At 39.3% G+C, this 576,716-nt stretch overlaps 5 protein-coding genes, 1 long non-coding RNA gene, 2 other non-coding genes and 1 pseudogene across 27 annotated transcripts; 4 read left to right on the top strand and 5 right to left on the bottom strand.

Moving 5' to 3' along the window:
* Positions 1-3,615: 3,615 nt before the first annotated feature.
* On the top strand, positions 3,616-22,346 carry LOC136176331 (histone-lysine N-methyltransferase SETMAR-like; annotated as a pseudogene).
* A 55,976-nt stretch (positions 22,347-78,322) lies between these two features.
* On the top strand, positions 78,323-78,428 carry LOC136143909 (U6 spliceosomal RNA). Its single transcript, XR_010658413.1, has one exon. It is a non-coding gene; the product is annotated as a U6 spliceosomal RNA (small nuclear RNA).
* Positions 78,429-91,825: 13,397 nt separating this feature from the next.
* Positions 91,826-276,362, bottom strand: FKTN (fukutin). Of its 7 annotated transcripts, XM_065947477.1 has the most exons (15): positions 276,327-276,362; positions 257,812-258,013; positions 256,987-257,046; positions 254,617-254,823; positions 251,971-252,248; positions 251,173-251,305; positions 242,036-242,165; positions 239,943-240,076; positions 238,395-238,522; positions 219,770-219,867; positions 135,763-135,919; positions 119,522-119,706; positions 118,430-118,517; positions 113,350-113,467; positions 91,826-93,743 (listed from the first exon to the last, which is right to left on the bottom strand). In XM_065947477.1, exons 2-15 carry the CDS (start codon positions 257,914-257,916, stop codon positions 93,528-93,530), a joined length of 2,037 nt encoding a protein of 678 aa, XP_065803549.1. In that variant the 5' UTR covers positions 257,917-258,013; positions 276,327-276,362; the 3' UTR covers positions 91,826-93,527. The 7 variants fall into 7 exon arrangements, 6 of the variants coding, with proteins under 6 accessions (XP_065803549.1, XP_065803554.1, XP_065803550.1 ...); XM_065947478.1 differs by lacking the exon at positions 113,350-113,467 and having other exon boundaries at positions 93,620-93,743; XM_065947480.1 differs by lacking the exons at positions 91,826-93,743; positions 113,350-113,467; positions 118,430-118,517; positions 119,522-119,706; positions 135,763-135,919 and adding an exon at positions 183,881-184,061.
* TAL2 (TAL bHLH transcription factor 2) lies at positions 177,605-183,901 on the bottom strand. Its single transcript, XM_065947483.1, has one exon. It carries the CDS (start codon positions 183,899-183,901, stop codon positions 183,584-183,586), a length of 318 nt encoding a protein of 105 aa, XP_065803555.1. The 3' UTR covers positions 177,605-183,583.
* Positions 204,934-205,792, bottom strand: LOC136176751 (coordinator of PRMT5 and differentiation stimulator-like). Its single transcript, XM_065947305.1, has one exon. It carries the CDS (start codon positions 205,707-205,709, stop codon positions 205,131-205,133), a length of 579 nt encoding a protein of 192 aa, XP_065803377.1. The 5' UTR covers positions 205,710-205,792; the 3' UTR covers positions 204,934-205,130.
* Positions 276,363-283,010: 6,648 nt separating the features above from the next.
* Positions 283,011-345,120, bottom strand: FSD1L (fibronectin type III and SPRY domain containing 1 like). 12 transcript variants are annotated; one of them, XM_065946998.1, is made up of 15 exons: positions 344,955-345,120; positions 329,111-329,206; positions 326,675-326,806; positions 324,166-324,267; positions 318,048-318,070; positions 312,343-312,464; positions 307,446-307,655; positions 306,145-306,243; positions 301,543-301,672; positions 300,897-300,929; positions 297,256-297,356; positions 296,554-296,805; positions 291,550-291,638; positions 289,150-289,268; positions 283,011-286,305 (listed from the first exon to the last, which is right to left on the bottom strand). In XM_065946998.1, exons 1-15 carry the CDS (start codon positions 344,967-344,969, stop codon positions 286,269-286,271), a joined length of 1,560 nt encoding a protein of 519 aa, XP_065803070.1. In that variant the 5' UTR covers positions 344,970-345,120; the 3' UTR covers positions 283,011-286,268. The 12 variants fall into 12 exon arrangements, with proteins under 12 accessions (XP_065803070.1, XP_065803069.1, XP_065803073.1 ...); XM_065946997.1 differs by lacking the exon at positions 318,048-318,070 and having other exon boundaries at positions 312,343-312,490; XM_065947001.1 differs by lacking the exon at positions 318,048-318,070 and having other exon boundaries at positions 301,543-301,624; positions 312,343-312,490.
* Positions 344,299-358,676, top strand: LOC136176590 (uncharacterized). The gene is made up of 3 exons (XR_010664601.1): positions 344,299-344,377; positions 354,426-354,719; positions 358,381-358,676. It is a non-coding gene; the product is annotated as an uncharacterized lncRNA (long non-coding RNA).
* Positions 354,912-574,738, bottom strand: SLC44A1 (solute carrier family 44 member 1). 3 transcript variants are annotated; one of them, XM_065946996.1, is made up of 16 exons: positions 574,413-574,737; positions 508,477-508,566; positions 498,644-498,786; positions 465,517-465,653; positions 450,374-450,464; positions 443,132-443,301; positions 441,082-441,171; positions 436,961-437,100; positions 435,675-435,861; positions 434,228-434,393; positions 432,472-432,628; positions 431,667-431,750; positions 416,978-417,115; positions 409,776-410,012; positions 407,894-407,974; positions 354,912-355,216 (listed from the first exon to the last, which is right to left on the bottom strand). In XM_065946996.1, the coding sequence occupies exons 1-16, from the start codon at positions 574,446-574,448 to the stop codon at positions 355,202-355,204; spliced, it is 1,962 nt and encodes a 653-aa protein (XP_065803068.1). In that variant the 5' UTR covers positions 574,449-574,737; the 3' UTR covers positions 354,912-355,201. The 3 variants fall into 3 exon arrangements, with proteins under 3 accessions (XP_065803068.1, XP_065803067.1, XP_065803066.1); XM_065946995.1 differs by lacking the exon at positions 354,912-355,216 and adding an exon at positions 402,578-404,955 and having other exon boundaries at positions 574,413-574,735; XM_065946994.1 differs by lacking the exon at positions 354,912-355,216 and having other exon boundaries at positions 407,684-407,974; positions 574,413-574,738.
* LOC136143883 (U6 spliceosomal RNA) lies at positions 366,835-366,940 on the top strand. The gene has a single exon (XR_010658392.1). It is a non-coding gene; the product is annotated as a U6 spliceosomal RNA (small nuclear RNA).
* Positions 574,739-576,716: the final 1,978 nt, after the last annotated feature.

Raw genomic sequence — 576,716 nt, 5'->3', positions numbered from 1 at the left:
TATACTGCAATATAGGGGTGTACCCAGAAAAAGCTTCGTCTATGTATTTGCTATTCTGCTGAGCATTCCTATGAAAAAGAGAACAATACTCAACTACTGATAACCAAAGAACCTGCTATTCTAAGAGAAGCTGGTGATACGTTTCTAAGGCTAAATATCTTCTCTCACAGTGGCTGTCATTTAAATTCCTGCCTAGCAAAGGGATTTTTTATGGAAGGTTAATGCCTTCTATAACATTTATCCTGGATGGCGGAGCTTTTCGCATAATTTTCTGGGCTTTATTCCTACAGTGTTATGGAACCTTATCTTCCCTGTAATGGCCTGCCAGTAAAGAGCCAGTGCATATAAAGGCAGTCGTTATTTCTCAGTTCAAGCCCTGATTTAATGAAATTCCAAATCTCTAGGAAAAGGAGGTTTAGGGTTAAGCCATGATGCCAGGAGGGCAGGCCGAAAGCAAGATGGTGTGGCCCTTCCTCCGACTGGGCTGTGGGAGGTTACTCAGGACACCCCGCTCTGGCCAGTGGAGGCCACCTGAGGCTACAAAAAGAGCATACGTCAGGCCAGGGGACTAAGTCGAGGGTGCGGTCATGGCTTTTTTGGAAGGGATCTCTGGCTGGAGGAAGCCTTTCCAATACTCCCCATTAGCATTTGAACTTCTTTCCCTTTCCATCATTTTCCTAATTCCCTTTCACTATTTTGACATTTACTAGAGACCCAGGCACTCAACAGAACATTTCCTTCCCTGGAACCTATCCACCTTCCTTCTCTGTAACATTGATAATGACCATGGCAGACTGTATTTTCCAAAAATGGCCATGACAAAGTTTGTGGGTCCATTTGCCCTGCTGCAACCTTACCATGTCCCATAAGCAGGCGGAATCTGTTTCACCTCGCCTTGAGACAGGACTCTGTGACCAGCATGTTGAATAAAATGCATCAAGTGCATGGTGCAGGACTTTCTGGAGTGAGACCATGACAAGCGGTGTGTCTCTTCTAGCCTTTTGAACCCAGTCACTGCGCTATGAGGGAGGAAGCCAGAACCAGTCCACACAGGGGGACAATGTGGAAAGGCCACAAGGAGGGGTTTGAGCTACCTAACTGACCAGCAAGTCCATGAGTAAACAAGTTTCTTTGGCAGTTTTCTACCCTTACTTAGCCTTCAAGCCCTCCAACTGAGGCCTCTCATGCCTGCCATTTGGGGGTGATTTGCTTAACAGCAAGAGTAACTGGAACAGTGATGCCCTATAATCATCTCTTTGTAAGTGATGACAAATGTTTCCTGCAAAGATCTCTCATTCTCTAGAAAAGTCTCCAGGTACCTGCCAGCTGATCCTCAGAGCTAATCTTAGCCACCCGGTGTTGAAGGGTGGCCTTGAGACAAGGGAAAGCATCAGGTCACTGAAGATCCAAGTCTGGGTTCTTTTTGTGACCTTAACTAAGGTCCTTAACCTCTGTTTCATCTATAAAACAGGGATAATCCATGGCTGATTCATGTCAATGTATGACAAAACCCACTACAATATTGTAAAGTAATTAGCCTCCAACTAATAAAAATAAATGAAAAAAATAAAATAAAACAGGGATAATAATGTCTACCTCGGGAAACGAGGCATGTGAAGCATTTACACATAGTAGGATCTGTTATCACTAATCGAGAAATCTTTCTAGGAAGTGTCTACATTTCAGCTGAGTCATTACCCAAGGCTCAGACACTGCTGGTCACTGCAAGGAGGTATCCATTCCCCATCATATCCTGTGCACTTGGGTCACGGATTCCCACACATTCTCTTATTCCACAAATCCACAGAGGAGCAGAGGAACCTCATGGGAGGAATAAAAATAAAACTCTGACTCTCTTGCTCCTTTCTTATTAATGTTCAAGGATTAAAAACATTTCTTCTCTGATAATTTAGGGTGGCAGCAAAGTGGGAAAACACAAGAGACTCCTGAAAAGGGAATTCACTGTAAGGGAAACAGAGTCCAAACTGGTAAACTTGATACAATACTATGCTAAAAAGAATAATTCTAGGTACAGTATATAGTATATGGAATCTCCACAGATCCATCCAAGCTGAAATCAGAAGTAGGTTTTCAGGAAAAATGCATGTGGGTATCAAGACCTGTACTACTGGAGAGGTGTACCACTCGGAGTCCAGGTAGTTTTGTTTCAGAATGGCGCTGTTCCATTTAGTGGCCACTAGCCACCTGCGGTTACTGAGCACTGAAAAGGGGACTAGTCCAACTTCAGATGTGCCATAAGCATAAGATATGTTAATACACCAGCTTTTGAGATATATGATTTTTAAAATCATGTAGATCATTTCATTAATAATTTTATGTTTTATATGCTAAATAATAGATATACTGCATTAAATAACATATTATTGAAATTAATTTCATCTATTTCTTTATATATTTTAATATTGCTGCTAGAAAATGTAAAATTATACCTGTGACTGACATTATATATTCTCTTGGATAGTGCCACACTAAAACATCTCAATGGAAAAGACAGAAAACCAGGTTAGCTTGGTCCAAAAGGATACATGCACCCCAATATTCATTGCAGCATTGTTTAGAATAGCCAAGACATGGAAGCAACCTAAATATTCATCAACAGATGAATGGATAAAGAAGATATGGTATATACATACAATGGAATATTACTCACCCATTAAAAAGAAGGAAATAATGCCATTTGCAGCAACATGGATGGACCTAAAGACTGCCATGTTGAGTGAAGTGAGAGAGACAAATATTGTATGATATTGCTTATATGCAGAATCTAAAAAATGATACAAATAAATGTATTTATAAAACAGAAATAGCCTCACAGACTTAGAGAACAAACTTATCATTACCAGGAGGAAAAGGTGGCAGGGGGGTGGGGGAGGGACAGTTATGAAATTTAGGATCGACATGTATACACTGCTATATTAAAATGGAAAACCAACAAGGACCTACTGTATAGCACAGGGAACTCTGCTCAATATTACATAACAACCTAAATGAATTTGAAAAAGAATTTGAAACCTAACAACGTAAATGAATTTGGAAATGAATTTGATAAGAATTAAGAGTGGCTCGGAAGGTAGTCTGCCCACAATGCAGAAGACCCGGCTTTGATCCCTGGGCCAGGAAGATCTCCTGGAGAAGGGAATGGCTACCACTCCAGTCTTCTTGTCTGGAGAATGGACAGAGAAGCCTGGCAGACAACAGCCCATGGGGTTGCCAAGAGTCAGACATGAATGAGCAACTAACATATATGTATAGCTGAATCACTTTGCTGTATAGCATCGTTAGTCACTTACCAGTGAACCAGTGAAGTTGCTCAGTCATGTCCGACTCGTTGCGACCCCATGGACTGCAGTCTACCAGGCTCCTCCATCCATGGAATTTTCCAGGCAAAGAGTACTGCAGTGGGTTGCCATTTCCTTCTCCAGAGGATCTTCCCGACTCAGGGATCAAACCCAGGTCTCCCACATTACAGGCATACGCTTTACCGTCTGAGCCACCAGGCACTCCTATGTAACATAAAAAGTTTAAAAAAAAAAAAAAAAAAAGAGCACCAGAAAATCAGGTTGGCTTGAGCAAATCTGTAGATATATATTTGCAATGGATAACAAGAAAGTCCTGGGACTCCTGGGGCCCAGGGAGAGCTCCATCAGATACTCCTATGGAAAAGCGCCAACTGTGGGTGGAGCCTGCTCTGGTCAACAGCTGCCCTTCCCCACTAGCTATGTGCTAAAGGCATCCAGAGCTCAGATAGGGCAGCCTGGAGAGTCATGGTTGAGGAACTGTATCTTGAGGAATGCATCCTGATCTCTGTTCTCCCTTTCCAGGTGACCATCAAAGGGACAGAATGTGAGCATCAAGGGGAAACAATGATCCATGAACCTGGGGATTCTCAATAACACTGGGAAAAATGAACCCTCTGTAAAGGCAAGAATTCTCAGTAGTAGACTGAGACGAGATTCAAATCATGGTAATGTGGGTGTAAAAAGTCACAAAGTCTTTTTATAGTCCTAGATTATCAATGCCTCCTCATTTTGGTTACATGTATGGTTCCCTTCTACTTATCTATTCATCTCACATAGGAAGAATAATAGCTCCTGCTGAATGGTTCTGCTAGACATTTGGTATATATGTTGAATCATCACCAAACTCCTAGAATGTAGGCATTACTACCCACATCTTACAGATAACAAAGTGGAGGAGGCTTAGAGATGTTAAGTCTTACTCAAATTCTAGTAAATACCAGAATTCAAACTTAGATCTGTCTCATTCTAAGACTCACAGTCTTCAGATTTTGGAACTAAAGAATTCTAACCAACAAAAGAAACATAGTTATTTTGCATTGATTAAATATGTATTTAAACTGTTATATGTTCATTCCTTTGCAAAGGTGATGCTAAAATCAGTCAGTTCAGTTCAGTCACTCAGTTGTGTCCAACTCTTTGTGAACCCATGGGCTGAAACACACCAGGCTTCCCTGTCTATCACCAACTCCTGGAACCTACTCAAACTCATGTCCATCGAGTTGGTGATGCCGTCCAACCATTTCATCCTCTGTCATCTCCTTGTTCTGCCTTCAATCTTTCCCAGCATCAGGGTCTTTTCAAATAAGTCAGTTCTTCGCAGCAAGTAGCCAAAGTATTGGAGCTTCAGCATCAGTCCTTCCAATGAATATTCAGGACTGATTTCCTTTAGGATTGACTGGTTGGATCTCCTTGCAGTCCAAGGGACTCTCAAGTGTCCTCTCCAACATCACAGTTCAAAAGCATCAATTCTTTGGCACTCAGCTTTCCTTGTGGGCCAACTCTCACATCCATAGATGATGCCATATATAGAAAGCTGTGAACAGGTTTCTACTTTAAATACTGCAGTCTTTCACCCTCAGTTTCCTCATCTGTAATGATGATGCCTGCATTCCAGGACAACTTGAGGGTGATGCCTTCACTTGGTTCTGGGCCTATCAAGTCTTGTTCCTCACTAGATTCTATAAACCTTGGATACAGGGTCTTATCAAGCTAAAGCAGCCTTTTAGTTTTTCAAAAGTCATGTGGCAGACATAGTTCTGTCTTACATAGTTTAATCTTTATTATGACGGCAGTAGAGATCATTTTTAAAATGGGCATGAGATAATCAGATTTGCATTTTAGAAGGATCCCTGTGGGGTACTCTCACACACACTGGTGGGAGTGTAAATTGATACAATTCTTTTGGAAAGCAATTTGGCAAAGTGTACTAAGAGCTCTAAAATGTTTGACACAGTAATACCACTTTTGTGACTACTCGGAGGAAATAATCCCCAAACCAGAAAAAGCTTTATGCACAAAGCATCTATTGTAGCATTATTCATAATGGCAAAAAAATGGCAATGACCTCGATCCTCAACAATAGGGTAATGGTCACACAAGGCTCAGCAATGCACTGGGTGGTACGTTACTCAGCCATCTAAATTATATTCATGACAGTCTACCAATAACGTCAGAAATGATGATTTACCAATATTAGTATTAGCAACACATTTGTGGTAGATTCTAAAATTGGCCGCAAATTCTTCTCTTGCCTATAGCCATACCCTTACTAAAAAAGGCCACAAATTCTTCTGCTTATATTCACATCCTTACAAAATGATGCTGCAGATTCTTCATCAAGAAGTAGAATCTATTTCTCCACCCCTGGAGTGTACATTGACTCTGTGGCCTGCTTTGGCCAATAGCAGTATTAGTGAGTGACAACCAGAAGTTTGAAAAACACTTATGCGTTGGCACTTGCCTCTTGCTGTGGTTGGAAGTCTTCTATCACCATGTAAAGAAGCCCAAGGATAACCTGCTGAATGACGAGAGACACAGGGACCCAATCCCTCTTGTGGCCCCACATGTCAGCCAGTCAATCCCAGAAGCAAACCCATCTAGCTAAGTGGCAGCAAAACAGAAATGCAAGACTGAGGCCAGCCATGACTAGCTGAAGAGCCACACAGCTGAGCCCAGCCAAAATCTCTCCTCTAGAGAATTCTTAACAAAATCAGTGGTCACTATTTTAAGCTACTAAAGTTTGAGGCTATTTGTTGCACATCAGAAGTTCATGGATACAATACTAATAATGTTTAAAGCCAGGTGTTGGGTACATGGGATGGGTGGTAGGTTCATTATAACATTGCCTCGGTTTTGTGTATGCTTCATACTTTCCACAATAAAAGAAATTTAATACATATATGCATTTGGGCTAAAGGGAAAATAAATGTTAAATAAAGCATTTAAATGTAAAAATACATATACATAGACATTTTGATCATGACTCTATAAAAAAAATTTTCCACAGAAAAATACTAGGAAAAAAAAAATACCATTGGTTCCCTTTAGGTGCTGAGACTACGAACTTTTTAACTTGTATGTTTTTTCCAAAGCATCTGTAATAAGCTTGATATACTTTATTCTGAAAATCAGCATTTGTAATTTTATTCATTTATTTCACTTTCATCCCTCCCTCAATACATTTTCTTTTTCCCATAGAATGTGAAGAGGTGATTAGATAAGAATCTAAGGCAGAGGGACAAAGGTAAAGAAAATTAAAGTAGTCTAAGGGGAAACTGACTCTCGATAAGAGTCCAAAATGGAGCCAACAGAGAAGGAAAGAGGAGATAGATGGGGGAGAGAGAGAGGGAGGGGTTAGACACTGAAAGGGATAGTGAATGTCCATAATGTTGGGCGTTGTCTTGTACTAGAAGGACATTTAACCTGGGACCATGTTTGAGTTTCAAGGGGACCCACAAACCCAACCTAAAAGTACACCCCAATTTGGATTTAAGTGTGTAAATGCATCTCTCAAATAGAAAAATCCACAGATTTCATCTGATTCTCAAATAGTAAATATACTCTCAAGAGCTTAAGACCCATGAAGCCTTATCTCCCTGTAGACAGGGAAGAATTTGGTTTTGTCTTTTCTGCTACTGCTGCTAAGTCACTTCAGTCGTGTCCGACTCTGTGCGACCCCACAGACGGCAGCCCACCAAGCTCCCCGCTCCCTCGGATTCTCCAGGCAAGAACACTGGAGTGGGTTGCCACTTTTGTCTTTCCAACCCTATTCAAATGTGACCACCCACCGACACCCTGAATAGGACACTGAAAGGATCAGAATACAGTCTGGGACTCTGGTCCTGAGAGCATGATCTAAGTGCAAGATGGCCCAGGAGGTGTCAAGCCTTTTGAGCCATAACTCATCACATGCACTTTCCTAGTGTCCCTGAGAATCTGGTTCCAATGGGTTCCAATCTGGAGAAAGCCAAATCCTCGTGGATATCAGCTCAGCGTGTCAGTGCCATGGGTCTAATTGGGAACTCTGGCTTCCAGGAGGCACTTACAAAACCAGTTTTTCTAAATCTTGGGCTCTAGCAGACCCCAGCACAGCCTGGTCCCTGCCCCACCTCCAACCTCTACTCTCTTCCTCTTTCTTGTTCTGCTTCATCCTGGCCTTCTCTAAATCCACAGAAATCTGTGCTTCTTCCCACCATAGGAGTTTTGCATATGCCATTCCCTGGAGTCTGTTCCATTCTCCTTCATACTGGTGAACTTCTCCTTCAGATCTTAAGCTTAATCATTACTTTCCACACTGAAGGAATCCTCCTGATATGTGTTCTCAGAGCACTTAGTACAACTAAAACGCTATATTTATTTTTGTGATTATTGGATTAATATCTACCTCCTCTACCAATAATAAAAATAAAAGTCAGCATCATTTAATGTTCACCATGCACCAGGTACTATAGGAATCCCTTGACACGTATTCCTTTATTTTACCAGTACCACAAACCCATCAGGAAAACGAGGCACAGAAGAGAAACAATTGGACTAAGATTCTCTAGCAAGCAAGAGCTGGTATTGGGCTATAATCCCAGGCAGCAGCAGCTGGAATGGTTCCATGTCTATTTTCCCTGAGTGTATCCCATGCCCAGCACAAGGTCTAGAACTTAATAGGGACTCCAGCAGTGCTGACTAGATTGACTTGTCTGGCCCAGCCTGAAGTTGCTTTGACACATGAAAGCCAGACTTGGGGACAACTTTACAAATCACTTTTACCAGCCCCCAAAAGAAGAACAGAAGACCTGGAGAGGGAATGAGATTCTCTTAAGGTCACACAAAACCACAACCAGAAGTTGCATCTCCCAATTTAGCCTCGTGCTCTTTCCACTTCAATGAATGAAAACTTAAAATTAAAAAATTAAGCATATAATGCTTAATAAATATTTTTAAACCAATAAAGAGGCATGACACTTCCTTTCGCCCTCCTAACTTTTCTATGGGATCTGATGAAAGATGGGTGGGTAAGGAAAGAAAACCATTCTTCAGAAAGGCAGAGAAAAGCACAAGGATTACAAAAAATTGCCATTTAAAAAATTGCTCATTAAAAGAGGATTTTTTTAATTTATGAGTGTTGAGCACTTTTTTAACTCAAAATAACCTTGATTTAACAAGTCCGTGTCTTAAGCTTACAATTATTTCAACGTGGTCATCTGTCATCAGTTTCATTTTAGTGCAATTTCATTTGTTGTACTAATACTGATTCACGCAGTGCTGCACCATCATGGGGGTCCTGGGGGCATGCAGTGACACAACCTGGCCATCAGAAAGACCCTCATCATGGCTGGAGAGGTACTTTGACTATCTGTTCAGTTTGAATAGGGAAGGTCTGGGGATTGGTGAAAACAATAGTGTGTTTTGAACTGTTTCTAGAGCTTCAACTATATTCTTACAAAGACTTGATTTGTAAGTCAAGTACAGTTATTTTGGGGGCTTCCCTGGGGGCTCAGTGGTAAAGAACCTACCTGCCAATGAAGGAGACATGGATTCAATCCCTAGGTCAAAAAGATACCCTGGAGAAGGAAATGGTGACCCACTCCAGTATTCTTGCCTGGGAAATCCCACGGACAGAGGAGCCTAGCAGGCTGCAGTCCATGGAGTTGCAAAGAATGGACATGACTTAGCGACTGAGCATGTACCCCGAGTTGTTTTTAATTCCTCAAATTATTGGGTTGCCATCTGAATTATATCCAGCTGCTGATCCAGCCATCCAACTACAGTATCTTTAACTCGCTTTTATATTAAGGAGAAGATCTTCAACTAAGATGGAAATCAAATGATTCCCATGTTCTAGATTTAGAGCTGTGTTTCTCTGGAATGTTTTAGTAAATCTTTCCACACTGGCTTCAGAATGTTTTTCTTTCCCTCTGTGTACATAGTTTCATTTAGGGACAAGGCCTAAAAAAAAAATTTTTTTTCTTACCATGTTCTGAACATTAGCTTCCAACTTGGCCAACTTCTGACCACAGAGATACTTACTTTAAAAATCATTTTAAACATCATATCAAGTTTCAGTTTGGACAAATAATAAAAATATCCCTGCCAGTACTGAATAACTCCCTAGATACCAGAATGTGCAAAAGAACTTACCCTCCCAAGATCCAGAGCCCCTCTCACAGATAACCAAAAGAAAGAGATAGTTCCCCCATTGTTGTTGAGTCATTAAGTCGTGTCCGATTCTTTGTGACCCCATAAACTGCAACATGCCAGGCTCTCCCCTGTCCTTCACTATCTCCCGGAGTTCGCTCAAACTCATGTCTGTTGAGTCAGTGATGCTATCCAACCATCTCATCCTGTCACCACCCCACCCCTCTTGCCCTCAATTCTTCCCAGCATCAGGGTCTTTTCCAATTAGTTGGCTCTTCATTTCAAGAGGCCAAAGTATTGGAGCTTCAGCATCAGTCCTTCCAATGAATATTCAGGAGTGATGTCCTTTAGGATTGACTGTTTTGATCTTCTCACTGTCCAAGGGACTCTCATGAGCCTGGCTATAGTCAGTAGGACCCCAGCTGCAAATAGGGTGCAATCTACATTTCTGTCCAGCCATATTTTGGAGGCCCCCAATCTGAGGGCTGTCAGTCACATTCTTAGAACACAGCATGAGACAAACTGTTCCATCTCTGGGAAAGAAAGAATCAGTACCTCCTCTGTCCATGGGATTCTCCAAGAATACAGGAGTAGGTTGCCATTCCCTTCTCCAGGAGATCTTCCAGACTCAGGGATCGAACCTGCATCTCCTGCACTGCAGGCAGATTCTTTACCATCTGAGCCACCAGGGAAGTCCTTAGAAAGGAAGGAACAATTTGAAATTTTACCTTAGTCTCTGACACAGGCATCACAGATAGGGATCAAGGAAAGCCAACTTTGGGAAGAATTCTTATCCTTTGGGAGCTTCTGCTAGTTTTCCCAGGGTGCTGTCTAGAGGCTCCAGAATATGTTAGTGTCTCAGTGGGTCTTATCTTGGTCCCCAGAAACTGTAAAGAAGGAAAAATAATTTTCCTTCCACCCTTTAAAGTGACCAAGACCCCTTTTTCCTCTGGGGCAACTTTTAATGGATGAGTTCATCTAGGTTAAAAGTTCTCCACCGTGCCAACAGTAGTTCAAGATGATCTTTGGAAAGGTTAGCCTACTTGTTCAGCCTTAAAGTTTATTCACCTGAGGTCTCACACTGGCCCCAGTCCCACTTAAGTCAGACCCAGTTCAACCCCAGACTCAGACCAACTTCTAAGTAGGATCTAATTATTACCATCCATGTTCCAGACCCAGATGGAAAAAAGAAGTGCTCAAATCAAGTCTGAAAGCTGTGGAACTGGGATCCAGGACTCAGGGGGGACTCACCCGCCACGTCCAGACACCGCAAGAAGGCAGCCACTGAAGGGGCTCCAACAGTCCCCACTGATGGCTGCTTCCTGCTCCTGGAGACTCTGAGGGGCCTCCTGCAGTTTCTTCTTCTGACACCAGAACTGTTAAAAGATGAACTACACCATGGTAAAAATTTTAAGAGTTTATTTCAGTAAAAGATGCTTGTTACTCGGAAGAAAAGCTATGATGAACCAAGACAGCATTGTATAAAGCAGAAACATCACTTTGCCAACAGTCTGTATAGCCAAAGTTATGGTTTTCCAGTAGTCATGAACAGATATGAGAGCTGGACCACAAAGAAGGCTGAGTGCCAAAGAATTGATGCTTTCGAACTGTGGTGCTGGTGAAGACTCTTGAGCATCTCTTGGACAGCAAGGAGATCAAACCAGTCAATCCTAAAGGAAACCAACCTGAATATTCATTGGAAGGACTGATGTTGAAACTGAAGCTCTGCTATTTTGGCCATCTGATTCAAAGAGCCGACTCCCTGGAAAAGACCTTGTTGCTGGGAAAGATTGAGGGCAGGAGGAGAAGGGGGCCACAGGGGATGAGATGGTTGGATGGCAAATCAACTCTATAGATATGAGTTTGAGCAAACTGCAGGAGATGGTGAAGGACAGGGAAGCCTGGTGTGCTGCAGGCCATGGGGTCAAAAAGAGTCAGACACGACTGAACAATAACAAAAACAACAAAAATCCACTCCAATCAGGCAGCACCAAACCCCACCAACAGGAGCTAGGGAGAGGCTTTTACAGAGAAGACACAAAAGTGAAGGAAGGAAATTACTGATTGGCAGGAGCTTAGGACTGGTTGGGCCTCTGTGATAGGTTGGCCTCTGTGATTGGCTATCCTCAGTGTTTTGATTTCGTGGCTTCTAGGCCTTGGGGCACCAGAACCCCCAGCCGCTGCCCCTCCCAAGTGCGCAGTGGCCACCATGGCGGCTGCCAGAGCATATGGTCAGAACCTCCCTCGCCTTCACAGGAGGGGGTGCGCCGGCCCTGTGGTGGGGCCCAGCACCACTCTTTGTTTAGGGCTTCCCTGGTGGCTCAAATGGGAAAGAATCCTCCTGCAACTCAGGAGACCTGGGTTCGATCCCCGGGTTGGGAAGATCCCGTGGACGAGAGCATGGCAACCCACTCCAGTGTTCTTGCCTGGAGAATCCCCATGGACAGAGGAGCCTGGCGGGCTGCAGTGCGTGGGGTCCCAGAGAGTCAGACATGACTGAGCGACTGAGCACAGGCATTTACAGCCTTAGATTCTGGTTTGCTGGCGTGGGCACCATGGCAGCCAAGCCACCTCAGTCTAAGGTTCTCCTTGTTTAATTAATTTAGCACTGTTAAGACTACACTGACCTCTACAGAGATGGATATGAAAGCCCAAAGAGGGGGAGGTATTTGCCCAAGGTCATACAGTGAACGGGAGATGGCCTGATTCTGAGTCAGGACTCACTTCATGAGAAAGACAACTCCAGAGTGTGTCAACAACACGATCACCTTTCATAAGCTGGGAAGCCAGTGCAGAGGGTCTCATCAGGGATGTGCCAGTGAGCTGTGGAGCATCCAGGTCAGAGGCCGAGTTAGATCTCAGAGCAGCTGTCTCCGCCAGGGCCTGGGAGGACCACCACAAAAACCCTGCCAGAAGGCTCCATCCCTTACTCTGACACAGGTTTTCCCACCAGCCATGACATGGAAGCTCAACCCTTGGTGTAATACTCTGGATTTTTTAAATGCCTTCTCCCTGGAAAGGGCTGTGGAAAAAGTTCACCGTGTGCTCTTTGGAGAGCCTCCCTCCACACCCAGAATAGATGCCTTCATGGCTCCCTGTTGCCAAGAGAGGCCATGGTCTCCTAATAGAACGAGCAACAGTGATAAGGTCCCTTCAAAATGTTCCAAAGGGAAATGACACATGTTTTGAGAAGAGCGCTGGTAAGCAGGAAGCGGTCCAGAGGAACTTGCCAGACTGAGATGCAATGTTTGGCATGGAACAGGGGAAAAAGGAAAACTGGGAGGCAGGCTGAGGGACAGGAAGGCTGCCTCCAATGTCTGAAGGGCTACTGTATACAAGACTGGCAAGGTGTTCTCAACTACAAATTGGCCCTTGCCATGGGTGCTCGCCATCTAACCTCTACTAGGATTAAACCATGTGCTGCTGCAGCTGCTGACCTCCAACACCGCCTGAAAGGAGTTCAGGGTGGAGAGCAGAAGTGAGGCACTCTGTGCTGAATTGGGAGGGGGGCTACCGGCAGGACAGGTCTTCAGATACTTAGGTATTATCAGGAGCTGATTTTATAACCTCAATTCTTGCATTAACATCTCCTCATATCTAGAAAAGCACTAAAATCCTTCATGGTAACTATGGTTTCTAACAACTAGGAGAAAGCCTCACAAGACTAACACAAACCTTCTGGGAAAATACATGCTTGATTGCAAGTACACTCCCTTCATCAAAATCACGTATACACTGTTCTTCCCCCCTACCTCTTTGGAGCAGTTTCTCAGAGCTATCTGAGGTGCCATCTCCCGGGCTACAGTCCTCATTTTGTCCCAGATAAAACTTAACTCGCAACTCTCACATTACGCTTTTTGTTTTAGTTGACAGTGTATTCCAAGTGTCTCCAAGGAACAAAAAATAACAATCAAGGCTGCCCATGATGGGACAGCCCATGGGACAGCCTGGGCAGGGGGTGCAGGGAACAAGAACACACTCTCTAAATTCCTTTCTCTGCAACACACGAAACCTGTTCCCCCATCTGTAAAGTGATGGTGCAATCAGTTCTCATAAGGTTGTTGCAAACATTAAATAAGACCATGATTTTTCAAGGCTTATCACAGGCCTGACCCATAGTAAGTCCGCCATATAGTATCACTGTTGTCATCACTATTTAGAAGAAGTGAGTTCTTTGTCCTCAGAGGTATTCAAGCAGCAACTGATCAATGCACTGCAAAGCTGTGTTGGGAAAGAGACTCCTGCACTAGACAAAAGGGAAAATTAGGTGACCTTAAGTTTCCTTCTATTTTTGGGTTTCAAATTCTTTGTCTCATTGAAACTGAGGTTAAGGTGAAGTCCTCTATGGGATTACCCTCGAGGGCTCCAGCTTTGGGGTTTTGTTTATCCACCTTTGTACTCGCAAAGCCTTGCCCTAGGGCAGATTCTGAGAGCACAGGCCAGGAAGGGAAGCTGCTTTTGCTTGGAGGGTGCATTCCTGGAATTCCCAAGATTCCAGTCCCTTCTCCTCCTCACATTGTCAACATTAGGTTCTTGTGAGGAGGACAAGAAGTTCACTCTCCAAACCACAGTTGCTCCCAGGCTCTGATCTGAATAACTCAACTCATCCTCCACCAGAGCTCCAAGCCCATCTGACAAGAACTGGGCTGGTTTAGGCTAACAAGAAGTCATTGTTTGGGTAGGAGAGTGACAACCTCACTTCTTGGTGAGCAAAACCAGGTCGGAGAACATAAATCCAAGGGACTCCTTGCAGCTGAACCAGAGGCAGCCTTCCCCAGATTCCCTTCTTAGCAAGACCAAGCCCTAGAGGAGGAGGAGGCGGCATTTATTGGGGATTGCTACAAATTCAGCTTTACTGCCACTGCCTTTAAAACCACAATATAAAGTAACTCCCACAACACACTGAAGATAAGCTCTTTAAAGAAAATATAAAAAGCATTAACTTGGCAATTCACCCAAACCTCATCATGCACCATAGACATTTTTGAAGTTTAACAAAGAAAAGCACATCATTAAAGAATACTGCTCTATCACCATTCTTATGCAAATCCTTCCAGATAGTTGGGTGGAAAATTCCATCTAACACGCAGCAAGAAATAAATGTTGCAGGGTGGAGATTTCAGTTATACTGAGTGCATCTATCACTTGTATAATCCAAACTACTGTATGTGCGCTGACTACAGAATTAGTATTGATCCATTCACCATGTAAACATCAAGTACTTTCTATTATTACTTGAAATAGCATGCTATCACAATTTCTATTTCCTCCTTCTATCTTAAATAGAAGTATTGCACATTAGCCCTTTCCTTCATGTACTTTTTTGCACAGCTATCTAACTACAGTGTTCGGTGTGGTGCTGAGTTTCCTGCAGACATCTGCAGTATTAGCTTTAAAGCACTTTATTTTCAAGTCATCTCTGATGGGAGACAATACAGCTTTCATTTACCCAGAAACCTGTTACCAGAGCTTTTCTTAGAAAGAAACAGACACAGGGCACATTCCCTCCCTCTCCTCTCTCTCATCATCAGCATTCTTTGATGCTCACCCCCCCCCCACTCCGACCTCCCCCACCCCCGACCCCCCACCTGCTGAGACCACCAGCACCAGGATGTACTTCTAGTTTCACCTCCCCAAGTGGACAGGATCTCCCAGGTCTCTTTCTCTGAGGTCATGAAATATACATTTGCCAAGCTGAGAATGGTATTTCATTTCAGGTCACCTTGTTATGGAAGCTCAAGACTTGACTTTGCTGCAGTGTTCAGATGTCTGGATGCACAAAGAAAAGGTGTTCTGGAGAATCAGTTCTGATGTTCGAGAGCATCGAAAAACATCTCAAGGGGTGAGCCTTCTCCTCCCTTTCCTGCATTCCCCAGGATAACAGCTGGAGGAAATTTGGACTGGGTTCCAGACCCTGGAGGGGCAATTTTAGCTCAAATAGCTCGGAGCTACCTACAGCATAATTCTTGTTCTCTGCTGCCGGTGGCAATCCCTGGGCACCAGAGGCATCCAGACCCAGCGCACAGTGCTTCTCATGATCCCACACGCTCTGAACAGCACACGCTGTGTGTGTCTTAACTAGATTTCCAGTGTCTTCTGAGCCCAGCAGCCGCTCCAGTCAGAACATGTTCAATCTCATTTCTGTCGATGGGAATCTACACATTGCTAACCTGCCACGGAGCCCACAGTACCCCCTGAGAATGACCCCAGTTGCACAAGCCTACTGTTCTCTTTAACCAACATGTAGAACCTGCACATTTTCAATGGTGGGGAAAAAAAAACCACAACAAAAGCTGGGGCTTTGTTTCATGAAGAGAAAATATCCGGAACCAGCTGAGCACTATTTAACTGCCATCCTCATGTCCCAACTCCTTTCAATCCATCGAAAAAATAATAATAATTAACCAATTCATTGAAATTCTTCTTAATAAATGGTACTTTTGTTACCAAACTAGACTGATGCAAACTCAAAGAGAGAAAATTCTGAAATTGGATAGTGTGTGTTCAATAAATATTCAAAGAAGAGAGAGTGGGGACATCATAAAGGAATGGTACATGTAATTCGCAGCCTCCAACAAATCTCCAACTTTCTTTTTTTTTCAACTTTATTTCTTGACACCAACTATTCAGTCTCTTGAATGCTCAGTTGTGTTCACAGCAAGAAAGTGTGACTCACTCCCCAGACCAAGTGTCCCTTCCAGAAGTGGAACCAGATTTAAGACACATACATGCACTCTTTCTTACGTATCTGATCATTTGAAGTGAACTGAAAAACCTCATAGTAGTGGATCAGATTGCTCCAACAATAATTGTGCTAATGTTAGTGGAAAATAAAATTAACTGATTACAGTAAAAGCAGCCCATAACAACCATTGTCAATTGCCTCTTCATTCCTCCCTCCTTCTGAACGATAACCTTTCCTGATTTTGAGGTTATCGCCACTCAACGGAAGGTGACCCGCTCCGAAGCTGAGGTTCAGTCCACCAAACCCTACAGGTGAACAGGCGGTAAATGACTGAACTACTCCCATCCTCTTGGCAGTGACTGGTCCAGACCACTATAATTCCTGTGTAGATCACATTTCTCTGATCTTTTCCTGTAGCAGTTATCAACCTGTATTTAGGTAGATTTCCTCCTTTTTCTTTTTGGCCAAGATTTCCAGGTAATCCCACTTTGGGGGATCACAGCTGAATCCTGACCTCGAGGTGAGGAGGAATCTTCCACTGGCCTTGCTGTTGCCTTTTCTCCTATGTTGTTACAGTGCTTCATCACTGATTTGCACATTTTCCTGCAAACAGAACTACTTTTGTTTGTTGAAACTTTTAGGATTTCATGTCCTTGTCTTACTTTAAAAGCTCTATTACCTATAGTAGGGCATGGCCCATCAGGCTTGCTGTAGATCATCATTTCTAAAGCTGCTCCAGGGAGCCCTAGGGATTCAGCGGTATCCACCATTGAAAAGGTGGGGTTATACCATAAGTGATACTAAAAGACTAAAGACAAGGATTTCCCCGCTGGTCCAGGGTTAAAAATCTGTCTGCCAATGCAGGGGATAGAGGTTTGATCCCTGGTCCCGGAGGATATGATATGTTGCGGGGTGTCTGGGTTCTGTGGCACAGTTACTGAGCCCTTGCCCTAGAGCCCATGCTCTGCAACAAGAGGAGTCACCGCAATGAGAAGATTGCAAACTGCAACTAGAGAGCAACCCCCGCTCATTGCAACTAGAGAAAGCTCACATGCAGCAACGAAGACCCAACGCAGCCAAAAATAAAATAAGTAAATTTTAAATAAATAAATAAAAGACTAAAGACAGCCTGGGAGAAAATATCTGCAATCTACAAAGAAAGTTTGAATACCCGTACTGTATGGAATTTACAAATCAACTTAAATTTTTTAAACAGGCAACTTGATATTAAAAAATGAGGAAAGAATAGGAATGTACAATTCGTAGAAGAAATACAGGTGACCAATAAATATATGAAAAGATTCTCGGCTTCACTCCTAATTAGGGAAGTGCAAAATAAAACAATGAAACACCATTCTCAGCCCTAGATGTTTGCAAAAATGATAAAGACATAATATCCGGGGTTGCAAATAAAGTAGCAAAATGGGCACTCTCACACATCTTGATGGAGTGTGAATTGGAACACAGTTTTGGAGGACAATTTGGCAATGTCTATCAACTTAAAATGCAATTCTATTTTAGGAGTCTGCCCTACAGATATATTTGCACATGGCTGCAAAGATATAGCTGCAGAGATACTCACTACAACATGGTTTGTAATTGCAAACACACAGGAACCAATGTAAATGCCCATCAATAAGGACCAGATTAAATATATTCTGGCATAGGCATAAAATAGAACAGTGCGCAAACATTAAAAAACAATGAGGCAGATACAGGTCCTGTTATAGAAGCATCTGAAATGTAAAAAAAAAGAAAAGAAAAGCACATCTTCCAAAAACAAGTTTAACAGACGATAATATATACATCTTTTTCTAATATAACTATACAATGCCAGAAATATAGTTAATACCCAATAAATACTGGAAGTAAAAGTGGCTTGTAAATATTTGCTGGAAGAATGAATCACTGAAGAATAAATGAATGATAAATGAATGTGCATGTAAACATGAAAAATGTGAAGATATGCAAGGTTAACTTAGTGTAATGGAAGAGAGTCACTTTTTATTTAATGTCTTTCTATAGATTGCTTTTAAATGTTTACAGGTATACATGCTATCTTCACAATAACAGAAAAAGTTAAGGATCCAAAGATATTAACAGCTTAAACAACACTGAAAAATAAAGGAAAGACAAAGAGAGAGTATTTGCAACATACATAACAAAGTAAACTCCACAAAACATAAAGAGCATTACTAATTAATAAGATAGAGATAAACAGCCAGTAAAAAGTAGTAACAGCCAAATGACAGTGGTAATCTCTGCCCACTGCCTATTCTTCTTTCTTACAAACAGAACTATATTAGGGAGTGGGACCAGCACTGTGTTTTTCACCCAAAAGAAAATTATCAATGACAAAAAAACAAAGTGAAAAGATATTCAACTTCACATAGTCATAGAAATACAAATCAAAATAAAATACCTGATTTTTGCTCATAACACAGGCCTAAAAGAAGGAAAAGATTTTATGATCCAGTGTTGACAAGGACTTAGAAGAAGGCATTCACCATCAAAGTCAGTGGGAGCGCAAATTGGAACAGTAATTTGGGCAGCAATTTGACATATCCATCAAATTTTACAATACAACACCTTGAACCTAGAAACTCCACTTCTAAAAATGTGTCCCACAGAATCCCTTCCACAGTCACCCAAAGATGTACATATGCCCAAGAGTGTTCACTAGAGCCTTGCTCATTAGCAACGATCTGGAAACAGTTTTATTTACTCATCAGTGGATCTGTGAACACGAACATGAGTCAAGATCTCTGCCCTGACAGAGCCTGCATTCAGTGGAGGGGAGCAGAGGAGACAGATGATAAACAAGGAAACAAGCATGATGCCTTCCAATAAACTGAGTGCTATAAAGGAAATAAAACAAGGTGATGGGATAGAGCATGTTTGGAGATGTAGAGGGGGGCAGAGCAAAAGGGAGACTGTTGTACCTGGAGCCATGGGGAATGCCTCCCTGGAGGGTGACACAGAGTTAAGATCAGAATGATGAGAAAGAACTAGCTCAGCTATTGCAAAATAAAGCCCTGAGACACAACAGGAAGAAGATGAGGATAATGAATAAGGCGTGAAAGGGACGTGATGAGACTGGAGAGAAGGACCATGGTCTGAGATCATTTAGTCCTTGAGTCTCAGTCTGCAAATGAAGAGTCTGGGAAGCCACTGGGGTATAAGCAAGGAGGCACATGACCAGGTTTACCAGTTTTTTTTTTTTTTTTTTTTTTTTTTTAAATTATTTTATTTATTCTTTTTTTAGTGGTTTTTGCCATACATTGACATGAATCAGCCATGGATTTACATGTGTTCCCCATCCCGCTCCCCGCTCCCGCCTCCCTCTCCATCCCATCCTTCTGGGTCTTCCCAGTTCACCAGCCCTTAGCACTTGTCTCATGCATCCAAGGTTTACCAGCTTTAAAAGCCCACTCTGGCTGCTGGGTGAAGAAAGAACTGTAGGGAGGAACAAGAGAGGATGAAGAGCAGTGAGGAGGTTCTGGCAAGGTGTACTGGTGGCTTACACTGGGTTGTTGGCAGTGGAGTGTAACAAGTGTCTGGCAGGGACATGTTTTGGAGACAGGGTCTATAGGATTTGCTAGCAAACTGGACTTGGAGTCCTATCAAGGATGTCTCCCAGCCTTGGGACCTGAACACCTGGCTGGGGTGGTGATGTTATTTTCAAAGAGGAGAAAACCTGGGGGTGAAAGAAGTTTAGCAAAGAAAGTCCAGAGTCCATTTTGGCCTTGATGAGCTTGCCTGTCTTACGAGACAAGTTAGCAGAGATAAAGTTGGAAATTAACATATATATTCGCAATTGCACAGAGAAAAATCCGGAAGGTTATCCACCTAAGTGATAAAGGGATTCTCTTCAAGAAGTGGAATTGGGGGTGGGGGGTGGGAGAGGCGAAGCGGGAAGAAGTCACTTCTACATTTGACTGTATGTACATTAATAAGGTTGGAAATTGTCACAATGAATATGTATTACCTTTGAAATTTAAATAAATGAATACAAATAAAAGAAGACTGAGAGATTTTCAAATCTTTCCACAGAGAGTTTTCTTCAAACAAAATCTTATCTAGAATGTTCATCCCACTGTCATCATTCAGGCCTTAGCTCGAATAGCACCTCCTCAGAGAGGCCATCCTTAACCATGGGACCTCAAGGGGCCCCATCCATCCTTACCCATCACTCTATCCCACACCTTGTTTTACTGATACCACTTACAACCCAAAATTAAATTGTCATTTATTAGTTTACCTGTCCTCCCTACGAGAATATAACAGTCAAGAGAGCACAGTTGTTATATGTTTTGTTCTCCAAATATTAGGCTGGTGCAAAAGTAATGGTGGTTTTGCATTGTGAACTTTGCTGTTTGACTTTAGAATACATTCTTAAATGTGGTTATGTTATAAATCATTTGAATGCATATTTCTTGTTTTATGTTTTTTTGCTAATGACATCACTTGCTCTTTATTTTATATGTATTTTAGAATGACTTATTACTTGCTGTTTATTTTATATGTATTTTAGACTATTGAAATAATGTTAGACAAAAAGCAAATTCTAGTGATTTATTTTTATTTGCATTCAAAATGTGTTGTAAAGTAGGAGAGGCAACTCATAACACCAACAACACATTTGGCCCAAGAACTGCTCATGAATGTACAGTGCGGTGGTGGTTCAAGAAGTTTTGCAAAGGAGATGCGAGCCTTGAAGATGAGGAGCGTAGTGTCCAGCCATCAGAAGCTGACAATGAGCAACTGAGAGCATGATTGAAACTGATCCTCCTACAACTACCCAAGAAGTTGCCCAAGAACTCAACGTCAACCATTCTATGGTCATTCGGCAATTGAAGCAAACTGGAAAGGCGAAAAAACTTAATAGGTGGGTGCCTCATAAGCTGACCGCATATCAAAAACATCATCGTTTTGAAATGGGTCGTCTTCTCTTACTCTATGCCACAACAGTGCACCACTTCTCAACTGAATTGTGACGTGCAGTGAAAAGTGGATTTTATACGACAACCGGTGAGCCAAACTTGCAGCCAAATGAGGGTCATGGTCACTGTTTGGTGGTCTGCTGCCCATCTGATCCATCACAGCTTTCTGAATCCCAGCGAAACCATTACATCTAAGAAGTATGCTCAACAAATCAATGAGATGCATAAGAAACTGCAACGCCTGCAGCTGGCATTGATCAACAGAAAGGACCCAATTCTTCTCCACGACAACACCCAATCGCACATCGCACAACCAATACTCCAAAAGGTGAACACAGTGGGCTACAGAGCTTTGCCTCATCTGCCATATTCACCTGACCTCTCACCAACTGACTACCACTTCTTCAAGCATCTGGACAACTTTTTGCAGTGAAAATGCGTCCACAACCAGCAAGAGGCAGAAAATGTTTTCCAAGAGTTCACTGAATTCCAAAGCATGGATTTTTATGCTATAGGCATTAACAAACTTACTTCTCATTGGCAAAACGTGTTGCTCGTAATTGTTCCTATTCTGATTAATAAACATGTGTTTCAGCCTGGCTAAAATGATGTGAAATTCACTGTCCAAAACTGTAATTACTTTTTCATCAATCTAATATCTCTAGAATGTACAACAGTGAGATGCATACAGTAGGCACTCCATAAATACTCCCTTGATTAAAAATGAATTCCAATTTGTACTCAAGATCAAAAAGACAAAAAACTGAGCAGCTTCAACCGAATTGAAGCCAGGGGTCCAGAGTCTTGCCATTGTCTCCCTCTCCACTTCCTTCTCACCACCACTGGGCTGCCTTAAGGTACATCCAGGTGATCCACAGGGCCTGGCAAAAAAAACTGTATAAAACCCACAGGATCACCTGATGGCTCCGCTCTTTTCCAGTTCAGTCTGCAAGAGTCTGACCTGAGCCCTCCTTCTCAAGAAGCCTACCTCTTCCAGGTTCTAGCTAGCACGACCAGAACAGGTCTGGTCCAGACTCAGCATTAAGTTCCACCTGTCTCTTCCCATGATGCCTCCATCACCCCAACTGCTACACCCAGGTTACCATCCACGCCCACTCCGTGTTCCTGCTCATGAAGGCACCCGCAAACGCCAGCCTCAGCTCAGCCCTGCAGTGGGCACAGTGGGTCCAGAGACAAGCAGCCCAGGGCCCTGGACTGCAGAATCAGCGCCTGGGAGATAATCCAGGCCCGCGTCAACACCAGCGGTGACCCTGATTCTCTGGTGGCTCTCGCTGGCACGTGTCAAGTCCAGCGGGTCCCGAGTTCTTTGTGGAGCCTTCCAGATTGACAATTCCTGAGGTCGCACAGTCCGGGCTGGTTGTCTTTGTGGCACTCACGTTGCCTTCATGATGATGCTACTGCCCCACTTTCAAGAAAGAGAGTCATCATGTGTCTATCTTGCAGTGGCCACTTCAAGCAGGGGTTAGCAGGCATCTCTGAGCATTATCTTCTGCCCCTTCTGTGGTCCACAGGGAAGGAGCCCTTTTCCTCAGACTGCATCCTCCCCCAGGCCTCAGCCCAGGCCAGGGGGTTTCGCCTGTGAGCCTGTTGCCTGCCAAGGTCCAGGCCGAGCATTTCCCAGCAAGGGCTCAACAAGGAACCAGGAGGGTGGCAGGTCTTCAGCAACCTACAGAAAGGTCAGTCCCCACCATTCAGGGAACCTGCTCCAGGTCACAGCCATCCTCCAACGCGCAAGGTCTCCCTTGGCTATGGATATACCTCTGCTTCCGTGTGGGCTGAGGGCAGGAGACAGGGCTAGGGCCAGGAGGGATTAGAGCAGAGAGGAAGGCTCCTGCAGTCCTCACCACTGGCCCCCTTCCCAGGAGCCCCGCACGTGGTGCTCAGGGGCCCCCTGCTGGCCATTGGGGACATGTGTGACTCTGGGGTGGGGCGGGGCTGCTCAGGCCCCGGGCTGCTGCTGGGACCCACAGAGACACCCCAGTCCATGAGGTGCACCCACACAGAAGCACACATTCCACACCTCCAAGCAAGCATGTGCACACAGCCAGAGCCAAGTATGCCTGGACGTGCAGATCTGAGCTCCAGTGTTCGAGCAGAGAGGGAACACAATGCACGCGCTCCTCCGCACGCGCCTGCGCATCTCCACCGACAGGCAGGTTCACTCAGGCAGGTGCGCAAGGCGGTGAGCAGGGCCCCTTGTGAAGCCTCGCCCTCCCAGCCACCGCCTAGGAGAAGCGGGCCCCGTGGCTCCTGCCCCTCCGCACTCCTGCTCTGAGGGGGCAGGCGGAGCTCACTCTATAGTGCGGGTTCCCCAGGGCCTCCGGCAGGACCTCAGCTCCACCTGGGCACGGGACTCCCCCGCCTGCACACAGCCTCTCCTCACCTGTGGCCTGGGGGTCTGGGCTGCAAGCCCGTGGTGGCAGCCGCGTGCCTCCGCGGCATAAGGACAAAGGCTGAGGGCCCTGGCTGACAGTGATCTCCCTACTGGGTCCCCTTACTGGTAGGCAACAGCGGCCAGGGGACGGGGTCAAAAATCTGGGAGCTGATGCTCTTGAATTCTCCAAGAAGTTGAGGCTGTAGGCAGACATCCCCGAGGCTGGGACAGGGGATGGGGGCTCCAGGGCGGGTAGAACCTCAGAAACCCAAAATGGAGAAGGAGCAAAGGAACAGCACCCTGAATGTCTGCCGTAGGCAGATATGGTTCCCACCTCGTCTGGTTCCAGCCTTACTCCCCCCGGAGGGGAGGAGTGTTACTAGTCTTCACAGCCTCCATAACAAGCCATCACAGGCCCGTTTTCTCCTTAAATAGCCCTCGGATTTCCCCACTGATGCACCAACAAGTCCAGGCTTCCCTTAGCTCTTAGTTGGGCCCTTTGCCCACGCTGTCTCATCCAACCCACCTCCATCATTCAGGATGACCAGTTTTAACAACATAAAGTTTTTAAATTCTCTTAGTGGCTTCCATGACTTCCTGTTCTAAAGGCTGCAAAAACAAAATCTTCATCTCTGCTTTGTACCCTCACCTACCTGTCCAGTCTCACTGATCCCCTCTCACCCCTGACTTCTTCCATTCCACACAGCTGTTGTCAATTTCTCCAGTGTCCTGCACTTTTTCCCATCTCAGGGAAGCAGGCTCCACACCTGTTCTGCCTTCCTCCCCATCCCCATTCCCTTGCCTGATAAACTCCTCCTTCACACATCATGTCCCCCTGGAGGCCTTCCGTGCCCCGATCCTCTCTCCCTGTTAAACACTCATAACTCCCTGCAGTGTCCTACCACGGCACACAGCAGTGCTTGTTATCAATAATTACCTATCTGTGCTGTTATGGTTTCCTTCCGTCTGCTCCATCCCCCAGGCTCCCAGCTATCTGACGATAGAGATCTTGTCGCTTGCTCACTCTTTGATTCCCTAAGTTCATAGAAATCGTACATGCTAGAGACAATGACATCCAAACCGGGTCCCTCTGCCTGCAAACAACGACCCCTAATTCAACAAACTGCTCTGCGTCCCAGAGAGCAATGCCAGGAAAGGGGACTAGACGTTTCTGGATCCCGAGATGCAACTTTCTAGGTTAGTCCCTGCTTTGAATGATCCAGTCCAGTCCATCCTTTCACTAGCCCCAGCACTCAGCAGGCAAGACTGTGTAAAAGTTTCTACCTGGGCAGGCCTGAATTATTATCTTTCTTGGGCAAAATGATAGCTGTCCGATTGGCAAAAGTCAGTACTTACCTGCAATCTCAGGTTGGCAGATAAATAAAAATAAACCCAGTAATTAAAGAAACAGACCAGCAGATACATCATCTTGGGAAGGCAGGGGGAAGCTTTCTCACCATGAAGCCAAAAGCATACATAATGAAGAAAAGTGATCAAGTAAGAATGTTCAACTCCTGTACATCTTTTTAGTCACCATCCAAAGGACAAATCAGGCTTTTGGAGCTCCTGAGAGCTAGTGGTCAGAGAACTCTAAAGTAAACAAGCCTCCTTGGGGCTGATTCATGATTCCCAGGGGCCCTTCTTCTAAAATTATTAACAGTTTCAAGACAGAGACAGCAGAGAATTAAGCCAACATCAGGGCCTTTCTAACTGGGCAACTACACAAGTCACACACCCACAGAGCTGGCCCTGCTCTTTCACACATACAGTTCAATTCTGGAAACATTCATTCACTAAGCATCTCACCTGAGCCCAGTTCTCACCCTCACGAAGCCCAGAGCCCAGTGGTGGGAGGTGGGCGATCACACAGCTGAGAAGACAACCCGATGTGTCTCTACTCCCCTGCGGGCAGGCGAGGTGGATGGCCTCCGTTCCAGATCCCAGAATCCCAGGAGCACATAGTGAGTTGTCAAGGTGCATCTGTCCTGGGGATGCTCTCACACACGGTGCCCCGTGGATTACTTTACTCACACTCTGCATCGGCCTGGGTGCCTTTTGGAGGAGGGAGTCAGAGAAAATCTGAACAGAGTTAGTCCTGGTACTTCAAGGAGGTTTGGGTCTTTGGAGAGACAGGGGTTCCTGCTGAGGTCCTCTGCATTCCCACATCAGCAAACTACCCTCCAACAGGACTTGTGATTGATATCAAGGTGGCTCTGCCTCTCTGTGCCAACTAGTCTGGGAAGTTTGAGGACTTCCTTTCCTGGAATCCTGAAGCTGCAGTGTTTTTGCCAAAGAAGGTCCAGAGGAGGGATCAAGGCAACCTTCCCCTCCCCATGTATCAAAAAAACAATCATCGTTTGTTGGTGAACCACTGTGCTGAACCAAGCACTGCATTGGGAGTTTTTACATTTAACCTTCACATGAGTTCCCTAAAGTGTGTCTTCTCCCTGTCTTGAAATTTGATGAAGCTTGCTGGGTTTTACTTGTGATTTAATTTAGCACTCACCACATACCAGACACTATTCTAAACATTTACAAATAATAACTCATTAAATCCATGTAGCCACCCTATAAAATAGATACTATGACTATTACTCCTATGTTACTTACAGGGAAGCAGACCAGAGGGTGAAGTTACTCACTCAATGTCATGTAGAAAGTAACTGGCAGAACAAGGATGCAAACCCAAACAGACTAGCTTCAGATTCCATGACCTTAACTGTTACGTTATGTTGCTTCTCCAGATTCAAAAAGCAAACAGTATAGACTGCAAGCTTAATTCAAGGCCGGGACTGTTATTTGTATCCAGGGTTTTATTCCATAGATATTTGCAAATGTCAGGTACATCATTCTTTCTAGGAAGCAGCTAACATGGATTAAAACTTTGTGCTGGGGATTGAGACACTTCAGTTCAGTTCAGTTGCTCAGTCATGTCTGATTCTTTGTGACCCCATGGACTGCAGCATGCCAGGCCTCCCTGTCCATCACCAACTCCTGGAGTTTACACAAACTCATGTCCATTGAGTCGGTGATGCCATCCAACCGTCTCATCCTCTGTCGTCCCCTTCTCCTCCTGCTCTCAATCTTTCCCAGCACCAGGGTCTTTTCAAATGAGTCAGCTCTTCGTATCAGATGGCCAAAGTATTGGAGTTTCAGCTCCAGCATCAGCCCTTCCAATGAACACTCAGGATTGATCTCCTTTAGGATGGGCTGGTTGGATCTCCTTGCAGTCCAAGGGACTCTCAAGAGTCTTCTCCAATACCACAGTTCAAAAGCATCAATTCTTTGACTCTCAGCTTTCTTTATAGTCCAACTCTCACATCCATGCATGACTAATGGAAAAACCATAGCCTTGACTAGACATACCTTTGTTGACAAAGTAATGTCTCTGCTTTTTAATATGCTAACTAGGTTGGTCATAACTTTCCTTCCAAGGAGTAAGCATCTTTTAATTTCATGGCTGCAGTCTCCATCTGCAGTGATTTTGGAGCTGGCAAAAATAAAGTCTGCCACTGTTTCCCCATCTATTTGCCATGAAATGATGGGATTAGGTGCCATGATCTTAGTTTTCTGAATGTTGAGCTTTAAGCCAACTTTTTCACTCTCCTCTTTCACTTTCATCAAGAGGCTCTTTAGGTCTTCTTCCCTTTCTGCCATAAGGGTGGTGTCATCTGCATATCTGAGGTTACTGATATTTCTCCCGGCAATCTTGATTCCAGCTTGTGCTTCATTCAGCCCAGTGTTTCTCATGATGTACTCTGCATATAAGTTAAATAAGCAGGGTGACAATATACAACTTTGACGTAACTCCTTTCCCAATTTGGAACCGGTCTGTTGTCCCATGTCCAGTTCTCACTGTTGCTTCCTGACCTGCATACAGGTTTCTCAAGAGGCAGGTCAGGTGGTCTGGTATTCCCATCTCCTTCAGAATTTTCCACAGTTTACTGTGATCACACAGTCAAAGGCTTTGGCATAGTCAATAAAGCAGAAATAGACGTTTTTCTGGAATTCTCTTGCTTTTTCGATGATCCAGCAGATGTTGGCAATTTGATCTCTGGTTCCTCTGCCTTTTCTAAAACCAGCTTGAACATCTGGAAGTTCACAGTTCATCTATTTTTGAAGCCTGTCTTGGAGAATTTTGAGCATTGCCTTACTAGCGTGTGAGATGAGTGCAACTGTGTGGGAGTTTGAGCATTCTTTGGGATTGCCTTTCTTAGGGATTGGAATGAAAACTGACTTTTTCCAGTCCTGTGGCCACTGCTGAGTTTTCCAAATTGCTGGCATGTTGAGTGCAGCACTTTCACAGCATCATCTTTCAGTATTTGAAATAGCTCAACTGGAATTCCATCACCTCCACCCACTTTGTTCATAGTGATACTTCCTAAGGCCCACTTGACTTCACATTCCAGGATGTCTGGCTCGAGGTGAGTGATCACACCATCATGATTATCTGGGTTGTGAAGATCTTTTTTGTACAGTTCTATGTATTCTTGCCACCTCTTCTTAATAACTTCTGCTGCTGTTAGGTCCATACCATTTCTGTCCTTTACTGTGCCCATCTTTGCATGAAATGTTCCCTTGGTATCTCTCATTTTCTTGAAGAGATCGCTAGCTAGTCTTTCCCATTCTATTATTTTCCTCTATTTCTTTGCACTGATCACTGCTGAAGGCTTTCTTATCTCTCCTTGCTATTCTTTGGAATTCTGCATTCAGATGGGTATATCTTTCCTTTTCTCCTTTGCTTTTCGCTTCTCTTCTTTTCACAGCTATTTGTAAAGCCTCCTCAGACAGTCATTTTGCTCTTTTGTATTTCTTTTCCATGGGGATGGTCTTGATCCCTGTCTCCTGTTCAATGTCACGAACTTCCGTCCATCGTTCATCAGGCACTCTATCAGATCTAGTCCCTTAAATCTATTTCTCACTTCCACTGTAAAATCGTAAGGGATTTGAGTTAGGTCATACATGAGTGGTCTAGTGGTTTTCCCTACTTTTTTCAATTTAAGTCTGAATTTGGCAATAAGGAATTCATGATCTGAGCCACAGTCAGCTCCCAGTCTTGTTTTTTTCTGACTGTATAGAGCTTCTCCATCTTTGGCTGCAAATAATATAATCAATCTGATTTCAGTGTTGGCCATCTGGTGATGTCCATGTGTAGAGTCTTGAGACGGACCTGGATTCAAATCCCAGCTCTGCCGTTTGCCAAACTGGGAGACTTGGACAACTAACTTCAGATCTCTGTGCTTCAGTTTCTTTGATGTAAAATGGACATAATAAAACCAACTGCCTTTTAGAGTTATGAAGATGAAATGGGCTGATGCAAATAAAATTCTTTGCACAGGGCCAGGCCCAGAGTACTGAACACAGGTTCACAGTTACTCTTTTTAACACTATCATCTTCATTTCATCCATATAGGGTGAGATATTGAGGGGGCAGAGTGAGAAGAACATGGAATCTGGAGAAAGGAAATCCTGGATTAAAATGTAGCCACATAATATGTTCCCTGTATAGCCATAAGCAAGTCACTTCTAACACCCTTCCCCTCCCTTAACTGGAGATTCTGACAAGAGCTACTCTCCCAACACTTGTCAAGATCTCATAAGCTCACATGTGTCAAAAGGGTTTCCTGCTTACCTACTTAGAAACACAAAAATTTTGTTCATCATTTATATAAAGTAGTCCATCAATAGTGGACTGAATGGTGACCCAAAAAATAACGTCTCAACCCACAGATGAGGAGAAAATATTTGTAAATGAAGCAACTGACAATGCATTAATCTCTAAAATATACAAATAGCTCAATCAGCTCACTATCAAAAAAATAAACAACCCAATCAAAAAATGGGCAGATCTAAATAAACATTTCTCCAAAGACACATAGATAGCTAAAAAACACATGAAAAGATGCTCAACATTACTAAATACTAGTGAAATGCAAATCAAAACTAGAGAGGTATCACCTCACACCTGTCAGAATGGCCATCATCAAAGAATATATATATATACACAAACAATAAACGCTAGAGGGGACAGAGAGAAAAGGGAACCCTCGTACTCAGCAGAAATGTAAATTGGTGCAGCCACTATAGAGCACAGTATGGAGCTTCCTTTAAAACCTGAAAATAGAATTACCACATGACCCAGCAATTCCACCCCTGGCCATATATCCAGAGAAAATCACAATTTGAAAAGATGCATGCAGCCCAATGTTCAGTGCGGCACTATAATATTTATAACGGCCAGGACACAGAAGCACATGTTTCACACAAATGGAACTAGTGATTATCATATGATGTCACTTACATGTGGAATCTAAAAAAAAAAAAAAGATACAAATGGACTTATTTACAAAACAGAAACAGACTCATAGGTTTCAAAAAGAAACTTCTGGTTACCAAAGGGGATGGATGGGCAGGGGGATAAATTAGGAGTTCGGGATTAACATACACACTACTACACATAAAATAGATAATCAATAAGGATCTACCGTAAAGTATATGGAACTCTACCCAATATTCTTTAATAGCCTATATGGGAAAATAATCTGAAAAAGAGTGGATATATGTATATGTATAACTTAACCACTTTGCTTATACAGTTGAAACTAACACAATATTGTAAATCAACTATACTACAATATAAAATAAAAATTAAATTAAAAAAACACATCTCAATCCTAACCCCCAAAACCTGTGAGCATGTCCTTTATTGCAAAAAGAGTCTTTGGAGATATAATTAAGTTATGGATCTCAAAATGAGATTATCCTGGATTAACTGAAAGTTGCTCAGTCATATTCAACTCTTTGAGACCCCATGGACTGCCAGGCTCCTCCGTCCATAGAATTCTCCAAGCCAGAATACTGGAGTGGGTAGTCATTCCCTGCTCCAGGGGATCTTCCTGACCTAAGGATGGAACTCAGGTCTCCTGCATTGCGGGCAGATTCTTTATCGTCTGAGCCACCAGGGAAGCCCAGATTACCTGGGCGGACCCTAAATCCAGTGACAAGTGGTAGAAGAAGATTCAGAGAGAAGGAGAAGAGATCTGAGTTCTGCTGGCACAGCCAAGGAAGGAAACCCTAGAGCCAGCAGAGGCAGGAAGCAGCAAGGAGGACTCCAAATCAGAAACTTCTAAGGGAGTGTGACCCTGCCAGCACCTTGATTTCAGACTTCTAATTCTTGAAACTGTAGAAGAGAATGAATTTCTGCTGCTTTAAACCACCAAGGGTATCGTAATCTGTTGTGGCAGCCCTAGGAAACTAAGACAGTGTCCCTGGGGAGAAAGAAGAAAGAAAACCCAAGAGAAGGCTGCCTCAGTTTCCTTGAGCCACCATAACAAACTACCGCAGACTGAGTGGCTTTAAAATAAACATTTATATCTCACAGTTCCGGAGGCTGGAAGTCCACAATCAAGGTGCCAGCAAACTTGCTTTCCGGTGAGGACTCACTTCATGGCCTGCAGACATCCCCTCGCCATTGAGTCCTCGCATGGCCTTACCTCTGTACTCACACAAGAAGAATGCTTCCTCTTGCTATAAGGACACCAGTTCCATCAGATGCCAGCCTACCTTTCTGGCTTCATCATCTAAAGTGAAAGTGAAAAGTCGCTCAATCGTGTCCCACTCTTTGCAACCCCATGGACTTTAGCCTGCCAGGCTCCTCTGTCCATGGAGTTCTCCAGGCCAGAATACTGGAGTTTGTAACTGTTCCCTTCTCCAGGAGATCTTCCCAACCCAGGGATCAAAGCCAGGTCTCCAGCATTGCAGGCAGATTCTTTACCATCTGAGCTACTAGGAAAGTATCTAAAGGCCCTCTCTCAAAATATAGTCACGTCGGGGGCTGGGGCTTCAACATACGAATTAGGGGAAGCACAATTCGGTCTGTGACAGAGGCCATGTGAGGAATATGTGAAAATCCAGAGCATGCAGACGTGGCTCCACCACGGCAAGTGGAGGCGGGCATTCTGGAACACAAGCTAACTTCCAGGAACTGGGCCCAGGACGTTCCTCAATGATGGGCCAAGAACAGGCAGCCATAAAGGGAGGGTCCAGAGGAAAACCCCCTACCCTCAGCCACCTCCCCAAGTCGGCCTCACATGTAGCTTATGCCCAGCCCTACTATTGCCCTTAATTTTATTTTTCAATTGAGCCTGCAGGACATGTACGTGTCTTTTTTCCTTTTTTTTTGGCCATGCTGCTCAGTACATGGGATCTTAGTTTCCAAATCAGGGATCAAACCCAGGCCCTCTGCAATGGATGCAAGGAGTCTTAACCACTGGACCACCAGGGAAGTCCTTGCCCTTTCTTAGTCAAGCGGCTGGTCTCTTCACAGGGAACAATCACAAAATTTCCCCACAGGGACTTAGGTAAACCTATGTTTACCTAATATTAATAGGTAGTTAATATTTGGCAGAATAATATTAATATTTGTTATTAATATTATTTGTTAATATTTGGTAGAAAACCAACACAATTCTGTAAAGCAGTTATCCTTCAATTAAAAATAAATAAAAATTTTTTTAAAATTTCCCCACAGGGAACTACCACAAAGTTTCATTTTCAAAAAGTGAATTCTTAGAGTGGAAGTACCTCCAAAGAGTACCTGAATCCTTTCACACCACATGAGATGGTGTGTTTATAAATAAATATCTGCGTGCATTTGGGTTTCGAACAGCAAAGATGGCTGGAGTCATTTTATCAAAGAATTATTAAAAAGGCGGTTTATCCCCAAGTGGACAGGAATACACACCAAATCCAAACGGCAGAATTGTGAACAGGATTTAGGATTATACAGCAAAAGTATCCAAGGTAACTGCTCTGAAATCTGAAGAGTTGCAGCATGTTAAATTAAGTCCTCTGGCACCTCTTAAAATCTAAGGAGATCAGTCTTAAGTTTCTCTAACAGGTTAGGTTTTGGTGAAAAACAATGCAAACATTTTATATCATCCTGGCTTCGAAAACAAATAACTGATCACCATCCATTCCGGCAGCATTCTTTACCTTGTTGTTGCTGTTTAATTGCTAAGTCATGTCCAACTCTTTTGTGACCCCCATGAACTGCAGCCTCGCAGGCTCCTCTGTCCATGGGGTTTCCCAGGCAAGAATATTGGAATGGGCTGCATTTCCTTCTCCAGGGGATCTTCATGACCCAGGGATCAAATTCACATCTCCTGCATTACAGGCAGATTTTTTTTACCACTGAACCACCTCGGGAACCCCATTCTTTCCCTTAAATGTTTACAATTTATTTATTTAAAAAATATGTATTCAGCTCCTACTATGTGCCAGGCATAAGGCTGGATTCTGGGGTATTAATCATAAGCAAAAAATGGACAATGCTCAACCAGAAGGTGGGCCCACCGTTGGCACTGGGGGGTCAGGCTAAGAGGACTGGAGTCAGGAAATAAGAAGGCAGCCTTAAAGAAGGGAGTCTGCCTCCACCACACAGGAACTCAGCAGGAAAACTAGAACACAGGCCAATCATATGGAATCCATCAAGCTTTAGAGGAACTCGGGTATAGTAAAATCACTGCCAGAAGTGGGTGTCCTGATACAAGAAGCGGAGGCAGGGGGAAGGGGCGCATTTCAGGCAACAGCCGGGGTCACAGGGACCTGTGCTGGATGCCTTTGCATCCCCATTGCAAAGAGGCTGATGCAACGCTGAATCCATCCTCCCCCCCCATTCCTGCCAGGGATGCCCTTTTCTTGGTTCAGCCTGGATGGGCTGTGGGCAGAGAGGAGACAGCACGTGTTGAGGGTATCAGTGCATCCTGTGAGGCAGGAATGGATTCAAACCCACCTGGGGAAAACCGGGTGGCCACAGACTCCCACAGGCACTGGGATTTTAAAGGTCACAATCCAAATGCTCACCATAGAGTCGAAGCACGCAGTGAGTTTGGAACCGCCACCCCCTGACTTCCTGGACCTGTCACTCTCTCACTGAGGTGTCCTTCTGGTCTCTGATCACTGTCCAGGGTGTCTCCCCGCCCTGGAGCCTGCATGAGAAAATCAAGAAGGGCAGAAAGTGCAGGAGGAGGGGAGCTGGTTGCATATCGTCCACCACATCCCCTCACAGTCCGATCCTGTTCTTCTTGCATTTGTTTCTACTTGGTCTTATCTTTTCTGGGAAGTTGCAGTGGTCTCCAAATTCACACAGTGTCCCCAAATACCAAAAAAGTGAGGGGCAAATAGACTTATTTACCTGCTCTATATTATAGAGATCATGAAATCTGATTTTGGAAAAGCTGTGGCCGCTCTAAGCCTCACTTTTCACCTCTGAAGAATACATAAAGAAGATTTACTTGGGTGTGATTATGGAAGAAAGTGAAGAAGAACTAAAGAGCCTCTTGATGAAAGTGAAAGAGGAGAGTGAAAAAGTTGGCTTAAAGCTCGACATTCAGAAAACTAAGATCATGGCATCTGGTCCCATCACTTCATGGCAAATGGATGGGGAAACAGTGGAAACAGTGGCTGACTTTATTTTTCTGGGCTCCAAAATCACTGCAGATGGTGACTGCAGCCATGAAATTAAAAGACGCTTACTTCTTGGAAGGAAAGTCATGACCAACCTAGATAGCATATTAAAAAGCAGAGATATTACTTTGCCAACAAAGGTCCATCTAGTCAAGGCTATGGTTTTTCCAGTGGTCATATATGGATGTGAGAGTTGAACTGTGAAGAAAGCTGAGTGCTGAAGAATTGATGCTTTTGAACTGTGGTGTTGGAGAAGACTCTTGAGAGTCCCTTGAACTGCAAGGAAATCCAACCAAAGGAAATCAGTCCTGGGTGTTCACTGGAAGGGCTGATCTTGAAGCTGAAAGTCCAATACTTTGGCCACCTGATGCGAAGAGCTGATTCATTTGAAAAGACCCTGATGCTGGGAAAGCTTGAAGGGAGGAGGAGAAGGGGTCAACAGAGGATGAGATGGTTGGATGGCATCACCGACTCAATGGACATGGGTTTGGGTAGACTTCAGGAGTTGGAAATGGACAGGGAGGCCTGGCGTGCTGCAGTTCATGGGGTCGCAAAGAGTCGGACACAACTGAGCGACTGAACTGAACTGATCTGGAGATCACCCATGGAAGGAAGGGGAGGGAAGGAGGCAGAACTGGGGAGAGGGAGAAGCTGGGCTGTGATGGAGCCTCAACGGAGGCCTCTGCTCTGAGGCAGGGATGGCCCTTCATAGCGGCCAGGGTTGCAGGGAGCCGGCAAGGCCTATATATCCCTGCTCTATCATGGAGGCGGCCAAGGAAGGGGCCAGGACTTTGGCGAGGCAGGGTCTACAGTGGAGGCGACGCCAGAGAGGGGTCTGAAGGTAACACTCCTGGCAGCTGGAGGACTGCAGCCTGCATTTCTGAGAGGGATCTGAATGGTCACCCCAGCGTCCAGCACAGCAGCGTCAGTGAGAACGCATGTGAACACAGGGGCTGGGCTGGGTTTTCCCTGTGAGGGGACTAGAAACCAGTACAGAGGCCCAGGCAAAGATAGAGCCAGGTGGTGGGGGTTTTGTGGGCATGAACGAACCAGAGCCCTCCTCAGGCTCCATGGGCAGCAGGCTGAAGGCAGCGGGACTCCTTGCAGACCCCATGGAGTGTTCGAAGCCCCATGGACCACCGTTCGCTGACTGGGATGACTCAGTCTGGGGCAGGTCCCTGGCAGCCACTGTTGGCCTGTGGGCATGGGAGGGAATGGCACCCAGTTGCCCTCAATCCACGATCACTTGGGAACACCTGCCTGTCCCACAGCAGGCCATAGATAAGTCAGTGATCGTGCTTCCCCTCACAGACCTGTCCTACAGCCTTTGAAAGAATTCCAGTCACTTTCAAATGACAGGAAAAATAGGATTCGTCGGGCAGAGAAAAGCACATGAAATATCCACCTTATCGGTTATAACTATAAAAACGAGCTCTGCATATGGACAGGCGTTGGCAGCAAACCCAGCAAATGAAACCACTGATTTTTATGATTGAGGGAGCATGGATGGTTTTTAATTCCTGTTCTCATAATGTGTAATAAATACTTCTTTTCCAGCCTTGACCGTCTCCCACCAGAGGAAGCTGAGGACACATCCATGCTGGCGGGCAGCCGGCAGACGCTCTTTTGCATTTCATACTCACAGTGACAGCTGTGCACAGCCCACACTCAGGCAGACCTCCAAGCCCGCGAGGAGACTGCTCATGGGCAGCCACCAGCAAAGCCTCTGAGCAAGATGGGTTCAAAAGCTGCTGACAGGGGAAAATATTTTTTTGGAGGGAAGAAAAGAGGATTTTGTGCTTCCCATACCCAGCAACTAGCAAGGGGGATATTAAAGGAGGCAGAGTTTAGATCAATATTTAAGGGAAGTGTTTGTAATAACAACTGATGGCCGGTCTCCAGAGCATTAAGACCACTAGCTTCAAGCAGATACTGAAAGATCATTGGCCAAGGATGCCACAGAAGCAGTTCAGTTCAGTTCAGTTCAGCGGCTCAGTCGTGTCCGACTCTTTGCGACCCCATGGACCGCAGCATGCCAGGCTTCCCTGTCCATCACCAACTCCAGAGCTTGCTCAAACTCATGTCCATCGAGTCCATCTCATCCTCTGTCATCCCCTTCTCCTCCCACCTTCAATCTTTCCAGCATCAGAATCTTTTCCAAAGAGTCAGTTCTTCGCATCAGGTGGTCAACGTATTGGAGTTCCAACTTCAGCATCAGTCCTTCCAATGAATATTAAGGACTGATTTCCTTTAGGATTGGCTGGTTGGATCTCCTTGCAAGTCCAAGGGACTCTCAAGAGTCTTCTCCAACACCACAGTTCAAAAGCATCAATTTTTCAGCACTCAACTTTCTTTATGGCTTAGAGGGGGTCAAAGATTCTGGTTTAGAGGGGGGTTGAAGACTCTGGCTTAATTTGTTTAATCATAATATTTTATAGATGATCATTAAAATAGTTCAAAACTTAACTCAGGGAAGGTGGGATAGGAAACAGCTGGGTCAGATCTCCATGGGTTCCTGAAGGGACAGCGGTAGCCCGTGGAGAAGGGGATGGCACACTCTCGCCGCCAGCGCCCTCTGGTGGTGACCGGCTCAGCCGCACCTGGGCTCTAAGTGCCCAGACCTGTCAAGGCCGACTCCCTGAAGCAGCCACAAACTCCCGTCTCTCCCTCATGCTCAAAAGCATTTGTAGAAGCATGGTGAAAAAAGCCCCCCAGTTAACCAAGTGGTCTTATTTACATCATTTCCCCCCCTAAAAGTACTTTTTATTTTTACACTGAATTTAACACCATGGCCAAAGGCATTTGAAGGCAGGCTCACAACAAATTTTTATGACAAATTGTCAAGGAGCCCTAAACACCATTTACACATCAAGCGGGCTTGGATTCTGTCCATAATTCCCAAAGGAAATACTCTGTACCTTTCCTGTAGCCGCTCAGCAAACATCTCGTCAACTCCTCACGTGCCAGGATCTATGTTAGGTGCTAAGGACACAGAGATGAACTAAGCAGCCACTGAGAGACGGAAGCACAGACAGACAGACAGACAGAAAGGCACTTAAAGCAAAATTACGTCTCAAGTGTGAGAAGAGCCGAGAAGGGAGCACAGAGCGTAATCCGTGGGATTCCACGATCCTTCAGAGAGAGGCGATATCTCACCTGGAAAAGGAAAGTTAGTAGAAACACTCCGGATGGAGAAGGTGGCGCGGGACATGACAGGGGCTGATATTTGTCGGGAGAGATGAAAAAGGCGAGTTTCCTAATGTGACAGAAAGTTAAGGTGCAAAAAGAGAAGGTGCCTGGAGAGGTAAGGAGAGTTCTGATTGGCAAAGGCTGGGAGTGCCAGCCCTGAGAGTTCGGGCTCTATCCTGAGAGTCACGGGAGCCGGGGGGTTTTCAAGCAAGGATCCAGTGGAATTTGTGCTTTTTATTTTAATCTTTCTGGCACAGTCAGAGGATGGGCCAGAGGCGAGAGGGACAAGTGACAGGAAATTATAACCATCTGTTATCATTTAATCTGTCTCATTTAATCCTGATATCCATCACCATGATTACCTGTCCCTCACCTGACAGACAACCCACTATGATACAGAACTGATTCTGTACTGGAAAACCTCCCTGGTGTAGTTTAAAGAGTACAAGAAATCCCAAATTAGAATTATGGCTTCGCTTCTGACCAGCTGTGTAACCTTGAAAAAGCCACTTAAGAACACTGACTCCTAGCTCACTTAACTGTAAAGTAGGAACGCCTGCCTCCCAGGGGTCTTGTGACGATTCTGAGACACTATGTGAAAACTCTGAAGAAATCACAGAACTCTGAAAACGCTAATGCCACTGTCCTCTTGCTATGCTGGGATAAAGAGGTCATCATTCCCCTTGGCATTAACTTTGCAATGGGGATCTTCCCAGATCTGGATTCCTTTTTTACACTGTATTAAGAGAGGCTCAATAATGTGTCTTTTGACAAGACTGTACTACATGAAAGAAAGTGTCTGTCTTTCTGTATTTACCTGTGTCCCCAAGAAAGCGAGGTGGTGCCAAGCCACACTCTGCCACTAGAGGGAGCTCATTCGTTAGCATCAAAGAAGTCATCCAGTTCAAACTAAAAATAAGAGATCGTCTGTTAGGAGAGATAAAAACCTAGAAAGTGTTGGTTGGCATGATGGTAGTGGTGATGGGTGTGTGTGTGTCTGTGTGGCTGGGTGTGCCTCTCTTGGTGGTGGTGATGATAGGGTGTGAGTGTGGGTGGGTGGGTGTGTTAGGGTATTCTAATTGTTATTCATCATTAGTCCAAGAGTAAAATCTCTGCAGAGAGAGACTAGAGGCCTACGCCAGAGCCACCATCTCCTAGTGTATGAACTTGGAAAAGTGACTTAATTTCTCAGAGCCTAAGTTTCTTCATCATGCCTACCCGATGGGAATGATTAGACAATGAGATACTAGACACAGTGTCCAGTGAGTACCAAGCACAGAATAGGAATTCCATAAATTTCAGCTTCCTTTCCTTTTTATATTCTGTTACAAGTAACAATAATTGAGAACTATATATAAGTGACATTGAAAGGCAAACAGGAGAAAACAGAGTGGAGAGAGGCATGAAGGTGTAGCAGAAAGCGCCTGGTGTTGGATGTGGATCTCCCACATCCTCCCAGCTGCTGAGTGAAGGCATCCATAGATGTGGATACCATTTTATAAGCCCCCTGGCTGGACCAGGCAGCCGCGAACAGATGGGCAGCGAGGAGTGACTGCAAGATGAAGCGGGCATATGGACCGCAACGATGGCTCCCTCCCCCTTCTGCTGGAGCCGTTCCCCTCAATCCTGGAGTCATTACCCTGAGGTGGGAGGGGGAAACATGATTTAATCGATTTCATGTCACCCTATTTTATGTTTCCAAAGTCACCATATCAATCCTGCCTTGTATTTCCACAGAGTCTTTTCTTTCGGTATTCTAGCAAGTGGCTCTGACGAAGGCTATGCTGAGCTCATGCCAACACAACTGGTGGAAAAAGAAGATTCGAGTCAGACAACCAGGTTCCCTTGACTGAATTCCAAATATCAGAGGGGGTGATTTTTCCTCTCTGAATTCACCACCCACCCCCACCCCGGTTTTTTGTTTTTTTTACTAAACCAACAGAATCAAATAGATCTTTCAGTTCTTCTTAGACAGATGGGGAAATTCACCTTTGTTAAGCACCTTTCGTGTGCCAGGCTCTGTGCTGGGCACATCACACACACTGTCATGTAATATTCACAATCTTGTGACAAAGTAATGTTTGTCTCTGCTTTCCCAATGTGGCACCTGAGGTTCAGAGAGGTTGAGTAACTTGCCTGAGGTCACACAGCCAAGTATGTGGGAGACCCAGGTTTGGAGCTCTTAGGTGCTAGACACCGAAATCTGTTTTTCCAACCAGCGTAAGAAAAGCTATGACAAACCTAGACAGCATATTAAAAAGCAGAGACATGACTTTGCCAGCAAAGGTCTATCTAGTCAAAGCTATGGTTTTTCCAGTAGTCATGTACGGATGTAAGAGTTGGACCATAAAGAAGGCTAAGTGCCGAAGAATTGATACTTTCTAACTGTGGTGCTGAGAGTCCCTTGGACAGCAAAGAGTCAAACTAGTCAGTTCTAAAGGAAATCAACCCTGAAGATTTATTGGAAGAACTGAAGCTGAAGCCAAAGCTCCATTACTTTAGCCACCTGATGGAAAGAGCCAACTTATTAGAAAAGACCCTGATGCTGGGCAAGATTCAGGGCAAGAGGAAAAAGGAACAACAGAGGATGAGATGGTTGGATGCCATCATTGAGTCAATGGCCAAGAGTTTGAGCAAACTCCAGGAGATGGTGAAGGACAGGGAAGCCTGGCGTGCTGCAGTCCATGAGACCGCAAAGAGTTGGACACAGCTGAGCGACTGAACAAGAACATACCAACAAACCAGATATGACAAAAGGGCCTCTCTGAAAGCTTCCACTTTCAAATGTCCCTGTGTGTCTACGGCCATACCACCCTGAACGCGCCCGATCTCGTCAGATGTCCCTGTGTGATACACTCTCCCTCTTAGATCTCAGCCTTCTCAACTCTGTCTTTCTTGAGTCTTCCTCGTTATAAAGTTTCTCCATTTAACTCACCCTCAAAGGATCATGGGCTTCTTGGGTAGAGCTAGTGGTTAAGAACCTGCCTGCTAACGCAGGAGACTTAAGAGACGCACGTTCGATCCCTAGGTCAGGAAGGGAGAAGGAAATGACAACCCACTCCAGTATTCCTGCCTGGGAAACCCCAGGGGCAGAGGAGCCTGGCCGGCTAGAGTCCACAGGCTCGCAGGGTCGGACATGACTGAATTGACTTTGCAAGCAAAGGATCATCCCCTCTTTATTCACTGTAGCAATAACCCCACAAAAGCTAAGAATAGCCTGTCTCACAAGCAAAGAAACAGTGTGACTTGGCTGTCTCAGGCCACTCAGTTGGCATGCCTGGAACCACAGAAAAGCAACTTTCTCTCGTGTAAGAAACTGCCTCTAGACTGAGCTGAAACTGCTCCCCCATGTCCCGGATCTCTGAATACAAAACCCGGGAGTCTAGCTTTGAAACTCAAATGTCATCCTCAATGCTTTCCTGAACTCTCATCTCAATACCGATTAGACATACCCTGAGCTCATCTCGGTCCCCACTGTCAGTGACCCCGATCAGGCTCTCAGCTGGATTCTTGCATAGGTCAGCCACCTGCTGACCCGACCTCCAGGCCTCCCTGGTCAGCTCAAACCCTCGCTGTCAACAGAGGACTCGTTGCTTTTTTTTCTCCCCTGTGGATAGTTGCTTGGCAATGTTGTGGCAGTCTCTGCCGTACGGCAGAGTGAGTCAGCCGTATGTATACATACAGTCCGGAGAAGGCAATGCAGCCCACTCCAGTGTTCTCGCCTGGAAGATTCCAGGGACGGGGGAGCCTGGTGGGCTGCCGTCTATTGCGGCGCACAGAGTCGGACACGACTGACGTGACTTAGCAGCAGCAGCAGCAGCATACATATATCCCCTCTGTTTTGGATTTCCTTCCCATCTAGGTCACCACAGAGCATTCAGTAGAGATCTCTGTGCTCCACAGGCAGTTCTCCTTAGTTATGTCTCTTATACATAGCAGTGTATACATGTCAATTCCAATCTCCCAATCCATTAACAGAACACTCTTTTTAAAAAGTTTAACTCCATCAGGTCACAGCTCTGTTGAAAACAGTGACCCTTCCCCCCACCATCATCTCCAAGTGAAAGTCGCTCAGTCGTATCTGACTCTTTGCAACCCCACGGACTGTAGCCTGCCAGGCTCCTCTGTCTGTGGAATTCTCCAGGCCAGAATACTGGCGTGGGTAGCCGTTCCCTTCTCCAGGAGATCTTCGAACCCGGGAATAGAACCCAGGTCTCCGGCATTGCAGGCAGATTCTTTACCAGTTGAGCTACCGGGGAAGCCCTTATTTACTAGAAGCGTTTCTTCATTTGTGCTATACTTAGCCGCTCAGTTGTATCGACTCTTTGCGACCCCATGGACTGCAGCCCACCAGACTGCTCTGTCCACGGGGCTTCTCCAGGCAAGAATACTGGAGTGGGATGCCTAGCAAGAGAGTCATGATTCTTTAACCTGCCTAACAGCTTCCTTCATATTCTCTCCCAGGTTGCCTCTTTAACCTCACCACAATCCACCCAACACCCCCACACCCTCCCCCTCGATTGCTTAATGAAGCAGTAGAGATTAGTGTCTTTGTTATTGTTGTTTAGTTGATCAGTCATGCTGACTCTTTTCCATCCCCACTGTAGCTTGCCAGGCTCCTCTCTCCATGGGATTTCCCAGGCAAGAATATTGGAGTGGGTTGCCCTTCTACAGTGGATCTTCCTGACCCAAGAATGAAATCCATGTCTCCTGCATTGCCAAGCAGATTTTTTACCACTGAACCGCCGGGGAAGCCCACCTCATGCTAATCCATTCTCCACTTCTTCCTTTTACAGATGGAACTCTGGAGTTTTCGCTGAGGACAAGGACTCCCTTGCAGGTAGCTGTGACTATGTGACGAGACTGTGATCCACGGGATATAAGGGAAAATGATGTGCGCTACTCCTGGGTTATGTCACTCAGAAGAACCTTCTTCTGTACTAATATTGAGTCCTCACTCTCCTCCCCACCCCCACACCTCCCCATCCTTGGCCTCTGACATCTACCAGTGTACTTTCTGATTCTGTGAATTTGACCATTCCAGGGACTATATATAAGTGAAATCAAACAGTGTTTGCCTGCACCTACTGTCTACTGGAATGCATTTTTAAAGTTAACAGTGCATGTCCTACAGACAGACTGTGCCTTTTCTCCCCTTGTGCTATACAGTAGGTTCTCACTAGTCACCTACCTGATACATGGTACTGTGTATGTATCAACCCTAACCTCTCAATCCATTCCCTCATCCCTTCTCATAGAGACAGAGTTTCAGCTTAGGAAAGTGAAGATTTGATAGATGGATGGTCGTGACCATTGAACAACAGTGTGAATGTACTTCATGCCCCTGAAATGGACAGTTACATACGGTTGAAATAGTATGTTTTATGTGACTTTTATCATGATAAACACTTTTAAAAAAGAAGCTTCTTGCTCCTCACTTTCTATTTGTTCTCAGGAATGAGAAAATGGACATATTGGTAATAAACCAGCTTTGATCATGTAGATGAAGATAACACCCTGGTGGGGAGGGGTGATGCAGCAAGGAACCTGGTGAGATAGAAGGAACCTGGGTCCCTGAGGCTCTGCAGAGTACCCCACGGCTGTACTTTGTTTGGGTTGCCCCAAAGATTCCACTGCACTGATTTCAGAGGCGATCCCAGGAATCACCACTAAGGGGGTGGGGAAGTGAAACAGCGAAGGGAAAGAAATCAATGAGGTGCACACTACCTACTGATTGCGTACGGGCAGCTGGACCTCAGTCACAATGGGGAAGACTGGGAGAGAGAAGGACGTGACTCCGATGTCCTGCCCGAGGAGCGAGGGAGCTGGGGCAGTTATACACCAACAGCTGCGCAAACTCACGGAGGGATGCTGGAGAAGGGGGCACTCTGACTCCAGGCAAGGCGCTCTGGGGTCAGAGAGAGCCCCAGGCAGGTACTGGGGTCAGAATGTCAATAATCGGAGTGGACAGATGTGATAAGTCTTGAGGGGCCTTGGCTATCTCATCATACATATGCGTCTGCTACACTCACCCACCTCTCCATCCTTCTGTCCTAGCTTGGAATTTTAGGAAAGATAAATAAACCTATTTTCTTAAGTCACCATTACTTACTCTCTGTTAATGCATACATTTCTGTTAAGGATCAACCTACTTTATACACTAGCATGAGACTACCTGCATTCAAAGCCCATGTCCACCACTTAGTAGAGGCAAGGGGCTGAACTTTTCTGGCCCTCAGTTTCTCCTCCTGAGAAATGGGTCTACGTATAATATTTCCTCATGGGGTTGGTGTTTAGGGGTACCTGGGAGAATACATGCAAAGCACACTGCCTGGCCCAGAGTGAGCCAGCTGCTGCTCCTGTTTCATGCCCAGGAGCCCTTTTTGAAAGCTGCTCTCGAATTTGTTTTGACAGTCCACATGGTCCCTCCAAAGACAGAACACAGTGGGTCATCCCAGGGCCGCACCAGAGAACGTAACAGCAGAGGCTCCGTCTGCTTAGATGCTGCTGCCCCAGAGTCAAAAAGAAACTGGGACCAGAAGCCAGAGTCAAAGATCAAAGCCAGGAAATGACAGCCACCCTGGGAAGAAAATGACAGGAAATGAGACCAGGCCACAGGGAAGCCACGAGAGGAGGGAGGAGATTCCAGCACTTCTGGAGATTACAGCAGAGGTTCCCCAGGCTGCTGAGCTTCTCTGGCCCAAGCTTCCAGCCAGGCAGCAGGAAGCCAATGCCCCAGAAGAGTCTGTGAATGAGCAGGCAGGTGGCCCTGGCGGTGGCCTGGCTGATTCCCAGCTCTGCTCAATTAGCACCTCCCTCATCATGCACCCTGGACATCTGCAGATGACTGGCCCTCACCCCTTCCTGTACCCCTTCTCATCCCCCAGCACCCATGGGAGCAGAGAACACACCCCAAGATTGGAAGCAGCAACTCCAGCCTTGCAAAGGCCAGTCAATGGGGACCAGGAATCATTAACAATTGCAGCATTGCCCAGGGTAAATGCCTCCTGATGGAGTCAAGAGACAAACGACTGCAAGCAAGTGCTGTGTCATTAAGATTAGTTGAAACCGAACCTAGGGGGTTATTGTTTTGACTGTTTCTCTCCACGGGTGCCATCACAGATGCAGAACTGGTCGTTAATACTAATTATTCAGTCCACTTCTATGGAGCACTTTCCTGAGCCAGGTTCTGTATCAGCCCAGGGTCTCAGAGACTAGGAGACATGACTTTGATTAAATCATGTCCAAGTGAGGAGCAGCCAAGCAACCAACTGTATGATGAGCCAGTGATTTTTTAAACGCTGACTGATGGTAAGTACATGTGTGTGTACTATGTCGCTTCAGTCGTGTCTGACTCTGTGCAGCCCGCCAGGCTCCTCTGTCCCTGGGTTTCTTCAGGCAAGAATACCGGAGTGAGTTGCCGTGCTCTCCTCCCCGGGATCCTCCCAACGCAGAGATCGAACCCACGGTTTCCTATTTCTCCTGCATTTGCAGGCAGGCTCTTTACTAGGGCTTCCCTGAAAGCTCAGTTGGTAAAGAATCCTTCTGCAATGCAGGAGAAGTGAAGTGAAGTGAAGTCACTCAATCGTGTCCAACTCCTTGCGACCCTGTGGACTGTAGCCCACCAGGCTCCTCCACCCATGGGATTTTCCAGGCGAGAATACTGGAGTGGGTTGCCAATGCAGGAGACCCTGGGTTCAGTTCCTGGGTCGGGAAGATCTGCTAGAGAAGGAATAGACTACCCACTCCAATATTCTTGGGTTTCCCTTGTGGCTCAGCTGGTAAAGAATCTGCCTGCAACGCGGGAGACCTGGGTTCAATCCTGGGTTGGGGAGATTTCCTGGAGAAGGGAAAAGCTACCCACTCCATTATTCTGGCCTGGAGAATTCCATGGACTACAGTCCATAGTGTCCCAAAGAGTTGGACACGACTGAGCGGCTTTTGCTTTCACTTTTTCTTTACTATTAATGCCACCTGGGAAGCCTCTAGACCTGGAAATCCACAGCTTCCTGGGCCCCACCCCCAGTGACTTCATCCAGGATCTGCATCTTTTTTTTATAGACTTTATTTTTTGGAACAGTTTTAAATTCACAGAAAAATTGGGAAGAGAGTATATAGGGAGTTCCTAAACACCCTCTCACCCTTACCTTCCCATAATACACTTACTAAAATTTATGAACTAATGTAGATATTTTTATTAAAGGTCATAGTTTATTCAGATTCCCTCAGTTTTTACCTATTGTCTCCTTCTGTTCCAGAATCCCATCAGGACACCATATCACATTTAGTTATCAGGTCTCCGTAGACCCCTCTTGGCTGTGACAACTTCCCAGATTCTCCTTGTTTTTGATGACCTTGACCATTGTGAGGAGAGCTGGTCAGGTATTTTATGGGTTTCCCTTCTACTGAAGTGTATCTGATGTTTTCCTGATGATCAGTGTGTGGCTATGGACTTGGGGAGGGAAACCAGAGGGGTAAAGCACCCCTCTCATCACATCATATTGCCTACGTGCAAACAGTCAATGTGACATTACTGTTGACACTGACTGTAATCACCTGACGGAGGTAGTGTTTGTCAGTTTTCTCTGCTGTAATGCTATTCTTTTTTCCTTTTTAGTCACTTCCCAACTTTACTCTTTGAAAGGAAATTACATGCAGCCCACACTTTAAAAATGGGGAGTTGTTGGCCACACCACACAAATCAATCTACAGATTTAAAGCAATCCCTATCAAATTACCCATGACATTTCTCACAAAACTATTACAAAAAAAATCCTAAAACTTATATGGAACCATAAAAGATCCAGAACTGCCAAAGCAATCCTGAGGAAAAAGGACAAAGCAGGAAATATAACATTCCCAGACTTTAGACAATACCACAAAGCTACAGTAATCAAAATAGTGTGGTATTGGCACAAAAACAGACATGTGGATCAATGGAGAACTGAAAGCCACAAATAAACCCACATACCTATAGTCAATTAATCTTTTCTTTTCTTCCACCTAGCATTAGAGAGCTAAATTAATCAATATTTGTGAACATCAGTAAAAGGCTAACGTCTATGAAGGATGAAGGCCTTTCAAAGGAGGTAAGTTTTGAGTGAAATCTGAAATGAAATAAGTCATGCAGAAATCTGAGAAAAGACTGTTCCAACCTGAGAGAATAGTCAATGCAAAGGTCCAGAGCTGGATATGACTGGCATGTTCAAAGCTATCAGAGTGGCAGAATGCTGGGACATCCAAAAGCCTCAGACAGGATATCTGACCTAGTTATTACAGGATGAACAGGAGCTTGTTGTTGTTGCTTAGTCACTACGTCGTGTCTGCCTCTTTCATGATCCTATGGACTGTAGCCCACCAGGCTCCTCTGTCCATGGGATTTCCCAGGCAGGAATGCTGGAGTGGGTTGCCATTTCCTTCTCCAGGGGGACTTCCCGATCCAGGGATCAAACCTGCACCTCCTGCATTGGCAGGCATATTCTTTCCCACTGAGCCACCTGGGAACCTGAATCGGAGTCTGCCAGACCTAAAAGGAGAAGTGTGTTCCAGACAGAAGGCAGAGCAAGGGCAATGACAGTATGGGGACAAGATTAAACTACACAGTACTTTATAAAGTATAAAGGGCTCCAGTCACACCAGTTGTGGCTCTTACTCACCAAGAAGGCCTAGAGAAGAGGGAACAGTGGTACTAGAACAAATGGTAAAGAAAGCTGAAGAATCTGGGAGGTAGCTTTGTCAGGGAAAATAAGCTTACAAGATTAAAAGAAATCAGGGACAAACATTGGCATTAGTAATACAGATGCAGCCTTCATCTGACAAGTCCTCTCGGTGCTCTAGAAGCACTGGAGAAAGTTGTAGAAACTGTACATACTTGATCAAAATCACTCTTGCTGGTTCTGCTGCCACTGATCCTACTGCTACTTAGAAAAGTTACATGAAAACTCAAGGGAAATCATGATAGGAGATTAAGCATCACGTTAGAAATTAGCCTGATTAGATGTGTATTAGTCCAGGCCCTCCAGAGACACAGAACCAACAGGAGAGAGAAAGAGATAGAGAGACAGATAGATAATGAGGAATTAGCTCTTGTGATTATGGAGGCTGAGAAGCCCTATGACCTGCCACCTGCAAGCTAAAGACCAACCTAGGAAAGCCAATGGTGTAAGTTTCAATCCAATTCCAAAGGTCTGAAAACCAAATGCACTGATGGTACAAGTCCCAGCCTGTGGGCATATCACTGATGTCCCAGCTCAAGTATTCAGGCAGAGAGAGAATCCCCCCGTCCTCTGCCTCTTTGATCTGTTCAGGTCCTCAATGAATTTGGATGATGTCCATCCAAATTTGGGAGGGTAATCTGCTTGACTGAGTCCCCTGACTCAAATGCTCATCACATCCAAAAACACTCTCAGATACACTCAGAAATTAATGTCTATTCTGAGTATCCCATGGTCTAGTCCAATTGACACGTGAGATTAATCATCACAAAATGCCAGTTCCCAAAGAAAGACATGAACAAGTCAACCATTCTTCAGAACCAAAATTGACAGTCCTGGGCTCAAGAAAACCAGAGGACTGGTGTTGACCGTCCCCCTCCCCTCCGCAGGGACCTATCTCTCCAGACTAGGAAAAATTGGCAAGTGGTTACCTTTCTGGAAGCAATAGAACATGGCAGTTAAGAATATAAGGAGGGGGACTTCCCAGTGGTCCAGTGGGTAGGACACCACATTCCCAGTGCAGGGGATCTGGGTTCAATACCTGGTCGGGGAACTAGATCCTCCATGCTGCAATAAAGACCCGTCGCAACCACATAAATTAATACAAATATTGTTTAAAAAAGAATATAAGGTGGATCTAGTCTCATCTCATATCTGCCATTACTATGTGTGTGTCCTTGGACAATCACTTCCCTCTCTCAGCCTGCTTCCTCATCTGTAAATTGAAAATGATAATTATAATACTATCTTCCTCAAAAAGCTGTGGTGAGAATTCAAAGACAATGCATGTAAAACACTCCATAAATGTTAGTTATTATGGATACATTTAAATATTATTCTTAAGAATCCTATTACAGTTAGAAAAGGGTTGGTAGAAAGCTTGAGAATAAAATGTATAATGACAGGGTTAAACTGCTGATATTCAAATTGTGACCAGAAGGAGGAAGGAAGAAAGAATTCAACTTTATTAAGCATTAACTGTGTGACAGACACTCTTAGACCCTTTAAATCGCAGTCTCATTTACTTCTCACAATTAGGCACTTACTGTCTTCATTTTTCAGAGACCAAATTTCAGAAAAGTTCAGTAACTTGTTCAAGGTCACAAAACTCTTAAATACCATTTTTTTCTGACTGTTCAAATCTGTTCTCTCTCTATTACAGCAAATACGTTTCTGCATGTTACTAACATCCATGTTGTTATTCTAAATTCTAAGGTTAATCATTAATCTCTCAAAAAAGCACATCCAAATTCAACTCTTCAGGCTCAAGAGCAATTCATTTCAAGGATAACTGTGATTTTTGATGATGAGGTTTGCAAGAAAGTCACAACTCTTACTAGCAATGTAACTTGGGGGTAAATTCCCTAAACTCTCAGAGCCTTTATTTGCTCACCTGAAAAATGGTGATCATATATTTGCAAAGTTGCTACATAAATTAAATGAGATTATATATGAGAAAGCAGTCAGCACAGAGCCCATGTTTTTAATCTGAGTCTTCAAATAAGTCCTCCAAAAATAGTTGGAAAATTCTTTTCAGTCAGAAACCACTAAAATGATAACCTCACTGCTAACAGGCTTGATTACTTTTGTAGCTATAAAAAAATATTTCCTTGAACAAATTCTTTTGGGGAATTAAGAAAGCAAGGGATACAGTCTATTATACAGAGTGAAGCAAGTCAGAAAGAGAAAAACAAATATCATATATTAATGCATATATATGGAATCTAGAAAGATAGTAAAAACTGATGAACCTGTTTGCAGGGCAGCAATGGAGACATAGAGATAGAAAAAAGAGTTATGGACATGGGCGGTGGGGAGGAGGAAAGAGAGGGTGGGGCGAATGGGGAGAGTCGCATGGAAACGTACATTACCATATGCAAAATAGAGAGCCATTAAAATGAATGGCTAGGAATCTGCTAGAGGACTCAAGGAACTCCAATTGGAGCTCTGTAACAACCTAGAGGGACGGGGTTGGGGGGGGAGAGGTGGGAGGAAGGTTCAAGAGGGAGGGGACATAGGTATACCTATGGCTGAATCATGCTGATGTATGGAAGAGACCAACAGAATATTGTAAAGCAATTCTCCTTCAATTAAAAATAAATAATTAAAAAAAAAAATACAACAACAAAGAAAAGGCGAGGGAGTTCACCTTTCCTTTCCCAAGTTATATTCTTTACCACTAGCGCCACCTGGGAAGCCCCGAAACAGAAAGACAGTAGAAACTAAACTAACTTCATAACTCAACATTATAAATTTTTTACTTTTATTAACCTGGGAGTGTGTTTCACTTTTGCTATATGTGAGTGTGTAGGGGATATGCAAAAAAAAAAATAAAAATAAAAATACACACACTGGATTTGTTAAAATAATATATATGTTGAGTTTGTTAGCTTTTAAAACTATGATTTAGGAATAAGGCAGGAATACTAAGACAGATATAAAAAATATCTCCCAGATGTAGAAAATCAGTGCTTTCCAGAGTTGCCTGATGCTAAGAATTAGCTGATTCAGGCCCTCAAGGGTGGGGGGCAGGGGGCGGGAAATCTGTGCTTTCACAAGCATTCCAGGTTATTACTGAAACCCGGCGAATTAGGAAACTACTAGTCAAAACCAACTTGCAAATTTCAAGATGTTTCACCTCCCCATGAGCCCACTAATTCTGGCCTCAAGTATTTTTGGCAATGCAACTACCAAATCATTAAATAATTCTCTAATGTGACTAACAATTAACTTTTAATAAAGAAAAGTGCTGCTATAATTAATTTTAAAAAAGAAAGTACAATATGAAAACTGTCTGTCCCCCTGAGCGGTAAAGAAAGTCTTCTGACCACGCTGGAAGGGAGAAGCCCACTTCCAGCAGAGAAAGTGATCCAGTGCCTCTCTCTGACCAGGTGACTTCAATCAGGTCCTCCCCGCCACCGCAGGCAGGTGATTCACATGTTGTAACTCCTGTCATCCAGCCAGAGAGAAGGTGTTGCAACAACAGGGCAGAAGGAGATGACTGAATGGGAAGAAATTATGAACAACTGAACTAAACAAAGTTAATCAACATTTACATCATGTCCTAGGATTTACAGAGCCTTTTTAGACAAACACCTTTTCATTTAACCTTTAGAACAATTCTGCAAGGTAAATGATCCTGACTCTACAGTCAAGGAGATCAAGGCTCAAGCTAATTATCAAATGGTCCCTGGGCACACGTTTTTCAGATTCTAGATTCCTGGTTTTTGTACACTTGGAGCTGCTTTGACAGACAATATTGGGCTAGAGGGAAAGGGGTTCTTCGAAGCAATGCAATAAAGAGGAAAACTGTCGTGACTCAAGCAGAATAAAATATAAAGAGAAGAGAAGGATAAGGACTCTTAAGCAGAAAACAAGAGAGAAGGCATTAGAGAATTCAGAACAGGAAAGTGACCAGTGACTGCAAATCAACCTCATAAATCTTGAAAGCTGTGCGAGGGGTAAAGCTTGTCAAGGCAGACCCAACACTAAAGGTCCTTACCAAGACGAAGAATAGTCCATTATTCCTCACCAGGTGCCAGCCCCAAGAGCATAGGAGTGCAGCAGACTCACAGGGTCAGCAAAGGTTCATCACACTGAACGTGATTCCCTGGGCCTGAAGACCATAAATCAGAGACAGATGTGCAGGGCTGTGGGGCTGGAAGGTGGGTGTGAGGTCAGATGTCCCCTCCAGGGTCTCCCCTCCAGTCCTCTAGCCTCTGTCCTGATCCAGACCTCCTCATCTCTGTCTGCCCTGATCTCTTGAGCAGTCACCCTGCCTCCAGCCTCACAAACTGTCTGCTAAAGCACCATTTCAAATTGCAACCTGAGGACCCATCCTGATTCCTCTAGTAAAAGATATCCAGTAACTCACACGATGCCTGAGATATGGCTCAGGGTCACAATAATAACTCCAGCACTAGGGACTTCCCTGGTGGTCCACTGGCTAAGGTACTGTGCTACAGGTGGGCCCAGGTTCAATCCCTGGTCAGGAAAATACATGCCACATGTTGTAACTCGAGTTCACACACCGCAACTAAAAGATTCCGTGTACCACAACTAAGACCTGGTGAAGCCAAATAAATAAATAAAATATTAACAATAATAACTCCAGCACTGCAGTCAGGCTGCCCGGGTTCAAATCTCAGGTCCCCTCCCACTGGCTGCAGATCCTTAAGGATTTACTTATCCTCTCTGAGCTTCCTCTGTGAAAAGGGGATAATGGTGATACCAGTAGCACCTGCCTCCCAGCTGGCAATGAAGCACTTTGCACAGTGCCTGGCGAGTGGCATCTGCTCAGTTAGTGGTGGCTGTGATTACTGCCAATGAAAATAGCACTCTGGGAAGATACAACTGGATTGTTTGTCCAGCGCATCCTTTGCTAGGAATTGTCCCAGTTTAGGATGAACTCCTGACCATCACAAAATGATTCTGGGCCTCCATCTACTAGTAGCTCATTCATGCAGCAGTCTTTAAGGGTCTACTAGGAGCCTGAAACTGTCAGTGCTGGTAAATCTCTGTTTTTTATACTTTATTATTATATACAAATTGTATATATTTAAAGTCTGCAACATGATGTTTTGATATATACATGTTGTGAGATGATTACTACAGTCAAGCTAATTAACACATCTATTATTTCACAGTTACCTTTTTTAATGTAATAACAACATCTAAGATCTACAGTATTAATATCATAATACAGTGTTATAAGCATAATCCCACCATGCTATACCTTAGACCTCTATAACTTACTCATCCTGCAAAACTGAGATTCTGCACCCTTTGACTAGCATTTCCTTTTCCCCCCACCCTTCCCCTGCTCTGGTTCTATGAGTTTGGCCGTCTTGGATTCCACCGATAAGTGAGACTATGTGGCCTTTCTCTTTCAGCACTTATTTCATTTAGTATAATGTCTTCTAGGTTCATCAGTGTTGTTGGAAATAGTAAGATTCCTTCTTTTTTAAGGTTGAATAGTATCCCATTGTGTGTGTGTTGTGTGTATTTATCACAATTTCATTATCCATTCATCTATCAACAGACAATTACGTTGCTTCCACAGCTTGGCGACCGTGAATAAAGCCGCAGAGAACACGAGATGGTGGTTATCCCCTCAAGAGTCTGGTTTTATTTGTATTCAGGCTCTCAGTGCCCTGGCCTTTCTCCCACAGGAGCAGCTGCTGAAGACCATGGCTGTTAATCTTCAGGATGAAAGCAACAGGGAGAAGGGCAGCCTGGTTCCTCAGTGCAAAGACTCGGATTCACAACCAGGACAAAAACAATAACTATAACGCCCGACGCTTAAAAAATAAGCCTTCACTTCTAATAAATTATTGGCTGCATCTCTTATCACACACCCTCAACCTCCATGTCTCACTCTGACCGCCTCTACTGGATTCCCAGCACCTAAGTTTTATATCACATCATAGAGCCCGATTTCCCAAACTAGACTGCTGCCCGAATCATCTGGAATGCTTGCTGAAAGCAAGATCACCGGGCCTGTCCCCTGGAAATTCTAATTCTGGGAAGCAGCCCAGCAATCTGTATTTCTAAGCAGAGTTCCAGGTAACTCTTACCTTTGAGAAACATTGAAAAACTCTGATATATCAAACACGTAAGGCCATGATAAGTAATTTCGGAAAATTTCTTAGCTAGAAAACAATCCTATGCAGTTAACCTTAAGGCAGCGGTCCCCAACCTTTTCGCGCCGGGGACCGGTTTCGCTGAAGACATGTTTTCCCCAGACAGGATCAGAGAATGACTCAGGTGGGGATGCGATGGATGGGGAAAGATGGGGGGCGGCAGACGAAGCTTCGCTCGCTCACTCCTGCTGGCATCCTGCCTTGCGGCCTGGGACAGCCGATATTTGTGCATTACGCAGCAGCGACTTCAGTGGACTCTTAAACAATCACCAGGGGAGTTAAATGGAAATTGGAAACAAAGAAGGTAAGTGACTTACCTGCCCAGGAGAAAATGATGAAGTTAGGCTTTCAGACTCCAGAGTCAGCCCCACTCTTGCCTCTTCGTTGTCCTGCACCCCTTCGTTCAGTGGTGTGCTGGTGGAGGCTAGAGACTTGGACCACAGCAGCCGCGAAGGATCTCCGCGGACATCCCGTCCACCTGGGCGCCCGGCGGGGCGGGAGGAGCAGGGGAGGGGAGGGGAGAGGCGAAGGTACAGCCGGGCGGGTCGGAGGTAAGCCGGTTCACTCACTGTAATGGAGATCGTAACACTGTGGTCTAAGCAGGAGGCGTCAGGGCCTGGACTCCAACTACACTGGGTGGCTTGGAAATTATTAAAGGTCAAAGAACGCAAGCAACCAAGTTCCCAGAGGCCAGCCAAGGTGCTGGTGACCTCTGACCCCTGCCCCAACTCTTGGCCTCTGTCCAGTCTACTCTGGGTAGGGGTCTGGGTGGGGGTCTGTGTCCTTCCAGCTGCTGCTCCCACCTCCGGAGGGCCCCCATCCCTAGTTACCGCAGCCCTGACTGTTGACACCCCCCAGCCGGACACCTGCACCTCCAGGAAGCCCTTTCTTGCATTTCCCTTGGAGTCCCTTACTTTGAACCCCTCATACTAATCCTCTCGGCCACTTGGACGAGGAGTCACATGAGGGTGGCCGGGAGGCCAGGATGCAACCCTGTAACTCAGGCCTGCGCGGTCACTGAACTGGGCGAGGCAGCCAGGGCGCAGGTCATTCTGGACCTACGCTCTTACTTTCTTGCTCCGGGTTGCATTCTCCTTCTCTCTCGCTCACTCTCACTTGCTGTCTCTTCTTCCTACCTCCTCCTCTCTCCCCACCCTGCACCCTCCCCTCCTGACAAAATTTCTTCCAGTGGGCTTTCACTTAAGCGCACTAAACCTCAACAGGCACTGACTCCATCTCTCCTCCCTCCCGGAGCTCACCCCCACCACGGGCTTAGGCAGGAGGTGAGGCCAGCCCACCGATGTCCGGTCTGCTGGAGGCACACGTGCGGCCAGTCTCCACGACCAGCTTTTGTCCAGAGCGGGTTCCCTCTTTATTGCATGCTTGTGGCCCACAGCGGGTAGCAGGCATCGCTTTAATCCACTTCATAATTCGATTCCAGCTCTCTACTGGGTTCCCTCCAGATCCTGTGGCTCAAGATGTGCTGATAGAGACTCAGGACAGCGGCAGAAGTACCCAAGACAGTACCAGCGGCGGTTCCAGAAGTCTCCTGCGGAGTGAGGGGGTGGGGTTCAAGATCAGGTTCCTCCAAGCCTGGCCTGTTCCTGTCTGGTACTTTTTCTCAAATTAAACAGTCCACACTGTATATCTTGTTAGATGGGAATATCGCTGGTGTCTCAGAATTTTCTTTGAAGTCTGAAGGTCACAAGTGGCCACAAGTGCACCCTCCAGTTCATCACCCACCTTCAGCCTAGACAAGCTTAGAAGAGTCGGAGGAAGGGTTTTGTGGACAAGGGTCGCCCATCCGGCAGGAAGTATGTGACATCCCCGTCCCCTCTCCATGAAGGAAGGAAATGACAAGGGTCAGGTGTTCAGCCCACCTCAACCCCAGGGAACTGCCTGTGACTGCAGAGTGGAGAAAGAACCCCCTACCCAGAAGGTGAGCATGAGTGTAGGTTTACCATGGGTTAGCTGGCCTCCACTGAGAGTGCTGGGCTGGAGTCATACCGAAGGATGGCCGAAGACAGGCGAGCAGGAAGAGTCCAGAGAGGTCCTCTGAGTCAGAACTGAGGGGAGGCTGCTAGCCAGCCAGAGGCTGCATCATCCATGCCAGAAATACGCGCCACCCACCCCCCCCCACCCCCCGCCCAGGGCCGGGGGGGAGCATGGCTTCAGGGACTCACAGAATCTCTCCTTGAGCATCTGGGCATCTGCCACACTCAGAACATCAAGACCCAATTATGCCAGCAAGTGTCAAACAAGAATTAGTGCTTCCCTCTAATTCCTTCTCCCCAGAAGCAGGTGAATGCAGAGGAGCGGGTAGGAGTTGGGAGGTGGGGTGAAAAAACAGACCTCCCTTCCAAGGCAGGAGGCTGAATCTGAGTCTGCCCTGAGCTGGGGACCTGAGGACAAAGAGAATTGGGTAAGAGAGTGAAATTTTAATTTAAATCAAACAGAACTTGTTAGTACTCTAAAAATGAGTCTGTTCTGATACATGAAATTGCCAGAAAAGCTCATATCTCTGAGGTTTTACCCACAAATAGGAAGTAGGTATTAAGAGTCTTGGTTGGGGAAAAAAAAATTATTTTCAGATTTTACTCTATAACATTCAGCCTTTTCAACATATATATATATAAATTATACCTGTAGTTTGGTTGTGCTCAGATGTAAGGTATGCTGGAACCTTGCAGGAGACAGGTCCACATTTATGTGAACTCTGAGCTGGGAGAGAATCCAGAATATGGGACCAAAGAGAAGGGGTCTGGGGGAGCTAACCCGGCTCGAGACAGGCTGGTGTGGACCAGTATGTGACCCCCCCACCCAGCTCCTAAAGCCTGGTTCTCCTCATACCTGTCTGGGCCAGTCCAACTACACATGAAGATGCTGTAGCAATGGGAGTCCAAGGCTCAGATATCAGGAGGGGGAGGGGGTACCTGTGGGAATTAAGCATGGAACCTGGGCTCTAGTCAAATTCACTTCTAGTCAAGATCTTCCAACCAAAGATGGGACTGGAGAGTTAGAAAGAGCAACCAGTAAAGTATGAGGCAAAGAACTAAGGCAGAAACAAGTCCCATGGACAGAGGCAGAAGCGCTGGCTGTGTGCAAACTCGGTTCCATGAATTTGCTTCCAACGAAATGTCTCTGCACAGTCGCCCCCTCTGTGCTCTCTGTTCAGCCCTTGACCGGGTTAAGAATCTCTTCTTCATAGCATTCTGGGTTTCCCTCTAATTTAGCCTTTATCTTACTATGGTGTAATTGTCCCCTTGCTTTTCTGTCTCCTTCGCAAGGCCTGGGGGAAAGTCTGTTTGAGAGCAGGGATCCAACAAATCTTTCTTGAGTGGTTGAGTGAATGAATGAAGGAAGGGAGGAAGAACTGCATAGGTACCTTGAACTAGCTCCTGGTAGTGCATAGGTCCAAAATTTGGTTAACACCAAACAGACTTCAGTAGATGGTTTAGGGGGTGGGTCAAAGAAGAAACCGCGAGTGGTGGCTAGCTGCTGGAGCCTGGATCTAGGGTACAGGTGAATTCCTTTTAAGGACCATAGTGTTAAGGCAAAGGGGTACAGGAGCTTTCTCAATCATGATGAGCTCAGGACTCAGGAAGAGAAATCCTATAGGTGGACGATGTCAGGGCACCCAGTGGGAAACGGTTGAGGAAGACAGAGTTCAGAGAAGCAAGATGGCAGCTATGATACTGTGGTCTTTCTAGAGTGTTTCACGAATGACCCTGATTGTTTACAGCACAGGGGCTGTAACAACGTTGTTATTTAGTCGCTCAGTCGTGTCTGACTCTTTGCCACCCCATGGACTGCAGCACGCCAGGCTTCCTTGTCCTTCACCATCTCCCCGAGTTTGCTCAAACTCATGTCCATTGAATCGGTGATGCCATTCAACCATCTCATCCTCTGTCATCCCGTTCTCCTCCTGCTCTCAATCTTTCCCAGCATCAGGGTCTTTTCCAGTGAGTCAGCCCTTCACATCAGGTGGCCAAAGTATTGGAGTACATCTTCTGTATTAAATATTAATAACACAAGGACAACCATTCATCTGTGATGCCTAACACTGTGCCACTACGTCTTATAAGTAGAGGAATCACATCCAAGGGGCAATGATCCAGCTCCTACTGAATCTAGTTCCCACTGAATTACAGCTACAGAAGAATAATGTCACTTGGGAACATATGCTAAGAACACCTTCCCAATAAAATGCTTTAAATTAAAAGGCGGTGTTTAAATCAGAATGAGCATGTCAATATCAATGAGATGCAACTGGTTCCAACTGCCAGAGGGACACATCAAAACCCACATCACCACGCATATCCATTTCACCACGGAAAGGAAAGCTGGACAGACAAGGAGAGGATGGTCAGACATCACACCCAACATAATTTCAGATCTCTGAGCCCCATGCCAAGATTCTGCCAAACCTTATGGCATCCAAGAGAAGGGAGTTAGATAGAAAAGGCATATGGCTAGGGTGGGAGGGGGCTGGGGATAAACTGCACAAGGAACAGACTTGCTTTTCCAGAGGAGGTCTGCTTCAGCATCAGACTGTTGAGACAAAAATATGCTGCTTGAAACCCCCCAAAATGTCCTCGTCATTGTTTTTTAACACCAGGAATTGTGTCCTGGGGTGGGGGAGCTGCATTTAGCCCACACCTTACATACATGCAAAGTGCAGACATGTGGACAGGAACACACGGGAATGCAATTCCCAGAAATCTAGACCTTCTTGGGGGCTGTCAGAGGCATCTGGCAGAAGTAACTTGATTACTTGATTCAAGACCCACACTGTATGTTTTGCAAGTATAATTTTTTTTTTTTATTATTTCTTAAGGGGTAAAAAAAAAAAAGTACACACATAAAATTAAGGTTTGGCATATTTTTAGTGTTTTTGCCAACTGTTACATGGGGGAGGGGTGTGAGCTTCAGTTCTTTAAATTATGTATAAAAAAAAAAAAACCCAAGTGGTCATAAGTAATTTGAAAAGAAACAAAAGAAAAGTAAGCTATCACAGAAAGCCAAAAGGCTACTGAGTGAGGAAAAGCCGCCACAGGAATTTCAGAAGTGGATGAAAATGGTGCTCAGAGAGAACCAGGTCAAGCCTAGAACACCCAAGCAACAGCCAGTCCTTTTGTATTTAATGTGAGACCAGGCCAAAAATCTAACAATACTTAGACACAGTGCCCAAGGGCATTCCTTAGTTCAATCAGATATGTGACACTGAGCAAGTCACCCTCTCTCAAAATTAATTAAGAGTTTGGAGGACCTACAACATGTCTGCTACTATGCTAAATTTCATCATGCACTTTTAAAAATCATTACAACTGGAATGTACAATTGTTATTCCAACTTCCAAGTGAGGACGCTGGAAGAAACAAAGGTTTCATAACACTCCCAATGTCACACAGCGCCCTAACACATCAGGGCTGGCTAGGGGATGGAATGCCGGAGTTAGCAGGTAGAATCAAACCAGGAAAGCAGCCAAGGGAGGAGAGGAAGCAGGGCAGAACAGTAGCAGGGACATGTGACGTTCTGCCCAATCTGACCCCATTTTATCTCATCCACCGAAGCTCCTAACCCTCAGAAAACCTGAAGGAGGGTTCAGATACAGATCGTGATGAAGATGATGAGGATGGGGATAATGGTAAAGATCCATGATGAAGAGCATGAGGATAACAGTGATGATAAATAAAGCGGTACCGTTTATCAAGCCCTTTTTATGTGCTAGGCGTTGTTAGGGATTTTAAGTCCTTTATCTCCTCTTTTTGTCCCTTACTATAACCTTGTAAGGGAGAAATGGTCACTATCCTCCATGTTACAGATGAAGAGACTGAGGCTCAGAGGGAAATGAATTCCCTAAGGCAACACAGCTAGTAGGTAGTAAAGCTGAAACTCACATTCAAGTCTAGACACTCCAAAGGCCATGGTCTTAACCAGTACACTTGCTTGACAGCCTGCCCATAGCTCAAGTTAGTCAGAAGTTCAGTATAGGTCTACTAGCCTACACTGCATCTGGGGAGGAAGATGACCGAAGAATTGGGTTGACCAGAAAGTTCATTTGGGTTTTTCTACAACATAGTACAAAAAACCTGAATGAAGTTGTTGGCCAACCCAATAATTCCTAAGGTTCCATGTAGATATTAAATGCTAGGATCATGACTTTGTCATTATCATTACCATTCAAAGTAGGTTTACCTTTTAAATTTTTGTTATTTTTGTTGATGAACAGAAGTTTTCACTTTATGGACTCAAACTTGAAACTCTTTTATGATTATTTTTCTGTGACCTCAGTGCTTTGGTAAGGTATTCTGCTGCAGAGGAAAAAAAAAAAGATAACAACTCTATTTTACTTTTGTTCATTTTCTTACTATACATTCTTTAAACTCTTGACTCTATCTGGAATTCATTTTGAATATGGTAGGAATCAAATCTGAGATCCACTTGTCTAGCTAACCAGTGTTTCTGAAAAAAGCCTTCTTTTTGCCTCTTCCTGCAATTACTATCACAAGATAAGGCATTCTTCTCTCAAAGCTGAAGTTTTCCAAGTGCTTTTCTAATTATGCGAATTCCTACCAATACATCTGTGACTCCCAATCATCCTAAATTATGTCGAGGTAATTCAATATCAAACCTTTTAACAGATAAAAAAAAGGGACTGGCAAATAGAGCTGATATCTGATATCTTACAGCAGACATTTGATATCCCCACTCACAAATTTAAATGAAAATGGCAAACAAACTTTAGTTAACACTCCATTAGCTATTCGTAGACTGATCCCAGGGAAGACAACTAAGACTGGCATTACCCCAGGGCATGTACAACATTTAGGAAACAGCTAATTAGTGTTCATTGTGGAAGGCCAGGCAGTGCTGTCTTGGAGATGGGATGCCCCAAGTGGAGAAACAGTAAAGTCACATCTACAAAATAAATAATACTGAATGTCAGAGGGAGAGAGTATCTTTTTTTAAAAAATCCTCTTATGAAAGAGATTTACTCCAAGTAGCAGGAGAAATTTTTGAAGCATTTGTGTCATACTCTCAGCAAGATTCAAGGATATATTGCATCTATGAAACTAAAACAAAGAGTCATGAAGAAGTAATAATCTGACACCAAGATAGACTGGATAGAGATAAAAATGAAACTGGAATTAAAGCTGCAATGGAAGCAAATAGATACTGCAGAAAATCAGATTACTGAAGTAGAAGAGCAAAGTGGAAAAATAAACATTTTTTAAATGTAAGAAGACATGCAGGATATATTGAGATTCAAACTGCATGATCCTAATGTCTGCAGTATTCTAATCTTCATAACAGCTTTGTGCTCAATCGTGTCAGATTCTTTGTGACCCCATGGACTATAGCCCACCAGGCTCCTCTGTCCATGGAATTCTCCAGGCTAGAATACTGGAGCGGGTAGCCATTCTCTTCTCCAGGGGATCTTCCCGACCCAGGGATCAAACCCGGGTCTCTTGTCCATTGCAGAGAGATTATTTACTGTCTGAGCCATCAGGGAAGCCCCTTTATTGATATATAATACACATACCAGATAATTTACCAGTTAAAGTGCACAACTTAATGCTTTTTAGTATATGTACAGAGATATGCAACCATTATCACAAAATAATTTTAAAATATTTTTATCAACCCCAAAAGAAACTCCATACCCCTAAAGAATCCCTAAACTCCTTATCCCCCATCAATCACTAGCACAGGCAACCAATAATACACTTTCTGTTTCCATAGATTTGCCTATTTGGATATTTTGTATAAATGGAATCATAAAACATGCTGTTATCTGTGGCTGGGTTCTTTCATATACTGTATTTTTTAGATTCATTCCTTTCAATACTTTTCAAAATCCAGTAATGGACAATTGGGTTGTTTTCACCTTTTGGCTATTATGTACTCATAATATATAATATATAATAATATATCGCATACATATAATAATACATAATGCCATTATGAATATTCATGCACAAGTTTGGTTTTTTGTCTGTCTTCAACAGAATTACTGGGTCATAGAATAACTCATGTCTACATTTTCAGGAACAGACTGGTTTTCCAAGGTAACTGCACTATTTTACATAACAACTAGCAGTATATGAGTGTTCTAATTTCTTCACACCCTTGCCAACACTTGTTAATATCTGTCTGTTAAATTATAGCCATCCTAGTAGGGATATAGCAGTGTCTCACTGTGATTTTGATTTGCATTTTCTTTAATCAGCTAATAATGTTGAGCATGTTTTCCTATGCTTATTGGCCATTGATATGTCTTCTTTGGAGAAATATCTATTCAGCGCCTTTGCCCATTTTTAATTGTGTTGTCTTTTTATTATTGAATTGTAAAAATTCTTTATTCTAGATCTAAGTCCTTTATCAGATACATGATTGACAAATATTTTTTTCACTCTGTGGATTATCTTTTCATTTTAATGATGATGTCCTTTGAAAACTTTTGAAGCAAAAAAGTTTTTAACTTTGATGAAGTCCAATTTGCTATTTTTTCTTTGAGGCTTGTGCTTCTGTTGTCATACATAGGAAACAATTTCTACACTGAGATCATGAAGATTTAGGCCTTTTTTCTTTTTTTTAAGAATCTTATAGTAGTACCGATTACATAAAGGTTATTAATCCAGTTTGAGTTAATTTTCCTATATTGAGTGCAATAGGGGTTTGACTTCATTATTGTGCATTTGGATACCACACTATCATAGCACCACTTCTAGTCTTTTAAGTCACTCTGTTAATAGCCAAGAGAAATAGCTCAAAACCTCAACCCACATAGCTGTAGGAAGTTCAGTGCCATCACCACTATTTTTAAGGATTCCTGCATTAGAGAAATGTGTTACCCTTCATCATCTCTCTTTCTAAACCTCTTTCTTCTGAGTTTTTTCTATCACAGGTGCTATATGGCTCAGAAAGTAGATGCCCACGAACTGCACACATTGCAAAAGAAGTCCATAGTTTGCCTCCCAATTCACTTTCCTCCTGAGAAAGGGGATCCCAAGCAGGTCTCTTCCACAAGCATGGCCTGGCTGAAGCCATATATGTCACATATACAACCTTGCCACTCCAGCCACAGCTGATGGTACCAGGGAGCAGCTGCAAAGTTATGAAGAAAGCCTCATCTTCCTGACTCAGGGATTCAACCTGGGTCTGCTGCACTGCAGGCAGATTTTTTACCGTCCGTCTGACCACAAGAGAAGCCCCATGAACTCTTAAGATGGTTTGATATAGACACTGCTTTAGAGGTATACACCATATATGTGAGGGCAAACTGAAACCATCAGATCCTCTATTTTTGGGAAGTGTAAATACTCCCACTAAAGTTGTGAGATTAATGGGAACACTTGATCATTACAACTGATTATACCAAAGATGATTTTGGCTTGGACATCTTTTTTCAGGAATCCCACTGCGACACTGTGGATATGATGTCTTCTTGTAATAAAGTCCTGACAGTAATCCTTTCCTCCATGAAATAAGCCCTATTTGGTTTTGTTATGTCATTCTCCATTCACTTTTTTTCTTAAGATTTCAGATTCTTAAGAATGATCTCCAGGTTTCTTTTTAATCCATCTCTGTTGAGAATATCTAGATTATGCTACTTTGTGATTGGCTTTAAACTCATCAGGTTCCATATTCTAGAACAGTACAAATGATATGAAAATCTCCAATTCTTGTCAACTGGGGAAGAATTATCCATAATTACCTCTAGCCTAGAGTATGTTTTCTTTTTTTTGAGATTTAATAATTTTATTTCTATTTTTTTCCTTGATTATCATGCCATTCAGGCTTTCTATTTCTTAGAATCAATTTTGATCATTTCCTCCCTCCCCAGGAAACCATCCATTTCTAAGTTACTCTGCTCCAGCTGTTCACATGATTGATTTTTAATTTGTTAATATTCTGTTTATCTATTATTATATTACTATTCTGAGCTACACTTTTATTTACATAATTTCTCCACTTCTGTTGTGATTAAAATTTCCAGAAGTTTGTCTCTTTTTAAAGAACCAGTTCTGACAAATCTACAAATTCCAGGTTTCTACTTGTATGTGTATTTCTTTATAACTGCCTTATTTATACTTTCTTTAAAGTTTTTATTCTTTTTGTAGCTTCGTGGTATAAAAAATTAATATTTTTTTCAAAAAACTTTAATTATATATTTTTATACCTCAATCTTTATAAATGGATTATTTGTAAAGGTCTATAAAGGTACATTAATTTCTGGTTAAATCAAATATTCCATGCATCCTTGAAAGGATTTTTTATTTGTATGATATTAATATAATATGTATTATATAATAATGTTAATTAAAATATTTAGATAATTTCATCCCTTTAAAAATTACTTCTGTTTAAGAATAATAATGTGTTGTAATGTGTTATTTTTTCCCTTAATATTTCCAGTGTTTTTGCTATGTATATTTTGATGTTTCCTTAGAACATGCACTTTCATTACTATCTCCACTCCCAGTTAAGTGTTTCTCAGTGACTGGCAGCATCAGCCTCACCTGGGAATTTCTTAGAAATGCAAATCCTCATGACCCAGCCCAGACTTAAAAAATCAGAAACTCTTGGTGGGGCCCAGGGATCTGCTTATTAACAGAGCCTCCAGGTGATTCCGAAGCAGCTTAACTCAAAGAACCACAGATCTATATCCGCTGTTCCAACAGTATAAGATGATTCTAATGACTTGGTTAACAGTTACTATAAGCGCCCTACTTTCTTTCTTGTTTCTGTTTTCCTGACATATTTTTGCATTTTATTATTGAATATAGCAAACCAGTGAATTTTATTTTGTGATCAAATTTCAGAAATTTTAACTTTTTTAAACTGTAAAGTTTAAGGTTTTTACATTTACTCTCATACTTATTATATTTGGTCTCTCTAATGCCACTGGAGCCTCCTTGGTGGCTCAGCGGTAAAGAGTCTGCCTGCCAATACGGGAGACACGGACTCGATCCCTGGGTTGGGAGGATCCCCTGGAGAAGGAAATGATAGCCTATTCCAGTATTCTTGCCTGGGAAATTCAATGGATAGAGGAACCTGGCAGACCCACAGGGTCGCAAAAGAGTCAGACACGATTTATCAACTCAACAACAACGATGCCATTTTATGCTTTCTGGTTTTTGTTTCTTTGATATTTCCTTTCTGTTCTAGTATTCTATAGGTTAAACCTTATTTTACTCTTCTAAAACTTTTGAAAATCTAGTCGTGAATTGCATGTAAAACTTTTAAAAGCACTCTCAAATCTATCTTTATTTACCAAATACAAAGGCTGTCGTTTTTATTGTAATCTATTAAAGACAAGAAAATCAGCAGCTGTATTTTTCCCTTGCCCTCCGTTCTTTCTTTCATTTTGAATTCAGATAATATTATTTTCTCCTTTAGATATATGAAATATGTATAATTTCTTAATATATAGTCCTGTGCCACTACATTTATCACTAAATTAATATATTCAGTGCTTACGGCAGTGTAAAATATGTCTTAATGATCTGGAACACCTTGTTACTAATTTGTTAAGCAGTATTATGTGGGTGTTGTCTCTCCAGGTACCAAACTTACCTGACGGTGTCTTCCTATACCCTTCATGTATAGGCATGAAGGGTATTTCTCCAGTAAGTTCCACATACACTACTACGTTATTTTCTAATGTTTACTGTTGCTAAGAATTCTGAAATCAATCTACTTTTTCCTCATTTGGGTTTTTTCCTTCTTATCAGGATGCTTGTAAGATTACTTCTTTTTCTTTGAAATTCAATTTTCTTAATTTTTAAAGTTTTTTAATCCATAAATCCTTTTTTCATATTTTCCTCTATTTCCTCTACTCCATTTGTTCTGGGTTCTTTTCCTAGACTGCCTATTAGTTATGAAGTTAATTTCTGCTTTCTGTTGCTTATAGAGGTTTCCCTGGTGGCTCAGTGGTAAAGAATCTGCCTGCCAATGCAGGAGATGGGGGTTCAATCCCTGGGTGGGGAAGAGTCCCTGGAGGAGGAAATGGCAAACCACTCTAGTATCCTTGCCTAGGAAATCCCATGGAAAGAGAAGCCTGGTGGGCTACATTCCATGGTGTCGCAGAGTCGAACATGACAGAAGCGACTAAACAACAACTCTTTTCTATTGCTTACAGATGTCATTTTGTTTGATATTTCTCTAATATCTTTGCTCCTTTCTTCTGCATTCTAAGAACATCTAAAATTTGTCTTCCACCTCACTTTATTACTTCTTTTAATAGTATATGGTCTCCACTTTCTTGGTTCTTATATGAACTTTATTTTATCTACTTTATTTGTTCCTCTGTTTGCATCCTTTTATTTTCTTATTCCTTTCCCTTCCATAACAGCTTGGTCAGTTAAATAGAAGCAAGTACCTTGTCTATCTTGTTAGGAATTATATTTTTTAATGTATTTCTGGTTTCTCATAAGAAATTTATTTCAGGGGAAAGTGAATTTGCTTAGTCACAGTACATTACCATGCTTCTCTTATGCTGAGAATTTTTCCATAAACCTTATATTGATTTTTTTTTTGTTGTTCTCATCTTTATGAAAGAGATAATATACTTGTCCAGGATTGAAGCATTACCAAGAAAGAATTGCTTAGAGACTAGTCAGTGCTTGGGTGATGAGTAGTAAAAGAGGGTGACCTCTCAACTGCTTCATATTCTATATTCAAATCCACAGGAGAAAAAAGTAGCAACGGGTTATAAATGCAGTGATTCAGCAACCTAGAGATTAAACAGGGCGACTTGTGAAATCAATATCTGTAACATCAAAGTGAGGAAAATACCTCATGCTGTGCCCTCATTGGGTACATTCCTGGTCCTACAATTTTCAGAGCCAGAAGGAAATTAAGGCCCAGAGAAGACAAGCCATCTCCCCAGCTGTGACACAGTCTAAACTTGAATCCAGGTGTCTGACCTCCAAACTCAACTTTTCTTCTTTCCCCTGAATTATCCCTGTTTTCTCTGGGATCAATTCTGTTCTTGAATTATGATTTTTTGCTTCTTTTCTTCATGCATCTGGTGATCAGTGGTTGTATTCATATTGCTGAATAAAGGACTAGGCTGATTAATGATTAATGATGAGTGTGTGTTTGCTCAACCATTGCCAGCGTTCCCCTCCCTACCCCTTAGAGAGAGGCATGGACGTGGGCTCTCCCTCTGCAGGAGTGTGTTCACTGGGAAGCATCTCTTTAAGGTGTGAGCATGCGGAACAGACAGGCAGCAACATCTCCAATGGCCACTGGCCCCAAAGTCTAGATAAAGAAAATTGGTAAAATTTGTGGGCCTGGCCTCTTGCATGCAGATTTCTTGATTTCTTCAGAAAATATGCTTCTCTCTTCAGCCTTAGATGGAAAGGACACCCACTCTGCAGGTGGAGTTAATGGGGGAAAGGAGGGAAGTTTAAAAAGTTAAACAAGCCAGCTACCCTACAGACTGTTTTTTTTTTTGTTTTTTTTTTTTTAATCTCTGTTGTGGCAACAACTCCAACTCCCATGCTGTGTTCCATACTGTTGACTGGGAGGTGGGCAGGCTCCCCTTCCCAAAGAAACCTGCCTCCACTCTGCTCTGCTGCTGTGTCTAGGGCAAGACTGAGCCCTGGTCCTGTCCATTCTGGCTAGCCCATGAGTTTAAACTCAATCTGCCTTCTATTTTCTAGAAATGCTTCAAAATATTTGCTGTTCTAATATGCCACACTACTTTCTCACTCTAATGACTCATGCTGATATTCTTAAGGATGAAAGGGGTTGAACGCTTGTGCTCAGTCTGTCTTCCTGAACTGAAACCTGGGCAGAGAACTTCCAACAATTAACCGAACAGACAGAGAGCTGCAGAGAACATTAAGAATACTATGTTACTGTAAATTGGTGCAGCCACTATGGAAAACAGTATAGAAGTTCCTTAAAAAACTAAAAATGGATTTGTCATCTGATCCAGCAATCCCACTCCTGGGCATATATGCAGACAACCATAATCTAGAAAGATACACACACCTCTATGTTCATTGCAGTGCTATTTACAATAGACAAGACATGAAAACAACCTACATGTCCACTGACAGATGAATGGATAAAGATGTGGTGTATACAAACAATGAAATACTACTCAGCCATTAAAAAAGAATGGAACAATGCCATTTGCTGCAACATGGGTGGACCTAGAGGTTATTATACTAAGTGAAATAAGGCAGAAAGAAAAAGACATATACCATATGATATCAATTATGTGGAATCTAAAATGACACAAATGAACTTATCTACCAAACAGAAATAGACTCACACAGAAAATAGACATGGGTGCCAAAGCAGTAGAGAGGTGGGGAAGAGACTGACTGAAAGTGTGGGATTACCAGATGCAAGCCATTATGTATAGAATGAATAAACAAGGGATGACTGCATGGCACAGAGAAGTATATTCAATATCCTATAGTAAACCATAATGGAAAAGAATATGAAAAAGAAGGTATACATATATATATATATATATACACACACACACATATGATTGAATCACTTTGCTGTATAGCTGAAATTAACACATTGTAAATCAACTATACTTCAATAAAAAATTTTTAAAAGAATATTATTTTAAGATACTTTAAGTGCCTTAAAATAATATATTTTATTCTAAAATTTAAAATTTTATAATTATGTGTCATAATCCTGGATAGTCTATAAAAATTGTTCTATGAATTCTATAAATTTTATAATTTATATTTATATAGTTTATATATTGATAATTTATACTTAATATAAACTATTTAAAATTCTGTATTTTTTAAAGTACCATATTTTTTTTCATAATGATAAAAGAATGTTTTAAGAGTGTGTTGGGAAAAATATCAGAATAGTGGCTTAAAACTCTGTCCTAAAATTCTATAACTATGTTGGCAACATGTTAATCAGATTTATTGTAGTGATCATTTCACAATATATACAAATACTGAATACAAATACAACATTATGTTGTATACTTGAAACTAATATAATGTATGTCAATTACACCTCAATTAAAAAATAAATCTAAGTCAAAGGAAGACAAATACTATATGATATCACTTACATGTGGAATCTAAAATAATACAACAGGCTACCAAATATAACAAAAATGAAGCAGGCTATAGCCTAAGATATTGACAGATCAAGTTAAAATGAAGCTATTTTCTCATAAAGAACCATTTGGTAAAAGTAAAATAAAAATAAAAATTTAATAATAATAATTTAAGAATGAAACTCTGTCCCATGAAGCCCGGAGGTTCAGCAAAGGTAGCTCAAGGATGAAAGAGGAGGATGAGAGAACGGACTCCCAGTGTCCCTGCCCTACTTCAGAAACAGAACCACTCTTCCTGCCACCCTCATCTATTTCATCTATATGAGATTTTGTATATGATTTTATCTGAAAAATGGTCACCATGGCCTAAAAAAAACTGTTTGAAACACACTGTGTTAGAAGCTTTATATTTGGTTTATTTGGGACACTGTGATTGGTAAATAGGCTTTTTTGTTTATTTAATAATCACTAATTGGCTTCTTTTAACAATCACAATTTATCTCCTAGCCTTTGGAACGCGTGTGCTCCTTGATTGCATCACAGGTTTCTCCTGCCACCTGGTGGCAACACGTCTCTATTGCAGGGGCAATGTCTAAATTTAGCTGGTATCTGCTGAAGTCGCAAACACAACTCACAAAGCTATTCTTAGAGATTTTTTAAAACATCCAATTACAAGTTACGAGACAATTCTACATCCGTTATATCATTTTTTCCTCCCACCCACTTTCACACTGGGTATTCATATCCTTTCCTATTTTCAGCAGAGAAAGAAGCAGCTCAAGAGCTAAGGAACTGACCTTAGATGATAGCCAGACAATAAAGGGATTAGAACTCAGCCCCAAACTTGCAACAGCCATGAGAGTGACAGCTTCGTGACAATCTTTAAGGTCTTAAATCTAGAAAGATATTTGGGCTGGAGGTACAATATTGGTGGCCATCAGAATAGAAGAGATATTTGAAGGTCGATCAAAACTTGAAACCAAGAAAAATGACACAGTGGGGTTCCAATAAACAAACCAAGATGGCCTGGCTTAGGGGCAGCAGGTTAAAGAAAAGGAAGCTCATACTGCTGGTGGTCTGAAGTCACCATCTGAAGAGTGGACATCTTGGTCTATCATGTGAAAATGCATGGTAAGAAGGAGGAGGAGGAGGAAAGAGAGGAAGGGGCAGAGGAGACACAGCTCTCCTCTCCAAGGTCTAGGTCAAATCGAAATCTCTAGGCCGTGTTTGTTGTGAGAAACACAGATGTGACAAAAGTAACAATGAAGTATGACTGTTCACAGCCTCTTTCCCTCCTTACCTAAACGATTATTTCTTGCCAATTATTCAATCCGTCCCTGGACATTAGTATGAATAGCGGGGTAATCAACAAGGGAGGGAATGTAAGAGGGAGAGGACACCTCTTAAAAGGAAAAGGAGAATTAAAAGCAGAAAAGGAAAAGAAGAACAAATGGAAAGCATGTATCCAGACATGAGACCTGACAAGCTGGGTTTAGAGTTTGGGGTGGGTGGGCAGTGACGCTTTGATGGAGTGTGTTGTGTGGGAGATTAGTAAAGAGAGAATCCAGCTGGGCATAGCCTCAGATGCGTCACCAGGTAGGAGCAGTCACACAAGCAAGACAGCAAGTCACGAGTCCAGGCAGATGACCGGAGGTGCACAAAGGGCCACAGGTCAAAATTCCTGAGGAAGGGCCCAAGGCCAGAGTGACTCTGAGGCGAAGTCTATGACAGAAACCAGCTCGTCAGCAGAGATGGATCCTGAGCAATAGATGCCAAAGAGAAAGGGTCATATTCCACTGAAAAAGGAGAGAAGGAGATTGAAGAAACCTTCTGACACATTCAAGTGCAATAGGAGAGAGCTCTGTCCAGGCTTCCGGGCACAGCTCTGCCATTTTCTAACTGATGAACTTGCAGACTTCCTCCCCTCTCTGAGCTTCCATGCATTCTCTGGATAGTGAGAAGATGTGGCTGGGTGATCTCTGAGGGCTCTTTTGGCCCTGACTCTCGGCGTCGGCACCTCGCTGAGCTGCAGGCACTCTAGCTGTCTCCTTCCCCCCAGGATAGGTGAGCCTGAGAGAAGCTGGTCCCCAGTGACTGCTGTTGCTGAGGGGAGTCCCACCACCAACCCCAGCCTAGCAGCTTTCTCATCCACCACACCCTTCACTGTTGTCTCCCATCTGCCTTTGGCGCATAACCACCAGCCACAGCCCTCACATACGAGGCTCCAAATCTGCATTCCTCAGCATTCCCCATGCTCTGGGCCTCTGCCTCTGTCTGTCCTCTCTCTACCCAAAACAGGCATGTCACCTGCCAAATACTTGTTTATGCTTCTAAATATTGTCTATGACAGGAAGGAGCATTGCTCTCTTCTCTGATTCCTAGGCTCCTAGAACTCTGGAGTTGAATGAGCTTATAATAATTATTTGTCTTCCATTTAAGATGTGATCTCTGTCAGTATTCACTAAATATTTACTAATTCATTTATCAAATGATGTATTAATAAACAAATGGATGTGCAATGTTAAGAAATGAACACACTTCTCACTATATTCACTGCCAACATCTTTATCATCTGAATTTTTCTAGTAATTCTTAACTGTTGCCTTATATCTGCCTCCTCGTCCATCTTTCCTCCTTTTAAAACTTTAGACATAATATTTATCAGAGCTCCCTGCTCTACTCAGAGCTCTCCTGAGAGACTTAAAGGCATTTGCAAACTCCTGTATAATCAAGGTAATCCCCTGTACCACGCTTTGCCTCCATCACTCCACTCCAGCCACACTGACTTCCTTGGTGTCCCGCAAACATGCCCTAACTCTAACTCCTCTGGGACTCTGCCCCGAAATACCTGCCTGGCTCACCCCCTCACAGCCTTCAATTTCTTGTTCTCATGACATTTTCTCTTGGAGGGTTTCCCTGTCCACCATATTTAAATTTTTCAACATGGAATTCCCTACAGCTTCTCCAGCTTTACAATAGATGACATAATTTACATACTGTATTGACTGTCTATCTCTTCCAGTAAGTTCCGTGAGGGGGGTTTTGGGTCTGTTTCATCCATTGCTACATCCACAGTAGCTTGGCACTCAACATCTGAAATCCCTGGTTCTCAAGTTGTGTGGCTACAGCATGGTATCTCATTCAAGTAAGCTAATCCAGCAGCCAAAAGAGTTTGAACCTTTTGTTGTGGTCTTTAAAAACTGTGAAGAAGATTGCAATTGTAATCCAAGTAAGACGTCTTAAAATTTTCCCTTCCACCCTTCATTCTTAGATTCCAGAGCTGCTTCCTCTAAAGTGTTCACGTCTCTCTCTGAACCCTCCCCAGGTACCCTGTCCATTTTCCCTCCTCGTGGAACCATTCCCCCTACATCCTCAGAGGACTTCTGCTCCCACCACCCAGGACGGCTCCCCACTGAGGGAAGTGGGTCGATTGCTCTAAGAAGCAAGGTTCTCTCGCTCTGTGTGATCTTCCCAAGGTAACTGTAATAAAGAAACTTTTTGGTAATAAATTTGTCCATTTCTTAAAAATGCAACCTCAGAGAGCAAACAGGCCAGGGTCTCCAAAATGCTCCCAAGGAGTCACTGTATGTGTTAGTTGGGGCACTTGTCGTTAACTTACCTATGAGCAGTGGGGTAGAAGACTCCCCTCCCCTCCAAACTCCAGTCTGTCTTTTCTGGAGAGGTTGGAGGCTGGGGGACTGGAGCAACTAGCTGGAAGAGAAACTGAGTCAAACCCTGGCAGCCCTGCCCCCATGCTCAGGTGCTCCGCTCTCTGTTTGGGAAGTCTGGCTACCTAGAGAAGCAAATTCCAGGGAACAGCCAGCCACGAAGTTCTCAGTTCCAGAGACCTGGTCATCTCAGTTGGTGGCCAAGACTCTCAAGTTAGAGAATAGGCACTTACTTGGAGAAAAACCCAAGAGTGACACGACCCCAGAGCTTCTGTCCTTGGATCAGAGGAACTGAAGAACAGGGACCAGAATCACCACCTGCGCCATCACCAGAAGGGGGAGGGAAGAGCTGGGACCAGAGGTGAGCCGAGCACTCAGGAATTCCCTCGAGAGCACATCTCGTGCAGGAAAGGAGACTGGGGGGAGTTGTGACGGGGTCACTTGGTCCCAATCGAGCCCGAGGGCCTTGACTCGAAGTATGTGAGGTCCCTAGAGCAAAGCTGCCCTTGGTCAAAACGGACACAAGGTCTGAAGCAGAATGAAGCTACAGGTGGGGCCGTCAGAGGACATAGGGTGGTCAGAAAATTCATCTACTTATTCATCCCACAAATATTTATTGAGTGCCTACTATTGCCAGGTACTCTAGGGGCTGACATCCTAGTCAAGTGACATATCTCTATTTGGGGGGCTTCCCTGGGAGACACGGGTCCAATCCCTGGTCCAGGAAGATCCCACATGCCAAGGGGCAACTAAGTCCATGCGTCACAACTACTGAAGCCCAGGCACCTAGAGCCCGCGCTCCACAACACAAGAAGCTACGCAATGAGAAGCCCGTGCACCACAACTAGAGACCAGGGCCTGCTCACCGCAACTAGAGAACGCCTGCACCCAGCAACAAAGACCCAGCCAGCGCAGCAAAAAAAATAAAAATAAAAAACTCTCTCTGGGACAAGTCAGAACCAGAGAACGTCCCCAGTACCGGCTCGGTTCATGCCTATGCTAACTCTGACAACAAACTGCAGGGAGTCCAGTCGGCTTGCCCTACATATTTATTTTAACCCCAGAAAAAGTTTAACAGCCAAAATAAAATCATAGTGCCTTGAAAAATAAAAGAATGTCCATGGCTGATTTTATTATTGTTATTTCCTAGAACTCTAGGCAGCCTACTCAGGATTCCAGGATTCCACAGAGCACAATTTAAAATCCTTTGTCCTCAGTCAGGCTGACCTTCCAAAAACCAGGTGGGCACACTCTCTATTCCCCGAGCAGCAGTATCAGGGAGATATATCAAAGCAGAGTGAGCTAGGCTTCATTACGGGAGCTCTGAGGCTAGAACTGGGCCTCCCAGAGGGTCCATGTGGACTTATAAATAGATGCAGTAAAAGAAGTAAATAATGAATTTGTGCAATTGGAGGAAAAAGCTCTAAAGCAGTTCTGGCGATGTGGAGACAACCATTTAAAAAACAGTGCCTGTGCACGCATCTCACCCGGCAGATATAATGGCTTCATATACATTCATGAGCTTTGGTCTCCCAACTCTTCCTCTTTTTCAATCACAATCATAAAAGACAAAGAAAAAGTGAGAGGGGAGAGAAAGATAAATAAACTTTAAGGGTCCGAATTGCAAACACAACCTACAGTTTGTAAATTGCTTGGAGACCTTTGGATGGAGAATCAAAGAAATGAAAAGCAGAACATACAGGAATATTGCTGTTTAGGGGAAAGTCTCTGCTCTGGGCATAAAACCTTGTCTGGAGAATGGCTGAGAGGCACAGTACAGCCTGAACGCAAGACTGCTTTGTATAAAGGACGTGCCTTGTTCTTCACTCTGCATTCCTCTGTCGGCCTCCTGTGGCTGTCTCCAAGGTCATTTATTTGTGCAAGTACCAAGGCTCTATGGTTTTAGTGATATGAAAAAACAAGGGCCCAGGAGTCCTGGCTCTGCTTGTCAGCTTCTGTTATCCCAACCCTCCCAAGTAAATCTTTTTTTAAAGTGAGATATAGTTGATTTAAGGATATTACATTAGTTTCAGGTGTAGCCCAGGTGGCGCAGTGGTAAAGAATCCTCCTGTCAATGTAGGAGACGCAAGAGACGCGGGTTGGATCCCTGGCTCAGGAAGATCCCCTGGAAGAGGAAATGGCAACCCACTCCAGTAGTCTTGCCTGGAAAATTCCGTGGACAGAGGACCCTGGCCAGCTACAGTTCATGGGGCTGCAAAAAGTCAGACTTGACTGAGAGACAGCTCATGTACCAGGTAGCTCCAGAGGCCAACCTGTCACAAAGTCAAGGGGTCTCAGAGCTCGAACCATGGAGTCTGATTTCCCGGGTTTAAATCCTAGCTCAGCCACTTTTTGTTTAACCTGCACTTTCTTCCATAAAAGAGTTAAGGTCATCTGCAAAAAAAAAAAAAAAAAGGCTTTTTAATTCTGTGCATTTGTACACGTGTTGCCTGGTGATTTGGGTAGGGGGATTTATTGTTTTTAGAAATGAACACACACGCACACACAGTGAGGAAATCAGCTGCCAGTAACTTGAGGTCAAGATATTGTTATGTGCTAGGGTCGGGTCTTGTGTCCTCAAAGGCAAGTGCGCGGTCTAACTTCAGCGGCAAGGAATTGAGCAGTGCGGCCGAAAGGGATGAACGAGAGATCACAGGCCAGCTTCCGTTTCCACGCCAGGCTGTGTGCTTAGACCAAAGGCAGCCGAGAGGCAAGCAGCCAGCTCAGCAGGGTCACGGGGCTCGGGTGCCCCTTCCCTGTGAGTGAGACTGACCCCAGGCCCTGGCAAGCTGTTAGGGGGCTCGGGGCTGCCGGAGGAGCAGCTCTTCAGAAGAGATGTGAGATGAAGGTCGTACCCATTTGTGTTGAGCCCTGGCCTCGCTGCAGCGCTGAGTAGCCTTGGCCCAGGGCCAGCTTGGATAATTACATTTCACCTGCCCAGACTCCCCCATGGCTTCCCCTGAGAGGCATATTCCTCTTCCACGGCTGCCGTGATCCAGAACATAAATACTCTCTCAAAGGCAGTATTCTATGCCTGGGCAGCCGAGGTTTTGCTCCTTAAAAGGAAAATACTCTTGTAACTACATACTTACTCTCATTCCTTCATTCCTTTGGCAAATAGTTATTAAGCAGCTACTTAATAAGTGCTAAGCACAGTGCGGAGAGCTGGAGTGAGGAAATGAGTAAGACAATAAATTCTCTGGCCCTGAAGCAGCTCACAGTCTAGCAGGAAAACCATCAGGATGAATGGTGAATGTCTTTTAAAATGGAATCTAGCAAGAGAACCAAAAGGAAAGATTCCAGATCTGCATAGAAGAGTTAAGGATGGTTTCCAGGGTTGGCGATGTGGGAACTGAGCTGTTAACTAGAACCTCGGTAAGCAGATAATGAGTAAGAACATGCAAAGCAGCGGACAAGAAGATATGCAGAGCAAGAGGGTATGAAAGAGCTTGGAACTGACAGAAGACAGCAGCAGAAGCATACGGTATGAGAGGGGTAGGAAGAGAAGGAGGCTGGAAACAGTCTCTGGTAAGAAGTAAAGAGCCTGGAATATCACAGTAAGGATGTGTTTGCAGCACTTGAAGTAATTTTAAGCCTTGGAGCAACCGGTCCATCCATCCATGCTTTATAAAGTCACTCTGTAGCAGTGTGGAGAGGAGAGTGGGGAAACTAAAGAGCAAAGATCAGAAACATCAAAATCATGGCACTCTCCTCCTAAACCCAATAAGAGGTAGTGGGAGAGAAGGGCAGTCAGATAACAGTGTTCAGGATGGGAAATCAACAGGTTCCTAGAGCCCGGTTGGATGAAAAGTGAGTGTAAAAGAATCCAGAAGAGTGGGTAGCTGGGTGGATGGTGGGACTATTAACCAAGATGCCACAGGGAGGAGGCAGGGCAGGGGGCATGAGGGGCTCAGGCAGGGACCACAGAAGGCAGCCACGAATGTAGGTCTGGGCTCATGAACTCACAGAAGTTCTCTGCAAGCACCGTTGGCTGCATTTTATCAACAAATTTACCTCTGGAGTTTCTACACCTGGGTCCACAAACCTGAGCTACCAATCCCTGAGAGGGCATGTTTAAAACACATATTTCTGGACCCCATCCCAGAGTATCCGATTTAGATCTAGGGTTCCCTCCCCAAGAATTGTATTTCTAGCAAATTCCCTGTGACGCTGATGCACCTGACCTGGATGTCACACAAGAACCTCTACTCTAGACTTTCGTATGGGCTGTTTACCCTGCTTGATCTGAGATTGTTTCTGGGTGGGTGGAGATGATAAAAAATGTTCCTTTTTACCAGCAGGATTTCAAGGATTCAGTTCTAACCCTTAAGAACAAGTGTTTGCATTTAGTGGTGCTTAATCTCCCATTTTTTTCCTCAAATGACAGGGTTTTAAAAAGCATTAGCCGATAATAATAGGTAACGTGTTTTTTTTTGAAGGTTAGCTATATGCCAGGCATCATGCCAAACATTTTTCATACACTGTCTCATTTAGTCCCATGGAAGTGAGTACCACTAGAATTCCCATGTCTCAGGTGAGGATAAGAGTTAAGTAAGTGAAAGTCACACTCTATGCAACCCCATGGACTATACAGTCGATGGAATTCTCCAGGCCAGAATACTGGAGTGGGTAGCTTTTCCCTTCTCCAGGGAATCTTTCCAACCCAGGGATTGAATCCAGGTCTCCTGCATTGCAGCCGGATTCTTTACCAGCTGAGCCACCAGAGAAGCCCAAGAATACTGGAGTGGGTGGCCTATCCCTTCTCCAGAGGATCTTCCCGACCCAGAAATCAAACCAGGGTTGCCTGCATTGCAGGAGGATTCTTTATCATACTGATACAGTTAAAATCAACCCAAGGTCAAGTTACTATTAAATGGCAGATTTACCAGAGACTATGCTCCAATACTATAGTTTACCACACCCTTCAGCATCCTATATTTTGTTCTATAAAATAGGTTAGTTATTTCATAGAACAAGATGAGAATTTTTCCACATCCTATTATGTCATTAGCCTACAGTGGTTTCCTGAATCTGTTTGCAAAAATCTGCCAGCACATAGCTGGCAGACACGATGGAGTGTTAACAATCATCTTTCAGCTTCTTAATAACCCTTGTGCATTGAACAATCAAGAAAATGGAAGGGTCAAGTGTAAGGCAACGCCCTGTAGTGCTATGATTGTGTTTGAGGATTTTCTGTGATGACGCCTGGGGGATACATGGGCATTCTCAGTATATTAGAGTGTAAGAACCTCTCACAACATCTGTTCCAACAACATCTCTAGACAGTACATGCAGTATCATCCTTAAAAGACAATGTTCAGAAAGCCCTAAGCTGTTGTTAAGATTTTTTTTGGCCACCTCCAAAGAGGAAAGCAAGCAAAGCAAGCAATTCACGTCCCAGCTCTCTATATGCAGATCAATTGGTTATTTAGAATCTAGTAGTTATTTAGCCACTAGGTTACACGCCTAAACTGTGGGACAGAATGTGCCCTATGAGACTATACGGCATCAGAGATTTGCGACCTCGGACTTCCCTGGAGGTCCGTGGTTGAGTCCACCTGCCAGCGCAGGGGACACGGGTTTGACCCCTGCTCAGGAAAGATTCCACAGTCTATGGGGCAACCAACCCCAGGTGCCACAACTACTGAAGCCCACATACTCTAAAGCCCAGGCAACACGAGAGAATAGCCCCTGCTCACCCCAACTAGAGATTAAGTCTGCGTACAGCAACAAAAACTCAGCCAAAAAAAAAAAAAAATTGTGACCTGTATCCCAGGGTTATTTTAATGTAAATTCCTAAAAGCTGGGGATTACGAGTATGGTTGCTTGAGGAAGCCACATGGATCAGGACACCCCTCTTGTGAGGACATGAAACTCTTTAAAGGGCATATGTGAGTGCCCTTCTGGAAAAGACAGTGCTAAAGAAAACTTCAGGGGGAGGACCCTCCCCAAACTGTCCCAGAACCAAGTCTGACCCAGACAATCCGAGGTTCACAAGCAGGGTTCCTGGGATTAGGTTTGTCGTCGTAGGCAAAGAATTCCCAAGGTAAGCCTTCACATGTAAGCCTTCTCCCAAATCTCTGTCCATATTACTGGATTTCAATATCAGCACGAACCTGGACCTGACTCTCAGCTCCTGAGGCTCAGGTCTGGAAGTCTCACTCTACTTGATTCCAGGAGCCCTCCCATCCTGTTTTCCAGGGTCTAAGCACTAGTATCCGTAACAGTCCCACCACCAAAATTATCTCCACGCCTGCGGCTGGCTAACATCTCACTTCAGACTGGGCAGAACAGCACTGACAGAATGCTGCCTCCTGTCTGAATTCCAGCAAAATCTTGGCTTTAGCTCCAGCTGCCTTGCTCCAGACACCGCAACACTGCCCACTGGTCACATCCGTGTCCAAGGCTGCTGGTTCTCACCAAATTCATTTCCTCTTCTTGGGCACATAGTCCAGTCTCTTTCAGCTAGATGTGGCTGTATCATTCAGTTTCACCAAAGGGAAGTGAGACATGGTTTCCAAGTTTAGCTCATAAAAACCTTGTATGTGCCTCTTTCCCCTTCCAGGGCAACCTTGAAAGTCGTTTATTTAAAATGGCAAAGTTGTGCTCACTTTAGCAGTACATAAACTAAAAATTGGACTGATAACAGAGTTTAGCATGACCCCTGCACAAGGATGGCACCCAAATTCATGACGCCTTTCACTTAACCTATAATGGAATATAATCTGAGGAAAAAAAATAATTGAATCACTTTGCTCCTAAAACATCATATTGTAAATCAACTATACTTCATTTGTTTTTTAAACTGCAAAGCTTATCAGCCTGGCTCTCTGAATGCCTGTGCAAAGCATTGTTCTCCACCAACTTGAAATGTCTTGAACTCTTCTTGGAACTGAAAGTCAACCTGAAAGTATTTGAGCCATTATACATTCTGGAAACTTTGGTTACTGCGGTTGGCCCAACCAATGAATACAAGTGGATCAACTCCCAATTCACTAAATACCCTCTAGAGAATCATCCATGAGTACCCTCCTCCTAGATGAGTTAACCTCCCTGGCCCTGCACTCAGCCTCTGCTTGCTGGCTTCTCTTACCATGCGTGACTAAGATCCCAGCTTCTTATCTGCCAGTCCCATCTAAATATGCACAGCAGTCTATGAACTCAGGGATGGAAAAGCTGGATTTAAGGCAAGGAGATGAGGATGCATACACACACACAGCCCTGAGCCTGTTTCTCTAATCCGCTCATCCAGGAGTGGCTTGACTGGTATCCCTCAGTGAGGGAATCCAAGCCTGTAACTTCAGTTGTCACTCTGTGAAGAGATGACAGGATCCAAAAGAATTCCAATCAACATATTATTCACTTCCCTTGCTTTTCTAGAGTAGTTTGCTGTTGTTGCTGTGATAGATGTGGAAACTGCCTTCTTTAGGGTAATTAGGAACTTTTCAAACCAGATGGAACTTCTGTTAACCCAGGTTGTAAACACTGTTAGCAGTGTTCTGGATCCCTATCTGAAACATACTCTTCTGGCCATGCTTGAGATCCTTAGAACCTGAACCAGAAGAGTGCAGAGATGAGACACAAGGGAGAAGCACGGGAAACACAGGTAAGACCAGTGAATTACCATGACCATGGACCAACCGTTGCACTTTATTTGCCATGAAGGGAATTCCTTGATCAGAAGAAATGCTATGTGGAATACTATGGTGTATATGAGGTATTCTGTAAACCCAAGGATGATAGTTTTGGCAGAAGCATTGCATTTGGGGAAACCAAATCCATGTCCAAGGTGTCTGTCCCAGTAAGAGCAAAGTGCTGCCCCTTCCATGGTGGAAGCAGTCCAATGTAATCAAACTGGTGCCATGATGTAGGCTTAGTACTGCTCTCTATGGCTGGCAGATTGGGCATTCAGCAGCAGCTACAGCCAAGATGGCTGTGGAGAGAAGTCCATGTTGTTCAGCTCATATATAATCTCAATATAAATTGAGGATTGGCCTTTCCATTTTTTGAAAAAAAGATTATTGGAATTTTTATAGGGATTGCATTGGGGTCTGTAGAGTGCTTTGGGACATACTGTCATCTTAACAATATTAAAGTCTTCTAATGCATGAACATGGACTATCTTTCCATTTATTTGGGTCTCCTTTCATTTCTTTCAGTGAGGTTTTGTGTCTTAAATTTGCTGAAATTGCTCTGTGGCCTAACATGGACTATGATAGAGAATGTTCCATATGCCCTTGAGAAGTATGTTCTGCTGCTGTTCAAATATTCTGTATTTGTCTGTTAGGCCCATTTCCTCTATAATGTTGTCCAAACCCACTGTTTTCTTATTTACTGTCTATATAATCTATACATTGTTAAAAATAGAGGACTGAAGTTCCTACTATTATTATAGCATTTCTTACTCCCTTCAGACCTGTATTTGCTTCATATACTTAAGTGCTCTCATGTTGGGTGCATATAAATATATGTTATATCCTCTTAATGAATTGAATATCCTCTTAATGAATTGACCTCTTTATCATTAGCTATTGACCTTGTCTCTTGTTACTGTTTTTAACTTACAGTCTATTTTGTCTGATGTAAATATAGTTACCCCTGGTCTCTTGAGTTCTACTTACATGAAATATCTTTTTCTGTTCCCACTTTCAGCATATGCGTATCCTTAAAGTGTAAGTGAATCTTTCACCTCCAGCATATAGCTGGGTCTTATCTTCTTATCCATCTAGCCACTCTATGGCTTTCCATTGGATAATTTAATCCACTTACAAGTTATTTTTTGATGACTTACTAATCAAGAGAGGACTTACTAATGACATCTTATTTTTTTTGGATGTTTTGCAGTTCCCTTATCCTTTCCTCTTCTCCTGCTGCTTTCCTTTGTGAACTGATAATAATTCTTCATTTTGATACGCTTTGATTCTCTAAGCCTTACTTTTAGTTTATCTATTGTAGGTTCTGCTTTGTGGTTACTATGAGGCTTACATATTTTATAGATATATCAGTCTATTTTACACTGATAATGATTTATCTTCAATTATATACAAAACTACTTTTACTTCCCCTTTCATGTTTTCAATATCACAATTTACCTTTTTATATAATGTATTCATAAATTATTATTTTTAATACTTTTGTTCTTTAATATTTACACTAGAGTTAAGTGGTTAACACATCACTATATTACAGTATTAGGGTATTCTGATTTTGACTACATACTTACCTTTACATGTATATTTTCACGCTACTAATTAACAACTTTTCACATTTTCATGGTATTAATTAGCATCTTTTCATTTCAGCTTGAATAAGTTCTTTCAGCATTTCTTACAAGGCGGGGCAGTGGTGAGCCACTCCCTTCAGCTTTTGTCTGGGAAAGTACTTATATTGCCTTAATTAATGAGACACAACTTTGCCAGTGAGATATTATTGGCTGGCAGTTTTTTTCTTTCAGTTGTATATATTTCACTTTGAATATACCATACTACTCTCACATAGCCCTCAAAGTTCCTGCTGAGAAATCTGCCAGTAGGCCTATAGGAGTTCCCTGGTAAGTTCCCTTTCTTCCCTCTTGATGCTTTTAAGATTCTCTTTTTGTCTTTAATTTTTGACAGCTTTCTTATAATGTGCCTTGGAGAATATCACTTTAAGTTGGGACTGTTTGGTGACCTACAAGCTTCATGAATTTTAATATCCAAATTGTTCCCCAGATTTGGGACATTCTCTACCATTATTTCTTTAAATAAACTTTCTTTCTTCTTCTACCTCTCTTCTTCTTCTGGGACTCCAATAATTCATAGATTGTTTCTTTTTAATTTTGGTCAATTTCCACTTTTAGCATAATAGTAGCTAATCATTTCCCCACCCTAGCCCTCTTGCCAGGCATCCACACATGTGTTCCAGGAATAATCTGCACACAACTTGCAGGAGTCAGGGCTGGCAAAAAAGACTGCCTTCTAAGTATCAGGAATCTATGCTCTGCTTGCTGATTGATGTTTCTGATCACAAAGGTGCAAAGTAGGCAGCCATTTTTGTTTCACCACAACCCCCGCCCCCCGAATTAAATAACTTGTAGGGGATATAAAGGGCCAGTGCCCTTTTTCCTCTCTTCATTTTTCTCTCTTCACCCTTTTAGGATCCAGACATTAAAGGCTAGAACATTTAAAAACAATTGCATCTGTGGAAGAAATGAGAAAGTGACTGTTCATGCCCAATAAAAGGCATAGGCTGAAAACAGACATGAGAACACCTTATGTTTATACCTTGGGCTAACTCCTAACACAAAAATAATCTGCAACAAATACAAGACAAAACAAAATAATAAACAAAAACAATTTCTTATAAACCAGCAAACCCTAGGGAAGGGGGAGAACCTGATTTGCATTTACAACATTATTAGATCTAAATGTCCAGAAGTCAACAAAATTCACAAAAGAAACAGACAAGTGTGGCTCATTCAAAATAAAAAAATAATCAGAAACTGTCAGTGAAACAGACCTGGTGGCAGATTTACGAGATAAAGACTTTAAAAAAGTCTTAAAGATGCTCAAAGAATTAAGAGAAGATGTGGAGAAGCCAAGACAACAATGTGTAAAAAAAAAAAAAAAGAAAAGGAAATATCTATAGATGGAAAAGCTAAAAAACAAAAAGAAATTCTGTAGCAGAAAAGTACAATAATTGAAATTTAAAATTTACTTGAGAGAGGCAAAGACAAATTTGGGCAAGCAACAGAAATTATCAGCAAAATTGAAGATAGGACAATGAAAATTATTATAAGAATAGAAAGAAAAAAGACTGCAAAGTGAACAGAGCCTTCATGACTACCATCTAGCAGAACATTATCTACATTGTAGAAGTCTCAAATAGAAAAGAGAACAAGAAATAAGAGACAGCATTTGAAGAAAAAATGGTTGAAAACTTCCCAAATTTGATGAAAGACAAACATTTAAGAAGCTCAATGATCTCCAAGTAAGATCAACTCAAAGAAACTCAAACCAAGACACATTATAATCAAACTTTCAAAAGACAACCTTGAAAGCACCAAGAAAGAAGGAATTCATCATATATAAGCGATACTCAATAATACTGTCAGCAGATTTCTCATTAGAAATGTTGGAGGCCAGAAGAAGACCAACATATTCTAAATGTTAAAAGAAAAAAACTTGATAACCAAAAATTTTACATCCAGCATAAATATCCTTTAAAAGTGAGAGAGAAATCAAGACATTCTTAAATAAACAAAAATTCAGTTTGTTACCACTAAATCCTCCCTAAAAGAAATACTCAGGTGAGTTGCTGTGTGAAATGAAAGGATCCTCGATAGTAACTTGAGGTGATATAAAGAAATATAGAACTAATAAAGGTAAATAGATGTATAATGATAAAAGCTGATATTATTGTAATAATGGTGGACAAGTCCACATTTTGTTTTCCACAATCTAAGAGAGTGATATATCTTTTAAAAAAAATTATTAGTTCAAAAGTAATATTGTAACTATCATTTGTAACTCCACATTTGGCTTTCTACTTAAGAAGCTGATGCATTTATATTATTAGTTTATATTTGGGGGTACATAATGTATAAAGATGTAATTTTATGACATCAACAATCAAAAGGGGTGGAAACAGAGCAATTAAAAGAGCAGAGTTTTTATGTTATTGAAGTTTAGGTGGTATAAACTCAAATAAGAATGTTATACCTTCAGGATGTTAAATGGAATTTTCATGGCATCCAAAAACAAAATAGCTGTAGAATATATACAAAAGGAAATGGGAAAGGAACTTAAACATTTCACTACAAAAAAAATCAACTAAATGCAAAGGAAGACAGTAATGCAGGAAATGATGAATAAAAAGTTATGTGGCATGGATGAAACAAACAGAAAGTGACAAGAGAAAGTCCCTCTGCATCACTAATTGCAGGCATATCTCGTTTTACTGCACTTTACACTTATTGCGCTTTTTTTTTTAATTGAAGTCTGTTGGTAACTGCATAGTACAAGTCTGTCAGTGTATTTTTCCAAGAGCATCTGCTCATACTTTGTGTCTCTATGTCACATTTCAGTAATTCTCACAAAATTTCAAACTTTTTCATTTTCATTTGTTATGGTAATCTGTGATCAGTGATCTATGACATTACTATTACAAAAAGATTAATTTTCCTAAAGATGCAGATGATGGCTAGCATTGTTTAACAATAAAGTATAAACAGATTAAACTCCCCAATCAAAAGACAGAGATTGGTAGAATGGATTTTAAAAATGATCCAACCATATGCCCTCTATAATAGACTCACTTTAGACCCAAAGACAGAAAGACTGAAAGTGAAAGGATGGAAAAAGGCATGTAATGCAAATAATAATGAAAACAGAGCATGACAAAATAACTTTAAATCAAAAAAAGTTGTAAGAGACAAAGAAGGGCGTTATGCAGTAATAATTACACATTAAGGCAAGATCCAATAGAGCATGAAGATACAACTATCATTATTGTATTCACTATACTTATGTAGCTAAAACAGGCCATCAAAATACATAAAGAAAAAGTTGACAAAATTGAAGGGAGAAATAGACAGTTCTATAACAATAGTTGAAGACTTCAATACCCCATACTCATAATAATATTATAAGAAAATAGAAGACTTCAACAGCACAATAAACCAACTAGATCTAACAGACATATACAGAATATTCTACCCAATAAGAGCATATACATTCTTCTCAAGTGCACATGGGACACTTTCCAGGATAGAGTATATCTTAAGTCACAAGAGAGTTGAATAGATATTATGCAGTGTATCTTCTCCAATCACAACAGAATGAAATTTAAAAATCAGTAATAGGTTTAAATTGGAAAATCCACAAACTTGTGGAAATTAAATAGCACATTCTTAAACAATGGACCAAAGGTTAAATACAAGAGAAATTAGAAAATACTTCGAGACAAATGAAACTAAAATACAACATACCAGAACTTACAGAACACAGGGAACGCCAGGCAAAGGGAGAATTTTATAGCCCAAAATGCTTACATTCAAAACAAGAAAGATTTCAAATCAACAACCTAACTTTACAACCTAAAACACTATAAAAAGAACAAACTAAACCCAAGCTAGCAGAAAAAACAAAATAAAAAAGATTGTAGCAGCAATAGACAGAGAACAGAAAAATAATAATAAAAAGTAATGAAAACAAACCAACAAACCTTTAGCTAGATGAACTGAGAAAAAAAAAAAGAGAAGATTCAAATTACCAAAATCAGAAACGAAAGGAATAAGGGAATTCTAAAGGAATTAAAAAGGACTGTAAGAGAGTACCATAAGCAACTGTATACCAACAAATTGTATAACTTAGATGAACAAATTCCTAGAAACATAAAACCTGTGAAGACTAAATCACAAAGAAATGTAAAATCTGAGAAAACTTGTAACTAGTAAAGAGTAGTAAAAAAAAAAAAAATCCCAACAAAGAAAGCCCCAGATCTAATGACTTCACTGGTGAATTCTACCAAACACATAAAAGAACTAATACTAATCCTTTTCACACTTTTCCAAAAAATTAAAGATGAGGCAACACTTCCTAACTCATTCTATGAGAGGCCAGCATTATCCTGATACCAATGTTAAGCAACAACACTACAAGAAAAAACAAAACTATAAACCAATATCCCTTAAGAACAATGATGCAAAAATCAACAAAGCACCTCCAAGCCAAATTCAACAGCATACTAAAATGATCGTATACCATGACCAAGTGAGATTTATTCTTGGAATGCAAGGACGGTTGAACATAGGAAACTAATCAATGTAATACACTACATTAATCCTATGAAGGAAAAATCCCCAGATGATCACCTCAACAAATGCAGAAAAAGCATTTGACAAAACCCAACACATTTTCATTATTTTTATTGTGAATAACTATCACTGAATAAACTAGGAATTGGAGGAAACTACCTCAACATAATAAAAGCCATATAGGAAAAACATACAGAGAACATCATGCATGATAGTGAAAGACTGTAAGATTTTACACCAAAGATCAGAAAAAAAACAAAGTTGTTCACTTTTGCCACTTCTTTCAAATATAGTACTGGAAGTCCTAACCAAAGCAATTAGGAAAGAAAAGGAAATAAAAGGCATTCAAAATGGAAAGGAAGAAATAAAACTGTCTATCTGCTGATGGTGCTCTATGTAGAAAACTCTAAATGTCACAAAAAAGTTAAAAATAATGAATTCATCAAAAAGGCAGGAATAAAAATTAAACACACAAAAATTAATAGCATTTCTATACACTAAAAAAGAAACAATCTGAAAAGGAAATCATGAAAACAATTCCATTTACAATAGCATCAAAAAAGAAAAAAATGTTTAGTAATTAGCTTAACCAAGAAGGCGAGAGACATACACAATAAAAACTATAATAATATTGCTGAAAGAAGTTGAAGAAGACATAAATAAATGGAAACACATCTCATGTTTATGGATTAGAAGTATTAATAGTGTTTTCAATAATACCCATGACCTACAATAGAATTCCTGTCAATATCTTGATTTCTTTAGAAAAACTCATCCTAAAATTGATACGGAATCTCAAGCAACCCCAAACAGCCAAAACAATCTTGAAACAGAGCAAAGCTGCAGTACTTACATATTTCAAAACCTGCTCTTTTGTGACCCCATGGACTGTAGTCCGACAGACTCCTCTGTCCATGGGATTTTCCAGAAAAGAATACTGAAGTGGGTTGCCATTCCCTTCTCCAGGGGATCTTCCCGGCCCAGGGATTGAATCCAGGTCTCCTGCATTGGAGGCAGATTCTTTACTGTCTAGCCACCTGGGAAGACCCCAAAACCTGCTACAAACTACAGTAATCAAGAGTGTTAATACTAGCAGACATATAGACATATACACCCAACTAGACAGAATTGAGCCGCCAGGAATTAAACACTTATATGGTCAAATTTTTGACAAGAGAACAGAGACTGTTCAATGGGGAAGGAACAGCCTTTCTAATAAATGGTGCTGGGAAAACTGAATGAACACATGCAAAAGAAAAAAGCTGAACCCTCCTAACACTATATGCAAATATTAACTCAAAGTGGATCAAAGGCCTAAATATAACACCTAAAACTATAAAATTCTTAAAAGGAAAAATAGGACAGATCTTCATTGACACTGGATTTGGCAATGATTTCTTTAATATGACACCAAAGGCAAAGGCAACAAAATAAAAAGTACACAAATTGGACCTCATAAATATTTTTAAATGTATGCACCAGAATATTAAGAGTAAAAAGGTAACCCACAAAATAGGATAAAATATTTATAAGTCATATAGCTGACAAAGGATTTATACAAACAATATACACAGAACTAAAACTCAGGGAGAGGGGGAAAAAAAAAGAAACGTAAAGCATGAACTTGGATAAAGTTCATGGCTTGGATAAAGATTTCTTCAAAGATTTACAAATGGCTAAGTTCAGGAAGAGATGCTCAAAGCCACTAATCATTTGGGAAATGCAAATCAAAACTACAATGAGATACCACCTCACACTGATCAGGATGGCTACTATCAAAGAAAAAAAAAAGAAAACAATGTCTTGAATTGGGTATAAAAACCTAGAACATTTATGAAGCTAAATGTCTAGAACCCCAAAGATTTGGTTCAGACAGGGATTGCAACTTAAAAGATTCTGGACAGTTTGGTTTCAAGTCTTTTTTTATAAAGAACAACATTAATAACACTGCTCAAGATAAGAAGGCAGGACCAAACCTGAAGCCTCTTGAACACAAACCCACTTTAGAGGGAGACAGAAAGATTTTAAAAGATTGTGTTCAACTGAATTTAATTACCACAAAACTTATCATAATACCTACTTGCAATCAGGGGGAAGTATAATGTGAGCTTCTGAGGACTTGTATTCAACTAAGAACATGAAAGATCAGACATAAGGTGAATGCAGTAATTGGCATAGTAGTGCAGTAACAGCAATGAAAGAATTACTTAAGTGCATGAGTCAGAAGGCCATACAGAGCAACTGAGCTCCTCCATAATAATACCACTATATCACCAGAACATCATAACAGTAAAATAAAACACAGTAATAGTGTAATGAAGAGAAGAGACTTCTGAACAAATCTTACTGACCTGTGGTATTTAAATATTATACATAGGAAATGACTGTGGTACAGTATTCTGCACTCCAAACTGCAGAACTCTGGTTATATCCATAAATCAACTAGATGCCTCTCTGTGAAATAATGTTCTAAACACATTTTCATATACCTTATTTTCTAAACAGTCCTTTAACGTAAGCCGACATGACAAAGACATGTGTCTTCTAAAATAAACTGTTCTCTTCCTCAGTAATATAACCCCCAAAATACCAGCTGCTCAAAATGAGGACTATAACAAGCTAATGTCTCATTAATTTTTGTTATTCATATTTTTATAAAATGCATGCATTTTTCCTTAGGTTTAGACCTCCTGTAATTCTTCCCAGCTGTATACTTCAACATTTTTAAGCTGAATCATTTTCCAAGCATATTATTAGTCCTTCGAATTTTTCCTGTCACTTACACAGGTTTTCATAATACCAAATGTCCTCTGCAAATTTAATCAAGATGTTATGTACTTCTCTTCACATCTCATTAAGACGTCAATGTAACAGTGTTGCTTATCAGCCACTGTAGCCTATTCCTTTCACTTCATATTATCCTCAAGAAAGGTTTCAGTCTACAGTTTATTTGACTGAGATAGACTGAATTTTTACATCAAACTTCATATGCTTACACAAAATATTTCTAAAAATACAAATATTCATTATCAACTTTATTCTCTTTACTAATACATTCTACAGGGGTGAAAATACATCTCAAGTTACTTTATAGGAGAGTCCCTCTTCTCCCCACACCAAACCACAATCCCACCATATGAATTGCTTATTTTTATCCCAATTAAATCTTAATTCTCTTTATTAAATGTAGTAAAAAAAAATAATAGTTTTCAACTTCAATTCAGAGTGCCATATAACTTTGTATTGTCATGGATTAATAGACAGCCATGTAAGCAAAGCTGTGCTGATTTTCAAACTAGATGTATCTGGATTGTATATTTCAATATGGATCACTAACTTCCCAACTAATCCCATACCTAGACTGAGTTTAAAGGATTTTTATTGTCAGATTCTTATTCACCATCTCTTGCAAAAACCAAAGTTGTGATAAACCAAGGACAAGCCTACATACAAACTCCCTAAATAGACATACCCTGGTAGCTCAGTTGGTAAAGAATACACCTGCAATGCAGGAGACCCTGGTTTGATTTCTGGGTTGGGAAGATCCCCTAAAGAAGGAATAGGCTACCCACTCCAGTATCTTGGGCTTCCCTGGTGGCTCAGTGGGTAAAGAATCTGCCTGAAATGCGGGAGACCTGGGTTCAATCCCTGAACTGGGAAGATCCCCTAGAGGAAGGCATGGCAACCCACTCCAGTATTCTTGCCTGGAGAATCCTCACAGACAAAGGAGCCTGACGGGCTGCAGTCCATGGGGTCGCAAAGAGTCGGACATGACTGAGCGACTAAGCACAGCACAAAAAGTCTTGAATTCCTATAATGTATTTAAAGAATACATTATAGGAATTTACATGTTATAAATTCCTACAGAAAAAGTGACTGCATATATAGAATGTACAGTGATTTTTAAGAAGAACCAAAAATTAGGCCCAAATAATAGAATCATTACATAATAGCATAAAGTGTTCCTCTTTTAAGTGCTTTTCAGAATAAAATGAGGCACTCCTTTATTTGGCATTCCTCAGATGGGCAAATGTATTTGACTTGTGTGTTCAGTTGCATCCAACTCTTTGAAGTCCCTTGGACTGTAGCCCATGAGGCTCCTCTGCCAGGGAATTTTCTAGACAAGAATACTGGAGTGAGGTGCCATTTCCTACTCCAGGGGATCTTCCCGACCCAGGGATGGAACCTGCATTTCTTGCATCTCCTGCATTGGCTGGAAGAATCTTTACCATTAGTGCTACCTGGGAAGCCCATACTTGTAACTTAGAAGTAGGCAAAAGTTTCTAAGACATAGAAAACAATATCTGTAAAACAGAATCTGGGAAATTAGTTTTTTTAAATTTAAAATGTGTGCCCATTAAATTTCATCGTTATAAAAATGACATCATTATATAGGTAATCCATAGCCCCCACAAAAATATGTACCAAACACCTACTTAACAAAGAATGGATATCCAAGATACATGAAGAACTTAATAATAAAAAGATAAATCCAATAAAATATGAGAAAAACATCCAAAGAAACACTTTACAGAGCAAGATATACAAATGGCCAATAAGTACACACACAAAAGTGTTCTACATCAATCATTAAGGAAATGAAAATTAAAACCATAAAACCTATAAACCACTCATTAGAAATGAACAAAATTAAAATGCTGGACAACACTAATCCTGTGTAAGACTGTGGAACTCTCATACGTTGTTGTGAAGTGTAAAATGGTATAACTACTTTGGAAAAGACGTCTAGCAGTTGCCTTTTTTTAATAAAACATAATCCTACTCCAAGGTATTTGTTCAACAAAAATAAAAACACATGGTCCCCAAAAGATTTGTACAAAAAAATGTTCACAGTAGCTTATTCAGAACATCCCAAACTAGAAACAGCCTTGATGGGCATCAATAGGATAAACAAACTGACACAGTCATATAGTACAATGCTATAAATAATTAAAGAGGAATGAACTACTGATAAATGCAACAAGATGAATGAGTTTCAAAAACATTATGCTGTTTGAAAGATGTCTTATGCCAAAGAGAATATATTGCATGATTTTATTTCTATTCAGTTGTGGGGAGGGGGCTTAACTAGAAATGAACTTCCTGAGGAATTGATTGGTAATGATAGGAGTTTAGACTGTACCAATTGTATGCATTTGCCAACTCTTTAAATATGTGCTTTCGCTGTATGTGAATTTTAACTTAAAAAAGAACAAACTGTAAAAACAAGAAAAATTCTATCAAAGAAATATGTCTGTTAAAAACAAGTGTGCAATTGTACTAAATAAGAAAAATAAATTCAATAATTTTGGGGAAAAATACATAATCTAACTCAACTAAGTGAAGAATGACCCTGCACTTAACACAGATGTCTGCCTGACTCATTCCCCCACTTCCTCTCCAGTAAAATACAATTTTAACAGAAAGGCCTTTCTAACTCCTACTTAACAAGTACCCCCAGCTCTCTCACTTTCTGTCCTTGGGTCCTGATTAATATATATTCACAACCTTTAGTATTACCACAAGAACATATCTGTTTGCTTATTCCATGTCTCACCACCAGTAAAATGTAAACAAGAAAGCAGTAGGGGGAGAGATGATATTCTTGAACATGTTATTCCACCTCTAACGTATCACTCATTTGCGATCAACTTGTGATCTGTGGTACATTTTAACAGAATAATGTACGCCTTAAAGAAATAGGCCAAAAAAAAAAAAAAAAAAAAACCACCAAAGAGGGAAAGTCTCTCCTCTTCTCTCCATATTTTGCTTTCTGCCTACAGGAAAGCTGGAATTTCCCTGAAATTCATTCACTCCACGTTATCTGTGGAGTCCCTCTCCAGCCATTACACCCTCATCAAGGAAGAGTGACTAATCTGATAAATCAGAGTTTGATATTAATTTGGCCTTATTTTACTAGAGGGCGAGATCACTGAGTTAAGCCAGCCCATGTTCTTGCCAGTTTCTTGTCTCCTCTTATTTAAGAAAACCTACCAGACCTTAATTTTCTCAGTGCTACCTACCTGTCTGTGAGAAGCAGGCCCACAGGCTTCATTCATACTACATATTGGGTAAGGAGTGTAACAATCTGCTTTGCAAATCCAGTCAAGTCTCTGCAGGCAGCATGAACAGTGGGAGGTTTCAGGCCTAAGCCATGTCCTCCAGCAGAGCTCTTAAAAGTCTTGAATTAAAGGTTATGGATACTTGAAAAGATTAATAAAGTTTGTATATCTCATGCAGACAGTAATATTTGGATATATATCAAATCAACCAAAGGCCACAGGAGCTATAAATTCCTACATCAAGAAAAATAGAAAAAAACATAAAAATAATTTATTGCAATAAGTTTATCTTTAATACACATGTAAAATAAGATTCCTGCTATTTCAATTACAGTGAAACCCAAGCTTCAAAACTAAGCCAGTAATTAGCAACATTTTAATTCTGAAAAGTTAACTATAAAAGTATCAAATATAATACAGAACCCTTAAATATTTAATGACTTTTCAGAATATTAAAAAATTAACTTAATATTAAAAAATTAACTTCTTATCATTCCAAAGTTATCAAAGGTCCTCCCCCTCAAAACAAACTTTCTCAGCAAGTATAATACCTGCTGGTGTTTATATATATATTTTTAAAAATTTTAAAAACCAAGACTTCCAAATTAAGTATGATTTAAATATTTCTATGTCACCCAAAATGCCTGATACATACTAACTCTATGCAGGCTCATGGTCTTAGCAGAACTCATGTCAGTCACAGAGTTTTTAAAATTATAACTGGACTTTCAAATTATAAAATAAAGAAAGTTTAACATTATTTAATAACTTTTCTACTTATTATTATTGTAATTATTTTTGCCAATAGGTACAAAATGTAACGTCATCATTCTTTACTCAAGTAGACTACTACCATACAAGATTTTAGTTTGTTTCTTCTTAATTAGCTGGATGTTGTCAGATGCCCCAGGACAATTCTCATTAGGGCTCAGTATTTACACATAAGGGTAATTAGTTTTAATGTAAAATAAAATTAGTAATATATGTACATGTACATTAAAACATAACAAACATATGTAAAACTAGTAGGAGACATTCAACTAGAAAACTGAGAAGTACTCATAAGAAAGTAAACATTAAGATAAATTTTTTTAATTTAAATAATCCTTAAGAATATACAAAATGCTGTGAAGAATTTCTCCCACAGTTAAAACAAATGTGTTTTAATGAGAGAGAAAAAAAATAAGCTCCTCAAAACTTACAAAGCAAAACATGGACTTAGTAACTTATTAAAAATTATGCCCCTGATTTTCTTTTGAGAAAAAAGAAAATAGTACAAACAAGGGCATGAAACACACTTAAGATTAAGACTAATAATATTGTATTCTCACTGAAAAATGCTAGTAGAAAACAATTAAATTTCAGATATTTCCATTTAATGTGGGCAAAAAATACAATGTTCACTTCTGAGATATAAGCTAGTAATTTATTTTCATTCATAATATAAAGTGATTTAGGTAAAGTTTACTCTTCCCAGTACTCAAAATTAAACAAGAACTGTTTTTCATATCTAGGAATTATAATGGTAATGTGAAAATAAAAGTTCAATTTTGCTGAACTAAAACTCAAATAGATTCAAATAAAAATTTATGAAAATATCTAAATTAAACAATAAGACTTTAATTTTTGTTATTTTGCAATGACAGTAGGTTTACTTTTTCTAACATTTTTTAAAAATTCAGTCTTCTTTTATCCATATAAAACTTTTAAAAATCACAATAGAATCTTTTATATATAACTTAGAAAAACAATTTCACATGATATACTCATAACACTCAGAAAATTACAATCCAGAAAGGGACAGTCTCCCTGAAACAGAAAGAAGTTCTTTCTTTTTGTCACCTCCAATCCTTATATATAATCTTTATTTACATCATTTACAAGAAATATTTATCACAATCTGACAGGTAGATAAGAAAATTTTTTGCTTTCTAAAGCTCATCAAGTGAATTTACTCAGTCTTCTTACTATGTTTCTTTTTAACTTTCTCTGAAGCATTAGCTACAGGTTTTGAGGTAGATGAACCAGTACCATTGAAAGATGATTTTGTTTCACTTTTCTTTTCACATGGTAAAAACTGCTGCTGCCAGCCAAACAGCATCCGACTCAATGTATCTTCAAAACAAGCAAAAGGCATAAGAGCAGTCTCTGTAATCATCATGGTTATCTGAAAAAAAAAAAGTTCAATTTTGAATTTAAATACAAATGTCTTTTGTTTCCCAAAATTGAAAGGAGAAAGTGAGAAGAGGAAAAGATTCAAAACACATTTTTTTATTGAGGTATAACTGACATTTAACAGTATACTAGTTTCAGGAGTACAACACAATGGTTCAATATTTATATATAAAGTGAAATATCCACCAGAGTAAGTCTAGATAACATTCCTCATCATGCACAGTTACATATACACACAATTTTTTTATGTGATGAGAACTTTTAAGAGCTACTCTCTTAATGACTTTCAAATATTACAACAGTTACTATGCTATACATTACACACTTGATGACTTATTTGTTTATAACTGAAAGTTTGGAACTTTTGACTCCCTTTAACCTATTTCACCAAGCCTCGCCACCCCTAACCCCCACCTTTTGGCAACAACTAATCTGTTCTCTGTATCTATGAGCTTGGATTTTTTTAAATTTTAGATTCCACATATAAATGAAATCATAGTGTATCTGTCTTTGTCTCATTTTTCACCTGGCATAATGCCCACTTATGATGTTAGCTGTGGGCTTGCCATATATAACCTCTATTACATTGAGGTACATACCATCTATACCCAGTTTTTTATTGTAAGTGGACGTGGAATTCTGTCAAATGCTTTTACTGCCTCTATTGAGATAATTATATGATTTTTATCCTTCATTTTGTTAATGTGATTTATCAATTCATTTGCAGATGATGAACCATTCTTGCATCCCTGGAATTAATCCCACTTGATCACAGCGTATAATTTCTTTAATGTATTGTTGAACCTGGTCTGCTAATATTTTGTTGGTTTCTGCATCTATGCTCATCAGGGATATTGCCCTGTAATTTTCTTTTCTTGCAGCATCCTTGTCTGATTTTGGTGTCAGGGTAATGCTGGCCTTGTAAAATGAGTTTGGACACATTCCATCATTTTTTTATTTTTGGAAGAGTTTGAGAAGGAATGGTATTAATTCTTTTAATGTCTGATAGAATTCACCAGCAAAACTGTCTGGTCCTGGACTTTTGTTGGGAGGTTTCTGATTTCTGATACAAACTCCTTACTAGTAACTGGTCTGTTCATATTTTCTATTTCTTTGTGATTCAGTCTTGGTAGGTTATATGTTTCTAGAAATATATCCATTTCTTCTAGCTTGTCCACTTTGTTGGCATATAAGTGCACACCGTAACACAGTAGTTTTTTACAATCCCTTGTATTTTTGTGGTAACAGTTGTAATGTCCTCTTTCATTTCTAACTGAATCCATGAGTTATTTTTCTTTCTTGGTGAGTCTAACTAAACGTTTGTTCATCTTGTTTATCTTTTCAAAGAACCATCTCTTACCCTGATCTCTTCTATTGTCCTCTTAGCTTGTATTTCATTTATTTCCACTCTGTTACTTCCTTGCTTCTATTACCTTTGGGCTTCATTTGTTCTTTTTCTACTTCCTTTAGGTATAAAGTTAGGTTGTTTATTTGAGATTTTTCTCATTTCTTGAGGTAGGCATTTATCACTACGAACTTTCCTCTTAAAACTGCTTTTGCTACATTCCATAAGATTCGAATGTTGTATTTCCAGTTTTGTTTCAAAGTACTTTTTTTTAAATTTCTTCACTGATCTCTTCATTGACTCACTGGTTGTTCTATAGTATTCTGTTTAATTCCCACATGTCTGTGATTTTTCCAGTTTTCTTCTTGTAAATGATTTCTAGTTTCATACTATTCTGGTAGAAAAAGATTCTTGATATGATTTTCATCTTTTTAAATTTATTAAGACTTGTTTTATGATCTAACATATGATGAACCCTGGATAATAGGCCATGTGTGCATCAGAATAAAATGTATTGTGTTGCTTTTGGATGGAATGTCCTATCTAATCTGTAGTTAAGTCCATCTGAGGCAATGTTAAGTCCTTTGAGGCAATGTTTCCTTCTTGATTTTCCATCTAGTAATCTATCCATTACTGTAAGTAAAGAGCCTTTAATAAAAGTCCCCTACTATCACTGTTTTGCTGTATATTTCTCTTTACTAAGTGTTAGTTGCTCAGTTGTGTCTGACTGTTTGCAACCCCATGGACTGAAGTCCACCAGGCTCCTCTGTCCATGGAATTTTCCAGGCAAGAATACTGGAGTGGGTAGTTTTTTTTTTCCAGCGAATTTTCCCGACTCAGGGATCGAGCCCAGGTCTCCCATATTGCAGGCAGATTCTTTACTGTCTGAGCCACCAGGGAAGGCCCCTATTTCTCTTTAGGTCTGTTATATTTGCTTTATATATTTATGTGATACACAAATATCTGTAACCAAAGGACATGAACTTAAGTAAACTCTGGGAGATAGTGAAGGACAAGGAAGTCTGGCATGCTGCAGTTCATGGGGTCTCAAAGAATTGGACAAACTTAGCAACTGAACAACAACAAAACATTTGCAAATGTTATATATCCTGTTAGACTGACCCCTTTATCATTACTTACTACCCTTCTTTATAATTAGTCTTTTTTTTTTAAAGTCTATTTTATTTGATATAAGCAGAGCTACGCCAACTCTCTTTGGGCTTTCATTTGCAGAAAATATATTTTTCCATCCATTCACTTTCCATCTGTTTCTCTCCTTATACCTGAAGTGAATATCTTGCAGGCAACACAGAAATGGGACTTACTTCTTTTACCCATTCAGTCACTCTATGTATTCTAAATAGAGAACTTAGACAATTTGCATTTAAAGAAATTAATAAGCATGTGAATGCTTGTGTGCTAAGGCTTCAGTTGTGTCCTACTCTCTGCGACCCTACTTATTGTCATTTAGTTAACTGTCTTCTGGCTGTTTTGTAGTTCCTCTCCGGAACTTTCATTCCTTGCTCTCTTCTCTTATGGCTTGATGACTTTCTTTAGAATGCTTAGATTACTTTCTGATCATCTTTTTTGTATTTATCATGAGACTTTCATATAGCAACTTACATAAATAACAGTCTACTTTGACAACAACTTACATGAATTTTAAAGCTTTATATTTTTACTCTTCCCCTCAACATTTTCTGTTTTTGATATTATACTTTACATCTTTTTATCTTGCATGTATTCCCTCATTATTGTAGTTATGGTTTTACTACTTTTATTTTTTAAGATTCATACTAGCTTTTTAAGTGATTAAGCTACTACCTTTCCTATATATTTATTCTTCTTTACCAGTGAGATTCATATTTTCATGTTTTGTTGTTACTAATTAGCATCCTTTTTTTTTAAGCTTAAAGAAGTCCCTTTAACACTTCTTGTAAGGCCAATGTAGTGGTGATGAACTCCTTTAGCTTTTGCTTGTCTGGAAAAATTCTTTAACTCTCCTCTAATTTTTAATGTAACTCTGCCAGGTAGAGTAATCTAGACTGGAATTTTTTTCCCCTCAGTAATTTGAATATATCATGCTACTCCCTTCTGGCCTGCAAAGTTTCTGTTGGAGAAATCTGCTCATAGTCTTATGGGGGTTTCTTTATACATGACACATTGTTTTTCTCTTGCTGCTTTCAAGAATCTCTCTTTTGCCTTAAACTTTTGCCATTTTAATTATAATGTTCACTTCCCTGGTGGTCCACTGGTTAAGAATCTGCCTGCAAATGCAGGGGCCACAGATTTCACTCCTTGGTCCAGGAAGATCCCACATGGAAGCTGCCACATGCCATGGAACAGCTAAGCCCATACGTCACAGAATACTGAAGCCAGCATGCTCTAGGGCCCGTGCTCCACAACAAGAGAAGCCACCTCAATGAGAAGCCCACACACTGCAATTCAGGGTAGTCCCCACTAGCCACAACTGAGAAAGCCTGCACACAGCAACAAGGACCCAGTGCAACCATAAATCAATTAATATTCTTTAAAAGAATCATCAATTATGTGTTTTGGTATGGGTCTCTTTGGGGGTCCTCTTATGTGGAATGCTCTAGGCTTCCTGTATCTGCATGTCTGTTTTCTTCCCCAAATTAGGTAAGTTTTCAGGCATTATTTCTTCAAATAATTCTTCTGCCCCTTCCTCTCTCCTATCTCCTTCTGGGAGCCCTGTTACGTGAATGTTAGTCCTGAGATTGTTCCATAAATTCCCGAAGTTATCTTCACTTTCTTTTGTTGTTCTTCCTTTTTGCAGCTTTTAGTGGGTGAGGTCTACTGTCTGGTCTTTAAGTTAACTGATCCTTTTTGCTTCCATCTGGTCTGCTGTTGTACCCCTGTAGTAAATGTCTTAGTTCAGTTATAGTCTTCAGCTCTGTGACTCTAGTACTTTATTGTATTTCTTATTTTCTATATTGAAGTTCTCTGTTCAGAATGCATTCTTAATTTAATCTTCAGGAGAAGCAAATTAAGCTAGATTCTAGGAAAAAAAATTCTGTTCTCTATAACTTTACACTTAACTAAGGGAAAAGAACACAACTCCTTAACAATAATAAAAGATACATTTGTGAGTGCCAATTGAGCAGCATAAGCAAAAAAAAAAAGAATACATTTAGTAACAAAAGAAAATAAGAAGACAAGGTATCATTTACAGTCTACAAATGACCAATAGCTATTACTACTATGCACTTAACATGTGCTAGAGCTGTGTGATACTTTATTCTATTTAAACGTAATCTAAAAACTACTCTATCATTACTCTCATCATAAAGATGTAGAACTCAGGTTCTGACATGTTAAGTAACTTGTTCAAAGTCACAGAGCTAATCAGTGATAAAAAAGTTTAGAACACTCAGATTTTTTTTTCCATTTATTTTTATTAGTTGGAGGCTAATTACTTTACAATATTGTAGTGGTTTTTGCCATACATTGACATGAATCAGCCACAGATTTACATGTGTTCCCCATCCTGATCCCCCCTCCCGCCTCCCTCTCCATCCCATCCCTCTGGGTCTTCCCAGTGCACCAGCCCTGAGCACTTGTCTCATGCATCCAACCTTGGCTGGTAATCTGTTTCACCCTTGATAGTATACTTGTTTCAATGCTGTTCTCTCAGAACATCCCACCCTCACCTTCTCCCACAGAGTCTAAAAGTCTGTTCTGTACATCTGTGTCTCTTTTTCTGTTTTGCATATAGGGTTATCATTACCATCTTTTTAAATTCCATATATATGATTGTATACTGTATTGGTCTTTATCTTTCTAGCTTACTTCACTCTGTAAAATGGGCTCCAGTTTCATCCATCTCATTAGAACTGATTCAAATAAATTCTTTTTAATGGCTGAGTGATATTCCATAGTGTATATGTACCATAGCTTCCTTATCCATTCATCTGCTGATGGACATCTAGGTTGCTTCCATGTCCTGGCTGTTATAAACAGTGCTATGATGAACACTGGGGTACTCGTGTCTCTTTCAGATCTGGTTTCCTCGGTGTGTATGCCCAGGAGTGGGATTGCTGGGTCATATGGCAGTTCTATTTCCAGTTTTTTAAGAAATCTCCACACTGTTTTCCATAGTGGCTGTACTAGTTTGCATTCCCACCAACAGTGTAAGAGGATTCCCTTTTCTCCACACCCTCTCCAGCATTTATTGCTTGTAGACTTTTAGATAGCAGCCATTCCAACTGGCGTGGAACACTCAGATTTTGACTTCAATTGCTAAATATACTGCTGTCTGCCACTATCTAAAGTCACAGTCTTCCAGTAAAGTATAGAATAGTGCCAGTAGGGAGGAATATACTAAGTCTTTAGCCATCCAAAATTTTCCATATATAAATTGAGATAGTGAGAGGTAGAATGGAGAGAGGTACCAACCTATTATCTGGCAAAATATACAATGTTCAGAGATATTTAGATTTGCTCAAGAAATCATCATGGAACCAAAATGAATCTGGCAGAACTTTACGATTCAGAAAAGTTCCAAAAAGTCTATGAATTTTCAAGAGTCAATTCCTCCAGCAGATCACAGATAATGAATCAAACTAGGTATTTTTTGGAATTAAATATTCACAAGAGGGACCTATATAATCAGCTTTCTTAAGGACAATGGAATCAAAAGTAAATTCCTAGTATCTGCAATATAGTTCAGCTAGTGGGGAGCTGGAGACAAAGCAGGTGTCCATTACAAGAAGAATGTATAAGTAAAATAAACACTGTGTAATTGTTAAAAGTAATAAATAATAAAGTCATATGGAAAAATTCTTGTATATTGTTAGATGAAAATGCCACAAAGAAAAAAAGCTCTAATGTACTATCATTGATATTTAAAAATGCACACATACATAGCATTGTGAATGTACTAAACACCACTGAATTGTAAAAATTTTAAATAGCTGAATTAGCTATGCCACTTTGACCTCAATAAAAATAAACAAATAAAAAATGAATACTTTTACTGCATGTACATAAACTACAGGCCAACCATGACTAAATAGCTTATATCAGACTAGTATCCCAACAGAATCAATATAAAAGACACAAACACATAAAGCAACAGTTAAAAGGCACTGGAGTACAACCAATACAGGTATAACCTGGTGGGATTGTGATTCCTAAGAGAAAGGAAGTTGAACAAAATGAACTTCACATTTATCTTGGCATTTCCTTTTCAGGAGAGAACAACAGCTGGGAGGCCAAAGAGCTGAGCAGCCTGCTCCCTGATGCTGGGAAGACAGGTTGGAGTTCAAACTCAGGCAAGATGGCGCTGCCCAGCAGTACAACTCAGGCTTAAACTGAGACTCCCAAAAGGATCACATTCTAGAAAGGCAAATCTGAACTACAATAGCACCAACAAAGCCTAAACTAACAGGATTTGTGCATTAAACTCGGCTGCCAAAAGAATGTTGAGTGTAATCCCTGACTTCAAAGATCTTATAGACTAGTCAGACAGGTAAGTAAATCAGTAATTATACAACAGCAATGGAGTAAGTGCAGTAACAGACACTTTCCCAGAAATGTTAAGACATGGATTTGGAAGTTATTATGATATAAGTAAAAGGTAAAGGCATAAATATGAATGTGATCACCTAGAGAGAATATAAAATGAGAAGAGTCCAAATACAATGTTAACATCTGAATTTATGTCATTACTGATTAAGATCCAAGAAGAATTTCTTTAGATAAAATTATTCTTTAGAATAAACAGTTACAATGAGATGTACTACCATAATTATTCTGGTCATAGCTTGACTTCAAGGACTGTCAACAAAATACAAAAGAATTCAGATCAAACAAGGGTCCACTGTCTGGAAAACAGCAATGTATTTTTATAAAATCCAGAAAAGAAGAGTGTCAGGAGCTAAAGTAATTCTTGAGAATGTGAACTATAGTTAAGTATTTTTCAAAGTCAAGTTTTAATAGAATTTCCACTCCCAGTAGACTCATCACTCAGCTGAGGAATACTGTTGACATCAGAAATTACTGCTGAGATAGACTTATGAGGTTCATGGACAGAATTCTGTGAATTCAGCCTCTTCTGAGGGCTTGACTCAGCAAGGTGACACAAATATAATGGTGACAAATGAAATGAACCCTTATTCTTCTACAAATAAAACATAAAACTCTCCATTCAGCAAGTTATTAAAAGAAAAAGCATATTACCTAAATTAAACAGCATTTGACTTCACAGTCTCTAATTTAAAAAGGGAAGGAAACCAAAGAATCTAAAAACTTTAAAGCTACTGATATTTAAACATATCCTAAAACATAAATTAATTCCACTAAAGAAATTGTTTGAAGCTCTTCCACATTCTTTATATCTCATATTGATCATTTCAAAATATGCCCGGAAAAAAAATGATCTAAAATATAAGTTCCTCAAAGGCACAAATAGAACTCATATACTTTTATATCCTCTATAGTGCATAGCAATGAGAATAGAGTACAACGAATAAACATAACTTCTACATCACATGAATAATTCATAGACTATTATAATATATCTGTATAAGCAAAATTTGCAAAATTAACCTTTCTCTCCACCCAGAACATACTTCTTCCTGTCTCCATCTGCCCAAATTCAAATATCCTTTGCAGTGTAACTGCAAGGTGTCTATTGCATTAAACCTCTCCAACATCCTCTAATGAAGCTTCTAGAATATAGCACACTCAACCAAGTTTTCTGGTCACTCTATACTTCTTAATTGGTGATGTCATTCACTCAGATATTAATAATTATTAACCTGAATGACTGTCAAATCTTCAGATCCTCATTTTTATAAATCTCTTCAGTAAGCTGGGCAAGTAAATTGTTCATCTGGTAGTATAGCCTCAGATAAATAAGTATGAGATAATTAAACACAGAGAGATCTATGAAAGAACATTTTGGTCATTTATCAGTCAGTCACCAAATATATATTAAAAATCTACTTCAGGCACCAGATACAACGCTAGGGATACAGTGATGAATAAAACAAACTTGGTCCCTATTCTCATGAAGTTTAAAAGCACAGTGCTTTGTATTTCTTTTTAGATAATAACATCTTGAAGAAAGAGTCTGTGTCTTGTTCAAAGTTTATGTGTCCATTTGTACCCCCCAAAGAGCTTAATACCATTGTCTCTCATTCATGTATTCGACAATACTATACTATGTGAATAGTAAGTAATTAAGTGTTAGTCACACAGCCAAGTCTGATCCTTTGTGACCCCATGGACTGTAGCCCACCAGTCTCCTCTGTCATGGAATTCTCCAGGCAAGAATACTGGAGTGGGTTGCCATTTCCTACTCCAGGGGCTCTGACTGACCTGAAGACACCTCTCAAAAGCATTCAGCATAACTGACCATTCCTTTAAATACCATCTGGTTTTCAGCAGCTTCTTTCCAGTTTCTCACTCTAGATCTTCCTTATCTAAATATCAGAAAATATCATGACTCTATCCTTTCTCCTGTCTCTACCTTTTGTCCCTATGTAATGTAACTGCCTCCCTAAGATAATTTATAAAGCAAATACAACCTTAGTAAAATACCAACAAATTCTATTACGGAATTAGGGAAACTACCAGTAAAAGTTCATATCAATATGCCAAAAAAGCTAGGAAAAAACTGAAAATAAACAAACATGCCAGAATATCCAGAAAAGATTGAAAAAGAAAAAGTGTCCAGTTCTCCTTGTAAATAGGATACACAGAGATGATACTACCCTTATGGCAGAAAGCAAAGAAGAACTAAAGAGCCTCTTGATGAAAGTGAAAGAGGAGAGTGAAAAAGTTGACGTAAAGCTCAACGTTCAGAAAACTAAGATCATGGCATTTGGTCCCATCACTTCATGGCAAACAGACAGGGAAACAACGAAAACAGTGACAGACTTCATTCTTTTGGGCTCCAAAATCACTGCAGATGGTGACTGCATCCTGGCAAAATCACTGCCATGAAATTAAAAGGCGCTTGCTCTTTGGAAGAAAAGTTATAACCAACCTAGACAGCATATTAAAAAGCAGAGCCATTACTTTGCCAACAAAGGTCTGTCTAGTCAAAGCTATGGGTTTTCCAGTAGGAATGTATGGATGTGAGAGTTGGACTATAAAGAAAGTTGAGTGCTGAAGAATTGATGCTTTTGAACTGTGGTGTTGGAAAACACTCTCGAGAGTCCCTTGGACTGCAAGGAGATCCAATCAGTCCATCCTAAAGGAAATCAGTCCTGAATGTTCATTGGAAGGACTGATGCTGAAGCTGAAACTCCAGTACTTTGGCTACCTGCTGCGAAGAACTGACTCATTAGCAAAGACCCTGATGCTAAGAAAGATTGAAGGCAGGAGGAGAAGGGGACAACAGAGGATGAGATCATTGGATGGCATCACCGATTCAATGGACAAGAGTTAGAGCAAGCTCCAAGACTTGGTGATGGACAGGGAGGCCTGGCGTGCTGCAGTCCATGGGGTGACATGACTAAGTGACTAGACTGAACTGAACTGAAGTCAGTTCAGTTTAATTTTTGCCAATCTAATAAACAAGAAATGGTATTTGAGTGTTATTTTCATTAATATATTCCCAAATGAGTGAGCCTCAAATGTTTTCATATGTTTAGGGGACACCTTCATATCTTTTCTATGTGAATTGGCTATTGATAAATTTCCTTTAATTTTTCTATTCGGTTTTTAATCCTTTATCCCTTAATTTTTTTTTAATGTTCGAGTGTTCATGAACTGCTGCCTTTTCAGAGTTCTACAAGAGATATTTTTAGGTTAAAATCTTGTTATGAAATATTTTTTCATGATAAAACATACGTGAAACAGAGGGAATTTTTTTTTTTAACTGAAGTATAGTTGATTTACAATGTCGTGTTATAGGAGATGGCAAGAGTGAATGTCGACATTCTAGGAATCAGCGAACTAAAATGGACAGCAATGGGTGCATTTAACTCAGATGACCATTATATCTACTACTGTGGGCAGGAATCCCTTAGAAGAAATGGACTAGCCATCATGGTCAACAAAAGTGTCCGAAATGCAGTACTTGGATGCAATCCCCAAAGTGACAGAATGATCTCTGTTCGTTTCCAAGGCAAACTGTTCGTTTCTAAGGCAAACCATTCAATATCACGGTAATCCAAGTCTATGCCCCAACCAGTAATGCTGAAGAAGCTGAAGTTGAATGGTTCTATGAAGACCTATAAGACCTTTTAGAACTAACTGGTCCCATCACTTCGTGGCAAATAGATGGGGAAACAGTAGAAACAGTGACAGACGTTATTTTTGGGGGCTCCAAAATCACTGCAGATGGTGATTGCAGCCATGAAATTAAAAGACACTCCTTGGAAGGAAAGTTATGACCAACCTAGACAGCATATTAAAAAGCAGAGACATTAGTGTGTCAACAAAGGTCTGTCTAGTCAAGGCTATGGTTTTTCCAGTGGTCATGGATAGATGTGAGAGTTGGACTGTGAAGAAAGCTGAGCGCCGAAGAATTGATGCTTTTGAACTGTGGTGTTGGAGAAGACTCTTGAGAGTCCCTTGGACTGCATGAAGATCCAACCAGTCCATCCTAAAGGAGATCAGTCCTTGGTGTTCACTGGAAGGACTGATGTTGAAACTGAAACTCCCAATACTTTGGCCACCTGATGTGAAGAGCTGACTCATTTGAAAAGACCCTTATGCTGGGAAAGATTGAGGGCAGGAGGAGAAGGGGACGACAGAAAATGGGATGGCTGGATGGCATCACCAACTCAATGGACATGGGTTTGGGTAGACTCCAGCAGTTGGTTATGGACAGGGAGGCCTGGTGTGCTGCGATTCATGGGGTCACAAAGAGTCAGACATGACTGAGTGACTGAACTGAACTGAACTGAATAACCTAAAAGGGAAAAGAATCTGAAAAAGAATAATATATGTATATATATATAAATAACCCTGTTGTACATCTGAAAAATGAAGACAACACTGTAAGTCGATTATACTTCAATAAAATTTTAAAAAACAGAAAACATGAAAGCAAAGGCCAAATTTTTCAAACTGATGAAACTAATAAACCTCTAGTTAGACCAATCTGAAACAAGAGAAAAAGATACAAATGATCAGTACCAGAAATGAAACTGGATACATCACTACAGACACAAAAAGGATAACAAAGAACTACTATTAACTACTATTAACAATTTCACATTAACAAAATCAAAAGTTTAAATGACACTTAAGAAATGAGTGTGGAGAAGGAAATGGCAACCCACTCCAATATTCTTGCCTGGAGAATTCCAAGGACAGAGAAGCCTGGTGGGCTCCAGTCCATGGGGTCACAAAGAGTCAGATACTATTGAGTGACTAACACACTTTCTCTCAGAATGCATTGCTCTTCCCATTTCAACCTATATCAACCTCTTTATTGAGATGTCCATCATACACACACGCACACACACACACACACACACACACACACACACACAAATGCATCTAAACACACATATCTAAAGCAAGCTTTTGTATGTAACTAGGTTTAACTAAACTGAGAGAAAATATGATTTACATGTTATAAAGAAAATAAAATTTAAACTGAATATAAGTATCCATGTTCTCTGGAGAAATAGGGAAAATTTGGACACTGAGTATTCAATAATGCCAAGGAATTATGCTTTGCTGCAAATGTGATAATAAAATTGTGGTTATTATATATATCAAGAGACCTTATCAACCTAGACTAACCTTTTTATTTAGATATCCATCATATGCATGCACGTGCGCACCTCCGGACACACACACACACCTTTTTTATGTAACTAGTTTCAATGAAACAGAGAAAAAATATAATTTACATATTATCCAAGCAACCGATTTTAAATTGAATATGGGCTTCCCTGGTGTCTCAGATGGTAAAGAATCTGCCTGCAGTGCAGGAGACCCAGGTTTGACCCCTGGGAGGGGAAGATTCCCATGAAGAAGGGAATGGCTACAAAAAAAAAAAAAAAAAGAAAAGAAATGAGTGAAAAGTACAACTTACCAAAATGAACACAAATAAAATAGATAATGTGAACTGTCCTATATCAAATGCCTAAAATAATGCCAAATCTACATAAACTCTTTCAGAGAGTAAAGAACTGAACATTTCTCAACCTATTTAATAAGTTTAGTCTTATGATGATACACAACCAGACAGATTACAAACAAAATACATTTCACGAACACAGTGGAAAAAATATACTTGAAAAATATTAACAGATTGAATCTGACAAATGCACAAAAAAATACATCATGACAAAGTGGGGTTTATGACAGAAATGAAAGGTTTATACAACATTTTAAAAAATAAATCAGTATAATCCACTCTATTAACAGAACTAAACAAAAATTCTGGAGCTGAAGAACACACTAAACGAGACAGAAGAATGCATTAGAAAGCACTGGAAATACAGCAAACCACGTGGAAGAGAGAATTAATGAGCCTGAAGATAAAAATCTAGAAATGATAGAAGTAGAGAGGAAAGAGACTCAAAATATTTTAAAAACGGGAAAATTCTATGAGAGAGATCTGACTCTTTTAGGAAGGGCAACATTAGGGTAATTGGTAACCCAGAAAGAAAAGAGAGGAAGAAGGGAGCAGCTTATCTTTAACAAAAAAAATCAATAACTGAGAACTTCCAAAAGTTGGGGAAAGAACTAGATATTTAAATCCATGAAAAAATACCCAACTACCTCAATGCAAAAAGAGCTTTTTAAAGACATATTATATTAAAATTGTCAAAAGTCAGTCAAAGAAAGAATTCTTAAAAAAGAACAGTAACCTGCAAGGGAACCCTCATTAGGCTATCAGTAGATTTCCCAGCAGAAATTCTATAGGCCAGGAGGAAGTAAAATGACATTCTCAAAATACTGAAACATTAAAAACTGTCAGCCAAGAATACTCTATCCAGTAAAGTTATCATTTGCTTTTGTTTGTTCCCATACAAAAACTTGGGGAGTTTAACACTAGGGCTGCCTCACAAGAAATTTAACAAATAAAAAGGTAAAAGCACACAATATTTTCAGTAAGGTAACAAACAGAATCAGAAAATTGCAACTCAACACCAAAATACTTTTTTTTTAATTTAATTATAGCATTAAGGTTAAAGGGCAGAGGGAAAAGAAAAATAACTACAGCTATTTCAAAATTCACAACATAAAATGGAAATCTGAGATAACAAAAACACAAAAGGAGAAGAAAAAAGAATAGAACTTATATAAGTAAAAGAAGATAAAATGCTATCCATGGAAAAAGGACGATTTTATCTATGACGTGACATTATCTATGATTTCATGTTAACCACAAAACATAAATCTAGAGCAAGACATGAAACAGAGAAAAAGCAGCAGCTGAGAAGAACATCACAGAAAACCAACAAACAAAATGGGAGACAGAAACACAAGGAGAAGAAACAATGGAGATACAGAGCAGTCAAAAAACAAAAGACAAAACAGCAGTAGTAAGTCCTCCTCGAGCCACAATCACCCTAAACATAAATGAATTGAATTTACCAATCAAAAGACAGAGTAGCTGGATGAATTAAACAAGACCCGACCATATGTGCTCCAGAAGACTTACCTCAACTCCAAAGACAGATGTAGGCTTCAACTGAAGGGATGAAAGATGATCCTTCAGAAACAGCAGCCAAAAGAAAAACAAGTGTAGCCATACTCATATCAGACAAAACAGACTTCAAGTCAAAAAATTTAACAAGAGACAAAGACGGACAGTATTTAATGATAAAGATGACAATGCATCAAGAAGACATTAATAGTTATTAATATTATATATGCACCTAACATAGGAAGACCAAAATATATAAAGCAATTAACAGACCTAAAGGGAGAAATTGATAGCAACACAATAATAGTAGGGGACTCTAATACACCACTTACATCACTGGATAGATCATCCAGACAGAAAGTCAATAAGAAAACAGCAGCCTTAAATGAAACATTAAATCAGATAGATTTGATAGATTTGCATACAGCAGTCCACCCAAACACAGTAGAATACATATTCTTCTCAACTGCACACAGAATTTTCTCAAGGATAGACCATATGTCGGGACACAAGTCTCAGTAAATTTAAGAAGGCTGAAATCAGATCAAGAATCTTTTTCAATCATAGTGGTATAAAACTAGAAATCAACTACCAAAAGAAAATGGAAAGAGTCACAAATATGTGGAGACTAACAACATGTTACTTAACTATGGATCAATGAAGAAATCAAAGGAGAAATCAAAAACTACCTGAAGATAAATGAAAATAAATATGTAATACACCAAAATCTATGGGATGATACAAAAGTGGTACTAAGAATGAAGTTTATAGCACTAAAGGCCTACTTCAAGGAACAAGAAAAATCTCAAATATACAATCTAACCTTACACCAAAAGACACTTGAAAAAGAAGAACATGAAGTAGAAAGAAGGAAATAGTAAGGATCAGAATGGAAACAAAACAGACACTCAAAAGAAAATAGAAAAGATCAAACTAAGAGCTGTTTCTTTGAAAATATAGGCAAAGCTGACAAAGTTGGAGGGAAAAATGAGTAAAGGAGATCAACTGTATGGTGACAGATGGAAAATATATTTAATTAAAAAAAAAAACTTTTGGCTATACTGCACAGCTGGTGAGCTCTTAGTTTCCCCACCAGGGATTGAACTCAGGCCCCAGGCAGTGGAAGCACCAAGTCCTAACCACTGAACCACCAGGGAATTCCCTAAAGTAAACTTTTGATGGTAAGCACACAGCTGTAGTCTTTACACTAGTAGAATTACAATGTACACATGAAACTAGTGTGTTATAAACCAACGTTACCTCAATTAAAGATAAATTTTTTACAAAGTTAAACATAAGCTTTCCATATGACCCAATAATTCTACTATTTATCCAAGAGAAAGGAAAATATATCTCCACACAAAGTAAACATGTTCATAGCAGCTTTATTCATAACAACCTTAGTCAAATAATTAAAAGCTGGAAGTAATCCAAAATCCATTAACAGGTAATTCAGTTCAGTCGCTCAGTCATGTCTGACTCTTTGTGACCCCATGGATTGCAGCATGCCAGGCCTCCCTGTCCATCACCAACTACCCGAGCTTACTCAAACTCGGGTCCATTGAGTCGATGATGCCATCCAACCATCTCACCCTGTCATCCCCTTCTCCTCCCACCTACCATCTTTCCAGATCAGGGTCTTTTCAAATGAGTCAGTTCTTTGCATCAGGTGGCCAGTAGTTTCAGCTTCAGCATCAGTCCTTCCAATGAACGTTCAGGACTGATTTCCTTTAGGATGGACTGCTGATCTCCTGGCTGTCCAAGGGACTCTCAAGAGTCTTCTCCAACACCACAGTGCAAAAGCATCAATTCTTCGGCGCTCAGCTTTCTTTATAGTCCAACTCTCACATCCATACATGACTACTGGAAAAACCACAGTTTTGACTACACACACCTTTGTTGGCAAAGTAATTTCTCCGCTTTTTAATATGCTATTTAGGTTGGTAATAACTTTTCTTCCAAGGAGCAAGTGTCTTTTAATTTCATGGCTGCAGTTATCATCAGCAGTGATTCTGAAGCCCCAAAAAATAAAGTCTGTCACTGTTTCCATTGTTTTCCCATCTATTTGCCATGACGTGATGGGACCAGATGCCATGATCTTAGTTTTCTGAACACTGAGTTTTAAGCCAACTTTTTTTACTCTCCTTAGATAAACAAATTGTGGAATATAATGCTACTTAGCAATAAAAAAGAATATGCAACAACATGGGTAAATCTCAAAACCCTTCTGCTGAGCTAAAGAAGCCAGACACCAAAGATGCATACTGTATGATTTCATCATGGGTGCTGGTTGGGATTTACTTGAGTAGAGCACAAGCAACTTATTCAAGTAATGGAAACATCCCATATCTTGGTCGTGGTGCTGGTTACAAAGGTATACAAGTTTACTGAAACTCTAGAATGAGTGCATTTTATTATGCAACTTATACTACAATAAAGTTGATTTTTTTTTATTTTTAAAGGAGCTCATTCCTAAGTTTCTTGTAAATTATTCTTTGCTAAAACATTTTTTAAGAGATCCTGATAAAGCTGGGCTCTGTACTGTATACCTTGCAAGACTCATATAGGTTATAACTAGAAATGGAATTACTAATTTACAAGATACATAAATCTTCAACTTTGTCAGATATTGCCAAACTGCTCTCCCAAGTTGTTTTTGTTTCAACTCTAAACCCCTTTAAAGTAGTTTACACTCTTTGTCTTTACTTCCTCTTATTCACCTAGTCTATTAAAAATATTTTTCTATTCTCTAACAGTTCATTGAAACTACTTTTACCAAGGTTACCAAATACCTCTTAATTTCAAAATTCAACAGCCTCTTTTCAGTTTTAATCATTCTTGACCACTCCAGTCTCCTTTTGCTTTATTTCACAATTACACTATTTCACATGATGTCTTACACTGAGGAACCAAAAGATATTTCATGCTTCTGAAACTTTTCTCGAGTTGTCTCTGGTGGGAGAAATTAAACTTGGCCAAAATAACCAAGTGAAGTGAAAGTCGCTCAGTTGTGTCCAACTCTTTGCAACCCCACAGATATACAGTCCATGGAATTCTCCAGGCCAGAATACTGGAGCAGGTAGCCTTTCCCTTCTCCAGAGGATCTTCCCAACCCAGGGATCGAACTCAGGTCTCCTGCATTGCAGGCAGATTCTTTACCAGCTGAGCCACAACGAAAGCCCAAGAATACTGAAGTGGGTAGCCTATCCCTTCTCCAGCAGATCTTCCTGATCCAGGAATCGAATCTGGGTCTCCTGCATTGCAGGAGGATTCTTTACCAATTGAGCTATCAGGGAATTCCAACAGTCAAATATATCCCAATATACAAATATCCCAATAGCCAAAAAAATAACCAAAAACAAGCCAAATATGTCATTTTTTATCTTAAAAACGTACATGAATTTTGGATTCTATTCCATAATATATTGCTATTCAACTTTAAAGCATTTAAAATAAATTAACATTAAGCTTAATCAATGATACATAATGTATCATATTTATAATATGACTGTACATAATATCAAAATATATCCCCTGGGTTATGTATAATTCTAGTCTGAGAAACAAATGACTTACTCAAAATTGTGAAGCCTAGATTTTAACATATACCTGTCTAATTCCAAAGCCCATGTGCCTCCCCCATACCAAGAGTCTCAGTTGGCACAAGTTTCTTTCCTCTGAGACTTGAGTTTTAATAATCACAAAGGACTTTTGAAAGTAGGAAAAGTAGAACTAAGTCCTCCTTGAAAGAAACTGGGAACCCCCCTCCCCCACAAGGACAGAACATTCAAAGAATGTTCAGCTTGCTTGAGCTATGGAAGAAAGGAAAGGAGGATAAAAAGACAGGAGGGAGGGAAAGAAGAGAAGAAAAAACAACAAGAGGAGAAGAAAGGATAAATTAAACATACTTCTCTCTGAAAGGAAGAAAATTAATAGATGAGACAGGGAAAATGTAACCATACATCTGAAACATAACGAACAAGTATATATGTAGATAAAAGTAGACTCCCTATGCCTTCAAAATAAAGAATATATTTACTTTTCACACATACAAATAATAATTACAATTTCATCAGTAACAGAATAAAAATGAAGTCTCAACAAATATCAAACAATAACATACAGTTAGATAATAACCACATATACTGTCCCAAATGCAGTTCTAAGAGAAATCATTTTCTAAAAAGATTTTTTTGGGGAGGACTTCCCCAGTGGTCCAATGCTTAAGACTTCACTTACATGAAATATTAGAACAGACAGATTTATAGACATAAAGCAGATCACTGGTTGCCTACAGTTGACCAGAATGAGGAAAAACATGAAGGGAATGCTAATGGGTATGAGGTTTATTTTGGGGTGACAAAAATGTTCTAATATCAATTGTGGTAACAGCAGCACATCTCTGTGCTAAAAACCACTGAACTGAACACTTTACATGGATGAATTGTATAGTGTGTAAAATATACTTCAGTTAAGCTATTACCAAAAAAAATAGCTCAAAATTTAATGACTGGAAGAAGAAGGCACATATGAAGAGATTTTGCCTTAAACATCCAAAGTACAACCACCACAGATCACCTCTACTGCAGAGAATACTGGGAAAAAAAATAAATGATCTCTACAGTGATTTAGTTCTTTCTAAGATATAAATTTATATAACATATTCTGTTTTCCTTCTAAGCATCTCATAGGTTTGCTTTTAGCCAAAAATATCTAGGCTGACACAGAGTTATCTATATAAGATTTCTCTACGCTTAAATAATACTTTAAAAATCAACTGTATACCAGTGAACAATATATAATAATTTTAAGAAGAATAATCAGAATTAGTCTCATCATAAAGCTGCAAGTAAAATTCATAATATGTGTCAGACACAGTCATATAATAACACGTGTCATCTCCAATCTTGTCAACAATCGGTACAGTGAAGATGAGGAAATCAGGATTCAGAGATATTAAGTAACTTGCCTATTCAGTGATTAGACAACAAAGCTAGGATTTTAATTTAAGACTGCCTGTCTTTAAAACCTATGATATCATACTATTTCCTATCTTTAAGAAGGGATAAAACATCCAGTCAGGCAATAGTAATTAAAGAGATTTACCACAAATATGTACTAATATAAAAATATTAAAAGTTTAAAAGAACTTCAGAGAACATCTACACCAAGTACCTCATTTTACAAATGACACAACACTTCGCAGTCTCTGATTAGCCTTGGCTATTTCTGCTACTCTCTGGCTTCCAATGTATTACAAAGTCAAACAGTTAGTCAGTCATGTCTGACTCCTTGCAACCCCATGGACTGTAGCCTGCCAGGCTCCACTATCCATGGAATTCTTAAGGCAAGAATACTGGAGTGGGTTGCCATTCCCTTCCCCAGGGGGTCTTTCTGACCCAGTGATCAAACCCGGGTCTCCTGCATTGCAGGCAGATGTATTAAAAGGCTATCTGCAAATCCTTCATGATAGCCTCAGCATAAATCAAATGAGGAATCATAGAAGAGCTATGTTTCAGTAAATCATGGACGTGTTGAATAAACTCCCCAAAACTGATATTTTTAGACTATCATACAAAATAATTATTTCTGTTACTTGCCTTATGCAGAATTCTGGTTACACAGAATCTATAATACTGATTTATTGCTACTTTGAACACCTACCTTCGTGGCCACAAGAAACACAGTAAAGAAGAACATAAGATTATGCCTTGATATTGCCAAATGCTTGGTTTGCTGGAATGTGAAGATAACTGATCCCAGCAGGGTTACCTTGGCAGTGCTGAAAATAAAACACATTTTAACTCAATAAGTAATAAACATGACTTATGTCTATATTTCTCAGAGTATTCTCAAAATATTAATTAGATGAGTTATTAATAGATGTAACATAAAAATGAATTCTATAAACTTTTGGAAATGCCGAATTATATAAAGTTAAACATCTTTCTTCTCAGCATATAGTATCAGGTTTTAGAATGTTCATACATACTGTGACTTTCTGATAAAGACAGAGCTTTTCTGTATGAAATACTTCTGAATTGACCACATAACACCGTTTCAAAAGGATTTGAAAGTCCCACGTTCTAAAGCATGATTTGAGAAAAGCATATTAATCCTGAAAAATCTTACAGTGCTAACCAAGCTCCTTGGGTGGGATGGGGAACGGAAAAGAAAGTCTTGATTTGTAGCAGTTCCTCATTTTCCATGGTGTAAATACCTTGTGGTATTCGCAGGCAATTTGATCCAGGACCCCCCACAAACACCAAAACATACTGATGCACAAGTCCCTTATATAAACTGATAGAGTTGCATATAATCTATGCACATCCTCCGACAAACTGTAAATAATCTCTAGAATATTTATAATACCAATATAATGTAAATGCCATGTAAACAGTTGTAAACACAATATAAATACTATGTAAACAGCTCTCAGCATATGAAAAATTCAGTTTGCTTTCAGAAACTTTCTGGAATTTTTTAAAAATATTTTTAGTCCATAGTTGGTTAATACACAAAGGCAGAAACCTTGGATACAGAGGGCCAACTGTACTCCCACAGTCCATGTCAGGGTGCTGTGCACAATCACTCTCATAAAAAACAGCGCCAGCACATCACTTACCTAACTCCAGTACAAAACATTAGCATTAGCCAATGTCTTAAAGTTAAAGTCTATAATAAGATATTAATCTACAAATAAGAAGTACTATTTCATGTCATATATTTGCCACACACTTAAAGTATATCTCAGTGACATCATTTTCTAGCTGTTTATGCTTACAACTAGAAAAAGATAAATAATAAACTCTCAGAAAGCCATAGTGCAAAATATGACAAATGTAAAAGTCCTTATAAGTAACTTTGTGAAAAATAAGCTCTTTAATTATTACAAACTAAGGATTGAGTTGAAAACAGAATTAGGCTGGGTAACAGGATTTGGATTTCGCTTACCAATAACTGGGCAGCATTCCTGTTTTAGGACAGTGGTTCCCAAGCTTTTTGACTGTGCGTCTCTAATGGTAAAAAGTGTTTAAGACACTCCTTAATATATATCAATTATTTTATAATTATGTACATCATATCACAAATGTACATCATAACTTATACCATAAAATGTACACCACACTGACTTTTTAAAAGAATGAGATTTAAACTTGGTTAATCCCACTAAGACAGCGTCTTGATGCCGTTTTGCTGGTCTGTTTCTAATAGTTCCGTTTCTGTAACAGAGTGCCTCATCAAGGGCATCTCAGCACACACACACAGTATTTTGGACTGCATTCTCCTAGAGCATAAATTCACAAGCAATGAATCGGAGGAGCAAGGATTGTGTAAACAATAAATTGGAGCAGGTGGTTGAAGCAGTGTTGGGATTTAGAAGACAGTCGGTGAGATTGATTAGGAAGATCAGAATGCACTCAGAAAATTCTTATGCTTATTAATTTCCTGTGAATCTAGTAAATAGCTATCTGCTTCCAAAATACAACAGTGGAAGAGGCAAAGGATAACAGCTATCGACACTGCCATTCCAAAAGGGAGGAAATGTAAAGAAGAAAGTGATCACAGACCTATGCAATTTCAAAATTCAGCAGATCAACTTCCATTAGATTTCAAGACCCAGGATTAACTCTCCACAGCTTAAGGGGGTCCATCCTCCGAGTCTGCAGCTCTAACCTCTGCACTCATGACTCTGGCTTATTCACCTGTGACTCCAGCCTATGGGTCCAGCCTCGGTTTCTAAGACCACAATTCCCACCTTTTCCCTGAATGGTAGCATATGTCTACAGCTAAGAAGTTTTATCAGCCTATTACTACCCATAGAATTTTGAGAGTCTGACTTCTTTTATTTCATCTTATCTCTGTCCTTTTCAGTCCAACCTGACAGTGATTCTGTTGATATTACATCTTCAAAAATCTTTTGGGCTTCCTATGTGTGACACATGGGCTTCTCAGGTGGTTGAGTTGGTAAAGAATCTGCCTGCCATTGCAGGAGACACAAGAGACATTGGTTCAATCCCTGCATCAGGAAGATCCCCTGAAGTAGGAAATGGCAACCCACTCCAGTAATCTTGCTGCAGAAATCCCACGGACAGAAGAGCCTGGCAGGTTATAATCCATGGAGTCACAAAGAGTCGGACACGAGTCAGAGACTAAACAACACATATATGTATTCATATATTTCATATATTTTTTACCAAACACTTTTACACAGTGAAGAAAGCCTTTATGGTCTTAGAGAATATGTATGTTGGAATAAACAGAATGTTGGTAGAAATATGAACATTAGAGGTGCTGGTGAGGTCTCAGAAGGAAATGAGGAACATGATACTGGAAACTGAAAGAAAGGTATTTAGTTATATGTGCTACAGTTTTGTGGAAAGCATAATCTGTAAGCAGTGAACCTGGATATTTAGTTGAGATTTGGAAGCAAACTGCTGATGGTCTGGGTTGGTTTCTTCTTGCTTCTTACAATGACATGTGAGAGCAAAGCTTTGAATTGAGGAAATAACTGCTAAACAAAGAAACCAAGACTTGATGATTTGGGAAATTATCAGCCTATCCAGACTGTAAAAAATGACAAAATTAGGAGACTTATTCTTAGGAAAAGCTAGCTGTGGAGAGAAAGTTAAGGGTGTGGCTGGGCAACTTCTGCTAGTATTAAGAGATTAGGTGTGTAATTCATGGAGCCATTCAGCTCTCACAGCAGAAGCCAGGAATAAAGATGAGATTATCCAGGAAAGGTCTGTGAAGGATCATCTTGACTAATGGCATGGATCCCCTGTGTCATATTTGTGTGCATGTGTGTTCAGTTGCTCAGTCATGTCCAACTCTTCATGATCCCATGGACTGTATACATAAATATACACATGGCCTTCCTTGGTGGCTCAGTGGTAAAAGAATCCGCCTGCCAATGCAGGAGACATGGGTTCGATCCCTGGTTAGGAAGATCTCCTGGAGAAGGGAATGGCAACCCACTCCACTACTCTTGCCTGGGAAATTCCATGGACAGAGAAGCCTGGCAGGCTACTGTCCACGGCAGTAGCAAAAGAGTCAGACACGACTGAACAGCTAACACTTCCACTTTCTCACACACACACAGAACTGCTATTTTCCAAGTTTACACACACACATATATATAGATATATCTCCACACATACACAAAATATAATGGACCCCATGATTTCACTCGACAAACTGTTAATCATTCAATCATTCACATAGCATTTACTATCTACTATGTGGTAGGTGCTCCAGATATAAAAGCAATCAAAAGAGAGAAAATCCCTGTACTTGACCTCTGGTATTCTTTGAAGCATGAGGGGAAGCCAAGGAGAGAGAAAAACAAACATACTGGATAAGTAAATTATAAAATATGATAATTGCTGGGTAGGGAGGAAGAGACAGAAGTATTTCAATTTTAAGTAAGGTAGTCCTCATTGAGTAGTTAAGCTCTGAAAAACTACTTTGAGCAAAGTAGATAAGGGAGCTAGCCACAGAAGGAAAAAGATTCTAGACAGAGAAGTTAGTTTTAAAACAGACAACACCTGGCTTGTTCAAGGATATAGTGCAGTGAGCAAGAAAGAGAACAGTGAGAGCTGAAGTCAAAGCAAATTGGGTGTGGTGGAGACATGTATCTTGGAGGGTCTCAGAGGCCAGTTGGGCAAGACACTACAAGGTTTTAAACACAGGAGAATCACAACTTGATTTCAGTTTTACAGCCTTAAGAAATGTTTCATGGAAGAAATATCAGAGCATATACTCAAAATGAGGAAAATATCCCCTTTTACTAATGCCTTATTTATAACTTACTTATTTATCAATCAAAGCTTCCTTTGTTCTATCTTTAAACTACCTCATTCAAGCTTTAAGGGATACATTTTAAGTTAAACATCCTGAAATCTACTGGTTCATTCAAACACATACCTCATCATTCATACTACTTCTCAACCCTCATTTTTAATCCATTCTAATGAGTTTATTTTACATTAAGTCTTCCTCACCTTGCTTATTATGGCCACTAAAGCCTAAGTCTTTCCTTATTGAATTGTGCAAATGGTAACTATATTTCTCTATTTCATTTTCAGTTGCATCAGGAATACATTTGTGACTTATTTGATTGGGTCAGTGCCTTTAGAGAAATCTAACAATTAGATTCTCCTAAGTGGGTGCAAAGGTAGTTTGAATTGTACAAGCACAGAATGGGTTATTTCCTCTTTTTCTTATTTTTTGTATGTAGTTACTCAACTCTCATTTTTAAAGTAATTAATAGAGCTTTATGATAATGTATTGACTATTCACATAAGTTTGACATTTTACTACCAGAATTATAAATAATTTGGAATCTGGGTGATGATGTAGCCATTTTTCATTAATGGCTACATTAATGCCAAGAGCCTGCCACTGATTCCAGAGAAGTCTGCTCCTGTTCTCAGTTCATAAATACACTCTCTTCCCACAATTCTACAACAACCCAAGAGCTTTTGTTTAGTTTTATTTTCTAAGAGAAGGAACCCACAGTAAAAATAATCAATAATTATTTTTAAAGCTACATTTAAGACAGTAGACTTTCTGGAAAAAAAAAAAAAAAATAGGTTTCCTAGTTTTCGTCCCATTATCATTTTATTTGTCTTTATGTTTGTTTGTTTCACACACATTTAGAGCCCCAAAAATGCTTTAAAAATAAATTTGGTAAAATCTAAAGATAAAAGACCACATCTCAGTATAGTCTATGCCAACTCACTAGGACATCTTCAGCCATTCCTCCGCTTCTGGTTTCCAACATCCTTTTAACAACTGCTCAAAATTGGTGATAATGCTACCACCTGCACCTAAAAAGACCAAGATAAGATTGGAATGTGTTAGTTGTTCAGTCATGGCAGACTCTTCGCAAGCCCATGGACTATAGCCCACTAGTTTCCTCTGTCAATGGATACTGGAAAGGATACTGGAGTGGGTAGCCATTCCCTTTTCCAGGAGATCTTTCCGATCCAGGAATGCAACCCAGGTCTCCTGCACTGCAGGCTGATACTTTACCATCTGAGCCACCAAAACAAGAATACTTAACCAAATATTCTTGAGAAAATACATGAAATATAGCCATAATTCTATCTCCTGACTTAAAATTCCAAGCTATAATTTTTATGAGGAAGAAAAAAGTTGCTTTGTACATTTATGGTACTGAGATAACTGCAATTCTTTCATGGCAGCTGTCTATTGCGCTATAATTAAGGTTAAAACTGGGGTCTCAGACAGAGATGTAATTTGAGGTTTGTTTCTGACCTGAAAAAATAAACTCCTCTGCTTTATCATTTCCTTCTCTGATTTTAATTTTAGGTGCAGTAACTGTAACAACAGATTGAAAATTTAATTTCAACTTACAAAAGAACAATAAAGGTAGGTAATATAGAGTGAACATGAACCCATAATCAATCACATTTACTATTTCAGATTATTCAAGATGGAAAAAAAAGCCAGAAAAAACAAAGCAAAGTTTTTTTAATTAGATACACCACATAATTTCTTACGTAAACTTGTTTTATTTATGGTGGCAGCTACACCTTAATTAACTATGAATCTCTCTGGTTACAGCTATTAATCAAACCAATAATAAATATTCTATATTTTAAGATAATCAGGTATAAAATAATGGCTGATGACTAGCACTAGTTAAGAGTGCCAGTTTTGAATTAAATTAACCAACCAAGAGAAACAATGTTTTCATCTTCCAAAGAAGTCTCTGTTATTAAAGTATGTGGTTCCCATTAATGTAACTAAAGAACATTTGTAGTATACCAGTAACAGAATATTTATGAACACATGTTGTTAATATTACCTCGGGCCCATCCAATAGCTATCATGACTATCCAGCCATTTTTGTAATAGCTATTAGCATGTGTGACTCCACCTACTATTTTCCAAGTTCTGGTCACTTCCTTCATTCCCGCAGCCAACAGTTGAACGGGTAGGAATGAGTATCCCTGGGAAACTAGGTCACATGGGCAAAAAAATGCAATATACCTGAAATTAAAATTTAAATATTTTAATATGACTGTAACCAGAACAAAAAAATCTAGCATATCAGCAATAACAATCTAATAAAACACAACAAATGGAATAACCAAATAAACATGGAATTTGACTGCAAGAAGACCACAGACTGAATTAAGTCAGGTTTTTTTTTTGGCTGATCCATGAGGCATGTGGCATCTTAGTTTCCCAACCAGGGATCAAATCCATGCTCCCTGAAGGAAAGCAGAGTGTTAACCACTGGACTGCCAGGGAAGTTCCAAAGTGAAATTTTTAAATCACATGAAGCACATAAAAAAATCTGCCAAAAAGTCATAATGAAAGAGGAATATAAATTTTGTACTTCTGAGTACTCCATATATGCAGTAAGTTCCTAATCTCTGTCTGTACTACTCTAGAAGCTAAGTGTTGAATGCACCAACAATATAAAGCAAGTGTATAATCACCCTTATGGCAGAAAGCAAAGAACTAAAGAGCCTCTTGATGAAAGTGAGAGAGGAGAGTGAAAAAGTTGGCTTAAAATTCAACATTCAGAAAACTAAGATCATGGCATCTGGTCCCATCACTTCATAGCAAATAGACGGGGAAACAATGGAAACAGTGAGAGGCTTTATTTTTTGGGCTCCGAAATCACTGCAGATGGTGACTGCAGACATAAAATTAAAAGATGCTTGCTCCTTGGAAGAAAAATTGTGACCAACCTAGACAGCATATTAAAAAGCAGAGACATTACTTTACCAACAAAGGTCCATCTAGTCAAGGTTATGGTTTTTCCAGTGGTCATGTATGGATGTGAGAGTTGGACTAAAAAGAAAGCTGAGTGCCAAAGAATTGATGCTTTTGAACTGTGGTGTTGGAGAACACTCTCGAGAGTCCCTTGGACAGCAAGGAGATCCAACCAGTCCATCCTAAAGGAAATCAGTCCTGAATATTCACTGGAAAGACTGATGCTGAAGCTGAGACTTCAATACTTTGGCCACCTGATGCAAAGAACTGACTCATTTGAAAAGATCCTGATGCTGGGAAAGATGGAAGGTGGGAGGAGAAGAGGACAACAAAGGATGAGATCATTGGATGGTATCACCAACTCAATGGACATGAGTTTGAGTAAACTCCGGGAGTTGGTGATGGACAGGTTGGCCTGGTGTGCTGCAGTTCATGGGGTCACAAAGAGTCAGACAGGACTGAGCAACTGAACTTGAACTTGATAATCACTTCTGCTTTGGGGTTTCTCTAGACAGAAAGTGAAAGGCGCTCAGTCGTGTCCAACTCTTTGTGACCCCATGGACACTACAGTCCATGGAATTCTTCAGGCCAGAATACTGGAGTGGGCAGCCTTTCCCTTCTGAACCAGGGAATCACTCCAACCCAGGGATCGAACCCAGGTCTCCCACGGGGCAGGTGGATTCTTTACCAGCTGAGCCACAAGGGAAGCCCTCTCTAGGTAGAGTGTCTTTGGAATTAGAAAAGAACCTTTGGTAGCTGAGCAAGGAGCAGCATTTCAACCCCACTTACATCTTCACCTGTGCCCCTTTGTGTATAAACTTCAACCTATACAAAGAAAGGTCATAGCTCTCAACAAGACAGATTCATTCATGTTAAGGAAAAACACATTTTCAGTTAAAAGAATATGAAGCTTGTTCTTCAACTCAGTTGAGTAAGTTTAAGTTTCAACCAATTAGACGGTGACTTTAGTTTAAGAATAATTCACTCCTCAGGTGAATTATTTTCTGCAGCTTCATTTGTTCTAAGCATCTGTCCAACAATTTAACAGTAGTATTGATAGGAAGACATAGCACTCCCCCACCCCCATACTCCTAATACTCTCTGGCAGATAATTTTGTGCTTAAAGCAGAATATTTATCTTGAAGCAAAGAGGAACATACTGCTTAAAAGAGGTACTCTATCTTTTCTAAAAGAAGTTGTTAATCTTAATTCATGGTTCATAAATCCAGACTCCCAAAAGTATTCATGGAATATGAAACTTGTTCACCAAAACATTACTTCAGAGACCAAATATAAGATGCAATGATTTGTTTGGCCTGAAACACCCTCTCTTCCTCAACTCCACTTACGAATTCTTCCTTTTCTTCACGATTTCACTCAAACACTACCATATATATTGACTTTGGGAGTTTTATTTCATATTCTCAGTTCAGACTAAATTCTGATGGTTCCTATATTCAACATAGCTTTTCTATACCTTTTCTTTATAATAAATTATAACAGTCCTTAATGGCAGGAATCATTCACCGTATTACCCCCTCACCTAAAACTCAGCATAATAAAAAGTAGCCCTGAGTTAAATCATTTATTAACAGTTAACTAATTAGCAGGAGCCAAAACACAAAATATATCAAATCAAAGAACCATCTGATAATTAAAGAGCTTTAAAGAAGGAAATAAACTACCTAAGAATAGTTAAAAGCTTTTTGAAAATGACAGGTATGATATAAAAACTTTACATGTTTATATAATATTTTGAAAGCCTCTCTTTAAAGGTAGAACAAAATTTCCAGGAAGTAGGTTAGGTGCCAGGCAAAGAAAAGAGTTACATTTAAGCAATTTTTTGAAGTATATTTTTAAATAAAACAAAAATAATGTATGCTCAAAATACTCAGACAAAAATACAACAAAAGAAAAATAATACAAATGACCCCATTTTCATTCTCCACGCAGAAACTATCTTCAACATGAGTTAAAAGCCTAAGCTACTACAAGAGCAATCTTGACATTTGTTTTTTTGAATGCATGCAGGGGCATGGAGGATCTTTAGTTCCCTAACTGGGGATCAAGCCCGTGCCCACTCCCGTGAAAGCACTGACTCTTAACCACTGGACCTCCAAGGAAGTCCCAATCTTGGAGTTTTTATATCCAGCTATGTGACATTTTGGCATATGGTCTAAAAATCTGTAATTACTGCTATTTCTAATAAATAATTCTTTATGACATTTCAGATATTTCTAAAGTATACCTATAACACACTAATATTTCAAACAAAAATAGTTCTCAATTCAAGTGTTAAATAGCCACAGGGCAAAATAAGAATTGTCTATTGTGCTCCATAGACTAACAAGTAAGCAAATCAGACCAGTGGCTCCCTAAACAGCCATTCCTGCTCTATAACACGTTAGATTTTTAAAATTCCTTTGATGACTCACTCAACCAACACTCATTAAGGAATCATCATGTTCCTCCTCCTGTAAAGATTATAATTTCAACTTTAATTAAAATTGTAGCATCTAAGAAACTTTTAACTTTAAAGCGCTTCAAGAAAACATATCAGAAAAGAAGGACTGCAACATAACATGAAATGGAACAAGAAGGCAATTTATTTCTCATATATTTTTAAGTCACTTAGATTAACAGAGAAAAAAAAAAGACAAGGAATAGTGCTAAATAACAAAAACAGGATACAAACAGGATGCTAGGCCACTGACAAATGAAAGTTGAAACAGTTAAAATAGGAAGATGAAATGAGAATTTAAGTTAATACCAAGAGTTGAGCTTCCCACGATTAATCACTGAGAACTCTGCCTTCAATCTCCCTTAATTCCCCTCCTCTGACTACCAAAAACGGTGTAACTTAACCAAGCCAAAAGAGATCAATAAACTAAATGCAGTTCATATTAGTCCAGTAAGATAGCTTTTCTCTTGCTCTCATTACTCTAACAAATTAATAACTTTATGTATATTCTCTGAAAAAGACTATTACAGAATGACAGACTTACATAACTATACTTTTTATTGTATTTTTCCTCATAAAAATGCAGTCTGTTACGTAAATGTGCAATATATAATAACTGATACTTAGAAGTGAAAGGAAAATAAGCTGGGGCATAAAAATCAAAACACAGACAAATTATAAAATAGTTATTTCCTCCCAGAAACAGTTTTCAAAAGGAAAAACCCTATGAAAGGCTATACTGTCCTCCAAACAACACTAAACATACCATGACATACCCGGGTACTCTTTCCCTTTGCCAGCAGATGGTGCTGATTTCCAGATGTGAGCACCACGCGCTGTTACACTAAAGATGACCTTCCCAGTAAGTGTGTTCACATACTCCCTTAGTTTAGCTTTGCTAGAGTTAAAAGTATATCACAAGCATTATTTTAATCCCTCAAATTAAAATCAAATGAAGCGAAGATTAGAAACTTGTTCTCAACATTAAAACCTGAAAAAGAAAACATTAAATACACTGTCTTGAAGCAAGCACCATTTTTCTGTATTTAAGGGTCTGTGAACACAAAGACAATGTATTCCCCAATCCCAAACAAAACGCTGAGCAAGTGCAGACTAAAGGACTAGGCAGCTTTGAATCCTGGCTCCAGCTACTAGACACCTGTGATTCCTCGGGCAATTTATTTAAGCCTTCTTGTCTCAGATACCCTATCTACCAAATGAAAATGAAACGGAACTTGCCTCCCTGATTTCCTGTGAGTTTAAATGAGAGGACAAATGTAAAGCGCTCAGAAAAGTGTCTGAAACGGTAGTACTACATCAGTGGCTGTTATTGTTGTTGTTTAGTAGTACCCAAGAAAACAACTAGAACCAATAAAAAAGGTCATCAGAAGAAGAACGAATATAGATATTGATATAACAGATTATACAGCAATGAGAAGGAATGTACCACAGCTACAAACAAAACACAGACGAATCTAAGTAACATAATGCTGACTGAAATAAGCCCTAGAGAACTATATAAAGTATAATACTCCATTTTAAACCAGGGCAAAAAACAAATAAAACTAAAAAGATACACTGTTCAGATATTCATATGTAAGATATAGAACTTTTTCTAAAATGTAAGATAAACACAAACAAGGTAGAAATTATCTGTGTGAAAACTGCAGGGAGTTGGGATGAGAGAGAGAAATATGAGTATTTAAGTTATTGGTGCAGTTCAGTTCTTAGATTTAGTGCAATACAGTGGAGATGTAAATTAGCATAATCATTTGAGAAATGATTTGTCATTATCTAGTAAAGCTTAAAAATCACTTTCCCTATAACTCAATAAATATACTCTTAAGTTATACCAGGAGAAAAATCTTGCCCATGTGTATCATGTTCTTAGCAACATTGTAGTAGAAAAAAAATGAAACAATTCTATGTCAACAAAGAAATGGACGAAATACCACCACAATTCATTCTGATAAGCTATCCAGGAGAGAAAATCAGTGAATTATAACCATACGCCATAAGGCTGAATCTCAGGAACAAAGGCTGAACAAAAAAAGCAAGTCAATGAAAAATACATATATATAATTCCATTTATAAAACTGTCATGAAATATACTGTTTAGAAATACATATGCCAGAACTACACAGAAAAGTAAAGAAATGATAGGTACAACATTAAGAGTAATTATCACCTGCGAGTAAGGAAGAAAGGAGATGGGATTGGGCTGAGCGTGGCAGGTCACACAAGGGACATCAAAACTAATGGCAAGTGTTCTGGGAAGAGGGTGGCAGCAGTAGTCACACAGATTTTGATCTCTTCAAATCCCCATATAAAAACAGACAGGGCAACTAGACAGCAAAGCCAAAATCCCACCCACAGCACTTACAACAAAACTATGTGACAAGGTATCCCTTCAAATCCCAAAGTGTAAACGGGTAGAGGCAAATCACCAGCATCCACAGACCTAAACTGCTTGACAGGAAGAAGCAAGTAAGCGGCAACTAATGGACCTAAGAACAAAACAGCTTCAAAACACCTAACGGGTATTCACTAGAAAACAGAGCAGGCCAGCTTGGAAAACAACAACAGCTGAAACTGAAGGATTCTGACATTTCCAATACTAGGTGAGGCAAAGGGTCCATGATAAGAAGGTCCATAGGGGTTGGACCAACGTAGTCCCTATGAACTCTGAAAACTGATCCACCTAGGCTCCCTTCTAGAACAAGTCCCATAGTGAGAATCAAAACTGAGCATGGACTTCCCTGGGGGTCCAGTGGTTAAGGCTGTGAGCTTCCACTGCAGAGGCCTCAGGTTGGACACGTGGTCAGGGAAGTTAAACATGTGGTCAAAAAAAACAAAAACTGAGGAGGACAGAACAGCAAAAGCAAGGGAAGGCACAGACCAAACTGCGGAAGAGGAAGAGACCAGTTAAAGCGCAGAAAGCAAGTCATCATCTTCTGAATACTACATAACAACAACAGATGCAGGAGCTCTACGAAGTCAGAGAATCTTTCATGAATTTCACTTTATCTTAAAAGTTCAACAAACTTGATTCCACATAAAAATGACCAACAGAAAATTATCAAGGTCAAATTTATATAAATTTATTATTATAAGAGAAAAAAAAATCCCCATCATGAAAGTACTCAGGTAAATGTGTTCACAAAACAGATCAAAACTGCAACCTATTTCAAAACTAGGTAAAGACATTAAGAAAGTGATACAACACTTAAAAGAACAATGCACATCAAAAATAGAAAAACTGAGAACTGGATATAAAATACTCACGAAGAGTAAGAAAAAAAAAAAAAGAAAAAAAATTATTTCAGTAATAAAGACCAAACTAGAAGGAAATCAAAGAGAAATAAAATTTAAAAAAGAGTAGGTAAAAAAGAATTTTTAAAAAATTTTTTAAAGACATAAAAAGGTTCACTGAAGAAAGGCAAAAAAGAGTCAATAGGAGTTCCTGGAGAAAATCAAAGCAAGAGAAGAGTACATATAATAAAACAGTTTTCTCAATTTAAAACACACACACACACATAGCTACTAAAAAGGACAGACCACATACCTAAAAATATTGACCCCTAAATGACCAACACCTAGTAATATTTAATTTAAATTACTAGACTTTCATGCCAGAAAAAAAACTTCAGAGTATTCAGAAGAGTATATGACTTAAATTAAAAGAGAAAGAAAATTAAATGATCAGCTTTTCACAGAATGCTTCATAACACAAGAAAACTGAGTAACATATTTAAAATACTCAGACCTAGAAAGTATGATCCTATGATCCTATATCCAATAAAACTGACTTTCAAGTACAAAAAACACAAACTTATCAACATATGAGAATCTGGGGACTACTATACCAGATGAATGAATTAAAGAAAAAAACCTTCAGAAAACCAAAATTACTACAGACACAAACATAAGGCCTGATTAAAAAAACATAAAAGATACAGTTAGCTATAAAACAAAGACTAAAAAGAAATTAAGAAGGGAAGAGTACAGTACATAATAACTATTACTATGACAGTTTAGAATACTACATCTATTTTGAAAATAGGAAGAGAATGAAAAGAGTATATGCAAAAAATTAATATTTTCAGTAATCATATCAGTGCTAGTATTCATATTATTACTCCAAAACTATTGTGTATGGCATGAATGATACAGAATAAATGAGCGGTGTTGAAATATCCTACTTCCATCATGTCTTGTGCCTTTAAGAATAAAAATTCTTCATTTCAGTTCAGTTCAGTCACTCAGTCAGGTCTGACTCTTTGTGACCCCTTGGACTGCAACACACCAGGTCTCCCTATCCCTCACCAACTCCCAGAGTTTACTCAAACTCAGGTCCATTGAGTCGGGGATGCCATTCAACCATCTCATCCTCTGTCATCCCCTTCTCTTCCCGCCTTCCATCTTTCCTAGCATCAGGGTCTTTTCAAATGAGTCAGCTCTTCGCATCAGGTGGCCAAAGGACTGGATTTTCAGCTTCAACATCAGTCCTTCCAATGAACACCCAGGACTGATCTCCTTTAGGATGGGCTGGTTGGATCTCCTTGCTGCCCAAGGGACTCTCAAGAGTCTTCTCCAACACCACAGTTCAAAAGCATCAGTTTTTTGGTGCTCAGCTTTCTTTATAGTCCAACTATCACATCCATACATGACTACCGGAAAAACCATAGCTTTGACTAGACAGACCTTTGTTGACAAAGTAATATCTCTGCTTTTTAATATGCTGTCTAGGTTGGTCATAGCTTTTCTTTCAAGGAGCAAGCGTCTTTTAATTTCATGGCCACAGTCATCATTTGCAGTGATTTTGGAGCCCCAAAAAATAGTCTCTTACTGTTTCCACTATTTCCCCATCTATTTGCCATGAAGTAATGGAAAAGACCCTGACGCTGGGACGGATTGGGGGTGGAGGAGAAGGGGATGACAGAGGATGAGATGGTTGGATGGCATCACCGACTCGATGGACATGGGTTTGAGTAAACTCCAGGAGTTGGTGATGGACAGGGAGGCCTGGCGTGCTGCGATTCACGGAGTCGCAAAGAGTTGGACACGACTGAGCGACTGAACTGAACTGAATGGGACCAGATATCATGATCTTAGTTTTCTAAATGTTGAGCTTTAAGCCAGCTTTTTCACTCTCCTCTTTCACTTTCATCAAGAGGATCCTCAGTTCCTCTTCATTATCTGCCATAAGGGTGGTGTCATCTGCATATCTGAGGTTATTGACATTTCTCCCAGAAAGCTTGATTCCAGCTTGTGCTTCCTCCAGCCCAGCGTTTCTCATGATGTACTCTGCATGTAAGTTAAGTAAGCAAGGTGACAATATACAGCCTTGACAGACTCCTTTCTCCATATGGAACCAGTCTGTTGTCCCATGTCCAGTAGTAACTGTTGCTTCCTGACCTGCATACAGACTTCTCAAGATGCAGGTCAGGTGATCTGGTATTCCCATCTCTTTAAGAATTTTCCACAATTTGTGGTGACAGAAACAGTCAAAGGTTTTGGCATAGTCAGTTAAGCAGAAATAGATGTTTTCCTGGAACTCTCTTGCTTTTTTGATAATCCAGCGAATGTTGGCAATTTGATCTCTGGTTCCTCTGCCTTTTCTAAAACCAGCTTGAACATCTGGAAGGTCACAGTTCATGTACTGATGAAGCTTGCCTTGGAGAATTTTTTGTTTGTTTGTTTTTTGCCTTGGAGAATTTTGAGCATTGCTTTACTATCGTGTGAGATGAGTGCAACTGTGCAGTAGTTCGAGCATTCTTTGGCATTGCCTTTCTTACGGACTGGAATGAAAACTGATCTTTTCCAGTCCTGTGGCCACTGCTGAGTTTTCCAAATTTGCTGGCATATTGAGTGCAGCACTTTCACAGCATCACCTTTAGGATTTGAAATAGTTCAACTGGAATTTCATCACCTCCATTAGCTTTGTTCATAGGATGCTTCCGAAGGCCAGCTTGAATTGACATCCCAGGATGTCTGGCCCTAGATGAATGATCATACCATCATGATTATCTGTGTCGTGAAGATCTTTTTTGTACAGTTCTTCTGTGTATTCTTGCCACGTCTTCTTAATATCTTCTGTTTCTGTTAGGTCCATACCATCTTTGTCCTTTATTGAGCCCATCTTGGCATGAAATGTTCCCGTGGTATCTCAAATTTTCTTGAAGAGATCTCCAGTCTTTCCCATTCTATTGTTTTCCTCTATTTCTTTGCACGGATCACTGAGGAAAGCTTTCTTATCTCTCCTTGCTATTCTTTGGAACTCTTGCATTCGAATGGGTATATCTTTGCTTTTCTCCTTTGCTTTTCACTTCTCTTTTCTTTTCACAGCTACTTGTAAGGCCTCCTCAAACAGCCCATTCTGCTTTTTTGCATTTCTTTTCTTGAGGATGGTCTTGATCCCTGTCTCCTATACAATGTCTGGAACCTCCATGCATAGTTCTTCAGGCATTCTGTCTATCAGATCTAATATCTTGAATCTATTTCTCACTTTCATTGTATAATTGTAAGGGATTTGATTTAGGTCATACCTGAATGGTCTAGTGGTTTTCCCTACTTTCTTCAACTTAAGTCTGAATTTGGCAATAAGGAGTTCATGATCTGAGCCTCAGTCAGCTCCCAGTCTTGTTTTTGCTGACTGTATAGAGCCTCTCCATCTTTGAATGCAAAGAATATAATCAGTCTGACTTCAGTATTGACCATCTTGGTGATGTCCATGTGTAGAGTCTTCTCTTGTGTTGTTGGAAGAGGGTGTTTGCTATGACCAGTGCATTCTCTTGGCAAAACTCTATTAGCCTTTGCCCTGCTTCATTCTGTACTTCAAGGCCAAATCTGCCTATTACTCCAGGTGTTTCTTGAATTCCTACTTTTGCATTCCAGTCCCCTATAAGGAAAAGGACATTTTTTGGGGGTGTTAGTTCTACGTCTTCATAGAACTGTTCAACTTCAGCTTCTTCAGCATTACTGGTCAGGGCATAGACTTGGATTACCATGATGCTGAATTCTTAATTCAAAATTCTTAGTGTGGAAGAAAGAAGACACATATGTAATGGAGAAAAGTTGCACAAATTCTATGATACTGAATTTGAGTTAGAAACATCTGTGAACTCATGAGTTATTTTATCCTTATTTTTCCGAGCTCTGTTCACTGAGAAGATCGAAAAATCATAAGTAATTAGGAATAATGAATATGTCTAGTGTTCAGACTGTGACCTTGAAATACCTTTTCTCCTAAAAGGAACCAATTTCCTACAGAAATTAGTAATTCCAACAGAAAGTATTAGATGAATCTTGTATTAATTAAGTAGTAAGGAAGCTAATCAAAGTCTTACAAGCCAATCTGAAGAGATTCCCACTGGTCAACAAAGGGTCAATTTGAGCTTTAATAATAAGAAAATTCCAATTTATTGAAACCCATAAAATATGCTTAATCCATGAGCTCATACTTACTTAAAATTTTTTTTTTAATTACAACAGCAACAACAAAAAATACTGGTCAGTTCTGAAGAACAGCAGGGGACCAATTCATAATCCTGAAAACTAAATAAAAAGCAAGAATCAAGTATTTATCCTTCCTTTCCTATATGAACTATACAACTTGGGTAACCAAATAATGGATGATTAGTGGGGAGTATTTATTTATAATACTATTTAAATTAATATATTAAAGAAAAGATGGACTATTGCCATTTTGAAATTCTCAATTAGTTATCAGATGAAAGTCATTAAAAGAGTACTAATACTAACATCAATCAAAAAAAAAAAGCAAATCACACATTCTGGTTTCTTATGGTCTTGCTAATTAAAGGAACCTAGAAGGAGAAGGGGACGACAGAGGATGAGATGGCTAGATGGCATCACCAACACAAGGGACATGGGTTTGGGTGGACTCCAGGAGTTGGTGATGGACAGGCAGGCCTGGCATGCTGCTGATCATGGGGTCGCAAGAGCTAGACACAACTGAGCGACTGAACTGAACCGAACATGAATCTGCTCTGGATTCTGGATCAATCTGCCAATTATCACAAAACACAGAGAATAGAGCAATATAATGATCTGCACCATGAGTATGCAATCAGCAAACTCACGAGTATAGAAAAGTCTACATGTCAAACAGCTCTGGTTCTTCAAGAGACAACTATAAGGAAAAACAGAATGGAAGGGGAACTGGTAAAATCAAAGAAACTTAAGAGACATTAAAAATTTTAATGGGTGTAACTAAATTATAGTGTCTTGTAATGAACATCTGGATGATAAAATTTTGTATGCAAAGAAGTCATAAACATAAAAGTCAGGATAATGGTGTGCTATCATCTATTATTTGGTTACCTAGTTGTATAGTTCATTTAGGAAAGGAAGGATAAATACTTGATTCTTGCTCTTTGTTTACAGTTTTCAGGATATGAATTGGTCCCCTGATGGTCAAAAGTGAGCAGTTCTTTTTGTTTTTGTTATTTTTAAAAAAATGTAAGTAAGTATGAGCTCATGGATTAAGCATATTTTATGGGTTTCAATAAATTGAAATTTTATTATTAAAGCTCAAATTGTCCCTTCACTGACCAGGGGGAATTTCTTCAGATTGGCTCTTGAAACTGATTAGCTTCCTTGCTAGTCAACATAAGATTCACCTTGTACTTTCTTCTGGAAGAAAGAATCCAAATCAAATTCAGGTTAGACCGCTTTATTTAGCAAGACCATAAGAGACCCAAAATGTCTGATTAGCTTTTTTTTGCTGACATTAGCACTCTTAATGACTTTCGTCTGATAACTAATTGAGAATTTCAAAATAGCAATAGTCAGTCTTTTCTTCTTTTATTATTTAAGGTGGAAAGGAAGTTGTAATTGGAATGTGACACCCAGAAGGAATTTCTTGGACAGATGACAAAGCTTTATTTCTTGACTTGGGTCATGGTTTCAAGGATATACCTAGCAATAACTCATCGGGTGATATACTTGGTTTTCTGAATTTTTACTTTATAATAAAATATTTTTGTAAGATGACAGAGGATGAGATGGTTGGATGGCATCACTGACTCAATGGACATGAGTTTGAGTAAACTCCAGATGGTCAGGGAGGCCTGGCATGCTACAGTCCATGGGGTCACAAACAGTTGGACACGACTGAGAAACTGAGTATTTTTTTAATGTAAATGATGGACATACTAGTTTTTATTGTGTCATAATTCTTTGTACTCTGCATATTTTATAAATATTCCTTTGTACCTACTCAATATTAATTGAAACTTTTAAATTAAAAAACACGTATTGTTTATAATCAAAGTTCTTCTTGGTTAACATCATGCTAATTTGAAATTGAGACCCTATCATTTATCAATATATCAAGCATCAATTTTCTCTTGTATTAAATGGGAATAATAAAAGATTTCAAGTTAACAACTAAATACTATACTATTAGTTAACTACATAAAAATGCATTTATTTTCCATTTCTAACATATCTCTTAGTTTCCGCCAAGAAAGTATATATCTATAGACAAGCAATTTTATTTCATTTAATGAACCACTAATCAAGATCTGTAACTTCCAGCCACTCGATTACAGAAATCCCACGTAACACAAGCAGTCCTTTCCTTTAGCAATGTACTTACTGAGCCTAGAACAGTAGTACTTGGCGCACAGTCAACAAAACAAAGTTCCTGCTCTGATAGGCTGCTATTCTAGTGGAGTGAGACAAACCATCATAAAAAGAAATAAACAGAGGACACACCAGACAGCAATAAATCTAGGAAGGAAAAAAAGAAGCATGATGAGATAGTCATGGGAGAGGAGGTATGTTTGTTAGAGAAGACCTCTCCAAAGAAAGGAAACATGAGCCTCCTGGGAACAGCACACCACGGAGAAAAGAGAGCAGGCACAAAGGCACTGAGACGGACAATGCCTCTGTGTTCCAGAGAACGGCAACGCCAACGTGACCAGAGCAGGCGGACAGGACCAGAGCAGAAAGCCGTTACCACAGAGCAGAAGCAAGAGTTTACGGTCTTACAGGGTACGCTAAGAATTGTGAATTTTCCTCTTAATAAGATAAGAAAATACTGATCATAGAAGTAACATAATATTTTTAAATAATCACTTTTTATCCACTATACTGAAAAGAGTTGGATACAACAGTGACTAAACAGCAGCAAAAATAAAGACAAGACTCAGGGGGATAATGAAAGAAGCAGCTAGACCACTTAGGAAGCTACTGCAACTGTCCAGGCAATAGTGGTAGGTAGTACATAGGAGTAGAAGTGAAAGTGATGAAAAGTGTCAGAGTCTGGATATCCTACTCTCATACAGCTTCAGCATCTAGACACATTAAAAAAAAATTCTCCAAAATGTTAATATCCTTTTAAAATATTGCTACAGGAATAAAAGTCCTTGAGAAAATGTTTTAAAACACATAGTAACTGGAAGGTTATACTTTAAGAAATAGTTAAGCAAACAAATGAGAGAAAGTGGTTGTTAAGTGTCAAGGCTCTACAGTCAGGCTTCCTGGTTTTGATCCTAGCTCAATCATGTACTAAATATGAAAAGAACAGTGAAGCATTTCTCTATGCCTCAGTTTTCTCATTTTTCAAATGGAAATAATAGGAGCTACTTCATTAGATCCTTATGATATGACAATGAATATAAAATTTAGCTGACATATGGTAACAGCTCAATACGTATTTGCTATCCAAACTTATTGTTCTACTCCAAACAGTTTCTATGGCTACGGGTTCCCACTATTTTTCCCATTGCTACTACTATTTATAACATCCTCTTTTATAACTGGTTACATATTTAAATGGAGAAGGAAATGGCAACCCACTCCGGTATTCTTGCCTGGAAAATCCCATGGACAGAGTCTGAGCCTAGTGGGCTACAGTCCATGGGGTCACAAAGAGTCAGTCACGACTTAGCAACTGAGCACATATTTAAAATGATCACAATGGGGACTTCCCTGGTGGTCCAGTGGTTAACAATCTGCCTTGCAATACAGGGGAAGTAGTTCTATCCCTGGTCAGGGAACTAAGATCCCACAAGCTGTGGAGTAAGTGAAGCCCCTGTGTCAAAACTACAGAAGACCAACTGCCACAACTAGAGAATCCATGTGCCACAACAAAAAGCTCCATAAGATGCAATGAAGATCTCTCATGCTGCAACTAAGATCCAACTCAGCCAAATAAATAAAGTTTTTAAAAATTAAAAAAAAAAGTCACAATAAAAATTAACTTCAAATGTTCCTAATGTTACATATTTCATTGATTTGATTTTTAATCAAAAGTTTCCGCTTTAGGTTTAACAAAGCTCTCTGATTGGTATTATACTTTGTTTTTAACTTAGAGGATCTCTCCTCTTAAAGATAACTGAAGTAGAATTTGCAAGAATCCAAAGCAATTCCTATTAACACTTTTTTTCCTTCACTTCAAAACAAAAGTAATGTTAAATTTCATAAGACTCAGAAAAATCAAACAGAGTATGACAAGAACAATTACCAGAAATATCATAATCACTTGGACTTTTTGTGTAGTTGGTCACACTCTTGATTATTAAGTTGTATAACTATAAGCACAGGTTAGGTTCACAAGATCAACTGTTGGGGGTCAAGTATTTGATGTCCTTTCATATTTGAAATGTTTCCACTAAAGACACAACCTCTTGAGAAACCTGTATGCAGGTCAGGAAGCACCAGTTAGAACTTGACATGGAACAAACAGACTGGCTCCAAATTGGGAAAGGAGTATGTCAAGGCTGTATATTGTCACCCCGCTTATTTAACTTACATGCAGAGTACATCATGAGAAACGCTGGGCTGGAGGAAGCACAAGCTGGAATCAAGATTGCTGGGAGAATGATCAGTAACCTCAGATATGCAGATGACACCACCCTTATGGCAGAAAGTGAAGAAGAACTAAAGAACCTCTTGATGAAAGTGAAAGAGGAGAGTGAAAAAGTTGGCTTAAAGCTCAACATTCAGAAAACTAAGATGATAGCATCCAGTCCCATCACTTCATGGCAGATAGATGGGAAAACAGTGGAAACAGTGGCTGACTTTATTTTGGGGGGCTACAAAATCACTGCAGCCATGAAATTAAAAGACACTCCTTGGAAGGAAAATTATGACCAATCTAGACAGCATATTAAAAAACAGAGACATGACTTTGTCAACAAAGGTCTGTCTAGTCAAGGCTATGGTTTTTCAAGTAGTCATGTATGGATGTGAGAGTTGGACTATAAAGAAAGCTGAGCGCCGAAGAATTGATGCTTTTGAACTATGGTGTTGGAGAAGACTCTTGAGAGTCCCTAGGACTGCAAGGAGATCCAATCAGTCCACCCTAAAGGAGATCAGTCCTGGGTGTTCACTGGAAGGACTGATGTTGAAGCTGAAACTCCAATATTTTGGCCACCTGATGTGAAGAGCTGACTCATTTGCAAAGACCCTGATGTTGGGAAAGATTGAGGGCAGGAGGAGAAGGGAACGACAGAGGATGAGATGGCTGGATGGCATCACCGACTCAATGGACATGAGTTTGGGTGAACGCTGGCAGTTGGTGATGGACAGGGAGGCCTGGCATGCTGAGGTTCATGGGGTCGCAAGAGTCGGACATAACTGAGCAACTGAAATGAACTGAAAGATACGTAAGAAAATGGTAACAATGCCTACCTCTGAGAGAGAACAGGGGTGATGGGTGAGAAAGAGATATACTTTGCATTTAAAACCTTGGGCACTATTTGGGTGCCTTCCCTTGCAAATGTTTTAACTTCTAAGAACATAAAATATTTTTTAAAGAACAAAATACCATTTACTAACAATTTACAGAACAATTTTTTAAATAGTTCACCACAATGGCAGCTTACCAGATTGAAGATGCCAGTAATATATTAGTGCTGTTTGCAAGAAACCTAAGTGGAGGCTCTGCAAGCAGTACACAGGATAAAATTCCTCCACCAAAGCAGTGGAGCATAGCAGTAAACCAGCTTGACAGAGGGTTCTTCCATGCCAGCTCTGCTGCTCCTGAAATGATAAAGTAAATGTCTGAGATACTGTGCACTAAACAAGTCCTGAGGTACCAGTGGCACTAAAGAAACGTACTTAATTTCATAATTTTCTAGAATTTACTATTACTCATAAGTATGACAATCATGATCATCATAAACTGTATCTCTTGTTCTTTAAATCAGCACTGGAAACATTTTGTTAAGACATGGGTAACCTGGGACACCTTTAAAATACTCTCTTTAGGACCTTACTGGACTTCCTTGGTGGCTCAGACAGTAAAGCAACTGCCTACAATGCGGGAGACCTGGGTTCAATCCCTGGGTCAGAAAGATCTCCTGGAGAAGGAAATGGCAACCCACTCCAGTATTCTTGTCTGGAGAATCCTATGGACGGAGGAGCCTGGTAGGCTATAGTCCATGGGGTTGCAAAGAGTCGGACACGACTTAGCAACTTCACTTCACTTCAGGATCTTATTGCCAGTTTCCAAGTAGTACATTATATAGACAATCTCCCCATCTACTGTCTTCTTTCATTTCCAACCCTACTGTAAGTATGTCAGTTAATATATCAAAGTAATATATTAAGAAAAATTTATAATCTTAAGTACTTTAGAAAATAAAGCTGAAAAACTAAAGTTTCAATATGACAGACTTGAAACAGAATGATAAAATAAACTCAGAGGTAAAGGCTGATGAGAAATAGGTATTAACATCATCAAATGTCTCCTAATAGATTATTTATTAATTACAGAGAGAAACAGTAACTTTAGACTGGGCAAATTTTGCAGACATCACTATAAACAAACAATATCAGGTGGTCTCTGATATTATGCACTAAGGACACATCACTGCTACTATACCAAAACTGTACAACCTCAACTAGTTTAATTATACAAACTCAAACTGAGGGTTATTTTTTAAAAAACTAACAACAAACACTTGGTCTATATTTTAACAACATAAAGGTTAAAGAACACACACAAAAAAAGTCTGATGAAATGTTTCAGATTAAATGACATTAAAGAGACAACTAAATGCAATGCATTTCCCTAGACCATATTTCAGAATGAGAAAGAATATTTATAAAAGAACTTTATGGACAACAAATTGATAAAATTTAAACATGGATTGTGGCTTTAATAATAGCATTGTATCACTGTTAAAATTCCTGATTTTGATAACTGTAATGTGACTCTTAAAATCAACACACTTAAGTAGTCAGAAGTAACTGGGCAAAATGCCTCCAATTTACACTAAAGTGGTTCTGCAAAAATACAGAGATAAAAACATTCAGAGAAATGGTATGGTACAAACTTTTACTCATAAGATGAATAAGTTCTTGGATCTAATGTACAGCATAATGACTATAGTTAATAATACTACATAATACTATATTATATCCTTGAAATTTGCTGAGAGTAGATTTTAAGTGTTGTCACCACACACACACACAAAAGGTAACTATGTGACATGATAAATGTGTTAATTAACTTCATTGTGGTAATCACTTCACAATGTACTATGTATATCAAATCACCACATTGTACACTTTAAGTATACATAATTTTGTTAATTACAGGTCAATAAAGCTGGGGAAAAAACTAAATAAGTGGGGCAAAATGTCAGTTGGTGATTCTGGGTAAAGTACATGGGAGTTCCTTGACCTAGTCCAGCAACTTTCTATAAGTGAAATTATTACAGGAAACAGTACAGAAAAATTTTTTTAACCTGGACAGAAAAATAAAAGCAAATTATAAAAATGAAAGTAGAAACTAAATAGATGCTAGAGATAGGCAATCAATAAAGTCAACCCAAAGCTTTTCTTGGAAAAGACCAATAAAACAGAATATTGTTCAGTAAGTCTGAAAAATGGGTGTGGAGAGGGGAAGGAATGAAAATAATGTATAATATTAGAAGCAAAAAATTGAAATATTTGAGTTTTTTTATTATAAGAAAACATGTAATAAAGGTGAACATATAGTTGAAATGGAAATTGAAATGGACAATTTCCCTAAAAAACTGTATATTGCAAAATCCCCTTAAGGATAGATAGAAACTTGAACACACAAATAACTAAGAAAAAAAATTACAGGGTAGTCCAAGATCTATCCAAGAAAGGTGTGAGACCCAGATAAACTAATGGACAAATACCAAATAATTTCTTATTACTCATTTTTATATTATATAACCATTATAGAGTTTAGAAAAACTTATTCTGTGAAACAACATAACACCAACATAAAAAACTGTAAAGAAAGATAAGGAAGAGAGAGAGAATGACAGAGGAAGGAGGATGGGAGACAGGAAAAAGGGAGGAGGGACAGGCAGGAGGGAAGAAAAAAAAGAGGAAAAAGACACTGTAAGTCACACTCTAATTTTAACTTATATAGTACACAAATATATCCATAACAAATTGAAATCAGTAGTTTTTCAAAAGGATCACAAATCATAACCAGGTAGATTTTTCTCCAAAGAATTTAAGGAAGGTTCAACACAAATTCATTAAAATCATTCACTATACTAACAAATTAATACGATCACTCCTTTAGACAGTAAAAAAAATCACTTGATAAAAATTTTAACTTTTTTTTTTAAATCTAGTAATCTAAGAACAGGAAATAAAAAGCCATGAAGAAAAAGATTTATAAGTTTGACACCATCAAAATTTAAAACTTCTGAACTTCCCTGGTGGTCCAAGGGTTAAGACTCCACCTGCCAATGGTTCAATCCCTGGTCCACAAAGATCCCACATGTCACAGGGCAACTAAGCCCATCTGCCACAACTACTGAGCCGATGAGACCTAGAGCCCATGCTCTGCAAAAAGCAAAGCCACTTCAATGAGAAGCTCGTGCACCACACCTAGAGAACAGCCCCCACTCACTGCAACTACAGAAAATCCACACCCATCAAGGAAGAGCCAGCACAGTCATAAATAAATAAAGACAACTTGTTAAAAGAATTTTTCTAACCTCTATATAACAAAAGACTAGGATAAAATATTTTTTAACCAATAACGCAAATTCCAGAGTCCCCATAAAGACTGAGACAGAACTGTGCGTGTCTCCTGTGGAGGTTCGGGTCAGCAGTGGATGGCCGCAGGGGCAGGGGCTCTGGGTGCAGCAGACTTGGGTATGGCATAAGCCCTCTTGGAGGAGGTCGCCATTAACCCACCACAGAGCCGTGAGAACTTACACAGGACTGGGAAACAAACTCTTGGGGGGCACAAACAGAACCTCGTGTGCACCAGGACCCAGGAGAAAGGACCAGTGGCCCCACAAGAGACTGACCGAGACTTTCCTGGGAGTGTCCAGGAGTCTCCGGCGGAGGCATGGGTCGGTGGTGGCCTGCTGAGGGCACAGAGTGTAGCAGTGCATGGGACCTTTTGAAGGAGGTCACCATTATCTTCATTGCCCCCACCAGAGTTTGGCCCCAGGTAAACAACAGAGAGGGAACACAGCGCCACCCATCAACAGAACATGGCCCCGCCCATCAGAACAAGACCCATTTTCCCCCTCAGTCAGTCTCTCCCATCAGGAAGCTTCCGTAAGCCTCTTACCCTTCTCCATCAGAGGGCTGGCAGACTGAAAACCACAATCACAGGAAACTAACCAAACTGATCACATGGACCACAGGCTTGTCTAACTCAATGAACCTATGAGCCATGCCATGAAGAGCCACGCAAGACGGACGGGTTGTGGTGGAGAGTTCTGACAAAATGTGGTCCATTGGAGAAGGGAATGGCAAACCACTTTGGTATTCTTGACTTGAGAACCCCATGAACAGTATGAAAAGGCAAAAAGATACGACACTGAGAGATAAACTCCCCAGGTAGGTAGATGCCCAATTGCTACTGGAATATCAGTGGAGAAATAACTCCAGAAAAAAAGAGATGGAGCCAAAGCTGAACTCCAGCATCTTATTGTCTATAGTTTTTAGTTTTGACTAGTTATTGTTCAGTCGCTAAGTCATGTCCGACTCTTTTTGACCCCATGGACTGCAGCACACCAGGCCTCCCTGTCCATCACCAACTCCTGGACTTAACTCAAACTCATGTCCATGAGTCAGTGACGCCATCCAACCATCTCATCCTCCATCATCCCCTTCTCCTCCCACCTTCAATCTTTCCCAGCATCAGGGTCTTTTCAAATGAGTCGATTCTTCTCATCAGGTGGGCAAACTATTAGAGCTTCAGCTTCAGCATCAGTTCTTCCAATGAATATTCAGGACGATTTCCTTTAGGAAATCTCCAACACCACAGTTCAAAAGCATCAATTCTTCGGTGCTCAGCTTTCCTTATAGTCCAACTCTCACATCCATACATGACTACTGGAAAACCCACAGCTTTGACTGGACAAACCTTTGTTGGCAAAGTAATGTCTCTGCCCTTTAATATGCTGCCTAGGTTAGTCACAACTCTTCTTCCAAGAAGTGTCTTTTTATTTCATGGCTGCAGTCACCATCTGCAGTGACTTTGGAGCACCCCAAAATAAAGTCTCTCACTGTTTCCACTGTTTCCCCATCTACTGACTATGAGTGAGTACATTTTAACAACTCAGAATGGGGACCTAGCAGATAGTAAGCAACAAGTATTAGCTATCACTATTATAGAAGTGTGTGTGCTAAGTCTCTTCAGTCATGTCTGACTCTTGGTGACTTCATGGACCACAGTCTGCCAGACTCCTCTGTCCAAGGGATTCTCCAGGCAAGAATACAGGAGTGGGTTGCCATATCCTACTGTAAGGGATCCTCCCAACCCAGGGATTGAACCCAAGTCTCTTACAACTCCTGCACTGGCAGGCAGGTTCTTTACTACTAGCATCACCTGGGAAGAGAGATATTATGGAAGTAAACAGAAATAAAAAGAAAATTACCCTTTCCTCTCTACTTCTACCTTTTAATCACACTCATTTTCTATAGGGTGACAACTTCCAGTCTTTTTTCCTATGCTTATTCACACACATACACTCCTTCTCCCCCTCAAGACCTTCTTCTCCCTCAACCTTGCCTTGTGTGTGTCTCCCTCTCTCAGATATACCCAGACTAGCTCTGCAGACACATTCTGGAAATGGGAGCTCTTAACTGAATGAGAGCTATTAATACAATAGATCCATCACTGCACAGTTACTATGAAGGCACATTCCAAAATAATTACTTTTGGTAAATACACTATTAGGGAATATGTCTCTATCCCCATTACAATCATCCATTTGACACTAACAATTTGGCTTAGACCAGGGGTCTCCAACCTTTGGGATCTAATTAATGTCTGAGATCTGAGGTGGAGCTAAATAAGAAATAATAGAAAAAAGTGCACAATAAATGCAATTTGCTTGAATCAACTGGAAACCATTCCCCTGCACCCCAATCCATGGAAAAATTGTCTTCAATGAAACCAGTCCCTGGTGCCAAAATGGTTGGGGACCACTGGAGACAAATTCAAAGAGATCCAAAACGTCTTCCTTTGACTATTAAAACAATCCAAATCAAGTTAACTAAATTTGATGCTTTCACATAAATTATTCACTCATGTAATATGCATTTCCAGTTTAGTCTGTCAAAATAACTTTCCTTTTCCCTCAACATACCAGTATTTTATCCTTTCCTCCTGAGACATATCATTTTCTAGATTTGTTCACAAGTGTTAATTCCATTATAAGACTGTTACCCCTTGAGACACTTATGAAACTTTGTATAAAGTAGATGGTCTATAAATGTTTACTGTACTACAGAAAAATACATATGCAATATTTCAAGAATATATGACAATTTTACTACCATTAATGTTCCTTAGTTTTATCATAAGTCACAAAGAGAGATAGCTGTAATTACGTACCAGTTCTGTGACTTTTTGTAGGACTTTTAACCTGTCTTTGTTTAAACTTCAACTTTCATAAAGTGAAAATAATACATAACTTATAAGAATTTAAAATGAGAGAATATACATAAAAATACATATATACTACCCAGTACATGTCAGACACCATGTTGGTTTACTTGCTGAATGGACTGATTACTGACAACAGGCCAGGAAAATGCAACTCTTGGGCTGCTTCTGACTCAATTCTCTCGAGCCCAGGATATAATTCTTTTGAGTTCTGACTGCAAGGCTGGGATGAGAGTGACACATCATGGCACTGAAAAGGTACTTGTAACCCCAACAGTCTTAAATCAATGAAACTAAGGTTTTATTAGACCAAAAAGGAAAAGAAAAAATAGTTGAAGGCAGGGTCTTTCTCATACCAGTCTTTTATGCCTAATTTTCAAAATTATGTCAGCCAGAAAAATTTCTCTAACTCAAGCAGGTTTTTCTTTAAATCTTTCTTCAGTACACATCTTGTGGTAATACATTTTTCACCATGAGACAATCTTACAAGAAAGTAGTTGGGTATTATGTTCCTTTGTACGTATTATACCGGCACCAGAGTTAGTTTAATGTGAACTTAAACCATGAAAATACAAGGACTTCCCTGGTGGTCCAGGGGCTAACCCTGGGCTTCCACTGCAGGGGTGCAGGTTTGCTCAATGGTCAGGGGATCCTGCAGGCCACATGACACGGCCAGAATAAAAATACAATGCTTTCAAAACTTAGCTTAAAGAAAAGAAAAAGAAAATACAGGAAAAAAGAAAAAAGAAACAGCTGTATATCTTTAGGGCATATAAACAATTTTCAGAAAAAAAAATGTTAATATATTGCTAATTTCTCCTCAGTTTTAAACAAAGGTGTATTCCTCTGGCTAAGAAATAAGCTATGTTAATTTAGACACATTATTTTTAACATACTGACATTTAAAAGAGAAAAAAAAATCATCTGTCCTACCTTAAGATATTTGTGACACATTATCAATAGAATTATTTCCCCCAAACTCTTAGCAAAATTTGTCACACCGAAACCTGAATCTAAATCAAAGTATAAGACATTGAAACATACAACCACCAGGGGACTTTAACATCAAAAGAGTTTGATTATGAAATGAAACCTGAGAAATAAAGTCACATTCTATGCTGTTAAATTCACTTAAAATCACACCCAGAAAATAATCCCATTCTCTGGCCAAATGAATTATTAGACTATAGTTAAAATAGTTTCATTAACTTAGTGTACCACACACATGATTTCTTCATTTTCATATTCTCAGTCTAGTTTTACTCCAGTAAAACACTCAGTCTAATGTATCTCTAAGAGTTAGTTGCACTGTAGCTATTTTCAAACAGCATTAAGCTTGCTGGTGCTTGATGTGACTTCCAGAAAGAAGCAGGGGAACGTTCTAGCCATCTTAAAGCCTTATCACCAGATGTTAAGTATTTTTAAATTGCATATTAAACTGTCCTAGTCTTTCCCATTTATAGATTTAACTCTTTAAAAAAAAAAAAAAGAAAAAGTAACAATATATCTTATATGCCTCAAGTACATTTTTTCATCGAAATTATTTGAAAATAATCATGTAGGCAACAGAGGTTTACAGATTATCTATGACACAATTCAAGGAGTTTCAGATCAAATCATAGTGGGCCAAGTAAAACCACAGATTCAGCCTGTCCCCCAGTTCCCCACTGTATAACCAGAACAGACATACTTAGCAACTGGCACACTCCCCATATTGATTCTCTGATCCACAGAATAAGAACCATTATGGTAGGAATGACCAAGCAGAGGGCTTCGCAGGTGGTTCAGTGGTAAAGGATCCACTACCCTGATAGTTCAGTTGGTAAAAAATCCACCTGCAATGCAGGAGACCCCAGTTCGATTCCTGGGTCAGAAAGATCCCCAGGAGAAGGGAAAGGTTATCCACTCCAGTATTCTTGGGCTTCCCTTGTGGCTCATCTGATAAAGAATCTGCCTGTGGAGAAGGAAATGGCAACCCACTCCAGTATTTTTGCCTGGAAAATCCCATGCACAGAGGAGCCTGGTGGGCTACAGTCCATGGGGTTGCAGAGTCAGACACAACTGAACACACACACACACACACCACGCTCCCACCCCCGTCTACTTTTATTCCTGATCAGACTCTTAGCCTCTGCAGGGACTACTTTTGGAACCTCATCCTCAGGGTCCTCAGGTCTGCCTTGGAGGTGTTGCTGGTGCCGCTTGGGAACCCGGAAGCCGCTGCTTCGCTGCGCTCTCCTGGCAGGGCACAGGGAAGCAGCAGGTGGCCATGCACTCGGTTTGCTCCTGGACTGGCTCCCATGTGATCACTACGTCTTCTCCATGTCACCTTCAGGGTGGAAGCCTCCCCAGCCCTTCCTCTAAGCTGAGGTTCACCTCTCTGAAAGAGGAGCTTGGGTATTGCTGAGCTATGTTGATCTCTGCAAAAGCAAAATGCATTTTCTCCTGAGGTCTGTGGTAGTCAGCTCCCCAATGAAGCTTAATAAAGGAATTAGTTCCAACTGAAAAAAAAAAGAATCTGCCTGCAATGTGGGAGACCTGGGTTCGATCCCTGGGTTGGGAAGATCCCCTGGAGAACGGAAAGGTTACCTACTCCAGTATTCTGGCCTGGAGAATTCCATGGACTGTATGGTCCATGGGGTCCCAAAGAGTTGGACATGACTAAGTGACTTTCAAGTATATATAAGTATACACCAATGCAGGAGACATAAGTTCGATCCCTGGGGAAGATCCCTTGGAGGAGGAAATTACAACCCACTCCAGTACTCTTGCCTGGAAAATCCCATGGACAGAGAGGAGCCTGGCGGGCTACAGTCCACAGAGTTGCAAAGACTAGGACACAATTGAGCAACTGAGCACAATCAAGCAGAAGCCACTAGAGTTTCTTCTCCTTCTCACCAAGATGTTTTTAAAAAGCAGTATTACAGAGATGAGTGCCATGATCAAAAAACATGAAAGATGATGATAGCTATCACATTCCATTTAACAACTTGCCTGTTTATGTGTAAAGCAGATGGGTCTTGAAAAATAACTGAATTATAAATAAATGCAGACAGGTAGTAACTCCAACTGCAGCTGGTATTCAAATACAGTATTTTTACTGGAACAAATTAGTATTAATCCCTGTAACCTGGTAAAGAAATGCTTTTTTCTCCATATTAATTTGCAAAGAATCCCAAAAGCACTTTGCTTTTACCTGGCAGGTCTAACAGTACACTATCACACTCTTGCCTCAGATCTCTGTCAACGCTCCTGCTCTCCAAAAAAGTCCACAGAGACTTTGATCTTACTGAGAGTCCACAGAATGTCACAACTGCCCGCTACACTGAAGGCATTATGCTGACTGGATCTACAAACAAGAAGTAGCTAGCACTTTAGCTATTTTAACACAACATAATGAAAACCAGCAAGCATGTAAGTTAAACCTTACCCTTAAGTTTCTGCACCAGTCAGAGTCCAATCAGGAAACAGAAAATTTAGTTTTATTAACAAAGAGAACTTAATATAAAGAAGTGGGCATAAAATCATAAGACCTGAAAAGGTAAAAAGTAAATATCATGGTACCATAGAGGTATAACTACAGAAAGCTATTACCACTCCTGGGGGAACACAGGATAGGCTCAACTTATTAAAACTTAGAAGCTTAAGACAAAGAGCTCTTTAGAGTCAAAACTGAGATTCCCAAGGAGGACACACTGCTCAGCTGGTGTTCTGGTCCAGCTCACTCACTGCATAAGCAATAGAGTTTTAAGTTCTCATCCCAAGCTACCTCGATAGTGGTAGAGTTTGAACTAAACAGTGGTCTTCTGACTTCTGATTTTATGAACTCTTTCTACTACAGCACACTTCTTGATTAATATTTGGTCAGGTCACTCAAATATTCTAACTTTCCTTTAGATTAAAAAATATTAAAGATATCTAAGTAAGATTCTCTGAACTCAAAGAAGTAAATTATTGACTATCATTTCTGAGATGCGCTTTTCCACCCCGCACTGGGCAGAACCTGCTCTGGCTTTATAAGGCATGGTATAACAAAGGGGGCATGGATGTTCTATTGAGGATATCATAGATGTTCTATTTTCTCTGGATGTTGCTTAACTTAGTTGTGCACATTCTGAAAATTCACTAAGCTGTACCTTTATGATTATTTTTGTACTTTTCTGTACATTTTTACATGGGAATTCATAAAGATAGCAAAATTATGTTGCCACCTTCCCAGAATCCTAAGAACTGATAAATTCCTACCTTACTTATATTTTCATCTGTCACAGACTACAGGAAGGAACAAAGACAAACTTTATTTCTGGATTTAATTCCTGAAAGCAAATGAGAAACTGATTGGTGATGTAGAAATGGCCAAAACCATGGGAGAAAATAACCATGTCAAATGACAACTTACTGAGAAATTGTTAAATGTTGAGAAACCAGAATCTGCAAAGGGAGAGCTAAAGAAAAGTTCAGAACTTTGAAATTAGCCCAAGAACTAGCTCTATAATTAACTAAACTATGTGACTTAAGTAAAGTTATTTTATTCCTATAAAAGTAGTCCTCATCTGTAAAATGAGTTCAACACTACCTACCTAAAGAGATATATGAGGATTAGAATTAAGATACTGGAATGTTTTGCATGTTAACTGAAATGAATATTGTTATTGTGTAAGAAAGGCAGCAGCTGTAGGGGCTTCCCTGGGGGTCCAGTGGTTAAGAATCCACCTGCCAATGCAAAGGACACGGGTTCAACCCCCGGTTCGGGAACATTTCACGTGCTGTGGGGCAACTAAGCCTGTGCACCACGATGTAGCCCATGTGCTACAATGACTGAAGTCCACAGGCCGAGAGCCTGTGCTCTAAAACAAGAGAAGCCACTGCAGTGAGAAGCCTGCACACTGCTACTAGACAGTAGCACCCACTCTCTGCAACTAGAGTCAGTGTGCAGTAACAGAGACCCAGTGCAGCCAAAAATAAAATAAATATTTAAAAAAAAAAAAAGGAAAAAAAAAGGTAGTACAGCCTTATGTGACACTGTAAGAAAAAAATAGGAAAGGGAGGATGAGCAGGGGAAGGGGAAAAGATGACAATGACAACAGAACAATCAAGTTCTTCTAGGGATATAAAAATATCTTTCATCCTAGTATCCTCAACATCTAATATAGTATTAGACCTAAAAAATCGAATAGCTGCTTAATGAACTACATATGATTTGAGGGAAGACAGCAAAATAGTGGTCAGAGAATTAAGAAAAAAAATAATAGATTTTGTATGAAAAATCAAATAAAAATCTTTGTGGATTAAATTTTCAGGATGTCTAACAAAAAACGGCAGTCTGAGTATTTTCAGATTGATATCAGTGCAGGACTAAAGAAATGTGCTTATTTTAATGAAAATTTAAATAAGAAAAAAAGAGAGGACAGATTAAAAGCATAAGAAGTTAAAATTAATGACAAAAATATTCTGCAAATATGGTTTCTAACCAACAGCTCCTAAAAGAGCATTTTCCAACTTCCTAATAAAATACTTGACTCTTCACAACCCCATGGACTATACAGTCCATGGAATTCTCCAGGTCAGAACACTGAATGGGTTTAGTTCAGTTCAGTTCAGTCACTCAGTCGTGTCTGACTCTTTGTGACCCCATGAACCGCAGTACACCAGGCTTCCCTGTCCACCACCAACTCCCGGAGTCCACCCAAATCCATGTCCACTGAGTCAGTGATGCCATCCAACCATCTCATCCTCTGTCGTCCCATTCTCCTCCTGCCCTCAATCTTTCCCAGCGTCAGGGTATTTTCAAATGAGTCAGCTCTTCGCATCAGGTGGCCAAAGTACTGCAGTTTCAGCTTCAACATCAGTCCTTCCAATGAACACCCAGGACTGATCTCCTTTAGGATGGACTGGCTGGATCTCCTTGCAGTCCAAGGGACTCTCTCAAGAGTCTTCTCCAACACCACAGTTCAAAAGCATCAATTCTCCGGCATTCAGCTTTCTTTACAGTCCAACTCTCACATCCATACATGACTACTGGAAAAACCACAGCCTTGACTAGACGGACTTTTGTTGGCAAAGTAATGTCTCTGCTTTTTAATATGCTGACTAGGTTGGTCATAGCTTTCCTTCCAAGGAGTAAGAGTCTTTTAATTTCATGGCTGCAGTCACCATCTGCAGTGATTTTGGAGCCCCCAAAAATAAAGTCAGCCCTGTTTCACTGTTTCCCCATCTATTTGCCATGAAGTGATGGGACCGGATGCTGTGATCTTAGTTTTCTGAATGAGTTTTAAAGCCAACTTTTTCACTCTCCTCTTTCACTTTCATAAAGAGGCTTTTTAGTTCTTCTTCACTTTCTGCCATAAGGGTGGTGTCATCTGCATATCTGAGGTTATTGATATTTCTCCTGGCAATCTTGATTTCAGCTTGTGCTTCTTCCAGCCCAGCGTTTCTCATGATATACTCTGCATATAAGTTAAATAAGCGGGGTGACAATATACAGCCTTGACATATTCCTTTTCCTATTTGGAACCAGTTTGTTGTTCCATGTCCAGGTCTAACTGTTGCTTCTTGACCTGTATACAAGTTTCTCAAGAGGCAGGTCAGGTGGTCTAGGATTCCCAACTCTTTCAGAATTTTCCAGTTTATTGTGCTCCACACAGTCAAAGGCTTTGGCATAGTCAATTAAGCAGAAATATATGTTTTTCTGGAACTCTCTTGCTTTTCTGATGATCCAGCAGATATTGGCAATTTGATCTCTGGTTCCTCTGCCTTTTCTAAAACCAGCTTGAACATCTGGAAGTTCATGGTTCACGTATTGCTGAAGCCTGGCTTGGAGAATTTTGAGCATTACTTTACTAGTGTGTGAGATAAGTGCAATTGTGCAGTAGTTTGACCATATTTTGGCATAACCTTTCTTTGGGATTGGAATGAAAACTGACCTTTTCCAATCCTGTGGCCACTTCTGAGTTTTCCAAATGTGCTGACATATGAGTGCAGCACTTTCACAGAATCATCATTTTCCAGGGGATCTTCCCAACCTAAGTGAACCCAGGTCTCCCTCATTGCAGGAGGATTCTTTACCAGCTGAGTCACCAAGGAAGCCCAATAAGATACCCAGGAAAATAGAAAAAATAAATGAAAAAAACCCTTACACTATTAGTCCAAACTAAAGGGGTAATACCGACCTTCTCCAAAAGGACTTATGGCAGCATGCTGCATCTCCCAGGACTGTTGCTGCCAGTGCCTCTGACTTCGCAGCAGGCCGCTGTCAACCCAAGCCTCTGCCTGACACTCCCAAATACTCACAGCAGAAGAGGAGTGCACGTCCTTCAACGCCGCCCTCATGCTAACCAAAATGATCACGTGGATCACAGTTTGTTTAACTCAATGAAACTATGACAAGGGAATATTTCATGCAAAGATGGACACACTAAAGGACAGAAACAGCATGGACCTAACAGAAGCAAAAGATATTAAGAAGAGGTGGCAAGAATACACAGAAGAACTGTACAGAAAAGGTCTTAATGACCCAGATAACCAGGATGGTGTGATCACTCACCTAGAGCCAGACATCCTAGAGTGTGAAGTCAAGTGGGCCTCAGGAAGCATTACTAAGACAAAGCTAGTGGAGGTGATGGAGTTCCAGGTGAGCTATTTCTAATCCTAAAAGGTAATGCTGTTAAAGTACTGCACTCAGTTCGGCAGCAAATTTGGAAAACTCAGCAGTGGCCACAGGACTGGAAAAGGTCAATTTTTATTCCAATCCCAGAGAAAGACAACACCAAAGAATGTTCAAACTACCACACAATTGCACTCATCTCACATGCTAGTGTGAATTCTATACTTTTTATATGTTCACAAGTACTAGTACTGGAAAATAACATTTTTACACCAGGTGGAATACTGTCTCAGTGTCCAGTTAGTCCAGTGGTCCTCAAAGATTCTGGTCTCAGGACTCTTCTACAGCCCCCCAAAATAGTGAGTAGATGAATGGTTGCCAGGGGTTTGGGGAGGGCTGACTACAAAGGCGTAGGAAGGAATCTGGGATGGATGATGAAACTCTTCTATATCTTGACTGTGGTGATTGGTACATGACTGTATGTCTGTCCAAAATAACAGAATTTTATATTTAAAGGAGTGAATATATGTAAATTAAACCTTTCAAAAGTCTGACTCAAAAAAAAAAAATTATTGAAGATCCCAAAGAGCTTCTTTTTATTCGAGCTATCAATATCTAGTATATTAGAAATTATAAATGAGAAAAATCAGGGTTTCCCTGGTTGCTCAGTGGTGAAGAATTCGCTTGCCAATGCAAGAAACACAAGTTGATCCCTGATCGGGGATCTCATATCTGCTTCTGCATTCAACCTGTTACAGTATGACAGGTCATTTGGCCTCTGGGAAACTCCATTGTATACTTGCGAGAAAATGAATGTGAAAAAAGACAACACTTGCATATTATTACACAAATAATTTTGAGCTGGAAATGTCAGGAACCCCTGGGGTTCCTGGACCATACTAGGAGAAGCTCTGATCTAACCTTTTCAAGAAAATATCAAGTATTAAATATGATAAAGTAATAAAATATACTTATTTTCAAATCAAGAAAAGTGTCTCATGATTATCTGTTCCAATTTAATATACTACTATTCTCTTTATCCAGGTCAAAACTTCTATCAAACAATGATTTAGACTGAGCTACCAACCTCAATTTAAATTAAAAACATTTCAGAGGTCCATGAGTTTAAAAAAAAACCACCAGAGACTTCCCTAGTGGTCCAGTGGTTAGGACTCCAGGCTTCAAAATGCAGGGGGTGCGGTTTCCATCCCTGGTTGGGGAACTAAGATCCCATATGCAGTGTTGGTTCGGCCAAAAAATTAAAAATCACTTTTAAAAAAAATTTTAAATGAAAAATCAGACCATGAGAGGCACAGCATCATCCTCGAGCCTTCACTCACTGACTGTAGGACAGTGCATATCAAAGGCAGCATCAACACGGAGAAAGTAAAGCAAAGAAAATACCTGACCTCAGGAAAAAAGAAAAGAGCAAAAAATGAAAAGGCAGGCAGAACAACTGCAAAAGTCAAGCAATACAGGAGCAAATTTCTGAATGAAAAATACAAGAAAAAACAAACATTGCTCCCTGTAATGCACACTTAAAGGAACTCAAAACTCTGTTTTAAGACCACATACCCATTCTACTGGCAGTGAAATACACCAAAGCGCTCTTCTTATGCAATGTCACTCATATGACCCCCCAGTTGGAATCCACTTTCCTCTCAGCAACCACTGTCTAACATGCTAAGCAAGGTGGGAGACCTTCGCGTTACGGGGAATGTAGCGGGTGCCTACTTGAGGCATTTTATTTCAGTGTTTACACAACTTTCAGAACCGGCGAGCAGTCCAGAACCAGTTACTAGTCCAAGCGACGAAGTCAGACCTGCTGTCTGCGGGAACTCGGTTCCCAGGTCATTTAAAAATACTTCCCAAGGAAGAAGGGGCACCGCCGAGAGACGGCGCCACCCCAGGGCGAACGAGGGCAGTCCTGGACTGCCCAAAGTGGCTGCGGCCGCCCTTCACCTGTCCCGGCAGTCCCGCCCGCGGCAGTGGGGCGGCCCCGCACTCCTCCCCGTGACTCCTTTGGCGGGGTCCGGGGCCACCTTCCTCCGCGGCCTCAGTTTCCCCTTACACACGGCGGTCGGACGGGCCCCTTCTCCATGGTGCCCCTCTAGTTTGACCCCAGGTCTCCCGGCGCCAGGCAGCTCGGCCGCTCACCCCGCTCAGGCCGTCCCCGCGGTGAGTGGTCCCTGAGGGGGACGATCCTCGGCGCCCAACACTCACCCGGCTGATGCTTCAACGCCATCACCGACACCAGGTAGTGGGCGATGTCAAAAAAGGGGAACATGGAAGTGCGAGAAAAGGCAAGGGTCAGCTCATTCCACGGAGAGTCCATCGCGACTACCGACCGCCGCAGCCGAAGCAGCCGCGGAGACGGGTTCCCGGCGTGCGCGGCGAGGGGTGGGGGAGGGGACGGCCGCGGCCGCGCGCTCCTCGACGCGGCCTCCGGGAGCCCTGCGCGTGCGCCCTGGCTCAAGACGCTGGCGCGCGGAGGGGCGGGGCCGCGTGTCCCGGGAGCCTCGGGCGCGCGGGCGGTTGGCGGGTGAGCGGGATAAGCCGGCTGCACCCCCGCTGCCGAACCTAGTTCTCCTAATAAGGGCCCAGCATCTTCTCGGTGCAGGGGGTTGTGCCAGATCTTGAGAATGGGCAGATGAATGCATCATAAGTAATGAATAAAAAATGCATTATTTCTGTTAACATTTAGTTCATTTGTTATTTTTAAAACGAATAAAGAACTATTTTAAATGTTTCTTAGTTATTTCTAATATGCTAAGTATTGATAAATGAAACCCACATAAAGTCGCAGGACTCTGGGATCCTTTATAATTTTTTTTAAGGCAGCTTTTTTTAATTTACATACATTTTATTCACCCTTTTTAGTATAAAGTTCTATAATTTTGGATAAACGCAGTCCACAAGAGGAGACGCTCAGAATTGTGCGTGCTAAGTCACTTCAGTCGTATCCGACTCTATGTGACCCCATTAACCGGAGCCCACTAGGCTTCTCTGGCCATGGGATTCTCCAGGCAAGAATACAGGAGTGGGTCACCAGCCCTCCTCCAGGGGATCTTCCCCACCCAGGGATCAAACCCACTCGCTTATGTCTCCTGCATTGGCAGACTGGTTCTTTGCTACTAATCTTACCAGGTGACCTTGCACCAAACTAAGGAAAAAAAGCAACTGGTGATTATTTACATTTTGATGTTTCAGTGTGTTCTTTCCACAGTTTTTATACATTTCTTTATCTTTGGAATTTTAGTATTGTGAATTTAGGGGCAGAACTTGGATGTCATTTCCGAAAATTTTACTTTTAATGTCTTAAACTGCACAAAGTATGTGTTTTGTCCTTGGACTTAAAATACTATAATATCTCTAAATCATATGCCTATGCCAACATCACTCTGAGGCATAATTAAATTCATTACTAACACCAATAGGCAAGAGTGAAAAGCACTAGAATTTTTTTTAAAAAAAAGATATATCAAACATTTTGCTTACCCTAAACATTAATTTCAACAGAAAAGAAGTGATCATTTCAGACTCTACAAGTAATCTGAAACTTGTTTTATTTCAAAACTAAAAATATGCTAGATCCCCCCCCCATCTGCCTAGAGCCTAAAGAATTTTTTTTAATCTAAGAGAAACGAAATCATAACCTCACAAAAAGACACCTTCTATCTACATTTTAACTGTGCTCACCGTATTTGCTTCTGGTCAGTGCTTCAGCTGTTCTAATGAAATGGGCCGAAAAGAATGAAGCAGGCAATGATAGGAGGGGAGACTAAATTGGTAACAGGGAAAGGTAAGACTTGAGGAAATTATTCATGAAAATTAAAACCTGCCCTGACTTTTGGAAAGAAAGTGAAGTCGCTCAGTAGTGTCCAACTCTTTGGGACCCCGTGGACTGTAGCCCGCCAGGCTCCTCTGTCCATGGGATTCTCCAGGCAAGAATACTGGAGTGGGTTGCTATTTCCTTCTCCAGGGGATCTTCCCAACCCAGGGATCAAACCGGGTCTCCTGCATTGCAGGCAGACACTTGATCCTCTGAGCCACCAGGGAAGCAGTTTACAAAGTTACATAATTATTGCAGATAAAAGAAATCCAAATTATAAAAGTATTGCTTATATAATAGAATGCAAAACTGGCCTAATCATATGAAATCTGGAAAAGAGTTTTGACTAAACATATTCGAAGCATTTTTAGTATAAAAACATGTGAAACTAATTGTCATATACCAAGTTTTTCAACAGCAATACTCTTGATATTTTGGGCTGAATAATTTGTATTCCTATGGGATATCTTATGGAATGTTGAACAGCATCCCTGTCCTCTACCCACTATTAATAAATGCCAGTAGCACGCACGCACACACGCACGCACACACACACACACACACACACACACACACTGTGACAACCAAAAATGTCCCCAGAATCACACACGCACACACACACACACTGTGACAACCAAAAATGTCCCCAGAATTGCCAAATGTCCCTGAGGCAGGGGGTGGGGGGAGAGCAAAAAATTCCTAGTTCAGAATTACTTTATAAAAAATGAATTTTGGACTGCATGTTCCATAATGCATATACAAACATTATCGATATGCATCTAATATTAATCATCAAGTTAATTCTGCATAACTTGATCATTTATCCCCTGGACCAAGTTGACAGCATCTCAAAACCCAGCACCACATAGGTGTACATCTGTGTGTGTGTCACTTGGTCAGTTGTATCCAACTCTTTGGGACCCCATGGATGGCAACCCCCAGGCTCCTTAGCCCATGGAATTTTCCAGGAAAGAATACTGGAGTGGGTACCGTTTCCTACTCCACAGGATCTTCCTGACCTGGAGACCGAAACTGCATCTCTTGTGTCTCCTGCACTGGCAGGGAGATTCTTTTGTCTCTAGCGCCACATGGGAAACCCACCACTAAGGTAGCTACTAATCTGCAATACTGCCTTCTATCCACTGAGTGGCATGCCTTTCACTTTGGGAAGTCATAACAATAACTTTTTAAAAACCATGAAGTGTCCATGATGAGGAAGTTTCACATTAGAGGAGCCAATTTCACTTCTAATCTTTAGTATCTGGTTAGGTATTTTCATTCTAAAGTTATTTTTATAGGGATTTGATAACTATGCATTTTCAAATTATAGTGTAATAATGTATGACATTTAAGACAAAATATGTTTAATTTTAATTCTACTTTTTAATGGTCTGCATCATCAAGGAGGATTAACTAAAGAGCATCAGTTGCCCTGAATTCAATCAATACAATGAAATGCTGGCAAATGAGATTTAAGTGATAAACCAATTGAATTATATACTCAACTCTTTAGATTCAGTGTATATCTAATAATATGCATTAATGTGGTGACTTGAAAATAATAACTTGGCTTACATTTCTCACACTGGAAACTAAAATCTTTTTCTGTAAACATCATTTACACCTGTAATATAAACTATTACACTAAAAATATTCTCCATGTGTAACAAGTACAAATTTACCTACTTAACAATCTGATGTTATTAAAAGGGCTATCTCTAGTGTTCATCAGTCACCCACTGGTGCCGTGGCTGCCAGATGTCTATGGTTACCAGTCCTCCAAGTTATTATTCATCTCTGTTCAAGAGTAACAGGTACCATTAAATCAAAGGATAATAGAATTGTGCAAGTTGAATGGACTCTTTAAAAAAAGTAACTTTGGTTGTGAGTCAAATAAAACAGTTCTGAACAGCTTAAACAAAGTGAGGCATTACTGAAAGGCTACCAGGGAATCAGCCATCAATCCCCCAAAAGAGCAAAAAGTTGGGCATTTCTGAGGCTGGCAGCAGCAGGTGGGTGTGGGCTGCTCTTAGTTACTAATGATAGCCAATGTCAACATTGTTTAGTCTCTGTGTCCCCAATTCAATACTGCCAGGAAAGAAAGCCTGCTCTCTCCTGGGACAGATGCCCTCTCCTGGTTAATCACCTCGGAGAGATGCTGGGTTACTTCCCTAGGTATCGGAGGCAGTGTCCTGAGAATGGATGGAGTCACACAGCCATCACAAGAGGTGTCTATTACAATCATTTTTAGGCCATTTATTTCAGAGAAGGCAACTCAGAGGTAGAGAGAGATCACAAAGGCAGGCAGTGACAGACCAGGATTTGTTATTATCCTGTTATAATCAATCTCCCTACTGGGCTTTCTCTGGTCCCATACAACCCAAATGGTTCTCCTAAAGTTGCCTTTTACTGACAGATCTAGCATCCCCACAGCAATGAAAAGGCTACCAGATGAGAGCAAGAAAGACCTACTAGGAGTCAGGGCTGTGGGTCAACAGCCAGGATTAAAGGAGTTTGTAGTTTCCAGCATAACCAGTGTGTTGAAGAGGCTGAACTCAGTGAGGCCATCAGGAAGTGGATTTATTATCCTCCAGACAAAGCCCCCAACCTTTATCTTTATGTCAGCAAATTCCATTACTTCCTCATCATTTAAGATACTAAAAAGTTAAAAGTCCAATCCAGTTAAAATGTCAATGTTGCATCTAATTCAGAGTTTTTCTCCAGTCCCTCAGCTCAGGTCTGCCTGGCCCAGAGCCTTACAGTGGGGGAAAGGGGCATAGGGTGGTCTTTCAGCCTTTCCTGATCTTCTGTCCCTTACGCCTTCTGTGTCCTCCAGGGTCAAGGTACCAGATAAGGAAATTATAGAAAAGGAACAAAAGGCTTTCTAGTTCACAAGTGTTTGTTATAGTTTTTGTTTTTCTTTTTGCTATTGATACTCTCTACAGAAGGCTCCCAGCGCTGACTCATTCATGGGGTACATTTGTGAGTTTCACAAAGATGCCACGGACCTCTGGATAAGCAAGTTTCCCCCAACACCTGAAGTTATGGCAAATACCATCAGATGGCTAACCCAACAGGCATATCCAACTTTGCAAGTTGAGTTAAAACATTAATATGTTTTTTCCAGCCTCTCAGCAAGGGGTGGCCATGTGTTAGAATATTGGCAAGTGAAAATGAAGTGTATCTGTCTGACATGCTTCCAAAGACAAAGTGAAGAAGAATAAAGTTGAAGGACTGACACTACACAATCTTAAGGCTTATTGTACATCTATAATAATCAAGACAGTGTGGTGTGTGGAAGAGACAAACAAGTGGATGAAAATAATGTGGCTTCTCTTCTTAAAGTGACTATGCCCTTGACACAGGCCCTTCTCTTTTTTTTTCTGCCTTGAGCTGGGGCATGCCCTGTGACCATGGAAGAAGGGTCAAGAAAACAGTAGATAACTGACAGTATCAGTTATCTCTCTTGGACTTGCTGCTATGCCAGAAAAAAATGATCCTTTATCTGTTTAAATAGAGTCTGAATTGGCTTGGGGAACGGAGCACCTCCTTCCTCACAGAGAAAGGAGTAGAAGTACACAGCACTCCTAACCGTTTGAATTCCCTTCTGGGAATTTTCTCTCAGATTTTTGATCTCTTATTGGTTTTTATCTTTAATTAAGTCGCCCTTGCACAGCCTAGTTCTTATCTTTAGAATGTGAAGGTAACATCCTTTGTCTTTAGAACTCTACCTGGAATTCCAATACAATAAATTCCAATTAAGGGCTACCCTGGTGGTCCAGTGGTTAAAAGTCTGCCTTGCAATGCAGAGGACACTGGTTCAATCCCTGATCCAGGAAACTCCCACATGCTTCATTAACAACTAAGCCAGTGAGGCACAACTCCTGAGCCTGCGTTCTGGCGCCTGCAAGCCGCAACTACATGTGCAGAAACTACTGAAATCCACACGCCCTAGATCCTGTGCTCCACAACAAGAGAAGCCACGGCGATGAGAAGCCCGCACACGGCACCTAGAGAGTAGCCCCAACTCTCCACAACTAGAGAAATCTCAGCTGCAGCAATGATGACCCGGCACAACCAAAAATAAATGAATAAATAAATATTTTTAAAATTTCAATTAACATCTTGTTATACCAAAGACAGGGAAATAGAAGAAATTTTTAAAGAGTGAGTGAAGTTTAAAAGAAAATGCATGAAGCTAAAGCTAGAACCTCACAAAATGTCAGTGATCTGGGTAGATGAGTTGATTAAACCAAAACATTAGTAAAAAGAACACAATGTGCACCTGATATTTGGGCCAACAAAAGGAATCTCACCTACCTAAAGAGTCATAAATATGTCCAAATAACAGGGAGTTCCATAAGTATAAACAGAGCCAATGCAGTCACAGGTGGGTTCTGACCCATAATTATGGAAAGAAGTCATTTTAATGGAAAGCTGGCCATATATGACAACTGACAAATAAACACATTGCTTGAGCCCCAAGCTGTCCAGATTTTGTACAGAAAAAAAATCTACATTGGGGCTTCCCCGGTGGTTCAGTGGTAAAGAATCCAACTACAATGCAAGAGGATTCCAAGAGATGCAGGATTGATCCCTGGATTGGGAGGATCACCTGGAATAGGAAATAGCAACCCAGTCCAGTATTCTTGCCCGGGGAAATCCCACGGACAGAGGAGTCTGGCAGGATGCAGTCCATTGTTTGCAAAGAGTCAGACACGACTGAACAATGAAACAACAACATCTACCTTACATATCTCCTGAGTTTATTTTTTAAGTCAATGTTCAATTAGTGGAACTGTATGTATATCTCTAAAATGGTGTATATCTATAGATATAACATATATTCCAGGGACTGCGTCAATCACTGTATGTTCCTTCAATGTCTGTAAATCTGTGTAAGTTGTGGAAGATGTAAACTCTCTAAAATGTAAAAATCTCTTAGCATTTATTATCTATGAAACCGAGTATTCTTACAGTTTTGTATACAAAAATAGAAATATTTCCTTAGTTTAAAAAAAGCTAAAGAGAATATTTTTAACATTAGCACGACTTCTTATAGGCATTAAAATTATCTTATAAGGGGATATAGGTTTGGGTGGACTCCAGGAGTTGGTGATGGACAGGGAGGCCTGGCATGCTGTGGTTCATGGGGTTGCAAACAGTCGGACACGACTGAGCGACTGAACTGAACTGAACTGAACAAGGGGATAATTTCTGAAAATGTTTAACCATGGAAATCTATTGTTTCCCCTCCAAACAGTTCACAAAACTGGAAATCCAGCTTGAGAACCCTGTATAAAGTTTTTCCTATCTCCACTATAGTCAGTTGTACTATCAGGTTATCTACAATGTTCACTTACTCAATACCTATGTATCCTATCTTTCAGATTAGCCGCATCAGATCATAAGGCCAAAGTCTTCCCCTCCATCTCTTCAACTACCTTTCTGTTAGGCTTAGCCAGCCATAAGTAACATACCAAATTATATTCTTGACTTTACATCAAGGAGTTCATTTGGGAAACTCTCTCATCTTGGGAGATGGTGTACAAGGGTGGTAACAGAATCCACAGGCTTTAGAGTTAAACAGACTACTTACCGTGTAACCTTATAAAAAGCAGTTGCTAGATCTCTGTAAGCTTCTGTCTTCATCTTTAACCTAGGAATTACAGTAGTTACCTAACAGTGTTGTTTTCAAAATTGAGAGCATATCACAGATATAGAAAATAAACTAGAGGTTACCAGTGGGGGGAGGAGCAATATTTGGGTGAGGAAGTGGGAGGTACAAACAATTGGGTGTAAGATAGGCTGCAAGGATATATTGTACAACACAGGGAATGTAGCCAATATTTTGCAGTCACTATAAATGGAGTGTAACCTTTAAAAATTACGTAAGACATTTAAAGGGAAACAAACAAGAAAAACCAAACCAACCTGACAGAGAAGCAGAACCTAAGGAAAAATTAAAAGAGCATATGCATGAATTGCTTAGCCCAGTACCTGACACATGGTACCTGCTCAATAAATTTTAGTTATGACTCTTCTATGATATTCAGATATCTTAAGAGGAACTTGGAAGTCCCTTTCCTACTGCTTTTCTAACTTCTAAAGTTTATAGATTACACTAACTTTAGAGACATAGTGGTTAAGGGTGCAGTTGCTAAGCCAGATGTCCTGAGTCACATCCTGATTCTGGCTCTTGCTCACCAAATTACCTCACACAAGTTTCTCTACACCTAAGTTTTCTCATTTCTAAAACAGTGAAAATAACTCATGCAGTTTTGTGAGGATTAAATATGCTAAGACATGTAAAGAACAGTGCCTACCAAATAGAAATCCCATAAATGTTAGTTATTATTATTCAAAATTTGCTTACCCAACATCATAAGTAGTTTAGTTTTCTCTTATCATGAATACAATTCAATTTGGACTTAATTTCATAGAAAATACCTACATATAAAAGCATTCAAATTTGTGTTCTAGTATACTGACCTGAGCATGCACACACACTGCAACAAGATAACAATAGAACTGTCTCCTACTTTCATATTTTTATTACTTTAATAGTAAAACACTCCAGAAGAATCATGTTAATAAATATAAAATGCATAGAAATACGGCTCCCTTGCTTAGCTCTTTGTTATATATAAATATTACCTATATGATATTAGATTATGTTTCAGCAGTTTGTTTTTTTTTAATTTTCCTTTGAGATTAACAAGCTAATATTAAACATATGAGGGCTTCCCTAGTGGCTCAGAGGGTAAAGAATTCGCCTGTAATGTAGGAGATGTGGGTTTGATCCCTGGGTCAGGAAGATCCCTTGTATGAGGGCATGGCAACTCGCTCCAGGATTCTTGCCTGGAGAATCCCCATGGACAGAGAAGCCTGGTGGGCTACAGTCCGTGGGATCGCAAAGAGTCAGACACGACTTAGTGACTAAGCACACAGGACGTATTGACCTAAACAATGATCTGAATGATCAGTGTGCAATAAAAAAGGGTGCAGGCTTACTAAAGTTCAGTAAAATGTCCTTAGCATTCCAAGATGCCTGCCAATGCAGGAGATGCAGGTTCGATCCCTGGGTCAGGAAGATTCCCCGGAGAAGGAAATGACAACCCACTCCAGTATTCTTGCCTGGAAAATTCCATGGGCAGACGAGCCTGGTGGGATACAGTCCATGGGGTCGCAAAGAGTCAGACACAGCTGAGCACACATACACACATTCCAAGAACAAGTTCAGGCATTTCTCCTTTACTTGTCTCCTTTTTGATTTTGTGTTGTTTTTTCTTCTTATTTCCTTCTCTTTAGCACTACACCTCATAATAATAATGTGCACCCAAATAAAAATAATAATGCTTCCCTGAATACATGAAGAAAACGCTATTGCTTTAACCAAAGGCTTTTTTCGAGGTTTTCCAGTTCTGTTATCACATTCTCTCATACTTCCCTTGTGGCCCAGATGGTAAAAGCATCTGCCTACAATGCAGAAGACCAGGGTTCAATCCCTGGGTCAGGAAGATCTCCTGGAGAAGGAAATGGCAACCCACTCCAGTATTCTTGCCTAGAAAACCCCATGGATGGAGGAGCCTGGTAGACCTCAGTCTGTGGGGTTGCAAAGAGTCAGACACGACTGAGTGACTTCACTTTATCACATTCTCTCAGTCATAAGTCATATACATTGAAACCTACTGGTTCAGTTCAGAAAAAGTCATTAGCAAAACCTCCAACCCTCTAAATTCATCTTTTATATGCCAGTGTTAAAAAAAGAAGAAGAAGAAGAAGAGTTATCCAGGGCATATTCTAAAGAAGAGCTGGGAACATTCACTCCCAGACAGAGGTTAAGACTGGGCCAACAGCTGTTACAAATTCATAACTGAGAGAGACTAAGGATAAAATTAGACATGGGGATATTGAGACTGGTTCATTAGAGTGAGCAATTGGCAAGTTTGCTCAGTGAGATTGTAACTGAGACTAAGAAATCCAACCTGAGAACCAGATGAGGTTTAGTCAGCAGACATAAGCAGGAATAAAGTCAAACATTACCAGAGCAAAATTGTCAGGTGAAAAAAGTCAAGCTAATGAGGCAAGAAACACATGGGTGACAAGGTACGAATGACTAGCCATAGTAAAACTCCTGATGTTAACACCTGGCAGGAGCCAAACAAAAATTTCTCCCCGATGACTGAAAAGTTATACCAAAAAGAACTTGCTATTCAAAAGACGTCTTCACAAAAAAAGCTCTAACTCTAAAAGAAAAAATGATAAATAGGATTACACTAAGATTAAGAACTTCCAATTACCAAAGGCACTATAAAGAGAATAGAAAGACAAGCACAAAGTAGAAGATACTTGCTGTATGTGTTTGTCTCCAACACAGGAGTCTTACCCACAAAATAAAAAGAACTCATATAAATTAATAAGTAGAAGAGAACAAATATTTTTAAAGTTCAGTACAAAACTGAGCAAGAAATTGAGCAAGTAATTTACAAAAAGAAAGAAGAAAGTGTCAGTCACTCAGTCATGACTGACTCTTTGTGACTGCACGGACTGTAGCCTGCCAGGTTCCCCGGTCCATGGAATTCTCCAGGCAAGAATACTGGAGTGGGTTGCCATTTCCTTCTCCAGGGGATCTTCCCAATCCAGGGATTGAACCTGGGTCTCCTGCATGGCAGGTGGATTCTTTACCTTCTGAGCCACGAGGGGGCTAATTTACAAAAGAGGATATACAAATAACCAATAAACATATGCAGACATGCTCAACTTTAATAGTCATCATAGAATGGCAAATTAAGACTACAAGGTACTACTATATGCACATCAAAATGGCTAAAATGAAAGAGATAAAATAACAAGTGCTGCTGAAGATGTTAAGCAACCTTGAATTCTCTTATACTGCTGTTAAGAGTATAAGTTGATACAACCACTTTGGAAAACTGGTGGTATGTGCTAAAAGTGAACACAGATATCCTTAGACCCAGCAATTCCATTCCTAAGAGATCATATATTTACCAAAAGATATGTATACAAATGTTCATATAGGCATGATTTAATATAGTCCAAATGAAAATAACCCAAAAGGTCATCAAAATGAATGAATAAATGTTCATCAAAATGAATAAATTACAAATGAATAAAATGAATATACTCTGTTATATACTTGTAATATATGTGTGTGTGCTAAGACACTTCAGTTGTGTCTGGCTGTTTGGGATCCCATGGACTGTAGTCCACCAAACTCCTCTGTCTGTGGGATTCTTCAGGCAAGACTACTGGAGTAGGTTGCCATGCCCTCCTCCAGGGGATCTTCCCAACCCAGGGACTGAACCCACGTCTCTTATGTCTCCTGCATTGCCAGGTTCTTGACCATTAGCACCACCTGGGAATGAAAATCATGAAATACTGCTACTGCTTCAATATCAATGCATCTCAAACATAATGCTGACAGAAAGAACCAGAGATTTCTTTTTAAAAAAAGAATACATTCTGCATGAGTTCATTTCAGTTCAGTTCAGTTCAGTTCAGTCGCTCAGTTGTGCCTGGCTCTTTGCAACCCCATGAACCACAGCACGCCAGGCCTCCCTGTCCATCACCAACTCCCAGAGTCCACCCAAACCTATGTCCACTGAGTCAGTGATGCCATCCAACCATCTCATCCTCTGTCGTCTCCTTCTCCTCCTGCCCTCAATCTTTCCCAGCATCAGGGTCTTTTCAAATGAGTCTGCTCTTCGCATCAGGTGGCCAAAGTATTGGAGTTTCAGCTTTAACATCAGTTCTTCCAATGAATATTCAGGACTGATCTCTTTTAGGACGGACTGGTTGGATCTCCTTGCAGTCCAAGGGACTCTCAAGAGTCTTCTCCAACACCACAGTTCAAAAGCATCAATTCTTCAGCGCTCAGCTTTCTTTATAGTCCAACTCTCACATCCATATATGACCACTGGAAAAACTATAGCCTTGACTAGATGGAACTTTGTTGACAAAGTAATGTCTCTGCTTTTTAATATGCTATCTAGGTTGGTCATAACTTTCCTTCCAAGGAGTAAGCGTCTTTTAATTTCATGGCTGCAATCACCATCTGCATTGATTTTGGAGCCCAGAAAAATAAAGTCAGCTACTGTTTCCACTGTTTCCCCATCTATTTGCCATGAAGTGATGGGACCAGATGCCATGATCTTAGTTTTCTGAATGCTGAGCTTTAAGCCAACTTTTTCACTCTCCACTTACATCAAGAGGCTTTTTAGTTCTTCTTCACTTTCTGCCGTAAGGGTGATGTCATCTGCATATCTGAGGTTATTGATATTTCTCCTGGCAATCTTGATTCCAGCTTGTGCTTCCTCCAGCCCAGCGTTTCTCATGATGTACTCTACATATAAGTTAACTGGAGCTTAAAAACAGGCAAAACTAGTATATGGAGATAGAAGACAGAGTAATGTAATGGATATTCTTCAAGGCAGGAGTTTTGGTTTTGTTTTACGATATTGGTGCATTCACTGAGAAAATACAAAGAGTTGCACTTTTATGATATGTGCATGTTTTACACATGTATTATATTTAAAAATTTTTCATTTAAAGAGGAAGAAAGACATCTTCTAACAAACTTACCAGGGCTTGGTAGGCAATCTGGCCTTGACTAAGTTTTCTGTCTCTCCAGAAGAAACCCAGTGTCTCGCCAGTCAGGATGGCTACTATCCAAAAGTCTACAAGCAATAAATGCTGGAGAGGGTGTGGAGAAAAGGGAACCCTCTTACACTGTTGGTGGGAATGCAAACTAGTACAGCCGCTATGGAGAACAGTGTGGAGATTTCTTAAAAAACTGGAAATAGAACTGCCATATGACCCAGCAATCCCACTTCTGGGCATACTCACCGAGGAAACCAGATCTGAAAGAGACACGTGCACCCCAATGTTCATCGCAGCACTGTTTATAATAGCCAGGACATGGAAGCAGCCTAGATGCCCATCAGCAGACGAATGGATAAGGAAGCTGTGGTACATATACACCATGGAATATTACTCAGCCATTAAAAAGAATTCATTTGAATCGGTTCTAATGAGGTGGATGAAACTGGAGCCCATTACACAGAGTGAAGTAAGCCAGAAAGATAAAGACCAATACAGTATACTAACACATATATATGGCATTTAGAAAGATGGTAACAATAACCCTATATGCAAAACAGAAAAAGAGACACAGATGTACAGAACAGACTTTTAGACTCTGTGGGAGAAGGCGAGGGTGGGATGTTCTGAGAGAACAGCATTGAAACAAGCATACTATCAAGGGTGAAACAGATCACCAGCCCAGGCTGGATGCATGAGACAAGTGCTCGGGGCTGGTGCACTGGGAAGACCCAGAGGGATGGGATGGAGAGGGAGGTGGGAGGGGGGATCAGGATGGGGAATACATTTAAATCCATGGCTGATTCATGTCAGTGTATGGCAAAAACCACTACAATATTGTAAAGTAATTAGCCTCCAACTTATAAAAATAAATAGGAAAAAAAAAAAGAAACCCAGTGTCTGTGGGAGTAGTGTGGTGAGCCAAGGTATAAAAGTCTATCCTGATTCATGTTAAGTTTTTGCAGTCCATTTAAAGGCATTGTCATGTCATCAGCTCCATCAGAGGTTACACAATACCTAAGCTGTCTGCAGTTCCCTTAGTTCCATAGTCTCTTGTTTCTAAAAAATTCCTTCCATGGGACTTCTCTGGTAGTCCAGTGGTTAAGAATCCCCCTTGCAATGCTGGGGACACAGGTTCAATCCCTGGTCAGGGAACTAAGATTCCACATGCCACAGATCAATGAAGCTCGTGTGCCACAACTACTGAGGTACAACTAGAGAGTCCGTGGTCCTCAATGAAATATCCTGCATGATGCAACAGAGATCTCATGTGCTTTTACAACTAAGGCTCAATGCAGTCAAGTAAATATTGAACTAAAAGAATTCCTTCCAGAGCAGATGAAGTCAATAACAATCATCCTGGAGTTTTTCATTAGGTGCCAGTAATTTCAGGTCTTAATGATTGGCTCCTTGAATCATTTGCTTTTTAAAAAATTTTTACACTAAGGACAGAGCTGCTTAAAAAGTGGGAGTGGAGGTGAGAGGTGGGGATGGTCACCAGATACCAAGTCCACTCTGGGGGCCCTCAATTATGTGCCTCTGAATATTATAAGGGATATCTTCTTCTTCCTGAAAGGGAAGTAAAATTAGCTAAGTAGGGTTAAGAGTCTTGTGCTGTTGTGTGAGAAAACATAATCTGGGTTCCAACTATGCAAATTTTGTTGCATTTTCAGAGCTCCATGGCAAGGGAACCTAGAATCAGGCTCAGAATTCACTAAACAGTTATTCTCCACCAGGCTGCTAGATCATGAGAGGTATTGGCTGGAGGGGTGGGGAGTAGGGGTGAGAACATAACAACTCACCCAGAGATTGCCATTCAGATGGGGATGGTGAATGGTTCAACAGTTATATGAAAAATTACCACCATCACCACCATCTACATTGGGTTCTTGTGAGGAAACTCTAACAGGCTGGTTGATGCATCTTTCTGTATAGGTGAACTACTTCCTGTGTAGATGAAAAACACCTCCAGGCTCTCAGGAGCTTTTCTCTAGTGGCATACAAACCAATGAACAAAGGTTATATGGCTTGGTAAGTACTATATCCTTACCATAGTTACTATATATGTACCAACAGCAGGAAGCACAAGGCACTATGAGAACTCTTGGAGGATAAGTCCTTAGCCCAGACCCAGAAGGTTGAGAAAGTCTGGAAAATAGCTGCTTGCTTAGCAAATACACTAGAGTCATAACCCCATGTTGTACACCACAGAGTTTTGCCTGCCATCCCTGGCTATGAAATAGAGGGTTTCTTTCAGGAGGCGCCTAACCAATCACATGGCAGCAAGTCAGATCTCTGAATAGTAGATATTTATCTCCAGATATTAATTCACAGTTTGTCTAGCTACTAACTAAATAAACAAGACTTGGGACTTGATCAGGACTCTGGTCTACAAGTCTAGAATTTGTCACAGCTGTCTCCTAGAAGTCCAAGTCCAAGTCCATGAACTGACGCAACAATTTCTGTTTAAAGTAGGTGGAGGAACAGTTGCCTTGCAGTCTCTATTGACAACTATTTTGCAGAGCACTCTACTTCTCAGATCATGAACATAATTGTAGATCAGATCATGAGCTCCTTATTGAAAATTCAGACTTAAACTGGAAAAAGTAGAGGAAAGTATTAGGCCATTCAGATATGACCTAAATCAAATCCCTTATTTATACGTGGAAGTGACAAATAGATTTAAAGGATTAGATATGATAGAGTGCCTGAAGAACTATGGACGGAGTTTTGCAACATTGTACAGGCAGTGTTAGGGGAAGCACACTGACTGAAATCGCCCACCCTGGTCAGGCACCATAGGAACAATTCGGACTTCTCTGTCCATGGAATTCTGCAGGCAAGAATACTAGAATGGGTAGCCATTCCCTTCTCTAGGGGATCTTCCCGACCCAGGGATCGAACATGGGTCTCCTGCATTGCAGGCAGATTCTTTATCGTCTGAACCCCCAGGGAAGCCCTTAGGCTCTTTATGTTACCAATATTGTATAGTGCTTGTCCTCTAAGTCAGGCTTATTTTACATAACATGATGCCCCCAAAGTTCATCCATGTTGTTGCAGGAAGCAGTAGTATTTCTTTCTTTTTTGAAGCTGAATAATATTCCATCATATCCCTTTTTCTTTATCCATTCATCAATGGATTCTCAGACATTATTCTTTAAATAAGTTTTCTTTTCTTTCTTTCTTTTCTTTCCCTTTTTCTTTTTCTTTTTTTCCTTCTGAGACTTCTACCACAAATACATTTGCTTTCTTGAAGATATGCCATAAGCCCTATAGGCTTTCTTCACTTTTCTCTATTCTTTTTTCTTTTTGTTCCTCAAACTGGATAATTTCAAATGACATGTCTTTGAGTTTTTTTAAATTTTTCCTGCTGCTTGATTCAGTCTGCTGTTGAATATTTCTATTGAAATTTTCAGGTCAACCATTGTATTCTCTTCTTGTTGCAGTATAATTGCTTTACGGTCACTGCATTCCTTAGCTCTAGAATTCTGTTTGGCTCTTTTTTATGATTTCCCTTACTATAACTTTTTGTTGTGTTCATGTATTGATTTTCAGATTTTGTTTAGTTGTCTATCTGTGTTCTCTTGTGCTCACTGAGATTCTTTAAGATGATTGTTTTCAATTCTTTGTCAGGCAGTTCATAGGTCTCCATTTCTTTAGGGTCAGTTACTGGAGCTTGATTTTGTTCCTTTGGTGGTATTTGTTCATGATCCTTGTAGCCTTCCACTGGTATTTCCACATTTGAAGAAGCTGTCATCTTTTTCCAGTCTCTATAGACTTGTCAGGGAGGGCTTGTCAGAGAAAGCCCTACAAGGTGGAGGGAAAGCCCTCCACCAGTTAGCCCAGCCAGAGATTCTTCATGGGCTGGCTGGGGGGTCCACAGGCAGATGGACCTGGTTCCAAGGATCAAGAGTGGTCTGCTTGCTACTGGGTGTTGCAAGGCAGCTGCTGAGATCTGTGCACCCCTTTTCTTTCTTCTTAGCAACTTCCCAGAGATCTAGCCTTCTCAATTCTCTCAGGGTTTTGGGTGAAGTGTGACAGAAAAGGTCCTCCCAAGTTGCAGTCTGAAAGGCAGGAGAAGTCAGGCTCTCACTTTGCCCTTTCCTTCTCCCGTGGTGGACGATCAAGTCAAAGAGATCTCTTTCAGTATTATGCTGTGCCAGCCCGGGGAAGGGTGACATGCACAGAATGAATCTGTTCTTCTTATCCTTTCATTGTATCTTTTCTATTGTCTTTGAATAGAAAATAGAATGGGATGCTGTGACCTCGCACTTGATTCCAGAGCTCTAATGAAGGTATTCATGGATGGTTGTTAAATTGTCGTTTCTGTGTGGGGGGACAAGGGCTAGAACCTCCTGTCTACTCTCTTGGTGATATTATTCCTCTGATCTTTTCTATCAGTTAACTTTCTCTGGCTTTAATCCCAGATGTGACAGTGGACTTTGATTATTATGTTGCATTTGTATTTGGGAATTTCCACTGTGACCTTAGAAACTGATCCTAGGCAAAAACACTCAGAGATCTGGATTTTGCTTTGGTATCCTGTGTATTCTAACCTGATACATAACTCCTTTCCCATTTTCGCACTAGCACCTCTTAGAGAGTGCATCCCCTGCTGTTTAACTGGAGAGGAAAGGCTCATTCATAGTATTCCACATTCAGAGATTTGCTGGAGTCTGGCTTTAAGAAATCCTGAGATCTACACAAAACATAGGGGGAAAACTGCCAGTATGAATTCAGTAACGATTTTCTATTAGTATATCTTATGAATATCTAACTTTAAGAATTTTCTATTCAACAAATTTTCTTAATCTTAGCCAAACTTTTTAATCTTCTAGGTTAAAAAAATCAACTATTGCTACATTCATAAAGAAGTCATCTTTTTCACAGAGCTATGTCTGTGGTACTTGATTTGAATGAAGTCAAGGCAGTCAGCTTCGCAAAGTCCCAAGACTTCAACCCACATCAAACCTAACCTCTAGTCCTTAGTACATTATAAGAATTTGATGAAAGAAGATGAATGGAGCAGTAAAAATCCAATAGGGCTTCATGTTGAGGTTTGACAGAAAACAACAAAATTCTATAAAGCAATTATCCTTCAATTAAAAAACAAATTTTTTAAAAAAGAAAATATAAGAAAAGGTAAAAAGACAAATAAGAGAAAAGCTGTAAAAAAAAATCAATATAGGGAGTCCAACATACATCCAGTAAGAGTTCAAAATGAGCAAAAAATAAAAAATGGTGAATGATGTAGGGAGGTGGGAGAGGACCAAGATTTGAAAATTCCAACCAGAATTATACCATAAATGAAAACCTATGCAGACATACATAATTATGAAATTAATAGAATACCAAAGATTAAAAACTCAACTGGAATTCCATCACCCCACTAGCTTTGTTCGTAGTGATGCTTCCTAAGGCCCACTTGACTTCCCATTCCAGGGTGTCTGGCTCTAGGTAAGTGATCACATCATCGTGGTTATTTGGGTCATGAAGATCTTTTTTGTATAGTTCTTCTGTGTATTCTTGCTACCTCTTCTTAACGTCTTCTGCTTCTGTTAGGTCCATACCATTTCTGTCCTTTATTGAGCCCATCTTTGCATGAAATGTTCCCTTGGTATCTCTAGTTTTCTTGAAGAGATCTCTAGTCTTTCCCATTCTATTGTTTTCCTCTATTTCTTTGCATTGATCACTGAGGAAGGCTTTGTTATATCTCCTTGCTATTCTTTGGAACTTCGCATTCAAATGGGAATATCTTTCCTTTTCTCCTGTGCCTTTAGCTTCTCTTCTTTTCTCAGCTATTTGTAAGGCCTCCTCAGACAACCATTTTGCCTTTTTGCATTTATTTTTCTTAGGTATGGTTTTGATCACTGCCTCCTGCGCAATTTCACGAACCTCTGTCCATAGTGCTTCAGGTACTCTGCCTACCTAATCCCTTGAATCTATTTGTCACTTCCATCTATTTGTCACTTCCACTGTATAATCATAAGGGATTTGATATAGGTCATACCTGAATGGTCTAGTGGTTTTCCCTACTTTCTTCAAATTAAGTCTGAATTTTGCAATAAGGAATTCATGATCTGAGCCACAGTCAGCTCCTGGTCTTGTATGTTCAACAGTATGTGAATATATGTTCAACAGTATGTGAACCATGAACTTCCAGATGTTCAAGCTGGATTTAGAAAAGGCAGAGGAACCAGAGATCAAATTGCCAACATCTGTTAGTTCATTGAAAAAGCAAGAGAGTTCCAGAAAAACATCTACTTCTGCTTTATTGACAACACCAAAGCCTTTGACTGTGGGGACCACAACAAACTCTGGAAAACTTTTAAAGAGATGGGAATACCAGACCACCTGACCTGCCTCTTGAGAAATCTGTATGCAGATCAGGAAGCAACAGTTAGAATTGCACATGGAACAACAGACTGGTTCCAAAGAGGGAAAGGAGTACTTCGAGGCTGTATATTGTCACCCTGTTTATTTAACTTATATGCAGAGTACATCATGCGATATGCCAGGCTGGATAAAGCACAGGCTGGAATCAAGATTGCCAGGAGAATATCAGTAATCAGATGACACCACCCTTATGGAAGAAAGCAAGGAGAGCTAAAGAGCCTCTTGATGAAAGTGAAAGAGGAAAGTGAAAAAGTTGGCTTGATATTAAGATCATGGTACCTGTCCCATCACTTCATGGCAAATAGATGGGGAAACAATGGAAACAATAAGAGACTTTATTTTGGGGGGCTCCAAAATCACTGCAGATGGTGACTGCAGCCATGAAATAAAACGACGCTTGTTCCTTGGAAGAAAAGCTATGACCAACCTAGACAGCATATTAAAAAGCAGAGACATTACTTTGTCAACAAAGTTCTGTCTAGTCAAAGCTATGGTTTTTCCAGTAGTCATGTATGGATGGGAGAGTTGGACTATAAAGAAATCTGAGTGCTGAAGAATTGATGCTTTTGAACTGTGGTGTTGGAGAAGACTCTTGAGAGTCCCTTGGACTGCAAGGAGATCCAAGCAGTCCATCCTAAAGGAAATCAGTCCTGAATATTCATTGGAAAGACTGATGCTGAAGCTGAAACACCAATACTTTGGCCACCTGAGGCAAAGAACTGACTCATTAGAAAAGACCCTGGTGCTGGGAAAGATTAAAGGTAGGAGGAGAAGGGGACGACAGAGGATGAGATGGTTGGATAGAGTCACCGACTCAACGGACACGTGGAAGCTCCGGGAGTTGGTGGTGGACAGGGAAGCCTGGCATGCTGCAGTCCATGGGGTCGCAAAGAGACATGAACGAGTGACTGAACTGGCTGACTGAGGAAGATAAGGAATACAGGGACACCTGGTTTTGTCATGCTTCGCTTTACTGTGCTTTGCAAATGCTGTTTTTTAAAACTTGAACGTTAGTGGTAATCCGTATCCAGCAAGTCTATCAGCACCACTTTCCCAACAGCATCTGCTCACTTCATATCTTTGTGTCACCTTTGGGTAATTGCAATATTTCACATTTTTGCATTATAGTATATTTATTATGCTGATCTGTGATCACTGATCTTTGATGTCACAACTCACTGAAGGCTCAGATGACAGTTAATTTTTTTTTTAAGCAATAAAGCATTTTAAAATTTAAAAAAAATCCAGTAGTGGTGAAAAAAAAAGGCCATTTGCAGCTAAATTAACACCAAGGTTAATATGTTTACATACTCACTATTGTTTAGATTGCTGGCTATTAAACTACTAGCAAAAGGTAGTCTGAAATTGGCCTGTAATATTCAACTGTATAAGGAAATTTATTAAAAAATACTGGTGGAAAATTTTCAGGCAAAAAAAATCTACCTTAAATAAATTGTAAATCGAGTAAGAATAACATTTTTGTGGCAAGAAATGATTTATTTAAACACAGCTGAAACTTTTCACCTCTGCCTCCCACATTCCATCGTACTGAGGATCTGAGGCTATAAGAGTATAAGAACAAATTTTTAGGTATTAAAAACAGCAAAGAGAGGGAACAGAAGGTGGGAGAAAAGGGACAGCAGAGATGAAACATCCTTTGCATTTCTTCTCTTGATGGAAAGAGAAGCATTACTTACTGCTGCATAATTAGGCTACTTTAGGGGTGATGGCGAGGGAGGTGTGGTGAAATGAGCATGTGAGCTGAGAAGGCCTCAGTCATTCATTAATTTCAGGACACTAGATGCTTTCAACTCTGTAAATGGACGTGAATTACAAACATCTCTCAGATCAGATACAGGAACTCAGTGTGAGATCCCAGAGGGAATGAGGGCTTTGAAAGAAGAGAAAGTTGTGATAGAGACAGGTATGTGGCAATCTCCAGAGAATACAGCTGCAACAGCTGGGACTTCGTCACCCAAGAGTGTAACCAGTTTAGAAACTAACAAGCACAAGGGCTGAGTGCTAACCACCCAGGGCAGCAAGAACCTGATGTGTGAAAGGGTCAGACTCCTGAATCGGTAGAAGAGACCAATTCAGGCAGCATTTGACTATGTCTTGACCAAGAAAGGAGGAAAGTGAACGCTATAAATATAGAACAGTGGCGGGAAAGTTAAGGGCTAAAAATGAGCTGAAGTTAATTGAAAACACTTGTCTAGATTATTCTGGAACAATTTCATTTACCTATATGAAAATTCAAATTGGCTTTTCCAATTTCACAATATGTGAAGCTTTTTTTGAAACCATTAGTATAAAAGTTAACGTTTTGTGTACAGTCTTACAGAACGTAAGTCAACTTGAGGTAGCATGTGAGGCAGTGTGAAGTCAATGTGAGGCAGCATGCAGGGGCTGGGGGCAGGGGACACACTGGATTTGGACTCAGAAGCTCAAGTCATTAACTGGAGGATTCTCCTTGGACTGACTCCTTTAACATTTCTTAAGCTGCAGTTTTGACACTTGAAAATGGGCTTGAAAACACCAGTTTTGTTTATCTTACTGTCCATCACGAAAATTATATACTTCTATATTTTGAATAAACATAAAGCCTTAAATGAACATAAATTATTTTTAAAATCAGGTGTGGAAGATTCCAGAAGATGCTCCTAGCAGAGTCAGCAAACACAAGGCAGAGAACAAATGCAGGAATAGCAAGTGCCTGATTGAGGTGTTTTCTGAGTTCCTTACCTAGAGTATCTTTCTCTACCAGAGTGCACAGTTTGAAGGCAACACATTTTAAGTGTTAGACACTTTTGCACCTCCCAACTCAAGGAAGACAGGACCAAAATGTCATCTTTAAGAGGTAGTAGGCGCCAATAAATATTTGTTGAATTGTGCCACCTGGCTGCAGCTTCTAACCTTATATATTGAGTTGCCAAGAGGGTAGATGTGCGTAAGTTGGAAAGGAAGAAGAAGAAACTTACTTTACAACAGGGGCAAACAGCCTTGCCATTGTGGTCCTCATCGGGCCTTCACTGTGCAGCCTTGCCTTTTCTATTTTGAACACAGCCGGCTACTGGGCACTCTCAGTTGTCAAGAGCTCGGTGGGCTTCCTGGACTAGCAGCTTTGTGTGACTGAACACATGATGTACTTTCTTTTGGCACTTTTGGGGGGTAGGTTTACCGACAAAGTCGTTGTCCCTCTCTTCCTGGCCCTAGCTCTCTGCAGATCTAGTTATGCTGTTTAGGTTCATGAAGTACAAATTAGCATAATCCGATTAGATGAGCTGCTGAGGGGCATTTTTTTCTGTCTGAAAAGCAGAGAAAAGAAAAGTGCCTCACAAAGAGGGGAGCCTGGAGCTGGAAGGGCAGAGGGGACAATTGCTCCTGGGCTGCTGGCCTGAAAGCTTGCACCTGCACAAGCCCTCTTGTAAATAAGGACTCTTAGATGGTATTAAACAGGGGACTGAGAAGTCCGAGGGAGCTGGGGGAGGTAAGCATGGGGAAGAGAAAGGCAGGACAGCAGCTCTGCATCCCATTAATTGATTTATCTGGATCGCAAAGCGGGGCTTGCTGACAGAAGAGAATGCCCGTTTGATTCCTACTCAGCATTGAGAGTGGGTCAGCCCCATAATCGGGTCTATCGAGATAAGCGTTTTAGAATCTCTGCAAGAGACTGATAAGGGGTTTACTTGTTGGGAACAAAGTTCAGAGGATGTTTGATTTCAGTACTTGCTGAATTGGACTTCTGTATTTTTCCTTTATTTCCAGAAAACAAACAAAAAAGCTGGGTGATGGTAGTTGTTTTAGGACTGTGGGTGATGTGTGCTTAGAAACCATAAGAGGAAAACTCAGCAATCAAAACTGTTAAAATAGGGGAAGCCAGGGAATTTTTTTGACTTGAGCGCACCTTTCTTGGCTATAGACACTTTATGGGTATAAATGAAATTTTCATTATTTTGAAAACTAAGAAGGACCCTAATCTATGTGTGTGATAAATTTTGAATTTCCAGGAGGTGATTTCTTCTACCCTTCCTACTTGGAAGAAAGATTTTTTTACCCTTAAAGATGAAAGAGTCCTGAGACGACATCCCTGTACTTGCTAGGGATTGACCCTCTGCACCAGTTTACATGATGCTCAGAAAGCATCTGAATGTGTCCAACTCTACGAGAGTAAAAGGAAACCTCTTTTAAACCTGACTTACAATGTGATGAACATCAAAGGCCAGATAGAGGAGGCTCATTTCTGTTGATACATCTTCTGCAGTGGTGTTCAACATAATTTAAAGTGGGGTTCAACATAATAGGAACAGAACCCCCTTCATTTCCTCTGGATAATTTATTCTCTATCATAGAATTCTTGTGGATAGAAAACCCAAATTACCAATCAAATTACTCTGTACTTAAAAAAAAATTCATCTCAATCATTGTCTACTTGCAGTGGGCACTTACTTCCTCTGTGTGTGTGTGTTAGTTGCTCAGTCATGTCTGACTCTTTGTAACCCCATGGACTACAGCCCACCAGGTTCCTCTATCCATGGAGTTCTCCAGGCAAGAATACTGAACTGGGTAGCCATTCCCTTCTCCAGGGGATCTTCCCAACCCAGGGATCAAACCAGGGTCTCCAGCATTGCTGGCAGATTCTTTACCATCTGAGCCACCAGGAAGTCCACTTATAAACCTAAGTCACTTAGAAACCATGAGGGGTTTCTATTCTTCAAGGTAGAAGAACACAGAGAGATTTGGCCTGTGCTGAAAGGCAGATATGGATTCAGAGCCTTGTCTTGCTGCTTGCTCATTGCACGAATCTTAAGTTAGTCTCCTAGACTCTTTAAAGCCACAATTGCCCCGACTATAAATTAAAGCAAATACCTCCACTAAATGGTAGTTAGAAGTATTGAAGATGACATTTATAAAAAGTGTGGCACATAGCAGACACTCAATTAATATGAATAACCCTTCCTCAAGGAATTTATATTTCCTGTCCCCACCTGCAAGCTGCCATCTTCAGTTCTCTTACGGCGTGTGTCCAGGTAGATGTATCCTGAAACCCAAACACAGTGCAGTTTTCTAGTCCAAATAACTGTCTCTCTTCTGCTTTATCTCCTTTCTTTTCACCAGTATGTCTATCCTCCATTTCTATGATGAAGCATCCTTTCTCCTGGAGCCTAGAGTCATATAGCCTCTCAGAGAAGAACAAGGAAGACAGTGCGAGGCTACTTTCAGAGGCTCTGGAGCCTAGGGAAGAAATTTAGTCTAGGGAGGCAGGTAAGGAAAGAATTTCTATTTGCCAGAAGCCAAAGTGAACGTGTGAATAACTTAAGTGTGATCTGGGGTTCTGGAGGCCTGATATTCAGAGAAAAGAGGTGAGAAGTAGATGGAGTAAGGCCTGAGAAGCTCATGAGCTCTGACAGGCCGTGTCTCCCTTGGGCGGTGGGTGGAAACAGTTGCAGTTCACACATCCTCTAACATAAAATAATGGAGTGGCAGAACAGGCAGCAGTGCAAGGTATCCTTAGACAAGGTGCTCTGAATATCCACATAGGTTTGGCGATAGTCAAATCTATGGTCAATTAATCTACAACAAAGAGGGCAAAACTATACAATGAAGAAAAGACGATCTCTTCAATAAATGGTCCTGGAAACACTGGACAGGCACATATTTAAAAAAATGAAATTAGAACATCCTTTAACACCATACACAAAAATAACCTTAAAATGAATTAAAGATCTAAAGGTAAGACTAGATACTATAAAACTCCTAGAGGAAAACATAGACAGAACACCCTTTGACATAAATTGCAGCAATATCTTTTCTGAGCCATCTCCTAGAGTAATGGAAATAAAAAGAAAAATAAACAAATGGGACCCAATTAAGCTCAAAAGCTTCTGCAGAGCAAAGGAAACCATAAACAAAACGAAAAGACAACCCACGGAATGGGAGAAAATATTTGCAAATAATGTGACTGATAACAGATTAATCTCCAAAGTTTACAAATAGCTCATGCAGCTCAATATTCAAAAAACAAAACAACCCAATCAAAAAATGGTCAGAGGACCTAAAAAGACATTTCTCCAAAGAAGACATACAGATGGCCAAGAGACACATGAAAATATGCTTAACATGGCTAATTATTAGAGAAATGCAAATCAAAACTATAAAGAGATGTCTCTCATACCAGTCAGAATGACCATCATCAAAAAGTCTACAAAAACTAGAGATGGTGTGGAGAAAAGAAAACCCTGCTACATTATTGGTGGGAATGTAAATTTATACAGTCACTATAGAGAACATCATGGGTGTTCTTTAAGAAACTAAAAATAGAACTACCATATGATCCAGCAATCCCACTCCTAGGCATACACCCAGAGAAAAACACGGTTTGCAAGGATACATGCACCCCAGTGTTCACTTCAGTACTGTATACAATAGCCAAGACATGGAAGCAATCTATATGTCCATCCACAGGTGAATGAATAAAGATGTGGTAATATATATATATTATATATATATATGACGGAATATTACTCAGCCATTAAAAAGAATGAAATAATGCCATTTGCAGCAACATAGATGGATTTGGAGGTTATCATACTAAGTGAAGTAAGTCAGATGAGAAAGGCCAATATCATGTGAAATTGCTTATATGGGAAACCTAAAAAGAAAAATCATACAAATGAACTTACTTACAAAACAGAAACAGGCTCACAGACTTAGAGAACTGATTTATGGTTACACCAGGAGAGAAGTGTTGGGGAGAGGGATAGATTGGGAATTCGGGATTGACATATGCAAACTACTATGTTTCAAATAGATAACCAAGACTTCCCTGGTGGGCCAGTGGTTAAGACTCCACACTTTCGATGAAAGGAGCATGAGATCCCTGGTCAGGGAAGGTCCACATGTCATGTGATGCAGCCAAAAATAAATAAATAAATAACCAACAAGGATCTACCGTATAAGCACAGGAACTCTGCTCAATAGTCTGTAATAACCTAAGTGGGGAAAGAATTTGAAAAAGAATAGACGCATGTATAACAATCACTTTGTTGTACACCTGAAACTAACACATTATTTAACTTTCATTTTATTTTTGATCAGAGGATAATTACAATATTGTGCTGGTTTCTACCACATATCAACATGAATCGGCCACAGGCATGCACATGTCCCCTCCCTCTGAGATCTCGCTCCCCATCCCACCCCTCTAGGTTGTCACAGCACTGGCTTTGGGTTCCCTGCATCATACAGCAAATTCCTACTTGCTATCTATTTTACACATGGTAACGTATATGTTTCAATACTATTCTCTCAAGTCATCTCCTCCCCGTCCCCCACTGTGACCAAAGGTCTGTTCTTTATGTCTGTATCTCCTTTGCTGCCCTGCAAGTAGGCTCATCGGTACCATCTTTATAGATTCATATATATGCACTAATATACGATATTTGTCTTTCTATTTCTGATATACTCCACTCTGTATAGTAGGCTCTAGGTTAACCAACCTCATTAGAATCGACCCAAATGCACTCCTTTTTATAGCTGAGTAATATTCCATTGCTAATACAACATTATTAATCAACTATACTCTAATATAAAATAAAAACTTAAAAAATTCATCCTTTGAAAAATCATCATCTCCTAAATTTCAGTTTTGTCATCTGTGAAATAAAAGAACAAAACATATAATTGATATTACAGTAAGAATATAAATTGTTATAAAGATTAGGTGAGCTGATATGCTAGAAGCTCTTGTCACAGTGCCTAGCATATTGTAGGCAAATATGTTCAGCAAATCTTGGCTCTGACTCTTACTGTTATAAATTTATTTTATTTTTACTTACATTGTAAATAACTCTGAAATAGATACCCACACAGATAATCCTTTGACCATAATTCTGATTACTTCTTTATGATAGCTTCCTAGAACGAGAGTTACTTAGGTTCAAGCGTATGAACATATTGGATAAGCCTAATTTTTAAAATTATCCAGACAAGGCAATTCTACAGCTTGCCTTGTTCAACTACCCCCTGGAGCTCTGGAAATTAAATTCTTAAACGTTATTTGATAAATTACAAACCTAAGGTTTATGTAAAAATCTAGTGCTTTTTAAAATCTAGAAAATTTTTTTAAACCTAGTGATTTTAATGCTAGTGATAGGTCATTAGCAACAAAGAGGAAATAGAACAGAAAGTTTCCCAGTTTATAGTAAGCTCTAACAGTCGCAGAAGGGAGACTGTGTTTAGGAGGCCACACCCTTGCTTCCTGTAATCCTTTAGCCACACTCTCCCCTTGGCATTCCTTCCTAGCACCTGCCACTCTAAATCCCCCTCTTTGCATTGCCATTGAGCTCTTAGATTCCTTCCTTATCTTTGACCTTTTTATTTAAGGATGTGACTTTCAGCTAACCTTTGGTCTATGGGTCAGGAGTTAAGCTGTCCATTCTCCTGGTTCCTTTCATCCTTTAGCCTCTTAAGGACAAAGCCTGTTGTGTATAACTTACATATGTTTGGGTCATCTCAAGCCATTCTTAGGTGGTGAAACCTCATCAGGCAGGTGCTGCAAAGGCCTTGTTGAAAGGAAAATTTTGAGAAACAAACTTTTAAAAAGAGCTTTAGACTTTGTATTTCTCAGGGAAATTCAGCTTGTTCAAGATGCAAAGTTGCATTTTCTTTTCTTTTTTTTTTTTTTTTTTTTTGGTTGCACAGGGAGGCTTGTGGGATCTTAGTTCTTCGACCAGGAATGGAACCCAGGCCATTACTCAGTGAAAAGTTGAGTATTAACCTCTGGACTGCCGGTGAATTCCTTCAAGTTACATTTCAATGTTATCTTTTAAGAGAGGCTAGAGGAATATTCTTAATGGAGCCAGTCTTGACCTAGTTTTCTCATTTTGAAAGTAAAGTCACTGACAGGGTTGTTGTGAGGATTCAGTGTTATAAATTGTCACTGCCGTCAAGGAGATCTTGTTGCTGGGGACAGAATATGCACAAGATGTCTGTAATGCAGGGAAGAGGAAGCAAGGCTCTTAAAGCAATGAGTATTCTACAAAAGAAGAGATTATATTGAGTGGTGGAAATCTAGGAGGACTTCATGTAAGATGGTGTTTAAGATGAGTCAAGATTCCTGAAGGAGTGGTATTTAAGATCAGTCCTGAAGGATTTTAGAAAATGGAATTTAGTGCAATCAGAGAGACTCACAAGAGTAAAGCTGGAGGTATCAAAGAGTGGAGAGTGTTTGGGGGACCATCTAGTGAAGCAGTTTCCTTAGCACGTCTGATACATTCAGGCAATTGTGGAAGGTGAAAGGAAGGGTACACTGAGCCAGGCTACAGAGGGCCTGGTTTGCTGGGATACAATATCTGTCTCAGTCTGGTGGACGAGACACTGAAGGTTTGATAGCTGGGGATGGCTGTAGTTGTGATTTGAGAAAGACAATTAGGAAGCTGTGCAAAAGTGAAGGAAAAGGAGGGGCTAATCAGGGAATGCTATGTTTTTATTAGCCTAGAGACAACAGAAGGAGTGGGGTTCAAAGCCAGAACAGTCGTTGTGAGGGTGGAGAGATGGAGGCTGTGCTTAGTAAATTTGTGAAATATTTTCTAAAAAGAAAAAAAAAAGATTTCTTTCCTTAAATAATTTATTTTCAATAAATTAATAGTTAAATAGCAAATTAGAACCAATGATTAAAAACTCACAAAACATCAACAAATAAAATCTTTGGTTGGTACCTCTAATCACATTCTACAAAGCACACTGATTCAATTTCAATTAAAAGGCATATGAAGAAGATCACTGAACATTATTGCAAAGAGATGAGCCTAGTAATAAGATGCTTGTCCATTTCCAATCCTAAAATCCTTCATGGCTGAATAGACTGGATGCTAGGTCAGGAGATCTTACACTATGTCCTGGGTTTCCACTAGCTGTCCATGTGACCTCTACAAAGTTACTTCAAAACCCTCTGGACTGTTATCTCCTCTGTAAAGTGAGGAGTAGAACTAGCCAATCTAACGATCTATATAAATAAATGGACCTGTTATACTTGGTTTCTGGAAGCTTTCAGCGGTGTCCATAGCAGAACAAGTAATAGAGAAGCATAGATGATATAATCGGTCTAAATTTTTCTGTTGGGTTCAGATGATCCATAAAGAGATGTACCATGGGTGAACTATAATTCATTTGAACCATAAATTCTTACTACTGCAGTCACCAAGCTGTAAATACAGGACACCAAGGAAGGCTGTGGAATGAGTTTAGAATTAGCTTCCAGTCTCATGTGTACCTTGCCAAGCTTCTGGTACACAGGTACCTACAATTCCTTTTGACAGTCACTTTAACCTAATACAACTTGACAGACCAAGACCCAACTTGCAAAAGAAATAATTTAAGAGATGAATTACATTAAGTAATATATTAAATGTTTATTCACTTATCATAGGAATTTCCTGCAGTTTCTTTAAAAAACTGTTCCCCTCATTTAATTGAATGATACTCAATCTCCTCATGACTTTTCAGTGGCACTCAGTTACATTTCAGTGGAAAGCCCCTTGTGCACAGCAGACAAGGCCCCAACAGCAGAGAAGTGCACTCACTCTGAGAAGAGCAGTAAAATCCTATGTTCACACAAAAAGGTCTTCTCTGCCTTCCTCAGCTACAGTTCAAAATGAGGCTACTTGTGGCTCAGTGGTAAAGAATCCACTGGCAATGCAGGAGACAGACCCAGGTTCAATCCCTGAGCTGGGAAGACCCCCCAGAGGAGGACATAGCAACCTACTCCAGTATTTTTGCTGGGAAAACCCCATGGAGAGAGAAGCCTGATGGGCTATGGCCCATGGGGTCGTAAAGAGTCAGATATGACTGATGCACAGCACAATACAAAAAGACTGTCAAAAGTGTTAATATGATTTAATGCCAGATGAGAGAATAAGCAATATTACTCAATTGACAGCCGTCACCAGAGTTTTGAGATGTGCTATCACGTAGTAGTTTGGGGATGAATTTAAGTCCACATAAGCTCATGAGAACACAAAAGCTCAAGAGAAAGAAATGCAAATTTGGGGGAATCCCCTGGTTTCTGTGTTTATGTGTTTCTCTGGACTACTCTGGGTCTGAGGGGATGTCTATTGAATGCAGTTTAAAGAAAGGACCTACACACAAAAATGCATTGTTTCTTTTTTAAAAAATTATTTTATTATTCTTGTTATCTATTTTTATTTTTTGGCCATGCTACACAGCATGTTTTGTTTTGTTTTGTTTTTTTCATTGTCTTGGGTTCCAAAATCACTGCAGATGGTAACTGCAGCCATGAAACTAAAAGATGCTTGCTCCTTGGAAGAAAAGCTATGACCAACTTAGACAGCATATTAAAAAGTAGAGACATTACTTTGCCAACAAAGGTGTGTCTAGTCAAAGTTATGATTTTTCCAGTAGTCATGTATGGATGTGAGAGTTGGGCTATAAAAAAACCTGAGCACTGAAGAGCTGATGCTTTTGAACTGTGGTGATGGAGAAAACTTGAGATCCAAACAGTCAATCCTAAAGGAAATCAGTCCTGAATATTCATTGGAAGGACTGATGCTGAAGCTAAAGCTCCAATACTTTGATGCTCCAATCCACCTGATGTGAAGAACTGACTCAATGGAAAAGACTCTGATGCTGGGAAAGATTGAGGGCAGGAGGAGAAGGGGATGACAGAGGATGAGATGGTTGGATGGCATCACCGACTTGATGGACATGAGTTTGAGTCAGCTCCGGGAGTTACTGATGGACAGGGAAGCCTGGCATGCTGCAGTCCATGGGGTCACAGTCAGACATGACTGAGTGACTGAATTAACTAACTAACAGGGAATGTGGGATCTTAGTACCCTGACCAGGAATCCCATGCCCCCTGCATTGGAAGTGCAGAGTCTTAACTACCACCAGGGAAGTCCCAAATGCATTATTTTGATAAATGTATCGTGCCATATGTGTGAATGCTGTGGCGAGTTTAATGACATTATGAACTCGCTATTTTGAGAATGCCTCATCCAGATTTCTTCTCATCACCAAACCAAAGAGGCTCATTTCAGCCTTTCATAAATTGAGTATCTTCTTTCCAGAGTGGCAGAAAATTTAAATTCCTCTATTGTGTATACATAATCTCAAGCCTATCAATTTCCTTCCTGTAGTTCAGAAGGTTTTAAAACTAATGTTCTGTCAAGAACTTTGGGAAATAAAATGTTCCAGAGACAATCAAATGACATTATTTGTATTCTGTGCTTAACTATGGGATTCATTTTTGAATCCAAGCATCATCACAGTGGCATACAGTTGTGAGTTCTGCCAGATCCACGCCGTTCATTCTTTTGTGGGCACCACCCTTCCCAGTGCTAATGCTCCTCAGCAGGGAAAACAAATCACTCATCCATCAATTCATTAGAGTCTGGTATTACAATCCTATTGTCTACTCTAAATCTTTTGTTAAGCTCTCTGTTAAATGAGCTGTTAAATGGTAATATTTAGATTTTCATCATTCTATTTGAATTTTACAGGTCTTAAATCATCAGGAACTAATGCTGAATTAAAAGTTTTCAATACCTGACATGTGAAACTAAAGGATTAGGAAAACTATTTTAGTTAATTGCTTTTCATAAGAAAACCATGAACTCTCACAAATTATCACATCCTTTCCTCTCATAGGTATAATCCACCATTTGTCTTAAGCGATAACACATATACTTGTGGTCCAATGCAAGTGACACCTCACATTTCCATAGAGATAGAGGATGTAGAGCTCTCCTGCACGTATCTGCTGCCTTCTTGTGGTCCTCATGTGTCAGAAGGGTCTTTTATCCATAGATTCCCCACAAGTCTCCAGGTTGGTTTCTGCAAGGGCTATCTTTTCATTTGTCTTATGCTGTTCACCCTTGATCAAATATGCCTCATTTTTCAGAACGAACTTTAAAATATGTTTGGAGGGTAGCATTTTCTACTTGTCCATTTGCGATCCATTATGAGGAAACTCTTCTTACAACCGAAAACATATTAAGTAAAGCAGTGATTTTCAAACCAGTTTTTGACGTAAGGGTCTTTTTTTCCCCCCAAAACAGCATCTTATGCAGGAACCTGGATTTATAAAATCGACAGATACAGGCTGCTCTGCCTGAAGCCCCAAGGGAAGGGGATGTACGGCCACCTCCCTTGTGGCCTCCTTTTAGCATTCTGCAGCTGACCCTGAGACACCTCCTATGAAGCTTGAATTCATGCCTCACAAATTATTTACCATGCTGACTCTGGTACTTGCAAAAAGGCTGTTGACAGCTAGTGACTTCTGAACCAGTGTTGTCTGGGGTCACAACAGCCAGAGCCCCACTATTACGGAATGTGGTGGCTTGAGCCGGGTGATGGAACCTGGTAGTCACCAAGGAGAGTCCTGTCTGGCAGGTGGGGTCCTTGGGGGAAGAGGCCCAGAATGTTTCCTGGAGCAGCCACTCCTGTTTGCTGTAGGCTCTGCTCTCCCAAGACCTTCACCAAGAAGTTGATATACCTCATGGCCAGGCGAAGTGTTTCATTTTTGCTCAGCTTCTTGTCCGGAGGGTGAGTGGGGATGAGCTTCCTCAGCTTGGCAAAGGCGCTGTTGACGTTCTGCTGCCTCCACCGCTCCCTGGTGTTTGTGAAGATCTTTCTGGTCATGTTGGAGTTCCCAAGACAGGAAAGAGAAAGGGCCTGGGGGCCAGCACCTTGTCAGAGGCCTGCTGGGTAGCCTATGTCCTGCCAGGAGCTTAAGTTGTTCATCTTCTCCACCCAGATCTTAGGGGATGTGCTGCCTCATTTCCAGGTGTTGTGGATCTTCCTGTGACAAGAGAAGAAAATGTGGCAGAAGAAAGGGCAGGGTGAGAACACCTCCTGTCAGCTTTTCTCACCCTGGTTGTTTCGCAGCCTCCAGGTAAAATGGTGGTTTTATACTAAGACTCCCATTACTTCTTTTATAACCAACTCTTCCTAAGTGTTCAGAATCAGGCACAGTGTAGGACTGAGTACACATGTGAATAAAACATATATTTGTTAATAGGGAGTTGAATTTAGACTCTTTAAAAGGGGGGAGGGGGCTGCGATCCTAGGTTTCATTTACAACATGACATCTGGAATGAAGAAGGTGACAGCACAACTCTCTTGGCGGGTCGACTTTATCTGCAGGATTGGGCGCACTATGTAAGAGCTAAAATGTCTAGGCTAGAGCACAGTTAGAGGAGGATGAACAGGGTGATGAAGAGTCTTGAAGCTCAGTTGTATGAAGAATAGCAATGGGGTTATTTAGCATGACGAACAAAGGAAAGGAGTAGGTGAGGGGCGACAATTTGACACGGATGCTGCAGAGATAGCCAGGCTCCCCAAGGGTGAATTTGGATGATCTTTCCAGCCGTAGGCGAGGTGATTATTATCACGTATTGCCAATCCTAATCGTGCCATTTTTTCCTCTGAGAGGCACGGGCCCCTTTGTTCAGGTGGCTTGGATTAACATACATCAATGGGAATGTTTATGGCACATCAGGAAATAGGCCAAAACCCAGCACCAGACGTTTGGTACCCTTGGCTCATAGCTATCGGCTTGCCACCTGCCCCAGTCTCAGCAACCTGGGCAGAGGGTCCCTTCCTGTTCCCCACACCACCACCCCCGACCCAAAGAGTAGTAACTATTCTCAATCCCATACCTATCTGTCCCATGAGTTCCCTCCTCACTGACTTCTTGCCTATTTCTACACAATCTTTAAAGAGCAGATTAAATCCTCTTTTCCATTCCTACAAACCCTTCCAGGCCATCCCAGAGCCTCCCATATCCTTCCCTTGCTGAATTCCTGCAGCCACTGCTGGTAGACAAAGGCTATTAGGAGAATTAAATAAGTTTAATATTTGTAAATCACTTTCAACAGTGCCTGACACAACAGTAATGGCTATAAAAGTGTTGAGGAGTAAATACAACAAAAATGTTTATAAATAGAAATGACTTGTGAAATACTGAATTGTGAATACTGGGGTAAAGGTAATATCTTGTTTTTCTATGGCAAGTCTGGTTATACAACCTCTTGGCTCTTGCTACCTTTGTTCCTTTATTTTAAACCTTCCTGTAGACCTGCTCTGTGCTAGGTCTGCTCTGCTAGCTGGGTTTGTGGACTTGGCTGGGTGGGATACTTGTGCTCAAGGAGCTTATTGGATGGCCTGATGGAGAAGGTGGCACATACAAAAGAAATACTTAAGAACCACAGGACAAGATTCCACACACTAAGGGCCAAATCTAGAGAGACGCTTGCTGACTAGAGAAAAGTGTCAAAGGATCATGTCAATACCAAAATGATCAGGTCAACGCTGCTGAACTTTTCCCTAAGTTCAACCTTTCTTCTACTTTTATTTAGGCTTTTCTGAGGATATGAGGGGCTTCCCCAGTGGCTCATTGGTAAAGAAATCTGCCCGCAATGCAAGAGATGTCGGAAACTCAGATTTGATCTCTGGGTCAGAAAGATCCCCTGGAGGAGGGGATGGCAATCCACTCCAGTATTCTTCTCTGGAGAATCCCATGGACAGAAGAGCCTGGTGGGCTGTAGTCCATAGCGTCACAAAGAATCAGAAATGACTGACTGAGCACGCATGCATGCACACACAAGGATATGAGTCTGCAGGTGAACACTGAGTATCTGACATGGGTTACAGACAAGCAACGTATGGAATATCAGGAAGTTGGCAGGTGCCTCTCAAACTGCCAGCTTCCTTCCATCACTGTTGTTTGTGCTAACGGCCCACCACTGCAGGAAGGAGTTGGAGGGCTACCGATTGGTACCTATGGTATGAAGGGGCGGGCCCATTTTATTTGAAAAGGACCAAAGAAGTGATTTGTTGAAGCTCTAGTGACTTCTGAGAGAGCAGATCCTTTTCTAACTTAATAAACTTGGAACTTCTGCTCCAGAACTTTTTCTTCTATTCCAGTGGCCCTTGACTTGGGCTGCTTATTGGATTCACCTAGGGTGCACCGCAAACCAATTTAATAAAAGTTTCTGGGGGCATTGGTATTTTTTTAAAACTTCCCAGGTGGATCAGCTTGGTCCTCCAGGAAGCAGATGCCAAGCTGGAGTTGGATGTCAAACTAGCAGTTTATTGGGAGTTAAGGCCCGTGAAAGATGAAAAAAGAAAAGAAAGACTTGGACCAAGAATGTCTTCAGACTGCAATGCACGTCTGACACTTGCAAAATCAAAGCAGGGAGGCTGCAGGACTGGTCAGAAGAGCCTTAGGCTGTAATACAGAGCTGGAAAAGTGGCAGCCAACCCAACAGGGAGCTCTGGGGCAAAAAGTTTGTAAAAGAGGCCCTATTGGGCAAGAATTGCCAGGTCCTGGCAATGCTGCCATGCTCACTCATAGGCTGGGGGCTACCTGAAGAACGGAGGCCCAGTCCTGAGTCCCATCAGCACTGCTACTGATGACTGTCAGCTAATTGCACTCCTTGCAGCTGAACTGCAAGTTTTTTCCTGAAGTGAGGTATCAACAGTGCACCCCTCACATGATCTCCATGTGTGGCTAATGCTAAGAACATTGCCTTACTCTCCAAACAGGAGCTCTGAGACCTAGGAAAACTATGTTTAAGAAGGAAGCAGTATTTAGGGGATTAAGAATGACAAACTATTAATATTACGTAAAATATCAGCTAGAAGGATATATGCCCCTAGGACATTTCCCCATGCGGTTCTTGTTGACTTTCCTGTTTCTGCCTGGGTAGGAGAGGCCAGTGCTGTGCTGAGAAGCCAGTGGTGAGCAGAATCATGGCAGCTCAAGTTCACTGGCTGACCTCAGGCCCCCTCTGGCTTTCTCCATCAGCCACTTAGTTTTACTTCCTCTATCTCTGTAGAGACACCCCGGTTGGATCCATGATCCAATACAGTCACATGTACTCCAAACTTTACTATCAACAATTACTGACCCTATGCGCCAGACACTCCACTGGCTGCTGGACACTGAGGAACCTCTGCCCTATGACATAGATGGGAAGCCCAGGGTCTGTAGGAGCAGAGAAATAGCACCTAACTCAGGCAATCCAGGGGACTTCCAATCTGAAGGGGGTGATACCCAAGGCCTCTTTCTGTGCTGAAATGCCACAATGCCCTGCCTTTGCCTTTTATCTACTAAAGTTAAAGTCACTCAGTCATGTCTGGCTCTTTGCGACCCCATGGACTATACAGTCCATGGAATTCTCTGGGCCAGAATACTGGAGTGGGTAGCCTATCCCTTCTCCAAGGGATCTTCCCAACCCAGGGATCGAACTCAGGTCTCTCACATTGCAGGTGGATCCTTTACCAGCTAAGTCGCCAGGGAAGCCCAAGAATACTGGAGTGGGTAGCCTATCCCTTCTCCAGTGGACCTTTCTGACCCAGGAATCGAACCGGGGTCTAACCTGGCCTTTGTATCTACAATGAGCATTGTCGGACCTGTTCCCAACTATACCTAAAATATGAAAGTGTGAACCTAAATCAAGGGAATTTTTAAGACTATCCAGTTTTGCTCACATTGAAACAGGCTGCTTTGCAGCCAGGACTGTAGGAGTAAAGTTACTTTTAAGCTTCTCTTGTCAAAAGAGGCTTTAGCTTATTCACTAGTCCCATGGGAGGGTCCTTTTCAAGCTGGGAAGAGAAGATTAGCCAGGATGAACTAACTGGGTTCTCTTCTGAGGCAGCTCCGTCCTACTGTGAGCAGCAGAAACGGGGGGCGAGAAAGCAGGCCTCTGAATCGCAGCCTTGCCATTCCAGGAGGTGCTTGGTAATTACTTGTTGATTTATCCTCAGGTGTGTTCCTCTCCTTCTCCACACTGGGAAACAAAAATCAGTGATTCAACAAGCTGGAAAAACTCAAAGCAGAGGTCACTGGAAAGTTATTAAAGTATTTATTAAATCAAAGGAAAATGGCATTTAGTGTTTTTCCTGTTGCAAGTATTGATCGCTGCAAATCTTGATTCAGAGTACTTTAAGAGCTTCAAAAATACTCCAGATGCCACAGAATCAGACAGCATCAGACAGATGTTGAAACAGAGGTGCAGTTCTTTGTCCCAGGTCACATAGCCCAATGTGGCAGAGCCTGTGTCCCAAGCCTGAGTCACCACTGACGCTGGCTGAGTCGGGGCCAGGGAAGCCCAGGGACAGATTTCATCTCAGAACAATTATTTCAAATACATAAAGGCAAAAGTCTTCTCAGAATAAGAAGTTAAAAGGCATGAGTTAAAATACATAGACACATAAAATAACCAGTTATACTTCATAGGTATTAGAATAACTCTAAAATGCAAAACAATAAAACCTATGCTTCACTTTTAACACATTAAATAATTAGATTTGCCACCATCATTTCTAACTGGTGATTGGTAAGTGATTTCTTCAGAAGACCAGCAACATCTGTAACAAGAGTTGAAAGTGTCTATGATTTCTATTGATGACAAAGGCATCAGCACTGCTACTGCCACTGTAGTTTATTCATAATAAACTACATAAACATTCATAAATAAAGCAAATATTCAATTTAGATGAAAGGTTAGTAGATAAAAAGATGTAATTTAGAACCCCCTGAGTTTTATCCACACACACCTGGGTGGGTAGGTGTCATGGGCCAAAGGTTAAGAATGCCTGGATAGGAGGAATGTCACAGTAAATTGAACAGGAATACAGATGAGCACAAACTTCTGTTTATAACCTGTTACCACAGAAGGTAACAGGTTACTGGAGAAAAGAACAACATTATGCCCCCTGAGAAGGTGACCACTACCTGCGACACGTGCTGCTGCTTTCTTGTGTGGGTGTTTTCTGGACATGGAGCCCAGGTCAGCTAGAAAGACGGCAGCACAGAAGTACAGACAGCTAACGTTCCTACAGTGGCCTGTGCCAGGCATTCAGGCTCACACTGCTCTTTTCTCGTAAGATGTCAAACTTCTCTCCCTGGCACTTGGTCCTGCGTATTTCTCTCTTCTTTCATCTCTCTTTGAAAAGTAAAACATGGCACAGAAGGACGGTAGAGAAGGGCAGTTTGTACAGTTGGGTTTGGGGAAGGTGCCTAACCTTACACACCAGGCACAGGCTTGCCTTTAGAAGTTGCTATAGAAGTAACACAGGCTAACTCAAAGGAGGGAAAAAACCCAAGCAGTACACAAGCGATAAAGCAAAAAAAGTTCCCCTCCCTTATCCATCTGCCTATTCAAACTCACTCCCCAGCAGTAGCCAGTTTGGGGTGTGTTTATATAATATATCCTCTATTAAAAAAAAATCACAATACATGCTATTATGCAATTACTTGTTCACCAGACACCTCTGCATGTTGATATTCTAAACAAGTACATTGACTGTGAATGCGGATCTTTGGGTGGGCTCCGGGTGCACCGGGAGGGCCACCTGTTTCAAAACAGCGCTCTACACCTGCCTTCGCCGCCCACGCCCACCCGACCCAACCTGCTGCCCTTGACCGGTTCACTTCCCAGCTTTTCCCTTTTTCTTTTTCTAATTCTTGCTCCCCTTTGCCTGCAGTTCAGGCATTCTGGAGAAACATCAAAGTTTCGCACCTGCCAGGTATCCAGGAGTCGCTCACCCCAGCTCAGAAGCTGCCAAGACGGCCCTGGGAGACGCTCCTGGGTGTCTGCGACATCACACATCAAGGCTCCGCAGCCCCGCCGACACGCGCTAGGTACCCGCCAGGCTCCCCCCGAGCTGCACCACGGCCCCTGCTCCGCGGAAAATCCCCAGGTCTTCTCACCGAGTCCCCTTAGTGACTGCCACCAAGCCACCACACCCCTGCCCTCCGCGGCCAGTGCGGCTCGGACTGGGGAACTGAGCCAGAGACTCGCTGGCGCCCAAACCGAGCAGCGCCCCCAACCCTCTTGGAGTCCACGCACCTCCTCTCCCGCGCCGCAGTTGTCGCCCTCGCCTGGGCGCTGCGCCTCCGCCACTGCATTTATAGACATCGCCTTTTGTCTGGGGACCCACGGGGCCCCTTCCCCGCCCTGGACTCCTGCAGGTCCCTCCCATGCCCACCCTCCACCCCCACATCCCCGCTTCCCGGGACCAGTCTCCCTGTGTCCTAGAAACCGATCAGAGGCGGAAGGAGAAGCCAGCTTTGTGTAACCTTTGGGGACGCGAGGGGGTCCTGACACTCACCCGGGCTACAGCATACCCCGGAGGGCGGAGTGCAACTTACCAACCCTTTTCTACACTGTCTAAAACCTCCGGAAGTGCGTGCCCCGCGGTTAACTCATCAGATATCAGTTAATTAAGCCCCAGTGAGTCTCCAACTGTAGTTCAAGAACCACTTACTCCAAAATCATGGGTGAGGTAAGGTATAGACCTCAACAGCCACAGCCAAGACCACCAGATCAGGTTTTCTGGGGATAAGGTTAGAAATCTGCCTTTTTACTAAGTGTCCCAGGAGATTAACATGCACAGAGAAGTTTAACAATCACCGCACTGGACAGATTTCCAGACTTATTCATCCCATGTTCCAGAGTGCCTCCTCATTGGTCTTCCTACTTCTGTACTTTCCTCTTTCCATCTATTCTCCAGCATCACCCAGAATGATCCTTTGAAAACCCAAGTCAGGTTCCTGTTGCTTCTCACTCAAAACCCTCCTCTGGCTCCCCATTTCACTCAGAATTAAGCTGAAGTCTTAACATTGGCTCCCAGATACTCTTTACCTGACTTGTCTATTCCTTCTCTGCCTGAGAAGAAGCTGAAGAAGTGTACTCAGCTCTAGCCACTCTGACCTCTGTAGTTTCATGAACATTCCAGGCACCCTCCTGTCTCAGGGTCTCTGCTTCCACTGTCTGCAACACTCTTCCCTCAAAATCCAAGTAGTCCCCTCCCTCACCTCCTTTGATTCCTTCAGAAATTATTAATACTGAGTGTCTACTATACTATGAGCCACTGCCTATTACAGGCACTGGGGTTCAAACAAAGCAGACACAAATGTCTGACCTCAAGGAGCTAAAATTCTTCAGGTCATTGCTCAGGTCTTCTCAATGAAGATTCTCTGACCACAAGGTCTAAAACTGCACCTTCACACACACAGGGCTCTGCATCTTCCTACTCTGCTTTATTTTTCTCCTTAGCACTCACCCCTATGTAGTAATAATATGTTACTTATTTGTTTTGTCTGTCTCCCCAGTCCCACTGAATAGGCATTCTTCAAATCCTGGTTGATAAATCAAACTTCTAGGTATCATACTCTCTGAAGGTACCAGCATAGGATTTGGCACAATAAATTCACAGATGCACTAATGCTTAGTGGATAGGAGCAAAGGACTGGACTTGCATTACCCGGTTGAAATCCCCTATCTACCCATATATATGACCGTAGGCAAATCATGTAACTTCTCCCTACCTCAATTTCCTCATCTGTAAAATGGGGACAATAATAGGGTCGTGAGGACTAAATGAGAAAAAACAGGTAAAGAATTTAGCACTGGGCCTAGCACACAGTCAGACTAACGCAAATTTTACTGATTAATCACATTATTGTTATAACTGCTGGCTCCCCTCCTTGTGAGAGGATTGTCATGTGACTGGCAGTGCTTCCCTGTAGGTAATTTAGGTAAAGAGACAGCTTGCTTCTTCCAGGCTTGACCATATGACTTGCATCAGACAATGAAATATGAATGGACTTGACTTGCTGGTAATGGAGTAGAAGCTTTAAGAGTGATTGCTGATTGAGCTCAGTCATGAGAAAGTCATGTTGGGGGTTGCTCTCTGAAGAAACAAACCCATAGCCAACCCCAGCCCTCATAACATGAGACAGGAATAAATCTTTGCTGTTGTAAGCCACTGAGATTTGGGGGTTGTTTGCCCCCCTCTTCAAAAAAAAAAAAAAAGAATACAGTTCTTATTATAAATAAGAAAGCTATTGCCCAAATTGCTAGGTTCTCAGAGGGCAGGAAAGTTAAGAAAGTTCTATATCTGCCTTCATGGAGTTAGTTCACAGTCTTTGGGAGGAAGAGGACATGACAAAAATGACCAAATACAAGGCAGGCAGTCCTGAGTGCCAGAGAGTACAAAATTGGAGGTAGGGAGGCAAAGATTCTAGCCAGAGGATCAGCAATTGCTCGTGGGAAGGATGACATTTAAACTAGGCCTTGAGGCAGGGCTGCCTCTGACATTTGTGGACCCAGGACAAGGGCACAAATGGAGACTCCTGACCCATACCCATCCCTTTTCTCTTCCCACCTCAAGCTGTCCTGCTCTGTGAGGGGCCTGGTATATAACGAGGACTCCCAGCCCACATGGACCTAAGGAAAAGGCCTGTGTAGGTTCTGACAATGGACTCAAGGCCATTTGAGCAGAAATGCTGGGGTTCTGGATACAGAGTGTGATCTAAATTCAGGGGTCCCTGCTACCCTGAGTGTGGTCTAGAATGTGGGAAATGGGCAGGTAAATGGTGGGCACAGGAGGGGGGCCAGAGCAGGGCAGGGCCATCTAAAGCACAGAACCCAAGGCAGGGGCCTGGGTCACCCGGGTACAAGAGTGGGAGATGCTGGGTAGGAGTTACACATGCAGGAGTGGAGGGGAGGGCAGTCCATGTTATTGCTGGTTTTATAATTTTTGAAATGGGGAAACCACTTGGTACAGCATTCCATTAGCAGTGATTCTTCAGCGCGCTGTGCTGTCTTCCCTCCTGGTCCCACAGTGCGGAGAGTTTAGGGGCGAGGTCTTGCAGGGGAACGGGTTGAAGTAGGAATTTACATAATCCGATTATTGGGGGATTAGGCTTGGGCAGCTAAACGCCTCTGTGTGCTTGAGCTAAGACCCTTACTATTCATGGCTCTCACCGCCCCCTGGAGAGACTGCACCTGCAGGAGGGAGGTGGGGACAGGGTCCTGGGGAGGGACTAGGGGGCTGGGGAGAGAACGAGGTCGTTAGGAGGGCTCGGGCTTTGTTAGCCTCTCTGATTCTGCTGGCTTAATTGATCTGTCTGGATTAGCCTGTGATGCTGGATCTCTAGTCCTGTGTGCTGGGGATGTCAGCTTCAGGAAAGAACAAACTGAGGTTTTCAGAAGGGATTCCGGTTAGCCCAGGTGATTGTGGGCTAAGGTCATTTTGGCTGAAGGTCAAGCATCAGCTCTATCCAGTCTTAAAACTCTCTTCTTCCCTGTTCATCTTAACTCCTTCCCAGTTCCTAATTCTGCACTATCCAGGCCCCAACGCATCCATCTTTTTCTCCACTTATCCAGTTATACATCCAGCTCTCCTTCCATCCATTTACTGTTAAGCTTCCATCAGTTTATTCATCACATGAATTAGCTGGTTCTTGACAGTAATAGAAATTACTAGTCAATCCCAGATAGGTTTTCTTCCTTCAAGTGTGCTACCTTTCAAGTTAACTTTGGTACTTTGACATAGAAAACTTTGACATTTTCACATTCATTAATAAAGTGTTATATACAGTTATTCAAAGTTCTCAAAAATATCTCAGTATTTACTTTATCACCTTTCTCATTCCTTATATTAGATGTTTATGACTTCTCTCTTCTTTATTAGCTTTGCAGAGCTTGTCCATTTTTCTTTTAAAAAACTACCTCTGTCATTCATCATTTTTCTCATTTTCTAATGTATTAATTTATACTATCTCTTTTAAATTTTTTTGGACTTCCTAGGTTCCATCTTCTTTTAAGAATGGGTGTAACTGGTTTATAACACTATATAAGCTTCATGTGTACAATAATACATTTTAACTTCAGTTCAGTTCAGTCCAGTTCAGTCGCTCAGTCATGTCCGACTCTTTATGACTCCATCGACTGCAGCACGCCAGGTTTCCCTGGATACTACCAAAAGTAGAGAGTGCTCACCATCAAAAGCTGAGTTTCCCTCTGTCACAATACAGTGGCCCCTCTTTAGCCATCGTGCCCCACCCCCACCCCTTTCCCTCCTAGTAAGAACTACTCCATTTCCTACATCTAAGTTTTACTTTTTTTCATTTGCCAGTGTTTATTTCGTCCCTTCTCTACTTCGCATTCTTAGACTGTCCATTAGTTTACATTCTTTTTAATAGGAACAGCACTTCAGGCTATGAATTTTCTTCTGATGCATCTTTGGTGTCATCCTGTACTTCCACTTGACTATCTTTGCCGTTAACCTCTAACATGGGTTGTTTAAGTTTTCTTTTGGAGAGTTTTTTTTTTTTTTTTTTTTTAATTTCCTTATTGTGGTATTTTTTCTTGGTAACCACTTGCTATTAATTTCTAATTTTCTTCTAGTGTAGTCAAAGATCTATCTTGTATTGTTTTTGCTTTGGGATATTTACTGAGAGTTTCTCTTTGGTAAAACATATGATCAGCTTCCATAAATGACCCATAGGTAACAGAAAAGGAGGTATATCCTCTGTTTGAAAAATAAAATTTTTTATATACATCCATCAAATCGATCTTCTATATTCATGGGAGTTTGGGTCTATTTGATCTGTTAGAGAGAATTGTGTGAATGTCTTCCTCTACTGTTTTGTGTCTATTTCCTTCCTTTTGGTTCTTCCAGGAGTGTTTGCTTTAGATTTTTATACCCTGAGATACAAGGCATTTCACACATAAAGACTCATGGAAGTTTTAATGACTTAAGAGGACTGTGCCCTTTGTCAACATAAAATGATCTTCTTTGCCTTGCTTCTTGTCATGAATTCCATTTTCCATTTTCTTTTATGATACTACAACTCCTGTTTTTAAATTTGCATTTTCCAAATAAACTGTTCTTTTACAATTAAACTTGTCAGTATGAGGGTGTTACTTTTGGTCATAGGTTTTATCTTTCTGTGACATTTTATTTGGGGAATTTAAGTTCCTTTGAGTCCTTTGGTTTCTTAAAGAAGCCCCCATCTCCATTTTGGATTCTTTAAAACAAGTCTCATTCCAGTTTATTTGCTTTCAATGAATGAACATAAGACAGTGATGACTCATTCTCCAAATGGTTGCCTCCAGCCTGCCCCACTCTCCATCAGAAGTCACATAACTTGTTTCTGTGAAGTGAATGCTTCTAAGGCCAAGGAAGGAGTTTCTTTAATGACTGTTTAAGGAAATGAGAACATTCTGGTCGCTGTATGGAGGGGGCCAAATGATGTGGGGAGACTAGGAGGCTGTGATAGGGATACAGCCAAGAGAGGGTGATGGCTTGACAAAGGGGGTGGCATCAAGCACCAACTCCAGGCCACACACTGAACTCTCTATCCCTTATGTAGCACTAAGTACTAGGTGTCATGCTAGGCATTTCACCCAGTTTTCTCATTCTTTATGAAAAATTAAATATTTTCATTATAAAGTTACATTAACAACAAGTTGCTATCCTAGACAAAACAAAATATTGTGAAAATGAAAGTCGCTCAGTCGTGTCTCTCTGCGACCCCATGAACTGTAGCCCATCAGGCTCCTTTGTCCAAGGAATTCTCCAGGCAAGAATACTGGAGTGGGTTGCCATTTCCTTCTTCAGGGGATCTTCCCAACGCAGGGATTGAACCTGGGTCTCCTGCATTACAGGCAGACTCTTTACCATCTGAACCACCAACAAAATATTGCTTCCACACAATTTAGCTCCCAAATAAATTTAGTATTTCCCTAAATACTAAAATGTATGCCCAAAGAAGCAAGTCTTCACATGCAGCTGACTGTATCACTAGCAGTACTTATACAAACATCTTTCCAGAGCCAGCAGAGGCTATAAATTCTCCTGGACGTTAATGTCACTCCATTCACAGAACCCACAGGGCAACCGACTGATGAGCACCCCTCTTCTGAGACCCCTCCTCTGACATCCCCCAAATAGAAAAATAACAGAACAAGAAGCTAGGTCCTCTCTGATGAATGTGGGTGATGTGGGAAACCAGGGCACATGGAAGGGAGAAATACACTGACATGGCCCATTGGGAGGGGTGGGAGCTTTGGTCTTCTCTCCCAGGAAAAGAGAGATTTGGCTTTTCATCATCATTTTGGGACTTCCCTGAGGTTATCCCCTAGTCATGACAGAAAGTGAAGATGCTAGAATCTTTAGACCAGAGTCCCTAAGGTTCACAGGTTTCGTAGCCCTGGGCGTATTATAGATAGGAACAACAAAGGGGAAAAAATGGTACCGATTCAGAAGGAAACAAACCTGCTGAATCAGGTTTTCCCCCTGTAGCACACAGTGACTTTCCTGGACAAAGGAGGAGAAATAACATTACTCTGTAAACAAAATTACCCTTACTTGGAAGCTTGCCACAGCCTGTTACCAAGCATCCTGCATCTAAGAAGCAGCAGAAGATAGTCCTCAACTGGATCACGCGTGAGGAGCCATGTTTGAATAAAGAAGGTAGGGGTGGGGAGATTGTGATTCCACAATCCGGAATCAGATTTGCAAAGGCTCCCTGCACTGTTGTTTTAACACTGTTCAACTGTCTCATTGATGCCCTTTCTTCCTGTCTCCCCTCTTTTCTATCTGCTAACCCAGTGCCTTGCCTGGGATGAGCACAATGATGAGGTTACTGGTTCGGATTTAAGTAGAGGAATTTGTTAACTGGTTTAAAGGCTCACTGCTGCAAGGTATCATTCTCAATTAAATTGGCCACTTGCTTAAGAAATCAAAAGTTGGTCAAATTGGAAAAAAATACTCTTCTTAGCCTGTTTCCTATGAAATGGGAGTGATAAATATTCACTGATATGCAGTAGACTAAGTGGGAAAAATTACTGAGGAATACCAAGTAGAAAGCAGTCTGGCATAGAAGCTGAGAGGCCCTTCATCAGGCTTAGGAGGCAGACTGGTATTTGGATTCCTGCTCCAACACCAGCTGTCATGCTGGGCAGGTCACTTAACTCCTCCCAGTCTCAATTTTCTCAGCTGTAAACTGGGAATAATATCAACTTCAGGGGTTATTGCAAGATTCAGTGTACTAATGTACGTAAAGTTAATGCTTGGGAATAAATGTTAAAGCATAGCGGATCAATAAACAATCATTTTATTACCAGAAAGCTCTACCCAAAAAGTAGACACGTGCCTCTAATTCCCCCTAATCAAACGGCACTTTTTTCTTTCATTTGCTCAACCCATTATCCTGGCTGTCACCTCTCTCCTTCCAGTTGCTTTGGATCTTGTGTTACTTACTAAAGAGGCATTTATTTCCTTCCACTAACTGAAGCCAACGTTGCAGGGCTGGATGGATGAGGAAGATGTCAGAGGCGGGGAAGGAAAAACTTCTCTTGACCAGCAGGCTCTCTCTTACAGTTAATTTTCACTCTCCAGCTCCCTAGACCCAAGAGCCCTTGGTAACCTCCCCCCGCCTGCCCTAACATTTCACCACCAAGACACCTGGTGTTGAGGCTGGGTGGGTATTTCACTTCTGTCCAGAGCAAATGTTGACAGTTGCAGCAGAAACCAGGGCACACAACGGCCTCAAGTGAGTGGGCTTTTCTTCCCTTAGATACCAATTAGGGGGATGCACACACAGCCCTGAGTGTGCCCAGCTGCTGACACTCTCAAGACCAGGCTGGCTTGGCCTCAACTCTGTAGGCCTGGAGCTCTGAGTGCTTCTATTTCCAGCCAATAAACCTGAGGGGAGTGGGAAAGTAAGGGCAGTGAGGGTGGGCAAAACCAGGTACTGGAGAAAAGAAAAGGGTGGGAATGCGACTCCCTTTTTTCTCTTTATACTCTCTGGTCTTTGTAAGAGACATGATTCATGAATGGGTCCCCTAGATGAGGATTTAGATGCTCTGTGGGTAGCAGATAAGAGTGCAGCCTTCTTGCAGAGAGTAAATTCATTGAATACTCCTCATAAAGTCAATAATGTCAGGCTTATCAGCTGTTCTCATTCCCCACTCAGCCCCTGGGGAACCAGGACTTGAAATAAAGGCCACAGCTCCAAAGACTGGAGAGGGGAGGTGCAGCACTGGCCTGGGGAGGGGCCTCTGCCCTCCTGCGCTGAATTTTAGGCAGGTGGGGGAAATCTGCCAGGCCTGAACTGCCCAGAGTCCTCAGCTTCCCAGACTGGCAAATCCCACACCAAACCCATACACTGAGGGAAAGAAGGAGGAACCTCTGGTCCCCTCAGATCCAGCAGATGTTTCTGGGAGGCTCCCTGGGGCTTCTTAGGAAGAGCAATGTCAGTTGTTAGCATAAGCTGTGCTCCCAGGACAAGTAGAACACCTCCTCTTTACCCACTGGAGACCAGAGTCTCCAAGGGGAACAGAAACTAGGCCGATGAGGATCAGGTTAAGATCCAGAATTGAACATCTTGACTGCGTCCTTCTCCTTTCCTGGCTTCAGTCCCCAGCTCCCACAGCTAGGCCTTATAGTGTTCCCACAGGGAGAGTCCATCCTGTCCTGGTAAGTAGCAGGTATAGAAATGGCTCCAGCCTCTTCCCTACATCTGTCACATTGCCGGCACTGTGGTACCCAGGCCTAACGCTGACTTCCCCTGAGCCAAGGATCTCACTACCAAGGCTCCTGCCTCAATTCATCTAACTGAGCCTTGGCTTTCAAATGCCTGTTCTAACTCCTGGAACCCCCTGGATAAGACCCTACCCTGGTCCCAGCATGCTTCTCTGAGACCTGTACCACTGATCTTGAAACCAACTTCCCAGAGCAACAGCAACTGCCCCTCAGCCTTGAGATCTTCCTGCCCCTGGACTCCTTGTGTCTTTGCCTGGCACTAGATGGAAATTCCTAGGAGTGACTTTACCTGAGCCCCCGGAGTGGCTTATCCTTACCTGGCAAGGTATCTGTGCTCTGTCCCTGCAACTGAGAGATCCCAGGGTTCTGGGAATGAGTTTCTGTGAAACTCAATTTTCCCATATCTCTACTCTGGCCTTAAAAGAACTTCATGAATATTTAGTGAGTCAGTGAATGAACCATGGTCCTAGCACAGAGGCTCTGAGTACTAATCTAGCCAGAAGACTTTATTGAAGGCATCATGCTCTGATTCAAATAACCTTTTCCCATTTTCTCTCATCTAAACTTTACAGCTTACTCCTTGGAAGGAAAGTTATGACCAAACTAGACAGCATATTAAAAAGCAGAGACATTACTTTGTCAACAAAGGTCCATCTAGTCAAGGCTATGGTTTTTCCAGTGGTCATGTATGGATGTGAGAGTTGGATTATAAAGAAAGCTGAGTGCCAAAGAATTGATGCTTTTAAACTGTGGTGTTGGAGAAGACCCTTGAGAGTCCCTTAGACTGCAAGGAGATCCAACCAGTCCATCCTAAAGGAGATCAGTCCTGGGTGTTTATTGGAAGGACTGATGTTGAAGCTGAAACTCCAATACTTTGAGCACCTGATGTGAAGAACTGACTCATTTGAAAAGATCCTGATGCTGGGAAAGATTGAAGGCAGGAGGAGAAGGGGACGACAGAGGATGAGATGGTTGAATGTTATCACCGACTCAGTGGACATGAGTTTGTGTAAACTCCAGGAGTTGGTGATGGACAGGGAGGCCTGGCGAGCTACGGTTCATGGGGTCGCAAAGAGTCAGACACGACTGAGCGACTGAACTGATACTGATTCTGAAACTTTACAGCAGGGTATTTAATGTCCCCATGATCTTGCCCACTTTTCTAGCTGTATTTTTTTTAAAACTATCTATCCATATATAGACAGATGTTCTTTTTCACTGTCCCATAAAGCCCATTCTATGACTGTACTGATTCCTTTTCTTCAAGAATGCTTTCTTCATTTATTCACATTTTGTTCATTAAGTCTTAAGATCCAGCTGAACCTCACTGTCCCTCTCCCTGCCCTCCTTCCTGGAACATTTTCTAACCTAAGGCCAACCTCCTACAAAGTGTGGGACCTCTTGTTCCCTTACCTAAGCCTGGTCTTTGAAACTCAGTTCTATGAAGTGTTATGTTTTAATTCTACCTTCTTGTACATGTGCCTTTGAGGCCATGGTCACTTCTTAACACCAGCCTTCAGGATAGGGTCCTCTTACAAGGAAGGTTATGAAATACCTAATCTTATAGAACAATTATTGCTTGGGATTATCAGAAAAATACAAGTTCAGAGGATTAATGTCAAAGGTCAAAATAAAAGCAAGTAAAGATAATAATATTAAGAGCTATCATTTATTGAGCATCTACTGTGTACTAAGTGTATACCAGATTTCCTGTCATTCTTATGAAAACTTACAGGCTGGTATTAATTTTAGTCCTACTAGTTAAAAAAAAAAATTGGAACTCAGAAGTTAAATAACCAGCCTGAGGTCACAAAGCTGGGAAATAACATCCCTGGATTTGAGTCCAGACCTCTACAACTCCAAAGCTCTTGACCCATCAAGTCCTAAGGATCTGCATGGTCCAATATGCTGGCTATGAGCTATAAGATGCTATTTAATTTGATTAAAATCAAAATAACATTCAGTTCCTCATTTATACTTACCACAATTCAAGTGCTCAATAGTCACACATGCTAGGGGCTACTGTCTTGGACAGTACAGACAGAGGTCATTTCTAGCATCACAGAAGGCTCTATTTGACAGTACTGCTATAGTCTCTGTTCTCCCACTAGGATATAGAGGAAACCTGGCTCTGAGCAAATTATGACTGGATGATATGAGGAGAGGACTTAGTTTCTTAAAAACTAAGTCTTTCCCTTTGTGAGCTTGCCATTTGGTTTTTCTGCTAAGCAGGCTCTGGCTGGATTAAACAGCTGCACAGTTTAAGCTCTAAAACAAACTTGTACACACTCCAACTATGAGACTATCATTCTTCTAAGACCTGAAAGGCATCTGGTGGTAATACATTTTCAGAAAATTAGTCAGTCACCTTTCCCACAATATTCTCTAGAAAATATTCTCCAAAGTAATAAGATTAACTAGAAAAATTGAATTTAGATGTTTTAAATGAAAAAAAAGGTGATAAATATAAAATTAATTTAAGTTACAAAGACCGAAGAACAAGGATATCAGCTGATAATGGGCTTTTGCTGATAAATCTTCTTGGGGAAAAGTAAACTATAAAGGACACAAAAGAATAATGAGAAAATAAAATTTAAAGAGAGTTAAACTTACAGAGTAAAACAATAAAGAATTGAAGAAAGGAGGGATTAATAACTCCAAAAGGAAAAATCTGTCCTCCAAAAACTGATCAAGATTATTTCTTTTGATTTTATTATGAAATGTTATATATTATAAATATTTGTAAAATATATAAGGATACTAATAAAATATAATCAAATAAACAGTGCATAGAATACATTCAAAGAGAAAACTATAAAACAGACAACTAAAGTATATGGTGTTTTCACTATAAAATTTTAGCCATCCTAACAGCTGTGCTGTGATAGTTCATGGTAGTTGTAATTTGCATTTCCCTGATGGTTAACAATGTTGAACATTTTTTAATTTATTAATTATCAATTCTGTAGTCCTCTACTTCTCTATTATTAATGACAACTTTAACTCCTTCTAGAAAATGTTTTTACACTTAATACCCTTGCTTAGCAGTTTATATAGAGTTTTGGTATTTGTTACATGCGGGACTAGTCAGGGAAGCATTCTAGGAACAGTGGAAGATGTCAAGTTAGATTAGAAATAAGAGGGGTAGGGAAATCCCTGGTGATTCAGTGGTTAGGACTTGGCGCTTTCACTGCTGGGGCCTGGGTTCAATCCCTGGTGGAGGAACTGAGATCTTGTGAGTCATGTAACACGGCTAAAAACAAAAAATGAAGTAGTCTGTCAAGGCAGGCATTTTCACAAAATTTTTAGAAAACAATATATTAAGGAAGAGGAATATGCTGAAATTCAGCAGATTTTATATTTTTGTGTTCAAAAGAAAAAAAATAAAAGCCCAAAATACAAAGTATGATGAGGCAGAGCTGACACCAGCTGAACACCTGGAAGCTCTGACTACAGAGTCACTCCCCATACCAGTGACAACACAGAAAACGGTCTCTAATTATCAGCTGGACAAGACCCGGTTTATTAATATTTATTGCAGGAAGATCACATGGTGTACTGATGGGAGAAATTATGAAGAAAATGGTAATTTCTCTCTCTTCCCCCTTGTTTTACTGAGATACAAACTGACGTCTAGCATTATATAAGGGGTACAGCAGAATCATTTGATATATGTACATACTGTGAAATGATTACTAGCAAGTTTAGTTAATATCTATTATCTCACATAGTAAGACATTTTTGTTTTCCTGTGAAGAGAAATTTTAAGATCTATTCCCTAACAACTTTCAAGTATACAATACAGTATTGCTAACTATAGTTATCATGCTATACATTACATTCTCAGAACTTATCTTATGCCTGTAAGTTTGAACCTTTTGACCACCTTTACCCAATTACCCCATCCTATACCACTTGCTCCTGGCAACCACCAATCCGTTCTGAGCTTGTTTCTTCTTAGATTCTACATATACAATCATACAATATGTCTTTCTGTCTTTTATTTCCCTTAATATAATTCCCTCAAGGTCCATCTATGTTGTCACAATGGCAGGATTTCCTCTTTCTTGTGGCTGTATAATATTCCATTCTATAAGCATACCACTTCTTCTTACCCATTCATTTGTCAATTGGCATTTAGGTTATCTCCATACCTTGGCTATTATAAAGTGGCAGTGAACAGCGGGTACAGATATTCCTTCAGAAGAGTAATGTCATGTCCTTTGTACACAAACAGAAGTGGAATCATTGGATCATATGGTTCTATTTTTAATTTTTTTGAGGAAACTCCATACTGTTTTCCAGAGTGGCTGTATCAATTTACAGTCCCACTAACAGTATACAAAATTTTCCTTTCACCTGCACTTGTTAGCTCTTCTCTTCTTTGATAACACCCAGTCTAACAAGTGGAAGGTGATATCCCACTGTGGCTCTGATTTGCATTTTCCTGACAATTAATGATGGTGAGCAATTTTTCATGTGTCTGCTGGCCATTAAAATATCTTCTTTGTAAAAATGTTTCAGTTCCTTTGCCCACTTTAAAAATTGGATTTTGTTTTGTTATTGAGTTGTATGAATTCCTTATATATTTTGTATATTAACCCCTTATTATACATATATTTGCAAATATTTATTTCCAGCTCATAGGTTGCCTTTCATTTTGTTGTTTGCTGCACAGAAGCTTTTTAATTTGATGTTGTCTCTCTTGTTTATATTTGCTTTTGTTGACTATACTTTTGATGTTATATCACTGACAAGATCAATGTCAAGGATTTTTCCCTTTGTGTTCTAATAATTTTATGGTTTTAGGTCTCATATTGAAGTTTTCAATCCATGTTAATTTTTGTGACTGGCATGGTATAGGGTCTACTTTCATTCTTTTGCATGTGACCATCCAAATTTTCTCATCCCCATTTATTGAAGAGACTATTTTCTCTATCAATTATTTTTGGCTCCCTTCTGAAATGTTACTTGTATATGCATGTGTTTATTTCTATTTCATTGGTCTATATGTCTTTTTAATGCCAGTACCATACTGTTTTGATTACCACAGCATGGTAATTAGTTTGAAATCAGGACGGGTGATACTTCCAGCTTTGTTCTTCTTTCTCAGGATTACTTTGGCTATTGCTTTCGGCTATTTCGCTGATGATGCTGAACATCTTTTTAATATGCTCTATATACCTTCTCTGGTGAAATATCTGTTTGTGCCTCTTGCTCATTTTCTAATTGGATTTTTTTTTTTAAACTGTTGAGTGTTCGGTTCTTTAATACATTCTAGATACTAGTCTTCTATCACCTATGTCGTCTGCAAATATTTCCTCTTAGACTATATCGTGACTTCTCATCCTCATCTTCTAAGCTTCTACAGAGCACTGTGTGGCCTGTGGGATCTTAGTTCCCTAACCAGGGATTGAGCCCAGGCCCTCAGCAGTAAACATGTGGAGTCCTAACCACTGGACTACCAGGGAATTCCCTGAGTTCATTTTTATACAGTTGTTCAAAAGGTTATCCTTCCTTTATTGAATAGATTTTACACTTTGTCAAAAGTCAGTTGAACATTTTTTAAATTGAAGGATAATTGCTTTACAGAATTTTGTTGTTTCCTGCCAAACCTCAACATGAATCAGCCATATCCCCTCCCTTTTGAACCTCCCTCCCCATCCCACCCCTCTAGGTTGGTATAGAGCCCCTGTTCGAGTTTCCTGAGCCATACAGCAAATTCCCATTGACTATCTATTTTACATATGCTAATGTAAGTTCCCATGTTACTCTTTCCTAACATCTCACCCTCTCCTCCCCTCTCCCCAGGTCCATAAGCCTATTCTCTATGTCTGTTTCTCCATTGCTGCCCTATAAATAAATTCTTCAGTACCATTTTTCTAAATTCTGTATATGTGCATTAGAATACGATATTTATCTGACTAACTTCACTCTGTATAATAGGTTCTAGGTTCATCCACTGTATCAGAACTGACTCAAATGTGTTCCTTTTATGGCTGAGTAATATTCCATTGTGTCTATGTATTAAAACTTCTTTATCCATTCATCTGTTGATGGACATCTAGGTTGCTTCCATGTTCTAGTTATTGTAAATAGTGTTGCAATGAACAACGGGATACATGTGGCTTTTTTAGTTTTCCTCAGGGTATATGCTTAGGAGTGGGATTGCTGGGTCATATGATAGTTTAATTCCTAGTTGTTTTTTTTTAAGGAATCTCCATACTGTCTTCCATAGTGGCTGTATCAATTTACATTCCCACCAACAGTGCAAGAGGATTCCCTTTTCTCCACACCCTCTCCAGCATTTATTGTTTGTAGACTTTTTTTTTTTTACTTTTTTCTTCTTTTATTTATAAAGAACATGATTCCTCCCCCCAACACAGACATACACACTCACACATTCCAAGGAGGAGCTTATAAAAACAACAACAGAACCAGGGCACTCAGGACCTTATTTAACACCAGTCCGTTTGCCCGACTGGGGGACGACTGGGAATGTTTCCTCAGATGTGACCTCTCACACCTCAAAGAAAGGAGACCTTGACCTGAGGGGCCCACCTACCCACCCGCCAGGCAAAAGTGACACCCTGTCTTCTGCATCATCAAACTGTCCCGTTTCAAAGACCATCTTGGAATAATGGGGTATCAGTGGAGGCGGATGGTGCCAACTGGGGTCATAGATCATGTCTCCTTGCGGGGCACTGCACACCCAGGGTCTGACCTCTTGAGAAAGGCAACCTTGGATGTCGTCAGCATCATATGGATTCCCCTTATCTGCTTTCAACTCCAGGTCCCAATCCTCGTGAAAAAGATCACCAGCCTGTTCCTTGGGTAGACAGCCGGACATCCCTTCTGACAGCTCCCGGGGACTCGGTTCCCCATCAGAATCCTCGTCATCTTCAGCAAAGCCTTCCTCTTCACAATGGGTGCCCTCACCATGGGCAGGACTATCGTGAGGGATGCTCTGTGCTCCATTGGCTAGTCGATCTGTGGTGTTCTCAGTCGCTCTCTCCTGATTGGAGTGGTCAGTTGGGGCAAAGGCAGCCCCCGGGCTCGGGGGCGCCTCCCGCCCGCTCGGCAGCTGCAGACCCCGCATCTGCTCCGCGGCTCTCAGCGCCTAGGCCCCGGCGGTCGGAGAGTCCATGCCTGTCTGCCCGCGGCTTGGCGCCCAAGACTCCGCTAGGCCACCTGATGCGCCGGCCTGGCTGCCAGCCCGAGGATGTATGTAGACTTTTTGATGATGGCCATTCTGATCAGTGTGAGGTGATATCTCATTGTGGTTTTGATTTGCATTTCTCTAATAATGAGTGATGTTGAGCATCTTTTCATGTATTTGTCAGCCATCTGTAGGTCTTCTTTGGAGAAATGTCTGTTTAAGTCTTTTTTCCACTTTTTGATTGGGTTGTTTGTTTTTCTGGCATTGAGTTGTATGAGCTGCTTATATATTTTGGAAATTAATCCTTTGTCAGTTGTTTCATTTGCTATTATTTCCTTCCATTCTGAGGGTTGTCTTTTCACCTTGCTTATAGTTTCCTTTGCTGTGCAAAAGCTTTTAAGTTTACTCAGGTCCCACTTGTTTACCTTTTGTTTTTCTTTCAGTTACTCGAGGAGGTGGGTCATAGATGATCTTGCTTTGATTTATGTCATCTAGTGTTCTGCCTATGTTTTCCTCTAACAGTTTTATAGTTTCTGGTCTTACATTTAGGTGTTTAATCCATTTTGAGTTTATCTTTGTATATGGTGTTAGGAAGTGTTGTAATTTCATTCTTTCACATGTAGTTGTCCAGTTTTCCCAGCACCATTTATTGACAAGACTGTCTTTACCCCATTGTACACTCTTACCTTCTGTGTCAAAAATAAGGTACCCATAGGTGTATGGGTTTATTTCTTGGCTTTCTATCTTGCTCCATTGGTCTATATTTGTTTTTGTGCCAGTACCATACTGTCTTTATGAATGTACCTTTGTAGTATAATCTGAACTCAGAAAGGCTGACCGCTCCAGCTCCATTCCTCTTTCTCAAGACTGCTTTGGCTATTCGGGGTCTTCTGTGTTTCCATATGAATTGTGAAATTTTTTGTTCTAGTTCTGTGAAAAATGCCATTGGTAATTTGATAGAGATTGCATTGAATCTGTAGATTGCATTTGGCAGTATAGTCATTGTCACAATATTGATTCTTCCTACCCAGGAACATGGAATATCTCTCCATCTGTTTATGTCTTTGATTTCTTTCATTAGTGTCTTATAATTTTCTGTGTACAGTTCTTTTGTCTCCTTAGGTAAGCTTATTCCTAGATACTTAATTCTTTTTGTTGCAGTGGTGAATGGGATTGATTCCTTAATTTCTCTGATTTTTCATTGTTAGTATACAGAAATGCAAGTGATTTCTGTGTATTGATTTTATATCTTGCAACTTTGCTAATTCACTGATGTTAGCTCTAGTAATTTTCTGATTCTATCTTTAGGATTTTCTATGTATAGTATCATGTCATCTGCAAACAGTGAGAGCTTTTTACTTCTGCTTTTCTGATGTGGATTCCTTTTCTTTTTCTTCTCTGATTGCTGTAACGAGGACTTCCAGAACTCTGTTGAATAATAGTGGTGAAAGTGTACACCCTTGTCTTGTTCCTGATCTTAGGGGGAATGCTTTCAGTTTTTCACCAATGAGAATAATGTTTGCTGTAGGCTTATCATATATGGCCTTTACTATGTTGAGGAAGGTTCCTTCTGTGCCCATTTTTTGAAGAGTTTTAATCATAAATGGGTGCTGAATTTTGTCAAAGGCCTTTTCTGCATCTATTGAGATGATCATAGGGTTTTTATCTTTCAACTTGTTAATATGGTATATCACATTGATTGATTTGCATATGTTGAAGAATCCTTGCATTCCTGGAATAAACCCAACTTGATCATGGTGTATGAACTTTTTGATGTGTTGCTGAATTCTGTTTGCTAAAATTTTGTTGAGGATTTTGGCATCTATGCTCATCAGTGATGTTGGCCTGTAATTTTCTTTTTTGTGTTGTCTTTGTCTGGTTTTGGTATCAGGGTGATGGTGGCCTCGTAGAATAAGTTTGGAAGTGTTCCTTCCTCTGCAATTTTTTGTAAAGAGTTTTAGCTCTTCGCTAAATGTTTGACAGAATTCTCTTGTGAAGCCATCTGGTCCTGGGCTTTTGTTTTTTGTGAGATTTTTTATCACAACTTCAATTTCAGTGTTTGTAATTGCGTTCTTCATAATTTCTATTTCTTCCTGGTTCAGTCTTGGAAGACTGAACTTTTCTAAGAATCTGTCCATTTTATTTCAGGTTATCCATTTTATTGCCATATAGTTGTTCATAATAGTCTCTTATAATCCTTTATATTTCTGCATTGTCTGTTGTAACCTCTCCTTTTTCATTTCTAGTTTTGTTGATTTGATTCTTCTTCTTTTCTTGATGAGTCTGGCTAAATATTTGTCAATTTTATCTTCTCAAAGAAACAGCTTTTAGTTTTATTAATCTTTAGTATTGTTTCTTTCATTTCTTTTTCATTTATTTCTGCTCAGATCTTTATGATTTCTTTCCTTCTACTAATTTTGGGGTTTTTTTTGTTCTTCTTTTTCCAGTCATTCTAGGTGTAAAGTTAGGCTGTCTAGTCAATGTTTTGCTTGTTTCTTGAGGTAGGATTGTATTGCTATAAACTTCCCTCTTCGGACTGTTTTTGTTGCATCCCATAGGTTTTGAGTTGTCATGCTTTCATTGTCATTTGTTTCTAGAAATTTTTTGATTTCCCTTTTTGTTTCTTCAGTAACCTGTTGGTTATTTAGAAATATGTTGTTTAATCTCCATGTGTTTTGTGTTTCTTACAGCTTTTTTTCTTGTAATTGATATCTAGTCTCAGAGTGTTGTGGTCAGAGAAGATGCTTGATACGATTTCAATTTTCTTAAATTTACTGAGGTTTGATTTGTGACCCAAGATGTGGTCTATCCTGGAGAATGTTCCATGTGCACTTAAGAAGAAGATGTATTCTTCTGCATTTGGATGGAATGTCCTGAAGATATCAATGAGATCCATCTCATCTAATGTATCATTTAAGACTTGTGTTTCCTTATTAATTTTGTTTTGATGATCTGTCCATTGGTGTGAATGGGGTGTTAAAGTCTCCTACTATTATTGTGTTACTGTCAATTTCTCCTTTTATGTCTATTAGTGTTTGTCTTATGTATTGAGGTGCTCCTATGTTGGGTGCATAGATATTTACAATTGTTATGTCTTCCTCTTGGATTGATTCCCTTGATCATTATGTAGTGTTCTTCCTTATCTCTTGTAATCTTTATTTTAAGGTCTGTTTTGTCTGATATGAGGATTTCTACTCCAGCATTCTTTTGCTCCCCATTTGCATGGAATATATTTTTCCATCCTCTCACTTTCAGTCTATGTGTCTTGAGGTCTGAAGTGGGTTTCTTGTAGACAGCATATATATGGGTCTTGTTTTTGTAACCATTCGGCCAGTCTGTCTTTTGGTTGGAGCATTTAGTCCATTTACATTTAAAGTAATTATTGCTATATATGTTCCTATTGTCATTTTCTTAATTGTTTGGGGTTGATTTTGTAGATCCTTTTTCTTCTCTTGTATTTCTTGACTATTTAAGTCCCTTTAACATTTATTGTAAAGCTGGTTTGGTGGTACTGAATTCTCTTAACTTTTGCTTGTCTGAAAAGCTTTTTATTTCTCCATCAACTTTGAATAGATCCTTGCCAGGTACAGTAATCTTGGTTGTAGATTTTTCCCTTTCAGTCCTTTAAATATATCCTGCCATTCCCTTCTAGCCTGCAGAGTTTCTGCTGAAAGATCAGCTGTAAAGCGTATGGGGTTTCCCTTGTATGTTACTTGTTTTCCCTTGCTGCTTTTAATATTCTTTCTTTGTGTTTAGTCTTTGTTAGTTTGTGTCTTGGCATGTTTCTCCTTGGGTTTATCCTGTATGGGACTCTTTGTGCCTCCTGGACTTGATTGACTATTTCCTTTTCCATGTTGGGGAAGTTTTCAACTATAATCTCTTCAAAAATTTTCTCATACCGTTTCTTTTTCTGTTCTTCTTCTGGGGCCCCTATAATTCTAGTGTTGGTGTGTTTGATACTGTCCCAGAGGTCTCTGAGAGTATCCTCAGTTCTTTTCATTCTTTTTACTTTATTCTACTCTTCAGAAGTCATTTGCACTATTTTATCTTCCAGCTCACAGATTTGTTCTTTTGCTTCAGATATTATGACATTAATTTCTTCCAGAGTATTTTTAATTTCAGTAATTATGTTGTTTGTCTCTGTATGTTTATTCTTTAATTCTTCTAGGTCTTTGTTAATTGATTCTTGCATTTTCTCCAATTTGTTTTCAAGATTTTTGATCTTCTTTACTATCATTATTCTTAATTCTTTTTCAGGGAGTTTGCCTATTTCCTCATTTATTTGAACTTCTGTGTTTCTAGTTTGTTCCTTCATTTGTGTATTTATCTGCCTTTTCATTATTTTTTTTAAACTTATTGTGTTTGAGGTCTCCTTTTCCCAGCCTTCAAGGTTGAATTCTTTCTTCCTTTTGGTTTCTGCCCTCCTAAGGTTGGTCTAGCAGTTTGTGTAAGCTTCGTATAGGGTGAGATTTGTGCTGAGTTTCTGCTTGTTTGTTTTTCCTCTGAAGGGCAAGGCTGAATGAGGTGGTAGTTTTGTCTGCTGATGATTTGGTTTGTATTTTTGTTTTTGTTGTTTAGATGAGGCATCCTGTACAGGGTGCTATTGGTGGTTGGGTGATGCCCGGTCTTGTATTCATGTGGTTTCCTTTGTGTGAGTTCTCACTATTTGATATTCCCTGGGGGAAATTCTCTGGTAGTCTAGGGTCTTGGAGTCAGTGCTCCCACTCCAAAGGCTCAGGACTTGATCTCTGGTCAGGAATGAAGATTCCAGAAGTGTTTTTTTATGGCATTAAGTGAGATTGAAACAAATATCCAAAAACAAGAAACCAAAGATGAACCCCAGACAAATGACAGTTATAAAATCAGGCAAATAATAACTACAATAATGGAATATACACATATACATATCCACCCATGAGCAAAGTCAAAACAGTCCAACAAAAATAAAGTACAATAGATTGACCCGGCAAACAAAGGAAATAAAAAATTATATTTACCAGTTAAGAACAAAACTAACTAAAGTACAAAGTGGAAAACAAAACCAAAGCAAGGTACCAAGTGGTGAGTAAAGCAATGAAAACAAAACTAACAACTATATTGACAGGAAAGGAAAGAAAGAAAAGAAAGAAAGAATAACTATGCAAAGTTAAGTAGAGGTAGATGAAGATTTATATACAGTATAGATTAACTGAAAGGGGAAAAGAACAGGAGGAAAGGCAAGCAAAGGAATAAATGTAGAAAAAATATAATAGGTTTAAAATAATTAAAAGTTAAAAATATAAAAAAGAGGAAAAAACAAAAACAGAAAAACGGGGAAAAAAAGGAAAACACCACAGAACTGCAAAAGCCCAAGGAAGATGCAGAGGTTTATAACAACAATAAAAAAAAGTGACTGAATATACATATACATATACACCCATAAGCAAAATCAAAACAGTCCAACAAAAATAAAGTACAACAGATTGACCTGGCAAACAAAGGAAACCAAAAATCATATCTACCAGAACAAAACTAACTTAAGCACAAACTGGAAAACAAAACTAAAGCAAGGTGCCAATTGGGGAATAAAGCAATGAAAATAAAACTAACAAATATGTTGAGAGGAATGGAAAGAAAGAAAAGAAAGAAAGAATAGATATGCAAATTTACATAGAGGTAGACAAAGAAGATTTATATATTTTAAAGATTAACTGCAAGGGGGAAAGAACAATAGGAAAAGCAAGCAAAGGAATAAATGTAGAAAAAATAATAATATGTTTAAAAAATTAAAAAAAAAAAAAAAAAAAAAACAGAAAAGAAAAATAAAAAAGGAAAACTCCCCAGAATTGCAAAAGTCCAATATAGAGGCAGATGTTTATCACAAAAGTAAAAAATGTGACTGAGAAAAAAAAAGAAAAGCTCAAAAGCTTAGATTCCATAGTGCCATTAAAATCAACAACTACAACAGAGGGGGTAAAAAAGGGAAAAAACTCCAAAAGAATCTACAGAACAAGCCAAAACATAAGAATAATGAATGTTTCTTCTTGAGGCACTGCTGTCAGATTCCTTTTCCTCGCTGGGAGTCAGCCCACCTCACTTCCCTAGGATGCCCTCCAACACTGTGCTGATCTCTGGACCAGTTGTGGGGGCAGCTCAGATTCCAATCTGGTCCTACTCCTCTGTGTTTTGCCTCCAATGTCCACAGCTATCAGAACTAGCACGTTTTCTTTTGTGGGAGCTCTCAATGACCTTTTATATATTCCACAGACACAGAGTCTGCCTAGTTTATCATTTGGATTTAATCTGCAGCTTATACAGTTGGTGGGAAGGTTTTGGGTCTTCTTTAGTCACGCTGTCCCTGGATTTCAATTGTAGTTTTATTTTCACCTCTGCATGTGTGTTGTCCACTGGGGTTTGCTCCTGAGGCTGCCCTGGAGGACTTGGGTTTGCCCCTGTGAGGGCCAGGTGTGGAGGTGGTGCAGCTGCTTGAATTGCAGGGGTTCTGGCAGCACCAGGTACTCAGGGGAATTGGCGGCTAGGGCAGCAGGAAATATAGCACTCCAGAAAGGTATGGCAACCAGTATTGGCCAATACATGCCAGTATTCTTGCCCGGAGAATCCCTCTCCCTGACAGAGAAGCCTGGCAGCCCCCAGTCTGTAGCGTCTCAGACACTGCCAAAGCGACCCTAGGTGCATAGATGCAGGACTTTTGCTTGTGGCAGTTCTACCCCAGTGACAGTTGAACATGAAGTTGGCGCAGCTGCTTGGCTTGAGGGGACCCTGGCTGTGCCAAGTGTGGAGAGACAAAGACTGCCTCTGCTGCAGGAGTTATGACCCTATCAGAGTCTTTTTTTCAAGCCTCTTGTAGCTAGCGATCAGAAGGCTTCTTTGGCCAGTCTCTCTGTAGCTCGGCCCATTCAAGCACTTAGAGAGCTTCCTTGCCTAGGGTCCTTCTCTGTTATTCGGCATGTCAGGCACATAGAGGGGCCCTCCCGGCTGGGGTCCTACTCTGTAGTTTGGCATGTCAGGCACTTAAAGGGGCACCCTGGGTGGGGTCCTACTCTGTAGTTCAGTGCATCCGGCATTTGATGGGCCAGCCTTTCTATTGTTCAGTTGCCAATGCTGGCATGTTGGGGGAGAGAGGCTATGGTGATGGCTCCACCCGCTGTGCGTGACTCAGCAGTATCGCCTTGCTTCCATGGCCACCCGGCTTTTCCTCCACAGGCATTTCCCACCACAGTCTCCTCCCTCACATCCCCTCAATCTGTCTCTCTGTAGTCAAGAACAGCCCTCACCCTGGGATTGCTCCACAATGCCTAAACTCCAGCTCCCAGCTGCTGCACCTTCCAGGGTATCTATGTCCCTGTCCAGAGTATGTATGGCTGCGGCAAGGACTGTCTGATTCTCATCCCATTTAGGCTGCCACAGATCAGCTGTTTCACTCTCAGCCTTAAATGTTTCTCCTCTGATTCAGACAATTGCCCTGATGTGGGGATTGGACCCCTGCTTCAGGTCCCCCACCCGCCAAGGGCAGGTCCAATCCTACTAACACCTCTGTTTTCCCCCTTTCTTCGTCCTGCCGAGTTTTGCGTGGGTCTGTATGTTCTCTTCCGCTGGTCAGGTACTCCTGTCGGCTCTCAGCAGTGTTCTTCATGCACTTCTGTGTCTGAAGGTGTGTTCCTGATGTATCCAAGGAGACAGATGTACTCCATGTCCACCTACTCCTCTGCCATCTTGTTCTCCAGTTGAGCATATTTTGATGTCAGTCTCTAATTTCCTTTTTTCTGCTCCATTGACCTATGTGTTTATCCCTTTACCAATACTATTCTGCCTTGATTACTGCATTAGTTTGCTAGGGCTGCCTAACAAAGTGTGACAGACCAGGTGGCTTAAAATAGAAATTTATTTTCTCCCAGTTCTGGAGGCTTAGATCAGGGTGTTGGCAGGACTGGTTTCTCCTGAGGGCCTCTCTTCTTGGCTTGTAGATGGCCATCCTCTCCCTAAATCTTCCCCTGATCTTCCCTCTGTGTTTGTCTGTATCCTAATCTTTTCTTATAAGAATACCATTCATATTGAATTAGGGTCCAACCATAAAACCCAGCTCACCTTAATTTGAGAAGTACTGTACTGGTGGCAACATTACTATTTTACTAGATTGCTTATGAATGTTAGTGACTATTATTTCTACTGCAAGCTTTAAAAATAAACACAAAATATCTCAAGTGATTAGAAAAATTTTATTCATCATCCCAAACAGGATTATATATTACAAATTCTGATCAAAATAATATTAAAGGTATTTTCAGTAGTACCACAAACTATCTGTACCTGAAGATAAAGTGAAATAGTAAACTAAATGGAAACCCACTCCAGTATTCTTGCCTGGAAAATCCCATGGAGAGGGGAGCCTGGCAGGTTACAGTCCATGGGGTCGCAAAGTATTGGGTACGCGACTTAGTGACTAAACAAAGTATACACTGAAATTTACTCACATTTAAAATATCACTTTGTTTAGAAAAATCAATATTTTTCTGGTTATGATGTAGGACACACAAATAGCTACTTATGATTTTTATTTAACAAACACATGAACAATTCCCCATGCTCCAAATGAGTCATCATAAGTCTATAAAATCTTCTAATTTTTTTTAATGGTACTTGAGACAGTTTATATTGTTTTATAGAACAAAATATAGTACTTCTAATTCTCCTCATACTGCCTTTCAACTCCATGGTGAGAGCTGTGCATAAAAACACAGCAGCTTGGGTGGCTCATGGGTTCCAACATAATCTCTGCATTGGGTTGGGCTGGGGGATGGCAAGGAAGGCACTCTAAGATGTAAGTTCTGAGAATAAAGAAGCAGAGATTTCCCTCAAGAAAATTTATACTTGCCTCCTTTATAAACACAGGTCCCATACAAAAAGTATTGCCACTGAATTGGTCTGTCTGACTTATAAGCTATAATTAAGATTTCAGTCTGATGTGGAACAGCTTAAAATAGCATCACAGACCCTGTTGACTCTTGCCTAGTTGAAACAGAAACATAAATTTGAGGGAAGAAGGTGGAAATGATTATTATCAATTCCTCTTTAATCAAACTGATATAGTATTCATGGGCACAAAAAATTAAGTAAAGTAAGTATCCCAAATTCTCTCCCTCTCCAAATCGCTTATACCTGATTTTGGCTGGGCAGAGATTTACTAACAAGGAGGTGAGGGTTTACTTCCAGGAAAAGCTATAATATTGAGACAGAAGTTCAGGGCAGAGCAAGCATCAAATATAGGGAAGTACAGAGAGTGACCTGCTTGGGACCTAGAACTATGTAGTATACGGAATAGCATAAGGAGACTCTGGAAGACAAGCGCTTGACCAATAAAATGAAAATACCTGTTCAATTTAGAGAAGGAAGCACCATGGTAATATCTCTGAATTCATAAACCATACAATTCAATGCCTTGTTATAATGAAACATTCTTTTTTTCCCTAAGCAAATTTAGTCATGCAATCTTCTGAGTAGGCACTGTGTCCTACCCCAGTTTCTCCCATCCCATTTGAAGAATAATTAGAAAAGGATTTGGAAGTAAGAAACTGAACATTTCTTGAGTATTTACTTAATTCTAGGTCAATACTAGGTACATTTAATTTAATCCTAACTTAAAAAAATCAGAAATATCCATCATTTCACCAATTTACTCATATGGAAACTGAAGCTATGAGGTTCCCTACCATAAATCCCACATAATGAAGCTGGGACTCAAACTCCTGCCTAATTTAAAAGTTTGTGCCCTTTTGTGCTAACATGCCACTTTCCCTAAGTGACATGTTAGAGGTGACCTAGCCTGGGTCTTAGTGACAGAGGAAGAGGAGGAAGAAAGAGAAATAGCTGCTGGGACATTTCTTCAGAGAAATCCTCTTGATTCATCAAAAACTAGAATTTTTCCCAGGCTTTAAAGCTGTCACAAATTATGACTATGTGTTAGAAGGTGGGAATGTGGCACTTTCTCTGACTAGGTTTTGAGGGAGAAATGTCTCCTGAGGATTTATAACACGGAGAACAAAAGAACTGCTCAGCTTCCAGAAGGCGGAACTAGGGACTCAGAGACATTGGCAGCCTCAGCCTTGTGACAGTGGGTGAGGGTTTACTGGAGAGTGGGAATTCACTCAGGTGTGTTTCCTAGACACAGATCTGGTCCCCAGTCTATAAACCCCTGCTTTCCTATGTAATACCATGCTGTCCTATGTGCCATTTGAAGCTTTATAGCCTATAAGGCTAGAACCCATGGTTTAGGGTCACAAAGAAAAAAGAAATGAGCACAGGCTATTCTCAGTTACTTGCATCCATAAGAGAGTATCAATAAAGAGGAAGAGAAAGGAGTCTGCAGAAATTGGTACTTTGTGGACTGGTGTTAATGGTTTCCTGGAGAAGTGGAAGAGGCAAGTAGAAATGGGATACATCTTGAGCTTAAGGGAATCAGGTGCTCCTGGATATTAATAATATCATGACCAAAGGCTAATGCCTCCAAACATGAACTATTTCACCGTTTGGAGATAAGGCATGTTTTAGATAAAGGTATGAAGACAGTGTAAGCATTTTGGACAAGAAAGAAACACTTCCCTTTATCACCTCAGGCTCTTAATCTGAGCAGAAAGATATTAAGTGGGGAATGGCAAAAACATCCTGTAAACTTCTCGGTCAAGCATGTTAAGCAGGGCTAAAGATTCTGTGCTGTGGGACTTCCCTGGTGGTTCAGTGGTTATGACTTGGTGCTTCCTATGCAGGGGTTACAGATTTGATCCCTGGTTGGGGAACAAAGGTCCCACATGCTGAGTGTAAGCATTAGTCACTCAGTCATGTCTGACTCCTTGCGATCCCATGGACTGTAGCTTGCCAGGCTCCTCTGTCCATGGAATTCTCCAGGCAAAACAGTGGAGTGGGTAGCCATTCCCTTCTCCAGCGGATCTTCCTGACACAACCAAAAAGAATTTTTTAATTAAAAAAAAAAAAAAAGACGCTGTGCTGCGATCAGTGAAACAGGCATATACCGGGAGTCACAGCACTCTTGAGTTAAGAGACCCAACTGTTTCTTGCTCAGATCACTCCTTTCTATGCTTATTTATTCAGCTATAAAATAAAAGGATTAAAACAAATGTTGCAGTGAGGCTCCCTCTGCCTCTTAAAATTCAAGTGCAGGCTGATTTTCACATGAGTGTTAACGTGTTTGAGGGAATGGTGGCACACATTCTGCCATCTAGTGGTCATATTTCAGGGTTTTTCCCACTGCTCAGCTTCTCAGGATGGCTCCATTTGGAGAATGGAAATTTTATTCCTGGATCCTGATGTCAGCAGTTGCAGCAGAGGAGAGAAGGACATGAGCTCCCTGCTTAGAGAAGGAATGAGTGGCCACCTGGTTGTCAAGTGAGAGACTGTCAGTCTTGACTCTCAGGACCTCTCTGGGGACATCCATGGATGTATAACTTCTACCAAGTTAACATAAGAGGTTTTCTCCTGGTAAGCCAGGCAAACTGTACACGGAAATGGTCAGATTAGGAAAATCACTGTTGGAATACGCAGGTGAGCAAAGAAGAGTAATCTGATGAGGTGCTGATTAGTGGAGCCAAGGTCTCTGGTCACTTAGCAGAGTGCAATGGTTAAGAAGCACAGAATGAAGTATAACTGAATCTATCAGAGCAAGCCTGGCCTTCAGAGTTTAGGGAAGGGCTTTCATTCTGCCAACTTAGGGTAGGATCCAAGATCTAGAGCCTGTGAAACCAGAAGGCAGTCAAAAGGTATTTGAGCAGCCAGTTGTGTACAGGGAAATAGATATGGAACCTCTATCAATGTGGACAAGATAGTTTAGATTCTGAGCCCTTCAGGGACAGATAAAAAGAAATAACCTAAACAGAGAGTGGGTAAGACCTTCCTACCCTGGCAAACAGTGGGAAACCCAACCTGAAATGGGTAGAAATGTGTAGTGTATGCACTTCTAGACGTTAAGTTTGCGCTTCTCACTAACGTTTCTCACTAAACAGATTTTGCCCAGGAACACTAATAATACCTGTTAAAATTTTTCGATCATGAAAAAGAGAAGTTAAGGTTCAGCTATTTAGAATTTGGGTATAATTTCTATGGTCTGATTCTCTAGCAGAGAGAAAGTTGATTACAATGACCTGTCATCTGGGGACAAGTTTACTGGTAACCCTAAAAACTTAATTATGTTATTTATGAGTAGACCCAGTGACAATGCACTGAAAGTTCATCCTAAGAGAGGAAGATCACTGGTTATTATGTATCAAAAAAAGTTTTTGTTATTTTTTAATTTGGAGTGGTGTGGTCATAGGTTGTAGCTTTCCCCAACTTTGCTTTAGGAAAACTTTCAGCCCATTCTCTCTTCTGGTTTCCATCTATGATATTACTATTATTCTTTAGTTGTAGAGGAAAATCTGCCAGTTTGGTCCAGAAAGTAGCCCTAAGCAGCCTAGATAAAATGTAAGATGGCTTCCTATTCTGGACAAAGAAAAAACAGCATGCTTCTGGTGCCTGATATCCCTTTACCTGTCACTGAGAATACGCAATCAAAGTGACTCATGAAGAGACGGGGAGACACAGCCATCCCAGCCCACTCAGAGATGTATCTCCAAGGGAGAAAGGAAACCAGGGGTTTCAGAGTGGGCGGTACATGATAAAGTAGGGATGTCTCAGTTCTTGCCCTCGCCCGCAATATTCAATAGATAGGATAAATGGGAATGGATACGAACTTTACAAACACGAGGATCTCAGGTGGGCAAGCTGCCAGGTTTGCCACTTGTGTGCATTCTGGAGTCCTGCTGCAGTGTTGGAAGAGGAGGGGAACAGGCAGGCTTACATACCATGGAAATTGGTTCACAGGCCATAAGTGAAAGATATGGAACTGTAATTGATGAATAAATATAGTGAGGAGTACATTTAGAAAAAGTAGAGGCATTTCTATTAATATTTTAGGGTTAATATTTAAATTGGGATTTATAAGGATTATAAATTCAGAAAACATTAAGTGACCATGAATCACTCATATTTTACCTACTGATTGAGAATGAAATAAGGAAGATAAGTTTTATGAAATCACAGCCCTTCAGAAATCATGTCTGGTAGCATAGTCTCACTTGAATGATTTGTCAAACGAGTACTATCAGGTCAATGAAAATATTCTCACAATGGCCGGAAATTGAAGCATCACACACACATAAGCTTTCTTTTCACTTCAAATTTGAAAATAGAAGGTGTATGGAAATTTACATATCTTTGACAAGACTAGAAATAAACTGTCATTTTCTTATATGATGCCCTGAGCTCTAAATCAATTCCACACCAGGTTGTTTGTAAAAGGTATTGCCTCACATCTTTTCTTGACATCACCTGAAATCTGACCACTTGATTATTAACTCAGCCTCCACAACCTTAAAAGTAGCCCTAACATACAGGCTTAAAGGAGTTATTCCTTTTTACTGGTGTATACCCTTCCTTAGTTGCACCTGGTAAGCCCACCTTCCAGTACAAACATTGAACTTTCTGAAAGCACTTATAGAACATATCATATTCTATAAAAGGAACATTCTTCAAAGGGTGAGGGGGTTTCCCTCAAAGGAACTGGGTTGCTTACCAAAGGGAGGGGGGAAAGAGGCAGACATCTGTCTCACTCATTTCTGCCTCTCCACTGTAACCTAGTATTGCACTTGGCACATGGAGACTCTAATAAATGTCAGATGAGAGAATTATATCAGATGGCTCAGGAGTTAGGACTCTCTGTATCTTCAAACTTCTCATATTTCTTTGGTTCCTACTTATGTTTGACATGTATCTTTTTGAACAGTCATCTCCCTTTTGTGCAGGAGAGGAATTCTATTAATACCATTTCGACCTACTATCTCAGTACAACTGGATAACTTCATCCCACTCAGAAATAGGCCAGACTCCATTGGGCCACACGTTGGGGGGAGAACGCTTCCAGTCCCATGTCTTTATAGGAATCTTCCAGGTCTTACCATAGTTGGCTTCAATGTATTCGACAGTTTCACAGGGCACACGAAACTTTGTGTCTACAAACTCAGTCCAGCACAGTGTAAACTTGGGAAACAGGTATCTGTGGCAAAACAGGCAATGTGGAGAGGAGTTAGGCTCCAACAGTGGAAGTTTAGCTAAGGAACCCACAGCTAGTGTACCCTGAGCCGAAGGACAGTCCTCTTCCACTAAATAGCTTTGGGGAACAGATACAGGGGACATTTTGTTGTTAACTGTCCAGCATCTCCTTTCTTTTCTAATGTTAACTGTATCCCAATTTCACTCCCCTAGTCCCAGTCCAGAGAAGGCAATGGCAATTCACTCCAGTACTCTCGCCTGGAAAATCCCATGGACAGAGGAGCCTGGTAGGTTGCAGTCCACAGGGTCGCTAAGAGTCGGACATGACTAAGCGACTTCACTTTCGCTTTTCACTGTCATGCATTGGAGAAGGAAATGGCAACCCACTCCAGTGTCCTTGCCTGGAGAATCCCAGGGGCGGCGGAGCCTGGTGGGCTGCCGTCTATGGGGTCGCACAGAGTCGGACACAACTGAAGTGACTTAGCAGCGGCAGCAGCAGTCCCAGTCCATATGGTCCAAAAGCGGCTGACTCCCTCCTAGGCTCCAGAGATGGGTAAAAAAGACTCAGACCTAGCCAGTAGATTATAATCACTAGGTCAGGGAAGGGAATTTATACAAATTAGGCAAATGGAAGCCAGTCTTGGAATTTCTGTTGGAACTACCGGGGGAAGAAGCCTTCTTGTGCAGAGGTCTCTAAGCTGTGGGATGGAAACTGAGAACTGCTGGTGGCCATCTTTGCTGTTAGCAGGGAGCGCCTGTCTGGACTGCTGCTGCCGCTAAGTCTCTTCAGTCGTGTCCGACTCTGTGCGGCCCCAGAGACGGCACCCACCAGGTTCCCCCGTCCCTGGGATTCTCCAGGCAAAAACACTGGAGTGGGTCGCCATTTCCTTCTCCAATGCATGAAAGTGAAGAGTGAAGTCGCTCAGTCATGTCCAACCCTTAGATCCCATGGACTGCAGCCCACCAGGCGCCTCTGTCCATGGGATTTTCCAGGCAAGAGTATTGGAGTGGGGTCTGAGACTGCAGTTAAAGCAAAAAGTTGCCAAAAGATGGAGGCAAATGATAAGAGTCTGGAAAACCCTGGGGAAGTGTTTGGGTTTGGCCGTGACAATTCCTTAAATACATAAATATATAAATATTCTTTTTTAATACATTTCTAGTATTTGAAATTCGTATACATCGAGGGAGGCATGTATAGCAAGTAAGAGAGGAAACAAAGCCTTCCTAGCTAGCCAGAGAACCTAACTCAATCCTGGCGATATATGACATTTTCCAACAACAGCATCACAAATACTTGTGTCTTTGTGACAGGTCAAGTTAATTTCTCTGTCCTGGGTTTCACTGTGAAGCTTTATCTAGTTTTTGATAATGATAGATAGCTAAAGAAGAAATTTCCAGGTTCAGTCAGAGTATTTCTTAAATTCTTTTTCTAACTTGTACAGTAGTGAGAATTTCATACTACAATATGTGAACATGGTAAGACCCAATATATATTGACTTTTAAGCAAAGCTTCACCCCACCGACCCTCCTCAGATGCAGGAATAGAGATCCTAATGTTTGGATGTTCTGTATTTCAACAATAATTCTCTGGAAAAAAAAAAAAACAGTTATACAAACCACCTTCTTCCTGCTCTGCCTTTTATCACCTGCCCTTTTAAATTTCTATTCTAAGTCTCAAACTTTTTTCTTTTTTATTTTTAATAGGTTGCACATCATTAAATCTCTATCAAATTCAAACTGCTACTAAAACAACCTAAAGAACACTAAAATAAGCAGCATCCGTGTAAGGTGAATCTTCTCTTCCTTCACAGCATGGACTTTTCAGGAAAAAAGAAGGCATGACTCTAACATGCTCTCCCAGGCTTCTTCCTTGCTTCCATTCCTCACAAGCACCCACCCTCCCCCGCCTCCTTTTTTTCCTTTCTTTCTTTCATCTCAAATGCAAACGAGTCTCTCTAAGCTAGCCCAAGGAATATGTTATAATGAATTTAACTCAACTCATAGTAGAATTATTTCAATTAGTAAGTTTTGTTACTAAAACACACTTCTTAAAGGTATTTTGGATCAGTAAAAAGTTCTATATTACAAAGGGAACTATCAGGTTTGTTAGATTTACGTTTATATAGTTTATATTATAGACTGACGTTGCTTTCTGAGAAATATTTCTGTGTTGCTGCTTTTTGAGAAATATTTCTTTCCTTCACAACATGGTAAGAACCTTTAGTAATAAGATTTGAAGTAGCACAGCAGAGATGAAAGAAATTTAAAATATCAGAGGATTAAATAAAAAAGCAACAGAGAAAAAACAGATTCAAAGTGTAATCATATTAAAGAAAAAGGGATCTAAGGGGGATGTTCTTCAAGGAAAGGTCAGTTCTCATATATTTTGCTTCTCAATATCATGTTTTACTACCGGATGAACTTAAAGCCACAGATGAGAATGACAGGCTGAGCAATTCTAAAGAAAGCAACAAGTCCCTTCTACCCAGCCAATAGGTGCAGGCAGTTAACAGACAATCCCAGCTGGCTTCTATGAAAAGAAGGCCACAGCAAATTTCAGTGCTGAGGAAGAAACAGGATACAGCACAGTTCCACCATCTGCTGGTCCCAATTTTACTCTGCACACTCATATTCATGGAATTGCTTCTTTTGCCATGAGATATAACCATCCATCATCAGCCTCTACCGTCCCCAATCGGATGCTGGTCAGCAGAATGTCCACCTGTCCATCTTACCAACTTGACACACTGAAGCTGAAATGAGGCAGAAATCATGGTCTATCAGGTAAAATAGGCCAGGAAACTTCTCTCTCAAATTATATCCTCTACAGTTTTAGGAAAGAGGTACAAGAATGAAAAGAATGAAGAAATGTCCCATTTAGATCCCTGGCATGCTGCAGTCCATGGGGTCGCAAAGAGTCGGACATGACTGAGTGACTGAACTGAAAAGAATGAAAAACCAGGATGACAGGGTGGGTGAGAATGCTACAAATTTTATAAACGCTTTCATGAAATAAAATGTTCAAAGCTTTCACTGAACAATGAAAGATTTACAAACAAAAACAAAACATTTAAAATATATAAAGAATCTTAAAATTACTCAAAGACAATTTAACTCAAATGTTAATTTTTGTTCCTAAATGGAAATATCCCTAAAACTGTGGTTTTCTTTTCGCCAGATAATTTTTAAGCCTTTCAGCAAAAAGAAAACTCCAGCTTCCTAGGAAAAGAGGGAAGGTAAACAAACCGTAAAAACTGACTGTAAAATGGGATTGTGGAGAGGAAGCTGTAGGGGTGGGGTGGTAAGTGACTCAGAACAGCACACTCTGTCCAGGTTACCAGCGAATAATAACCAAGACTATAATATAGTCAATGTTATTTTAGCTTTTTAAGCCCAGATTAAGTTCTCCTAAGCAGTTTTTACTTTAAAGCCCAGAGATAGGATCCAAAATGTGAACAGATTTAATTCGGACTAAGCAAGCCCCAATCAGAATGTAAGTTCAAGGGATCTTATCACACACAAAAAATCCATTTATTTTCTATTTCATACTGCTTTTACTTCATTTTAGTTTTGCAAAAAACAGTAGTTAGAATTTAGTTAGAATAGATCATTTTTTCCCTCATAGACATCTTTAAAATCTATAAAACTACTTACTGGTGGCTGGATAAACTAATTTCATCAATTGTACAACCTATAAACGTAATAGCTAAGTGACAAACACTGTTTTTACTGTTGTTAGTTAGCTAGGCTAAGTGCGAAAGAGAGACATTGTCTATTACAACTGAATCTGATTTTTTTAAACTTAAGTTTGCATTAAACTCTAGAGTTAAAATAGCAAAGCCATTTTTTAAAACAAGAATTTCTTGCAAAACAACACTAGTTTATTCTCATTACCAATTCTGTCTCCACTTTTAACTCTTAATGTCTTTTTCTTGTGTAACTGCAGTGCCTAAGCCCTCCAGCATACTGCTTAATAAAAGCACATATTTCTTACGTTTTACTTCTGATTTTAAAAGAAGGGTTTCTAGGTTTAGAAGCCCTTCTCTTAAAAAAAAAAAAAAAAAAAAAAACTAGAGCCTGTTATATAAAGTGAAGTCAGTCAGAAAGAAACAAATATTGTGTATTAACGCGTATATATAGAATCTAGAAAAATCGTACTGAAGAACCTATTTGGAGGAAAGGAATGGAGACACAGATGCAGGGAACAGACTTGCGGACACAACGGGGGAAGGAGAGGGTGGGATGAATGGAGGAAGTAGCCAATGGCATATATACACTATCATGTAAAATAGATAGCTGGTGAGAAGTTGCGATGTAACACAGGGAGCCCAGTCTGGCACTCTATGATGACCTCGAGGGGTGGGGTGACGGGAGCGGGGAGGCTCAAGAGGGAGGGGATATATGTATAATTATGGCTGATTCACACTGTTGTATGACAGAAACCAATACAGTATTGTAAAGCAATTTCCCTTCAATTAAAAAATAAATTTAATGAAAAATTAATTAATGATTAAGAAAAGAGACAAACACTTCTGAAGTTTTACCATTAAATAAGATTGCTCACTTTAGGTCTTTGGTATATTCCCTTTACCAAATTTAAAGAAATTTCAGATCCCTTTTACACCAAGTTTACTAAAAGGTCTTTTATTATTGTTAATTATGAAATATATCAAATGTTTTTAATGTCATCTATTGAAATAATCATGTACTTTTTTATTCCTTTAATCTTCAAGTGTTGAGAATTACACTAATACACACACACTACAAAATTCTATTCTTTTGCATTTCATTTATGATATTTCCCTCTGTGTTCACTAAGACAGTCATTTCCCTTAAAATTTTGCTATTAGTCAAAATGAATGCATTAAAGTAAGTTTTTTTTCCCCCAAAATAAGTTATTTAATATAGGGGATAATCTATACTATGAAGGCACTGTAAAAGTTTCCTATAGATTTTCTAAGTCTTTGGTAGGGAAAAGAAAAGAAAAGGATTTTAAATTAGCAATTCAATTTCATTAATGAGTCTAAGTTATTTAGATCTTCTTGAGTTGATATTGATATTATTTCCAGGAAATTCTATCATTTTTCACATTTTCCTTAATTATTCCACTTGAGTACATAGTAGTCCACAGATTTGCTTTTCAGTCAGTGTAACAAAGTTGAGAGCCTAAATTCTAAAGCCAGACATCCAGGGTTTGAGTACTGAATATTGTCTTTAACTTTACGTTTTATAATTTAAGAACTAGATTTTTGATTTGTTGGTCTTTGATGCTGTTTTTTTATTTCATTAATTTCTTCTCTAGATTTCCTTTCTTCACTTTCCTTGGGCTGACACTGTGCTATTCTTTTAATTTCTTCAGTTGGTAACTTTATTTTTTAAAATCTATTCTTTCATACTTACTGTTTTCAAGCCTACAAGTTGATCTCTGTCCTTTTAACTGCATTCTACAAGTTTTGATATGTAGTACATTAATCAACTTGTGTAAATGCTCCATTTATAGTGGATAAGAAACTGTATTCACCATTTGCTGGATGAAGACTTTCATATAGCAATACATCAAATAGATCAAGCTTGTTGATTTTGTCCATATCTTCAATATTTTTGGGCTTCCCTGGTGGCTCAGATGGTAAAGAATCTGCCTGCAATGTAGGAGACCTGGGTTCGATCCCTGGGTTGGAGAGATCCCCTGGAGAAGGGAACAGCTACCCACTCCAGTATTCTGGCCTGGAGAATCCTATGGACAGAGCAGCCTGGCCGGCTATAGTCCATGGGGTCACAAAGAGTCAGACACGACTTTCACTTCAATATTTTTACTGACTTTTTTTTTTGCTTGAATGAGCAGTTTTTAAATAAAAGTATTACCAAAATCTCCCACCATAATTGTGGACATGTCAAATATTCACTGTACTTTCATCAGTTTTCAATTTATATATTTCAAAGCTATATTTTCAGTCATCACAGTTACAGTCATGAATATAATTTCTTCTTGGTGGACTATTCCTTTGTAAAATTATGCAGAGGGCCTTTTAATCCTTTAACATCGTTTAACATTCCCTTCAATAAAATTCTACTTTGTCTGATACTAAGATTACAGAACAATTTTCCTTGGTTAATAATATTGGGGTGTATCTTTTCCATCCCCGTAATTTTCAAGCTTCCTGTGTGGTTCTGCTTTACTTTTGCTTTTTCCAAGCATTTTATAGCTAAATGCTGTTTTCTATCTTATTTGATGATCTTTATCTTTCTATAGGTTAGTTTAATCTGTGAGATTTACTGTAATAAATTATGTAGTTGGACATATTTTGAACTCTATAGCTAGATTGTCCGATTTTATGCACTGGTTTCACCAATTACCAGTTGTGTGACCTTGGCCAATCTCTTTGTGCTTTAACCTCATTTATAAAATGAAGGTACTAGCAGTACCTCAGAGAGATATTAGCACAGAATGAATATATAAATGTAAAGTGCACAGAATAGTACCCAATACACATATAACAATGCTGACTATTTTATGCTTATTTTTACATGTTTTTAGTTTACTATACTTTTTCTTTGTCCCACCTTTCCTACTTTCATTTGAATTGGTAAAGGTTTATAAATAATCTTTTGTTCTGCTTGTCTGGAAGTTTTAAATGATACTTCTATCCAGTAGTAATTAATGTATATAATATTTGCTGTTTATTTTTCAACAAATGTAACATTACAAAATTTTCTAATAAAGATTAAATTATGCAGAATCTTTATCCTCTTCCTTAACATGGGACTTAGTATACTTATTCCTTGGAAATGTAACAAATCTCCTCCTCAGCTTATTTTTAACATACTTCTTTTTTTTTTTGTAAACCAGACAAGAGCTAACAAATTTACTGACATGTTTGATTCATTTCTGTGGCCATTATATATCAACTCTTCCTTCTGGATCCTTTAATAGAGTTTTAATGTAGATCTGTGAAAAATAAACTTTCTTAGTCCTTGTACATAAGCAAATGCCTTTATCTTGACCTCCCTCTTGGGTACTAGTTTTAAGTGTACATAGCATTCTTACTTGAGAGTTATTTCTCCTCAACTTTTGGAAGATGTTACTCCATTATCTTCTGTGCTCTATTGCTGCTGAGGTATATCTGCTTTTCCTCTATGAGCAATCTATTGTCTCTGGTAACCTGTAAAATTTTCTGATTTGGGTATTATTGTTTCTTTAAGAAGCATCCAAATGTAGATTTATTATTTATCCTGCTTCAGTTCAGTTCAGCTCAGTTCAGTAGCTAAGTCGTGTCTGACTCTTTGCAACCCCATGAACCGCAGCACGCCAGGCCTCCCTGTCCATCACCAACTCCCAGAGTTTACCCAAACTCATGTCCATTGAGTCGGTAATACCATTCAACCATCTCATCCTCTGTCGTCCTCTTCTCCACCTGCCTTCAATCTTTCTCAGCATCAGGGTCTTTTCAAATGAGTCAGCTCTTCACATCAGGTGGCCAAGGTATTGCAGTTTCAGCTCAACATCAGTCCTTTCAATGAACACCCAGGGCTGATCTCCCTTAGGATGGACTGGTTGGATCTCTGTGCAGTCCAAGGGACTCTTAAGAGTCTTTTCCAACACCACAGTTCAAAAGCATCAATTCTTCAGCACTCAGCTTTCTTTATAGTCCAACTCTCACATCCATACATGACTACTGGAAAAACTATAGCCTTGACTAGATGGACAAAGTTGGCAAAGTTTAATGTCTCTGCTTTTTAATATGCTGTCTAGGTTGGTTATAACTTTCCTTCCAAGGAGTAAGTATCTTTTAATTTCACGGCTGCAATCACCATCTGGAGTGATTTTGGAGCCCCCAAAAATAAAGTCAGCCACTGTTTCCACTGTTTCCCCCTCTATTTGCTATGAAGTGATGGGACTGGGTGCCATGATCTTTGTTTTCTGAATGTAGAGCTTTAAGCCAACTTTTTCACTCTCCTCTTTCACTTTCATCAAGAGGCTCTTTAGTTCTTCTTCACTTTCTATTATAAGGGTGAAGTCATCTGCATATCTGAGGTTATTGATATTTCTCCCAGCAATCTTGATTGCAGTTTGTCCTTGATCCAGCCCAGTGTTTCTCATGATGTACTCTGAATATAAGTTAAACAAGGGCAATAATATACAGCCTTAATGTACTCCTTTTCCTATTTGGAACCAGTCTGTTGTTCCATGTCCAGCTGTAACTATTTGTTCCTGACCTGCATAGAGACTTCTCAAGAGGCAGGTCAGGTGGTCTGGTATTCTCATCTCTTTCAGAATTTTCCACAGTTTATTGTGATCCACACAGTCAAAGCCTTTGGCATAGTCAATAAAGCAGAAATAGGTATTTTTCTGAAACTCTCTTGCTTTTTCGATGATCCAAAGGATGTTGGCAATTTGATCTCTGGTTCCTCTGCCTTTTCTAAAACCAGCTTGAACATCTGGAAGTTCACGGTTCACGTACTGCTGAAGCCTGGCTTGGGGAATTTTGAGCATTACTTTGCTAGCGTGTGAGATGAGTGCAATTGCGCGGTAGTTTGAGCATTCTTTGGGATTAGAATGAAAACTGACCTTTTCCAGTCCCGTGGCCACTGCTGAGTTTTCCAAATTTGCTGGCATATTGAGTGCAGCAATTTCACAGTATCATCTTTTAGGATTTGAAATAGCTTAACTGGAATTCCATCACCTCCACTAGCTTTGTTCGTATTGATCCTTCCTAAGGCCCTCTTGACTTCACATTCCAGGATGTTTGGCTCTAGGTGAGTGATCACACCATGGTGATTATCTAGGTTGTGAAGATCTTTTTTGTACAGTTCTTCTGTGTATTCTTGCCCCATCTTAATATTTTCTGCCTCTGTTAGGTCCATACCAATTCTGTCCTTTATTGAGCCCATCTTTGCATGAAATGTTCCCTTTGGTATCTCTAATTTTCTTGAAGAGATCTCTAGTCTTTGCCATTCTATTATTTTCCTCTATTTCTTTGTACTGATCACTGAGGAAGGCTTTCTTATCTCTCCTTGCCTTTCTTTGGAACTCTACATTCAATTGGGTATAGCTTTCCTTTTCCCCTTTGCTTTTAACTTCTCTTCTTTTCACAGCTATTTGTAAGGCCTCCTCAGACAGCCATTTTGCTTTTTTGCATTTCTTTTTCTTGGGGATGGTCTTGCTCCCTGTCTCCTGTACAATGTCACAAACCTCTGTCCATAGTTCATCAGGCACTCTGTCTATCAGATCTAGTCCCTTAAATCTATTTGTCACACCTCTTTAATAAGTGGTGCTGGGAAAACTGGTCAACCACTTGTAAAAGAATGAAACTAGAACACTTTCTAACACCATACACAAAAATAAACTCAAAATGGATTAAAGATCTAAATGTAAGATCAGAAACTATAAAACACCTAGAGGAGAACATAGGCAAAAGACTCTCCGATATAAATCTCAGCAGGATCCTCTATGACCCATCTCCCAGAATACTGGAAATAAAAGCAAAAATAAACAAATGGGACCTAATGAAAATTAAAAGCTTTTGCACAACAAAGGAGACTATAAGCAAGGTGAAAAGACAGCCTTCAGAATGGAAGAAAATAATAGCAAATGAAGAAACAAAGGATTAATCTTAAAAATATACAAGGAACTCCTGTAGCTCAATTCCAGAAAATTAAATGACCCAATCAAAAATGGGTCAAAGATCTAAACAGACATTTCTCCAAAGAAGACATACAGATAGCTAACAAACACATGAAAAGATAGATGCTCAACATCACTCATTATCAGAGAAACGCAAATCAAAACCTCAATGAGGTACCATTAGACGCCAGTCAGGATGGCTGCTATCCAAAAGTCTATAAGCAATAAATGCTGGAGAGGGTGTGGAGAAAAGGGAACCCTCTTACACTGCTGGTGGGAATGCAAACTAGTACAGCCACTATGGAGAACAGTGTGGAGATTTCTTAAAAAACTGGAAATAGAACTGCCATATGACCCAGCAATTCCACTCCTGGGCATACACACTGAGGAAACCAGATCTGAAAGAGACATGTGTACCCCAAAGTTCATCGCAGCACTGTTTATAATAGCCAGGACATGGAAGCAACCTAGATGCCCATCAGCAGACGAATGGATAAGGAAGCTATGGTACATATACACTATGGAATATTACTCAGCCATTAAAAAGAATTCATTTGAATCAGTTCTAATGAGATGGATGAAACTGGAGCCCATCATACAGAGTGAAGTAAGCCAGAAAGATAAAGACCAATACAGCATACTAATGCATATATATGGAATTTAGAAAGATGGTAACAATAACCCTATATGCAAAACAGAAAAAGAGACACAGATATACAGAATAGACTTTTGGATTCTGTGGGAGAAGGTGAGGGTGGGATGTTACAAGTGTACTATCAAGGGTGAAACAGATCACCAGCCCAGGTTGGATGCATGAGACAAGTGCTCAGGGCTGGTGCACTGGGAAGACCCAGAGGGATGGGATGGAGAGGGAGGCAGGAGGGGGGATTGGGATGGGGAACACATGTAAATCTGTGGCTGATTCATGTCAATGTATGGCAAAAATCACTACAATATTGTAAAGTAATTAGCCTCCAACTAATAAAAATATATGGGAAAAAATATATAAATAAATAAATAAATTCAAACAAACAAACAAAAATCTATTTGTCACTTCCACTGTATAGTCATAAGGGATTTTATTTAGGTCATACCTGAATGGTCTAGTGCTTTTCCCCACTTCAATTTATCCTGATTATCTGTCTTTAATTTAGAAATTCTCTTTAAATACTGCTTTTTCATTATTTACTCCATTCTCCTGTGCCTCAGCTATGTGTTTTAGATATATCCGTCTGTAATATTTAGAGCAAAGGGAATATGATAAAGTGAGAATTTCTCTGCTACATTAATCATGCTTTAGCATCGATTCTGCCCATAGTTTTCTAAGCATTTCTAAGAATTAACTCTTGAAAACCAAAGTTACAGCATGCTGACTAGTATTTTTTGAACCATCTCTTCCACTAAACTCCTCACAATCCCTCCACAGATAATACAGAAGCAAAAGACATAATAGAGACATGGCTAACAAACTTTTCAGTGACTAGGCTAGAATAAAGTCTTTCTGAGGTTTTTATTGACCCCATACACTAATCCTGTTCCAAACTTCTAACATATAATGACTATATATAGAGCATATACATATTTTATAAGATAAAATTCTACTCATTGAATCTTGTGTTTTCCACTGACTTCCACTGTGAACAGAGTGATTCCATCTATTCTACAGGCAAACTCTCCTATGCAATCTCCATAGGACAGAACTAAACTAGAGAACTAGAAGAAATTTATATCACCAATTGAGTAGACAAATTAAATCTTGTATCATTTAACACCTGAAGGCACCTGCATAACAACCATATCAAAAACTATTCATTTAAAGCATACACAAAACTTTTCTTTGAGGTCACAGGACAAAGCCTCTGGACATTTTTATTTCTGCTGCATTACTTTCAAAAACTCTATCTTTAGCTCAACAACAAGTAATAAGACTCCAGCTGTGCTTGCTTTGTCTCAGACAACCTGTATAGTATTCCTTTTTGGATATAATAGATAATAAAAAAAGGAGATTAAGTTATGATTTCCAATTTCATACTAAACATATAAAAGGTTTCTTTTATTTTGATCTCAGATTATCCAATTTATCCAAGCAGATGCAAAAGGCTCCAAGTTTATCATTGCAATTAGGTCTGCCCTGATCAAATTCATGGCTTCTGGTCCCAGATATCCTCTTGTTTCAACCTGTGATCTTGGGCTCTTTTCTCTTAGCATCAATTTTCTAAGTCATACATTTTTTGTTTTTCTTTTTCAATCGTTTAAATCAGTTTTTCAAGGTGCAATTTACACATAATGAAAAGCACCCACTTCAAGCTTTGACAGATATATATACCTGGGTTACCACTAAAATAATCAAGATATAAAACATTTCTACCACCCTGCTTCCCTAAAGCTCTCTGTGCTTCTTTGGCAGGCATACAGTCAATCCACCCTGGCCCCTGGTGACCAATGATCTTTTTACAGTTTTGACTGCTTTTGCCTACTTTTTGCCTGCTTTACAATTTCAAATAAATGCAGGTACATAGTACATATTCTGCCTATCTGACTTCTTCCACTTAACATAAGGTTTTGGAGATTCATCCATGTTACTGCATGTATTAGTAGTTGGTTCCTCTCTGTTGCTAAGCAGAATTCCATTATTTGAACATATCATAACTTGTTTATTTGGTCACCAAAAGATGGGCATCTGGGTTGTTTTCATTTTTTGGCTACCATAAATAAAACTGCTATGAACACTTTAAAATTTTAATGAAAATATATTTTCATTTCTTTCAGAATATAACATCATAGAGTCTCTTATATATTCAAACAACAAAATATGTCTTAAAAACAAAGTCTATTTCACGTAAGTAAAGAGCTGACTATTTATTCACTACAAGGTGATCTTCTCTTCAAAAATATCAAATAAAGAACTGCCACTTCTATATAATGTATAAGAATACAATTACCGTATAACGTGTGTTCAGTGTTCCCCCTTGATGGTTTAGAGGTTAATTAAGGAGGACTAAATATAGTCTAAATGTTGTAAAATATGAAGGTATAAACAGAGTAGAAAATAGGACATCATTTTTAGAAAAGCTAATGTTTTAAATGCACTCATTTAAAGAAATTATTCAAATCTGTCTTTTTAGCTTTATAGCTGTAAGTACTCAAAAGACAAAGGTGTTTTTTGAGAGCTAAAACTATGGAAGCATAGTTATCAATCTGTGGAGCTAGGAGAGCCTATGAGTGGGGATTCAACCACCAACACCACTTTCACTTCTTTTGAAGCAGTGACTGAAAATAACTGAGGTAAAACTTCATGGCTTGGACTCTCCAAAGGTGCTAGGCTGGATCAAGTCGTCAATCTAGGGTCACCCTTACATCTTGAGGGAATACTACAAGACTGTTTGAGAGGACCTGATATTAGTCTCCAGCAACGCTCAGGTCACTCAGGCTGATAGATGTGTCAGGACTGACTTTACCTATAACTCAGAAAGGACGGATAAATCAGTAAAAGTACCTAAATACAGCGCAAGAGAGGTAAACAGAAAAGAAAAATCTATGGAAATTCAGAGGAAGAGGAGATTTATTTCCATTTAGAGGAACTGAGGAACAACTTCAAAATGGAGGCAACTCAATATCCTCGCATAGCAGAATTGGGACATGGAATGATGTCTAAAAACCTAAAACTAGGGACATACTTAAAATCTTGGACCAAAATCAAGTTTCAAAAGGCTGGGGTCTAAATGCAATGTGGGATCTTTGATTAGATCCCGGAGCAGAAAAAGGACATTAGTAGAAAAGCTGGTGAAGAACAGATAATGTTTAGTTAACTGTAATGCACCAAGACTGGTTTCAAGGTTTTGACAAAAGTACCATGGTAACAATATGTTAACATTAAAGTAAACTGGATGACTGTATCCAGAAATTCATTATATTATTTTCTTTTCTGTGAATCTAAAATTATCACAGAATTAGCTGTTTATTTTTTTTAAAAAATAGGGGAAAAAAAGGCAGGGAGAATAAAGAATGCTGACAGAGACGACTGAGGAGGCCTGTAGATCTAGATCTGCAAAGCACCTTAAAAGAGTCAAAGGATAGAACAAAACGCTGAGGGTAAAATCTTGTACTTTTACTGTTATCAGAAGATTGTCCAATTACCCCTCTATTTCTCAAACAGCATGATCAAACAGTAATAGTAATTCCACTTCTGGAAATCTATTCAAAGAAACAATCCCTAGTAAAACTTACACTTAATGTACACTGATGCTCACGGAATTTTTCTAGTAATAAAAAATGGAAACAATCTAAATATAAAAATAGTTAAATAAACCTATTATTAGACCCTTCTCCATATTCCTTCCAAGTCTATCTAACAAACTTCTCTGTATTTTATGCCACACTTCCTTGTCATTAATTCTAGATAGAGTTGATCTGTATCTCAACTATACATGACACCTATTTAAATCATGTTCTGCCGATAGAGTACTTTAATATCTGTTTCACGGTCTAGATTATGAGATTCTTGAGAGCAGAAACTAAGTTATATTCACATCAGAATCCTTGGCACATAGCAGTTAGCAAATAAATTCTTCAGAAATGAAAAGTTAAATTATATAGGAGTCACACTTGGATAAGTCTAGTCCCACAGAGGACAAATCCAAATTTTTTTGAAGATCTATACAATAAGCAGAAGCTGGATATAACAGAAGGTCTAAGGAACCCACAACTAGCCCCGGGGTAGTAAATTTTCTATCAGCGGATACAGAGGTAGCTGTAATATTCTGACAATGTCAATAAACAGAAGGGCTCTTTTCACGGAGGGAGTATTAACAATATGACTGAGATTGTGCTGACAGTGTATTGTACGTGGGTTGGAATACAGGCTCTGAAGTGATATGGCCCAAGTCTGAGTCTTAGCTCTGCCTTAATTTCCTCACCCATAAAATGAGGGTGACAGTAAACCTCCTTTATAAATTTGTAGTGAGGGTTAAATGAGAAGATGTATATAAAAATTTGGCATAGTTTCTAGAACACAGTAACTATTCAATAGAAGTTAATTTTTGTTATTACATTATTGCCTCTTAAACTTCTGGCCTCCACTTATATTAGTTGATTCAGATGTGAAGGAAAGAAATAATCCAGAGGAATCTGGGCAGCATCTATAAGAACTGTAAAGTTATGAAATGAAAATTTCACATCTGGAGGCAAGGTTAATATATTCATTCATGACCTTTTATCACTGGTGATTGAAACTTGGAAAAGAAAGGTAAATATTAAAAATCTAGACAATATTTGAGAATTTGAATTTTAGGTGAGGGTACAGGCTTAGACTAAGAACTAAAGATGGAAGAAATATGAGACCTGGGAAAAAAATGCTTACCCAGAGTAACTAATACAAGTTAACACTGTGTTGAATGTCCTATACTTTTACCAGGGTAACAGGAGAAGTAATAGTAAAAGAATAATAATACGGTAATGACAGTTGCAGCTGTGGCTAATACTTACACAGTACTTACTATGTGCCAGGTACTATTCTACACACATTACTACATGCATTAACTCATTTAACCTATTAACTCTTAGATGGAAGTATTTGGGCTTAAAAATCCAACAGGTTTTAAGTTAAATCTTGGCCCTATCACTAATGGCCAGAGAACCTTGAGCAAGTTACTTCACTTTTCTGAGCTTTAGATTCCTCATATCTAACTGGGAGTAAGAATATCTAACCCACAGGGAACATGTGAGGATGATCTGAGAGTAAATCATAAAACACCTATCATAGTGCCTGATATATAGGTAGATACCCTGGTAGCTATAGCTTTATCATTTGCTATCAATATTGTAATGATAATTCAACCTTATGACCAAAACATCATTCTGAAGGCATGCAGAGCAAAGTTTTAAAAGGGGGAACCTTTTGCTTCCTTCCTGAGTTCCTCTTCGGCTTTATAAAAAACGGTGAAAGTGAAAATGTTAGTTGCTCAGTCACGTCTGACTTTGCAACCCCATGGACTGTAGCCCACCAGGCTCCTCTGTCCATGGATTCCCCTAGGCAAGAATATTGGAGTGGGTAGCCGTTCTCTTCTTCAGGGGATCTTCCCAACCCAGGTCTTCTGTATTGCAGGCAGATTCTTAACTGTCTGAGCCATTAAAAAATGGCAAGTATTCTATATTATCATTAAGTTTTTTCTCAGAATAAACTACACATGAATAAAAAGTAGAATATTATAAAGATAAAAAGACCCTTAGACTGGCTTTAAAGATTTTTCCCTCTAGGAATAGTAGTGGTGATAATTCTACAGTTTCTTACAGTAAATAGTGCTGAAAAGAATGAAAATGGCATATGGCTGGGGGAATCTTCCAAAGAAACTACTCTTCACAACCATCCCCTGTTCTTTTCTCTGCCTTTTAAGGTCACAGTAACATGATAGAAAATCTGGGACTCAAACCATCTGTCCAGGCAGTTCTATCATTGTTCATTTCTCTCATTAAATAATCAGAACACTTCACACTTCCCAAACACTGCTACCATAAAGAGCAGTTAAAGCAGAATGAAAGAAGCTTTTTCTAGTCAGAGATGTAGCGGTTAGAAATGCACAGTTCTTTTGAGGTTTGACATAGGATCATGCCAGTGGGAAGAAAGAAATCCAAGCTTTAGAAGAAAAATTAAGAATAACAGGATTATAATACAAGCTCCAGAAACAAAAGGTGACATTCTCATGAGGTCTCTTAGAACAGATGTGGCAGTTTAATATTGAGATAATTATACAGGTTTCTGATCTATAAATTTCTTATAAGACTAAGAAGAAGAACAGTTTTCTTTACTGCTACTGAGAGTATTAATAATAGCAACTAATAACTTCTTAGCACTCAAGGTATGTTTAATTCTCTTCAAAACCCTTTTTGTGGATTAACTCAGTTCTTAAAAGCATTCTATATAGCAATTTCTATTATTATTCTCATTTTACATTTGAGGAAATTTAGGACCAGTGAGTTAAATAACTAGCTTATAAAATGGAGAGCTGGGATCCAAAAGCAAACAGACTGGCTCCATGCTTTTAATTTCTATGCTATACTATCTCACAGTTGTTTTTTTTTTTTAAGTCTGGAAATTATACATTAAGTTTGGCATTTTTATTATATTTTAATAAACAAATTAGCTAAATATCAAAAAAACACCTCCCTATTCACCTAGCCACAGTGAGAGTATCAACTATGTATTTATTAACTTACTAAGTATTTTTGTCTTATAATCAGAGCTTACTTAGCATGAAGGTATTCGTTGTCATAAAGCAAAATAATTTTTATAATATATGAGTTTCAGGAACACACTCCAGGATCATGTCAATTTGGGGATACTTTATGACTTTGAGAAAAAAGATTTGGCTTATTCTCAAATCTCCAGAACAAGGTTAATATTACATGGAGACTCCTTGTCTTCAAATAAGGATTCAAATAAAGTATGTAATGTCTATATATCCAGGAGAAACCAGTCTGAGTTTGGAATTATTCTTCTGTGCTACAGAACATTCTCCAGTGTGCCCAATGGCTCAAGTTTATTCAGTGATAGAAGCCCTAATCTCAGCTAGTTGGTGAGGTAAATCTATGCTCCTGGTCATAAGAACCAGTAAGAATGACATAAGAACCATAATAATGACAACAATGACAGCAGTCACACTAGCAATCATAATATTAATAACATTAGATAATTATAACAAAGGTAACCACCACTTACTGGTAATAAGGGCTAAGTATTACACTAAGTGCCTCATACAGTCAGGTGTATTAGGGAGGCAGTAGGGGGTAGTGATTAAAAGTATGGAACTCCAGAGACAGGCTGCTGCCTGACTTATTTGCTGTGATGTTGAACAAATGACTTAAATTCTCAGTGCCTCACAGACTATCTATGGTTGTTACGCGGATTAGATGTGTTAATACACGAAAAATGTTCACATCAGTGCCTGACCCACAGTAGTATGAGATTAATGTTCAAAAAAGCTAAAGGCTACAATTAGTTAGGGTAAAGCTGACATTTTCCAGGTCTGCCTGACTTCAGAGCCCACATTCTTTGGGTTCAGGTTCAGATTCATTCCCTCTCTCTCAGAACTGTGAACAGGCCAACTGCATCATAAAGGGTATATACACAGTTACTCTATATTTTTGTCTTTTGTAATCAAAGAGTTTGACTATGGCAGCATTAAAAAAAATGCTCAAAATGCCAGTCTAATATATTGTAGTCCATCAATTAATTCAGAATTGAGACACTTTCCCCCTATAATTTTCTATCTGAATCAGGTGTCTTAAAAAAGATTATAATTAGCAGTGTCTTTCCTTTCTTGTTAGCACATACAATAATGGTACATCTTACAGTGCATATCACCTTACATTTGACAAAATGTGGTAGCTGTTAACTACCATATTATCTTTTAAATGTATCCTTTAAAAAATGGGCCTCAGTCTATGCTAAAGGCACATTCCAGAGCTTGCCCTGCATTCATGACCTCAGTTCCAGCCAATCCCAATCTCCTCACTTAAACTTCACTTCACCTTAACTATCTCCTTCTTACTGATCCTTACCCATTCTCATCAAATTATCAAGTTCCAACAGCTCTAGCAGCCAACTGGTTTTTTGGCTCAGAATATGGGCCTAATTTTCTGTTCCTTATTTTGGTTTTCCCTTTCTGATGACTCAAGGGCTTCCAATCATAATGACATTTTGGAGTGAGAAACCCAGCACTTCCTCAGTCCTGATAGGTATCCTCACTTCTCAAGCAAAACTGGGAAACTCTTTGGGAAGCTGAGAAGTATCAGCTAACAGTGGAGCCTTGATGGTCATTCCCCATCTCACCCCATTTTCAGTTACTTCCTTACTTCTACCTTCTGCAGTTTTTTCTAAAGCCCCCTTTGTAAGAACTTATCTGATTCATACTTAAACTTTCTTCCTGTTTTGGCCTGAGTGCCTCCATTCCACATATGGTCAGTCTCTTCATAGAAGAAAAAAATGTCAAGTTTTACATCATCTTTTCCTTGGAAAGACAATTCCAAGCTGTCTTCTACCTAGGGAGAAGATGAAAACCTTTACAGACTGATACAAAGGAAATAACATTTTTTAAAATCAAAAGAAAAAAAGATTCTTATGTTTTATATGGAGAGAGTATAGGTTTTAAGATAACTGTTTTTCAAGCTGGAGCATCTCTGAAATTGGGATGCATCAGTAGCACACAATCATTAGATTTCTTTCTTAAATGTACATAAAATAATGTTGCTTTTTACAACTGATGACAACTCAGAATATATGACTTGTAGTAGTTAAGGATCACTCTGCAAAACATCCTGTTCCAGAGCTCCTTTCTGATGAAAAAAGAAAAGTAATCAAAGAAAAATTATTCCCTTTAATAACCAAGTAAAAGTATCAGGAAGTAAATCATTATAATCAATAACTAAGTACTTACGTAAATGTAGTATAGAAACCCATATATCATTACATTATATATATGAAAAAAGAAGAAATAAAAGTACAAAGAATTCTGAGAGCATGTCCCTAAGAAACTTATCCTACAAACTTATCCTCCAAGTTCCCATTGGACTTGGTACACTTGTCTGTTCTAGCACTAACCACTTAAATGTTTATGCATTTGTTTTCTCTCAGTTAGACAGTGGGCTCCTCAAGAATAAGGACTGTATTTTATTCACCTTTGCCACACATGCAGAGCACAGTGCCAGGCAGAGACTGGGTGTTAAGGAAATGTTAAGTCACTTGCTAAATGACTAGAGTTCTATTGCTTTGACTTTGACCTCAGGAAGATACTTAAATTTTTAAATAAGCTAAAATGATTATGATGAAGGAAGTAATTTTCCACAAACAGAACATACTTCTTCTTGCTTTCCAGAACACCTCCCTGGGAGCAAGCACATTAAGAGTAAGGTGAATGCAGGGATCATAGGCTCACGCTACAGGAATTAAGCTATCTAAAAGGAGATTTCATCCAAGCCACAATGACCTATTTGGGTTGACCTGTGAGAAAACTGCTATTACCTAGGACATGTGAAATAAATAAGAAACCCAAGTAATGTTTGAAATGATTCTGTATTTTGAGTCCTTAGCAATCAATGGAATGTTTTGAGGTGATAATAATATGATGTCTATGTAAACAAAAAAATAAATGGCACTTCAGGTAGGGTAGGTGGGATTCTTATTATATTAATTAATTATTACATTATGTTGTTCCCTAATGTAATGGCAATAAATTCTTCTTCGAGGCCAAGATCCTTTTCACTTTCTCATGGTCAATAAAAAGCCAGATTTTCTAGTTTTCCTTAAATAGTGCAGAAGTTACAAGTGGTAATAATTTTCTGCTGAACTCATTCTGACCAATACTGAATGATAAAATGCTATATGAAATATCTCTGAGTTGCTTAATATAAACTTTACTTTTGAAACATGTTACTAATGAAGTGAAGCATTTTTATTACTGACCTTCCCAAATTTGTGTTTGAGTGGGAGTCCTGCATCTTGAAATGCTGAAATAATATCAGATTTGTAATCCTGTATAAAAATTCCTAGGTCAACATCTTTACTATACGGAATAATGCTGCATTGCCGATACCATCCTAAAAAAAAGAAAAAAAAAAGGAATAAGAAAACTTTTTTAAAAACTTAAGTTTGGAAATAATTAGTAATTATCAGAATGGACAGTCTTTGTAACAATGTATTTTATTTCACAGGATTAGATTTAGTGTGCTTTATCAGAATTTTTAAATTAGATCCCAACTTAATATTTATGATCATAGGAGCCAATAGTTGAAGAGTATTTCTTTTATTCCCTCCTTCCTTCACCTGTTCTGAGCACTCAGCAACCTCAAGACTTTTCATGATGTACTTTAATTTCTGAATAAACTATTAGCTTTAATAATGTTAACTGAGCCATTCATTTAAAACACTGTTACTTCTTTAAATGTTTACTCATAAATCTATGATGAAGGTTGCTTTTAAGATATGCTAAAAACATAATTTAATTCTTTTGCTTAATCAATATTCCTTTCCTAAGCAGTAATTTGTAGAACTTAATAGCTCTGAATGTGTGATCAGCCATATAAGAAAGAAGAGCAGTATCAACCTCAATTTTCAACATACCATCCAAAGATATGTCTACATATTTACTATGTATCTACCTCTAAGTTAGGTGCTATTGTATTTTCTAAAAGGAAAAAACTTTATACCTTAATATTACTAAGGGCTCTGGGTTTTCCCTTATCCTTCTACTCCTTCTATTCAAAGTATTCAAAAAATAAACAAATGTCAACAATTACCTTTGGGAAATACTGTTTGAAATTCTAAACTTTAATTTCAGTTTTAACACAGATCTTTAGAAGTCAAGCACAGGATCTCACATCCAGTTTAAGAAAAATCTATAATCTACATCTATCAAAAAATCACAAATTATTAAGAATGAAAAAAAGAAAAAAATGGAAGGCCCTTTAAATATCACCTAATCCAACTTCTCTCATTTTATAAATGCCCTTATGGAGCTAAGAACTCAAAAGACATCATGGCAAATGATCAAGAAGAATTTTGGTAACAGTCCACAAAACAATCTTGCTTCAAAAGGTTAAACCTTAGAGCATGTATCACATAAACGAGATGTACTTTTTTGTGTGCAGGGCGAAGGGCGGAGGTAGCTTACTCTAGCTGTAAACTCCTTGACAGGAAGAACCATGTAAATTTTCCACAAAGCTTAAATGACAGGATAACCATATATCCCTGTTTATACCTGTTGTACCATAATTACTAACAGCACTCCTTTCATTCTCAAAACATCTCAAATTAAATAAATTATATGGTAGCCCTCTAAAAGCAGGAGCAGAATTAACTTTTGTTAATAGTTGTAACTAAGAGGGAACAAAAACAGTTATAATCAGTTATCATTATAAACAAGAAAGAATAAAAAAATTTTTATGATTCTAAATAATTTATATTCCAAAGAAGTTTGATCTAATGAACAGTGGAAAGAGATTTGGAAATCTTTCCTGAATTCTACACTTTCCCATCTCAGGATAGGCAGAATGTGGTAAGACAGTGATGTCCAATCAGTGACACCATCATGATGTGGGAAAGATTTGTGAAAGACCTTTTAACATCCCCTTCATTGTTTCTCTTAGAAAAAAACATGCTCTTAGAAACTTTTGGTGCAATGCAAGTTGTCTGTATTGTTTGTATGTAAAGAAACAGAATACAGTTTATTTTTAAAGAGAATAACAACCTATGGGTAGAAATAATAAAATGCTAATCTAAAGATTACCTGAGGATCACATGTAGTCTACATGTTCTGATATAAATTTTATACACATTATTTTGGGAAACACAACATGACCTTCCTAATTCTGTTTTATGATTTTGAAGTTACTTCTTTTTTAAAAAATCAATAAATCCTTGCTCCATGCACTGTGTTTATTCTGTCTATAAATATGACACTTCAACTACCACCGATATTTTGTCATCTCAAGCAGTCATCACTAAAGCCAAGGAGGATGAAATGTCAAAAAGACAAATGAAAAGCAAGAAGAATTTACCTAGACAAGTTCCACTGCTCAGCCAGAACCGTACTCCCAACTTCTTTAATGTTTTGGCTGCTAGTTGCAACAATTCCTTTGCATGCTTCTGAAAGGTCATAGCTTCCACAGTGTTATCATCAAGGTATTGCTACAGATATAACAAATAGTAAGCTACTATAGCCATTTCTAAGTTACCAGAAATATTTCTGTGACATCCAAATTAAATTTGAAAACTAACTTCATATTATAACTTCAGAATTCCTTGTTAGTCACACATTAAAATAAGACTATAAGACTATAAACAGCAGATTCTAGGAGAGCCAAGTTAAAGGAGGAAGGAATATAATCAGGATTCCCAAAGGGTGAGTTTTATACATTCTAGTTTTACAGGAAAGAAGGCTAATCAAGAGAGTTACAGGCATATCTGAAGTACAATGCGTTCAATGATTCATTCACTAGTATAAATGCTCTTTAGGACTGAATAGTATAGTAGAAAAAACATGGAATTTTTGAAGCAGACTGTGCTCAAGTCTAATCTCACTTCATTTTAGCTGTGACCCTGGACATATCACTTCAGAAGAAAATAAGCTCTATGAGGAAAGGGACTTCATTTTGTTTATTACTGTATCTTCAATGTCTAAAACAGTGCCTGAATGAAGGAGAGAATGAAAGAACAAACCTCTCTCATATAATTTTCTCATCAGTAATTAAAGGATAATAATTATAGTCTGCAAGACGGTTGTGAAAATTTAATGAGATAATGGATGACAGACAAATGTCTCACAAATTTTTAAATTCTATACAAATACTAGTCATTTATTTATAGTCTCTTCACTTTTCTTCATTTTTAGGGGGTTCTGGAACTGAAGAAAGAACTGTAAGTTCTTCACTAATGCTTCACTACCTACAGGACAAAATCTTAACTTCTTGGCATGACAGACAAGGTCACTGTGTTTAGGTCTAGACTACTGGTCTGGCCTTTATCTCCACCCTCATATTTCACTCGTCAAATACGCCACAATTTTTCAAGCCTCTGTGTCTTCATAACATGTTTCCTTTGTCTGAAATGCCCTTGACTAATAAAATCTTGCATGTTTCAGTTCTACCCTCTGAAAAACAATCTCTGATTTTCCTAGGAATACAAATATATTTATTCTTCCAGGACTCCTCTTCAGTTCAGCATTAGAGAGCAAAAAATTATGTTTGGTACTAGATATGTAGACACAGATCAATGAAATAATCTATTCAATGAGCTCATAAGTTACCATTTTTATGTACTTTCACTATAATTATTATATTTAATTCTTTTTTGATTTTTTGATGTACAAAAGATCAAGGGCTTCTTTATTAATTGAAGTATAATTTACATACAATATTATATTAGCTTCAGGTACAGAACATAGTGATTCAATATTTTCACAGAGGTGTAGAAGACAGTGATTCAATATTTTTATACATTACAAAATGATCACCGTGGTAACTCTAGCTTCCATCTGTCACCATACAGAGCTATTACAATATTACTGACTATTCCCTATTTTGTACATTACATACCCATGACTGGAAGCTTATATCTCTTAATCCCCTTCACCTATCCTGCCCATTCTCCCTTATCACATTTCATTCTAACTGCTGATTCTATTTATATTTCCTCCAATAGGCTGTAAAGATGATTCCTTGAGGGCAGGTACTGCATCTCTCCATCAGTGTATATACAAATTTAAAATGGTACCTAGCATATAATATGTGACTAACACATACTGATAAATGGGTAAACGAATAAATGACTGATTAAGCCCCTCCCATGCCAACAGTATCCTAAAATATCATGGCAGTCTTTTACAACAGGAGGAAACATAGTTCCTACAAGGACCATATATTTCAAGCAAAAAGTATTCCTAGGAAAAAAGAGGGATTCCTGAAGATAAACTACATTTTCCAGAATACATATATGGGATCTCTTCAATATGAAAGTATACGGGATCTCTTTAATATGAAAACATCCTCAGAGCCATAATGCTGTTAGGACATATGACTGGAATGAGATGCATGCTCTTACCCCTGCTGCAGGGAGAAAAGCCTAGAGCTAGGACTTTAGAGACACAGAATTTAGTCCATGCTCAGCCAATAATGACTGTGACTTACATCTCAAGACCTTACATTTTACATCTTGAAACCTTAGTTTTCTTAAAGGTTAATGGTGAATCTTGGCTTATTTCACAGAGTAGCTGAAAAGATCAAATTAAATAATAGAAATGAAAACCTTATGTTCTACAAAATATTACTCTGATAGTTATGTCCAATTAAGGCTGCCCCTGCATGGACATACTCCCACCTCTGTGACATACCTTTAGTAACATGACACTCTCAGAAATTCCATTCGTTAGAACTGACCCTCATATGTGTTAAAATATAAACATGTATATACCTATACACCCTTTACATCTGTTATGGACTTTAAAAATTATAGTTATACATAGGGCTTTCTTGGTGGCTCAGATGGTAAGAAGTCTGTCTGCAATGTAGGAGACCTGGGTTTGATCCCTGGACTGGGAAGATCTCCTGGAGAAGGGAACGGCAACCCACTCCAGTACTCCTGCCTGGAGAATCTCATGGACAGAGAAGCCTGGCGGGCTATGGACCATGGGGTCACAAAGAGTCAGACACAACTGAGCAAACATAATTTTTTTTCATTTAAAATGTCTCATGTAAATCTTGGGATTATCATGCATTTAAAAAAAGACTGAATCCTAATTTAAATACCATGTCATATTTGATCTTTCCTGTTCAGGCAACCTTTCTACAAATCTTTCCCCAAAATATAGATTAAAAATAACAAGATAACAGAAGGTGTCCACTCATTTCATAGATGAGGAAACTAAGGCTCAGAAATTTGCCCCAGGTCTCAGAGCAGTGTAGTAGAAGAGGATATGAATATAGCTTTCTAGATATTCCTGAACTAGGAGTCCAGATATTTCCATATCCTCTCTGGTTTTTTTTTTTTTACTGGAACTCAACACACAGGAGCTCACCAATTATTTTTTGACGGCTGCTGCTGAGACAAAATCAAGTGCAGAAAAATATGTATTATCCTATGCTTCTTGGTAGACTGAGAAAATAGTTAAGTAAATAAAGGAAGTCAGGAGACACTTCCCTCTGTTATCCTTCCCTTCCTGGACTCTTCTAAACTAGAACCATTACATGAGGCAGAGCAAGAAAGTGAACTGCAGTAGCCTGGCATGGGTATCGGGGCCTGAGCAGGTGATGTGGGCATCCACATGGAGCAAATCAAAATCAAGCAGCATCTGACAGGATAAAGTGAAAGCACAGAATCACTTCTGAGTTATTCTTACTAAAGGTGTACAACATCAATGTGACATGAGGAAAAACCACACAAACCCCAAACAAGGGACAGTTTACAAAATATCTGGCGTGTAATCTTCCAAAGTATCAAAGTCATAAATGTTAAAAAGTAATTGTGGCCTCCAACTAATAAAAATAAATGGGAAAAAAAAACAAATAAAATGCTAAGTTACAGGAAAAAAAAGTAATTGTGAAACTGTTCCAGATTTAAGGAAACTAAAGAGATAGAAAATAAACACAACATGTGATTCTGAACTAGATCCTTTTATTATAATGGTCATTATTAGGATAATTAGCAAAAGTTGAATGAGGATTAAATGGTAATAATCTTTATGTTATTTCCTGATTTTTGTATTAAGATATTAGGAGAATGTTCTTGTTTTTAAGAAATATTAAATTATTTGAAGTTGTGCAGTAGATATCAACAAATAACTCCGACAACGTTAAGGAAAATGAATTATTTGTATTGCATGTGTAACTTTTCTGAAGGTTTGAAAATGTTTCCAAAAATTACTATTTTAAAAAAGGAAAGTTAGAAGGCTGCTGTATGAGATCTAGGAGATTAGTACATTAATTTTTTTAAAAACACCAGGCATTGTATTTAACTCTTTGGCGCCATCAAGTGTTCAAAGTTATGTATGTGCACTCTAATTTGAAAACTGACCGTCCTGGTTCTAACATAAGAAATAACAAAGCATTTACGAGGATAAGGATTTTTTAAAAAGCTATCAATCTCATTAGGCACTCTACATCAGTAATAACAATACATTAGCAGAAGGGGAAAACAAATTAGTAATCAAGAGTCTGTCTTGTTGTAAGTGAAGGACACAAATAACACGATGAAGAATGAATACAAAGTTCCAGTTGACCCTGGAGAAATCTGCTGATAGCATTCCTGCCTTGCTGTACTTTAAACACCAGAAGTATGAGGCTATGATAAGCTGACTAGCCCTCTGAGCATCTGTCATCCACATTCCTGATTCGAATGCTGACTGATGATTGCCCTTAAAAGTTCAAAATTAGAATTGAAAATATGGAATTAAAAAAACAGGACACTATTCTCGTGATACTGAAAGATGAACTCTCCAGGTCAGTAGGTGCCCAATATGCTACTGGAGAAGAATGGAGAAATAACTCCAGAAAGAATGATGAGACGGAGCCAAAGCAAAAACACCACCCAGTTGTGGATGTGATGGGTGATGGAAGTAAAGTCTGATGATGTAAAGAACAATATTGTATAGGAACCTGAAATGTTAAGTCATGAATCAAGACAAACTGGAAGTGGTCAAACAGGAGATAGTAAGAGTGAACATCAACATTTTAGGAATCAGTGAACTAAAATGGACTGGAATGGGTGAATTTAACTCAGATGACCATTATATCTACTACTGTAGGCAAGAATCCCTTAGAAGAAATGGAGTAGCCATCATAGTCAACAAAGAGTCGAAATGCAGTACTTTTGTGCAAACTCAAAAATGACTAAATGATCTCTGCTTGTTTCCAAGGCAAACCATTCAATATTACAGTAATCCAAGTTTATGCCCCAACCAGTAATGCTGAAGAAGTTGAAACTGAACAGTTCTACGAAGACCTACAAGACCTTCTAGAACTAACACCCCAAAAAATGTCCTGTTCATCATAGGGGACTGGAATGCAAAAGTAGCAAGTCAAGAGATATCTGGAGTAACAGGCAAATTTGGCTTTGGAGTACAAAATGAAGCAGGGCAAAGGCTAACAGAGTTTTGCCAAGAGAATGCACTGGTCACAGCAAACACCCTCTTCCAACAAAACAAGAGAAGACTCTACACATGGACATCACCAGATGGTCAACACCGAAAAAAGATTGATTATATTCTTGGCAGCTGAAGATAGAGAAGCTCTGTGTAGTCAGCAAAAACAAGACCAGGAGCTGACTGCAGCTCAGATCACGAACTCCTTATTGCCAAATTCAGACTTAAATTGAAGAAAGTAGGGAAAACCACTAGACTATTCAGGTATGACCTAAATCAAATCCCTTACGATTATACAATGGAAGTGACAAACAGATTCAAGGGATTAGATCTGAAAGACAGAGTGCCTGAAGAACTATGGATGGAGGTTCGTGACATTGTACAGGAGGCAGTAATCAAGACCCAAGAAAAAGAAATGCAAAAAGACAAAATGGTTGTCTGAGGAGGCCTTACAAATAGCTGAGAAAAGGAGAGAAGCTAAAGGCAAAGGAGAAAAGGAAAGATATACCCATTTGAATGCAGAGTTCCAAAGAATAGCACAGAGAGAAAAGAAAGCCTTCCTCAGCAATCCATGCAAATAAATAGAAGAAAACAAGAGAATGGGAAATACTAGAGATCTCTTCAAGAAAATTAGAGATACCAAGGGAACGCTTCATGCAAAGATGGGCACAATAAAGGACAGAAACGGTATGGACCTAACAGAAGCAGAAGATATTAAGAAGAGGTGGCAAGAATACACAGAAGAATTATACAAAAAAAGATTTTCATGACCCAGATAACCACAATGGTGTGATCACTCACCTAGAGCCAGACATCCTGGAATGTGAAGTCAAGTGGCCCTTAGGAAGCATCACTACAAACACAGTTAGTGGAGGTGATGGAATTCCAGTTGAGCTATTTCAAATCCTAAAAGATGATACTGTGAAAGTGCTGCACTCAAAAACTCAGCAGTGGGCACAGGACTGGAAAAGGTCAGTTTTCATTCCAATCCCAAAGAAAGGCAATGCCAAAGAATGTTCAAAGTACTGCAAAAAAGCACTCATCTCACATGCTAGCAAAACAATGTTCAAAATTATCCAAGTCAGGATTGAACAGTACACGAACCATGAATGTCCAGATGTTCAAGCTGGATTTAGAAAAGGCAGAGGAACCAGAGATCAAATTCCCAACATCTGTTGGGTCATCATAAAAGCAAGAGAGTTCCAGAAAAAACATCTATTTCTGTTTTATTGACTATGCCAAAGCCTTTGACTGTGTGGATCACAACAAACTGTGGAAAATTCTTAAAGAGATGGGAATACCAGACTACCTTACCTGTCGCCTAAGAAATCTGTATGCAGGTCAAGAAACAACAGTTAGAACTGGACATGAAACAACAGACTGGTTCCAAATTGGGAAAGGAGTACCTCAAGGCTCTATATTGTCACCCTGTTTATTTAACTTATATGCAGAGTACATCATGAGAAATGCCGGGCTGGATGAAGGACAAGCTGGAATCAAGATTGCTGAGAGAAATATCAATAACCTCAGATATGCAGTTGACACCACCCTTATGGCAGAAAGTGAAGAACTAAAGAGCCTCTTGATGAAAGTGAAAGAGGAGAGTGGAAAAACTTGGCTTAAAGCTCAACATTCAGAAAAGTAAGATCATGGCATCGGGTCCCATCACTTCATGGCGAACAGATGGGAAAACAATGGAAACAGTGACAGACTTTATTTTTCTGGGCTTCAAAATCACTGCGGATGGTGACTGGAGCCATGAAATTAAAAGACGCTTGCTCCTTGAAAGAAAAGCTATGACCAACCTAGACAGCATATTAAAAAGCAGAGACATCACTTTACCAACAGAGGTCCGTCCAGTCAAAGCTATGGTTTTTCCAGTAGTCATGTATGGATGTGAGAATTGGACTATTAAGAAAGGTGAGCACTGAAGAATTGATGCTTTAGAACTGTAGAATTGGACAAGACTCTTGAGAGTCCCTTGGACTGCAAGGAGATCCAACCAGTCAATTCTAAAGGAAATCAACCCTGAATATTCATTGGGAGGACTGATGCTGAAGCTGAAACTCCAATACTGTGGCCACCTGATGCAAAGAACCAACTCATTTGAAAAGACCATAATGCTTGGAAAGACTCAAGGCGGTAGGAGAAGGGGACAACAAATTAGACGGTTGGATGGCATCACTAATGCAATGGATGTGAGTTTGAGTAGGCTCTGGGAGTTGACAGGGAAGCCTATCGTGCTGCAGTCCACCGGGTCGCAAAGAGTTGGACACAACTAAGCGACTAAACTGAACTGATTCTCATGATTTCTCAATATTTTGAAACATTTTACATTTTACAGTGCCTTCTCATAAAGATCAATAAAATGAGTATGGGCAAATGCTTGCCAAATAAATGGAGCAGCCCCAATAAGAGTTCTGGGGAAAAAAAAAACAACCATTTGATTCTAAGCACCTTATTATTTATATGCTTTTCCACTACTATAGGATCTTTTCTTTGTGTCAGGTACTGTGCTAGATGCTAGGGCTACAAAGGTGAGTAAAATAAGATACCTGCTATCAAAAAGTTCACATCATCTTATAGGAGGACAGGACAGACATTCACAATTAATTGTGATAATTGCTAGGACAGAGGTGGCAACCAGAACAAACTCATTGAGACGGGAACAGTGAAAGGATGGTGAAATTCAAGCACCAATCTGCTTCTCTTCTGCTTCCTCATACTCTGTGGTAGAGATGTGAAGGGCAGCACTTGCCCACTGACACTGGCCCAGCTACACATGCAGTCTTCCAGCTTCTCATTCATGCGGCTTCAGCCACAAATCTACAGATTTGTGGACAGGGCTAGGAAGGAACAGGGCTAGGAAGGCCCCTTCTGGCTGTCAGGTCGAGGCCTTGGGTGCCAGCACAACCTACCAGAAAAAAAACCCTCGCATCGGGTGGGATGTTTCGAGAGAACAGCATGTATATTATCTATGGTGAAACAGATCACCAGCCCAGGTGGGATGCATGAGACAAGTGCTCGGGCCTGGTGCACTGGGAGGACCCAGAGGAATCAGGTGGAGAGGGAGGTGGGAGGGGGATCGGGATGGGGAATACATGTAACTCCATGGCTGATTCATGTCAATGTATGACAAAACCCACTGCAATGTTGTGAAGTAATTAGCCTCCAACTAATAAAAATAAATGGAAAAAAAAAAAGAATAAAAGAATCTTCAGAAAAAAAAAAAACCCTCGAATTTTTGGGTTCTGGGCATTTGGCCGGTGATGCTACAGCTGGTACTTCTTTTTCTCATTCCCCTCCAGTCCTTATGTATACAGCTTTCTTGGAAGGGAACACAGAAAATAAAGTTTGCTCAGAAAAATAAAGGGCAAGTGGAAAAACTTAAGTACCAAAACCCCACCACAGATCTGATTGCTTTTACTGTATCTCTGCTTCATGTCATTTTCGAGAGCTGAACTTTCATGTCCTTTAAAATCATCTTTATATCCCCAAGGTCAGGAGAATTCCTGGGAAGCTGGCTTTTAATAAATGTTTATTGAACTGAAAGTCAGAACAACAGAATAAAGTAAAGTTCAAAAGCACTTGGTCTTTGTGTAGCATTTATCTTGAAAAACCTTCATAAACACAAAAAATTCATATTCGGTACAAACCCTCCGAGAAAAACTGTATTTTCTATGAAGTATGTATTCTACATGGTTTGATCCTACTTGGATTGCTTTAAGAACAGAATGTACCATCTTTATAAAGTCTGTGGGTGATCCTGACTAAAAGAAGAGCCCAGTGCTGAACATGTCAATGTCTATCCAAATAAAATAAGGTCTCCGTAAATATCAAACCATTCAACTGGGGAAGAAATTGTTCCTTAAAGTTAATGTTTAATCTACTTAAAAAATTTAAACAATCTAGAAGGAAACAGACAAATCAGAAAAGACGTTTTCTTACCTAAGTCGCTTTTTACCATAAGTCCCTTTACCTTCCCCCCGCCTCAACTGGTAAATACTAAAAATAAACACATTTCCTTTAAATTGTAAAGTACAATATTTGGTTATCTCTAACCTGAAAGAATGCTCGAGCTTCTTTATACCTACACTCAATAAATCTAGAGTGTGGTATTTCTTCTAGAAAGTGCATTGGATCTTTTGGAATGAGAACATCTAATCCATCAACAGTAATTTGTTGTAACTCTGGCCTGAAAACAAAAATTAAGACTTATTACAAGGATTTAATTCAGAAAACTGGCAGCCTCTTCAAAGTACATTCAATACAACATAAGCAAAATAGCTAAAGATCAAGCATATAAGGTATCATTTTTAAAGATCTACTCTTTTAGCAACTGTCAAATATACAATACAGCAGTGTTAATTAACTATAGTCATCATGCTGCATATTATATCCCAAGAACTTATCTCATAACTGGAAGTTTTTACATTCTGAACACTTTTACTTGTAAGTATATATCCACAAACATACTTTATCCTGTGTCTGAACTCTTTACAAATATAATAAGATTTTTATTCTTTTATGCCTCACTTCCGTCACTCAGCATTGTAGGATTCATCTCTGTTGCTACACAGAGCATGAGTTAAGAGCCTCTTCATTTCCCTGCCCCATGGTTCTGCACTGTGTAAACATACCACATTTTGTTTGGGGCACTGAGAACAATGTTGCTATGAACATTCTGATATATATTTCCTGGAGTACACGTAGGTGAGTAGCTTCTTTTGAATATTTACATTTCAAAACTGATTTGCATGAAATACATTTTAGGTTTTATTACTAAATGTGAAAAAGAGAATAAGAATTCATGACTGAATAAGGCAGGTTTCACATATTTCCTTTAGACCCTGAATTTACCTGTCAAAAGCTCCAGGATAACGACCAAACTGTAACTTTCGAAAAGGAACAAACTTCCTGTCGATGTGTCCTTTCAGCCGTAGATGGCCATGCCAGAGATAGTTGCCGCTCCTCTCATGAAAGACCACCAAGTGGATGGCATGACTGGCCAATTTGCAGATGTAGTGCAGGGGAATTTCAGTTCCAGAAAGTGAGTCTATCCAATCCAGCCGGGGGTCCTTGCTCTCGATCTTTAGGCACTGAAATCCCATATTTTCAGCTATCCGAAACCAGCCTTCCTAAAACCAAAATCAAGCTCAAATATTTAAAATAAATACTAGTAGCAAAATTAAAGTTACTCTTACACTGAATTAAGTCTTCTGTATTACCGTCCTAATCTGCTCTTTGCCTGAAGATTAAAAAATGAAGGTGGGGAAGGAAAGGTGGTGGTGGGAGAATTAAGGAAAGCAACAAAAAAGAGAAACCAAATAGCATGGAAGACATGTTCAAAGACTCTCTTTATGAAAATCAATATAAATTTCTCCCTTGGAATGAGAATGTCCATTCATTATAGTGTTCTCTGGTTAGCATCTCCAAAGTAAATGTTAATGTAAGGACTTAAAATTAAACCTGTGATTCTCAATTTAACTTCTAATAATCTTCAAAAGTGCTTCATAAGAGCAGGGTTTCTCATCTCATAGTTATATCCCAATGCCTTAAACTGCTACTAAAATAGGAGTCTATCATAATATACATCATTAGAAACAGACTAAGATATACTATAAAGCAAAGTACATTTCCAACAGTTATTAGTTATAGTATAAGTCTCACGTAAAAAGATTAACCTACAGGGTAGATTTTTAATCCTAACAACCAGTGCTACAGATGGTTAAACAGTATTAATTATTAAGAACACCTCACATTTGAACAGAAATGCACAGTTTCTAAGGAACTTTTATAAACATTATTGCATTTACATATAACATCTATGGCTTCCCTGATAGTTCAGTTGGTAAAGAATCCGCCTGCAATGCAGGAGACCCCAGTTCGATTCCTGGGTCAGGAAGTTCCCCTGAAGGGATAGGCTACCCACTCCAGTATTCCTAGGCTTTCCTTGTGGCTCAGGTGGTAAAGAATCCACCTGCAATGCAGGTTTGATCTGGGTTTGATCACTGGGTTGGGAAGATCCCTTGGAGAAGAGAAAGGCTACCCACTCCAGTATTCTGGCAAAGAGTCAGACACAACTGAGTGACTTTCACTCACTGTTTGAATTTAAAACATCTATCTTAAAGAATAAGTAGCACAGATATTGTAGATAAAGAAAAAGACTCACAGAAGTCCCAAGAGACAAAATTAATAAGAGGCAAAACTACTGCCAGCATTTAGGTCTTATGTAACCAAAGTTCTTTCTACTCTACACCACCACCTCTTTAAGTCTATATTTATATAATGTGTATGAAGCTTATTCACATTAATTATCTCATCTGATGTCCATAGAAACTATGTGAGGTCAACAAGGAAGATATTACACCTAATCTACAGTTAAGGAAATAAAGTTCTAAGTGGTAATACCAGGCATTAAAGTTATTAAAGGTTGGAACTATGTCTAGAAAATGATCATTCTGGTACAGAATGCTAACCAGTATCAATTACAATTGCCTTCCCCTTTCTGGATGTAGAGTGAAATTGTGTTTTGGTCAAATGAATGCGGATGGAAGCATCAGATACCACTTCTTGGCCTGGCTTTACAATGTCCCATAAGATCTTCTCTTCTTTCTCTCTTTTATCTGCATGTAGGGAAACAAAGAACTATGGGATAGGGAAGCCACACAAATGAAACAGCCTGCATCCTGAGGCACTGCTTATAGGAAAGTCATCCAGGAATACCGTTGACCAAGAATGTTCACACTGGATTTTGTCTAGAGACAATTATTCCTTTTTTGCACTAAGTCAATCAGATTTTAGGGTTGTTTTTAGCAGCAATTAATGTAACTTACCCTGTCTAATATAATTTCACCTTGGTTCTCCTTGTATTAGAATTAACTACTGTAGGATTTCCTTTCTTCAAAAACCTAAGAGGTGGAAAGTACTGATTGAGTGTAAGAGTGGCCAATTCAGAGAAGGAATCTACTGTAAAGGATGAAATAAAAGCATTATAAATTGGTAAATTTAGGAAAAATTTAAAAGGCCAGACAGAACTTGAAGAGAAATCAGACCTCAAGTGTGAGAAGATAGACAAAACAGGAAGAACTATGAAATGGCTTGCCTTTTCATAATCATGACAGAGGAAAGTTAAGAACAAAGAAGTCGCTCTGATCAAACACAGCAAAGGCCTAACTCAAGGCCTACTGCACAAATCCACTTCCAGTTGTGGGCTCCCCAGGTGGCTGAGTGGTAAAGAATCCACCTGCCAATGCAGATGTGGGTTCAATAACTGGGGTCCGTAAGATTCCCTGGAGAAGAAAATGGCAACCTACTCTAGTATTCTTGCCTGGGAAATCTCACAGACAGAGGAGCCTTGTGTTTTGTTATTTATAGCTGAAAATATTCCTGATATAATTTATAAGTCTTTATAAAAAATTTTAAATATTTTACAGTTTAAATTGGTTTAATCTTATATTGTTTTACAAAAGACACATTCCATTACCTGAAAGCAAATCATCTTACCTCATTCTTCCATAGCTGATACTGTAGTGCAAATGTAGTAAAGTCTCTTGGAACACAGAAAAACTTGCATTCTGAAGTGGAGGATGCATGAGAAGTATTCTTGACTTGTTCAAAGTTTTTATTAATCAATTCCAGAATCAAAGGATCAATAAGGAACACGGGTACATTTTGACTGGATGTTAGCATAATAAATTTTTTAACTGCACGCTGTTTGAGAGGAAAAGAATTCCCTTAATTCTTCTAAACCAATACAATAATCTAGCTCATCAAATTTTATTCATTAATTTTATAAGAATACATATAGAGTGCTTATTCAATAGATACCAAGCTTACTATTTTGCTAACATTAAAGAACCCACAAATGAATAATATACCATACCTCTCAAGAAGTTCACATCCACAGTCTGAGGATGATGTACAAATGTTTACAATATAAAGTCAGTACAGAACAGTAATCAACTAATTAACTGCATATCAAAAGGATATAAAAATCTTCACAGAGGAAGCAGTATCTGAGATGAGAACTCTGGACTTATAAATATATTATTCCCTTTGTAGTAGCTAAATCTTTTCAAGCAAAAGTTGGAGAAAAAAATACCAGGTTTTTCAATTTTAAATAAATTAGTCATGTCAACATTTTCAAAGCCAAAAATAAACTGTATGTGGACCTTTTCTTCATATTTGAAATGCTGCTTAATAATATTACCAAGAAAAAGACAAACTAAAATACACTGTCTGCTTGACCATTCCTGTATATAGTTTGACTTTCTAATAATACTGTAATACTGATATTTTAAAATACAATTCCGCTGAGCAGTAAGCAGAACATTCTACTGCAAAAAATAAGTTTTGAAATCAGAATGGAAACTGAATAATCACACTTAGGAGTAAACAGTATCTAAGAGTAGCCAAGATAAACAGAATAAATAGCATACATTGTTGCTTAAAAGCCTACGTTAATGAAAGCAATAATGACTTCAAAGGGATGTATGCCCATCAAAAAAGATGTTTCATGGAATTAAGGATAAATGATTACTCACAAAAATCTGAAGAAACTTATAAAAACATATACAAGATAATAAACAGATTAGAATATCGGGAATTATAAAGATAAAAAAGTGAGATAAATGTATGAATCAGTCTCTTATCCTTTGTTTCTACTGTAGGGTATTATGCAAATACCAAGAATATAATAATCTCTGCTCCAGAGGAATCTACTATCTCTTAGTGGGAGAGACAACTAAGTAAAAAGTTAGAATAAACAATGAATGCTATGCCCCAAAATTCAATAACTTAGAGGAAATGGATAAATCCTTTAAAAACACAATTAACAAAACTACCAGAAGACGAAACAGGAAATCTGATTTGCCTTATAACTATTAACAAAATTAAATTTAGTATATAAAAAAAAGTCTTGCCATCAAAACAAGAAAAAACTCAAGACTAAGATGGTTCACTGGCGAATTCTATCAAAGATTTAAGGAAGAAATAATGTCAATTATACAAAAACTCTTCAGAACTGAACAGGAGGAAATACTTTGAACTCATTTTGAGGTCAGTGTATTCCTAAAAAACCTGACAAAGACATTACAGAAAGAAAAGTATATACCACTGTCCCTCATGAACACAGATACAGTGACATTTAGCAGGATACTAAAAAATTAATTCCTGTAGTTAAAAAAAAAGAAAGAAAAAAAAAAGAAAATATTATGACCAAGTATAGTTTATCCCAGGAATGAAAGGCAGCATTTGAAAATTAATCAATCATATTAATAGAATAAAGGGAGGAAACCTCTATGAGAATTTCAACACAAAAAAATTTTGACAAAATTCAATTCCTATTTCAGGATAAAAACCTCTCAGCAAACCAGGAATAGGACACTTGTTCAATTTGATAGAATATGAACAAAAAAATCATTTACTGACTTGCAGGAGTTCTTTATTTATCCTTGATATCAATCTTTTGTCAGACACATGTTTTGCAAATATTTTTTATTTTTTATATTTTCTTGGTTCTGCTTTTCACATATTTATTCATTTGGTGAAGCACCACAACTCAATGAATGAGGATTTTGGAAGCAAGCAGTTAGAATCTGGAATCAGTCACTTATCAGCCAACCAACCTTAACCTCTTTAAGTGAACTGAGGACAAACATATATTAACATCATCAAGTTCGCATAAGGACTAAATGTGATACTCCATATAAAGCACTTGGCACAGTGTCTTCCCCTTGCCCTCTATCACCTACTCCCACTTCCTACCAAGCTAGCTATTAAAACTGTCATAATTCAACAAATACTTATTAAGTATATTAGTGAATGAACAAAAGGAACTTGGCAATTAAGGAATTTCTCGACTGTCATACATACCCACTGTGTTCTGTCAAATCCAATTCGGCTTCCTTTGGATTTTGATAAAGCAGATCCATTCTAGGAAGATAACAAAAATAAAAGTTAGTAAATGCAAAGCCCAGCACTTAACATTACATTTAGGGGAGGTATGAGGTTCAACCTATATTAACTGGCTAATAATCATTAAAAAGCATAATCTAAATACATACAGTCATGAGCTAAGAAGTCTACAATTATATAACTATCCAAGATGGACAGCACTGAGACTGCTATAATTTATTAAACAGGCATATATGGTCAACATGTCAGAATCTATTAATTTCCATCAAATAATAGTAAACTCTTTGCTATCTCTTTTGAATTAGTATATTTATAAGATCTTCAGAAGCTACTATATTCTAAATTATTGTCTCTTTATCTTTATGCCTAAAGGTTTATAATAAAGGTAAGTTATAACACTATACTTTCCTGTTAGGCACTATATTAAAATTGACTTTGTACTAAAATAAACTAACTCTAACATTTTATCAAAATTATTTATCACTGAACTCTTTCCAAAGAGTGATGATATGTTTGGAAAAATAACAATTTTCACATAATTCTATCAGAAAATTTCAACATCACTGAAACTTTGCACCTCTGACTTTTAGTGTATTATAATAATCTTTAACTGCAATTCTAAATTGCTTCTTACCACATCCATGAAAAGGAAAATTTCAAAGAAATATTTCTGCAAGGATTTTAAAAACTGATTAACTTTATGTACTGCAAAAGGAAAGTATGTTAGGAAGATAAACAGCTAAAATGAAGTTTAATAATGAGAAAGCAGGGAAAAAAAGTTACCTTCGTTGATAAATAGTGCTTGTAGTAATACAACTGAAATAGCAGAAATGCAGAACTTGTCAAAGTTAAAAGCACCAAAATCACGTTCTTACTGATTTTACTCATCAGTCTGCAGTGCTCACTTGGTTGTCTTTTGAAAGTAACCCAGTTGGTTTCATCTTTCGGGGTGAAAAGGTAATCTTGTTTTCTGTGAACAATATTTCTGAAGAGACAAAAAAAAAAGCCTATATTTAATTTTTCACCTTTATTAACCATGAAAAAGTTACCTAAAGTTCAACAGAACATTCTTTGATTTGGTAATGTCCTATCCTAAAGAAATCATCAGATATAAGACCAAACCTGGAAGAACAAAAATGTTTATCATGGCATTCTTTACAACTGCAAAAAATAAGTGGGATATCTATAAAAACTGACCAACAGAGATGGGAAGGATTCTCCCCTAGGGTTTCTGATTCAGCAGAACTGGGGTGAGGCCTCTGAGTTTGCAATTCTGATGCATTCTCAGGTGATGCTGATGCACATACTAAGAACCACTGCCAAAGGAAAAATAAACTTTTGGTCAAGGAACATCACCTGTGTAACAGCTCCTCTGTTGTGATGTAGATGTAGTGTATGTGATGTGTATGTAATGTGATGTAGAATGTGGCCAGTTTTTATATATATCCCATATACATTTTCAGTTTTTGGCAAGTGTAAAAAAAGTCATGATGAAAAATTCGGTTCTTTTGTAACAGGTACACATGCTTTATCTATTTATTTTTGACCGCACTGGGTCTTCATTGCTGCACGCGGGCTTTCTCTAGTTGCAGAGACAAGGGGTTACTCTCTAGCTGTGATGTGTGGGCTTCTCACGTGCGGTGGCTTCTCTCGTTGTGCAGTACAGGCTCTGTGGGCTCGGTAGTTGCCACTTGCTGGCTCTAGGGTGTGCAGGCTTCAGTAGTTGTGGCACAGGGGCTCATTAGTTGTGGCTTGCAGGTTCCAGAATGTGAGGTCGCCGTTGTGGTACACAGGCTTGGCTGCTCCATGGCATGTGGAATCTTCTTGGATCAGGGGCTGAACACATGTCCCCTACGTCACCAGGGAATTCCTTAAAGTCTCTGTTCATCTTTGGTCCCAACTGACTATTCCTTTAGAACAAGTAATTTAATACAGTTCTACTTCTTCTTACCTGCTCTTCACTGTTTGATTTTGGTCACACACACTACATTTGGTTCTTCAAATGTTTATCTTTATTCCTTTAACTATGTATTAATAGCTCTATTAAATCATGTATAAACTTTGTCTTTAGTTCTCCAGCTAAAAAATAAGAGGAAATCTATTAACACCTTCTATATCTCTCCTTTTAATCCTGACTTCTTTAGTTCATTTTTTCTGTAATATAAATCTCTCAGCTTTTAAAACCTTAATTCCTACTATGTTTCCCTGCCATTCTTTTCACTGTATCATCTCTGTTCATCTACTAGATGGCTGATATTCATCTTCTTCTTAGAATACGGGCATTATTTACCTTGAGTTCTTGCATTGTTCAAAAACAGGTGTCAACTAACAGTTTGGCTTTGAGGTCACACCCTCTTTCCTCTGATGATTTACAGGATTTGTACCACTGTCCTGCAATGCTAAATAATCCCTTCACAATATGTGATCCTTTCCCTGGCACTATAGGGAAGATGATCTTTTTAACGGATGAGCAAAGAACACATTCCTTAGTTTTGAAATACAATTTTTTAAAAACTAGGTCATGTAATGATGTTAATGATTGTTATCAGTTTTTCTTCATTATGTGCCCTTCCATTATGTGCCTCTCCATTATGTGCCCTTGATTCTGTACAATCAAGATTTCTTTCTCTACAACAGGTTTTCTTATGTATTTTGACTACTTTTCTGTTCTAATGTTGAACTTCTATTTCCAGAACTACAATTAAGCATTTGTTTCATCTCCTTTCATTCCCATTTCACTTTGCTCAACTTTCAAAAGCCTGTCATCATATCCCTTACTGAGTTTTCAGCAACATTAATTCTCCTTTCTGTTTTCTACGTGGCTTTTTATTCCTGATTATATTTTTCTTTCTTTTCTTTCTTGAGTTCTGCCAAATTATGACTCATTATTTACCACTGTCTTACTATTTCTCCCTAGCCAGTTAGCTTTCTCTACTATTTTAAAGAAGTGGCTGTGTTGGGCATAATCACTCAGTCGTGTCCAACTCTTTGCAACCCCCTGAACTATAGCCCGCCAGGCTCCTCTGCCCATGGGATTCTCCAGGTAAGAATACTGGAGTGGGTTGCCATGCCCTCCTCCAGGGTATCTTCCCAACCTAGGGATCAAACCCAGGTCTCCCACATTGTAAGCAGATTCTTTACCAGCTGAGTTACCAGGGAAGCCCTTAAAGAAGTGGTTGTTTCCTTAAATTTGTTACGCCATCACAGTTTTCTCACGGGTCTTCATCACTCGTTTTTCCATTTCCTTCTGCTTTTCTTTCTGTAACACTTTGTGTACATACTGTACTCATTTTCTTTTTATCATTATTTATCTTTGAATGACATGAACTTCACCCAGGAAAATTATTTGCAAGAGGATTGTAGGAGGAAGAATTAAGGCTGTGTTCTGGACTAGAAGGTGATCTCTCTGGCCTACAAGAAAGCTCTTTATGACACAGGGTGTTCTGTGCATGTGTGTGTGAGAGAGAGACAATGTATGTGAGAACAAGGAAGAGAAAGATGTTTAGCCATTATTTCCTGCCTCATCAAAAGAGTGCTTCCTGCAAAGATCATGGATCTGTGTGCTTTCTCACTTGTTCTTCCTTTCCTGCTAGATGTTGCCAAACAGTCCAAGGAAGCTTCTACTGCTTTTCTATGCACCCTGACACCACTGTAAACAGATCTATCTTTCACTGTTCTGTCAGTTCTTCCTGAGATCTCTTTCTGTCAGAATGCTCTTTTAATCTCTTCCTGCTTACATTTGACAATCAGTTCTCAAATATTTCAATTTGAGATACGGGACTCTAGTCCTATCAAAAATGTAATTATAACTGACCCTTGAACAATGCAGGGATTAGGGACACCAACATTCTATGCAGCTAAAAATCTGTATATAACTTATAGTTGGCCCTCCATATACATACGTAGTTCCTTTGTATCTGTGTTTTTTTCATATATGTGGTTTGCATCTGTGGATTCAACTATCCAGGGGTCATATAATACTCTAGTATTTACTACTGAAAAAAATTCACATGTAGCAGTTCAAACTTGTGTTGTTCAAAGGTCAACTATACATCTCTGTCTCTCATTTTCCTTGCTGTTTCAGGGTAATTTTGGATAGAAGAGGGCACAAATGTTTTTACTCTGCCATCTTTAAATCAGAATTCAGAAAAAAAAAAAAAATCAGAATTCTGACAATATTGATTCTTCCAATCCATGAACACGGTATGTTTCTCCATCTGTTTATGTCCTCTTTGATTTCTTTCATCAGTGTTTTATAGTTTTCTATGTATAGGCCTTTCGTTTCTTTAGGTAGATATACTCCTAAGTATTTTATTCTTTTTGTTGCAATGGTGAATGGTATTGTTTCCTCAATTTCTCTTTCTGTTTTTTCATTGTTAGTATATAGGAATGCAAGGGATTTCTGTGTATTAATTTTATATCCTGCAACTTTACTATATTCATTGATTAGCTCTAATAATTTTCTGGAAGAGTCTTTAGGGTTTTCTATGTAGAGGATCATGTCATCTGCAAACAGCGAGAGTTTCACTTCTTCTTTTCCTATCTGGATTCCTTTTACGTCTTTTTCTGCTCTGATTGCTGTGGCCAAAACTCCCAACACTATGTTGAATAGTAGTGGTGAGAGTGGGCATCCTTGTCTTGTTCCTGATTTCAGAGGAAATCCTTTCAATTTTTCACCATTGAGGGTGATGCTTGCTGTGGGTTTGTCATATATAGCTTTTATTATGTTGAGGTATGTTCCTTCTATTCCTGCTTTCTGGAGAGTTTTAATCATAAATGAGTGTCGAATTTTGTCAAAGGCTTTCTCTGCATCTATTGAGATAATCATATGGTTTTTATCTTCCAATTTGTTAATGTGGTGTATTACGTTGATTGATTTGTGGATATTAAAGAATCCTTGCATTCCTGGGATAAAGCCCACTTGGTCATGGTGTATGATTTTTTCAATATGTTGTTGGATTCTGTTTGCTCACAGAACTAGAACAAATAATTTCACAATTTGTATGGAAATACAAAAAACCTCGAATAGCCAAAGTAATCTTGAGAAAGAAGTATGGGACTGGAGGAATCAACCTGCCTGACTTCAGACTCTACTACAAAGCCACAGTCATCAAGACAGTATAGTACTGGCACAAAGACAGAAATATAGACCAATAGAACAGAATAGAAAGCCCAGAGATAAATCCACGAACCTATGGACACCTTATCTTTGACAAAGGAGGCAAGGATATACAATGGAAAAAAGACAACCTCTTTAACAAGTGGTGCTGGGAAAACTGGTCAACCACTTGTAAAAGAATGAAACTAGAACACTTTCTAACACCATACACAAAAATAAACTCAAAATGGATTAAAGATCTAAATGTAAGACCAGAAACTGTAAAACTCCTAGAGGAGAACATAGGTAAAACACTCTCCGACATAAATCACAGCAAGATCGTCTATGACCCACCTTCCAGAACACTGGAAATAAAAGCAAAAATAAACAAATGGGACCTAATGAAACTGAAAAGCTTTTGCACAACAAAGGAAACTATAAGCAAGGTGAAAAGACAGTCCTCAGATTGGGAGAAAGTAATAGCAAATGAGGAAACAGACAAAGGATTAATCTCAAAAATATACAAGCAACTCCTGAAGCTCAATTCCAGAAAAATAAATGACCCAATCAAAAAATGGGCCAAAGAACTCAACAGACATTTCTCCAAAGAAGACATACAGATGGCTAACAAACACATGAAAAGATGCTCAACATCACTCATTATCAGAGAAATGCAAATCAAAACCACAATGAGGTACCATTACACGCCAGTCAGGATGGCTGCTATCCAAAAGTCTACAAGCAATAAATGCTGGAGAGGGTGTGGAGAAAAGGGAACCCTCTTACACTGTTGGTGGGAATGCAAACTAGTACAGCCACTATGGAAAACTGTGTGGAGATTTCTTAAAAAACTGGAAATAGAACTGCCATATGACTCAGCAATACCACTTCTGGGCATACACACTGAGAAAACCAGATCTGAAAGAGACACGTGCACCCCAATGTTCATCACAGCACTGTTTATAATAGCCAGGACATGGAAGCAACCTAGATGCCCATCAGCAGATGAATGGATAAGGAAGCTGTGATACATATACACCATGGAATATTACTCAGCCGTTAAAAAGAATTCATTTGAATCAGTTCTAATGAGATGGATGAAACTGGAGCCCATTATACAGAGTGAAGTAAGCCAGAAAGATAAAGAACATTACAGTATACTAACACATATATATGGAATTTAGAAAGATGGTAACGATAACCCTATATGCAAAACAGAAAAAGAGACACACAAGTACAGAACAGACTTTTGAACTCTGTGGGAGAAGGTGAGGGTGGGATGTTTCAAAAGAACAGCATGTATATTATCTATGGTGAAACAGATCACCAGGCCAGGTGGGATGCATGAGTCAAGTGCTCGGGCCTGGTGGGCTGGGAAGACCCAGAGGAATCGGGTGGACAGGGAGGTGGGAGGGGGGATCGGGATGGGGACTACGTGTAACTCTATGGCTGATTCATATCAATGTATGACAAAACCCACTGAAAAATAAAAAATAATAAATAAATAAATAAATAAATCAGAATTCATAGGATTTTGAAACAATCCAAATGGGCTTCCAGAATGAAAGCCTATATATATATCAAACATCCAATGATGTTACATAAAGTCAACAACCTACTTAAGAGAACTATCACCAGTGATGTAAGTAATCTACTTGATTTACAGATAATGCATCAAGAAAGATAACTGAAGAAATCATGATCATATTCTATCTCCTAAAACTGTAAAAATTAGCAACATCAAACAATGTTAATAATGGTATTAGTTCTGCTGTCAGCTAAAACCTTTTAAAATAAGACAGTCAAATATGTACTGTAATAAGGATAGCTCACAAGATAAAAAAAAAAACAGTTTTCATTTTCAATATTTCAGCTCAATTTTTTGTAATTGTGTTAAAAAGTACATCAATGTATTGTACTCTGATTCCTAAAATCTAAAGTAACACTTGGAGTGTGCTATAGTCCAGTCTTTCCTGTGCCTGAATTAACAAATGGAAAGAAAATATAAAAGACCTATATAAACCACTACAGAAAAATAAAGTTAGAATTAATATCTTGTTCTCTTTTTGGACATAACTCTAACCTACTATTAATTCTTACATAAACTAAAGCTCCAAAATATATCATCAATCACAACTACATTTTTATTATCAAGATGATATCCAATTAACTTTATTTCATTATTTATTTTCTGTGAATAACAAACCAATTCAACTAACTGCAAAGATAAGAAAACATTCCTTTTTGCTAGTACCATCTCTTCATTAGGAATGGAATTACCACTTTAAAATGAGTAATGTTATACTTAAGAGGCCAAGGCTTATTGATTACCTCTAAAATATCTCTTGCACCAACTTCCTCTTCTTTCTTCACTGTCATTCTAATTTAAACTCTAATTGTACAAATGTCTTAATTCTAATTGATGTCCCAAGCTAAGCTCCACTTTCTGCCTACTCATAATCTTACACTGACAGACATACCAAGCTACTGATAAAAGAATCAAATTACATCATCATCAAATTTTTTCAATAGTTCCTTACCACCTACAAGTAAAGCTCAAGTTTCACATAAATTTGACCCATGAACAACACGGATTTGAACTACACAGGCCCAATTACACACAGATTCTTTTTCAATAATACTCTACAGTATTACTCGATCTGCTGTTGACTTAATTTGGAGATATGGAACTGCAGACATGGAGGGCTGACTCTGTTACATGTAGATTTTTGACTGTGTAAAGAATGGTGCCTACCATCCAGTTCTACAAGAATCAAGTCTTTAGCCAATGCAGTTGCTAACCTACAATACAGGTGAAAGGAAATCAGGGTGAAGGGCAGGATGAAGCACTCTGTCCTCTGGGAAAACAGGCCTTTAGATAGTTAGAAATATTTCAGGAGAAACCATTCATGAACCTGGACTCTTACATCATCCCATATTTAGAAAAGCACTAAAATCATTAACTGAGATACATGTTCCTTGTGACTAGGAGTAAACTTCTACAGAGATGTGTGCACAAGTGCACATACCTCTTTGCAAAATTATGTATCTACTGACCTCCCCTATCTACTTCCTCTTCTAAGAAATTACTCAGAACTATCTAAGACTGTCTCCCAAATAAAACTGAAACTCACAGCTCGCACGATGTGTGTTTTTATTTCAGTTGACAGAGCTCTGGCACCCCCGACTGCACTGTTTAAGAGTCAAACACAGAAGCATTCAAGGGCATTCACAATCTAACTGAACACAAGGCAAATTTTCTAGACTTTCTCCCACTTCACACACTCTATGGTCTCTGCCCACGTATTCCTGGAATACACACGACACTTTCCTACCTCTTTGCTTTTGTTCACTCCCTCTTGTCTGAAGTATTCTCATCTATTTCCAGAGAACCAGTTCTATACCTCTTTACACAGCTCCTCTCAATGACCTTCCTTTTATGAAGTCTTTCATGCTCTTCCAAGTCAGAAGCAATCTCTTCCAGCTATAAATTCCTAGTCTTACCTTCTTGCAAGGAATAAATATTTACTGTCTACCTTAAAAGGGAGAGATGCAAACAAAATGCTAAGCCCTAAAGAGAAAATGATGAGTAAAATACAGTTCCCTATCTTCAAATTTTAGAGATGAGTATATAAGAGTTTTTAAAAGAATGGTGATTGATGGTGGTGGAAGGTAAGAAGGCCTAAAGAACAGCATGGGAAGTTTTTTCCAAAATGCACAACTACCATCCTTACCACCCTCACATCTATTAAGAACCACTATTCTGGTTTGTGCTAGACTGTATCAGAGATAAATATGGAGAACTCCCTGTTGCCAAATCCAGACTGAAAGTGGAGAAAACCACTAGACCATTCAGGTATGACCTAAATCAAATCCCTTATGACTATACAGTGGAAATGAGAAATAGATTTAAGAGACTAGATCTGATAGACAGAGTGCCTGATGAACTATGGATGGAGGTTCGTGACACTGTACAGGAGACAGGGAAGAAGACAATCCCCAAGAAAAAGAAATGCAAAAAAGCAAAATGGCTGTCTGAGGAGGCCTTACAAACAGCTGTGAAAAGAAGGGAAGTGAAAAGCAAAGGAGGAAAGGAAAGATATACCTATTTGAATGCAGAGTTCCAAAGAATAGCACAGAGAGATAAGAAAGCCTTCTTCAGCGATCAGTGCAAAGAAATAGAGGAAAACAATAGAAAGGGAAAGATTAGAGATCTCTTCAAGAAAATTAGAGATACCAAGGGAACATTTCATGCAAAGATGGGCACAAAAAAGGACAGAAATGGTAGGGAACTAACAGAAGCAGAAGATATTAAGAAGAGGTGGCAAGAATACACAGAAGAACTATACGAAAAAGATCTTCACAACCCAGATAATCACGATGGTATAATCACTCACCCAGAGCCAGACATCCTGGAATGTGAAGTCAAGTAGCCTTTAGGAAGCATCACTACAAACAAAGCTAGTGGAGGTGATGGAATTCCAGTTGAGCTATTTCAAATCCTGAAAGATGATGCTGTGAAAGTGCTGCACTCAATATGCCAGCAAATTTGGAAAACTCAGCAGTGGCCACAGGACTGAAAAAGGTCACTTTGCATTCCAATCCCCAAGAAAGGCAATGCCAAAAAATGCTCAAACTACTGCACAATTACACTCATCTCACACGCTAGTAAAGTAAAGCTTAAAATACTCCAAGCCAGGCTTCAGCAATATGTGAACCGCGAAATTTCAGATGTTCAAGCTGGTTTTAGAAAAGGCAGAGGAACCAGAGATCAAATTGCCAACTTCGCTGGATCATCGAAAAACCAAGAGAGTTCCAAAAAAACATCTATTTCTGCTTTATTGACTATGCCAAAGTCTTTGACTGTGTGGATCACAATAAATTGTGGAAAATTCTGAAAGAGATGGGAATACCAGACCACCTGACTTGCCTCTTAAGAAACCTGTATGCAGATCAGGAAGTAACAGTTAGAACTGGACATGGAGCAACAGACTGGTTCCAAATTGGGGAAGGAGTACCTCAAGGCTGTATATTGTCACCCTGCTTATTTTAACTTATATGCAAAGGACATCATGAGAAATGCTGGGCTGGAAGAAGCACAAGCTAGAATCACGATTGCCGGGAGAAATATCAATCACCACAGATATGCAGATGACACCACTCTTATAGCAGAAAGTGAAGAAGAACTAAAGAGCCTCTTGATGAAAGTGAAAGACGAGAGTGAAAAAGTTGGCTTAAAGCTCAACATTCAGAAAACTGAGATCATGGCATCCGGTCCCATCACTTCATGGCGAATAGATGGGGAAACAGTGACTGACTTCATTTTTCTGGGCTCCAAAATCACTGCAGATGGTGATTGAAGTCATGAAATTAAAAGACGCTTACTCCTTGGAAGGAAAGTTATGACCAACCTAGATAGTATATTAAAAAGCAAAGACATTACTTTGCCAACAAAGGTCCGTCTAATCAAGGTTATAGTTTTTCCAGTGGTCATGTATGGATGTGAGAGTTGGACTATAAAGAAAGCTAAGTGCCAAAGAATTGATGCTTTTGAACTGTGGTGTTGGAGAAGACTCTTGATAGTCCCTTGGATTGCAAGGAGATCCAACCAGTTCATTCTAAAGGAGATTAGTCCTGGGTGTTCATTGGAAGGACTGATGTTGAAGCTGCAACTCCAACACTTTGGCCACCTGATGCAAAGAGCTGACTCATTTAAAAAGACCCTGACGCTGGGAAAGAAGGAGGGCAGGAGAAGTAGGGGACAACAGAGGATGAGATGGTTGGATGGCATCACCAACTCGATGGACATGGGTTTGGGTGGACTCCGGGAGCTCGTGATGGATGGGGAGGCCTGGCGTGCTGCGGTTCATGGGGTTGCAAAGAGTCGGACACGACTGAGCAACTGAACTGAACTGATCACGAGTGTAATGGCCATGAAAGAGTAAGTACAGGCTACAATGGAGCACAAAGAGAGGAAACTAACCCTAAGGCTTTTACTATTTTCTATTTTGAATTACAGTTATTAGAATACATGAATCATCACCCCATCACACTTAAAATGACTGAATTAATATCCAGAAATAAGAAGTATGCTAAATATACTCAAATAACTGCACAATGTTCAAGAGAACACAAAACTAATTTTTTTAAGTTTTTATTTTAAAAAGTTCTCTGTCCTACAGGAAGTTTTATAATAGAATATGAAATGTGAAAAAGTGAATTTTTAGCGTTTAATGTCCATACTTAGTTACAACTCCTGAGCAGTAAACATAATAAAAATAACATATGGAGAAATACAGCATAGAACCAAAAGAAAAATATTATTTGTGTATACATTTCTCTTTACATGTGACATTTTAGCTAATAGAAATGTTGGGGTGGACAAGTAATGTATTTTCACTTATACTTAGGTAAAGCTTCATAACGAAAGCAGTATATCATGTCTAATGGAAAAGAAGAACACTACACAGATAGTAAATTTAAATGATGGGATGGTGGGGGGAGACAGAAAATGTTTTAAAAAAAAAAAAAAAACAAGATGTAATGGGGACTCTAAGGGGAGTTATGAGGTTTGAATACCTAAGTATCTTCAAGTTCTAATGCAAATATGAGAAGGCTAATATATAAGTAACCGCCTGCAATGCAGGATACCCCAGTTTGATTCCTGGGTCAGGAAGATCTGCTGGAGAAGGGATAGGCTATACCTACGCCAGTATTATTGGGCTTCCCCTGTGGCTCAAATGGTAAAGAATCCACCTGCAATGAGGGAGACCTGGGTTTGATCCCTGGGTTGGGAAGATCCCCCAGAGAAGGGAAAGGTGACCCGCTCCAGTATTCTGGCCTGGAGACTATATAGTCCATGGGGGCACAGAGTCGAACATGACTGAGCAACTTTCACACTACAGCACAGAATTAGTCTTAGATGACTTGGAAACAGTCTCTAACCAGTGCATGAACTAGAATTTGGCAATTAAGAAAGGAACGAGCAGATCTGCTTCCCAACTGAACCTTTAACGGGTTGTAGGTGTCAGTTATCAGTCCTCTCAGTCTTTGAGCCTGGGGTAACTAGAGACCAAGACTGTCACCTCCAGTCAAGAACAAACACATTCTTTTACCCTTTCTTTTGTCCTTTATTATCCATTTGTATCAAGGCATGAGAAAGGCTGGAAAAAACTAGTGGTAGATGAAAGCCACACACAAATTTGAAGGAAAAATGTACAAGATAGGAAGCTCAAGATAGTTCTCAGGCTCTTACTACAACCAAGAGCAGCATTTCATATTCTTTCAGCTTCCCATTGCCATTTCATATTATCATTTGTTCTTTGATGGTAATAGCATGAAAAATTTTGGCATCTGCCTTAACCTGACACCCGTCCCCCATTACTCTTTTGAGGATTATTTTGATAGGGATCTGTTTGAAAGAACGTCAAACTGTCTGACTTATTAATTCCACTTCTCCCCACTAGTGCCTTCTGGATCATCTCTCTTGATATCAGAGGACCTTGAACAAGAAATAACTAGACCTAGTAGTGAAGTTAGGTTCATAAGATGATGTGTGTTAGCCTGGTGCCCTCAATGCTGCTAGATCCAATTTATTCAGGAACACTGAAAAATGAGAGGAAGTCAGACAGAATTGAGATTCAAATATGTCCTGCACTGCAAAATAAAACAGGAGGCTAAATTAGAGAAGAAAGAGGGTAGTGTAAACAGTCAAACCTTATTGTGAAATAAGGTAGCAAACTGGAAGACATAAAAGAGAAATGCTTCTGAAGATGTATTCAGAGAGAAGATGGGGAAAAAAGTCAACATTTTCAGCTGTTGTAAGCCAAAAACACACCAGTAGCAACAGATGTTATCCATCTTACTTAAATACCGCTGGTCCTATATACTGTTCTTTTCCTTTCATTGCTAATTTTGCAAGACAATCAGTAACCTGGAAGCAAAGGTTAGACTGTAAGGGTTTAAGAAGTCTCTTCATCAGCTTACCACTCATTCACTTCTTAACCCTTTGCAACATAACCTCTCTCAAAATGCTGACACTTGATTAAAAAATTAGTCTCTCCAATTGATGCTCCAGAAAAATCCAAAATACACAGGAACTCCTTCTGAAATGACAATGGAGTAGTGAACTTTTAGAGAATGTCTGAAATGAAAGACCTAGATAAGAAAGAAAATGAAAACTAGTACAGCTGCTATGGAGAACAGTGTGATTTCTTAAAAAACTGGAATTAGAACTGCCATCTGACCCAGCAATACCACTCTGGGCATACACACCAAGGAAACCAGATCTGAAAGAGACACGTGCACCCCAATGTTCATTGCAGCACTGTTTATAATAGCCAGGACATGGAAGCAACCTAGATGCCCATCAGCAGACGAATGGATAAGGAAGCTGTGGTACATATACACCATGGAATATTACTCAGCCATTAAAAAGAATTCATTTGAAAAAAAAAAATGAATTCATTTGAATCAGTTCTAATGAGATGGATGAAACTGGAGCCCGTTATACAGAGTGAAGTAAGCCAGAAAGATAAAGACAAATACAGTATACAATGCATATATATGGAATTTAGAAAGATGGTAACGATAACCCTATATGCAAAACAGAAAAAGAGACACAGATGTACAGAACAAAATTTTGGACTCTGTGGGAGAAGGCGAGGGTGGGATGTTTCGAGAGAACAGCATCGAAACATGTATATGATCTAGGGTGAAACAGATCACCAGCCCAGGCTGGAAGCATGAGACAAGTGCTTGGGCCTGGTGCACTGGGAAGACCCAGAGGAATTGGGTGGAGAGGGAGGTGGGAGGGGGGATCGGGATGGGGAATACATGTAAATCCATGGCTGATTCATGTCAATGTATGACAAAAACCACTACAATATTGTAAAGTAATTAGCCTCCAACTAATAAAAATAAATGAGAAAGAAAAAGAAAGAAAATGAAGGCAGGAGGGGACTGATTTATGGGGGCAAAGTAAAAGGGTGAAGGAAGTGGCACTGCCTACAAAGTGTACTGTTTTGTGTTTGATATGAAATCTGGATGGATGTTCTCTTTATATTCGCTTGTTCCTAATCATTTAATTAGATATACTTCCTGTATCTACTGACTGATTACTGCTTACAAATATTTCACCAGACTGCTGGTGATGTCCTCTTAAACATCACTGTCCACCTTCAAGCCAGATTTTTTTCATGACTTGCCCCTCTATTCTGTTAATGATATCCCTATTTTCTCAATTATTTATGTTCAAAACAGTTTTTACAGTTCTAACTCCTTATCTAATGAGTCAACAAACTATACATTCTTCTCAGTGCCTCTAAAAGCCGTCATTTCTTTTCCACTTCCAGTATAGTTAGCCAACTTTTAAGGCCTTATTAACTCTGCCTAAATAGAAAGCCTCCTACATGAATACAGATAGTCCCTGACTTACGGTTTGACTTACAGTTTTTGACTTTACAATAGGGCAAGAGTGACAAGCATTCAGTAGAAACTGTGTTTGAATTTTGATTTTTTTCCCACAGCTAGCAATAAGTGCCACATAATCTCTCATGACACTGGGCAACGGCAGTGTGAGACACAATTCCCAACAACCATGTGATCACAAGGTAGACAACTGACACTTAAGACCATTCTGCTTTTCATTTGTAGTACTCAATAAATTATATGAAATATTTAATACTTTATTATAAAATAGGTTCATATTAAATGATTATGCCCATCTGTGTAGGCTAATATGTGTCCTCAAGACATTTAAAGTAAGCTAGGCTAGGTTATGATGTTCAGTAGGCTAGGTATATTAAACGCATTTCCAATTTATGATGAGTTCATCAACTCTAGGAAGATATGTACTCTACTACTAGGCTTTCCTTGAAATACCCATCTTAAGGACCAAAGTGCAGTCATCTCTACAGTGACACCTTGTGTCACTTTCCCCTGCTTTAAGGACTTTCACGGCTAATTGAGTACTAATCCCCTAAATGAACCCATTGATACAATGCTTTCTTACCTTGGTGCATTTGTCTATGCTCTTCCTTCTGTGTATAATATTTTCTCCCCCACACCCTGCCTCTCTCACTGTCTTTTGAGTAGTTAAGACCTTAGGCTCTGAAGACAGACTACTATGTCCAAATCCTGCTCTGCCATTTGCAGCTGATATGTGTGTGTGTGTGTGTGTTCTTAAACAGGTTACTTAATCTCTCTGTGCCTCCATCTTAAAAAATACAGATCTATAAATTTACTTAATTCACAGGGCTGTTCTTTCAGATTAAGACATGTAAAACACTGAAGGGTACCTAGAACATGACAAATTCTAACATGATAAATGCTAGCAATAAAATTAGTAGACAAAAACCTTTAGTCTTAGTCTACTAGTAATTCCCTTTGCTCTCTGATAACTAAAGGCCCCCTCATTTATATCCACACAGCACTTGTAGTTGTACAATTTTTGCAGTCGGTCTAAATCAGTTACAGTTCCTTGAGACAGGAGGCTGTCCTGTTTCCATATTCCTCAGTATTCCATATTCTACATTCTTCCACAGTAGAATTCAAACACACAGATTTTAAAAGATTTATGATGGATTTCTGTTACCCCAGAAAAGCTATGTCCCCAGAACAGTACAAAAGTATTTGAGATAAGTGGTGAATGCAAGTACCAGCAGGTGAAGAGTGACAGCCAGAGTTTATGTGACACAGAGCAGTTTGGTTTGTTCCCTCATTCATTCTTTTTTTCCATTAAGTTCACAAATATTACTGGGTCCTATGTACACCCTACAGACACCAGGCAACCTGTGAGCTGTTCCCTGTTATAAGACTCTGATAACCCTATATGCAAAACAGAAAAAGAAACACAGAAGTACAGAACAGACTTTTGAACTCCGTGGGAGAAGGTGAGGGTGGGATGTTTCAAAAGAACAGCATGTATATTATCTATGGTGAATCAGATCACTAGCCCAGGTGGGATGCATGAGACGACTGCTCAGGCCTGGTGCACTGGGAGGACCCAGAGGAGTCGGGTGGAGGGATCGGGATGGGGAATACGTGTAACTCAATGGCTGATTCGTGTCAATGTATGACAAAACCCACTGAAATGCTGTGAAGTAATTGGCCTCCAACTAATAAAAAAAAAAAAAAAAAAAAGACTCTATAGTGTAAACAATAGATTACGGTTATTGCAAAGGCAGCAGAAAGTTGAGGAACCAAGGATTTCTTTTGACCCAAACATAGTTTACATACATTATTTTCATGGGTCATTTAAGAGCTATCTTAGTAGCATACACACCAGAGTAAGAACAGTGATTGTCTTGGGGTTGGGACGACTGTAGGTGTTTTTCTTTTTCCTTTTTATTTAGCCTATGTGAATATCAATTGATTTTGTAATGAGTAGGGAAAAAACGACTAAGTTTTTTTTAAAAAACTTAAAAAAAATTCTCTCTTTCTATGGCTCAATTAACAAATACTACAGCCCCAACAACATCACAAACTTTCATTATTTTAATATCTCCCAATATTTGGAGTAACAGAATAGCATTAAACCAAGTTATTTGTAACTGGGTAAAGTCTTTCCCCCAAGAATGCAAGTACTTAACTGCATGGTTGAGGATGTCTGGGTACTGATCTCAGTAAAACTATAAAGCTAACAGAATCAAACACATGACTCAGCACGCATCAAGTACTTAGTACAATATATAAGTGTGAATATATGTACATACAGAAAATCTGGATGGATGTTCACCAATATATCAATAATGGTCATTTCTAAGTATGGAGGTTGGGGCGATTTTTACATTGTTCTTTATGCTTTTCTACACTGTCCTGATATTTGTATAATGAACATATATTATTTTCATAAAGATGATAAAATTATTAATAAAGTAGATAACAAGTAGTAGTAATGGCTTACTCTTTGCTACTTAAAAGTATGGTCCTCAGACCAACAAATTAACATCACATTGGAGCATGTCAAAAATTCTTAGGCTGTACTGCAGACCCAGTGATTCAGAATCTATGTTTAATCTAAATTTTAAGATCCTCAGGTGATTCATATGTGCATTAAAATTTGAAAAGCACTGATTTAGACACTACGGCCTTTACATGCAGGGACAATAGGAACAACATCTGCCTTCTTCATTATACATTCCACGCATGAAACATAAGTATTTGTTGAATAAATAAGCATATAAATGATATTACTTCTGAATAGACATCAGAATGACGGTAGAGACTGTATCTATCTGATTGTTTATTTTCTGCCAGAGTTCCCAGAAATGGTTGCTTAATATTGACTGTAAATACTGTTAAATTATTTTAGTATAATGGTGACCCCCAAGATGTAATCCTTTCTGAAAAGGAGTCCTTGCTTATAGAGATCTATACATCCCTTTCAATCATTTCTCTAGTCTCCTATCTACACACACATCCTATAGTGACTCTTTACAATCTCTCCCTCAAAGCAAACTCATTTTCAAGATTTTAACTAACATCTCTAAAGAGAAACCTTACTACTTAACTTTCTCAAACTCCAGCTGCCTAAATATTTAACTTTATGTCCTACACCTCAAATTTAACCCATTTATTCTCCATCAACTATCTCCCAGTCCCCTTCAGAAGAGAACAGTTATCCATCCTCACAGACTCACATTTTACAAGTTTTAGCAAAAAAAGATCACTAAGTCTATATTATTTTAGAGAAGAGGACAGGATCTAGAAGAATTAAATGACAGCCCAAGAGGCTAGTTATTGGCAAAACAAAACTACAATCTGCACCACCACACTCCCAATACATCACCACCTCCTAGAATTCTCGTTTTTATCAACAGCACTTAAATTCACTTTTTAGAAACACAGGTTCAAAATATCCATCACCCGGATCCAAGGAATCAAGTTCTGTATATTGTTGACATTTCTCTCATTCCTTTTTTCTTCCTTTTTAGAACACACTGCACTTTCTTTTCAGCTGAGGTTCCTTCAACATGTAGTGCCATCCTCCCCAAGTCCTCTATCCTCCCAGAGGCTTATTCCTGCTGCCTCTACCTTTTATCTATGGGGCTTAATAGAGATGGTTCTGGATGACTCAAATTCTATCCATCCTCAAAGTACAGTCCAATCCCAGACTTCTTTTTCCCCAATTTCTAATGCACTGCTCCATCACTCACTTCTCTATTTGTTCCCAGGCTGATGCTTATTCTTTAGAAACCTGCTATCTTCAAAAGTAAAAAGAACCTGATATCATCGAGGTTCTCTTTTTAATCTGAGAAATCTGAGGTCCAAAGAGAAGTGACTTCTCTTGTGTTACTTGAGAACTGGTGATGGTGACAAAATCTGAACACAGTTCCCCAGATTCCTACCCAAAGCTGGCGTCAGCTCTCTATATGTCAGTCTTTCCCGACACCCCCCGTTGATAATGCAAACAAAAGGCGTAAGTCAGTACCATATGAAACTTTATTCACACGGGTAGTAGTGTCCATCCCATTATTAAGCACGCAAAAGGGACGTGTCAGTAAACATTCCTCCAACTGAACTGAAAGCTGAACCCAGGGGGAAAGCAAGAGAGAAAGGGATGATTAATTCAAATACCCCTCTCCAGAAAGCTATTGTAGCTCCCCCACTGCCCGCGGAAGCACGCCACACTCCCTCATGGGGCATCAAGGCCCTTCCCAGTTGAGCCCCAGCGTTAGCTCCCGCCACGTTCCTGGCCTTCCCGTCTCCGTACCCATCCCTCCAGCCATTCCCTTAATACGCAGAGCTGCCCAAACCTGGGAGCTCCTTTCATGCTTCTACATTTTTACACACACTGGCCCCCAAACCTGCAACGCTCTCCCCCACTCCCTAGATCCTTTTCCAAACCCCGAAACGGCTCTCACGATCCTACTCAAACGTCACGATCCCAACCGGGTCCTACAAGGGTCTCGATGGAGTCCAAAACCGGTCCTATCCCGGCAGGGGGATTTTAGTGGCTGACACGACCAGAAGCGTGGCGGCGGGGGGAAGAGCCCGAGCAAACCCTCCCTGAGGTGCTCGTGGACTGCCTTGCTGAGTATTCCCCGCCCGGAGGGCGCTCAACCTGTGGCCTGCCTGGGCCAGGGCAGGTGCCCAGGGAGCTGGGGGAATGCCCAGTGACGGCAGACGAGGCACCGGCGACACCCTCCTGAGATGCCCGCCCATCCCCGGAGACCAAGCAGCGCCTCTCACACCTTACCTCAGCCAACAGCGGCGGCAACTCCGCTTTGCGGCACTCACAGCAACTGCTGCAAAAGGGGCCGTCAAGCGCGGAGTCGTGCGCACTGGTCTGGTTGGTGTCTGAGGCGTAAGCACATTCCGGAGACTGACCACCGGCAGGTCTACGGTCCCCGGCGCTTCTTTACCTTCCGAAGTTTACTGAACCCGGAAATTTTCTGGCTTGGGGGATTAAGCTTCGTAGCCAAGCTTTTTTTTTTTTTTTTAAATAATATCTCTTGCCTAGGTAACTACTACAGCAGCGCACAGAGGCGATCTGAGATTTTAGGAGGTGGTCCATGGAGAGGCACCCGCTGAGCTGTGTTCCCCGTGTGTGGGTTTGCGAGATATAATATAGGACGCCAGTTAAATGAATTTCAGATAAGTTTTTAGTGTGTATGCTCTGCAGAGGGATTCAGAAGAACTCTCCAGATTCTGGTTTCGGTACCATCGGGTGAGACGGGGGATGGAGTGGTAAACAGTCGGGCTCAGTCGCTAAGCTGTGTAGTCGCTAATTCTGGTACGACTGTTTGCGACCCTATGGATTGTAGCCCGCCAGGCTCCTCTGTCCGTGGGATTTCGCGCGAGAATATTAGAGTAGGTTGCCATCTCCTCCTCCAGGGGATCTTCCCCACCCATGGGTCAAACCCGTCTCTCCTGCATCTTCAGGCGGATTCTTTACCACTGATCCACGTGGGAAACAATTGAGTTAATATTGCTCTTGAGGTTGAGGTGCCTGGGGAACACCCAAGCTCCAGCGAACTGTTACACTCCTGTTAACTTCTGGAAATACACATTCAGTTCCAGACCGGACTAACTTTTAACTGTAATCCAAAGAATTACTGTCAAGGAACACCTATGAATCCTTTTTGACATAATTTTGAAAACTATAAAGCACTGAACAAATCACTGTGATTTTAAGTTCTTTCTACAAGAATTTCTATTATCAGCCCATGGTGAAAACTGGAAAGACTATCCTCATATATGATTCGTTTGCTAAACCTTTTCATTTTGAAATCAGCATTTTATAATAGTAGCCGTGCTGGTATGTGTAACACATTTATTGTACTAATACCTAATACTGTATATACGTTTTCTTACACCCTTATTTTTAGTGGGTTGATTGGTTTCCAACTTGATGCATGATATATACATTTTTGTGCCTTCTAGAAGAATGCCACTATTATGAGTGCTCAATAATGCACATGGAATCTGAACTGTTTTTTGGAAAAGTATGTAAGTCTTTCTCATTTCCCAGGGTTATGTTCCTTGTAAGTTTCTTTTCCTTGCATAAGTTTTCTGTGTACATACAGATTTATTTCGTATGTAACCAGACAACACCAGTACTGAACCCCAGTTCCCTTGCTTGCTGCTCAAAAGGCCAGTACTCGAGACGAGTGTTAGTGGAAAAGGAGAATTTGCTTTATTCAGGAGGCCTGCAACCTGGGAAGACGGTGGGCTGCTGTCCTCAGGCTGTCTCCAGGTTGCTAGTTAGGAGACAGATACTGTGCACCCAGTGTGAGGGAGGGAGCAGGGTGTGTGACCAGCTTGTGTGCAGTTCCTGGACTGGTTGGCATCAAGGTGAAGTTTCCAGCATTACCAGTCTTCTGTTTTCAACCAGTGTGTGGTCTATGTGCTTGTGGTCAGCAGCTTTCATCTGGTGGGGGCCCGCTTCCTGTTAAAATAACAGACTGTCAATCAGACCTTTGTATCTTCAAGGGAAACTGGGAGTTTGGTAATTCTGTGTGTCTGGTTTATAGTCTAAATTGTTGCCAGTTTCCTGGCCCAATTGCTTTTCTTTCTCAGTTCAGTTCAGTTGCTCAGTCCTGTCCGACTGGGCACCCCATGGACTGCAGCACGCCAGGCCTCCCTGTCCATCACCAACTCCTGGAGCTTACTCAGACTCGCGTCCATCGAGCCAGTGATGCCATCCAACCACCTCACCTTCTGCCGTCCCTTTCTCCTCCTGCCTTCAATCTTCCCCAGCATCAGGGTCTTTTGGAATGAGTCAGTTCTTTGCATCTTTGTTTCTACATCTTCTTATTTCCTAATCATTAACTATTAGCCAGTCTTTTGAGAATCACTGGGAGACTAAAGCTTTTCTACAAAGAGGCAGGTGGAGGACACGGTGGGGTGGGGGTGGGGGTGTTGTCTGTCACAGGGAAGGTCCCCTAGGGTCCTGCTCGGTCACAGTCCCCCCTTTTCTTTGACATTCAATTCTGAAATGGGGAGCAAGAAAGGTTTGGGATAAAGAGGTTAATTATAAAGTCACCAGAGGAACTGTTTTAGGGGACTCAGTTTTACACAGAGCCCTCTTATTACTTGGACTCGTAGTTAATAGGTTTATTTAAAAAGTAGTAACACTCAAAGGAAGGAAGTTACCAAAGATTCATGGATCACTGGATACAGGTGTTCACCTGAAGGACTGCAGATGGTCAATTTTGGGCATCAAAATTAATAACTGCTATTAATTGAAATACAGAAAATACATAAAAATTCTCGGCTTCACGGTTCCTTACATGTGAAACTCATTAGTCAAGACTGATGATTGCCAGGGCATGAACTCACTACCCTGAAACTTGATAAAGTCATTGAGCATCTATCCTGCCTTTTAGAACAGGATTGCAGTGTAACCAAAATGCTGATGAGAATTCCAACTAATAAAGAATGAATGATAGAACAATCATTGCTACTCCTAGTGAAACAAGAACCACCCTCATCAGCAGAGGCTAAAATTAAGTTGAAATGTTGATGGGGAATTTCTTAATAGATGGATTAGGCTGGAACCCCCTGAACCCACTGTGATCAATCTTATCAATAATTCTGGGGCAACATCACAGCATGCACTTTCAGATGTGATGCAACAGAAAGTACACAGCACTACCTATGAAAGATTCTTGCCTAAAAATTGAACCCACATTTAACCATAACTCTTGATTTAACAGAGGCTATAGAGAATCACTCAGAATGTGGAACATTCTACAAGACAAATGCCCCAGTTTCTTCATCAATTGCATTTAAAAGGTGGTGGAGGGAACTAATGCAACATCAGACTTAAGAGACATATGCCCAAATGCAATGTATGGGCCTTGTCTGGACCCTGATTTTAAAAAAGCAACCATAAAAACACATTTTTGGAACAACTGAAATTTTAATACGGACTGAGCCATTAGATAATACTAACGGATTGCTGTTAATTTTACTAAGAATGTTAATAGAATGTGGCTGTGTCATCATCATTGATGTATACTCCAGTACTTATGGGTGAAATTTTTTAGAACTTAAAACTGACAAACATGGCAAAATGTTAACAATTAATAAATCTAGATGATGAGCATAAACATGTTCATTATAAATAACCTACTCTTCTGCCAAGTGGCTCAGTGGTAAATAATCTGCCTGCTAATGCAGGAGATGCGGATTCCATCTTTGGCTCTGGCAGTTCCCCTGAAGAAGGAAATGGCAACTGACTCCAGTATTCTTGCCTGGAAAATTCCATGAATAGAGGAGCCTCGAAGGTTAATCCACTGGGTTATAAAGAGTCAGACACGACTGAGCATGCATGCATGCTTCTGTGTTTGAAAATTGTCATAATAAATTAACAAGGGGAAAGTTATCAGGTTCATAAATGTAAAGTGCATAAAAAGTCTTGTTCCATGTAAAGCTTTAAAAAGACAGTTATAATAGAGGATTACATTAGTCAATCTTTTTTTTAGCCACGCCTCAGGCATTCAGGAGACCTGGTTCTCTGACCAGGGATCTAAACTATGTCTGCTGCAGTGGAAGCAACAAAGTCCTAACCACTGGACTTGCAGGGAATTCCCATCACTGGCCAATCTTTTGATTTAAACTATGGTCTTTTTAAATGTGGACCAACTAACTAGCTTTTCTTACATAAACTAGAGACATACTGGATCATCTATAGTTTCTGGCATATTTCTTTAAAGTGTACCAGGAACTTAAAAGATAGAAGTGAAGGAATCTCAATTCAGAGTCCTAGATTTGTATTTTTCTTTTTTGCAATCCTCTATAATTTACGATTATCTTGGATACAACTAACTCCATCAGCAACTTGATCGTCATCACTGAAGTTCCCCCACCTTCCTGATAAGTAACTTTTCATACTTGAATTTCATTGGTTTATGTAATATTTAAATTACACAACAATGCCACTGGCACAAGTAAGTTGGGGAACAAACAGCTAACTAGAGGTATACATACCATTCAGCTGGCAGCAGCAGTACTTCTGCAGGATACCAGAGGGGAGCCCAGCCGTGATCCTTCAACTCGCTGTGAATCACAGTCAGTATACTTTAACCTGGCTAGCCAGTCCAGTTAGAGGGATACAAGAATTGGTAAAAAACGGTCCCTATTATTAGCAGATACCCATCATTTAAAAACAGTAGCACATACACATCCTGGCCCACTCTTAACATGGTGGGGTCTGGGGCAAAAGGGTAGAAATGGAAGCCAATCTCTATTTAAGTGTCTAAATATGTAAGAGTCGATCATATACACATAAAATACAGACTTCTATCTTGATAAATATTTCTTCTCAAGGAACAGAAATCTAGGTTCAAGATTGAATTCTCAGACACGTGCTGGAAAGCGACAATAGGAGAACCAGGTCAGCCTGCTCTCCCCGCAGTCCCCTGGGACTGTTTCCTTTTAGCCTCTAGCTGCAGCTTGCCCAAGGGTCCTGGAAGCATGAAGGTGGACACCCCAGTCTGCACATCCAAATTCCTGAACTGTCTCCCCTTGAGTCTAGTGGTATATGTCTGTAGTACAGAATGTCTTCAGGATGGATTGGGGAAGAGGCCTGCATGTGTTACGGAAGCCAGCTTTGGGCTGGTGGGACAGGGGATTATGGGATCCTGGCTATTGGGTTCATAGTGGGTAGTGGAACAGACTAGGAGTGGACACAATTCCTCACGAGCTTCACTGTTCATTCTGTGGAAAGGGACAGCCTGAGACTGAGGATCAGGGCAGGGACACCTTCCTGCCCAAGTCTAAGTGTACATGCCCATCCCTATGGTATCATGTTACATTACTGTTGGGCTTGCTTTTTCCATTTCATGGTGTCATGAAAACCCTCCCATTAGTAACAGTATCAGCTGTGTAGGGTTACCTGGAGTCACTATCTAATCCCACAACCTTGTGCAAAATGGGCATAAACATACTACTAGTACCATGCAGTGTAAAGGTAAAATGAGGTGTAATAAGGGACAGATGGACAGAAAAGTGGAATGTACACAATTTCCTGAGTTCTTGTCCCAGAGATCCAGTCAGGCACATTAGGACTGGCATATCAAGGAAAAGTTTCTCTAATTGAGGAAGCAAATTCAAAAAATGGTCTATGTAACATCTGGGGAAGGGGGGCGTGCAGAATATATCTACACAAGTATACAAACACCTGTGCAGCAACATAGAAAAGGGAAGCCTTCAGAGCCATGGCAGTGCACTGCTGACCTTTAGGTTGTGTTTTGCTATCATAATGCTGCAGTGGGCGTGTGTGCATGCATGCTAAGTGACTTCAGTCATGTCCAACTCTTGTCACTGCATGAACCTTAGCCTGCCAGGCTCCTCTGTTCGTGGGATTCTCCAAGCAAAAATACTGGAGTGGGTTGCCATGCCCTCCTCCAGGGGATCTTCCTGACCCAGGGATTGAACCCGCATTTCTTAAGTCACCTGCATCGGCAGGCAGGTTCTTTACCACTAGCACCATAATTTGTGAGTGTATATGTAACAGAAATACCTAGAAATGGAATTCAGCTTTTCAAGTGAAAGTGAAGTAGCTCAGTCGTGTCCGACTCTTTGTAACCCCATGGACTGTAGCCTGCCAGGCTCTTCCATCCATCGGATTTTCCAGGCAAGAATCCTGGAGTGGGTTGCCATTTCCTTCTCCAAGGGATCTTCCCAACCCAGGGATCAAACCCAGGTCTCCTGATTTGCAGGCAGACTCCTTACCATTGCAGAAAGACTCCTTATGTATGTATTTAATACCTTGATATTACTTGTTCTCCAGAAATGCTGCACCCATTCACACTCCATCTTCTGTATGAAGGTATTGGTTTCTCAGCATCTTTGTCACACTCTTCTCCCTGTGACTCAAAACTATCTAGTATCTCTTCATTCTCCTCTTGGTAAAAATGATCTTAGTTACAAGAGCTCCAGCCTTGTATGGTCATTGACTGGTTTTCTTTTATCTCCCAAACTGGTTTCAAGTTAGAATATAAATTTTAAAAAATCTTAGCTTTTTCTGATTCTTTCTTAGCTACCAAAATGTAATCCAAGATGTGACAACTTCCAAAGAAAGAAACTAAGTTCCTGGTTTATATTAGTTACTCACAGCATCTATAGCTGCACTGTACAAGCAGCAGCTATTAATATTAGCAAGATGTGGCTCTTTACATTTAAGTTAAAATGAAAATTTTAGTTCCCTAGTTGAACTAGCCATACACATTTAAGAGGCTTACTGTGTTGGACAGCCCAGGTTACAGAACGTTCCGTCATCACAAACAACTGCGTTGAACAGCACTGCTCTAAAATACAAAGCTTTGGAGGCAAAATTCCTAATGGCTTTTTTACCTCTCATGCTCAACAGCACACTGTAGATATTTAATAATAAGAGTGGATAAAATGCAAGCACTGAAGCAAGAGAAAGCAAGAAAAAAAAGTTTAATTTTTAGATGAGATATTCCAGGTGTTTTTTTTAAGAATTTGGTTATTCTATACAGAACATACAATCATTTCAACATACAAGTTACTCTACCTTGAATACTCTATTTTGAAATTTCAAAAACCATTTTAAAAGCTTTGTCTTGTTTCCAAAAAAAATGAGGCAAAATGCTTATTATAAAACACTAGTTTTCAGCACTGCGTACATTGTAAGTAGTTCATTAATGTTCTTCATCTTTAACTTAAACGTTAAACCTGAGGAATTAGAATTTTTATTATCAGAACTGCATAGCAAAATCATGTCCAGATGATAGGAAAAACCAAATAATCTGTGGATCAAGATAATTTGTAAGCCACTTAATTCAGTTTAAAGCAAAACATGTTAGGAGAGATATTAAATGATATCCAGGTTAACAGAGTTTTGAAATGCGTTACTGTATTTTTAAAAATGATAATGCAACAAAAGTTATCAAATGTTTTAAAAGGTCACATACACCTTATATCATCTATCCAATGACAACAAACTGTTGAACCATCCAAAGTTGGTATTTTGCAAAAGAATTATTTAGGCCAAATTCAGTCTTTGCATGTGGCATTGAGCAGTCATGAAAGTGCAAATGCCTGGATGGAAACACAGCTTAAATCATTTATTTATGCTACTATTCTACTCTGACACACGTTAATGCTACGGGAGAAATTTTACAGTTCTAGAAGTCTTGATATAGAGTACACCTTGATGAGAAAATACAAAAAAGGCCACAAGTCATGCATAAACCAAAAATGTTAAAGGATATTTTAATCAGGCTTAAAAAAAAAAAAATCAGGTTTCATGTCCTGGTGATACCACTTTAAGCACATGCTTTATCAATGTAAATGGCATCTAGAGGTATCCAAACACTTAAGTCCATTATTAACTAAAAGTAATACTTCACATTTACATAGCATTTTACTGTGGTTGAATCTATTTCATATACTCCATTTAATTTTATTCCTCACAACAGCCCTGTGAGGTAGGCTGAACAAGTTACATTGTTGTAAAGGCAAGTTACACTGCCTTTATGTAAGGCAATGGAAGCCCAAAGATGATTAAGTGATTATGTAGAGATCACAGATATAGTATATGGTAGAGCTAAGGTGATTAATTTTAAATACTTTAAAAGAAATTAAGCCAAAATATTTTTTTATATCTAGAAAATTTAAAGACTAGTGGTTTTTAATACAAATCATTTCAAAACTTTAGCTATTATATATCTTATTGTATGAATTAGTTATAAATTTGATTTTAAAGAATCTCCCCTAAAAGGCAAATTAGACTCAGTGCTTTGGTATCTTAGAGATTTTGGAAATGTTTAAAAAAAAAAAAAGCATTCTCATAACCCTTAAGCCCTCCAAAAAGTTCTAACACTAACAAAAATATCTTTTACCAATCACTTACAATAAACTTAAGTAGCTCCAAGGCAAAGCAAACACATTCACCTATGGGCTGTCCTATATACTGTGAAATCCTCTCTACATGTTCATTCCCAAGAACCAACCTATATTGATTGGGTACCATTAAGAAAATATACCAATTTAAACTAACACAGCTCCAATGATTACAAATCAAAAGTCAGTATACCTTATACTGACTCAGAAATAACAAATACTGTTTTAATTTGAATGTGAGTAGTCTGAGAAGAAAAGTACTATGGTAATCTCTGATATTTATAGGTCAATACTAACCTTTATATGGCATACCCAACAATATATTTTCCACAAAAACATATACCAAGTGTGATCCAGTTAACCTCCAAATTACTCAAAAAGCTTATTTACATTAATCAAATATTCCAGGTAACAAAGCTATCATATGTGACATGAGGATCACAAGTATTTGCGTAATATGAATACTGTAAGATACACACAAAACTAAAACTATGCTGACTACGAGGTAATCTTTTTGCAATGATTAAGGAAAACTCATCATCACTTATAAATGCTCCAGCACTGGCATTATGAAATATAAGTTTAAAATAACTTTATGGTTATTTGGATGCCGAGTAAATTTATGCTGACCATTCACTTCCCTAAAATAATATATTCAGTGTAAAAATAAAATCAAGGAAGAAACTTTTTCAGACACATCTTACATGACTACATATAGGTGAACCATTTTACATGCAGTTAATTATAATTTTTTATAAACTCTTAACATTTACTTTTTAAAATTTCTGACTGATTAGCAAAAACATTGTTTTTAAGATCCAAACTTTGTCATACCTCTCAAAAGCAGCAAAAGTACTGTATACACAGAAAATCAAACTTCACAAAGTTAGGAAATCTGAATAGAAAGTATGACTGTCATCCCAGACTTATTTATTTGTTACATGAATTAACCAATGAATGAATACTGATCTTACAAATATGGAGTTTTCTCCAAAAGAATTATCATGATGATTTTTAAATACAGTCCTTAGTCTGTTTAGCTCAGATTCACATATTTTATGGAAGTCTACACTGTCTCTTCTAAAATGAATACTTTGAAATAATCATTTTTCATATATATCCTTTTCCAATTTTCCCCATATGTTTCCAAAAGACACTAAGTAAATTAATAATTTTATGTGATTTAAAGTATATGGAGGAAAACTAATCATTCTGGGTAAGTCATGAAATAAGAGTATCTTAGCCTAACTAAATCATTTTATTCTTTATATCACTGAGGATCAGCAAAAAAATTCAAATTATATGTAATACTGCACATACTTTAATTTCATAAGTGAGCAAATAAAACCAAACCAGTATGTCCCTTCAGATGACAATATGGGGAGAATGATCGCAGGACAAATTCGGTGAAGTCTAGCTGTCCAGCAGCAGTCCACGGTTTGGCAAAATAGTACAGATGCCATCAGTTAAACCCCTGGACAGACAGGCACACCTTTGATACTTTCAAATTGTCTACCTACACCTGGAACATTCAAAGAATCACTGTATATTAAATTTCTATGTGCATTTAGTTAGTAAATATTTGGTATGTACACATTTATGAAAAGCTAAAGATGTATGTGACACAGTCAGTCCAAAGAGTCAAAACGAAATGTAAAAAAATTCTTTTTTCTAAAGTGCTTAAGGCAACTCCTTCATTTTTTATCCAGTTTACTACAACTGGTTTGAGATTCAACTGCTAAAAGAGAAAGGCAATACTAAGTGTATATTTTTATAAAACATAATTTTTTACACCTGTGGTATATCCACTACCATCAACCTCTCATGCATTTCTTTTGTAGAAAGCAATCATGTTTGACCTGTCAAAATAAAGAGTAAAAAAAAAAATTTTAAAGAGTATACCAACTTTTCATGTCTTCAATTGAGCAAAAAAATCTCAGTATTTTTTAATTCCAATGCTAATGAGAATGTTATATATTGTGTCAAGTTAACAGTTACCGTAATTTGAGACTATGTAAATAGGCACTACAGTTGATTATTTTCTAGTTTGAAAATGAGAGTGACGAACTTCCTCCAATTTAACTTCACACAAATAAACTTACATGAATTAAGCTAAAAGCCTACACATTTTGTTTCTGTTTTTTTGGGGAGGGGGGGACCTTTAAGAAGAAGCACAGTCACAAAAAAAAAAAAAAAGAAGAAGCACAGTAAGAGGGAAACCCCAGATTCTTTTGAAGTATAACAGTATTACTTCAAATCAATTTTCCAAATGATACTAGAATATTTTATACAAAGGGTTTCAAATGATGGGATGAGCACACACAAGAATCATATGCACTCCTCCAGCCCCTGACTAGTATTTTCCTTTCTGCAATAGAACTCCTGCAATAGAACTCCTCACCAGTATAACATAATGGTCTCTGGTTTAAATATCAGTTAACAATGCATGGGGCATGGAGCGAGAGCATGCTTAGAGGAAGAAGGCACTTAAAATTAAAAACAGGATATAATTATACAGACATAATAGTAAAAGTTTTTATACAAGAACTTCAGCTTTTTCAGTGTCATTTTTGTTAAAATATACGTGACTGTTCACATAAGCAGCTCCACCACTAACTTGCTGCTTTCAGGTTTAACTCTTATGAAAGAGAATTATAACTTCCTGTTTCCTTAGGTCCTGCAATAACCCTGCTACAGAGAACAGGACATCCAAAAATTTCTTTCAAAATCTCTAGGAAAAACAAAAATCAAAATTATATTTATTTGGAGAATCAAAACAATATCTACTTGACAATGTCATACTCTAAACTGCCTTATGGTTTTTAAAATACGTTATCAGACAACGGTATAGATATGACTCTCCTCTGGAAAAATGAATACCCAGTTTGAATGAAACTCATTAGGTTTGTTTTACAAAGAAAAAAACATCCCATCAGTAAGCAATGAACTTTAAGAGAGAATGAGCTGTTCCTATCCCACAGGTCTTTCTATAGAAAGTAACTCAAATGTACACAGCAGTGGTCACTTGTAGGGAGAAGGTATCATAAGACAATATACTTAAAATATGGATGGAAGAAAGTTGGAGAAGGAAATGGCAACCCACTCCAGTACTCTTGCCTGGAAAATCCCATGGGCGGAGGAGCCTCATAAGCTACAGTCCATAGGGTCACGAAGTCATGGGACACGACTGAGCTATGATGACACAGATATGAAGTAAAACATAGAGCTATCTTTAAAAAAAAAAAAAAAAAAAATGAATGGAAGAAAGTCAATGTGAGAAAGTAACAGCTTCAAAAATGAAGGAATATACAAACCCAGACCTCTTGAAAATGCTCAAGGAATTCTTAAATACTGTAATGACAACTTCCAACTTGGCTCAAAGAACTTGTTACAAATTTTAATCAACTTTAAAAATATAAATGCTTTGCTCAATAATTATGGGTGTTACTCATGGTTTAATACATCTTCCCTACATATGGTAAAGATCACTCTATGTTGATTTTTGGAAGCATTATGACCCTTTAGAAAGCAAATGAAGTAGCAAAAGACTGAGAGAAAAATAACCTCTGAATAGGTATGTCTGAAAAATTCATGTGCCAAATAAGTCAGAGATACATAGTTTTTTCAAAACTCTTGTTTTTAACCATTCCATCTTATTAAAAAGCAGATATAGATGACTTCAGTAAAGAATAGTTTTAGGTACCTCCCTATTCCTTATAGATAAAACTTGAATAGGTAGCGTTTTCTACTTTTTATATAGCTTTAATGATTTTTCATCTTACTAAAAATGTTAAAAATAAGCCTAAGTATTACCAGTTATTACACCAAATTCAAGTGGGAATTTTACCAAAACTATTAAAGATTCTATTAAACTAGACAAAAAAATCAGAAAATATAAAGCTTTAAAAAATCTTAGCCATTATTCAAAATAATGGAAAGAAGTCTAATTAAACAAGGTAATGTATAAAGAATATCCCTTTGCAGCAGGTAAAAAACTGAAATTTGGGCAATTTAAAGCTATTATATCTAGAAACACTTCCTATCCACTCTCTATTTTGAGTTATAACCATGAGAGAAATATCACAATATTTGGAAAGAGAAAATGATACACAATCTAGTTGAAAAACAAAAAGACAATAATTTAGCAAACCTCAACTTATTTATAAAAGGGGAAAAATAAACTACTGTAAGAAAACCTTTCTAGCATGCCCAATCAATTTTTTCAGTTTTTAGAAAACCATGGAAGACTGTACAGTTTTAAAGCTTCAGTGTAAGAATTAAATAATAGATAGTGATGACATTAAAAAAAGGGAACAGTATAGAGGAAAGAAGATTTAAATGCTTTTCCCTCCGGTCCTCGGGCTACCATATGTAATTAAACATTTTAGAATAGTCAAAGTAATCTAAGAAACACAAAAATGAGTTTCTATGTAACTACTTAAATACTGCCCTTTTTTTCCCATTTCCTCTTCAAAACATCAGTTTCTTGCTGGATGTCTGCTTGCTTCTCTGATACCACACAGCAGGCTCCTGTGACTGCTTCCCACTAGATGCCTGATGCGAACAGATTCCAGACCTTAGAGCAGAAGGCAGCAAACCCGACTCCCACCACTTGTAAACTGCTGTGATTAGTAACTGCAGGGAAAAGGCCACCCAATCAAAAAGGAGTGGGGGAAGATAAACATATTCTGAGTAGGCATTACTGAGTAATATTGTTTAAGCTGCTAGTGGAGCCAGTCATTCCATTTTCATTTTTCTGAAGTGTCCTCACAGCACTTGGAACCTGCATCCCAGTACTCAAAGAAAGTCCGCCACACCAAACCTGAGAAAGGACAGAAACACAGCTGCAGTCAGACTTCAGATCAAGGGGAGACTTACAGGATCCTTGTATTTTTCCAACTGAAAGGCAAAAATCAGTGAACACAAGTGAACATCGTCAAATTCCAAACTGAAAACCTTTGTATGTGAACTGAGGGGAACTAGAAAGGCCAACTCAAGGGTCTTTTAGAACCATATTGGCCAAAGGAAGTCTTACGACAGCAGAACCCACTGGAGCTACACATGAGAGGAAAATAAGGGCTGTAGAAATTTAGAGACTAAATTGGATGAATTTAGCCAAAAGGTACTATCATTACTGATACTAAAGTTCACAACCAGGAGAAGTACACAAAGACTCATCTTTCTTATCGCAATTACTGCCTTAGATTTTGATAATGGATTGTGACCTGAAACTATAGGAATCTAACACCCCTCTGTTACCAGAGTAATCCCATTAGCTTCGTCCCTAACTTGTTAATAATAAGAACCCTTTTATAATTCTCTAAGATAATCTGAGAAAAACACAAATGGCAATATCCAAATACATGTGCCATATTCTATTATCATAAATATGAATGAGTTTATGAAAGATAAAACTGCTTCACTTGTGTTGAACAAAGCAGCTATCATTCAGTAAGGTAAATGGTAACTGATATGGAAAAGAGTCAAGAGAATTAAAATGTAAATATATGAATCATTTAAACTATCATCAACTTCCATGTATATAGCAGACAAGCTTAAAATAAAGCAAGGGAGATTCTAGAAATTTTTTATGTATTCCCACCTTCAACTATATCCTAAGTATTCAATATTCACTCAGTAACTATAGTATGGTTACAAAGAATTTGCAGACTGTGAAATGCATGGCTATATAATTAACATTCCAAAATTTTTAAACTTTAAGCTTCAGTAATGATAACTGTTAAAATACAAGAAAATATGGTACAAATGAACCTATCTATGAAACAGAAACAGAGTCCCAGACACAGAGAACAGACTCATGGCTGCCAAGGGGGATGTGATGAGGGAAGGGGTAGACTGGGAGGCTGGGGTTAACAGATGCAAACCATTACACAGAGAAGAGATAAACAACAAGATCCTACAGTATAGACAGGGAACTATATCCAATATCCTGGGATAACCATAATGGAAAAGAATATAAAAAAAGAGTGTGCAGAGGAATTCCCTGGTGATCCAGTGGTTAGGACTCAGCGCTTTCACTGCCAGAGCCCAGATGTAACCCCTGGTCAGGGAACTAAGATCCTGCAAACTGTTTGGCCAAGAAAAAAAAAAGTATATGTGTGTACACCTGAGTCACTGTGTTGTACAGAAGAAATTAATACAACATTGTAAATCAACTGTATTTCAATAAAAAATAAATTTTAGAAATACAATTATGAAACTATTATTTTATTGAAAATTAAGTGATTTACAGAAATATTTACTCAAAATATCTAGCACAAAAGTAGAAGAGCAGATCAATGGAGAAAGGTTAATCTCTTTCCGAAAGTGGCACTGGAACACGTGGATATCCATATGCAAAAAAACAGATCTTAAACTATACTCTGTAACACATGTAAAAATTAACTCAAAATGGATCCAAGACCTAAATGTAAAACTTTTTAATTATAAAGCTACAAGAAAAAAACAAAAGAAAGTATCTCTGTGACCTTGAGCTGGGCAAAGCATGACATTAACAAGAATATTTATAGAAGTTCTATTTGTAAATGTCTCCAATGGGAAAGCACTCAAGTAGTCAACTAAATTAGAATGTGTGAATAAATCCTGATACAGTCGTACAATGAAAAACTATACATATCCATATAAAACTATGTGAACTTCCACACCGTGGAAGAACATGCATAACTCTCACAAACGCATGTTGAGCCCAAAAGATATTGTACGATTCCATTTATACGAAGTTGAAAAGGAGGCAAATGAATTTATGGTATTAAAACTCAAGACAGTAATCACCTTTGGAGGAGGGCCATTAGAGGCTGGAAACGGGCACAATGTTCCCCTTCCTGACCAAGATGCTGGTTACAAAAATGAGTGCAGTCCTATGAAAACACTGATCCAACTACATGCTTCTGATTTGCAGACTTTTATGTCTTAACACTTATTTCAGTAAAATATACCAAAAACATATAATCACAGACTTAGGAGAGGTAGACTGGGGAAAGGAAGAGGAATACAAGAAAAAAATAAGATATTGTGTTTCCCCAAATAGATAGCACAGATATTCTTCTTAAAGTTGCCAAACCAAATATAAATTAGGTACTAACCATGAAACCAGGTAGTACTGGCTGAGTAAATTTTGCCTTAAAGGAATACAACAACTGTTTTGAGTTTGCATCATAGAAAGAAAGTTGACCTAAAGGGAAGGAGAAAAAAAGTCTGATTTATTATTGAAAAAAAAAATTAACATCTAATTAAGTCTAACATATAATCATGCATAAAAGTAATAACCAAATGAATATTTTGGCATTCATCATTTTGTCACTTTGAGGACTGGACTCAGGAATTCTCACTTGAAAATCAGTGGTAAACATGTTTAAGAAAAAGCCCAAATCCACTTTTCTTTCCCTGGTTTTTAAGATCTCCATAGTGCTTTCATAATCTGGCACTATCCAATTACTCAACTACAGACTTCTCTTTTTTACCATTATTTAACAAATGGTTCCCTTAGCCCAGTAAAAACCATGGTTATTTCTTCCCTTTTTTTTTTCTTTTTTACTATAACCAGTCTTTCCACTCAATCCTATCACCATTTAAAGTGTACTCTATTAGACTTTGTCCTCTAATTACTTAAAGTCATACTCATACCCTAAATCTCTAAAATCATGGTATAATTATCACTGCTTCAGTTTTAGTTCTTTTTTAAGGTCTCCTGACAGTCTGTCTTTCAACAGTGATCATGTAGCTAAATCACTGTCCTTCTGACCACCTAGCTGTCCAACCTGAGGACACCCTTACATCTGTTATCATTTCTTCAACCTTTTCTCTCATGACTGTTCTCTTGGTTTGTTTCTTAATCCTGAGGATATCTTCTGTTTCTTTTCCTCCTATTCTAAATGTAGATGCTTGTCCAGGATCTTTTCTCTCTACAAGGTTCCCTTAATAAATCAGCTGCCACTAAACAGAGAAGAAAAGAACCAACATTATGTCTACTAGAAAAGAAACTAACATTATGTCTACTATTTATATAAACTACTTCAAAATATCAAGCAATCTGTATGTGGTCACAAAGTTAGTGCACAGAAGAACAATAACGCTTAACGGTTCTGTGCTACATTCAGTGGCCGTCCTGTGATGCCATAACTAACACTCAGCTTCAGCTAAGTAATGCCACATGGCTGTCCCGCTGGTATCTCATCTTTCCTCAGGATCCTCTATGCTCTCTACTGTGTTGATGGCATGATCATCCTTTTGATCACAATGGATGGAACCTCAGTCATCTTCAGTTCCTCTTTGTCCCTTCCTCCAATCCATATTATTAGTAACCAAATCCTATGAATTCTACTTTTACACCATCAAATCCATTCTTCTTGATTCCCCACTGCTCAGGCCTCTCTTACCACTAAGCACTCAACAAATACTTAATAAGGGTTTACTATGTAAAGAAAGGCAAGGCCAAAGAATGCTAAAACTACCACACAATTGTACTCATCTTACACACTAGTAAAGTAATGCTCAAAATTCTCCAACCAGGCTTCAACAGTAATGTGAACTGTGAATTTCCAGATGTTCAAGCTGGTTAGAAAAGGCAGAGAATACCCACTTTGTGACTCAGTAGGTAAAGAAAAGGCAGAGGAACCAGAAATCAAATTGCCAACATCCGCTGGATCATCGAAAAAGCAAGAGAGTTCCAAAAAAACATCTATTTCTGCTTTATTAACTACGCCAAAGTCTTTGACTGTGTGGATCGCAACAAACTGTGGAAAATTCTTAAAGAGATGGGAATACCAGACCACCTGACCTGCCTCTTGAGAAATCTGTATGTAGATCAGGAAGTAACAGTTAGAACTGGACATGGAACAACAGACTGGTTCCAAATAGGAAAAGGTGTACATCAAGGCTGTATATTGTCACCCTGCTTATTTAACGTATATGCCGAGTACATCATGAGAAACGCTCGGCTGGATGAAGCACAAGCTGGAATCAAGATTGCCGGCAGAAATATAAATAACCTCAGATATGCAGATGACACTATCTTTATGGAAGAAAGTGAAGAAGAACTAAAGAGCCTCTTGATGAAAGTGAAAGAGGACAGTGAAAAAGCTGGCTTAAAACTCAAAATCCAGAAAACTAAGATCATGGCATCTGGTCCCATCACTCCCTGGCAAACAGATGGGGAAACAGTGGAAACAGTGGCTGACTTTATTTTTGGGGGCTCCAGAATCAATGCAGATGGTGATTGCAGCCATGAAATTAAAAGACGCTTACTCCTTGGAAAAAAGTTATGATCAACCTAGACAGCATATTAAAAAGCAGAGACATTACTTTGCCAACAAAGGTTCGTCTAGTCAAAGCAATGGTTTCTCCAGTAGTCATGTATGGATGTGAGAGTTGGACTACAAAGAAAGCTGAATGCCGAAGAATTGATGCTTTTGAATTGTGGTGTTGGAGAAGACTCTTGACTCTCAAGAGTCCAAGGGACTCTCCCTTAGACTGCATGGAGATCCAACCAGTCAATCCTAAAGGAAATCAGTACTGAGTATTCATTGGAAGGACTGATGCTGAAGCTGAAACTCCAATACTTTGGCCACCTGATGCAAAGAACCGACTCATCTGAAAAGACCCTGATGCTGGGGAAGATTGAAGGCGGGAGGAGAAGGGAATGACAGAAGATGAGATGGTTGGATGGCATCACCGCCTTGATGGACATGAGTTTGAGTGAGCTTCGGGAGCTGGTGATGGACAGGGAGGCCTGGCGTGCCTGGAGGCCTGGCAGTCTATGGGGTCGCAAAGAGTCGGACACAAGTGAGCAACTGAACTGAACTGATGCAAAGCACTTGCCAAGCAATAAGGACATAATACTTAACAAAACAGAGATGGTCTGTCTATATTACTTAAAGATCACCTTGAATAGTCTTCCTCTCTCAGTATTTTGCAACCTCTTCCACATTTAACCATTTATTCTCTAATATGTCTAAAACTATATTATCATCATATAACCACAGTTTTCTAAAATAAACAGAAGCCCCCATTCAATTACTAAAAAAAGACTAGCTTATTATTATTTTTCAAGGCCCTCAGAATCTGATCCCATCCTACACTACAATTTGTTTCTATACCCTATGCTTTAGGTTAACAATTATACTTCTTACCATCCTTAAGGAATCTTTTTTGTTTTCTTAAGGAATCTTTAATTATACTTAATCTTTAAGTATCTTTAATTATCTTTAAGGAGTTACAAAGTATGGGAAAAGAGACAGAAGAAGATAAGCAAATGCTATCTTGGTAGTTTAAAAAGAAAAAAATGTATTGATATGCCAATAAGTTTACTATTTATCCTGAGGAAAATTATTTATGAATCTAACTGAGCAAATTTTTAAAAATGCAGCAAAACTGACATGTCATCACTAAAAATAAATCAAACCAAAGTCAATTTTTTTCCTTTTTGAATAACCAGGTTGATACTTCATGGAATTCTTTGGACATAACGTTACTTAAAATTGTAAAACTTGGTTTTATTAGCTTTAAGGGTCAACTTGGAGTGAGGTATTTAGGGAATTACTTTTGTTCCCTACTTCAACAGTACTTCATCAAAGTGTTATATTTAGATGACAGTAGACAAGTCATTTATCAATTACCTAACTCAAAAAGCTTAAAGATAAACACCAAGTTAATTTTTAGATGATCTTAAGAGGAGGGAAAATTGGCAAAATCTATTAAGATGAAACTTAAGGACAAATACAGTGTTCTTCATTTGAGTTACAAACAGCAGGGAAACACCTTTACACTGCCTAACATCAGAGGAAAAAGGATAATCTGCCAGAACTCAATGGAAAAAGATCTAGTGGATTAGGTGGCTACCAGCTCAATATTGACCTACAGTGCTATTAAGTACTGTTACTAGAAATCATGCTGCCAAATCACTAATCTACAGTGGTCAGAAGTTGTGTGTTCTACTTTGAGAATCAATCTTTAAAATATATATAGACAGTATACAACCACAGGTGATAATAAAGGTTTGGAAAAATTAAATTAAAAGGAACAGGGACTTCCCTGCTGGTCCAGTGGTTAAGACTCTGAGCTCCCAATGCAGGGGGCCCGGGTTCAGTTCCTGATCAGGGAACTAGATCCCACATGCTACAACTAAGACCTGGTGCAGCCAAATAAATAAAAAAATAAAAAACTATTAAAAAAAAAAATTAAAAGGAACAGCTAATGGTACAGAGAATGTAGAGTCTGGAAAAACAGGGAAAGAGAAGCAATGTTAGTTTTTAAACAAATAAGGATTATAATGTAAATACGAATCAGGGAACATAATTTTGTGTTTCTTCAGATGACAAGACTTAACATCAACAGTCCTAGAAGTTACTGAGAGACAAAATGAGTTGACTTAAGAAAAACCTTCTAATCAAATGCTATCCTACAGTGGAACAGGCTGCCTTCTAAGACCATTAGCTTCACACAGAAAAATTCAAGCACAGGAGTGGCAACTACTCACAGAGATAATGTAATCAGGAAATCATACTATGTGGCAAAAGGATTGGGTAATTTCTAAGGTCTATTTCACCTCAAAAAAATCTGACCCTACCACTCTTAACAGTTAACAAAACAAGGTAAGGGAGGAATTAACATGGGCATAAGACATTTTAATGCTCATAACTAAAATTAGCAACATCTTCTTCTCAGACTTACTTAGTATATTATAGATGAGTGCTTTTGTGGGCCTGCAAGCAGACATCACACGCCCTTTCAGTCAACTATAGACCTGAAGCTATGTTTGTGATCAAATCCTAGTAGGTCAAAACATCCTTACCACAATACTAGTGGAACCTCTGTACAGATTATTACTATAGGAAAGCATGGGCTTCTCTGGTGTCTCAGACAGAAGAATCCACCTACAGTGTGGGAGACCTGGGCTCGATCCCTGGGTCACGAAGATTCCCTGGAGGAGGAGGTGGCAACCCACTCCAGTATTCTTGCCTGGAGAATCCCATGGACAGAGGTGTCTGTCAAGCTATAGTCAATGGGGTCGCAAAGAGTCGGACATGACTGAGCAGAGTAATGAAACACAATGATGATGAAATGACTTAGGAGAAAATCAGCAAACTTACCCCCATCAAAATCACAAAATACACCTATTCTTTCAGGAACAGCAACATCCAAGGCTTTGACTTTATTATTATGCTTTGCTGCAAATGTGTTCTGTAGCCAGTTGTTCACATGGATACACCAACTAGTATTTGTCTTTCCTAATTGGTCAAATTTCCCCAAAGTCTTGTATGCTACTCCCACACTGTAGGATTTACAATCCTTCTGGGCCTTGACCTCCCAATAATGTTGTCCACTTTCAATAGCAGTGTCTCCTACAAAAGATTAGAAGGTAAATTTAACTCTTATCTGTTTCTTATGACTTACAGAGTTTTACCTATATTTGGTCCCACAAAATGGCACCAAAAAGTCTGATTCAGGAGAATAATCATGTTAACATAGACACTAAATGCAGAGTATCTGCTATAATGACTTGTATGTTTACTAACTTCTCTGAATATAAAAGGCTTCAGAACTTTTCTTCCTTATTATCCCCATAAGAGTTATAAATGTGGAGCACTACATAAACTGAAGTAGAATTTAAAACATATCAATAAAAACATAATTTCAAAACCTACCAAAGCAACTAGGCTTCAAGAGGGAGAAATTTTGGCAAATATTCATTCAATACACAGGCAGCCACGCCACCTCTGGGTAGAAAGTTCACCCATGTGACTGTGATGCTTTTAATCTGAGATAATGAAGAATTATTATGTTTATCCTACCCAACACTGTGTACGATTCCCCCGTAAAACGATCTCTGCTGCCTCTTACTGCTGGTGGCCTGGAGCCTACAGATGTCCGTTTAGGGGATGGGGTACCACTTCTATATAAACAGGAACAAAAAGAAAAACAAATATTCTATGTTGTACATATTTCACAAACCAAAATTACAGATAAAAGGAAACTTTGAAGAGCTTTCTAATCATGCTGTGCAAAAAGCAACATTTTATTTGAATTATTTACTGTTTAACAGAGTTGTCAATTATAACACTTACATGTAAGAAGTCATCAACATAAAGCAAGCTAAAAACACTAATACCATGCAGAGAGAGCAAGGCTTGTACAAATGACACACAGTTGGAATATGAGACAACGACAAATGGGACAAAAGGGGAAAAAGAACCCAAAGGGGGAAAAAAGAACTGCAGAAAGACAATGGATTATACATAATTTCTTACAGTTAAATTTAAATTAAAAGCAAGTCTTATTTTAGGAAAAGAAATGATTTATAATACTTGCTATTATTCTGTGCATGGATTTGGGTAATTTCTATTTTTCTTTTTAAGATTTATCATTATCAAACTAAATAACTTTTTTTATTTTCATAAAGTGAAGTTGCTCAGTCACGTCTGACTCTTGGCAACCCTGTGGACTGTGTCCATGTGATTTTTCCAGGCAAGAGTACCGGAATGGGTTGCCATTTCCTTCTCCAGGGGATCTTCCCAACCCAGGGGTCAAACCCAGGTCTCCCGCAATGTAGGCAGACACTTTACCATCTGAGCCACCAGTGAAGTCTTTTTTATTTTCATAGGCAGTAGGTACTTTTGTTTTGTATCTTTTCTTCTTAAAAAAATAGCAATTACCCAAATTCAAGCACAGAGTAATATCAAGTATTATAAAGCATTTCTCCTACTAAAATGGACAAGATACAACTTGACCTCCCTTTTTCAAACTATATGATATAGTAAACTGGACAGCATTAAGGCCTTTCATTAACTCCCCAAAACTCAAAACAGATCAAACCTCAAAAGATGTTTAAAAATTAACATTTCAATTATATCAAACTGCTGCATTCATAAAACAAAAAATTTATAACTTACCAACAGTACAGAAATAAAGAGAAAGCATGGCAAAAAGAAAAACAGATGTAAATATTGAGAATGGCAATTTAAACTTCAAAGAAAACTTAAATAAGGAAAAGTCTTCCATTGGAGCATTCTAGAATTCCAACCCTGAATACATTTTTGCAAGAAGTACAACAGTTATTATTGTCTTAAAGCAAACATGATTCCACCCTTTAAAGATACCTCAGTCACTCAACTGTCTCAACTAAGGCTCTTTGTTATCTCTAATCTGGACTGTTTTATCAGCTTCCCAGATGATCTCTGTTACCCAAGTCATTTTTCACTGTTACAAGATAAACCTAACTCTGATTCTCCTACTCTAAAATCTTCAAGTACTTCCTTACTACCTACAAAGAATTAGCATGGCATTCCAGGTTCTTCTTGATTTTGTCCCACTCCGCTTTTCCGGGTAGCTCAGCTGGTAAAGAATCCGCCTGCAATGCAGGAGACCCCTGGGTCAGGAAGATCCCCTGGAGAAGGGATAGGCTACCCACTCCAGTATTCATGGACTTCCCTGGTAGCTCAGATGGTAAAGAATCTGCCTGCAATGTGGAAGACCTGGGTTTGATCCCTAGGCTGGGAAAATCCCCTGGAAGAGGGCATGGGAACCCACTCCAGTATTCTTGCCTGCAGAATCCCCATGGACAAAGGAGCCCGGCAACTAAGCACACAGCACTGCTTTTCCAGCCTTCTCACCTCTGGACAGCAATATCCAGCTAAAAGTAGCAGCTCCAGGGTTGCTTAAACTCAGGCAATCTGCTTCAGTGCCTTTTCCCTTCGTCACTCGTTCTCTCACTGCCAAGTCCAAATGCTACACATTCTTCCCCTTACTTGAGAACCAACTCAAATACTAATCCACTAATGAAGGTCTCCCAGATCCTCCCAGGCTAAGTAACCTTTCTGAGGAGCCCACCTCTAGGCCAAAACTCTGCGTACGATCCTTCAGGCCTGACCAGAAGTAACTATAAATGCCTGTTTTACCCACTCCAGACCTGGTGCACGACGAGGTCACTGCAGGTTTGGGGGGCGTTGCAGTCCTCTTGCAAGCCCATGCTCATGCGCATGTCTGCATTCCTAGATTAGGCACCTGTGTTCAGAGGTCCATTACAGGAGGGCGCCCTGAGCTGAGACCCTGTCCAGCTGCGTCTTAAGAGACCTCCTTAAAGGGGGAAGGGGTCGGGGAGCAGCCTGAAGACACTTCTCCTCACTCTTGTCTTGATACTTTCCCACTCCTAACCTTTCCCATTTCCTTGACCTCAGGTTCACAAAACAGGAGCAGGCTTTTGTTTGGGTCGCCCTGGGCAGCGAGATGATCCTCAGATACTTACCATCTGCCATCTGCTCTGGTTTACCTAGCCCTCACCCTGGGCCATTCTGCTGTGAAAATGCAACACTGGGTGACCTAGCCCCCTTCCTCTGGGCCTCTTACTTATACTGTCACAGTAAGTGAACAAAGTCTTGACTGTTACTTTCAGTTTGGCTCACTGTCCTAATTGACCACTTCAGTAACTGGCAGCTCAGGAAATCTTTCTTCCTCCAAACTCCCTGATTCACACATACTACTAAACACAATATCTCACATTATTATTATTTATATAGAGAGATACAGCTCATCTACATAAGTTAGGGCAAATTCCTTGAAGGCAGGGACCATGTGTATCCCTATAAACCCCACAACATCCAGTTGACATCTTACAGTAAATAAATATTTATGGAAAGAATAAATGTATGTAACATTCCAGAAGTAGCCCACATACAAAATACTCTTAAAGGGATGAGAGAAAGAGAAATAACATGATGAAATTATAAACATAAGTAGTCTAAAAATCTCCAAATGACCAAACTTCACTGATCCTATCAAATCCAGCAGTATTTTACAATTTCTAATACACCAACTATGAATCACTTCCACCAATAATAAGCAAATAAACTGGAAAAAAAGAGAAGACAGTAATTTTGAAAAGAGAACACATTCTAGTTTCTAGGAAAAATATGGGGTATCTTCAAATCAGCACATTATTACTTGTGCAATTTGAAGTGATTCATCTTTCTGGCACTGTCCTAATAATTTCAGTAATGACCTTTTTTTTATCTTTGATACTTTTGAAATTGTATGATTATTATAAAACATAGAACACTTTAAACTTGCTTCATGTCAAATATTTGTAAAAGCAAAGCTGTAATGTTAGATATATTGAATACAGCACAACAAGAAAGATGCCAGATATAAGTAAATGCAGAAAAAAATCATATAAATGAAATTAATTCAAGAAAGACTTAAAGCAGAGCTTATTGTTTTGTTATCATATACAGTAAAATCCAAATAATATGCAGCATAATGCTATATAATGCTGTAAATCCAAAACATAAGCTACCAATACAGACAGTCTACACAAAGCAATATTTTAGCTTATGAAGGCTGCTGCAATGGGTTCTGCTTATTGGTTAAAGAAAAATTTAAGTTATTCAGCCAAGCTAGATAGACTAGATCCTAGAACTAGACAGACATAGATCATCACCTTGAATGTTTCTTCAGTGAAGTAACATGGACACTGTCAGATAAAAATAGGCAACTGTTAAGAGACTGCTTTACAACTTAAATTTAACAGTTTATATAATGAAATTAGATGGAACGTCTGCTGAGGAATTTCTTTTGATTCAAGTGATTATACCTTATTTCAGTTTGAGTACAATTCATCTCTGTTAAAAGAGGCCTCCATACTTTAAGGCTACCTAAGTCAGTCTGACAATAACACCAGGTCCCAAGCCTGCCTCTCTGGTTCACAAGGTTGCTGACCAGGGGCCTGACACTGGGGCTGTACATGGTAAAAGTTGTCATTCAACGCAGATCTTCAGCTAAAAGAGGTGATCTGTAAGTCTAACATTCAAGAGCTATATTAGGAATGTCTCTCTGAGCAGTTCAACTTGCCATAGATACAACCTGAAAAGAAATGGAATACTGAAATAAAAGATGTTAAGAAGATGATTAGGAAAAAAACTAAGGAAAAATAATGAGAAATGTTAAAGACAAATTCAAGTACTGGTAAACAATATTGTATTTTTTACTTTGGGGTTAATAATAAGAATTTCATTTCTAGTTACTGTCAGATAAGAATCAATGTACAAGCATTTAATCCAGATAACAGACTTAATAAATGAGCTTACCTGCCCTTGTTCTCTTTTCCTTTAATTTTACTGTCTTGACCTTTTCCTCCAGTAGGATCCCACTCTACACAGGTATCTTCAACTTTCAGGTTCAAATGGGAGGATGAGTTATCCAAATTGAAATTAAGTGCTAACCAAAACAATATTTCATTTTTAATGCAGCACATCTCTGGTTTCTGAAGCACAGCCATCATCATCATATTATTTTCGAACTCAATAGATTTCAATACTGTATATAAAGTTTCAATTCTTAACCTTAAGATTTAAAGTCTACAATGATAAAGCCATAATCTACTAATTCCTACTCTATTTCCCATTATTCTCCTCTATATATCTATCCTATACTCCAACCAAATACAGTGTATCTGCATGGTCACTGGTCTTTCTGCTTTTCCTTCTGCTGGAATCTCCATTAGCACAATCGCTTCAATTTCCTATTATCAGAGCATCAGCTGATTGTTACGACTAAACAAAGAGGAGCTAGTAGAATCAAGGATGAGGAGAAAGTGATGTGGTATAAAAAATTATAGACCCTGGCACACACATATTTTCTCTTTTGCTCTAACACTTAATTTTTAAGTTCATATTTAAGTTCATATTTAAACTCTCAGTAGTTTCAAAAATAAGGCAAGCATGGAGAAATAGGCCATGATGGCAGACACAAGGGAAATAACTCAGCTGAAAGAGCTAAGATGATTTATAAGGCAAAGAATAGATGGGGGAAAAGGGCTACTTAAATGAAAACAAATCAAGAAAATACAACACAAAACTACACTTTTCCATATTATTTGGTATCGGGGAACTATCTGTACTATTCATAAGACTTACTTAGAACTGCTAATTTAGGAAATCAGTTTAACACGGTATCACCTGCTCCTTTTAGATACTGAGGGTTAATCATTGAAATGTATCAATTTAATATGCAATTTCTGGAATTTGTGTTTTAAGCAAGGTGTCATCTACTACACAGTTACCCATAAGTCTGCTTATTAGTTGTATTTCCCTCCAAAACTTTAAATTTCTTATAAGTATTCACTAAAGAAATATTGCTTTACAATACCCCATTTCACTAAAGGATAATATGTGATTTAGCTAACGGTCCAGTGTGTCTGTGAAATATTCATCATCAAACAACAAAATACTCATACAGAAAACCTAGTGCTTGTCTAGTGCATGAAGAAACCTTTTATACTCTACTGCTTTGTAAAGAGCACTTTAATTTCACCTATTCATCTGACCTATTGTTCACTGTATTTTAAAACATTCTAAATACAAATTGACTAACCATAACCACTTCCAGAAAATGTCATACTATATGCAAAAAAGTTAATAGCTTTCAAAACATGCATGTAAACAGAAATGAATTTACTGAAAGAAGAAATAATACAGTTCCAGTCCTCAAAAGGGAGGTGACTGAAAAGTTAGGATTATGCAAAACTGAGATCCTGTATTACCAAGAAAGAATTGTCTTAAGAAAACACAGTTAACCTCTATATTAGTTATCAGTTAATACATGTGAGGGCATCTGAATTTTTGAAAGAAACAGTGGATATAACTCAAGGTGCCATCAACACTCAGCTGCTTGTTAAAACCCTAAGGAAAGAAAAAAAAATCGTAAAGCTATTTCCTATTTTTGATGATGAAGATCAGAGTAAAGGGTGGCAAAAACAAGTATCATCCCTCAAGCCACTTGAGACCAGACTCATCAAACACCATAGCACCCAAACAGAAAGGTATAGGTTTCAATCTCAGGGGTGCAATCTTTTCTCTCTTCCTTTTTGGACACTGTCCCTTCATGAAGCCTCAACTAAATCATTGAGGCTCTCTAAGTAACAAGGATAATATTTTACTATGAAGTTTAAAAAAAAGATTGGCCTCAAAAGTGAGGCCTCAACTGTTAGTCTTATCTCTCATATAAGCCCTGTAATGAAGCCAGATATTAGTTTCCATATCTTTAAAAGTCTGTGTAAACAAAGTAACAAAAAAAAAATAAGGCACAGATATGTTTTATGTGCTTACTCTGGGTTGGTGGCTACTTTCCATATTGTAAAATTATATCATAGATACTAACATTTGAGGCTAGAAAGCAACTGGTGATTAGTATCATTAGTATCATTTATCTTTACAAGGAAGAGATAATATACTTTAAAAATTCTGGTCATAAGAAATCATATTATTCAACTTGATAATTTCAATAAAAGAAGAAATTAAATACTTTGGAGAGACAGATATTAACAAGGTTCACTATCTTCTATACCAAGCACCACAAGTGGCAGGACTCAACTATTTAATCTCCATCTCTCTCTCCCTTTCCCTCCAACTCTCTGCTCATACATTTATTTCTAAGGGCTGGTCAAAAGGGCTACAACAAGTCAAAAAAATTAATAAACAACTGTTTACTATGGTACTTTAAAAAACCTGACTTTTCTCTGGAGCTCCTGCTGTCATTAGTAGCCACTCCAGTGGTATGGAATAACCTTAGAAAACCTGTGACCCACAGCTTCTTGAGATAATTTTACTGACTCTCCCAGAAGGTCCTAGAAGGTTCAGTGGGCCTCAGGGTTGAGTATCAGTCTACTCCAACCCCAGGAGGTTTACCCCATAGTGAGAACTGCTCAAAAGGACTAGAATCAACTTAGTCTTGCCCTGCAAACCCTAAGACCAAGAATTTGACTACTTAAGATCTAGACACTGCTAATGAGAGCAGACATTCCAGCTCCAAAGAAACCACAAGCCTTATATTCATTTTCCTGAATCTACAGAATTTCCATGGAAATGTACAATTCACCACATTTAGGCCCAAGTTTGGTCACTAAATATTAAAGGAAAAGGAACAAAACAAATAAAAAAAGATAAAATATTCTGGGAGGAGGAGGATATTAATAATAATGCAAATTTACCTGACAAGGGCTGAAAACAGTTCAAGTTATACAGAGAAGATTATCTGCCTATAAATATGACTTTATTTTGAAATGATATTAACAAGTAATTCTAAGTAACTGAATTTCTTGGCTAAGTTATCTGTAGTTCTCAAATAAAAGCATTTGCTAATCCAAATTACTTTGACTTAGTTTTGTTTTGTTTTTTTAATCTTTCTCTTTTTTTATTTTTTTTATTATTATTTTTTTTTATTAGTTGGAGGCTAATTACTTCACAACATTTCAGTGGGTTTTGTCATACATTGACATGAATCAGCCATAGGGGGATCGGGATGGGGAATACGTGTTTTGTTTTTTTAATCTTTCTAACGCAATCATATTCTTATGAGTTCAACCTGTCAATAACTTATGAACTTCTTGTTTTATTCTAAAATGATATTTTTATACCAGCCTCCAAGTCATATCAAACTTCTAGCATTCAAACCTATTCAAATGCTATGTGAACTGGAGGTCAGTGAAACACTCAAAGGTCCAACTATCTAACAACAATGGGTAGACACTGATTCTGGAAGTAAACTGAGTCAATTATCATCTCACAACTGGAAAGATCTATAACATTATGGCCTTCAAATTGGTAAATACCTGAAAAATCTTCTGTGTTTAAATATGTTACTCTTTGTTGTTGTTCAGTCACTAAGTCATGTCTGACTCTTTGCAACCCACAGACTGCAGCACACCAGGCTTCCCTATCGTTCACTATCTCCTGGAGTTTGTTCAAATTCACGTACATTGAGTTCTAATAAATGCAAATTGTTCTCAGAGACTAGAAGCACTTACTTACATTCCTGGCCCACAATAAAGGCAGGCAGAGAACTTGTAAATAAGATTCTTGTTCACACCATTCTAAGCTAGTTTTAGGGATCATGGGTAAGTTATTTAACGTATTTGAGCTTCCCTTTCTTCACCTACAAAATGGGTATCAATACCATCTATTCTACTGATCTGTCAAGATGGTTTCAATGATCAAATAAAAGACTTGTGAGAGGGCTTTGTAAACATTAACAAACTATATAAATAATAATTTCTACAATAAGATTTATGAAAACAAAAAGAACTTGAACTAAACTGAATACACACTTCCCTATTATTGAGACATAATCCATTCTCTGGGCAAACCTCAGCAATGGGAGTGTAATTATACTAGACTGAAATTTGTAAACTAAGTACCCATGGGAGAACATAATACCATCACTGGTCTATTTCACGCATCTGAAAGCGAAAGTCACTCAGTCGTGTCTATTTGCAACCCCATGGACTGTAGCCTACTGGGCTCCCCTGTCCACGGGATTCTCCAGGCAAGAATACTGGAGTGGGTTGCCATTTCCTTCTCCAGGGAATCTTCCCGACCCAGGAATCAAACCTGGGTCTCCTGCATTGCAGGCAGAAGTTTTAGTGTCTGAGCTACCAGGGAAGCCCCTGACTCATCTGAATGCTAGGGTAAAAGAGAAACCAATGAAAGCCACTACTGTAGTCCTAATTTTCCCATCTTAAAATACCTCCTGATGAGAATTCTATGTGTGGGTGGGTGGGGGGCGCGGGTATGAAGGTGGGGAAGAAAGGCAAGTATACACGAAATGTTTCCTATTACAAAGTGTTGAACAACTTCACATGTTAAGTTCTGTTTCGCGGTGAATAAGCTATTCATGACAGCTATTGATCTTACCTTTGGTCTCCAGAGTCACTGGATCAGAAAATTCTCCAGCCACAGCCTTGTTACAAGCTCGCACTCTGAAATTCATGTACTTTGAATCAAACTTTAAACCTGAAAAAAATGAAAAACAGCCTTGAGATATGAAAAATAAAGAACTCTACTCCAAAAGTATGAGTATGAACCTTCAAACAGACTTTTTTCCCTCCTTGGAACTATCTTTTTACTCAGGAAGAGTACAAATTTATGTTAACAGAGTAATAATGCCTGAAATAAAGGGAATCATGATTTATCTATTATTTTCTTCAAAATAAATGAATTATGCAGCTTATCACTGGGCTTTTTAAACTTAGCAATAAAAAAATATTCTCAAGCCACATTATAAGTAAGGTTTCATTCATGGAGAGATGCTATGATTTAAAACAACATACTCAATTTCTGGAATGTAGCTAAAGAATTTTTATATTTGTTTCACAAGTAAAAAATGAATTTAAAGAGAAAGTGAAGCATAAGGATTAATAGGAAAATTCTGAAGTTAGTCAGGACCAGACTAACATCTCAATCCAAAAATTACTAGCTATGGGGCACTCAACAACTTGATAGAGCCACAGCTGTATACCTGTAAAATGGAAAAGGAAAAATCCACCTCACAACTTAAGGACTAACTGAAATGTACTGTACTTATAAAATCAGATGTCCTGTGAACTTCAGTCCAGATCCTGACAAATGTTAGGTTCTCAGTAACGGGAACAATACTAATGTTATACTGCACATGTAAAACAAACATTAAAAATCTCAGGCAACATCCAGCCCATTCAAATACCCTAACTCCCCCATATGTAGCGGTATGTTTTTAAAGACTATCAAAAGGCCAACACACAAATTTCTAATATCAAGTCACAGCTCAACTTTAAGTATTACCATAAAGGTAATAATAAAAAGGTAAACGCAAATATTTATAGTATCATTGAAACATGGAGTACTGCATACATCTAGAAAACTGACAGCTTTTTTATTGTTAGAAAACTAAGGTAAAAAATTAAATTTTATTGAGACAGTGTTTACAATATCCCTTCACATATTGTTTCACCAGGGTGCAAATATCCGGAACTAATTAAAATGAAGGTTTTCAAAAAAATAAAAAATAAAATGAAGGTTTTCTTGATACTTTAAGAGAAATTCATTTCTATAACAAATATACAAAAATGTCAGCTTGGCTAAAGAAACCGAATAACTTGATCTTTTAATGTAAGTCACAAATTCATCAATTTTTTCTGTTTTCTGAGAATGAGATTCATGAAATGCAGTCATCTTACCTGATAGTGTATATTCGGTACCCTTAATATTATCAACTACCTCCCAGCATCGCTCATCCTTTACACGTGGAAGTCCATCAAAATTCGTTTTCCTATATTCCATTATAAAATGATCAATCTTATTATCTTCTTCTGGCATTCTCCAAGCTACTGTCACAGAGTTGTCGGCCACCAAACATTCTACTGGATCTATCTCTGGAGCTTTAGGGACTGAAGCAAAAAAAAAAAAAAAAAAAAAAAGCTCATTTTTCACTATAATACTAATCCAATATTTATGTCTGTCATTCAAATTATGTTTTTTCATGTTGCTTTTGAACTGCTAAATTGAATCAGGCTAAGAGAAGGGATATCTTATAAATGCAAAATAACCATTTTTCAAAGCTGTTTTAAAGTTCATATTTCAAAGTTTTTCATAGCCGTATTCAAAGTATATTAAAAACACAGTTGGCAAAAAGCAATTCAAACAGGCTAAGAATAAAGAATCGAGAATTATTTGCTACTTCTCAACACACATGTCTAATCTGCTATTTCAAACAGCTGGAGACCATAAATTAAATTACTGCTGACAAAATAAAATAACTTGCTTTGAATCCAATGATTAAAATAATTCAAAATATTTTCAATGTATTTTAAAAATCTTGTTTATAGAGAAACTGTAATTTCTCAACACTGAACAAAAATGGAACCTGCAACCCCATAAAATATTTAAGAATTTTTAAATGTTTCTCCAGAGTTCCATGATTTATGAAAACAAAATGTAATAAATGAGTCACAGTTAACATGTATGAAAATTAATCAATTTCTTTTCCATAAAAGAGGTTTTCCATAGCTCCTCAACATTAACAGATGTTCCATTTAAATAGTAGGCTAACTAGGAAACATGGTCCTCCAGTGATACAGATGTGTCTGAAATATGTAAAACTGTGCCAGTACTGTATTTACACACTTGTCGCTAAATAAAGCTTTGAAAGATTTACTCCAAGTATGTAAGGCTGGTTCAACATTATAAATTAACTAATTTAAACTATTACATTGGTAGAAGAAAATTCAAATGATCAGAAGAAAAATTATATGATGTGAATCAACAGAAGGAGGAAAAAATATTTTACAAAATCCAACGTTTATTCATGACAAAAGCTCTCAGTAAACTAGGGAACTTTGCCTGATAAAGAATATCTACAAAAAAAAAAAATCCAACAGTTAACATCAGGGTTGAGAAACTAGACACCTTTCCCCTAAAGCAATGATGTCCCCTCTCTCCACTCCGATTCAACACTGTACTGGAAGTTCCAGTTAATGCTCTAAGACAAGGAAAAGAAGTAAAAGATATGCAAGTTAGGAAACAAGAAATAAAACTGTCTTTGTAGATGACCTGACTGTCTATGTAGAAAATTCCAAAGAATCAACAGAAAAATTCCTGGAAATAACAATCTTATAGCAAGGCCGCAGGATAGAAGGGATGAATAGGCAGAGTGCAGGGGAATTTTAGGGCAGTGAAACTATTTTGTATGATAATGTAGTGGTGGAGACATGATATTACACATTTACCAAACCCACAGAACTGTGTAACAGAGTGAACTCTAATGTGAACTACGAACTTCATTTAATAATAATTTTTAAATATATTATAGACATTAGTCTATTACTGGAACATAAGCAATACAGACTACTATTCATTTCTATGGGAAGACATCATGGGCATTCATAAATTTAATATGCCGTGCCCTGACTGCATATGAGGAAGTATAAAGGCCTGTGGCATGTAGTAATTTTGTAATTTTGCTGAGTTAAAACCTGTACTGAAGTCCTAAGAGGCTTGTACAAATAAAATACCACTTAATCTGTAAGTGGGTCCAGCTAACTCCCCACAAATCTATGTCTCAAATTCAGCTATTAAAATCACTACAATAAGAATGTACTGGCAAGAAGATTCTTCCTTCTTATGAATAATGGCCCCCAAAGAAAGCAAACTTGGCAGGTAAAAAGAAAATCTAGATATTTTAATTTAAATTTTACTTAATTATTTCTTATTTTAATAAATATTATTTCATGTATATTTAATTTATATATATTTATATATAAATACATTTGTTTATATTTTATATTTATCTAATTAAATATTTGTTAACATTATTATTAATAAATTACTGATTTATTTATTTAAATTTAATAGTGGTATTATTAAAGAGCAGAGACATTACTTTGCCAACAAAGGTTCATCTAGTCAAAGCTATGGTTCTTCCAGTAGTCATGTATGGATGTGAGAGTTGGACTATAAAGAAAGCTGAGCACCAAAGAATTGATGCTTTTGAACTGTGGTGTTGGAGAAGACTCTTGAGAGTCCTTTGACAGCAAGGAGATCCAACCAGTCCATCCTAAAAGAAATCAATCCTGAATATTCATTGTAAGGACTGATGCTGAAACTGAAACTCCAATACTTTGGCCACGTGATGCAAAGAACTGACTCATTTGAAAAAACCCTGATGCTGGGAAAGACCGAAGGCGGGAGGAGAAGGGGATGACAGAGGATGAGATGGTTGGATGGCATCACTGTCTTAATGGACATGAGTTTGAGCAAGCTCTGGGAGTTGGTGATGGACAGGGAGGCCTGGCATGCTGCAGTCTATGGGGTCGCAAAGAATTGGACAGGAATGAATGACTGAACTGAACTGAAAAGTGGTATGTCAAATATTCTGTAATAACCTACATGGGAAAAGAGCCTGAAAAAATGGATATATGTATATGTATAACTGAGTCATTGTGGTGTATGTCTGAAACCACACAACACTGTAAACCAACTATACTTCAATATAAAATAAAAATTAAATTGAAAAAAGAGTCGTATGTCAAATTAAAAGTGACTTGAATCTAATCCAGGGGAAGTTCACCCAATATCCTATATAGAAGTAAGAGAAGAATTTCAACAAATGTTGGAATAAAGTTCAGGGAAAAATGAAAGGTGGTAAACTTGTAATATAAAAATATTAGGGAATGAAGAACTCTCTTAAAATGAGAATGGAAAGCAATTCACAACAACTATAAAGCAACAAATTGTGTGGACACTGATGTAAGAATTTTACTAAGGTTTTTCTCTGCGGGAGAATGTAAAAGAATAACTGAGCAATGTAAAAGAACACTGTCACAAGCATGTTTCTCTTCTTGGCTGCCGAAGCTCAGAAAGAAGGATATAAACTCTTAAGTTTCAATGAATGAATAATGGCTTAGCATAGAAGAAAATGATTATAATTATTATCATCCATCATTATCACTTCCAATTTTCAGACTCAGGTTAAGTCCACACCTCGTTACTACACATAATGCAGTGTAGAGTTGATCTGTGTAGTGTTTACAGAATGAACCATTAAGGGATGAAGGTATTCATTTTTAAGTTTATCTGACTGCATCTTATAGGAAATTTTTATGCTATAGCAGAATACAAGAAATTAGCGATATGAGTTCACTTTTCATAAATTTTAACAACCTATTATACCTTCCTTCAGGATGAAACTTCTCCACAAAAAGATTTCTTGCTTTTTATTACACCTCATTCCTTCAGACTGTCTTAAGAGTGTGCAAAAGAGGAAATCCTAACTGTTCATGCAATCTACTTGACTGTACAGCAGATATGGCCTAGGTTTGTTAAGCCATCACTGAAAATCCAGAGAAGGAAAGTAATGGTGAGAAGACTGCTTTTTCAGTAGCTTTTTTTTTTTAAATAAAAAAACTACTACTCATGCATATATTTATATATCCACCACTCCTGACTCTCCTTCTGAATTTAGAAACAGTGTGAATGAAAATATAATGGTTAGCAATTCTGAGAGGCCAGTTTACAGGCAGGCACCCACTGATAAGTATGTATACTTTCTTCTTCTACAGTTATGATTTCTCCTCTTATCTTTTCCTTCTCTGAACTCCTCTAGAACTTCTGATCTACACCATACAAGCTAATACTTCACTTATGTTACCGTAATTAGTTCCACTATAGTTTCCTGACTACTAACTTTGTCTTTCCAATCATATTCTAAAGTCCTGGACCAAATTCTCAGAGAAGAAAAGAATGGTTTCATATGATTAACATTCTCTATCAAAAACAGCTAACCTCCAAGAACTGTAAGCCTGTAAGTAAAACGCTTCACTTTCCAGAGATTTCCTGATCACCATGTACAAACTGTTTTAGCTATGAACTTAATTAACACGACTTGACGCTAGTAAAAAGAGAACAATAACCAAAAGGTCCTTAATTGGCTCTTTCACACACGTGAACAATAGTAATAAAGTGGGACTCAATTTTAAATGGTTTCAACTGCTGGAATATCATCATACTAATACTCTAATAAAGCAGTGTTGACACATTATTATTATAAAACTCCATCTGAACCAGAAGCCACCACAACAATGGTAATAATAACAATCAACATTCATTAGGTGTTAAGTATGTGCCAGGTACTTTTTCAAGTGCTTTAGATGTCTCAATTCACTTAATCTTTATAAAAATCCTAGAAGGATAACATCATATGTTAAAGATGAAGAAAATGAGGTGAAGTTAAATAATTTGTTGAGGCTATACAGCAAATAAGAGACAGTCAGAATTCAAATCTAGGAAGTGTGGCCCTAAGACTCAGCGTTAACCATTACCGGTACATTGCTTCTCTCTGCTGAACTAGCAATAAAAGGTATCCTGTACTAGGATTCTGAAACTGGAATTTTTACTGTCAGTAAAATAATTCTCTAAAAATAAAGACTAGCAAATTCAGTTATTCCTTAGCTGAAGGAAAAAAAAAAATCACACTATATTTCCTTAATATTTAAATTCTAATGTTCATTACAAAAAAAGCTTGAAAGAAAAAAAGAGGTTTTATACATAACTTTATATGTAATATATGTACTAACTTACCTGGCAAAAACTTCAAAGTTTGCAATATCTGTCTTTCCTGAGAAAAATCCACCATTAAATGAGTCATGTTGTCACTGACCTTTGGTTTCAAAGAAAGGCGAAAGGCTGAAGCCATTGTTACTCTATAGCAAACACAGACATAAACATTCTTTTAAAAATAAAAGAATGGGAAGTATCACATCATATTTAATTTATAAAGTGACAGATAGAACTTATTTCTCCACTCTAGTGTTTTCTGAAGCTATTAACAAAGATAACAAAACGAAATAAATTTGCTTTTATAGCTTTTGAAAATTAACTTTAAAAAAATGTAAAATGTTTTTAAATTTAAAGACATTTAAATAACCTTTAAAGAACTTTCCTCCAGCCAGTTTTATAAAACTTCATAAAAACACAAAAGACTCAAGAGACAAATATCCAAGACAAATCATCTTTAACAGACTCAACAGTCATCTGAATCTCTGTAAACTCAATCTGACTTCCTGATGCCAGCCTCACTCCTTTTCATATGCCAAGTAATGAACTGTAAGTACACCCTGAATCAAACATTCTGCCTAGTCATCACAGCTATCCCACGTGTCCTTAAATAAAAGTAAAGTACACTGGCCAAATACTGTATTGTTTTGTAGGTGCTAAAGAAAGGCTATGGATGAGGAAGGAGAGAAGTGAAATCACAATTCTGAATACTATGCTAGAAGCTATCACTCTGATGTATTAACATCAGCTGAATGCAAGGAGACAAGAAACAGCCCTGTGAAACCATATGCCATGGAAATAGTAGGAACTCAATCAATATATTTTAGATGAATGTAGTATACAAAACAAAAAAGAAAGAAACCATACCAGACCTCATTTTACCTCAAGTAAGGGGAAATCGTTCTGTCAATCAAAACTAGAGATTAAAAGAAGTTCCCATACTCTATTGTTATTTTATATCAAACTTCAATTTTTCATATTATAGTAGATATCTACATATATCACAAAGTAATTACCCTTATTATCTTTGGTCAAAGAATGACACCAAAATACTATTCATGACCATTGTCCTCCTAGAACAGAATCTGGGAGAGGAAGAAAACAGAGTTACAGGAACAAAAGGAATACCAGGCCTAGTCATTCAGATCTACCAAACTACCCTAAAGATCAATGGTATGAAAGGTATTAAACATGTTGCTGTATTCAGTTAATTTATTAGGAAACTAGGAAAGTAATCACTTTAGTAGTAACAAAGAGTGAACAATAGTTCATCTATTTATCAAGAAGAACGTGCTATGAAAAGGTCACTAATTATTAGAGAAATGTAAATCAAAACTACAGTGAGGCACCACACCTCACAATGGAAGAGCCATCATTAAAGAAGTCTACAAATAATAAATGCTGCAGAGAGTGTGGAGAAAAGAGAACCATCCTACATTGTTGGTGAGAATGTAAACTGTTGCAGCCACTATGGAAGACAGTAGAGAAATTCCTCAGAAAACTAAAAACAGAGTTCCCATATAATCCAGCAATCTCATTCCCGGGCATATATCTGGACAAACTATAATTCAGAAAGATACACATACCGCATGTTCATAACAGCACCATTCACAATAGCCAAGTCACAGAGACAACCTAAAAGTCCATAGACAGATGAATGGGAAAAGATGTGGTTCATATATACCACAGAACAATACGCAGCCATAAAAAAGAATGAAATAATGCTATTTGCAGCAACATGAATGGAACCAGAGATTATGCTTAGTGAAGTCAGAAAGAAAAAGACAAATACCATATGATAAATGTAGAACTTAAAAAAAGACACAAATGAACTTATCTACAAAACAAAAAGTGACTCACAGACAGAGAGAGACAGACTTGGGGGTGGCAAGGAGAAGAGGAAGTTGGGGAGGGGACAGAGTGGGAATTTGGAGCTAGCAGATGCAAACTTGCACATGAATTTGAGCAAACGTTGGGAGATGTGGAAGACAGAGGAGTCTGGCATGCTGCTGTCCATGAGATTGTAAAGAGTTGGGTATAACTTAGCAAGAACAAGATGCAAACTGTATATATAGAGAGAATGGATAAACAACAAGGTCCCACTGTAAAGCACAGGAACTATATTCAACATCCTGTGATAAGCCATAATGGAGAAGAATATAAAAAGGAATGTATATATGTGCAACTGAGTCACTGTGCTGGTCAGCAGAAACTAACACATTATAAACAATTATACTCCAATTTTTTTCTAAAAAAAGAAGAAGGTTGTACTATACTGAAAAACAATTTATGGAGACAGGAACTCACACTTAACTCAATGCCAAGTATAATGTGAATATTTCACACATTATTACTTTAAGATCTTGGTTCTCAATATACAATGTCAGATTATATCAATAAGAAGTTAGGAACAAAGGCTGTATGTTCTTTCCAGCTCCAAGTATCTTTTAAATTAAAGACTTCTTTTTTTTTTAAGTTTAGTTTTAGTTGAAGGATAATTGCTTTGTTACAATATTGTGTTGGTTTTTGCCACAGATCAACATGAATCAGCCATACCTATGTATATGTCCCCCTTCCTCTAGAACCTCCCTTCCACTTCCCACCACAGATTTAAAGATTTCTTAAAGAGCTATATTCAGACAGGTACTTAGTAAATACCCACTGAATCAATGAACAGGTGTGAACTTGGTTGCTTCTAACATGGGGATTTAAAAGTTTGTTGAAAACTGTTGAGAAAAATATGTGAGAGTATTTTAAGGAATTTAAACCTGAAACTTTATCTATAAAACTTGATTTAATCATAATGGTCTCTCCTGTAATAAATCATAACAGAAAATAATATTTTTAAATGCATATATGTATAACTGAATTACTATGCTATACAACAGAAATTAGCACAACACTGTAAATCAACTATACTTTAATTTAAAAAGTATCAAAAACAAAACAACAAATAAAAGCATAGCATGTACACCTTTCAAGATAAATCTGGGCCATAAAATCACTATGGCCTCAAAGGGAAAAAATACTCTCTTAAAACACATTAAAAAAGCTTATCAAAGCCTAAAAACAAGTTATTTTCGAGACAATGAAAATTTCAGTCTCCACAAATAAAGTGAGATGTATAGCTATGCAATAATTTTCCAAAAGACTGAACTTATTTTTATTCATTTTTTTGAACTTATTTTTAAACTGAGTATATTTAGACAATTATGCTTCAAAGCCCAAACGCACTACCTAAAATCCACATATAATTCTCTACATTACAAGATCCGTGTGGTTAGGGATGTTTTAATTCACCTGGCCTTTCTTGGTTCATTTTTAATAGTACAAGCTGAATACAAAGATCTCTTCTTCCTAGTTTTATTTTTGCAAAGAGAAAACTGCAAGATAGTAAGAATGAACACAATTTTTTCAAACTACCTACTACATTAACTTGACTCTCTCTTTCATGATCCCTTTCTTTCAAGAACTAGTAACTCTTCACAGTAACCTCAATTAATCATCTTCCAACTTGACTAAGCATTTGGAAGCCTATACTAGTGATTTGTAAAGTTCTAAAAATCTATGTATTATCTTCTCATCATTTCTTTGGGTTTTCCTGTCACTCCTGCCATTTCTTCTGTATAATATCTAACACAGAAAGTAAGTACTGATTTCTCATACTTTATTTTTTGATTGCCTACTCAGCTATGTTACGCATTCCTTAAATACCACTTCTGCTCTCTTATAACGAAGTAATTCTTTCTTCCCTTAATGAAAATAATTATTTTATTATGACTATATGTTTATTTTTGTAGTAAAAATAACAATATTGAATTCTAGAAGCTTGCTTCCTGGAAAAGCACATAAAAACTGTATCAGAGAAACCTGAACATTATGAAGCTAAAAAGCCAAATTTAAAAAAATTAAGCCAAGACTCAGAAATGTTCCTTACACAGGAAGTACAAACTGTGCAGGTAGGAAAAAAAAAACATATACTTTGAAAAACAACAGCAACAACAAGAACAAAAAGATGGAGCTTGCTCTGGCAGAAAAAAAGGAACTTTGACTCCTTTGAGATCACCTGGATACTCGGTATTGATGAAATGTATCCAAGAGGTTGGTTTTGGGCAGAGAAATCTAGACTCACTGAAGAATATTCAGCCATGAACACTGATCATAAAATTAAATTCTGACAAATCAGGATAAAGAGAAAGTCAGGGGTAAGCGCAGACTCTGGGAGGCACAGAACGTTATGGATTCCCAGGACAGGAACGAGAGAAGATTTTGCAAGGTTTTTCTCAAAAGTCTTTGGGCAGACTAAAACCTGATTAGGAAGCGACTTCTAATCTAGAAAATCAGGGACCAGAGGAGGATTTAATGGAGGAGGTGGCGAAATGAAGGAATAATCTAGCCACAGTAGAAGATGAATTACTTATAGCAAAGTCGAACAGACACAACCCAAACCTCACCCAAAAAACTGAACTACCTACCATCCATTCCTCATACAGCCAATACTTTTCACCTTAAACTCTCATAATCTCATAATCAGGATTTATAAGAATAACCCATGTCTTTATACTCTGATATAAAATATACAAAAAATACTGTATAGCACAGGAAACTCTACTCAATACTCTGTAATGACCTATTTGGGAAAAGAATCTAAAAAAATAGACATATGTACATATATAGTTGATCCACTTTGCTATATAGCAGAACAAAACATTGTTAAGTCAACTAAACTTCGATAAAAATTAATTTAAAAATGAAATAAAACATACAAAAAATAGAAGAATTATTTGTGTTAGGAAAGCTATGAAAGTCAATGTGAATCTTGCCTCCAGTCAAATAAAAGGCCACGAGAAAAACACAAGTCTTCAGCTAAGATTAACAACAGCAACACTGGTTTTCACACAATATATAAATAATAATTTTGCGACTTATCTGATGAATAATTTCACCTAGGACTCAGAGTGGTGCTTTGAAGGACTATGCCTTTCAGAGAATTTCATAATCCTCAAATGAAGAAAGCTTAAAAGTGACAATCTCACTCTAGACAAAGCTCAGTGACTAGCCAGGCAGAACAAGACCATCCCTTCTGTGATAACCCAATCCAAAACTGCCAACAGCTCCTTTAGCCCTCTAGTATATTCTTACAAGTACTAAATTACCTTTCCTAATCCTGGCCCTATGAATGGTAAAGACCTTTAAGCCAAAGTCTGTCATCATTTTCTTTTTCTCTTCCCACCAACTAGACAGCAGTGGCATTAGAAATAGAAAGAGATGGCACCAGGAACAGGATGGAATAAAAAGACAAAGATATTAAACAGGAGAGCAGTGAAGTAGAAGTGCTTTTAGCTCTTGAGGAACAATATAATGCTGTAACTTTTCATAAAATAAGACACGCTTATAAAATTTAACAACAAAATATGCATTCCAGGAATATTATTTTACATTATTCAAAATGGTTTCCCATCTACTAGCATAGCTAATTAAGGACTGTACTAAAACTACATTATATCAGAAATGAAATTCTTCTGAAAGCACATAATTGTCCAAAACTATATTTTTAAAAAGTCTTGCTGATATGTTATTTATTCTAGAATATAGGCAGAAGATGCTTTTTCTTTTTTTCTGTACTTGGCCATTAGTTATTTTTAACTAACAAGATTCTAATAAGAAACTGAATTTCATTTCTGACTTCAATGTTGCTACTTTAAAAAAACGTAGGTTTTATATCATACCTATCCTTGATCTGTCTGGCAGCCTTGGAGCAAATCAGGGAGAAGAGAAAGAAGGCAGTTAGTGCTTTTCATGCAAGTTTCATTGGCAGTGACATGCAAGAAAAGTTAGGATAAAATCCCTGGAACAGATTAGTTCATTTTCACCAAAACAGATTTCCTATAATTTGTACAGTTCATGTCAGCTTGCATAATATGATGTTAGAACTATAGAAAATCCGGTCCCCATAAAAATATATATCACCTTAAAATAAGGAGGGAAATTAAACACTTCAAACTAATTTCAGATGACTGTAAATTTTTTTTCTTACCTTCAGATTATCAACACACACCTCCACTTTCATTCAGTCTGATACTCTCCAACTAGAACACTCAATCTCCTTCATGGGGCACACATTTCTATGCATTCTGATGGTTTTCTTATATATTTCAAATCTGCTCTCCAAATTTTCTTCAGAGATCTCTTTCACCACTTCATAATGGTTGTTCCAAGTTTTCTCTATTTGCCTCCACATGGGCAAGGACTTTGTATTCTTAGAGCTTGCCTGCTAACATATAAAACTAGGCTGCAGTTCTACAACCCTTTACCCCAAACAATGAAGCTGTAATGGCAAATTCAGACAAGGAGAAACCAAAGAAACACTTGCAGCAATGGGTCTTTCCCTCAGATGACTCCATAAAAGCTGCCAACTTAAACCTATACTACTTTAAGTTATCTTTTTTTCTTTTTTTGAGAATTCTAGCACAAATTTAGGAAGAGAGCACAGCTATCATTTGGAACTGTACATCTAAGGAAAATGATGAAAAATACAGGCACTGCTATCCCCTTTAAATCTACACACCATATAATAGATCCAACAAAAGTTTTTTCCCCTACACTGAGAAGCATAATTAACAACACATCTGATGTAGAAGATGGCTGTTAAAAAAAAAAAAAAGAAGATGGCTGTTATGCCTGACACTCTATCCCCAGTATCCAGCATAAAGCTTGGCACATGGTAATAGCTAACAATTAGTCGATTTAATTGAACATTAATTAGATGTATACAGCAATGCTTCTCTGCCTCTTTTCTTCAGTTCTAATATTGTTCTTACTTGGTACTGGTCATTTTTACACCTAATCTAAAATATTCTGGTCTGCATACCTGTCTACTGCTTTACCACTGCGCCACCTGGGAGTATTTTAGATAATTTTACAATGTCAGAAACAAAAGGAACAGAACTGAAATTTAGAAGATGAGTACATCACACAGTTCCAGCACTACCATAATCAATTCCATGACACTGTATACTAATCAGGCTTCCCTGGTGGCTCAGTGGTAAAGAATCCACCTGCCAGTGCAGGAGACATGGGTTCAATCCCTGGGTCAGGAAGATCCCCTGAAGGAGAGAGTGGCAACTCACTCTAGTATCCTTGCCTGGAGAATCCCACAGACAGAGGAGACCGGCCAGCTATAGCCATGGGGTCGCAAAGAGTCAGACACAACTTAGAACTAGGCACACAAACATTTTAACAACCTAATTAATTCTCTGAAATAGAGGCTGAATTGGAAAGAGGCAGCAAGGGGAAAGTTAGTTAAAATCAGAGCATTGATAAACAGCAACAAAAAATAAAAATATATCTGTTTATGAACCATAACTGCCATAAGAAAAATATACTAATATTGAATGCAGCAAAGGCTAGATGCCAATTTCACATTTTCCAGAGATTTGTCTTTATTTTGATTTGCGGTAAAGCCCAATAGAATTCCCAGTAAAAATGTAAATGCCATACAACCCTGAGGAAACTTTTCAAGCTTTGTCTATACATTCACACTGTTTCATACTTCAGATTTTCCTATTAGATTTGGGGCAGATAGTGTTGTAAGGTTTTCTTGAGAGAATCTGAAAATGACTAGGGGGCAAATATTTAATATTTTTTACATTATATGATTGAGACTTCTACCTTCACCCCAAAAATACCATATTAAGAAATAATAATATGGGAAATGAAGGGAGCTCAGTCAGAGAGTAAATAAGAGTTTCAAAGTGCTATTTTCCCTTAGACAAAAAAAATCAGATTAAAAAAAAAACTGCATAAGGGTTGATTCCAAAAATCAGAAGTTTTATATTTTCTATACAAATTTTTGGGCTTCCCTGGTGGCTCAGCTGGTAAAGAATCAACCTGTAATGTGGGAGACTTGGGTTCAACCCCTGGGTTGGGAAGATCCCCCTGGATTCCAAACATCAGAAGTTTTACATTTTTTATACATATATTTATCTATTTATAAAGAGCACTATTTTTAAAAAAAAATAATTGTTTAAAAGCCTTCACAAAACCCTAGTAAATAACTTGAAATAAATTTTGCATCTCATACTGCATGCATCTATACTCTATGATTAGATACATACATATAACAGGAGACCACATTTCTACGAAACCCACGTAAGTAAAGGTGAAAAGGCATAGTTCTTAACAAATATTTTTGAGGATTTTTTTAGGTTTTAGGGTGGTTTTTTTTTGGCCATGCCATGTGGCATGCAAAACCTTAGTTCCCCAACCAGAGGCTGAAACTGTGCCGCCTGCACTGAGAACGTGGCGTCCCTGGAATGCCAGGGGAGTCCCTATTCTTAAACATTTAGAATTGCTTTTAAACTGCCTTCATAACTGAAACTTTCCTGCCTTTTCTGGGGGGAGGGGGGCACACTGAGCAGCTTGCAGGATCTTAATTCACCAACCAGGGATTGAACCCGTGTGCCCTTCATGCTTTTTGTTGATGGTCCTCTTTCCCGGAATTCCTGACTGCAGCTCACAGAAGGAGCCTCTGCCAATACTACTTCTTCTCCCTTGAAAATACTGAGTGAGCTTCCACCATTCTCGTTATTTGTTCCTCCCAGTGGTCAGAGATTGACACCTGCTGAACAATATTCAAAAGGTGAGTTACTGTAAGTCAAAACTGGGAAATACATAAAATTCTTTCTCCCCTTTCACTTGTGATCAAATCCAGAAGACTATTTCCCTTTCACCTTATTCTGTACTTTTCTCTCCACTGTAGGCGTTTGTGGGCAGGTAACCATTCCCTCCCTCCTCATCTGACAACTGAGTTATGTGTGGCAAAATTGTGATGAAATGGTTGGTGAGTTATACTGACTTGGAAATTGTCCCACAAACTCAGCTCTTTTCGTAGGTAGAATTCAAGTTCTAAATTCATGGGAGAGCGGGAGTTGGTAGGAATACTAATTTTGCTAAGGGATCGATGCAGTGTTCTACAGGCCAGTTATCAGCAGAAAAACTAAGTCTGATGGGGCTTTGGCTACTTGTTCATCCAGAACTCAATTGCTGATAAGCTTTCTGCATATATTTACTATCAGCCAAACTTCCAACAACTAAAAAAATTGGTGAAAATTTGTTCTAAAATCCTTTTTCATTTGTGCTAGCTTTGCACTTGTTCACTTTCAGATTATCTAATGCTGGTAAATAGCAGTTTTGTATTCAATTCTCATACTGGTGTACTGCAACATGATCACTTAAATATTAGTATTTAAAGTACTCTTTTTGAAGACAATGAAATCTAAAAAGAATCATGGCCTGGATTTCAGCCTGTAATACTTTTTGTCTCATGTTAATCTTATTTGGTAGCTCAGCTGATAGAGAATCCACCTGCAAGGCATCAGACGCTGGTTCGATTCCTGCGTCGGGAAGATCCCCTGGAGAAGGGATAGGCTACCCACTCCAGTATTCTTGGGCTTCCCTGTTGGCTCTGATAGCAAAGAATCTGCCTGCAATGAAGGTGACCTAGGTTCAATCTCTGGGTTGGGAAGATCTCCTGGAGGAGGGCATGGCAACGCACTCCAATATTCTTACCTGGAGAATCCCTATGGACAGAGGAGCCTGGTAGGTTTACAGTCCAGGGGGTCACAAAGAGTTGGACACGGCTGAGTGACTCAGCACAGCAATCACTTTAATATGAGATATTCACAAACAATATACCTTAAAAGAACTGTTTCCAAATATCTAACAACATACTGCTAGTCCATTAATTAATCTTCCAAGTCATCTTTCCCTATCCTGTCAGCAATTAGGAATCTGAGGCAAGTATGAGTCCATGCAGTTGGCAGGAAAGTGAATTTAGTTTTTGACTTGGAACAAACAATTATCTGGATACTATTTAGATATACTAAGAAAATAATTGCAAGCAACTCTCAGTTAAGCATTTTTCTTGAACAATAAATTCAGATTTCTGACAAGGAAACACTGACAATAATTCATTTCACCACATCTTCAAAGGGTTCAAGTTATTGGGCAGTACTGCAAAATGCTGGAAGACAAGACCAAAAGAGTAAGAAAAGCAGCACAGGAAGAAAATGTATTTAGACCACAAGGTGATTTAGTTTATCAGAACCTTTCCAATTTACAATAAACTGGAAACAAGTTTTAACAAAGCTGGAAAGAACAAAGGAGAGGGCAAGAGAGAACAGCATCTTTTGAGAGGAAGAGGAAAGAAGGACTCTGAAAATGTCAATGGAAAGAGAAACTTGAGAGAAACAAACTGTTATTAGTGTTTCTAAGCATTAGGTCCTACTTAAATTCAACTGGATTCCAGCTATTTTTGAGTACCATGTCCACATTTTACAGTTCTCCTGGCTTTTTCCTCTCTCTCAGGTGCTCAGCTGTTAATTTTTGCTACTATGATTATGCTTATCATTAACAGCTGCCCTAGTCCACTAGAAGGGGAATCTGTTGACAACTAGGAAACAAAAAGGGGAAAAAATCCGAAAAACTCAGTAGTACCATGTACATATTGGTAATCAACAGATTCTGAGAAACTATCACAATTAGAAGATATTAAGTCTCGCTCATGAACTGTATGACATTGCTTCTGCTGACTCAAACATCTTTTGCTTTCTGCATGATTTTGGCTATGTTCCAGATATTTGAGGTTATCATGTAAATGCCCTCTGAATAGGTGATGTATATATACTTTTAAAATAATTTAAAGTATGATACAGTTTCCTCATAAATCCTGCGCATAAGTCTTACAAAGTACTATGATGAGCTTTCTTAAAACCCACATCCAATTTCGAGAATGAATTAGTTAACTGGTTTATGGCAAAAGAACTCTGATTCATTCTGTCAAAAAGAATTAATTTTAAAATTTCATTTTCAAGATGTAGAGCTATAAGTCAGCAAATGTTATCTTCTCAAGGAAGTCTTTTCTACCCCTAAAGTTCATAGAAAAATTATAAAATTAAATCACTGGTGGGCACAAGTGGATTATAAAGTCACCTTTCTAACAATAAAACAGTTCACTATATAGTCCACAAAGACCAAGAAAATATTAAACTTAAATATCTTATCTTGTTAAGACTAATTCACAGTACATATTTTACTAATTACATCACTTAATTTCATACTCTTTCACATAATTTTCTATGTAGTCTACATACTTATTCTATATCAAAGAGTAGATGTGATTTGATAAATTGATAATCATTTAAAAATGACTACTTAAGACTTAGAATCTAGAATTAAGAATCTCTTATCAAACACCAAGTTACAGCATTAGCAGTCTTCTTGCTCTACTATTTATATCTTCATATCAAATATACCCTATAAGGACATACATTTTCATATTTCAATAAAGCATTCTTAAAGAGTAGGACATTTAATAACAAACTAACAAATTTCACAGTGCTCTCATATGTATTAAGTGATGATGTTTTCCCAATCAGTTCAGTAAAAGGAACATCAACCTCGATTTTTAAGAATGTTATTAGCAATACCAATCTTATTTCATTAGCCATAAAATGTTTATAACAAAGGTATGATTCAGCTAAAGCATACCTTTAAAATAAAGGGGGGATATAACTGAAAAAAGAGTAACTTCATTCATCTGAATTGAGCATTAAACAAAATTTAAAAAAACAATTAATTTGTTCATGGCCCCAATAACACATACTTCTAAGCATATGCTTGGGAATACATGAACAGCTAGTATTTTACTAACAAATTCCAAGCCTTTTCTAGTATTAGAAAAGACTGAAGGAATTCAAAATTAAATGGGAAAATGTCATTTTCTTTTAAACAGAACTATCCTTTTTAAGTGGATTAGTCTCATTTTTTTGGTCAGTTTTTTGGTACCTTTGAAAATTCTTCAGGTTCCTTTATATCTAATGATCTTGTTGCAAATTCCAGTAGTTCTTCAGAGTTCTCCAGGGCATTATTACATTGACTAAGTTGACTCTAAAAATAAAAACAATAATAGTAATGATAAATCATTAAAATTAATAGCAATAATCAAACAAATGTATTTTAAAGAGGTACTGAGGATAATCACTAGTCATATATATAATAAATTTTAATTATCTTAAATCATCCAGAACAGCTTAATTGCATACAGATAAAGCTATACTCATCACTTAAAAAGAAAACAAAGCAATTATAAATAGTTGGGGGTCAAATTTATTTAAAGATTCTTCCAATTAGGGGAGTCAGAAGACTATCAATGATTTAAATTAAAATATCAACATAATTCACCTGTAGACAACATCCTCTATAATGGAGACTAAATTTCTAGATGATATTTAACTAAGCTAAAACGTATGAATCAAGTTATGGGTACATTCAGTTGAACACAATCTCAGCACTCCATTTATCACATTACTCAGGTAACAGACTTCTATAAAGGCTAATTTACAGCTTCCAAAACTGGATAACACAGGAGTCACAAATTCAAGCGTCTAGATTTCAAAAAAAAAGGTCAAACATGAACAAAAAGTAGTAAGTAACTGTTACGGCAACATGCTCTATTATAGTGATGTGTTAATTTCACCCAACACAATCTTTCTCATTCAGCTCTCTCCTCTCTCGGCCTCTCTCCCTCGCTTTATCATTTGTAGTTTGAAACTAAGCTAAGTTATGTGAAAATATTGTTAGTGATACTTTTAAAGAAAGAAACACATCTCTAAGCTTTTAAATGTATCCAAGATTCTTCTTCAGAATATTCACTAATATGTATTTATTAACATCTAGTCCATATTCAAATCTACTTCATTTTCCCTTACAATACACACTAAAGATAAACTACATATGATTAAAATTGCAGAGAAAAAGCATGGGAGGGAGGAAGGAAGGCTGGAGATAAAGCAACTGAATGCTTATAAGGTATTCCAAACCGATGCTGTAAAGAAGGATCTGGGTTCAAGACAGAACAGAAATCTGCACAAGATGAATCATGGGTGAAACTTCAGGAGATGCTGAGTTTTCCTTTTTTCTCCAATCGTGTTTTTTAAATGAATGCATTTCTTACTTATTGAAATTTATGGATACTTTATGACTAAACTAATTACCCTCAAATGATTTAAGTACAGCCGGCTCTTTAATAACAAGGAGGTTAATCCACACATGGGCTTCCCTGGTGGGAAAGAGTCAACCCTTCACATCTGGGGTTCTTCTGCATCCGCAGAGTCAACCAACCACAGGCTGTGTGATACTGCAGTATTTACTACTGAAAAATATCAGCATATAAGTGGATCCTCACAGTTCAAATCCATGTTGTTAACTGTAATATAACTCCCACCTCCTAAATATAAACAAGAAATCTCAACCAAGAACAACGGGCAGACTTGAAAGGGTAATTCAATTAATCCTTGGAAATTGTGTGTATACAGCCTGTTTGTAAAAGAAAGAGAATATCTGTATTCCTCCACAGCTTTCAGATTCTCAAAGATATCACAATCAAAATCAATACACAAAAATCAGTTGCACTTCTGTAGATGAACAATCCAAGAAGGAAATTAAGAAAACAATCGCATTTATAGTAGCATCAAAAAGAATGAAATTCTTTAGAGTAAACTTAACCAAGGGGTAAAAGACCTATTCACTGAATCCTACAAAACATTGCTGAAAGAGATTAAAGACACAAATAAATGGAAAAACACAGCTTATGATTATGTATTGGAAGACTTAATATGATCAATACTATTATCCAAAGCAATCTACAAATTCAGTGCAAACACTATCAAAATTTCAATGTATACCCAAGTATACTGCAGCATTACTCACAATAGCCAAGAGATGGAGGCAGCCCAAATGTCCACAGACAGATATACAGTTTAAAAAAATGTGGTAAATATATATAAGGGAATATTATTCAGTCAAAAGAGAAGGAGATCCTGGCACATGCTACAGAATGGATGAACTTTCAGGACATTATACTGAGTGAAATAAGCCAGACACCAAAGGGACAAATTCTGTATGATTCCACTTATATGAGACATCAAAAGTAGTCAAAGTCATGAAAACAGACAGTACAATGGTGGGTGCCAGGCAGCAGGTGAAGGGGCACGTGGAGAGTTGTTCAGTGGGTATAGAGTTTCAGTTCTGCAACATGAACAAGTCCTAGGGACACATTACACAACAAAGTGAATATACTTAATACTACTGTGTATTTAAAAACAGTTAAGAGGGTAAATCTTCAGTTTTTTATCACAATTTTAACAAAATGATATCTATAACCAATACGAAATTAAGAATCACTCTCTTCTATAAAAGTACAATTATACACAAAAACTCACTAATTTTTGCTTTTAATAAACCAAGCATTATACAGACAAAACTTATTCATATTTAAATCGTTGTATGATCTCACCTGTAACTCTTGTGATTTACGTGCTTGTTCCTGCTTGATACTGTTAATCATACTTTCCTTTACCTCATCCAATATGGAGTATAAACTGTCAAATTCTTCATCTAATTCTGAAAGGATGTTAGAAGAATTTTCCTGTTTAATAAACGAATAAAACAAATTATTTTACTTAAGAGCTATTAAACACTAAAAAACTAAAAGATACAGTGCTTATTAAAGAAGAGAATAAATTCATACTATGAACTACCATAGCCTAACATCATAAAATAATTAAAATTCTAATATTTGACATAAGGTTTTAAAAACAGATCAATCCAAGAAGCTGGTTGCACTGATACTGATAGTTGGACTTCAGCAATGCAGCCTTTTATGAACTAGCCCACACCCCCTCCTCACTTCCATAAGACTGTTTCCACAGGACAAGGAGAAAGGTTGTTTTAAGGTTGTTAACTTTGTCCTGACCTCTGGGCTCTAAAGCAGACCCTAAGTCAGTGGTTTACAACCTTTGGTGTGCATAAGAATCATCAGTGAAGCAGACTTTAATAAAATATTCCAGAGACTTTGATTCTGTAACTCTGAGGGATAGTTTGGGCATATAGGGCTGGGGCTGATTTTGCACAAAGTTTTAAACCTCTCAGGTTGTCTAAAACACTGCAGTTACACAAGACAAGCAGAATTAAAAGACTAAGTAATCCCTTACCACGTTCAAAGAAAGGGATCAACCACTGAATTTTGGTGCCAGAAGGAACCTCAGAAATCATCTACTGAGTAGAATTTATAGTCAGACTTCTAAATTTTACCAACTAACATACAGACTTGCCCAAAGCCCCACACCTAGTTATTAGTGGCTGAACCAACACAGCATTTCAAACTGTCGCCCTCTCAGAGTTCCTCACTGACTCATTAAGCAAGATGCTTCTATTTCAGGAAGAAACAAGAAAATATCTGTGAAACCCCTAGATAAGCAATATCCATACTTGCAACAATATGAGGCAGAAGAAATTATCTTAAAATATTGTTCAACATAGATGAATCATTCAACTAAGAGAAGTGAAACTGGCACTGGTTTACAGAACTAATACATAAAATCTACTATAATATTACAATTCAAATTTTTGCTTATAATGTTTATAAAACCAGACATGATCTCACTAGAGGCTTACAAAAGTGGTGTTAATAATTTTATTACCTTTTATACAGTAGTAAGAACATGACTTGGAGGAAGAAATGTGCAGTTTGGAAGGCAGAAGAACTAAGTCAAATTCCACACTAACCACTCAGTAAAAGTGTGACACTGGACAAGCCACTTAAATTCCTGGACCTCAGTTCTTCCATCTATAAAAAGGAATTGGCCTACTCTTTTCCCTCTCAATGACCAAGTGGCACATCCTTAGAGTCTCCTGCCCACTACAGCTTATATTCCCATCTTCAATGACAAGGGTGTAGTTTAATTCCACCTCTATTTCTTTTTCTGGATGCTAAAGTCCAAATAATTTGTCAATCAGAAAAAATAGTATGAGCTAGCTCTATCTTAAGGCATCTTTTTCCAGATTTCAAATAGGATGATTCTCTTGTCCATAGACCAAGAGTTTTAGAACCACTAGTTTTGCTTATTTAAAGAAACTGGATTAGTGGATTCCAATAAAATACTTTGAGAAAGATAGTTAAAGTGGTGAAGATTATAATCAACTAACTTCAATCACAGCAAATTCAGAAGAAAAGAAAACATAAGACCATAGGTTTAACAAGCCAAGAGCCTGGCAATTAACTAGGTTGAACCAAACAAAAACCACAGGAAAGGATTCACTGTCTACAAGGGTCCTGGAAATCTTCTATTAATGTTTATCTTACAAAGAAATGACCCTTAAATTAATTAAGGTGCAGTCACAGAAAAGCATCACCAGCTTGTCTTAAGGTCCCTTCCACAATCAACATTTGATTATTTACAGTATGGATTACCCACCTAAACCTGGGATCATTTCCTTAAGTATTCCCCTCTCTTCTCACTGGGCACTTTATCTTTTAAGATTTACTTTCATCTAGTTCTGCAAGTGGACGTCTTACTATTTACATTTTCCTTCTATTATTTACCATAAAAGAAATATTTAGCTTCCCAGTACTTTTGGAAAGGTACGATTTGCTCTTACTTGGGATTAGAAAATACAAACATGAAATGGAAAGGAACAAAAGTGAGCATTATAATATTCCTACCAGTTACTATTCCAGAGTTTTCTTCTTCCCTTACTATTTGATCTTTCTATGGAGAATTCAGGACTAGCAAATGAAGCTTTTTTTTTTTTCATCTGCCATTAAAAAACCCTGCTCTCATCTTCATTAGTTTATAATCTAGAGTTAATGGTATATATTTACACTTATGATTCCACCCAACAGTCACTCACTGTGATATATTCCCACAAATTTTTCTAAACAGGTTCATACCTGAACTCCTTTCAGTGTTTGGTTTAGTGTATCAATAAAGTTCTGAATTTCATCATTTTTATTTGCCAGAGTTGAAATGATCCTTTGCAGAGCTTCCTAGGATAAAAAAAAATTTTAACATTATGATATTTTATTAAGAGAACTATAAACTTCACTACAATAATTGTCTTTAAAAAAAATCTCTGAATATCAGAGCATATTATGTAACAAACAGGAGCAATGTAAAACTGCTCATTGTTCAAAGGCTATAATTACAAAAATGGCATACATACTGGTTGTTTTAAAACCTCTTAGCCCTACAGTACAACCATATCTTTCACCACCACACCTTTCACACTACAGATGATAAATATTAGTTAGTCACCACCATACCTTTCACATTACAGATGACCAGCATTATTTACTATAAAGACTGGTACATTAAGTCATAAGGCCATGGCAAATGAGTAAAATCAAATTCTTAAATGATGCAAAAATATATGAAAATGTCTAATCAACATCAGGATATAGAAGTAAAAGTTGAGACACTGAAATTTCACATTTTATTTATAAAAATTAAATCTTAGAAATATGAAAGTAGATAATAGATTTGCATTTAAAACTACATTTACCAATATAATATTGCAACTATCCTCCAATTAAAAAATTTTTTAAATTACAACATTCACGGTAATATTTACAGATGATATAGAACCATAATAAATAAGGCAGATAATTTTCGTAGCAAATACCTCAAACTTTGATAATGCTTCCTATTATAATAGAACACTTGATTATTTAATTTTCTCATATGTCTAGTTCAGTGTTGTCCAATAAAACTTCCTGCTATGATGAAAATACTCCGTATGTGTCAATAAAAGTGAAAGGGAAAAAAACACAGAAACCTAGGCCATCACTAGTTAGTCATTTACTTAGTTCAGTCGATCAGTGTGTCCGACTCTTTGCGACCCCATGGATGCAGCAGGCCAAGCCTCCCTGTCCATCACCAACTCCCAGAGTTTACTCAAGCTCATGTCCATTGAGTCAGTGATGCCATCCAACCATCTCATCCTCTGTTGTCCCCCTTCTCCTCCAACCCTCAATCTTTCCCAGCGTCAGGGTCTTTTCCATTGAGTCAGTTCTTCACATCAGGTGGCCAAAGTTATTGGAGCTTCAGCTTCAGCATCAGTCCTTCCAATGAATATTCAGGACTAATTTCCTTTAAGATGAACTGGTTGGATCTCCCTGCAGTCCAAGGGACTCTCAAGAGTCTTCTCCAATACCACAGCTCAAAAGCACTGGTGCTCAGCTTTCTTTATAGTCCAAGTCTCACATCCATACATGACTACTAGAAAAACCATAGCTTTGACTAGACGGATCTTTGCTGGCAAAGTAATGGCTCTGCTTTTTAATATGCTGTCTGGGTTGGTCATAACTTTTCTTTCAAGTAGCAAGCATCTTTTAATTTCATGGCTGCAGTCACCATTTACAGTGATTTTGGAGCCCGAGAAAATAAAGTCAGTCACTGTTTCCACTGTTTCACCATCGATTTGCCACGAAGTGATGGGACCGGATGCCATGATTTTAGGTTTCTGAATGTTGAGTTTTAAGCCAATTTTTCACTCTCCTCTTTCACTTTCATCAACAGGCTCTTTAGTTCTTCTTCGCTTTCCACCATAAGGGTGGTGTCATCTGCGTATCTGAGGTTATTGATATTTCTCCTGGCAACCTTGATTCCAGCTTGTGCCTCATCCAGCCCAGCGTTTCTCATGATGTACTCTGCATATAAGTTAAATAAGCAGGGTGACAACATACAGCCTTGACGTACTCCTTTCCCAATTTGGAAACTACCAACACAACTCCACTATCTCACACACTAGTAAAGTAATGCTAAAAACTCTTGAAGCCAGCCTTCAACAATACGCGAACCGTGAACCTGCAGATGTTCAAGCTGGTTTTAGAAAGGGCAGAGGAACCAGAGATCAAATTGCCAACATCCGCTGGATCATCGAAAAAGCAAGAGAGTTCCAGAAAAACATCTATTTCTGCTTCATTGACTATGCCAAAGTCTTTGACTATGTGGATCACAATAAACTGGGAAAAATTCTGAAAGAGATGCAAATACCAGACCACCTGACCTGCCTCTTAAGAAACCTGTATGCAGGTCAGGAAGCAACAGTTAGAAATGGACATGGAACAACAGACTGGTTCCAAATAGGGAAAGGAGTATGTCACGGCCATCATTACAGTCTTTCATTTGTGCTCTACATGCAGTCATCAACTACAGTAGATTTTACCTCTAAACTAACTCTGGGTAGCCATTTCCTTCTCGAGGGAAGCTTTCCAACCCAGGGCTCGAACCCAGGTCTCCTGCATTGTGGGCACACTCTTTACTGTCTGAGCCACCAGGGAAGCCCTAAAACTCTGTAATCACTATTACTACAAGTCAGTATTATATCTCAATTTACACTCTTGCAAAATTTCTAAACTGGCCTCTGATCCATTCTTTCTCCCCTGTAATCAGTTCCCTATACTGCACCTAGAGTGGTAAGTTAAGCATCACTCTTCCTGATCAATCATCTTGCCTAAATCCTTGGATAAAATTGAAATCTTTTAACATGAGCTGTTAACATGAGCTTAAACATGACCTTACATAACCCGTAAGACCCTGTCTGATCTCCCCACTGCCTGTCTCACCTATTTCAATTCACACCAGACTTCCTCTCTCTTGCTGTATCCAGTTTCAGGAGCCTGCTATGACGGTCTCTACTATGCCTGGCTTCCCACCCGGGAACTCTCACATTTATCAGCTTCTTCACTTATGCCCACTGTTCTAAAACATATACATGATTTATTGTTAATACAAGTTCCAAAAAGTACAGAATGTGCCCATTCTATATATCTAGGTACACATATATGCTTGCCTCATTTCTTTTATTTCCAAAGCCTGATGGTGAAGAAGGGCAAAGACAGCTTTCAGCTGGGACTTTCTCAATCTAACAGGATGCTGACAAGGATCTCTCAGACTTCATTTTAGGTTTCAAGCCTTCCATTACCCTCCAAACAATGATAGATTAAGTGATTTTTAAAAGATGGATAAAGGCAATATAAATTATCTGAAGTTTATCTAGATAATATTGAATATAATTGATCTTAGTGGCCATGACTAAAAAGTTTTAAGTGATACAGGTCTGAATATATCCTTTGACAAATACAAATTCTGCTGGATCACAGTAAAATACATATAACATTATGTCTGCAGAGGCAGGATGCACAGGTAATCTCTGCCATTATCCTTTGGTCACAGACCACAGGCACCAGGATTTTGGGGTGGGGGTGGGAACAAACCTACTCTCAGAATTAAGCCTCTCAATTACTTGACTATGGAATTAGGCTAAGGTAACTGCCATGCTAACAAAAAGGGGTGGGGGGCTCACGCCCCAGTCAAGCGCTACTGCTATGGAATGGCTCAAGGTAACCTGGGATGTACAGGCATGAGGGACCATCTTCAAAGAACGGCTTAAAGTTATGCTCATAGTCCCTAGAAATCATGCGAAGTAAAAGTGCAACCAATTGACCGCGCAAAATAACAATATAACTAACACTGGCTTCCCCTGGGGGCTCAGATGGTAAAGCCTCTGTCTGCAATGCAGGAGACCGGGGTTTGATCCCTCAGTGGGGAAGATCCCCCGGAGAAGGAAATGGCAGCCCAATCCAGTAGTCTTGCCTGGAGAATTCCATGCATGGAGGAGCCGGGTAGGCTACAGTCCATGGGGTTGCAAAGAGTTGGACACGACTGAGCAACTTCACTACTTTATACTTTTTTTGTTGTTGTTGGAGGCTAATTACTTTACAATATTGTAGTGGTTTTTGCCATACATTGACAAGAATCAGCCATGGATTTACATGTGTTCCCCATCCTGAACCCCCCTCCCACCTCCCTCCCCATCCCATCCCTCTGGGTCATCCCAGTGCACCAGCCCCGAGCACTTGTCTCATGCATCCAACCTGGGCTGGCGATCTGTTTCACCCTTGATAAAATATATGTTTCGATGCTGTTCTCTCAGATCATCCCACCCTCACCTTCTTCCATAGAGTCCAAAAGTCTGTTCTATACATCTGTGTCTCTTTTTCTGTCTTGCATATAGGGTTATCGTTACCATCTTTCTAGTTCTAATGAGATGGATGAGAGCCCATTATACAGAGTGAAGTAAGCCAGAAAGATAAACACCAATACAGTATACTTTATACTCTTAAAGGCCAACCACTTTCTTAAGCTCTTTACATAAATTTCTTTAATCCTCTCAAGAATCCTATGAGACAGGATACTTGGTTATCCCCATTTCCAATTCAGAAGCTGAGGTATAAAGAGGGTAGGTAACTTGCCCGGGACCTCAAGAGTTAGTATGTGGCAGAGCCAGAATTCAAATCACGACAGTCTGCCTGGTGAGTCTGTGCTCTTAACAATGAACACTATGCTACCTGAAAACAAAGGTCAGAAGTGCACGTAAAGAAGGTCAGAACATCTAAGGACACTGAAAGGACTTAAGATCGTCTTTAAAACTGCAAAAAATTAGGAATAATCAAGAGGTTGCAACCTTTGTTGCAGGAAGGGGGACCCTTCCAGGGCCCGAAACTGGGCTCTTGTCTAACACTCGGAAATGTATTGTCCGAGGAGACATATGTGCTGACAAAGCAAGAGATTTTACTGGGAAAGGGCACCCGGGTGGAGAGCAGTAGGGTGAGGGAACCCAGGAGAACAGCTCTGCCAAAAGCTCAGTCTCGGGTTTTATGGTGATGGGATCAGTTTCCAGGTTGTCTTCAGCCAATCATTCTGACTCAGAGTCCTTCCTGTGGTGCAGCCTTGTTCAGCCAAGATGGATGCCAGAGAGGAGGCTTCTGGGAGGAGGTCGAACATGTGGTGTCTCCTTTTGACCTTTCCTGAGCTCTTCCGGTTGAAGGTGGCTTATGAGTTCCGTGATCCTTACCACGACCTCCTGTCGTGAAACAACTCGTGCAAATGGTTACTCTGGTGCCTGGCCAGCGTGGGCAGTTTCAGTCAGTGCGCTTCCCCTAACAGCATTTCACCAAGTGCAAGGGCAACAGTAAGAGCTATTCTTACTACAGGCATATCATCTTCTGAGTCTGAGAACATGATGACTGTCACTATTTGAAACGGCATGATTCTACTGACTTTAACTTAATATGTGTGAATGTGACAAACTCAAATGTCTTAATTCTGCATTCAACAAAAAGCTCGGCCAACGTGGGCTACTTAACTGCAAACTATCCAGGGCAACAAGCCCCTGAAGTCCTGATGCAGAAACTTCTCCTTCTCAGAACTAGTGGCAAAACACCACCATATCCAGGCTTTCAGGCTATTCTGAATCCAAAAGCATCAATACCAAGTGGTCATAATTGGACACTGTGATAACTGGACACTGAGATCTATGGGTTTCCCACCAGGGTCTACGTAGGCCAGGAGAAAAATTCTGATTCAAATTCTACATTAATATTTCAGACAGATGAGATCTGCAAACCTAGAAGCACTGCAAATATCACTAACCAATCTACAGTTTAAGGGGGCCAAACCTTACCATAGCCATTTCAGTTAGTATTCAGTAACACAATGTGCCCGGCGGGCTTCCCTGGCGGCTTGGCAGTAAAGGATCTGCCCGCCAATGCAGGAGATATGGGTTTGACCCCTGGGTCAGGAAGATCCCCTGGAGAACAAAATGGCTACCCACTTCAGTATTCTTGTCTGGAAAATTCCACGGACAGAGGAGCCTGGCGGGTCCATGGGGTCTCAAAAGAGTCAGACACAAGTCAGCAGCTAAACAGCAACAACACGCCAGGCACTGGGGAAAGCTTCTAACCTGGACTACTTTTTAATCACCACAACGGAAAGCAGTCTTTGCATCTTCTGGTTGAAGAGAAGGCTAAAGGCTTCTTTGATCACACAGCTGTCAAACGGCAGTCACAATTCAAAGCCAGAAAGCTACCTCGAGAGTCTGCACTTTTACACCACTCTACGCTGTACACACTGCAGATGACTGTACAGAACAATCAGAGGGTTCCCGGAACCAGAGCAAAGGGATCAATGAAGATACCCTAATGCCACCAGGGATTATGCCACTTGTTTCACTCCACACCACAGACCCCTCCTTTGACTTAGGTAATGAGCAGAAATCCAGAATGCTCTCTCCGGCTGGTAAGTTAGACAACCAGAATCTCACCAGCTGACCAGAGCAATGCAACACGTGACAAGAGTACTGCGCTCAAATGTTAGCACAGCGCAAAGAGCTAAAAAGGAGGGGTATACACTGCTGAGGAATTCAGGAATCGGTCATCGTGCATGCTCAGTCCCTCAGTCGTGGCCAACTCTCTGTGACCCCATGGACTGCAGCCCGCCAGGGTCCCCTCTGTACCTGGGGTTCTCCAGGCAAGAATACTAGAGTGGGTTGCCATGCGCTCCTCCAGGGGATCTTCCCAACCCCGGGATCAAACCCAGGTGTCCCGCATTGCAGGCAGATTCTTTACCGTCTGAGCCAGCAGGGAGGAATCTGATTGTCAGAAAGAGCTAACTGGGAGGGAGCCATGCCCTCTATTGTTACAGTGAAGCATCTGGGATTACCACTTCTGTACATGGATGCAACTGAGGTGATCCACAGGAAAAAAGCTAATAAAAGGCCTGGTGAGGAATCCTGCCTTTTCACCCTGAACCCAGTTATAAGATATCGGGGCAGAAGAAGAGATTCTCTCCCAACAAGGATTTGAGAAAATACAATGTGTCAGAGGTTGAAGAAGCCTCCCATTTTCAGTGACCTCTGAACTGGCTGTTCCATCCTGTGAAATCCAGGAAGCTCACATTCAGCCAAGGAAACCAGGAGTCCCACCATCTAATTAAGGGGGGTGGGATGCAAGTAGAGATGGGGGTACTCTCAGGTACTGCTGGGAGCAGTATAAACTGACAAAATCCTTCTAAAGGGTGATTTGGCAATACACATCAAAGCTGTAAGTATTATATACACAATGACTCAAATTCCACTTCTGTTAATCTATTCTAAGTCAGAGGGTAACTGATTAAAGATAAAGTAGAGACTTGAGAACAAAGATGTTCATCTTAGTGTTATTTATAATATTAAAAAGACCAACATAAACGTATGACAAAGAGTACTCATTAAAAATCAAGTAATATTAATACATCCATACTAAAGAAAATTGCTGAATCATTAAAAGTGCTGTAGAACAATATTAACATGGTAAAAGATACTTCACATATTAAGTGAGAGGCAAATTATAAATTACTATAGATAGCATAATACTATAGTTTTTTTTTAAGTTTCTATATTCAAAGCCAACAAGAGAGTCCGAAATGCAGTACTTGAGTGCAATCTCAAAAACAACAGAAAGATCTCAGTTTGCTTTCAAGGCAAACTATTCAACATCACAGTAATCCAGGTCTATGCCCCAACCACTAATGCCGAAGAGGCTGAAGTTGAACAGTTCTATGAAGACCCACAAAACCTTCTAGAACTAACACCAAAACACGATAACCTTTTCTCATAGGGGATTGGAATGCAAAAGTAGGATGTCAAGAGATATCTGGAGTAACAGGCCAAGTTTGGCCTTGGAGTACAAAATGAAGCAGGGCAAAGGCTAATAGAGTTTTGCCAAGAGAATGCATTAGTCACAGCAAACACCCTCTTCCAACAACATAAGAGGCTACTCTACAATGGACATCACCAGATGGTCAATACCAAAAACAGACTGATTATATTCTTTGCAGTCAAAGATGGAGAAGCTCTATACAGTCAGCAAAAACAAGATCTGGAGCTCACTGACTCAGATCTTGAACTGCTTATTACAAAATTCAGGCTTAAATTGAAGAAAGTAGGGGAAACAACTAAGCCATTCAGGTATGACCTTAATCAACTCCCTTATGATTATACAGCGGAGGTGACAAATAGATTCAAGGGATTAGATCTGGTAGACAGAGTGCCTGAAGAACTATGGATGGAGGTCCACAACACTGTACAGGAGGAGGTGATCAAATCCATCCCCAAAGAAAAAATGCAAAAAGGCAAAATGTCTGAGGAAGCCTTACAAACAGCTGAGAAAAGAAGAGAAGCTTAAGGCAGAGGAGAAAGCGAAAGATATAACCAACTGAATGCAGACTTCCCAAGAATAGCAAGGAGCAATAAGAAAGCCTTTTTAAGTGAACAATGCAAAGAAATAGAGGGGAAAATGTAGAATGGGTAAGTCTAGAGACCTCTTCAAGAAAACTGGAGATACCAAAAGAACAAGGAACATTTCATGCAAAGATGGGCACAATAAAGGACAGAAATGGCAAGAACCTAACAGAAGCAGAAGATACTAAGAAGAGGTGGCAAGAATACACAGAAGAACTGTACAAAAAAGGTCTTAATGACCTGGATAACCACAATGATATGGTTACTCACCTAGAGCCAGACATCCTGGAATGTGAACTCAAGAGGGTCTTGGGAAGCATTACTACAAATAAAGCTAGTGGAGGTGATGGAATTCCAGCTAAGCTATTTCAAGTCCTAAAAGATGATGCTGTTAAAGTGCTGCACTCCACCCCAATGTTCATCGCAGCACTGTTTAGAATAGCCAGGACATGGAAGCAACCTAGATGCCCATCAGCAGACGAATGGATAAGGAAGCTGTGGTACATATACACCATGGAATATTACTCAGCCGTTAAAAAGAACTCATTTGAATCAGTTCTAATGAGATGGATGAAACTGGAGCCCATTATACAGAGTGAAGTAAGCCAGAAAGATAAAGAACATTACAGCATACTAACACATATATATGGAATTTAGAAAGATGGTAACGATAACCCTATATGCAAAACAGAAAAAGAGAGACAGAAGTACAGAACAGACTTTTGAACTCTGTGGGAGAAGGTGAGGGTGGGATGTTTCGAAAGAACAGCATGTATATTATCTATGGTGAAACAGATCACCAGCCCAGGTGGGATGCATGAGTCAAGTGCTCGGGCCTGGTGCACTGGGAAGACCGAGGAATCGGGTGGAGAGGGAGGTGGGAGGGGGGATCGGGATGGGGAATACGTGTAACTCTATGGCTGATTCATGTCAATATATGACAAAACCCACTGAAATGTTGTGAAGTAATTAGCCTCCAACTAATAAAAAAAAATTTTTTTTAATAAAATAAATAAATAAAGTGCTGCACTCAATATGCCAGAAAATTTGGAAAACTCAGCAGTGGCCACAGGACTGGGATAGGTCAGTTTTCATCCCAATCCTAAAGAAAGGCAATGCCAAAGAATGCTCAAATTGTGCTCATCTCACATGCAAGATAATGCTCAAAATCCTTCTAGATAGGCTTCAGCAGTATGTGAACCAAGAACTTCCAGATGTACAAGCTGGATGTAGAAAAAAGCAGAGGAACCAGAGATCAAACTGCCAACATTTTCTGGATCATAAAAAAAGCAAGGGAATTCCAAAAAAAGAAAAAAAACAAACTACTTGCTTCATTGACTACACTAAAGTCTCTGACTGTGTGGATCACAACAAACTGTGGAAAATTCTTACAGAGATGGGAATACAGTCCACCTTACCTGTCTCCTGAGAAACCTATATACAGGTCAAGAAACAACAGTTAGAAACGAACATGGAAAAATGGACTGGTTTAAAACTGGGAAAGGAGTGGGACTTCCACGGTAGTCCAGTGGTTAAGAGTCTGCCTTCCAATGCAGGGGATGAAGGTTGGATCCCTGGTCAGGGAATTAAGACCCTCACATGCTGCAGGCCATTAAGCCTTCATGCCACAACAAAAGAGTCTGCCTGCAGCAACTATGATCCAGTGCAGCCAAATAACAAATAAAATATACAGCTTTTAAAAATAAAATAAAATTGGGAAAGAAGTATGTCAAAGATATATATTGTCAACTTGCTTATTTAACTTCTATGCAGAGTACATCATGTGAAATGCCCAGCTGGATGAATCTCAAGGGAGATTCAAGATTGCCAGGAAAAATATCAATGACCTCAAATATACAGATGATAGCACTCTAATGGCATAAAGGGAAGAGGAACTAAAGAGCATCTTGATGAGGGTGAAAGAGAAGAGTGAAAATGCTGGCTTAAAACTTAACATTCAAAAAACTAAAATCATGGCATCAGGTCCCATCATTTCACGGGAAATAGAACGGGGAAAAGTGGAAACAGGGACAGACTACTTTCTTGGGCTCCAAAATCACTGCAGATGGTGACTACAGCCATGAAATTAAAAGACACTTGCTCCTTGGATGAAAAGCTAGAGCAAACCTAGACAGTGCATTAAAAAGCAGACATCATTTTGCCAACAAGGGTCCATAGAGTCAAAGCTATGGTTTTGCCAGTAGTCACGTAGGGATGTGAGAGTTAGACCATAAAGAAGGCTGAGTGCCGAAGAATGATTCTTCGGAACTGTGGTGTTGGAGAAGACACTTGAGAGTCCTGTGGACTGCAAAGAGATCAAGCCATTCAATCCTAAAGGAAACCAACCCTGAATATTCACTCACTGGAAGGACTGAAGCTGAAGCTCCAATACTCTGGCCACCTGATGTGGTCAAACTCACTGGAAAAGACCCTGATGCTGGGAAAGACTGAGCGCAGGAGAAGAAAGGGGCAACAGAGGATGAGATGGTCGGATGGCATCGCCAAGTCAACGGACATGAGTCTGAGCAAACTCCAGGAGATAGTGAAGGACAGGGAAGTCTGCTGTGCTGCAGGCCATGGGGTCACAAAGAGTCGGACACAACTGAGTGACTGAACAACAACAATATATATTAAAAAACCCCGGAATATAATACACACATAAATGTTAAAAGAAGTCATCTCTGGGTAGCAGGATTATGGGTGATTTTTATTTTATTTTCATTTATCTGTACTTCCTAATTCCCTAATAAACTTGCATTAGTTATATTTATAACAGAAGTGCATAGGCTGGCTCTGTTAATACTATTATAAGTTAGTTCAAAATATGATTACCTATCATCAATGAATATCAATAACTGAAATCAGATTCTATCAGAACCTTGTGACTGGGAAGAAGTGTCAACTGAGGATATAAAACATAGAGAAAGAAAGCTGGAGGGAAAAAAATCCTCTAACTTCAGAATACTGTCTACCCTAGGTTGCAGTGGAATATCTACTACTATGGAATTCAATATGTGTTTGTTGCATTAATAATTCTGCTTACTTTCAGCCAGGCACTGCAATGAACCATTGTCTTTAAAAGTTTTTTTTTTTAAGTTTCACTGTATTTCTAGTTTTTTAAAACTGTCAAGTTCAATAAAAAATGAAGATACCTGTGTTTAAACACTGATTGAGTATGTCAGCATAGTTCTTTGAAGAGGGCATCTCATATCTTGTACATCCCAGATTGCTCTGATTCAGTCCATGGGAATGACTGCCATTGTGCTTGACGGGTGTATAAAATCCCAGTTAGACTTTCCTGTTCACACCTCTATGTCAGAAAGCAAAGACCTTCCCTCAAAAAATAAAAAGAGCTGGAGAGAGGGGAGATACATATAATATAGGAAAATAATGATTTACAGCAGCAAGAGAAACCAAATTCCAGAGTTTTATCTAAATCATGTTTTATACTTTCCATTGACAATTTTTACTAGACTTAACTAGTTTCTTAATCAAAAAACCCTACTTTAAAGGGGTTTATTTCTGTTAATATTTTAAGTTTTAATGACATTAATCATATGACCATATAAAGGCAAAGGAGCCAGGCAAGAGTGTGCTAATAAAAACAGCTTGGGCTGTGAGGAAAGAGCTGGTTTGAAACCAGACTACCACTTGCTAACTGTGTGACTCTCAACAAGTTATTTAACCTCTCTTGAGTTCCATCTTCCATATCTGGGCAATAGGTATAAGAGCTGTTAAGAGAATTTAAAGCAGTCTAACATAATACTGTATGCAGAACAATACTCAAATCTCATTTCTCTTTCTTTTGCTCAATCCTAAAGGAAAGTCAATCCTAGAGCACAATCCAGTCAATCCTAAAGAAAATCCTGATCCTAAAATCCCAATCCTAAAGGAAATCAATCCTGAATATTCATTGGAAGGACTGATGCTGAAGCTGAAACTCCAACAAATACTTTGGCCACCTGATGCGAAGAACTGACTCATTTGAAAAGACTCTCATGCTGGGAAAGACTGGAGGCAGGAGGAGAAGGGGACGACAGAGGATGAGATGGTTGGATGGCATCACCAACTCGATGGACGTGAGCTGAGCAAGGTCCGGGAGTTGGTGATGGACAGGGAAGCCTGGCATGCTGCAGTCTATGAGGTCGCAAAGAGTCGGACATGACTGATCGACTGAACTGAACTTCCTTTGCTCAGGACTAAGAAGGAGGAGTAATTTTGGAACATGAAGCAGTGGGTTATCTGGATATGGTGTGAGTCTCTGAACTGCCAAGTACACTATGAAGGCAAAGGATAACAAATACCAGGGCAGAGGAAGAAACTGGGATGCGGAAGCCGAGTGCAGACATGTTACCGATCGCAGGCTCTGTTGTGCTTTATCTAAAACTCTCCCTACTCCATTTCCCAGTCTAGGTTTGCTCAGTCTTGTACATCAAACCTTGCCTGTCACTACCCCTAGGCAGAAAGTACAGTATGTGGGGGAAAGTGAGGAAAAGCAAACAATTGACAATGTACGCTTTTGGGATCCCTACCCTTTCCTCTCCACCTTTATTAATCCTACAGCAGGAACCTTTCCTGGACACAGCAACCCCTACGAATATGAATGATCTCCTGCGCAAGAATTTAACTTAAACTACCAAATTCTAAGCACCACGGTTCCAGAAAGGTGCAAATATCTTGTTTCAATGGTTTCTTTGAACATACACATTTTATCAGGTAAAGAAACCTTTGGGATTTTATCTTAAAACCACTTAAAAGGACATAATCAAAAGGTCTGAGTATCAAATAAAGCCACCTATCCATAACACAAAAGTGTCCCAGAAACTGGATATAAACAAAATCCCTCTATTTCCAGGAGATAACACTGTGGCCTTCTGTATCCAACAGTACTCTTTACATACCCAAGGCGATTACGCTTTCTTCCTCTACTCAAACACAGCATCTGTTGCTAACACAACACAGAAGTCCAAGTTATTTTCACAGACAAAAAAGCAGCTGGTCAAGCTAATCCAATTGCTGACTGGCCATCATCAAGCTTCTGTAAGACTGTCCAGTTAACTTAACCTCTATTGTCAGACTGCATGAGTCAGAACTTCCAATCCTCTTTCAGTTAGGATTTAACAACACTTCTTTGGCACCATCATTTGAAATATTTATTACAGACACAAATACAGAAAACAAGCTTTAAAGTTAAGGACAAAGGTACAAAATGGCTAGACTGGATTAGAAAAAGAGAAATTATCAACAAAGGGATAAAGTTATTTTGAAGTTGGGATTATGAGATTAGTAAACACTTGACAGACAGTACTGATGTGTGCTAGGCACCAAGAGATTTTTAAAAACTAACACGATAGTCACAACCCTTTGAGGTAAGTAGACTGTAAAGATCAGAAAATGCAGAAACTGCAAACTGCCCGACCTTATTCAGTTCAAAACTTGCAGGACTGGAGATCTGACTCTGAAGCCATCCTCTCACTTTAAAGCTCAAATCCCCAAGTCTTACAAATGGCAATATATTCAAACCACCCTCACCCTTTCCCACACCTGGTACTTGTGTTTTCTTATGTTGACTAAGGTATCATCTCTGCTGTTACTTTCATTGTAACATTACAGAACAGAAAAGAAAAGTCAAGCCAAGGGTGTACTCCTGACTTATTTCAAGAGAAATATCCAGCTTAGTTCATTATTAGTTGAGGTATATAATTGATTCTGCAGTAATTCATGAGAAGCTCAAATTCAGAGCACTGAATTGGTTATAAGTATTAGCACATGGTGCCTGTTTTAAGCTGTGAGACAAAATAAAGGCTTATTAGAAATATTTGCTACCACCAATGAAAATTCAACATTTTTCTAATAATAAGAAGTTGATTCTCTAAGTTATCTAAGATAAATTAATACCAGTAAGAAGGAACAGCTAATTCTTCACTACTTCCACTAAAACTGTACACAATATGAGTAGGTATCCAAATATCAAAACAAAATCTGCAATGCAAGCAAGTTCAAATGTTGGCCTTATGGATGGCTACTAGTATGACCATGCAGGACTCACAACCTCCAACGCTTGAGTCCTCATTAAAGTGAGAGAATATATATGCCCTGGCAAAATCAGATGATCCACATTAAAATACTTTTAAAAATCACATTTTACAGTACATAGACTAGTGCTTATTCTTTATAAAATTTAAGGCATTGTACTCTAAAGTACATAATTCATATAGTATTATATTACCTGGCTTTTACAATAACTCTATATTCTTATTTCCACTGTATAGATGAAGAACTAGATTAGTCACAGTTAAGTGATTTGCTCTGTATCACAAAGTTGCATATAGAGCATAGAATCCCGGTCTCTGGACTCCAAGTCTTTGACCTTCCATTTTCTCTGAACTAATCTCAGATATCACATGCCCTTTACTTTAGAAGTTAAATAAGCTTTGAAATGTTTTACAAATTTAGGCAGAGACATTTTAAATGTATATTCAAAACACAAAATGTTAGTTTTTTTTAATGTCTAATAGTCACGTGATTAAAACAGTATATCTGAGTTTCAGGATGAACACATACAATGAAATCATGTGATTTTTGTTAAATACTGTAACAGTTAACGTTTAACACATCACTACACTATTCTCCCATGCCCCACGGTGTTCCTCAAGATGATTCCAGGCAAAATTAAAGAAAACATCGTTCTAGTAAGTCTTTCCAGTGCTTCCTATCTAATAATAGAAAAGAATGGGTTCTTGTTTTTGTCTGTTATTATTAATAACACTCGTGTTTCCTTCCTATACTGTACTATTTCAATTACTATAATCTAATAGAGAGAGCACGGTGGTTGATTTCTATATAGGGATTATGACTCAGTATTAACTCACTTCTAATTGTATTCATAACATTAGCTACGTTCTCTAAATATATTTTTGGTTAATGGAAACGGCTAGTTCTGTTACACCCTTTCCTTAACTTGCTCAAAAAGTATAAAATATACCAAAACAGTCATTAAGGGAACTGACCAGCAACCCTGAACTGGCCAGAGGGTGGGACCGCTGCCCTGGACAACTATCAGTCTATTCTCTCAATTCAACCAACACTATGAACAGTAAGACGTGCCGGGGAACTAGTCCCAAGGAGGGCGGGGCGGGGGTGGGGAGCGGAGCAAAAGGCGGGTGTGGGGGGGATGGGGGGGGTACCAAGGAGACCTGGTTCCCGAACTAAGGAGACACAGATTGCGCCAAAATAGAAGACTGGGTGGAGGAGAGTGGGTCAGCCTCGGCGTCAGCAGGTACACCCCTAGGTGCTTTGATTTCCTCTTCTGCTGAGGATGGATAAACCCTCACTAGCACGCGGGAAGGCTACCAGAATCACAGGGGGCCTAGATCGTTGCAGAAAATGATGGGGAAAAATGGGGGCGGCTCCCGATATCCCCTTGGGAGCCAGGGCCCAGGACCAATTGCAGGGCAGAGGCTATCCGGGGTTACCCGGCGCGGTCCCCGCACCCCGGCGGGCGCTGCTTTACTCCAGAGAAGGGTGCTGGCGGCCTCGCCCTCCGCGGCCATAGCCCAGCCCAGCCCGGCTCGGCTCGGCCGGCCCCGCGCGCCCACCGCCCAGCCGGCCCAGGGCGCCCCGCCCACCCTCCGCCCGGCCTCGGCGACCCAGCGGCCCCCGCCCCCGCTTACTTTCTGGGAGTCCATGGCCAGGGACGGCGTCCGCTGGACCCCAGACCGCGTCGAAGAACTTTGCGAGGGGGCGGAGGGAGGTCGGACAGGCCGAGACCGCTACCCACGGCCGTGGCTCTGCTGGGCCGCCGCCGCCGCCAGAGCCTCCGCTTCAGCCCGCACCGGCGCCGCCCGGCCCCGCCCCATCCGCGCCCAGCCAGGCGCGCGCCGTAGTCGCGCCGCGGTTGCCAGGGTGAAAGGGCGGCACGCCGAAGGGAGGGGGCGAGGAGCGCCTTGCGCACGCGCCCTGCTGCCCGGCGGGCTGCGGCGGGGTGGGGCGGGGGCCTGGTTATCCTGCGCACCGAGCGAGCCGCAGAGAAACGGGTGCTCGCCCCTCTGTCCCGCCGGTCGTTTGAAGAAGCGCCTCCCTCTTTCCCCCCATCCTTTTTCCTCCAGCGCGCAGGCCTTGAACTGGACCCCTGGGCGTCCAGCAGCCGTGTCCGTGGGGAGGGCGGGGGAAGGAAAGCTGTGGCCCTGGAGACAGATCAGCCCCTTCTCCACCCTGCAACCTTCCGAAGCACCTCCTTACACTAGCCTTGGAGAAGCAACCGGGGCAAGCCAGGCCCAGCTGTCCAGTGAGAAAGAAAGGGCGGGGGACGTAGTGGAAACATGGAGAAAGCCTTGTAGAAACGTGGCAGAAACTTGGGAGACAGAAACTGTGAAGCCTGGGAGACCTTCCCCAGAGAGCCCCCTGGGAACCTTGCTGTCTCTGACTTTGAGCAAACGAATACTCTCCCTGAGCCTCTTTCATCTTTGGTGAAACACGAGAAATCATGCTGACTTTGCAAAGCATTGCGAAGATTACGTATTGGAAGTGCTCAGTATGTATTTATTGTTCAGTATTTATGGTTATTGGTGGGAATCTAGAACCTGTTCCATCTGGACTAAGACGACAGTAGAAACTAGAAAAGGTGGGAAGATAGGCTTGAAAACGTCCTTCCCCAAGCAGACAAGCCTCATCTTCCATTTTGATGACTGGAGAGGCTCAGGAAAGTTCAAATGGATAACCACGTATGGTGAATGAACAAAAGGAAAAAATATATTGCATACCTGTTAGGTCCCAATTCTACGCACTGAGAATCAGCAGTGACTAGGCACTTCATGGGAAATAGATGGGGAAACAATGGAAACTGTCAGACTTTATGTTTTTGGGCTCCAAAATCACTGCAGATGGTGATTGCAGCCATGAAATTAAAAGACCCTTACTCCTTGCAAGGAAAGTTATGACCAACCTCGACAGCATATTAAAAAGTAGAGACATTACTTTGCCAACAAAGGTCCGTCTAGTCAAGGCTATGGTTTTTCCAGTGGTCATGTATGGTTGTGAGAGCTAAGTGCAGAAGAATTGATGCTTTTGAACTGTGGTGTTGGAGAAGACTCTTGAGAGTCCCTTGAACTGCGTGGAGATCCAACCAGTCCATCCTAAAAGGAGATCAGTCCTGGGTGTTCATTGAAAGGACTGATGCTGAAACTGAAATTCCAATACTTTGGCCCCCTCATGCGAAGAGTTGACTCATTTGAGTCAACTGGGAGGGATTGGGGGCAGGAGAAGAAGGGGATGACAGAGGATGAGATGGCTGGCTGGCATCACCAACTCAATGGGCATGAGTTTGAGTAAACTCCGGGAGTTTGTGATGGACAGGGAGGCCTGGCAAGCTGCGATTCATGGGGTCGCAAAGAGTCGGATATGACTGAGCGACTGAATTGAACTGAGGCAATTTATATACAAATATAAAAAATATACGTCTATACACACACACACATATATATATATGAGGAGGTTAAATTTTCACAGAGAAAAATTACATAGGGTAAATAGACTCAGAATTGTGTGGGCTCCATTTTCGGTAGCAGGGTCAGGGAAGGCCTCTCTCAGGAGTGGCATGAGTGAAGTCAGTGAAAGAATAAGCATACAAACATCTGGAGAAGAGTATTCTAGATAGAAGAAACAGCGAATACAAAGGTCCTAAGAGGGCATGAGCTCTATGTTTCAGAAATAACGTTTATCCTGCAAGGTTGTAATTATCTCTGTAGATGATCTCCCCAACTATACTTGTGAGTTGAGATGTCTTTTACCCGTATCTGTATGTATCCCCAGCCCAGGGTCTGCCATCTAGTATGCATTCGCTAAATTCTTTTTTAACTGGACAGACACATGCAAGAAATGGGATGAAAAGAATCAGTTCAGGCTAAGCACGTTGTTTTTGAAGACCAGGGTCCAGAGAGGGCCTATGTGCAGTTTTGCTACTGTATCTGAAAGCAGTCGCCTGCAGCCTTGCAGAGATGCTGCTCCTTCTCTTGGTACCAAAGGAAAAGAGCCTGCTCTCCGAGCTGCCCAGCTCCATGAGGAGAGATGAGAAGAGCCAGCCACCCAGCAGCCAGCACTCTGCTGCAGCGATGCAGGCCAGTCTCCGCGGTGCGCGTGCGCTGCAGCTGAGTCAGTTTCCCAGAGGGAGAAATGAAGCCTAGAGACTGAGGAACATCAGAGGTCAAACCACCAGACTGTGAGCTCCCCAGCCCTGACTCTGCCTGCACCGTGGGACCCATCGCTAAGGGAAGAAGAAATAGCATTTAGCACTGTCCTAGTTGTCTTGCTGCTAGAACTTCAGCTCACTATTGTCAGAGAGCAACTTCTGGGTACTCTGGGTCTGATGGGCTTAACCACAGGGGGAGGCTTTAGAGACCATGAGCCACAGCTGAAATGTGATCGCCAGATTCTGTCCCAGGCCACATCCCAGGAGCTCACTCCTGGCCCCATGCCTCCCCGCTCCTCTAGTTCTTTCCCTGCAGCCCTGCCAAGAGCCTGCAGCTTTTGACAAGACTGCTACCCCATTTGACTCCTGCCCTCGCCAGATCTCTGTCCCTGGCCAGTCTGGCTCCCCTGCCCAGCTTCCCAGGCCTTCTGCTTCTCCATCATCCTCATCTGTAAACAGCTAGTCTCTTCTAGCTGTGACTTCTGTCTTCCGCAGCCCACAGAGCAGTCACTCACCTAGCTGGGTACTGTCTGCACCCCGACCCCCTCCCGCTGCTTCTGGCCTGTGGGCAAGCTCTTTGCCTCTTCACAGCCAAGTCAGTTTAGATAATTTCAAAAGTAGCTTTTCTAATAAACCAAAGCCCTTGTTCTTACGTGTAATCTCCAGACCAGCTAAATCAGCACTACCTGGTAACTTGTTAGTAATACAGATTCTCAGGCTTCATCCCTAGACCTACTAAATCAGAATCTCCAGGGGCTGAGGTCCAGTAGTTAGTGTTTTAACAAGCCCTCTGGGTGAGTCCGATGCACACTAAAGTTTGGTCACCATTAAACTGAGTAAAAGCAAATTGTTTTTTTTTTTGGAAAAAGGGAACTACAAAAGCACAAAAACAGATGACTTTTCAACACTTGGGTTTCTGATTCTGAGATAGTGTATCTGGTCATGGATATTCATCTGAATGAGGTTCCTGGGCCTCCAGGACCACCTTTCCGACTAAATATCAATCTAGGATAGCCTCAGTATTGGCACTACTGATTTAAAGTGTCTGGCAAAATTGTCTCTTCCAGAACACCTATTCCGTCTTGTCAGACATTGCCAGCAGCCCTGAGTTCCCTTGTAAGTTCTGGGATCCCCCATCTCTTGGGAGAGAAAATGTCTTCCCTTAAGTTTCTTGCCAACAGGCTTTCCCTTTGAGAGTCGGTACAGGGCATCACCCTGGAGTCAGCTGTCTGAACTTTAATCCTCACACTGCCACTTACCAGCTGTGTAGTCTTTGGTGAGTCATTTAGCCTCAATAAGCCTCATTTTCCTCTTCTGTAACATAGCGATCGTAATGATAGTAACTCCTAGATAGGGTTGTTGTGAGGATTAGAGGAGATTATGTATACAAAATGCCTGACTTTGTACACATTTAGTAAATGATAGCTGTTACTGTTATTACTCCCCTGTACATCATATCCTTCTGTACCACCCTGGTGTGGCTTTCTCCCTCTCGATCTCTGGGCCCTTAGAAGTTCTGTGCTCACCCCTAACCACTTTTCACGGTCATACCTTTTCTGAAGCATAATCACTGGCCAGATGCTGCTTTTTGTTGAAGCCAAATCTTTACCCATTACTCCCTGTTAATATCTGGCCTGAGTCTTGGCATACACCACATAGCCTGGGAAAATCCTGAGCTTCTCTAAGCCTCAGTTTCTTCAGCTGTGAAATGGTCATCATAACAGTACCACCAATAAGAGTGGTTGAATGGATTGAATGAGAGAATTCCTGTTAAGTTTTAAGCACAGTGTCTGGTACATAATAAGCATTCAAAAAAAATTAGCTTTTATCATCTCTTACCAACCACAGACATCTAACTCATTCTTTTTTTTTTTTTTTGCTGCCCTTTTCTAACCAAAAATAAATTCACCCAAAATCCCTGGAACCCCTTGGGACTCAAGAGTACTGGTTTCTGATCCTAGAAGCTTTCATAGCGGGGAAAGGATGGTTCTGTTCTGACATGAGCTGGTGCTGTGGAGTGGTCTAACACCATCCTTGGAAAGCTGTACGCAAAGTGGGAAGCAATCAGTGGACACAAATCTGATGATGGGCCTGGAGATCATGTGAGAAGAGACACAATTCAAGCACCAGTATTTAACCTGGAGAAGAAAAACTCAGGGAGGACAGTTTCATTTACTTCAATTCTCTCTAGGGCTATTGTGTTTAAGAGAAAGCTGGCTTGTTCTCTAGCCTCTGACAGATAGAATTAGACCCAGTTTGGTGGAAGCTACAAGAAGATAGATTTCCACTCAACCAAAAGTTCAGTTTTCTAATAGAGCCATACAGAACTGGGATGGATTTTTGTTTGGTAGGAAGGTCCCCATCAGTGGAGGTATTCAAGCAGAGGCTGGGCATTTGCTTGTCAGAGCTGTCCTAGGGGGATAAGGCACTGAAAAGACAACTGGCAGAGATAGGCTTTAGCATCTTTCTGAACCCTGAGGTTCTTTCACTCTTCAGACTAGAGGCCAATAACTATGCACCTCCTTCCTAACTCTGCTCTGCTATTGTACTCACCTTTGGAATGCACTCTGAATCTCTTCTCCCCACCTCCACTCTTATAAGATCCATTGCAAGAGGCGCCACTCCTTCCTGGGAGAGGGCATGAGAGGAGGAGTTAACTAATCTGTAGCCATTATGATGTTACTATGTCACAATCCCTTCTTCATGAACTGATGGCCTGTTTTATGCTAGGCCCCTGGGACACTGAGATAAGTGAGGTCTGGAAGAAACAGGTGTTTCCATCACATCCTGCCTTGGCTCTGGAAATGCCCCTCACTTATCATGTTCACAGTTCATGTATTGCTGAAGCCTAGCTTGGAGAGTTTTGAGCATTACTTTACTAGCATGTGAGATGAGTGCAATTGTGCGGTAGTTTGAGCCTTCTTTGGCATTGCCTTTCTTTGGGACTGGAAAGAAAACTGACCTTTTTCCAGTCCTGCGGCGACTGCTGAGTTTTCCAAATTTGCTGACCTATTGAGTGCAGCACTTTCACAGCATCATCTTTCAGGATTTGAAATAGCTCAAATGGAATTCCATCACCTCCACTAGCTTTGTTCATAGTGATGCTTCCTAAGGCCCACCTGACTTCACATTCCAGGATGTCTGGCTCTAGGTGAGTGTGAGTGATCACACCTTCGTGATTATCTGAGTCATGAAGATCTTTTTTGTACAGTTCTTCTGTATATTCTTGCCACCTCTTCTTAAATATTTTCTGCTTCTGTTAGGTCCATACCATTTCTATCCTTTATTGAGCCCATCTTTGCATGAAATGTTATCTCTAATTTTCTTGAAGAGATCTCTAGTCTTTCCCATTCTATTGTTTTCCTCTATTTCTTTGCATTGATTGCTGAGGAAGGCTTTCTTATCTCTCCTTGCTATTCTTTGGAACTCTGCATTCAAATGGGTATATCTTTCCTTTTCTCCTTTGCTTTTCACTTCTCTTCTTTTCACAGCTATTTGTAAGGCCTCCTCAGACAGCTATTTTGCTTTTTTGCATTTCTTTTTCTTGGGGATAGTCTTGCTCCATATCTCCTGTACAATGTCATGAACCTCTGTCCATAGTTCATCAGGCACTATCAATCAGATCTAGTCCCTTAAATCTATTTCACACTTCCACTGTACAGTCATAAGGGATTTGATTTAGGTCATACCTGAATGGTCTAGTGGTTTTCCCCACTTTCTTCAATTTAAGTCTGAATTTGGCAATAAGGAGTTCATGATCTGAGCCACAGTCAGCTCCCAGTCTTGTTTTTGCTGACTGTATAGAGCTTCTCCATCTTTGGCTGCAAAAAATATAATCAATCTGAATTCAGTGTTTAAGAAAAGGCAGAGGAACCAGAGATCAAATTGCCAACATCCGCTGGATCATCGAAAAAGCAAAAGAGTTCCAGAAAAACATCTATTTCTGTTTTATTGACTATGCCAATGCCTTTGACTGTGTGGATCACAATAAACTGTGGAAAATTCTGAAGGAGATGGGAATACCAGACCACCTGACCTGCCTCTTGAGAAACCTGTATGCAGGTCAGGAAGCAACAGCTAGAACTGGACATGGAACAACAGACTGGTTCCAAGTAGGAAAAGGAGTATGTCAACACTGTATATTGTCACCCTGCTTATTTAACTTATATGCAGAGTACATCATGAGAAACGCTGGGCTGGAGGAAGCACAAGCTGGAATCAAGATTGTCAGGAGAAATATCAATAACCTCAGATATGCAGATGACACCACCCTTATGGCAGAAAGTGAAGAAGAACTAAAGAGCCTCTTGATGAAAGTGAAAGAGGATAGTGAAAAGGTTGACTTAAAGCTCAACATTCAGAAAACGAAGATCATGGCATCTGGTCTCATCACTTCCTGGCAAATAGATGGGGAAACAGTGGAAACAGTGGCTAACTTAATTTTCCTGGGCTCCATAATCACTGCGGATGGTGATTGCAGCCATGAAATTAAAAGACACTTGCTCCTTGAAAGGAAGGTTATGACCAACCTAGATAGCATATTAAAAAGCAGAGACGTTACTTTGCCAACAAAGTTCCGTCTGGTCAAGGCTATGGTTTTTCCAGCGGTCATGTATGGATGTGAGAGTTGGACTATAAAGAAAGCTGAGCACCAAAGAATTGATGCTTTTGAACTGTGGTGTTGGAGAAGACTCTTGATAGTCCCTTGGATTGCAAGGAGATCCAACCAGTCCATCCTAAAGGAGATCAGTCCTGGGTGTTCATTGGAGGGACTGATGTTGAAGCTGAAACTCCAATACTTTGGCCACCTGATGCGGACAGCTGACTCATTTGAAAAGACCCTGATGCTGGGAAAGATTGGGAGCAGGAGAAGAAGGGGATGATAGAGGATGAGATGTTGGATGGCATCACCGACACAATGGGCATGGGTTTGGGTGGACTCCAGGAGTTGGTGACGGACAGGGAGGCCTGGCGTGCTGCGGTTCACGACTGAGCGACTGAATAGAACTGAACTTGAACTATCATGTTCAGAGGATGACCAAGGACTCAGCAAGTTTATCTGCCTGTTGACCTTCTCTTTGTGAATGGGTGCTAGCCCCCAGCCTGGTCTCTCCAACACAGAGGAACAGGCTCACTGCTCCTAGTAAGAGTAGCCCCCTGCCTCTGCATATACTCTGAAGATGGCTGTGGACCTGATTGAGCCTGGGTGATTGAGACTAGAGAGAAAGGGCCATGGTGAGTTGGCAGCACTTGTATTTCATTGGCTAAGGACCCAGACTCCGATACCAGACTGTCTGGTGCCAGTCAATGCCGAGTTTCCCACTTATGGAGCACAGTGGTATGACCTTGGGTGGTTTCTTAACCTGTCTGTACCCCAATGTTCGTATTTGAACAATGAGTGTAATAACAGACCCAGCTGAAAGGGTTGTCATGAAGAGAAATTACCATGTATATAAAGTGCTTACGATAATGCCTGACATATAGAAAGCACATAATATAATATATGTCCACTATTATTCTTTTCTGCAATAAACCAGTCTCCTGAGTACAGCACCAGGAAATAAGGGTTTCTGAGGTTTCTGAGCCCTTTGATACTGCCAGTGCCATTGCAGTCAAGTTCAGATGGTACTCTGTCAGCATTTTCTAGAAACATGAGTCTCTTGAAATCCATCCCCCATTCTGAAGGTCAAGCTGAACTCTCCCCTGGCCACAAGAGATCGAAGACAGAAGGTGACAGGACTTAAACTGTAAGGTTAAGACTTAAGCAGACAGGAAAGGACGAGGATCCTTCCCAAGCTAAGGAAACAGCCTGAGCAAAGGTGAAAAATTATGAGAAGAACAACTGGACAGAATAGAGATAGGAGTTAGAACAAATGGAAACAGCACCCTTCAATGCCCAAACATCTGTGCAACATTACAAAAGCTCAGCAACATTTAAGAGATGAAATATTCTGCAGCCATGAAAAATTATCTTTATGAAAAATACACAGCAATGTGGAAGACAGTTTATGATAATACAATTTAAAAACAAAACCTTAGTCAGAATATCTTTTCTAAACAACTGGATAATGTCTTTTGTAGAAAAATATTAATAACTGAAACATTCATAAATTCTTGTTTATAACTTTTAGCTTAGGTGAATCACATCATGTATGAAAGCTCAGCCTGGTTTCCCATTATCACCCATAAGTATTAAATGTTTACTTCTCTGCTTATATAAAAGTGAATCAAAGACAAGTTCACTGGCTTTGAAATATAAACTCAAATTTGGCATGACTGGCTCATGATTAAAAAAAGAATAAAAGGGATGGAGAGAAGGATTCATAGGGGTCAGATGGTTATGATCTCTAAATTCCAGGTTGGGGTGTTGGAATTTGAGTATTTTATAAGTGGGAAGCAACTTAAAAGTTTATGAGCAGAGTTATTTCAGGAAACTTGATTTGGCAGGTGAAATAGGAGAGACGTGTGTGGGGACAGTCTGGGCTGAGGAGTTGAGTGGGGACCCAGAGGCCCAGACCTGCCTTCTCCTCCCTGACCCTTGTCCTTCCCTGGTTCGACCCCTATAGCCATCAACCCTCTCCCCAACTCCAACCACCGCCAGTGATGACCTTAGCAGTACAAATCTTTGTTTTTCAGTCAAATGGAAAAAAATAATAAATCGGCACTAACAAGAACTACTGGCTCTCTTCCTCAGTCATGTAAAACAGGTGTCAGCAAACTTTTTCTAGAAAGGCCCAGAGAATCAGTGTTTTAGGCTTCAAGGGCCATATGGCCTCTGTCACCACCATGGAACTCTGCCTTTGTAGAGAGTAAGCAGCCTTGGGCAGTACATAAAGGATTGGGCATGGCTGTGTTCCCATAAAACTCGATTTGCTACAAAAGGTTGGGAGCCGATTTGAGTCATCAGGCATAGTTTATCAACCTCTGATCTAAAAGAGCGTTGTGTTATTTTTCCCAGAGAACACTTCTGCGATTCTTCAGGGCCTCTAAAGCCTCCGGACCCTCTCTCTCAGACACTTGCCATCGTGCACTCGGCCATCCCCACCTTGTTTATGAGAAGAATGCCAGTGAGAACATGGAGTGGGGGCAGCACTAATGATCTCTGGAGCAGTGAAGAAAAGCAGCGTGTTAAAGTGAAGGGGCTTTAGATTTCTCCCAATTTGAGCTCTGACTCTGCCAACTGTGTGACTTTGTACGCAGCACACAACCTCTCTGAGCCTCCATTTGCTCGAGGGCAGAATGGAAATAACAGGTACAACCTCAGGCAACAGGGTTTGCACGAGGGTTAAATGTTTGTAAAGCAGTAACGATTGGCACGGAACTGGCACTCAATAAATAGTTACTAACCCACACCAGCTTTATAAATAGCAGTCAAGCAGAGCCCGCCTGCATGACGAGAATCCACTGTGGACCCAGCCTTTCAGGTCAGCACTAGCACGGAAGTGAGAGGCAGTGGGGATCTCCGAACAAACACAAGCCTAGATAAGAAGGCAACACTAAATTTCAAGACGCTGCTGCAACACATTTGTATCAAATGCTTCTGATGAATCATTTATTAGGCAGCCGCACTCTACCAAGTCTTCTTGGCTACTGGTGGCTGGGATCATGGTCACAGGCTTCCATTGAAGTAATAAGATCCTGCTCTTCATCCATAGACTCTCAACAGCTGGTGAGTGGGAGAACCTCGTGTAAACAGCCTCCTCTGAGTCCATTCTTCCGGACTCCTGGGACCACTCACCTTCGCCTCAGCTGAAAAATAAACACATCAAGATAATGAATGCATCTCTCCTAGGGGAACACGACACAATGAAAAGCAATCAATAACAAGAAATAGTGTGGGATCATCTTTAGAGAAGACACTGTGAAATGTAAGAAGGCTCAACATGCACACACACAGACACACACAGAGAGAGACATACATTTAGATTAACAGATGCACATTTATATTAACTATTAAGAAAGAGATATGAGAGCCTGGGTTCAAATCCTGATTTGGCCCCTTTGTGAGCTGTTCGTTTCTGGGTAAATTATTCAACTTCTGTGCCTACATTTCCCCAGGTATAAAATGGAGACAATCATGGTATGTCCCTATTTAGGGTTGCTGTGAGGATTAAATGCATTAGAACAGTGCCTGACAGTAATGAATGCTAGGTTAGTGTTTGCCATGATTGCTTTCAATGTTATTCTCTCACAAAGACGTTTTCAGAATAGCTGAACAACTGAGTCAAACCCAAAAAGAATGAAATTCAAAACTAATCTGAAAAATCTGATTCTGTGATACTGTCAAAGACCCAAACCTGAAATTCAAATAAAACTTTGAATTTCTCACTCCCATGACTCGGCGATGGGAGAGGTCAGACTAGGATGATGGGTGTTCCTGTCATTGAGTTCAACTCAACAGTGACTGAGTGAACGTAGCAAAGTTGACAGCTATACTGTGGTTTGTAAAAGAATGTCCTAATTCTTAGGAAATATACAATGAAATAGGACTAAAGTCTGTATGCAAATTATTCTCAAGTAGTTAAAAATGTTAAATGTGCATACATTTATGTATATTCATATATACCTAGAGAGAGAAACATTTAACAATAGATGTGACAAGTCTATCAGTGTACTCTTTTTATTCTTGCAAGTTTTCTGTAAGTTTGAATCCTTTCCTGATGAAAAGTTTTTAAAAATCCATAGGATGGGTTAAAAATCAACAAGAAGCATTGACTCAGGTTTGACTGGCAAACAAGTACTGAGCTGATGCAGGACAAGCAGAGGCGACAACACACAGACCTGACGAAGACTAAGAACAAGGAAAAGGGGTCTATGACCTCAGATATCTGATGGAATAAGGCTAACTGAGATCGTCCGATATAGCCATCTGCATGATAGACTCTGCTTGTCCCCAGGTGCCTAAAAGAGGTTGTATGCGGCACTAAGAATAACATTGCTTGAAACCTTTGCCCTAAGTTTCATTTTAGGGGTTTAGTCTTAATGCTTTTGTTTCACCTGCCAATTATCACCTCTTCGCTGATACCCCTACTTCACCCTCTCTTCAGCTTCAATCCATTTTGCAGACTGCTCATAGAACAAATCCCTCAACTGTTGTTCTCACTGTATCACCTCTTCCCTCAAGAATGTATAGTAACTTCCTATTTTCCACAACCAAAATCTAAACCTTGCTGTCTCATAAGTTCCATACTTTATGGTTTTTAAGTATTTTGATTTGCAGTTTCAACTTTTTTCTCTGTCGCTGAAAATAACAGAACCTGGGACTCAACTGATATCCCTTAGTGGTTGATGTTTAGTTGCAATCATGTGGCCTGAATACTAGACTTATGCCAAAGCTGTGATTTGTCTGAGGTTGAGATAATAGTTCTTTCCTCCTATATATATTTTATTTTATTTTTTTTTAATTTTATTTATTTATTTATTTATTTATTTTTTATTTTTCAGTGGGTTTTGTCATACATTGATATGAATCAGCCATAGAGTTACACGAATTCCCCATCCCGGTTAAAGAAAATTTTAAATTTTAGAATAGATTTAGGTTTACAGAAAAGTTGCAGAGATACTACAGAGACTTTCCATATCCTCCACATCCAGCTTCCCCTATTATTAACATCTTATATCACTATGGTACCTTTATCACAATTAATGAACACACTGGTACATAATTATTAACTAAACTCCATACTTTATTCATATTTCTTTAATTTCCCATAATGTCCTTTACTGTTCCATGATTCCATAATAACATTGCAGTTAGCTTTCCTCCTATTTTTAAAGTTTAGAATATTATTTTAAAAGCCAAATATAAACAAAATGTATAGTCTAATTGAATAAGATCTGATATGACACTGATGCAATATCTTTCCTACTACCCTTCAACATGAAAAAACTCACAACATCTAACTCATCCCAAGGCGTGATTACAACATTCCTTTTGAGGCTTCCTCAGTTTTCTCTTTGTGTTAGATACCTTGGGAACCCAGACTGTTCTCAGATTTTGTGTCCAACTACATCTAATCAGCTGGTCCAAGAAATCCTTGCTTCCTCTACAGTATAAAGGAATTCTTTACACAGTAACTCACATGGAGATTCCTGAAATCTCACTTGACAGAAGCACATAGTGGTAAATTGAGCTTTCACTACCACCTGTGGGAAGTACTTCAGAAACATCACCACTGTTATTCTCTCATGGGCCAGGAACACTAGCGTCCTGTATGGAAAACTATGGTGCCAACTGCCCTTAGGCTGCCAGTGAGTTTTCTCTGGTTCAGTTAAAGGGAGTCTGCTCACTCTGCTCCTGGAGCTCATTAACCCATGGAACTAATTAACAGGCAAGGTTTAACTGCTCTTTTGAGGCTCCCATTTGACAATGGATCTGCATCCTTTCTGACACCCTCATCTTTCTCTGCATAGCTGAAGTAGAAATAAAAAGTTTATGATAACATCTAAGCAAGTGGCCATGTTTTTCCCATCAGGAATAGGTAATTTCCCCTTCTCTTTCTTGAGGAAGAGGCATCACACAGCCTCTTGGAAGAATTTATTAGGTGGCACCTAAGTTTAAATACAATAATCCTTTAGCATCTTGGATTTTGATGTTCCCCTGTCTCTTAGAAAACCCAATATAAAATTAAAGGAAATTTTGAAAAAAGAAAAATATTCATAATTTTGCTATCCTAGCATATCCATTTTCAGGCTTATGACCTTCCGTTTTTGTCTTTGTCCACAGCTTGTGTTGTTTTCACCCTGCATCATATTACACACATTTCCTGTGTTTCTGGTATTCATGTATTTTTCAATGGTTGCATAATATTTCATTAATTAGATGTGTGATTATTATTTAAACATTTTCCTAAAGTGCTCTATGAGGGCAAAGACTTCTGTTTTCTTCACCACTGTACCCTCATCATTTACAGAAATGCTGGGCTTTCCAGGTGACTGAGTGGTAAAGAATCCATCTGCCAAGAAGGAGATGTGGGTTCGATCCCTGGGTCAGGAAGATCCCCTGGAGGAGGAAATGGCATCGCACAGTCCAGTATTCTTGCCAAGAAAATCCCATGACAGAGAAGCCTGGTGGGCTATGGTCCATAGGATGGCAAAGAGTCATTCTCTACTGAGCACAGATGGACAGGCACCCTCCTCATTTAAAACAATGCTGGCAAAAAGTAGTTCTCAGTACTTGTTTGTTGAATAAAAAGTAAATTCAAATGGTTCAAATTCTTTTTCTCATTTATTGTTATGTTCAGATTTCATCATGCCTTCTTTTGATTATTAATTTTTTCTCACTGTACCTCCATGAAATAAAAAGTTTATCATGATTATTTTCTATTTTTTATGTAGAAAACATTGAGTGACTGATTTTCTTTGGTGATGATGATTGGTATGATTGCATGTAAATCCCTTGCATATCTGAAGTGTCTTTATTCTACCGTCATATTTATTTCATCGTTTGAATAGATCATAGAGTTCTATGATCATTTTCCCTCTGAATTTTGAAACTGTCTTTTCATTTTCTTTTAGCTTTCAGTGCTCTCTTGGAAAAGCCAACGTTGTTTTGATTCTTGATCCTTTTCCTAAGTATGACGTTTCTCCCCTTCTTTTTCTTTCTCTTCCTCCCTCCCCTCCCTCAACCTCTGTTCTCTGAATCTTCTTTTTTTTTTTTTTAATATTTATTTATGTATTTATTTATTTGACTGCACTGGGTCTCAGTTGCAGCACACAGGATCTTCGATCTTCATTGCAGCGTGTGGGATCTAGTTCCCTGATCAGGGACCGAACCTGGGTCCCTTGCATTGGGAGCACAGAACCTTAGCCACTGGACCACCAGGAAGTCCCTTCCTCTTTTAAACAACACAACTTTTTAATGAAAACAATCTTCTCTATTATCTGTCGGAATTTAGTAATTTTTTAAAAAGTGTTCTTACACTTTGCAGTCTGTTTCCTCCAAGTTATTTTGTTGTTGTTTTCTTTTTGTGTTAGTGTTTCATGGTAGAGTCTTGCCTTAGGGGTCTAGTAGTTACTAAGAATGGGGCACATGTGGTTCATCAGCATAGGAGTTATATCCGCCTTATTTACCCCTGTATTCCTAGTCCTGGCCATTCCTGGTACCCATCAGAAGCTCAGTAAGAACAAAGAAGAGGGATGGATGGATAATGGACAGGTAGATGGTGGCTGCCTGGATGCTGGATAGGTGAGTGGACAGTGGGTCTAAATTCCATCATATTCCTTCGTCATTAGGAATAAAGACAACCAAAAATTTAAATTCCTTTAAAAAAAAGGAATGGTGCACTCAGTATGTTCAATGCCTTATAATAACCTATAATAGAAGAGAATCTGAAAAAGAATATATATACACACACATATACATGTGCATGTAGTATAGATGGACGACTGAATCACTTCATTGTACACCAGGAACTAACACAACATTGTAAATCAGCTATGCTGCCGCTGCCTATGCACAACGCGGCTTCAGTTGTGTCTGACTCTGTGGGACCTATGGGCTGCAGCCTGCCAGCTTCCTCTGTCCATGGGGTTCTCTAGGCAGGACCACTGGAGTGGGTTGCCATGCCCTCCTCCAGGGAATCTTCCCCATCCAGGGATCAAACCTGGGCCTCTTGCATTGCAGGTAGATTCTTTATGGCTGAGCCACCAGGGAAGCCCGTAAATCAGCTATACATCAATTAAAAAAAAAGAATAGGGTGCTAAAATCTAATGGAAAGCTTTTTATTTGTGGGTAGGTGTTGGTTTTGAAGAACTTCACTACAGGATGATTCAGCTGGGCCATTTTGTTGGAGAACTCCTGGTGTTAATATCTTTAGGTATTTTTTCCTTGGCCTACTGAGATTTCCCAGAGAATAAACTTCCAATCTCCTGGTTAGGGTCTGAAGGCATGGTTGCTACATTTCTGAGAACTCAGAGGGAGAAGGAGGCTCCAGATCCTCTGCTCTCAGTGTACAGACTTCCACTTAACCTCCTGTCTTTACTATGATCCCTCTGCTTCTGATTGCCCCCCATGTCCTGTTTTATCCTCTTCAGAGACTCCCCCTTAATTGTCTGCTGGGGATGAGAAGGGACATCACAATGCCTGACTTACCAGGATAAAGGATGGTGTCTGGAATTATAACTTAAATACAATAAAGTGTACACATCTTAAGAATACATGGCTAATGAATTTTTACAGGTGATTGACATATAGACTATTTCCAGCACCCAGGAAGACTCCCTCTTGATCCTCCCAGTCAAAATACTCCCTAAAGTAACCACTACTCTGATCTTTTTTACCATAGTTTTGCGTATTTTTAATCTTGATTTAACTATTAAATTACACTGCATGTATTCTTTTGTGTCTTTCTGCTCAGCATTATATCTCTGAGATTTATGCATGTTTTCTCAAGTTAGCTATCATTCATTCTTTTTTGTCTCTGTGTGGTTTGCCACTGAATGAATATACCACAATTTATTTATCCATTCAACTTTTGTGAACAGTTGAGATGTTTCCAGTGTGAGGCTCTTACAAATAATCCTTCCATGAACATTACTGAACTTCTCTTTTAATGCACATATGCATGCATTTCTGTTGGGTACATAACTAGGAATGGATTTGCTGGATCTTAGGACATTTATTTATTTTTAAACTTTAATAATACAGCCAAAGTTTCCAGTGCTTGTTTTATTTCTTTTCCCACGAGCAGTGTATGAGAGTCCCAGTTGCTCCACAACCTAGTCAACATCTTAAATTTTAGCCATTCGGGTGGGTGGATAGTAGTGTCTCATTGTGGTTTTATTTCTTTTTTTTTCCATTTATTTTTATTAGTTGGAGGCTAATTACTTTACAATATTGTAGTGGTTTTTGTCATACATTGACATGAATCAGCCATGGATTTACATGTATTCCCCATCCCAATTCCCCCCCCCCGCCCCACCTCCCTCTCCACCGGATCCCTCTGGGTCTTCCCAGTGCACCAGGCCCCAGCACTTGTCTCATGCATCCAACCTGGGCTGATGATCTGTTTCACCCTAGATAATATACATGTTTCGATGCTGTTCTCTCAAAACATCCCACCCTCGCCTTCTCCCACAGAGTCCAAAAGTCTGTTCTGTACCTCTGTGTCTCTTTTTCTGTTTGGCATATGGGGTTATCGTCACCATCTTTCTAAATTCCATATATATGTGTTAGTATACTGTATTGGTCTTCATCTTTCTAAGTAAGATAAAGACCAATACAGTATCATTGTGGTTTTAATTTGCATGTCCTTGTTAACTAAAGATGCCAGGTATCATTTTATATGCTCATAGGGCATTTGACTATCCTCTTTTGTGACATGTCTATCCAGGTCTTTTACTGTTTGGCTTATCTTTCTTTACCTCATTGATATGAGATAAAGAAGCTCTTTATACATTTTAGGTGAGTCCTTTTTCAAATGTATTTTGCAAATACCATTTTTCCAGTCTGAGGTTTACCTTTCCTCTCTTTAAATGATGTCTTTTGACAAGCAAAATTTTTTTGATTTTTATAATGTCCAATGGAAGACTCAATTTTAAACAACTTAAAAAGGAATTATTTCATTTAAAAGTCTGATCCATCTTTGTGAGTTCACTTTAATGCACTGTGACAGAGCTTATGTTGAGCAGAAAGCCATCTTTGTTCCAGGGTTCAGAGTGACGATTCTTGTTCAGCCTGTCATCAGGATTAAACATTACCAGACACACACTGGACTATGCTACTATAGAATCTCTGGCATCAGTAAAGAGGAAGTGAGGGCACAGTCTTTGGTTGTTCTAGCAGACCGTAGTGCAACAGAGCTTTGATCTAAAGACAGACAAAATTTCCAGGCCCAGGGAATCATTGTCACTGCCCCTTTCTTTCTACCTCACTTGTTAATAATCTGATATAATTTTGGATAAGTTTTATGGAATCCTGAAGATCCTCCCCCACAACCCTCAACAGAATGGAACAGAAGGACAAGCATTTTATTATATACAAGTGATAAGATTTTATTACCTTTAACAAGGAGTGGCCTGAACAGATACTGTAGTTGGCCTTCTAGATAATTATTGACAAAGAAAAGAGCTATAATCAACTGTTAATGAACTAGAGCTCCCATTCAATGGTTTTTGACCAAAAAAAGATAATTTCATAAAGTTAACTTACTGTTTTTGGTAATTCTGCAAATAGTTTATATTGGAGAAATAAAAGTTCTCATATTAAAACCTGCTTTACTGTGCATGGTACAGAGAAGGGTCTCAACAGATACTTACCAGATGCTGGGATGAGTATTTGCCTAAAATTGACAAGACTTCAAATTCTTTAACCATACTGTAGAAGATGGGATGTGGACCTAATTTGTCAATTTGTCTCTAAGTAGACTCGTGGAATTAGAGTTCTACACCTTCTTATCAGGTATGTGTTCCTCTTAAGATCCTCATGTCTCAGAGGAGATGTCAGTCTCCTACCCAAGCCAGATGACAGGTAAGAAGCCTGGGCCAGTTCAACTACACTCCAGGCACTTGTTAGAGACCAAAATGTACGCAGTTCACACAAGTATTTATCAAAAATTCTGCAAAGACATAAACACCGGTGGAATAGAACTATGAGTCCAGCAGTAAATCCACGCATCCATAGTCAACTGATTTTAACCTTGGCAAGAGTGCCAAGACCATTTCATAGAGAAAGAATCATCTTTCAACAAAGGGTGACTGGACAACTGGACACCCACAGGTAAAAGAAGAAAGTTGAACACATACTCTACACCATCTACAAAATTAACTAAAAATAGCTGAAAGATTTATGTAGCTAAAATTATAAACTTCTCAGAAGAAAATGAAAGACTAAATCTTTACAGCCTAGGTAATGGTTTCTTATATATGGCAAGAAAAGAACAAGCTACCAAAGAAAAAAACAGATAATTGGACTTCATCAAAATTAAAAACCTTTATGCTTTCAAGGAGACTTTTAGAGAAAAACCCTCACAGAGTGGGAGAAAATGTTTCCAAATCAGATATCTGATAAGGATCTGGTATCCATACTATGTAAAGAACTCTTATGCTCAACAACAAAAAGACAAATTACCCAATTAAAAGATGGCCAAATGACCTGAATAAACATTCATCTTAAGAAGATGTACAAATGGCTAAAAAACATATGGAAAGGTGCCTAAAATCATTAGTCATTAGGAAAATGCAAAACAAAATTAAAATGAGATAACACTTTATACCCATGAAAATGGCTACAATAAAAAATATGGAAAATAGCACATATTGTCAAAGATATGGAAAAACTGGAACCTTCGTACATAAATGGGAATGTAAAATGGTACAGCTGCTGTGTAACATGGTTTGGTAGTTCATCCAAAAGTTAAACACAGTTAAACCATATGACCTAACAATTCCATTCCAAGGTATATACCTAAGATAAATGAAAACATATTTCCACACAAAAACTCATACACAAATGTTCATAACAGTATTATTCATAATAGTTAAAAGGTGTGAACAACCTAAATATTTGTCAACTTACAATGGATAAACAATATGTAGCATATCATACAAATGAATATTATTCAGTCATAAAAAGGACTGAAGTACTGTTACATGCTACAACTTGGTTAAACCTTGAAAATGTTATGCTAAGTGAAAAAAGCCAGACAAAAGAGTCTACCTATTGTGTGATTCCGTTTACATGAAATATCAAGAATAGGCAAATTCATAGAGGAAAAAAGTAGATTGGTGATTGTTAGGTGCTGAGTGAGGGGAAGAGGCACAGACTGACGAAAGCTATGGGGTTTCTTTTGGGGATGATTAAAGGGTTTTGGAGTTAGATCACAGTTATAGCTGCACAGTTTTGTGACGATGCTAAAAACCATGAATTGTACACCGAAATGGTAAACTTTATGATATGTAAATTATATCTCATAAAAACAAAACTATCAAAAACTTTGGTAAGAAATTTAGCCCCACACTATAAGAACTGTAACTAAGGCATACCCACACTAAGAGACACAGAAGAAGAATCAAACAAAATTGAGACAATATCAAAGTTCTGCATGGGAATAATTATTTTTTCCAAATTAATTTAAATACCTAATAGTCTTCTAATTAAAACGGCAGAGACCTTTTTGACAGATGGCAAAGAAATCATTTTATGTCAAAGGATAATAAGTGCTATACAGAAAAATAAGGGATATTAACTGAGACAGGGAATATGGTGGTAGAGTTAGTTCGCCTGTTTGCATAAGTAGTTCAAGGAAAGCCTTACAGATAGGGTCACATCTGCAGTGAGACCTGAAGCACATGAGGGCAGCAAGGACAAAGGCCCTGAGAAAACCTGCTTGTACGAAGAACAGCAAGGGGCCAAGAGGTCTGGTGCCTGCAATAGAGAGAATGCAGGGAGGGTAGCCAGAAATGTTTCGAGAGCAATAAGAGATGAGTGTGTGGGTGCGAATCCCCTAATTTTGAGAGGCAATTGCTAAACTCAATTATAGAAGAAAGACTGAATAAAATATAGTACTTAGATTCAAGTGGAAGAGTATCGTTAATCTACTAGTGTAGCTTTCAAAGAATTTAATACCAGAGGGGAAACGTCTCAAATATGACAGTAAGCAGAAGCATTTTTCATGTTAAACATATATCATATTATATAGAATTTATTTAATGTGTATTTTACTTACTGTAACATTTTATTTATTATATTTTTATTGAAGTACAGTTGATTTAGAATGTTGTATTAGTTTCATATTGGAGAAGGAAATGGCAACCCATTTCAGTATTACTGCCTGGGAGATCTCATGGACAGAGGAGCCATGGGGTTAAATGGACTATAAACTACAACCATCGCTGTTAGTTTCATATAACCTTTTTCTTGTTTTTTTCTTTTTGCCACACCACATGGTGTGTGGGATCGCAATTCCCAAACCAGGGATTGAACTTGGGCCATGGCAGTGAAAGTCTGAAATTCTAATTACTATACCACCAGGGAACTCCCCATATAACTTTAAGTTGAATCAGATAGATAGTAGATAGATAGGCAGACAGATACACAACATACTGACTCATTTGTTTACTTATTTTCCAATTTACTTATTTAACAAATTCTTTCAAGAGATTGGGCTTGAATTCTGACTCTGGTAAAATATAATTATGTAACTTTGGACAAATTACCAATCTTCCTTTAGCTTCTATTTTCTCAAATGTGAAAAAGGAAGAACATCTCTGCAAGAGTAAATGAGGACTCATTCATAAAAAGGCTTTTAGGAAATAGCAGATATTCTTTGATTGTTATTTTTAAAAATGGAAAAGATTTATGAGCAAAGTAGTAGTGAAGGGAGAGGAATTATTTTACCACCCAGGGGAATTATTTAACTTATAATTTAAAAATCAACACCATAAAAGATATTACAATTCTGGGATTTAAAAGGAATGTAAATGTCACTGTAAATCAAAATCGAATATCAGGAAAAATAATATTAGGAATAATCCAATGCACTAGGTGATCCCCATGAACAGTATGAAAAGGCAAAAAGATAAGACCCTGAAAGATGAACTCCCCAGGTTGGTAGGTGCCAAATACGCTACTAGAGTAGAGTGGAGAATTAACACCAGAAAGAATGAAGAGACGGAGCCAAAGCAAAAACAGTGCCCAGCTGTGGATGTGATGGGTGATGGAAGTAAAGTCCGATGCTGCAAAGAACAGTACTGCATAGGAACCTGGAATGTTAGGTCCATGAATCAGGGTAAACTAGCAGTGGTCAAACAGGAGATGGTAAGAGTGAGCATCAACGTTTTAGGAATCAGTGAACTAAAATGGACTGGAATGGGAGAATTTAACTCAGATGACCATTATATCTACTCCTGTGGGCAAGAATCCCTTGGAAGAAATGGAGTAACCATCATAGTCAACAAAAGAGTCCAAAATGCAGTACTTGAGTGCAGTCTCAAAAATGACAGAATGATCTCTGCTCATTTCCAAGGCAAACCATTCAATATCACAGTAATCCAAGTTTATGTCCCAACCAGTAATGCTGAAGAAGCTGAACTTGAATAGTTCTGTGAAGCTCTACAAGACCTTCTAGAACTAACACCCAAAAAAGATGTCCTTTTCATTATAGGGGATTGGAATGCAAAGTAGGAAGTCAAGAGATACTTGGAATAACAGGCAAATTTGGCCTTGGAGTACAGAATGAAGCAGGGCAAAGGCTGACAGAGCTTTGCCAAGAGAATGCACTAGTCATAGCAAACAGCCTCTTCAACAAAACAAGAGAAGACTCTACATGTGGATATCACCAGATGGTCAATACTGAGATCAGACTGACTACATTCTTTGCAGCCAAAGATGGAGAAACTCTACACAATCAGCAAAGATAAGATCAGGAGTGCTTGCTTCGGCAGCACATATACTAAAATTGGAAAGATACAGAGAAGATTAGCATGGCCCCTGCGAAGGATGACACACAAATTCGTGAAGCATTCCATATTTTTTAGTCTTGAAAGGAAGATCTTTTCCAATGCCCAAGGAGGTATTAAGTGGTAAATAAAAGCTGCATGATCAGTTAAAAAAAAAAAAAAAAAAGACCAGGAGCTGACTGTGGCTCAGATCATGAACTTCTTATTGCCAAATTCTGACTATAGAAGAAAGTAGGGAAAACCACTAGACCATTCAGGTACGACCTAAATCAAATCCCTTACGATTATACAGTGAAAGTGACAAATACATTCAAAGAGTTAGATCTCATAGAGTGCCTGATGAACTATGGACGGAGGTTCATGACATTGTATAGGAGACAGTGATCAAGACCATCCCCAAGAAAAAGAAATGCAACAAGGCAAAACGGTTGTCTGAGGAGGCCTTACAGATAGCTGAGAAAAGAAGAGAAGCTAAAGGCAAAGGAGAAAAGGAAAGATATATCCATTTGAAGGCAGAATTCCAAAGAATAGCAAGGAGAGATAAGAAAGCCTTCCTCTGTGATCGATGCAAAGAGATAGAGGAAAACAATAGGATGGGAAAGACTAGAGATCTCTTAAAGAAAATTAGAGATACCAAGGGAGAGAACATTTCATGCAAAGATGGGTTCAATTAAGGACAGAAATGGTATGGACCTAACAGAAGCAGAAGATATTAAGAAGAGGTGGCAAGAATATACAGAAGAACTGTACAAAAAAGATCTTGATGACCTAGATAACCACGATGGTGTGATCACTCACCTAGAGCCCATTATCCTGGAGTATGAAGTCAAGTGGGCCTTAGGAAGCATCACTACAAACAAAGCTAGTGGAAGTGATGAAATTCCAGTTGAGCTATTTCAAATCTTAAAAGATGATGCTGTGAAAGGGCTGCACTCAAAATGTTAGCAAATTTGGAAAACTCAGCAATGGCCACAGGACTGGAAAACATCAGTTTTCATTCCAATCCCAAAGAAAGGCAATGCCAAAAAATGTTCAAATTACCTCACAAATGTACTCATCTCACACACTAGCAAGGTAATGCTCAAAATTCTCCAAACTAGGCTTCAACAGTATGTGAACTGAGAACTTCCAGATGTTTAAGCTGGATTTAGAAAAGGCAGAGGAACCAGAGATCAAATTGCCAACATCCATTGGATCATTGAAAAAGCAAGAGAGTTCCAGAAAAACATCTACTTTTGCTTTATTGACTATGCCAAAGCCTTTGACTGTGTGGATCACAACAAACTGTGGAAAATTCTTAAAGAGATGGGAATATTAGACCACCTTACCTGCTTCCTGAAATCTGTATGCAGGTCAAGAAGCAACAGTTAGAACTGGACATGGAACAACAGACTGGTTCCAAACAGGGAAAGGAGTACGTCAAGGTTGTATATTGTCACCCTGCTTATTTAACTTATATGCAGAGTATATCATGTGAAATGCTGGGTTGGATGAAGCACAAGCTGGAATCAAGATTATTGGGAGAAATATCAATAACCTCAGATATGCAGATGACACCATCCTTACGGCAAAAATCGAAGAAGAACTAGAGCCTCTTGATGAAAGTGAAAGAAGAGAGTGAAAAAGTTGGCTTGAAACTCAACATTCAGAAAACCAAGATCATGGCATCTGATCCCAACACTTCATGTCAAATAGATGGGGAAACAGTGGAAACAGTGGCTGACTTTATTTTGGGGGAATCCAAAATCACTGCGGATGGTGATTGCAGCCATTAAATTAAAAGATGCTCTCCTTGGAAGAAAAGCTATGACCAACCTAGACAGCATATCAAAAAGCAGAGCCATTACTTTGCTGACAAAAGTCCGTCTAGTCAAGTCTATGGTTTTTCCAGTAGTCATGAATGGATTTGAGAGTTGAACTCTAAGGAAAGCTGAGTGCGAAGAACTGATGCTTTTGAACTGTGTGTTGGAGAAGACTCTTGAGAGTCCCTTGCACTGCAGAGAGATCCAACCAGTCCATCCTAAAGGAAATCAGTCTTGAATATTGGAAGGACTGATGCTGAAGCTGAAACTCCATCACTTTGGCTACCTGATGTGAAGAACTGACTCATTTGAAAAGACCCTGATGACGGGAAAGATCGAAGGCGGGAGGAGAAGGGTACAACAGAGGACGAGATGGTTGGATGGCATCACCGACTCGATGGACATGAGTTGAGCAAGCTCCAGGAGTTGGTGATGGACAGGGAAGCCTGGCGTGCTGCAGTCTAAGGGGTCGCAAAAGTCGGACACGACAGAGCGATTGAACTGAACTAGGTATTCCCAGCCAGTTCTCCAAAGCTGCTTAATACAATGACACTGCCACCTTGTGGAAGGCTTGATACATTACATATCCCAGGATATTTGAGATTTTCTTTTTTTGATGTAGCCTGTATAGAAAGACTACATAACACAAATATTCTTACCAAAGAAAAATAACGTGTAACAAGGTGAGAGCATATGTAAGTTGTTAAAACACATACTTCCTTTAAAAACAAAAAAGTTAATTGTAAAAACTTATTACAGGGCGTTTGGAGAGCATACAAAAAAATCTATCACTCCAAAGCAATGACATCACTTAAAAATTATTTCTATTATTTCATCCTATTTTCTATTCATCTCTAAGTTAATGTTATATGATTAGTATTTACCATGCTGTGACATTGGTCACAATGATTTTTAATGGCTGCCTAGCATTTTGTTGAATGGATGTTCCATCTTCTGGTTCAACATTCCCTTAATGCCGGACATCTAGACTGCTTCCAGGTAAAATGTCAGGTTACTGGAATAGTTTCTGTATAGGTAGTAGGAGGTATTTATTTAGTTAAAAAATTAAAATATCTTCTTAAGAAGATAATACACAATCAGTATATTTAAAAATAAGCAAAATTAAGAAAATAAACTACACTCACAATTTTCCAACCCAGATAACCACTGTTACACATTGCAGAATTTTTAAACACACACACATACACATATTTGTAAACATATGTAGCATACATTCACAGTTACAAAAGACAAATGAGATTATATATTACTATATGACCTTGTTTTCATTTAAAATTATATCATGTCCAAATTGCTATACCAGTAATATCCATAGAAAACATTATTTTTATTGATTAAATAATATTCAATTATATAGATTACTTAATTGCATAGATGTACTCTGCTGTGCTAAATTCTGATATATACATTATGATCATGATGCTTACAATTTGATGAGGGGGGAAACAGGCATTAAACAAATAAACAAGAAAAAGGAATACTGAAGCCTATTTTGTGATAAAATGCCACGAAGGAAAAAAAAAACAAAACGGATACTAGGAGGGAAAAAAATAGGGGTCTACAGTTGAGTGCAGAAGGTCTGCCTGGGGGAAAAATTTTGGACTTGAAGGATGAAGAACCTGTCATGTGAAAACTAAGAAGAATGTTCTAGGCAGAGAGAGCAGTGGATAGGAAGGCCCTGAGGTGGAAAAATTCATAGGAAGTACGGGAAACTGGAAGGGGGCTCGTCACTGGGGCTCACGCTTAATGAGGCTGGCACAGATGTAGCCAGAGGGCTTCTCTGCCGTGGCAGGGAGTAGGTACGTTCTGTCTGTGCCAGTAACATGGTCTGATTTCTATTTTAGAAAAGCCCACTCTGCCTGTAATGTGTCAAAGAATGGATTGGGGAGGAAACGTGTGAGAGGTGATGTGAGACTAGTCAGGGAAGTACAGCAAAAACCCAAACGAGAGATCCTGGGGGACTTGCAGTAGTGTTGAGGTGATAGCTGGATATGAGACACAATGGTGTGTGTGGTGTGTGTGCCTGTTTAGCCGTTGAGTCACATCTGACTCTGTGATTCCGTGGACTGTAGCCCACCAGGGTCCTCTGTACATGGAATTTATCAGGCAAGCATACTGGAGCAGGTTGCCATTTCCCACCCCAGGGGATTTTCCTGACCCAGGGATTGAACCCGAATCTTTTGTGTCTTCTGCATATTTCTTTACCATTAGCACCAACTGGGAAGCCCCATAATGGCATGGGGAATTGGTTAGTCCCAACAGTCAGTAGTAAGCATCTCATTCAACGTGAAGTGAAAGTTGCTCAGTTGTGTCTGACTCTTTGTGACGCCATGGACTATACTGTCCATGGAATTCTCCAGGTCAGAATACTGGAGTGGGTAGCCATTCTTCTCCAGGGGATCTTGCCAACCCAGGGATCGAACCCAGGTCTCCTGCATTGCAGGCAGATTCTTTACCAGCTGAGCCACCAGGGAAGCCCTCATCCAAGGTGGCTGCTAACATTTTCAGGGCTGAGGCAAGAGGACAAACAAAGACCCTGCTCCCGAACCCACTAATCCAAGCTCCATCCACACCGTCTACCACAGACTTGATCTACCCTTAGGCGGAAGTACCTGGAGAAGAGAGCCATGCAGACCTTGTTTGAAGAGGGAGTTCTGGGGTCGTGTGTGGTCTCAGGGGGAAGAAGTGGGCTTCGAGTGGACTCGCCTCAGGTGAGGACCCTGAGGCTCAGGGTCATAAGGTGATACTGATCCCATTGAGTCAAAATTAACTTCGAAAAATATCTTAAATTATCAATACAGTACCGTATGTATGATTTACATGTATCAATACAGTCCTGGATCAGTGTTTCCTAATTCTTCCTTGTCCATGGTTCTCAGATGAATTTCATCTTCCATGATCTCTGTGGAGTCATCCACACCCAATTAGCTGGCTTCTTAAACAATGCCTTCTAGGCACTTCCCTGGTGGTCCAGCGGTTAAGAATCCACCTTGCAATGGAGGGGAAGTGAACTCGATCCCCAGTCGGGGAAGACTCCACATAGCACAGAGCAACTAAGCCCATGTATTGCAATTACTGAGCCCGAATACCACAACTAGAGAATCTGTGCACAGCAGCGAAAGATCCTACATGATGCAATGATGTGTGCCACAACTGAGACCCAATGTGGCCTAAATAGATATTTAAAAAACAAAACAACGCCTTACTTTTCTCTTTATTTTCCCTAGCCACTGCCCAGGAATGAGCAGAGGATACATCTTCCTCTATTGGTGGTGAGCAAACACTTGAAAGCATTCAATCTTCCTTATTGGCTTTTAGGCTTGATGGTGTCTGTTACCTGCTTAAGTTAATACATCTACAAGATGATACCCTGTGTATTTTGGAAAATGGTAAGACTTGGAATGAAAAGTAGAAAGAGAAGGAGGAAAATTTTAAATGATTCTAGGTTTCTGGCTTGAGCAACTGGTTTAATGATGGTTCCATTAGGAGGGACCAGGGGAAGAACAGGTGTAGATGTAATTTGCTTACCTGATTCTCTGTGTTGGATATTTAGGTTGGTTGCAATATTTTATGATTATGAACAAGACTCTGGTTCACGATAAAATACTCTCACACATCTTTAATTTCTAAATACACAATTGCTGGGTGAAAGAATGTGCACAATCTGTAGATTTGTAGTCAGTCAGTCGTTTAGTTGCTCAGTCGTGTCCGACTCTTTGTGACCTCATGGACTGCAGCACGCCAGGTTTCCCTGTCCATCACCAACTCCTTAAGCTTGTTCAAACTCATGTCCATCGAGTCGGTGATGCCATCCAACCATCTCGTCCTCTATCATCCCTTTCTCCTCCTGCCATCAATCTTTCCCATCATCAGAGTCTTTCCAATGAGTCAGTTCTTCTCATCAGATGGCCAAAGTGTTGGAGTTTCAGCTTTAGCATCAGTCCTTTCAATGAATATTCAGGACTAATCTCCTTTAGGATTGACTGGTTGGATCTCCTTGCAGTCCAAGGGACTCTCAAGAGTCTTCTCCAACACACAGTTCAAAACCATCAATTCTTCGGCGCTCAGCTTTCTTTGTGGTCCAACTCTGACATCCATACATGACTACTGGAAAAACCATAGTTTTGGCTAGATGAACCTTTGTTGGCAGAGTCATGTCTCTGCTTTTTAATATGCTGTCTAGGTTGGTCATAGCTTCTCTTTCAAGGAGCAAGCATCTTTTAATTTCATGGCTGCAGTCACCATCTGCAGTGATTTTGGAGCCCCAAAATATAAACTCTGTTACCCTTTCCATTATTTCCCCACCTATTTGCCATGAAGTGATGGGACTGAATGCCATGATCTTAGGTTTCTGAACGTTGAGTTTCAAGCCAACTTTTTCACTCTCTTCTTTCACTTTCATCAAGAGGCTCTTTAGTTCTTCGCTTTTTGCCATAAGGGTGGTGTCATCTGCATATCTGAGGTTATTGATATTTCTCCCACCAATCTTGATTACAGCTTGTGTTTCATCCAGCCTGGCATTTCGCATGATACTCTGCATATAAGTTAAATAAGCAGGGTGACAATATACAACCTTGATGTACTCCTTTCCGTATTTGGAACCAGTCTGTTGTTCCATGTCCAGTTCTAACTGTTGCTTCTTGACCTGTATACAGATTTCTCAGGAGGCAGGTCAGGTGGTCAGAGATTTCCATCTCTTTAAGAATTTTTCACAGTTTGTTGTGATCCGCACAGTCAAAGGCTTTGGCGTAGTCAATAAAGCAGAAATAGATGCTTTTTCCGGAACTCTCTTGCTTTCTTGATGATCCAATGGATGTTAGCAATTTGATCTCTTTTCTAAATCCACCTCGAACATCTGGAAGTTCTCAGCTCACATACTGTTGAAGCCTGGCTTGGATAATTTTGAGCATTACCTTGCTAGCATGTGAGATGAGTACATTTGTGCATACTTTGAACATTCTTTGGCCTTGCCTTTCTTTGGGATTGTAATGAAAAGTGACCTTTTCCAGTCCTGTTGGCCATTACTGAATTTTCCAAATTTGCTGGCATATTGAGTGCAGCACTTTTACAGCATCATCTTTCAAGATTTGAAATAGCTCAATTGGAATTCCATCATCTCCACTAGCTTTGTTTTTTTTTTTCTCCACTAGCTTTGTTTGTAGTGATGCTTCCTAAGGCCCACTTGACTTCATACTCCAGGATATCTGACTCTAGGTGAGTGATCGTGGTTATCTGGGTCATCAAGATCTTTTTTGTATAGTTCTTCTGTGTATTCTGGCCACCCCTTCTTAATATCTTCCGCTTGTTAGGTCCATACCATTTCTGTCCTTTATTGTGCCCATCTTTGAATGAAATTTTCCCTCCCTTGGTATCTCTAATTTTCTTTAAGAGATCTCTAGTCTTTCCCATCCTATTTTCCTCTATCTCTTTGCATTGATCACCGAGGAAGGCTTTCTTATCTCTCCTTGCTATTCTTTGGAATTCTGCATTCAAATGGTATTTCTTTTTCTCCTTTGCCTTTCGCTTCTCTTCTTTTCTCAGCTATTTGGAAGGCCTCCTCAGACAACTGTTTTGTCTTTCTGCATTCCTTTTTCTTGGGGATGGTCCTGATCACATTGCCAAATAATTCTAAAAGAGCTGTTTCCTCACACTGTTAACATTAGGGTAGATTTTGAATACCGAGGTTCTCAGCACCCTCCCTCTTTCTCTTCCTTTCTTTCCCTCCTACATTTCCTTTGTCCTTTCGATAACTAAACTTTTGTCAAGCACAATACTTTCTCTATCCCACACAGGGGCTGAGATAGATCTAGCTTTTTTCTCTGTTGACTTTCGGGGTTGACTGAGAGAGGAAGAGCTATGGAACACTCTAGAGTTTTAACTGGATGACTTGGCTGTCCAACTCACAGACTTCTTATTTTTCTCTGGATAGTGGGCCAAATCAGTTAAAATTCCTTCTTCATTAAGGTTGGTGATGCCAGTCTAAGAATTTGGGAAAAAAATGTTTACCTTTGTGCAGACCACATATAGGACACTGACACCAGGCTTTGCTCCCTAGAGGGTACCATTTTACAACGAGCTTTTTAAATAGTATGCAAATTTTACACTTAAGCCAATTTTACACTTACACTCCAGGTTTGAGGCAGGATTGCCCTAGCCAGGAGTCTGTCTCTTGAAAGCTGATAGAGAAGGATGCAAGAGGAGATCTAAGGTCAGGGCAGGAGTTCTCAGCATGAGTCCTCTTTGTGTACACTGGGGGCAATACTTCTCTGTCTTGCTTTGAGAGTACATTCCATGCTACTTGGTTAGAACACCTGAGTAGCTAGATTTAACTCTGACCTTGAGTTAAAACAGGCATAGGTGGTGTTCCTTATTCTTGTATTTCAAATAGGAGTATCCAATCCAAAAACAGTATCTTTTCTCAACTGGTGTTTAATGAAAGACTTTCCTAGACATAACACCATATTTATTACCAGTGTTGGAAGACAGGCCCCTTGCAAGGCTGGAAAATACGGACAGTGTACCTATGTGCTGAAGAATTAAAAGGAGATTCCTGGAGTACTGTGAACCTAACACAAGCCATGATCATGAGTACCACTGCTCTCTTCTTTAAACATGGGCTGTTAGAAAACCTCTATAGAGACTTCTCTGGAGGACCGGTGGTTAAGAATCCCCCTTGCAAAGCAAGTTCCCCTGTTTGGGGAACTAAGATCCCACATGCCATGGAGTAACTAAGCCTGAGCACCACAACCACAGAGCCCGAGCACCACAAGTAGAGAGCCTGTGCGCCCCAGCAAATGACCCCACATGATGCAACAAAGAGCTGACGCAGACAGACAAATAAACAAAAAAAGGAAAAGAAATCCCTTATAATCCAGAAGTGAAGTCGCTCAGTCGTGTCTGATTCTTTGCGACCCCATGGACTGTAGCCTAACTGGCTCCTCCATCTATGGGATTTTCCAGGCAAGAATACTGGAGTGGGTTTCCATTTCCTTCCCCAGGAAATCTTTCCAACCCAGGGATTGAACCCGGGTCTCCTGCATTGCAGGCAGATGCTTTACCATCTGAGCCACCAGGGAAGTCCTTTATAATCCAGAACTCTACCACATAAGTATTTCTCCTGACTTGCTACTTGCTGAAAGATGCTCCCTTTGTAAAACTAAAACTACAGTGCAGGTGTAATTTTCTTTCCTACTCTTTTAGCTTATTTAAAGCAAGATAAAAATTACTCTGAATATACTTCAGAAATCCTTCAAGTCAACTCAAGAGAAACATGGACAGAAGACTTAAATAGACATTAAGATGATATACAGATGGCCAATAGGCAAGTGAAAAGATGCTCAACATCACTAAATTTTAGAGAAATGCAAATCAAAACTACAGTGAGGTACCACCTCATACCAATCAGAATGGCCATCATTAAGAAGTCCATGAATAACAAATGCTAGAGAGTTTGTGGAGAAAGAGAACCCTTCCACCCTGTTGTTGAGAATGTTAAGTTGGTGCAGTCACTATGGAAAACAGTACAGAGCTTCCTCAAAAAAACTAAACATAGAGTTGCCATATGATTCAGCTATTCCACTCCTGGGCATACTCCCAGACAAAACTATAATTCAAAAAGATATATGTACTCCTTTGTTCTTTGCAACGCTACAATAAGCCAAGTCATGGAAACAACCTAAATGTCCATCACAGAGGAATGGACAAAAAAGATATGGTACATATACATATACAATGGAATACTACTCAGCCATGAAAAAGAATGAAATAGTGCCATTTGCAGAAACACAGATGGACCTACAGATCACCGTAATGAAGTGAAGTAAGTCAGAGAGACAAACACCATATGATAGCACCTATGTGTGGAATCTAAAATACAACACAAGTGAACCTATCCATGAAACAGATACAGACTCACAGACATAGAGAACATACTTGTGGCTGCCAGGGAGGGGAGAATGGGGGAGGGAAGGACTGGAAGTCTGGGATGAGAAGATGCAGACTATTATGTATAGGATGGATAAACAAAGTCCTAATGTAGAGCATGGGGAACTATATTCAATCTCTTCTGATAAACCATGATGGAAAAGAATATGAAAAAGAATATATATATGTATATCTGAGTCACTTTGCTGTACGGCAGAAATTAACACAACATTGTGAATCAACTTTTTACTAATAATCCAATTTTAAAAATCCTTCAAGCAGGAATAAAGCAAAGTAATGTTTTATCATCACCATTAGCTCCCCACATCAGTCATCGGTTCTGTCTTGCAGTCACCCTTGGGCAGTCATTTATACCAGTGACACTCAAAGTACAAAAGCTGCATGAACTGTTAGCACGTTTCCCACCAAAAGTCTCTGTGTTAATATGATGGTTCTTCAGCGTGTCTTTTTCTTTTGTGGCTTTTCAATCTTTCGTCGTTTGCCTCTATTTTTTAAAATCTTCTTCCTTGTGATGAGAATTCTTAGGATTTATCCTTTTTTACAAAAAATAATTTTACTTATTTATTTTTTAGCTGTGTGGGGTCTGATTTCCTGAGAGGGCCTTTCTCTAGTTGTGGCCATCGGGGGCCACACTCCAGCCCCAGTGCAAAGGCTTCTCTTGTCTGGCGTGGGCTCTGGGGCACGTGGGCTTCAGTAGTTACGGTACATGGACTCAATTGTTCGGCTCCTGGGCTCTAGAGCACAGTCTCAATAGTTGTGGCACATGGGCTGAGTTGATCCATGGCATGTGGGGTCCTCCCAGATCAGGGATCGAACTCGTGTCTCCTGCATTGGCAGGTGGATTCTTTACCACTGAGCCTCCAGGGAAGCCCCATTTGGCTCTATTTTGACTGTCGTGTTCACTGCCACACTGTATTTAGTCATAATTTGCCAATTTCTCTACATTTTCGGGATACTAAGAGTAGATGCATACAACAGAACAAAACATACGTGATGGGAACTGTCCCTAAAATAGAGTCCCTTTAAGTCAAAGATTAACTTTGGGCCATATCTTTCAGAGTAATGTTCTTTAGACTGTTGGCTTGGCAGATGAGTAAGACATCTCAGTCTGTTAGGTAACATCTACCAATAATAAAGTCCTACTTCAGCATGACTGGCTATGAGACCCTCTCGGGTCGGGTCAGTCAGGCACCAGGTGCTTATCTGCGCAGATGGGGCAGCCCTGCCGACAGGTCAGGGGAGCCCGGCTTCAGACATCACATCAGGGTTGTGGTCCATGTCCCTTGGTGCACTAACATTGACAGAACTGGATTCTTCTCAGAATTGCAAGGAGGGTGGGTGTCTAGTTGATGGTCATCAGACTCCGTACTTAAAAGAGCTCAAAAAAGACCTTTTTAAAAATTTTGGCCATGCCACCCAGTTCGTGGGATCTCAGTTCCCTGACCAGGGATTGAACCTGGGTCACAACAGTAAAAGTGCCGAGTCCTATCCTCTAGACAGAGAGATTGGGACAGAAAGTCTGAAGCTAAGAAAAGGTCTCTTATTTTATTAGCCTGAAATTGAAAGTGTTAGTCACTCAGTTGTGTCCAGCTCTTAGCAACCCCATGGACTGTAGCCTGCCAGGCTCCTCTGTCCATGGAATTCTGCAGGCAAGAACAGTGGAGTGGATAGATTCCCTTCTCCAGGGGGTCTTCCTGACCCAGGGGTTGAACCTGGGTCTCTGCAATGCAGGCAGATTCTTTACTGGCTGAGCCACCAATTAACCTGCTTCAGAGGTAAACTCCGTAGAACAGTACAGAACAGCAGGCACTAATGGCCATCACCACTGCTGCAGTCTGAAGGCTGCGTGCCTCCTGGGCTTTTGATGACTCACTGGTATCAAGGGAAGGATAGAAAAAGAAGGGGGAAAGCTCACATTTATTAAGGTCCCGCTGCGCGTTGGGCACTGCTCTCAGGCATTCCATACATCTTTTTTTCACTCAGTCCACAAGAAAAGGCATTATTAGCTCCCTTTGCCGGGTAAAGAAAGAGGAAACGTTAACCGACTTGCCAACACAATGGAATGGGGGAGGGGGTGTCGTAGGGAAGGATGAGATGCAAATTCAAGTACTCCAGATTCCAAATTCCATGCCTTTTCCCTCCATGTGTGCGTGTGTGCTCAGTCACTTCAGTTGGGTCTGACTCTTTGTGACCCTATGGACTGTAACACACCAGGCTCCTTTTTCCTCTAGACCATGCCAAGTGTATAAGGCTGTGCATAGTGATTGAAGTCCAAGCAGAAGGGAGGTGGAAGAAACAAAGATTGTGTTTGTCCTTCCTGAGGGCATGTCTTAATTATGCAGCATGACTGAGCGCCTCATCCTGTTGTGAAAAGCATCATGGAAATAAATCCATGATCACTTGTATTTTAAAGGTGAAAAACAATGGAAATAGTGACAGACTTTATTTTCTTGGGCTCCAAAATCACTGCAGATTGTGACTGCAGCCATGAAATTAAAAGACACTTGCTCTTTGGAAGAAAAGCTATGACCATCTTAGACAGCATATTAAAAGCAGAGATATGACTTTGCTGACAAATGCCCATCTAGTCAAAGCTATGGTTTTTCCCGTAAGTAGTCATGTATGGATGTGAGAGTTGGACCATAAAGAAAGCTGAGTGCCAAAGAATCGATGCTTTTGAATTGTGGTGTTGGAGAAGACTCTTGAGAGTCCCTTGGACTGCAAGGGGATCCAACTAGTCCATCCTAAAGGAAATCAGTCCTGAATATTCATTGGAAGGACCGATGCTGAAGCTGAAACTCCAACACTTTGGCCACCTAATACAAAGAACTGACTCATTAAAAAAGACCCTGATGCTGGGAAAGAGTGAAGGCGGGAGGAGAAGGGGATGACAGAGACGGTTGGATGGCATCACCGACTCAATGGACATGAGTTTGGGCAAGCTCCGGGTGTTGGTGATGGACAGGGAGACCTGATGTGCTGCAGTCCATGGGGTCACAAAGGGTCAGACACAACTGAGGGACAGAACTGAACTGATCTGAAAGGTGAAAAATGGTGCACAAAATAAAGAGCTGGTTTATTTCAGGCCTCAGGCTCTGACAGTAACCCAGTGCTCAGTTACTGGCCTGTAGGACATCTGTAGGATTTCCCTGGGGGTTATGTGACTGGCACTGCTGGGAGTGGGACCCTGTTAACACAGGAAGAGGAGACAGTACAGAAGCTCTAAATAAAAGGCACAGAGAGCCAGCTCTGTCAAATAGCTACATTAAATAAACAAACCAACCCCTGTTAACAACACACAGGCCAAATCTATTTACTAGAACGCTGAAAGTCTTTTCAGACGGACTGGGACTTTTTGTCTGTTGAATCGGCATGACATTCTCAGCTACTAGATATAATTTTTATCAGGAATTTGGACTTGGATTTGCAGACCATCAGATAAAAAGGCGGTGCTCTGTTTTGTGTATTGATCTTCCAGTGGAATAGTCTGATAAAAAGAACATCTTAAACTCTTCAGTGGTTAGTCACCGCTAAGGATGGTGAAAGGATGAAATCTAATCTTGGCAAGGGGGCAAGGTTTGGACCAACTCCTTGGCCCCATCACCCATCACTGACTTCCAGCCTCATACCTTATTTGGAGGTTACCCCTTTCCAGAGAAATTCACCCCAAATGCTGTTTCACACTTCTCAGGTTTGTTTCAGCACATACCAATCTCTCCTCTGGGAACTTCAGATGTGGTCATGTCCGAGAACGATCTGGAAGAATGAATCGTCCCCAGGTCTCAGCTTATTCCTTGACTCCACCCCTCCCTCTCCACACCACACACATTTCTGCTGTAGGGACTATGATTGCACCCTCTCAGTCCCCGAACCGTGAGTTCTCTGGGAGGGCAGCCAGCATACAGTAGGTGCTCAATAAATAGAAGGAACCAAGATATCATGAAAGCATTTTTTTCTTTATCTTGCCTGGAGGCATCAATGAGAGATAAAAGCTGGCTTCTCATTCTTTCTCTAAAACAACCACAAAGAATAAGTTCTCTAGCCAAAGAGTTCAGTAAATCCCTTCAGAGGAAATCCAAGAGTTGGTAATGTTTCAAGTAGATGTGAAATAAGAACATCTGTTCTAAGAAACATGTAAGATAATTGAAGGATGACATTCTTCAAATATATATTGATTCTACTTGAAGTTAGTGAAAAGAGGATACAGATATAAAAGTATATCCCCTAGATACCTGGGGCTTTGGGTATATTAATCATCACTGTTAGATTTCAGACACTAAAATGCAGCGCCCTTAGTATCTGGACCCCGTAAGAAAAACATCTGTGTAGTTCCAGAGGTTGAGCGTTTGCTAATTGTTACTCTCGACCAGCAGGTGTCGCCAGAGACAAGCGCATTTGCTACGGCTGCCTCTTCCGGAGGCTGATCACCCAGATCCTGATCCAGCTGCCTCCCAAGACACCATGCCTCTAGGGAAGCTTCAACTGGAACACTCAGCGTACACACCTGTAGTTCACAGTGCACAATACAGGATAATCCCTCTGGGGGTGTGTGTGAAAGAAAGTGAAAGTCAGTTGCGTCTGACTCTGCGACCCCATGGACTATACATTCCATGGAATTCTCCAGACCAGAATAGGGGAGTAGGTAGCCGTTCTCTTCACCAGGGGATGTTCCCAACCCAGGGATTGAACCCAGGTCTCCCGCATTGCAGGCAGATTCTTCACCAGTTGAGCCACAAGAGAAGCCCTGTGGTGGGTAGGAGTGCAAAAATGCAGATACCTGAGCCCCAGTCCTGGAGATTTCTGATTCAGTAAATCTAGAAAGTGAAAGTGAAGTCGCTCAGTCATGTCCGACTCTTTGCTACCCCATGGGCTGTAGCCTACCAGGCTCCTCCCTCCTTGGGATTCTCCAGGCAAGAATACTGGAGTGGGTTGCCATTTCTTTCTCTAGTAAATCTGGAGGGGGGCCCTAATTTCCATTTGAAGCACCATCTCTTTATTCTCTCTCCAACCTCGCAATGTGAAGCCCTTTTGAGAAACACTGATTTGCACCCCCATAGGCTATAGTATCATCTCACAGCCTGTACTCAGAGAAAGGCTGGAAGAGGACTCATTTGTTCATTCCCTTGTCAAACACCTACTGAATCCTTGCGGCCTGCCAGTCACCACGGGGCACCTTCACAGTCACGCAGCTCATCTTCCTCTCTCAGGCTTGAGATCCCCCATCAAGGGATCAATCATAGAATCCAGTAAAGATTCAACCTATCCTTTCTTATGTTCACCCCATCAAAGAACTCCCTCCACTATGAAAGGGAAAAAGTCCCCCTTTTGCAGAAAGAACGCTGCCATGCTTACAGAAATTCTGCCAATAAATTGATCCCTAATGGTTATTTTATATAGGATACAAATGTTCCAATGACACAGTTAGGAAGGAATCTTATTACCAAGATCCCTTCTTTCACAGACAAAAATAATAAATCCACTACCATCTGAAAATCAAATGATGCTGAGTATGTTTCATTGCCATATTAACTTTGTAAGACCAAGACAGACAAAAATCCTGGTAGTGTACAGTGGGATAAATTACATTACTACAAATAAAACAAACTAAAATTCCATTAGAAATTTTAAATTGCCATGATATGGTCCCCTAGGGGAATTGAAGGAGAGTATTTTCTTAGAAACTATAATGAAAATTGCATATCCCACTATAGTTTTTCAGACTATAGCTGAAAAACACCATCTGTTCAGCCACCAAAACTTAACTATGCCACAGTACACCTATTTTTAACTTTCTGATCATTAGAAACGCTTTTGTTCTAGAAAGGACTTTAAAGGTCATTAAATCTGACCTTTCACTCAACACTCAATACTGCTTTATAACATCGCAGCTGCAGAAGTGCCCACAGCCTCTGCATGCATTCCTCTTGGGTCAAGAGGTTCACTGCCACCCCGGAGCTCAGTCCATCTTGAGTATGTCCTGGTTTTTAGGATGCTCTATCTCACATCCTGTCTGAAAAGCAGGAAATACCAGTGGTTCTTCAAGAAAGCCTTTTCCCTCTGAGAACCCAGCAGGGAGCCTGGATTAGGACAGCATCTTGGCTGCATTGATAAGATAACTGTTTCAGGGCCTTAAATGAGGCAGGGCTTAATTCTTCTTACCTAACAGGAAGCTCAGAAGACAGCCCAAGTGAGAGAAACTGTTCAAGGATGTCTTCCAGGAACCAGGCTCCTCCTATCTTTCTGTTCTACCCATGTTCTGTTCTGTTCTTCACATGTATCACATGTGACTTTTGCTCTTGCTTGTAAGATGATCGCTGCTCCTCCAGCGTCATGTCTGCAGTCCAGACAGGCCAGGAAGGGGAGAACCAGGAGGAAGTGAGAGGGCATGACACCTCTATGAGAAGGCAAATCCTTCTTGGAACTCCCACTTAGACTTCAGCTTACATCTCGTGGGCCACCACCCTGTCACATAACCACTTTGAACTTCAAAGGACAGGAGCAAAGGTATTTTAGTGAGGTTATATCCACAGGAAAGAGCTCTAGGACAGTTACTGTGTAGGACAATTAGAATTCACTACCACAGCCTGAGAGCAATAACAGGTAATGTAGGCTAACTGACTGATGAAATCTGTCTTTCCAACCATCAGGACTCTTTAGGGGCTTCCTGCTAATGCTCAGTAGCTAAGTCTTGTCCGACTCTTTGTGAGTCAATGGACTGTAGCTCACCAGGCTCCTCGTCCATGGGATTTTCCAGGCAGGAATCCTGAAGTGGGTTGCCATTTCCTCCTCCAGGGGATCCTCCTGACCCAGGGACCAAACCCATGTCTCCTGCATTGGTAGGCGGATTCTTTAGCACAGAGCCACCTTTTAGGGGCTTAGGACAAGATTATAGAAACTCTTTTCTTTTTTTCTGTAACATCCCTTTAGATATTTGCACACAGTGATCATTTCTTTTCTTTTCCCCACTCCCAAGTGATGTCTTTTCCAGGCTTGTCTCTGAAAACACTCCCATTTGTTTATATTCCAGGTGTGGCCTGACCTATAAAAAGTGATGCAGAGTCATCTTCCTCCTGCTGTTCACCATGCTATTATTAACAGAGACGAAAATCCCCTGAACTGAAATAGCCTGCTGTCAATTCACACAGAGTGTGCCTTGAACTCAGAAGCTTGTGGGAAGGGATGGTACCAAGGGGGGCATACATCTCTGAGTATCTACCCTGTGACAGGCGTCCACCATCTCCTTCGTAAGGCATCCGCTCAGAAGATATTCCCCGCCTCCAGGCCATATCAACCTCATTTGGCCATTGCAAGGCTGCTTTTATGGACCCAAGGAAGCACTTTACATTATCACTGCTAACCTCCATCCTTCATGCTGTCAGATTTAGTCCATTGCCTCTGAGCTCTGATTATTATCCCATGGATGACAAAGCTAGCATTTTTAGCTCTAAGTCACCTTAAAATATGATATACCTTTGGCAGTAGGATTGTGCTCATTTGCAATGAAAAAAAAAAAAAAAACACCCCAAATAATAGCTGCTAACATGAGACAGAAGTTAATTCAAGAAGTCTGGACTTGTCAGTGGAGTTGATGCACCCAAGTGTCAGAGAGGCAGGTACCTCCTATCTTGTTGTTCCATCATGCATATCTTCCAATCTCAAGGTCACCTTGTTGTTCAGAATGGCTGCTGAGCCTCTAACCATCACATCTATATTCCAGCTGGTGGAGAAAAGGAAATTGAGGAAGGGGCATTGGCCCTTCCTTTTAAAGACAATTTCTTGGTAGTTACACTTCATTTTCTTACACGCTACTGGAAAGAACTGAGTCACATGGTCACAATTTAGCTGCAAGGGGGAGCTAGGAAATGTAGGCTTTGTTCAGGATGGCTATATATACCCATTTAAAAACCAGATGACTGTTTTCATCAAAGATTAAGCAAACAGCTATTGGGAGACAACCTATAGTGTTGGCCATTCCATTCTTCATCTACATCAGTGGTAAAAACATTAAACTGTTCAAGACTAAGGCAAAAATATCCAACAATAATAAGGGATAATATTCATTGAGCATTTACTATGTGCCAGACACTGCCCTGGGTGGCTCAGATAGTAAAGAATCTGCCTGTAGTGCAGGAAACCTGGGTTTAATCCCTGGGTTGGGAAGATCCCCTGAAAGAAAGCATAGCAACCTACTCCAGTATTCTTATTGGGAGAACTCCATGGACAGAGGAGCCTGGAGGGCTATAGCCCACGGGGATGCAAAGAGTCGGACATGACTGAGTGACTAACACGCATAGACACTGCTCTATGTACTTTACATGTAATAAATATAGTTAATCATCACAAAAATGTTCTTCGGTTGGGCACTGTTATAACTCTATTACATAGGTGGGAAAACAGAGGCCTAGAGATCTGATGCCCAAAGTCATACAGTTCATAAGGGATACAAGTGTGCTTGAATTGGAGTTCATGTTCCTAATTAATCACTGTAATGCATTATCTTTGGGCAACGTGTGAGAGATGTAAACTTCTGTCTTATTTTGGCAACAGTTATTTGGGGAGTTTTTTGTTTACTCACATCTAGAGTTGGTCTTCTCTACTGGAATCTTCTCTTGGATTGAAATTACTTAGCAAGGCTTGGGCTTGGTCTTTCAGTTAAAGACTATTCCACCCATTTATCTTCTCAGGTCTGCTTAGCTCCTAAGACTTGTCCTTTGTAATCTGGATAAACAGGATCAGTTCCCAGAATCAGGCTTATGCTGAAGAAAAATGGGAGATATGACCTAAAAAAGAGGAGAGCAAGTCTGGCTGTCCAGCAAATACATCATGGCCATATGGTGCTGTATATGGGAAAGTTCAAGGGCTTCGGGTTTTTTGTCTTTGAGTGTTAGAGTCCTTTATTCTGGGTATTAAACCCTTATCAGTTACATGATTCACAAATATTTTCTCCCATACTGTGGGTTGTCTTCTCGTACCTTAAAAAAGTGTCCTTTGAAGCAAAACATTTTTAATTTTCATGAGGTCCAATTTACTTATTCTTTTGTTGCCTGTGCTTTATTGTATCTGAGAAACTATTGCCAAATCCAAGGTTATGAAAATTCACCCGTTTTTGTCTAGTAGGTTTGTCGTTTTAGCTTTTATATTTAGGTCTTTGATCATTTTTTTAGTGAACTTTTGTATTTGATGTGAGATAGGGGTACAATGGAGTTGTACACACATTATTTATTGGAAAGACTATTCTTTCCACATTGAGTAGTTTGGCAGTCTTGTTGAAAAATCAGTTGAAAACAGACCACACTTTTATTTATGTACTTTTAATTCTATTTTATTGATTTTTGTATCTAAATGTGTGTCAGTATCCCCATTGTTTTGATTGCTATAACTTTGTAGTTCAGTTCACTTCAGTCACTCAATTGTGTCCGACTCTTTGTGACCCCATGGACTGCAGCACACCAGGCCTCCCTGTCCATCACCAACACCCAGAGTTTGCTCAAACTTATGTCCATCGAGTCAGTGATGCCATCCAGCCATCTCGTCCTCTGTTGCCTCTTTCTCCTCCTGCCTTCAATCTTTCCCAGCATCAGGGTCTTTTCCAACGAGTCAGTTCTTTGTATCAGGTGGCCAAAGTATTGGAGCTTCATCATCAGTTCTTCCAATGAATATTCAGTACTGATTTCATTTAGGATTGACTGGTTGGATCTCCTTGTAGTCTAAAGACTCTCAAGAGCCTTCTCCAACATCACAGTTCAAAAGCATCAATTCTTTGGCACTCAGCTTTCTTAATGGTCCAACTCTCACATTCATACATGACTACTTACTGGAAAAACCATAACTTTGACTAGATGGACCTTTGTGGGCAAAGCAATTAGTGTCTCTGCTTATTAATATACTGTCTAGGTTGGTCATAGCTTCTTCCAAGGAGCAAGCGTCTTTTAATTTCATGGCTGTAGTCACCATCTTCAGTAATTTTGGAGCCCAAGAAAATAAAGTCATTTTGTTACTAATTTTGTAATCAGGAAATGGTAGTTCTCCAATTTTATTCTTTTTTTCCACAATTGTTTTGGCTATATGGGCTTCCATGTAATTCCTTATGAATTTTAAAATCACCATTTCCATTTCTACAAAACAAGAAGACCTTTAGGATATTGATAGGGATTACATGGATTTGGCTTTGGGTACTATTACCATCCTAACAATATTCATTCTTCCAATCCATGAATGTGTGTCTTCTCGTTTACTTTTGTCTTTGTTCCTTTCTTTCAATGGTATTTTGTAGCTTTCAGTGTGAACATCTTGTACCTCCTTGGTTAAATACAATCTCAGTATTGTATTCTTTTTGATGCCCTTGCGAATGGAATTGTTTTCTTCATTTCCTTTTTGGATTGTTCATTGCTAGTGCATGGAAATAAAACTGGTTTTTATGTGTGGAGCTTATATCCCATAACAATACTTAAATTGTTTATTAAGTCTAATTGGTGTATCTGTAGGAATTGCTTATGATTTTCTGTCTATAAGATAATGTCGTCTAAGAAGAAAGTTTACTTCTTTCTAATCTGAGTGCCTTTTATTTCTTTTTCTTACCTAATTACCCTGGCTAGGACCTTCAGTACAAACACTGAATAGAAATGGCTAGAGGGGAAAAAAAAAGAAATGGCTAGAGGGGCATACTTGTCTTGTTATTGATCTCAGGTGGAAAGTTTTTGGATTTTCACCACTGAGTATGATGTTAGCTGGGGGCCTTTTGTAAACACCCTTTAACAGGCTGAGCAAGTTTCTCCCACTGCTGTGACAATTATTCTTTCCTTCTAAAATGCGAGTATCAAGTATTCCCTTGCTAAAAATCCTGCAGTGAGTCCCTGTTTTCTTCAGCATGAAATCAAGTCCCTTAGTTTGGCCCAAAGACCCTCAAGATCCGATAGCTGTTGGCTTCTCCCTTTTCGTGTTCCCACACCTACCCTTCAGCACAGTCACAGACATCATTTCTTCACATATGTCGTTCCCTCTGCTTGGGACACTTACCTCCCTTTCTCAAAAGGCTTCTCTATCTTATCACATCCCCATCTCCTGCCCCTCCCAGCTTCAGGTAGTCTCTGGGCTACTCCTGTTAACTCCCTTAGAGCAGGTGGTACATTATATTACAATCATCTGTATATCCCTTCGCCTTCCTGAACAGTCCAGGAAGTTTTGGAAGGCAAAGACTAGGTCTCTTATATCTGCATCCTTAGTGAATATAGGACTCTGTAAATGTCTTTGGAATAAACAAATACTTCCTTTCTGTTTCATTTGCATTTATGAACGTGTCTTATAAGTTTTAATGGAGGCTGATCTGGATAAAAATGAGGTAACAAATTCAATTAAAGCATCAGGTAGTTACATGCTTGGACTTTACCAGCTCAGGTCCCCGATATGGCTCAGAGTCATATGCAGATTATTTTTGTTTACACAGGAACTTGAAGGAGGTATATTACCTTTTTCCACAAGAGGATACAATTTGATAAATCTTGCTGTTGTCCTTTCTTTTAAGGTTGCTAGGAAGCTCCAAGTACTTAACGCTTAATTGTCCTGTAAATATATTAGTCCTAGAGTCTAGCATATTTGTTTCTTTCTGTTTATGTCTTTGTTTTTCTATTTCTATTTTAATAATCTTATTTTACATAAGCCTTTTTGGGAAAAAGCAGAGCATAAACACATAAATATACATATATATATACACTAAAAATACACTGTAAGTATTTCTTGCTAGCAGCGAAGCACACAGATGGTTAAGGAGACAACGAAGAAGAAGAGAGTCAGAGCCGCTGAGAAAAAGTCTGTCTGCGGTTACCTTCGCTGTTAAAGCCATCGTTAGGTTGGGGTCTTTTAAATGCAAATAAGAAATTAGGTAGATTTTCTTCATCAGGAAATAGAAAAAAAAAAAAGCTGTCGGCACAGAGAAATACTTTTAGTCCCTCAAACTCCTTTCCAAATGGCTCCTTCATATCATTACAGAGATTTTGCATCAGACGGCACTGAGAAGAAAAGGTAAACACTGAATTACAATATTCAGTGAATTACCGACTCAGAGCCTGGATGGACTTGACCATTTGAAGCAAGTCCCTATCTTGAAATGAAGAAGTCGCATACCCCATGCTGAGTGGACCCCACCGTACCCTTTCCATCCCCCCCAGATTTAATTAGTCACAGGTCCATAGATTTCCCACTGGAATCTTCCTCTTCCTCCTTCCCCCTCTCCCAAGTCTCTCTTGACAACACTCAACTGATGTCTGAACGAAGGTGCACAACTCCCATATCCCCTCCAGGGTCACTTCTTGACTCTTGGTTTTCTAAACAACTGAGGTTCCCTCTGGTTGCTATACGATGGCCAGCGCTATTCCTCTGGGTAGAATCTTCTCCCTTCCTCCCTGCGGCCCTTTATCATCTGGCTGATTCCCCTCCTTCTTCAGGACTCAGCTCAGACAGCTTCTCCTAGTAACCCCAGAACACCTCTCTATGTGTTCCAGATGCACCCTCATTGCCATCTGCCTTCTTCATGGGGTCGTGAGCTACTTCAGATCAGAGAGTTGGTATTTTCCACTGAATTCCCAAAATACAAATCCTACTGTCCAGAGAAGGTCCCAGGAAATGTTTGCTGAAAAGAAGTGAACATGCTGGAGATACACTTAGTAAATGCATCCAAAACAGGCCTCACTCATCATATTTTCCATAGACTATGACATGTGGACCTCACCAACTCCACTACTCTATCACTTATTTTGTCCCCTCCTAATTCTTCTACATTTATTAAGTCCTTCCGACTCCTCCCTCTCACTTTTCCCTTCTCTAATTAAAAATTCCCTAATCCATTTGGATTTGACTTAGATTTGTTTTCAAGGTGAAAGTCAACTGCGCTAAACAAAATTTATTAAATGAATTTTTTCTTATTCATTTGAGGTATAGCTTTAGCTGTTAAATTCCAATAAATAATAGAATTGGAGGGACTGTCTTTTCTACTCTATTGGCCTATTATCACATGAATTTATGGTCATTTTATTATACTTACCTGGATATTTGCTTTTTATGTTAATTATATTTTCATTAGAAACTATAGAGGTTATTAAAAAAATACTTCAGTTCAGTTGTTCAGTTGTGTCTGACTCTTTGCAACCCCATGGATGCAGCATGCCAGGCTTCCCTGTCCATCACCAACACCTAGAGCTTTCTCAAATTCATGTCCATCGAGTTGGTGATGCCATTCAACCATCTCATCCTCTGTCATTCTCTTCTCTTCCTGCCTTCAATCTTTCCCAGCATTAGTCTTTCCATGAATTGGTCTTTTCCAATGAGACTGTTCTTTGCAACAGGTGGCCAAAGTACTGGAGTTTCAGCTTCAGCATCAGTCCTTCCAATGAATATTCAGGACTGATTTCCTTTAGGATTGACTGGTTCAATCTCCTTGCAGTCCAAGGGACTCAACAGTCTTCTCCAACACCGCAGTTCAAAACCATCAATTCTTTGGTGCTCAGCTTTCTTTATGGTCCAACTCTCACATCCATACATGACTAATGGAAAAACCATAGCTTTGACTAGACGGACCTTTGTTGGCAAAGTAACGTCTCTGCTTTTTAATATGCTGTCTAGGTTGGCCACAGCTTTTCTCCCAAGGAGCAAGCATCTTTTAATTTCATGGCTGCAGTCACCATCTGCAGTGATTTTGGAGCTGCCCCCAAAAAAGTCTGTCACTGTTTCCATTGTTTCCCCATCTATTGGCCCTGAAGTGATGGGACCTGATGTCATGACCTTCATTTTTTGAATACTTAGTTTTAAGCCGGCTTTTTCACTCTTCTCTTTCACTTTCATCAAGAGGCTCTTCACTTTCTGCCATAAGGGTGGTGTCATCTGCATATCTGAGGTTATTGATATTTCTCCCAGCAATCTTGATTCCAGCTTGTGCTTCATCCAGCCCAATATTTTGCATGATGTACTCTGAATATAAGTTAAAAAAGCAGGGTGACAATATATAGCTTTGACGTACTCTTTTCCCAACTTGGAACCAGTCCATTGTTCCATGTCTGGTTCTAACTGTTGCTTCTTGACCTGCATACAGATTTCTCAGGAGGTCAGGTGGTCTGAGATTCCCATCACTTGAGGAATTTCCCACAGTTTGCAGTGACCCACACAGTCAAAAGCTTTGGCCTAGTCAATAAAGCAGAAATAGGTGTTTTTCTGGAATGCTCTTGCTTTTTTGATGATCCAGCGGATGGCGGCAATTTGATCTCTGGTTCCTCTGTCTTTTCTAAATCCAACTTGAATAACTGGAAGTTCTCGGTTCATGTACTATTGAAGCCTGGCTTGGAGAATTTTGAGCATTACTTTGCTAGCATAAGAAATGAATGCAATTGTGCGGTACTTTGAATATTCTTTGGCATTGCCTTTCTTTGGGATTGGGATGAAAACTGACCTTTTCCAGTCCTGTGGTCATTGCTGAGTTTTCCAAATTTGCTGGCATATTGAGTGCAGCACTTTCACAGCATCATCTTTTAGGATTTGAAATAGCTCAACTGGAATTCCATCACCTCCACCAGCTTTGTTTGTGGTGATGCTTCCTAAGGCCCACTTTACTTTGCACTCCAAAATGCCTGGTTCTAGATGAATGATCACACCATTGTGGTTATCTGAGCCATTAAGATCTCTTTTTGTATAGTTCTTCTGTGTATTCTTGCCACCTCTTCTTAATATCTTCTGCTTCTGTTAGGTCCATACCATTTCTGTCCTTTATTGAGCCCATCTTTGCATGAAATGTTCCCTTGGCATCTCTAATTTTCTTTAAGAGATCTCTAGTCTTTCCCATCCTATTGCTTTCCTCTATTTCTTTGCATTGATCACTGAGGAAGGCTTTCTTATCTCCCCTTGCTATCCTTTGGAACTCTGCATTCAAATGGGTATATCCTTCCTTTTCTCCTTTGCCTTTAGCTTCTCTTCTTTTCTCAGCTATTTGTAAGGTCTCCTTAGATAACCATTTTGCCGTATTGCATTTCTTTCTCTTGGGCATAGTCTTGAACATTGCCTCCTGTACAATTTCACGAACCTCCGTCCATAGTTCTTCAGGTACTCTGTCTATCAGATCTAATTCCTTGAATCTATTTGTCACTTCCACTGTATAATCATAAGGGATTTGATTTAGGTCATACCTGAATGGCCTGTGGTTTTCCCTACTTTCTTCAATGTAAGTCAGAATTTGGCAATAAGGAGTTCATGATCTGAGCCACAGTCAACTCCTGGTCTTGTTTTTGCTGACTGTATAGAGCTTCTCCATCTTCATCTGCAAAGAATATAATCCATCTGATTTTGGTAACTGATGATATCCATGTGTAGAGTCATCTCTTGTGTTGTTGAAAGAGGGTGTTTGCTGTGACCAGTGCATTCTCTTGGAGAAACTGTTAGCCTTTGTCCTGCTTCATTGTACTCCAAGGCCAAACTAGCTTGTTACTCCAGGTATCTCTTGACTTCCTACTTTTGCATTCCAGTCCGATACAATGAAAAGGACATCTTTTTTGGTGTTAGTTCTAGAAGGTCTTGTAGGTCATCATAGAACCTTTCAACTTCAGCCTCTTTGGCATTAGTGGTTGGGGCATAGACTCGGATTACCGTGATATTGAATGGTTTGCCTTGGAAACGAACATAGATCATTCTGTCATTTTTGAGACTGCACCCAAGTGCTGCATTCTGGACTCTTAGGTTGACTCTGATAGCTACTCCATTTCTTCTAAAGGATTCTTGCCTACAGTAGTAGATATAATGGTTATATGAATTAAATTAATCCATTCCAGTTCATTTTAGTTCACTGATAAAGAACTATAAGGAATATTTTAAAGATTTAAATACAGATAAGCAAAGAAAAAATTAAATTACTGTAATGTCACATCCCAGAGATAATCATTGTTCTCATTTTGATGTAAAAAGAGTGGTAGCTGACTCTCACTTAACCATATTTCCAGATTAATTAACGAATTCCAGTCCTCTGTAGAATATGCTGGCTAATGTCCATAGCAGACTGACTGGTCCAGGAGAAGAGCCTATGTGTTCTTTTCAGCATCGGTGGACCGTGTCTAGCAAGAGTCAGGTATGTTTATTTCAACACATTATGCCATGTGCTGTGGTTATTGAAATGGTACAATTATTAAAATATTACATATATGATAAAAAACGAGTGTGAAGAGAGTAATTTCTATGAAAGCTAAGGCAAATGCTTTGGGAAGACGCTATGCAAGTGAAAGTCACTCAGTCATGTTCGACTTCCACCAGGGTCCTCTGTCCATGGTATTCTCCAGGCAAGAGTACTGGAGTGGGTTACCACCCCCTTCTCCAGGGGCTCTTCCTGACCCAAGAATCAAACCTAGTCTCCCACATTGCAGGCAGATTCTTTACCATCTGAGCCATCAGAGAAGCTCTATTGCAAAGACTCTATAAAGATACTAAAACTACAACTCTTGAGTTAAGTGTGCATGAGAATTATAAACATTGGAAAGAAATAAAAACCTAGCAGTCTGTACTCAGCTTTCTGCATTATTCAGCATCTCTAAATTATTGATCCATTTTAAAGAAACCAATATTTCACATTATTACATTTTTTTTGGTGGTTTACATTATTGGTATGTTTAATGCTGCCAAAAGAAAAAGACAATAGACAACTTCAGAAGACTTAAAGTGTCATATATGGAACCAATACTTATGTGAAAGCTTGGCCAATGATTATTTACTTTTTGTAGTTTAAAAAACATTTCTTTTATAATGACTTTCCTCCTTAACAGATTTTTCAATTAACCAATCAACAAGCAATGCCTAGAGAATTGGTTAAGAGAGCATCTATTATATCCTCAGTCATTTAAAGATGTATAAACATATTGATTTTACATAAATGAGATCATGCTATAAATATTGCTTTATGCCCTTTTTCATTGACTATATTGTAGACATCACTTCAAGTCATTAAAGATCAGAACATTTTTGGTACCTACCTGGTCTCTCCCACTGAAGTTCTATTTAATGTTTCCTTTTATTAGAGATTTAAAACTATGTACCTTTCTTGTTGTCCTCTTCGCAAGACTGACAGAAAACTTGGAGTTAATCTTATGGGCAGTCTAGGGTTTTTCATACAGCTAATCTCCTTTTCTCAATTTTCACACACATCAAAAACAATTTTTTTCCTAAATTTTCATATTAAAATTGTTTTTTGTTGTCAGCTGCAAGAATCCCTTCTGGCAGATAGAACAGATCAAACACAAACCCCTAATATCCTGTCTCCAAGTGTGAGGTTACAGTGTGAGTTTGGTTGAGTGAAAGCCCTTTTGCTTTGCCTTGAAGGCAATTCCTTACTGTCACCTCTCTGGTCTGACATACCTGGCCAGGGAGCTTATAACTACCTAGAGAGCTTTAAGACGCCTACTGAAATTGCTGATAAGCCCAGGAAATGGTCTAAGAGCTTAGCTTTGCATTTTCTGGAAGCCTAAATGTAACCTAGGTACATCTTCTAAAATTATTTTTCTCAGGATTTGGAGAGTAAAGAAGGCACAAAATCAAATTAAAGACACAAACTATTCCTCACCTTCACTGATACGTGCAACAACTAAAAATGATAATGTGAAGAGGCCTGGCCTCGTCGGTTAGTTCCACAGCACCAGGACAAAAATAGGAGGTCAAAGGGCCTCATGAGGCTTCCCTGGTGGCTTAGATGGTAAAACATCTGCCTACAGTGTGGGAGACCTGGGTTGTGATCCTGGCTCGGGAAGATCTCCTGCAGAAGGGTATGGCTACACACTCCAGTATTCTTGCCTGAAGAATTCAATGGACAGAGAAGACTGGCCACTACAGTCCATGGAGTCGCAAGAGTTGGACACAACCGAGCGACTAACACTTTCACCTTCAAAGGGCCTCATAGGACTCTGGGTTCTTTCTGAACATTTCAACACACCCGGGAGCTTTGAGCACTATTTGAAGCTGAAATTTCAATCACAGGTTATATATTCCTTTAGAGTGCACAAGCAGTGTGCTTCCTAAAAGAGACCCTCTAGATTTTTATTTATTTTCTAAAATTTGAGATTGAATAAAGATTATACTTCTCATAGCCAAACAGAAAAGATTTCTGGGTACCTTTCAGGAGATGTGAGGTTTTTCACTAACTAGTCAATATAACTAGGAATTGGGCAAATCTGCTTCAAGACTACTGCCCCCCAAAAGAGAATGAACAGTCCAGAATGGCTAACATTCTTCAGTATCTCAAACACTTGGAGTATTTGAGGACTCTTCACCAAGGTTCTATGACAACTCCTTTTGGCAAGTTGGTAGAGATCAACAACCAGGCCTATGATCTGGGGCTTACTCAACATTTGCTAACGAAAAGTAGTCTGTACAGCAGCCTCTGGAGAAAAATCCAAAATTACATTGGATTTATTAGTACTGTTAAAAAACCTTCCACTTAAAAAAACACCCTTTCAGAAGTCTCCAGTATCATTTAAAATATGATTAGTTTCAAACAACCTTGATTTTTTCCAAACATTAATGGGGGCACAGCTATTGCCTAAATTTTGGCAAAACATAGTTGTACCAACTCACCAACTTAGCACCAAGTTTCGATTTATGTGCAGAGCACTGTACCAAGCACAAGTGTTTTCCATGGCAAGCGTTATCTAACAGGCTTTTCCATTCTGCCTGGTGACTGAATTCAGTTCCAACCTTCGTACTCAGACTTTGTACTCAGAGTGACTCAGACTCCAGCTAGGAAGGCTGGCCAGGCAATGGCTGAACTTCGTACTTTGGAAAATAGGTTTAACTTAGTATATTTGCATTTATGTTTCATACTTCAGGGATCCTAGAACATGCTGAGACACACTGGAAAGAAATAGCTGGGGAATTCCAGAGCGGCCTTGCAGTATATTGACCTAATTTGAAAACAAGATGTTGCCCTCAATCACGTTGTATTGCCGAGTTGGCAGAATACCCCACCCCAAAGTATGACTGCAGAAGTTCAAGACATGCCATTTTCGTGAAAATGCTGCTTTGTTATATTGATTATTTTGAGCTGTAGGCACTTGAAAAACAGCAAATGCAGGCGGAGGCATTCTCTGAACTCTCCTTATCTCCCTAGACAGATTCTCTAAAAAGAGCTCAAATGTCATAAATCCCTTTCTCAGGAGTTTCATCAGTCAGGGAAGACTGACTCTTATCACAGAACAGACGAGGAGTCGACACCACACCCAGACACACTTTGTCACAAGCTATCATGCCTCCCATCTATTCTTCTAAGGGCCTGTTCATCTTTCCTAAAAATCATTTACTCTCCCCTAAAAGGCCTGCATCCTTTCTTTCCTTTCCCTATTAGACTGGTATTTAATTTGAATTCTAAGTCACTATTACTCATTTTCCCCTGGGTATCTCACATATATACATGAGGTATACATGTTAATAAACTTCTGTGCGTTTTCCTCTTGTTAACCTGTCTTCCATTATAAGTCTTAGCTAAGAACTCAGAAAGGTAGGGAGAACAATTATTTTTTTCTCCTCTACACTATCCGTCATGACTCTGGGCATGGGAAAGTGTTACGACACAGCAGACAAGGACATTATTTCCTATAAAATTTTATTTATTACATAAAAAATTCTATACATTTGTTAGACTAAAATACAGTTTTCATTATAATTCTGGCAACTGAGTTAGTACACAGAAAACTTGGCATTAGATCAGCACGTTTTCTTCTAGATCATACTTCTGCACAAGGAAAACATTTCAAAGCTCCATTTCATATTGGTTCATTGTACTCTGAAGCCAGATGGAATTCCATCCAATTCAGAGCTCGTGGAAGTTAATTTCCCAGCAAGATTTGATAACTCCAGAAAGTTAATTGCTTAATATACATGTTTTTAAAGTCCTCGGAGAGCACCACCCTCTGTAAAGTCTGTACTGTGCCAAGAACGACAGCCGAAAATACTGCAGGGCTACGGCCGTGTCCGTGGGGCATGTTCAAGCACCTACATGTCTATTTCCCCACCTGAATACAGTGTAGTGGCACTGTGATAAAGAAATATAATAAGGGGAAAAAAATTCAAAATAATGCTAAGGTAAAAGATACCAGACCAGGGGATTCATGGAAGGCTTAACTGTGATCCTACAGTTTGTAGTGGACAAAGACCAAACGTGATACAAAAATTCATTGTGACACTATGAAATAGGAATGCAAATGGCAAAACAAAACCAAAAAGACAAAGAAGGCATCAGATTGAGAAATATGTGGCACCACAACATACTTCTCATGGTGGATTACAAAGCAGTGAGGGACTGAATCACGCTGATGGGCCTGTTCTGCTCAAATCGCCCCATACACTGAACAGGATCTGACAGTGGACGTGAGACTCAAGAGTCTGAGAGATGAAGAGTAGGCGGTAGGTCCCTTAGCACTGACTGATCTCTCAAACTTTGCTGCTTTATTCTAGGAGACTGTTCTAACTTAGGAGTCCAGAAAGGCTGTGCCACAAAGTACTTTGTTGGACCTTTGGTCTTCAGAAGATATGCTTTTGTCTTTGGTTGTTTTCCCCGAGTCCCTGTCATTTTGTTAGGTACCCTCCACACTTTTCTCCCCACTCTTTTGTTAGTTGTAACAAACCAAATCAGCCAACAGCCCACAGAATTAATTTCACCGGGTATAAGATCTAACAGACATGTGCTCAGTGATCAAGGATATTCTGAGACAATATAACTGAAACTTCATTATGGGCTCCCAGCTTCTTTCATAGGATGGAAGAAATCAAGAGAACCTCAACAACACCATAGTCTAGTAGTACTAATGCGACATAATGGAAGAAAGGTAACTTTCTCCCTCTGATGTCTTTGAAAATCAAAATTGGCCAAAACAAGAGGGCCAGAAAGTTCTGAGAACAACTACTAGAACCCAGAGGATGGGGAAAATGTACTCAGCAGTCTCTGTCTTCAATCATCAGTTTCAAACCTGCCCTAGCATTGTTTCACTCCTCTAAATTACTTCATACTACTTTTGAAAAAAAATTCTGGCCTAATGATCAACATGGTAAATGATGGAAGTGCTCACATTTTCTAGCGGCAGGTAGAATGGTCTGCAGAATGCTGGTAGGAAGTTTACTCCAGTCCAGTGCCCATTCATTTTCCTTAATTCTTCTCAATGCTTAAACACATAGGATGGTTTAACACATCTTCCTCAAAAAATAACCAACTCCAATCTCTGAGTTGATGAGATAGGTGGATCAGATTCCTTAGACAAACGTCAGGACGTTCCTCCTGTCACACACTTGTATGACAAAAAGGCGTTATCAAATGTGGATACTTACACTGGACTTAGGCCCTTTTCCACCCAATATGGGAACTTCCATCTGTGGTCTCTCTCTTTACTATTGTGGAAGTTTCAGTAGAGCTCTTCTAGGGGTATGGGATGGGGAGGGGAGTTCACTTCTTTTTTAGTTTTTGCCTGCACCCCAGGCAAGCGGGACCTTAGTTCCCCAACCAGGAATCAAACCCGTGGTCCTTGCATTGGAAATGCAGAGTCTTAACCACTGGACAATCGGTGAAGTCCCTGACTTCCATTTTCTTCACCAGTCAGTTGTAACATTTCCATTGCTTTCTTCAGCTTGAAAATACAGGTAATATTTGATGTCTGACTGTAAGTCATGACCACTGGAATCAAATCTTAGAATAACTTCAGACTCTTTTAAGGATGTCTGCCTGCTTTTTCAAGGGCCCAGAGGACCCTCCAGTGCTCTTAATAGTAAGGGGGTGAAGTGAAAGTCACTCAGTCATGTCCCAACTCTTTGCAACCCCATGGACTATGCAATTCATGGAATTCTCCAGGCTAGTATACTGGAGTGGGTAGCCTTGCCCTTCTCCAGGGGATCTTCCCAACTCAGGGATCAAGCCCAGGTCTCCCACATTGCAGGCAGATTCTTTACCAGCTGAGCCACAAGGGAAGCCCAAGAATGCTGCAGTGGGTAGCCTATATCCCTTCTCCAGGGGATCTTCCTGACCCAGGAATCGACCATGGGTCTCCTGCATTGCAGGCAGATTCTTCACCAACTGAGCTATCAGGGAAGCCCAAGGGGATAACTCTATGGGGGTAACTGTAAGGGGGTAAATGTGAAGAAATTCTAATGAAGGAAGGTGAAGTGAATGTGGGACCACTGGCAGTGGTCCAAGTCTGCTCTAGTGGTGACTGGAAACGACTCAACATGGGAGGAAACACCTCCCCCTCCTCCACCAATTCAATGCTTGGAGAAAAACAACCTTTGACTTTCTCCCCCCAGCATCTGCCACTAAAAATTGTTGTCAACTATGAACTACAGTGAGGTTGCTAATGTATCATCTTCAAATGTTCTCAGTCATGTTGACTGATACATTTTTAGACAGAGATCTACTGTTAACACTATGCCATAAATGTCACATCCGAGCGACAATGTTAAAGAATCTAGTGTTTTGGTAGACGGATAATTATAGAGATTTCCTATTTATTTCCTTTTGGATTTTCTTGTCCATTGTAAATAATTTGGTACCTTGCCAAAAATTCATCCCAGGACACAGACATCCTCACACTTTCAAGGAAAGAAATCTTGGAGATTCAGTGTTGATCATCCTGTTTTTCATTCACATTGCTGTGGTTTCTACTTTCAAACCTGGTACTAAATTAAAGTTTTCAAGCTATATAAAAAATGATTCCAGACAACAAGGTCCTACTCTATCAGAGAACTATATTCAGTATCCTATGATAAACCATAATGGAAAAGAATTTTTAAAAATATTTATATCTGAATCACTTTATTGTACAGCAGAAATTAACACAACATTGTAAATCAACTATACTTCAATTAAAAAAAGGATGATTCCAAGTCTGACATTGGTAAGCACCACCTTAAAAGTATCTTCACTGGAGGCCTAATCACTACTTCATTTCAAAACACAAACCAACTTTAGAGTAGCCTCTGACTTGTGTTCATTAGGCTCTAAGGAGGTCAGGTGGAGGCTCGCAGACTGAGGGTCCTGAAATTCTACCAGTATTTTAAATATTCATAGGTAGGCTATGAGACTTTGAGAGAAAGATAATTCATTGCTTTCATAACCTTCTCAAAAGGCCCCTTGGTCCCCGCAAAAGATTACAAACCTGCTTTTGAATGCATGCATACCAAGTCACTTCAGTCGTGTATGACTGTTTGTGACCCTATGGACCATAGCCTACCAAGCTCCTCTGTCCACGGGATTCTCCAGGCAAGAATAACTGGAGTGGGTTGCCATGCCCTCCTCCAGGGTATCTTCCCAACGCAGGAATCAAACTCGTGTCTCTTATGTCTACTCTAGTGCCACCTGGGAAGCTCCGTGCTTTTGATAGCAAATAAAAGTGAGAGATTTCTGAAACATTTGGAAATTACAATCTTTTGATGTTCAGCTAGATCTTGACTAGACTATGAGTTATTTGAAAGATTTACTATTCTAAATTCCCTGGTCTACAGTGTTATTTCTCAGGAAATCATTCATGCTGTAAAACTGAGTATCAAAACTGAATAAAATAGCCTAATATTTGTGTCCCTAACGACTGCATGTCTTCTTTACAAATTTACTAATGAATTCCTTTAGAAAATACCAAACTTAAATCCTTATCTAATTTAGAAAAGTGATAACTGTTCCTGTGATATTGAAATGGAAGCACAATTTGTCTTTTTTTACACATATAAAAAGGATATGGGGAGGAAGAGAGGGTACTGTAATATTTCCATAGAAAAGGTTTTCCACAGAAATTCTCAAGTTTAAAAACTTTGTATTGAAGTTTTTTTATAAGAAAGATATCTTCAAAGATTTAAATCTTGGATTAAAATTTCCCTCTTAATTAAAACTTGGGAGAATATGAATTTGACTCAAATTTATGAAACATGAAGGGGGAAAGCATGCTATTTAAAAATTTTAAGTGTATACAACATGCTTTTTATTTTGTTTTCTAAGTTTGCCAGCTTTATTTTTTCTTGGCACATTCAAGGATTCTGCTTTTTCACAATTTGGGCTGTGTGCCATGAAAAAAGATGAGCTAATTCTAAAAGCAGCCACTGTCTATGAAGAAAGACTACTTTTCAAATGGGCCAACATGTATTCCTTAGCACACAAAGATACATGAATATGCATTTAAAGCAAAAGGCATTCTACATTGTGAATATATAATACACAAAGCTCTGCTTTATGCATTTACTTATGAACACACAATTTTCTAATATATATCCACAGACCACATCTTAACAACTCTAGGCAAGCCATTATAGTGCACTTTTCATTTGTCAGATGGAATATATGAAGAGAATACAGAAATTAACTGTGGCAGGTACACTGATAAGCCTCCATACTCTGGGGATTTCATTTTTATTTTTTTAAGTAATAGTAAAAAAAAGAAGAAAAAAGCAGTAGAGAACCTATTGAAAGGTAAAACCTTATAAAGACCTTTCTGAAGGAAATGTCTCAGAGGTTATGTTAAGGCTATTGGAAACTCCAAAAATTCAAGTGAGGTTACCGATCAAAAATAAAATAAAACATTCAGGTCACCATAACTATCAGCTCTAGTTTTGGAAATGACCCCAGAATTCTACATTGAAGGCCTTTCAGTGGTCTTTATTAGCTAGTGGTGGTGCTTGGTGGAAATGGTCAGGGCTTTAGGGGCATTAATACAACCTCATGAATATTAGGTACCTGTAGTTTCTATAGATTTTTTAAGGGAGGGGGTGGGAGGAGCCTTACTCTGGTTTCAAGCAGTTCAGGACCACAATACAGGAAGGAGTCATCTCCTCACTACCCTCTAGTGGGGTGAAATCCTGAAACTGCCCTGAAAGATAACAGAGCCCTTGGCAGACCAAGATCAGTGGTATTGGGAACTGGCAGCTTAATGACTTTTGCTGAAACAAGAAAAAAATGAGTCAGGTAGTATCTGTACAAAGGGAAAACTTATTTGCCACATAACTTTTAAATAGACTCAGTGAGTGCCCCCTCCTTAACCATTATGGAAAAAGTTGAGGGACCAACATACAGCTAAGCTACTTAAATTGCAGTAACTTAGGACTTAATTATGCAATAGGATAGGATAAAAGCTCTAATCCTTAAACATTAAACACTGCATTAAATGGTTTAAAGGAACAACCTGCTTTGAGCTGTGCTCAATCTGTGCAAGGATTATACAATCTCAGTGCTCTAGCTAAATTCCTAATGTTTACCTAATATACTGGTAAGCCTCCCATAGAAGATGGGTCTCTCGGGTTTATACTGAAATATAACCTTTTCCCTCCCCTATCATATACAGCAGAGCTTACTCTTCAGGCAGGAGCCCAGAAAGTTTGAATCAGGCACCAGAGCCTGAATTTTCCAATGGCAGCAACGATTATGATTCTCTTCTCACTGTGATCACCCTTGACGAGAGAGGATGCTAACTACAACTCTGGAAACAGGCGTCCTGAACACGCTTTTGAAGATACACCACAGAAAACAACAAAAACCGTAACACAGAGTCAGTGGTTTATAAAAGTATTCAGGTAACCACATTTCACAGATAATTTTTGTTCTTCATCTATTCTTCTCACTTGGGCAGAGATGGAGGCAGGGAGCAAAATAGCAGTAAGGCAGCCCAGAGTTAGCTAAGGAATGACTCGTGATGAATGAAAGCGGCACGACTATCCAAACATAACCTCAAAACATTCAAATTTTGCTAAAAAGCCTCTGTGAGTCTTTCTAAAATGCCTCAAGGAATGATGCTCATGGGAGAGTGATATTTTATAAATCAAATATCTCTCTGTGTGTGCCTGTGTAATATTATGCCTGTGCATAATAATATATGCACATCTGCATATATCTACCTGTATGGCACACACATTCACTGAAGAGGAAACAGGCTGGCAATTAATTTGGAACACAAATGACATGGTTACACATAGATCATAATTTCTAAACACAATGTTAGTAAAACAAAATTTATTTGTAAAACAGGACCTGTTATATAAAATGGCACACAATCCAGTTATACAAAAATACAAAATTTCTTTCTGATTACAGTTCTAGTTGCAAATGATAATTAGAAAGCATTCCTGGTGGCTTCCAAATAGCTGAGATTGCGAGCATACGGAAGAGGGAGCAGCAAGAGTCCATGGTGCTGGGATGTCCAAGTGAGCAGAACCTAACTTCCAAATTCAAGACTTCCAGCAGGTCACTTTGGAGGGACACCTCCTAAAATAACTAGCGCCTGGAATGTCTTCTGTTTTGATACCCATCTTCTAGACTCTTGCCAACCCTAAATTTAGTTCCCAATGTTTCTTAATGTCCATAATCTGTGTGGCTATGAAACAGAAGGTATGCTGAATTTTCTTACATGATTTGCTCTCTCACCTATTTGGATGATGATTAGTTACATGATTATATTTATTCCATTTCAAATGATATAAAAGAGTACAATGATACCGTTTAGTGACATCAGATGTTAGATGTTAACTTCTGGAGAATTATTGTTTCAATTAGCTACTCTCATAATGTTCTTTTCTGTGATCTTGCCAAGACATGAGCTCTTGTTTCTTTTTTTTTTTTTTTTAATTTCAGACTCTTATTGCAAATATTCTGAAAAGTCAGAAGTATTACATGAGCTTTGAAAAGAAACCAAGGCATTTAGCAAATTTTAGCCTAGCTAAAGAACACGGATAGTTAAAAAAAAAATACAATTTACCTTTTGCAGCAATTTAAAGGTCCAACCCTTTGAAAGGAAGCACATTAGCAAACAGCTGCTTATTAAGCCCTAGTGACATTAATTGTATGCATTTCCATAATACCGGTCTAATTCATTTTCTAATTCTGGTAGGAGGCAATGCTTTCTTTCAAAAGATTCTCCTTCCATGGAATGATAAAATGCTGAGGCTTTTCTTTTTTTTTTTTTTGTACAGAGCCTGTATTTAGTGCAATAAGTTTAAAAAATCTGCTCTGAAATATTTACTTTACATTAACAAAAATAGCTTTTTTTAAAAAAATTGTAACAAAAAGGAGTTATCGCATAAACAGATCATGAATTATTCTTAGCAAATTACACTTTTTTTTCTTAAAGCATTCACCATTACAATAAGCAGAACAATGGAATATTAGCCATTCATATCTGGTAAGCTTCAGGAATTAAAAAAACCCCCCCAAACCCAAAACCCATCCCCAAACACAAAGAACGTTCAACACTTGAGGATCAAAACGTTAACCAATTCTTCAGTTAAACATTGTAGAATTCTGGATACTCAATGAATTGCCAAGAAGAGGAGCACCTGCCAGTATGTTTTTAAGATTTTACAGCAAGCATTTGACTAAAACGGCCGTTTAGCTCTAAGCCACTAGGGTTCCTCTGAAGCAGAAGAAGCCCAAGCACTGAAATTTTCAACGCTTTGTGTTCTCCCTTTTTTATTCCTCCCAGCATTATTTACTTTGCACATCGATACACAGAAACTTAAAGGCTAAACTTGCTGGGTGCCCCAGCTTCCTTTCAAATCAGGCACACGAATGTGTGGAGGATGCTACTAACATCAAAAGAAAGACAAAATGTAAGAAAAAAGTTTGCATAAGAAAGATTATCTACCCTTTTCTTTTTTACCTACTTTCTTTATAGAAGCATTAGGGTAAACTACAAATACCTGAGGAGTTGGTTACTTTTTAATGTTGGCTGACAAATGAATGAGCTATTATGAAAAATGCCCAAATTGGGTCCACTTGTATGTTTCTAAAAGGAAAATGACATGGCTTCTTTGATTGGGGAAAACTGATTGGACTAAGTCCTTATTAACCTGAAAGCATATGCCTAGTCTCATCCCACTAGGACTTATGCATCAGTAAAATAAGGTTTTGATTTTATGCACACATCAGGGAAATCACCCCTGAATAAACTTTAGACAGAGAATTCAGTACAATAATTTTACCTAATTTAAATAACTAAAGTTAAAATCTCCTCTAAGTTATTAAAAATGTTAATCAGATATGAATCTTAACATTTCCATTAAGACAATTACAATTGAAAACATTAAATGATGGCAGTTGCCTTGTAAAAGCCACCCGTATGAAAGGAGTACATGTTTGACAAAAATAAGCATAAAAAAGGTATTAAATCCCTGTTCCTTTTCTCTGATTTTGGCTGATTATGTGTGTGTGTGTATATACGTATACATATATATACACACATACATATACATATATACACACACCCACACACACAAATACATAGTTATGTGTATATATTGTTTTGGAATGTCAATGGGTCCCATAACGATCAGCTAGGTTCAAGCAGAACTTGCTCCCGAAGCCTAGAAAACAAAGTCATACAGAGTATAATCTTAGACAGTTATCATTAAAAGGCGATCATGAATGATGTTACAAATACACAGATGGTCACAAACGGCAATAAAACAAAATGGATTGAGAATCCCTCTTCCCTGAACCTAAATTCCAGGGGCTGAAATTCCTGTTGAAATGCACATTTCCCTCTGGGTCATCTTTATCATAGGCAGAGAATTCATCTCTAGTTTACACTGCTCTAGTGCCCAGGTTTTTTCCTCCATTTTTTCTGTAAGTTTCTCCTGTATGACAAAAAGCAAAAGGCCAGAATATCTTTTTCTTAAACCTCTACGTCATATTTGGTAAATTTTTCTAAAATAATTTTCAAAGGTATATAGAAAGACCTTACAAACCTTCAAAGTTTCCTTAACTAGTGAGGCTCTCTCTCAAATAAAAAAGTCTTAAGAGGAAAATTGGAAGTACTTATATTTAGTTCAGTGATTCCCTGTCAAAAGTAAATATTCAAATCTTAGATTTCTGCACATTATTTTATAGGAAAAAAATCTCCTATATTAAACTATTGCATTAAAGAAAAACACAGTGGACTCAAACAGCCAGTGTTTCTATAGATGATGGTCTGTTAACAGAACTTTCATCTAAGGGAACAACATGTGAATTAAACCAAGCAAATACAAACAAGCAATCCTAAATTCAACCAAGTCCCAAACTATAGGAAGGAATTTCTCAGATAATTCTTTAGGGACATACACAAGATGCTGGTGGTAGTTGAGGACAACTCTTCTCATGCATACTACAAAAGATGAGAAGTAGAGGTACTGATGAAAGATTTAAAAGTTAAAAGATTTAACTACGCTGTGAACAATTCACACTTCTCTCACAGGGACTTTCTGAACCACTTAAAATATAATTCTTACAGATCAAATGCTACAGTGTACAAAGCACCAGAAAAACAATGCACATAAAAGATGTATGTATTTGGATACACAGCAGAGGGCTTTGTCATTAATCTGCAAGCAGTGAACCAATGAACAACACAAAATAAAAGCAGAATGAAGAATTTAATGCAGTTTCTGAATTAAGGGAAATTAATTCAAAACTGAAAGTAACATTACGGGGAAGAAACCCTTTCTAAATTTTTGGCTTCTAGTAGAATGCCACATAATGTAGGCAATTCTCCTAGTACTAACACCTATGAATGAAGGGTCTAGGTAAGAGAAAATATATTTGCATTCTGGTAGGCCACAAGTCAGCTATCTTTCCCCCAAGAATAATACAGAAATACCTGCTAACTCATGGTCAGAGTAGCTAGTACTAAACTTCTAATTATTTCTCCCTTTCTTTAAATGCTTATCACTGAAGAATGATTTAATGTAAGCTTCAACCACTGAAAAGAGAGAAAAGAGGGGAGAGCAGTTTACATTTTAAGATTGCATATGTCTTTTAAAAGTTTTAGGTTTGAAACCTTATTTTATGAACAATTAGGACAACCAAGCAGTGGCAAGGAGGAAGCCTTCCTCATTTTTCCAGACCACCTTGGAGTTGGCAGAATTTTCACTTCAACCCCCCCAGGCTCCGTGAAGTTAAGGGGATGCAGAAAGAAAAGGTAGGAAGGTGAGGATCCTAACTGGAGAAACTGGTGATTAGCGCCCCTTCCCTGGTCATCTAGTTCTGGCTGATGCACAGTTAAAACTAAGAGTTTATTTGGCCATTCTAGATCTTTTTATTTATGATTAGAGCAACCTGTGCCTTGGGACTATAAGTGTTGAAGTTTTGATTTTATCATCATCAGTGTTATTAAGAGCAACATTGAAACAGATGGGGTTATAGAGAAGAGTTTATGTCTAAAGATTTTGTTGAGGTTTTAATGCAGGTTGAATATGCAATTATTTTCTATAAACATGTACCTCTGCCATGAACCCATCTCTTCTATTCCTACATACTTAAATAGACTTGTTTTAAACTATCTAATTCTTAAATTAGAGACTTATAACTCAAACCATTTATTAAAGTATAAAGAAGAAAGACAAAAGAATCCTTACCTTACCTTTCTTGGGACATTATATGCAATTAGAAGGCATGTTATTTTAAATTAACTGTTTTAAGGATGTAGGCAATTATGTAATATTTTGAAATAAACATGCTATTTAAGAAGAATACATTTGTAATACAAGCAGTAATTAGACCAATATAGCTAAAGACATCTGTCATTATGCAGTGGTAAGAATATGTGCGGGAAAAGCTACTCAGGATTCTCTTCCACTGGTTAACTTTAAGTTGCTTCTTTCAAATGAAAAGAGGGTGGTTATATATATCACTGACCAGAGATAATTTATCTTTCTCACAATTAAGCTGAGGCTGGAGAAGACCAGATTGTCTTACTGAGTGGGAATGTGGGTGTGGATGGAAATAGCCTTGTTTGCTACTGAAAAATCTCTTAAGAAACAGAGAAAGTACAGTCCAGGCAACAGAAGAAAAAGTCAGCAAGGGGGAGAAGACAGCAACATAAACAAACCAATATTAAAAAGGGGAGAAATATGAATTTCAGCAAGTTGAAAGGAATTGCTATCATCACTTCTAAAATGATAAGTATTAAACTGTCAGTTCAAGTGCAGACAACCAAATGTTCAGTCCCATGAAAACTAAACTCTGATAGCTAAACACACAAAAAAATGGAAACTGTCAAGTTCACCTCAGGGACAGAGAGATCCCCTACCCCCGCCATGAACACTGTTCCTTTCAGCTTACTTGGAGAGAAGGCGGTCTCAGTTGTGACAAGAATTCTGCCATCCAAGTGATGGGTAAACACACAAACAGAAAGAGCAGAATGTCCTGCGTGATACAGATCACAAGAGCTTCTCCTGAGCAAGCACAGTCAGTGAAGAGAGAGAGAGGGAGGAAGAGAAAGTGAAACTCCCGGAGGGCAGCTGCCTCCTCATCACCACCTACCATCGGTTTTAGCTCTCTGGCATCAGCAACGCCTCCCTTACCAGCTTCCTTCATTGCTTTCCTACTGTTTTCCACAAACTCCTGAAAAACAGGGACCAGATTACATAAATTCTTAGGTCCTTTCAGACTTTAGATGGTAGATGATTTCTAGAGAATATTGACATGTTTGACTCAATAATGGTAAATGGATGGCCTTAAAAAAACCAGGAATAAATAATGTTTGGTACCATACACAAGAATGGCTCAGTTTGAGGGTATGGACTGCAAGCTGTTGATATAAAATCTTTTTGCCCACCATTCCTCGTGACAATCTTACTTAGACTCAAAGAGATGTTTAGTTATCTGGAAGAGAAAATAACTCTTGTTTTTTAGAAAAGACTATTTTCTTACCCTTAGAATATTGTTTTATTTGTTATTTTACCTTTTTCCATATCAAGGCTAAATAAATGAAACAAGAACATTTTATTCCATTAAGCCCCCTCTTTAAAATAACCCTAGGAGGTAAAAAAAAAACATTCACACTACTAAGTATAGTATACTATTTTTACCAAGGCATAAATAAGCTACTTAAAAAAATTGCCTATATGGCCTTGAAATTATTCCATAAAGCAGGAAGACAGGGAGTAACAACCAGAAACAGCTGGTCAGAAGCAGTTAAAATGGGATTATGCCCTAAAGGAAACATTTCTATCCTGTCAAAGTTTATGGAGCACTTCCTTATTCAATATCCTCATCATTCTTACAGACAAAACTAAAATGAGAAAAGCTATATTTTTCACTCTGTTTTTCATCAGTGACTTAAAGAACAAAACAAATCCCTCCTTCTAAATGCCTTAATCACAAGAGAGATGCAGTGCTCTTAAGTCAAGTTCAATGATGAGAATAATCAGTTAGGATTATAATTGAGGTTATGAAAATGTCCAAAATGTAGCTGGTGATGTTCTTAGTAACAGAGATAGTGAGTACCAAATAGGTCAGTTGAATCATTTGGAATTTTTGAGATTGAAAAAAATCTAGCTTTTTATTAATAAATTTATTTTAGATTTAACTGGATAAACCATATTATTGGAAGATGTTTTGCTATCTCAGTGTCTAATATTTAATCCTCAATACTATTCATTCTTGAGATAGGACTATTTCACAGATTAATAGCAAAGTATTATTAAAAAGCATCTTTAATTTGGTAGCATTTAACACAGATCCTAGTATTTAAATCATTTTAATATGGTTTCCCAATTTTTTAAAACAGTTAATTGAGGTTCTAATATAGGGAAGCTGTAGAGGCTATGTAACTACAAAGAATATGTTATCTTTGTAAAGGTTTGGATCTTGACTAATGGAAAACAATACAATTTACCAGTCATGGGTCTGATAATCTGTATTCATTACAAAACATCTTCAATTTGGCTTGGCATACATAGGATAATGAGTTTTAACAGGTTGACAGCAATAATATTTAGAAAAATGGTGGATGGAGAAATACAGGTAGGCACTACAACCTGGGAAATAAAACTTTTCATCTTTGAATCCTGATTCAGGAAAGGCACTTAGAACGTGAGTGGTCCAACATTGCAGTCTCAAGGGCTAAAAACGCCTATTCAAGTTCATCTAACGGCAGAGACGAGGAGAGCAGTGTGGAACCATGTGAACTCAGGACTCTCAGTGGGATACTGATCTAGCTAGGTGGATTCAAATGGTCTCATTCATGCCAAATGGGTCTTATTCCCTGACTTCCCCAAGACTAGCCTCATTCATGAGTGCTACAGATTAATTCTGAATTACTCAGTTGCATATAATGGGAATTAAACATAGAGAATGTTCTACAACATTTATATTAGTATTTTTGATCCTTAAAGCAGTAGAGGGCATTTGAAGTACTTACCATCAGTACTTTATCCATATAAAATTCTCTGCCTGGGCTCCCATCATTGTATTTTGTATCAATGGCAAAACACAAGAATAAAACATCCACTACCATTTCATAAATGGACAGGAAGCAATGGGCGACCAGGAAAGCAAAGAGGCAGACGATGATCAGAGGCAGCACCCACACTGTGTAATCTTGTTGGTAGTTGAGCAGCATGACCCCAGCCAGACCCGTGCTGCAGACAATCAGCACCTGAAATTGGGAAAACAGAGGCCATACTTAATAACCTCCTGCAGAAAACCTCTATTTCTTCATCATCTGCAGACTTACAATCCTCTTTACTCTTCAGAAATGATGGCTGTATGAATTCATGCCACCTCAACTTAGAAAGTGCAATCCATAGATACGCATATATGTGTGTATCAAGTAACATAAAACATCATCCATGTTGACAATAAAAATAATCAAGTTTTCCAAGTGGTATGCTTGTTCCCTAAGACTCCCTTTAGCACCTGTGGCAATCTCTAAGAGAAATGTATACCTATCTTGGAAAAAAGAATTATACACACTCTTAGCACGCAGAAGAAAACTACTGACATTGCAGGGTATTGCTGTGTATTTTTTTCTAAGCATTTTTACATATATGAAATGGTATTATATAAACAAATCATTAAAAGCTCTTCATTAATATTTATATATAATACATGCTTCTTAAGTACATATTCAGCTACACTATTTTCATTCTGTGGGTGGTTTAAAATTTGTTTAACCATTCTCCTACATTTGGAGACATTGTTTTCAGATATAAATAATGCTGCAACCTAACATCTCTGAGAGCTTTCTCTTTGTCTCATATTTTATTTCCCATAGAACATGTGGTATGTTTAAGACAATTTGCTATGAAGTGTTGATTTGGACTATTTGTGAAGAAAGAGGTTGCCAAACACATTTATGCTGTAAAAATAAAAAGAAATAGCCATTTGCTCACTGTCAAGAACCACCTACTCTGATGCTTCATCACCACACATGCAGCACTTTAAATTTTCTGTGGTCTGTTTAATATATTTTATTTCAGTTTTTCAATAACCCTATGAATGGCTTATAGCGAATATTATCACCCTTGTATTATAGATTGGGAAACATTGGTAGAGAGCCTAGCCGGCCTGCCCAAGGCCACAGAGTAGAATAAAGAGCAGATACCACTCAAAAAATAGTCTTGTGATGACAACACCATTGCTCTTTCCAGATAAACATTCAGCAAATACTTGGATACTGACACATCACAGTAATAGGGACACTGAATCCTAGCGGCACTCTTGCCCAGCCCTTTACCTGGCCTAGCATCAAGCTGTAAATAACAAAGAAAAAGAGTCCTCAAGAACCGCAGCAGCCTTTCCTTGCCCGGGGTTGAAGCCAAGAGACTGGGAATTCTTTTGTCTTTCCCCTACTGTCTGTCAACACCAAAGCATCTCTCAGTCACCATTATCTTAACCAGGAATTATAATGCATCAGAGGATATACTGGTTAGGCAACAAATTGTTCCCTCTCTCAGATGATTTTAGGGGGCAAAGCTGGGTCCGCTCCCCTCCCATCATTTTTGTGGCAATACATCTATGAATCTTCTCTCATGATGAGTTATTTCTGGGGTAATGTCCACAAACAGCTAATTAGGCCCGTTTTCTTTCACTCCTCTGGTTTCAGTTTTTTTTTGGTTTCAATTTTAGAGTGAGTTATTTCTTACCCTCTTCTTCAATGTTTTTACGTCTACCTGATGGGAGAACTGAGCTGCTTTATGCTCTCTCTATGCCACTAAAAGTTAAACCACATTTCAATGTTAAAGTCAATAATAGGCAGAAGATGTGGCTCAGACAAAGCGGATGTTGAGACAAAAGCTGTTAAGGTAGAATACTGTAACATGAGAAACAACTATGAAAATCAGTGATATTTAGCTTAAAAAGTCGAAGAAATGTAATAACTACTCCCTAGTATAATGAAAGGACATCATGCATCCATTCAAGCAGAGGATACATTAGTGGTTATCAAATTATCAGATGGGCTAGGAATCACTTGGGGAGTTTGTGAATAAAATGCAGATTCTCAAGCCTTGCCCCCAGAGAGTCTTATTGGTTGGATTTAAGATGAAGTCTGCAATATTAATTTTAAAAGTACCCCCAGTGAGTCTTAGAAAGTCCACAGCCTACAAGGAGTATGGCTCTATATACCTGGTGGGTGTCCTCCATGGTGAGTACGCATAGCCAAGGGAGTGTTCAAGAGAATCACTTGGGACTTCTACATATATTTCTCATATGCTAAAAATTTATTTTTTATTAAAAGCTATACATATATCATAAATAAATAAATATATTGGGGAAGTGTGCTCAAAATTTTTAATAGGATATGTAATTTTAAAAGTTTAGACAATCTTATAATAAAGGATAAGTTCTCAGCAAATCAGGGTAGAATGTGAGAAGCAGGAAGAAAGGATGCTAGTTTTGGAGTCAGAAAGATGTAAGATTGAATCTGAGTTAGTACTTTTTAGTTTTGTGACTAAGCAAGTTCATTTAACCTTTCTGAACCTATTTATCCATCTTTAAAGGAGATACAATATGACATACACCCCGTAATTGTTAAAATAAGCATTCTGAAAGCATTTTACATAGTGACTGGCAATCTTAGTTTCTTCCTTTTTTCGGTCATCAATCTTGGATTTATGATGCCTTTTCTCCCATGAAACCCATGTTTTGAAAGATTTTGTTTACCAATAAAATAGCATCTATAAGTAATAATTTAATTTTCATTTTTTAATTGAATGAACTCAGATTAAACTGTCAACTAGGACATATAAGTAGTGTCACAAAAAGTATTATCAAATAGATATAAAATAATTTCATACTGAAGCAAAGAAACTTAAGATTTGAGGGATTTTTGGGGTATAGTTTTCTTGGTATAAATATGCAATATCTATTCGACTTTAAAATGTTGAAATACAGCTTCTACATCTTTATTCTTAACCTTTGAGGACCCTATAGGCCAGCAGTCATAGGTCATAAGCCACTAAACTAGAGGAGCTAGGGTCTCGTCTAAATCTAATTTTCCATTCCATAAAATCATTGGGGCCTCATAGAAACAAAATCCATGACACTATTTTTTGTTTTCTTTCTAAAATCAAGGTTCTGAAAATTAAATTTTAAATTTTGAAATAATTATGGATTAATGTGAGATAGTAGAAAAGTAACACAGAACGAACCCCATGTACCCTTTACCCAGTTCCCTTCAATGATAACACTTTGCAAAATTATACTGACAGTAGTGAATACAAAGTCACAACCTAGATTTTGACACCGGTACAGTAAAGATAACGAACATACCCATCATCACAAGCCTCCTTCATTTTAATTTTTTTATAGCTATCCTTACTTCCCTTCACCCCATCACTAACTGGGCAACCACATATATAGTCTCCATTTTTATAATGTCATTTTAAGAAAGTTGTATAAATGGAATCATACAAGACTTAATCTTCTGGGATTGGCATTTTTTACTCAGCATAATTCCCTCAAGATTCATCCAAGTTGTTGAATGCACTAATAATTTGTTCCTAACACTTTTATGTTTATTATGATCTATCTAGTTGAACTATCTGACCAAAAACTATTTCTGCATACTAGTAGTTATTAATTTCATTCATTTCAGTTAATTTCATTAACTGTAACAAAAGAAACTCTTTAAAAGATTTATTGTATTTTGTGATCAGAAGTATATTTTTGAAAAAGGAAAACAACCAAAAAAAGAAAAAGGAAAACAAGAAATTCATTTTAGTACATTAGAAACCCAAAAGTTTTTTTTTTTCCTCTTATCTTTTTCCTTTTTTTGATTTGTCAGTTTAAAAACTGTTTATCTTTCATGGTTTTAGGTCTCTTTGTAAATAATGTTAGATATATTATTCAAAATTATACTTTGCTGGAAAGCAACTTGGAAATACATATCAAAAATCCTATTATGTACTTGAACTCATTAATTCCACTTCTATAATTCTGGCTTTAGAACATAAGTATTACTGTGGGCAAGAACTGGTATACAAAAGTTTCACTATAGTACACTTTATAATAGTAAAAAATATGAGGAAAGTTCAATAGTAAAAAACAAAACAAAGGCTTTATTAAATAAATGATACAATTGTAAAATCACATTTAAGACATTTTTAATAGAATGAGAAATGCTCATAATATGAAGTGGAAAAAGGGATACAAAACTGTCTTTTCTACCAGATTTTAAATTTGCTTTATTGACTAGTATTATAACCAGCATCCAGAAAAGCCCCTGGTACATTACTAGTAGGTACTCTATAAACACTTCTTTAATGACTAAAAGGTTATGAGAAACGTAAGGAAAAAACCTAAGAAAAAAAGCCTGTCTTCTTCTTGGAAGACAGGTTTCTGAAAAACTCAAAGCCAATTTTAAAACACTGCATTTTATCATGTATATATTTTTCCATTATAAAAAAATGCACAAAACTTTATCATGGTAAAGTGGGAGGAGGGGTTTGGAATCATTCATATTTTCAGTACCTGAAAGCAACCATTATTAACATCTTGAGACACTAACTTTCATTTTTTTCTTATGCACATTTTTAAACAGTTCTGTGATAGTCTAGTAGTTTTACTCAGCTTTCCACTTACCATATTATACACAATCATATTATAAACTCTTAATAAAAAAACATAATTTAGGGGATTCCCTGATGGTCCAGTGGTTAAAACCACAGTGCTTTCACTGTGGAGGGCGCAGGTTCAATCCCTGGCCAGAGAACTAAGATCTTAAAGATTGCATGGCATGGCCAAAAAAATGAAAAACAAAAAAAAAGGTTTAATAGGCAAATAGTCTGCAGATTATTACTTCCAACTTTTATTGTTAGGCAGTAGACTGCTTACATTTGGTCACTATTATAAATAATGCTGTATTTAGAATTATTTCTAGTAGTTTGGAGAAGGCAATGGCACCCCACTCCAGGACTCTTGCCTGGAAAATCCCATGGATGGAGGAGCCTGGTAGGCTGCAGTCCATGGGGTCGCTGAGTCAGACACGACTGAGCGACTTCACTTTCGCTTTTCACCTTCATGCATTGGAGAAGGAAATGGCAACCCACTCCAGTGTTCTTGCCTGGAGAATCCCAGGGACGGGGAGCCTGGTGGGCTGCTGTCTCGGGTCTCACAGAGTCGGATACGACTGAAGTGACTTAGCAGTAGCTAGTAGTTTACCATCATCAGAATCACTGAATCAAAAGGCTTCAGGGAAAAAAAAAAGGCCCAGGGACAAAATTTTTGTCAGTTAAGGCAATTATAGCTCACAGTGATTAAAAACTTTGAAGTCAGACAGATCTGAATCTGAACTCCAGCTCTGCCACATTTGAGTTTTCTAAATTTGGACAACCTACTTAGCTCTCTAAACTTTGGTTTCCTTTGCTGTGAAATGAAGATAATAGTAGCTCTCCTTATGGGGTGGAGGGTGGGGGGATCAAATGTAACACTTCACATAAAGCACTGCCCTCAGTACCTGGTACCAAGTAAGTGTCAAAAACTTTTTAATTGCTCTGTATATTTATATATATATAAATATATATATGCTTTTAAGTTACCTTTTAGGTACTAGGGGTCAATTATAAGTATGTAAAAAATAAACCAAAAATCTGGGGTCTCCCTGAGTTATTCATATAGCACATAAATAACAATAATGGTTAGTAACAGGGTCAGACCTGTATTTAGTCCTTAATAAGAATTAACTCATTTCATTCTTACTATAGTAAATTGTAAAAACATGACAAAAATCCAGGAGTCATAATATATGTTTAATTACAAATTTTTAAAATAACTATCTGCACAGTTATATAATTCTTCTTAGATGACTGCTGCCTGAGAACTTAAAACTACACAGTGCTATGGGATGAGGGTTAGGCGTGGGAGCGAGGCTCCCGAGGGAGGGGATATATGTATACCTATAGCTGATTCACACTGTTTTATAGCAGAAACCAATACAGCATTGTAAAACAATTATATTCCAATTAAAAAACTTACATAGTGCTAATCAATGCCTTTCAACATCAAATACTTTTTCCCTTTTCCTTTGCAAAGGAAATATGTGCTTTTCCTTTAAAAGCACAGCAGCTAGAGTAAAAAGTGCTCAACAGTAAGAGAATAGCATTTGATGGAACAGTGACCATTATGATAATGATGAAATTATTAAGGTTATCAAAGCAATGTGAAAAAATACATAATAGAATATGAAGTGAAAAGGCAGAACAAATAGGTATGTATAGTAGAACTGTTATCCTATAGAAATAGAAGCCTATGAAGAATAAATATAAATATAAAATATAAAAAAGAAATATAAGCCTATGTATATTTCTATGCATAGAAATATAAGCCTATGAAAAACATGGGAGGTAATATAAAAATAAGTTATCAGGTTATCATGGTAGTATCTTAAATTTTCTGAGTATTTTACAGTTTGAAATATAGATACAATGAACCCCAATTATAATGTTATCTAATATTTTTCAGATTTTAATAGCATAGAATAAAAAGATATTTGAGGACAGTTCACTCTCATTCCCCAACAGTTCTATTTTAAGGGATTTATATATAGTTAACGATGACCATTAATATTCATCAAGAACCTACAATGTCTCAGGCACTATCTTAGGCACTCTAAAGATGTTAATTAGCCTAACCCTCACAACTCTAGGGGTTTGGCACTATTATGACATCAGTTTCACAGATGGACAAACAGGCACAGAGTGGCTATGTACCCTGCCTTAGGTCACACAGCTAGTGAGACCAGGATTTTCATCCAGGCAGGCAGGCTTCAGATGCAATGGTCCTAACCACCACATGGACTGTTTCTTATTTCAAAATATGTCAGGATAATCATGGGCAAATTACTTACCTGTGCTTGTCTCTGATCCCTCATGTGTATCATGAAGTTAATAATTAATAATAGAACTTCCATTATAAATTTGTTAATGAAGATTAAATGAGCGTAATACATGTAAAGTACTTAAAAAAATGCCTGATATATATTAAGGGCTCTGTAAGTGCTGGCTTTATATTATGTGACTTTTAGGTTTTTGGTGGGCTACATATGTGTTTTAAATTGAAGAGCAACTATTGCATATGTGAAAATTTACTGTATGTCTCAGATAATACACTTGGTTTTATTACCTTGCCTAGGAATAACATGAAATCCCCCACCGTGTTGATGGCAGCTACTCGCAAAGCATTCTCCACGAGAATGACAAAGGCATCCTTTGCTGAGGTGCAGAAATTGGTGCTGTTGATAGCTGTGGCTGTGTATGCATTCTGGACAAAAGCAAAAACAATTTTTTATCAGTAAATGTTATCTTTACAATTTAAACCAAGGATAGTTAAAGCATAGCTTGCAAAAATATTTCACAGTTAAACCCATGGCTTTGGTGAGGTACAGATTTAGATTAAGCACAAGGAAACATAAGACATTTAAAAAAAAACCAATCTGATATGGTAAAGAGAACTCGGATGGCCTAGTTTCGATCCTTTAAAAACATTGACATTTATTAAAACACACATAAACCTTTCCAACATCCATTACCTTCTTCCCCGTCTTAGTAAATCAAACCATAATGTAACCTTTCCTAGATACTTTGGGTTCGTCACTAGGCATTTCAGTGATGCTTTAAAAGCTACACACACGTATAAAGGCACCAGATTGCTGTGCTGTTATATCGGGAACATCTATTTCCTCCTCCTTGGCACTTTCTTCTGTGATGTAACTTCTCACAGTTCTTGCAGTAGACAGCTCTTTCTTGCTGATTTTATACCCCTCCCTCTGGGGCAGAACATCAAATCCCCTTTGAGGAAACAATGCTTTCTCATTCTCTTGGAGTCTGAGCGAGGTTGACACTACCTCCAGCTCTGGGGGTAAGCTCTGATGGATGTAAGTCAATCAACATGTTTTACCCACAGTGACTGCTTCAGGAATTGGTACATAAATGAATCGGAGTCAGTGAAAGTAAAAGATGTTCCCCTGGGCTTCTGGGAAAAAAAGAAGTTTTCTTTCTCTTCTGTAGGTGCTCCTGACAGAGGAGCTCTCTCATGTACCTGGATGCAAGATGTGAGGATACAAATGACCATGCTTGTCTTGCCAACACTTGGTGACAATGTTTACATGGTTAGGGACCAACCAGATTCTGTACTTTTCAGTTACAGAAGCTAATAAATAGCTAAGAATCTCTCCCCTTCTTCCCACTCCGACCCCCTTCTCTCTTGCTCTTTTGGGGGCTAGACTGGACTGGTTTTCTGTCTCCTGTAGTAGTGAGTCCCCAGCTGACATATTTTATCCAATTGTACCTGCTTCTTGTCTCCCCATGTTTTCTTTGACTAATAGTCACTCTGATTTTTTTTTTTTTTCTTCTTTCTTCCATTACATTCTAGAATAGCACTGACACTTTCTGGAAAATGTGAATAAGTAACATAACATGAAATATGTTTGAGTCTTAAGAAGGGAAAGTATATGGACTTTGTAATGAAAACTTACAGTCCTGAGCAATTTTTGGTTTAGTGCTGACTTAAGAAATTGTTGGTGAGTCCAAAATATGAAGTTGCAGGAAAAACGCAGAACACAAAGGCATACTTTATACTGTGTTGTCTGTAAAGTTTTAAACACTGAGATCAGAAGAGTCTTTAATTTATGAGTGTTCCAGTTGTACGCTTGTTAGATATTACGAACTGGATAAGAAGATGAGGTTGGAGTCATCAAAAATTTAATTTGCCATTATATGATTAATTTCATTGGTTAAAAATGCAGAACTTTTCAGGGCCAAAGAGAGAGTACTGTACTGAGTAGTTCACTATTTGTGGTTCATAAACTTTATTCAGTATTGGAACAGCAGAAAATAACAGTGCTCTTTTAGAAACACAGTATGATCTTAATAAAGGAAATGTCTTCATACAAATTGGCATAACTTGTATGTAGTAGCCCTCAGTCAACAATAGAGTTCAAAATGCAGTACCTGGGTGCAATCTCAAAAATGACAGAATGAACTTGGTTCGCTTCCAAGGCAAACCATTCAAAATCACAGTAATCCAAGTCTGTGCCCTAATCACTAATGCCAAAGAAGATAAAGTTGAATGGTTCTATGAAGACCTACAAGGTCTTCTAGAACTAACACCAAAAAAAGATGTCCTTTTCATCACAGCGGACTGGAATGCAAAAGTAGAAGTCAAGATATACCTGAAGTAATAGGCAAGTTTGGCCTTGGAGTACAGAATGAAGCAGGGCAAAGGCTAACAGAGTTTTGCCGAGAGAATGCACTGGTCATAGCAAACACCCTCTTCCAACAACACATGAGACAACATGGACATCACCAGTTGGACAATACTGAAATCAGATGGATTCTATTCTCTGCAGATGAAGATGAAGCTCTATACAGTCAGCAAAAACAAGACTGGGAGCATGACTCAGATCATCAACTCCTTATTGCAAAATTCAGACTTATATTGAAGAAAGTAGGGAAAACCACCAGGCCATTCAGGTATGACCTAAATCAAATCTGTTATGATTACACAGTGGAAGTGACAAATAGATTCAAAGGATTAGATCTGATACAGAGAGTACCTGAAGAACTATGGACAGAGGTTCCTAATACTGTTCAGGAGGTGATCAAAACCATCCCCAAAGAAAAAATGCAAGAAGGCAAAGTCGTTGTCTGAGGAGGCCTTACAAATAGCTGAGAAAAGAAGAGAAGCAAAGGGCAAAGGAGAAAAGGAAAGATATACCCATCTGAATGCAGAGTTCTAAAGAATAGCAAGGAGAAATAAGAAAGCCTACCTCAGTGATCAGTGCAAAGAAATAGAGGAAAGCAATGGGATGGGAAAAACTAGAGATCTCTTCAAGAAAATTAGAGATGCCAAGGGAACATTTCATGCAAAGATGGGCTCAATAAAGGACAGAAATGGTATGGACATAACAGAAGCAGAAGATATTAAGAAGAGGTGGCAAGAATACACAGAAGAACTATACAAAAAAAAGATCTTAATGGCTCAGAAAACCACAATGGTGTGATCCTTCATCTAGAACCAGACATTTTGGAGTGCAAAGTCAAGTGGGCCTTAGGAAGCATCACCACAAACAAAGCTGGTGGAGGTGATGGAATTTCAGTTGATCTATTTCAAATCCTCAAAGACGATGCTGTTAAGTGCTGCACTCAATATGTCAACAAATCTGGAAATCTCCACAGCAGCCGCAGGACTGGAAAAGGTCAGTTTTCATCCCAATCCCAAAGAAAGGCAATGCCAAAGAATGTTCAAAGTACCGCACAACCGCACTCATTTCACATGCTAGCAAAGTAATGCTGAAAATTTTCCCAGCTAGGCTTCAACAGTATGTGAACTGAGAACTTCCAAATGTTCAAGCGGGATTTAGAAAAGGCAGAGGAACCAGAGATCAAATTGCCAACAACTGTTGGATCATAGAAAAAGGAAGAGAATTCCAGAAAAACATCTACTTCTGCTTCATTGACTAGGCTATGGCCTTTGACTGTGTGCATCACAACAATCTATGGAAAATTCTTAAAGACATGGGAATAATAGACCATCTTACCTACTTCCTGAGAAACGTGTATGTAGGTCAAGAAGCAACAGTCAGAACCAGACACGGAACAATGGACTAGTTACAAATTGGAAAAGAGTACATCAAGGCTGTATATTGTCACCCTGCTTATTTAATTTACATGCAGAGTACATCATGAGAAATGCTGGGTTGGATGAAGCATGAGCTGGAATCAAGGCTGCTGGGAGAAATGGCAATAATTTCAGGCATGCAAATGACACCACCCTTTGGCAGAAAGTGAAGAGGAACTAAAGAGCCTCTGGATGAAGGTGAAAGAGGAGAGTGTAAAACTGGCTTAAAATTCAACATTCAAAAACTAAGATCATGGCATCCAGTGCCATCACTTCATGGCAAATAGATGGGGAAACAATGACAAAAGTGACAGACTATTTTTTTGGGCTCCAAAATCACTGCAGATGGTGACTATAGCCATGAAATTTAGACGCTTGCTCTTTGGAAGAAAAGCTATGACCAACCTAGACAGTACATTGAAAAGCAGAAACATTACTTTGTCAACAAAGGTCTATCTAGTCAAAGCTATGGTTTTTCCAGTAGTCATTAAGGATGAGAGTTGGACTATAAAGCAAGCTGAGCACCAAAGAATTGATGGTTTGAATTGTGGTGTTGAAGACTCTTGAGAGTCCCTTGGACTGCAAGGAGATCAAACCAGCCCATCCTAAAGGAAATCAACCCTGAATATTCATCAGAGGGACTGATGCTGAGGCTGAAACTCCAATACTTTGGCCACCTGATGTGAAGAGCCGACTTATTGGAGAAGACCCTGATGTTGGGGAAGACTGAAGGTAGGAGGAGAAGGGGACAACAGAGGTTGGAAACTCCAATACTTTGGCCACCTGATGTGAAGAGCCGACTTATTGGAGAAGACCCTGATGTTGGGGAAGACTGAAGGTAGGAGGAGAAGGGGACAACAGAGGTTGGATGGCATCACCGACTCGATAGACATGAGTTTGAGTAAGCTCTGGGAGTTGGTGATGGACAGGGAAGCCTGGTGTACTGCAGTCAAGGGGGTCACAAAGAGTTGGACACGACTGAGCGACTGAACTGAACTGAAACTGGAAATGTGGTTTATGTTTCAAAAAGGCTGAGAAGGTGGGTTCTCTAGACTGTAAGTGAGGTTGGTGTTGATTCTTAATGTTGCTCTAGAGGAGGGGTAAAAAAAGTTTTTTGGTAAAAGACCAGATAGGGAATATTTTTGGCTTTGTGGACCATATAGTCTCTGCCACAATTGCTGAGTTCTGCCATCATAACATAAAAACAGTCAAAGCAGTTTGTAAATAAATGAACATAGCTGTGTTCCAATGAAACTTATGTACTGAAGTACATATTCAGCCCACAGGCAGTAGTTTGAAAACTCTGTCCTAAAATAAATTTTTCATGGGGCTTGTTTGGTTGTTTTTATTTGTATTGTTTTGGGTTTGTTTTTTTTTTATTGTTATTCTTTTTTTACGTGAGTAAGGAACCAGTGAGAACTGGGAGCTACTCTGGGTTCCTTGAGAATAGATCAAGATTGGAAAGTTCTGTATCATTTTTTAGCCGAGTTACTGTTACATAAGATCAAAAGTACAGTTAGTTTATTTTGATGTCATGAGGCTATTGGCAGAATGTTTCAAAAGAAGTTTTACAGAAGATTAGGAAATGTGAACCACTGCAGTTAGGTAATTAACTCTTTTGGTGCCTGCTGTCTTTTAACTGATAGGAAGCCCTGGCCAATGACAGCATAAAGTAGGCAAGCAGCAGATGAGTGCTACCACGACAACTTAATAGTGTGATTTCCTTAAAATATTGTATATATTAGCTTTTGAGGTAAGAGCTGTGAGCATGAGATAGTAACATATTGTGCTGTTGTTCATTCGTTCAGTTGTGGCCGACTCTTTGGTGACCCCATGGACTGCAGCACACCAGGCTTCCCTCTCCTTCACGATTTCCTGGAGCTTGTTCAAACTCATGTCCATTGAGTCGGTGATCCCATCCAACTGTCTCGTCCTCTGTCATCCCCTTCTTCTCCTACCATCAATCTTTCCCAGTATCAGGGTCTTCTCCAGTAAGTCGATAGGGGTAAAATACCCTACCACATTAACTACACACATACTATATATGTATGTACACACACACACATATAATGAATGTTGATGTAAAAAAGCATCATTATAATGCCTAGAATCAAGGATACTGGATAACCCATTTAAAACAACTGGGTGTTGTCTTAAATCTCACCCCTTAAATGAAGACCAACGATACTTAACTATGTTGTATTCCCCTTTCCAGTTTGAACATAACTTTCCTTGAAAGGAGAGGCAGAACCGAGAGGATCCACAAACCTCCAATCTCTCTCTTCTGTTATCATCAGGTTAGCTGAGTCTAAGAGCAGGCCCAATGTGCCCAAACTAAACAACAAAAGTTTTTTTTGGCTGCTGTCATTAATTTTCAGAGCTTCACTTTACTTGAGAATTATTCTTCTTCCTCTGCTGCTGCTTTTCTCCCTCCTCCAACCATCTCCACCCATTTGATCTACTTTTAAAGCAAAAGGCTATTTGTAGACATCAAAGGAGGCAGCAGTGATTTCTTTTCTCCATTCCTTGGTTTCCAGGGTTGGATGTGCTCACAGAAATTCAGCCTTCTTGGCAATATTCCTACAGATCTATGCAACTCTTTTATAGTCAACCTAACTGAAAAAAAGTGGGTATTTTATAAACTTTTTCCTACTCCCAAGGCAAGATGAGCTGCATGTGATACACAAAGGTCAAGATGATCTCTTTAGGAAGAAAAATGTGCTAAAGATCATAGCAGGCCATTGAAATTTCCCTCTACTTCCATATCTCTTAGTCTAAAGGATTCACACCAGGGTTCTCAAGAAATTCTGAGTCCTTTGTGGCTAATAAGCGTTCTCTGAGCTTTTTGCTGATGACTTAGTTGAGGTTTTTAGAGCCCACTCACCTTCTTCCCAGACTGCCTTCCCGATATTGAGCTAAATTGCCCACAGAGAGGCATCAATGATTAACATTTAGCGTGTGCCCAACATCTGCTCAGTCAGGACACAGGCTAAAAGACTCAATTCTCAGAAGCAACATGAAAGATGATCACCATCCAGAAATCTTTTCAAAAGGATGCCTATTAGCCCAAGTGGTCTCTGGTGTGTGTACTTTTGTGTGAAAGGTTATAGTGAAAAAGTACTGGTCCCCAGGCCTGCCTGGCCATATGTCCCAGAGCACAGGTTCTATACTTTCACACCTTCTTTTTTTTCCTTCATTTAAGGACCTAGAAATTCTCTTAAAGTTTAAAATCTTAACATAATAACCCACTTAATAGGGCAAGCTAGATAGCAATGGTAGGAAAAGGGGACCAGATAAGTACAACTCTACATGTGAATCAGTTCTGTTCAGTTCAATTCAGTCGCTCAGTCGTGTCTGACTCTTTGCAACCCCATGAATCGCAGCAAGCCAGGCCTCCCTGTCCATCACCAACTCCCGGAGTTTACTCAAACTCATGTCCATCAAGTCGGTGATGCCATCCAGCCATCTCATCCTCTGTCGTCTCCTCCTCCAACCCTCAATCTTTCCCAGCATCAGGGTCTTTTCCAATGAGTCAGCTCTTCGCATCAGGTGGCCAAAATATTGGAGTTTCAGCTTCAATATCAGTCCTTGCAATGAACACCCAGGACTGATCTCCTTTAGGATGGACTGGTTGGATCTCCTTGCAGGCCAAGGGACTCGCAAGAGTCTTCTCCAACACCACAGTTCAAAAGCATCAATTCTTCAGTGCTCAGCTTTCTTTATAGTCCAACTCTCATATCCATACATGACCACTGGAAAAATCATAGCCTTGACTAGACGGACATTTGCTGACAAAGTAATGTCTCTATTTTTTAACATGCCATCTAGGTTAGAGGGAAAGGTAATCAAAATGATCCCTTTTGCGTTTTGAGTGAGGGATGAAGCAGCACAAAGTCTAATCTATACCATATATTTCACTCAGTTTGGTTCTAAACACTCCAACTTTTTAAGGGACATAATTAAAAATATGTTGTAAATCTTAATTTAAATAGGCTGCCTAAAAACTACCACTTGTCTCAGTTTAAAACAGGAAAGTTTCAGCAGAAGGCTGCTTTCAGCAATTTATAGCAGAAAGCTTGAATATTCTCTATAACAATTACTTTTCTTTAAATTGTACAAAAGCATGTATACATTTGACCCTTGAACAACACAGGGGTCAGGGTGCCAACTCTTTCACACAGTTGTCAATTCCCTCTCCTTCTACACCTCTTAGTCTAAAGGATTCACGCCAGGGTTCTTAAGAAATTCTGAGTCCTTTGTGGCTAATAAGTGTTCTCTGAACTTTCTGCCAACCACTTAAGACTAACTTTATAGTCTCTATTATCTATGGTTCCTGCAACCATGGATTCAATCCACAGCGGACTGTGTTGTACTAGAGTATGCAGTATTTATTTTTAAAAATTCCTATATAAGTGGACCCCCATAACTTTTTTATCATAAGTTGATTTTACTACATTCACATATTAAACAGTACACCCACTGGTGGCCAATACCATATATTAATGACCAAAACAAGATTAAAAGGGGGTAGCACCCCACACCCTCAAAAAAGCCCTGCCCCTTCCCTGGACTAATGCACATGCCTCCCCATCCCCATCATTTGCTGCACTCCTCTTCCCTTTAGATTAAATCCCTCTTGCCAGGGTGAGAAGTTCATCTCTGATGGACCCACACAATCTAAAGCTGTTGTTCAAGGATCAACTGTAGGAAGCAGTGTGTAGTCATGGCATGATCCAGGCAAACTTAGATTTGAAACTTCCTCCACCTCTAGATCATGTGATCTGCTACAAGTATCAGACTCAATGTTTTCACGTATAAAAGAGAGGAAATGCACCTTCCTTACAGAGTTGGAGAAAGCAATAATATATATAAAGTGCTTAGTGTACTATCAGGGATTTAAGTGGGTGCTCAAAAATAACTCCCACTCATACTATGTAGAGAAAAGCTTTATAATCTTAAGGGTTTATCAGCTGGAGAACAGATACCCTCCAATGTTAAATATACTATCTTCAAGTAATGTCCAAGTAAACCAAGACCTGAGTAATTCAATGCCCCAAAGAAATAGATTCTAGTTGGAAAAATCTTTCTACTTAAAGCGAATTTTATATTGTTCCATTAGATGTACAATTACTTTCCTGTCACATCAAGATAAGCACCTGCAGAAACAAAAAGCGGTTCACAGTTCACTCTGTTTATCAGCAAAACTCTTAGCATCTATGCTATATATATTTAATGGCCTATTTTTAAAAATCTAAAGCTCTTTTTATTTAAATTGAAGTATAGTTGATTTACAATGCTGTGTTAGTTTCAGATGTACAGCAAAGTGATTCATATATGTGTGTGTGTGTATATATGTGTGTACATATATGTGTGTGTATGTATATATTTATATATATATATTCTTTTATATATATATATATATATTCTTTTTCAGATTCTTTTCCCTTTTAGGTTATTACAAAATATCAAGTATAGTTCTCTGTGCTATACAATAGGTCCTTGTTGTTTACATATTTTATATACTGTAGTGTGTATATGTTAATCCCAAACTTTCAATTTCTCTCTCTCCCTCTCTCCCCTTTGGTAACCATGTTTGTTTTCCATGTCTGTGGGTCTATTTCTGATTTGTATATAAGTTCATTTGTATCATTTAAATATTTACTTACATTTGCTTAAGATTCTACATATAAACAATATTATATATTTGCCTTCCTCCATCTGGCTTACTTTACTTATCATGACGATCTCTACATCCATCCATGTTGCTTCAAATGGCATTATTTCATAAAAGTTGAGAAATGTTCCACTGTGTGTATGTGTATATATATATGCAAACACACCACATCTTCTTTATCCATTCATAAAGCTCTTTTTTGAAGCCAGCTGTATTTTCCACTGTTTGGCACAAAGTTGGGGACTACGGAATTTCATATCATGCTGCAAATGAGTCTGGTCTACCCTACTTCCATGTCAACACTCCTCTCTGTTATCCTCTGTATTCTCTATAGCAGTGGCAACCAACTGGTGGCCTGCAGACAACTGATGCTATGTGGCCCAAAGGCCATACAATGTTTGCTCTGGCTCACTCAGAGTTATTCTTTTTTTTATTAGTTGTAAACATTTGAATAGCAAGAGATAAAATGCAAACGTCCAGAATTCTGGCTTCTCTTAGAAAACTGAAGAGTTAGAAACTGTCTGTAAATTCTCACATGGCAAAGGTGTATGAGAGCTAGGTGGTGACAGCCTTCTTTGTAAGGAACACGAGCTCTGCAGCTGACCACTCTCCGCTGCTCCCTATCGCTCTGGACCCTGGCTGATGCACTCAGTCACATGAAGGATGTAATGAACCTCAAGTGGCCCTGCAGGGGTTTATGTTGTCCGGTTCTACTCAAGGCTTTTAACCTCAAGTTGCAAGTTTTCTTTTTTAAAAAAATGTATCTATTTATCTTGGCTGTATCGGGTCTTAGCTGCAGCGTACAGGATCTCTGCTGTGTCACACCGACGTTTCATTGTATGCAGAGTCTCTAGTTGTGGTGCATAGGATTAGCTGCTCTGTCTTAATCCCCTGGGATCCAACCCACCTCCTCTGCACTGCAAAGTAGATTCTTAATTACTGGGCCAACTGGGAGATATCTCAGGTTGCATGTTGGCATATAGGAGGAAAATGATGTAAAGTGACATTAACTGACTCATTGTTGACCATTTCCAAAGAGTACTACAAAAAACCAAACTCTGAATGGGAGACTCTACGTGTGAAATGTGAGCCACAGTGCCCGGCACATGACAAATGGTCAGCAAATGACACCTGGCATTGTAATTAGTATTATTACTTCATTGCACTCTATTGAACACTCTAAAGATAACCTTAGAGAATAGACAGGTGATTATGCAAGAAGTTTTTGAAAAATAAGAATGCAAGAGAGTTGCCTCACAGGACACTTGAGATATATAATGAAGCTATAATAAATATTCCTGTACTATACGCATATAACATATAATACTGCACATCAACTATATTTCAATAAAAAATTAAAAACAAAGAAACAAAAAAAAACTCAAACCAAACCAAGCAAAAACTCAGTACTGGTAGAAGAATAAACAAATCAATGGTATAGAAAAAAGTCCAAAGACAGACTCAAGTACAATATATAAGAATTTAATACATGATTAAATTGACATTTCACCACAGAAGAAAGGATAGATTAATCACTAATTGGTCCTGGGACACCTGATTGAATCCCAGATAAGTTTTTTTCAAAAAAGGGAAACCTCTAAAGGACTACAAGAAAAAAAAGGTAGAATAATTATTTGATATTCAAGTAGGGAAAACCTTTCTAAGTAGAAAAGCCAAAAGAGAAACCATGAAGGAAAGAAACTATGAAGGAAAAGTTAAACAGACTTGACAAGAGAAAATAAAAATTGCTGTACATTATAAAAATATAAAAGAAATTAACTGTGGGTATTATTACAGAATAAGATTCTCCACTCACTGAAGACTCACTGTTGTCTAAGCCCGTGCTCAGAGCGCTGTAGACTCTTTTCATAGTCGTGGTAACAGGCATTGTAAACACTATTGTTAGCCCTACTTTACATATGAGGTTCAGAGCTTATCAGACACTAATTGAAGTAAAATACTGCAAACTTTTTCTCAAAGCTACTATTAAGTATATGAATGGGAGTGTTAAGCAGTTAGTCAGACACAAGTGGGCCCCTGCTCCATCCTGGATGGGGCCATCCTTCCCTCCCTGACCTGGACACTGGTGATCAGAACATGTCCAGAGATCCTCCCTTTATTGTGGTCAAGAGAGTTAAATTTCCAGACTTAGCAGGCCCAAATAAGATGAAACCTTCCATCACATGTTGGCGCAGGCACACCAAGCCCTAAAACCCTAAAAGGTGACACAGTATAAACTGGGGTTCATTCTTCTGTATTTGTAATAAACTAGTATTGCAGTATTTGTTCCGGTCCCCACCCGCGCCCCGACCCCACACGGGTTTTGCTTGGGTGCTTGTGGGTAAGTGCCTGGACACAAGAAGAAAAGTTATATAACCTAAAACTGACAATCAATGTGTCAAATGATGCAGGACACAAGGAGGGACTTGCCACTACTTTGAAAAACCAACCCTATCCCAGCTGGAAGGCTGTTTCTAGTTTCCACACAGCCCACTCTCCTTTTCTCTCCTGGGAGTGTACTTTCACTTTGTTTAAGAAAACTTCTGCTGCTTAAAAGTGTTCTATGTCTTTTGATTGAATTCTTTCCTTTGAGAGGTCAAGCAGTGAGTTGTCATTTTGCTGGTAACAAAAGTGTTATGTTAGACAGTGAGATCATGGGTGATATTTTTTTCTTGTTTTGGTTTTCCAAACTCTTCAGTATTTTATATTACATTTACTGTCAGAGAAGAGACACATTATAGAACTCCCTTTTGAATTCTTTGTCACAGCTGTTATCTTAAGAGTAAGACACAGGGAGTTCTTTATAAATAAATAAAATGGGGTAGGGAGAGAGTGATAACAACACTTACTAGGTGTCTACCAAAAGCTAGACACTTTAAGAGTTGATTTATCTGCATTATATTTCATCCTAACCTAAAGTCTATGAGGACAAGTATATTTTTTCCACTTACTGAAGAAGGAAACTAAGACTCAGAGGTTTCACTGAGCTTGCTAGGGAAGGAAACACATCTTCAACATCTGGGCTCTTTCTACTGTGGCTTCACACCTCTAGCCGAGCACTAAGCTTATACCTGCCGACTGCGTGTGATAGTATTAAAGTGTCTCTTCTTACACTAGCAGATCATACTTATACCCTGCTTTCTCAAATTTTAGAAAAGTCTCTGGAGCTCACTGATTCAGTACCACCATGATCCCCATCATGTTAAGTACTTCAAACAGATGGGTGCCCATCCTGCTCTGAAACATTTCACAGGAACAAGGGTTAAAAAATTCCACTGGCAACTGGTACTTATGCTTAAAATTAATCTGTCATGGCAAGAAGTATTCTAGTATTTTTAATATGCTGACCTCATCTCAACATTTCTATGAAAACAAGAGACATGACGCTCCAATGGTAACCAGTCTCCACAATGGAATACTTCATATTCCAAGTATGAGTTTAGAATCACTCTCCCTAAACCTTCACTCCCATAATTGATTAGCTACTATGTCAATGCTTTCCTTGAATCTTCAAGCATCATGCCTACCTCTTGAAGATGCAAAATGGACAAAACTTGTGCAAGAAACACCAACTTGTAGTTTGGATATACATCACAGGACTATTAGGACTAAATTGCTGACTACTGTTTAGCTTGGAATGAGCTGAAAACTTTATATATGTTTTCACTGGTTTCCATCTTGATATCATGTGATTTGTTTCCTTCCTTCAGCACTTCTCCTTTTTGAGATCCTTACAGTTTTATATCATTCTATTAATCTTTTTTAGTCCAAATATTTGGTGATTAATCATTCATTCAAAAAACATATAAAGACCACCTATTGTATACTAGGCACTATGGAAGTCTCTGCAGAAACAAAAATAAGATCCTGTCTTTAAGGAGCCAAAAGTCTAAAAGAGGAGATGAAGTAAACAGACAACTCCTATACAGTGTTCCTAGTGTTTTCACAGAGGTATGAACTGATATTGTGCAATGTCAAAGGAGGAGTTGGGGTAATGAGGGAAAGTTTCTTGGGGGTGGTGCTCAGGAAGAATCATTAAAGACCAATAGGAGCTAGTCAGACATTGGAAGGAAGTTATTTTCTGCACATTTTGGAAACTGTGAGAGCAAAAGGTGCCTATGGGAACCGAAAACAGACAGCTGAGGTTAGCACATCTCTCTGAATATAAGCTATTTCGTGATGGATACAAAATGTAATGATGATTATCGTTACCGCATCCATCAACTTTTTTGATGACGATGACTTGCTCCAAAACCAAATTTTAAAAAACATACTTTTGCAGAATGTTGTGGCTGTTGCTAATTATTTTAATAATGACCTTCCAAATACTTTACATCCAAAGAAGAGTATTATGAACCACAGGAATGTATTTTGCTAATGAAATGTGCAATCTACTTCTTCACATTAATCATAGAACTCCAATAAAGCAGACTCCAGGCATGCTCAACACCATCCCCACAGGACTCCTCCTGACTACATGTGAGTGAACGGACAGTGCTATGCTACTCTTCAATCACTTAAAGGTTAATGGTGAGAAAGTCCATTTTTATCTTTGGTCTATTAGATAAGGGCATCAGTACATTAGAATTGATTTTTAGGGGCTGGAGAAAAGTGGTTAAGAAAAACAACTCAAGATGAAAAGAGTGCTTCACAGTGAGAGTTCTACATGCTCAGATACAGAAAGACAGAGGACCACGCCACTCCCCTGTGAACTGTGTTACTCCGGAGGTATCAATCCCTCCATTTGACCCTAGAAATAGCACTTTCTTTGCTAGTATTTTCCAGGCCAGTACCACAGTCCTCAGCAGCTGGATAAAGCAAAAACAAAAAAACCCCATGGCATACTAGCATGTTAATTTTGAACAATAGTAGACAGTTGCAAAAAAGGAGTAAGCGTCACAACAACATTTCACTAAAGCTTTCAAACAACATTAAATGAATTAAAGAACAATGGCTAGGGTAGACAGATTCTCAGGGAAAATCAAAGATAAAAGGTTGGAATTAAGGGATAAAAGATAAATGATTTTCCTGAAAGATGCGCTATAAGGAAATTTATCCATGTATTACAATTAATTCCACTCAATCGTGTCCGACTCTGTGACCCCATGGACTATACAGTCCACAGAATTCTCCAGGCCAGAATACTGGAGTGGGTAGCCATTCCCTTCTCCAGGGGATCTTCCTAAACCAGGGTTCAAACCCAGGTCTCCCACATTGCAGGCGGATTCTTTACCAGCTGAGCCACCAGAGAAGCCCAAGAATACTGGAGTGGGTAGCCTATCCCTTCTCTAGGGAATCTTCCCGACCCAGGAATTGAACTAGGGTCTCCTGCAATAATAAGCTTTGAGAAGAATATATATTATGTTTAAAAGTAAGAATATGATTAAAATAGTTATACTTGATCAAAGCACCATGAGAAAAAAATTTTTTTCAATTAAACTCAAAAACTTTATCTTGAAAGAAGAAACAGTGAACCTATCTTTGAAAGTGAGTGTTAGATGTATTTTTAAAATCTTTTACCTGATTTAAATAATTTAGGCACTTTTCAAGACACCAAAGGCAACAAATGCAAGATTTCAGCACACATCGAGCACAAGCATTTTCCTGGAAAGAATGAATAATGAAAATAATTAAAGACCAAAGAATCAAACTATACCATGTAGAATATTATAAAGTTTAGAAAAGTAAAAATTAAGAAAAGTCACAACCTATGCTTCAAAGCTGCCACACTCACCCTTTTTTCCCTCAAAATGTAATGGCTGAATTATTTCTATTATTTATTTATTTATTTATGTTTAATTATTTTTAATCAGTTCAATCCAACATTTACTTAGTACCTATTGCATATAAGATAAAGTATATAAGACCAACAAGGAACTTAAAAGCATTAAACATAACAAAGGTTAGAGTCAGAATGATACAGATCCTAGTGCCATGAGAATGGAGGAGAGAGAGAAGATGCCACTTGGGAGATTAGAGGACTCAGGGGAGGTTTCTAGGAAGAGGGGGCATTTGAGCTAAGCTATGCAGAAATGCATGCTGTTTCTGCAGCTAAGGACAGGAAGGAGGGTTCCAAGGAGGAAAGTGTGAATTCACACAGAGGAACAGAAGCACAGGCTATTTGGGGAAACCTGTGATTAGATAAATTTTGCCAGAGCATACGGAGTACAAGAGTGGGAGATAAGGGGACCGAATTAGATTCCACTTGGCAAGGACATGGAAGAAAACATTCACACTTGGACTTAATATCATTGGGAATTTTGCTACGTGCAGAACTGAGATCTGGAATGTGCCCACAGAAAGTCCAGAAAAGATTTTTCTTTACCTTTCCTTTGAGCTGACTGTGAATGTACATAAGGATCATTCGTGGAATTTTGACTAACGTGATAATGAAAGAACCTTTTGCCACAGTACCAAGGTGATAACGAATAAGGCGATTCACTGATGCCAGAATCGGTGTAAATGGCAAATTCCTTTTATCCCTGTTTAAAAAATGACCAAAAAGACAATTAAAGGCTTGACCAGGATAGAAACATAGAAAGGATTTAGTTCAAAAAAGAGTGAAAAATTAGTTCATTTTCCTTATTCTAGTTCTATAACAAAATATCAAGGTAACTACAAGTGCTTCAGATGTATCATGTAAAATTAATGCTTCATTTCTTTATGGTAGTTTCATGGGGTTCTTATGCTCTAAGACTTTAAGTTAAATAAAATTGCTTTGAAAGCTCTTACTAGTAAATAGTTATGGCAGTAATTATACAATCTGACAATGGAATGTAGAAAGATGTTAGACCTGGCACCTCGTTTTAATGGAAAACTATCAGGCCTACTGTAGTGTATAGTTAGCTCTGAAACTAGGAAAGAAAGTCACAACACCTTTTCTGATCCATACAAATTAAAGTCTTGTTAACCTTTGCTAGATCCTTATATAAGCAAAAATACTGGGTTGACCAAAAAGTTCACTCATGTTTTTCCATACCATCTTATGTGAAAAAACCCAAAAGAACTTCTTGACCAACTCAATACATAAGACACTAACTACTAAAGATATATTTTTCTGATAAATGTAATTTAAGTGTAGCAGGACCTGCTATTCTAATTAATTTTTAAGAAAGTTACAGTAAAGAATAAAGAATAAAATAATAACCTCACATTTTCCTACCTCACAGAAATATCAACTACACATTTTGTCATATTGACTTCCACTTACTTCTTAAAGAAATTAAACTCTTACCAGCCTCAGTTCCATTTCCTTCAGGCATAATCACTTGGATTATCTTAATTTTTTTTCTTGCTTTCTTTTTTTTAATTGATGTACAATCAACCTACAATACTATGTTAGTTCTGCGTATACAACATAGTGATTCAATATTTGTACACATTACAACCGATCAGCACAATAAGTCTAGTTGTCATCTGTCACCATACAAAATGCTCACAATATTATCACCCATAGTCCCCACGTTAGACTTTTCATCCCCATCATCATTCATTTTTTTTTGTAACTGGAAGTTTGTACCTTTTAATCTCCTTCACCTATTTCACTCACAGCCTCGACCCCTCCTCTGGCAATCACCTGATTTTTCTCTGTATCTATGAGGCTTCCCTGATAGCTCAGTTGGTAAAGAATCCGCCTGCAATGCAGGAGACCCTGGTTCGATTCCTGGGTCAGGAAGATCTGCTGGAGAAGGGATAGGCTACCCACTCCAGTATTCTTGCACTTCCCATGTGGCTCAGCTGGTAAAGAATCCACCTGCAATGCAGGAGACCTGGGTTCAATCCCTGGGTTGGGATGATCCCCTGGAGAAGGGAAAGGCTACCCACTCCAGTATTCTGGCCTGGAGAATTCCATGAACTGCATAGTCCGTGAGGTCGCAAAGAGACACAACTGAGCGACTTTCATTTAAGTCTATTTCACATGAGTCTATTTGTTATGCTTATTTGTTTTGTTTTTTAGATTCCACATGTAAGTGAAATCATACAGGTATCTGACAGTCTCTGCTTGACTTATTTCACTTAGCATAATACCCTCTGGGTCCATCCATGTTGTTACAACTTTTCTGACAAGTATAAATTCTCACCTAGTAAAATAGTAGGTCACCACAGCTCCTGCCACAGTCATCTGCTGACAGGCTAAAATAAATTCACTGATCCAAATCAGGCCCACCACATGGTACCACCACATGTACTGCAGAGGCCCTGAAATTTTGAACTCCACAAAGCCTTGTTCATTCAGAACAGCACTACCTAGGAAAATATCAAAGGAGGAAAGAAGAAGCACATAAAGTATAAACCAAAAAACATGGCTATTAAATCTAGGAGATTAAGCTAATTTCCAACAATATATCCCTACCCCCAAACCACTGGCATTATGATCACAGCGTTATTTCATTAAGGGACAAAAATAATTATCACTTCAAAAGTTGTATAGCAGAACACTAAAATCAAGCATTTTGTTTTCCTCAAAGGCAACATATATAGCTTTTAAAAGTTGCTCTGTTTGAATATAATTCTTACCACATTATCAGTTATTTAGTTTAGGCATGAATTTTCCAATACTTCAGTTTTCTTAAAGAGCTATTACTTGTCCAATAATTACAGATATAAAATTAGCAAAATATAAAAATTAATATTATTTTCAATTGGTGATGTGTTGAATGACCAGAGAAGTTACATATACGCTTATTATCCTTATACCACTCTTCACAATTAATTCCATTTAGACATACATAACTTTTGATATTAAGTATGGCTACAAGTAAGACCGAGCATCTAACTATGAACTCTATCACCACTAGCTCTATATAGGTTCAGGTCATTTCCAAACTAGAAAATCCTAAGGAGGCAGGTTGATCTCTGGCTATCACTGGAGTTTGAGGCAACTCCAGAGAAGCACTGCATTCATTAGTTCATCTCAGAATGAATCTAAATGTCTAAGTCAGTACAGGAGCTTACTTCAAATCCACAACCATCTCAAACCTGGATATGATTTCAGGTCCTACCTGATTTAGACTCACTTTGCTCGGAAGATCATGAATGGGGACTGTGTTATTTTTTTAAAAAAACTTTCCATTTTATATTGGGTTTGGCAGATTAACAATGTTGTGATAGTTCCAGGTAAAGAGTGAAAAGACTCATCCATCTGTACCCATGCATCCGTTCCCCCCAAACTCTCCTCCCCTCCAGGCTGTCACATATAACATATCCCTGTGCTATACAGTAGGTCCTTGTTGGTTCTCCATTTTAAATATAGCAGTGTGCACATGTCCATCCCAAACTCCCAAACCATCCCTTCCCCACATTCTTACCCCTGGCAACCATTAGTTCATTCTCTAAGTCTGTTTCTGCTAAGTAAGTTCATCTGTAAAAAGGTAATGTGTTATTGAAGAGCCATAACCTCTGTTATTTCTGACGGCTATCAGACCTTAGTCCATAAGAGTCTTAAGAATTATATCTCTCTGATGTTTTAAAATATTTTAATGCAAATCAGTTTCATCGCTAAAAGAAAGCAGTAACATGTCTTCTTACCAGCTGTGCCAAGAAAGAGAAGTGTCATGATCCAGTACACCCAAAATAGAACAAGAGCAAAGAAAGTCCAGAAGGGCTGGAAGACTAGCAGCGGCAAGTGAATGAAGACCTTGCCGGCCACGTGGAACAAGGCAATGGTGAGAGCGACCCGCTTGCGCATCACCAGCATGACCAGGAACAAGATAACCTGCGTGGGGAAAATGGACGGGGAGGTTTTAGCTGCTGTTTCAAGTGGTACAAACGGAAACAATGGTGGGAAATTTTTACCACCATTCTTAATTCCACTTATCATTTTGCATTATTTACTGAAAATGTCCTTTAAAGCTAAACATAAAAGAACTTCTAAATTATTAATACATCCTAGAATGCTACTTTTCCTTTTTCCACTCATTACAAATCAAAACATGTTGCTTGTCATCAGGATGAGACTCATAAAATTCTGAAAACTGGGGAGGAGACGACATGCTATGATCACAAAAGCACAGATATTTGTACATCCTCTCCCTTATTGGATCATGAGCACCTTACGAGCAGGGTTCACGTCAAATTTATTCACTCCCCACTCTGCCCTGGCACTTGGCACAGAGAAATGTACTTAAAAGATGATTAATACGTATTTGCACAATGATAGCAAACAAAAATCTCTTGGTACCAATGGTTTTATAGTGGCTTTATTTTTAGTTTCCAATGCTCAATGAAAACTTGGAATTGCTCCAAGAAGTAAACTCAGATTTTTTTGCCCCGTTTTTACAGATAGGAGAGGGAGATAAATCAAAAATACAAATACAGATTATTGAACCACAAGTTTATTAATAATTTTACTGTAATTAGTATAATAATTATACTGGTGAAGCTCACCTCTATTTTTGGAATAATGTTGTTAAAAGTTTAAAAGGAAAAAAATGGGAAAATAGTGAAAACAGAATGACATGAGATGGCTTATTTCTTAATATACTTTTCTATAATAAAGAGAACTGTTTTTTAAAAATAATCACATTATTTCATGACAGTAAGATACATGTCCTTACTAGAAAATGATAATTAATATTCTAGCTGAAAATTCCCTCTCAAAGAGCAGACAGTACAGAACAAAATGTCGCATCAAATAGCACCCATCAATTAGGGAAGCCTCTGAAGATTTCTGAGGAGGTCATGCCCTATGGGACAGAGATTTAACCTAATAGTGATCAAGGGTAGGCTTGCAATAGCTAGGGGTAAGTTTTTGCTTCATTAATGGTCTATAAATAAAACATAAACCTGAAAGATACACCGAGGCCTGTACTCACCGTGAACACTGTTGCTGAAATGGCATAGATGAGGAGTGCCCGAAGATTGGCCTCAGCTATCTGAGGCTGCTCAGGAATAATCGTTTCTTTGGGAGACTTTCTTTGCTTTGCATACAGCCACCAGAGTACACCTGTGCCACCTGGAGACAGGAAACAATTTTGCAATAAGTAGCGAAAGAAAATGTGTAACATAAATCCTCAATTTTCTAGACCCTTCCTATACATCACCACGGACTATTACAGCAACAATCCATTTGGCTGGGAGGTGTGTGGCTGTCATTTTTTGCCAGCAAAGGGGAACTCCAATGACTCCACTATCATTTTCCACCTTACACACTTACAAATCTTTAACTGAATCAAATGAACCTCCTTTAACTCTATTATCAGTTCTGAAGCTGAGAGAGAGCCCAGCAAGGACAGATACCCCTGAGAGGCGCTGGTCACCGAAGACAGCCTCAGCACCTGTTTAAGTTAGGGAGTGTGTGGAAAGCAAGTAAACAGCATAGAAATCAGCAATGAAGGGACTTCCCCAGTGATCCAGTGGTTAAGATTCCACACTTCTAAGGCAAGGAGTATGGGTTAGATCCCCGGTTGGGCAACTAAGATCCCACATGTCATGCAGTTTTGTGACCAAAAAAAAAAAAAAAAGAAAAGAACTAAAGTTAAAAAAAAAAACAACAAACCAGCAATGAAGCTGAGGAAAGCAAAGATCTTCTCTGTTGTACAATAACCCCAGTGCCTAGTGATGACACACTCACACAGTTGATAAAATATTCATACTATGAGTAAATGAAGATCAAATGAGTAGTTTCTACCATAGGTAGGAACGAAGGAAATCTTCGACAGTTTGAGAGCAGTGGGTACTAGAAATGGGACTTTTTATCTCTATCACTTGTTCAGAGATTCTAGATTGAAGAGGGAGGCATAACTGCCTCCCAATAAGAGAGCTGCATCAGACACCTTCATTCAGTTCATTTGGTCTATTTTGAGTGCCCACAGCATCTACTGTTCCAGGGGGTAAGCCCTGTGTGCATGCACACTCAGTCATGTCTGGCTCTTTTGTGACTCCATAGGCTGTAGCCCGCCAGGCTCCTCTGTCCATGGGATTTCCCAGGCAAGAGTACTGGAGTGGGTTGCCATTTCCTTCTCCAGGGGATCTTCCCGACCCAGGGATTGAACCCATGTCTCTGGTGTCTCCTGCATTGGCGGGTGGACTCTTTACCAGCTTTGCCACCTGGAAAAGCACCCAGGAGTTGAGGACAGAGGACAGAGCAGTAAAAAACCAAGCACCCAACATCACCTCTCCTGGAGCTTATATAGTTTTGGGGAAACAGAAAAAGAAACAACCAAAAACACAGTATATTAAACCTAAGAAAAAAGCTACTTAGTAAGAGGGATAGAAGTGTTAGTGTTGGGAAAGCAGTACAATTTTATACATGATGGGTAACTAAGCCCTCTCTGGGGTGAGATGATATTTGAGCAAAAGAATCAAAGACAGGGAGAAAACACATCTATGAAACTAAGGAAAGAGTGGCCCAGGCAAAAATGAATAGCAAGTTCTAAGATGCTGAGATGGGGCCATGCAATAGCAGGTGAGAAAGGAAGAGGCCATTACAGCCACAATGAGCAATGGGAAAAGCAATAACAGATGTGGGGAGAGCAGGAGCTGGCTTCCAGATCATACTGTAAGGCCTTGTAGGCCATGGTAAGGAAATGGGAGATTCAGAGTAGAGGCATGTATATGTCTAAGTGGACAAGAGAAATGCCTGAGAGAGAAGCACTGGGCTAAGATCTATGCAACTCAAGCTCCATCTGCACTCAAGGCAAGAGTGAATAGTGTCAAAGGAAAATTTCTTAGTATTTGTAAGCAAATACTAAGCATGAATTTTTCTTCTATTGAAGATGAGAAAGCAAAACAATTGAGTCTATGGAAAATGTTTCTGAGAAAGGGAAATACTACTTCCATTTTGGAATCTTGAAGGTACAAGAAAACTGCCTGGAAAACTTATTTAATATCCTCAAAAACTGGAATAAAATACGTTTTCTCTAAACAGAAAAAGTTGAGAGAAAGGCTGAAGTTATGGGAAAATACATAGAATAAGATAATAGTTATGACATTAAGGAGATTGTTCATAACATCTACAGTAGATATCATTTATTAACCATTTAAACTTGTGTCAGGAATTAGCACAAATAGATGTAACCACATTTAATTACAATGCTATTAAGTGGGTATTATCAGCGCCACTTTACAAATGATGAAATTGAAATTTAGGGAAGTTCAATAGCATGCCAAATGCCACATATCTGGTAAGTGGGAGAGCTAGGATTCAAGCTAGAGCTAGTCCATCACCGACTCAATGGACAAGAGTTTGAGCAAATTCCAGGAGATGGTGAAGGACAGGGAAGCCTGGAATGCTGCAGTCAAGGGCTTGCAGAGTCTGACACAACTGAGCAACTGAACAATAGATAGGATTCAAATCTACTTTTATTCTAAAGGCTATTCATCTATTATGAACTGAATGCTTGTCTCCCCAAAATCCATCTCCTGAATCCTAATCCTCACCTGGTAGTATTTGGAGGTGGGGCCTTTAGAAGATGAAGGGGTCATAAGAGTGGAGCCCTTATGAATAGGATTAGTGCCCTTTTTATAAGAGACCTCAGGGAGCGCCTTTCCCCCTTCTGCCATGCGAGGACAGCAATCAGATGGCTGGAAGCAGGAAGTCAGCCTTCAGATGCCAAATCTGCTGGTGCCCTGATCTTGTACGCTCCAACCTCCACAACTTTGAGAAATAAATGTTTGTGGTTTATAGGGCATCCAGGCTATGGTACTTTGCTACAACAGTACAATCTGACTAAGACATCATCTAGCACACAGTTAGATTTGAAGGCTACAAATTGAAATGAAAAGTATGAGGAAGAACTACAAATTAGATGAAATTGGAATAACAAAATTAAGTAATCAAGTACAGAAGTGATACTGAGGAAAACTAAATCAGTGATATAGCAGATAAACTTGAAGAGCTCTTCTTGAATGTAAAGAAAATGACAAAAGGACTGAAAATGCTGATTTGGTAGATAATGAGAATAAGAAGAGTCTTAAGTCAAAATTTAGAATAGAAACAATAATCAAACACAGAAATAAAGAAAACGTTTCAAAGTTAAAAAAGATCCTCCCAAAAGAGATCATAGGCAAACTTAGTTAAGAATCTGAACTAGACTAAAATTTTAAGTTTAAGTTAAAAATTACATAAACATCTGGTAAGTAAGGTAGGTTATGGGCAAAGGAACAAATTTAGACTGGTGTCAAAGTTCTCTGAAATAAAGTATAGATATAAAGCAACATATTGTACCTCAAGAATTTTATATGCAACAGCTTTACAGTCACATGTGATGACAAAAGCAACCTTAGATTACCAAGAATTCAGAATATATACAACCCACAAGACCTTCATGAATAAATTACTGAACTCAGATTCCAGTCAAAACAAATATAAATTGAAATTAAGAACTCAAGAACAGGCTTTTATAAAAATAGGACCAGAATAACTGAATCACTCTGCTGTACTCCTGAAACCAACACAACATTGTAAATCGACTATACTCTAATAAAAAATAAAAACAGGACTCGCAGTTATGACTAAAACCAGGTAAGGAGAATCTTAAGGCAAAGGTAAGCAAAAGTCTTTTAAAAAATAAAGTACAACAAATAATATTTTAACTTTAATAATAACCTGAACATGAATACTCAGATTATTTAACAAGAGCCAAAAGGTGCAAATGGGCAGAAAGGAATAGAATTAGAAAGGTAGAAAAGTTTATGTTAAATTTAAGGGGAGAAGGGCTCAACAAATACTGCTTCTTTTTAGCCTTTAAAAATCATAGAATTCTTAAAAAAAAAAAATCATAGAATTCTAGATTGAAGAATATTTTCTGAAAATGTATAGGTTACGAACTGCAGAAGTAAAAATAAAAGGTATACTATCCAAAGCAAGGGTGAAAACCAGAGAAAACATAATTCATGCAGCAAAGAAAGATAGGGAAAACAAAATAAGGAAGCATAAATTTAAGGAAAATATAAAACAGATGACATCAGAGGTGACAAAGAATAAGTAGCTTACCAAGTGAACCCAGGATGAGCAGAAACGTTAAGATCCACACAAGTACTCTTGATATATACCTGATTATCACCATCAAAATCATGGACAGAACTGTAGGGAAGATAAAGGACACACAGAATATCATTTGAAAACATTAGAAAATATAAAGAGAAACTCTTTCAATTGTTTTCTCCTAGGGAAAGTAATTTGTTGCTATTGACAAGTTCATGACCCCAATTTTGGTAAGAATGGAAACGGGCTGCTTTTGTACCTCGACTTGAGTACTTGTATCACTTGAAAAGCATCACTTAAAACCAAAAGCACCTGACTGTGGGTTTATAAACGACAGAACAGAATACATGCAAATGCATATGGTGACTCAAAGACAGCACAGGACTGTTGTGGATTCACCACGGGAAGACATCAGAACTCGCATGCAAACAGAGATGACAGCACACAAAGTGTAGAGAATGACATGCCATGTTCGTGACCAGAAAATTACCAAACATAGACAGAGATCAGTTAAATTAAATGCTACACTTCCTTGTGTCATCTATGTATTTCAGGACCAACTTCTCTGATGTTCGTTTTGGCCGACAAGTCAGATGGTATATTATCTTTTCCTAGTTTTTTCTTCTCTAAAACTCCAAGATATGGTCTGACACTATAGAATAATATCCTGAAAACCACTGAAGTCAAAATTCCTGGCCTTACTTCTCAACTGGGGTCAGGAGTCTTGATTTAGAAGCTCTTCAAAAAGGAGCAAAGCTTAGTTGAGTTATTTAGCCAACTCCTATGCCCACCCCAATGTGACAAAATCTTGAGTGAAAAAAATCTCAAAACAAAAAACTGAGAGGATTTAACCCTTGCAGAGGGAAATTCATTTCTGAAATCATAATTCGTTTATCTCTAATTATTTAAAGTCTTGTTTCACAAACAAATGAATAAAGATCTTAAACCTCAAAAAGAAAACTATTCTAATAAAAAATGGAATTCCAAAGACTTAACAATATTATTAGCACTACATTTTTAGGCCTGGATTTTTTTTCTTGGTTCAAGTATTCAACTATTTCAGAAATCAAATAATTTTTACATAAGGCTAGACTAATAGTCAAGTTTTCTTGGGCCATTTGGAAAGCCAACTAAATGGTTGGGATCTGTGACTAGGTAATGTTATTGAGGTACTCACATTTGCAATAAATGTACAGGAACCAAAAACAGATGGGAGCGTTTCAAATATCACAGAAATAGCTTTTCATATGGACAGCATTATTTCAACTGAGTCAAGTACTACCTAAGCAAAAAGAAAATACTCTCTAATGACAAGACAGAAATACAGCTAGTCTTCTCAATGACTATAATTGGTGTTAACAGGCATAAACACTCATTTTACATATATAACGAAATAGTTCTTTGGTTCCTACTACAGTTTACTTCTACAAACTAAAAAAGTCTATAAATTCTGATATGGCTACATACAGTTCTAGGGTAATATAGGGAACTTACAACTTGAAAATCACATTTATTTATTTATTTTAATACCTATTTATTGACCAAAAAACTCAATGGCTAACAAGTGGAGATTTCCTAGTTTTTCCAGCAATATAGTAATTGTTAACATTAATTGTAGCAATGAAAAAAAATTATATAATCCAAATGTAACCTATCAGAAATTTATGTTTCTTGATGGAAATATATGAGAATATATAACCTCTTTTTATAAGCAAGTAAGCCTTTTGGAATCATAACTAAAAACAAAGGGGTGCTGACTCATTAAAAGAAGCCTCCTATTATCATACTAAATGTTATTATAGACTTAGTAACCAAAGTTTGGGAATATACCAGTTTTCTCCAATGAGAGAAAAAGAAGGAAAATGAGTTTCAGATATATATATATATATACCTTAAAAAACATGTGTATACTTATAACTATATATAATCTGAAACAATTATTTTGGCTATGGGAAGTTAAACAATTTACAAGCATCCCCAGCAGTATTCATATTTTGGTTAAAAGAACAGTCTTCTACTGCAATACTATGTAATAGCTAATAATGAGAAAAACAATTACCTAGTGATAACAAGCAAAGTCCCAATATAATTTCTTTGCTGGTCATTACTCCACTAATCAGCCTGTGTAAGACACTATTGTCACTGACAAAGGTGATCAGGGCCTCTGCAAACTTGGCATAGCAGGAAATGTTCACAGGAGCACAGCGATGGAAGAATGGAATAGGTGCACTGGTGACACAAGAAAAAAAAAATCAGAAAAAAAATTACTCCTACTTAATATAAATGCCACATCAAACACACAAATGAAAGGTGAATATGACTGCAATACACTCCACCCTCCACACATCATATGGGAGCTAAGAGCTGTGAGCTTAATGCTATGAAGATGACTGTCATGGGGCGTGATGCAAATCTTACCACAAGCTTATCAAAGAGGGTGGAGTGCATATTCCAACAGAAGACATTACCCTCCCCTTCTGAAAAGAAACACACACACATATACACACATACACAACTACCAAAAACAAAACCAAACACTTAAACTCCTCAGCCTACACATCTATCAATCAAGAGGCAGATGACAAAACTTACAAACATATACTTTATTGAACTGAAAATTATTTTTTGCCATAAGCTATTTAAAAATTAAAAAAAAAACATATACTTTTGCGTGAAATGTGCCACCATTAATAGAATATTTGCTCTATCAGAACATACAAAACCTTAGATTAAAAAAGGTATTTGAGGCACCAGCTTAATAACTCATACAAAGTAGTCATACTAAGACATCAACATACAGCAGAATATGCAGCTGTTTGAAACAATAACTATGAATGCTAGCATATGGAAGAACTTATAACAATACAAAGGAAAGAAATGAAAAACTTATATCTAATGTGATGATTACATCTATGTACTAAAGATCTAAGAATGAGAACAGGGGGAAAACTCTAAAGAAAAATCTCTGTTTTGTTATAGCCATGGGATTATGAACTATTTTCTTTTCTTTTTATATGTTTTATTATTAGGAGATTACTTGTGTCCAAAAACGAATCAATTATATCAGGTTTATCCTGACTGTAGCTCTTACTTGTGAAGGAACATAGCTATGTATAAAGCATGGTAGCAGTATAATTTGTTATAACGTGGTTCTATTTTAGCTTCTGAGAGCATGTGTGCATCTAATCAATGAGAGATTTTAAGGAAAGCTCTTATGAACATGCCCTCAGTTGTGATCTGTTTGAATTCTAAAAGAGCCCAGATGTGTCCTTATGCACAGCACATATTTACATGTGCATTAAGTTAAAATTTAGTCATTACTAACATGAATCCCACATTTTCAGAATTATGTATAGGACTATCAGTCATAGTTCTAAGATAACTTTTTTTGACTGGACTGATGTAAGTGTGTTCTCATTATTGATTGGTACTGTATTTTGGTCAAATTAGTGAACAGATTACATGGTTGAGCACCAAATCCCAAAAGTCTCTAATCTCAGCAAAGCAACTTTGTATGATTTGAAGTAAAATACTGTTTTTGTTTCCTTCCTCAAAAAACAATAAGAATGTTTCTTTTCAAGTAAGAATATAAGTGAACTATATATTGATTTTCCTTAAACGTGGTACATGAGCACCACTGGGAATAAGAAGAAACAACATCTTCCATGCTGTTAAACTTTACGGAGCAATAAAATAATGTAATTTTAAAGATCCAGCCTTACCTTACTTATGCTTTAGAGTAAAATATATCCAAAAATGACAATGATAGGCATGCTGATTTCTAAAAAACTGCCTCTAAATACAAATGTGGGTGTATTTGTATATACCTCCAAAATGGTGTTGGTGACAGATAATGCCAAAGATTTGATATTTTGACACACACGGCAGAAAGCCAGAGCATTCTGAGTAATGCTTGAATTACAGGTACGTTAAGTCACCATTTTTAGACCAAAAGTTGTTTCATTAATGATTTGAAAATATATTAAATTATAGACTGCTTTTAGATAAAATAGATTTAGTTAGAAATATTATAAGAATCAAAAAACATTAACAAGTTCTTACTCAGTGGAGACTAACCTTGGGACAGAAACCTTTAAACTAACCGCTGTGTTGTGACCTATGACTGCTTTTTTCCTGATACTGTCCTTGCCAGGTTAACGCTCCTGCCTAAGGACTTCTAACCATATTTTAAGCCTGGTTCTCTATCCTCCAAAACGAAAGTCCTCTCTGGTCTACGAATGTCTACATCTTCATCTGCTTTATTTATTATCCTAAAATCTCTGATGTCAACTCTGTTTAACTCACCTGCCTCCAACCTTGAACATAAAATATACCCACCTAGGAACACTGATGTTCTGTTTGTAATATCCACCAATTGTCTTGGTCTTACTCCAGTTTTCCTTTTTCCTGTCACATACCCGTAAACCTCACACTCTGTCAAGAAGTGGCTCCCCATAAATCTCCCAAATCCTAACAGGATGTTGATATATTTTTATACTCAGAGAGAGATACACATCATCTCCAAAAGGGAGTGGAACTTGTGACAAAGAAAACTGGACTTGGGTTCAGAAGCCCTGGGTGATTCTCCTAACATTACACGGCTGCAGGTCACTGTGTCTTTCTGCTTCTCTGCCCCTCCACCTGTCAGCCGAAAGGGTAGGAGAAAGTTCTCTGTAAGTCTTTTCACATCATCATCATCATCATGCTACTCATAAATCAATGATTCTAAATTAATATAAGCAGGATGCCCAGTAGCTTTAGCTTTTTTCTGCTTTTCAAACTTATAATGAGGATAGCTGATTTGAAAAGGGAAGAATTACAGTCTTAAAATTCTAAGCCTTCATTTTTATTTAAGGGGAAAAGGTGAGTGATATCAGCTCTGAACTTATCCTTTCAAGTTATTTGTATACTGTATATAAACACTTGGTCAATTAGAAAGAATACTTTTACAAGTATCTTTCAAAGAAGTGGAATAAGCTAACAATAGCTTGTTGCCTTATAATTCAATCTACGTGAGTTAAAAAAAATCTGACAGCTCTAAATTTAAAGGTATAGAAATAGCACAAGCTGATTAGCTACTCTGTCTGTCTGATGGTCAAAATGGTCAAAATCTGTTCTTGTGGTAAGGAATAACAGGTAAATCTAGTGTTACAGAATAAAAGAAATAGGCAAACAAAAGAGAAGATAACATTTGGACACAACGGCAAAAATGAAATTAAATACTTAGCTTCAAAGTGAAAAGTATTAGATTCCTCTGTCACTCTTTTTTCTCAATTCAACTCTTTCCCAAACAAAACCGACTTGACCAGTCACAAGTTTTTAATACTTGAATTGCTTTACTATTTAAAAATTCTAAGTAATCATGGCATTGAAATGGTTTGTCTTATATTTTACCACTTAAATCCCATGTGATATAATGAATTTAAGATAAGCTATCTGATTTTGTATAGCTCTCAGAAAAACTACACTTCTGAGAACCTAGTACATGAGATCATTTCTACTTTAGTGTCTAACCCAAATGATACACTCTGTGCTTCTTAATTAAGAGGAAAGGCATAAAGAATTCTGTTTATAGAAAGTTTTCTACCTTTTAAAGCCCATAGAGCATTGAATCTTTAAGAAGTCAATGTCATCCCATTAGGAACTAACTGATGCTGTTTCACATTAGTGAAACATTAGTCAACAAGAACAAATGAATTTATAATGAGTCTTTTAAAGATTTTTTAAATTAGTCACTCATAGGAAAACTGTATCTTACCTTGGCAAATATATTGCCATTTATCTGCCTTTAAGTCCAGATTATCACAGTTAATGAGCTCCATCAAAGTATCATGACAAACAATGCCTAATATCTTTTGTCCATATGCCTTCCTTCATAAGGCAGAAGTCTGCACCTCACACAACTATTTTAAACCTCCAGGTTATAAATAAGTCATTACACTTGATTGCTATTTAAATTTTATTTAAGAAAGAAAACAATTAAAAAAAAAAAGGGTTCTGGCAATATCTCTATAGCATAGCAAAGGCAGGAAATAAGTAATCAAGAATCTAATGGCACTATGCAGTGATGTTCACACGTTTCATTTTATTTCTTTTCTCTCCTCTTTCATTTCTATACTCCCTTTTAACCCCTTCAAACTAACTGTGTTATAGACTTTACAAGATCTTAAATTCAAATTCTGATTCTCAACAGTTAGTTGTGTGACTTTGAGCAATCTAACCTTTCTCTTATAAGGGACAATATCCTTACAGGCTTTTCAGAGGGTTCAATGAGATAACACAAGAAACTTAAAAGAGTGCTTGACACCCAATAGATGATTTATAAATGCTAATTCACCTTGATCCTTCACTTAAAAAATATAGATAGTATTTTTTTAAATGACTATTAGTTTCTTATTTCTGTATCATGTTAATTCTCCAACACCTAGTGTTCTTTTTGGCATCTGAAAGTATCAAAATAAATGTTTGTTTGATGAATAAACTGAAGTTATGAAATCTGTTCCTAGTACTGCAGTTTTCTCTAGCTATATGCAGAACTGTAAGCATTTTAAATATATAGGCTGGCTAGAACTCCCCATGGCTACCATGTTGAGCACATCACCAACAAAGTTCTGAATTTGGATATAATATGGCCCTTTCTAGGCACTGGTTTGCAAAATTCAAAAGTTCTTAGGAAGAGTAACCATTTGGGAATTGTGTGGCACTAGTGTTTTACTGCAAATTAGTTTACCACTGTTTTTCTTTAAAATAGGCACTACCTTTAGCTGCAGAAAGTTCCTGAGTACCCAGGAAGGATGAGGAGGTGGGAAGGTTCTAAACATTGATATAGATAATACTCTGAGCCAAACACCAAGCACAATAACATATGTTTAACACATAATATCTTATTTCTTACAGCAATCCCATGCAAGAGGTATTGATATTCCCACTTTATATATGAGGAAACTTGGTTTACTAAGAGCTTAACAGACTTTCTTATTCTAAGGGCCATTTGCCTGCATCACAGGTTTGCCCAGCATTAGTCAAAAGTGTTAGTACATATAAAAGAGTCAATCAAAGTATAGTCCCTACTCTTTTTAAGGACAGAGAACAGATCTTACTCGTCATTGGAGATTTGGTATCTAATCTATGTGTGAAACAGGATAGTGACCTAAATTTTTTTTTAAAACAAATTTCTTGTTTTCTGATCCTTTTACTTTGCTTGCCAGATACTAGATTTACTATGTACAAGGTCTTGATTTGCCTTCCTTCTGTCAATTGTCTTTTCTCATTTACTTTCCAAAAAGGTGAGCTCAGACAAAAGTGATAGACTGTGAACTACTAAGATAAGTAAAACATGAGGATCTTTAAATAAAAGTATAAACATTTATATAAACAGTTTTCAGACAGTATAGATTCATCATTGCCTCTTGGATTACTAAGACATTAGTGGATAACCATGTTACCAAGCCTGTCCATCTCTAACATTCAAGCCCCTAATTCTATGCTTTCTGTCCTAGTGAATGCCCTTAGGATGCTGTACATGAGACATCCATGAGTATACAGCCAAGACTGGATCACCCAGCATAACCAGGGACAGGCAGTCCTCAACATGGTAGAGTCAGAGGTCAGAGGTGCAGGAGGATATGCAGTATGAACTGCCCTCTACTCTAAACCCACCTATATTATACTAGAGCAGGCAACTTTTATTCTCATACCACGGCTTTCTCATACCTCTCATACCTATTATAATATATTTATGCCTTAAAATAATGACTCTATACTCAAATATGCGTTTAAAATAGGCGTTAGCAGTTGAATAGATAAGAGAACAGAGCTTTTCTTGTTTTTACATTGATAATTTTCTCTATTCAAAGAATTTCTTTTCTTTACTGTCACAGCCTCCCTAATGTTCTCAATTTTCATGAATGGAGTCTCCCTACCTATTGGTCTAAGCGGATAATTTGTAGGTCCTTCCTATTTAGTATCTTTTAAAACAGTCCCATTGTTTTTATGTCTGTAGGCTTTAAATTTTAATTTCAATAGCAACTTGACAAAACTAAAAGAGCAGGAAATCAATTAAACTGATATGTCCTTGTCAACTTTTCAACAGAAAATTTCAAATTCAAGTTAATGAAGCATAAGTAATACCCATAAGTCAGTTGAAGGAAAGGAAACATAAGAATTTTAACCAATAGCTTGCTATAATATACTAAGATACAATAAAAAGTGGTTTTGATTCAGTATCCCTGGAAAATACTCATATCATACATGGCTAGTGATATATGCTAAGGTTCTTAAGATCAGACATGCTCCAAATACTATATACCTAATTCTGAGGATATATTCTACAGTGCTTGAGAATCTATTTCCTTTTTTAAAGAATCAATTTATAATTTTAAAATTTGCCTTACTTAAAACTACTATGAGATCTGTCCAAAAAAAAAGAAAAGATAAAAGAAATATCTAAGGAATTCCCTGGCAGCCCATTGATTGGGACTCCATGCTCTCACTGCTAAGGGCCTGGGTTTGATCCCTAGTCAGGGAACTAAAACCCCAGAAGCCCAAACCTGTGTGACATGGCCCAAAATTTTAATTCTTTCAAATAAACAATATTTCTTGTTTCATCTTTGTACCCATTACATATAGTAGGTACTTAACGATAAATGTTGATTAAGACAAACAGTTTATTACAGAGAAAGTACCTAAAGGATATAGCCAGAAATAAAGTATGGAGACTAATCCCTGGCATATTTTTAAATTTATAAAGGTAATTTAAAAATAATACCAGTTAGGATTATCAACTTCAAAGAAACTTCAAACAAATCTTTTGAGACTGTGAGACCTGACTTCCAAATTTTGCTATAAGTTTTATAATATCAATAGCTTTCTATACTTGAAAACTATGACGTTAAAAAAAAAAGTGAGGGGGTCCAGTGGTTAAGCCTCTGTCCTTCCACTGCAGGGTGCATTGGTTCAATCCCTGGCAGGGGAACTAAGATCCCACATGCCACTAGACGTGGCCAAGAAATAAAATAAATTAATTAATTAATTAAAAAAAATTTTAACAGTGAGCCCCCCCAAAGAAATTTAAAGTACTTGAGAATGAGAAATGTTGTTTGCCTCTGTGTATCTGTGTGTGTGTGTACTTTAAAATAATGTGAAATTCATGTTGTCATTTCTATCACTACTTTAAAAATTGTAAAAGTACTGAGACTGGGCAACAGGCATCATCAAGTCACTCTTTTCTCATAACATATACAGTTTAAAATCTACCTATAAAAGCAAAAGTCACAAATTAATGAAATACAATAAAATTTACCTCGCTGGAACAGGTAGTTTGGGGCAAAGACCTTTTGCTTTTGGTGATGCATATTCAGAAGGCTTTAGGTCATACCTGCATAGTGCTGAGCCTGTTGAAAGAAAAGCTATATGTTAGCTAGCAGAACAGAGTCTGAATAAATTCTTTTATTAATTCATTTTATTTTATAGGTTAATATTAATTCAACATATACAACTTTCAAACATTATAGAATTAATAAAAGTTTGATTTGGTCTAATAGTATCAATCCTCAATCATTTGAAACAGACTCTTCTCTGGAAACTTATACACAAAGTTTAATTAACAGTATTAGGGTAATAACAATAAATACTAGAGCTATCTTCAAAAAAAAAAAATACTAGAGCTATCTTCATTGAGCGTCATATGTCAGGCCCTATATAACGTACATACACAAACACATATATTTTCATATAAAGAGTCAATTTTTCATTGTAACTGACTCGACTCTGTCTAGGAATGTCTTCAAACAATGGAAAAAACTAACATGATAAAAATTCTCCTGAAGAAACAAGAGTTTTTGTCAGGTCCAGCACTTCTGAGGGTCAGGCTGAAACCAGCCCATTCATAAGGCTGGTTCTGTTCGCCATGCAGGTTTCTCATCTAAGAGAATGGATGGGATGGGCAAAGGACCCGTTTCTTCCTCCCATCATGCTGTGAACTCACTGGCGAGGTGAGCTTCTTCTCTCTCATATATAAAAATTATATAATTTACTTTAACTTTACTAGGCAGGCATTATTAAGCCCACTTAACAGAGGAGAAAATAGAGGCTAAGAGATAAGGTAAATAACTGATAGTTAATAATCAGTAAAGCTGGGATTAAACGCTAGATCTCTTTGGCTACAAAACTCTTCAACTACATATGCCATCTCTCCTCCCTATGCTTTCCATTACGAAATATTTAAGATTGCTGCATATAGCACATAGCATTCAAATACATTACTTTTTTCTTATGTAAGAGTCATGAGACAATAGCTATAAATAAACTGAACTAACTGATCAATCAATTGATCAAAGGAGTCTCAGTTTACATATAGTTTAAAACAGCTTAAATTCAGTCTTAGATTGGTTATTTTCTGACTACATGGCCAATACACACATATATACATATATGGGCTTGCCTGGTAGCTCAGCTAAAGAATCTGCCTGCATTGCAGGAGACCCCAGTTTGATTCCTGCGCTGGGAAGATCTGTTGGAGAAGGGATAGGCTGCCCACTCCAGTATTCTTGGGCTTCCCTGGTGGCTCAGCTGGTATCTGCTTAGAATCTGCCTGCAATGCGGGACATCTGGGTTCAATCCCTGGGCTGGGACGATCTCCTGGAGAAGGGAATGGCTACCCACTCCATTATTTTGACCTGGAGAATAGTCCAGGGGGTCACAAAGAGTTGGACACAACTGAGCTACTTTCACGTTCATATAATTTAGATGGATACAGTACACCAAATCCTTGATTAAGTCTTATTCAAACAACATGCTAATTTTACAATACGGCAATTATTATACTATAAGGTTCATTGTACAAAGACATTGTTAGCTAGGGACATTGAGGCTTTAGTTCTAATTTTGCTCAGACCAACTACATTATATCATGTAAATTGTTTGTATTTCATTATTGAAGTTCTTACTAGTAAATTTGGGCAAAGACTTTATTATTAAATACAAATAGAAGGGCTTTGCATTTATATGACAGCAATAATGAGATTTTGCACTGTATCATCATGCAATATGTCTAAAATATAATGTGAAGGCAGATTTTAACACTGAATTAATTGTGAAAACATCATGTGAGGATATGAGAAGGAACTAGAATGGAATACAGAAAAAAAAGATTTGTTGGGACAATAAAATGGAGAGGTTTATTTCATTTACATCTTGTACTTTCAATCAAAAGAATTTGAGAAAGTCACAAACCTGCACTACATCAGTAATGCTGCCTCCAAACCAACTTGTTAGGTGTTTGAATATGTGGGTTTAGTAGCGTATTTACATCAATACATGTAGCATCTATTTTACATAAAAATATCTCAGGTAATTGGGCAGTGCAAAATACTTTTAAAGAGATACTTGAAAGTTGCATGGTATTGTTCTTCAAGTTTCTACAGCTCTTAAGATAGACTCAATAGGAAACGAAGTTTCTAAAATAGTTTTCTATCATTCTCTTCCATTTTAATGACTTAGTTAAGCATGCATATCAAGCATCTAACTTCTAAAATTAGGCTTTCATGTTTAAAGATAACACCACTAGATACTATTTATAGCAATTTTAGAGAAAATATGACAGTCATGGCAAGCAAACACTTTAACTGTAAAATAGCTGGAGTCGTATTACAGAATTGTTCAAGAAAAAATAGCCACTGTGCCAGTAACTGCAGGGCAAGCACCCAATGTGATCATCAACCTCCTGATCTGAATTGTCAACTTACTTCTTTCAGAGTCCAAGATGGAATTGATTTGCACAACGTGAAAGGCCCTAACTAAAGCATATTGTATCAGTGCTGTCAAACACACTGCTCCATCTGAATTCAGTGAACATAATCTTCATCCCCACCCTTTTTTCACTTTAAAAAAGGAGGTCAGCAGGTGCAACAGAGTTCAATTTTATAAAGACTTTCCCAGGATAATGCTCAATGAAAGGATAATAGCCTTATCTCTGAGGTATTCTGGGACAGAGGCCAGTACTAAATAGATCCTGTACTAAATAGATTAAAGGAAAAAGATCTTTACAATGTGCTGGTAGTAACAATCAGAAGAAACCTTATATTGCTTCCTACTCAAAGGACTGATGGACAGAGAAGCCTCAATGAAGAACATTAAAACAACCCAGAAATGGCCAATGTTTTACAATTGCTTCTCTTTTCATGTGTATTGCTAATGTATTTTTAGTGAACTCTTAAGGTAGTATCTATTTTATTTTTTTTAGTAGTAGAAGTATAAACAATAGTAGAAGTATGACATAAGATGTTTGGTTATAAACAGCAAGACAATATTTTTCTTCTAATGCAAAAAACAGGGAAAAACCATGCTAGAGTAATGAAAAGTCTAAAGCAAAGAACAAAAGCTTATCAAAACCACATCAGAGGCAATCCATGCAACTCAGCCAATGTTATTCAAAGGCCATCAGAATAAATGATCTTAGGAACCTAACTTGGGTATATAAGCATTTATCTTGGTAAACAGCTGCTATAGTTCCCAGAATGTTTAACTACTACAATATTTCAAATGCCTTATAGTAGTTAATTATTTATTTTTTAGCTCAACATCACTTATAACAACTCCACTAAGAGGTATGTTTCCATCACCATGCTCCAAACATTACAGATGAAAAACAGTAAGTCATATTTCCAGGGCCTTTTGGAGATCACCGACAAACTAACAAATAGAATTCTTCTCCCGTACCCCACAATGCTTCTTCTGTGTTTTTCCTAATAATCATAATCAGACAAATATTCAACATGCTCCTGAGAAAAAATGTATATTCCACAGACACTACAAAGATAATACGTTTGAAAAACATTTTTTTTCCATTACCCACTCTCTAAATCTGCTCTGCCTCCTCCCGTTTTAAATCTACCCTAGGTAATGGCTCCACCATTCATAAAATCCCAAGATGAAGTATGGAAGTCATTCTGTATCTTCTTTATCTACATCTTCCATTTGTGTCTTCTCATACTATTCAAGACATTCAAGATACCAACTCCTGACAATCAGACCTTTCTACGCTATTTTTTTAAAATAATTTTTATTTAGTTATTAATTTTTGACTGCACTAGGTCTTCATTGCGCACACAGGCTTTCTGTTCGCTGCGACGTGCGGGCTTCTCATTGCTGTGGCTTCTCTTGTTGCAGAGCACAGGCTCTCGGGCACTCAGGCAGGCTCAGCTGCCCTGCAGCACGTGGGATCTTCTCAGCTCGAACCTGTGACCCTTGCCTCGGCAGGCGGATTCTTCCCCACTGAGCCACCAGGCACGTCCGAGATCTATGTTATTTCAGACCATCACGATGTCTTATTGGGTCAGCTAAACTACTCTCTCAGAGAGTTTCTTACCTCCATCCTGCATACAACCTTCAGAATGATTTCTGTAAATTTAGGATTAGTTTATTACACCTCTGCCCTTAGGACAAATTCCAGACTCCCTGGCTTCAAGGCCCTCCTAAGGCAGGCCTCTACCTAAAACCCCAGGCTCATTAACAAACTACTTATAATTCTTGCGGTTTCTCAAGCTTCCAGGCTTTTTCACAAGCTATTCCCTCTGCTTGAGCTGTCCTTTCTTAACTAGCATCTGAAAGGGTGTTCAAGTTTGAGGAGAATGTCTACAAATTACAAGCTTTACCCCCTCCGTCAATGCACCCAAGCAAAGCTATTTACTTCTTAGCTGTATTATAAAACACATATTTATTTTATAATTTTTTAGTTTACATATCATTTCTATCTTTAGAACATGAGCTCTTTAAGAACTGGAACCTTATGCCTTCAAAATATCTGGAATTTCTATTTCCTGGCACACAGCGCTCAAGAGCCATCTGTTGAACAAAACAGACATCCTGATTAGCAACAACAACAACAAAGAATTATTTTAATCTCTTATACTTCGGTGTTACATGTTATATATAATGATATACGCTTTTCACCATTCACTACAAAGTATACTATCTAAACCAGGATTTCTGAACCTTGCTATTCACACAATTCTCAGGCAGTTCTCGGTTGTGGGGATCTGTCTTGCGCATTTGCAGGGTGTTTATCAGCAGCCCTGGTCTCTGTCCACTAGATGCCGGCAGCCTCCTTCTAACCTCTCACCAACTGTGAAAACCAAAAACGTCTCCTGACACTACTAAACATCCTGGATGGGGGAGACGGAGGAGGTGGCTGTGGCAGGTGCAAAAATCACCCTTAGCTAAGAAATACTAGTCTACAACATCAAATTATTTAAAATAAAGAGTTGGCATTGGAGGCTAATTCTTATTTTAAAATTTTGTTTGATTTACTATCTCAATAACATTTGCAGGATACACCAAGAGGAAAAAAAATAGTCCTTAAAACACATGGCTTAGAAAATTGTAGTTAACAAAAAAGAAAATCTTTCAATGCAGAAGTTTTTGTTATTAAGAACAAATGACATGAATGTGAGTTCAATGAATTTAATTCCTTTCTAAGTAGGAAAGCATTCTGCATTTATTTGCCAGAAAAGAGCGAGACAATTTTCCAATTTCCATTTCTACTAACCAATAAAAAGGATGGATATATTTGCAATTTTCAAGAAGCACTATTAACTAGCTGGCGATATGGCATCTGTGATCACTACAGGCACATACTAGGTACACAATATCTGCCGAGGGAATTAACTTTGGCCATCTTTGTACAAGACTTCGACTCGGTATTGCAGAGGATAAAGAGAAGCTTGACTGTCTAATGCAAGTTCCTTACACATGGTGACTATACCTTGTTTTTGTCTTTCTGTTACATATTTAATGGGTACTAATTAATTATTTGTTGAATAAAGTAATTACTTAGAATTATATTACTAAATTTAAGAATTTCCCCCCTCTTCTTAATAGTCAAGTCTCCCTTGATGATCTCTGATTTGGAGGCAATTAAATCAGTTGCCACAGTTGTTCATTTCACTCATTTATAAATGATAACCAATCTTTTGATATATTGTGGCCAAAAAGAATCCATACTAAGCAACTATACTCCAATAAAAGTAAAAAAAAAAAAAAAAAAAGAATCCATACTAACTCTGTGGTTTAAGTTATAGTGTAACTGACTGGTAAAGAAAAGAAGGCAAACAATAATCTGATTGTCTATTCAGACTCTACACTCACCAACCAGATAACAATAATCAAAAGGCTTGTTAGTATTCACATATTTTATCTGAATGGATCACATACTCTCTCATGATTTTCAGCAATGATCACTGAAAGCACCAAACTGAGCATTGCTCACCTCAAAATGTGAACATGGCCCAAATGGCAGGTCATAAAGCTCTCTGAATTTATACAAGATACAGTACATTGAAGAAGAACTCTTAAATAGGAGTGCTATAAGTGGGACACAAAAGAAAAATAAGAAATTGGCCATTTTACTACAGTGTTAGGGAAAACACTATAATGTTGATACAACAGTTTGATAAGAGCAATACAAGGAATAATAAGGAATTCCATGTAAAATACTAGCACCAACTGAGAACAAGCAGTCAGCCCTCAATTTACAGGTTATTCTCATTTCTAAACCTTTGTTTAGAATTTAGACTGTATGTGGAAAGAATAAAATGACATGCAAAGCATGGGCATGGCACAGGCCACTGTGCCCAGCACAAATAGGTATCATAAAGATGCTGAAACAAAACATACGAGTTTCGGTCTGATTTGCCTATTCAGACTCAAAGGCCCATGCTGAACATCAGGGACAGGGGAGTAAAGTGAACGGTGGACTATGGACCAGAGGTGGTGGCAGGACCAGAATCAGAAGAGGGAGAGGATGAGGAAGAACATCTGAGCAGGTATCATCTGCCCTTCCCTTCACCATCTGTCATGGCTTGAGCCCAGCGGATGATCTGGCTGGGCTGAGATCAAAGTCTCATGTAAAGTTGAAGTTAGGGTCAGAGGAAGGGGAGACTCTTTCCCCCTGCTACAATGTATACATTATTGAGTTTTTCAAAATAATGATAATAAAGCAGGAAAGAAACTTGTTCATCAGAAACTGTAGGGAAGGAAAGTTGATGGATTCATGCTCTGCTGAAAAATAAGACCTCAGATGGGCGCTCTCACCAGATGGTTTTCGTTTCCTCCGTAGAGCATGAGGTTAGGAAAGAGGAAGAAAAAGAGGACTTAAGAAAAGAAAAGCATGAATACTCACTTGGAGTGCATGTATAAGAGAGACAAATAAATGAATAAGATGAATTATTTAGAGATGAATAAAAAGAACTGATTTCACAGCAATTCTAGTTAGACTGAAGCTAAACGGTTTACCTGCTGGTGGCAACTCACATGGATACAGAGTTGAGGCAAAGGATAATGTGCTAAGAGAATGAGAAATTATTAAGTGGCAATAGAGATGAAGAGGGACATTCAGTCTATTATTCTTTCAAAACACATGAATCATTGCTATGTGAGATCCTATATTAGGGCTTGGATATTCAGAGATAAATAGAGCATGATTCTGCCTCCAGGAAACTCCTGCACCACTGCAGCAAGATGATAAACAAAGCACCAAAGAAGTTTAACACTGAATCCTAATGGTATCTGGTACCTCTGATTTTTAAAGGCAATTGTTCAATGGTTTTATTCTCTAGCATCCCATATTTATGATATTTGTGTCTGTATAAGCTACGGCCCAAAATAACGAAACGCACATTTATACATCTATCAACCAATTGATGTACAAAAACATACTTTTATATTCATCTGAAATCTGTCTTTTAAAGCTCCCTGTAAAATGACAGTATCTCTACATAATTAATCTAATTTTCAGCTATTTCTTCCAAGCTTTCTATTCTAGTCAGACATATTTGACAGAAGTACTACACAAACTTAAGTGTCCAAGAAAACAACTCCTCTTTCTTGTCTAAAAGATACAAAGAATGGGAGAACTATCATTTGCCTGATAAATGCATTTCTTACAATACTACAGGAACTAAGAGCTTTTCCTTATACTGATTTAAAATAATTTGTAAAGGTAATAAAAGTTCACATGAATGGATGGTTAAGTGCTAAAAAGTACCTTCAGATGTTGTCATGGAAACGTAAAATTCTGAAAAGGATTTATATTATCTTTTCCTTTTGGTAAGAAAAAATGTTATTTTACCTTTCATTTTAAAATAAGTTTTTAGATTATCATTGAAAAAGTTACTACCCCAAACAGGATTCTTCTCTCTTTCATAAACTTTTAAATTATGGTAAAATACACATAACAAAAATTTTACCATCTTAACCATTTCTAAGTGCAGATTTCAGTAGCATTAAGTACATTCACTACATACATACACTAAGTTTTCATTAAGTACATTATTGTGCAATCATTACCATCATCCATCTCCAGATCTCTTCATCTTGCAAAACTGAAACTCTTCATGTAGAAATCAGCAACTTCCCATTTCTCTCTCCCCACAGCTCCCAGCAACTACCAGTCCACCTTCTGCCCTTGTGGATTTGACCACTCTAAGTATCCCATTTAATAAGGGGACTCATACAGTATCTGTCCTTTTATAACTGGCTTATTTCATTCAACCTAAAATCCTCAAGGTCCATCCATACTGCAGCATGTGTCAGAATTTCCTTTCTTTTTAAAAAAAATTCTGATGAAAACATTAACATAAAATGTATCATAGTAAGCATTTTTTAAAAAGTGTATGGTAGTGTTAATTGCTGTGCAACAGAGCTCTAGAATTTTTTCATCTTGCAAAATTGAAATTCTATACCCATCCAACATCATCTCCCCATTTCCCATCCCTCTTAGCCTTCACAACCACCATTTTACCTTTCAAGAGTCTGACTATTTATTTATAATTGTATTTATTTATTTATGGCTGTGCTGGGCTTCCCAGGTGGCTCAGTGGTAAAGAATCTGCCTGCCAACGCAGGAGACATGGGTTCGATCCCTGGGTTGGGAAGATCCCCTGGAGAAGGAAATGGCAACCCACTCCTGTATTCTTGTCTGGAGAATCCAATGGACAGAGGAGCCTGGTGGGCTCCAGTCCACGGGGTCGCAGAGTCGGACACGACTTAGCGACTAAACAACAACATGCCCATCCAACATCATCTCCCCATTTCCCATCCCCCTCAGCCCTCGCAACCACCATTCTACCTTTAAAGAGTCTGACTATTTATTTATTTATAACTTAGTTTATTTATGGCTGTGCTGGGCATTCACTGCTGCGCGGGCTTTTCTCTAGTTGCAGCAAGCAGGGGCTACTCTCTAGTTGCTTCTCTTGTTGTGCAGCGTGGGCTCTAGGGCACACGAGCTTCAGCAGTTGCTGCATATGGGCTCAGTAGGTGCATTCACTAGTTGTGGCACATGGGCTAAGTTGCTTTCCAGCATGTGGGATCCTCTGAGAACAGGGACTGAACCAGTCTCCTGCATTGGCAAGAGGACTCTTCACCACTGAGCCACCAGGAAAGCCCCTGACTACTGACTACTTCATCTAAGTGTAATCGTGCAGCATTTGTCTTTCTGTGGCTGCCTTACTTCACCTAGCATAATATCCTCAAGCTTCATACACAGTATAGTATATGGCAGGATTTCCTTATATCCTGTTGTCAATTCTTCTAAAAGTGGAACTTTTGGGTCAGATAGCAATCTCTTTTCCTCCAAGACAATTTTTTTAAGGGCAGTTTTAGGTTCTCAGCAAAGAGAAGAAGGTACAGAGTTTTCCCATAAATCTCACACTCCCACATATGCCTAGCCTCCACCATTATCAACACTGTCCCACAAGAATGGTATGTTTGATACAACTGATAAACCTACACTGACAAATCATAAGCAACCCAAAGTCCATAGTTTACATTAGAGTTCATCTTTGTCCTTTACATTCTGTTGTTGTTCAGTTGCCCAGTCGTATCCAACTCTTTGCGTCCCCATGGACTGCAGCATGCCAGACCTTTCTGTCCCTCACCACCTCCCAAAGTCTATCCAAGTTCATGTTCATTGCATTGGTGATGCCCAGCCAGCCAGCTCATCCTCTGACGCCCTCTTCTCCTTCTGCCCTCAATCTTTCCCAGTATCAGGGACTTTTCCAATGAGTCAGCTTGCATCATATGACCAAAACACAGGAGTTTCAGTTTCAGCATCAGTCCTTCCAATGAGTATTCAGGGTCGATTTCCCTTAAGATTGACTGGCTTGATCTCCTTGCTGTTTAAGGGGCCCTCAGGAATCTTCTCCAGCACCATAGTTTGAAGGCATCAATTCTTCGGTGCTCCGCCTTCTTTATGGTCCAGTTCTCACAACCGTACGTGACCACTGGGAAGACCATAGCCTTGACTATAAGTACCTTTGTCAGCAGAGTAATGCCTCTGCTTTACAACACACTGTCTAGGTTTGTTCTTTCCTGCCAAGAAGGAAACGACTTCTGATTTCATGGCTGCAGTCACCATCCACAGTGATTTTAGAGCCCAAGAAAAGGAAATCTGTTAATACTTCCACCTTGTCCCCCTCTACTTGCCATAAAGTAATGGGTCCGGATGCCATGATCTTAGTTTTTTTTTAATATTTAGTTTTAAGCCAGCTCCTTCACTCTCCTCCTTCACCCTCATCAAGAGGCTCTTTAGTTCCTCTTCACTTTCTGTCATTAGAGTGGTATCATCAGCATATCTGAGGCTGTTGATATTTCTCTCATCTATCTTGATTCCAGGTTGCAATTCATTCAGCCCAGCATTTCTCATGATGTTCTCAGCATATAAATGACAGGGTGACAGCAGAGAGCCCTGTTGTACTCCTTTCTCAATCCTGAACAATCAGTTGTTCCAAACAAGGTTCTAACTGTTTCTTCTTGATCCCCCCATACAGGTTTTCTCAGGAGACAGGTAAGATGGTCTCATATTCCATCTCTTTAGAAGCTTGCCAGTTTATTATGATCTATACAGTCAAAGGCTTTGGCACAGTCGATGAGATAGAGGTAAATGGTTTTTTTGGAATTCTCTTGCTTTCTCTATGATCCAGTGAATGTTGGCAATTTGATCTCTGGTTCCTCTTCCTTTTCTAAATCCAGATTGGACATCTGGAAGTTCTTGGTTTGCATAATGCTGAAGCCTAGCATGCAAGATTTTAAGCATGACCTTACATGGGAGATGAGTGCAAGTGTCTGATGTTTAGCACATTCTTTAGTACTACCCTCCTTAGGAATATGGATGAGGATTGACCTTTTCCAGTCCTGTGGCCACTTCTGCGTCTTCCAGATTTGCTGACATATTGAATGCAACACCGTGATGGCATCATCCTTTAGGGTTCTGAGTAGTTATACTGGAATTCTGTAGCATCTACTAGCCTTATTAACAGAAGTGCTTCCTAAGGCCCGTTTGACTTCGTGCTACAGAAGTCAATCCCGTTCATCTGGATGTTTTTCACACAGTTCTTCTGTGGATTCTTTCCATCTCTTCTTGATCTTTTCAGAGTCTACTAGGTCTCTACCATTTATGTACTTTTGGTCAATTTTTGGCCAAAATGTTCACTTGATATCTCCAATTTTCCTGAAGAAATCTCTATAGTCTTTCCCCTTCTGTTGTTTTCTTCAATTTTAATACACTGTTCATTGAAAAAGGCCTTCTTATCTTTCTGTGCTGTTCTTTGGAAATCTGCGTTTAGTTGGCTATGCCTTTCCCTTTCTCCCTTGCTTTTCACTTCTCTTCTTTCTTTAGCTAATTGTAAAACCTCCTCAGATCTCTTGAATCTATTTGTTACCTTCACTGCATATTCATAGGGGATTTGATTTAAGTTGTACCTGACTGGCCTAGTGGTTTCCCTCACTTTCTTTAGTTTAAGCCTGAATTTTGCTATGAGAAGCTGATAACCTGAGCCATAGTCAGCTCCAGGTCTTATTCAGTTTCTCCATCTTCAGCTACAAAAAATGTAATCAATTTGATTTCATTGGCCATTTGGTGATGTCCATGTGTAAAGTCGTCTCTTGTGTTTTTTTTTTTTTTTTTTTTTTTTTTTAATATTATTTTATTAGTTGGAGGCCAATCACTTTACAACATTTCAGTGGGTTTTGTCATACATTGACATGAATGTCTCTTGTGTTTTTGAAAAGGGGTATTTGCTATGACCAGTGCATTCCCTTGGCAGAATTCAGTGAGCCTTTGCCCTACTTCATTTTGTTCTCCAAGGCCAAACTTGCCTGTAACTCCAGGTATCTCTTGACTTCCTACTTTTGCATTTCAATCCTCAATGATGAATACAACATCTTTTTTTTTTTTTTGGTGTTAGTTCTAGGTCCTCGAGATCTTCATAGAACTGATCAATTTCAGCCTCTTTGGCATTGGTAGTAGGGGCATAGACTTGGATTACTGTGATGTTGAATGGCTTGCCTTGGAAATGAACCGAGATCATTTTGTCATTTTTGAGGCTGCACCCAGGTACTGCATTTCAGACTCTTTTTGTTGATTATAAGGGATACTGCATTCCTTCTATGGGCATGGAAAAATGTATAATGACATGTATCCATTATTATAGTATCATACATACAAAGTATTTTCACTGTCCTAGAGATCCTCCTGGTTCCATTTTCTAATTTTTGAGGAACCTCATATTGTTTTACACAGCAGACATACTACATTCCTACCAATAGTGCACAAGGCTTCCAATCCCACATCCTCACCAACATTTGCTACATTCTGGGTTTTTGTATTTATAGTAGCCACCCCGGTGGGTATGAGGTGGTATCTCATTATGGTTTCAATTTGCATTTCCCTTATGGTTAGTGATGTTCATTTAGTCTCTTTTCATATCCTTGTTATTGGCCACTCACACACTTTTCTTGCATAAATGTCTATGCAAGTCCTTTGCATGTTTTTTAATTAGGTTGTGGTTTTTTCTCGTTGTTGAGTTGTAGGAGTTCTTTACATATTCTGGACATTAGCCCCTTACCAGATACAAGATTTGCAAATGTTTTCTCTTATTCCGCGGGTTCCCTTTCATTCTGGTGATTGTGTATTTGACTCATGGAAGTTTTAAATTTTGATGAGTTCAATTTATCTACATTTTCTTTTGTTGCCTGCGCTTCTGGTTCACATCCAAGAAATTATTGCCAAATCCAGTATCAGAAAGCTTTCTCTTATGTCTTCTTCTACGAGCTATGCAGTTTTCTCATACATTAGAGGTCTTTCATGGACTTTTAACAATTCTTTTACAGTCAGAAAGTTCCCATTTAAATCTATATATCTTTTAAAGATACACATCTCTGAAATTAATGACTAAGAGGTATATATTTGAGGTCAAGAACTGTGTATTTTCTAACAGAAATAGAGCTGTAATAGCAAATGGACACAGATAACAATAAAAATTATCTGCTCCTTCCAAATCAACCTGTACCTCCAGCTTTAGGTCACCAATTCAAAAAACAATATAGATTCTTTTAAGAAATTCAGAAATTTCAACTTAGGGATACTTTTAAAATTAAAGTGCTTAGGCCCCTACAAAAAAGGCTCCCTCTTGATTACAATTTTATAGTTTTCTATTTGTTTTTAAATTATTATCTTCTCCAACCTCCACTGCTGTGCTTTTTGATGTTGATATTGTTACTTTTTTAAATGCCTAATCTGCTAACTTATTTTGTAAACAGCTGCCTCAAAAGCCTAAGGGTGCCTTTATCACTAGGCACCAATCTAAGAGGTCTGTTTTCTAAAATAATGTTTATTCATTAACACTCCTGAGCAACAACTTTATGCAAGATACTATGGGTAATACAAAGCTGCAAAACTCACTGGAAGGGGCTTCTTAACAAGCCCTGTTAAGGCCATACTCAGTATCATATTCACTTATAAGGACAGGGGTCTAGAAACAAAGCATGAAAACTCGGCATCCTGGAGCATCTTCCCTCAATGGATCACCACAGCAGGCAATACAGCCAACAAGGAACTAGCTCTCTTCTGGCCTTCCAGATGATATGTCAGGATCAAGGACCAAGACTTACATCCAGTAGGTCCAAGAGAACATGTTAGAAAATAGTTCAATACTAGATCATAGTTTTGAATGCCAGGGTAAGACCCATAGACTTCGATTTTATCTTGTTACCATTGATTTCTGAATAGGAGATTAATAAGGAGTATTAACACGGCAGCAGTATGTAAGTTCAGTAAAAGTTAGAGCTTGGAGACAGGAAAAATATTACATTCCATTGGTAGAATAGTTGGTAACTGTTTATTCAGTGCCCACCAAGCACCCAGTACTCTTCATGCATCATCTCATTTAATCCTCATTCCAACCTTTGAAAGGGCATTATTTGAAATCTACATTGTCTCAGATGAGTAAGTCTAGGCTCAGACAGGCTATACCCTCTGTCCCTCATTACAGAGCCAGTCAGTGACAGAAGCAGAATTAGAATCCAGATCCAAATCAGTCCCATGCTCTTCCTACTATCTGATGCTGACGGACAGGAATACCATTGGTCTGGAAGCCTCCATCCTGCTCCCTCAGAAGGCCAGCACCTCCATCTGAAACACTTTAAACTCTAGAACCAGGCTGATGTGTGTACAGTTATGTTCCCGGGCTATTTCTCCAACCAGTCAGAAGTGACACCAGTGGTGGGTGCCTGAGTCAGCTCTTGTTCAAGGAGAGAACTAGCCTGTGAATGTTGGCAGGACAAAGGCAACTCTCCGGATTCACGCACACAAAATACAAACATGAAACTTCATGGAAAAATACAAGCTTGAGGGACTATCACTATGCAGACTTCCTTGAAGAGAGGTTTTAAAAAAACACAACATTCTCTGAAGAGAACTGCTATGAGTCATATGGAGCTGAGGATAGCACGTGGAGATTAGCAACCTAGGAGAAGAAAGCTAGAGCTCAGGAAATTGAATACGCTTGTTTTCCCAGGGAATTCCCAAATATTTAAGCTCAAGGTTTCTCATAACTTATTTCTTTGAAAAATGGTTAGGACATAATATCTAATTAAAAAAGCAAAACACAAAATTATATATACATTAACACACTGAAAAATGGTGGAAGTTTTTTGACTTCATTATATTTTTCTGAACTTTTCAAATTTCTTTTATAGATACATATTACATCCAGGGATAAAAATAAACTAATTGAAATACTTTGAACCTATACTTAGGGAGGGGGGAGAAAAAACCAAATTTCCCATACAGTAGTCTAATATTTCCCAAATACTCATACAGGCTACATCAAAATCACCTGAAACATTTGTAAAAAATACAAACTTTCAGGACCCAAAGACCTACTCAGTCAGAATTTCCCTGGGCAGGGCCCAGTAATCTGGTGTTTCAACAAGCTCCATAAGTGACTATAATAATTTATAGCAAGGAAGTCCAAAAGTATCTTCACTTTTCTTTTCCTTTCTAAGGTTCTATGATGATTTATTTAATGCTAGGACAAATTCATATTGAAAGGCAAAAGCATAATATTTAACAGTGACTGTGCTATAGACTTGGAAAGCCTAATGTCTCACCATTTATCTCTGCAAACTTCTGAACATCACTTATGGTTTTCAGTTCTTGTCTTGGACATGCTGCTACACACAGTGCTACAGACTTGATCTTCCGGTTTATCAAGTCCAGATTGCATGGATCCAAAAAGAATACATACCTAAAGCATGAAGAAAAATGTTGAGATATTATTTCACAAAACATAGTCTGGTTCACTGCGTATTTGAATAAACCTAAGAGCAAAGAACATCTCATTACATTCTACTTCACAAATTTAATCATACATGAACAAGCATTTCATAAATCTAATCACACAGTGATTTAAAAAAAAAGTAACTGCTTATAAATATACTCTTAATAGTAGGGATGGAGGAACTACAGAACTCATTTTCAATGATCTATTTTTCTAATATTTAAAGTTTTGTGATGTGTATTTTGTAATCAGAAATGAACTATTTTAGGTTTTTTTAAAAAAATAACTAGCTTTAGTTTTCTTTTTTTGACAAATTGTACCCCCCAAATTACTGCTATATAACATGAATTATACTTAATACATAAAAGTTAATGAATACATAATCATATATAAAGCATATCATTATAAAAATGAACAAATATATACAAGGGTAGCCAAGATGACTGAGTAAGAAGACCCTGAATTTATCTCCTCATGTGGGCACACCAAAATGACAAGTATTTACAGAGCCACTATTGATGAGAATGACCTGATGACTAGCAGAAAAGATTTTCCACAACTAAAGATATAAAGAAGGAATCACAATGAGATGAACAGAGGGGCAGAGAAATGGTACAGGCAAGATCCGCATCCCTGGGTAGGCAACCCACAAATGGGAGAATAATCACAACTGCAGAAGTTCTGCTCAAGGAGAGAAGGATCCAAGCCCCATAATGGGCCCTCAGTCCAGGGACTCTGCACCAGGAAAATAAGCCTCCAGAATATCTAGCATTGAAGATGAGCAGGGTTTGTGCACAGGGGAGTCTTAAAGGACACACACGAAACCTCACAAAACCCCATATAAATGCTGCCTACAAAGGAACACTTCAGATCTAAAGACAGATAGAGACTGAAAGTGAGGGAATGGAAAAAGGGATTGTATGCAAATGGAAACAAAAAGAAACCTGGAGTAGCAATATTTAGAATAGACAAAATGGACTTTAAAACAAAGACTATAGCAAGAAACAAAGAAGCATATTACATAATGATCAGGGATTGATCCAAGAAGCAGATATAACAGTTGCAAATATACATGTACCCAACAAACATATTTTGGGAAAAAAATGTTAACAGTGACAGGCTATTTTCTTGGGCTTCAAAATCATTGTACACAGTGACTGCAGCCATGAAATTAAAAGACACTTGCTCCTTGGGAGAAAAGCTATGACAAACCTAGACAGTGTATTAAAAAACAGAGACACTACTTTGCTGACAAAGGTCTGTGGAGTCATAGTGATGATTTTTCTGGTAGTCATGCATGGATGTGAGAGTTGGACCATAAAGAAGGTTGAACACTGAAGAATTTATGCTTTTGAACTGTGGTGCTGGAAAAGATTCTTGAGAGTCCCTTGGATAGCAAGGAGATCAAACCAGTCAATCCTAAAGGAAATCAACTCTGAATATTCACTGGAAGGACAAATGCTAAAACTGAAGCTCCAATACTTTGGCCACCTGATGTGAAGAGCCAACACATTGGAAAAGACCCTGATACTTGGAAAGACTGAAGGCAGGAGGAGAGGGGACGACAGGATGAGATGGTTGGATGGCATCACTGATTCAACGGACATGAGTCTGACCAAACTCAGGGAGATAGTGAAGGATAGGGAAGCCTGGCATGTTGCAGTCCATATGGGGTCACCAAGAAGCAGACATGATCGAGCAACTTTACAAGGTACCCAACACTTAAACACATGAAGCAGACATTAGTAGACATTGAGAGAAATTGACAGTAACACAATAATAGTAGGGACTTTAACACCCTACTGACATCAATGGACCAAAAGTCAATAAGGAAACACTGGCCTTAAATGACACATTCAATCAGAACTTAACTAATACATAGAGACCATTCTATCCAAAAGCAGCAGAATACACATTCTTTTCAAGTGCACATAGAACAAAGTCTCAGATGGGCCACATGCTAGGCCTTAAGGCAAATCTCAATAAATCTAGGAAGACTGAAATCATATCAAGCACCTTTTCTGGCCATAGTAGTATTGAAACCAGAAATCAACTACAAAAAAACAAAACTGCAAAACTCACAAACATGTGGCGGGTAGACAATACGCTACTAAACAGGCAATGGAGACATGGCACAGGCCAGATCCACACCTCTTGGCAGGCAACCCACAAATGGGTTGAACTCAAAGAGGAAATGTAAATATACCTGGAGACAAATGAGAAATACAAAAATACAACAATTCAAAATCTATGGTGTGCAGCAAGAGTATCTCTAGGAGGAAAGTTTATAGTGATTCAAGTTTGCCTCAGGAAGTTTAAGAAATTTCAAATAAGAAGCCCAACCATACACCTACAGGAACTGAGAAAAGAAGAACAAACAAAACGCAAAGTTAATAAGAGGAAAGAAAGAATAAAGGTCAGAGCAAAAATAAAATAAAAGTGATAAAAAATGATAGAAATGGTCAATGAAAAAAAGTATGGGTTCTTTGAAAAGACAAAAGCTTTTAAGCCAGACTCATCAGCAAAAAAGAGAAGGCCCAAATAAATAAAATCAGAAATGAGAGAAAGTTACAACCAACACCACAGAAATAACAAGGGTCACAACAGATTACTATGAACAATTGTATGACAATAAAATGCAATCTAGAAAATGCATAAATTCCTAGAAACATACAATCTCACAAGACTGAATCAGGAAGAAACAGAAAATAAGAATACACTGATTACTAGTAAGGAAATTGAATAAGTAATCAAAAAACTCCCAACACCAAAGTCCAGGACCAGACAGCTTCACAGGTGAATTCCACCAATCACTTAAAGAAGAATTAACACCTACTCTTCTCAAGTTATACCAAAAAATTGAAAAGGAAAGAATGCTTCCAAAGTCATTCTGTGAGGCCAGCTTCATTCTAATAACAAAGCTAGACAAAGACATCACAAAAAAAAGAAAATTACAAGCCAGTAACACTGATGGATGCAAAATTTCTCAACAGAATACCAGCAAACCGAATTCAGTACATTTGAAAGATGATTTTAAATTTAAAATGATCAAATGGCACTTATCCTGGGGATGCAAGGATGAGTTAACGTCACTAAATCAATCAATGTGGTATACCACATTAACAAATTGAAAAATAAAAATTACATGGTCATCTCAATAGATGTGGAAAAAAAAACTTTGGGCAAAATCCACCACCGAATTGTGATAAAAACTGTCAATAAAGTGGGCATAGAGGGAACATACCTCAAATATAATAAAGGCCATTTACGACAAGCTCACAGCTAACATCATACTCAACGGTGTAAAGCTGAAAGCAGTACCTCTAAAATCAGGAACAAGACAAGGGTGCCCACTCTTGTGACTTTATCAACATAGTACTGGAAGTCCTACTACAGAAATCAGACAAGAAAAAGAAATAAAAGGAATCCAAACTGGAAAGGAAGAAGCAAAACTATCATTGCTAGCATATGACTTAAAACTATGTACAGTAAATCCTAAAGATGTCACCAAAAACTATTAGAACTCATCAATGAGTTCAGTAACATAACTAGATAATGAAATTAATATACAAAAACCTGATGTGTTTCTATATACTAACAAGCTATCAGAATGAGAAATTAAGAAAACAAGCCATTTACAATTGCATTAAAAAAAGAAAAAAGCCCTAGGAATAAGTCTAACCCAAGAAAGTAAGAGAGCTACATTCAGAAAACTCTAAGACAGTGATGAAAGAAACTGAACATGATGTAAACAAATGGATACATACATCATACCCAGGTGATGCAGTTGGTTTAAAAAAAAAAAAAATCCACCTGTCAGTGCAGAAGACACAAGAGATGCTGGTTTGATCCCTGGGTCAGGAATATCCCCTGGAGGAAGAAATGGCAACCCACTCTGGTATTCTTGCCTGGAAAATTCTATGGAGAGAAGCCTGGTAGGCTACAGTCCATGGGGTCACAAACAGTCAGACACAACTGAGTGTGCACACACACGCACTCACGGACTGTAAGAACTACTACTGTTAAAATTACCATACTCCCCAACACAATCTATAGATTCAATGGTACTTTTCACAGAATTACAACAGATAATCCTAAAATTTGTATGGAAACAACAAAGCCACAAATAGCCAAAACAATCTGAGAAAGAAGAACAAAGCTGGAGGTATCATGCTCTCTCATTTCAAAGTGTACTACAAAGCTAAGGCAATCAAACTTGAGTGGTACAAAAACAGAAAAACAGAACAATGCAACAGAATATAGCCAGAAATAAATCCATGCACTCATGATCAATAAATCTATGACAAAGAAGACAAGAATATACAATAGGGAAAAGACAGTCTTCTCCATAAATCATGTTAGGAAAACTGGACAGCCACAGGCAAAAAAACCAAATTGACCTACTTCCTCACACCATACAAAAAATAATCTCATAATGGATTAAAGACTTAAATGTAAAATCTGAAACCATAAAATTACTAAAAGAAAAGATAGGCAATATGCTCTCAGACATTCATCTTAGCAATTTCTTGGATCTGTCTCTGCAAGCAAGTGAAACAAAAGCAAAAATAAACTAATGGTACTACATGAAACTTAAAAGCTTTTGCACAGCAAAGGACCTATCAATGAAACGAAAAGTCCAGCTATTGAATGGGAGAAGATATTTGCAAATGATATGTTCAATAAGGGGTTAATATCCAAAATATACAACAAACTCATATAACTCAACATCAGGAAAACAAACAACTCAATTAAAAAATGGGCAGAGGGGCAGAACAGACATTTTCTCAAGAAGAAATATAGGTGGGCAGTATGAACATAAAAAGATGCTCAACATCACTAATCATCAGTGAAACAAAAATCAAAAGCATAATAAGATATCACCTCACACCTGTCAGAATGGATATTATTAGAAATACAGCAAGTAACAAGTATTGGCAGGGATGTGAAGAAAAGGTAAGCCTCATGTTCTATTACTGGGAATATAAATTGGTAGAGCCACAATGGGAAACAGTACTGAGGTTCTTCAGAAAAACTGAAACTAGAACGACTGTGTGTGCTCAGTAGTTTCTGACTCTTTTCGATCCCAGGGACTGTAGCCCATTGGGCTCCTCTGTCCATGGAATTTTCCAGGCAAGAATATTGGAACAAATTGCCACTTCCTACTCTAAGCGATCTTCCCGATCCAGGGATCGAGGCTGTGTCTCGTGCATTGGCAGGTGGATTCTTTACCACTGTGCCACCTGGACAATCCAGCAATTTCACACTTCTGGGTATTTTTTCCCCAAAGAAAACTAAAACACTAATTCAAAAAGATATTGCTGTTCAGTCGCTAAGTTGTGTCCAATTCTTTATAATAGTACCATTCATGTAGTACCATTTGTTTATTTTACACACCCCATGGACTGTAGCAAGTCAGGCTTTCCTGTCCTTTACTATCTCCTGAAGTTTGCTCAAACTCATGTCCATTTGGTCAATGACGCTATCTAACCATCTTATCCTCTGCTGGCCCTCTTCTTTTTGCTTTCAATCTTTCCCAGCAACAGGCTTATTTCCAGTGAGTCCGCTCTTTGGATTAAGTGGCCAAAGAACTGGAGAACTGAAAAACATATATACCGCCATGTTTAATACAGCATTATTCACAATAACCAAGATACAGAAGCAACTTAAGTGTTCATCAAGAGAGAAATGGATAAAGAAGATGTGCATGTATGTATAATGCAGTATTACTCAGCCATAAAGAAGAATGAAATCTTGCCAGTTGTGACAACATGAAGAGACCTAGAGGGTATTACACTAAGTGAAATAAGTCAGACAGAGAAAAACAAATATCATATGATTTCACTTACATGTAGAAGATAAAAAATGAAACAACTGAACAAATATAACAAAACAGAAACAGACTTACAGAAACAGGGAACAAACAGGTGCTTCCCAGAAGGGCTTGGGGAGGCAAGGGATGAGTGAAATAGGTGAGGGAGATTAAAAGTTACACTCAACTTCCAGTTATTAAAAAAAAAATGAATCATAGGAATGAAATGTACAGCATGGAGAACAGAAGTAATATTGTAATATCTTGTATGGTGATAGATGGTAACTACTTATCATGGTGTACATCTTGTAATGTAGGAAATAACAAATCACTATGTTATACACCTGGAACTAACATCGTGTAGTAGATGAATTATCCTTCAATTTAAAAGAGAAAAAGAAAAAAAGAGAGAGAGAATTGCCTGTAGGTCTAGTAGTTAGGACTCCACATTTTCACTGCCAAGGGCCTGTGTTCAATCCCTGGTCTGGGAACTAAGATCCCACAAGCCAAGCGGCAATGTCAAAAAATAAAAGGGGGGAGGGGGAATAACACCTTACTGTTTTAGCTGCATTTTTGGTGAGTCTAAACGTTATTTCATACATTGTTCACTTGTGGTTTCAAAATTTTTTATACCTTTTATTTGTTTTTAAAATGGAGGTGTTCTACTAACCACTAAATGATTTAAAAAACTCTGAATATTAAGAGTATTAAATTTTTGTTAAGGCTGATACAAGTATTTCCAATGACTTGCCAGTTGTCATTTTGAAACAGTTTTCTATCTTTGTCATCAAATCTTTTTTATCTGTGTGATTAGTTCACTACTTTATGCTCCCTATTACTTACCATTACTTATGCTTCCAAAAAGTAGCTCCTCATTCCCATTGTATCAAATGTTTCACAGATACATTTTGGTGTGTGGAAAACAGGGAAAAGATGTTACTTTAATTTTGTAAGTAATTAATTAATTGCCCTAGGGCTGTTTTTAAAATATTATTTCCTGTTCATATTATATTGTCACTCTTCTACACTAGAGGATACAGGTTCATGTCCTCTGTTTTGTTTCTTTGATTCATCTGAATGTTAGTAAAAAAGTTGAAAAAAAGATATATAAACTTGAGCTAAAGAATATATAATTGTAAAAATGCATTATAAAATTTAATAAAATTGAATGCAGACTAGAGGAAAATACACCAATAATTCAACTACAGTCATCTCTGGGTGTTAGAATAAAGTGATTTTAATTTTTTTCTTCTACTTTTTAGAATTCTCATTTTCTAGAACAAATGCACATTACTCTTGAGTTGAGATAACTATAATAAATGTTGTTTACTAAAAAGGTCCATTTCATATAAACAAAATAACTCCCAAATCCTAAATTATCCTTTGTGTTTCCTGTACATTTATATTTTAGGAAAGAGAAAATTAATTAGAAATTACCCTAAAACATTTCTTTACCCAAAAAGAAAGTAACAGCCAAACCCTCTTAGCTGAGATAAGCAAAGAATAATATTATTGATCCAGGAAAAGGCTACAAGTTGGGATATTTTCTCCCAAGATAAGTGTTAAAAAACCTCCAGCCTTGGGTTCTACTCTACTGGGTCCATGAAAAGCTTTATAAAATAATATATCTTCCAACAACCTTTCCCACACTGTGAACCTCTGTTGTTTACAAAATACGATTCAAATCAGGAAATACAACCAAATACAAGAGTCAGAGAAAAACTGAAAAGCAAAAGTCAATATATGTGTTCAAATGGATAATGTAAAGGGTTAAGTATAAGGTTAAGTCATGTAAAGGTTAAGTATAAGCTACAAATCACCAAACTAAAAAAAAAAATTTTTTGTATCTCTGTTAGTGACTCAAATACCATTAATGTTCTACATAGATTAAAGGAAAGAAGTCAGGAAGAAAGATGTGGCCTGGAAGTGGCTTCACGGTCTGATCTAGTGAACAGAAAAAACTCCCGGGGAATCTGCGTGTAGACAACTATTCCCTTATGAACTCTCCCTCCATCTGTCTTGTATATCTTACCTTACAGGTGCCGACGCCTGAGACCTGGTACAGTGAACTGCTCAAAGCCAGCCCCTGGGCAGAGAGCATGCCGGGCCTTAAGAAAGGCATTCTAGAACCACTGAGTCACTTACTACCAACCACAACCACCACCACCACTAATAATAATACTATTAACATGGAAACAATAGCCAACATTTATTGAGTACTTACTATGTACCAGACACTACATTGCATCCTTTAAACACCTATTGTTTATCATTTATCCTTACACAATCCTGTTGTATGTTTCTATGTGTGTGCTTGGGGTGCTCGGTGGGATGGACAGTAGAACTAGGGTGGGGTAGAGAAGTTAATTGTATGGTTATAAGTGATGAACAACACCTTAAGAAATATCTGGAGAATCTCAAGACAGAAAAAAAAAAATCTTGGGGTAAAGGAGAGAAAGTCAGAGGTTTCTAGGGTCTCGCAGATAGCTGAGCCTAGGCTGGGTCAATGACAGTGCCTTTTACAGCTTCTTCAGAACAGATGACTTGTCTGATCATCCTGCAAACTTCTGTCCCCCTCCAAGGCCAGAAGTGTGCTCACTTTATTCTCAATCTTTTTATATCTTAAAGCACACTCCCTTGATTCATACTTGGCAGCAACTCTATACCACACCTGGGTCAGATCAATCTGAGCTTACTTTCTGGTTTTCTTTCTTAACAGTTCTCTGACCTTTGGGAATATATTTATCCTTCTGAGCCTCAGTTTCCTTACCTGTAGAACTGCATACCACATATTTTTTAGTTTGTCATAATGTTATTGACAGTGTACATAAAGCATTTAATATATAGTATATGCTTGCAATTCATATCATTAAGAACTGGCTTGCCTTTCACAAATTTTACATTTCATAGTAAGGCACTAAATTCAACACTTCTCTGATACAGACATAAAACAGGACTACCATACTAGTATTTAGCTTTCACTGGAAGAAAAGTCTGTGTAGGTGTATTCATGACTGCTAGGGCATTAGCCTTGATAAGAACTAAGCAGGTCTCCAGAACTGATCTAGCACAAGGGAAAAATATTAAGAGAGAAAGAAGAATTCTACAATGACTACAATACTGTAATATTAACATTGCACATTTTTTACCCTGTGTATATGCTTCAGAAGAATATGCTTCAATAGAACTTTATATAACTTCAATAGAAAGTTATATTTAATATAACCAAAATAATTTTAAATAGTATCCTCAGGAAATATATTCATATATATACACACATCATTAAACTCAAAAGCCACCAAGGTCCATAGTCTAAGAACACAATAAACTTAATTCCCTACACATTCCCCATATTCAAATGCATATACACACAACATGTATAAACGCAATGTTTAAAATGATGTTTAGGCCTTAGATTTAGATTCTATCAATGTCTGGGTGCTGGGAACTCCACATTAATGACTTTATTTGATCCTCATGCCAACTTGATGAGACAGAGACCGTAACCTTAGGGACTAACTAGATGGTCCAGGAGAGCTAGCAGGTAGATGACAAGAGTTATGAAACCCAACACAGTCCTTCTGATTCTGAGTTCAACTCTACTTCCAATCTGCTCTACTCTTAAAATATTTCTCACAAATACAACTGATAATTGTAACTGTTCTATATTAACTCTGAACATTGTTGCCAGCATTCTGAAGTTCATCCAATCCATGGCAACATGTCTATAAGTAATTATATTTTAACTAATTGGTATTTAATTGAATATTCACAGAGGAGGAAAAGTGTACGTATTAAACACACAAATTTAGGGATTGATTAAAACTGCACTTCTGTGCCTTTCAGTTTGAAAATGCCCTTAGCCTGGTAAATAAATCCTTACATTCCTTTCAGTTTTCACTTCAAACAAAAAGAACTATATGCGGCAATTTTATCTTTATGAAATGAAAAAAATAATCAACTCTCAAATAAGCATGGCACTGGCAGATTTTTATAACAAATTAGCAGATGAGTGTTTTTCAACCAAGAGGAGGCAGGAGATACCAGGTTAAAAGCTATAAAATATTCTAGAAAGATTTCTTTAAACTGCCTACTTCCATCTGCCACCAGGCAAATGGGTGGGGTGGGGATGAGGCAGATGAATTTTGAGAAAGCATCTTTGGTAACTCTAATTATGTGTCTTGGCTCCTATGCCCCATCCTTTCAGAATGGAGAATCACTGTCAAAGATAAGTTATAAAATTACGTTAAAAGCAAATTTTCATTGCTATCCTTAGTGAATGTTTTACTACACCTAGTAATACCTTAAAAACAGCTTGATATGCGCTTTCCATTCTTTAGAGGAGCTGGAATGACTAAAATAGCAAAAGTGGGGATGAGAGAAGAGAAGCACCAAGAGAAAAATACTGCACAAATGAAACAGCCAGACAGCTGCAGGCCCTGGCCTACAGAACACGCGCACAGCATGATCACATGACCCAGAGAAGAACACATTTGCAAAGAGAATTGCACAGCGGCCAGAGCAAGCTTTGAACTTAAAAGTCAGGGGAAGGGAAAAAAATGTTCAAATGGAACTATAATGCAAACATTAGAGAGGACAGTGGGTTAAGACAGATAAATATATATTACGATTGAGGTCGTTTCTGGGAATTATCAAAGGAGAGAAAAAGTCATTTAAAATGGAAATTCTTGAAATACAATAGCAAGGGATCCCTAAAGGGCAGGAAAGGAGAGATACCTAAATAAAATATCTATCTACACAGTGAACTTGAGGGAACAGATGCACCAAAGATGAAAATGGGGCTCTGAGGCCAAGGAAGGGGCATTAACACAGGCAAGTGCAAGAAAAGGGACAAAAGACGCAGAAAGCGGTGACCTCCAAAGCCTTACTCAGAAAAGGAAGGTGAACAGCGAACAGTCTGATGCAGATAAAGATGCCACAGAAGATTCAAACCTAGTTTAAACCTCCATTTTGCTGTCACTCCCCTAATGAAACAGTAAGATTGGCCATGTAGGGCTGTCCTCACACATCCTAATTCAACAAGAAGTTAACTGAGACCTACAAGCTGGGCCACGAACTAAAGGCTACGTGGACACGAGCCCTGGGGAGACTGACTCCCAGGTTGTTGCCCTCTTCACCGCTGGTATTCCAATTCAAGCCGGAAAGTGAGAAGAGATGCAATGGCGAGTGAGTTACAGAGCCATTAAATCAGTGAATCCTCTGGAACCCCAAAATAGGGGAAGCCCCATTGGACGTGATGGTGTAGTTGGCCGAATGGTATGCAACACCCCCGTGACAAGGGCTCAGTAGGCTGATGTGGGACTTCCCTGGTGGTCCACTGGTTGAGAATCCATCTGCCAACGCAAGAGACACAGGTTCCATCCCTGGCCCATGGGGATCCCACATGCTGCCAAGCAATGAAGCCCGTGCTCCACCTCTACAGAGGCCATGCTCCCTGCAACAGGAGAGGCCGCCGCAGTGAGAAGCCCGTGTGCCGCAGCTAGAGAAAGCCCACGCGCAGCAACGAAGACCCAGCACAGGCAAAAATAAAGACGTTAAATACACTTTTAAAAAAGGTTGATATGAAAACTGCATTTACTCAACATGCATTATAAGTGTTTACTATGTGCCCGCTCCTGGGCTAGGTCCTGGGGATAGGAAATTCACACACACACACACACACACACACACACACACACACACACACACACAAACTGTTCTTAAATGCAAGTAACTAGAGAAGAAAAGACAAAAATACAGAGTCATCTCAGAACCGTGTGAGCTGCGGCAAAATGGGGATAGCAGAGGAAATAGCGTAATTCCGCAGAGGATGTGGGGTTAGAGGAAGCATTACAAAGCAGGAGGCAGTGGCTAAGCCACATTTTGAAAAGTGACTGGGAATTTTCCAGACAGATGGGGAAGGGAACATTCGAAGCAGCGTAAAAGCACAGAAGCATGAAAGAGCATATTTAAGGAACTGCAAATAATCTGAGAAGGTGTACTATAGGATAGGACATCAAAGGGCTATACACCAGGGAGAGGCAGGCGATGGAAGATCAGCCATTCTCAGACTCGGGTACATCTTACAGCTCTACTCCATTAGACAACATCCTTTCAAATGGCCACAACACAGTGATGCCCTGGTATAACCAGCCTCTTGGGTTGAAGGCCAGAGAGGAGAAGGCTGGAGTACCAGCAGCGTGCTGCTCCAGAGATGAGCCTTTGCCATTAAATTGCCTCCTGCTGCCATGGCAACTCTCTGCGGCAGGGCTTTTTGGAGCAAAAGGTGGCAAGCAGATACTAGGTCTGTTGGCCGCCTCCTGCCGAATTTGGCTTCTCTCCTCTCTAATCAGGATGGAAGCACTGCAGCACTGACACTGGAAAGCCGGCTGAAAAAACCCCTTGGTTGCCTTCTGCTTCAGTGATTCCTGACACGTGTTTTCCCCAGAGGGGCATAAAAATGGAGTCTGATCATTCTTCCAATTATTACTTCATATCAATTTACAATTTATAGCCCCCTTCCACAGAGTGTGCTACCATTAGTGAGTCACACCAAAAGGAAAACACAACAAGCCCAGTAGAGGCTTCTGCAACTGCTAAATATAGACTGCAGAGAGCCCAAGAACTGTGCTCCACTCACAGTGGACGTCTGCCCAGAGGGGGCTTTTTACTTCCTGTAAGGGGGTGCCAGCAAGGCAGGTACAGTCATCCAACCGGGGTGGCACCAATTACCCCCACGAAGAGCTGTGACATAGAGGACAGAGCTATGAGGCCAGCAGACTAAGGTCAGTGAAACCCAACACAACCAAGTGTAACACATAATTAACTACAGCTTTCCTGGCCCTCAAGTTCTGGGACAAAGCTAAGAGCAGAGAGAAAAACAAACTGTGAGCAGATATTTATCTTCCAATTTATAACTCCCAGTAGTGGCTGCGGAACTGTACAATGTTTATAAAGTCCCCAAGACTGCACAGACACAAACTGAAGAACAAAAAAGGGCTGGGGTGAACTTTGGATAGTCCAGCCCATGCAGCTGATGACTGTGGGGTCCCACGAACCCACTGCCTCCCCAATGCTAAAGAGGCAATGGGGAAACCATCCTGAGAAAGAGGCAGTACATGTTAAAGAAATGTCTAAGTGTGCACCTCCCCAACCTCCAAAGAAGCTGAGCTGTTACCCACACGGCAGCCTTCTACACCAGCGCCACAGCGGCTCTTGACTCACAGGGCACTGCTAAGAGAAATTTTCATAGTCCTTCCTGGGATATTCACAGCACTGAGAGCTTGACAAAACTGAAAACTAAAGAGGAGGCCCAGGGATTGGATGAAAGCAGCGGGTGATACTCAGAATATTTACGTCCGTGACCTCACTCTGCCCTGGTCTCTGGTCTGTTCCTCAAAACACTCCAGCATACTCTCACACGCGGCATTTGCACATCTGTTTGCCTGAAAGGTTCTTTCCCCAGATAGCAGCCCATCAACAGCTAGCTCCCCCACTTGCTTCAAGCCTTCACTTAAGCCACCTTCTCAGTGAAGCTTTCCCTGGACACCCTATCTAAAATACCACCTCTCTACTCTGATGTGCCTTACCCATCTTTCTTGCTTTATTTGTTTCTCTTCAGGACTTACACTCAATAACACAATGTCAATTTTACTTATCTATCTGTTTATTATCTGTCTCCACTGTTAGAGCATCAGTTCCCAGAAGGCAGAGATATTTAACTGTGTAATTCATCATTGTATGCTAAAATATTATACCTAAAATTATACCTAAAATAGTGCCTGGAATAAGAAAAGAGCTTCATTCTTATTTGTAAACTAATAAAAGGATGGTATGCATGTAAGATTTTACCAAGTGCTGCAAGAGTAGAGAGAAGGTAAGGAAGAAGATATTTTAGGTAAAAGGAAATAACTCTCATTCATTCAACAGAAATTTATTGAACATTCTGCCAGGTGCAGGGCTAAATAAGCACTAGTGATACAGTGAAAAATAAGACCAACACAAACAAGTGTCTTCCTACCTAGTATTTATAGCCCAGAGAGGAGGGAGGCAATGACAAAACTGTGTGTAAATGCTTTAACAGAAAAAAAATAAAGACAGAGGATGGCAAAGGATGCATCAAAGGGGCCCTATGAATGGAGAGTCAGGATAGGAGTCCAGAAGAAAGAAAATCTACAGCCAGGACCTAAAGAATGAGTAAGAGTTAGCAAGGTGTGGAAGAGCAGGGGTGGGAGCAGGGAGGGAACAGGGCATGCAAAAGCTGAAGAAGTGAGAGACAGCACAGCATTACTGAGAAAAGAGGCAAGGCTGGGGTGGCTGAGATGCACAGCGACACAAGAGACAGGTAAGCTGGAACTAGATCACACAGAGCCTTGCAAGTGGTATTAAAGATGTTAGAAAGTTTGCAGTTCGTTCTAAAGACACTGGGAAGCCACTGAGAGTTTGCCAGCTGTCACTGAGAGACTGAATTAAAAGTAAGAGGGAAAGCAAGGAGACTGGTCAGGGGGCTACTGAATCTCTACCAAGAAAGGAGGACTTGGACTGGCGTGGGAAAGGGAATGAAAAGGAGATTTAAAGAGCATGTACGCATAATCAAGAAAACTTGCTGACTGGAGAGAGAGAGAGAGAGAGAGGGAAAGGAAGAAATGAAGAAGGATACTTAGCATCTGATTTAGGCCAGAGTGGCTAAAGCATTCTTGGCTTGGGCTCTTGATCTATTCAGTAAGACAGATTCAGTATGGAGGGATAAAGACCATGTTCCAACTTTAGACAATTTGAGTTGGGGCGTCTGTGGAATATCCAACTGGACCTAGACAGATGGCTGCAGTGTTCTAGCGGAGAAATCTGGACAAGAAACAGATTTTGGAATTATCAGCATATAAATGATAACTTCACTGCAGGAGAGCATAAGATCACCCAAGTGAGTGTATGGGGTTGAGATTCTTATCCCGGGTGAAATGTGTGACCCTCCTGAAATTGTAAGCAAAATTTGGTATGCAAATTCACATGTAGTTTTCTGAAGAGAGACTTCCTAGTTCATAGCTTTCAGCAGATTATCAAAAGTCCCCAAAGAGTTTAAAACTAAGAGTAAAGTAAGATGAGCAAAGAGCCAAAAGAGATAGCAACATTGTAAAACAAGGGCATGGAGCTAGAAACACAAGGGGAAAAATGATCCTCCCATACTTAGCTACAGTGTCTGTTATACTTGTCCTATAAAGGGAGAAATAATTGCCAAGAGTCAGACATCATACTGTGTTCCTTATACTAATCTGAGACAGAAAGCAAATTAAAACAGTCTTTGAGAAGTATTTCATAAGAGCTACAAGGAAAAGTTTTCTATTTATCTACTTAACTAGAATACCCCTAAACCCAAGCTTGTGGTCAGTACTACAGAAAGGGATGGTTCTCACAATCAATTTGTTCCAGTACACATAATGAGGAAATCCTATCTGCTAAGAGCCAAAAGCCAGACATTTATTTTTCTTTTTAGTTTTAAGCTTTACTGAGCTTAAACTGTAAACTGTACAGTCCCATTCAATGTTTTTAAGTGTAATTCCCCAAGTTGTTCATCCATCACCACAATCTAATTTTAGAAAATTGTCACTCCCAGGAGAAACCTCATGCCCACTGAGCAGCCACTTTCAAACCCCCTGTACTCCCTAACCCCCAGCCTTAGGACACCACTAATCTACCTTCATTTCATATATTTGCCTATTCTGAACATTTCATATGAATGCAATCATATAAAATGTGGTCTTCTGTGTTGGCTTCTTTGACTTAGCATAATATTTTTGAGGTTTGTCCATGTTGTAGCATATATATGTACTTTGTGCCTTTTGATGGCTAAATAATATTTCATTGTGTGGATATACTACATTTTATGTATCCATTCATTAGTTGGTGCACATTTGTGATGTGCACCTTTTGGTTTTCCCCTTTTGGCTATTATGAATAATGGTATGATGAACATCTGTACATCTGAACATCTTTGTGTGGAGATATGTTTCTTTTGGGTAGATACCAAGGAGTGGAACTGCTAGGTCATATGGTAATTCTATACTTAATATTTTGAGAAAGTGCCAGATTGTCTCCCAGAGTGGTAACACTTTTTTTTGTTCCCACCAGCAATGTATGTAAGAGGGATCCAATTTCTCTACATTCTTGCTAACATGTCAACTATGTGCCTTTTTTATCATAACTATTCTAGTGAATGTGAAGTGGTAACTCATTGTGGGTTTGATTTACATTTCCTTGATGACAAATGATGCTAAGCATCTTTTCATTTGCTTATTGGTCAATGATCTCTCTTCTTTGGAGACATATCCAATCAAACTCTTTGCCCACCACAGATCTCTTTTTAATCTTTGAAAAAGAGAAACACAGACACAGGGGACTGATATTGTCACAATATTATGAAAAAATTATCAGAAAAAAATAGTGATAAAAGAGAGATGGAAGAGCACTTAGGAAGTACAGGAGTCAAAAATCTAGAAGCCAAAGAATGACTCTAGCAGACAAAGAAAAACACACAAGCTAGGAGAGAAGACTGTGGTCAGGATAGGGAATTCTTGAATCAGGTTGAATTGATATAAGGGTAATGACAAAGATGAAGCTGTGACTACGAACAGTGAATCCTGAAAACTCCCGCTGAGAAGAAATTAAAACAGTTCCCAGGGACAGGGTGAGAATCAATCAAACAGATTATGTGCAAGTGCTTTGTAAACTACACAAATGTAAAGTTGGTTCAAATAGCTGTGTTTTTCCCAATTGGGTTAAAAACTTTGATAAGTAACTTTGAAATTTGTTTTGGAAGATGGTAATAATGAAGATGATTATAATAAATAGCAGTTACCATTTATGGTTCCAGGCAATGTGGTAAGGAGTATACATCATTTATCATATTTATTCCTTCAAAACACCCTAGGAAGTAGGTACTACTATTATCTTCACTTTACAAATGAAGATCTTTAAGCCACATATATTCATGTTTTTCTCACTAGTGTAAACCAACCATGGTGACAGTGTAAACCAACACTACTTACAGTAAGGTAGCCAATTTCATAGGAAATCTTACCTATCAGAGAAAATCTACAAATATTATTCTCATTGCATTGCTTTTTTCTCTGTATTAGAAAACCAAAGTTTTTGATAATTAAACATGATTACCTTGGTGCTAATTTATTTCTTTATTGCTTCAACAATGGATAAATGATCTCTTCTCCATAATAAAGGTAAGTATACAATGTTTGTTTAAAAAATATTTAACTCATGGCTGACCCATGTTGATGTATGGCAGATACCAACACAATACTATAATTATCCTTCAATTAAAAATAAATAAAGACAAATATTTAATTCATCTGAAATTTATTATGCATGGTAAGAGATTAAAATAGATTTAAATGTTGCTTTCTTCATATTATCATTCAACAATGCTTTTTTTATTAAACACTGATTTCTCACATATTAAACCACTATGAGTTTATTTCTGATATTTCTATTTTGTTTCTATCACTATGATTAACCTACATTCAGGTAGTCTTGTTAATATACTTTGGAAAAGATTTTGGCAAAACCTCCTTTGTTCCTCTTTAAACATCACAATCCTTAATTAGGTGATAACAACTGTACACACATAAACCTTACTCAGATAATGAGTACACACTTTGGTCAGTACACTAACTGCCAGTATTTAAAAATCAGTAGATGACAGGTGCTACAGTCTGATTGTGTCCCCCCAAAATTCATACATTGAATTCTAATCTCCAAAAGTGACGGTCTTAGGAAGTAAAGGGGTCTTTGGGAAGTGACTGGATCATAAGGGTGCTTTATAAATTTCTGGCTTCTCTTGAAAAATTAATATCACTGAGCCCATGTACCCAAGTGTCAAGAATCAGTGAAAACCAATTAGCCACTTCTTCCTCTCCTTTATACAGGTACACGTATATAAAGTTCAAAGTGTCCAACATTCCCTGTTGTCTTATTCCCAAGCCACCTAAGTGACTAATAGTGTCTGCCTAAAGGCCTTTGAACTGCAACTTCTGGTAAAACCTCTGAGTTTCCCTTTCTGTCTTCAAAAGCCAGAAAGTTCATAGTTAAATTGGTGATCAACCTTAGTAACTACACTTAACCTAGATTTCTGGTCTAATCTCTTCCATAGTGTGGCACCTGATCTTTTACCTTCATTTAATTACCTTACAATGTACGTACTAATTCTGATCCTCTCAAATATTAATTTTATGAATGAGAATAATTTTTTAAAATGTTTGCCTCCCCTGAAGTTCTTGCCTGCTCCTTTGCTGTGTGATTTATACTATCAATCAAGTGCAATTCAACATCCTATTGGGATCTTTAACTGGTATTGCATTAAATCTATAAATTAACTTTGTTAGTATTGTCATCTTTACCATATTAAAACTACTCAACTAGAAGTAGGTTATATTTCTCTTATTATTTTTTATATATCTTGTAAGATTTTTAAATAAAATAATAATTTAATAAAATGTTATCTTTTTCATTACATTTTTGTCTACAGATAAAATAAACAGCTGAATTCAGTCGGGTATACGCTTTATAACCCATGATTTAAGCATCTCAAGATGTGATTTTCTTGAATCTCCTAAACCTTCAGGTTACAGTCCCTTGTCACTGACAGTGTTAGTCACTCCACCGACCTACACATACTTCACTTATCTCTTTTATATGATTTGTTAGACAGATAGTACAGTCCCTTGTCACTGACAAACAGTGTTAGTCGCTCTACTGACCTACACATACTTCACTTATCTCTTTTATATGATTTGCTGCAATTATTTATTTAAAACAATACAATAAAAACATGACATCCCTATTTTGTTTAATTTTAAATAGACTGCCACTACTAGAAACTCCATCAACTTCCTTCATGCCCTCAGACTTAAAATGAAATCTATTTTTGACAAACATGACAAGGTAATTCAATGGGGAAAATAGTTTTTTCAATAAGTGCTGCTCGAATAACTGGATTTTTATAAGGGAAAAACAAACAAACATACCTTGACCTCTTCACACTGTACACAAACATTAAACATAAGCTCTAAATAAAAAAACTTGTAGAAGAAAACAGAAAAAACATCTTCGTGACTTTGAGGTACAGTGATGATTCCTTATAACACAAAAGGCATGAACCATTAAATGACACATTTTCATGTGATGTTTTTAAAATTTATGTCATGGATAAATTCAACTTAAGCAAAATTAAAAACTTTTATTTGTCAAAAGATGCCGTTAAGAAAATTAAAAGGCAAATCTCATTTTAGAGAAATATTTACAGAACACTCCCAAGAAAGGTCTTTTATCTAGAATATATAAAGAACTCTCCATTTCTTAAAACAAACCAATTTATTTTAAAATGTGCAAATGATTTAAATAAATGTTTTGCAGAAGAAGATATATGGATGATCAACTGATACTTAAAAAAGTTGCTCAATGTCATCAGTCACTAGACATATAAGAATTAAAACCTCAGTAAGATACCACTACACATGTCCTAGAATAGTTAAGATTAAAGACTGATTACAAAGTGAGGAGATGGAGCAGCTGTAAATCTCTTCCTTTCCTAGTAAAACAGTTTGCTAATTTCTTATAAAGTTAAACATAGGCTCCTATGACTGCGAGTCATATGACTCAGCAAGACCAATCCTAGGTATCTACCTAAGAGTAATAAAATAGATCTTCACACAACATCATGTACACACATTTTCAAAAAACTTATTCACAATAGAAAAAAAACTAATTTAAAGCATGGAAAAACCCACATATCCAAAAACTGGTGAACAGATAAAGGCAAAACGCTACTGACAAGCGGAACTTCCCTGGTGGTCCAGTGGCTAAGACTCTGCACCCCCACGGCAGGGGCCCTGAGTTCAATCCCTGATTAGGGAACTAGATCCCATATGCTGCAGCTGAAGACTCTGCCTTGCCACGACTGAGACTGCTGGGAACCCAAATAAATAAATATTAAAAAAGTAAAATTATAGTGACAGAAAACAGATCAGTGGTTGTTGGAGGGCAAGGACTGTGGGGGCAGAAGAAGTATGGATTATGATAGAGGGCACATGACTGCATACAGTTACCAAAACCATACAATTAAAATGGGTAAATTATTATACGTTGTCGTACCTTATAAGACCATAATATACTTTAAATTTCATCGTGAAAAAGACATTTTACAAAATCCAACCTAAAGAGTCTGAGTGGGTAGTAACACATTTAACCTCTACTCAGGAAGAGGTCTGGACTTTGCCCTCGGCTTTTGAAAGATTGAATCTCTAAGCCTTGCAGGAGTGTCTTTATTTGCCTGAAATTTCAGTCATGACAGTCATAACAGTGTGCAGGCTGGAGGCAGGCCACACCAGATAAGATTTAAGGTAGAAGCTGACCACCCAGAGAAAGATTAGCAATGTCATGTAGACCAGGAGTTCTGGATCATATGGTATCAACCTGACCAGAGGGGCTGAAACTGCGTCAGCCACCTGGGCAATGAATCATGCTTGCGTAATGGAACCCTAATAAAATTTTGAAGACTGAAGCTTTCGTGAGCTTCCCAGCTGGCAACAGTTTCATGTATATTATCACAATCAACGCCAGGCAAGAAACATACCCTGACTCCAAACGGGGAGAACAACAGTAGAGCTTCTCTTGTTAGCTTCTCTTAAAATCTGTTCGCTTTTCCTAACAGTTTTGTAATAAACTATAATTGTAATAGATTTCAGCGAGTTCTGTGAGGTTTTCTGGAAAATAATCGAATCTAAGGTTGGTCTTGTGGACCCCTGAACTTGTACATAGTGTCAGAAGTAAGGGTGGTCATGCGTGAACCATGCATCTTCTAACTTCTCAGTTGCCCTCAACACTCACAACCAGATAAATATAAGTAGGTGGCAAATCGATGACTATAAAATTCACAGTTGAAATGTTTAATAATTACCTAAGCAAATTACAAAGGTCACACCTATAAGCCTATGTGAAAGTGAACAGTGAAAGCGTCACTCAGTCATGTCTGACTCTTTTCGATGCCATGGGCTATGGCCTGCCAGCCAGCCATGGACTGCCAGGCTCCTCTGTCCATGGAATTCTCCAGGTAAAAATACCGGAGTGGGTAGCCATTCCCCTATAAGCCTATATACAATGACAAAATGACAAAGAACCTTAGAGCTGCCTGGTTAACCTGGAACCAGCCCAAGGAGTAAGACTCTGTGTTAGCACGTGCAATCAGCTGATTAAATTAGACATGTCAAGTTCCAACCTAGGCAGGGAACAGACAGAGAAACCAACCACCCCTCCCTTTCCCAGGTGCATGCCTGTCATCTAATTCTGTTAAGTGGCTTTTTACTTCCTTATTTAGAATCTGCTCAACATTTCAACTTTCAAGTCCTAAATTTCCTATAGCAGCAACTGGATCTCTTCTTTCAAATTCCTAGCAGTATTATCGAGAGCAAGTATTATCCTAGAGATAGACGTTCACTAGCAATACAGACGTAACTTTGTAAAAGTGTTTTAGAAATTCAGGCTAAACAGTCTGCAGTCATGAAATGACAAAAAATATTTTCCAAAGATGCTCCATGAATTTGTTTTCTGAAAATGTAGTTATTGCTTTTATAACTTCTAACATTTTCCATGAGAGAAAAATGAAAAATTAGGGGGGAAAAGGGGCATAAATAATACAATAAATTTCCATAGAACACCATAAATGTTACTGTTTCCAAATGCTTGTAAACTTGTGGGCAAATGAGTGCACAAATGCAAGTTTAAGTGAAGTATCTATGTGGGTGTGCTCAGTCCCTCAGTTGTGTCCAACACTTTGTGACCCTATGGACTGAAGGGCTTCCTGCCCTTCTTGCCATGGGATTTCCCAGGCAAGAAAACTGGAGTGGGTTGTCATTTCCTCCACCAGGGGATCTTCATGACCCAGGGATCGAACCTGCGTCTCTTGCATTGGCAGGTAGGTTCTTTTATCACTGAGCCACCTGGGAAGCCCAGGTTATTTATCTAGGCTGTTCTTTTTCGTGCTGAGCCAAACCAGGACAGGTGGTAGGCTAATACTGGAGTCAGAGAGTACTTTACAGAAGGGCAGAGAGGAGAGTGCTTTCCCTCCAAACAAAGGCAAACTTATCAAATGCTCAAAGTATGTCCATTTGTCCAAAGTTATCCCTAAGTCTGGGAATGAGCAGATATCTACTGGGCTGCTCTTAATACCCTGGACACTCTGTAAACAAAACCTAGCACAGCAGACAAATGAACTACCTCTGTCCTGAGTCACCGCAACTCAGCAAGACAGAGCAGTGAGCTCTTTACTGTGTGAACGCGTTTCCACCAGGCTTCAGGCTGGCCTGCAGAGCTCCAACCTGTAGATGAGGTTCTTCAGCCAACAAGAACAGGTTGAGCACTCTAACTGGAATACCATCCTCACCACAGATGGGCGCCTAAAACTACCAGTTGGCTCAGAATGCATGTGACCGTCTATCATTGGCTCTCACCTGCCCCATTATCATTATGTGTGTCCTCCTTCCACAGATCTACTCTATCCAACTCCACCCTGCTAGAATGCAAGTCCTGCTTTGAATCCCCAACTCACCTAACTGGGGGTCTAAAACCCTTACTTTAAATGACTCTGTTCCTGAACCCCAAGTCATGGGCTGAGAGACTTGCCAACCCACATGGACAATCTAGAACCAAGGCGCAACCCTAACGAAGGGGAAGTCAGAGAGACTGAAGCATGAGAAGCTCTGACCCACGGCTGTTAAAGGAAAAGGACCAGGAGCCAGAGAATACAGGCTATAGAATACATAGGTTACCTCTAGAAGCTGAGAATGACCCCAGGCTGATAGCCAGCAAGGAAATGCAACCTCAACCTACAGCCACATGAAACCGAACTCGGTCAACAGCCTGAATGAGCTTGAAAGAAGATTGATTCCCAAGAGCCTCTAGTGAGGAACACAGCCCTGCCAAACCTTTGATTTCAGCCTAGTGAAACCTGGGGCAGGGAACCAGCTGAACCATGCTGTGAACAGAATTTGGATTTAGAGAACTTTGCTGTTTTAAGGCACTTCAGTTCAGTTCAGTCGCTCAGACGTGTCCAACTCTCTGTGACCCCATGAATCACAGCACACCAGGCCTCCCTGTCCATCACAAACTCCTGGAGTTTACTCAAACACATGTCCATTGAGTCGGTGATGCCATCCAGCCATCTCATCCTCTGTTGTCCCCTTCTCTTCCTGCCCCCAATCCCTCCCAGCATCAGGGTCTTTTCCAATGAGTCAACTCTTCTCATGAGGTGGCCAAAGTATCGGAGTTTCAGCTTCAGCATCAGTCCTTCCAATGCACACCCAGGACTGATCTCCTTTAGGATGGATTTGTTGGATCTCCTTGCAGTTCAAGGGACTCTCAAGAGTCTTCTCCAACACCACAGTTCAAAAGCATCAATTCTTCAGCGCTCAGCTTTCTTCACAGTCCAACTCTCATATCCATATATGACCACTGGAAAAACCATAGCCTTGACTAGACGGACTTTTGTTGGCAAAGTAATGTCTCTGCTTTTAAATATGCTGTCTAGGTTGGTCATAACTTTCCTTCCAAGGAGTAAGCGTCTTTTAATCTCATGGCTGCAATCACCATCTGCAGTGATTTTGGAGCCCCCCAAAATAAAGTCTGACACTGTTTCCACTGTTTCCCCATCTATTTCCCATGAAGTGATGGGACCAGATGCCATGATCTTAGTTTTCTGAATGTTGAGCTTTAAGCCAACTTTTTCACCCTCCTCTTTCACTTTCATCAAGAGGCTTTTTAGTTCCTCTTCACTTTCTGCCATAAGGGTGGTGTCATCTGCATATCTGAAGTTATTGATATTTCTCCCTGCAATCTTGATTCCAGCTTGTGCTTCATCTAGTCCAGTGCTTCTCAGGATGTACTCTGCATATAAGTTAAACAAGCAGGGTGACAATATACAGCCTTGACGTACTCCTTTTCCTACTTGGAACCAGTCTGTTGTTCCATGTCCAGTTCTGACTGTTGCTTCCTGACCTGCATATAGGTTTCTCAAAAGGCAGGTCAGATGGTCTGGTATGCCCATCTCTTACAGAATTTTCCACAGTTTATTGTGATCCACACAGTCAAAGGCTTTGGCATAGTCAATAAAGCAGAAATATATGTGTTTTTCTGGAACTCTCTTTCTTTCTCGATGATCCAGCGAATGTTGGCAATTTGATCTCTGGTTCCTCTGCCTTTTCTAAAACCAGCTTGAACATTTGGAAGGCACTTAGTTTATAGCAATTTGTTACAGAAGCAATAGAACTGAACACAGTGGTGGTCCCAGAGCTACCATCAAATGGCTTTCCTGTCCCCACCAGCCTGCAGTTAGGAACCAAAGAAACTGAAGTTACCCAGCTTTCAACATACAAAAGTTTCATAGAATGTCCCACATTGCACCATCATTGTGTCTGTGTATTTTGTCTTCCTCACTAGGATGCAAGCTCTTCAAAGACAGGGACTGTGAACGACCTTTTTTATTTAACTCTAATTTTTTTAAATTGTCCAAACAATATATATTGACTGTAGAAAACTTATGGAAAAAAGAAATAAATATAAAAGAAATTTTAAAAGATCCATAATTCAACAGTTAACCATACTATTAATATTTTCATGTCATTCTATACTTTGTACAAGTATTTTATATATATATATATATAAATCACAAGATATATACTGATTTAAAATTTTATCTTCCCCTTAATAGCATTATGTGGCTATTCCATGTCAATGGATGAAATTCTGTACCATCATTTTTACTGTTGCGTAGTATTCAGGCTGGGCCAGGTCCTTCTGTTATAACCTCTTTGGTACCCTTACATCTCACCTTCCATAACACTTTTGACAGCTGTAATAACATTTGTGATTATCTGATGATTTTAACTTTTCTCCACTAGACTGTAATTTCCATGAGATAAAAGTGTGCCTATTTTTATCAAGAGTATAATCTCCAAAGCTTAGCCCAAGAAATATAATTCATGAGTGAATTAAATTAACCAAATTTTTTTCAGCCATTTAGGTTGCTTCCTATTTTGTTATTCTTAATAAAGGTTTCTAGAACACAGTAGACTTTCAATAAACATTTGCTGAGGACTAATAAAATAATAGAATTTTAGAGACTGGTGAAGGATAGTCATTTAGTAGGCAGTAATATGATTTAAGTCATTGAGAGGAAGAGAAGTAAGTCTCAGTCATATAAACATGAAGAACTGTACAGAGCTGATAAAAGGATCCTCAAAGTGAGTATTCTGGCAAATTTTATCTTTACTTTTCTATTTTTTTCCAAACAGAGACAGGTATGCACGAACAACAAGGTTTGATAACTCTTTAAAAAATCTTCAAAAAAATAAATAAATAAATAAATAATCTTCAAAAAAATAATAAATAATCTTCAAAGAGGTATGTTTTATATTATAATTTTTTTTATAAAGTTCTTCCTAAAATATATGGATATATAGCATAGTATAGGCCCAGAAAGCTTGGCAATCTGCTCATGTGTAAAGAGTAAACACATTCTTCATATGGGTATAGTATTACTACAAATCCCCTACATAATAAATAAGACTTTATAAAAGTTAGTAAGCTTTATACGGTATTGTACATCAACCATGCTGCTCCTGCAGCTGCTCAGTCACTAAGTCGTGTCCGACTCTTCAAGACCCTGTGGACTATGTAGCCGGACAGGCTCCTCTGTCTATGAAAATTCCCAGGCAGGAATACTGGAATGGGTTGCCATTTCCTTCTCCAGGGGATCTTTCTGACCCAGGGACCGAACACACATCTCCTGCTTGGCTGGTGGATTCTTTACCACCGAGCCACCTGGGAAGACATCAACAATACTTCAATTTAAAAAAAAGAAAGAAACAAGGGGGAAAAAAACAGTTAATAACCTAGTTAGCAATCATGGGGTGGACTAAACTAGACACTAAGCCTACAGAATTCTGAGCTTTAGAGAAGGTAATCAGTGGCTGTTAAAGTCTGTTCTGTATTCATGTAGAGATTATAAAATTAGAGTTTCTTTAAAATAAGACCATTACCTGTTAAACAATCAATTATAGAAAGTAACATCAGTTTTAAACTGTTTTTCAATGAATATTTAAAGCATACAAATGGTAAAAAATGTCCAAATGTGAAATAAGTATAATGCATTTCATCATTAAAATTCATATTCTTTATCTGACAGAAAAAGAAACACATAAAGATTGCCTGCAAATTATTCAAAGCCTCTAGAGATTGTATAGGTATTTTGGTTCCTTTCAAAGTTTCTTTAGTTATAACTTTATTGATTTATATAACCTGTCCTTCTTTACATGTTGTAGTAAAAACTTCTTTCATCTTTAAATGCTGGAAGTGAGAGGCCCCAAAAGCAAAAAAGGTGAGAGAGGGAATCGCTGTGTAGCTTACCAGAGTGTAGCATATAATGCAAAGGGCACTAGACTAAGCCTGGAGTGGAAGGCTAGTCCTGATATCACTGCCTTCGTCAGTTCACTGACGTTTCCTAGACTCCAGTTTCTTCGCCTGTAAAATGAAGGGGCTCAGAGATCTCAAGGGCCCTTACAGCACGAACATTTTAAGCTGTGAATTTCTGGGAGATGAGACACTTAAAGAAAAGAATAAAAACTCACACTAGATACCCTGCTAAAGGTTACTGGCAAAATGCCCCTGATAGATTTTACTCACACATGCATGCCATCAACCTCCTAGGAAGCCTACTTCCTGTACATCTTGTTAACACTGATTTATCTGGAATCTGAGAGGCACTTTAGGACCACAGAGCCTTTATCAGCGATAGGGACTTTAATGGCTTCCTTAGAGAAAAGCCAAAAAGATAAAGAAGGAAGTTAGATTTGTGCAAAAAATACACCTTCAGAACCTCTGCGGAAAAATCAATATTGATAAGTGAGATATACTGGGAAAATTTCTCAGAGGAACAAAGAAAGTGGACCCTAAGCTGTGTGTTAGGATTGTCTGCAGAATGGAGAACAGAGTCCTATTAATAATAAAGTGCCTATATCAAATCAAAATGAGTAAAAGCAATTCCCTACATACCCTCACCTGGCTTTGTAATAGCCTATGTAGACTAAGAGCACTGTCACCTTGCCACAGCCTATCCCATCCCATCCCAAGCACCCATAAAAAGGGAGTATCCATGGTGAAAACACAATGCCTCCCCAGTCATCTTACCAGGGGTCAAAAGAGCAAGATGCTTTGCCCTGCACAGTCCTCATATATACTAATCCAGGTATCTCAGAACTAGAAGCATCTCTGCTTTATCCAATTTGGTATGGAAGATGAGGGCTTCTTTTCTAAGAACACTTTCTATAATAATAATGATTCTGTCTAAAAATTGACACATACACTCTAAGACTAGCTTTCTGGTTTTGAAAATGATAGGCAATGTAGAATGTGGCAGAAGAGATACGTTTTTTGGAATCATCAATCAGTTCAAAATAAATTATTACCACGTTAATCTTTTCTACCAAAAAAAAAAAAAAATTGGCTATAAGCCATGCCCATGCTTTATAGGACCATTACCACCAAAGCTCAGCTATAAATACAAACCACTTTCTTCTCTGGGCCTTCTTGGTGCTCACATGTATTTGATGTGATGCTTTAGGGAGGTGACCCACTAGATAATCTTAAAGATCCCTTTCATCTCTGGCACTTTATGGTTCTAAGATAAATGAGCTTTTCCAGGTTGACCCAGCCTCAGAGCCTTATTTATAGCATTGTTTCTATGCAGAAAAATTTTACACATCTCATCCAACTGACTTAAAAATTAACTTTGGGACATAATCCATTTGAAGTTGAAGCATTCCACTATCTCATAAAATATTGTCTGCCATGTTCCTACACATCTTTATTACTATAGTAAATACTATTTGGGGGAGAAAAGAACATATTAATTAAAATGATAAAAAATAAATAAAATACAAACTTTTTACTACAAAGAGAATTCTTATAAGTCATCTTAGCATCTTAAATTTTCTGGTTAGAATAGGTCAAAGACATCCTCTTTCTCATGTCTCTCTTGACTTACCTCCTTCCTATTTTCTTGTAATTCAACAAGCCCCTATGAGATAACTCGTGGGTACTGAAATTTGGGAGTCATACAAAGCATGGTGCCTCAGGGAGACAGAGCTGAGTGTGTGGCTTTCAGACTCTGGGAGGCCCTTAATTAGGGCCCTACCTCCTATAATTCAGAGTCCTCCCGTTAAATTTGGGTGGGATCTGTGACTTGCTTCTAACCAGTAGAATATGGCAAAGGGGAGGAGTTCTCACTTGCACAGTTACATTACATAATATTGTAACTTCCATCCTACTAACAGACTCTCTTATCTGTATCTCTCTGTACTGGCACCCTCTCCTGTTGGCTCTGAAGTAAGCTGCCCCTATGGAGAGGCCCATGGAGCAAGCGCTGAAGGTGGCCTTTGGCTGATAGCCAGTAAAGAGTTAAGGCTCTCGGCTTAACAATCATCGAGGAGTGTGTGCTTCCAACAGCCAGCTGAGCTTGGTAGGGGAACTCCCCTGGGAGAACCCCAGCTCTAATCAACACCTTGTGGCAACCTCGTGAAAGACTGAAGCAAGAGTCCAGCTAAGCCGCATCCAGATTCCTGACCCACAGGAACTGTGACGTAATAAGTGTCTCCTGTTGTAAGCCATTATGTTTATGGAAATATCGTTACCTAGCAACTGATCATTAATATAGGCAGATGAGTAGCACAACATAATTAGACAACAACTTAAAGGCAATAGAAATCCAATATAAAGTTCTGGGATAAAGGTAGCTTTAAAATATTCCATAGAGAGGGTATAAGTCCCATGTTCTTTCAAGAATTCAGATTGGAAGAGAGATAGAGACACAGCACAGAGGCTGAATCGGCTGAGTATCGTGGACAGAGGCACCACTGCAATGAGAAACAGTGAGGGGAGATTACAGAGGTACATGGGGTCGGGGTCACGCCAGGGCTGAGTGGGCTCATTTTCAACAGGTAATAATACAAAGGGAAAGGCTCTTGAGCAGGGAAATGACAGTAAAAAGGGCTTTAAAGAACTTAATCCTATCACAGTATAAAGGATGGAGAGGATTAGAGATAAGAAGACCAAGAATAGATGTGCTGGCATAACGGTGTTCAGGAGAGGCCAACAAACATATGGGGGGTGGGAGTGGGGGGTGGTTTCACACTCATGAATAATCAAAGGCATGCAAATTAAAACTATAAAATATCATTCTGTGGTTGAATCAAATTTGTACAAAAACTATTAATACTAGCAAAGATAAAGCAATCTCAGACACTGTCAGTGGGAATGTAAATAGAAAAGACTTTATGGAAAGACAGTCAGCAAAATGCATGAATAACCTTAAGATACCCAGATCCTCAGACTCTAATTCACTGAGAACATATTAAAAAATAAATAAGTTTATTTACCCATCCAACAAACATCTGAGTGTCTACTACATTCCAGGTACAGAGGATATTGCCATGAACAAAACAGACCTCACCTCTGCTTTCATGAAACTTAGAAGAGACAAACATTTAACAAATAAAGATGAAATAAATGTATAATTACACATATTACAGGGCACAGTGGAACTTAAATTACTAGCTTAAAAAATACCTTTCTGGGAAGTAACATTTATACTGAGATCTGAAAGATGAATAGAATTTAGCCACATGAAGAATAGGAGGATTATTTTTTCTGATAGGGAAAAAAACCAACATTCATGAAGGCAAGAAAGTTAGCCGTATTTGATATCTTAGAGGATTCATTCATTAACCTATTTAACAACTATGTATAGAGGCCCTAGTAAGTATCAGGTACTAGGTGCTAAGGATAAGGGATGGGAGAAAATGATCAAGGTCAAGACAAATCAGGTATAAAAAATCCTGTAGGAATGGAAGGGTGTGGTATTTATAATAAAGCCAAAGATGTATGTGTGAAAAAGGAGAAAATCAATACACTTGGCAGGAAAAAAAAACAGAGAGAGAGAATGGAGTATAGGTTCAGCTCAGTTCAGTTCAGTTTAGTCGCTCAGTCATGTCTGACTCTGTGCGACCCCATGGACTGCAGCACGCCCAGGCCTCCCTGTCCATCACCAACTCCTGGAGTTTACTCAAACTCATGTCCCTTGAGTCGGTGATGCCATCCAAACATCTCATTCTCTGTCATCCCCTTCTCCTCCCACCTTCAATCTTTCCCAGGGTCTTTTCAAATGAGTCAGTTCTTTGCATCAGGTGGCCAAAGTATTGGAGTTTCAGCTTCGGTATCAGTCCTTCCAATGAATATTCAGGACTGATTTCCTTTAGGATTGACTGGTTGGATCTCCTTGCAGTCCAAAGGACTCTCATAAACACAAAGACTGTCTATCTCCTTCCAAATCCAAATAGTATAGACTTACCTTAGAAACGTACATTCAAAACTGTACCATTCATTTATAAAATTACCATTTATAGATAGAAATAGGCTTCCCTGGTTGCTCAGATGGTAAAGAATCTGCCTACAATGCAGGAGATCCAGGTTCAATCCCTGGGTTAGGAAGATCTCCTAGAGAAGGCAATGGCTACCCACTCCAGTATTCTTGCCTAGAGAATTCCATGGACATAGGAGCCTGGCAGGCTACAGTCCATGGGGTTGCAAAGAGTGGATATGATGAGCGACCGTCACTTTCACTTTCATAGACAGAGATACTTAAATGGCTCAGGGCTAAAACGTTCATGGACAAAGAAGAAGTAGAGATCAAAAATAAATTTTAACATGGATACATAAGTTAAGGCATTGCTATACTTGAGGGATTACCCTATTATAGCTATCCATGAGTGTGTCCCAACTATGCTAAGCACTCAGGGAAAACGAACCATTTTTTTCAGAATAATAAGCAGGCTTTCTTTGCAAGAGGCCAAAAATGTACACAGAATAATCTGAGGATTTGAAATTAAAAACTGAGTTTGGGATTGACATGTACACACTGCTATATTTAGAATGGATAACCAACAAGGATCTACTGTATAGCACAGGGAACTCTGATCAGTATTATATAACAATCTAAATGGGAAAAGAATCTGAAAAAGAATAGATACAGGTCGATGTATAACAATCACTTTGCTATACACCTGAAACTAACACAACAATGTTAATCATCTGTGTGAATGTGTGTGTGTGTGTGTGTGCGTGCGTTCAATTGTGTCTGACTCTTTGTGACCCCATGGACTGTAGCCCATCAGGCTCCTCTCTGCATGGAATTTTCTAGGCAAGAATACTGGGGTAGATTGCCATTTCCTCCTCCAGGGCTCTTCCCACATCTCTTGTGCCTCCTACTCATTTATACTTCAATATAAAATAAAATATTTCTTAAAAGTTAACCAAATGAACCTCCAAAAGGTTCAGGATGAACTGACAATTACACAAACTTTATGATAAGAACATGCTTGGAGTTACTAGCACGTTAAAAGGGAGCCATAAAAATGATCATGACCTCATGTGAGCAGTAAACCCAAGAAACTAGAGTCCTTTTTCTCCTGTCTCCTCAATTACCCAAATGGTAATATCTTATGTTTGGTACATGTCACCAGCATTAAAGAGTATATAGTATTTGACACTACCTTCAAAAAAAAAAAAGATATGTAAAACTCTACTATTTTTGCACTTCTCTGTGAGTCTAAAACTGTTCCAAAATGAGAAGTAAAAACAAAATACATGGGTAGACTTGCTACAGTAAATAACACAAAGCCTAAAATTTGTGTTAATTTCATAAAGCAATCAAAAAGAAAGACAAATGAAATAATCCTCCAAATTACGCTCTCGAGTCCAATTTTCACTTCTGTCAAGAGAAAAGCTCATGGTCTGTCTTGGACAGTCCACTGCCCATCAGACTTCTGGGGAGGTCATTTCAATCTCTCTAAGCCTTTGCTACCCCCATCCCACAGGTTGGTATCATATACTTCTTGACTATTGCATTCTATACAAATATTCATTATTGCTATTTAAAATTCTTTATTTGAGCTGCATTATTCCTTCATTAAATGGAGAAATATCTCTTAAGATTAACTATTTGGATTTTTTCATGTTTTTCAATTTATCAAATTAATCTACTTTAGCCAGGGCCCAGATTTAACCAACATATTTATCTAACAATAAATAGAGTTATTATATCTCTCCAAATATTATAGAACTACAGTCTAAAAAATGTTTTTATTTGCATTAGCCTTCTCCTATAAAATTCACTAATGGAATTGGCTAACCTTAAAATTAGTTTGATTAATTCTAAACACCCGTCTTTATTTATTAAGTTAAGTCACTCAGTCGAGTCCGACTCTTTGTGACCCCGTGGACTGTAGCCCACCAGGTTCCTCCACCCATGGGATTCTCCAGGCAAGAATACTGGAGTGGGATGCCATTTCTAATAAAGTTTGATGGGCATAAATACACAGTTTGAACAAATATATTGACATCATACATACAACACATTTGATAAGATATCTTTTTTCCCCATAGACAGTAAAAATGAAATAATAGCTCTTTTGAAGAGAAGAGGTGATTAAGTCAGGAATTTCAAGAAATCCAAAACCTGAACCTTGAAAACCCGAAAGAAATTTCGAAGTCTGACAAAGAAAATATATCTTTTATAAAATTGGAAATAAGTGTGTACTTATAAATGAAGCACCACAAAATGTTTCACTATAACTTTACAGTGTCAAAATCCATTATCCCTCTGCCTTCCATCAAGTAGTCTTAGGAAGAAAAATATTATATTGTTTTCTGGGTTAAAAACTTCATGTACAGCCTAGAGGCTAATGGGAAAACAGAGTACAAGAGTAACTCTCTCAAATCACGCATTTACTCATTAAAACGTCAAGGTAGACCATTTTAACACAGCACCTAATTTTGTTTCCTGGTAAATGTATTTATAGACCAAAACCAGAAATGATTCAAGTGGACAGTTAAAAAAAAAAAAAAAAACCAACAGAAAGCATATAAAAATAATCTTCAGTAAGATATTATCTTTATAACAGTAAGAAAAGCAGGACGCCCCCTCCCCTTTCAAGTTCCCACAATGTTCACCATTCAGCCACAGTCTACTCACTTCCGATGGGTGTGGTCCATGCCACTGTTTGGTATTGCTTCCAACTCTGCATTTTTCTGCCCACAGATATTTCCATAGATGTCGTATCCTGATACTAGTCTTGCTGCTGCACCTGTTGCTACTGAAAAGCCACAAATAAATCCCTAGGGGAAAAAACAGAAAAAAACATACAAATAAACCATTTCAATAGCAACAGCCACTACTTGATACGATAATGAGCTTCTTTTGTCTGCTGAAGGGAACAAAGAGCTCTCTTTCCTTATTGCAAACACTATTCCACTGTTTTCCTTGGGTTTCACATAAGCTGTACAAAGAAGTCCACAGGGAAACACTATTTACTACAATAACAAAACAAATCTCAAGCTTTTACATCATAAGTATGTCTTTGCATTTTATAATAATAATAATAGCAGCTTCTTTGTACTGAACATCTGCTTGATGCCAGGATCTGTACCAGTTGCTCACCATACATTATCTCTAATCCTCATGATGGGGAAACTGAGGCCCAGAAAGGGTAAATAAGTCATCCAAGGCCATAGAAGCTAGTAAAAATCAGGGCATAAGACTCAAACCTAGCTTTCTTCATTCTTTAAATTTTTTTTAAAAAAATTTTATTTATTTGACTATACCGGATCTTAATTGTAGCATGTAGGATCTAGTTCCCTGACCAGGAATTGAAGCCGGGGCCCCCTGCATTGGAAGTTCGGAGTCTTAGCCCCGGACCACGAGGGAAGTCCCCATTCTTTAGTTTTATTTGGTTGTCAAAGAGTTCTATTAAATGAAGAATAGCAAGAGATGAAAGACAAAAATTCAAAGAACAATAGGTATGTGGGTTTCGAACTATCACTTCAGTACACACAACACTTCTGTTCTCTTCCTGCAATAAAGCTGTGTAGAAGCCAAAAAATTATTCGGTGAAGTACATTCATGCTCTGAATATTGGAGACTCAAGGACAGTGAGGCCCTGGGTCCATGTGACACAGAGGTCACTTCATTTCATGGGGATGTGCTTCACCACAGTGCCAATGGCAAATGGTACTCGCTTCAGAACTGCATCATGCTTGCCAAGTCAAGGATGCATTGATCAAAGCAAAGCAATAAACCCTACACTCAACTGCAGGCTACTGGGCATAAGAACAGGAAATAAGGTGAGTCACTATCAATAAACTGAAATGGGAGAAAACACAGAGGTTAAGATATATTCTTGCAATGTGGTCACTAAAAGATTGAGTTTCTGTTATCTTTAACAAAAGACACTAAGATTAATGGCTAACCTTTCCAATATAGTTCTTTAACAAGAGGCATCATAGAGTAATAGAAAGAGGATCCAGAAAGATCTGGATTCAAACTCTCACTCTACCATTTACAACCTATATAACCTTGATTCGTTTACCTTCTTAGATTGTTTCCTCCTCATCTCTGGAAAAAAGTAATATCAACTATTTCAGAGCCAAACGATGGGGCCTCCATGAGATAACGCATCTCTAACTTTTAGCTGGGTTTGTACACAGCAGGTAGTCAACATATTGTAGCTGCTAATGAAAAAGTCAGACTAAAGAAGTTGATAACAGTAATTGGAGATTAACCAAAAATCCCTTCAGTTCTAAATTTTGGGAAAAAATTTTCTAGGGGGTTGGGGGAAGTGAGAAATACTGTCAGTCATTTTGTCATTACAGAGAAACATTCAGACCACAATTACCATCTTCTTTCACTACTAGTCTAAAATAGCAGAGCCCTTACATAATTAAAAGGTTATGTTCTTCTTTCACTTTTTATAGAAATGTTCTTATGTTTGATAAGTACTTTGTGTTACAGATGGCCTTCAATGGTTTCTGAAGTCCCTTTATGACTATTTTTAACAGCACTGTTGGAAATGTACACGTGTGTGCTTTTGTGCATGTGTGTGTTTGTGCTTTTTAGTTATAGACCACCTCATATCCTTCTGGGAGGTAGGCAGAGTATAAATTATAAATGTTTCATATATATGGTAAAATGGGACACTGACATATTTTCACATGGGCCATCTAAACTTCTTAGTAGCTTCCCAAAGCATTAGAGTGGAGAGGGTGAAAAGCTGTAGGAGGGAAAGGGGAATAGGAAGCTAATGAGAGAGAGAGAGACCACGACTGTTATCCTGGAGATGTCCCATATGGCACAAGCAGTGACAATGGAGAGCTAGGCCAAATATAATTAAAAAGACAATCTCCTTTTTTAAAAAAATTGTGAAACCTAAATGCAGGAAGCAATATAGTTTCAGATGAGAAAAAAAATGTACATGAAATTACAATAGGGTGAGAGAAACTTTGCAGAATGTACTCTATAATTCAATAGCTCCAGGAGGCAGGTGGGGTATTATTTAGCAGAAGGAAATCACATTAATGAAGCAAGTTGTAAGGGGGATAAGGAAAGCTTCTATACACCTATAGTAGGGTGCAATCACTAGAGAGAAAGGAAGTCTATTTGCAAGGAACAGAATCATGGTTAAGATCTTAAAATGACTGAGCTACTGAAGTGCTTTCAGAACTGCTATTTCAAGAGAGAGTGAGAAGGAGCAGACAAATCTAATCACAAATAGGAGGTGACTCAAATCAGATAAAGAAACCAGGGATGGTAGATCACAGGCAAGACCTGGCAACTAATAAGTGCCTATTGCCTATGTGGGAGAAAAACAATTTGCTAATTAATGGACTGTGTTCATTTCCCCTTCACATCACAAGCTTAGCTCAATTTAAGTAAGAGTTTTGGCTTAGTTTCACTCACTCTTAGTCAAAAAAAAGGATACGTTTCATTTCACAAGCAATGTTTGAATTTCACACATGGAGCCTTTACCACACCACTGAGCAAGGCAGAGGTCTTAGCTTTGCTCTGAAGAAAAAATAAAAGGTCAACAAAACATGCATGAGGGGTGGGGAGGGAGTATGAATATGGCATTGTGTTTCAAGATCAAAAGACTTTAGGCTTACAGCCTTCTCCCAGGGATTAATGAAAATATATCCAGAATTTTTTCTCAAAGACTACCTCTCTTACCTCAAACAACACTTGGAGTCAGTCTGCTAGTAACTAACTTGTCAAACCTTAGAGTAACACTTGGCTTCTGTTCCTCCTTTTCCAAGAACTCTGAGACCAGGAGGCTATTAGGACCCAGCAAACAGTATAGGATTAGAAAGTCTGATGCAGAACTAATACTTACGCAAACAAATTTCAAAAATAAATTTAAAGGCTTTGACAATCTGCCAGATCTTGGGATTTCTTTAAAGTTTAGTGGGATATATTACTCTAAGAAAGAGGAAAGAAGGAAAAAACAAGAATGGTTGGAAGTCTAGGAAATATCAAGTTCACCCTGAAAGAACTGAGATGTTCTCAAAAGAAAAAAATATTAATGGGGCATGAGGGAGCAAAAATCAGAGAGGTTATTTCATGGGCAGCCTGAGCAATTAAAAAAACATAGACAAAGAATATGTACTGAATGAATGAGACCTGAAACCAGCTGCAAATACTCATGACCCCAGGTAAGTCACTTTATTATTTTAAATTCTCTGAGCCTCAGTCTCTTTACCTGCCACTAGGAATGAATTAGATTAATCTCAAAAGTCCTTTCCAATTCCAAAATTTTATGATTCTAAGGAAAACTATTAATCGAAACAGAGTAAATATTTTTAGGCTATACTTTCAGGGAGAAGTATGGGCCCTCCGATCCACTGTAATGACTAAGCATGTAGTATGTGGGGGTGGCGAAGAAGAGTAGATTAAAAGTAAATGGATTTAACTATACATTTAAAAATAGTCAAAATAATAAATTTTAAGTTACATATGTATGTGTGTGTGTGTGCGCTCAGTTGCTCAGTGGTGTCTGACTCTTTTGCAACCCCATGGACTGTAGCCTGCCAGGCTCCTCTGTCCATGGGATTTTCCAGGAAAGAATACTGGAGTGGGTTGTCATTTCCTTCTCCAGGGGATCTTTCCAACCCAGAGACGGAACTGGCGCCTCCTGTGTCTCCTGCATTAGAAGTGGATTCTTTACCGCTGAGCTACCAGGGAAAACGAAGTTATGTATACTTTACCACAATAATAAAAAAAGAAAGAAAAAAAGAAAATCCAAAGGATCTAACAGAAAGCAGGCAGTCATTTGGATCAGGTGACCTTAAGGTAATTTCTGGCATGCTGTTTTCCTATTCTATGATCCTGGCAAAGCACAGCCCATCACACAGGTGACTAAATACTCCAGTGAGTCTTTCCCTTTGTGCTGCCTGCTCCACAATAGTTAATGAGGTAGAAACACTACGCTCCGAGCACTAGACTAAGACTATAATATAAAAAAGGTCCTTGAAAGCAGTCTGAAGGGACGACCTATGCAATAATGGCCCTAAAATTCAGCTCTAGTCCAGATCGTTCTTCAAAATTCCAACTCTGTATTTCTAATTGCTTCTCTCTACCCACACACCCTACAAGTCCACAACTCAGTTCCTTCCACATTTCCCCAAACCACTTTCCATTCTGGCATATGCCCCATCTCCATTAGAAGCACCATTTCTGACTAGACTGCTAAGATACAGAGGGAGAGGACTCTTGCTTTCTAACTCTGCACTAGAGAAAGCAGTAATGATAAGCTCTTTGCTCAAAGAGTCTGAAATATTGAGGAGGCAACATTTAACTGGCAGGTGAGGTTACTGTGTTCTACAGGTCCATGTTCTCAACAGCAGCTTCTGTTGTTCCCAATTCCAGGCAACAGAGAAGGGACTGTCACCTAGAGGCCTTGCCTTCCTCCTCTTCTCTCCTGGGTTCAATGCTGCCACCATGTAATCTTAGACAAGTTATTTAACATATCCCTGTGCCCCCTTATCTATAAAATGGGAATGATGATAACCAGAGTAGCATTGAGCAGTTGTGAAAATTAAATTTGTGTCGAGTGCAGAGAAGAGTACCCGGTCCAGAGTAAGCAGCAATAATGATTAGGAATAAGTTGTATGAGTTGTCTGTATCTTCTGTCTTTCAAAGTATGTACTCCTTTTAGGACCCTCTTCTTTTATATATATATATATACACACACACACATATACATATATATATATAATTTTATTTATTTATTTTTGGCTGTGCTGGGTCTTCATTGCTGTGAGGGCTTTTCTCTAATTTCGGAAAATAGGAGCTAGTTTCCAGTTGCGATGCTCGGGCTTCTCACTGGGGTAGCTTTTCTTGTTGTGGAACACAGGCTCTAGGGCATGTGGGCTTCAGTAGTTGAGGCACGTGGGCTCAGTAGTTGTAGCACATGGGCTTAGCTGCTCCGTAGCATGTGGGATCTTCCCAGATCAGGGATCGAACCTGCATCTCCAGTATTGGCAGGCAGATTCTTCATGACTGAGACACTAGGGGAGCCCCAGCTTCCTCTTTACCCTGACTTTTGTGGTACGATGATCTGGGCAGATTTGGCCCAAGTGAATCTCTTTTCTCTCCTCTTTTCACATATACCTCTCCTTGGAACAGAATGAAGTCAGCCTAACCAAGGTGGGAAGAACCTTGAGCTCACGTGGCCCAAGCTTCATTCCACAAGCCATGCTTATTGAGGACTTCTTTACTGGTAATCAAGTGACTGCTTGGCTACTAAGAGTTGTAGTTTGTTTCTCCATCCTACTCTTGCTCCTTCATGTGCCCAGAAACTGTGGTTTGGAACCTACTAGGAGCTGGAGTAGGATCTGAGCTAAAAAAGCTTATACTGAACCCCTAACACAAGAATCCCTTAGTCATCCCACTTGCCTGCAACACTGATGACATCAAACATTATCGATCCCACTTCTTCTGTATGTCTCCTGCTCTCTTTTGCTACTTCTTTATTTCAGGTTTTTCACCTGTTATTTGGACTTATCTGAACCACTGCATCAGCCTCCAAAGTGGTGGCCTGAAATCTCTTCCCCCTTTACAATGGCTTCACATTTACACTGGTTACCAGGGCCATCTTTCTAAACCCAGTCATATCATTTATTGCTTAAAACTGCAATAGTTTGTCAGTGCCTACAACAGTGGGTCTCAACCCCGGCTGAATATTAGAATCAAAGAGATTAAATCAGATTCAATGGGGTGGGGTCCAGAAATGAGTATTTTTTATTTTAATCCCAGCAAATTCTAATATGCAGTTAGTGTTGAGAACCACTTGTTTACTACCTTATTGGAAAATAGAAATTAAGAGGTACAATTCAACATGTAATTTTTTAGAACAGGGTAAGCATATATCCAATAATTTCAAAATATTGAATAAGCGCCAATCTAGGAGATGATAACAAAGACTGACAGAAATTTACTTTAAAAAATATCTTAAGTTCTAGACAATTCAAGCATGGAAAATATTTTAAAAGTAAGAGAAGAAACAAAAGAGAAGTACACGTATTTATGATGAGATGAACATGTGTAAATAAAAAGATTTAGTGGTGAAGATGAGTGAAAGATGACAAGATCTTAAAATATTTCAGAACTAGAGAGTAGATACCAAGGAGTGAGCAAAGAACTGCAAGTAAGAGCAGTGAGTAAAGATATGGTTTGAATGATAGGCTGTAAGAGGATTGAGAAAGAAAATGCCTATAAAAGCAGAAGCAACTGGCCACTAAATGAAAAGAACATAGGGCAGAAAATTCTAGTTCCTTTTCTATTTTTGCCTCTCATGGGCAGCAGTATATTCTTACATAAGCTAATGTTCACTATACTTTGCCTGTAAACTGGGGATAAAACTCATTTTATAGGGTAATTGGGAGAATTTAGTGAGATAAATATATATATGATAGCATCAAGCCCATGATAATGCTCAAAAAATATTTGTTGAATGTTTCTCTTAAAGGTACTACAGAATGAAATCTAAAGACAAAAATGAAATGCAACTCTTAAAAAACATACAAGGCTTCCCTGGTGACTCAGTCGGTAAAGAACTCATCTGCAATGCAGGAGACCACCTGCAATGCAGGAAACCCATGTTCCATCCCTGGGTGGGTAAGATCCCCTGGAAAAGGAAATGGCAAGCTACTCCAGTATTCTTGCCTGGGAAATCCCATGGCCAGAGAAGTCTGGCGAGTTAACAGTCAACAGGGTCACAAGAGTCAGATAAGGCTTAGTGACTAAACCGCCATCACCAAAAAAATACAAAACAAACATTCAGCAGACAAAAAAAATTGTCTACTGTTGTGCCAGTAAGGTGGGCAGAACTTTGAGACTTCTCCAGTTTCCACATGGTAAAATTTGATGTTAGCTCTACTCCAAGGAATGGTAATCCATAAAAAGAAACATTCCAAAGCAAATAACACTATGCCTGCATTTAAAAGTACACACAGTGGGTCTTAATTACCACCACACTGAAATCAACATTATATTAATTACCACTGCATTAAAACATTTCCGTAAACAAATAGCTCCTGACTCTCCAGTCACTCCCAAATCAGCCTATTAACATTAGTGATTGCACTTTCCTGAGCTATTTTAGAACAGAAATTCAAAAGCACTTTGGGAGGTAGGTACATATTTTTATAAACATAATTTTGAAAGGTCAGCTGCTATTTGTCTCAGAGTGAAACTCAGGAGGCAGGGAGAGGTTGTGGACTAGTTCTGTTAGCAAAGAATGTCTCCTCCATCCCTGAATGCTGCATTTCAGTTCCTACTTCGTTAAACTAAGTAGACTCTTGAACAATATCTTACAAGTTCTAAGTTAGGAAATGAGTAATTCTGATATTTTCTAAATATCCTAGATTTGGTGAAACTGAGCCATCTATTATTTTTAAAACTAACACTCTTTATTTTACTGAATGTGTTGTATCTCATCAAAGTTCCCTGTTTTCTTTTCCTTGGTTCAGAAGCTTGGACTGGTGTCCACACTTCTGCCCATTAGCCATGAAAAGGGTTGTTCTGTAACTCTCAAATGATGTTTGTGAGGTGGGCAGCTGCAGAGAGACACAGAATAAGATTACCTAAAAAGTAGTAATAATGAAAAATAATAAGATTCCTTAAAAAAAAAAAAGGTATGGGGAAAAGATTAAATACACTCACACTTGAGTGGGAAAAAAAAAGCATGCCAAAGGTAGTAGATCATGGCATCTGGCCCTATCACTTCATGGCAAATAGATGGAGAAACAATGGAAACAGTGACAGACTTCGTTCTGGGGGGCTCCAAAATCACTGCAGATGGTGACTGCAGCCATGAAATTAAAAGATGCTTGCTCCTTGGAAGAAAAGCCATGACCAACCTAGACAGCATATTAAAAAGCAGAGACATTACTTTGCCAACAAAGGTCCGTCTAGTCAAAGCTATGGTTTTTCCAGTAGTCATGTATGGGTGTAAGGGATGGACTGTAATGAAAGCTGAGCACTGAAGAATTGATGCTTTTGAACTGTGGTGTTGGAGAAGACTCTTGAGAGTCCCTTGGACTGCAAGGAGATCCAACCAGTCCATCCTAAAGGAAATCAGTCCTGGGTGTTCATTGGAAGGACTGATGCTGAAGCTGAAACTCCAATACTTTGGCCACTTGATGCGAAGAGTTGACTCATTTGAAAAGACCCTGATGCTGGGAAAGATTGAAGGCGGGAGAAGGGGACAACAGAGGATGAAGTAGATGGTTGGATGGCATCACCGACTTGATGGACATGAGTTTGAGCAATCTTTGGGAGTTGGTGATAGACACGGAAGCCTGGCATGCTGCAGTCCGTAGGGTTGCAAAGAGTCAAACATGACTGAGCGACTGAACTGAACTGAACTGAACTGAAGGTAGCATAATTGTGTTTCAAGTTGCAAAGACTAAGAAAGAGAGAACAATACTGTCTGCGCAATTCCCTCGAGGGAGAAACAAGGTGACAGAAAAGAGCACTGGCCTGGAAGGTAAGAGACTGGGCTCTGTTCCCGGCTCTGCCATTAAGTAGTGTGGCCTCGAGATGGTCACTTTCATCTCTGTGGTCTCATGTTCTTGATGTGTGTAATGAGGGTGATGGACCAGACGAGGATTTCTAAGTACTTTCTAGCTTGAAATATCAGCTAGCTCTAAAAGGGCTGCTTTCTACCTCTTGTCCAGCCCAGTACACCGGCAGTGACACTGAAGTCCCTGAAGCCTGTGTGGAAACTCCTGCAGAGCAGACTGGGGATGCAATGTGAATAAACACAGCCCAACACTTTGCACCAGGGACTCTGCTCATCCATCCTCCATATCCATTGGAAAATCACCAGCTCCCGTGATCCCCGATTAGAAATGCCACTTAGTCCCATAGGCACAGCAGGCAGCAGGAGCCTAGTATGGGTAGAAGGAGGAAGAGGCAGGGAGCAACCGGCCGCCCCTCTAAGAACTAAAAAAACAGTCACAACAGGGAGCACTGTAGATATCATCTAGCAAAACCTCTAATTTTATAGAAAGGCACACCAAGTCCCTGAAAGAAACTGACTGGCAAAAAAAATAACCATCAGGACTGTGTGACTGGGTTGAATAAACACTCAGGACTCGGATTCCACTGCTCTGCTCACCACCTGCATCAAGCTTAGAGTTCATGGATATTTATGTCAAAGGTTTTCTGGCTTTCTGAAATGATCTAGTCAAAGAGAGAGTTTCAATTATTCCTTAATTTTGATCTCAGTTCTCATGCAAACCAAAAAGACAAGAAAAAAAAGTCAAGGGGTACCAATACCACTTAACTGTACGGGGGAAAAAAATAACCTAACTCTATGGTAACCTAGAACTTCCAGTTATAAGCAATTCAAGAGGGATTATTCATTTACAAATATAAATAAATATCTAAATAACAAGTGCCCTCTCCAAACCAACTCCCCATCATCCCCTTGAATCATGGGTTCATGTTCTGAGGATCTGTGAGCTTCTTACCATCCCAATGCAGAAGAGGATGAAAAGCAGCAGCCACGGTATGTCTGTGCAGCTACGGTCCTCCAGTGGCTTCCATTCTCGCTTGGAGCTCTAATTGAAAAGACAAAATAAGAGAGTGGTAAATGTGAATTTTAGCTGAAGTGAGGAAGGCACAAACATAACACTGATCTAAAACCCTGAACCTTTAAGATGCAAGTCAAATATCTGTCAGTTTTCTGTGAATTTTATCCTAATACCCATCTCTCTTCCTGGCCAGGATTGATTTAGTGCTTTGTTGGTACCTCTGTTAGAGCAGTTAGCATGCTCAATTACTACCACTGAGATGTGTCCCTAGCAGAATGTGAGCTTTGCATGAGAAGGACCACTGCTCATTTCCCAGCATCTAACACAAAGCCTGAGGGTTCGTGGTATGTGGTCAGTACAGACTTTTTAAAATGAATAAACAAATTCTTCCAATGTCAGTCTTAGTGGTAGCTTTTTCTTTGTGTGACTTTTGCCAGACTTAAAAATGTAGAACATGCTTTTCTACATGTTCTCATCTAGGAAGGAAGTTGAGTAAAATGAATTTCTATTGAAGGCTTGGGAAACTTATGGAAAAAGTTCTGCAAAAAGAAGCCCAGGGCCTCCAGTGGTTTCCATGACAAGATACAGGAAGCAATCTAGAAGGCTTGTCAGAAGGAAGGACACTAGCAGAAGGAAGCTGGAGATAAGGGAACCCTCTAGTATAATTAGTATTTAGAGTTCAAGAATGAGGACCCAGGGACTTTCCTGGTGGATAAGACTTCATGCCTTCAATGCAGGGGACCTGGGTTCCATCCCTGGTTGGGGAACTAAGATTCTACATACCACAATTAAGTCCACATGCCACAATTAGAGAAGCCTGCGCTGTTCCAAAAAAGAACCAGTGCAACCAAAATAAATACTAAAAATTTTTGATTAAAAAAAGAAAAAAAACCCTAAAAAAAAAAGAGTGGGGACACAGTTCTCAATTAAGTTTGCTTAGCTTTTCCTCCATCTAAAAAACAATAATTTTTAACTTTGACAAACTGATGAAAGCTACAGATCCTTTTCTTAGGAGATAAGCATGTAGCTGCATAATTTTCTCAAAAAGTTTAGGGAATTCAGACCCTAGGGTACAAAACTCAACTTTAAAACATCTGCCTATTGATGTTAAGAGCAAAAATTTGGAGCTACAACCACTCCTTCCTGACCCCTAAATGCTAACCAGACAAATGCCTTTTCAGTGCCTTAGACTCTGAGTTGTTCAACAGCGACAACAAAAACCCCACCACCCTTAATAGCTTGTTCCCAAACACCCACACAAGAAAACAAGAGCACTAGTTAGTCATGGGAAAAAACCTTACCCTCAGACTCGAACTAGCATTAAAAACCAAGAGGGAGTAGGCAGTTTTTTCCAGAGGAATGTAGCATTATGGAGAATGGATAAAGGACTCTCTCTGTCTTCTCCTTAGCTCTGTCATTAGGTAGCTAAACAATTTTAGCACCACGCTCTAACCAACTGAGCTAACCGGCCCTGCTAAACAATTTTAGATAAATCACTTCATCTCTCTGGGTGGCAGGAAGAAGTGAGATTAAATCTCTTAGGTTCCTTCCAGTTCTAAAAATCTATGATCAGGAATACAGTTTTGTGAAAACTTCTGCAATGACCAAAAAAAAAAAAAAAAAACAAAAAAAACCCCGCAAAAATAATTTGACATTATTCCCAGTGTTATTCCAATAAGAATGCCTGTATTGTGGGCTGCGTTTTGGAAGACAGTTGCTTCCAGTATGAAAAAGAATGTTTCTTTGTATTAAATGATTTCAATCTTGAATAATATCCATTACAGTAAAATTACTTACAAACACAGAATTTGGACACCTCTTTGAAATTCATTACATTTACTCTAAGGTGATTTCCAGAACAAGGGCTACGTTGAAATATTACGTTTGCTTATCTTAACAAATAGTATGTATTAGGGGAAGGAGGAGGAACAAGTCTGACTGAGCATTCTCTTTATTCACAACTTTTTTTTAATTTTTACTTTAGACCAACATTCACGTTTAATGCCTAAATTTTCACCTATAACATAAAGATGGTAGAATTTCATTTTGATCAGAAAAACACAATGATTCAATATCTCAAGAATTCAATTTACTGTGGGCAATGTCTGGGCCAAATACATAGAAAACCTTTCACTGGGGATGAGAAGTGGAGAGAGGATAGGGGTTAAATAAAAAACAGTCACAAAGTACAAAGTGGATCAGAAGAATACAAAAAGAGGGTGTGGTCAACCTTACTCAGATAAAGAAAAGCTTCTCCAGAAGGGGCAGTTTATCTCATAGGCTATGTTGAGGATTAAATATGACCATCTATCACATAGTAAACACTAACTCTCAGTTATAATTCTTATTCACCAACACTCACTTTTCAGTTAACCTTCTCCCTATTGTTAAAATATCCCTTTACGAGATGGACCCTTTCACTGAAAGAATAGAAAGAATATTAAACTCACTTTTCCCCTTCTATTTAATAAAACTTCAACTTAATGGTGGCCATCTTACATTGTAGCTACTGTTTTTAAAGCTCTCAGCTATTAATTACTATTAAATAGGCACTGTACCCAAAGCTTTACACACATTATCTTTAAAATAGCTCTCTGAAATGCAAATCAAAACCACAATGAGGTACCATTACACGCCAGTCAGGATGGCTGCTATCCAAAAGTCTACAAGCAATAAATGCTGGAGAGGGTGTGGAGAAAAGGGAACCCTCTTACACTGTTGGTGGGAATGCAAACTAGTACAGCCACTATGGAAAACAGTGTGGAGATTTCTTAAAAAACTGGAAATAGAACTGCCATATGACCCAGCAATACCACTTCTAGGCATACACACTGAGGAATCCAGATCTGAAAGAGACACATGCACCCCAATGTTCATTGCAGCACTGTTTATAATAGCCAGGACATGGAAGCAACCCAGATGCCCATCAGCAGATGAATGGATAAGGAAGCTGTGGTACATATACACCATGGAATATTACTCAGCCGTTAAAAAGAATTCATTTGAATCAGTTCTAATGAGATGGATGAAACTGGAGCCCATTATACAGAGTGAAGTAAGCCAGAAAGATAAAGAACATTACAGTATACTAACACATATATACGGAATTTAGATAGATGGTGGCGATAACCCTATACGCAAAACAGAAAAAGAGACACAGAAGTACAGAACAGACTTTTGAACTCTGGGGGAGAACGTGAGGGTGGGATGTTTTGAAAGAACAGCATGTATATTATCTATGGTGAAACGGACCACCAGCCCAGGTGGGATACATGAGTCAGGTGCTCGGGCCTGGTGCACTGGGAGGACCCTGAGGAGTCGGGTGGGGAGGGAGGTGGGAGGGGGGATCGGGATGGGGAATACTTGTAACTATATGGCTGATTCATGTCAATGTATGACAAAACCCACTGAAAAAAAATAAATAAATAAAAAAAAAAAATAAAAATAAAATAAAATAGCTCTCTGATGCAGGTATCGTCCTTACTGCACAGTTAAGAAACTCAGACCCAAAAGTTAACTTATCAGACCAAGGTTTCACAACTGTGGAGTTGGGATCTGAACCCAAGTCTGTGGCCACAAAGCCAAATCCAGTGAGAATACCATTCATTTTGCACTTAGCCAGTAAAGAGCAAAAATACCTCCATTAGTTTTTCCTCACACTGCAAACTTTCCTCACACTGCAAACTGCAACCCAATAATTTAAAATTCTATAGGCACAGAGAAAAAGAGTGGTATGTTTTATAAGCCATGAAATTTCTCAAGCGAGTCAGGAAACCCAACAGTTGAAAAAATTTAATGATTCTTTAACAGACTTAACCAAGTGGTAACTGGATTTAATGCTGTCTGTTTCTTCCAATTAAAATCCACATAGACCTAGAAAAAGTAAAATGTTTTCAAAAGCACTTTTAAATGTGATTTTTATCCCTTTCTCAAATTCTGCATAAGGTTAATACAGGCTGTCAATCAGTGTTAGGTCTCTTCCCATTCACAGAATCTTACATTTCAGGAACTAAATAAGACCAAAGGAATCATACAGTCCAAGTCTTTAAGTGACCAAGGGAAAAGAAAGAGACTTGCTTGACTTGCTCAAGATCAACTGCTTTGATCTTCAAAACAATTCTGTTAGTTACCATTACATGATAACTAATCATTACATGATTAACAGTTACATGATAATTAACAGAATTGTTTTGAAGATCAAAGCAGTTGATCTTGAGCAAGTCAAACAAGTCTCTTTTCCCTTGGTCACTTAAAGACTTGGACTGTATGATTCCTTTGGTCTTATTTAGTACCTGAAATAAGGAAAATAAGTGGAAAAAACCTGAGTCCTCAAACTCTAGCAGAGAGGTGGAAACTATAAGAAAGAGTTAAGAAAACATTTAAAAAACAAAAAACATGATAACAGAGATGAAGAATGCCTTTGTTAGGCTCATCAGTAAACTAAACATTGCCAAGTAAAGGCTCAATAAATTCAAGGATAGGTCAACAGAAATTACCCAAAGTGAAACACACAAAAAAAGAAAATTAAAATTAAAAACTCTGAACAGAACGTCCAAGAACTATAGGATAATATCAAATGGTCTAACGTGTGTGACTGTAATCCCAGAAGAAGAATAAATGGAGCAGAGGAAATGTTAGAAGAAATACTGACAGAAATGTTAGAAGAAAAAATAACATAAGAAATCAAACCATAGATCCAAGAAGCTGACAGAATTCCAAGCAGGATAAATACAACACACACATGTATACACACATACCCTACACAAACTATATTCAAAATGTTGAAAACCAAACACAGAGACATCATTTTGATGGCAGCAAGAGGGAGGAAAGGGCACATTGTAAACAAAGAAGCAAAGATTAAAAAAACAAAAAAACAAAGAAGCAAAGATTAAGCAAACTTCTTTTTTTTTTTAAGCAAACTTCTTATCAGAAATCGTGCAAAGCAAAAAACCATGGGATGACATCTTTTAATTACTGAAAGAATTAAAAAGAAAAAATAAATGCATTATCAACTCAGAATTTTATACCCAGAGAAAATCTCTCTCAGAAATGAAGACTTTTTCAACAAAACCTAAGAGAATTTATCAGCAGCAAACTGAAGTACAAAAGTTATTCAGGCAGAGGAAGAGTATGAGACAAACTTGGATATTACACAAAGAAATAAAGACTTCCAAAAACAGGTAAAATGAAGTTTTAAACTTTTCCATAATAAAGTATTTTTAAAATAAGGGTGTAAATATATGTGCACAACAGCATTCACATTACAGTCTTCCTGCACACTCTACAAGACTAACAACCTAGAAAGCAGAATTACAATTTTTAATACTAGTACTAGACCATAAAAAATAAATCTAAGTCAGATCACAGCTGATGTCTGCCTGATGTTTGTGTTATATTCATATCCTTAAAGTTAGTCCCTGGTGGCTCAGACGGTAAAGTGGTAAAACCTACAATGCGGGAGACCTGGGTTCAGTCCCTGGGTTGGGAAGATCTCCTGGAGAAGGAAATGGCAACCCACTCCAGTATTCTTGCCTGGAAAATCCCGTGGAGGAAGAGCCTGGTAGGCTACAGTCCATGGGGTTGCAAAGAGTTGGACACGACTAAGCAACTTTTCACCATTCACTATCACAATGTTTAACATCTTCACATTCCTTCCTACATTTTACACACCATAGATTTTAAAACAAAACAAAACCAATTTCCATAATATCTCTTTCAGAAGTCATAGTACAGGTAACTACATCCTAGGCTTCACATGCACCATGAGCCCTAACAGCTAAAACCAAGGCTTTCTGATGAATCTGATTTCATAGGGGTGTGCATTTTTTAGGAAATATATGCTGTGAAAAGTTCTGTCTTAGATTTCCATGTTATTTCAAGTGAAGATAAAGTTGTTGAGTAAATGTTTTTGTAGATAACAGTCACTCACAAAGGTTCTGACAAGTGATATGTTACAACCAGTGAGTCAAATCAGGCATCACTGGAGGGCATTAGCAATATCAGGGCAGGCAGGGTGGGCCAAGCCAGGGAACCACTAGGAAGGAAAAGGTCTGACAGATGTGAATCTAGTTCACAGAAACAGGCAGGGCTGGAAGACATAAAAGGATCAGAGACTTAAGACAAAAAGCAGCGAAGTCTCAAATTTGGAAACAAGCTCAAAGATCCAGGTGATATCTAACAGCAAAGACCAAATGCCCCCATCCTCTTTTTACACTCTGCATACTGTCTGTTTGACTCTCTTCTAATTAAGATTGATGTGCAAAGATTCCCAAAAGATTCCCATCATAACTCAGTAACACTATTACCTTGTACTATGAGTCTTTCCTTGACCCATGAGATTTTTGTAAACATTATGTGACAATAATGAAAAATGTGCTTTAAACAACAGTATTGTAAATTATATAAAAAGTTACTTAACTTTTCAGGTAACACTTTTAAGCATTCTGTCAGTTCTTCAAATAAATACTCAGCACCACACAAAGAATCTGAGATCTAAAGCCAGGTAAGACAGCCCCCTACCCTCACAAAGCTTTAGTTTAGCAAGAGAGGCAAACCAAGGACTTGATAACATAAGTGAGGTCAAAATAGAGATGTGTAAAAAGTACTACAGGAATAGAGATGGGGAACCGTTAAGTAAACATTTGTAAGATTTGTTGAAACTACCTCATAAACTTCTGAAGCAAACACTAAAAAATGATTCTCTGTTGTCTAAAATAGAATGTGCTTTATGCACAAAACATACTAAAAATTCTTTCTAGCTCTGATGGGAAATATTGACTGCCAAATAAGAATTATTCCACTCAGAAATGTGTAGTAGTAAACAAACAGAACATTAAGTTCATTTAAAAAAAAAACCAAAAAAACACAAGTCAGCCATTTTTCTCTCTTCGTAGCCATTAAGATTTCTCTATACTACATTTTATGGCTGCTCCATTTAGAAAGAGGCCTTTCGGTTTTGGAAAAGAGAAAACATATTGTCCTTTGTTTTTTGGTACAATTAGTGCAGGGCTGTATTTATTAAGCTAACTAGAATAATATTTTCATGTTGATGTCATTGAGATTCCCACTAATACTGAGTTAACTAGTATCTGGTCACATACATCCAGAGTCACTGTAAGCTGGAATTTCTGATAGGCTAAAGGACTAGAGGCTCCCCCTTGTCATTTCCCCAGAGCAAGCTAGATAACTGCATTCTCCTTCATTCAAAGCTACAATATGTGGCAATCTGGGAGGCTGGTCCAAAGAAAGAAAATTAGGGTATAGGTAGCATTAACCCTGAAAATAAAGGACAAACCAGAGTCAATTCCAACATCATTTGGGCCAGCAATTCACAACTACAGCACTGCCCATGCCGCTGTCTTTATTAGTCAGGAGGTATACCACAATTATTCATTACTCATGGTTAAGTACTTAGAAATTTAAACAGAATCCAGATTATCATTGTAAGGTTATCAACACTTGCTTATGTTCCTACGGGACAGCAAAAAGTAGAATTAGACTGATTGGCCAGGGATTGCAATAAGCTGAAGCCTACACCTAATGACAGGCGTACTGATGTCATCCTTCCTGTGTGCCTACCTCTCTACAACACAGATCCATCCACCCTGCCTTTCCCAGATTCCAATGAAAAGCCAACTCTGTATGTGAAGGCTAAAGGAAGATAAGATGTGGTCTTTCACCCAGCAGATTTCCAGGATGTATCCTTGAAAATTGTTCATTACTTTTTTGAATAATCAAATTCCCTCTCTCCAATTTTCTTTGACCACCACAGTCTCTATTTTCTGGGTAAACAGACTACCTCTGAAACAGGATCATATTTCCAGCAGCTCTACTTCTTAGCACAACCAGAAAGCCTCTAGTCACTGATTCCATCTCCAAGGTCACTACTATAGACATTTGTGATTTAAGTACATATGTTGTAAGCACTGGGCTATCTGTGAAGACTTTATTTTGTTCATGCCAATCTGCTTTACACAAAAACCTCCAGTGTTAAAGACAGATAGTCGTACACTCCAAATCTTCAAAGCTCCCTCCAAGGAGCAAGGACTTAATGGTTCATTAAATTCCCCAATATGCTTTTATTTGCACAGAGTAGTAACAAAAGAATAAAAGAGCTGATGTGTATCATTTTTGCCACAATTTTCAGTAGAGTGAGCAGACCCGATGAAGTTGGGTAGCAATAAAACATGGAGGCTTTCAGCCTCTGTTCAGAGCACCTGAAAATTAAATCTTGTAATAGGATTTTGAAAGACAGTGCCTGTCCTTTGGGAAAGCTCTCTCAAGGATTTGGAGTGCATAACTATGTACAGTTACCATAAGTAATCTGTTTCATTTGCTAAGCCTGGTGATAGCAATTCATATTTGAAAGGGAAAAATAAAAGCATGATTTTAACAGGCAGTTAAAGGTAATAAGTTACATTGAGTGGAAAGATACAGGCATCTGTGTCCAACTGCTTTTCTTAGTTCATGAACTTTATGCTAAACCACAAACATTCATCTGTTTAAGGAAAAAGAGTGAAATGCCAATGATAGTTGCTCTAAGTTATGCATTTACGCAGTGACAGAAAGATCATGGGGAGATATGTTGCCAATGACTTCATTCTTTCCCTGAATGCCCTAAAAAAAAAAAAAAAACTGTGGGTTTGTTACAAAGATGTCCTTCTTCCATCAGATGTCCCAGGGGCTGTCTTCCTTGTACATGAGCACGTGACAATTACTGGGGAGGGGCCACGTTCCTCCTGCCTGCAACATAGCTCACAGCATATTTTACCTCCATGAGGAAAGAAACACGATCAAAATTATACAGATAAACCTGTCTGTAACCCTTGAATAGTATTTCTAACTTGCCTTTCTTCTGAATCAGTGGAAAGTAACATTTTTAATTTAAAATTATATTTGGTTTTACTTTAATTATATAGTTTTTGGGGGCTTCATTTCCCCCCATCACAGCCTACAAGTGTCAGAATATCTTCAGTACTTGGTGACACCAAGGGCAGACTGACAGGCCCAAAGCTGTACTTTGCACCTCCAACCTTCTATAGTACAGCCAGTTTCCTGTAGCTAACGGATTTGCTGACTTTTATACTGTTACCCTTTCTCTTAAAGCAGGAACTCACAGGTACTCAAGATAGGATTCTCATTCCAACCGTGCTTCCTTTCCCTGATGGAATGGCTAAGAACCGACTTATGAAGACTATGATGACTTATGGAGAAGAAATATGAAGACTACTCTGATCATATATCATAGCTAATGGGTAAGTGGAAGTGAGTAAATTTATGTCTTAAATCAAAATTAGATCTTGTCTTTGGCAATGAAGATGTCTTTAGTCTACAGTAATTGTGCACAGAAATAAATACATGTTCAGTTCTATGGCAGTGCCTAAGAACTCTGAAGGGAACAAATTCCTATCATAGGTAGATAATTTATGAAAATGTAGATTACATTCCTTTCCTTGGAGTTAGTATTGCACACTATGTACATACCACCATCACAATAATTATTATTTCACAATATAATTACTTACTTCTCCAGTAGATGATGAGTTTTTTGAGAGTTAGGATAATGTTTCTATTTTTTTTGTTTAAATCAGGGATCAGTAAGCACTTAAAATTCTTCAAGAGGAAACCTAGTCCACATGAAACAATGTGTAGAGAATCTTGCCCTAAGTGGTTGAATTATATAATGGCTATTCTTCCAAACTTACTGCCTACTTCAGGGCAAGAACTTGTTGGTTTTATTCACTGCTATATCCCCAGTAGATGAACAGTGTCTAGCACATAACAGGCTCTCAGTAAATTTATTTAATGGATGAATGAACAAGGCAAGGTCTTTCATCACTCAAGTAGCATGATGTTTGTGCAAACGTCCTGTCTCCGGCATAAGATCATTTCCCTAAAAAGCTTCTACTGTATCACAGGCTGGCTCCTTTTCCTACAGATATTGCACAATATAGCATTTCCCAGAGATATCTGTCAATAGGGTCTGTGAGAAAAACAAATTCTAGACTTAAGTAAGTTTTAGAAACGCTAGCTAACGAAGTCTAGTCTTTTCAGTAGGACTTCTCTGAGACCTTATTTTGAGACGCTCCAAAACATATTCGGTCACCCACAGACTGGGAGATGTGAATACAGATGGTGCCGATCTTTCTCCCAATGCATTTCTGCAAACCAGAGCATACGGGTTCATGGTTAGGATGGATGCTCCCACTGAAAATTCAGTACTCAGAAGAAAAGGCTGATGGCAGTGGTTAAAACTATGCTGGAGCTCATAAAAAGAGAGTGAAACCTTGCCATCTGCAACAACATGGATGGACTTGGAGGGTATTAATGCTAAGTGAAATAAATCAGACAGAGGAAGACAAATATTAGGATCATTTATATGCAGAATAAAAAGCACAACACTACTGAATGTAACAAAAAAACAAGCAGAGAACAAACTTGCAGTTACTTGTGGGGAGATGGAAGGGAGGGGCCAATATAGGGGTAGGGGATTAAGAGCAATCAATTGTTAGCTATAAAAGAAGCTACACGGATTTACCATACAATACAGAGAATACAGCCAACATTTTACAAAAACTGCAAATGGAGCACAACCTTTAAAAATTGTGGATCACTATATTGCACACCTGTAACAATATGGCATATCAACTATACTTCAGTTTTAAAAAACACTATTCTGAAACTGAAAGCAATGTCTATCAGTTAGATATTTTGGGAAAGTAATTTGGCGATACATTTCAAATAACTCAAAGTAATCTAAAACACTAAAAGAGCTGCATGTGGGATGTCCAATCTAGTGCTATTATGAGAAAAAAATTAGAAATTAACTATCTACTAATAGAAAATAGTTTAAAATGAGAATGAAATATTAAGCAACCATAAGGATAATTATAAAGACGTTGCACAGTAACATATAAAATGATAATGATAAAAAGCTGTGTTTAGAAACACGGTATAAAAGTATGCCATGCTCCGGTTATACAACTTATAAAATAGTCTATGCAAATGTACAAGCATTAGAAAAGGATAGTGCAGTTTTGAAATAGTTACACTTACAATGCATTTTTTACTTCCATTCGTGCTATTTAATTATGGAAGAAATAACAAAGATAAATATTAACTCCCATTTCTCCAGGTCATACTTTTTCTACTTCCTCAATATAGTGTCAGATATAAATAGATGCACAATGAAAACAACCAGAATGTATTTAAGTCATTCTATCTGACAAGAGATCAGAACATTTCAAACTTCGCTAGAAAGCTGTATGCTGAGAATCACCTAGGCAATAGCAAGATTTCTCCTGAAAAATGCAGGAGAACCAGTAACATCTGAGAGGTAGTACACTCTAATAAACATTACAGAGGAAATACACCAGCGTAGTGAGGGATGTATACAGGGTACACAGCCAATAAGCACTAAAACAGTAGGGATGTGAAGCAGGTAGTTGAGCCCTAAGGCCCATGATCACTCTACTCTGCCCTGTTTATTGTGGTTACTGTCTCCTGTATGGACATAAGGAACAGATTTATGGTTGCCAAAAGATAGGTGGGGTGGACTGGGAGTCTGGGATTAGCAGACGCAAACTACTACATATAGACTGGATCAACAACAAGGTCCTACCGTATAGCACAGGGAACTATACTCAATATTCTATAACAAACTTTAATAAAAAAGAATAATAAAAAGAAAATATATATATTTAAACTGAGTCACTTTGCTGTACAGCAGAAATTAATAAAACATTGTAAATTATCTTTGATAAAAAATTTAGTTAAAAAAAAAACACATGTATCTTGTATGGACACTGTGGATGGTTGGATGTGGAAGGGGAGGGAGGAGGAAATAAGAGGCATAAGAATTACAGTTTACCATTGAACAAAGCAAAGGTTAGGGGCACCTAACCCCATGTAGTCAAAAATCTGCATATGACTTTATAGTCAATCCTCTGTATCCATGCTTCTTCCATATCCCAGGTTCTGTACTGGAGGATTCAACCACCTACAGATCATGTGGAACTGTGGTATTTACTGTTGGAAAAATCTGAGAACAAGTAGACCCACGCAGTTCCAACCCATGCTGTTCAAGGGTGAAATGCACAGCAAAAATATTATAGTACATTCTGTGGCTTGTTTTATCTAAATTTATTGTTTGCATGGCTAATATTTCTTCTTACAGGAAAATTATTATAGGACATAACCAAGAATAACATATTTTTAAACATGTTTTGTATTTTGATTTCAAAGATAATTTCCAGCTGTCCAAATATTACTGCTGATATTTGAAGAAGACACCTGTAGTGGTGTTTAACAGGTGGAAACAAATAGTTGTTTCCTCCTTCTGTTCAGTTCAGTTCAGTTCAGTCACTCTGTCATGTCCGACTCTTTGCGACCCCACGAATCACAGCATGCCAGGCCTCCCTGTCCATCACAAACTCCCAGAGTCCACCCAAACCCGTGTCCATCTAGTCGGTGATGCCATCCAACCATCTCATTCTGTCCTCCCCTTCTCTTCCTGCCCTCAGTCTTTCCCAGCATCAGGGTCTTTTCAAATGAGTCAACCCTTCGCATGAGGTGGCCAAAGTATTGGAGTTTCAGCTTCAACATCAGTCCTTCCAATGAACACCCAGGAATGATCTCCTTTAGGATGGACTGGTTGGATCTCCTTGCAGTCCAAGGGTCTCTCAAGAGTCTTCTCCAACACCACAGTTCAAAAGCATCAAATCTTCGGCGCTCAGCTTTCTTCACAGTCCAACTCTCACGTCCATACATGACCACTGGAAAAACCATAGCCTTGACTAGATGGACCTTTGTTGGCAAACTAATGTCTCTGCTTTCTAATATGCTATCTAGGTTGGTCATAACTTTCCTTCCAAGGAGTAAGCGTCTTTTAATTTCATGGCTGCAATCACCATCTGCAGTGATTTTGGAGCCCCCCAAAATAAAGTCTGACACTGTTTCCACTGTTTCCCTATCTACTTGCCATGAAGTGATGGAACCAGATGCCATGATCTTAGTTTTCTGAATGTTGAGCTTTAAGTCAACTTTTTCACTCTCCTCTTTCACTTTCATCAAGAGGCTTTTTAGTTCCTCTTCACTTTCTGCCATAAGGGTGGTGTCATCTGCATATCCGAGGTTACTGATATTTCTCCCGGCAATCTTGATTCCAGCTTGTGCTTCTTCCAGCCCAGCGTTTCTCATGATCTACTCTGCATATAAGTTAAACAAACAGAGTGACAATAAACAGCCTTGATGTACTCCTTTTCCTATTAGGAACCAATCTGTTGTTCCATGTCCAGTTCTAACTGTTCCTTCTTGACTTGCATATAGGTTTCTCAAGAGGCAGGTCAGGTGGTTTGGTATGTCCATCTCTTTCAGAATTTTCCACAGTTTATTGTGATCCACACAGTCAAAGGCTTTGGCATAGTCAATAAAGCAGAAATATATGTGTTTTTCTGGAACTCTCTTTCTTTCTCGATGATCCAGCGAATGTTGGCAATTTGATCTCTGGTTCCTCTGCCTTTTCTAAAACCAGCTTGAACATCTGGAAGTTCACGGTTCACATATTGTTGAAGCCTGGGTTGGAGAATTTTGAGCATTATTTTACTAGTGTGTGAGATGAGTGCAATTGTGCGGTAGTTTGAGCATTCTTTGGGATTGGAAAGAAAACTGACCTTTTCCAGTCCTGTGGCCACTGCTGAGTTTTCCAAATTTGATGGCATATTGAGTCCAGCACTTTCACAGCCTTCCGTAACTTCCATCTATATTTTGCATAGCATTTGTTTGAATTTCAAGAGTAATAATAATTTAAAACGCTACTTTGCTATTAGGAAATCACATACAAATGCCTATCAACTGATGAATAGATACATACAAATGTGATTTATCCCATAGCATGGAAGATACATTTTGGAATAAAAAGGAATGAATTGTGAAACATACTACAACAAGAATGAACTTTGAAAACAATGTACCTGAAAGATGTCAAACACAAAGTCCACATTTTATTGTATGTAATTCTGTTTATATGAAATGTCCAGAATCGGTAAATCTACAGAAAGAGAAAATAGATTAGTGTTTGCCTAGGGTTGGATGGGAGTTGAAGGGAATGGGGATTGACTGCTAATATGTATAAAGTTTCTTTGGAGGATGATGAAAATGTTCTAAAATCGATTGCAGTGATCAAAACTCAGTGGATATACTCAAAATCATTGAGCAGTATACTTAAGATGGGTAAATTATATAGTGTATGTTTACATCTCAATAGAGTTGTTATATGTATAAGAAAAACTGCACTAAAAGGCGGTCATTCTGGCCACCTCACATATGGAGTTCTACTGACAGACTCCATATGAACACTTTTAATAGCTCCACTAGGTATACAACAAGATAAAAGCAAAATCGTTTAAGGTAAAGAGCTGGGTAATAGTGAAATTTGATGAAAGAAAACATTTTTTTCTGAGAAATTAGAAATTACAAGAATTATTAAAAGTGTAGACTTTCATTCCCTTTGTAGGCAGCATAAGGGGAAAAGAGAAGTGAGGTTGCAGAGAACTGAAATATAAGGTTGTTGTTGTTTAGTCACTAAGTCGTGTCCAACTCTTTTGCGACCCCATGGGCTGTAGCTGCCAGGCTCCTCTCTCCCTGGGATTCTCCAAGCAAGAATACTGGAGTGGGTTGCCATTTCCTACTCCAGGGGATCTTTGCGACCCAGGAATCAAACCCAAGTCTCCTGCTTTAGCAGGCAGATTCTTCACTACTGAGCCACCTGCGAAGCCCGAAATATAAGATAAAACAGATGAAAGTAGAGAAAGAAAAGTCACCTTTTAAAGAGACCAAAGGACACACAGACCAAGGCAAAACTAGACCATGGTATAAACACAGCTACAGAATGTACTTGTCAGAAACAAGGGGCCAGGTGGAGAAGTACATATACACGTACTATTTATTTAGCACCTCCTGGGTGCCAGGATCTGTAACTGGCCAATTCTAATGACAAATAACAGTCTGAAAGATATACACTGACACTGGTCTTCCAAACTGTTTTGGGGAAGGGGTGCCAGAGCAGCCGACTCTGGAACGCTGAATAGACAATTCAGGATACTGAGCTGCTGTGCTGTGAGTAATCCGGTCTACTCCCCTTCACCTAATTCCATGTCGTTAGTCGACCTCACTGTCCTCTGGCTTCCCACAAATTGACAAGCAGTGTGCATAACATAACTACAGAGCTTTAGAAAATAAAGCACTGGAGCAACACAAGTTATTGCATGTGCAGAGAGCCTGGAAGAATATATATAGACTAAGCTGTGAACGACTGTTATCTCATGAGGCGGGATCAGAAAGGACTCTATTTATATGTGTCCATATTTGGATTGGATTTTTTAATAATTGCACTGCTTTTCTATTAGGCATAAATACGATAATTCTTAAATAATAATTTGGCTTTTCCTTAATACTAGCTAAGCTGACAAAAAATCTGGTCTGTATGTCAGTTTAATAAATTAGCCTCCCAAGATGATGCATGTGTCTTAAAACTATGGTTTACATGAATCTACTATTAACAAAAGTATGGACTCATAAAAGTAAAATCAAGATTCTGAGCCTTGAAGCCCCAGGGCTTGGTGAATTCTAGAAACAACAGTTGGTCAAGCCTCCTGGCAGCCATCAACTGGGCTTCCTTGGTAAAGCCTGAACGACACCAAGGACTCCGCATTCAAATTACATAAGCAGAAAATATTAAGGAGTTATAATTTAGAATCCTTCTAGAGAACGTTTCCCAGCATTTTAGCCTAATTTACAAACAGCAGAGTCTCCAAGAACAGCAGGTTGGCTTTAGCCAACTAACTTTGAAAGAAAAGAGACCGATTCTGTACCACCAACCAAAACCCTTTCCCTGCCCATGAATAGATCAGAACCATGGAGAAAGTGCTAGAAGCATAAGATTCCTAGGTTTAGCCTGACCCTGCAGATGGTGACTGCAGCCATGAAATTAAAAGACCCTTACTCCTTGGAAGGAAAGTTATGACCAACCTAGATAGCATATTAAAAAGCAGAGACATTATTTTGCCAACAAAGGTCCGTCTGGTCAAGGCTATGGTTTTTCCAGTGGTGATGTATGGACGTGAGAGTTGGAATATGAAGAAAGCTGAGTGCCGAAAAACTGATGCTTTTGAACTGTGGTGTTGGAGAAGACTCTTGAGAGTCCCTTGGACTGCAAGGAGCTCCAACCAGTCCATCCTAAAGGAGATCAGTCCTGGGTGTTCATTGGAAGGACTGATGCTGAAGCTGAAACTCCAATACTTTGGCCACCTCATGCGAAGAGTTGACTCATTGGAAAAGACCCTGATGCTGGGAGGGATTGGGGGCAGGAGGAGAAGGGGACAACAGAGGATGAGATGGCTGGATGGCATCACCGACTCGACGGACATGGGTTTGGGTAGACTCTGGGAGTTTGTGATGGACAGGGAGGCCTGGCATGCTGCGATTCATGTGGTCGCAAAGAGTCGGACACGGCTGAGCGACTGAACTGAACTGAACTGAGAGTCTGAATCCTAAGTCTAACTGCATTCCCACTCCCAGTCCAGGGTTTAAAAAGAAAGGTCAGAGTACCCTGTAGTAGATGCCACTGGATGGTATCAATACTTCAGCATCTAAACCAGCTGGCCCTCAGCTACTCCAAACTATGGCCAATTGGTTATCTCCAAATGACTCTGGGTCTGAGACTGCTATGTTGTCACAAAGTCCCCAAATCCTACTTCTTGATAAATCCAACTACTAAAATCAAGATATCAGCTATTTAAGTCTGAAATGGAAAAGAGCAATACAAGAGAATCAAGCATTAAATTAACTGTGGATTAGACTATTTCCGACCCTTCCAATCCTGAGAAACAATGGTTTCACAAATCAGCAAAGGTTTCCAGGAGAAGCAGAATTAATGAAAACCAGTTAAAGACCTAAACTGATTAAAGAAAACTCACACAAAAAGACTAGAAACACCCAAGTAAGTGAGGAGGAACATTGAGTCATCAAATTAATAGCCCTATAAATGACAGATACAACTTGCTATTAAAAAAAAGAAATCAACCAAGAATAATGAAATGTTAATGGACCAACCTTGAATAAATAAATGCTCTGAAAACATGAGCATCTGTAAATCTCCATGCCCAATGAGTCATTAAAGCATCCCACTCATAAGAAACCATTTTTGTCAACCTCCAAAGCCAAGTGTCAAGCTCAGGCAGATCTCATTTATATCTTAACTGGTTTGTATCCAATTTTGGCCAACTATCTTTCCCATCAGTCAGTCCTCTGTGTGTCTGTTAAAGCTACTTTTCTCACAAGATTAATTATTTATTAGCCCCTTAAAAGTAACAACTTTTTCTCTCTCCAGACCTTTATCTCACCTCAACTGTTCTTTCCCTGCTGCCCAAAGTAATGATTCTCAATTACAGACTTCAAACAACTGTACCACTTCTAACGACACTATTCCTATCTTTAGTAGATCTCCACTTCTCTGAAATCCAATTAAATTCTGCTTCTTTGCATGAAGCTGACCTTATAATAAACAAATCTTCTGTTAGAACTACAGATTTGTTGTTCAGTCGTGTCCAACTCTTTGCAACCCCAGGGACTGCAGCACGCCAGGCTTCCCTGTCCTTCACCATCTCCCGAAGCTTGCTTAAACTCTTGTCCATTGAGTCAGTGATAGCATTCAACCATCTCATCCTCTGTCATCCCCTTCTCCTTCTGCCTTCAATCTTTCCCAGCATTGGGTTCTTTTCCAATGAGATGACTCTTCGCATCAGGTGGCCAAAGTATTGATGTTTCACCTTCAGCATCAGTCCTTCCAATGTATATGCAGGACTGATTTCCTTTAGGATTGACTGATGTGATCTTCTTGCAGTCTAAGGGGCTCTCAAGAGTCTTCTCCAACACAGATATGATCACAAAAATCAACCTATTCCAAGATGGTACCTTTAATTTATTTAAGACTGGGTTACAAAATGACCAGCTAGCAGTCCACTGAGGAATAAAAGTTCAAGCCCCTGATAGAATCCCTACAGCCAACGAACAGGAGGCAGGACTCCAAGGATCCATACTTTGCTGCTTTCAACCCCTAATGATACCTTGGCTCCCTGGCCACAGTGAGACACATCTTTGGCCTCCCTGTCTGCTATAAATATCACTTGGGTCACATCATCACTGTCTAGACACAAGTTTTTGTGCTCTCACTAATGAAAACTATCATAGTGATTGAACAATATCAAAGAGAGAATTAAAAAACAAAGACAAAAATGTAAGTATCCAGAGATAGCAAAACACATGCCCCACTGCCAAGACTATCATGGGCTTTGGAGGAACAAATCAAGGGAAAAAGACCCTCTGCTCTGGTCCAACTGTTCTTTTTCTTCTAAGTGAATTGCCTAGCAATACCTCTCCACCTAGTCCTCAGTCTAAGGAGAAGTATGATTTGGCCCCAAAGGGGCTATTCCTAGTGTAGGTCCCAACCACCCCACAGGGATCTTTCCATCCCAGAGATCCTTTGTAGGTCCAAAACCCCGTGTGGTACAAGTCCAGCTCAAGGAACCCTCCGAAATATAGCACAGTGGATGCTTACTCCCAACTGTCTCTGCTTTCTGGGGGAGGCAGCTTCAAGCAGAAATGTGTGCTGGCCTGAGGTTGATCTCTAGGTGGTTTTTCAACATCCTCTGCCACATCTGTATAAGGGGTGTGTTGCAGTTGGCATGTACCAGCTCCTGAGCACCCAACTTCATGTTGGTAGCCTGGTGGGAGTACTTATACCATGGAAATCTGCAAATGTGACAAATCTGGGCATTTTCTTTCTTTAATGTTGTTAACATTAACCAATATACCACTACTTATGCCTGTCTGTCATGCAATTTGTGAGTTTTACTTTTATATAGAAAAAGTCTGGCAGGGAGGTGGGGGCGGGGGGACTTTCCTGGTGGTCTAGTGGTTAAGACTCTGCACTTCCACTGCAGGGGGCCCAGATTCAATCTCGGGAAACTAAGATCCTACATGCTGCAATGTAGGCAAAAAAAAAAAAAGAAAAATTTTTTTTCATAGTCAAATCAGTTTGACTTTGAACCTTTTCAAACTGCTTTTAAACTCTTCCAAGATTTGATTATTTTTTTCTTCTACTTACTTATGGTCTCATAAAATTAATTTTAACGTATGAGTTATCTGAAAAATTTTAACTACTAAATATAATGACATCAATTGCCTGTTGATTCAAAATGACCCCTTTAACAAATAATAAATTCTTATTTACAGTATGGTCTGTTTACAGTACTCTCTCCCGTTGACCTATTTCACTACTGTGTCATCAACAATAGCATCTAACATCTTTTGAGTACTTCCATGTACCAGCAATTTTCTGTCTCACTGAATCTCACACTTTACAGGTGAAGAAACTCATGGTTGGGGAGATTAGGTAACTGAACTGGGGTTGTATGTCTGTAAGTTGTCGTTCAGTTGTTAAGTTGTGTCCAACTCTCTGCGACCCTGTGGACAGGTTCCTCTGCCCTTCGCTATCTCCTGGAGTTTGCTCAAACACGTCTGTTGAGTAGGTGATGCTATCTGTCTCATCCTCTGCCTCCTCCTCCTCCTTCTGACAGACCTGAAACCCAAGCACTCTACCTCCAAAACCTAAACTCACAACCAGTCTGCTAAACTGTAACAAATTACTGCTTGCTACAGCTTGATTATCTCCTTTATGTTTATTGTGCTGTCAAGTCCTCTAAAAATAAATGTATTTATTACTCAGATCATGTTAAATTTATAAATTAATTGGGGGGAAAATTGTATCATCTCACTATTTCAGTTTTTGCATTCCTCCAGTTCATTCAAGTTTTATAAATCTCAAGAAAAGCTTTATAACTTTCTTCATTTTGATCACACATAATACTTGTTAGGGTTATTTCTAGGTATTTTGTATTTGTTGTTACTATGGTGAATGGGATATTTTTCCCATTATATGTTTCCAACTGGTTATTGCTGACACTTGGGAAAGGTACTGATTTTTGTATATTGCTGTTGATCAGCTGCCCATTTGTGTCCGACTCTCTGCAACCTCCTGGCAGTATGCCAGGCTTCCCTGTCCTTCACTATCTCCCAGAGTTTGCTCAAACTCATGTCCATTGAGTTGGTGATGCCATCCAACCATCTCATTCTCCTGCCCTCAATCATTCCCAGCCTCAGGGACTTTTCCAATGAGTTGGCCGTTTGCAACAGGTGACCAAAATACTGGAGCTTCTGTTTCAGCATCAGTCCTTCCAGTTAGTATTCAGAGTTGATTTCCTTCAAGATTGACTGGTTTGATCTCCTCGCTATCCAAGGGACTCTCAGGAGTCTTCTCCAGTACCACAGTTCAAAGGCATCAATTCTTTGGCACTCTGTCCTCTTTCGGAGAAGGCAATGGCACCCCACTCCAGTACTCTTGCCTGGGAAATCCCTCGGACAGAGGAGCCTGGTAGGCTGCAGTCCATGGGGTTTCGAAGAGTCTGGACACAACTGAGTGACTTCACTTTCACTTTTCACTTTCTTGCACTGGAGAAGGAAATGGCAACCCACTCCAGTACTCTTGCCTGGAGAATTCCAGGGACGGGAGCCTAGTGGGCTGCCATCTATGGGGTTGCATAGAGTCGGACACGACTGACGTGACTTAACAGCAGTAGCAGCTGTCCTCTTTGTTGTCCAGCTCTCATAACTGTACGTGACCACGGGGAAGACCACAGCCTTGACTATACAGACCTTTGTCTGCAGAGTGATGTCTCTGCTTTTCAACACACAGTCATGGTTTTCCTGCCAAGTAGCAATCGTCTTCTGATTTCATGGATGCATGATTTTTTATACTTATCAAATATAGCCTTTATTAAGAATTTTAGTTGATTTTCTCAGTTTTTGTATGTTTTTTCATTTCTGATCATTATTTTTAGTTTTGTTTTGTGGTTTATTGCATCAATCAGAACTTCTAGGACAATGCTAATAGTGACAGAAGGCTTGCTTATGTGTTCCCAAAGAGAAAATCCTCTAGCATGTCACTGTCAAGTATATTATTGGTTGTTGGTTCAAGACAGTGGATTGAACCAACATCTTATTAAAGATGTTGTTTTTATTTTCTAAAATCAGTGCATACTTGCGAAGAAACTAGCAGAGGCCAGAGAAGAACTACCTGAAAGAATTACAAAGAACAGTTCCTGGAGCTCATGAAAGGACAGGAAAAGTAATCCCCCCACCAGACTGAAAAACCTCATCATTTACAGAGAGCTGAATACAGTAATCACAAAGTTCTTGCTTCAGTGTGTGTTAGTTGCTCAGTCGTGTCCAACTCTTTGTGACCCCAAGGACTGTAGCCTGTGAGGCTCCTCTGTCTATGGAATTCTCCGGGCAAGAATACTGGAGTGGGCAGGCATTCCCTTCTCCAGGGGACCTTCCCGACCCAGGGATCGAGCCCAGGTCTCCAGAATTGCAAGCAGATTCTTTACCATCTGAGCCTTCAGGGAAGCCCTTCTTGCCTCAGTAGTGGGAAACAATAGCCCCCAGACTAAACAGTATTTCACTCCCACCTCACAAATATTAAAGGCAAGATTTCAAAGGATCAAACAATTCCTAAGTAACTTAACTACATCTAAGCCCAGAACACAGTTCAAGATATTTATGGGAATAGAAATAACCAGAACTCTGGTGGTATGTTTCGCCATAGATAATATACATGCTGTTCTTTCAAAACATCCCACCCTCACCTTCTCCCCCAGAGTTCAAAAGTCTGTTCTGTACTTCTGTGTCTCTTTTTCTGTTTTGCATATAGGGTTATCGCTACCATCTTATTAAAAATGTAGTTTTTATTTTCTAGGTTTAAAATAGCTTTGAGAAGGAGGAGAAGGCTTCCCTGGTGGTTCAGTAGTGGAGAATCTGCCTGCCAATGCAGGAGACATAGGTATGATCCCTGCTCTGGGAAGATTCCACATGCCACGGAGCAACTAAACCCGTGGACCACAACTACTGAGCCTGTGCTCCAGAGCATGGGAAGCATAACTACTGAGTCCATGCACTGCAACTGCCGAAGCCTGAGAACCCCAGAATCTGTACTTCACAACAAGAAAAGCCACTGCAATGCGAAGCCCGTGCCCTGCAACTAGAGAGCAGCCCCCACTTGCCCCAACCAGAGAAAACCCATGCAGAAGCAAAGACCAAGCATGGCCAAAATAAAATAAATTTTTAAAAAATTTAATGAGGAGACATTGTTTGTTTGTTTTGTATGTTTTTTGAGCATACCATTGAGGTTAGTTTTAGGATTTTTCTTACTGACTTCCTATTTGAAATAGAAAAATTCTAGACTATTCAATAAAAAGGTAGGTCTGAGTTTGATCCTAGGGTATATGTCAGCTCTACCTCATCCTAGGTCAACAGTACAGTCTGTTCTGGGAAAAAAAAAATTTATTTCTTTGATACATATTATCTCACACACATCTGGCAAATAGACAAATGATGTCAGTATAATGGAGAAGTCATTTTGGCTCACATGCAATTTTCCCCAGCATATTAATATTTCCAAGTAGGCAGACTCAAGTTTTCTCATGATTATTAAAGAGAAAGTCTCAGCAGTAAGACCTTCAGCAGGAGGAAAAAAGCTGAAAAACCTAAAGAAGTGACTTACTTTTAAGTGATGGCTGAGTCAGTGGCTTCAAAAAAACCATTACACTTTCCTTCTTTTAAGTTACCTGGAAAAGGTGCAGATGCAGCTGAAGAAGCTATAGAGACAATGCTCTTTGTATTAAAACAATTGATTAATTAAGAAGGCTATGTCCTGGGTCAGATTCTTAATTCTGATGAAAAGGTCTCTATTAGAAGTAAATATCCTTCAAGACCTACTTCTCAAAGAAGAGAGCGAAGTTCCAATGTTTAAAGCAACAAGATTTTTCTGTGATACTGGGTGCAAACACCAGTAAACTGTTTTTGTTTTTTTCTTTTTCCTTAGTACTTCTATTAGGACTGTACTTCATTACAAAGTTACTTAGTTTTAAGTGTTCATTGCCAATTTGATTTCTCCATCAATCCTATTGTTTTTAGCACCTGAATTTGCACAACATGAGGTGATTTTATTTTTAAATTGTTGTTGAGGTTCTAATCTTGCTCTCTTTTTGCTTTCTTGTATTTTCCAGCTTCACCTGTATGGGGTGGCAGAGAAATGTCTGCATTCCTCATAGAACCACTGGGTCTCATGCAACCTGCTTATCACAATGCAGCCCACTTGAGATTTTTTTTTAATCCAGCCAGCTGACATGACGTGTCTGCCATCAAGGAATTTAAGATACTTTTTTTTAAATATTGAAAGTTTAAACATTTTTCATAGATGGAGTACCGGCAGTGAAGACAGGAGGTGTGCAAATTTCTGAAGCATACTCACAAGAGTCTGGCCACTCTCATGCTCCAACTGTCCTGTTTACAATGCACATCTGTCACCAAACTCCTGATGTTCTCCCACACAACTTGCTCCACCAACAACCTTCCCCTTCTCTATAAGCAGTAATTCCACCCTCTCAGGCATTCAGACAAAAAGCCGTATTACGGCCTCTGTTTCTCAAGTCACATGCCCCATTCACTCACAAAATGCTGCTGTCTCAACCTTCCAGCTTCATCTGAATCTGAATGCGTCCTCACTTCTCCACCGCCACCACCATCATCTCTCCCCTGAGTCACTGCAACAGATTTCTATCCGCTTCTATCCTTGTTGCCTCAACACTAGTTTCAGTAAGATGAGACCCTCTTCTCAGAAAGCCAGAGCATGTTATTCCTTGGCTCAAAAGCCCACAATGTCTTCCACCCTCACTCTAAGCAAAAGTCCAAGTTTCTCTAACAGCCTAGAAGAGCCTATGTGCTCTGGCACCAACCACCCTGGACCTGTTCCCTTCCCTCCACACACTCCTCCAACCACTCTGGCCTTGTGGTCCCTCCACCTCTCAGGCATGTTTCTGTCTCCAGATTCTGTACTTGCTGTTCCCTCTACTTAGAACAGTCCTTCCCAAGTAATCAGGCTGGCTTGCCCCCTCATTTCTTTAAGGTTTTTGCTCAAATATCATCATCAGAATGAAGCTTTTCTTGATCACCATATTATAAATTGCAAATACACACACACACATACATAGACATTCTCTATTTCCTTTCTCTAGCTTATTTTTCTCCATAGCAGAATGGAGAAACTGCTAAACTATTTGTTTTACTTATTTCTGTACCTGTGCGGTCCATTAGAAAAGAAGCCTGTTGTTCTCTGCGGCATCCCCAGAGCCTAGAATGGTTCTTGCTCAATAACTACTTGCTGAGTGGCCAAATAAGGATCACTGAATGATGTGATGAAGGAAGAGACAAAGATGATGCAAAGTTATGGCATTCCTCATCACAAATTCAAGGAATACTTGGAAGAGGGTGAACAGTGCACAGAAGTTTATTTTAATGTAGTCACATGGCTAGGTTGTGAAAACTTGTTCAAGAGATTTACTGAGCTGCTTCCTCAGATCAAGGACACTTGAAATTAAAGGGTTTTGAGTGGTTCAACTTGTCAGACCCCCCAGCGACTCACAAGATTGTTCTTCTATGATGTGACAAGACATCCAGACACACCAAAACTGAGACTGCAAGGGGAAAAAAAGCAGAAGCACTGCTGATATGACCAAGGATATACAAGTGTTCTGACTCACAGTGGATACAGAAATCAAACAACAGGAGATTGCACTCACTTTCCACAGCGGACCAGTTCCCTCACTCAACAGAATGACTGCATTTAAAAAGTAAAGAATCTTATAAATCAATTTGAAAAGAAATCAAAACATTTTAACAAGAAGAAACTGCATTTTCAGTATCTGTGGTTGCCTCTGAAAGCCATTCTTCAGGGACAGGCCTGAATCATCAAGCATTTGTCCCACGGGTATGGCTCACATGTTCATGAACAAACTGCACGAGCAAAAATCCAACCAACAAAAAGTCAATATTCATGACATTCTGAAGATGGATTTGCAAAGCTTAGAATAATCCTAAAACTTCTCACATGTGCTCAACTTGGATGTGTTTTCTCTCTCTCACACTGTGAAAATGTATTCTTTTTCTTGAAAGGGTGGAAATCAATCCTGGAGCTGCCTTCTATGACGTAAACCTAGAGTCATAATAAATTGAAATATACCTGGCTATTTACCTAGAGTTGCAGAATATGGCTGCTTCTTAAGTGCCACTTTCCTATTGTTAGGTCAAGAATGCTGTAAGTAGCTCCAGGCCTGTAACTGCACTTTGGAGATTAACAAGTTTATCAAATTATTTTTCAGGTTGACTTTGAAATCTTTATATTAGAGATCTGTTTTATATCATCAATGCTAAGAATTTAAACTTCACATGAGCCCACACATGTGTGGATTTCAAATTATGTAATCCATTACTTTAAAAGCATAGGTGCTAACATTCTGGCAGGGACAAGGGAATGAAATACAAGGAATGCCTGAAAAACTTTATAGGCTGAAAGAGTTAATGAAGGAAACATGATGGCTAAATGCAATGTGGGATCTTGGATTGAATCCTAGGATAGAAAAAGGGCAATTGTGGAAAACTTAGGAAAATCTGAATAAAGGCTATAGTTTAGGTTAATGATATTGCACCAATGTTAGTTTTTTAGTTTTGACAAATGTACCATATCAAGCTGTTAACATTAGTTGAAGCTGGATGCAGGGAATCCAGGAACATTTTCTACTCTTTACAACTCTTGTGTAAATCTAAAATTATTTCAAAATAAAAATTTAAAAGGCTCTCGTTCTAGAAACAAAAATTTTAGCCATTTAAGGGTGCTCTATTAAAATAAAAATTCAGTGTCACAAAGTTGGTTTCATCTATTGATAATTATTGATACAAAATAAAGCCAGGCTACAGAAATCTGGGATTTCAGCTACTCTCAATATGCAAATAATCAAAAATAGACACACTGAGTAACAACAACAGAAAACCTTCCACTGCTCTTTCACAACAAAACATAAATTTCCAAAACAAATAAAGGAAAACCACGTCAAGATAATTACGATCATATTTATACAGACTTACAGTGACAGTGAAGATCTGAATAAACCATTATTTCAGCTAATGCTGGGTATGAAAGACGCTGTAAATTTGGAAGGTACTTAAAGCTTGTTTCTACATGCCGGAATTATAAAAGATTACCTTATTCTTTATGCTTTTCTCTGCAATGGGCGTATCAAGATTTAAAATCTGAACAATAAACATAATACATTTTTCTATTAGCCCACATGATACCGAAATAAAACAACAGGAAGCTATTTCTGTTCCTGCAAGCCCTCATACCCTTTCTCCCCTTTTGTCCTCTCCCACTCCACTGGTTTGGACTCTGATCAGGTCTCTTTTTATAGCATCTTCAGTCTTGCTGGACCCCTCCACTGAACTCCAGTCTATCTTCCCATTCTTTTTTTTTTTAATCTTCCCATTCTTATAAGCTATTTTCCTAAAATTCAGGTTACAACACATCATTTCTCTGTCTAAACAAAAGAAACTCTAAGGCTCTACCTATTGTCTAAAAAAGAAAAAATGATATTATAAGGGTGAAATAATTCACTGAAGCCATAATTTCAAACCTACCTTTCAAGGCTTAGCCCATTATGTCCCATCATAAATATGGGAATAAATATCTTTAGGTCTAAAGAGACTAAAGAAAAACAAAGTGATAATTGCTCAGTCGTGTCCAAGTCTTTGCGACCCCAGGACTATCGAGTTCATGGAATTCTCCAGGTCAGGATACAGAAGTGGGCTCAACACCCACCATCAAGCCTCCCCCAAGCCTCTGCTCATGCCCTTCTCATTAATAAAATTACTTACTTTAGCTACTCTTTGCTGAGTGCTTATTATTTGCTAGACACAATGCTAAGAAATTTACAATTAATTTTTTCTATTGTCTTCTTACCAACTCCTAGGGGTATGTGCTACTAAATGAGGAAAAGTCAAAGCTATTAGCTAATTTTCCCAAGGTTACCTGGCAGGTAAGTGGTGGTATAAGAACTTGAGTTCCAATCTCCAAGTTTCAAACTCTGAACACAATCTTCTTGTCAACTTCTATCAATCCATTAAGTCCCAGAATAAATGCTAACTTCTATTACCATTCCCAATTCATCCAGTTGGAAATGATAATCTTTTCCATTGACCCACATGCCTGTTTGTCGTCCCTTGTAGCTCACTCGATAAAGAAACTGCCTGCAACGCAGGAGATCCGGGTTTGATCCCTGGGTTGGGAAGATCCCCTGGAGAAGGAAATGGCAACCCACTCCAGTATTCTTGCCTGGAGAATCCCATGGACAGAGGAGCCTGGCAGGCTTCAGTCCATGGGGTCACATGAATCAGATACAACTTATTGACTAAACCACCACTACCACCACATGACTATTTAATTTCCTTTTATAAATCTTAATTCATCCTGCTTTGTATATAGGAAACAATATATATGTCTGTATTACCCACTGGATTCAAGAGCTTTGAGGACAGGAATAGCTAAATTATTATCCTTTACAACTTGGACTCATGAAAATGCCATGGGATAGCAGAACTCAGTAAATGTCAAAGTAGGAAATCATGTTCAGAGAAACTTAGACTTCTATTTAATTCTCTTAGTTGTTCACATACACATACACACACACATGTCTGAACTACAGCTACCAAGAATTTCACAGAGTACAAAGAATACAGGTTTTGAAGCTTGACAAACCTGTTCACAAATCTTGGCTCTACTACTACAAAGAAACTATCTGACCTGAGGGGCAACTCACTTAATCAATGTGTGCTTAAGTCTTCATCTGTAACATTAAGACTAATCATAATAGGTGTAAAATATACAGCACTACACAGCAAAGTAAACTTCTGATAAATAGTTAAATGTTTCTTACGAGAACTTGTTTCATGCCCATTAGACAGGCCCTCATATCTTTAAAAAATGGTAGATGTTTCCATAGGAAGATGACATGAAACACTTAAAATAATAAGACCCAGGATGGTGATGGTGTATGATTAAATGCTAAGTGTTCAGGGGTAGGAATGATCAGCATTGACCAAAAAAGAAAGTCTTCCTGAAAGGAAGGAATATGAGCTGGCTCATCAGGACAGAATTTGGACAGAAGGGAGAAAAATTCCAAATAAGTTGAACATCATAAGTAAGAGGAGTGAGGCTGGAGTAAAGAAGCTTGTTCAAAAACTGTGCCTCCAGTACAATTTTTGCTTGGTGGACAAAGGTCAGATGAATAAAATAAGGGCAGAGTCCAGAGCAAACTTTGAATATAATACTGGATATACTGCTAAACAGAACAGAAGTGGGAAAAGAGATGGTTCATACGGCTTATAGGAGAACACGCAAAATGAGAATCAGTGGATTACTCAATAAAGGCATGAATAAGAGTTTGCTGTAATGAGCATAAACAAAATCTTACTTGTGAATATACCCTTTGTCTTTATTAGCTTTATTCACTTATTTTTATCTCTAACATCAATGTCAGTATTCCCACCCAATCCTGTCTTTTAGCACTATGAAACATATTTGTATGCATAGAGAAATAACAACTTAGAAAACTATTATATTTATTTACACATGACCGGATGTAGATAAAAGAAAGAAGACATGGGGCTAAGGGTTCCTTACAAGTTAAGAATGCTGTTTGATTCTGAAGACCGTCAGAACCAGGAAAAGTAGTTCATTCTTAACGTTGAGAACAAAAAAAAATTTTAGGCACATTCTGTTGAGAGAAAAACAAAGCAATGCCAAGTTGGTTAATGAGCTATGATATTGACATGAACTATCACTGTTCTGTGACAGCTGGTAGAGAATCAGATAATATACACAAACAATATACACAAAACATAACACCTTTTAAAAATGGACTCACACCTTCAAGATTCCTATTGCTTGAATGAAATTCACTCAGTTGCAGTTTTACACAACTCATCCACCATGAAATGGTCTAAGAGCCCAGCATCCTGAGTTTACATATAGGTTTTTCAAATCAATGGGCACATATTCAATCAGAACTGAAAACTAAAAAGGAAAAACCTAGCTGACAAATATTAATGACAGGAAAACTGTAATCCACTCATCTCCAGTAGTCCATATTAACCACATTGGCAATAAGGAGTAACATAACACCCCTACTTCTAATTCAAAATTTTATGTTCTAGAAATAAATTAGGGGTAACTCTTATTATAGTCAAAATTATCAGCCAACAGGAATAGTTTATACTAAATGGAGAAAGTACTTTGAGAATTACAATGTCAATGTCAAAAAATACAGGAAAGAAAATTAAAAGCTAAATATGTTGAACCAAATAACTGTATCTTAACATAATACACAACGTGTTAAAAATGCTTTATTTTTTTCTTTTTACTATCTCAGTCAGTCAGTTCAGTCGCTCAGTAGTGTCCGACTCTTTGCGACCCCATGAACCACAGCACACAGGCCTCTCTGTCCATCACCAACTGCTGGAGTCTACCCAAACCCATGTCCATTGAGTCGGTGATGCCATCCAACCATCTCATCCTCTGTCGTCCCCTTCTCCTCCAGCCCTCAATGTTTCCCAGCATCAGGGTCTTTTCCAATGAGTCAGCTCTTCACATCAAGTGGCCGAAGTATTGGAGTTTCAGCTTCAACATCAGTCCTTCCAATGAACACCGAGGGCTGATCTCTTTTAGGATGGACTGGTTGGATCTCCTTGCAGTGTAAGACACTCTCAAGAGTCTTCTCCAACACTACAGTTCAAAAGCATCAAATCTTCCAGTGCTCAGTTCTCTTTATAGCCCAACTCTCACATCCATACATGACTACTGGAAAAACCATAGCCTTGACTAGACAGACCTTTGTTGGCAATGAAATGTCTCTGCTTTTTAATATGCTGTCTAGGTTGGTCATAACTTTCCTTCCAAGGAGTAAGCATCTTTTAATTTCATGGCTGCAATCACCATCTGCAGTGATTTTGGAGCCCCCAAAAATAAAGTCAGACACTATTTCCACTGTTTCCCCATCTATTTACCATGAAGTGATGGGACCGGATGCCATGATCTTAGTTTTCTGAAAGTACTATCTAGTTCCATACATATGGTACAAGAAAGGCCAGAGGCTGTGAATTTGCCTGTATCCCCTAGCAGATGGGGAACACATACTTTCAGCATATGAACTAGCCAATGCTGCAAAAATTCTTCTTTTTTAAATTGGTCCATAGGCCATTAATGGAATTTGGGATACCTAAAAATAAAGAGTAAAGAAAACAACCTAAGGCCTGTGTTCTAATTCTTGACAATTTGCTTACAAGCTAAATCATTTTAACTTCTATCAACTTGTTTTCTCATCTGTAAATAGGATAAGTTATATCTAACACAAGTCAGTTAATGGTGGATCATTATCTTCTTTGAAGGACACAAAGTGTCCCCAGTCATCAAAGGCAGAGGAGCCAAGATGGCGGAGGAATAGGGCGGGGAGACCACTTTCTCTCCTACAAATTCATCAAAAGAATAACTGTACGCAGAGCAAACTTCACAAAACAACTTCTGATCGCTAGCTGAGGTCATCAGGCGCCCAGAAAAGCAGCCCATTGTCTTCGAAAGGAGGTAGGACAAAATATAAAAGATAAAAAGTGAGACAGAAGAGCTAAGGACGGAGATCCGACCCGGGAAGGGAGTCTTAATAGAGGACGTTCCCAGACACCGGGAAACCCTCGCACTGGGTTGGAAGTGCGGGCCTGGGGGAAGTGTTTGAATCTCGGAGGGCAACCTGACTGGGAGAGAAACAATAAATAAAACCCACAGATTACCAGCCTAAAAGCAACTCCCAGCAGAAAAGTACCCCAGACACCCACATCCGCCACCAGCAAGTGGGGGTGGAACGGAGAGGAGCAGAAGGCATTGCTTGGGGCAGGGTCTGGGCCTGAGTGCCCTGAGGACAATCGGAGGGAGCTTTTGTGACTTGCCAACTTGAACTGCGGGAGAGCAAAAGAGAGAGAGAAAATTAACCGGCCCGAACACACGGTCCGCCGTTCGCAGAACAAAGGGACCGAGCAAGTACAGAGAAGAGCTCGCAGGCTGCGGACCGGCCCAGCCCCGCCGGAGGCAGGAGGCAGCGGGGAGGGGAAAGGGGCAGGCTCGGTCCCAAGGACCGCATTCCCTACCGCACTGCAAACAGGACCCCAGTTACTAATCAAAGACCTCCTGAGATTCTGGATTGTCGACATCCGCCGAGAGGGTAACGGCGAGACACAGGGCGCAGGAATCCGACCGGCACGGGCGGGGACTGGGGCTGGGGACACGGTGGGCAGAAGGCGCGCGCACCCGACTGGCGCCAGCGGAAACTGAGACTGGGACCGCGGAAGGGAGTAGGCGCGCCGCACCCGGGGAGAGTGCGCCTATCAAGCCCCTGACTGCCTGGACCGCTCGGACAGAGAAGGCACAAAGAGCAGGCGAAGCATTTTGTTCCTCGCTTTTGTGGAACACCCAAGGGCTGGAACCGCGCGCAGCGCAGGGCCCGCTCCATATAGAGCAGCCGGGAGCCTGATCAGCGCAGACGGAGACAGCAGTGCCAGCTCCTCCCTGCAGCGCGACGGAACTAGCTACCTGAATAAGAGTCCACCTCCCCCCGCCTGTGTCAGGGCGGAAATGAGGCTCTGAAGAGACCGGCAAACAGAAGCCAAATAAACAAAAGGAACCGCTTCAGAAGGGACCGGTGCAACAGATTAAAATCCCCGTAGAAAACACCGACTACACCGGAAGGGGCCTGTAGATATCGAGAAGTATAAGCTGGAATGAGGAGCTATCTGAAACTGAGCCGAACCCACACTGACCGCAACAGCTCCAGAGAAATTCCTAGATATATTTTTTCTTTTTTTTTTTTTAAGAAAAAAAAATTATTTTTTTATTTTTATTTTTTCTCTTTTATTTTCCTTTAAAATTCCCTATTACTCCCTCATTACTCCTTAACTTTCATTTTCACAGATTTTTACGATTTTTTTAATTAGGGAAAATTTGTTTTTTCCTTTTTCTCTTCTAGTTTCTATTTTTTTTCTCTTATTTCTTTTAAAGTCCTCTAGTACTCCGCTACTACTTCTTAATTTTCTTTTTCAATACACTATAACCTTACAAAAAAAAAAAGAAGAAGAGAAGCCCTATTTTTAAACCGAACTTCATATATATTTCTAAAATTTGTGTGTGTGTGTGTTTGTTTTTGTTTTTAATATAGTATTTTTAAGAGTCTAACCTCTACTCTAGATTTTTAATTTTTGTTTTTCAGTATATGATATAAATTGTGATCATTTAAGAATCCAATATTCAGTTCCCATTTTTATTCAGGAGTGTGTTGATTATTCTCTCCCAATCTTGACTCTCTGTTTTCTACCTCAGAACACCTCTATCTCCTCCTTTCCCCTTCTCTTCCCAATCCAATTCTGTGAATCTTTGTGGGTGTCTGGGCTACGGAGAACACTCTGCGATCAGACAACTGCGTAGATCTGTCTCTCTCCTCTTGAGTCCCCCTTTTTCTCCTCCTGCTCATCTCTATCTCCTTCCTCCCTCTCCTCTTCTTTATGTAACTCTGTGAACCTCTCTGGGTGTCCCTAATGGGGGAGAATCTTTTCGCCATTATTCTAGAAGTTTTACTATCAGTGCTGTATAGTTGGAGAAGTCCTGAGACTACAGGAAGAATAAAACTGAAATGCAGAGGCAGGAGACTTAAGCCCAAAACCTGAGAACACCAGAAAACTCCTGAATACATGGAACTTTAAGTAATAAGTGACCGTCCAAAATCCTCCATACCTACACTGAAACCAACCACGACCCAAGAGCCAATAAGTTTTAGAGCAAGACATACCACGCAAATTCTCCAGCAACGCAGGAACATAGCCCTGAACGTCAACATACAGGCTGCCCAAGGTCACACCTAACACATAGACCCATCTCAAAACTCATTACTTGGCACTCCATTGCTATCCAGAGAGAAGAAATCAAGTTCCACGCACCAGAACACCGACACAAGCTTCCCTAACCAGGAAACCTTGACAAGCCAATCGTCCAATCCCACCCACTGGATAAAACCTCCACAATAAAAAGGAACCACAGACCTCCAGAATACAGAAAGTCCACTCCAGACACAGCAATCTAAACAAGATGAAAAGGCAGAGAAATACCCAACAGGTAAAGGAACATGAAAAATGCCCACCAAGTCAAACAAAAGAGGAGGTGATAGGGAATCTACCTGAAAAAGAATTTAGAATAATGATAATAAAAATGATCCAAAATCTTGAAAACAAAATGGAGTTACAGATAAATAGCCTGGAGACAAAGATTGAAAAGATGCAAGAAATGTTTAATAAAGACCTAGAAGAAATAAAAAAGAGTCAATTAAAAATGAATAATGCAATGAATGAGATCAAAAACACTCTGGAGGGAACCAAGAGTAGAATAACAGAGACAGAAGATAGGATAAGTGAGGTAGAAGATAAAATGGTGGAAATAAATGAAGCAGAGAGGAAGAAAGAAAAAAGAATCAAAAGAAATGAGGACAACCTCAGGGACCTCAGGGACAATGTGAAATGCCCCAACATTCGAATCACAGGAGTCCCAGAAGAAAAAGACAAAATGAAGGGCTATGAGAAAATACTCGAGGAGATAATAGCTGAAAACTTCCCTAAAATGGGGAAGGAAATAGCCACCCAAGTCCAAGAAACCCAGAGAGTCCCAAACAGGATAAACCCAAGGCAAAACACCCCAAGACACATATTAATCAAATTAACAAAGATCAAACACAAAGAACAAATATTAAAAGCAGCAAGGGAGAAAAAACAAATAACACACAAAGGAATTCCCATAAGGATAACAGCTGATCTATCAATAGAAACCCTCGAGGCCAGAAGGGCATGGCAGAACATACTCAAAATAATGAAAGAGAATAACCTGCAACCTAGATTACTCTACCCAGCAAGGATCTCATTCAGATATGAAGGAGAATTCAAAAGCTTTACAGACAAGCAAAAGTTGAGAGAATTCAGCACCACCAAACCAGCTTTTCAACAAATGCTAGAGGATCTTCTCTAGACAGGAAATGCAGAAAGGCTGTATAAACGTAAACCCAAAACAACACAGTAAATGACAACGGGACCACACCTATCACTAATTACCTTAAATGTAAATGGGTTGAATGCCCCAACCAAAAGACAAAGATTGGCTGAATGGATACAAAAACAAGACCCCTATATATGCTGTCTACAAGAGACCCACCTCAAAACAAGAGACACATATGGACTAAAAGTGAAGGGCTGGAAAAAAATATTTCACGCAAACGGAGACCAAAAGAAAGCAGGAGTCGCAATACTCATATCAGATAAAATTGACTTTCAAATAAAGGATGTGAAAAGAGACAAAGAAGGACACTACATAATGATCAAAGGATCAATCCAAGAAGAAGATATAACAATTATAAATATATACGCACCCAACATAGGAGCACCGCAATATGTACGACAAATGCTAACGAGTATGAAAGAGGAAATTAATAGTAACACAACAATAGTGGGAGATTTTAATACCCCACTCACAACTATGGATAGATCAACTAAACAGAAAATTAACAAGGAAACACAAACCTTAAATGACACAATGGACCAGCTAGACCTAACTGATATCTATAGGACATTTCACCCCAAAACAATCAACTTCACCTTTTTCTCAAGTGCACATGGAACCTTCTCCAGAATAGATCACATCCTGGGCCATAAATCTGGTCTTGGAAAATTCAAAAAAAATTGAAATCATTCCAGTCATCTTTTCTGACCACAGTGCAGTATGATTAGATCTCAATTACAGGAAAAAAATTGTTAAAAATTCAAACATATGGAGGCTAAATAACACGCTTCTGAATAACCAACAAATCAGAGAAGAAATCAAAAAAGAAATCAAAATATGTATAGAAATGAATGAAAATGAAAACACAACAACCCAAAACCTATGGGACACTGTAAAAGCAGTGCTAAGGGGAAGGTTCATGGCATTACAGGCTTACCTCAAGAAACAAGAAAAAAGCCAAATAAATAACTTAACTCTACACCTAAAGCAATTAGAGAAGGAAGAAATGAAGAACCCCAGGGTTAGCAGAAGGAAAGAAATCTTAAAAATTAGGGCAGAAATAAATGCAAAAGAAACTAAAGAGACCATAGCAAAAATCAACAAAGCTAAAAGCTGGTTTTCTGAAAAAATAAACAAAATTGACAAACCATTAGCAAGACTCATTAAGAAACAAAGGGAGAAGAACCAAATTAACAAAATTAGAAATGAAAATGGAGAGATCACAACAGACAACACTGAAATACAAAGGATCATAAGAGACTACTACCAGCAGCTCTATGCCAATAAAATGGACAACTTGGATGAAATGGACAAATTCTTAGAAAAGTATAACTTTCCAAAACTGAACCAGGAAGAAATAGAAGATCTTAACAGAGCCATCACAAGCAAGGAAATCGAAACAGTAATCAGAAATCTTCCAGCAAACAAAAGCCCAGGACCAGATGGCTTCACAGCTGAATTCTACCAAAAATTTAGAGAAGAGCTAAAACCTATCTTACTCAAACTCTTCCAGAAAATTGCAGATGAAGGTAAACTTCCAAACTCATTCTATGAGGCCACCATCACCCTCATTCCAAAACCAGACAAAGATGCCACAAAAAAGAAAACTACAGGCCAATATCACTGATGAACATAGATGCAAAAATCCTTAACAAAATTCTAGCAAACAGAATCCAACAACATATTAAAAAAATCATACACCATGACCAAGTGGGCTTTATCCCAGGAATGCAAGGATTCTTTAATATCCGCAAATCAATCAATGTAATACACCACATTAACATATTAAAAGATTAAAAACCATATGATTATCTCAATAGATGCAGAGAAAGCCATTGACAAAATTCAACACTCATTTATGATTAAAACTCTCCAGAAACAGGAATAGAAGGAACATACCTCAACATAATAAAAGCTATATATGACAAACCCACAGCAAGCATCACCCTCAATGGCGAAAAATTGAAAGCATTTCCCCTGATATCAGGAACAAGACAAGGGTGCCCACTCTCACTACTACTATTCAACATAGTGTTGGAAGTTTTGGCCACAGCAATCAGAGCAGAAAAAGACGTAAAAGGAATCCAGATAGGAAAAGAAGAAGTGAAACTCTCGCTGTTTGCAGATGACATGATCCTCTACATAGAAAACCCTAAAGACTCTTCCAGAAAATTACTAGAGCTAATCAATGAATATAGTAAAGTTGCAGGATATAAAATTAACACACAGAAATCCCTTGCATTCCTATATACTAACAATGAAGAAACAGAAAGAGAAATTAAGGAAACAATACCATTCACCATTGCAACAAAAAGAATAAAATACTTAGGAGTATATCTACCTAAAGAAACAAAAGTCCTATACATAGAAAACTATAAAACACTGATGAAAGAAATCAAAGAGGACACAAACAGATGGAGAAACATACCGTGATCATGGATTGGAAGAATCCATATTGTCAAAATGGCTATTCTACCCAAAGCAATCTATAGATTCAATGCAATCCCTATCAAGCTACCAACGGTATTTTTCACAGAACTAGAACAAATAATTACACAATTTGTATGGAAATACAAAAAACCTCGAATAGCCAAAGTAATCTTGAGAAAGAAGAATGGAACTGGAGGAATCAACCTGCCTGACTTCAGACTCTACTACAAAGCCACAGTCATCAAGACAGTATGGTACTGGCACAAAGACAGAAATATAGATCAATGGAACAGAATAGAAAGCCCAGAGATAAATCCACGAACCTATGGACACCTTATCTTCAACAAAGGAGGCAAGGATATACAATGGAAAAAAGACAATCTCCTTAACAAGTGGTGCTGGGAAAACTGGTCAACCACTTGTAAAAGAATGAAACTAGAACACTTTCTAACACCATACACAAAAATAAACTCAAAATGGATTAAAGATCTAAATGTAAGACTAGAAACTATAAAACTCCTAGAGGAGAACATAGGCAAAACACTCTCCGACATAAATCACAGCAAGATCCTCTATGACCCACCTCCCAGAATATTGGAAATAAAAGCAAAAATAAACAAATGGGACCTAATGAAACTGAAAAGCTTTTGCACTACAAAGGAAACTATAAGTAAGATGAAAAGACAGTCCTCAGATTGGGAGAAAATAATAGCAAATGAAGCAACAGACAAAGGATTAATCTCAAAAATATACAAGCAACTCCTGAAGCTCAATTCCAGAAAAATAAATGACCCAATCAAAAAACGGGCCAAAGAACTAAACAGACATTTCTCCAAAGACATACAGATGGCTAACAAACACATGAAAAGATGCTCAACATCACTCATTATTAGAGAGATGCAAATCAAAACCACAATGAGGTACCATTACACGCCAGTCAGGATGGCTGCTATCCAAAAGTCTACAAGCAGTAAATGCTGGAGAGGGTGTGGAGAAGAGGGAACCCTCTTACACTGTTGGTGGGAATGCAAACTAGTACAGCCACTATGGAAAACAATGTGGAGATTTCTTAAAAAACTGGAAATAGAACTGCCATATGACCCAGCAATCCCACTTCTGGGCATACACACCCAGGAAACCAGATCTGAAAGAGACACGTGCACCCCAATGTTCATTGCAGCACTGTTTATAATAGCCAGGACATGGAAGCAACCTAGATGCCCATCAGCAGATGAATGGATAAGGAAGCTGTGGTACATATACACCGTGGAATATTACTCAGCTGTTAAAAAGAATTCATTTGAATCAGTTCTAATGAGATGGATGAAACTGGAGCCCATTATACAGTGTGAAGTAAGCCAGAAAGATAAAGAACATTACAGCATACTAACACATATATATGGAATTTAGAAAGATGGTAATGATAACCCTATATGCAAAACAGAAAAAGAGACAGAGAAGTACAGAACAGACTTTTGAACTCTGTGGGAGAAGGTGAGGGTGGGATGTTTCAAAAGAACAGCATGTATATTATCTATGGTGAAACAGATCACCAGCCCAGGTGGGATGCATGAGTCAAGTGCTCGGGCCTGGTGCACTGGGAAGACCCAGAGGAATCGGTGGAGAGGGAGGTGGGAGGGGGGATCGGAATGGGGAATACCTGTAACTCTATGGCTGATTCATATCAATGTATGACAAAACCCACTGAAATGTTGTGAAGTAATTAGCCTCCAACTAATAAAAAAAAAAAAATTAAAAAAAAAAAAGAAGATGTAAAACAACAACAAAAATAATCAAAGGCAGTTCTCTAATTGGAAGGGGGTGCATGAAGATGGCTCTGCACAGTATTACACTGAAAATTGTGAAAATACTGTCTTATCAAGAATGGGGACTTGAGGAAACTATTCCCCAGTCTTCTCTTTGATGCCAGCACTGCCTGGTATAGTGACCACAGATTATATACAGGAACAGTGATATGGGAGAGGCAAAGAAGACCAAAAAATGAACATCCACAGTGCAAATTCAGATAAGGTATGCAATAAAAAATTATACTAAAAGTTCTTTCTTTTAATTGAGTAGAAAAAGTCTGGCCTTCTACATTCTTGGAAAAATTAAATTCTCTTGTCAAGAATTCAACTCAACATTGAACACCCATTATGTGCAAGCTACTATGTAGGTACTATAAAAGACAGAGGAAAACATTAAAAGTCCCATGGGGCTTCCCAGATGACTCAGTAGTAAAGAACCCGCCTGCCAATGCAGGAGATGTGGATTTCATACCTGGGTCGTGAAGATCCCTTCAAGAAGGAAATGGCAACCCACTCCGGTATTCTTGCCTGGAAAATCCCACGGACAGAGGAGCATGGTGGGCTACAGTCCATGGAGCCACAAAAGTTGGACATGACTTAATGATTGAGTGCACACACGCACACACACACCTACAACAAGCCCAATACATAAAAATAATTCAGTTCAGTTCAGTTCAGTCGCTCAGTTGTGTCTGACTCTTTGCGATCCCATGAATCGCAGCACGCCAGGCCTCCCTGTCCATCACCAACTCCCAGAGTCTACCCAAACCCATGTCCGTCGAGTCGGTGATGCCATCCAGTCATCTCATCCTCTGTCGGTCCCCTTCTCCTCCTGCCTTCAATCCCTCCCAGCATCAGGGTCTTTTCCAATGAGTCAACTCTTCGCATCAGGTGGCCAAGTATTGGAGTTTCTGCTTCAACATCAGTCCTTGCAATGAACACCCAGGAATGATCTCCTTTAGGATGGACTGGTTGGATTTTCTTGCAGTCCAAGGGATTCTCAAGAGTCTTCTCCAACACCACAGTTCAACAGCATCAATTCTTCGGCACTCAGTTTTCTTCACTGTCCAACTCTCACATCCATACATGACTACTGGAAAAACCACAGCCTTGACTAGATGGACCTTTGTTGGCAAAGTAATGTCTCTATTTTTAAATATGCTATCTAGGTTGGTCATAACTTTCCTTCCAAGGAGTAAGCGTCTTTTATTTACTATACCAGAAATACAAAAGTATCATGAAACTAAAACAGACACCCCATAATCCTAAGCCTAGCATTTAAGGTCTACCTTTCAGCCAGGTCTCACACTGCAGATAAACACATACTCCAGTCATTCCACACCACTTTTGCCAAACATATTAAGCACTGTATGCTTCTGTGCTTTTGCTCACGTGATTCCTTCAGGCAAAAATTCCTTTATCTACGTCTTACTGAAGTTATTATTCATCCTTAAGACCAAAGTCCATTCCTTTTGCTTCACAAAGCCTTTCCCACACCCAGCTGTAATTAGGGAAGGTGACTAAAACAGCAACAAAAGGATACCAGGAAATATACAGACAAAAGGAAAGAAATGCAAAATCTGTACCAGAGAAGCTAGAAGGTAACATAAGTTAAAAATTTGTCAGAATCTTCTAGAAAACCATCATCCCATGCTACAGAGAAAATTAACAAATCTAACAAGGTCTGGCAGAAGGAGCCCAAGAGGAAAGAGAAAGCCATCAAGATTATGGGATAACAGAAACAATAAAAACCCAGCAGCAAAAATCTGAGAAATGTATCTAGGGATTATGAAACCTAAGGCCTTAAAGTCACAGTTAGCATTTTCATCTATTATTCCAGAAGGACTAAAAAGTATATGGAACGTTAACCACTGGTTAACGTTAATGATAATGGATGGCATTAAAAAACAGAATTTAGTATTTTATCATCTTTAGACACCGGTGCCAGAGGTAAAGAGCCCGCCTGCCAATGCAGGAGACATCAGAGACACAGGTTTGATCCCTGGGTCGGGAAGATCCCCTGGAGGAGGGCACGGCAACCCACCCCAGTATTCTTGCCTGGAGAATCCCATGGAGAGGGGAGCCTGGCGGGCTACAGTTCATGGGTTCGCAGAGTTGGACACAACTGAAGCGACTTAGCACTTAGCACAAGACAATGCAAAGATTAAGCGTTAACTGTACCAGAGGGCACCTGATTAACTCTGAAAGAATGCCTTTGCCCAGAAACTGGCTTATTTTATCAGAAGTTCGCAACAGAAGGGCCTTGAACTCCAAATGGTAGGGTGGAAGAAAGGATGGAAACTATAGTGAAACTATAATGTATCATTTATCCACCAAACACTCACTGGCCATCTATCTCCTACATACTAGGCCCTAGTATAACGCTGGGGATACAGCAATCAACAAAACAGACAAATTCCTGCTCATGGAGCTTATGGAAGGAGAAAGTCAATAAAAATACATTAGTGATTTCAGGTGATGATCAGCTATAGAAAAAGAGAGCCAAGTAAAGAAAGAGAAAATGAGAGGGCTGGGCTGGAAGGGCTGCTTCAGAACTGTGGATGCAAGTCTGGTAGATCTGAGGGTAGAATCAGAAGAGGAAGGCTCTGACAAGGACACGTCTGCAGACAAGGCTCAGGGCCAGAACATAATGAATTAAAACAATGGTAAGAAAGGAGAAGAGGTAGGCAGAGCCAGATGAGAAAGTCTGGATGTCACATTTAAGCGTGATGAAGTTGCTGGAGGGCTCCAAGCTCAGAGATGGGATCTGAGCTGCTCTTTGATCACTCAGGCTGCTGTGAAGAGAAAGGACTACAGGTACCAGGCGCAAGATGCTAATTTGGACTAGGCCAGTGGCAGTAAAGGTGGTACATGTCAGATACTATGTGTAAATAAACATGAGAGCCAGTCCTAGGAAAACATTTTTGGAAAAAGGGAAGCATCACAAAGATGACCTGTCAATATAAGACAAGTGCAGGATGTGTCATACACAAGCCTTGACTGTCAGTGCTCCTTTAATCCTCTCCTCCCCATTGGGGGGTGGGCTCCCTGAGAATTTTCATTCATTGCTATATCTCCAAAGCCCAGCACAATGCTTGGAATACCAGCAGGTTCTATGAAAAGATTTTTTTTTACCACTAAATCTTGACACTCTAAACATAGGAAACTACAACCTTATAGGTATCATCAAAATTTAGTGTAGGATGAGACTCAACAGTGATCTGTAAACACTGAAGCCCTAATATGTGAACAGGTGATGAAATTCAGAAAGAACTCTACACTGTTTCAAATAAACAAGTTTACCCAAACATTGACTGAGTCTCTGCTACATGTCAGACCAGTGCAATACCCTGAGAACAGAGAGACACTGCTTCTCCTGTCTCCCAGGGAGGTATTCACACCCTGGTGATCCAGACAGATTATATGCCCTCTTCAATGGCAGAGAATGAGGAAAGCACAGAGTAAGAAACATGTTAGCATCCCCATTTTTAGAAAAGGGAACACCACAAATTTTGCAACTGAGCCCAACTTCAACTCAAGGTAAAATTCCAGAACAGATGATCAAAAGAGGGTTTGTGGGCACTGAGAAAAGGATGAGGTGAATGGTTAGAACCAGCACACGTACCTGAGTAAGTCACACCTGGCTAACGTCATGTTCTTGGTTTGATAGTTAAGAGAATAGATTGGAAAAGAGTTGATATATCTAAATTTTATTAAAATGTGTTGATCTCATCTCTATTACTATCTCTCATGATAAGATGGAGAAAAATGGACTAAAATAAGGGTTAAGTATATCTGGAACTGCTAGAATGGTCTTGAGAAAAGAACTGATCAAGTAAACAGAGGTCCTCAAAAGAAATGAAAAATATTTTAAAGTAAAATGATAAATGATACCAAGGCAAAAAGATAATGGCACAAGGAGTAGTTTCAAAGAAAACAGGCCGGCTAGACCACACTACAGTGAACCCCACAATCAGTAAGCCCTTCATGAAGACATAAATGATTTGCTGACCAAATTATCAGATGATAAAAACTTGAGGAAGCAATAGCAAATACAATAGATAATAAAGTCGGAATTCCAAAAGCTCATACAATCTGCCAAACTGGGCAAAAATCAACAGCTTTACATTTTCTCAGAAAATTCAAGTTTTCCACTTATCTTTTAAAAATCCAACAATACTAGAACATGGTTGGAAGTGGGGGGAGCGGGGAATGACTTAGGGCTTTTGGTGGACATCAAGCTAATGTAAGTAAAGTTCCTGAAAAGGCTAATGCAACCTTTGCGTGTTTGCGTGCTCAGTCATGTCCGACTCTTCGCAACTCCATGGACTGTATCCTGCCAGGCTCCTCTGTCCATGAAATTTTCCAGGCAAGAATACTAGAGTGGGTTGCCATATCCTACTCCAGTGGATCTTCCTGACCCAGGGATTGAACCATCTCCTGCATTGGCAGGCAGGTTCTTTACCACTGAGCCACCTGGGAAGCCCAATGCAACTTTAGGCAACACTAAGAATTCAGAAGAAAGAACTGACTACATCTAGTCTATTGAGTTCCTTTCTATGCACCACACTTCAGTGGAAGTGTTAAACTAGAATTCACTCATACAGATAAGAGACTTGGGTAACTTCTAGTAGTGGCTAACTGAACATATGCATTTAATGCTGCTGCTGCATCACTTCAGTCGTGTCCGACTCTGTGCTAACTGAACATGTGCATTTAATGCTGCTACTGCTGCTAAGCCGCCTTCAGTCATGTCTGACTCTGTGCGACCCCATAGACAGCAGCCCACCAGGCTCCGCCATCCCTGGAATTCTCCAGGCAAGAACACTGGAGTGGGCTGCCATTTCCTTCTCCAATGCATGAAAGTGAAAAGTGAAAGTGAAGTCGCTCAGTCGTGTCCGACTCTTCACGACCCCATGGACTGCAGCCCACCAGGCTCCTCCATCCATGGGACTTTCCAGGCAAGAATACTGGAGTTGGGATGCCATTGCCTTCTCCGGCATTTAAAGCTGCTCCCTCCCAAAATGCAACTTAAATGACAGTAGAGGAATTCAAAATATCTGGAACTAGGATTTAGGTAGGAGAGAGAAAATTAACCTAGCAGACTCCAAGAAACTAAATTCTGAGTCAACAGTGGGAAAGGCCAGGAAGCAAACCAATTAATGCCATAAAACGCTCCCAAACTTCAGGAATTTGTGGTATATGACATCTCTGGAAACAGAGGAGACAAATGGGAGGATTCAAGAAAGGGAGCTGTGGGGAAAAAAAAAAAAGAAAGGGAACTGTGAGACCCTCGGAGCAGGAAGGGAACTAATTGCCCCTCTTCTATCCAGAAAAGTTATGGGCAAGAGGAGAGAAAACAAAAGGAATAAGTGCAAGTTTACAAAGTAAATACTGAGACCAAGGCCCTCTCCATTTTCTTTCCCTGCTTGGGTCCCAGAATTCTAGCAGTCAGACAAATATTCTCCAGGAGATAAGAAGAGATTTCCTGCGGAAAATCTGATCCATTCAAAAAAAAAAAAGACCAAAACATACTGACACTGAATGTTTCCAAGAAAACAGGGCCTGTCCGAACCACCCTACGGAGCTTCCCTTGGTGGCTCAGACGGTAAAGAATCTGCCTGTAATGCAGGAGACTCAGGTTTGATCCCTGGGTTGGGAAGATCCCCTGGAGGAGGGAATGGCAACCCACTCCAGTACTCTTGCCTGGAGAATCCCACGGAAAGAGGAGCCTGGCAGGCTACAATTCATGGCTCGCAAAGCGTTGGACATGACTGAGTGACAAACACACAGACCACCCTACAGTGAACCCCACAGTCAACAACCCCATCCCCAAATGAATACAGTGCTTTCAACAAGCTTTTGGAGTCTGGCACTTAAACAATGAGCAGATAACTAAGTACTACCAGACAGTCAAGGAAGAAACCTTTAACATGAATGCAGAGACAAACAGAAGAAACTAAGTTGGAAGAAACAGATGACGCAGATACAGAGAGAAGTGAACTTAAAACAAATGCACACACATGCGCACAGAGAAGAGATGGCACAAAAATAAACAATAATGATGAGAACAAAGCAAAAATACCCTATGAAATGAAGAACTCGTAGCAGAAATTAAAATGTAATAGAAAGACAAATAGAACAAATCTAATAGAATATGGATTAGAAGCCAAGGAGTTCAGAAATGAAAGAAAAGGTAAGAAAAGTAAGGAACAAGGAAAACAGGTGGGAAAAAAATCAAAGAATTCAGGAAAAAACTTCCTAACCACAAAATAGAAATTTCCAGATTGAAATATCCCCCACAGTGTCCAGCATAATGGATGAAAACAGATCCACAAAAAAGGCACATCACTGAAAAATATCAGAAGATGGATCACAAGGAAGACCCTAAAAGGTTCCAGAGAGAATAAAAAAGTTCAATACAAAAAAAAAAAAAAAAAAAAAAATCAAGAGCCAGAATCAGACTTCAATAGCTATCCTAGCAGGAAGAAGACAAAAGAAAAACACATTTTAAATTGAGAGAAAATAATTTCCAATCTAGAATTCTAAATCCAGCCAAATACTAAATATGCATGAAGTAAGAATAAAAATATGCAAGTTATCAAAAAATTACATGTATCCTTTTCTCAGGAACCTACTAAAGGAGGTATTTTATTTTTTTCCAAATTAAGGGAATAAATCAAGAAAGAAAACATCAGGACAGGAAAACTGATGAGAGAAATCAAAGGCTCAATAAATGCAGAACTATACCACATTCACAGACCGGAAGACTCAATATTACTTAACAAATTCTTTCCTAATTGATCTACAGTTGCAGGGCTTCCCTGGTGGCTCAGACAGTTAAGAATCTGCTTGCAATGCAGGAGACTTGGGTTCGATCCCTGGCTCAGGAAGATTCCCTGGAGAAGGGCATGGCAACCCACTCCAGTATTCTTGCCTGGAGAATTCCATGGACAGAGGCACCTGGAGGGCTACAGTCTATGGGGTCTCAAAGAGTCAGACATGACTGAGTGACTAACACTTTCACTTCACTATAGTTGCAACACAAGCCAAATCAAAATCCCAGCAGGATTTGGGGGGTAGATATTGATAAACTGATTTTAAAATGTATAAGGAAAGACAGAAGACTAGAATAGACAAGATAGTTTTCTATGTTACTCACACCACTTGATTTCAATATATACTATAAAGCTACCATAATCAAGACCATTTGGTACTAGTGTCAAGACAAACACATCAATGAAATAGAAAATTCAAACCCATATATACATGGCTAATATTTGGGAAAGGTACAAAAGCAATTCAATGGAAAAAAGTATAACCTTTTCACCAAAGTGTACTAGAATAATTAGACACCCTATCTCCAAGCCAGGCTTCAGCAATACGTGAACCGTGAGCTTCCAGATGTTCAAGCTGGATTTAGAAAAAACAAGAACCAGAGATCAAATTGCCAATATCCACTGGATCATCGAAAAAGCAAGAGTTCCAGGAAAACATCTATTTCTGCTTTATTGACTATGCCAAAGCCTTTGACTGTGTGGATCACAATAAACTGTGGAAAATTCTGAAAGAGATAGGAATACCAGACCACCTGACCTGCCTCTTAAGAAACCTGTATGCAGGTCAGGAAGCAACAGTTAGAACTGGACATGGAACAGACTGGTTCCAAATAGGAAAAGGAGTACGTCAAGGCTGTATACTGTCACCCTGCTTATTTAATTCTATGCAGAGTAGATCATGAGAAACGCTAGACTGGAAGAAGCACAAGCTGGAATCAAGACTGCCGGGAGAAATATCACTAACCTCAGATATGCAGATGATACCACCCTTATGGCAGAAAGTGAAGAGGAACTAAAAAGCCTCTTAATAAAAGTGAAAGAGGAGAGTGAAAAAGTTGGCTTAAAGCTCAACATTCAGAAAACTAAGATCATGGCATCCGGTCTCATCACTTCATGGGAAATAGATGAGGAAATAGTGTCAGACTTTATTTTGGGGGGCTCCAAAATCACTGCAGATGGTGATTGCAGCCATGAAATTAAAAGACGCTTACTCCTTGGAAGGAAAGTTATGACCAACCTAGATAGCATATTGAAAAGCAGAGATATTACTTTGCCAACAAAGGTCCATCTAGTCAAGGCTATGGTTTTTCCAGCGGTCATGTATGGATGTGAGAGTTGGACTGTGAAGAAAGTTGAGCACTAAAGAATTGATGCTGTTGAACTGTGGTGTTGGAGAAGACTCTTGAGAGTCCCTTGGATTGCAAGGAGATCCAACCAGTCCATCCTAAAGGAGATCAGTCCTGGGTGTTCACTGGTAGGACTGATGCTGAGGCTGAAACTCCAATACTTTGGCCACCTCATGTGAAGAGGTGACTCACCGGAAAAGACCCTGATGCTGGGAGGGATTGGGGGCAGGAGGAGGTGACAACAGAGGATGAGATATCTGGATGGCATCACTGACTCAATGCACATGAATTTGGGTGAACTCTGGGAGTTGGTGATGGACAGGGAGGCCTGGAGTGCTGTGATTCATGGGGTTGCAAAGAGTCAGACACAACTGAGGGACTGAACTGAACTGAACTGATGCAAACAAAAAAACAAAATCCCAATCTATATCTCAAACTTTATCTAAAATGAACTCAAAATGTATCCTAGACATATGTGTCAGATGTGAAAACAGAATATTGTAGGGTAGTGTGTTACCTTGCTTCTTAGCTGGGGAAATGATATGAAAATCTGGAGTCTGCTTACTCCTGATATAGGCTATCAGGCAGTTCTGTGGTTTTCAGACTCTCTTCTCATCCACACCCTCAGAGATCCCTAAGCCTTAGACTCCTGCTACTAGAGACAGAGATAAATACCAGTGTCAAATCCGCCAACTTGACTAGATTTATTGATCTCATTCCAAACACAGATATTCTAAATTTTCCCCAGGCCTTCTAGCTTAAAGGCAAAACGGACGTTTTCTTCCTCCAACTCTATTTCACCATATCTTTTCTTCCCTCCTTTCCCCTGTTTATTTTTCTTACTCAGAGTTGCAAAATAAAGCTACACGGCCAGTTTTAAAACACGTTTTAATGAAATTTTCTTAGTACGTGGGTTCCACATAACTGGGACACCAACACAAGAAAGATCAAGTGAATACTTGGTATGATGTGAAGGGAGATCTCAAATTGATAACTTTGAAACAGGCCTGAGAAGCAAGGAGCCTAGACTGGAGCTACAGGAGATGTCCTGTCAGGAAAACTGAAATTAATTAATATCTAAGGGGACTTCCCTGGTGGTCCTTTGGCTAAGACTCCATGATCCCAAGGGTTAAACCCCTAGTCAAGGAACTAGATTTTACACGCTGCAACTAAAGATTCCACATGCTGCACCTTAGACCCCGCACAGTCAAAAAAATAAAAACAAATAAAATAACAACTTTTTTTTAAAAAAAGACTATCAAAGGTATCTGTGCTGACACAACCAGGTAAGAATGTAGAGGTCAATTAGTCCTCAACAAGTACACAGAAAACCAGGCAAACAGCAAAACACGACAATTATCTCCAAGAGCAACACAAGATTATGTAGCAATGATGAAATACTACACGAGTCAGCTTAAAGAGCATTTATATAGTCATAATGAAAGGACCTGAAGATCAGTCCAATAGAACCGTGATACCTCTACAGTAGGATAGGTGGACTGGAAGCAAGTACATGGAACATAAGTGCAATTTTCATCTTCCACAGTGGAGGCCAAAATTAATGCCAAAAACTAGAGTCAGGTGGCAGCAGTATAAGCATGTGAGAGATACAGAGAGAAATAGCAAAAAGATTTAGTTCAAAGATTTAAAAGTGATGGCCTCAGGGAAGCACAAAATGGGGGAAAGCCTTTTTAAAAAATAACAATTCTGCTTCTAATGTTTGACTCTTTAAAAATATAGACATGTGTAGCTTTGATAAAAATAAAAATTAAATAAACTTTTTAAAAAAATCAAAGCTTAAAGGGGAAAAAAAAAAAGCCCAGACTAATACAGAATCTGGAAGCATGATACTTAGAAATGGCAGTATAAACTAAGGGTTTTTAAGTTTAAATGTATACAACTCAGTACACATTAAGGATGATTTCAGTTGTTTTCTCTTCAATTATTCTATATAGCTAGTGGGTGCAGAACTAGAATCAGCAGTAAAGTTACATGGACAGAGAGGTCACCTGTGCAAAGAAGCAATTTCTAATAACTGCCTGAAAGTGGAGTTAACTGACTCAGGAAGCAGTGAGTTCTCTGCTGATGGGAGGTATTTAAGCAGAGCCTGGACAAAACCACTTAGTGGATGTGACATCTTGGTAGGTTGGAATACAGAATTCTAAGTCCCCGCCAGTTGTGAGATTCTGTAAAAGGATTCCTGGTAATCATCTCCTTTGAATTACCACTTTCCAAAGTGGGACTGGTAGGCGCAGCAGTTTAGGTACTCAGGACACATAAGCTTCTTCCTTCTACCTCATCTCCATCGCTTTTTAGCTTTCAATTTTTCATTTCAGAAGTCTTAAGTATATTTACATTTCATTACAAATCATCCAAGATATTTGGAAGCAGATGAGATATAAATAAACTTAAAGAGCAGAAGAGAAAATGCACGTCTGGATAGGAGAAAACTGGAAGAGAAATGAGAAGATGGTCTGACTGGTGGTAAGAAATGAAGAATGGGTACCCACTCCAGTATTCTTGCCTGGAGAATTCCATAGACAGAGGAGCCTGGTGGGTTAGAGTCCATGGGGTCACAAAGACTGAGCAACTAACCCAAGAAATGAAGAATCAATTCTGAGTCCTGTGGTTTGGTGACTAATGGACATTAAACAGGTCACGGTGCCCAGTTAGGTTAGAGCACCTGGGCTTGCTGGCAGGGTGAAAGGGCAGAGATCTGTGGCTCAGTCACTAGACACAGACGCCGCAAGAAAGCCACCTGAGATTAGAGAGCAACGGCAAAGGGACACTTCTGACTTGTTCTACCTTAAATATAAAGTTCCTAGAACCTAGTACCATCAAAGAACACAAGTCACTCTGCTTAAATTTTGGTCATTTCAGTGGGGAAATAAAGATATTAAACACATTATAGGTCCTATCTTTTTAAGGGATCACCTCAAGAATGACTCATCCACAGTATTCAGGGAAGTTTTACATTATTTTCTACTCAAGGACAGTAATTTTTCTTTCATTCCGTGTCATAAAATATTGTTATGACTACAGAGACAGTAAATTTAGCCCAAAGCTTACCAAACTCCATTCTTAACCAGTTAAGAGTTGACACAGAACACACTTCAAAATTAATGTTTAGGGAACTTCCCTGGTGGTCCAGGGGTTAGGACTCTGTGCTTCCACTGCAGGGGACACAGGTTCCATCCCTGGTTAGGGAACTAGATCCCACATGCTGCAACAAAGACCTGGTGCAGCCATGTAAGTAAATACGTAAATAAAAATTAGAATCTATCAAGAAATTATCGGCACTGTGCACTCAGTAAATGGTGTAACTTTTCTGGGGCTACTGAAGAGACTCAGGTGAGCTACGACACTCTGTGGATGTCCCTCAGCCCTCCCTGTAACAGACTGAACACTTCAAGGGAAAGGCTCCTTCTTGGTTGAATCCAGTCCTTAGAATCCTGAGTAGCACAATGCTCAGTAAATGCTGAACCAAAACAAAGCATGTGACAGGCCTGGAATTTTCTCTGTATTCTACCAACATTCTTGATTTTCTTCCTTTTTTTTCAGGGCCTTCCCCTCATTCCTGAGCTCCTCACAAGCAGGCGTCATTTCTGCAGGCTGCTCTCTACCCTCCTGGCCACACTTTGAACAAAATAAGCAGGATTTGTGGCTCTATCCACTCTGCTCCAGGCAGGCAGCGGGAAGATGGGCCAGAAGACCTGCCACGGTACACCTGCACAGTGGTGGAGCTAAAAGTGAATCTTTCCTTATAAATCTATTGAGTGGCGCTGATCACCTAGCAAACTTTCAGGTTCCAACAAGGCTGTGGTCTCCAGTTCATGATATGCTCTTTCTTCCCTGACTGGCTAGTATTAATGTCTTCACCAAGACTTCATTATAATGTGGGAAAACATGCTAACAAGGGCAGTTTTAAAACCACCAGAATTAAGTTAAAACATTTCACACAGTGGCTTCTTTTAATTTTCTGGTTCATTCCCATTTCCTTCCATTGAAAGGTCACCTTTATTTTCACACCAAATTTGATAGGAAACATGAGTATCACAGGGCTTTCTTTGTGGCTCAGCGGTAAAGAATCCACTTGCAATGCGGGAGACCTGGGTTCAGTTCCTGGGCTGGGAAGATTCCCTGGAGAAGGAAAGGCTACCTACTCCAGTATTTTGGCCTGGAGAATTCCACAGACTCATAGTCCATGGGGTCGGAGAGAGTTGGCCACGACTGATCGACTTTCACTTTTTATGAGCATCACAAACTAAATTTCTAGTCTCTGAATAACCCATGTGCTTAGTCGCTCAGTCATGTCCAACTATTTGCAACCCCATGGACTGTAGCCCACCAGCCTCCTCTGTCCATAGGAGTCTCAAGGCAAGAATACTGGAGTGGGTTGCCATTTTCTTCTCCACTGACTATCCCATGCCCACACCACATATATTCAATAAATATTTATTGAGGATCTATTATTTGCTTGGTCTTCCCTGGTGGCTCGGTCAGTAAATAGTCTGCCTATAATGCGGGAGATCTGGGCTCAATCCCTGGATCGGGAAGATCTTCTGGAGAAGGAAATGGCAACCCACTCCGGCATTCTCGCCTGGAGAATTTCACGGACAGAGGAGTCTGGTGGGCTACAGTCCATGGGTCACAAAGAGTCGGACATGACTGAGTGACCAACACTTGCACTTACTTACATTATTTGCTTGGCCCCTGGAATATCACCTCTGTCCTGGATTCCTTCTCCAACAAAAGATAATCAGCATTCAACCAGCAGGTCCCATCTACCAAAGTCCATGTGGAGTGCTGAGTGATAACTCCAACTACTCCTGTGGTCTCTGCCACAGACCAGGGCTAAAGCAGAAAACCCCCAAAGCCGATGGCTGCTCCCCTTGCTTGCTGTTGGCCCAGCTGGCCTCACAGCAGTTCTATTTTGAAGTTCTAAAGTTGAAGGATCCTTTTGTAAACTCTTAACCTCCCTGCCTTCTTGGAAATCTCAAAACTACAAATCTGAGAAATTATTCACGTGAAAGGCTTTTTCATTATCCTAATATACTTGAGTAACTTGACATTTATTTACACTATCTTGCCAATATTGTAAAGAACATGTTGAAGTTTGTGATGTGCTCAAACTCAGTTTCAAAGCCCCTAAGCACTTCCGGACTAAGGGTTGCTTGATCAAGAACATTCCTGCTACCACGCTCACTTAAAGAAACTGAGAAGGAATACTTCAAGCACTGTTTCTCAAAGTGTGTCCTGTAGGAGAACAGTTCCTCAAGATGCAAAAGAAAAAAAAGAGACAGAAAGAAATGTTAGGGACAAATGAACTGGAGGCCAGTTAAACCAAGCTAGACTGGTTTCTGGTGTGGTGGTGTGGATTGTGGGACAGCGAGCCTTTAACAGACTGATACGCTGATGTGGTGGAGAAGGAAATGGCAACCCACTCCAGTATTCTCGTCTGGAGAATCCCATGGACAGAGGAACCTGGAAGCCTACAGTCCATGGGGTCGCAAGAGTTGGACACGAGCACCATGCTGACGTGGTTCCACAAATGGGTGTGGGGTATGGAATCAGCAAGAACCCTACACGCTTTTCTGACCTCAGAATCCTTTCTCAGAAGACCAGGCGCTATGGCAGCACATACTTGGGGAAACACTGCCTACAGCATTCTCACCTAAGTAACATTTGTATCCTTACATGGAGGGCACGTGGAGCACTGCCTACAGCAGGGAGCCTGGTGAGCAGCAGGTCACGGGGAAGTACTTCCCCTCTGGGGGCTTCCTACTCTGTGTGCGTATCACTACCTCAACAGAATCATGTCTTTCCACTTGGTCCACCCTTAAAACATTATTACCAAAACTAGAATTGCACTCAATCTTAAAATGAAGTATCTTATTAAAATATTATTCCCATATCTTCATAACTGAAATCTGCTTCAACCACCAATGTCTATTCCAAATGTTTTTCTTCACATAAAAGTAGGGTTAGTTTCAAAATATATTGAATATATTAGGCTTTCAAACTTGTTGATGTTTTCAGACTGTTTTCCAACACATGATGTTTTTAGAGTTTATGAACAGACAAAATCACGTGCAATATTTCAAAATCCATTTGGAAAAAACTGAGGTTTTAAACTGAAGTTTAGTTTAAAAAACAAACTCCAGCTTTCGCTCTAGTGGTAAAAAGATCTCTGCCTTTGTAATTTGATCTTTAAGTGCATGCAAATCATTTGTGCCATAGTTCTAAACTTCACCATGACCATTTTCTTCACCTTCTCCTTTCTTACTGCTCTCCTGAGCCTTTCTGATACTTGATATTAAATAGTATCAATTTAATTAATTAAATACAATACATTAACCCTTCCAAAGGCGATGGATCTACCAAGACTATATATAGATGCTTTCGAAATGTAGTGTTGGAGAAGACTCTTGAGAGTCCCTTAGACAGCAAGGAGACCAAACCAGTCAATCTTAAAGTAAATCACCCCTGAATATTCATTGGAAGGACTGAGGCTGAAGCTCCAACACTCTGGCCACATGATGCAAAGAGCCAACTCATTGGAAAAGACCCTGATGCTGGGAAAGGCTGAAGGCAGAAGGAGAAGAGCGTGACAGAGGATGAGATGGTTGGATATCATCACCGATTCAATGGACATGAACTTGGGCAAACTTCAGGAGACGGTGAAGGACAGGGAAGCCTGGCAAGCTGTAGTCCATGGAGTTGCAAAGAGTTGAACACAGCTTGGGGACTGAACAACAACAACAATATATGTATAGATATATCTATTCCTTACTAAAACTGTATATTTGATAATCTGAGTTATGAGAAAACTGTAGTTTTCTAAATTGTAGTCACATTTAGTAAATATACTGCCACAGTAGACTTGCTCTTAGAGCATGTAGAAGGGCCCAGGAGGAAATGCAAAGCAGTCAAGGTCCCCAGAGTCTGAAGTTTATAACCACCACTTACATAGACTTGGAGGCAAACTGTCACAGTCTGACCGCTAGTTTAGGGTGCAGTGACTGAAAGCCAACACCCCTCTCTTCCTCCCCGCCCCCCGCCCCAACACAGCCCTGCCAAACACACACTTTAAAGCCAGAGTAAATAGTACAATCTCTGAATTTTAGGGAAGAAATACTGCTATCTAAGCTACATTTAATATACTATTTAAATATAGTTCTCAGTACAACAGATGGAAGAGAATGCAGTAGGAAATGCACAGGCTTTGAACCACCCCAGCCTTTACACGCCTTCAGGGACCTTGGACAAGCTGCCTAAACTCTCTGAGCCTCAGTTTCTCTCTCCCTCTTTTTTTTTAAGATTATAGTTGATTTATAATGTTGTGTTAGCTTCAAGTGTACAGAGAAGGGCTTCAGAATATACATATATTTTCTGACTTTTCTGACTCTTTTCCACTATAAATTATTGTGACATACTGAATATAGCTCCCTCTGCTATACAGGAGGTCATTAATCTATTTTATATATAGCAGTGTGTACACATTAATCCCAAACTCTTAATTTATCCCCCTGCCTTTCTCTTTTGGTAACCATTAGTTTGTTTTCTATTTCTGGTTTGTAAATAAGTTCATTTGTATCATTTTTTAGATTCCACATATAAGTAGTATCATATTTTTCATTCTCTGTTCTTACTTCACCTAACATGATAATCTGTGTCCATCCATGTTGCTGCAAATGGAGCTTCAGTTTCCTAATATGTAAAATGGGGCTAAAACTGACACTCATCTCTGAGTTGCAAAAATACGGTGAAATTTATTATATGACAGCAGACAACTAGGACTGGAAGCAGGGAAAACCCAGAGGTCTACTCTCATATTCCATGCCGTTGCTTCCCCCTGGGAGACCACCCATCCTTACAGCATCTCCTTTATGCACATGACTTAGAACATTTTCTGAAATCCAATTCGAGATATTCTGTTGCCTGGGAAAGTGCTACATGGAGGTATTACTATCATCTCAATCTCAGTTCACACAAAATTAAATTCATCTTCCCCTCCCCATATTCTAGTCTCCATCTCAACTCCCTTGTCTATCAATTATAATACCCTTCTTCCATTATACAGTGTTCTGAACTGGTTTTATCCCTCTCCTTTATCCCACATATCCAGGTTAAGTCAGGAAAATCTGTCCTATTTCAGTTGTGTAATGTCTCTCTGTTCCCCATTTATACTGTTGGTTCAAGTTACTGAACGGCTTCCAGGGTGGCCTCTCTTTCCCCTTCTCTCACTTCAAGCACAGGCAAGGCTCAGATTATTCTTCCTTAAGTCACTCAGAAAAACCCCTCATGACCGCCATTTCTCTCTCCTTCGAACAGCGGAGTCTTCCCTACATGTAACCCTCTTTCTACCCTGGCCAGGTCCCTTTTCCAAACCAACAGTTAAAGGCTGCTGTACCTTTGTTCAAGCCGTTCCTTTCACTGAAATGTCCTTTCTTGTCCCTGCTTTCTACTAATAGCTGTCTATCCTCCCACTCTTTCTAAACCTATCCTTAAAAGACAAATCAAGGGTGATTTTCAGGAAGCCCACTCTCCATCTAGTCTATTCTTTCCTAACTTCTCCAACCCCTGAACCCTCAACCACACCCAATTTAACCTCTCCTTATTGCTGTTCACTGCGCCCTTAATACTCATCTCCTAGACACGATTTTAGTATTTTGAAAGTTTGGGTCCCTTTTCGAAAAGTCAAATACAGGATTGTTTTAGGGTAGTATTAATGGATAGAACACCTAAAAGACTTAGTTTACATTTATATCATAAGATATTTTCAAACGTTGTTCAGTTTGCTACAAGTCTGTAAGACAGGTTTTATCATTACTCCCATTTTATACCTGAGGAAAATGAGGCACAAAAATGTTAAAGAATTTGGCCCAAATAACTCCTTTGGTGACAGAGCCGAGCTTTAAACCCATAGTCTGGCTATACAGCCCATACTCCTGCCAGTACACAACAGTGTTTAATTCTCAGATTCCAATAGCCCTTTAGAACAGCAGTAGGGGAAGAACTTAGGGAAAGTATGGCAAAAGGCTACTTGTCCATTAAGAGACGATCATTTCGTTGGGGATGGCGAAGGGAGACACATATAACAGACTAAATTCAACTGAATTTTATATTAAGAAAATTTTACATCAACAACATTATGTTGGGCTTTCCTGGTGGCTCAGGGGTAAAGAATCCGCCTGCCAACGCAAGAGGCACAGGTTCGATCGCTGATCTGGGAAGATCCCACACGCCTTGAAGCAACGGAGCCCTGTGGGGCTACTGAGCCTGTGCCCCAGAGGCATCAAGCCACGACTACCGAAGCACGCACACCCCAGGGCCTGTGCTCTGCAATAAGAGAAGCCACTGCAGTGAGGAGCCTGCACACGGCAGCTAGAGAGGAGCCCCATTCGCCACAGTTGGAGAAAAGCAACAAAGACCCAGCGCAGCCAAAATGATAATAATAATAAAGTAAATTTTTAAAATATGTATTATGTTTAAAAGTAAACTATTTTTGCTATTATAAATAATGCCACATGTAAAGATCCTGGCATCTAGCATTTACTATACTCTTGGATTACTAAAGGGTGTCAAATTTTTTAGGGCCTTCAATATATGTCATCAAACAGTGTCCCAAGAGGGTCAAACCAGTTATTCAGCAAATCAATAAAGTATACTTGAGTCAAAACCACATGAGCAATTAATATTATTCTGTTAACTTTAACCAAAGGTACAGATGAAAAGGGTGTCTATGTGCCCTTAATTTGACTTATCAACAAGATTGAACATATTTACATATTAGTTTACTAATTCTCCTTCCGTAAACTAGGTATTTGTTGCAAAGATGCAATTTTTATACCATAAGAGCTCTTTGTATCATAGAGATATCCTAAATTATGATGTGAATCTTCAGTCTTACTATTGCTTTACCAAAAAACAAAAATACCCCAAATTAAACAGCAGGTGGGGAAAAAAAGGACACTCTCTTTCTACTTTTCTATTCTAGTAATATTCTACTCAGTATTGTGGCTCCTTAAGTCCATCAGACAGGGGCAGAAAGAAAGGGAAGGAAAAAGAAAACTTTAGGGGAAAGAAAGGGAAAAGAAAGAAAAAATGAGGACTAATCGGACAGAGATAAACACATACAGAAGTAAGAAGAGGCAGAAAAGGAAACCAGAGAGCTTGAGAGGGAAAAGGTTATAGTAACACCAAGGTTCACTTGGTGCCCACTGGTTGTGGGAATTCTGATTAGCTATTTAACCATTATTCCAACCTTAAACGCTCTTCTTTATCCAGAAGCTATGCCTGCCTCGTAACAGGAAAGCAGCAGCTAGTGTGGGAAAAAGAGAAAGATGGGGCTTAGGCAGTGGCTAGGAGGCACTAGTGGTGAAGAACACGCCTGGCATGCAGGAGACATGAGAAACATGGGTTCGGTCCCTGGGTGGGGAAGACCCCCTGCAGGAGGGCACAGCAACCCACTCCAGTGTTCTTGCCCGGAGAATCTCATGGAGAGGAGCCTGCCGGGCTCCAGTCCATAGGGTCACAAAGTGGACACGACTGAAGCAACTTAGCACGCACAGAGCAGTATTACTGAGGAAATAGAAAGATGACTCTGTGACTTTTGACTAGCAACTGTGAAGTTTTATAATGGAGCTATAAGCAAAATATTAGGAAACACTATTTTATAGGCAGAGGAAATCAGCAAAACTATATAGCAGATATCAGTGGCTGCCTACCCAGTCACCATTCTCCCCAGTCCTCCCAGCCTGGCTGGCGGTGTCCTAATTTTATTCTGGTGTTGCTTCACCCTCTACTTGACTCAGAGGGAAATCCTGGTTAGCCTAAACCAGTCACCACAGCCGTGCCTCCCCCTTGCTACAGATTGTTTAAAGATGAGTATACAGCCCTCCCTAACTCCTGTTGAAAGAAAAACCACTGGAAGTTGTCAGCTCAGCATACACGAGTCTTCCAAAAGAGTCACATCCATCTTGGGATCACAAGGGGAGCCAAATGAGGGAAATGTACCTTCCATAAATGACAAAAAGAGAGAGAACTCAGGTCCTTATGGATGTTATGTCATCAAGCCAAAGAACTAACCCAGCTGAAAGCCAGCCCACCTCTCAACTTGTAAGAGATAAGTTTCCCTTAATGTTTAGCTATCTAGATTTATGGTTTTTCATTTCTTAAAGCTGAATCATTCTTAAGTGATTCATAATGAAAAATCTTACAAGGATCGTGATTGTTATCATTACCATTATCATAATGCTACCAAAAAAAGGAAGATACTTTAATATCTTCCCTGCTACTTGAATATCTCAAAGTAAACAGGTATTTTCAATTTTTCCATCTTTTTGCTGTTTCCTTATTTTACATTATAATGTATCCAGAAATCACACACTTCTGTTCAACAATTTACAGCATATCTCACAACCTCAAAAATTAAGATAGAAATAGCTTTTAATAGTTTCCTTACTAGATAGATGTCTAAGTATTTAGTTGTGGGATACTGTAGTAATATCATTTTCACACACACACCAAAAAATTCCAGCAATTTATCAGCCAAAAGTTTAAACGTAAATCTTATTTAACAGCTGATATGAAAACAGAAAGGAGCCCACAAAGGGGAAAAGACTAACACCGCCTAACTCCAGTTCAGTTCAGTCACTCAGTCGTGCGGCCCCCTGGACTGCAGCACGCCAGGCTTCCCTGTCCATCAACAACTCACCTCCTAACTTACACCTTTACAAGTACACTTGCTTCACACATGAGATGTATACCTGCAACAGACAAGCTGCTTAAGACAGCTGCTAAGACTTCTGTTGAGAATCTTCTTCGAAAGCAGTTGTCCTTTTAAGGAATTCCCTGATGTTCCAGTACTGAGTCAGTGCCTTCACTGCCAGGGTCTGGGTTCAATTCCTGGTTGGAGAACTAGGATCCCGCAAGCCATGTGGCAAGGTCAGAAAGAAAGAATCTGTCCCCTTAAAAAAATTTTTATATTAAATTTAAAACATCAGAGTTACTAAGGTTGGAGCTCATACACATCCAACCATGAAAGGAAAATTTGTTCAAATCTCCTCAAATTTCAAAGTTCAAATTTCACAAGCACCTATCATGTACCAGGTACCAGCTAAGCACAGAGAATGTCAGCAATGAACAAAGCATACGTGGTCCCTCTCCTCATCAGCTCAGTCTAGACCAGAGGTCAGCGAACATTTTCCCCATAGAGGCACAGAATAAATATTTACACTTGCAAGCCACAAGGTCTCTGTCACAACTAACCACTCAACTCTGCCACTGTAACGTAAGAGCAGCTATAGACACTGTATAAATGTGTGGCTGCATCAATAAACCCTTATTTGTGGACAATGAAATTCAGTTATACAATTTTTATGAAATAATTTCTCATGCAAAGATGGTTAACTTTTTTCACCCATCTGAATATATACAGATACCACTTTTAGCATTATTAGTTTGTAAGCCATACAAAGATTTGGCACATGGGCTGTAGTTTTGCCAACTCCTGGACTAGATATTAACCATATAATTATGTATTGCTTTAGGTGTTCATAGGTAAAATATATAAGGCTGTAAGAACTTAATGAGGAGTCATGGCCTAGTTTGAAGGATCAAGGAAGTCTTTTCCCAACAAGAGACTCTGAGACTGAAACTTGAAGGATAAGTATCAGTCAGCCAAAGACTAGGGAGAAAAGCAAAGAGCCTCCCAGACAAGTGAAAAGCATGTGCAAAACCCTAAAAGAAAAACAAAGTCTACTGAAGAATCTGTGAGACTGGATTACAAAGATTAAAGAGAAACATGGTAGGAGTTGACAGCGACGCTGGAGAGAGGTACAGACCAGGCCACACAGCACTGCTGGTTAGTTTCAGCTGATTCTGGTCTCTGTCTTAAGAGTAATCAGAAACCATTAAAGGGTTTCAGGTAGGTGGGGGACACAATCCCACACAGCTTTTGATTTTTCAAAGCGATCATTAGGACTGCAGTGTGGAGAAAAATCAGAAGGAAGCATGAATGAACATTGGGTAACCTAGAAGCAAAGTTCTGGCCAGAGATGACAGCAGCTTAGATTGGGGGACTTGTAGTGGAATTCAGAAGGTAAGAGAGACAAGACATGGTGACTAGATATGGAATAACCAGAAGCAGGTTTCCCACAAATCTCAGGTTTCCAGTTTCCATACCATGATACTGGTGTCATTCAGTGAACCAAAGATGCTGAAAAAGATGCGTGTATCTGTGTCTACATACTTTGAGTTTAGTTTTCACACACTGAGTTTGAGGTGCCTACAAGACATTCTAGTGGAGGAGCTAAGGAATCAGTGGATATATAGTTTTGAAGCCAGGATAAAGTTGGTTTCAGTTCAGTAATTTAGTTTGAGAACTGTCGGCAAATGGGTTGTAACTAAAACCATAGAAGGAGATGGAATTATCACAGAAAGGGTATGTAAGAGTGGTTTTCAACCTTGGCAAAGCATGAAAATCATCAGGGCAACTTTAAAACTTTTTGAGGCTCAGGTAGTACCCCTGGACCAAGGAAATCAGAATCTCTGAAAGGAGGACCCAGGAATCCTGTGGTGTTTTTTGTTGTTGTTTTTTTTAACATCCTAAGTGTTTCAAAATGGCAACCCACTCCAGTACTCTTGCCTGGAGAATCCCATGGAGGGAGGAGCTGGTAGGCTACAGTCCACGGGGTTGCGAAGAGTCAGACACGACTGAGCGACTTCACGTCACTTCACTTAAGTGTTTCCAATGTGGTGTCAAGACTGCAAAGATAAGACTTAAGACATTAAGGATTAAAGGTAACTACAGAAAGATTAAGAGACTAAGTGGGTTTCGGGAGTTCCCTCACGGTCCAGTGGGTTAAGAGTCTGCACTTCCATTGCAAGGGGTGTAGGTTTGATCCCTGGTCTAAGATCAGGGATCTGGGAAACTAAGATTCCACATGCCTCCTGGAGAGGCAAAAAAAGAAAAAAAAAGACAGAGATAGAGAGTGACTAAGTAGGTTTCTAGTTTGAGTTACCTCATAATGTATCTTTCCGACCTCAGACTTCATATCTCTACATTCCAGTTTAGTTCAATAGAAAAGACAGTAAGCGGTTCTAGTTTATCTCTAATAGTCCTGAGAACCCCAAAAATCTGAGTCAAAGTTATGAAACTGAAATAATTCCTCCCTCTACAGGAAGGGGTTGGGGAGAAAGGAGATGGCTAAATATTGAGTTGGCCAGAAAGTTTGTTTGGGATTTTCCATAACATTTACTAACCAATTACCAGGAGTAGCATATAATATAGAATATATTTCTATAAATAAATATCCTCCAAGCCAATAACATTTCTAAATGATAGGACTTGATGGTACTTGATGGTATCTGTTAAGCCTGGGAACTTTCTAACTGAACTAGTTTTGCTTATTATACCATGTTGCTCCCTATCTAGTAACTCCAGCAAGTTCAAAATCGCATGACTTGAACTTGCACATTCCTCTTTCAAAATGTTATTGAGCGGACCTTTTCTAAAGATAAAATGAACTACAATTTAAGATATGGGAAGCATATATGTGAACACAGAAACAGAAGCACAGGACTCAGATTCAAGACAAGGGTAAAGATTGGATCGATCCCTTAGTAGCTCAGAGACTGCAGCCAAGTCTCAACTAACATCCAACTCTCAACTTCCTCAGCTGTAAATGGAAGTAAAGTCGACTTCAGAATTACTGGAGAAGTTGAAATGTGAAAAGGGCTGTGAAAAATAGCCATGCAAAAAGTCTCATCATTTTTACATTACTTTCCAGCCAATTTTAATATTAACAATTGATTTATGTATTTTAAGGAATGGATCTTCTATGCTTGGGCATCCCTGGGGGTTCAGATGGTAAAGATTCGCCTGCAGTGTGGGAGACCTGGGTTTGATCCCTGGGTTGGGAAGATCCCCTGGAGGAGGGCATGGCAACCCACTCCAGTATTCTTGCCTGGAGACTCCCATGGACAGAGGAGTCTGGTGGGCTACAGCCCACAGGGTCACAGAGAGTCCGACACGACTGGGCAACTAGGCACAGCACACGCTAACAGCACAGGATTTGGGAGACAAAAACAGTCTTCATGCTATGGGTTTTTTTGTTTCAGTTAGAACAGGCATATTTTGTTGGGCACATTTTAATAGAATAACTTTGTCTCTGTTGGTAATTCCCACTACTCTTCAATTTTCATTTTTAACCTCTGACTTCAAATTCCACAAAGCAGGAGACTACAGTTACTATTAAAATTCTTTTAAAGAACAGTTAACATTCTTAAAAGTTAACTAGTGTTTGTGAACCACTTGATTGTTTCTCATTTTTCATTTCATCCCAAGACAAGATACTAGAGCTAGAAAAACACAGTTAAATATGGAGCTCTCAATTTGACGACATGGGACAAGACCAGAGACAAGAACAACCTCTCCAACAGACAGAAGGGGCAGTTTGTTCAACAAGAAAGATTATCCTCCATCCCTCTCACAATTTCTAAGGTTAGAACCAAAGGACACAGAACTTCAGAGCACTTGCAAAATCTCCTGACTTCCAAAGCACTACTGTGAGAAATAATGATCTAGCCATTAACGACAAAGACTTTTGACAACTCGCTAAGTAATCTTTCAAAAGCCTCCTTCATTCAAACTGGTTTGTCAATGGGAAAGAACATTTCATAAATCTGAAGATTTACAAGTGAACTTTGAAGTTTAACATTACAAGAATAGAAATTATGTCAGGTTATAACAGAACAAACGAATTATGGAGAGTTGGGAATAAATTTTAAGAGTCTTAGGGAGGATTAGTGCTGTAAAAAGAAACTCAAGACTATCTCACTTTTATGTTCCCTTCAAAGAGATTTTTAGGCAAAGGCTATCATGTACTGGCTTGTCTTGAGCAACTACTAGTATTAGCAAGTAACCTGCAGTGGTCACTAATAAGAAAACAAAACATAATTAAGAGTTCTATAAACATTTCTAAGAGTTCTTAAGATTCTTAGATACACATATCTGATACAGTACAAATAATTTTGCCAATAATTTCCTCCTTAAACAATGAAATGCAAGTAGGTACAGAATGTGACACTTTAGCTAAATCCAAAAGCAGGATAATTATTTTGAAGACAAATTATGATATTCAGACACTGCCAAGAAAATGAAAATAATACCTAAATAGACTACAAGAGATGAAACAGTTTGGAAGACAATAACTCTTTTATGAGAGTCTACAATATAGGTAAGAGACTATGAGGGAAAATAAATTATATGTATTTCAAAAGTGAATCCCTACTACAAAAAGGAAACGCACTGTATTTACAATGATAAAACCTGCCAGGGCTTTAAAGTTGCCGACGATACCACTGAGAAAAGCTAAGCTGAACTGCAGATTACCCCAGAGCATGTTGTTCTGATGTGCTGTGCAGGTTATCATTAGAGTTTGCAGACAAGCTCCTTTAAGACGTTTTAGCCACTGCTCCAACTAAAACATAAGCACTGAGCACCAGTAGCAAAGAAAAAACCTGCTCAATTTTGCAAACTGACAGTCCCATTGAAAGAATAGGATGGAATGTGGAAAGGCAAGTGAATTTTAACTTAAAACAGTTCAAATTTGAACGTAGAAGAGAATGGCTTGGAGACACTAGTCAACCAGCTCATGGAAGTGGAACAGCACAAGGTCCAGGGCTGGATTCATATTAAATGTTACTTGCCAGCCAAATGTTCCAATCTGTGTATCTATATTCTGTTCATTGACTACTGCTGAGCCACTATCATGTACAAGGTATAGTAAGGCACTGCAATGAATACAAACTTGTGGAAAACAAAAAGAGTTCCTACATTCAAGAAGTTTACAATCCAATAGAAGGGATGAAAGAAACATTGTGCCTGAGAATACAATCCAGGCCTCTTAGAGAAATTCATAGTGATGTGGAGGCTCACATTTAGAGAAGATGTGCAGCTGCATCCCTTTTTGGTTTCAACACAACACATATAGATACTATATTATCCCAACTGATGATGTTCCTGCAAGGAGCATTAAAATGCAGCAGATTGATAACATTTCACAAATAAAGAATGATGCAAAACCTCAAATAAGGGAGAAAAAAAACACGATGACCTGCTCTTTGGCACAAAACTTGCTTCTCAATGCTCCATTGAACACTACAAGTCCCTAAAGCTGAACTTAAGGGCATGTGACAGCTGTTGATTGGCTATAGGAAACCACAGGGGCAAAAAAAAAACAACAACAAAAACAACGCACCCCTCAGGGTGCATGACGTGCGTCTTGTCTGTAGAACACAGCATGAAGCAAACAGTGGCTGCAAGAAGAGGAAAAAACAAGGAAAATACGTGTGACAGCATTCCGAAAAGTAAGATGTGGAGCTAGTCAAATGCAAGATCTGTTGAGTTGGGGTCCAGCATCCATCCCTCCCAAATTTAACTGATTATAAACATGGAACAAGCCATCCATAAACTATCCAATACTTTCCTGTCTCTAAGGTATTTCATGTCCAAAAGAGGATACATAGTAAACCAATTCTTCAGAGAAAGGCAACAGCAAAGATACCATTTTTGTCAAAATAATATTTAAGTAAATATTAGACCAACAGCACCCAATTAGATTCCTCTCTCTCCCCAAAAACCTCTAACCAGTTGAAAGGAATTGTGTGATTCCACACCTTTATCTGTTAATATGAAAACTATAGACCTCTCCCTCCTAACATCACTATTTATAGTTTTTCTTTGTTATTCTAACTGAACAGTAAGGTTTAACTAACTAACCCAATCAGCCTGACTATGATCCTAATAGGAAAAGGAAAAAAAAAAAAACACGAGTAAGCAAACACCCAAAAAAGAAATGGACAAATAGGATGGATATTTAATAAAACATAGATGTCCTCAATTCATCTGCAATTCCAGTCATTTGCTGACAGATCTCAGATTTTCAGAACAAGTATGCAGGTTATTTAAAACTGAGTTATATATAGTCATTTAGCAGTAGCAAAACACTTCTGGCATTATCACAGATGCTAGATCTCTGAAGGAATTTTTTTCCCCCAAACTAGCGTTTTTCTTCACCAAGAACGGACGACCCTTTATTTCTAAAAACAAGAGTCCTTGTCTCCCCCTCAAAACAAACAAATCAAAGACCATAGTTAAATTCTAAGCTAATGAAACTGTGAGATTACATCCCAGGCATTGTCAGAGCCTATTTTTCATACACCACCACCAGACAGTTTGATGCAGTATTCCTGATTGCTTTTTATCGTATTTGTAAATACACTCACTAATCCACTAAATTAGGTAATTTACAAACAGGTCCTCTCAGTTATTAGCGGACAGCAGTCAAGTCCTATTACATCTGATCCTTATACAGTTGTCTAAAACATTTCTATCCAGGTTAAGGGCTCCGATCGGCAAGAGAGAGAGGCAGGTTAGCGAAATTTGGATGGGGGCAGGGTAGACGCTGGGAGAAATCTCTGCATCTCAGCCCTCAGCGACAACACTCAGCCAGTGTGCCCACAGAAAAACTAAATTCGGCACCTCTTCCTCCTGTTACACTGGCAACAAAGAGGGAGTTTCCGTAACGCTCCCGTCACCCTCCAGGTGCCCAATCTCCTTCCCAGCGCAATCCCCGCGCTCCCGCAGGGGCCTCGGTGTGCGAAGAGGCCTGGGTGTCTGAGGTCAAGGCACAAAGGGGGGATGGGGTGGGAGGCGAGCCGCTGGAATCTGGGAAACCGGGTCGTAGGAGGGCTCCGGGATCCTCTTAAACGCTTGAACCTGGGCCGGGGGCAGCCGGCAGGAGAAAAGGGACAGAATCTCCAATAGAGCAGAAACTGTAATAAGGTGGGAGATGGGGCGAACAGCCCAAGCTGGAGCTACTCCTCCAGGAAGCACAGAGGATAGTCTGTAGATGTGGAGCGGGCGGACTCCAAGGAGGTGGGAAGCGAGGAGGCAGGCCCGGAAGACGAAGGAAGGGGGGGTGCCACCTGGGGCAGAGAGCAGGCGTCCTTGTTGCCTCTACCTGCGGGCTGGCGGGACGCGCCGCTCAGGTGTGACTAGGAGGCGGCGGCCAAGTCTGCAAGGGGCGCCCCGGGGGCCGCGCTGAGGCGCCTGCCAGTCGGCTGCCCTGGGAGCCAGCGCGGGGGCTACGGCGGGACAGGGGGAGGTGCGGGTGGGGGGCGTCTCTGGAGTGCACGGTGGGCTGAAGGGAAGCTCGCGGGTCGTGGAAGGCGGCGGGCGCCCGCCGCGCGGCGCGGGGGAAGCATCCGGGCGGGCGGCCGGGAGGCGGGAGCCCCTCACCTGCGCGGCTGAGGAGGCGGAGCTGCAGCAGCCCATGGCGGGGCCGGAGGAGCCCGGAGGCGGCGCCGGGCGCGCAGCTACGCCCCGGAGCCTCTCGGCATGCGAGCCGGCGGGCGCCCGGGGAGGGCGCGGCCTGGCCCCACACGACTCGACGGCGGCGGCGGCGGCGGGTACTCAGGAGGCGGCGCGGCTCGGGGCGGGCGCCGACCACATCCCCCGGCGGCGGTGGCAGCGGCTGCGGCTGTGGCTGCGCGGCTCCTGCTCCGCTCCTGCTGCTGCAGCTGCTCCCCAGCGGAAAGGGGCGGGCGGCGGCGGCGGCGGCGCCTCCCCCTGTCCCCCGCCTCCCGCCTCCCGCGCCCAGTCCCTCTCCCGCTCCCTCTCCCGGGCCGCCGCCTCCTCAGCGCCGCGCGCGTCTCCCATCAGACTCCCCGCCCCCAGTGCAGCGCCGCGCGGGCGGCCGGGCGGCTGCGGCCAAAACTAGGCCGGGCCCTTCGGCGCGCGTCGGAGCCTGCGCGGTACCGAGCCCATTTAGCTGTGGCACCGAGGCAGAGCGCTACCTCTGCGCGAGAGGGCGCCTGAGTCTGGGGCGCACGAGGGCTGGGCAGGCTCGCAGCCGAAATGGGGTCGGGTTGTTTCCGGACCCAGGAGGCACGGGCGAGGCTTGCGGAGCTGTTCTGTATCCCTATTGGGCTTGCAACCCGAGGACCCACCCTAATGGTTTCTTACCTCTCAGGTGACTGATTTTTATCCAGAGGAAAGAGTACGCAGTAACCCCGTGGAGAAGTACTATGTGATAGAGGACAAGGAGAAACAAGCATCTGTTGCTACTCGCCCCATTTTGCTGATATGGAAACTATGTCTTGAAGGCACCGAGAGTTTGATGGAATGCACCCAAGGTCGAAATTGTTATAGAGGGACGAAAATAAGGAAAAGGGAAAAAATTCTCCAGGTCTCTTAATTCAGAGACATACTGGATCTGAACGAAACTTTACACAGAATAGTCCACACACACACACACACACACACAAATGAGTATTAATTCATCATATTAAAACATACGTATACCGCAGGTATACTAAGTTCCAGTAATTTACAAGCACTGGGAATAAAGAGGTGAACCAAACGACCAAAGTTCCTGCTGTCTTAAAAGTCCTTGTTGTTCCGCGAATATGCTAGGCAGTATCAGCAAGTTAAGAGTAAGTACTTAGCTGTCACCATCTTCAAGAACTACAACCCCAAGAGGCTGAGAAAGTGTGATATGAGAACAGTTAAAATGTGGTAGGAATAAAACTATAGATCATGCTTAATATTAGAACCACTTACGAGGCACTGTTTTAAGCTTTTTCATGTTTCCCTTCATCCTGTCAAAAGAATGTCTTAAAGACAGAATCAGTTAGGGGAAAAAAACTTATTTGCAAAGGTGCAAAGGAGACTAGAAGGCCTGACTGCCAAATGAAAGACTGCAAGTTTTAAAGATTACTCAAAAGCTAAGGGGGGAGGAAACAGTACAGAAATAAGCTGACTTCAGGTGCACTGAAAGGGAATGGAAGCAAAGGAAAATCAAGATGGGAACCTAGGGACCACGAAAGGAAAGGCCAAAGAGGAATTCCCAGTTGGTGTGTTTCAAGTCGTTAGGTCTGTTACCAGGGATGAATCATTTCTCTAAGCCCCTTTCTCCTGCTCTGTGAAAAACCGGTGATAAGGATGACCAGAAAGAGCTGTTGTCAAGACTAAACACTATATGAAAGCAGCTAGTAGGACAGTAGGGGCTTCCGGGTGGCGCTAGTGGTAAAAAACCCACCTGCCAATATAGTAGACCTGGGTTCCATCCCTGGGTCAGGAAGATCCCCTGGAGAAGAGAACGGCAACCCACTCCAGTGTTCTTTCCTGGAGAATTCCATGGGCAGAGAAGCCTGGTGAGCTACAGTCCGTGGGGTTGGAAAGAGTCGGACATGACTGAGTGACTATGTATTTTCAGTAGGACAGTAAGGACTCAGTAAGTACTGCTTGAGATTATTAATTCTTCCTCTGCATTCTCCCTATGTTCCCTTCCAATTTTATCAGAGGGTCAACCGTACCTCTGGGCTGTGAATCCTAAGGGTGTTACCATTAGGCCATTAAATAGAAGTGAAAAAAAATAATACTTCAATGGCTCTGGTCCCAATTCTGATTGTGAACTCCACAATTAGATTGTCAACTCCCTGAAAACAAGCTATAGCATTTTTTTCCTTTGTATCTTTCTCAGTTCTCAATTGTTTGTTAATTATTCAATGCAACCAGGAATTTTAAAAAACCTTCCCTTGA

This window comes from Muntiacus reevesi, chromosome 10 (genome assembly GCF_963930625.1).
Source record: "Muntiacus reevesi chromosome 10, mMunRee1.1, whole genome shotgun sequence".
Lineage (NCBI taxonomy): Eukaryota > Metazoa > Chordata > Mammalia > Artiodactyla > Cervidae > Muntiacus > Muntiacus reevesi.
The sequence above is the reverse complement of the archived record's forward strand: the minus strand, read 5'-3'. Positions and strand labels throughout refer to the sequence as shown.

What these genes read in the sequence shown, in the direction of transcription:
- FKTN (XM_065947477.1), bottom strand. Translation starts at nt 257,916, where the DNA reads ATGAGTAAAATCAGTAAGAACGTGATTTTGGTGCTTTTAACTTTGACA. An exon ending in GATTTGACAGAACACAGTGG is followed by an intron (nt 254,824 to 256,986) that starts GTATGTATGACA and finishes CCTCTCAAACAG; the next exon opens with CGTGCAGTTAAAAAATTTAT. An exon ending in ATACATTGAAGCCAACTATG is followed by an intron (nt 135,920 to 219,769) that starts GTAAGACCTGGA and finishes TTATCATTTCAG; the next exon opens with GAGCAGCAGAGCTGGCATGG.
- SLC44A1 (XM_065946994.1), bottom strand. Translation starts at nt 574,448, where the DNA reads ATGGGCTGCTGCAGCTCCGCCTCCTCAGCCGCGCAG. An exon ending in GAAGTTTGCAGAGATAAATG is followed by an intron (nt 450,465 to 465,516) that starts GTGAGACATTAG and finishes TTCTTTCAACAG; the next exon opens with GCTCAGCACTATGCAGGTAT. An exon ending in ATATGGATAAAGTACTGATG is followed by an intron (nt 407,975 to 409,775) that starts GTAAGTACTTCA and finishes CCTGTTTTTCAG; the next exon opens with GAGTTTGTGGAAAACAGTAG.
- LOC136176751 (XM_065947305.1), bottom strand. Translation starts at nt 205,709, where the DNA reads ATGCGGGGTCTGCAGCTGCCGAGCGGGCGGGAGGCGCCCCCGAGCCCG.
- FSD1L (XM_065946997.1), bottom strand. An exon ending in AAACACTGAAAGGAGTTCAG is followed by an intron (nt 326,807 to 329,110) that starts GTATGAACCTGT and finishes TTTATTAAACAG; the next exon opens with GAAAATTCTTCTAACATCCT. An exon ending in AACCTGAAGAATTTTCAAAG is followed by an intron (nt 312,491 to 324,165) that starts GTACCAAAAAAC and finishes TATTTTTAAAAG; the next exon opens with AATGTTTATGTCTGTGTTTG.
- TAL2 (XM_065947483.1), bottom strand. Translation starts at nt 183,901, where the DNA reads ATGACCAGAAAGATCTTCACAAACACCAGGGAGCGGTGGAGGCAGCAG.